Source organism: Acomys minous, assembly GCF_964271855.1.
Source record: "Acomys minous genome assembly, chromosome: 12".
Taxonomy (NCBI): Eukaryota; Metazoa; Chordata; class Mammalia; order Rodentia; family Muridae; genus Acomys; species Acomys minous.
Genome location: NC_140493.1, coordinates 100,449,563 through 101,016,019, shown reverse-complemented (window position 1 = coordinate 101,016,019; position 566,457 = coordinate 100,449,563). Strand labels below are relative to the sequence as shown.

General features: G+C 42.7%; 2 protein-coding genes and 1 long non-coding RNA gene across 7 annotated transcripts; 1 reads left to right on the top strand and 2 right to left on the bottom strand.

Annotated features, from left to right (window-relative positions):
- Window positions 1–82,789: 82,789 nt before the first annotated feature.
- AXIN2 (axin 2) lies at window positions 82,790–109,472 on the bottom strand (the record flags this gene model as incomplete). The annotated part of the gene is made up of 10 exons (XM_084751381.1): window positions 82,790–84,330; window positions 87,023–87,190; window positions 87,775–87,870; window positions 88,388–88,618; window positions 88,898–89,092; window positions 89,358–89,875; window positions 90,030–90,170; window positions 92,664–92,766; window positions 101,277–101,417; window positions 108,658–109,472. The coding sequence occupies 10 exons, from the start codon at window positions 109,470–109,472 to the stop codon at window positions 84,204–84,206; spliced, it is 2,535 nt and encodes an 844-aa protein (XP_084607507.1). The 3' UTR covers window positions 82,790–84,203.
- Window positions 109,473–174,262: 64,790 nt separating this feature from the next.
- On the bottom strand, window positions 174,263–566,123 carry CEP112 (centrosomal protein 112). Of its 5 annotated transcripts, none has more exons than XM_084751376.1 (27): window positions 565,984–566,123; window positions 557,253–557,366; window positions 553,148–553,338; window positions 550,416–550,588; window positions 522,649–522,742; window positions 520,851–520,928; window positions 508,041–508,088; window positions 507,718–507,795; window positions 501,421–501,507; window positions 497,341–497,440; window positions 494,587–494,705; window positions 491,406–491,549; window positions 472,839–472,993; window positions 472,435–472,564; window positions 471,714–471,806; window positions 470,219–470,278; window positions 463,656–463,735; window positions 429,897–430,032; window positions 408,510–408,617; window positions 387,264–387,446; window positions 338,116–338,346; window positions 267,591–267,653; window positions 261,303–261,452; window positions 213,717–213,806; window positions 178,837–178,938; window positions 175,465–175,529; window positions 174,263–174,680 (listed from the first exon to the last, which is right to left on the bottom strand). In XM_084751376.1, exons 2-27 carry the CDS (start codon window positions 557,356–557,358, stop codon window positions 174,677–174,679), a joined length of 2,868 nt encoding a protein of 955 aa, XP_084607502.1. In that variant the 5' UTR covers window positions 557,359–557,366; window positions 565,984–566,123; the 3' UTR covers window positions 174,263–174,676. The 5 variants fall into 5 exon arrangements, with proteins under 5 accessions (XP_084607502.1, XP_084607503.1, XP_084607504.1 ...); XM_084751377.1 differs by having other exon boundaries at window positions 522,649–522,739; XM_084751378.1 differs by lacking the exons at window positions 520,851–520,928; window positions 522,649–522,742; window positions 550,416–550,588; ... (1 more) ...; window positions 557,253–557,366; window positions 565,984–566,123 and adding an exon at window positions 509,436–509,481.
- On the top strand, window positions 416,186–444,499 carry LOC311580134. The gene is made up of 3 exons (XR_014773379.1): window positions 416,186–416,405; window positions 431,325–431,474; window positions 443,376–444,499. It is a non-coding gene; the product is annotated as an uncharacterized lncRNA (long non-coding RNA).
- Window positions 566,124–566,457: the final 334 nt, after the last annotated feature.

Sequence of the window (566,457 nt, the reverse complement as noted above, 5' to 3'; positions counted from 1 at the left end):
CCTCTTATCATAGTTGTATAAAACCCACACATATCTTCCTGTGTATTTTCAGTAGCCTTTGTATTATGTATAATACCTAATCCAATATAAATTATATATAGTTATTATATTGTCTGACTTATTGTAACGATGAGCAAAAAAAAATAAATAAATATATTTCCAATACAGACGCAATATCTTTTTTCTCATTTCAAAAATTGAGTTTTTCTTATCTTTTGTTAGTTCCTTGAGAATTTTATATGATACGTTTTGATTATATTCACCCCTTACTTCGCTCCACCTTGTCCACTTCCTCCTTTCCTTACCCACTCATCTCTGTGTACCCTTTTTTTCGTAAACTCACCTAATCGGTTTGTGATGCCCACATACTCTTGGATGGGTGGTCGTTAGCGGAGACTGGTCTATCCACCAAGAACCTCTCCCTCCTCCTCCTTCCTTTCCCTCCCTCCCTCCCCACCACTCCAGCCATCAGCTGCCAATAGCCCCTTGGCTAGGTAAGAGTAGCCCTTCATGTCTGCCTCTCCTCTCAATGCTGTAATTTCATCTGTACGGGCCTTGTCCGTGCTGTTTCAATCGCTATATAATAGGAGTAGCAAACAACTTTCTGATCAACGCTAAGGCTTGCTAAATTTATACCTAGCATCATCATTGGGCCAAGAACCTGTGACTAGATAAATCATAGGCCCTAGAGGAGACCCTACTATTACTCTGCTAAGTGGTCATTGTGTTAAGTCAATTCTTAATGTCTTATTGCTCTACTTGTAGATTAGTGACCCCACGAGAGACGCTTCTTCTTGCAGTAGATGAAGATTAAAACAGAGATCCGCATGGGTAAGGCCTAGAGAATAAGCAGCCGTGGAATGCCCAGCCCCAGATGGGATGTCCAGAAAAGATGCAGTTCCATTTTGAAATTATTTCTCAGGCATGGTCAGGTGGATCCCCAGATGTGGAAATCCACTGCTGTATATTGTAGTGACGCTTTCTATGAACTGGTGTGTTTCAATTCCATATGACCCTTATGGAAATCTTTTTCCTTAAAAATCAATACTTTGGGCTGGAGAGATGGCTCAGTGATGAAGAGCACCACCCGCTCTTCCAGAGGTTCTGAGTTTCAATTCCCAGCAACCACATGGTAGCTCACAATCATCTATAATGTGATCTGATACCCTCGTCTGCAGCTAAAGCCCTCATATGCAATAAATTAAAAAAAAAATCAATACCTTTGCTGTATTCCAAAGAAAATGGGATTGAGGGAGGTTGGGTGAGTGTCTGCATGTAAACAGCTGATACAGAACAGAGCTTTGGGAACAGGAGAGATTGCTGAATGGGTAAACACTTGCTGCATGTCTTTTTTTAGGGTTTCTATTGCTGTGGTAAAACACCATGATCAAAAAATCATGAGGAAGAACGGGTTTATTTTAAGTTATAGACCCACATCACAGTTCATCACTGAGGGAAGTCAGGGCAGAACTCAATAGGTCAGAAACCCGGAGGCAGGGACTGAAACAGACCATGGAACAGTGGTTCTCAACCTTCCCAATGCTGTGACCGTTTTATATGGTCCCTCATGTTGTGACCCTAACCATAATGAAATAGCAACAAAAATAATGTTATGGTTAGGGATCACTATAACATGAGGATCCATTTTATTTTGTATCATAAATAATTATATTTGTTTCTATTTATAACTGTAAGCTTGCTACCATTAGGAATCATAATAGAAATATCTTTTAAAAAAAGATTTATTTATTATTATTATTTATACAGTGCTATGCCTGCATGTTCACCTGCAGGCCAGAAGAGGGCATCAGATCACATTATAGATGGTTGTGAGCCACCATGTGGATGCTGGGACTTGAACTCAGGACCTTTAGGAAGAGCAGGAGGTGCTCTTAACCACTAAGTCATCTCTCCAGCCCAAGAAATCATAGTAGAAATATCTTATATGTAGGATATCTGATACATGACCCCTGTGAAAGGATCAATCCATTAAGGACATGTACCACAGGTTTGCCCACAAGCCAACCTAGCTGAAACTTTTTTCCAATTGAGGTTCCCTCTTACAGAATGATTCTAACTTGTATCAAGTTGACATGAAACTAGTCAGCACACTGCACAGGCATGAGGACTTGAGTTTGGGTCCCCAGAACCCATAAAAAAAAAAAAAACTGGGCACTGGGGGCAGAGGCTAGCAAATTGGAGCAGCAGCAAATTGCTGCTCAGCCAGTCTAAGTGACATGGTAAGGTCTAGATTCAGGGAGTCTGACTCAAAACGTAAGGTAGAGTGATGGTTCAACAATTAAGAGCTCAGTGATCCAGAGGGCCCAAGTTCAGTCCCTAGCTTGCATGTGGGCAGCTCACAGCCACCTGGAACTCCTTCACACTCACATGCCCATCACAGTGCTCACACACGTGCACACACACACACACACACACACACACACACACACACACACACAGAGAGAGAGAGAGAGAGAGAGAGAGAGAGACAGAGAGACAGAGAGACAGAGAGAGAGACAGAGAGACAGAGAGAGAGACAGAGAGACAGAGACAGAGAGACAGAGAGACAGAGAGACAGAGAGGGAATAGATAGATAAAATATTTTAAATTAAAGTTAACAGAGATAGGAAATACCAGACATTGACCTCTAACCCCCACATGGTCAAGTGAACACATCTACACTCGAACACACACACACATACACACACACACACACACACACACACACCACTACCACCACCACCACCACCACCACCACCACCACCACCAATTAATTAAATAAGAAGATCAGAGCTGTCATTTAAGCTGCCTCTAGAGGACCCAACTCGTGTCCAGGTACCTTGAAAGAGATTCTGAGAGTCCGTTGTCAAAGGTTAAGGCACGTGAAGGCCACCAGTAGCAGCAAATGAGCATGCTAAAACAGCAAGCCGGCTTCTCTAAGAGCTCCTCGAGTTGTATCCTGACCACCTTGGAAAGTTCCTTGGAAAATCCCAAGGCTAAGGGTTGGAGGAGAATCCGCTTCGTGGAACAAGATATAAAATAATCAAGCCTGGTCCTGATGCATCAAGAGGACCTAATGTTAACACAGGACCACAGATCCCAGATGTTGTTATGGTTGGATTACAAGGACTTGGAAAGTTCAGGCATGAAACGCCTGGATGATAACAATAGAAAACAGATCAAAAGCCCAAAGAAAGAAATCAAGAGAAATGAAAAACAGAAGGAATTGCTGGGGGAGATGAAAGAAGAGGGTTACAATTTGACACCAAAGCGGAGCCAGCGGTGAAGGTTTGGCTGGCGGTTGACCCACATCCAGATGAGATTTTTTTTTTTTTTTCAGCATCACTGAAGGTATGGTGTTACAGTCCTTGAGTGTGCTTGTACATTTCTGGGACCTCAGGGTTAAAAGAATTTCCCAAGGGTCTCCCAGGCCTGTCTCTCCCCTTTAAATAACCTTGGAGGTAGTAGGTGAACCCATGGTGGCCCTTTGACTCAGTTTCTCCATAAATACCAGGTAAGTGAGCAGGGAGATTGTCCTGGCTACAGCCCTGCACGCAGAGCCCTCTGCATCCCTTGGTTAAGATCATACAGAGCTTAATTCAAAGCTGGCAAGATGGCTTGGCTTGTAAGGTGCTGGTCAGCCACCTGGGGGCCTCGGTTTGATCCCCAGAACATGGGGGCGGAGAAGGCTGACTCCTGAAAGTTGTCTTCCCACATGTACTCACTCACCATGGCACACAAGCTCTCTCTCTCTCTCTCTCTCTCTCTCTCTCTCTCTCTCTCTCTCTCTCTCTCTCACACACACACACACACACACACACACACACACACGCACAGAGTCATTTTATAAACTGAAAAGAAAAGAACTTAATTTACAATGACAAGCCAAGGAGGGACCATTTTGACTTAAACAGCCGAAAAGCTAAGACACATGCAACTTCAGGTATGGTGCGCTCCAAGAGCTATGAAGATGTCACCAGGACTCCGCCGCTCTGTCCTACATTTATATCTCCAGCTGCATGTGGTGACTCTGTGGCAAATGTATGGCATTATTTTCCTATGTTTGAATCCAGAATGTCTATCCGCATGAGGTTTCAGTACTAGCCTTGTCAAGGTTCATTGGCCCACATGGATCTGAAGAGATGACTAAAAGTGCTTGATTCTCTTGCAGAGGACTTGAGTTCAGTCCCCAATGCCCATGTCAAATGGCTTACATCTGCCAGCTCCAGAGGGATCTGATACCCTCTTCTGGCCTCTGCAGGCACCTGAACACACACACACACACACACACACACACACACACACACACACACACACACACGGGCGGGGGGGGGGGGCGAACGGTGGGACAGAGAGACAGAGAGACAGAGAGAGAGTCTTAAATATCCATTGGTCATTGGCCCTCCCAGGGTCATCTGCCCATCCAGAGGGCTGAATAACAAGATGCTCTCATTGGCAGGTTGAGTCACATAACTGTGTCAGAAGGAAGTATAAGAACAGTTCCATCTCCAGGTAGGGAACTTAGAGAGTAGAAGACAGGTGTCTCTCCATAGAAAACGCAGGAGCACATCTTTAAGAAAGTAGACATGGATGCTGGGAATCCAAGCACCTGGCCTACCTCTGTCACCCTGGTCTGGGTCTCCTTTACTCTTCCCTTCCTCCCAGCTCAGTCTCATGTACCAGACTCTCCTTTGCCTCATTCGCCCTCCTGAGAAAGCAGCAAATGCCACCACAGACACTATATGCCAAAAGGATAGGCAATTTTTACCTGTCAGGGGTAAAGCAAAGCCCGTGGGCTGGGGAAGCAGTGCAGCCTGATGACCCGAGTCTGACCCCTCCAGAATTGGTGTGGCAAAAGGAGAGAACCATCCTCCACAAATTGTCCTTTGACCTCTATATACACCCACCGTGGCATCCGCACGCCGTCCCTTCCAAAAATACACAAACAAATTACAATAAAATGTAAAAATAGCTGGGCATGATGGTGCGCGTCTTTAATCCTAGTGCTCATAAAGCAGAGGTAGGTGCATCTCTGGGAGATTGAAGCCACAAGGATCTACACAGCAAGTTCAGGTTAGCCAGGGCTATAGAGTGAGAACTTGTCTCCCCTAAAATAAAATAAAATAAAATAAAATAAAATAAAGCCTAAGTCAGCTTATATTTATTTCCTAAAATGTAATTAAATTCAATTTTTTTCTAATTCTTCATTTACAAAAGGTACTCTAAAATTAAGTGGCCCGTGCCAGCCAGATAAGGGCCACCCACTGACATTTCCTTTGACCACTTGGTATCTCAGAAAAGAAGGGACATAAGGGTTTACAAAATCTCATTGCCATCACTGAGAAATGCACACTTCACTAAGATTTAGTAGAGACATCCCCTTAAGGGAAAAAGATTGACTCAAAATACCTTATGAGATGTTTTAGCTCTTAATTCTCTCAGAAAGAAACCTGCCATGTACCATTTCCTGAATTTTAACGAAAGGCTTTACAGGTTTGTGTTTACCTTTGCACTTGAGGCTCTGGAAGGCTGCTTCTGGTTTTAATTGGCATTTTATGCATGCAGAAACAACGGTCAGAGAGGTTGAGTGACTTGCACGGTATTACATCTAGTTGCTGTGGTACCCAAACTTGAAATCTGGCTCCCTGTCCTCACTCCAAGCCATGCGAACCTACCAGAGGGAACATGAGTAAGAGGGTGACAAAAGAAGAGCTAGGAGTCAGGGAGGACAGGGCAAGACGTGTATTCTGGACATGATGAGGCTGCTGCCCTCTTGAATTCATAGCAGCCATGGTCTCCTATAAATAACCTGCATCAGATCAAGCCAGTCAATTTTCCAGCATGAATGGGTTGGGGCTCATAATTCACAAGTGCTATTAGCAACTGGTGGCTCCTGAGGAACAAAGAGTCTTCTTTCTTTGAGTGTGTTGCTTCTCCTAGGTTGTTCATACACCAGTAAGTGGTCCTGAACCAACATATATTTATATATTTGAGCAGGGTTAATTGGACTTAGTTATAATGAAAGAGAAAGAATATGAAATGGAAAGGGGAAGTTCTAGGAGTCTGGGAGACATTGCAAGGAGGATTGGGGAGTGAATATAATCAAAATAAATTGTATATGTCACCATTCTGCTTTACCTAGTTCTCCTAGGCAATCTCCAGCCCATTGTGATCTCCTGCTAACCCACGGAACTTCAGATCTAGGACTAGACAGAGTCTGAAACCTAAAACCCAGCGTAAAACCAAGACTAAAGGCAAAGCATCACTCTTCCAGTTTATAATTTGTCAGATTGTAGCAATAGTAACCAAAATAACTAGACATCCACCCAATGAAGGTGAAACCAAATATCTACACCAAGCAACACTCAAATGCCATAACTCCAGATGCCTAAATCTCAACACAAAAACGCAAGACAGTGTATGTGTCCTCCCGAAGCCAGCAACCCCATTGTAATAAAACCCAAGAAAAGCAATTCTGCTGAAGCACAAGACAAGAGCTCTTAAATACCAATGATGAATGCTCAAAGACTTTAAAGAAGATGGGAATCAATGCCTCAACAAAGACTATGAAAATATAAACAAAATTGAACGAAATAATGAAAACAATTCAAGGTATGAAAGCAGAACTTAACAAAGAAATAGAATCACTAAAGAAAAGCCAAAATGAAATAATACCTCAAAAGGTCAAGCAACAACAAAACCTCAGAGGTAAGCCTTAACAATAGATTAAAAAGCATGTGTCTTAGTTACTTCTCTATTGCTATGACAAAAAAAAAGGGCCAAATCAATTTCTAAAAGAAAACATTTAATTTGGAGCTCACCACTCCAGAGAGTTAGAATCCACGGCCATCATGGAAAGCGGAATGTGGCATCAAGCGGGCACGGTACGCTGAACCAGTAGCTGAGAACTCACATCCCAGTCCCAAACAGGAATCAGAGAGTGCTAAGTGGGGGAGAGGGACTTCTGAAACCTCACAGCTCCCAGCACAAGCCTCCCAGAACAAGGTCATATCCACCACCACTACCACCCCAATCCTTCCCAAGTTGTCCCACTAACAGGGAACCAAATATTCAAATATGTGAACTTATGAAAGCCATTCTCACTCAAACTACCATGACATGGAAGAGAGAATTTCAGGTCTTGAAGACAAGGTAAAACAAATCTAAAACTGGATAACTCATTAAAGTAAAATGTTAAATCTTAAAAAAAAAAAAAAAAAAAAAAAAGTATCCAGGCACAAAACATCCAGGAAATCTGGAACACTATGAAAAGACCAAACCTATGAATACTAGGTATAGAGGAATGAGAATAAACTCAGGTCAAAAGCACAAAAAAATTTTTTTTAACTAAATAATGAAAGAATATTTCCTTAAGCTAAAGAAAGAGATGCCTACCAAGATACATAAGCTACACAGAACATCAAATAGAAAGAGCCAGAAAAGAAACCTCACAACATAATAATCAGAACACTAAATGTATAAAACAAAGAAAGTATATTAAAAGCTACAAGGGAAAAATACCAAGCCACATATAAAAGTGGACCCATTAGAGCAGCACCAGACTTTCCGTGTAGACTCTGAAGACTACAAGGGCCTGGATGGATGCTCTACAAGCCCTGAAAGATCACAGATGCCAGCCCAGATAACTATACCCAGAAAAACTACCAATCACAGTTGACAGAGAAAGAAAAGCATTTCATGATAAAAAAAAAAAAAACCAAATCTAAACAATTTCTGACTACCAATCCAACTCTACAGAAGACACTAGAAGGAAAACTTCAGTATAAAGTGAAAGTATAAAGAGGAACTATTCCCAAGAGGATACAAGGAATAAGTAATTCCAGAACAGTTCTGTTGATATCAACAACAAAACCTCAGAGGTAAGCCTTAACAATAGATTAAAAAGCATGTATCTTAGTTACTTTTCTATGGCTATGGCAAAAACAAACAAACAAACAAACCCATGGCCAAATCACATCCTAAAGAAAACATTTGATTTGGAGCTCACAGCTCCAGAGAGTTAGAATCCATGACCGTCTTGGAAAGTGGAATGTGGCAACAAGCAGGCATGGTACGCTGCTTTTTGTTTAGAAAAGAGGGGAAACACCACCAAAACACAAGAACAGGAATTAATAGTACTGATCAAGAGTACTCTCAACATTAATGGTCTCAATTTCCCCCCAATAAAAAGACAGACTGAATCATAAAGCAGGATCCATCTTTTTGACGCATCCAAGAAACACATCTCACCATCACTACCTTATGGTAAAAGGATAGAAGAGGTTATTCCAAGCAAATAGAAACAAGAATTGAGCAGGCACAGCTATTCTGATATCTGATAAGAATCAACTTCAAATCAAAACTAGTTAGAAGAGTTAGTAAAGGACCCTATATACCCATTAAAGGAAAAAAATTGCCAACATGATGTTATAATTCTAAAAACATATGCACAAACACAAGAGCACTTCAATTTATTTTCTAAAAAAACACTGAAATCTATGCAACTAAAGTCACACATTAATCCTAATGCAGTGACAGTGAATGACTTTAGTATACCATGCACATCAACAGACAAGCCATCCGGACAAAAACTAAACATAGAAATGCTGGAATTCAATAACATCACAAATAAAACAAACCTAACAGGCATCTACATAACATTTCACCCAAACACTAAAGAGTACATTTTCTTCCCAGTGGCCAATGGAACTTTCTCCAAAATTGAACACATATTAAGACACAAAGCAAGTCTTAACAGATAACATAAAACTGAGTTAATACCTACATTCCCTCTAAGCACATGTATTAAAGCTGGATACCAATAACAATAGATATGGCAGAAAGTATACAAACTCATAGAACCTGAACAACTCACTATTGAGTGTAAATTGGGTCAAGTCATAAATTAAAAAGGAAATCAGGGCTAGAGAGATGGCTCAATGTTTAGGAACACTGATCTTGATAGAAAATCTGGGTTCAATTCTGAGCACCACATTGTGGTCGCCCTGCACACACACACACACACACACACACACACACACACACGCACACGCACACACACACACCATTAACTCCAGTAATATGGGATCTGACACATTCTTCTGGCTTTTATGGGCATGACACTCACATGCACAAAAACCACACAAACACACACATACACATATCTACAAAATAATAAAAACAAATCTTAAAAAGGGAAACAAATTAAAAAAAAAATTAGAGCTCAATGAAAATAAAAACACAGCATACCCAACCTTATAGGACACGATGAAGGCAATTCTCCAAGGCAAGATCATGAAGCTGAGAATATATATAAAAAAACAACTAGAACGCCAACTGTGATGGTGCACACCTTTAATATCAGCACTAAGGAGGCAGAGACAAGTGGAACTCCTTGAGTTTAAGGCCATTCTGGTCTACACAGTGAGTTCCAGAACAGCCAAGACAATACAGTGAGACACTGTCTCAAAAATCCAGACAAATAAACAAGCAACAATAAAACTGGAGCCATCTCATACTAATAACTTAAGAGTTTACTTGAAATGTCTAGAAAAACAAAAGAATAGATGGAAATAATCAAACCTAGGGCTGAAATCAATGAAATAGAAACAATACAAAACAACAACAACAACCAAAACAAAAACCAACTAAGAATGAAAGGAAGGGTTGGTTCTTTGAGAAAACAACAACATGATTGACAAACCTTACCCGACAAAATCAAAAGAGAGGATCCAAATGAATGAAATTGGAGATGGAAAGAGAAATGTCACCATGGTTTCTGGAAATTAGAGAATCATAATGGCATACTTTAAAAACCTGTGTTCTACCAAACTGAAAAACCTAAAAGAGACAAATGGATTTCCTGATATATACAACCTACCAAAGTGGAATCAAGACAAAAATAAACAATTTGAACAGATCTATAACCCCTACTAAAATAGAAACAGTAATTTAAAATTGCCCAACCAAAAATAATCCCAGGGCCAGGTGGATTCAGCACAGAATTCTAACAGATTCTCAAAGAATGAGAATAACTAATGCCAATACTCTTCAAACTATTCCATAAAATCAAAATTATGACCCCACTAGCACCTTAATACCGAAATTACACAAAGACTGTACAAAAAAGGGAAAATTATAGACTAATCTTCTTTATGAACCTACATGTAAAAATTCCAAATGGAATACTTGCAAATGGAATTTGCACAGAAAATATTATCCACCACGATCTAATGGGCATCATCCCAAAGGTGTAAAGATGGACCAACATATATCAATCAATAAATGCAATCCACATATAAACATATTAAAAGACAAAAACCACATGATCGTCTCACTAGATGCAGAAAAGGCCTTTGACAAACTCCAACATCCCTTCATGATTAAAGTCCTGGAGAGACTAGACATACAGAAGACACACCTTAATATGATAAAGACAATTTATGGCAAGACCAGAGTCAACATAGTTCTAAACAAAGAGAAACTCAAAGCATTTCCATAAAACAGAACTAGGAAATGGATGTCTACTCTCTCCATATCTACTTAATATAGTACTTGAAGTTTTAGCTAGAGCAATAACACAGCTGAAGGAGATCAAGGGGAAACAAATAGAAAAGGAAAAATGAAAAGTATCTTTATTTGCAGAGGCTATGATTTATTACATAAAATACCCTATAGACTCCTGAAAAGAAATTTTAATCTAGCAATATGGTTGCTCTGATCACATCCAAAGACCTTCTAGGTCTGTGTTATCGAGGTGGAATGAAGACACACCTTAGAACACACCTTTAATCCCTGACAATGAAAGTAAGGTTAATTTGTAGAAGAAAGCACCCAAGTTTGAAAGCGATGTCTAATTGAGGGGGAGACAAAGCGACAAATCAGAGAAAGATTTAACAGATGAGTCAGAGATAGTATAATCTCAGCTCTCACAAGAACTGAGAGGAAAGAGAGACTTAAGAAAGCAGTGGAGAGAAGAAGAGGAGGCAGTTTTCCTGGGAGAGTTTCACAGAGTCAGGTTAAAGACAGACAAGCTAGACAGAGGTGAAGACAGAGTGAGCCACAGAATGAGAAGGAACCAGAAGATTAGAACAGATTGCTAGTGTTATTTTGAGTCAAGCAGAGCAATTCAGTCAGAATCTGAAAGAAGCCAGATTGAATCAGTCAGCTTGGAAAGGAGTTTGAGCCAGAACAGCTGAGTTGAGCCAGCCAGAAAGACTTCAGGAAGAACTAGAAAAGGTGAGCTTATTTGGCAGTAAGTCTCAGAGGCTGAAAACATTCTAGGCCTAGCTTAGATCTTACAGAGGGTAGAAGCTTCCAGGACTAGACCTAGATTAGCAGACAGAGGCAGTAAGCGTCCCAGACGACAATACATAAGGCAAATAAAAATTGTATTTACAGACTTCAGGAGAAAACTCTTACAGCTGATAAACATTTATAGCAAAGTAGCAAGATGCAAAATTGATACACAAAAATCAGTAGCTTTCTATACAAATGACAAACAGGTTGAGGAAGAAACTGAGGAAATAGTATCTTTCATAATAGCCTCCAAAAAATATCTTGGGATATGTAATGTGCATTGGTGTTTTTCCTGAACAGATTACATTCAGGTAAAACACCAATGCACATTAAATAAAAGATTTAAAAAATAAGTTAAAGCTTTAAGACACTAGAGAAAGAAATTGAAGAAGATATCAGAGGATGGAAAGATCTCACATGCTCACGAATCAGCAGGATTAATATAGTGAATACGGCCATCCTAGCAAAAACATTCTACAGGTTCAGTGCAATCCTCACCAAAATAGCAACACAGTTCTTCACATAAACTGGCATTAAAAATAATCTTAAGCTTCATATGGAAATGTGAAAAAAAACTCAGAATAACTAAAATAGCAGAAACTGGGGAAAGGAGGAATCTTCAGCTTCACATGGAAACACACACACACACAAACACACACACACACACACACACACACACACACACACACACACACTAGCTAAAATAATCTTGAATAAGAGAACTGCTGGAGGCATCACCATCCATAATTTCAAGTTCTACTACTATAGTAATAAAAACAGTATGGTATTGGCATAAAACAAACAGGCTGGTCAATGGAATAGAATTGGAGACCTGAACATAATTCTACACCTACAGATATATGACATACATACATATATATGTGTGTGTGTGTGTGTGTATCTGTATATATTTGTGTGCGTGTATGTGTATGTATGTATATACATATATATATGAATTTTAATTCAGAACATGGCTGCTCTGGTAAGATATCACAACCAAAGACCTTCTAAGTCTGTGTGATCTGGCTGCAATACAAACACACCTTTAATCCAGGAGACAGAGGCAAGCAGATCTGAGTTCAAGGCCAGCCTGATACAGAGTAAATTCCAAGTAGAGAAAAGCTTAGGTCCTAGAGTGGGGGTACACACCTGTAATCCCAAACAATGAAAGTAAAGTTAGTTTGTAGAAAGAAGCATCCATGTTTGAGAGTGAAGTCTATTGAGTGGCAGAAAATGTGACAAATCAGAGAAAAATTCGACAGAATAGGATACACCCAACTCTCACGAGAAGAGAGAGGAAAAAAGAAGCTACTTACTTAAGGGGCAGTGCAGGGAGAGCATGGAGGCAGTTTGACTGGGACAATAATAGAGAGACAGAATTCAGAGAGAGATTAAGCTAGATTCAGGTGAAGGCAGAGTGAGCCAGGAAATGAAAAGGAGCCAGAAGATTAGACCAGAATTGCTGCAGTTAGTTTGAGACCAAGCAGAACAATTCATAGACCGAGAGAGAAGCCAGATTGCATACCTCAGCCGGGAGAGGAGTTTGAGCCAGAACAGCTGAGTTGAACCAGCCAGCCCAGAGCTCAGAAAGAACAAGTAAGGGTGAGCTCATTAAGCAGTAAGTCTCAGAGGCTGAAAGCATTCTAGGCCTAGGTTAGATTGCACTGAGGCTAGAAGCTTTCAGGACTAGACCTTGGTTAGCAGACAGGCAGTACTCCTCTGAGACAGCAACTGAAACAGGTGGATGGAAATTCCTTTTACATATGACTTTTGACAAAAAGCAAAAAACAAAACAAAAAAAACAACAACAACAACAAACCACTGGAGAAAAGGCATTATCTTCAACAAATGGTGAATAGGCCATGTAGAAGAATGAAAACAGACCCACATCTATTACCCTGCAGAAAATTCAACTCAAATGGATCAAAAACCTCAACATAAAACTAGATGCCCTGAATCTGATAGAAAAACTGGACCAAATGAAGCCACGAAGCATCTTCGCAGCCAAGGACACCGTCATCTGAGCAAAGCTGTCGCCTCTAGAACGGGAAAACAATCTTTATTAGTTACGTCTCTGACAGAGGACTGGTATCTAAAATATGTAAATAATTGAGAAAATAATATTTAGCAAAAGGAATAACCCAACTTTAAAATGAGATACAGAACTAAACAGTTCTCAAAAGAGGAAACGCCACAGCTGAGAAACACTTTAAAATGTTCAACAGCCTTAGGCATTGAGGAAATGCAAATTAAAGCTACTTTGAGATTTCCTCTCACTCCAGTAACAATGGCCAAGATTAATTAAGCAAATGCAGGTGAGGATGCAAAATAGGGGAGGGCACTTATTCACGTATACAACGGAATATTATTCAGCTGTTAAGAAAAATGACATTTGAAAATAAGCGGATGGAGCTAGAAGCAAATACTCTGAACAAAGTAACCCTGATCCTGAAAGATACAAAGACTCTTGTATGTGGATGTTAGCTTTTAAATTAGCTTTGGATACATGTGTTTCATTTGGAATAACCATAGAAGTTAGGTAGCTAGTAAAGGGCCAGAATGAAGAAGGGGACCAGACAAATGAAAGGAAAGCAGAACAGTATGCCGTAAAGAGATAAAGGCGAAACTAGAGTGAGAAGATTAAAAGGGAAGGAAGACGGGACCCTGAGATCCCCATGCAAAACAAATTGGTCCAATAGTGGCACAAACATTATGGGGGTAACCAAACACTTTTCTTTCTTTTTTCTCTCTTATGGACTACTCGATGGGTTGGAACTCATACCCAACATGGCTAAATGGACAAGGACCTGAGACGGGATAGGTCATGGGCCCTAGGGGAAAACCAACTGTTATTCTGCCAAAGAAGCCTAGCAATAAAATAAGTCATGGTCATATTTTATAATATCTGTAGACCAGGGCCTCACTCAGCTTTTATCAGAGAAGCTTCTTCTTGCAGTTGATGGGAACTAACACAACTGGAAAACATGCAAAAACGAGAGACTGTGGAGCACGCAGCCCTGAGTGGGATGTCCCCATCAAACCCCTCCCCCTCAAGGCTCAGGGATCTATAGGCATCTATGTGGAAGAGGAGGTGGAAGAGGAGGTAGAAAGATTGTAGGAGTCGGAGATAGAGGGTGACTCCAAGGAAACAGCATCTTCCAGACACATGAGTGATGCGCGTATGAACTCACAGGGACTTTGATAACATGCGCACGATCCACACAAGCTCAAGCCAGACAAAATCCAGCATGAGGAAGAGGAAGTAGGCACAAAGTCCCACCCCTAACCAAGAAACTATTTTCAATGTACAATTAATACATGCTTGGAGATGGGGGGAAATTGGTTTTCTCCAACAGTGACCAGGTATATCAACCACACTCTGGGCCAGGCCCCCATGCTCAGGAATAGCTGGGCAACACACAAAGTGGACTCCATTTTTTTGTGTGTGCCTTCTTTGTTTTGTTTTTGTCCTTTTTGTCTTTTTGTTTTCTCGTTTGTTTTGTTTTTTTTGAGAGAGAGAGAGAGAGAGAGAGAGAGAGAGAGAGAGACCATGAAGTTGGATGAGTAGAGAGGTGGTAAATCTGAGAGAAGTTGTAGAAGCAGAAAGAACAAGATCAAAATATAATGTATGAAAAGAATTTTAAAACCAGTGAATATAAAACAAACAAACAAACACCACATACGTGTATGGAATTCTCAAAGAATAGATATATAAAATTAAATTTTAAAAAAATCTTTGTGACTAGGGCCTGGAGAGATGGCCTCAGAAGTGAAGAGCATTTGATGCTCTTGCAGAGGACCCAGGTGTGGTTTCCAGCCCCTGCAGAGTGGTCCACGACCATCCATAACTCCAGTTCTAAGCGATCTGATGCAATATTCTGACTTCCTCAGGCACTGGGAATGCATGCAGTGCACATACATACATGCAGGCTAAACACACACACATACAATAAAATAAAATCTCATGTTGAGTACAGAAGAGGCCACACACACACACAGAGTGTCCCAAGATGAAATAGCCTGAAGCCACTGGAGACTGGGCTTATCTCACATTCTGTGTGACTCGAGCCAATTGCAAACCTTCCTGCCATTGAATTTATTCAATCAAGACTGTGTGTTTGTTTGCTGGCCCGTTGCCCAAACACCAGGGCCTCCCCAGAGCACTTGCCAATCCCAGAACCTGACATAGAAGAGGCAGGTCCTGTCTCCAGAGCTACACACTCAGGAGAGGCTCATGTGAGCAGATCCTGGTGCGACAAGGGTGGATTTTAGGAAGGGAATGAACCTACCTGGGGATGGAAAGAGTTTTCGTGAACTTGGGGTGAAGAGCAAAGAAAAAGGCTCTATCAGGGAAGTCTTGTGAGTCCAGAAAGGCTTACATGGGAACAGAGACGGTCGGTACATCTCACTTGCAGTGCGATGGGACTCTCTAAAGTGGATGTGGACTTCGATCTTATGTCCCCAGGTTGCACTACAGTGAAGGCCTGCAGGTGAGCCAGTCTGTTTCAGTCATCTGTGAAACTATGGTGACCAGAGAAACATGAGAAGAAATACTCAGGTTTGAGGAAGATTTGGACAGACATCAAGAAAGTGGGCCTGGGAGGGCCACAGCTGGAGATACAAAGAGCCAGAGGTGGCTTCCATGTGCAACTGCATCCGGGGCCGGTGGCTCTGCCCAGGGGAAGGGCACGGGGAAGGGAAGAAGAGGATGTTGAGATGCTCTGAGCTTGGTTGAGATTCGGAGGACACAGGAATACAGCAGGCGAAGTCAGCGGCCTGAAACTTCAGAGTCAATCTTTAGGAGCAGCCCAGATCGGAAGTGAGCTAGGAGTCACCCACGAAAGCTAACATGGGTGGGATTGAAGGCATCCCTTGGCAGGCCACCTGCACAGTCCCAGAACCAGTGGGGACGGCTGGTGGTGGTGAAGAAAGCAGGAAAGAGGATGCCTGAGGAGCCAGAGTAGGAAAGCTTGTTAGAGGATGCTAATTATCAGCGCCTGGAGAGCCTTCAGAAACCTGGAGAGACAAGGGCTGAGCGACACTGATTGGATTTCATGACCGAGATGCCCTTGGCCTGCTTGGCAAGCATGTCAGTGAGCTGCCGGTGAGGCCAGCAGCCAGCATACGATTACTGGACAGACGAAGAAGAGGTGAAGACATGGCCTCTGTGGCTAGAGACAACTCTTAGGAAGTTTGGTAAGGAAGGGATAGAGAGAATTATAGACCTTAGGATGGAGGGGCGCACTGGGGCTTAGCTCCGACTGTTGTTTGGCCTTGTTTGTGTGATGCTTGAGGCTCCCGAGCAGGTGGCTAGGACTGGCCTAGGGTTCTGAGGGCTGTAGGGGACTCTGGGGCACGAGAGGGAAGGAGAGAGGGGTCAAAGGTTAGATAAGTGTGTCCGTGTGAAGCAAGATGTCAAAAGAGGTTGGACAACCTGGATTTCCTCAAAGAATTAGGAGGCCAGAGCGAGTGGCACCTGCCTGAAGTGAGGGGATAGGTCTGGGTCTACAAAACAATGCCTGAGAGCCTCTCAATCAAGTTGGTTGTTTTTTGGTTTTTTTTTTTTTTTTTAAGATATCATAATTGTTTTTTTAGTTTGTGATTTTGTTTTGGGCTACATTCATAGCTATCCTTGGCCATTTATGACCTACAAAACTGAGGGCTGGACACGCCTGGGAGGCTCTGAGTAACAGTGGCAGGGAACTCTCAAGGTTTGCAGAGCATGCTGGGAACACTGAGCTGTGAGTCTCTTGGAGGCTCTGAGGGACGCAGAGCAGCCAAGCTGTGTGGGCTTCAAATCCGGTCTAGAATTCATGGTGAAGTCAAGAGGGACTAAGCTGAAATACCTTGTTCAGGAAGAAAGAACGACCTAAGGCAACGAAGATAATAAAATAAGAGCAAAGAGCAATATTTAATCTACTCCAGGGAACAAACCTTCAAACATTTTTACAGGTCCTGTCTACAGCCCCCGTGATGACATTATATAAAACGACACTGATCCGCTTGCAGTGGATCTGCAGAATTTCTCCTTGACAACACTTGATAGCCTGGATTGAGTCACAAAAAGCCCTTGGAAGTTAAAAAAAAAAAAAAAAAACCTTCCCAAATTCAAATTGATCCAAATTCAATAATTCTAACTAAGCAAAGAGAGTAGGACTTACTTTCAGAGTTGATGGAATTTTTCATTGAGAAAATTAATGCTCAGGCTGGAGAGATTGTTCAGAGGATAAGAAGAAGGCTTCTTGCTTTCCATTCCTAGCATCCAACTGAGGCGGCTCACAGCGGCTTGTGACTCCAGTTTCAGGAAATCCACCGCCTTTTGGCCTCCATGGACACCCACACGTGTATGCATACACACATACGGACACACACCATAAATTAAAAAAAAATAAATCTTTTGCTAAAAGGAAACTAATATAAAGAACTTAAATAGCAGCAGGAAAAGGCAGGCAATGTGCAGTGTGTTCACAGCATGGTCCACTGGGTCCGAACCTTCAGCTTGGGGCCACAGTCAGGGCTGTTGTCCATGACCCTCTGCACCCGATACAGACTCATACTGTGGCAAAGGCCAAGCATCTCAGCCCATAGGAGACCATCGTAGGAGATCAGTCAGGTAAGGAGATTGCTTTCCTAGATGGAGAAACTGGTGAGTACCGTTTCCCTTGGGCAGACACTCGGCTACCGATATGAACTGGACCTGGCATGGCTTGAGGGTTTTCGCCACCGAGGTTGCATAAAAGGCTCTGCTTGGGTGATCCAGACAACTGCCCAGGGTCTACTGACCATTCCTGTCCCCCTCATGCTGGAGATGAGGAAGCAGAGACAGTGAAGGGGAGCTACCTGCCTAGGGCTACACGGCCAGCAGAGGGCAAAGCCAGGACGGGAACCCACGGTGCTTTACTGATTCTCAGTTTCCATGCTGGCCATCAGCCTCCAGCAAGAGCCGAGTTCTCAACACCACAAGAACTTAACGGTGAAGGGGAAGAGACACGGAAGCAGAGGCATTGAGTGAGCGTGGTGGCTGCCTTGGCCTGTGTATCATCTACCACAGCAGAGGGCTGCCGAGACTGAGGAATGATTCACCCAGAACCCTCGGGCACCCGTGGGCTGTGGAAGAGAGATGGTGAGGATGCTTAGCTGCTAAGTTTGATGTCGCTAGCGTCTTCCTCCCACCACAAGTAGCAGGCCCTAACGAACCTTCAATTCTTTTCTACTCTATGGGATGCCTGGGATGGAGTGAGGGAAGGCTGGATTCTCAGTCTGCAAGAGAGTCTTGGGGGGAGGGGGTGGCAAACTACGGTGCAAAGACATCTTGGCGGCAGATGCTCTGGTGCCAGTCAAAAGGAAGAACTATCAACTTGGCTGCAGCGAGGCATCAGATATCAGGTGCTGAGGGGTCCTGTGGTCCCTGCTCTTGCTCTTTCCCGCATATGGGCAGGATCGAGAACTTGCTTTCGGTCAGTAGAGTAGTGCTTCGTGTCATTAGGGTCTATTTAACAAAGTGTTGTGTAAAAAGCAGTCTTGCTGTGAGTCTGTTCTCTTCACCCTGAGTCATGATGAAATCCTTTAGTATTCAAGGACAGTCTAAGCCCACAAAGCATCGCCATAAATCACATCACATCAGTCTTTCAAAAATATTCATGGATCCTGCATGGTTTGGGAGACCGTACTTGCCGAATTTGAATACTAATTCATCCTGGTTTGTGGGTTTTACTTCTGTTTGTGTCCTTTTTCATTTTGTTTATGTTTTGAGGCAGGGTCTCTCTGTGTACTCCTGACTGGCCTGAAAGTCACTGGATTGACCAGGCTGCCCTTTGAACCCAGGAGTGATCTTCCCACTTCTACCTCTTGGGTGCTGGAGTTAGAGCCATGTGTCACCATGTTCGGTTGACTTCCCAGTTAAAATGAGAGGTCTCATACCTAAAGATTGTCCTGACTCCCAAAAAACTGGGGCAACTGGTCTCCAGGGGAAATCTAACCATTCCAGCTGGAATCTCCTGGATCTGCTACGTACTGACCTGTGGTGTCCTTGAGAAGATGACATGTTTCCTGTAAGTCCCGCTTAGCTCTACTGCAGACATGTAATCAATCCTTTTCTATACCTATCAAGGGTAGATAGTAGGCTCTGAGACCAAGATCCCTTAGCTGAAATAGTGAACATCAAAGGCTATTGACATTTTATTCCCCCCCCCAAATAAAATGACATAAATAGGTAGACTTTGTATGACATTACAGCAGAATAGACACCTAGAAGGTTACTGAGCAATTGTGGAGCAACTCTGCCTAGACCAGGATCAAGATGATAATGGAAAAACAACTCTTTGATAGTTACGTTGACAGGCTGGGGGTGTAGAGCAGATGGTGGAGTTACTTGCCTAGCAGACATGAAGCCCTGAGTTCAATTCCCAGCACGACATAACACTGGGCATGGCAACGCACACCTGTAGTCTCAGCACCTGGGAGATGGAGATTAGAGGGATCAGTAGTTTGAGGTCATATGGAGTTCAAGGCCAGTCTGAACTACAAGAATACCCCCTAGAACTCTGTGTGTGTGTGTGTGTGTGTGTGTGTGTGTGTGTGTGTGTGTGCGTGTTCGTTCATGCCTGCATTTATGTTGTATTGAGATATTAGTAGTAAACCCTGGACATATGGTCCCAGGCCACAAAATGATGAGAAAAGCAAGAGTGACTTCATGAGTGTATGCGTACAGTGTCTGTACATTTGTACAGGGTCACACACATGTGCACACTGTCAGAGATCAGAGGGTGTGGAGCATCCTTCTCCATCACTCTCCACCTTATTCCCCTGGGACAGGTCTTTCACCAAATCTGGAGCAATGCTGGTGGCCAGCAAGTCCCAGCAATCCTCCTGTCTCTAGAGTTCCAGGTACATGCATGGTTCTGTCAGCTTTTCCGCATGGGTGCTGGAGATTTGAACTCGGGTCTTCATGCTTAATGAGTTAGTGCATGCTTTTACCCACTGAGCCATCTCCCCAGCATTGGCCCTAACTTTGCAAAATGTCTTGATCATTTATGAGTCACTATTCCGAGAATGGCATTTACAAATACTATTTCATTCATTCTGTTCTCACTTCTAAAGTGGCATGCATCCCCTTGGCTCCGACTCAAGGCCGGTGTAATTGCACCTCACAGTCATTTCTTCTGGTGGTGATAAGCATTCATGTTACATTATGTCAGCTTTTAGTCCACTTCTAAGACAACTGGGCAGTTGATAACACACAGAAAGTTTGGGGCATTACAGACAACTTAGGCAAAATAAAAGAGAAAGGAAACTTAGTCTTTAAATTACAGAAAAATAAGTACCTTCTTTTTCAATGTCTGGTCACTTACTTGTGACTCTTACAGACTTATTTTACTGGATTCAGACTTAGAAGTAGAGTTCTTATGGAGGACAGCCTATGTCTCTTGGCGGCCTGTTCCTGGTGTTTTTCTTTAGCTTCCTTCATTCTCTGGGCCAAAAGTTTAGCAGAGGCTGCAGCCTCTTCTTCCTTGTTTTCTTTAGTTTGTAGTTTCCCAGAGGAATACATCAGCAATGTTGCAAGACACGTGGAGTAACAACTCACTGAATCTTGAGAGCTTTGGTCCTAGGCTTCTCACCTTCTTTGTTTAAGGGCTTTCTAAGTGTTTATGGGCAGACATCATCTTCTTAAGAGAGGTTGAAAGAAAGGTTTTCAGATTCTGTTAGCTTTTTGAGGATCTAAAAGCCAAGGTGCAGTAGTGTCTGTCAGTCCCGGATCTCTCCCTTCTCTCTCTAACAAGAGTGGCCTTTACTCAGCGCCAGTCCTGCAGATCCAAAGCTGCAAGATCTCCGTGACACAGCGCCAACAACAGGATAGCCGGGAGGAGTTCCAGTGAGAAGCCAGAGGCCTTGAACCAGACCAAGGACTCATGGCAATGAACATTTTCAAGTGAAGACGTGTGGACAGAGGGATATACTAGGGGATACACTGTGACACACTACAGCTTCCATGATGAGATGTTTTCCGTGTGTGTGTGTGTGTGTGTGTGTGTGTGTGTGTGTACTATTTGGGGGGTTGCAAGAGAGAAGGGCATGTATGAGGAGATGGGCAAATGAGCAGGACTAGGGTGCATGATGTAAAGCTCACAAAGAATCAGTAAAAAGTTTTTTAAAAAGAAAAGTTTTAAAAAGCCGGCTGGTGGTACATGACTTTAATCCCAGCATTCCCAGGGAAGCCAGAGGCAGGTTGGATCAATGTGGGTTCAAGGCCAGCCTGGTCTACAAAGCTGAGTCCAGGACACCCAAGGCTACACAGAAAAACCCTGTCTTGAAAAAAAAAAAAACGAAGAAGAAGAGGAGGATGAGGAGGAGCAGGTTGTAGAGAAGGAGGAAGAAGGAGGAAGAGGAGGAGGAGGAATGGCCTTTACTTAACATCTAGAACACTCTGCTGTGGGCGAAGATAGTTTGCTTCATGGGAAAGCCTTGTTTGTGGTTCCCACCAATTGAGACCACACAACCCTTCCACTCTTCACCCAGAGCGTCAGCAGCTACTTCTGGGGCCACACGCTTCTCAGAAAACATGTGAAGCTTGCGTTCCTTGTGCAATTCCAGTGATCTTCTGACAGCAGCTTTGCCAGGACACCATGAAAAACACTTCTTTGTTTGGTTGGGGTTTTGCAGTTGTTGATTTGGGCTTTTTTTTTTTTGTTGTTCTTTGTTGGTTTTTGTTTTTGTTTTTGTTTTTGAGACAGGATTTCCCTGTGTGTAGCCAGGGATGTCCTGGAACTCCATCTGTAGACCAGGCTGGCCTTGACCTCACAAAGATCTGCCTGCCTCTGCCTCCCGAGCATGCTAGGATTAAAGGCGTGCGCCACCATCACCTGGCTTTTTGCTTTTTATTTTCTTTAATTGGTACATAAAGTAACAGGTTTCGCTGTGACACTTTCATACTTTTTTTTTTTGTTTCTGTTGATTCTTCACCCTCTTCCATCCCTCTGCTCATCTTATGTCAGTTGTCTTTTTCCCATGACTACACACACACACACACACACACACACACACACACACACACACACTCCTGTTCTCATGTCACATTTATTCTATCATCCTTATTTTTTTCCTTCTTCTTCCCTTACTTAAGACCTTTCTCTTCCCTCTCATGATTCCCTTTCTAGTTTCATGATCTTTAGCTATCCCCAACACACACACATAAAAATTTAGACCTAGGATCTGCTTGCGAGGGAAGATATGCACAGTATTTGTCTACCTGCGTCCAGGTTATTTCTGGGAATATGTTATCTAACACAACAATTGCTCACTGCTTCCCTTTTCCTTCAAATGTCATGATTTTGTTTTTCTTCACAACTGAATAAAAATTTTTCATTATGTATGCATACTTTTTAAAAAAAAAAATCCATCTGTTGATGGATATCTAGACCATTTCCACTTCCTGGGACACACACAGATGTGTGCACATGTCTGTAATGTACCAACTAACACACAGAGAATTTTGTGCATCTCTGTAATGTACTGACTAACACACACAGACGTGTGTGCATCTCTGTAATGTACAAGCAACTAACACACACAGATGCGTGAGCACCTCTGTAATGCACCGACTAACACACACAAATGTGTGCGCATGTCTGTAATGTACCAACTAACACACACAGACATGTGCGCACCTCTGTAATGTGCCGGCCAGCACACACAGACAAGTATGCCTCTCTGTAATGTACCGACTAACACACACAGATGTGTGAGCACCTCTGCAATGCACCGGCTAACACACACGGGTGTGTGTACATGTCTATAATGTACCAACTAACACACACAGACCTGTATGCATCTCTGCAATGTGCTGACTAACATACACAGATGTGCATGCATCTCTGTAATGTACCACCTTAGCCCTTCAGGGTTATTCAATGGTCATTTTACTCCTAGTAGTTATGGAGGAGCCTGTATACTGGGTTCCTTAGTGGTCCTACTAGTTAACACTCCCAGCAGCAGTGAATACAGGTGCTTCATCTCCACAACCTCTCCAGCATTTGCTGTCGCGCCACTGATTTCCTCAATGGCAGGCACTGTGACTTGGGTGAGGTGGGACTGAAAACAAGTTTTTTTATTTTCATTTCCCTAATCGTCTGGACATTAATAACTTTTGACCATGGAGCCCCATAGTACCATTACTATCATTTCATGTGTATGGATGTTTTGTTTGCATGTATATCCGAGCTCCACACGGTACCTAATACCTACCGCCTGCATGCCGGGTGCCCAAGGCGGCCAGAAGAGGGCATCAGATGCCCGAGAACTGGAGCTACGGGTGGCTGTGAGCAGCCATGTGGGTGCTGGAAATCAAACCCAGGTCCAGGGCAAGAGCAACCAGTGCTCTTAAACCACAATGCCATCTCCCCAGTCCTTTCTTATTATCATTTTGCCCCCAGGTTCTTTGGGTGTTGTAGCTCGTCCTGCTTAAAGAGAATCCTGTCATGTGTGGCAGGAGATGGTTTGACCTCCAACCCTCCCTCCGGCTTTAAACTTCTAACACCTGGGTTTTTAGTCTCGGCTGCTTCAAATCCCCTGGGGTTGGAAACAGAAGCCTGTAACGAGGCAAAAGAATGGATCTGGGGGCCCCCCCGCAGCAGGTGCTGGCCTTCTTCCAGAACCAGCTAACACAAGCTAGGGGCTGTTCCCAGGAACCACATCATGCCTGTTTGACTCGTTGAATCTTTCAAAGTACGTGCAGTGCAGCCTACCTGAGGCCTGGCCTGCTCAGCAGCTGGATGCCTGCACCCCAGAGGGTAACGTGTATTAGTCATCCAGTGGAGGGGAGCTTACGGAGCTGGCAAACCCCAGCATGCTAATGCCTACAAATGCCATTTATGGGGCTTTCAAGGGCAATAACTGTAAAAATCCCGTTCCTTGCCTTAACAAACCAGAACAAAGTGGGGCGGTGTTGCCAGAGGCATGCAGCTGCCTGCAACAGTGTATAGGAAGGAGATCCAAATCTCTGGACGAACCTTCGAGAGCAAAGCATACCCATGCAGGAAAGTGGGACCAGCCTGATTTTGGAGGAGGATGGTGCTGTTGAGACCAGCATTTTCAGGCTGGTCATCCCAGGGTATGGAGGCAGGGGGGGGCGGGGGGGTCAACATTCTCCTGAACCCTGTCACCAACGACTTGGTGATCAGGAAACCCTGTGTAAGAGAGGAGACTACATTGTATAGGTAAGATTTGGCAGCATTCCAGATCTCTACCATCCCAAGCCTTTCTTCTATAGGGCAGAAAACTTGGATCCATGAGGGCATCACCTCCTGGGGTCGCGGATCCAGCCTTGACTTTGGCAGTTGCAAAATCATCACTCATTTTGTTAATAGTCCCTCTCCCTCCCAGGGCGTGGTGGTGGGGGAACATGCAAAATCACCTCCAGTTGAGAAATCCTCATTTGTAGAGTCCCTGTGGAAGGGCAAAGGTAAAGCCTGTGTGGTGACATTTACCTATAACCTTAGAACTCAGAAGGTGGAGGCAGGAGAATCAGGAGTTCAAGGTCATCTTCACCTACTTAAGGAGTTCAAGGGCAGCTTGGGTTACATGAGAGCCTGCCTCAGGGGAAAGAGAAGGGTGATGCTGAGGATTAAAGAAGCTTAGAACTGGTGGGGATTTGAAACCGTACCCCACAAGGTCGGAACTCTGAGGGTGGTTTAAATGGATGATAACGTACCTTGCTCCCCACCCTAACCTAGGAATAGTGTAGCACATATATCCCTTGCATCAGCAGGGGTTTCCTACCCCACACACAGCACTTAATAACCCCATTTTCAGCTCTGTGTACCTCAGGCAATCTTTGCTAACCTCTGCTTATACCTCTGCCACTTGCTGCTGGGCCATGTCTTAATGTCTGTGAGATCGAAGGTGGAAAAATGGGTTCATTACTGTACCTATCTCCTGGAAGGACTTTGAAAAATAAGTGTGTGTGTGTGTGTGTGTGTGTGTGTGTGTGTGTGTGCGTGCGCGCACCTACAACAATGGTGAGCCAGCTGGCATTGTTATTAACACCCACCAGTGGCTGAGGGCATTAAAGAAGCTCATTGGTTGGGCCTGGGTGGCGGGATGTGCTTAAGAGTAAAATTTGGGGTGATGGCTCAGAGGATAAAGTTCTTGCTACACGAGTGCGTGGAACAGTTTGGAGAGTAGCAATTTACACCGTCAGCCGTCAGCCATACAGGACCAGAAAGAAAACCCAGGCCTAACCACTTGAAGCACTTGGGAATTTGTTTTATCTTCCTCTGGCCCACAAGAACTGTGAGGAAGGGCTCTGTAGACTACTCGGCTACTCTCAGATATATCACATAAAACTCTCTTCTAGAAACAAAAAGAACTTGACCCCACAGAGGAATCATCTACTGGTGCTTAGGACCCAGTGGGAGGCATAGCACAGAGGCCAGGTACAGGGACCCCCAAGAAGGAAATCCACTTCTGGAGAGAGGAAGACAAGAGCTGTCCTCAGAAGACCGCACCAAGCCTAGAAGTGTTAACTCCTTCTATTGATGCCACGCCAAGCCCCCAAGGAAAGGAGCAAGAAGCCTACCACATGCCCAGACTTGCTAGGGTTTTAGTGGTAACGTGTTCTGGAAAGGAAATCCAGGAGGGGAAGAAAGCAGGTGACTGCTGGGAAGAGGTCACCTTACCTCAGGCTGCCGACTAACTCGGTGCATAGGAAGCCAGGCGTCCCTCCAGACGGTTGAGACTGGAACTCTCCTCAGGTGCAGACCCTTCTCTGCCCATGCCCTAGCCCCAACAGAGGCACAGCCAGGTGCACACATTCTTGATCAGGAGCCAGGCTCCGCAGGGGCCTCCTGGAAGCTAACTTAAGACCCGTCCCTGTTTTTCAGGCATTTTTGTGGAATAGCTCTAGGCTTTACAAACAAAACAAACAATCAAAAATCTAAACGAAGCTGCTGAATATTCATGTAAATTCTCCAAAAAAAAAAAAAAAGCCTTAGGTCAAGACCTGCAAGATGGCTCAGTGGACAGAGTACTTCCTGCCAAGAATGACATCCAGGGTTCCATCAAGGGAACTGACTTGGGGAACTTGCCCTCTGACCTCCACATGCACACTGTGGGACATGTATGTACACACACATGTGTGCTCATGCACAAATACACACATGTACACACATACGCATGTGTGCACACATACATACTATATATGCATGTATATATACACACACAAAGTAAACAATTTTTAGACTATCTTAAAAAGGTAACTAAAATTTGACACACACACACAAAAAGGAAGAAAGACAGAAAGCATGTGCATGTGTGCACACACATACATACTATATGCATGTATGTATATACACACACAAAATAAACAATTTTTAAAATATCTTAGAACAGTACCTAAATTTTGAAACACACACACACACAAAGGAAGAAAGAAAAGAAATGTTTTTAAGTGTTAATGCCTTCGCTCAGTTCTTAAAACTTGAAACCCATTTCCCTCCCACTGAAGACACTGTCTAGCCCTGATCACTACGGATCTTTCTTGCTCTCCTGTAATTGAAAAGCACCTTTTGCAGGAGCCCTATTCAAAAATTGCAATGACCAAACACTTCAAGTGTGATTCAAGGCCTGCTTCAAATTGCCTCTTCTGGAGCATCCTCCCGCCCCACCCCCACCCCGCACCCTCAGGTATAGACCTTCTGATGAAAGATCTTTGTAAGTCTCGCCTTCTAGAACTTCCCTTCCCCGCCCCCCAAGAGCAGAAGTAGCATCCTCTGGTTCCCCAAGGGCCTCCTCTGGGCTCTTCTGGAGCAGGGAGAGCTAAACAGAGGACACTGGCTTTGCATAGCACTTTTCCAGTCAAGAATTGCTTGGCTGGACTAGAAACAACCCCCTCCCCCTCCCACCCTGAGGAGCAAACATTTCAGGCCCCACCTGCTGCCCAGTGAGTTGTGGGTTTCACCCTCCTCGAGATCCCCATGTAGTGTGTGTGGACCTGGAGGCCAGTTCTAGCCCCAGGCAGAAAACTCCGAGTTGTTTCTCTAGGTGATGGGGGAGGTCGAACTGAGTCTTTCCATCCCAGAATCTGTTACCAATTTGTGTCAGTTAAAAATATGCAGGACTTGGGAGAAAGCTCAGTCAGTAAAGCACTTGTAGGGGAACCTGGGCTTGACCCACAGAAGCCACTTTTAAAATGCCAGGCATGGGTGGTAACAGTAGAAAGAGTCTGGGGTCCCTAACTGAAAATGAGGGCCGGAAGGTCACAGAGAGAATGCACTGCTAGAAGGATTTAAAATAAGAATAACGAACAAAATGTGTTAAATTGGGATGAGGGAGAGGAAGGCGGGGTAGAAGATGGAATATAGGAAAAGACAAACAACACTAAAGACTTTTGGAAAAAGTTACATGGCAACTTACTACTGTAGAAGTCGTCTCTCTCTCTCTCTCTCTCTCTCTCTCTCTCTCTCTCTCTCTCTGTGTGTGTATGTGTGTGTGTGTGTGTGTGTGTGTGTGTGTGTGTGTGTGTGTGTATACACACATATATACAAGAGTTAAAATGTTGCCCTATAAGAGGATGTATGTGACACCACCCCCGACACACACTGACATCACAAGCTAAAAAATGAAAAGCCCGGTACCAGGAATAGGTTACTTCTCTTGGGGGTTTTGGCTATTAGGGTACCATAGACTTCCAAACATTATGGACTAGTGTCAATGTTCTTGGTTACCCTCTAGAGAGACCTTAGTGTTGAAGAAATCACAGTTTTGATGGGGAACATGGTGAGATCAGGCTGGTGCGGACCTGGAAGCTTCATTCCTACTGGCCAGCTTTTAAAGTGTTAGAAGGTGCTGTGCACGCTGTAGGAGGAGAGAAAGAGCCATCAGTCTAACCTGCTGCGACTCCTGTGACTGGGAGGTACAGTAACCACCGGTCAGGTGAAATACATTGTGCAACAGTGGCCTAACCAGCGTGGGAGTCACCAACCACTCTCTGATTGGATTGATGTTCCACTCCATGAGATGAAATCCAGCCCCTGGCATCATTATCAAACCAAGAACTTGTGGATAGACGGGTCGTTGACGTAGGGGAGAACCCACTACCGTTATTATTAAATGAACATAGTATTAAATGGACTCCTAATGGCTTATTGGTACACCCACAGATAAATGCAGCTCTCAAACCCCATCAGAGAAGTCTCTATTTGCAGTGAATGGTGATTAACACATAGACTCTCACAATTGGCCGTGGTGTAGAGAACAAGAGTCCGTGGAACAGTCCGCCCTCCATGGAACATCTACGTAGCACTCTCTGTCTCTCAAAGCTCAGGGGTCGTTGTTGAAGAGGAGGTGGGAAGTTTGTAAGAGCCATGAGGCAGTGGATGACCACAAGAAAACAGTAACATCTGGACCCATCAAGCCAGATGTTGTTATAAAACAATAAAATCCCAAAGGTTCAATTTTACCAATAAAGATTCAGAAGCCAGATGCTGGGGTGAAAATTTGCTAGCTCAGAGAGGCAGAGAAAGCACCCAGCTGGCCTTCCTACTCAGCTCATATCCTAGAAGGAAAAAAAAAAAGCCCTTCCCGCTTAGCTTACACCCCAGAAGGAAAAAGCCAAAAGCTCCTTCTCCTCCTCCTCCTCCTCCTCCTCCTCCTTCTCCCCACTGTCTTAAATACCCTTCTTTCAGTGTCCCTTCTTTCTGTTTAATCCCTGTCAGTCAGCTACTTGCTCTGCCTCCTGACCTAGGGTTCACTTTATTTAACTCTTGGGTTAAAGGTGTGTGCTAGAGCCGAGCCACTCCACAAGTAGAAGCAGGTTTTTACGCTCCACAATCTCGAGGTTCACAACGGGATCAAATATCCAGCAACAGGCAGATACTCATATGAACTTCCAGTGGCTGTGACAACATGCACAAGATCTGTCAGTCCCAAACCAGAACAGATCCCAGCACACAGAGGGGAGCTGGCTACATAAGCCCATACCTAACCAAGGAGCTATTTACTGAGAGAAGAAGAGTTGGTTTTCTCTGAGAATGATAAGTCAACCACCCTACAGTGGAAGGCCACGCACCCAAGAGCATTTAGGCAGCACAAATTGGACTTGCTAGGTTTTCTTCTTCTTCTTCTTCTTCTTCTTCTTCTTCTTCTTCTTCTTCTTCTTCTTCTTCTTCTTCTTCTTCTTAAAACTTGAGAAAAGGATAGGTAGGTGAAGAAGGGAGAAATTGGGGAAAGGGTATGAAAATGATCAAAGCACATTGTATGAATTCTCAAAGAACAAATAAAAATATAATTTTATAAAATTTTAATGTATATATAGGCTGGAGAGATGGCTCAGAGGTTAAGAGCACTGTTTGTTCTTCCAAAGGTCCTGAGTTCAATTCCCAGCCACATGGTGGCTCACAACCATCTATAATGAGATCTGGTGCCCTGTTCTGGTATGCAGGCAAACATGCTGGCAGGATACTCTAAAAATAATAAATCTTTTTAAAAATCAAAAATTTAAAAAGCCAGGTGTGGTGTTGCACATTTGTCAGCACTGACAAGTGGAGATGGGGGAATCCCTAGGACAGCCAGCCTGGCTAATCAATTAATCCAAGCCGAGTGAGAGAACTTGTCTCAAAAAAAAAAAAAAAAAAAAAGGATGTCATCTGAGGAATGACACCCGAGGATGACCATAGCCTTCACATGCATGATGCATATATATACATGTGCACATAAACACACACACACACACACACACACACACACACACACACACACATAAACACACACACACATTTGCTTTATGGATTTCTGCCCATGTGCTTTGGGACATTTTGGTCCTCCTGCCAAAATGTAAGCTTGGACAGGATGCTGTTTGTACCAAAAAAGAAGCTCATCTCAAGATTCATGATGGGAAGCTAAAGTTGGGGAGATGCCTCTGCCACTAAAGTGTTAAGCAGGGAGACACGGGTTCAATCCCCAGCAGCCATGTAAACAGCTGTGTGCAGTAGCTGGAAAACCCAGCACGGAAAGGTGGAGACTGGGGAGTCCCCCAGGGACGCACTGACCACCCTGCTGAGCCTCCTTGAGGAGCTCCAGGCTGGGAAACAAAACAAAACAAAAAGCAAACCAGGCTGGGTGGCATCTGAGGAGTGAACATTGTTATGACTGGCCTCTGGCTTCCACCAGCACCTTCACACATGCGAACACAGACATACACACAAACATATTTTAAATGCACAAATGTGGATGGGAGGTTAAAGGACAGCCTCGTGTCTTTTCCGTGGCATCCTAAGTTAACTAAGACTCATCGTGTGGTGGGGCTTTTGTACATGCATTTGCTGAGACGAGGCGTTCCATGCAAAGGGGCTCCCGAGGTACCATCAGAAGATGTTCCTGGAAGGAGAAGAGGAAGGAAGGAGGGAAGAAGGGAGAGGAGTCAAGTATGGCTGGCTTCTGCCCACCTTATGGAATGCTCTGGAACCTGAGTGGACCCTCAGTATTGTCCCAAATTAAGGCAAGAGACCATGACTGACCTCACCTGCTCAAGACCATCCAGGGGTGAAAGACGAAGGGACACGTGGTTGGCAGCAATTTCCTTCGATCTCAGGCAATTATCAGCGAGGGACATCAAGATCAGCACCTGGTGTTCCTGTCAGTGGTGGCAAGGACAGAGATGTGGCCCCATGCTGTCACACTGGCAGCCAAAGGAGTTCCTTTAATCTTTGAGGACCTTGACTCAGGTGAAATTGACCTGCTTCCTTTTCTGTACCCTCCCTTTTACAGTAAGGACCTCCAACATTCCCCCCAGTTAGCCTTGTACAGATGCTATCTATATCTCTAAGTGAGTGCTGGCGTGAAGACTCCACATGGGCCAGCTGTTTCATCTTAGCACATGTTATATCAATGGTACACATGTGTAAAAGCTGGCCTGTGAAGTCCCGGATGTACGCCACACTCATGCAGTAACATGCTTGAGTGGATGCATCTGAAAACACATCTCTTAGCTTAGGCAGGGCTCAGAAATCACACAAACTGAAGTGGTATTCCCTTAGAAGAGGGAAGACAACCTGCTCTCCCAACAGGCATCTACCTACACTGTAGGTGAAAAGGACCATAAAGCCAGGGTGGCAAGACAGAGCCCTGAAAACTGAAACAAAAACACTTCTAGCCAGGCACAGACTTGCTGGTAATCTGCCACCAGAGTCGGGAGTTTGTGGCCAAGATGCCCCAGCCTGCCCCACCCCCCCCCCACCCCACCCCCAAGTGCACTAGGGACTTGGCTTTGTGGCTGCAGCGTGCTGTGACCCAGTAAGATAAGCAGCCACAGATGGAGCAACTCAAATACCAAGACAACTTGGCTGGGCACCCACTGGGAGAAGACTTGCTCTTTGCACATTGGCCTCGGCGCTGCACTCCCGCCTGGCAAAGGAACTGAGAATTTAGGGCTCCTCTTCTCACTCTTCCCAGAGCCAAGGCACCGAGGTAGCCAGTGACCAGAAATACCTCAGCTTAAAGGAGAGGAGCCCAGCACAAGATGCAGACCCCCCCCCTCCACCCTCTCCCCCACACTCTGGTGTCTTCTCAGTCCTGTCTGGTTTCTTTGGGTCATGTATCTGGCGAGGCGCCTGGAACACTGGAAGGGGGTAGGGTGGGGTGAGGGGGGTGTGATAAAAGTTGCATTGAACTTGACGACCTTGAACAAAACCTGGGAACAGCCACCATGGGGGCATTAGTTCATCTTCCTAAGAATATCTTCCTGAAAGAAGTTTGTGTCACAAAAAAAAACATTAAACAAACAAGCAAACAAAACATTGCCTCTGCATTAGCTTGTTAAGGCTACTGTAACAAAAATACCACAAGCTGAGGGACTTAAATAGCACAAATGGATTGTTTCAATTCTAGTGGGGGAGGGGGAGGGTAGATAGCCAACTTCAAGGTGTCTGTTTGGTTGCTTCCTACAGAGGCCTCAGAGAGATTGGGGGGCGGGGAGTAGGGAGCAGCCATACTGCTTGCCTAACTGCTGGGGCTTGCACACATTCCTTGATTTTGTCAGATTAGCCCAGTCTCTGACTTCACAGTAATGTGGCATGCCAGTCATGTCGGATTCCAACTCCATGTAGGACATCCTACTCCAATAGGATCTCCACTTAAGTAATTACATGTGCAATTACTCTACTTCCAAATAAAGACACATCTCCAACTCCTCACAGCCTCCCTTGCTGCTAAGTGTGGTCATGATCAAGGTTGGCCCTTGGCACCTGTGCATGAGCGCCATGTAGGAACGGCACTGGTGCGCCACCTCCGCCTTCCTTGCATATCTCCTCTGCCTTCGTGAAGACAACGGACAGGATGTTTGGAGCTACAGACGCCACCTTAGACCGAAGGGTAACACTGAAAATAGACGGCATGCGTAATAAACCAAAAAGGCCTTGGTCCTCAGGGCTCTCTAGCTCCCAACCCTCATGCTGAGGCTAGGCCACCCGCCTCTGGGATTCATGGGAAGGAGACTTAAGTGGCGTCTATTTTTAGATGCTGTCACTGTGGACCTCTGTGAGCTGCAGCTGAACGGAATCCAGGCTAATTCAAATGGGTCCTTCCCTAGCTAGTCACTACAGATTTGCTGAATGAGATTTGGTGTTCCCCGGAGACTACGAGACCCATCGTCACTGGCAGCCATTTCTAGACATTTCCCTGTCTTTGGGGCTGCGCATCTTGCTGAAGAACAGCAGAGGGGCTGGCACTCTTCCTTAGACCCATGTCCCTTATGTGAGTAACAAGCAGCTGTGATTCAGGGAAAAAAAAAAAGTCTGATAGGCCCCTCTGATCCTGACAGTATATTCCTGAAGGCCCATGATTGATGAAGGTGTGTGAGAGGTGTGGAGGGAAGGAGAAAAAAGGTAGAACCATTCCCGGTGCCACACCGATTCCCCTCCCTGCCTCCCCAGAGGAACACGGCTACCATGACATGCACACAGCAGGCACGGGGCCAGTCATTTGCTGGCCAGGGGACAGCCCTCCCACCTCCCACCGGTGCTCCTCAGCCATGGGGAGAGGCTTGGAGCAGATGTTGGCTGGGTTTCGCAGCCCAAGCTCACCCTAAACTTGCATTCAAATCCTCCAAACCCTATGTCCATCTTGCTATTGCAGAAAACTATGAACCTCCGGGGTCTCACACACACACACACACACACACACACACACACACACACACACACACAAGCTATTCTGAGTTGTGTGCCCAAGAGACCCCCACTAAGGTGGGGAAAGAATATTGCTTCATGACATCAAGGAGACTGGGGTACCAGTGCCTGTTCCCCACTCAACAGCCACGTGACGGTAGGTGTATTCCTGGCCGCCAGACAGATTGCTTCATATAACAGAAAGAATGCCCATTTCATGAGTTTCCCATGGGAACAAAACTGAAGCCAATCTGAGAAGTTACGTAACACAGTCAGTGAAGGAACTGACTGGATATAAATAGCAGCGCTCTTCGCCTTGTCTTAGATAGAAAGTCTGCCTAGTAAGGAATGTAGGGACAGAAATGGGACAAATCAAAATTATCCTTGTATACTCCCCCTAAGCCCTTTCTGCCACAGACGTAGAGGTCAGATGGAAATGGAGGCAAGTTAAGAAATGAAAAGACCTGGGAGCCAGTCCTGTCTGGCCGCTCACCAGCTGGGTGACCTTGAGCCAGAAACATAACCTCTCTGGAGGCCTAATGAGATCCCACACATGAAAGGATTTTATAAAGTATAAAGGACCTTGCAAACAAAGATGGCAGCCCGTGCTCACATGCAGCCTGGGGATAGAAGCCATCACTCCACACGTTTTTCTTTTTAGAGGACAGCGGGACAAAGGGCTAGCCTCCACAAAGGAGTGGGGAAAGCAGTTTGGTTAATGGTCCTTCACCCAGAGGCCAAAAGGTGAAAGGTCACGGTGAGGCCTTGTCTTCCAGAGCAATTCCTACTGGGAGGCCGGGGAACTAGCTGCCCTTGCTGAGGCCTGGAGCAACTGGATGCCTAGCCAAAGAAAAGGATACTTTGTTTTCAAGATTGGGGGGGGGGGGAAGAAGAGGTGGGTGGGAGAGAGTGAGGTTGCCTGAGTCCCGTCCCCAGCCCACCCCACCCTGCCTCAAGCTTCCTAACACTCTGGACACTGTGTGGAAAGCAATGATATAATTTTTGATACCAGTTAGCTTTGAATACTGTGCTAAGTAAACACTATCGCATTGGATAGTTGCCGGGATGGCCTGGCAACTGAGGTTGGACACATTACCCCAGCTGACTGGAGAGCATAGGCCTGATAACTGCATCCCGTAGGCAAGTCTTGCCATCTCAGAGCAGGGTAGGGGAAGCTGAGTGGGGACAGAGCCAGTGAGATCCCCAGCTCATGGACCAGGAAGCAACAAGGGCTAAGCAGAAAGAGCAACATGTAGAGGGCATGCACCTACCCCTTATGCCAGGAGCAAGCCTACTTTATTCTTTAGTTCCAGGGGGCTATCATCCACCACTCAAGGTCTCCCTCCTCTGTTGTCCCCTTCCCTACATCCCTCTGCTTGTCCAGGTTAGCCACTGTGCCCCTAGGTCAAGTTTCGCAGACCGTAGGTGATGGGTAGTGAGTTATCATTGGAGCCTTATCTCTAAATGATCTGAAGAAGTCAGGATGGTCCTTGTCACAAGAGATGGAACAAGACAGTGAAAAGGGCCTGCCACTTCACACAAATGAGGGGCCGAGTGAGCCGACTTTCTTCATTTGATTGGCTGCTTCATGGGTTCTTATTTGTCTTCTCAATAGATTGGATGTGGCTCGTGTGGTTACTGCAGAGACAAGGAATTTGTGTCGATCACCTTTGTCATGGTGACAAAATGCCTGGCTAATGATTCAAGAGGTTTGGGTCCTTGATCACTTGGCTTTGTTGCTTCAGAACGGAGTGGGATAAGATAGAGCATCCTGGTGTTGTGGAAGGAAGGGGTTCACCTTGTGGCAGATGGGAGACAGAGGCAGGAGGGGGACAGGACAAGGTATATCTTTGCAGGGCATGCCTTCAGTGGTACCCTATTCCTTTCAATGGGCCCCCACCTCCCTGTACTGCTGCCATATTATGAATCCATCAAAGGATGCATTAAGTGACTAAACCAAGCCCTCAGGATCCGAGCATGTCCACCAAAGCCTACCGGCTGGTACCCAAGCCTTTAGCACATGAACCTTCGGGGGATGTTTCAGGTCCAAATCATCAAAGTCAGAAAATCAAGACAGAGAGATGCTTGTTGGGGGGGGGGGGTCACAGAGTGGGGAAGGAGGCAAGCTAGATGCTTCTATCATAGCTCATTTCTCCTTCTAGATGCACCTAGCATGCATAGGGGAGTGAGGAACGCTGGTATTGGGGGAGCCAGACTTCCAGAACGACTTTTCAGAGTAGGAGCCTCTCAGATTTGGGTTAAACTGAGTTTGGCAGGGAAGTCGGGCCGATGGGATGACATCATTCCTCCACGCTCACTCACTATCTCAGGGCCTCAGCTTCCTCTTGTAAAGCAGATGCAATCATGATGTCTTCTTCTTGGGGTTGTTATGAATAATATCAATCTAGTAACTTTCCATCTTGGGAGAATAATTCCCATGGAGAGCACTCCTGGAACATGATAACAATTTATGGAGTGTCTCTTCTATGGCAGGAAGCTCAGGTGGAGATTGTGTTTACATCTTCACCTCTCCCAACTACAATACTGCAGAGAAAATGGAAACTCAAGATAGGATGAAGCAGCCAGATTCCAAGATGGCCCCAGGTATTCCTCAGCTCCCTATCATTGGTGCTCTTCATGTAATCCCTGCCCACATCAAATATGGCTGACTTTTATAACCAGTGAAATAGTGTGGAACTGAGCATGAACTCGGAGACAGGTCATAAAAGACATGGTAGCGTCTACCTTGCTTTCACTGGTGGCCAGCTTTGGGAAAGTCACTCGCTGTGTGTTGAGGAAGGGTGATGTGCTGGGGAGCCAGAGGCCACTTGTCAGTGACTAGCACTGAGTTACCAACAATGAATGGACCACAGTGAACAGATCCTTCACCTTCTTATAACAGACTTGAGCCAGCCCCACCCAAAGGGACCACCCCGAATTCCTAACCCACAGAAACTGCAAGACAACGAGTCTTCCTTAAGATTCCTAAGTGTTTTATGTCACACAGCAGACATGGACAAATGCAGCTATGAGGAACTCTTCCCAAAATAACAAGAAGCAAACCCGAGTGTGCCTGGCTCTAAAACCCATGCCCATAAGGACCACATCCTGGCTGAGGGATGGCTTCTAGGCACATGGTGTGTGTGGAGGTGGGGGGAGTGATACTTTCTGAGTAGTATATCACTTCCTCCCACAAGCCCTACTCACTGTGTCCAGCTGGTTGGGACATCATAGCCTATACCATCTTCCTTATCCATTCAGTTCCCCTGGGGGTGGGGATAGGGTGGGGATGGGGGTGGGGGTGGGGTGGGGGTAGGGGTAGGGTGGGGGGGGTGGGGATGGGAGTAGGTGGGGTGGGGTGGGGATAGGGTAGGGGTGGGGGTGGCAAGGAGACAGTGCTCAGAGACCAGCAAAAGCCTCCGCTTTCCCTTCACCAGCTTAAGTGACCACAGTGAGTGTCTCTGTCCCATGGATCGTTTGATCCATAAGGACCGTCCCTGAGTAATTTCCTAAAAGAGAAGGCCCAGAAGTTACGTTGACAGCACTCTGTGTACCCCACAGCTCCCCCCAAAGATATCCCTGAGGCTTTCAGACCTATTAATTCATATGAGCATCATACTGTCAATTAGAGGGAACCTGGGCAGGGGAGGGCTTCATAACCAAAAGATGTGGGCTTGAATTTGGACCCTGCTGCTTTGTAAGTTGTCAAGGCAGTTCCAGGGGTGTTCCCGGTGTTCCTGTAAGTCATATGTGCAGTGCAGAGCTGTGAGTCCAGTTCTTGAGGAGCGGAGGAAGGAAGATTGGGCGTTCAAGAATATCCTCAGCGGGGCTGGAGAGATGGCTCAGCGGTTAAGAGCACTGATTGCTCTTCCAGAGGACCTGAGTTCAATTCCCAGCAACCACATGGTGGCTCACAACCATCTTCTTCTGGCCTGCAGGTGTGCTAGAACCTGTCTCAAAAAAAAAAGAAAGGATGGAAGGAAAAGATAAAGGGACAGAGAGAAGAATGGAGGGAGGCAGGGAGAGAGGGAAAGTAATGTATATAGAATAGCTAATGTATGGCCCAGCACGTAATAGAAGCCCTCCCCCCCATGAAAAAAAAGTAATGTCTAGAGTAGGGCAAACTAAGTATGCTACCACTCTCACAGATGAAGAAACGCAGCCCAGAGAGGATGAGTAATAGTCCCAAGGTCACAGGGTATATTGGGTGCAGAGCCCAGGCTAGGATTTGGGATTCCAGATTCCCATATATCTTATGGTTAAATATTTCCAACCTCACATTAATATATATATAGACGAGACATGGCCTCGTCTATAGGTAGCACATAAAAAACGGGTGTAGGGAAGAGTTTATGGGAGAGGTGAGTATGGCAGTAGTGAGAGCAATGTTGGTAGTAGGCAAGTCACCAGAACTCAGGGTTCAAGTCACCATTTTCCACCTGTAGATTCTGTGACTGCTTGTAAACTGCCAGGAGCCTCTATGCTCCTGTTTTGACCTGCTAATAAAGGTGTGGTACACAGGATGATGATGAAGGGCAGTGTCTAATAAATGAGTACAGTAACCTGACATCTGACTGTCTGGGGCAACCATGTCCAAGTCTTAGGCCAAGCACACGTGGACAGGTCTCCCAGAAGTAGAAAAGGCTGGCCCATCCTTTCCTGGCCTGCAAGGGGCCTCGGGAGGTTGAGAGCAGTTACTTGCAGACACTGACCAGACAGAAGGCAGCCAGCCCTGCATTTCCCCACGGCCTGCAGTCAGGCATCACATGACATAGTCACTTGGTCCAAACTCTTAGGTAACTCAGTCTTGAGCGAGTCTCTAAGGGAGCATGGAGTCTCCCTAGGAGAGCACTCCAGCCTTGTCCGTACGGCCTCTGGGTTTGATCTCTATTTTAAAGACAGTCATTAATCAGCCTCCACTCTATTTTTAGATATCTCATGCCTAACCATCTGCCAGGCTCTGGCCTGTCCCCAAGACTGGACTCTGTTCTCTGATTTTTTTTTTTCTTTTTAAATCATTCTCCCCCACCCTCTCTCTTTCGATGATGATGATGATGATGACGACGATGATGATGATGACGACGACAATGATGATGAAACCAGGTTGCTGGACAATGACTCAGCAGTCAAGAATATGTACTGCTTTTCGAGAGGACGCAAGTTCAGTTCCCAGCACACAAGTCTTGCGGTTCACACTTGCCTGTAATTCCAGCTCCAGAGGATCTGCTACCCTCTCCTGGCCCCTGAAAGCATCCGCACTACAGATGCAAACACACACACGCGCACACACACACACACAAGTTGCTTCAGATCTAGGCATGGGAGCTGAGAGCCAATCAAAGCACATTCTAGAAGGGTGAGACAGCAGGATTTGGGCATCTAAGTCTGTGCCATCTGGTGTAACAGTCAGGCACTAAGTAGCTGTGTAAATGTGAATTTTAAATTAATTAACACTAGACAAAATTTAAAATTTCCTTCAGTAACACTAGCCACAGTTCAGTGTTCGGTAGTCACCTATGGCTAGTGGCTCTGCCCTAGACAGCTCCAGGAGGGAACTGCCACCTTACCATGTTCTGCTGAGCCCCTGCCCCAGATGTGGCTATTCTTGACTGGCCACAACAGACTTCCTTTTCGCTTTGCTGTTGTTTGCTTGAGTCCATTCAAGTTTCCGTCACACAGAAACTAAAGAATCTTAACAAACACAAGACTAGTTCAACTTCAGCAAGCGCTCACAGAGGCTGAAGGCCATTCAAGTGAGATCATCAGACACCTACAGTCACTTTATTTCTAGTCAAGCATGTTGGCGCATTTTCAAAATCTACTTTTATTTCGGGTTCCTTATATCTCTTTCTCCCTTCTCCACCCTAATCCCTTCCAACACCCCAACTTCAGGTAAAAGAAAAAAAAATTAGTGGGGAGAAGGGTTGGAGTTTTTTCCTTAGCTGTTTCCTGTTGTTTAGGGCTGCTGGGTTCCTTGAGGGCAAGTCCAATCATCATTTCGGGACATCTCCAACTTCTTCTCATCAAACTGCATCAACAGCCACCAGGAGCAGCAGGGGAGAGCAACCCTACCCTTTCTCTGATCTTTCATATTTATTTCAACTGGCAAGGACCATGCCCCCACATGAGGCAGTCCCCAGCTGACAAAGATCACTCGCCCTCTTACAAGTCTATTATCAGCTGTGGACAAACTGGAGGAGGCCCCATATCCCACACCTGGGACTTTGAAAAAAAAAAAACACATTTACATAGCATAACTGGGAAACCAAAACTTCCATAACACAAGCACCTATCAACACATGGACCACTGAGTACCACATCTAAGAGGATCAGCTAGTCCATCTTCCACCTTCCGTTAAGCAAATATATTTCCTTCCACATATTGGTAGCTTTTTAACTATAGATAGACAGACAGACAGACAGACAGGCAGGCAGGCAGACAGACAGACAGACACAGTCAGAGCTCTCTTACCAGCAATGCTAAATTTAAGCACGTCCTTCCTGAGCCATCTTTATCTCTACCCAAAAGTCAATTCTTCCTTATTTGCCTGCATCCTAACTGCTGATCGCCTTTGGTAACACTGGGAAGGATACAGATTTGCTTGAGCGACCTTAAATGAGAAGGATTTACTCAAAGAAAGTTGAATGAGTGAGAAGGAGGACTCCAACGAGAACTCTAGAAGAGATTAAATGTAATTCAGTGACTAAAGGAAAGACCAGGCTCTGGACCATGTAAGCAGCCAAGTTGCCTTTGCATTTGGTTCTGATGTAATTTGCCACAGCACTTGGTTACGATGTGATTCTATCCTCCCACTAACTGCCACATATACCATTTCCATGCTGCCAGCTCAGCCTCCAAAAGATGAGGCCAAGGGATCATCTATAGCTGCTATAGCCATAGATGGTCATTTCATGGTTATGAGGGTTAAATGGACAAGAAAGGGAACCAGATGCAGGCCATCTGAGTCCTGTTCATTGCTGTGGCCTTGGTGAACTCTTGAAATACCCTTCTGTAGAATACAGATAATAATACACCTGCCTTGGTAGGTAGAGAGAGCAGAGTGTGTTTGCAGCAAACATATACCCAGTTAGTTGTTTTTCCTTTTCCTTTCTAAATTTCTAGGAAAAAGGATGGGCTTAGAATTTACAATACTGACTGAGGTCACATAATCTCAGGAAGAAAAGAAATGCATGCTCTCTCTATACATGGAATCTTTTAGCCGAATACATACATACATACATACATATATATATGTATATATACATATATATGTATATATACATGTGTGTACAGTACAATATGAAGAAAGGGGAAAATAAAGAGTAAATATATGTGGGTGAAGAAGGACTAGATGCAAGGATTGGACATGAGCTATGGAAGAGGCCATAAAGTTAACTGCTTTTCTAACTCTAACACTGTCATACACTTTGAGGGGGGTTAATAAGGGCATAAAATATATTCAATACTGAAAGTGTAAAATTTAACATGAAGCTCTACAACTTCCATTCTAAATGCGTATACTAACTGTTTAAAAAGTTCACCGAGTTTATAGACTTTGGGTCTGATTAATGTAGTTATGTGATTTTTTTTTTTTTTTACTTATTTGAACCTTTTTTTTAAATTTGAAAGTCTTTTATTATAAGATTTTTATAATAAAGTTTATAAAAAAATTTAAAGAGTTAGAATCCTCCCCAAGTCTTGCACACACGAGGTAAGTTGATGATCTACCAGTGACCTTTGCCCTTAGCTTACCCATACTTCTGTTTTGTACTGAGAGAGACTCCTTCATTACATTTTTAGTGCTGGGAAAGAAGGCATATGGGGACCAGAGAATAATTTGTAGGAGTTGTTCTCCTTCCACCACAGGGGGATTGAACTCACGTTGTCAGGCTTGGCAGCAAGTGCCTTTACTCACTGAGCCATTCTCTCCAGCCTCAGTGCAAGGCTCTTGACGATTCCAAGAGAGGGAGCTAGGGCTCAGTTGGTAAAGCGCCTGTCACACAGCACGAGGTCCTGACTCTTAATCCTCTAACCATACATGGGCTAGTGGGTCCTGTCATGCATAGCGCAGATCCAGTAGGGAACCACTCTCATAGAGAGTTGAATTGAGTCTATCACCATGGTACCCTGGACATGCTGGACTCCTCTTTCTTGGAGGCTAAGCACTGCCCAACATAGTTAGTACTTGGAAAGAGAAAGTTCTCTTGAGTCCTCACCCAGAAATGGCCATGCCTGAGCCGGACTTGCACTTCCTTTTCTTTTTTTTTTTTTTCCTTTAAATTTCGTAAGTTTGTTTGAGTTGAGTTTTTGTCACATAACCCCTCAACAGTTCTTGATGATACTGTCATCCTGTTCAAAGTACTAACAAACTTGGCCATAGAGAAGTGAAAAAAAAAATCATACCAAGAAGCAAGAGAGTTTGTTTCTTGTCTGGTCTCAGCCAGTTGCTAATTACAGCTCAATCTTCTCATCTGAGGATATAACTATTTTACTGACTGAAGACAGAAGGGGTAGACCAGATGGTCTCACCCAGATCCATCAAAGTCTAGTCAAAGATTCTTCTATTTTAATTAAGGCCATTTTTTCCTGTTTGATCTCATAAGGGCAACGAACAACATATGCTCTCCCCATAACACACACACACACACACACACACACACACACACACACACACACACACACACATGCACACTCATTCCTGCTCAACCCATATCAAAGCACTCCTTTACCAGCCATCCTGGGGGTGGGGAGGGTCAACAGCACTAAGAATCTGTGATGTGTCCTTCTCATAGGTCCCTGTTACATCACCCACCAAAATGCCTGCCCATTTCACAGAAATGGCTCCTGACAGGCCTGCCTTTTGCTTCAGGACAATGACCCTGATTCTAACGACTGGTCTAGGAATGAACTCCTGATCAGATCTGAGCCAATCCAACAAACACGTTTTTCTCTCCCTGCCCCTTTCATACTGCCGTGTCAGGTGTATACACATGTTTGAACACCTGTGTGTGTATGCACTCATGTGCTCATGTGGAGGCCAGAGGTTGAGAGCACATACATGTCTTCTTTGACCCATTTTTCACCTTATTTTTTGAAACAAGGTCTCTCACTGAGCCTGGAGCTCGCCAATTTGCAAGGCTAGCTGGCTAGTGGGCTCCAGGGACCCATCAGTCTTCACCACTCTAGCAATAGGATTACAGATATATCCAGGTTTTTACAAGAGTGTCGGGATCGAACTTGGATCCTCATGCTCGCAAGACGGGCACTTTACCAACCAAGCCATTGCCCCACACTAGCCTCCTCGCTTTGGGAATTGTGATTAAGAGAGTCCCTCTCAGCAGAAACCAGAACTGTAACATAAACACTGATCAAAATCAACCATGGGAACCGAAGAGCAGGAAAGGCTAGTCTACAAACAAAGAAAAGAAAGAAAACAAAACCGAAGGAATTCAGAAGGAAGTGACCAGAGAGCCTGAGCCTGGCTAGCAACACTCTCAGTTCCAAGCCATGCCCGACATGGCACTTGGGATCTCTTAGGGCAGTTTCAATTTCTCATCCCACATGCTCTTACAGAGCCTTGAGACAGAGATTGCCCCACTCCTTGAATGTATGCAAGCCCCATGTCTACTTATATGATTAGAATGTAGCAGTTTGATTTCTAAGACTTGGTCATAGAGGCAGTGCTGCTTTCACACAGTCCTGCCCCAAGATTCGACCAGCACGCTCTGAGGAGACATGGGGTTCATGGAGGAGCCTGTAAGGGTAGCAAGGGGCAGAGGTATCCATTACCCACCTGACAGCCATCTTGAAATCAGTCCCTCCAGGAGACACCCCATGGAGCAGAGATCCGACTTCCCCACTGAGCCTCATGCAGATCGCAAGTCCAGAAGCAATACACAATTGGTGTCATTTAAAACCATTAGGTTTGATTTGCTCTGCAGAGAGAGATTGCGAGAACAAAGCTGACCCTGTCTTCATTTCCAAAGACAGCCCTCCTCCAGGCATAAGCCAGTGCACGTGTGTTTATTTGACCTGTAACTAAAGAGTGAAAACTATTAAAGGCCTCTTTTCTCACATTAAACAGAAGCGGGTAGGGAATTAAGGCTGCTTGTTCAGGTCTGCACCACTTTCTGTGCAGTCATACAAGAGTCCTGGGTCTTCTCCACATACATGTGTGTATTTGTAGAGGACTTTTCAGTTTTCCATCACCTTATGGGCCAGTGGTGAGGCTTTTTAAATTTTATTTCACACACACACACACACACACACACACACACACACACACACACACATATACACATACATATATATGGAGAGAGAGAGAGGAAATGTGCTCACCAAACTTAGTGGCAGGAGCTTTTCCCCACTGAGCCATCTCGCCAGCCTCCAGTGAGAAGACCTTACATCCAGCATATATCAAAGTCCAATGCTAAGCGTTAACCACCCAGTTCGAAGAAGACCAACAGACTTTTCAATTCAGAGGACGAATCCTTGATACGGCCACTCTCCGGAAACCCACACTTAGGCCATCAGCCTATGCAGAGGAGTAACAACCATCCAAATATTTGGGTGATAACAGCCAGCTGTGCCCTCCAAGGCTAGAGCCTGAACCACCTCAGGGACCACTGGAAAGCCTGATATGCTAAGGATCTGGGTCTTCAGCCACAGTACCCTGGGCACCATATCGGAAGAAGTAAAGCTGCATTGGAGTGGTCATAGCCCATTAAGAAATTTCGGTTACCTATGGTTATCACAAACCTCCTCTTACAAGAATCAGTGTCACAGGGCGGGGGGGGGGGGGGGGGGGGGGGGGGGCAGGATACCCAGGCCCTGGAGACAGCACACTAAATCAATCCCACAGGACCTGTGAAGTGAAACAGGATCTTGGAATGTGTGGCAATGAGACCCGACGCTGTGTGGCTTCCAGAGTGTAGAACGAATGGCCTGACATCGCATCCTGTCCCTGCTGTGGAGAAAGAGCTGAAAAGCGAGGCTCAAGTGATAGCCAGCAAGACCTGGAGGGTGCTGAGGAGACTAGCTGCTGGCCTCCAGCCCAGGATCTGATGTGCTGAGGGGACCAGGTGCAGTCCATGCTTAGCACGGAGCAGTGAGTTTTAGTTCTGTTTCTGCAATTATCCAAACAAGCTGATCACATTTTCCCATGGGAACCAGGCCTCCTCACCCTCTTACTACTACAAAGTCTGCCGCCCACACGCCTGTTTGCTCATTCTCTGCCGCCTGAATACAAGCCTTGTGTGACCCCACATAGCTGACAGTATCCCCTCCCCACAAGCGATAAGTCTATGTGACCAATAAACTGCTATTTGTCACATCTGCTCTACACGGCCCAGGTGCAGCTGCGTTCTTTAGAGAGTCCCCTTCCCTTCTCAGGGGCGCTCTCAGTGGCCCAGTGATCCGGTGAGGAAATGAAGCCTTGAGCCCTATTTGACAGGTAAAGGCCCTAGGCACAGACAATTCAAAGATTTCCAGGGTTGGGGACACGGCTCAGTCAGTGAAGTGCTTGCCATACGAACCTGAAGACCTTCCTCACTGCCCAAGCCAGGTATAGCAGTGTGCCCAGCTAAGAGACAGCAGAAACTGTCAGCTTGCTGGACAAGCACTGTAGCTGAATGGGTGAACTCAAGGTGCCATGAGAGACCCTTGAAAAATAAGGTGGAAAGGCCATATGCCTCTATACACACACACACACCACACACACACACATGCACCACACACACCACACACACCAATACACACACACACACACCACACACACACACCACACACCACACACACACCACACCACACACACCACACACACATACACCACACACACCACGCACACCAATACACACATACACACACACACACACACCACACACACACCACACACACACACACATACACCACACACACCACACACACCAATACACACACACACACACACCACACACACCACACACCACACACACACACACACCACACCACACACACCACACACACACCACACACACATACACCACACACACCACACACACCAATACACACACACACACACACACACACACACACACACACACACACACACACGAATATTTAGATAAGTAGCCTGGACCTAGACACCTACTCTCGCATCTTACAGGCTAGTTTTCTTGGCCATTTGGAGTCTCTGGTCATTGTGTTTATTTTTAAGTAGCATGACTGGAAGTTATCTTTCTTGTCTTTGAAAGCTTCCCAGGATTCTAGAGTGGAAAACAGACCCAAGATCAGAATACATTCAGGGTAAAATACATAAGGCACCATGGACCTCACTGTAGCTATACGTCAGAGGACATCACCACTGTGGTCTTGGGACACGTTTCTAGGGCTGGCTTAGAGGACCAATCACTCCCCACTGGATAGGAGTTGGATATCCAAGTGTCCCAAGTAAACGTTGCCGACTGTTACCCACACAGATGAAGGTCAAGGTCTCAGCCACTGTGCATGTGGGATGGATGGTCCCAGGGGGCACATTATGATTGTCTGCACAGTTCCTAGTGCCAGGCCAACTGAGTGACTGCTGAAGGGACCCACCATAGGGAGGAGAGGAGCCCAGACACTGAACACCACCTCAGCCGTGACCAAGGGCATAAGTGTTTGCTATTCACTCACAAGGCAAGGGACAAATTCTCCCCCTATGTCAGATAGTTCTTTCCTCGGGATGGATGTTAACAAAATCTACCCCCCTCTTCCTAAGTTCAACAACAAGCCAAACTTCAGTTCCTGCCAGGGTTGTCCTGGGAAACCAGTGCATTTCCTAAGCTTGCTTACAGAGCATAGATGAGTGACCCTACTGTGGGCACACTAGAAGGACTCACCCAGCATGGCCCTCTTAGCTTCATGGGTGGGTCCCCACCCTGACTTCCCCAATATTGCCAAGCCATATGTTATACACTCTAACTGTGGGTGTCTGACTGAGAATGGGCCCCCATAGGCTCATAGAAACCCACTTGGTTCCCACTTGGTAGAGTGTTCAGGAAGGATTAGGAGGTATAGCCTTGATGGAGGAGGTGTGTCGTTAGGGGGAAGGAAGGGGCTTTGAGGTTTCAAAAGCCCCTGCCAGGACCAGCCAGAGCTCTCTTGTGCTCTCTCTCTCTCTCTCTCTCTCTCTCTCTCTCTCTCTCTCTCTCTCTCTCTCTCTCCCTCCCTCCCTCCTTCTCTCCCTCTCCCTCCATCACCTCTCTCTCTTCCCCAAGTGCTTGTGCATCCCATGTGAGCTTTCACTGCTCCAGCACCATGCCTGTCTGCCTGCCTGCTGCCTGCCTGCCTGCTGCCTGCTGCCTGCATGCCTGCATGCCTGCATGCCTGCCTGCTGCCTGCTGCCTGCCTGCCTGCCTGCTGCCTGCCTGCTGCCTGCTGTCTGCCTGCTGCCTGCATGCCTGCCTGCCTGCCTGCCTGCATGCATGCATGCCTGCCTGCCTGCCTGCTGCCTGCCTGCTGCCTGCATGCCCGCCTGCCTGCCAGCCATACCTGCTATGCCTGCCTGCTGCTGTGCTCCCCACCATAATGATCACGAACTCTCTCTCTCTGAAACTGTAAGAAAATTCCCGACTAAATGCTTTCTTTTATGGGTTGCCTTCATCCTGGTGTTTTTTTTTTCACAGCAGTGGAACAGTAGTACCTGAGCCCTTCCCAAGACCCCAAGGCCATGTGCAGTTAGGGCAGAATTACATACAGGTGAGAGTCTGACGAACCTCCACACTCTGAGAGGGTGTCAACAGTCTACGGACGCACTCCATCATGATGAACTCTGACAAGCCGGCACACTGCTCTGGTACAGATAGTGGCTGTTTCACTTGGAAGATGGAGCTACACAATACACAAAGTTCTGGCAGTGTTCAAATCACAACAGCTCCAGCACTATGAGCAATTACAGTCCAACTGGCCTCTGGTATTTTGTTATAGCCACTCAAGTGGACTGACACTGTGCATTGGTCACTTTTCCCATTGCTGTGACTATATACCTAGCAGGAAACACACCTTTAATCCCAGCACTTGGGGGAAGCAGAGGCAGACAGATCTCTACATCTCTCACAACCAAAGTGAGGCAGACCACATCTGGAATAGTAGAGAATGTGGGCAACCATGAACTTCCCTGGCAAGCACCAGATGCGGGGTTGGCATTATCAGTTCCATTGTACAGGTTACAGCCGGTGAAATGAATTAACCATGGCTGTATCATGGTAAGGCGATGAAGCAAGATTTGAAGCAACATCTGTCACCTGCCATTTTGGTTTTTGTTTGTTGGGTTTTCGCTTTTTGTTTTTATTTTATTTTTGTTTGTTTGTTTTTAATTTATTATATTTTATTCAGATTACATCCTGATTGTTATCCTCTCACTTGTCCCTTCCCGTTCCTGCCCTCCCTCCCTCCCTCCCTCCCTCTCTGCCCTATTCCCCTACCCTAGACCTGTGGCAGAAGGGACCTCCACCCCCACCATATGAGCACAGCCTATCAGGTCTCATCTGCATAGACTTCTTCCCTTCCCACTGTGTGCCACTGGGCCTCCCCGCCAAGGGGGAAGTGATGGGTTTCTCTGTGTATCCCTGGCTGTCCTGGACTCGCTTTGTAGAACAGGCTGGCCTTGAACTCACAGAGATTTGCCTGCCTCTGCCTTCTGGGGTGCTGTGATTAAAGGTGTGAGCCACCACGCCCAACTGTCACTCACTGTTTTTTTTTTAAGGCGGGACCAGATAGCTCAGGCTAGCCTTGAACTCTCTATGTAGCTCAGGATGGTTTTGAACTTCTTGTCTCCTGCCTCTGCCTCCCCAGTACTAGGATAGCAGATCTGTACCACCATGCCAGCTTTATGCAGTGCTGAAGATCCAGCCCAGTGGGTAGAGGGCTAGGAAAACATGCTACCTGTGGAGCCTGGCCCCACCCCCGCCTCTGACATTCTTGCTGTTGACACTCAAATGCCCATAAACCTCTCCCTCTCTGTCACTCTCTACACTGTCCCCTTCTTGGCTGTCCACACCTGGCCATGTCCATCTTAATTATTTCTTTATGTTTTCATCTCTCTTGCATCTCAGTTCTTAAGCCCATGCCTGGAACACAGTAGGTTTTCAACAAGTGCTGGACTGATAGAATTTCTCTTCTGCCCCACAGAGCTGGGCCCCCATTTCTCAAGCCACTCTGAAATTGAGGTTTCTTTCCTTCCCTCCTTGTTTATATTGTTTCCTTTCCAGCATGACCATAAGTGAAAGGGTTATTTGTTTGTTTGTTTGTTTATTTATTTATTAATGTGTGGGGAAGCCCAACTAGGTCTGGTCATAAAGTGACAGTCCACTGCACTGGCACCGCAATGTTTCTGTGGGAAGGTGGTTACCAACTCCCGGCATCCTGGCAACAAGGATCATAGTGGCGGCAACTTGCACGGATGGTGTGAGTTACACTCAGACATAAGTCTCTTGATGGTTTCCGCAGCCCCGGTGTAAGCATCTGGCACCGAGATGGGCTTAGGACATTTGCTGAGCGGATCACGGGGGAGAGGGCACAGACATGTTCTTTTTTAATTAACACATAAATATACCATGCAGTCCTTTGATAGATGCATGCCCCCATACAATGGTTGAACCTGATGTCATGTCACCTTCGACATTTATGCTTCTTCACAAGGAGAACATACCAGGTCCTCTTTTCTAGCTATTTTGAAGGTTAGGACCAGTGGTGGTTTATTTTTAAGTCAATAGGCGATCCCTCCAAGGAAGCCGCACAAGCCGGGAGTGGAAGCTCTAACCAGAGCAGGAGGGACTCTGGTCCAGCAAGTGGCCCTGAGCCTAGTGTCCCTAGGAGGGGCCCAAGCTCTAGGAGAGGTGGGTGGGAGGCCATCTGGCCACGGCCCTCGCCTGAGTGCCAAGCGTGTTTGTGTCTCCAGGCTGAGAACTGGGCCCCTGCTTCCTGCCAACCATTCACAAGGGGAGAGAGATGATTAAAAAGCCGGAGAGACTGACTCATGAGGAAATATGAAAACAAGCATAACAGTCCCCAAGTATGTTTAGCTTGGCACCGACATAAAAGGGGGACATGATAAGGGCTCCAAGTCGGAGGATGGCCACATGTGGCGTGTGGGCTGCCTGGGAGGGACGCAGGGAACTGACACAGATGGGATGCAGGAGGCGTGGCATGTGGGATCTGAGCTGCAGGGGGAAGAATAGCGCCTGAGTCCAGGACCTATTCCCCGTGGGGGTCGGGGTTAGAGACCACATCCAGAGATTTGCAGCACAACCCCCTCCTCGCTGGCTACTTTTGACTCCAGCACCAGGAGGTTAAAGGTCCGTTTCTGCAACAAACGCTTCAAGGACCTTCCTCCGCCCTGTGCCAAGCATGGCGCTAGGCTTGGAAGAACCAAATTCCGCTCTCTCAGGTAATCTGCAGTCTGTTTGGAAGAAGTCCCTGGGGCTTTCACCTTGGCTGTTCCATCTACCTAGAATGTCCTTCTGTCATCCATCCATCTGGCCACTTCCCTCGTCTTGTTTACTTATTCGCTATTTCTATGTAAGTGTTCATGTTTGGGGAGGAGTGTGTATGTGTGTGTGTGTGTGTGTGTGTGTGTGTGTGTGTGTATGTGTGTGTGTGTATGTGTGTGTGTGCATGCACATGTGACCAGAGGTCTACTCTGGTGTCTTCCTCAGTTGTTCTCCACCTCATATTTAAGACAGGGTCTCTCTGAACTGAGAGCCCACCGACTCGGCTAGACCGGCTAGCCACCCAGGTATCAGGGGATCCTCCTGTCTCTGCCTCCCCAGTGCTGGGATTACAGGCACACAGGCACAAGCCGCTATACGCGGCTTTTTACATGTGTGCTAGCAATCCAATACCAGCTCCTCATTCTTTCATTGCGAGTACCTCACCCACTGAGCCATCCTCCCTACCCCTCGAGCTGTAGTTAAAAGACAGATACACCACGAAGCCCACCTTATTCATTCTGGGGACTGGCTTGGTCTATTTTTGTCTACTATAATTAGGATGGACGGTTTAGAAACAAGAATCTCTGGGAGCCAGAGATTTCATGGTCCAGGTGCCAACATGTTCAGAGTCTGATAAGACTTGTCTTTCCAAAGTTGGCTGCCTGTTACTTTAGTCCGTGACTAGACCTCCTCCAGGCCTCAGCTACAAAGGTAAAAGTCTGGTCAGGGCTCTCTACAGAAAAGAACTTACACACACCTATATGGGATTTATTAGAATCTATTATGGGCTGTTGTTCAACTAGTCCCACAACGACTGGCTACCAATGGAAAGTCCAAGAATCCAATAGTTGCGCAATCCGCAAGGCTGGATGTCTCAGCTGGTCTTCAGTGTGTGCTGGAATCCTGAAGTAGGGGCCTCCATTGGGGTGAAGGAATGGACTTTCCAGGAGAGTGAGAGCAGGCAGAGAGCAAGAGCTTCCTTCCTCCATGTGCTCTATAGAGGCTGCAGCAGATGGTGTGACCTAGATTAAAGGCGGCTCTTCCCACCTCAGAAGGTCTAAATTAAAAATGGGTCTTCCAGCTGGGCGTGGTAGCTCACGCCTTTAATCCCAGCACTCGGGAGGCAGAGGCAGGCGGATCGCTGTGAGTTCGAGGCCAGCCTGGTCTACAAAGTGAGTCCAGGATAGCCAAGGCTACACAGAGAAACCCTGTCTGGAAAAACAAAACAAACAAGCAAACAAACAAACAAAAAAGTGGGTCTTCCCATGTCAAGTGATTTAAATGAGAAAAAAAACTCACAGGTGTACCCAGCCTCATGGGTTCTAGTTCATTCCAGATGGAGTCAAGTTGACAAGAACAGCCATCACAGGAGCCATTCAATTCATGGCATGCTATACCCCTAATGCTTACATCACAGGGAGTCAAGGGTCATGGTTAGATTCCCCAAACCCACACACAGGGGCTCACGACCACTTATAACTCCGGTTCCACAGTATCTGATGCCTTCTTCTGACCTCCATGAGCACTAGGTACATGGTGCACATGCAGGACAAACATACATACATACACATAAAATAAGTACATCTTAAAGAAAATAAGATAAATGACTATTCTCGTTTGTTTCTGTCACTGTGATAAAAATTCACTGACAGAATTAAGTTCAAGAAGAAATTTTATTCATCTTGTAATTCCAGGTTACCACTCATTACTGTCAAGGGAAAGTCAAGGGAAAGTCAAGGGTCTAGTCACATCCGCAGTCAAGAGTAGAGAGGAAATTAATTCATGTGTGCTTACTACTGCTCAGCAACCCCCCAACACACACACACACACACACACACACACACACACACACACACACACACACCCCTATAATGCTCAAGACTTTCTGTCTAGGGCATAGTGCTGCCCACAGTGGGCTGTGTCTTTCAACATTAATAACCAAGACACTCAGCATCTGATTCGATCAGCTGCTCTCAGAGAATGGTTAAGTTAGGCTCCTGTCTGTAAACATAGCAGAGTATCATAAATGGTGTCAGGGGTTGTCTCTCTCCCATGGGGTGGATCTCTCAGGTTGGGCCAGGCATAGGTTGGTCATTCTCACAGTCTCTACTCTATCTCTGTGCATCTTGTAGGTAGGGAAAGTTTTGGTTTGAAGGCTTTGTAGATAGATTGGTGTTCCCCTCCCACCATTATAGGTCCCACCTGGCCTCCTCAGTCTCATGTCCCTCACTGCTAGGAGGCTCAGCTAGAGACAACCCCCTATCTTGCCTGTAGCATACCCTGTTGTAGGTCTCCAGATTGTTTCAGTGATGCCTCCCACCTTACCATCAATTTCCCTTTTCTCTCCAGATCCCCAAACCTCCCCTCCTCACACACCCTCTCTTATCCAGTTTCCTCTCTACTTCACAGCCAAGCATTAGGTAGATCTCAGAGAGTCCTGTGCAAGAGTGGGAGGGAACAACCAGGAGGGGACAAGAATGCTGCAAGAAGACCAACAGAGTCAACTAACCTACACCCGTGGGGGCTTACAGAGACAGAAGCATCAACCAAAGAGCATGCATGGACTGGACCTAGGCCCCCTACATATATGTAACCAATGGGCAGTTTGATCTTCATATGGGTCCCCTAGGAAATTGAGAGGGTGCTGTCTATGATGTGGACTCTGTTGCCTGCTTTCAGTCACTTCCCTCTAATGGGGATGTTCTGCCTGGCCTCAGTGGATGAGGAGGAGCTCAGCCATGATCTGACTTGATATTGCTGGGGTGAGTTAGTGGTGGGGCTTGTCTTATCTGAGGACAAGGGGGAGGCGGGACGGGGGAAAGAGGATGGGAGGGAGGGACCAAGAGGAGAGGCGGGAAGGGTCTATGATTGGGATGTAAAGTGAATATATAAATTAAAAATAAAAATTTAAAAATAATCTAGACACTCCTACAGGCCAATCTGATCTAGACAATCTATCATTGAGACTCTCCTCTCGGAATATTCTAGATTATGTCAAGTTGACAATTGGAACTAGCCATCGCTCGCGCACGCGCGCGCGCACACACACGCACACACACACACACACACACACACACACACACACACACATGAGCAAGTGCATATGTGTGAATATCCACGCATAAATGAGCTGCACAGCTTCCACTCACCCAACTCATTAAATGCGGGGTCACCCTGGGAGCAGGTGGAAACAGGATTGAGTAACGTTTACTGAGCATACCCTACATATGAAGCGGCCTCCATCCCTTCCCGTTAACCAAAGCGCTGAGATGGAGAATCGTGTAGAATTTGTTCAAGCAAACACAGCCTGAACTCGGGTCATTCCAACCATAATGTGAATGGGCTTTTCATAGGTCCCCAGCTTTCCTGAGAGGCCCAGGTCCAACCCCCCTCTTCCCATTTACAGGTCCCTCCCGCTGCTCACTGTTGTGGCCTGAATATGCAATGGCCCTGTGTGGGACACTTGGCCCTTAGCTGGGTGACACTGAGAAGGCTGTGGAACTTTTAGTGTTAGGGTCCAGAACCCACTGAAGTGAAGACCCCAGACTTGGGTTGTATGCAATAGCGAGGAGCATTTGGTTCTGCAGAACTCCAACACACCGAGATCACCATGCAAGCAGAAATGGCAACCAAGAGAGGAGCTCACAGGCTCCTTTTATAGCCAGGGTCGGGGAATTCCTGGGATGGTTTCTTTTGATTGGCACAAACCAGGAGTGGGGGGTGGGGGTGGGGGGTAGACGGGATTGGCTGAATCAGGGGTTAGGCACTTTCCAGACTGGTTAGCAAGCAACAGTTAAGCAACTATATCTGCCTCAGGCCAGGTGCCTCTGATTGGCTGCCCTGGATCTGCAGTTTCATGTTCTTAAAAAAAAAAAAAAAAAAAAAAAAAAAAAAGAGAAACTTAGGCCTATGCAGTTTAAGACCAAACCTGAAGCCTATTTAAAAAAATTGTTCTCCTCACAGAGAAACCCTATTTTTAAAAACAAAACAAAACAACAACAACAACAACAAAAAACCAATGCTTTCCTCATTAGAAAGTGGAGCCTTACTGGAGGAAGAAGTCCCTGGGAATGGATCTTGAGGTTTCATGACCCAGCCCCACTTCCTGTTCACTCTCTGGTTCCTGACTGCTAATGTGACGTGCCCTGTCAACCTCCTGTTCCTGACACCATGCCTTCCCCAACTCCCCACCCTTATACCATGAGCCCCACAAAACTATTGTTTCTTCTCTACTATTTGGTTACTTCAATAAAAGGAATAACTACTATACGCTCCAAATGCCTGACCCGGCAGGAACCAAGCCATCTTCACCTTCACTGCACTTGACTGCCTAATCTCCAAGGAGGCCACCAGCTTAAATGGAGTCTGTGGATCATCAGGCCCAATGGGCCTGTAGACTCACCCAACAGACCCAATACTTCTTAACGGCTGGCAGCCGATCAGAAATAAGGGCATGCTTGCTCGGAACCTTTGCCCCATGTTGCTCCCTCAGTCCTGCCTGTGTCACTTGCCAGCTGTGTGAACCTTAGGTGACTGACCTTCCACTTCTGAGCTTCAGAAACCTGTGTGGAAAATGAGACCTAATATCGTAAGAAGGAATAAACTCTCACGTGGTTCCCCGACAATGCGTCCGGCCATAAGAGATTCTTTGTGAGCGGCAGGCTTTGGCCGCTAGGACACTTTGGGAAACCAAGCCTGGCTTGTGGATGATTGTAGGTTGATGTGAAAACCAGCCTTGAAGGTCTGCGCATAGATAAGCACAGAGTTTTTGGGTTGATCCTGCATTCATAGGACTCACAGCTCACTCGGCCATTATGGAATGGCCCCAGAGAAAGGAACATGCTAGGTCTGTGTGAAAGTGAGTCCTGGTCACACTTACTGAGGGCGGCAATTGCCCGAGGAGCCAGCCTGTGTCTCCCTGGACGGTATGTCTTTGGTTGCTGTGACAACATACCTGACAGAATGACTTGAAAGGATGAAAAGTGCATTTTGGCTCACAGTTTAAAGGTCCACAGTCTTCAGCTCTATTCATCTGAGACCTGAAATAAGACCTCCTGGAGTACGTGGCAGAGAGTACTTACCAGGTAATGGACAAGAAACACATGCTGGGATTTGGGAGGGGAAGGACAAAACATAGTTCCAAGGGTCACTGCCCCAGTGACCTGCTTTCTCGAATTGGGCCTCACCTTCGAAAGCTTCCAGAACCTTCCAATATCTGAGGACCAAGTGGGTCAGCATGGCCGCCTGAGTGAGACAGTCCCTATTCACATCCCTTAGAGGGTAGTGATCAATACGCTTCCCCGGATGCTGTGCTGATTACAGGCAGCTTACTGTGAACACATTCCATGTTCTGTGGGTTAAAGGGTGGAGGAGAACGCATCCTTTGGTATTCTTAAACCTCTTTTCTGGGGAGCTAAGCTATAACTCTATCCAGGCAGCTCGGCTCGGGTATAACACTTATCTATTTGTCATGTGGTATGAGCAAGTTGCTTACCGTTTCCCCATATAATAGAGTCAGTGGGTGGTTTTGGACCCCTGACTTTCTGTGACTTAGTCATAGCTGAAAGATTTAACCATGTCTACAACCTCTGCTAATCTATCTGGTCAGCCAATAAAGCCCAGCCATCAGCGGGTGCCTCTTCTTGCTTCTCCTTCGACTCCTTGTTTTACAGATGAGGATCAAAGTCCTGGGGCACATATTCACAAGCCATTGTTAATAAAGAACTGTGCGAGATGGGACCTAGGTCCCAAAATCTATGTATCTTTCACTTTAGCTAAGCAAATCCAGAGACTTTCCTGATTTGCCACACGAGCCTGCCATGTCATTCTGTATAGACACTCGATATAGTCTGAAAAGGAAAAAAAAAAATCTTGAAAGCGTCAAGACCAAGGTCACTGAAGTGGATGACCAGGTGATCTCCCCCTCCCAAACGATCTGTGTATAAACTGACCCAGAGTCCAGCCCTTTTAAGATACAGGAGGAGGAGGGATCTCAGGGAGGGCAGAATGCCCAGCAGCACTTGCCAGGCCTGTGAAAGATGGAAAGGGTTGAAGAAGAAAGAGCAGGAAAAAGGTTTCTTTTCCCCGTCAAGTTAGAGAGCCAGCAGAGAGAGCAGGAGCTGAGATCAAAAAACCACTAAAGGTCCCTCAAGTCAACTTCTCCCTGTTTTAATTAAGCAGAGAGTCCGCTTGGCCCACCCCCACCCCCACCCCCTCAAAAGCTTCGCAACTCAGCAAGAGCTACCCGCAGCAGGTCGCAGTTAAGCCTTCAAACGACAGGCAGCCTCCGGGAAATGCCAGCAGCCCACAGGTGCAAGCTCCGGCCCCTCCCATACTCCTTACCCAGGCAGACCATCACAAGATACCCAGGGAGGTCCCCAGAGCATGCCCGGGGGGTTGGGGGGGCCTCCTCCATGCAGGGATCCTTGGCAGAGCCACCCTCACATAAGAAAGGCATCCTTTATAGGGGCCCAGCCTAGCCCTGAAAACATCAGTACCAGAGAATTATGATGAAATCGCACAAAACCGTTCTTCCTACCATTCATATACAATGCGTCCCTACTTCCCACAGTGTCTATGGCAAGGTACATGTAGACATGTATCCACATGCATGAGGAAGGCAGGGGGCAACCTCCAAGTGCTATCCAGTAGGTGCCGTCTCTCACTGGCCTGGAGCTCCCTAAGTAAGGATAAACTACCTGGCCACTGAGTCCTCTAGTCTTCACCTCCCCAGTGCTGGGATTACAAACTCCTACCACTGTGTCCTGCTTCTCTTTATGTCCAGCCTAAGGATTGAACTCGGGTCCTTGTACTTGCACACAAACATTTTGCCCACAGAACCATCACCCCAGCCCTTTTTCTACTCTACTTAAATGTGAGTCACAGGTTTGGATCTTAGTTTCAAGACTCACTTAAGGGGGCTCCCGCCTCATTTTGAAACCCCAGTCTGCACGATGGAGGCACCAAGTCCTCAAGTCATGTGAGGTCTTGGCTCAGACCCCCTCACTCCCATCAGCTCCGCTCTCTGCAAACATCCTGAGCTCCAGGACATCTGGGTTGCTCCACATCCCTAGCCTTCACCAAACTCTCCCTCAGCCCCGCTGCCTTTCCCTCGCCTCCCAGCATCTTCCCACAACTGTGACTACCTCTGATATTGTCCCTGGATTTCTGGTTTGCAGCTGACACCATTGGCAAACACCTGCATTCACTAACCAGCTTAGCTGCGGCCAACAGTGAGGATTAGGCTGTGAGCCTTTCTGCATGGCCAGTGTCCCCAACACCAAGGTTTCCCCGCCCTCATTTTCAACTGGATGGGTTGTCCTCCTGTTTCCTGTCATGTGAAATACTGAGAAACATATCTAAAGATGCCAATGGGCCTCGTGGGAAGAAGAAAGTAAGGTCTGTGGTACTTTATCCAAGGAGGGCAGGAATGAGAGGGAAAGAGGCCTCCTCAACAGGCACAGGCAGGAGCCCCAGAAGATGAACTCTATCTGGAAGAGTCGTATCTGACCTTGAACTTACAGGGTTCCCCCTCCCCACCCCACACACCTATCGTCCTTAATAAGCACTGTTGTTTAGGGAATGAAAAGAGAGGGCAGAGCCTGGGGTAAAAGGGGGTGTGGGGAGCTAACAGTAGTGATGTTAGCCGCTGGCCAGAGGGAGAAGACTCCAGAAGTGTATGCAGCTGCAGTTTTGTGAAGCCCGTCCAAGCCGTGGAGAACACCAGGGCAAGTAGTCTCCCTGGTCAGGCTCAACTCCAGGATGCTGGGCTGGTCTCCCGGTGCCTCCATGTTCTTACTTCCTGGTTGGCACGCAGCGGGTAGTAATAGTCCCGGTCTCCTAGGGGCTGTTAGGACCCAGTAGCTCCATTCAGACAAAGCTCTTAGACAGCAGCTCAGAATAGGACAGAATAATGACTCTTCAGAAAGAATATTGGCCCTACATTCCAGATGAGGAGATGGAGGCTCAGCGTCAGCTCCGGCAATAGATACAGCCTGACGCGAATGAAATAAACACCCTTCTTGAGCTCCCATGCCAGGAGGAGAGGAGAGTCCACAGCCTGCCACCATGGAAAGAGGCCGCCATGGAAAAGTACAGGTACCAGCCAGCCGACCTCAAACCTGATGCCACATTGGAACCCCTCAGAAGTCCCACCTGCCCTAGTCTGAGTCTCTGTGCGGCAGGCCCAGGTGTCATAGATTTCAAGGCTCCCCAAGGCTACTGTGCTGGCCAACACCAAAAGCAGGCCTGCCTCGGCATCTGCACTTCCAAAAACAACAGCAGCAGCAGAATGGAAGTGGCCAGAGCCTCTCTCCAGCGGAGGAACAGAGCGCAGAAAGGAACTGACTTCTCTTTGTGATCTCCATCCAAACCTCGCTTTCTTTCACTGAGGGAATCTCCCAGCAGCCTCTGAGCGACCAGCCAAAGGTTGGGTCCTCAGCTGCGGAACAAAGAAGGCTTTGAGGCTTCACAAGAGGCTGTGTGGCTCTCTGGCCCTGGACTGCTAAGATCTCCATGGAAGGCCTGGCCACCCCACCCAACACAAAAAGGAGTCTTGGATGCGATGGGGTGTCAGCTGGTCCATCCGAAAGGCAGCACCTCCTGCCACCCTCGACCCGGCCCTAGAAGCTCAGCAAAGTGAGATAGCAGCAGAGGACCAGAGCTGGGGGGCTCGTCCACATGGCCCAGGTCAAGTAGTGGACCGTGGCCCCAGCTGCTGGAAGATAGCCAGCTTAAGTCTGACAGGTGGGTGGGACCCTCCCCCCCAGGGAACCCCAGGTCTCCTGCCCCCCAATATCTGGTTGCTTGGGGAGGAGACAGAACCTCTGTGTGAATGAAGTGCTCTCAGTCTCCTTCTGGGGTTGGGGGGGGGGCGGTAGAGATGGTGAAGGTAAAAGGGAGGAAGACCTTGCTCTTTCCTGCCTCGAAGGGAGATGATGGGATGGCAGTCAAAAAAACATTCCAGACCTGCTTGTCCAGCCTGTAACCCTGTTGCTTGGGAAGCTGAATCTGGAGAATTACAAGTCAGAGCTTGCTGGGCTTACAGAGTATGCTCAATCCCAGCCTAGTTAGCTCAGCGGAATCTAGTTTCAGACTAACCAACAATGGGCCAGGTGGTAGTGGTGGTGGCGGTGGCATACTCAGGAGGCAGAGGCAGGTGGATCTCAGAACAGCCAGGGCTGTTACACTGTCTTGAAGAACAATAAACAAACAAACAAACAAAAAAATAAGTGTAGCATGTTTAAAAACTTTAAACAGGACTAGGCATGGTAGGTAGGTCTCCCCTTTATCCCAGCAGTTAGGAGACAGAGGCAGGCAGATCTCTGAGTTCGAGGCCAGCCAGGTCTACAGAGCAAGTTCCAGGACATCCAGGGCCACACAGAGAACCTGTCTTGAACAAATAAACAAAAAATTTTAAAGGTAGTGGGACAGGGGCTGTAGCTCAGTGGCAGAACACTTGCCTCACTCTGGGTTCAGTCTCCAGGAGGAGAGAGGAGACAAGAGAGGAACAGTGTGTGTGTGTGTCCTTTCTGTTGCTGTGATGAAACGCTGACGATTGTAAGCACTTAGCGGAGGAAAGGTTTGTTTGACTTACACATACAGGTCAGAGTCCGTTACTGAGGGAAGTCAGAGCAGGAACTCAAGGCAGGGACACTGCTTGCTCCCTCCAGCTTAGCTAGCTTACTTATACTGTCCAGGGAATGGCACTGCCCACCATGGGCTGGGCCCCTCCACATGAATTAAGATGGTCACCATAATCCTTAAGTGAAGGTGCCCATTGGCCAACCCAATAACGGTTACTCCTCCACTGTGATCCCCCCCCCCAACCAGGTGATTATAGGCAGTGTCAAGTTGACAATGCTAACTAGAACAGGATGGAGGGAAGTGGGAAAGGGGAGGGGAGAGAAGTGGAGGGGAGGAAGGGAGGGAGGGAGGGAGGGAGGGAGCTCACGCCTATAATCTCAGAGTTCTGGAGACCGAGTTCAAGATCAGCCTGAGCCACACAATGCGTTCCAGGCTGCGGTGTCAGACCCTGTCTTTAAAAAGAACAAAACAAAGGCCAGGTGGCAGTGGTAGCACTCACCTTTAATCCCAGAGAAGGACAGAGGCGGGCAGATCTCTGTGAGTTCGAGGCCAGCCTGGACTACTAAGTGAGTCCAGGACAGCCAGGGCTACATAGAGAGATCCTGCAGTTATGAGTTCCCAGTTGGATGCATTTGAATGTGCATACACGCATACTTATTACAAAAAGTACAATAAATAATTCAAATAGATGTTTTAAAAATACAATGTCTCTGTGTTCAAAAAAATTGAAGAGCTAGAGATGGGTCAGTGTTTAAGAGTTCCTGTTGCTCTTGCAGAGGACCCAAGCTGGATTTCCAGCACTTATGTGGTAGTTCCTAACTGTCTGTAACTCCAGTTCCAGGGGGTCCCGTACCCCCCTCTGACCTCCATGGGCACTAGGCTCACATGTGGTACACAGATATGCATACAGACACGCAAAACACTCATCCACATAAAAGAAAGAAACCCAGAAAAGAAAAAGAAAAAAATCCTGATAGATTAAAAAAAAAAAAAAAAAAAAAGGAAAATGTGGGCTGGAGAGGTAGCTCAGAGGTTAAGAGCACTGGCTGCTCTTCCAAAGTTTCTGAGTTCAATTCCCAGCAACTACATGGTGGCTCACAACAATCTATAACGAGAGCTGGTGTCCTCTTCTGGTGTGCAGGTATACATGCAGGCAGAACACTGTATACATAATCAATAAATATATCTTTAAAAAAGGGAAAATGTACATAATTATACAGGCCCAACACTGAAATATTTTAAACATATAGCAAAAATTAGACATCTTTAGTGTATAAAGAACTGTTAAAAATCAACTAGAAAAAGAATTGAAATTCCAATTTTAAGAAAAACTGCTAACTATGAATATGTAATTTACAAATGCGACATGTAAGTAGGTATTTTAGTATTTCTTGAGTAGTAAATACAAACTAGAGTAATAGTAAAATTCCTTTTTTAAAATTCAGCTTAGTGTCAACTATTAGAAAGAAAGGCCAGTGAGATGGCTCTGTGTTTGCTGTGCAAGCCAGGCAACCTGAGCTCCAGCCCAGAACTCACAGTAAAAAAAAATTGTCTGCAATCCCAGTGCCCCTATGTGAGAAGGGAGGCTGAGAATCACTTGGAAGCCAGCTAGTCCAGAGTATGAAACACAGCCGTAGAGAGCAGAGTGTGGTGGGGGGTGGGGGTGGGGGGGAGGGAGGGGAGGGAGGGGGGGAGGTAGAGAGGGAAAGAGAGAAAGGGAGAGAGGGAGAAAGGTTCTTGACAAAGGGGAGGGCAAGAACCAATACCAGAGAGTGTCCCTCTGATCTCCACTTGATGTTGTGCCACTATGAACCTGTGCAAGCACACACACACACACACACACACACACACACACACACACACACACACACATACACACACACACCACTATAATATATATATATATAACTGTAATTAAGATGCTTGTAGTGGATATAAACATATTTTTGTTTTGATCCCAAGCATGAGATGTCAAACTGCCTTGTGAAAGGGAGCATGGTGTTCGTCAGCTGGAAACAGACTCAGAGGGTAATGTGATCTTTGTCAGCTGGGAACTACCTCGTGCAGGGGTGTGGTCTTGGCCAGTTAGAAAACTTCCTGTGTGAGGGCTCTGAGAGTGTATAAGTAAAAGCTCAGAATGGGCTGGAGAGATGGCTCGGAGGTTAAGAGCACTGTCTACTCTTCCAGAGGTCCTGAGTTAAATTCCCAGCAATCACATAGTGGTTCACAACCATCTACACAGGGATCTGACGCCCTTTCTGACCTGGTGTGCAGGCGTTACATGCAAATAGAGCACTCACATACATTAAAAAAGCTCAGACACAGATAGAGATTGCTTTACATCACTTTCTGTTGCTTGGCTTTGCTTTGCTGATTTGTTCTGCTGTTGCTGTTTCAGTTTGTCGTTTGCCATTTGCTACAGCTGTTTGGTGTTTGACTGAACTGCCGTAATCCTGATGATGGAGAAGAGAATCTCCCCCAAGGAACTGAGTCTAAAAAGGTCTACACTCCCTGTCCCTAGTAACCGTCTTTCTCTACTACCTAGGGTCAGTAGTTGTAAAGGAGGTAGAGCCATTAAGGAACCCCAAATCAAAAAAATCTAAGTCTATGAAAGTTTAATTTAAAAAATATTTTTTGAGATTTAAAAAAAAATTTTGTGTGTATAGGTGTTTTATTTGCAGGCATGTCTGTGTACCAAGGGTGTACAGTAGCTGCAGAGTCAGAAAAGGGCACAGAGTCCCCTAAAAAGGGCATAGGGTCCCCTAAAACTGGAGTTATAGATGGCTGGGAACTGTCATGTGGGTCCTGGGACTCTAACCTGGGTCTTCTGCAAGAGCAGCCAGTGCTCTTAACCCCTCTCTTCAGCCCCTTAAATGTTTTTTAATTTAAATAATTAAAAATGCTAATGTTGTAAAGATTTGGAAAAATCAGAACCCTGATTTGAATCTTGTGAAAACATTAAGTGAGGGGCTGGGGAGACGGCTCAGTGGGTATGAAGAACCTGTTTAAGGAGTGCCAGTTAGGAAAATAGTTGACGGGAGGCAGAGGTTACTCAGAGCGTTAGAGCACTGTCTGCTCTTGCATATGGGTTCGATTCCCAGCCCCCACATGGCAGCTTACAATTGACTGTAATTCCAGTTCTAGGCTTCTGACACCCTCACACAGACACACAGGCAAAACATCAATGCACATGAAAGGTAATAATAAAATGTTGAAAAAGAAAATAATTGGAGCTATATACTGATACTTAGATATAAAGATATCAACCACAAAGGTTTTTATAATAGTTTTTTTTTTTAAATTAAGAACAACTCAAATATTTCAAAATAGGAAAGCCACCTAATATAGTTTGGCTTGAGTATATTGGATTGGAATACTCTATAGCCAATAAAAATGATCATCTCAAAGAATATATAATAACATGATGAAATTTTTCACCCTGTAAGTTAAGAGAGAGAATAAAACACAACTCTCTGATGCACTGGAATTCACTTTTTTTTTTTAACCATATAAGCAGAGGGAAAGTAGCTTGGCAAGCTATGTCGGTTCTGGAGCCAAGAACATAGGGGGCGCCACAGTGCTTGAGCTCACTGCCTTGACCTTGACCCGCACGCTGCTGGGAGAGGGAAGGCTTTTGACATACAGCTCACCAGTGTCACCTGGAGTGAGGTGGGAAGAGGGTCAGAAAAAGGTCTACACATCAACCACCTGTACCACTGACGGGGGCTGTTAGCTGATGTAGGTAGGGCGGGACATGGTGGAGGTAGTGTTGGGGTAGAGATCGTAACAGGAAGCTGTGTACAGAAATTTACGGCACGGCGGCACATGCCTGTAATCCCAGCACTGGGGAGGCAGAGCCAGGTAGATCTCTGTGAGTTTGAGGCCAACCTGGTCTACAAAGAGAGTCCAGGACAGTCAGGGCTACACAGAGAAACCCTGTCTCGAAAAACTGGAAAAAAAAAAAAACTTATATGACCTACATCAGGGCATGCGGGTGCTCAAGGGTTTCTTTCTAGGGATGCATTTTTGTCCTCAAAGTTTTCCCATGTGGTTAGTTTTTCTTCACTTCCACAGAGTAAGGGAGTTGAGGAGTGGAGCTGGAAAGATGGCTCAGGAGTTAAGAGCTGGGTGCTCTTCCAGAGGGCCTGGGTTTGATTTTCAGCATCTACATAGAAGTTACAACTGCCTCTAACTCCAGTCCCAGGGTGGGTCCAACACCTTCTTCTAGATTCTCCATGCAGGCACTGACAGACAGACAGACAGACAGACATAGAGGCGAAACACACATACCCATAAAAATAAAATTTAAATTTAAAATAATCTAAGGAGAGGAGTTAGCTTTTGTTTAAAAGCCCCGTATGTCAAGATACATGCGCTGCAGCTACCAACCATCACCAGTGAGTCCCCTCCTGACTCTCCTGAACAGATTTTTTTCAAAAGCCTGGTTTGTTTTGTTTTGTTTTGTGAGGGGTATGGGTGTGTAAATAAATACATGTAATAGAAAAAAAAAAAACGTAACTTGAAAGCTAAAGCCTCACCTACATTTCACGCAAGACCAGGCGGTGACTGCGTCAGCAAGTTTTGTGTATCATGTAAGGGAATAGAATGCCAATCTTCTATGATTTTGTTTAAAAAAAAAAAAAACACTTCTCTACTTATTTCACAGGACAAAATGGGTTAAAAAAAATCATCAAATCTTAGCATTAAACCTTATAGTAATTTAAATAGATAATAAATCATGACAGGAAGAACTACTAAGGCAATTAACACGTCATCAACCAGAGGCCAGGCACCATGGTGCACACCTGCAATAATAGCACTCAGGGGCGGGGTGGGGGGCGGGGCAGGGCAGAGGGCGGGACAGGGGCGGGGCAGGGGCGGGGGCAAGCAGATCTCTGAGTTCAAGGCCAGCCTGATCTAAGAAGATAGCTTCAGGCCAGCCAGGGATTTAAAAAAGAAAGAAATAAAAAGAAACAAAAATTAAATAAATAAATAAATAAATAAATACAAGAAAATAATTGTAAAAGAACTGATCAATGAGGCTGGGTGGTGGTGGTGCATGCCTTTAATCCCAGCACTTGGGAGGCAGAGGCAGGTAGATCTCTGTGAGTTCGAGGCCAGCCTGGTCTACAAAGTGAGTCTAGGACAGCCAAGGCTACACAGGGAAACCCTGTCTCCCAAAACCAAAACCAAAACCAAAACCAAACCAAATAAAAAAAAAACTGATCAATGTATACCATCGTATTACAAATAAGAAGAAATTATTTAAAAAAAAATGTGTTCAACTTGATAGCTATAGAAAAAAGACTTGACAAAGTACAGTTTTCATTCACAGTAAAACTCCTTAGGAAGCCAGAAATTGGCAGGCGCATCTTTAAACAGATGAAGAGTATCTATGTCTCCTTATGAGAAGCAACAAACTTATGGTGAAGGAAGGAAGCTTTTTTTTTTTTTTTTTTTTTTTTTTTTTTTTACCAACGCTGGAGATGAGCAATGAGACGCAAACTTAGAGCTAGTGTCTAGCATCTTATAGCGTGTCCCAGTCAGTGAAAAGGCAAATAATGGTTTTATTCAAAGGAGATTTTCATGAGGGCCAGTGAGATGGCTCTGTGGATCAAAACCCTTGCCAAACTGAGTCTAAAGGCCTGAATTCAAACTCCATGAAACGTCCTTCAAACTTCCTTCTATAGTGGAAGGAAGCAACCCCCAAATGTTGTTCTCTTACCTCCACACACAGACTGCTTTACACACACACACACACACACACACACACACACACACCCCTACATGTTAGTGAAGAATAACTGGAAAATAAGATCCATAGTAACATTTTTTAAAAAACACATTATACTTAGGGACAAATTAAAACATACCCAAAATATGTGCATTAAAAAATGAAAAAAAATGAGGCTGGAGAGATGATGGCTCAGAGGTTTGAAAAGCACTGGCTTCTCTTGCAGAGGACCCAGGTTTGGTTCCCAGCACCCACACGGCAGCTCACAACTGTGTGATGCCCTCTTCTGGCTTCCTTGGGCCCTGCATGCATGTGGTCTGCATGCATAGACATAGACAACACGCCCATGCACATTAAATAAATAAATAAAAATGTTTAAAGAAAAAAATTGTTATTGAAGGAAATTAAAAATATAAGTAAAACTTAAAGTAAGCAGTGTTCAGAGCTGGAAGATTTAATGATAGATTTGGGGCCAGGGGTGTGGCTCAGTGGCTGAATGTTTATTTAGTATGCATAAGAACTTAAGTTTGGATCCCAGCACCCCCCAAAATGAGAGTGGTTTTGCCCAAACTGATCTACACATTCAACTGAGTCCCAGTCAACTTCCCACAGTTAACTGGGAAAAGTTGAGGTAGAAATTAACAGCATGATGGTAGAATTTGTATAGAAATATAAAAGACCTAAACTTCACACACACACACACACACACACACACACACACACACACACACACACACAGGAAAATGATTTTTAATGGATGAAGTTGGGGGCAACAGTGAGATGGTTCAGTGGGTGAAGTTGCTCTGTGCTGGACAGTACAATGACATGCTCGCCGCAGACACCCCAGTGTTTGAAATGACAATTACTCACAGGGAGTGGCAGAGAGGCTCATTTCCACACCTAGCAGTGTAAATGGCTTATTAAAAGTTCATGTAACGTTAGAGGCAAACTCACATACTAACCCATGACTTCACTCTTAAGCGAAAGCATGTGGCCATCCAGGCTTCTAACTCCAGTCTGGGTAAAAATAACAGGCCTGTTTATAACGCCATCAACAAAGCTATCCATCAAGAAAGGAGCTAATAAACCATGGCATATCCATACAGCAGACCACTAAGCAGTTATCGAAAGGGAAAATACGTAGATTCGGGGACCCAGATGAGACCCACAAAGCATGCTGAACAAAACAGGCTGGCCACAAAAGATTATTACTATGTGATTCATTTATAGGAAACTCTACAGTTCTCATCAGTGGATGGTTTTTGTCCCTCCTCAGGGAACAAGTGGGGAAACAAGTAGGAGTAGGCTCCTGGCGTTGGATGAGTTGAGGCCAGGAAGGATGCTAACCGCCACCAATACCCGAGGCAGAGTCCACAGCAAGGAGTCAGCAACAAAACTGGAAACCCTGTGATAAATGACTCAAGTGACAGAAAGCTGCCTGATGATTGCTTCTGGCTTCGGATGAGAGAGTGAGGGTTGATTGCAACAGAGCGTGAGTGAAAGGCAAGTTTTATGTCTGGACTGTGGTTAAAGGAAACACCATTTTAAGATGTGTTTAATGTTTTGAGTGTGTGTGTGTGCGCGCGAGCGTGCGCGCACGCGCTCACAGGTGCCTATGTGCCACAGCTACAGTGAGTGTGGAGGTCGGAGGATAACTTTCAGGACTTGGTTGGTCTTTGCGTTGTTGAGGCAGGGTCTCTCTTGATTCTGTGGCTGCTGCCCTTTGAGCTTCCAAACAATGTCGCTGTTGCCATCCCCCTGCCCCAGAACACTCCACCAGAGCAGAACCTGGGTTGCCAGGTTTGCATAGGACTAACTCTTTCACCCACTGAGCCATTTCCACAGCCCTAAAAGGAAGCATCAAATCTCATATAAATGATATCTCAATAAAACAAATGTTTAGAAAAATAACTCTGTATGCCACTTTAAAATATATTCTTTACAGCTGAGAGTGGTGGTGCACACCTATAATCCCAGCACTCGGGGAGGCAGAGGCAGGTGGATCTCTGTGAGTTGGAGGCCAGCCTGGCCTCAAAGAGAGTTCCAGGACAGCCAAGGCTACACAGAGAAACTCTGTCTCGGAAACAAAACAAAACAAAATATATTCTTTGCTACTCCCATCCAGCTTATAATGGAAAGGTCATGATTATAAATTACCTTAAGGCAGAGTTTATTTTTAAACAGGGTCTCAGGGATCCCAGGTTGTATAGTCTAGGTTAACTTTGAACTTCTGACTCTCCTGCCTTCACCTCTCAAACGCCTGGACGGCGAGCATGCGAGGATGGCAACCACGGCTGGTTTACGCAATGGTGGGGAATGAACCCAGGGCTTTGTGCGTGCAAGGCAAACCTGAGCCTCTTTATATGGAGTTCTAAGCAGTAAAGCTGTGTCCTTCACTGGGTGGAAACTCAGTTACAACGGCGAAAGCCTGCACGTCACATAAAATTGAATCCACGTTTCCTAATTAGAATCAGAGGAGGATGGAACCAGAAGGAAGAAGCAAGCATTCCCGGTCAAGCACTAGCGCTTTGGTATCCTGCTACCATTGCACACGCACGCACTCACGCATGGGTGTGTGAACACGTGGCGATTTGATGCCACATAAACGGAGCCAAGAAAACACCAGTGTAAATAACCATTGACCAGTCCAACATTGCCCCCTGCCTTTGTGTTTATGCTCACTGGTCGTTCAGCAGACCCCAAAGACTCTTTGCCAGTCTAAGAACACAGCAAAGTTTGGGGACAGAGGCATTGAAGAGAAGGCAATGTGAGTTTTATATTCTGTTTCTGGCGCGTTGCTAGGACAAGCCACCCCCTTGGGAAGGTCCTGGTGAACATCTCACCCGAGCCGCCTGAGGTCGGTAGCCTGAAACTGATGACGGTGGGAATGTTTATACCACGGAAATCAGTAGATGCTCCAAGACAGGAGAGTTCCTCTGGAGACCAGCTTGGTCAAGGTTGCCAACACACAGCATCTCTGACTCACAGGGAAATGAAACTCATATCCCAGAAAGAACAGCCATGGGTGTGAACAGAGACAGTGTGGTCTGGGATTTATGAGTTTTCCTCTTAGGTCATAAGACAGTTGCAACTACCCTGAAGATACATCTTCCTATTGGGGGAAAAAAAAAAAAGATGGGGTTGAGGGAGGCGAGGGAGGATGGTAGCCTGGCTGGACTCCGGGGGTGGGGGTGGGGGAAGATGGTTTATAAGAAAATAGTAATTGGTAGTATTGGCCTTCAGTTTAAATATAGCAAGTGTTTACTCTTGGAGCAAGGGGGATATGGTTAAAGAAGAGAGCCCTAAAAGCTGGATGTTCTGAGTGTGATGCCCCTAAAAGTCATGTAATGTTATCTCAGCATTTCTAATGTGAGACGGGTGGGGTAGGCGGATGGGGGTGGGTGGGAGGGTGTTGGGGTGGAGGGGAGTGGCGCAAGTTTCTGGAGGTGAGCAACCCAGGAGTACACAGTGTACAGCTTCGAGAGAGCCCCTGCCTCAGCAAGGCAGAAGGCCAGAATCGGCTGGCAAAAGCCGCCCTCTGACCACAGGAGAGAGGTGGCACCTGTGCACTGCTACTCCACGTAATCAACTGATTAATTTAAAAATCTGCTCTTTGATTGGCTCCATTAATACCAGCAAATCCAGGGCTTTAGAGATGGGAGCCATAGTGCGTCCTAGAGCTTAAGACGCTTCTAGAACACTTTCGCTCATCTTTAAAATGTGATCTTTTTCTTATTCTTTCTTTCTCATCAAGGCAGTGTTGAACTGAGCGTGGTGGTGTATACGTACAATCCCAGTGCCTGGGAACCAGGACTTGTTCCTAGCACAAAAGGATTCCAGTCTTGGCTACACACTGAGTTCAAAGCTAGCCTGGGAAACAGGGAGAACTTGCCAGAAAGAAGAAAGAATGAACAAATGAAAGAAAGAAGAAGAAGAAAAAAGAGAGAACAAAGTGTTGGATCACCACAAAAGACTGTCCCATGTCCTTGAACTTAGAAAGTATACTTGGGTGAGTGTACCATTTTGAGGCAGCGAAGAATGACATGCCTTCTCCACAAACCCTAGGAAGCAAGGGAGAGCAGGGGCCCACAGCCAGCAGCCCTGCTGGGCCAGCCCGAGCAGGGCCTGGGATCCAGACTCCAGCTTAAGGCCCCTAGAACTCCTATGGGGCCTGGGGGGAGGGAGGGTGGCCATTAGCATAGCCTAAGAAACCCAGAAAAGAGAGCCAGTGAACCAGGGAACCTCCCTGTCCCAGCCTCCTCACTCACTCTCCCTCCCTCCCTCTCTCTCCCTCCCTCCCTCTCCCTCCCTCCCTCTCTCTTACTCTTCCCCTCCCCCTCTCCTTCTCCCTCTCCCCCCCCCCCCTTCATCTTCCGCTGCTGGCTCCCTCTGCTAGTGAGATTTCTAAAAACTTGATCCAAAAAGAAAAAGAAAAAGAAAGAAAGAAGACACAAAAGAACAGGAGGGGCAAACCCCAGGTAGAAATCAATGCTGCCTTTAAACCTTCCCCGCCAAAAGGCTCTGCTTTGCTCCGCTGTCTCTGGGAAGCCGCTGAATGGCTGGGAAACTGTTTTTAATAAACAAGAGTTCAAACGCTGAGTCTCCGTAGCCAACAGTCACGCCTTAAACTCTAAACTTTACATGAAAACTCTCTCAGTCCCTTTGAACTCTCCATCCCTCTCCGGCACAGCATTCCTGTGTTTATGCATTTTTCGCGATTGCTGGCAGGGTCGTAGGCTTTGAATACTTCCCGGCTTTTTAGCAGCCTCCTGCCTTCAGAACCCATTAATGCCCCACTCAGCAACATCAAGGTATTGCTTTGAAGTCCCTTCTGGCTACAGGCCTCTCACACTCTCTGGTTACTGTGCAATCAAATAATTAAATGGATTCTCAGGGAAAAAAAAAATCATTCTTTTCCTTGGTAATTAATCACTCCAGGTTGGACGGGAGTGCTGCGTTGCCAGGGGAGAGAATCAAGGGGCTCCAAGCCCAGAAGTCTTTGCTTGTGGCCCCCAAGGGAGAAAAATAATAACAGGAAAGTCAGTTGGACCTGCACTTTGGATATGAAGCTCCCTTTCCTTCAGGGTCCTCGCCTTGGGCTGCAGTGGAGGTCTCTCCACCATGAGGGTCCTTCTGTGCCTGTCTGTGAGGTAAATGGGGCTGTCTTGGGCTAGGCACCTCTTGGCCAAAATAAACTAGAGGGCAGAGGCTAGCATTATGCCCTAGAAGACAAGGACAGAAAGAAAAGTGGGGGAAGAGTGAGGGAGGAATAGCAAGGTGGAGGAAGGAAAGGGGAGGAAAGGGGGGAAGGCGGGGGGGTGGGGGGGAGAATGAGTGAAGAAGAGGTAGAGGAGGAAGGAGAGAAGAATGGAAGACTGTTGAGAGGCCGCTGCTTTCTCATCTCTCCCTCTGCCAAGCCTTGTAGGGCTCTAGGAGTGAACATATGGTGTGGGGGGGGGGGCTTCCATTGTAGGGATCCTACCTTGGAAGAGCCTAGGAATTACAGCCTTGGCATTCACCTGCCTTTTCCCTCTCTCTTGGCTTTGTCCAGGCTGTCTTTCCCAGAATGCTTCAAAGCCCCTTCCCCTGGGGGTTGAGGGGGGGGGGCAGGCAGAGGCACGGGCCTTGGAGTCCCCAAGAGGTTCCATTTAGGTAGCTTTTCCCACTCAATCAGCATCTCTCACTGGGGTTTCCACCCGTCAGGGACCGTGTCTTTCACATCTGTGTCCCCATTCGACCATCCAGGCACACGGTAGCTCTCAGAAAGTGAAGCTGACGCTGGCATGAGTGTGGTACCTGTGGCTCCCAGGAATCTTTAAAGATATGACCCATCCTAGGCTTTGGTTGTCCATCTCTGAGTGAGCGTAGCACCCTCTGTGCCTCAAATTTGAGGTGTCTAACCCTTTATCATTCCCATCTGGTTTTTTCAAAGCTGCCAGTTTCCCCCCTTAAGCCTCCTCTCCACTTCCGGACCACCCAATGAACACACCTGAACCTCCAGGGATGAGGACTCTGTGACAACCAAAGCGACCTTGAGAGCAGATGCCACCTTCAGGCCTGGAACCATGTTGTTAAGATTCTTTTGGTTGGGCATGATTAAAAACAACGTGGTGAAGCCGGGCATGGTGGCACACGCCTTTAATCCCAGCACTGGGGAGGCAGAGGCAGGCGGATCGCTGTGAGTTCGAGGCCAGCCTGGTCTACAAAGCGAGTCCAGGACAGTCAAGGCTACACAGAGAAACCCTGTCTCAAAAAAACAAAAACAAACAAACAAAACAATGTGGTGGTGGTTTGAACAGGAACGGCCCCCACAGGCTCATATATTTGATTGCTTAGTCATCAAAGAGTGGCATTACTTGAGAAGGATCAGGAGGTGTGGCCTTGTTGCAATAGGTGTGGCCTTGTTGGAAGGAAGTGTGTCATGGGAGGTGGGCTTTGAGGTCTCTCTCTTCCTGCCATCTGCTGATCTGTATGTAGAACCCTCAGCTACTCCTGTAGCACCATGTCTGCCGTGTGCTGTCATGCTTCCCACCATGATGATAATGGATTAAATCTATGAAACTATAAGCCAGCCCCAATTAAAGGCTTTCTCTTATAAGCGTTCCCATGGCCAAGGTGTCTGTCCACAGCAATAGAACAGTGCCCAAGGCAAACAACAACAAAAAAGCCCGCACCAAGTTGACTTATAAGATAACAAGCTTCATTGGTTCGCATGACAGGGCTCTCAGAACAGCTGAAGCCAAGGATTCAAAAGTATTAGAAATGGCTGTTCTTTTCCTCTGCCTCATCTACCTTTTTTGGGGGGCCTCTGTTAGAGTCAGCCTCAATGGGCTGCTGCTCCAACCACACCCCAGGACCTCACAGTCTTTATTCCACACTTTAGGGACCCCAGGAGAAAAAGTCACTTCAGGAGCCAGGTGCTGTGGTACACTCTTGTAAAGCAGCATTTGGGAGGCTGAGGCAGCAGGATTGCCATGACTTTGAGGCACCTAGGTTACATAATGAATTTGAACCCAGCCTGGGCTACAGAGTGAGAATCTGTCTCAGACAAGAAAAGGGGAATCCGGCTCATAGGGTAAAGGCATTTGCTGCCAAACCTGATGACTCAAAGTTGATCCCTGAGACTCCCGGAGTAGAATGAGAAAACAGTCCTATAGGTTGTCCTCTGGTCTGTACAGGGCACACTCACCCACAGGCATGCACCCACCCACCCACCCACAGGCATGCACTTACCCACCCACCCACAGGCATGCACCCACCCACCCACCCACTCAACACCTCCACATGCACAAATACATAAATATTTATACAAAAGTTTACGACTTTGTTCTTGGAATCCCTACAAAAGTCCCAGGACTGACTTTCATTGGACCAGCTTAAGTCACATGTCCGTCTACGAGCCAATCACAGTAGATAAAAAGATGGACTGCATTTACTGGTCCCCAAATGAAAATAGAGGCTCTATTATCCCGAAATAAGAACATGTATGTCGGAGTTCTGAAACACTGGTGACAGCGGTGTTGTGGCTCTCAGGAGACTGCATGCCGCTGGTGATGGGTTGGGGATAAAGAGGCTTATTTATTTATTTATTTATTTATTTATTTATTTATTTATTGTTTTCCAAGACAGGGTTTCTCTGTGCAGCCTTGGCTGTCCTGGACTCCCTTATGTAGACCAGGCTGGCCTTGAACTGACTATGATCCGTGTGCCTCTGCATCCCGAGTGCTGGGATTAAAGGCATGTGCCACCACCGCCCGGTGATAAAGGGAAATCTTATACCCAGGTGCCAGGTATGGCTCAGCAGACCCCACATACTAGTTAGTGTTAAGTGTCACTTGGCACAGCCTAGAGTCACCTGAGAAGGGACTCCAGGTAAAGGGATTCCCCACATCAGATTGGCCAGCGGGCACATCTGTGGGGGACTGTCTCGATTGTTGACTGATATAGGAGTCCCCAACCCATGCTGTGGAGGGAAGGGCACCATTCTCTGGGCAGGTGGTCCCGGGCTGTTCAAGAAAGCTAGCTGAGCATAAGCCTGGGACTGAGCCAGCAAACAATTCCCCCGGGGAATTCTACCTCGCATTCCTGCCTGAGCTCCTGTCCGGACTTCCCTCAGTCAAGTATGGACCCTTTCCTTCCCAAGTTGCTTCTGGCTATGTGGTGTTCGTCACAGCAACGGGAAGGAAACTAGAGTGTACCAGAAAAGCAGCGGACAAGCCAAAAGGTGATGGAGAGTGAGGCATCCTAGCCAGAGGGGCCTGCGCAAGGCAGGCAGGACTCCCAGCTGGTTTCTTCCCCTCCGAGGGGTTTGGTAGACAGCCACAACAGAGCCTGGAGTGGCAGTGTGGCCTAGGCCTGCCTTCTGCCTCTGAGTAGGAGGGGCTTTGTTCTGCCTCTTACTTGAAAGGGAAGGAAGAATCCAGGCAGGGTCTGAAACAATGATGAAGACAGTGCCCAGAAATGGCCACCAAGAGGGTTGGGGACTTAGCTAGTGGGCACACGGCTCCGTGCTTAGTCTCAGCTCTGGAATGGTGATGGGAGTGGGGGCGGGGATCACAAAAGACCACCAACAAAAGGGCGCTGCAATACTACAATGCCTACTTATACTAAGCGGAATCTTCTCGAATGGGACAGAGTCGTCCTGGAAATGTTTGAGCATCTTAGATGACTTTCCTGAGCAATCGAGTAAGCCACACACTTGTGTGTGTGTGTGGGGGGGGGGAAGGAATGTGAACAGTGTAGACTTCAGCGTTTAAAGAGGTTAATTCTGTGTGCTTTTCAAATTCTCTATTTATTTGGGGGCGTCAAGGAAAAATAAAAACTACAGGATCAAAATCCCCCAAATGTCCCGTGTAAAGCACACTAGAAACAAACTTCCTTTCACTGTCTTACCAGGCTCTCGGGCATGGGTGGGAATAGGGGCTGGAGGGGGGTTAGGGGCTGGAGGGAGGGCAGGGGTGGGGCCACGTGACCGGCTGTCCCTCAGCCCAGACAATTGGCCTCTGGCTGGAAGCAGGTGCCTGATGTAGGCCTGCTGCTACAGAAAGGCTGGGTGAGGCAGAGGCTGGGTCTGGAAGTTCCAGCTTTGCATCCCACTGGGCCTGGCCAGGGCTCAGAAGCTGGCTCAGATGCAGGGCAGCTGTGGCCCTCACCCAGCCCAGCCCCCCTCCCCTTCCCTCACCTCCCGGGCATTTTCAGGCTGGATGAATGAACAACAAAGGCCTGTGGCCATCTCAGCCATGCCAAGAAATGGGTGTCATCTGGAGGCTGTGCCAGCACCTCCCCCCTCCCCAACCTTTCATGTTGACAAACGAAGTTGACTGGAAGACTAAACTGCTTCTCACTGTCTACACCCAGCCAAGTGCTCAGGAAGGATTCGTAATGACATTTCCACGATGGACTCTCACAAAAGGTTTGACACGGGTAGAAACAATGCCATGCACCTGACTGGAGGGAGCTGAGACTTGAGACTCTGTCGGCAGACAAAGGTTCTGGTAGAAATCTCCCATCTCCTGACACAAGGGCGCCCCGTGCCCCTTCCCTCAGTAAGACAGCATAGACTCACAATCCCAGGCCGGTGCCGCGTTCCGAACCCCTTAAGAAAGAGGCAGCTCAGCACAAGATGTAGCTCTGGGCCAGCAAAGTTCTAGATGGCAAAGGAAGACCCTCTGCTTCGAACGCTCGCCCTACCAGTGCTCAGAGACAGAAATCCGAGACCCCATGCTTCCTCAGGGGATTTTCCAGAATTTTCTATCCTGGCCACTGAGATGGTTTGTGGAGGGACGATGATGTCCCCTTCTATCCATCCTGTTGGGCCTTGATGGACGCCAAATGGAAGGGTCCAACTCTACTTCCATCTATTATTTTCTGATTTGACCTTGGCTGGGTGGAAATGAAACTTGGAGCCCTGTGTACTGCTCAGGACACAGATGCCCAAGGAAGTCGTCTTCCTGGGCTCTGATGGGTGTTGGGAAGTGGGGGGGGGGGATGGGCGGACAGAAAGGATGGGTGGAAGGGGAATCTTTCTCCTAGGAGTGGTGCTGTAGACATCCCAACATTGATTATGTATCCATACCAATGCTGAGCTCGCAGCAATCCTTCTGCCTCCGCCTTGTGAATGCTATTACTGGATGACAGGCATGTGGGACCATACTGGACTTTTTGTAGTGTTCCCCCCTCCCCCCACCCCCACCCCCGAGGACAAAACAGCAAGAGGACAGACGACATGCGGCTACTTGTCACTGTGGAACTGTCTACCGAAAAGCTACAGTGAGGTCTTAACTTCCTTCCCCTGAGAAAGTGACCTCGTTTGTAAGTAGAGTTTTTATAAGACTCGGGTCAAGATGGGTCACCAGGATGAGCTGTAGTTCAATGACTTGTGTAGTTCAGTGACACCAGAGAGGCTGTTGGGATGGAGAGATGGCTCCATGCCTAAGAGCACTGGCTGCTCTTACAGAAGACCTGGGTTTAGTTTGCAGTGCTTACATGGGGGCTCATGAACCTCTGGAAGTCTGATTCTAGGAGCGTCTGAGGACTTCTTAGAGCTCCTGCATACGCACACACACACACACACACACACACACACACACACACACACACACACTCACTGTGCACGGAGAACACTCAAGTGTGCACACTTACACATAAAGCAAACACTTTAAAAGAGACACAGAGAGAGAGAGAAGCTGGACAGAGACAGATGGGCCAGAGGGAAGATGATGGGATGTGAAGAAACACAGGAGGCCAGGCTAGGCTAAACTGTGTGGCCACAGCCAGGGTGCTATGAGAGCCCGGAAGCAAAGACAGCCCTTCCTCTGCACCTTTCTGAGAACACGATCCTGTTTACACCGGACCTTGGCTGCACTTAGTTTTCTTCCCTTCTCTCTCTCTCTCCATGCCCCCTCATCTTTCTCTTTCTCTTTCTGACCAGGTCTCGCTATATACCCCGGCTGGCCTTGAGTTTGTTGAGCTTCCTGCCTCAGTTTCCCCATCATACGATTTTTTTTCTTTTGTGATTCACTTTACAAGGGGTGTGGATGTGGTCCAGAAAAACTACATATTTCTGACTTGGGTTTTTCTGGGATGGTGAGATAGACTTACAATTCTCAACTGGAAGCTGTTCCCAGTCAGCCGTGCAAGCACAGAGGGAGCACCAGGTCCCTGCAGAGCACCAGGCCAGTAGATAAGGTGCTCCAGGCCAGCTGTGCAAGCACAGAGGGAGCACCAGGTCCCTGCAGAGCACCTACAGATGAGCTGCCTTAAAAGCATTCTCAACTGGCAACATCTTAAGGGTATGGAAGGGTCAGTCCTTGGATAAAAAACCAACATCAGCCTTGGCTCAGACTGCAGAGCCTTGAATACCAGGCCGGACACTTCAATCGATGGCAGAGACTGGGTCAAGTGTCAACCATGTGTAAGACTGGAGATTCAGAATACATCGCCACTTCAGACAGCCTGGAAGAATGTGGCCAAAGTCCTCAAAAGACCTTCTTCAGCTCGACAATCCTGTATGGAGAAGCCTCCTGCCATCAGTTAGAGAACTTCACAGCGAGTGTGGTGGGGTCAGGGTGGAACTTAGGAAGATCTAGCCGTGGTAATTTAGTTATGTTCAGAGTCACAAAAACCAGAAACTACATGAATGCCCCGTCAGAAATGATTAAATAAATACATCTAATTTTTCCTGTGAGGGATCCAGAAAAGTTCCTGTTGCTATGGAGACGTGCCCAATGACTTTACTGAATGAAAACACCATGTTACAAAATAATTCAGACATATGGTATGTGTTTAATCTAAAGGACGATGCCAAAGTGCTATGACCATAAACAATTTGTTTTCCTTCTATTTCATCAGTATTAACTGAATGAGTACCTATGCGGTAGCAAGAGCCATGCAAGGTGTTATATGTACAATAGTGAAATTTATTTCCTTCTGTGTGATGCATTAATAACCAATTAAATAATTACAGTGTAGTTACACATTAAAATATACAGGACAGAATTAAGAAAGCTCTGTTTCCTTCCTCTTCTTGCTTATTTCAGAGCACCCATTTCCTGTCACCCCACTCCTCACAGCCCCTTTTCTCTGTCCTTCACGGTCCTTTTCTGTTTTCCTGGCTTTTACGGTTACTACAGGTCACAAGTAATGGTTCAGAACTAGGATTCACAAACAAGAGAGGAAATGCGGCGTTTAGGTCAGCTCAGTCAGTCCACTACTTTCTAGTTGCATCCATTTATCTGCAAATTTCTCTGTGTTCCATGTCTGTATTCTGTAGTGTAGGTAGCACGTTTGCACTATTCATTCGTGGGCTGAAGGACAGTTAGGTTGTTTCCATTTCCTAGTTATTGTGACTGGAGCAGCAATGGACGTGGCTGAGCGTCTGTGGGGCAGGATGGCTGGTCCTTTGGGCATATGCCAAGGGGTGGTACGGCTGGGTCATATGGTAGGTAGGTCTGCTTTCGCTTTTTGAGCATTCGCCACACTGCTTTCCAAAGTGGTTGCACAGGTTTGCAATCCCACCAACAGGGAATGAGGCTCCCCCCAAACCCCACCCCCACCCCTTCATCCCCTGTAGCTCTTGTCTGTTTTGTTGATCTTGGCCATTCTGACTGGGGTAAGATAAAAACTCAGTTGTTTTGATTTGCATTTCCCTACTTGCTAAGGATTTGGGCGCTTTTTTTTTTTTTTTTTTTTTTTTTTTTTTTTTTTTTTTTTTTTTTTTGGTTTTTGAAGAAAGGGTTTCTCTGTGTTAGCCCTGGCTGTCCTAGACTCACTTCATAGACCAGGCTGGCCTTAAACTCACAGCGATCTGCCTGCCTCTGCCTCCCGAGTGCTGGGATTAAAGGCGTGCGCCACCACCGCCTGGCTAACACATTCATATTTGAGGCTTCCATTTTCTCCCATTGGTCTATCTGTTTCTGTGCTGGTGCCATGCTGGTTTTGTTATTATAGCTCAGTAATATTGCTTGAGGTCTGGTGTGATAATCTCTCCAGGATTGTTCTTTTGGCTCAGGATTGCTTCTGATGTCCGGGGTCTTTTGCGCTTCCATATGAACTTTAGGATGGCTTTTTCTATTTCCGTGGAGGATGCCATAAGCTTTTTTGATTGGCATTGCATTAAGTCTGTAAACTCCTCTAAGTAGAACACCCATTTTCACAATATTAATTTTACCAATTAATGGAAGGTCTTTCCATTTACTAGTGAGTCTCAGTCTTCTAAGATTTCATTGTAGACCTCTTTTGCCTCCTTGGTTACACACACACACACACACACACACACACACACACACACACACACACACACACACACCCCTATTGTGAATGGGAGTGTTTTCATGACCTCTTCCTTGGTTTTGGTACTCAGAAAGACTTCTTTGGTTTTTGTTGTTTTGTTTTTAAGTTTTGTCCCTTGCAATTTAGCTGAAACTGTGATCATTTCTAGTTTTCTGGTGGAATTTTGGGGGGGAGATAACACTATGAATGTTTGAGAAAGCATTCTTTTATAAGGTTGTTCTTAAAAATGCATGTACACACACACACACACACACACACACACACACACTGAATAGTTACACCATTCAAGGGGACCCCCTCACCCCTTACCCCTCACCTCACACCCCAAGCAATCCAGGCTACTGCCACTGCCCTTGGCTGCCTCCCATAACTCAAAGGTAACTCCATGTTGCTGAAGACACCACACATGTTGAGCACAGGACTTGGAGGAACCAAGCTAGAACTGGCCCGGAAGCCCCCTCCCTGAAGCTCCCATAGAACATGGTGGCGCAACAGTCTGTAACTCTAATTCCAGAGGACCCAGTGCCCTCTTCCACCAGCAAAGGCACACGCATGGTGCACACACATCTGTGCCAGCAGAACACCCATACACATAAAAAAAATAATAGAGAAGTTTAAAAATAAATAAAATTGTACTAAAGACTTAAAGAGAGTTCTCCAAAGGCATAGAAATAATCAACAGGCCTACGACAGACTGACACCTTCAGGGAAATGCCAGTGAGGCTGTCCTCTCCTACCTGTTAGGACGGCTACCAGGAAACAAACAGAAAGGGCCAGTGAGATGCTCAGTGGGTGTGCATGATGGCCTGAGTTCAGTCCCCAGGACTTGAATTAAAAAGCCGGGTGTGCCAAATGCAGTTACACACACCCTTAATCTCAGCACTGAGGAGACAGATGCAAGAAGAGCTCTGTGAGTTCGAGGCCCATCTGGTCTACATAATGAATTCCAGGACAGCCGGGGCTACACAGAGAAACTCTGTCTCGACAAACACACAAAGCTGGATGCGGTGCACTGTCCCTGTAAATGGGGCCTCTCCTAAGGAGAAAGGGGAGATGGTAACAAAAGAATTGTCTGGAAGCTTGGAGGCCAGACAGCCAGGAGTGTGACAAATGGAATCAACAAGAGAGACCCTGCCTCATAACAATTGGAAAAGAAGAGCTGACTACCAAAAACAGTCCTCCTACTCAACACACACACACACACACACACACACACACACACACAAATAAAAATAAATTAACTAATAAATAAAACAAAAGGTAAGTGTTGGTGAACACACGAGGAATCTTAAAGTCCTGTATACTTTTCACAGAAAAGGAAATGGTGGAACCACTTTGAAAAACAGTATGGGAATTAAAAAAAAAAAAAAAAAGAAAGAAATATTCACTTCTGGAGGTTTATCAAAAAGTAACAAAATCAAGATCTCAGTAAGTTAGCTACACTCCTGTGTGTTGCAGGGTATTTGATCCCATTGTGATCCCTGAGATTGCAAACTATAAAAACCTTGTCTTTCCTTTGGTCTGGTTGAGGCCTAACACACGCCTTTAATGGAAGAGCTTTCTGTACACAGGATTTAATAAAGTTAACCCTAGGTCAAGAGGCAGAGCAAGAAACCAGCTGACAGAGACTAAAGAGTAGGGGGGACTTTGAGTTGGAGAGTATTTAAGACAGTGTGGAGAAGTAGAAGCTTTTAGCCCTTTGGCTATTGAGCGTCTCAGCTCCTTGATCTTTGGCTTTTGGGGCTTTTTGGGCTTTGGGCTAGCAAGCCTTTGGCCTTGGGTTTTTTGGCCCTTTCCTCCTGGGCTGTCAGCTGATCCAGTGCGCCTTATGGGCATTCTCCATCGGGACATGAGCTGAGTAGGAAGGTCAGCTGGGCGCTTTCTCTGCTTCTCTAAGCTAGCAGGTTTTCGCCCAAGCATTTGGCTCCTGAGTCTTTATTGGTAAAAGAGAATAATTGGGATTTTCTTTTAAAACAACACCCATGTTTAGTGCTGCACTGTTTACAAGAGCCAGGATGTAGGACTAAGCTAACGCCCACTGTTGGATGACAGTCTAAAGAAAACATGGGACGAATGAATACACAATGGAATACTGCTCAGCCTTGAAAAATGAAATGTCAGTGAAACATGGTAAATCCCAGGGACCACATGCTAAGTGGTCTTAGTCACGGGATAAATATGCTCTGCACGACCCCTCTTAGAAGTGTTTAAAATAGTCACAGTGAGACTGCAGAGGTAATGGCTCAGTGGTTAAGGGCATCTGTTGCCTTACAAAGGGCCCAGGATTGGTACCCTGCATTTACTACATAGTGGTCCACGACCATCCATAACCCCAGGCCCAGATTTGATGCTCTCATCTGACCTCCGGACACCAGGCGTACATGTGGTGCACAGGCATACATGCAGACAAAACACTCACACACATAAAATAATGTAAAAACCAGTCGTACAGAGTAACATGGTAAGTGCTGTGCTCAGAGAGGAGGGCAAAATGCCCTGGCATCCAGGAAGCACAAAGCCTTAACCACACAGGTGAGGAATTCCAGGATGGAGGGTTACCCACCCGGAAGCTCTGTGGGTAAAAGCTCTTGCCATGCAGCATGCAGACTTGAGTTCAGATCTCAGCTTTCAGGTTTAAAAAAAGAAAAAAAAAAGTGCTGTGAGCGGTGGAGACAGGAGGATCGCTGGGACTTGCTGGCTACTAGCAGAGCTAGCTCTAAGTTCACTAAGAGACTATCTCAAGAGATACCTGACTCTGACCTCCATGGGCAGGTATGTCTCTGGACACACAGTTACAGATACAACACACACACACACAGAAGTTCCAATTGTATGATATTGTCGCTAATATACTTAATAACCATGTGCACTTGAGAATGTGAGGCTCTATCACGTTAATGTTCTTATCATGATAAAACGTAAGAAAGAGCCAGGCACGGTGGTGCACACTTTTAAACCAGCACTCAGGGAGGCAGAGGTAAGTGGATCGCTGTGAGTTCGAGGCCAGCCTGGTCTTCAAAGTGAGTCCAGCGCAGCCAAGGCTACCCAGAGAGACCCTGTCTAGAAGAAAACAAAAAACAAAACAAAAACTTAAGAAAGAAGAGGCAGAAACATGAGAGGTCAGCTAACTAACTACTCCAGCTATATTTGTTATTTACGACGGGAGACAGGCCAGGTACTCACCCAGAGGGCAGTGGTGCTGGGATTCGAACCTGGGTCTTAAGTCCTCCTTGCCTCCTTCTTCTCTTCAATGGCTGAGTCAAAGGCTTGGAGATAAAGAGAAATGACCACCCATAGACCTCCATGCCTACCAAGCATAGCAGGTTTCCCTGGCTCCAGACTAGAGCCTCCCTCACCTTCTTAGAAAGATCCAGAAGGATCTCCACCTCTCCAGCCTCCACATTAAACCTGACCACCCTACACTCGCACAGCCCCACATAGCAAGGTCCCATCTTTATCCTTTCAGCCCAACACGAGCTGTCAACAAGGACCAAAGTCAAGTGTGACCCACTACTAAGGCTGTCATGGAAAAGCAACAGGAAGCCAAGGCAGACCAAATGCCACGAGATTCATCCCTATCTGGTGCTGAGGATCGACTCCAGGACCTATTCATGCCTCACAGAGCTCTACCACCGGGTACACCCCCAGCCCGCCGTTAGACTTCTAGAAAGCTCACCTCATAGGACTTCAAGTGGGCTCTCTGCCCATGCCTCAGCCTAGCTTCCTGAGCTGTGCATGTGGGGAACACATGACTGAGCAACAGCTAGCTGATGTCCAAGGTCATGCTTAACACACATCTGTCCTCTAAAGGGCAAGTTGGCCTCCTACGGAGAACCTAGAATTTGTTCCCAAGCTTGACCTTCCCAGAGCCTGGCTGATGGCTGTTGATGAGCTGAGGCCATCAGGTCCCAGGACAGAAAGGGTGGATGGCATTAGCTTCAAACCCCACTGGACTTGACTGACTATCCCGTGGCTACAAACCCATGTTCGGAGGCTTTTCTCCCAAGACTGAGACAATCACTCAGCCAGGTGGGAGGCATGTACCCAGGGAGCCTGAACGCAGGCTGTGGGACAAAGTCTCCAATGCAGCTGCCCCATGAGAGAACCAGCTCCGCAGGACCTGGGCAACTTACAGGCCACGTAACCATGGTTCACTGCGGGCTGCAGGCCCCTTAGAGCCAGGTTAAGCAAGGGGAAGCCGTGCCCAGACATTCCTGCATAAAATGGATTCCCTGGTCCCATTCCCACCCTGGGGGAATCCAAAGATGAGGCTGACATCTTGAAAAATATAAAATTTTAATAAAGGCTACATCTCTTAATTACAATAATTATTGTACCAAGTAATTTTCTTTAAATGAACTCTTTATAATGCATAATTTACAGTCTAAGTAGAACAAAATGCCATGACAAAAGTCATTGAGTAACAAGACTTGTAATAAAAAGGCATAAAATATATTTATACATAAACCCCTTTCAAAAACCAAGGGAGAGCTTGAGCCCTGAATATAGGGCGGTGCACGGAGCGGGTCCCCGTGCCTGTACAGGCACTGCACTGATTCCCGTGGGAAGCACTAGCCAGTGGTTAACGCTCTGCCCTACACTATACACAGGCCTATAGTACAGGGAAGGGTGGCAGACAGGACGCACAGATTAACTTAACACAAACCCGAGCGAGCGCCAAGGGGAAGGTAACGGAGGAGAGGTGCTGCTGGGTGCCCCGTGTCCTCGCAGGGTCGGGTGGACAAGGTAGGCTCCTGATGTTCCCCCACACAGAACAAGGAGCCCTCGCTTCCTAACAAAGCACAAGCTTTGGACCGCAAGACGGTGATGGTCGGCAGGCTCAGTCTCCTGGCCCCAGGACTCAGCAAAGGGTAGATGGTACAGGCACTGGCCCTGGGGGCGGGGGGGGGGGGGGGGGGGGCAGGGGGCGGAAGCTCCTCACTCCTCCACTCTGGATGGTCCCACCCGACAGGATATTTCCCAAAGCGGTGAAGATGTTGTCACAACCAACCCTCAAACCATCTGTGGCAAGCAGAGAAGCGTGGCGGGGGGGGGGGGGGTTGGGGGGGGGTTGGGGGGGGTAGGGGGCACCGGTTTCTGCATGTGTTGATAGATGGGCACCATTTTTTTTTTTTTTTAAAAGAAGCCTGTCTTCATTTGAAGAAATGCCACACAGAGCAGATTCCTCTGTTAACGAAATGATTAATGCACTCCCAGCTCGGCTCCTAAGCGCAGACAGCAATCCGAACTTCTCTCTCCCACTTCTGTGTTTAAAGCAGCATTAAACTGGGGGGGGGGGGGTTGGGGGGGGTAGGGGAATCGAATGTTCAATAAATATCAGTAAGGACTCCTGTTCGGGCAAGCTATACACAGTTTTCTCTTAGTCTATGAATTTCAGATCCCTAGGAAGTCATATATTATGTATGGCAGTCTCTCAAACACACTCAGCATCTTCAATAGCCCAGAGTGGTCATGTTTTGAATAAATAGTTCAGGCTTTTCTGATCTCTGTACCCAGCTCATGGATACTGAAAACCAACCACCCCCACCCTCCTAAAGGCCCAGGGGCCACTTCCTCCCCAGACTTTGTCTTCTTAATTGGTTTCATTTTCCTTCAAACTATGTTGTGGCTGTTGTGTAGGCCCGAGACAGGTCTCTGGGCTTTGGCTCCATGGTGCACAGTGAGGCCGAGGCTCAATCGATCCTCTCTACTTTGCCCAGGATCCTGCCTTCGTACATGGGGAGCACCGTCTCATCGTCCCAGATCTCCTCAAAAACTGCTCCGCAGGCAAACTCATCACTCGCTTTTTTGAAGTAATACCTTAAAAGAAGAGGAGAAAGCTTGCTGAGACGGCATCTCACTTGCCAACAGAGAAGCAGGCTAGGCATCTGTGGCAGCAGGTGTGCCTCAAAGCATGGTCCACAGCAGATTAATGAGGTCAGCCCACCTGGCCAGTTGGACCAGGCGGATGCGCTGTGGGAGCAGGAAGGCCAGGCTCTTCCCGGGAAGCAGTCTGTGCCTGGATGTGGCCTCTAGTCAGAACTGTTGCCCACCCACCTGCCCAACAGACACTCTCACCACCCCCCTTTCTGAGGGAGGGGAATGGGAAAAGCCAAGTGTCTGTGTTGGCAGGGCAGAGCGGAGAGACCCTGCAGACCTGAGACTCCACTCAGCCTGTAGAAGTAGAGAGCCCTCTGAGTGAAAAGCTGTGGCGTTACCTTCTTAGAGCAGGTGGGCTGAATGAAGAGGGTAGTTAAGTGCAAGGAAGTGGGTCTAGCCTGGGCCTTTGTGGCTGAGCTGGCTGTCTAGGGAACATGGCTATTTAAGGGGTACAGCATTGCACATGAAGGATTCACATGCTTAGGGAAGCCTGAGGGGAGGGGGGGGAGGGGATCCAGGACAGCAAGGTATGGGGGTGGGGGGTGGGTGGGCCTTTTTCCAAATAAAAGGCCCAGACACCAATATCACCCAGGCCCCCAGCTCTGACCCTCTGGCACTCACCACACTGGACTTTCATGGTACCTCTGGGCAAACACACATTGACCTTTTTCCATACTTGCAACCTCTTCCAGCAGGAGAGAGGCAACATTCCCAAGCCTCCCTGAGCCCGCACCTCCCCCACCGGCCGCCCCCTCCAGGACTTCAAACACACTGCCTCGCCTTCATTTTCTCCAAGAACCGGGTTTTCCACAGCACCAGGCTTCCTGTGGCAAACTCTGCCTTCTTCTGCCATCTGGCACCAATGGTGTCTGGCATGTCTGGAGAGACTGTTTGCTTTCTGAACTCCTGCCATGGTGAGCTTACTCAACCAGCCCAGGTCCCGGCTCCACAGCCCTGGCCTCACTGGGTGGAGACTAGGGGTACAAACTGTTATGTTGGGGGGTCAAGGCCATGGTTTGGTGCGGGGGAGGCATAGTACACCAAGCCCAACTGCTGAGATAAGGAGGGGTCGGAGGGGCCTTCCCACAGCCTGATCCAATCAGGAAAGAATTTGAGAGGGGACCATTTGTGCAAGTCTTTGTGCATTAAAGGGGAGGCCAGAGCTTCAAAGTCAGGCTTATTAAATGTGCCTTAGGAAAAAAAAAAAATCAGAGCCAGATGTGGCCAGAGTGTTTGAGCGAGGCCCTTCCCTGTAGGCCCCTACACAGTGTGCTGTGACACTTCGCCCCCTGAAGGTCACTTGCGCTTCTCCTCAAAAGTCCAGCAGAGTCAAAGCCAAGATCAAAATGAATCCCTGGAGGGGCACACGTGGGTAATTAGTTTCACCTGTGTCTCTGTCGAGATTAAAGGCGGCAGCCGAGCCTGCTCCCCAGACCCTTTTGACAGCTTTCAGAACAGCTTCCTAGGCCCAGCTGAACACCTGCCACCCAGTGAGCTGTCACCTGCAGGGTGTCTTGGTCCTTCTCCCTACAAAAGGGCTCTGTTGGTGCCACCAAAAGGACTCCATGACAGAAGAACAGCCACAAAGGGCCCAGCAGGAAAGACAGGGCAAGCAGCTTCCTCACTGAGGAGCCAGAGCCCACCCTGGAGGCTGCTCCCTCTTCAAGCTCTCCCTGCACACCTTGGCTCTGGGGGTGCATGTGGGCTGTGCCTCTACACAGAGTCCGAGCACACTCAATTGGGGAGGGGACACTCCTTAGGTGCTAAACTGAAGAATAGGCACTTCCTTGGGGTGCCTTAAGTGTCTTGTCTGCTTTGTCCAGGCCTGGCACTCTGCATGTGGGACATAAATGGGCAGAAGGCACACCGCACTCCCTCCAGAGGCAGGCTAGGCGGGCCAAGTCCAAAGTGAACTGACAAAGCCATCACCTGCCTCGGTGAGAAATGCTTCTGAACTGGTCTCCATCCTTAGCTCTTGGGGCCCCTCAAGGACCTGACAACGTCAGTGTGGGTCTCCCTCCAACCCTGCCAAGGAGGCAGGGAGGCCAGTGAGACCCAGGACCGGGGGAGACTGCCCAGCTCTATTCACCCTCCTGACTGCCCACAATCCTGGCCCCTTCTTAGTTACAGACAAACACTGTGATACAGGCAGTGCGCTCACCAGGCAGAGCAAGGGAGATAGTCACCCCCTGGCCCTGGTCTCTTGCTTTCCTGAGCTCCCAATGTGGTGGACTCTAACTGGGCTCTCCTTCAAATCAGCCCCAACCCCAAAAAGATAAAAGGGCCTCCAATTTCAGACAGCACCTCCACCACACAGCCCGGCCCTGCTCTCCTGGTTAAACAAAATGGCTGTCTTCTGGTCCCCAGTCTCGTTCACCTGGAAGAGAAGGCATGGCCAGATCTCCAGAGAACCGTTCCATCTCAGCAGCCTTCAGTGTTGGCTGTTCTTCTTAGAGATGAGGGGGGAGAGGCAAAAAAAAAAGACCCTAGATGCCCGGTAGTCTACTTAGGCAGCCTCCCCATAGCACATCCCAGATCCATCCCAGGCCCTGCAAAGACCAAGGCGCTCTGGGGCTGGGCCCTCTGGAGTTCTGAGCAAATGACAGTGCGGAAAAGGAGACAGGACCCCTACCTATAATTTCCCTTTTTGCTGAGCTGCTCCTTGAAGTGGCCCAGGGTCAAGCTCTGCGCCTTCAGCAGCCTTCTGTACGGGATCTCTTCTCCACAGAAAAAGTAAGTGACAACCAACTCGCTGGCCTGGAGGGCGTGGACACTTGCCAGCTTCTTTGGCTCTTTGTGACTGAAAAAGAAAAAAACAAGATGCCACAAAGTTAGCATCTCGAAGCAGATGCACACTTACTCCCATATAGCACGGGGTCTCCACAGAGGCCTGCCGCAGGGCCCTAGCATTCTGGGGGTGCTGCAGGGCCCTAGCGTTCCAGGGGTGCTGCAGGGCCCTAGTGTTCCAGGGGTGCTGCAGGGCCCTAGCATTCTAGGGGTGCTGCAGGGCCCTAGCATTCCGGGGGTGATGCAAACTCACCCAGCTTGTCTAGGTTTCAAGTCCTACAGAGTAACTTGCGCACCCAGCCCTCTGGCCTTCGGATAAGGGCTTCACACCTCAGCTTTTGATTAAGGTGAGCCCTAGAAACCCTGTGCTGTGACACAGACTTCTCTGTGGGCAGATTTCCCGTGATCCTCACTGACAGCAACATTTGCCTTCAGTGTTGCTCACTGCTAAGTGTGTAAACAGAGGTCATTTCAAATATGGAGTCCCATCTACACATCACTCCAGATAGTGACACTCCCTGAAATGTAAACCCCTCTAAGTACCCCAGTGATGACAGGTAGGAGACCCCCAGTGATGCCAGAGAGGGGGGCACTCACTCTTCTGGGGCCAGGCTTGGGTTGGAGAAGGGTGTGGCTCCTGCCTGACCGGTGGCCAAGTGGTTCCTGTCCCTCTGCTGACTGGCCACACAGCACCTGAGGACAAGGCAGGGTGAAGAGTTCAGAGGTAAGCTCTCATCCTGATGGCAACTGGGAAGCAGGGAAAACCAATCTGGCCTCCTAAAGAGATATAGGCCCAACCCAGCCTCCGTCCCTGAAGAGACCCAACCAAGACCCTGTGTTCACAGGCTTTCTGGAGCAGCCCACAACAGGGCCATCTGAGTGTGGGCAAAGGGCTCAAGACTCTTGACTATTTCCCTGGTTATAGCTACGCATGCACTCCTCTGACCTGCCTCACATCAAGTGTGGACACGTAAGGGATGGGCTTTATATGCAATCATGGAACCATCCTCCTTGGAGGAATACCTCGCCTCCAAGACCCTGCTTGAACTCTTAACAAGTGGACAGAACCAAAGAGAACAAACTTCCAGAGGCTGAAAAAGAGATTTACTCAGCCGGAAGCGATTCCTCCCTCGGAGAGTCTGAGAACAAGAGCCTTCCTTCCCCGCTTGAGACCCACCACACTCGGAGCTCCTCCCACCGTTCCACTCACCGCTGCTTCTGGGGCTTTGACACCTCTGCCAGCCTGCGGCAGGCTTCCTCCAGCTGCGCCAAAGTGTTGGGTGGGGTTAGGGGAGGCACTGCAGGGTCTTGGGTAAACGGGTGAGCCCGGGCCACAGAGCGGGGGTGTCCGCTGGCCCCCAACAGATGGTGCCGGCTGACTCGTTCACTTGGGGATGCACGGGCAGACTCCAATGGGTAGCTCTTTCTTATGCTTTGGGCACTGAACAGACATGGAGAGTAGAAGGGGAGAAACTGGGTTAGAAAAACTGGAAAATGTGACTTCAATAGGAACTTGTCTATTCTACTCTGAGAGCGAGAGAAGAAAATAACTCTACCATAACACGAACTGGGGTCACTGCCAAAGCATGACATTTTTGTGGTCTCCTCAGCCCAGCGTCTAATACTGAGATGGCAGGGGCAGTCACACTGGCTTTCCAGACTGCAGGAATGGCCACCCCCACACCCTCTTGTGTCAGAGCCCTGGGGGGTTGGTATTTACCTATGGGGCTTGGACTTGCTCTGCCGCTCGCTCTCCAGCATCCACTGCCACACATCCTGGGACCGGTCTCCTTCTTCCCCAGGAAGCTGAGGGGCCCCTGCTCCACAGGACTGCCCTCCTTCCCTGGCGGGCGGTGGCAGACCAGCTTCTGTGCCTTTCGCGTTTCGTTTGGGCAAGGTTCCGCCTCTGCTGCCACTGCATGGAACAAGAACACCCAATGCGGGCATCTCATTAAAACGCCAAGGCTCCTGGAACTGGGCAACCTCACAAGGGTGCAGTGAGGGCAGATCCACTGCACCTGCCACTCCCCGTGCTGCAACCCCTGCCCATACTGCCCCCCCTTTCTCCCCCCCCCCCCCCCCCCCGCAGGAAGCCAAACAGACCTTGAACCCGTTTCACATCTGTTCAAGACTCAGGCTGGGAGAAAATGCCCCACCCTGGGGCTGCGCTAGTCACTTACCAAAACTGCTCCCCGGGCAGGGGTTCTGGAGCCTTGGGGTGGCCCTTGCATTTAGAGTAGCAGTAGTAATCCGTGGCCCCAGGGCAGAGGCAGCGTACTCTCTGTGTGGCTTCTGCCTCGATCTCCTCCTTGGTCTTGGGGACAGCATGGTGGTGGATGTAATGGTGGTGAACATGCTTCGTCGTCGTCGTTGTCATCGTCTGCTTGGTCGGGAAGCTCTTGCCTCCAAGGAGTGGGCAAGCGGCCACAGCGGGGAGCTTGCCCCCGGTTGGAAGCAGGGGGTGGTACTGCTGATGGTGGTGGTGGTGGTGGTGGTCGGGAGAGCGGGATCGCGGGCTGTAGCGGCCCACACCAGGTGACTGGCAGCCAGGCGTCTTGAGGACCCTGGACAGGTGGTCATCCAGAATGGTCTGTGGGTCTTCTTCATAGCTGCCAGAGGGTAGGAGGGCCAAGGGGTGCTGAACCGGTGCTCCGTCCCGTGAGCTCAGTGCCTGCTCAGACCCCTCCTTTTCTTCATCCTGGAAACAGAGGGGGGGGGCCCCCCCAGAGGGGATGTGAACAAAACGGCAACACCTCCATGCTCTGGGTTCATGCACACGTGGGCTGGCACACGCATGCAGGCATGCACACAGACTCGCGGCAGGGTGGGGAGGATGTCAGAGCTGGCCCTACCTCTCGGATCTGCTGTAGCCGCTCCTCCAGGCTGTGGCGACTTTCCAACTCCAGTTTCAGCTTCTCCAGTCTGGAGATGAGCTCAGCGGCAAAGGCAGCGGGTTCCACGGGCGCCATCTCCTTGGGCAGGCGGTGGGTTCTCTGAAGGTGTGGGAAGGGTGGAACCAGGCACCATTAGCAGGCCAGGCAGGCGCTGGCCGTATCAGCTTAGATGGAGCTGGCGGGGCCCACGGATGTGCGCTGAGTCCCCGTGTTTGGGTGGAAAGTGGATGGCGAGATGGCCTGTGCTGCTCAGGACTTTTATGCACGGGCTCGGTGGCCTCATGGAGAGCCATGGTCCCCACCAGCATTTGCCTTGGGCAGGAGCAGTTGGTCGCACTCCGAGAGGTCCTGCTTGCTCTCTCTGTAGTACAACCAGCCCATCAGTAGCTACTCTGAAGTAGAAAATCTTCAAAGACTGTTGTCAAACATCAAAAAAAAAGGCAGCCCTCTGAGATGGGGAGGGGAAGGGAAACCAACTCAAGGAATAAAAAGTAAGAGTCTAAACAGAAAGGGAGTTGAAAATTAAAAAAAAAAAAAGATTGGAAAAGAGGCAGGGGGGAGGGAAAAGGGGTGGGGGGAAGTCACCAGCCCCAGATCAGAGAAGAAGTGGTAATTTATTTCCTGGCCGCACACTGCGCACCTTTGAGGTAGTGTTGTCTCAACACTGTCCTCCATCTCCCTCGTTTTTCTCCTCCCCTCCTCCTCCTTCTCTCTTTGTACAGAAAATGAAGGAAGCTGCTGCGGGCTAGTAGCAGAACACTGCTGAGCTCGGCTGCCTGAAGCTGATCTATCAAGGGAAAACGGAGCATCTCCACACCAAGTACAGAATATAAAAAGGCATCGAGAAAGCCTGCCAAGAGCGGCAAGCAGCGAGAACCCCCACCGCCTGGCTTTCTGTCCTTTCTCTGTCATCTCGCTCCCCCCCCCCTCCACTCTGCCCTCCCCACCTCTCCACTTGTTCCAGCCCCTTCCTCCTCCTCCTCCTCCTCTCCCTCCTCCTCTTCCCCACCCCCCCTCTCTCTTGCTATGCCTTTTTTCATTTGGGGTTGGGAAGAGCAGAAAGCTGACCTGCTCTCTCCCCTGCTGAAGTCCCAGCCTCATGATAGCCACCATTTTACCTGCAGGCACGTGAGAGGGGAAGGAAAGGCCCCCGTGTGGACGGCTGTCCTTATGAAGGCTGGCTCTGTGACCAGCCCCCACCCAAGTCGATTTGCACACCCCAGGACAAAACTGAGCCCATTTATAGGCTTGGGGAATAGGATTTTGATTAACACATACCCATTCCCACCCTCTTCCAAATCCTTTGTTATCTGTATTATATGGGGGGGGGGGGGGAGAACCGTACAGGTCACCCCTGAAAGCAACCTGAATGCGCTAGACAAGGTGAAGTCGGCCATTGCCTGTGCCAGGAGTTCCCCAGGAGAATTACAATCTGTAGCCCTACTCAGGTGACTGGGACCCACAGTCTGGTGTGTCAGCTTCTGAACACAGCACAACCAAACGAACCAGCTGGATTCTCTGAGGCTGCCAGGAAAGTCGACTATACAGAGACACCTGCTCTGAGTAAATGAGGCTGCTTCCTCCCTGCACCCCGGAGAGCAGGCTACTGTAGAAGGGAGCTTGGCCTGGAAAGGGGATTGTGGGCTCTTGAACCCAGTGAACCAACTGTGTGCTGACTGCCTTCGGGGATATGTTCAAGGGAAAAGGTCCCAGAGAAACCTGCTACCCTCCCTCGGCCATGGGAGAAGTTTCTCCAGGAAGCCCCGCTTCTAGACACCCACACACACCAGCCTTCATCAGGCACCGACTGACTCAAGAGAGCCCAGCTCTGAAATAAGAGGAAGGTAAGGCTGTACAGCGGCCCTCTGTGGGGAGAGGGGCATCTGGGTTAGTAAAATGGTCAGGTAAACAGATAAGTAGACAGTGACTGAGTCCTCAGGGTGGGGGTTGAGGGGGTAGTTTTTGGACAGAGATTATCCTAACCTCATTCACTTAAGCACCTAAGACGGGAATTGTACCAGGACCAGACACAGACACTAACAGACAAAACCCCTGGGGGCTGCAGAGAGGGGTCAGAGGTTAAGAGCACTGGTTGCCCTCTCAGAGGACCCATGAAGCACCCACATGACAGTTCACAACCATCAATAACCCCAGTTCCAGGGGATCTGACGCCCTCTTCTGGCCTCTATGAGTAATGCATTCGCATGGTACAGATACATGCAGGCAAAGACCCACGCGCACACACACACCATACAGACATAAGTGAGTGAATGAATGCATGCATGAATGAATGATTCTTGAGGCTCTCTGCCTTCCAGGGGCTTCCAGTCTAGCTGGCAGCGAGCCTATCATGTCATCATCTAGTGACACTTGGTTTCTTTTTCATAGAACTTCCTATTCCTCAATTCAGGAACTATAAAGTGTCACTCTGTTAATACTGCACCTCAAGAAAGCACATCATTTCTTCAGGCCAACGATTCCTTCCCCTCCCTTTACTCCAGCAGACCCCAGGCACTGCTCCCCACCTTCTGGCTCTTCGCATGACTCACGACCTCAGGAAACAACGTTACCCATGTCGTCGTCTATACTCACCGGAAAGTGAGGTAGAGACACTTGGCCATTGGCCTTCACACTGCGATGCATCTCTCTCTGGAGTTGTTTCTTACTCCCCATGCGATAAGGAGGGATTCCATCTCTGTGGGCAAAGACAAAATCCACAGGCTCACCAAAGGCAATCTCAGCATGTGACATCATCACATGTTCCTCCCTGAGATACCCGCCACTGGGAAAAGGCCACACACTTCCCTGGGAATGAGCCACACATCTCTGGGTGCAACCATGTCCCTGTAGGGAAGGAGCTGCCGTTCAAGACCAAACTTCAAATCCTGCCCAGTGTCATCTGTGGCAATCTGGCTCTCTCCCAGACATAGGAACATCAGCTTGGAAGGATCCTGTGTGTCCCCAAGTACAAGAGTCTTGAACTCCTTTGGTCCTGGCAGTCTGCTATTGGTCTAAATTGGGAGAACAGTGCCAGGGCAAAAGGATGCCCACACCCATGGGCTCAACCACCTCTTCATGAAGGTGCAGTGTCCTCTCTTTTTCATCTTCTTAGGGTGACCTTCCCCAGTCAACAGAGATTCAAAAACAGAACCGATATGCACATATGAGCAAAGTCCCTTCTGCGAGGCCCTATAAATCAGCAAGACATCTGAGTACAATGTGCCAGACCTTCCCTAGGTACCTACCCGAGTCTATGCAAGAGGCCTGTGGGCAGAAGGAACAAAAAGCTCCACCCTTCTTAGGAAGTTGATACCCTAATAAGATGTCTCAGGGAAGTATGCAAAAACAGCACAAAACAAATGTTCAAAAGTTATAAGCACTATGTCAAAGCCCAATTATGGAAATGGGGTGGGGGTGGGGAGAGGTCCACTGGGTTTGGAGGGTGGAGGATGCAATTTAAAATTGAGAGGTGGCCAATGAAGTCTGGGCGAGCTTGTGAGGCCCATACATTTCGATCTATGTTAAAAGTAAAACATGGGCCAGGTACGGAGACCTAAGCCTTTAATCCCAGGCAGATCTTTGAGTTCTAGACCAACTCTTCAGTGAGAAAGGTAAGAAATCAAGACTTAGCAAGTGGAAGGAAACTTTAGTCTCAGGAGCACAATGGCCAAGGTATGACTTCCCCACTGATGTCCTTCCAGAGATCTCAGGAGTCACATGCTCCAACGATGAGTCACAGTCTGAGGCTGTGACAGCAACATTAGGTGTCTGACTGTTTCCCTTTCCCTGGTGGTTTGCTCATTACCAGAAGAAAACCTTCGTCTCATTGGCAGAAGGTGTCTATCAGTGTCTAAAGAGCAGCCAAGGGCAACTGCTGACCTATGGCTCCTTAGCTGCATGTTCCGGAAGTTTAACTGTTTCCTGGAAGGCAGCTGACCAGGGTCCCCAGGGGACGATGGAGAGCCCTGCTACGGCAACAGTGTAACTAACTCCAACCTTGACTAAAGAGCACAGGATGGGTAACTACACTGAGGGATGCTAGGTAACTGCACCGAGGGATGCTGGGAGTAGGGAGAAGAAAGATCAGAATCAACGGTGCGAAGTCAAATGCCACAGAGGAAGAAGAAGAAACTGGTATCTGCCTCACCAAGGGCTTTGCTTGATTGACAAGGCTGGTGGAGGGGAAGAGAGGTATTGCAGGTTTTAAGTCCAGCAACTTAGTGTAGCACCTAACACTGATTTTATGAAGACTCCAAGCTCTCGCCTTGGAACAGCTGTTTAGACTCCAGCAGTAACTTAGGGTTCTTCACCAGCAAACAAATCATACCCAAGGCCACTGACCACACCCAGAGCTCCTAGCTCCCACAGAGCAAGTTCAGGTACTACTGTAAACACCTGACACACCGTCAGATTATGTTCTCTTGGGAACCTTAAGGAACTATATTTTATAGGTGACAAACAAACAAACAAACAAAAGGAACCTCAGGCTCCCAACCCAAACCATTGCTGACCCCCAGAACAGATCTCCTTAACTGGGCAACTGGCCTTCAGGGTCCCAAGTACCCTGATGGTCTGAATATGGGGGTGCCATCTTCTAAGCTCCAAGAAGCCACGTGACACAATGAAAGAACAAATGGGAAATGTGGCACCTTCTTCTACCATTAGCACTCGTTGGCTATGGGAACGCCAGGTGGGGGGATGGGGCCTCACCCAGAATGGGGCTCTCGTGTTGAGCAACCACACTTCTCTCTTCTCTCACGACCAGCTCTTCCTCAGGGGTGTTAATGGTGGGAGGTAGCTACCTATATACACCCCTACCTTGGAACAAGTCACACGAGGCTTCATGAGTCCTAGGAGAGCCAGTGAGGAGGCTCAGGAGGTAAAAGTGTTGGAGACTTGAGTTCGATCCCTAGAACTTATACAAAGGTAGGAGAGAAGGTGGACCTGAAACACGCATGCGCGCGTGCGCACACACACTGCTTAAGAGTCCCAGGAGAGACTCCCTAGCCACCTCCTTCAGGATGCTGCCCTTCAGCTTGCACCAGCAATCCTTCCTTCCTCATCCTCCTTTCCTCAGTGGTGAGGCTTCTGTATCCTGTACGCTGTCTCCATATAAGGTAGGGGGCAAAAAAGAGAGTAGGGAGTGGGGGGGTGGAGGGAGGCAGGTGACAGCCAGAACAGGGGGTGGAGGGACAAATGATGCCCTAAGTCCCTCTAACAACATCCAAGGCAGGTGAAGGATCCAGCCACAGGAAAGGCAACGTGTGCCCAGAGCCCAAAGGGGGAATTTCAGCTTGGAGAAGCCAGAGGCTTAGAGGCGCCGTCCTGGAAATATGGCTTTAATTCCCCCTAGCTAGGAATCTTCTCCCAAAACAGCCCCTCATTCCAAAAGGGGGCCTCTCCTTTCTTCTATCTGGGCTCCAGAAGTTTATGACCAGCGTCCTGGCTGCTCATAACCATGGGCTGGAGAGTGCCAGAGTTTTGGTCCCTCTACAGTCTCCTCTAATTATAAACATTAGCTAACGAGCCTGCTGCCGGGCCCAGCTGTTTCTGGGGCGCACAGATTTTGAAGTGTAGGCTCCACTTAGCTGCCATTTAAGCCGAGCCAATTAGCTTAGCCCTTTGACTCCACTGTGCCTGACCTAACCTGAATGTCACTTTTTCCGGTGGCTTTGAAATAGCAGGCATAAGCGCACGCGCGCACCCACATTTGGCAGGCACTCTAAAGCAGCCTCCGATCACAGCCAACATCAAAAGCCTGGTTTGTAAGATAAGGTAATATTTGAAGTTCACTCAGATGTCTCCCCAGTGTCCAGACCAAACCCCCATATGTAAAATACGAGGAAATAAAAATAAGTAAAAATATTAACCGCCACCCACTCTGCAGAGTGGAGAAAACTCATCTTGCGTTGACTTGTGTGGGGACACACAGGCCAGAAGCAAGCTACAGTCAAATGCAGCCAATCCTGATGACAGGGCAGCTCCCCATGAAAAGGCAAGCCGGAGAAAGAAGCCTGATACCCTCATCTGAGGGTCCTTGAACTTGGCAGCAAAGAAGGTGCTCCCTGCTCCCCTAAATCTAGTGAGTGCTCTGTGGGGCCCTTTCCCCCCCCCCCCCCCCCCGGCCTAGCTCTAACCCTCCTGGAATGCAGGTTTAGGATTTTGCTGGAAGTCTGGCAGTAAACTTTCAAAGGGGGAAAAAACTTGGGAGCCATTTCTTCTGAGAATGCAGGTTTCAGAGTAACAAGCTCATAAAACAGCCTTGGGGGGGGGCGCTAACATGGAGACTTTCGTCCCCATCCCCCACCCCTGGCCATCTCTAAGAGGGATTTTTATTTTAGTGGCAAAAGAAGTCAGCACGTGACTTGTCTGCTCCACACACCCAGGCTACAGCATGCAGGTCTCAGGTCCCCCGGAAGAACGGAGACCCGGCCAGCCCTGCCCACCTTCTACGCAGGCCTCTTGCAAAGGCCCAGGGGGACTTAATTGGTTCTGTCACAAATGAGATGATTGCGTCCCTGGGCTTGTGTCTAATGAACTACAACCTTCTGGAGTCTATTGAAAGCTGCTTCTGACACCACCCCCCATCCACTCCCCCCTCATCCCTGTACCCTCCCAACTCCCAGCAGGGGCAGCCAGCCCTGCTCCCCAGCCCCTCAAGCCCTGGGCCCATTGTGAGGAGCAGAGGCAGCCAGGGTTCTTTTCAGGCTTTCCGGGGCTCCTATTCATTTGTTCAAGCACATTTCAAAGGGGCCCTGCTACCTCTTATCCCCCCTAGGCTTCTCCACAGGAACAATGGGCTGAGAGTGATTCAGCTCCGCTTTTCACCCCCCCCCCCAACACACACACACACACACTTTATTTTGCACTTGGTGCTCTCATCTGCACGAGGCCCACAGTTGGCAGAGCTCTGAAGAGGGGGGGTCTAATCCCAGCCCTGGGAATCCAGGGTGACCGCTCAACACAGGTTAGATCATACACACCCAGGGATGGCTGGCCAGAAAAGTGCTTCGCTGTCGCCCTGAGCTTTTAGTTCCAGCCAAGTTTGTTTGTTCGGCAGGAGTTTGGGGATCACCCGGGCCCCTGGGTGGGTTGGGGGAACCCTGTGCCTGGCAGCTGATGGTAACCAGACACCCACAAGAGCCTCTAAGCAGGACCAAGTCCCATAAGTGGGCCCTTGCTCTTAGAGACCCTTCCAAAGGTGGCTCTAGAAAATTCCCACCAAAGGTGGCTCTAGAAAATTCCCAGGAGCCCTTGGAGGGACCCTTGATGCCAGCTGCGCTCTTAGACTAACCATGCTCAAGTGGATACATCAGTGAGGAGGAAGCAAACGGGGTGCCCATGTGGCTAGGAGGCTCTAATACCCTGGACCCCCAAACTCTAAGTCTTGAAAATTACCTTTGCTTGGCTTTCTGGTTTGCTCAACATCTCCCCCTGACATGATACCTGTCACAAGGCCAGGTGGACAGGCCACCAGGAGCCTGAAGATAAAAGTGACAAGTGACAAGTAGTTGGCCCCTTCCTGAAAGTGTCCTTTATCAGGCCCCATCCCACCTAGGGTCTCTGCCTGGCCACTCTTCCTGGCTCTCAAAGCAGTTCTTCATATTTAAGTCCACACATGCTTTACATGAAATGGGAAGGGAGGGTCACGTGCAAAGGAGACTGAGGGCTGCATACGGGGACTACTGCCTGGCACGCAGGAAGTCACTGGGTGCGGGCTCCAGTACCTCAGGTACGGTGGCACCTAACTACAGTGCCAGCACTGAGGAGAGAGAGGCAGGGGGACCGGGGACTCATGCGCATCTCTGGTCACACAACGAATTCAAGACCAGCATGGGCTACCTGAGACCTTTTCCTTCTGGGAAAGGATTTTAAAAGGGAAGTAAATGAGGATGTGTCGGGAGAAACTCCTCCTCCAATCGAGAACGTGCTATGATCGGTAATAAACGAAAAGAGCAACCCAAAGAGGCTCAAAAGGCTTCCAGGACAACCGGTCCCACTAACGTCTCCTGGTGAACATGGAAGGCGTGGTGGGTGGGGCAGGCGCCATATCCAGCCTGGGTCTGAGCTCTGCCTCTGCCATGAGGGGCTCAGGGCGCTGCTCCCTTCCTGTGGCAGTCAGTGGTCACTGCCTACCTTGCTGATTGGGTCCTGTGAGGACAAATAGAAACGAGCATGGGACCACACCCAAGTTATCTGTCATGAACCCAGAATAACACCTCAGTGATGGGGACTGAATCCCGGCCAAGGGGCAGGAAGCAAGCCAAAAACAGTCTCTAAGAAATCCAAACAGAAGCCTCACAGTCGTATGTAAAGGGCACCAGGCTTCGGAGACTCACCCCATGGCTTCATTCGCATCCAGCTTGCTCTTATCTTACACGAGGCAGTGAGGCTCCCACACAGTCTATAACTACGCTTCCTGCAGGAGCAAACACTTTCCTAGGTGCCCAGACACGAGAGCAAAACCGGACAGCTGGTCAATCAGAGAGGGACGGATGGGGGCAGTGGACACGGGACACAGGTGCTACTCAATCTCACAGCCAGAGACCTCCAATCCATCATAAAAACTCACCATGATACTAAGGTTTTTTGGACTATCAAGAAGCAAACTAGGGCCAGATATGGCGGCATGTGTGTGCCTCTAATCTCAGCACTTGGGAGGCAGAGCGCTGTGAGTTCAAGGCCAGTCTGGTCTCTATAGTGAGTTCCAGGCCAGTCAGGGATACATAGTGAGATTCAGTCAAAACAAAACAAGCACTAGGCCTATTAAAAACAATGTGAGTCTTGGCGGTTCTTTGAGGGTGGTGAGGTAGGGGACACGGGAGATATGGATCAGTGCTTAAGAGCTCCTGTTGCTCTTGCAGAGGGCCTGGGTTAGGTTCTCAGCACACACCCCGTGGTTCACAATCATCCCCAACTCCAGTTCCAGGGGATCTGGTGCCCTCTCCTGACCCCCGTGAACACTGGGCACACATGTAGTATTACAAACACTCATATACACAAAATAAATTAGAATAATTTCCCTCTGCCCTGTATTGGCTCAGCCAGTCATGAAAATGGAAGCAGTTCTGTGAAACCTTTCATTCCTGGTGGATAAATGATGTGCACGCTACTCTCACTAATGCCAAAACAATGTTCTTTCTTTAAACTTCAACTGGGGGTGGAGATGGCTCAGTGGTTAAGGGCACTCACTGGCTGCTCTTCCAGAGGACCCAGGTTCAATTCCCAGCACCTGCATGGCAACTCACAATGTTTATCTAACTCCAGTCCCAGGGGGCTCTGGTGCCCTCACACAGGCACACCTGCAGGCAAAATGCCAATGTGCATGAAATAAAAATAAACCACTTTAGATAGACAGACAAACAGATGGATAAAGTTTACTTTGTCCCCTAAAGAATATCTGTCACTTTACTGACATGGGAAACTGAGGTACCACCATAAAAGCTGCCAGGGGCAAAAAAAAAAAAAAAAAAAAAAATTAGTAGCAGAGTCTTAAATTAACAGTCATTTTCCAATTGGTCCTTTGTGGCTGGCCAGTCTAGGGGACAGCAGCCAACAGAAGCCACATAGTTTCAAACATGTGAGGAATAGACTCTCCAGTTTTAAGAAGCTAAAATGAGCCGGGCATGATGGCATACACCTTTACTCCAAGCACTTGGGAGGCAGAGGTAGGCGGATCACTGTGAGTTCAAGGCCAGCCCGGCCTACAAAGTGAGTTCAGGACAGCCAGAGCTGTCTTGAAACCCTGTCTCGAAAAACCAAAAAAGAAGAAGAAGAAGAAGAAGAGGAGGAGGAGGAGGAGGAGGAGGAGGAGGAGGAGGAAGAAGAAGAAGAAGAAGCAGCAGCAGCAGCAGCAGCAGCAGCAGCAGCAGCAGCTGCTGCTGCTAAAATGAAGTCTAAAAAATGTGCCAGAACTTTTCATACCAACTCAATGGATTGTCTTCCAAGATCATGCTCTCAGCAGGAGTTCGAGGCCAGCCTGGTCTATAAATCGAGTCCAGGATGGCCAAGATAACATAGAGAAACCCTGTCTCGAAAAACCAACAAAACAAAACAAAAAAACCAAAAACCAAAACCAAATAAATGCTTGCTGGAAGAAAGCCTCTGAAGGCCTTTCTGAAACATCGATTCTCCACTGGGTGCCGGGTGAAAAGAGCCTTTGGGGAGTTTCTCCCATGCCAACTTCTACCTTGACTTCCCTTAAACAAACTCTGAGACGGCAGGAAGCATGGAATCCAGACTACTACTTCACCCCGAACCCCACTATGAGACTCATGGAGACTTGATGCCATCCATCCAAGATCTCCTGACTTTATTTCAAATGACCCAAACCTCAAAGCATGACCTTGCCTGACAGTCTCTGACCTCATCGGACCACTTCAATGGCTTCAGTTGCTTTTAAAAATATGTATCAAAAGCCATCTGTCAGCCAAAGATCTGAGATCAGACAGCACCATGAAGGGCCTCTTCCTAGGATGCCCAGCATCTGGCGAAGACCTGGGACTCCACCAGGAGTTATAGACCTGAGTGACGGCCACTGAAACGCGCACGCGGGCGGATTGTACGTGCTGGCCCTTTGGAGAGGTCCAGCTCTCTGCTCCCTACCTTTTCCCAAAGAACAAAACCTTTTTTCTAATAGGCTCCTGCGTTCTACCTGCCGGTTCTGCTGCAGGTGCACTTGATTTCAGGACCAGTCAAGTGGTTCTCCCGTCAGTGCAGGCAGAAGATGGTTTTTAAACTTAAGAAATCCAGACACGAGCCGGGTGTGGTGGCGCACGCCTTTAATCCCAGCACTTGGGAGGCAAAGGCAGGTGGATCGCTATGAGTTCGAGGCCAGCCTGGTCTACAAAGAGTCCAGGACAGCCAAGGCTACACAGAGAGATCCTGTCTAGAAACTACCCCCCCCACCCCCCAAGAGAAAGAAATCCAGACACTCTTCACTTCATCCTACCCTTCCACTATATACTCACTTCCTTCTGTGAAGACACTACCCCGGCTTTGCCTTCAGGGCTCTCACAGAATTTTATCTAGACCACCACGCCACCACGCCACCATCCTTCACCAGCATCATGCCCACCATCACGTCACGCCCACCACATTCCCTTCCCAGAAAACCAATGTCCACTCACAGAGACGGGCTCTGCAAAGCACTGCCCCACCCCCAGGTACATCGCACACCTTTGTGGAAGGGACACAGATACTTACACGCTACTGTCTGTCAGGGACATGGAGTCATCAGTCAGTGCATCGCTGGATATCTCACTGTCATTGGCACTGGTGGCTGGTGCAAAGACACAGCCAGAACCTACGTGATAAGGGTTGACTGGGTCGCTTCTCTTGAAGGACCTACGGGGAAAGTACAAGAGGAACACGGTCACTGATCCCCACCAGGAACCAGGTCATCAGGTGACCCCCCCCCCCCAGAATGATGCAGTGCACAACCCCATATCTGGTCTATGCCAACTTGCTGTCCAGGTCCAGCTGCCAGCCTGGGCAGATGGCCACAAAAAGAAGATTGGTAGCCACCGACTCCCCTTGGAGGGGAGGCAGACTGGGCTCCCCAATGCTCAAAAGATGAGGGGTCCACCAGAGCAGTGTTGCAGAGTGGTGGGAACTGACTGTCCTAGGGATGGAGACTGGGGGTGAGAGCTTCCAGAAACCTGTCACAGGTGCCTCCTGGTGCACCCAAGCCAATTTCCCAACCCAAAAACACATCTGAGGCATCCTATCTCCCATATCTGAGGCCTGCCAGCCTAGTCCAGAAATGCTAAGGTCTAGAGGCCTGGGGTGGCCTTCTCACTTTGACCTAGGCCTACAGTAAGCAGACAGACAGGACAGTTAAGGTTGAGGAGTCCAGTGGCAGCCATGCACTGTGTTTGCGGTGCCCTTCCCCCACCATGGCCTTCGTTCCCTCAGGGCTGGCTAAGGCCCCAGGACTGAAATGAGCAGCTGTGTCAAGGGCAGGCCCAGGCCCCTCCTCCAGGGGTCTCCAGCCCCTTTGTCTTAGTGGCCTGTGGGTCCCCATTTCCCTCCCTTGATCTCCTCCCAGAACAACCAGTGTGCCTGTCTCCTGTTGGGCTGCGTTCCACTTGTGTCACCAGCCAAGGACTTGTATTGGAGGGGGGGTGGGGGGGAGACAGGTCACAGGCTGCAGGAAGAGCCCCTTCCAGGGGTCGATTGGTCTGTAGCTGCCGGGGGGGGGGCTTCGTTTGCCCAGTCCCTGGCATAGTCCTCCTCCGGGGGCTCAGCTGGTAACAGACAAGAACTGGACAGGGGGAAGCTCCAAAAAAGACACACACTCCATCAGCCCACAGCAGCTGCTCTGTAAAGATAGCTGTGGGGCTGGCAGAGGAGAGAGGCCTACCAAAGGTCATGGCCAGCCATCTGCTCTTGCTCACCAAATTCCCATCCTTGCAGTATGCTGGGCTCTGGTCTCCAGGCACCCAGGTTCTGGTTGGGACACGTTGCCATAATGCAAGGGGTTGTCGTGAGGGAGGTATTTGGGTGCTGCTGAAAGTCTACCGGATTGCAGGCATTCCCTCAGGCAGAAAGCATAGGGTGCAGTGCCCATTTTTCCAGATACGGCCCTTGGTGGTCACACAGTAGCCACTGTACAGAGCTGGAACTGGTGGGTGCGGCATGAACGCACCTTGCTCTCCCTCAGTTTCCTTCTGCCTATCACAAGATACTTTAGACTGTTCTAGAATAGAGAGGCTTCTAGCAAGGCTAGCTGGGAATGGCCCCTGTGACAGAGAGACCGGTGCGCCATGAGCAGGAATTTGAGATGACTCAAGACACTTAGAATACAGTGGGCAGGGAAGGCTACAAAAGGTCCTCTCCAGACTAAGTGAGACTGGTACAAAGGCCAAGCGACCAGAGTCTAGCCTGACAGTAAGAGAGAGGGGCCAGGAGTCTGGGGGGGGGGGGGCAGCATCATGGGCAGCAGTTACTAGCAGAACACAGGCCCCAAGAGGCTCAGTAGGTCAGACAGAAGCTCAGCAGAGAACTCTTGTCCATTCTGGTGAGGATCTCAATGTCAACAGTGGAGCCAGGAAAGAACGTGGGCGCCAAGCCCATTGTAAGAGTTTCTGCTCTAGCCGGAGCCCTGAGTGTCTCGCCCAGGGTCCTCTAGGCTGAGATGCTGAGAAGGAACAAGTGACCCCGGAGAAGGGGGCTCCCTGCTCCCCTGGCACCCAGAACCGGGCTGGAGCGCCATAGTCATGTGACAGCTGCTGCCCATCACCTTGAGTCTCCACAACCATCCTATGAGGGGTGCTAGAGAGCCAAGCATCAAGACCAGCCAAATGGAGACTGAGCAGGACCAGCTGGACAGTAGCTGGGACCATGGTTCTGTCCTGATGCACCAGCCTGGACGTGTCCCTCAGAAATGGAAACACCTTAGAAGTGCAAACCAGGGGTGCTGCGTGTGAACTGGCTGTACACCTTTGACAAGTGGCTTTAAACTGTCCCTAGGCCACTGGCCCTGCCTTATCGCTGAGGGCAGGGAGACCTGTCACCTCCTAATACTTTATAATGAGAATTTAAGACTGCTAGGGCTATCCTTGCCTGCCCTTCACCCATACATTCTCAACCTGGGGTTCCCAGGCACCCAAAATGGCAGGGACTGAGAGTTTAGGGAGGCAGAGAAGGCTGAAGGGGTGGGTGACCAATGGTCCTAGCCTCCTGGCCAGTGAGGGACCCACAAGATGGCTCTCTGCTCACTATCGCCTCTAAGGCTGAACTGAAGGCAAGAGGTGGCACAAATCTGAATTAACACAAGGCCAACAAAGGCCATGGGGTGGGAGCGGACAGAGAGAGGCCAAGTCTTTAAAACAGCCTGGAGTCCCCTGCTGCCTTAGAGAGGGCTGCCACAGTAACTACTCCAGGGTCCCCTCCTGTCCTTGGGGAAATCCAATGGTACGCACAGTCTGTAAGTTATGGCGGGGTGCAGAAGTCAGAGGCCGACAGCTGCTATTGGTTTAGCTGATGGACACAGCTCCCCTAGGGGTAGGGCTCCCTCTGAAAACCGGGCAATTCAAACATGGCCACACCTGTCTCACAGGTTCTAAAGGCCTGGACAAGGGCACTGGAACAAGGAAGCAAGTACCCCAAATTCCCAGTACCCATCTGCCAGAAAAAAAAAATGGAGAGATGCTGTGTTCCCAAAACCTTTTCTACTTTCTCCTGTAGCATTTAGCAAGGCATCACAGCTGAAAGTGTGTCCTGAGTCCAAGACTGTGTGCTCTGTGGGGGTACAACCTGTCTTTACACGTGTATCCCCGACACCAAAAGCAGGGGGTGGCCCCGTGGCAGGAGCTTCAAACTTGGCTGAGCCTCCTTCAAAGACCTACATCCATCAAATGGGTTGCTGGGAAGATCTTGAAGACGCATGGCACAAGATCAAAACAGCCAAAGCGGCCTTAAATAGCATCCACACACCTAGCCTCCCCTCAGTCTCGAGATCTTGGTGGTATTAACACATCAGCAGCGTCTCAGATCTAAGACTTATACTTCGGCCTCCTTGGGGAGAAAATGACTTCCTCACCACTGCAACAATAACAAAAAAGATACACAAGTCAACCCCCGAGCGTGTACGTGTGCGTAGGCATGCACGCACGTGCCATCCTTTTGCACATGGCTCCCAAAATAAACTTGTCTCCCTCAACTTCCAAAATAGAGAGCTACTGTGTGATTGGTAATTAAAAATGGAATACACCACTCTTAACTCAGTTGAGTGCAATAAAGTGCCCAGATTTTCCTACAATCATAACAAGGTGGGGGTGGGGGGTGGGGGGGCACAGAAACTCAATGTTTAAACGCTTAGAATGTTCTCCAAAGTGCCACGTAATTTTAAGAAAATGGATTAGAGCTGTCTTCTAGTGATTGCTTAAGAAAGGGGGCAGGGGGGAGCTGGAGCGTGCTACCTTAATTGTCCCCAGATGCTCTGATGCTTTCTTCAGGAGGGCTGTACTCCCAACTGTGCAGGGACTTAGCTTGTGGTCCATGCAGTGTGGGTGTGCACACTGGCCACTCTGCCATGAACAGGCAGGGGGTTTCAGCTGACAAATAACAGAGCCTCGTGGCTCCTTGAGGGGGGAAGAAGTGCTTGTGGCCATCTAACCCATATCCCTAATGTTGAGGAAATGTAGGGGCCACCTCTGCTCCTCCCCAGCTATGAAGAAGCCAAGAGAACCCACCAAAGGGTCTTTTTCTGGGGACCTTCTCCCAACAATACAACAAAAGGAGCCACTCCTGAGGCTGATCTTAGGGTTTGCCATGAGCCTCTGGCACTTTACTGGAAGGGCAATACCCTCTTCAACTGTCACGTTGGAAGGCAGGATCAACGGATGGGTGGGCAGGGAGGGGTCGGTGTCTTCTGTAACTGGGCAAAGTTTGACAAGTGTATCTTAGCTGCGTCCGCTGGCATTTTGCCATCTAATGACTGACCACTGCTCTCGGCATATCTTTCCTATGGCATCATTTTCCTTGATAACTGAAGCCAAGCTTGATTCCAATGGCTTCTCAAAAAAAAAAAAAAGAGCCTCATCAAGGAGTTCTTTCAGAGAACAGGAAACACTTGCAGCCAGCCTAGGACCATCTGCTGGGCCCCTGGGATTTTAAGCCAGGCCAGAGCAGAAGGCCCAAGGGGAGGCAGAGGAACCCTGCCCAGGGCCAGGGCAGAAAGGGATGCACACAGGGAGCTCTGTGCATGCTCAACACTGCTTCCTCCTCTTAAAATAAGTGTGGGCCTAGCGCTTGAGCTCCCAGCCCCAGGTCCACATGTATCTAACACAGCACGCTGGGGTGGGGCGTTGTTTGTGTGAGGGTTAGGACACGCGCTCCCACCACCAGGTCACTTATGCCCTTGGTTATTTATAGAGGCCATCAAGAGCCCCGGCATCCCACTCAACCAGGCACAAACCAGAGCCCTTCCCTCCAAGGGTAATTTCTGCTCTTCCGTCCCAACTATTTATATTAAACCCGACACCAAATCGGTAAGGGTACAAACAAGTCGTTAAAAACTAGGCTCCTTTTGAGTGCCCACATAAACACAGGGCTTGGAAGGCTAGCCAGTGCCTTGGGCACCTGGTGGCCAAGATGACTCTTGAGCAGCTGTGGGAGACCGGCCCTCTGCAGGTTCGAGCAGTTTCATTCACTTTACTGGGTAACTGACTTACTCAGCCCATCCCCTAGGCCAGGCTCTCTGCAGGATGAGTGGGCAGACAGGAAGGGGAGGGAAGACTCCACTCTTGAGAGAAAAAGTTGCAAGAATGTGGGGAAAGGCAGCCTTGCAAAGTTTAGAGAGTAGAGAAAGTTGAGGCAAGGGGTTGGGTTGGGGGTGGGGGTGGGGTGCTCCTCTAAGATATTAGAATGAAGAATGGGCTGAACCCCCAGAGTTGCCATTTAAAAGGGCTATGTGCTAACCTTGCTGCCCTTTTCAGAGACCCAATTATTATAGTTAATTATACTAATTATAACACTTAACATCTTTTCAAAGTGTTTCCCTTTACAAAAGGCTTTCATGTTGATTATTTTGATCCTAAGAACAACCTTAGGACACAGACAAGAGAGACAGTGCCCACCCATCTTACAGATGCGATGAACACGAAGTTTAGAACGTTGCAAACCAAGTCGTGCTACAGAGACACCGTACATGGATTAGGAGACCTTGCATGCTAAAAAGAAGGGGCCCTGGGCGTGTCTTAAGCCCTGGGCTTCACAGAAACAGGGAGAAACTACACTTGAGCAGGTGGGGTCCCTCCACACATCAATGGCATCCACAGTACTCAGCGAAGAGCTCTGGGATCCCAAGTGCTTTGCAGGCTTAGTGCTGGTTGGATCCTGGTGACGCCTCTGGGAAGAGGCAAGCCACCCACAAGGAGTCTTCAGAGCAGAGCCTTGCCTGCAGAACGCTTCCTCACTGCAGGCCTCCAAAACCGCACTGTGCTATTTACAAAGGTGACGCTCTAGGGCTGACACCGAAGACACAGAAGACCCACTGTGAGAAGGCCACAGACCTTAAGGAGTCTCATCACTGGCTGCCAAGCTGGAGGGTGAGGAGGCCCACAGCCAAGTTTCCCTGCACATCCTTGCAGTGGAGCAGGACAACAGATACAGGCGCCTCTGTGCACCCAGCTACAGCGGCCCCAAGAGCTTCGTGCAGGCAGCCTAGCTCCATAAGCTACGAGCCACTAACAACTGCAAAAGCCAAGCCAGTTCCATTTAGGTGTTGACCAGATGTCTGAAAAGTGGTTAAGTTCACTCCCAAAGCTGCAAGGGCGCCCTCTGGTGACTAGAGAGCAAGCCCTTCCCTCCCCAGCTTGCTAGCAGTAGAAAAAAAAAACAAAAACAAAAACAAAACAACAACCCACCAGAGACCATGCCTACACCATTCAGGACTTAACTATGGAGAGGGGCTCCAGAACAGCAACCAGGGGTGTACCCCAGGGGCGTCCCGACGCTGCGGGACACTGGAGACCACGCCCCACAAAGCCAGTGAGATTTCACCTGCAGATCACATCCTGGGTCCCTGACAAAACTATGCAAGGGGACAGCAGGATAAAAAGCCACGCAGACAGCAATAATCCAGTGTCACCCCATCTCCCGCCCCGCGAGTCATAAGCAACAGCCTAGAGTTAAGAGGTACACTCTCCTCGGGGATCTTGGGAGAGGTGCCTGGGACAGAAAAACTCATTTTAACAGGAGGTCTGAAGTTGCCTGCAAGGGCCAAGGATCCTGAGATTTGGCCAATCTATAATAGACTGTTTGTCTTTGAAGCTTTAAAAAGAGAAAGTGCTCCGGAGGGCCCGGTCCTCCCACACTGCTCTATCAGTACTAAGCAACAAACCATCAACTGAGGTCTGACCCTGGGGCTCCAAAGCATTTTCAAACTGGATTAATAGCCCAGCCCACTCTAAAGCCAAGGCTCCTTCGTGAGGAAGTCGCAGGGCCTTCCCCTAAGGTAGTTAGATGTCTTCCTCGCTGGGGAAATGCCTAATTCTACAAAGGGAACCACAAACGCAGCTGCTGAGCCAATCGCTGGCTCTTATCTTAACATAAAAGTTCAAAAGATCCCACTTGCCCACACCTTATTTCCCGTGCCTCCACCACAACACAACCCAGCTTCCCCTCCCCCAAGGCACAGGATTCTACTTTGATGAGTAGAGTTAAATGACCCTTCCCCAAAGGGGCGCTTCGTGGGTCCAGTGACTCAAGAGGCAGCCAAAGCAGCTGTAGTCACAATCTGTCTCTTCCTCTCTCTCCTTTCCAGTGGCCCAGGATAGTAAGTAACCACCTCGATAAATACTGCTTGCCACTGTTTGAAGTTAGCATTGGAAGGTATTCAGCTGTGCATACACTGGCTCCCCCCCAACACACACCCCAACAACAAAACACAAGATCAAAGGGTTCCTAGCCAGAAGCCCTAGCTCTCAACCAACCTTTATCAGCTTGTCCAGCCTAGCCATCCACCCACCTACCCTAACTGAAAACATCTGCGAAGCTAACCCTGACACCCACCCCTACCCCCAGCCCAGCCAAAGCCTCATGACACCCCCCCCCCAGCCCAGCCCAGCCAAAGCCTTACCTGAACCCATTTTCAACCGTTTCCGCGGATCTCACACTCGCGGTGGCCCGCAGAGTTCTGCTGGACAAGCCAACCACGGTGGGTGAGAGTTTGCACTTCAAGTCCGCACACGTCCACTCCTCTTCTTCATTCAAGGTGGGGAGGTAGCCACACAAAACCTTTAGGCTCCCCAGACCCCCACTGTTCATGTAAGCTGGGTTTTCTCCCCCACTCCTCACGTACTCGAGGTATATGTCAGAAGTCAAAAACACCTGGTAGGCGTTCTCTTCCATCACCGCCTGGATCTCAGTCTGTGCCTGGTCAAACATGACGGAGTCGATCTGCTGCTTCTTGATGCCGTCTCGGATGTAGGTCTTGGTGGTGGGTTTCAGCTGCTTGGAGACAATGCTGTTGTTCTCGATGTATCTCTTATAGATCGCTTTGGCTACCCGCAAAGTTTTGGTATCCTTCAAGTTCATCTGCCTGAACCCATTACAGGCAAACCAGAAGTCCAGGGTATCCACCCATCTCTCCCTCTCCAGGAAAGTCCGGAAGAGGTACGCACCATCCTGGTCGCCCAGCAAGGAGTGCAAAGACTTGGCCCACCTGGTCAGAGGGGAATCGGGAGAGGCTCGCCCCTCGGGCTCCCCCAGCCCACCTTCATTCCGCCTAGCATTGGAGGAGACGGGCATAGGTTTGGTGGACTGGCCCTTGCCCACACTGGGCTGGCACGGTGGGGTCTCCCCTTCTTCTCCCGGAACCGGGGGCCGTGGAGCATCCTCTCGGAAGCTGCTGCTGGGATCTGGAAGGAGAGTCACTAACACAGCGCTACTCATGGTGTGGTTGGGGGTGGGGGGGGGCGCGGGAGCGTCTCGCTGAGTTTAGGTTTTGTTTTGCTTTTTTTTTTTCCTCCTCCTTTTTCTTACTTCCAGTTCCTCTCAGCAATCGGCTTGGTCTCTCTCAAGTCAGCAGGGGCTCATGTGAGCCTCCTCTCTGGAAAGAAAAGGAAGGGGGGGAGGTGGGAGAGAGAAAAGGGTATTGATCTAATCAAAACCAGATCTACCCAACATCAAAGCAAGAAAGTAAACAGGCTTTTCAACTCCTCAAATTCAAATCAAGCAGCACAGCTATCCGCGAGGTGCTCATCTCAAGTATCCGACGCAGCTTTTTCAAAGGCGAAATCTGAGCTCCACACACACTTTTTTTTTCGGGGGGGGGGTGAAGAATGGGAGGGGGAAGGTGAGGCAGAAGGAGAGGGACGCAAAAGGTGTAAGACATAACCTTCCCCACATCTGCGGGGCCCAGGGACACTCATTCAGGGTAGCCCAGCCGGACCCCCTCCCACGACAAGCAGAACGCGCAAGCCAGCCGCCCGGCTAGGTGCAGGTGAAACCAATTTCAGTAAACTTCCCCAGTCTGCTCTGCACAGATAACTCGAGCTCTCAAAGTGCCCTTCCCCGGCATCTGGTTCCCATTGCCCCCTCCCACTCCTCCCTCTGCGCTCCCTCGTCCCACTTCTTACAGACGATCCTTGCCTGAAAAAAGCCCGCCCAGCATCGGCGGGAAGGGGCTGGAGGGGGGGGGGCTCCCAGATTCGGCAGACACCCCCCCAGATCCCAGGTGGAAATGTTGCCTATGCTCAAGACTCTCTACCAAGAACGTGGTTCAGTCTACACCTCATGTCTTCTTCGCTTCCTCAAAGCAGAAACCAGTTCACTAAGTAAGAAGCTTTGATCTTCAAACTTTGAAAGAGAGAAGAGAAACCTCGAGACCCGCCGCCCCCGGCTCCCCCAATGCACCCCCTGGAGCCGCAAACCCAACAAAACCGGATCAGAAGGCGTCTCACGCTACTACTGCCTATGCCAAGAATCCCAAACTACACTGATCTCAAACCATTCTTTCTCCAAAAGAAGTCTTATCTAACCAATAAACAAGCTGCTCTTCCTAGCCAGAGAAGGATCAAACTAAGGAGAGCGGGGGGAGAGTCGGGGAACAGGGAGGAACGCCCGGCCAGATGCCTGATACCCTGGTCTGAGTGGATGCACCCCACCCCAGTCCCGAACCTCCTTGGCCGACAGGCTGGACACAAACCCGAAGTGGTAGTGTAGCGCTCCCCGGCGCAGGGGAGGTGGCGCCGCGCCGTTACCTGGAAGATGAAGGCCGCCAAAGCCAAGCTCTCATCTCCTCTGAGCCCCTCGGGTCCCGTCCCTCCCCGGCCCAACTGCAAACGAACGCCTTCAGAGTCCCGGCGCTTCCTCCACTAGGAACGAGGCCGGAGACCCCAGAGCATGGATGGGGTAACCACCCGGCGTCAAGCCTCGCAGAGGCTCCCGCAGAAAAAGGCACAGAAAGCAACCGCCTAGTCCAGAAATGGCGACGCGAGGAGTCTCGGCCTCTCCGCAAAAGGGGCGGCGTGGAGGAACGCGGGGGACGCGAGCGCCCAGGGCTCGGGCCGGTCCTGAGCGGAGACTGAGCCTCCGCCAGCGCTCCGGGCACCTAAGCGCGGACCCGCAGTTGGGAGGGGGAGAGAAAAGGGAGGGGGCGGGGGAGGAGCGGGGAGGGCAAGCGGGGGGCGCCGCCACCCTTTCATCCCACCTTCCAAAAGCACTCGCGTGCATACGCACACCCCGACTCATCCACACCCACGGCGACTGGACCCCCGAGGGCGAGCAGCCCGTCTCCGCCTCCGCCCCCGACGCCACTTGGAGAAGTCTCCCCGACTGGCCCCCCGCCACCCCGGACCCCGCGCTGGGGAGGGGACTCCGGCTCACCGCGCGCTGGACGCCGGGCCAAACCCCCCGGAGCTCTGGGCGCCGAGCCCGCCGCTTCCCCTCCGCGCCGGCCCGGAGCGCGCCCCGAAATAGCCGGCCTGCCAACTTCAAAGCGCCGCCCCGCACATCAAAGCGCGCCGGCCGCCCGACCGCCGCGGCCTCCGCACTCACCATTGATCCGCTGGCGCACTCCGTGCCGAGACCTCGCAGGCGCCGCGGGCAGGGCCCCGACCTGGGTCCCCCGCTGGTCTCGCAGAGGCAGCCCCGGGGCCCCCCCGGGCCCGCCCGGGCATGGGGAACATGAGGAGTCTCGAGGAGGCGGAGGAGGGGGTGTGCGGAAAACAACGATCCCTAGGCGAGAGCGAGCTCCGCGCCGGGGAGGGGAGAGTGCGCCCCGCTGCCCCTTTTATGCAAAAGATCCGAGTGGGCCTCCGCCCCCACCGCGGCCGCCCCCGGCCCCTCCGGCCCCCGCCCGACCGGCTTTCAACCCAGGTCCTGTTTCCAGCAGTCACTAGGCGCACCAAATGTCCTCCGGGCGCTTCCAACAAAAACTGCGCTGTGGATTTAACTGTGCACTTCAAAGGCGCGAGCCGAGCGCACGGTCCTGGAAGGGAGGTACGAGAGCCGCACCCGGGCCAGCCCAGAGCGCTCTTATGCCCCTTTGGGGGGCCCTGCAGCCCACACCCCTCTACCACTCCTGGCCTGCGCCCGGCCACCCCCTCCTGTGGCCTCGCGCCCAGCTGCCAGCCGCCCCCGGCCCCGCGGAGCTTTCTTAGAAGTGGCTGCGCCAGGACAGAGCCTCCGACCCCACCTTTTACAGCAGAGCTCTCCGCTGGGGAGGCGGGCGCCTCGGCCTCCAGGTGGCCCCGGAATCCATCGCGATCGGGGGCTTATTTTTATTTCCCGGTTCTCGGGCCGTTACTGAGTTGCCAGGACCTTATCAAAGCGCAGCCGGCTCCAGCCGACTCCCCCGGGCCGGGCTCCCGGAGCCAGTGATCCCGCCGCGCCAATCACAGCGGCGCTCGGCCGGCCCGCGCGGCCCGCCTTAAAGGGACAGCGCGCGCCCGCTCTGCCCCGCCCCGGCCCGGCCCCTGTCGCACACTCCGCTCCTGCGTTAACCCTTCCTTGGCCCTAGTCCGCCTCCCGCCGGCTGCTGGCGGCCTCGGGGCATTCTCGGGTAGAGTTCTGATTTCATCTTTCAAGTTCTCTGGCCTCTTTGCTCACGCCTCCTCCCCCTGCTGCCCTTGCACTCTCAGGCTCTGGAATGCCAGTCCTTGTAGCTCTCTGGCCATCACAAGAACTGCAAGCCAGCAGAGCGCCCCCCACCCCTAATACTTTCCTACCTTTATTCAAGTTTCCCTGAGAATTTGGACTTGGAGGGCCTTTCTGGAAGATGATGTAGCCCTGAGATCCGCTGGCCAATTCTTAGGGCTTGCTCTGGCTGGGACCTTGAAGGCATGGCACGTGTGTGTGTGTGTGTGTGTGTGTGTGTGTGTGTGTGTGTGTGTATGGGCGCGCTCCCAGATCTGTTTGCATTAATATAGAAATAGTTTGTGGAGGATTTGCAGTTGTGTTTGTGTGAAGGTGAGGGTGTGAATTTGTCTCCACAGACCTGCTTGTAATCAGGGGGCACCCTCAGTTCCCCAACAAATTCCGTGCCTACCACACTGCGTCAAAAGCCTGCCATATCCTATATGTTACGTATTAAACAGCCGTGGAATGCCTCCCCCACACATGCAATGTTAAAGTATAAAAGTTCACCTTTTATACTTTTGTATTGGGGGTGGGGGGGCACTCTGCTGGCTTGCAGTTCTTGCTGTGGCCAGAGAGCTACAAGGAACTGTCACCTCTGAATTCCTTCCCTCCAAAATGTTTACAAGGCATAGCTCTTTAAAAAAAAAAATGCTGCAAGCCCAGAATATTTATTTATTCGTCTTTTGCTGTAGACTGTTTGCTCATGGATTAGCTAGTACAGGTTTCATCCTCGTGGGCGTACGTGGAAGTGAGGTTATAGCCTGCTTAAGTTCTTACCTGGAAAATCCTGGGTTCTGCCCCCTACCACTGCACCACATAGACCAGCCTTGGGGACACATGGGCTTTGTCACCCCAGAGGTAGAACCAATAAAATGAGAATTCCAAGATCAACACAGTGAATTTAAAGCCAGCCTGGCCTAGTAAGACTCAAAAGCAAAGCAAAACCAAAATAACAACAAAACCCACAGAAAAGTGATGGGAAAAGAGGAGAGAAGTGAGCAGAACCCCCACCCCCACACCCTCATACCCCCATACCACACCCCCACACCCCACTTGATCATGCTGTGCAGGGGTTCGGCTCTCAATGCACTCATTTTGTTTTTACTTTCTTGTTTAACCTACAAATGGATGAAGAAGGGCCATCAATCGGAGTTTGGGACTTTGGAACAGGTGAGAAACACGGCTGTCCAAAGGGAAGGAACTGGGCCTGCGGGAAAGGACAAAAGACCTTTCACGGCTCAAGCCTCAAACTCAACAGCCTAGACTGTTGTGTCCATGCTCAATGCACCTAGCTTGCCCTGCAACCAGGAAGACAACCTATATAAAGCCAGAATTCCTGGCTGTAAAATGTGGTTCTTCCCAGGAAGACCACAGAGACTGTAGTCCCATGATGCATCTGGATCTTGAGACAAGAGTACTAGGTGTAAGGAAAACTGGGTGGCTCTAAGTTCTCCCTGCCTTCCAGCTCTGAGATGGTACACGGAACCCTGGGCCAAAGCCACACCCACCCACCCACCTCCTTAATCAACCCCAGCCAGTCAGAACTGTGCATCCTGGAGGTCCTTGGGCCACAGAGGTGTTGTTACTGTAACAAGTATAGAGAGAGGCTTGAACTGCCTTAGAAGCAGCTACAGTGCAAACAGCCAGGGGTGTACACATGCGTTCCATCCCCCATCCCTACTCCTGACACCACCACCCTCACCCCTACCCCCCCCCCACACACACACACTGGGGAGGGGGGGACATAGAATCATCAAGCCATCCCAAGTCAAAATAAACAAGGTTCAGAAAAGAGGCTTTCAGAAAGGAAGTGGGATCCTGGGGCTTCATGGGAGGTTTTCCTCCCTCCATGTCCCCACTGACCCCTCACTGCCCCTCAGCCACCCACAGTCAGCACAGGCTGCATTTAAACCAGAGAGTTCTCCTGCTCCTTCATTATCTCAGCGCTGGGGGCAGTGGAAGTGCAGCCTGGGGAGTCCCTTGGGGTTTGCATGTCTCAGTAACCACTCCTCTGGGAGCTGGGCTTCAGAGCAGGTGTTAGGGTCACCTGAGGCCAACAACAGCCTCCACCATCTCTAGCATCTCACCCCTGCCCTGTCCCGTTCTTCACCCAACCCCATGTATATAGGAACACTTTCCATCCAGCCGGAGGATGAGCAAGTGCTGAGAAGCAGGAAGGCTCTGCTCTGCTCTGTGGCTAACGTGACTAGTGGAACACCCAAAGGCCGCCTTCGTTTATTCCCAGCCCCTTTCTCAAGACAGCAGTTTGCCATTTTCCTCTTCTCCCTGGCCGGTGGCATTATCATGTGACTCGTTGTAATCCTGCATGGTTGCCTGGAAACTGGAAAGCAAGGTGATGTATTTCTGCACATGCTCACTGGCCTGCCCCCCCTTTAAAGTAAAACCTTACAGAGGATAGACAGTCCACTTGGCTTATGTTTAATAGAGCAGGGCCGGGTCTTTTTTCTGGAATTCTGTCCTGGGCTGAAATCCTAGAACACCAGAAAACAAGGCTAAAGGCTTAGTGGGAGGCATCCGGCCAGATCTCTGACCCTTGTCAGCTTTCAGAAAAACCATTGTGGAGTGGAAGTCACGCCAGCTGGGACTGGAGCTGCTGAGATTCACAGACACTGGCTTCTCCTTCTCCTTTCTCGGGGAAAAGTGCCACCTTGCACAGTGTTCTTTTGTTGAGAAGGGGAAGAGGGAGGTGAGGCTCACTATTGCCTAGGTAACCTACCTAGACTGTAGGCTGCTCACCACTCTGGATGCCATTTATTTGTTCAGCTCAAGAGAGACAGATGTTCCACAGGAGGCTTGCAATAAGCACTTACTACGTACACAAGGTTGCCACATAGTATGCATTCAAAACTCTCTTTCAATTCTCAAGAATTTTATTTTAATTTTATTCTTAAACCTCGTTTGCCTGTATGCATTTCTGGTGCCAACAAAGGCCAGAAGAAGGCATCAGATTCTATTATAGATGGTTGTTAGCTACCAGGTAGGTGCTGGAAATTGAACTCAGATCCTCTAGAAGAGCGGCCAGTGGTTTTTGTTTTGTTTTTCAAGACAGGGTCTCTCTGTGTTAGCCTTGGCTGTCCTGGACTCCATTTGTAGACCAGGCTTGCCTCGAACTCAGAGTGATCCGCCTGCCTCTGCCTCCTAGGTGCTGGGATTAAAGGCGTGTGCCGCCACACCCAGTTTATGCCCCACTCTTAAAGGTTCCACAGCCTCCCCAAAATGGGGAACCAGCTGGGGAGCTAGGACATTTCCAATTTAAACCCTGACACTGTCCAACCTCTGAACAAAAGTACTCTCCATATAGGAGTCAATAGTGCCCTACAACACTGACCACAGGGGACCCAGTCGAAAAACCAAAGGAGACAGCAGTGGTTAATCCTCATAGTCAACTTAACTGAGTTTGAAGCCACCTAGGAAACACACCTTTGGGAGAAGAATGACATCTTCCTATGAACAGGAATCAAAGAGAGTGAATAAAGTAAAAGGAGCAGCTGCCCCGCCCCCACCCAGAGTACTAGCTGGTGCTTCCATTGCCCTGCCCTCCCTGCTAGAACATTCCACGGAGAAAATGGGCAAGTAACTTATGTACAAGCTTTTACCTTTCTGCCATCTTTCAGGACTATTCTGTCCAGTACTAAGAAACAATATCAACAACTAATCAGGGCTGAGGAGATGGTTTAACTGGTAACACAGCTGTCACACAAGCATGAGGACCCAGTACCATCCATAAAAAGCCTGGTATGAGTGGGTGACCGAGCTCAGTAGGTAAAAGTGCCTGTCCCCAAGCCTGACAACCTGAGTTCTATGTATAGGACCCACTTGCGATCCTGTACAAGTTGTCCTACACACACACACACACACACACACACACACACACACACACACACACACTACATGTAATTTACAAGAAAAAAAGGGCTGGGCATGGCAGTGCACCTGTAAAACTAGCAAACTTCTGACCAGCACACGCTAGCCTAATTGGTGATCTCCAGCTTCCCTGCCTCAAAAAAGGTGCCGAGCAACTGAGGAGTATGCCTGATGTCAAGCTCTGATCTCCATCAGGTCTGCCCATGCATACAAGTATACCCACTACACCATAAAATAAAAGACTTTTCCAGCTCCAGCGGCTCTTCAGTCATCATCTAATCCAACCCTTCACTTAAAAAAAAGGCGGGGGGGGGGGGACAAATTATTTAAAGGAGAAGAGATTTGCCCAGGATTGTCACGTCCACATCAAAGCTATTTAGTTTCTTGAAGGTCTTGATGCCCAGCCCCGTTCCTCCCATCCTGTGCCTGGGAGACATAGGGGAGGATTCGCTGTGAATGCTGTGGCATGCTGGTGGACTGTCTTCCCTGAGATGCTGAAGGATTTGTCATACAGGGCAGCCAGCTATACAGAATTCCAGCTTACTCTAGAACCTTCTAGATGTTGTTCCATGTTGCAGAAACATCTTTACATCAGCTCACCAAGTGTTCTGCCTTATTATATAACCTGGCAATGCTGAAGGTGCGCCCCCACCCCTCACCTGACTGGTTTTAATGCACTCAGGTAGAAGAAAGCTTTGACAAGCTCCTTTCAAGGAAGGAGTCCACACTGGCCGTCTACACTGTCTTCCCTCTCTCAGTCTGATCAGCCCATTAGAATCTCTCTCGTAAGCAAACTATTTCAAAGCTGGTTTAAAAAAAAAATCTGGCTAAGTATGGTGGCACAGGCCTCAGGAGGCAGAGGCAGGGGCGGACTTTTCTGTGAGTTCAAGGCCAGCCTGGTCTACACAGCAGTCCCAGATAGTGAGAGTGTCTTTTGTTTATTTGTTGAGACAGAGTTGGCTGTCCTGGAACTCCATCTGTAGGCCAGGCTGGCCTGGAACTCACAGAGATCCACCTGCCTCTGCCTTCCAAGTGCTAAGATTAAAGGTGTGTACCACCCAGCAATGAGAGAGAGAGAGAGAGAGAGAGAGAGAGAGAGAGAGAGAGCATGGAGCCTACAGGACAATTATCTTCCTTTTGCTGGGGCCTCTGTCCCTGAGCATCTTCTCCAGGGAATATTTTGAGGTGTCTGTGGACCAGGGTCTCCAAAAGTTGTAACGCTGGCCTCTTTCATGGTCTTAGCTCCTCATCTTGCTAAACTTGCCATAGATCTCTCTCCAGTTTAACATACTTAATTAACCCAGAACTGGGTTCAGGGTGTAGTTCAGTTAGTACAGCACTTGCCCAGCATGCAGGAGGCCTGGGGTTTAATACTTAATACTGGAGCCAGGAGTGGTGGTGAGCGTGCCTTTAATCACAGAACTCAGGGAGGCAGAGGCAGGCAAGGCTACAGAAACCCTGTCTTGAAAACAAACAAACAAACAAACAAACAAACACTTAATAGTTCATAAACCAGGTGTGGTAGGAACATAACAAACCCAATGCCACTGCGCCACTGCCGTCCCTCATTGGAGACAGACATCTTTCTGGAAGGCAGTGGCCTTGCAGTCCCCAGCGGTCTACATTACACACCTGGCCCGGGTCTTTCTCCTTCAGACACTGCCCTCGTTCTCCTAGTGCTGTTGATTCCACATGCTAAAAAAAAAACCCCTCCCATCACTCCTTCCCAAACTCACAGCCACTCCCATGGCTCTCAACAGCTCTAGCCTGGACAGCAACAGCTTCTAAGTGTTCTCCGTACCCGCTCCATATTGCTATCAGAGCACGCATCCTATAACCCAGAGCTGGCCTTGTCAGTCCTTGGCTTCAAATCCTATCCCGACTGCCCATGCACAGCTGAATGCACAGCTGTTATATAAGGCCCCAGCACCTGAATGCGGCCCGTGACACGGCCTTTGGAGCAATCTCCAGTTTCCCCACCCTCACCACATACAGCTCCACATGGTGGCTCATATCTTCTCCCTCTGTCCTCTTTTTCAAGATCCTCTGAGTGGCCAGCCACTCTTCAGCTTCTTCATTCATGTCCGGGACTGGTGTCCCTGGGCGTGGAGTGGCACGTGCCCTCTAAACTCTTTTCTTTTTCTTTTTCTTTTTTATTATTTATTTTCAAGACAGGGTTTCTCTGTGTAGCTCTGGCTGTCCTGGAACTTGCTCTGTAGTCCAGGTTGGCCTCAAACTCATGGAGATCCACCTGCCTCCGCCTCCCAAGTGCTGGGATTAAAGGTGTGTGCCACCAACGCCCGGCCCCTCTAAACTCTTACAGTACTTGGGCCCTGTACTTTTCTGTCCTATCTACTCAGCTGGGGCCACTCTCAGGCCACAGACCATGCGTTATGAACTTGGATTTATTTATTTATTTATTTATTTATTTATTTACCTATTTATTTATTTATTTATTTTTAAGACAGGGTGTCTCTGTGTAGCAGATTTGCTTTGTAGATCAGGCTGGCCTCAAATTCACAACGATCCGCCTGCCTCTGCCTCCCGAGGGCTGGGATTAAAGGTGTGCGCCACCATGCCCAGCTCTGAATTTGGATTCTTAACTAAGTGCCAGGCATAGGGTTCAAGCAATGATAGAAGTAGATTGTGGACAAGAGCATTATGGGAACTATTTGCCAGCTTGGTGAACGCTATGCAACAGCCAGTGAGAACTGATGCTGGCCTCTGGCTGGGATAGTATTAAACAGTGGGGGTGGGGGGCTGGGGGCTGCCGAAGCTGAGCCTTTGGTGGCTGCTCCTTAGGCTCCATCCTAGGTTTTTTCTAGGATCCCTGCTTCTTAGCATGCAAGTCCTATGAAGTTTCCTTCCTGTGGTCACAGGTGGGAATTATTGGCTGTTTCCTAGTAAATAGAAATGATGGGATTAGGTTGATAAGATTGTGAAAAAGCTTTTTTTTTTTTTTTTAACACTCGCACTGTATAGCCCTGGCTGGCCTTGAACTCTCTGTAGACCAAACTGGCCTCGAACTCAGAGATTCATCAGGACTCTGATTCTTGAGTGCTGGGATTAACAGCATGCCTCACTGTGTCTTGCTCAAAACGGTAAATTCTACCTGCAGTATAGTCACTGGGATTATGAGGCTGCACTCACACCAGGTGAAGGCTCTGAAGCCAGTCCCCAGCCAGGCCTGAGATGTTCCCCGCAGGCCCAGCCTCACAGGAAACCCTGAGCATGCATGCCAAACCCAGATTCTGAAGCCACAGATTAAGACCCAACCCTAGGGGAGGGGAGCGGCAAACTCAGATCTCTCTGATAAGGCTTGTGCCCTGTCAGCTCATCTTGCAAAAGCTAAGAACCAGGTTGCAAGGCACGCTGGGGGCGTGAACCCTTCCTGTACTTTATTAGATAAGAAAGAGGGGGGGGGTGCAGTGTGACCTGGCAACAATTAGAGCGTGTTTGAAGCTCTTCAAAGGCTTCTGGGCCTCTATAAAATATATCAAAACTCTCTAAAGAGATTATGAAAAGAAAACCGAGTCATTATGAGATTGCTCTGATTACAGGAGCGGGTGGGATCACTTTCAAACCCCACCTCTGCCTAAGTTGCTCTCCCAGCCACTCTAAATGGACAGTAGAACTTACTGTCTCCGAAGGCTGGCACTGTTAGTCAGCTACTCCTGGCAGATGTCAAGGAGGGAAACTGACCTTCCCACTGGAGGGATGCTGGACCTCAACAAAAGAGGCTAGGAGCATATCTCTGCCTTAAAGGGAGAGTAGGGCAGTGGGGGAATGGGGGCGGAGCTAATGCTTGCGGTGATACAGGAAAGCAACTTCCCCGGTGCCAGGTAAAACCGATGAGTGGAGCAGAGTGGCTCAGGGGACTTTGAGGAACTTTGTCATGTGACGATTTTTTTTAGAAGAGAACGTTCCTTTAGACTGTGTACTCTGAACAGGAGAAGAAGTCGTCCCAAGATAATGGTTTTTCTCAGCAAAGACGTTAGCTTCACAAACAAAATAAAATATATGCTCTGAGCCCAGCGTCCTGTGCTTCCTGGAGGGGGGGAAGGGGGCGGGAAATACTTTCACAGATAACTTTAGGGCAAAAAAATTTTTTTAAACTTATTGGAACTACAAAGCCCTGTTCAGCGAGTCATCACAGCATTAAAAGGATGTTGGGGGGAAATTAAGTGACATGAGCAAGTGTGCCCAGCTTTTCGGGGAAAGGAATTCTGGAGCCCAACCGCCTAGGAAGGTGAGGGAGCAAGGCAAGCTTAGCTAGGGTACTGGCTCCCTTTCACCTGGGCGGACTCTTTCTGCGGATTTCGAAATTGACGTGTTCAGTACGCCAACGCTGCCCTCCTGATGAAACCAGGAACCTCTCTTTAGTTCACACCTCAGACGATTTAAAGTTATTTAAAATTAATATTTTGCCAGGAACTCATGGCCCTCGGGCCACAGTCTTAAAGAACTTTTCACAGGGGCACTGGGGGTGTGGCGAGAAAGCTTCCTCCCTGGGGGGCGTGTTTATTCCAGGGTGGCCTCCGAGTCTGCAGGACTTTCCTGAGGTTCCGAGGTGAGAGGCCCAGGTGTCAGACGGCTGCCTGGCCCTGTGACCAGGTGCTGTATACTCAGAGGGCACCCTGGGAACATCCCCAGCTGTTGGATCACTTCCAGAGGGCAAGGCTGAGGAAGATGCTTGATAGTAAAGCCCCACCACCCGGGGAGAGAGTGTGACCCTGGTTGCGATGTTGGACGTCTTTTGTCCATTTCCGCTTTCTCTGGCGGCCACCCACTTCGTGTAGGTCATGCACCTGCCTCACCCAAACCCGGCTCATCTTTCACTGACCTGACCTTCCCTAACCCGAGAGTCTTGCCGTTTTTCTATCCTAACAAAAGCAGGCTTCCTGACTCCCCCAGGCTCCCCCTACAATCCCTAGGGGGGGGGTCCCCTCCTCTGAGCGCCTAGGTGAAAAAAAAAAAACGTGTCCACCTTAAACCCCGGATGGAGACCTGCACATTCTTGCGCTGGTGGTTCCGCCAAAGATAGGCGTGGCCATTTCCCAGGGAGTCTATGGGGCTGGGAGGAAAGTGGCTGTTTGATGCTGTGGGTGCCAGGCCTGCATCTATCTGGTACAGATGGGTAAATGCAGCCACTTGGGTGAGGGCAGAAAGGAGGACATCAATAACCCAGTGGCCAATGTTGGTGTGTGTGTGTGTGTGTGTGTGTGTGTGTGTGTGTGTGTGTGTGTGTGTGTGGTGGGGGGTGGGTCTAAGGGGGGGTGGGGGAGGCGTCCGCCACAGCGCTAGGAACTGTATTAGAGGGTTGCAGCATTAGGAAGGTTGAGAACCACTGGTTTCAAGAATGTGTGCCCAGGAGGTGGTCTCCCCCATCTCTCCCTCCTCCCTTCCCTTCCTTTCCTTCTTTCCATTGTTGAGATGAAGAACTCAAGATCCTCCTGCCTCAGCCACCACTTGGCACCACCACACCTGGCAAAAACGAAAATTTAATTACGCATCCAGGAAAGAGGCTCAGGGGTTATGCATGGAGACGCTGAAAGGAAAAATAAACTGGCCCCCTGTGCGGAGCCGTCATTCCTCAAAGCCTTAGTTTCTCTGGATGCAAAATGCTCGGAGCACAGCTGTTGGTGTTAAATGAGGTGCCACAGTGAGGTGCTTGGGGCCCAGCTGGTGCTCTGGGAACATTAAGGGTAGGGTTAGCCATCTTCGAGAAAAAAAACAGCAAAAACTAAGGGAGTCATCTGGGAGAGTCCTGTTTTCCACTAGGAGTCTTCCTTCCATGTCTTTTGGTTGTTTGTTTGGTTGGTTGGTCGGGTTTTGGTTTTGGTGGGCAGGGGTAGGAGGGTACTGCTTAAAACCTCCTTCCCAGCCTCAGGAGGCAGAGGCAGGCAGATTGCTGTGAGTTCGAGGCCAGCCTGGTCTAAAAAGGGAAGCCAGGACAGCCTTGGCTACACAGAGAAACCCCATTTCAAAAAAACACCAAACCAACCAACCAACCAACAAAAAACTCCCTCCCTTCATTTTAAAGTGGGGATAAAATAAGGGTTGCTTGAACAGGATGATGGGGACGTCCAAATGGACTTCAATGCTCCAAGGGACTCTCTCCCTCTGTTCTCTCTCTCTCTCTCTCTCTCTCTCTCTCTCTCTCTCTCTCTCTCCTTTCTCTCTTTTTTTGTTCTTCCTTTTAAGACAAGGTTTTGCTGTATAGCCCTGGCTGTTCTGGAACTTGCTCTGTAGATAAGGCTAGTCTCGAACCCAGAGATCTGCCTGAGTGCTGGGACCAAAGGCCTGCACTTACACACCCACCTGGGAATTACATTTTTGAAAGCAGTAAATTCCCAGCTCCCTGCTGACAAATGGCTTCCTAAGACAGGGAAAGCTCTTGGCTTCTGTTTTATCTTTCTGCCTGTCTTCTAAGGAAAGGGCGGGCGCTGCAGCCCCCTGAAGCACCACTCTCACCCCCAAGGCTTGCAGCAGTGACCGTGGAGGAGGCCTTTGAGTTCTCAGCATGCTTAGGTTCTGTATTCGGGATGGACCTGGTTTCAGGTGACAAATATTCCAGGCTAGAACCAAGTTGTGTCTGTGCTGAATTTGAAGATTTTTTTTTCCCTTTGTCATCTCTCTTCCCTGAAAACAACACAGAATTATAAGCATGTGCATGCCTTTGTGTTGCATTAAGTGGTATCTCCATTTGTATTGTTGCTGTTGCTGTTGCTGTTATGTTTTTGAGACAGGTCTCATGTATCCTAGAATGGTCTTGAGTTATGATTTAGCTGAGGATGACCTTGAACTTCTGATTTTCCTGCCTCACCTCCTGGGTGTTGGGATTGCAAATGTATTCCTATCGCAAGGTTTATCCTGTGCTAGGTAAGTTTGGAGCCCCGGGGTGGGGTGGGGGTGGGGGGGTGGGGGGGTGGGGGGCTTTGTTGATGCTAAGCAAGCAACACCCCAACTGAGTTCAACCCAAGCCTAGTTGTATGGCCTCTTAAGCATTCATTTCTCAGCCCATAAAATAGCAATGAGGACCAATAATTGTTTTGTGAAAAGGGTTACCTATATACGATGACCTTTAACCTTCTCACGGTTCCTGCAGGGGCAGACCAGGGTATGGGAATAATACAGTAGCAATAGTTGCTGGCTCTGGAAACGGTGACTAGAGACATGGATAGCATTAGGCTCGATCTAGGAAGCTACCTGGAGCCCTGGGCATGGCGATCAAATGCAGCTGTGTAAGGGTGGTCCCAGGCAGAGCCCAGTATAACCACAGAGCTTTGTGGGCTGAGCTTTCCTGCAGTGAGTCTGAGGCTTATAAGCCACACCCACCAGCACAGCCCCTCTGTCCTCGATGCCCTTGGCGCCATCTTCCCTCACAAACTGCAGCCTGTGTGAACCTGCAGGGCCAAGGGAGCAGTAAAAAGGTCATAAAGGAACGGGAAGAGCTGCCATAAAGCAGAGACAGAGTCATTAGCAGTTCCCTTCTGATAAGGGCTTCAAGGACTTCCAGCAGACAGGCTGGTCCCTCCCCTCCCCCCACCTCAAGATAGTTGAATACTTGCTTCACGGCTCACAGGGGAAGAGGATCAAGGAAGAGATGATGGGGGGCGGGGGGTGGAAAGGCAGCCCCACGGGCAGGACAGAGTCGCAAGCACAGGAGACAGGCTGCAGAAGGTTCCAGGTTAATAGCCCACTAGGGACAGTTACAGTGAGGAGGCGCTTCCTGTGGGCTGGCCTAACAGATCACCTCATCCACTTCGCCACTCAGCCACTCCCTGAGGTAGATGCTATTACTGTCAAGTAACATTTCAGAGCTGTAGCCTAGGACATACCGCAGGATCTGCTCGGCACAGTCCAAGATGTAGCGCGGCTCGTACAGCGTGGACTGCCTTGCTCAACATTAGGAATGTCACAATGGTGGCTGCAGGGCACTAAACTTTTTGTAGGACCCTCTCGAGCACCAAAGGGGGCCTGAAGTGATGGCATACACCCTGTGTTATTTGGAGGCCCTGACTGGAGGAGTTGGGGGTATTGGAAGAGAAGAGTCACAGGGTTGTAAATAGTGGTGGGCCAGATGGGCTGGAAAGTGAGGAACCCTGTGTTGGTCTCTCGGTTCCTCTCGGCCCTTGTACAAGATGGACAACAGCTACTGGGCAAAGGGGAAGGATCGGAGAGGGTATGTGAGCAGTTCAAGGTCCCCCCAACTGTCTCCCATAAGAGAGAGACTTAAGACAAACTAGGAGCTACTGTGTAAATGCCCTTCTGGGATTGGATGGATGGGCTTCGCCACCAGGAACTCATCTGCCTTGCAGTTTAGGGCTCAGCTAAACTGGTCCCTCTTTCATAGACAAGAGAGTCATTAGTTCCCAACTGCAGCCTTATATTCTTCTCCAAGTGACAGGACACAGACACAAGCCTATGAAGCTAGCAGCGTGTCCCAGGTTGGCCTCAAATTCACTAACTAGCCAAGGTTGACCTTGAACTCCTGATCGTCCAGCACCTATGGTTTATATCACTCTAGGGCTGGACCCCAGGGCTTTGTGCATGCTGGGCAAGCACTCCGCCAAGTAAGTTACAAACCCCAGGCCCCTGTGCTGGTATGTTTAAGGACCAAAGCCAAGAAAGTAAGGAGGTGTTTTATTAGTTTTTCCAGTTGGCTACATGTTCCTACCCATCTGAATGTATAATCAAGAGAGCCATGGTGACTACCCAGGTTGAGCTCAGAGGCCTGTATTCCGGCTCTGGCTCCAGCTTTCTCTGTGACTCAGGCCACTTAGGGCCGCCCAGGTCCTCATCGGCACAAGGAAGAGCTTGGATATCAGCGGCTCTCCTGTCACTCATGTCATCAGCTCGTCTTTCCTCTTGCTCCTCCTTTGTAGATCTCAGCTTTGAGGCAGTCCAACTAACTGAATGGAAGACAGGCTACCACCTGCCCTTGTCTGCATGGTTCTTGTAGCTTGAGCTGTCCTTGGTGTCTCCTGAGACTGGCCCAGGAAGGGAGAGGTGCTAGTCTATGTGGCCTTGGGACTAGCTTTCCATCCTGGGATTTAAGAGCATAAGTATGGAGGTTTGTGCCTATAGTGCAAGCACTTGGAAGACTGAAGTAGGATTGCCATGAGTTCTAGGCCAACCTCGGCTACAAAGTAAGACCTTGTCTCCAAAAACCCAACCAACCAGCCAACCAACCAGCCAACCAACCAACCAACCAGCCAGCTAACCAACCAACCAACCAACCAACCAACCAACCAGCCAGCTAACCAACCAACCAACCAACCAACCAACCAACCAACCAACCAGCCAGCCAGCCAGCCAGCTAACCAACCAACCAACCAACCAACCAACCAACCAACCAACCAAGCAGCCAGCCAGCCAGCCAGCCAGCCAGCTAACCAACCAACCAGCCAGCCAGCCAGCCAGCCAGCTAACCAACCAACCAATCGACCGACCAGCCAGCCAGCCAGCCAGCCAGCCAGCCAGCTAACCAACCAACCAACCAACCAGAGCAACAACAAACAAGGACAAATTTAGTCAGATCCTAAGCAGCAGAGACTGACCACCCTCTGTCCCTATGAATTCTTCCAAGGAGCCATTCATTACATGTCTGCCTATGAAAAGGACCAACTTCCAGAGCTCAGAGTTAACAGCAAGTCCAGGGTGTCATCTTGTTTAGGTTCAGGTTATGTAGAAGTGCAGGTGTTGTCTGTGAGGGATTGCCTAAGTAAATATTTCCCAGGGAGCGAAGAGGGATGCTACACAGCGAGATTAGAAAGGCAACAGGGTTGTAATGCAGGAAATACCCTGAGATTTACTCCAAACTGCAGGATGCAGATTATAACTGCTGTATACTGAACCAAGCAAAATATATAGAAATGAAGCTCTGATGAGGACATTTGACGTGATAATAACTCAATTTGTTTGTTTGTTTGTTTGTTTTGGTTTTGGTTTTTTCAAGACAGGACCAGGCTGACTTCAGACTCACAGCGATCCTCCTGCCTCTGCCTCCCAAGTGCTGGTTTTTTTCCCCCTCACTTTTTATATTTGTGTTGGCACACTTCCGGAGAGATACATTTTCCACTGTGGTCCACCCCTGCTCAGACTCAACTGATCAGACGTCATTTGGCCATGCCGCTCACAAGCAGTCTATCCTAAGGTGGCCAGCACCTCAGCTCTGAGCAGATGAGCCCGGGAGATGATCATCTGTTTCTCTGGGGCTCAGAAATTTAAATATTTGAAACCAAAGAAAGAAATTCTGCTCCAAGGGGCTGAGCTGCTGAAGGGGCCAAAGTGAGTGTGGGGAGCATGGTTGGATTGGATGAAGAGCTTGAAGGGGTTAAGAGGGAACAGGAGCTCAGTTGAGAGCGACAAGGGGGGTGGGGGGAGGGGGTGTGGGCAACGCCCTGTGGATAGGGAAACCAGGGCTGACTACCTCACTCAGCCTTTCTGGGTTTCCAAGTTCCCATCCAGGGGCTTTCCTCTCACAGTGCACTTGGTTCTCCTTCGCTGTACATTCAGTGAGTCAGTGAGTCCTATACATTCTTATAGGTGAAAACTATTACCTTACACTTTCCAAAAATGTCTACGTCATTACATTATTTTTCATAAGAGAACATCAAAGAGGGAACTCCACAGCACTTTCAAGTGGGCCCTACAATTTGGGGATGTTCTTTTGAATTAAAAGTTAAAAAAAATTTTTTTTCTATTTCTATGTGTATGTGTGTGGAAGTGTTGTATTGTGTGTGGAGGTGTTGCATATGCGTGTATGTGTATGTGTGTGTGTTGCATATGCGTGTATGTGTGTGGCAGTGTTGTATATGTGAGTGGAGGTGCCCATGGAGGCCAGTGGCTGATCTCCCTGGAGCTGGAGTTAATAGGCAGCTCTGAAGCACCTAATGTGGATGTGGGCAACTGAACTTGGGTCCTCTAGGAGAGGAGTGTGCACTCTTCCCCACTGAGCCATCTCTTCCATCTCTGGGATGTTTTCTTATACTCTAATGCAACTGCTCCTTAACTTTCCATGGCATTCTAGCACAGCAAGCTTGTCCTCAGCTGAAAAATCCCAAATCAAAAATGAATCAAATACATATGACCTGCTGCAATCATTACTCAGCCCGGGCAGTGGCTGAACTTGTGATCCTCTTGCCTCACCATCCCCCCCATGTAAATTCTAGGCATGTGTCAACATGTCATGGGGATATCTAGCCTACTGAATACCATAGTTTTGCCTATCTTCCTTAAGTGTGCTCACAACTTCTATTGGCCTAGAGTTGGTCAGAATTATGGAATATACACGCCTCTGTAGCGGGGGACTGGATACCCCCCCCCTCCCAACCCACTGCATGCTGTGCTCAAAGAGAAAGGCCCTGGCTGCATGGGTTTATTTTCACACAGTGGTAAAGCTGAAAAACCACTCCTGTGAGTCTGGCATAGTCTGTGTTTAAAATCAGCTCGGCCTCGTTTTATTTGTTTATTTATTTTTAGCCAGGGCTTCTGAGGAACTACAGTTCAGGGGCCATGAAGAGACTGTGCAGTCCATGTTGGCTTCAGAGACTCCCGGTCAATGCTGATGGCTAAACTGACACCAGGACCCTGTCCCTCTTGGAATTGTTGTTTTTGTTTTTGTTTTGTTTTTTAGGTTTTTCCAGACAGGGTTTCTCTGTATAACAGTCCTGGCTGTCCTGGAACTTGCTTTGTAGACCACACTGGCCTTGAACTCACAAAGACCCACCTTCTTCTGCCTCCTGAGTGTGGGAGTAAAGGTGTGCCCCACCATGCTGGGTTTGGAATTGTCTTGGAAGGGCAGTGTGGTATCCCGGTCTCATGCTGACTGCTTTCTTAGACTGTGGTTGGTAGATCTGAGACAAATGAGTTTCATACATGCTCTAGTACAACACACACACACACACACACACACACACACACACATGAACCTGCCCACACATGTTTGAAACCAGGACAGATGCAGAGCCTGGACAGATACATGTGAAAACTGTCCTGTATCTCAAACTCGCCACCCCCTGGGCTGCTTCCCTGCTTGCAGTCTGTGTTCTCCACACTTCCTGCTATCTCAGATTCGTGGCCAGACTGAGGGATTTGAAAGAGGTGGCCTTGAACGTTCTTCCTCCCGACAGAGCCCCTGGAGCCAGGCTGCCTGTTAGCTATTTTTAAAAATTCATTCATTCATTTTGGGTGTGTGCATTCCCCTCGGATGTGTATGGGCAATGCCTTTGCCATTGCGTCTGCGTGGGGAACGTGCGTGGAGGTCAGAGGACCACAAGCCAGAGCCATCTTTCTCTTACCACACGTGAAAGACATTTAGAGATGGGAGTCGAAGGGTGGCAGATGCTGTCAGCTGCTGGACCCTCTTGCCAGTCCTTGCCCATCACCTTCTGAGAGCTTTCTTCCTAACCGCCCACACTCTGAGTGGAAGAGGCTGAGAGCTGACACAGTAAAGGAAGGAACTACAGAGGGGAAAGGAGTGTGTCCTAGGTGCAGGTCAGTCAGACACAGTGTACCTTGTCCTTTCTCCCAGGCCTCCACCCTAGCTTCCGGGAAGAGGGCTGGCTTTCCTCTGCAACTGGAGAAGACTGGCATTGGAGACCCAGTGTCATCATCAAGACGTTTGATGAGGGGCTGGAGAGATGGCTCAGAGGTTAAGAGCACTGACGGCTCTTCCAGAGGTCCTGAGTTCAATTCCCAGCAACCACATGGTGGCTCACAGCCATCTACAATGAGATCTGGTGCTCTCTTCTAGTGGGTAGGCACACATGCGAGCATAATATGTATAAATAATAAATAAATAAATATATTTTTAAAAGTCTGATGAGCATTGCCAACCTTTCTCAACCTTCCTAAGCCTCAGTTTTCCCAACTATTAAATGGGAATAAACTTCTGTTGAAAAATGAAGTTAGAATTGGGTGTCCAGGAGGTGTGGTGGCTTCTCTTCATCTAGGGGAACTAGGCTGTGGCATTTCTGCTCTCTGCTTGGGCCTCTTTAAGGGGAAATGGCCCCATGGTCCTGCGGGGCAGGCAGCCATCTTCCAGGCTCCTCCACCACCGGCCCTACTGTGTGTTTTGCAGACTATGTCAACAGGTCATGCTGTCCTGGCCCAGGCAAAATGGTGATGGCCACAGCTCCATAATCAACGGGCTTTCCATCCACGGTCTGGCCAGGCAACTTGGCCCACATCCTCTCTATAGTAGCCAGGTTGGTTTGCTGCCCACGGCCCTTGACTCAGACTGAACAGCTCATCTCTCTATTGCAGAGGACCATTCAGAAGGCCCAGGCCCGAGTGAAGAAGCCTGGCACTGCTGGGGATGAGGAAAAGGAAAGGTGTGGGTCCAGTGGAGCCGCAACATCCAGGAGAACCCACTCTGGCCATCTAGTGTTAGACCAGGCATCCTTTCCCTGCCAGATGGGGGAGGGAGCTGAACAGAGGGGAGCACTGGGAGGCACTCCCCAGCCTTCATTACTTGGTGTGAAGCATCCGCCTTCTCCAGGGAGGGGACTTGTGCCACAGGGGCAAACAGGCCTGTGGCAGGCAGTTAGGTTGCAAATGGTGGCTGAAAAAAAAACAAAAACAAAAAACAAAAAAACCCAACAATATGCATCGCCATCCACCAGCCTCGCTAGAGGATAGCATACCAGCAGAGGCACAGAAGGAAACCCAAATGTTTTGAGTTTAGCTATTAAGCATAGTTTCCAGCGAGTGTTCTCATGTCTTGAAATGAAACAGATGAAAGCAACATGTGTCAGTGGTTGTAGGAAGGCAATAATGTCATCAACAGGAAATGCAGCAATTGAATACTGCAGCCTCAGCCCAGAGCTTAACTCTTCTCCTGGTCGGTTTCCCCCGGTGCTTCTGCATGGACGACTGAGGAAGCTTTCTGCATGAGGATGTCTCTGCCTCGCTAGCCCTTCCTCATGGCCCGGGGGTGGGGGGGTGGGAGGGAGGCATGGGGTAGGGGGTGTGGGGGGCTCCTTTCGGGGTCTCTTAGGGAACAATGGTCTTGAGAAGAAGAAGAGCCCCTGGGCCTCTCTGCAGAGGAAGCTGCAGAGCCCGCCTCCCTTCTCTGTGAAGAGGCTAGAAAGCCTTGGCTGGGGGACCACAGTTAAGAGTTCCTGGCAAAGACAGTGCCAGCTGCTGGCAGGGGCAGCAAAAGCAAGGCCAATGTGCTGGTGCTTGGGTGGGGGGGGGGCTGGTGGCGCCACCAGGGAGTCTGTGGGCCCCAGGAGATGCAGATGAAACAGGGGCCAAGACATCCCTCTTTTCCTGATCTCTTTACCCAGGACAGAAAAGGCGCGGCACGCGCGCGCGTGTGTGTGTGCGCGTGCTTGTTTGTGTGTGTGTGTGTTGTCTATGGCTGACCCCAACTAAGAAAACAGGGAGGATGGTGACTCTGGCATGGAAAAGTAAGGCTAGCGCCCCCAGCCTGAAAAGTCTTACTGCGTCCATCTCTGCTGAGCATACTATACTGTTTGGGGAGGCCTGCCTCCCTGCCAGCCTTACATACCACATGCAAACCATGCATAAAATCTAGACACCAAGCAGCCATAGTGTGGGATGGCAGAGTGAGAGTGTCTGGCAGTCCAGTTTCAGGGGTGCCAGGCGTAGGTGTGGGCAGCACTTACTACCTGTCCTAGAGGCCTTCGGGCGCTCTCAATGAGTCCATGGTCTCCAGTGCTGATCTTGACCCTCAGTAGGTCAGTTCTAGAGGTTACAACTTAGCCCAGTGGCCTTTCGACTAGCCTGGACTGAGGTATCTTAAAGCAGTTGGATGGTGGGATTGTTATTACTTAGAGATCAAACTAAGAGAAAGAAATATCTCAGTTCCTTCTCTCATAACACACAAAACAACTGAAATACCTTGGGCACATCCTGATGAAGTATTTTAGCAGAGATGTGTTGGTAGCTACTCAGAAGCAGACACTGATGTGTTGTGTGTGCCCGTGTGTATCAATCAGCCTGTGGTGTCATAACAAAATGTCATAGTCTGGCTGGGTTAAATAGTTGGAATTTATTTCTCATAGTCTGGAAGCTACAATGATGACGTTAGCCAGTGCGTCTCTCTGTGGACATGGTGGACAGAGAGAGGCACTTCTCACCTTGTTCCTCATACAGGAACTGACCCCATCACAGTGGCTGCATCCTCCTGGTCTTATCTAAAGATAATCGCCCCCTCCAAAGGCCTCAGCTCCAAACATGGAGGACTGGGGTTCTACCATATGAATTGAGGGGGATACACTTCACTACATAACACAGTGTTTCACCTGACTCCCATCTATAGGTGCCTGCCTTGTGCGGTGCACTGGTCTTGGCGCAACGGTGGCGGCAGCCGTGCTCAGATGTGGGCTTTGACCCACAGGAGTCCTCTTTGTTCGAGAGATGAGCCCAGAAAAACAGATGACTTCATAGCAGTGGCGTAAGGGCTATGTAGAGTTGGGTTCATGGGTGTGAAAGGTGCGAGTGAGTGAGTGAGCGTCTACCCTGGATGAGGTGACAAAGGGGCAAGGCCAGCATTTGGCCAGCCTGAGGGTTCCTCTGGAAAGTGAAACAGCCTGAGCAAAGCAGGGGGAGGGGCAGCTCCCAGTCAGCTACACTCCAGACACAAGAGGCAAGGAGTGGAGGTTGGAGAGACCAGAGCCCGGCTAAGATTACACATGACCTTAGCTTTACAGATTAAACTACCTTACACTGGGCAGTGGGGTGCTATGTGATCAGAGGTGTGCCTTAGGAAGTTCTCTACTGCGGGAATGTTAGGGTTGATTTGAATGAGATAGGACTCAGGTAGCAAGGAACCACAGGGATCCTTTACAATTATCTAAGATGCTATTCAGATATTTACATGTGATTGCGACAACTTAGGTTCCTCAGAAACTGACCTTGGAGGTCTGATACGGTGTGAATTCTGAATTTGTAGAAAATAGTCTTGGGGTGGGCTGGTGTGTGTGTGTCGGGGGGGGGGGGAGGTGTGTGTGGGGGGGAAGGTCCTGCAGAATAATGAGGGAGAAGAAGGAAACACAGGAGGCCTATAGGACATGACGTCTCACAAGGGCACTTCTGGTCCATCTACCAGTAGATCTAAGACAGCCCAGCTGTGCTCATCCTCCTCCTCCCGCAGGGTATGAGGGAGCCAGAGGCTTCATACACCAGCATCCATCAGCCACTGGGTACCACTCTGGGGAGATGATGGGAGCAGGTATCCAGTGCCCTCTCAGTGCAGGGCAAGTGGATTCTAGTAGCTTCCACAGGAGATGCAGGAGAGGAAGCAGGCATGAATCATGGTGAGATAAGAGAGCACGGTCTTCAAGCAGAGCCCTGCAGGTGTCTGCCACCCTTACGAGACTGTTCAAGGGGCCTCCCAGGCCATTTCATGAACATCACCTCAGGCGTGCTTACCCAGCCGTGGGTGCTTGAGGGAGAACTTGAGTGACTTCATATCTGAAATGTCAAGGAAGTTCCCAAACAGGCTTTGTACACCAGCTCCATTTCCAGGACTAGGATCACCTTGAGCTCTAGAATCTTCCTCAGTGGGAATGGGATAAGGAACATCGAAAAGAAGGGAATGCCGGCCCCACACTGACCTCCCCAGGGAACTGGGAACCACATTAGTAGCCACAGTAGGGCTTTGCATTGAGTCAGGGCCCACGCACAGGCCACCGGTGGCTGGGTAAGTGAGCAGGGGGCAAGGTCCAACTCCAGTCCGCGGTGACTCAGTGCACCTCCTCTCCGCAGGCAGGATGGCTCTGCCCATCCCACTCACCCCTCTGACTATTACAAGGATAAAAGTAGGAGTCCAGTCTGGGCAAGTTCCCCAAGAATGTGCAAGGCACGTTGTAAACCCGGATCAGACCCCACATCCTACGTGAGTAATGTCAGGCAAGGGCAAGCCAGGAGGAAAAGTGATGCTCGTTTCCCATTTTCTGCAGGTCAAAGATGCCAGGACAGGCTTTTTGTGAAAGGTGAGAAATGGCAGCAACTGGACTTTGAGCATGAAGGCTTGATGCTGACAGAGACCTTGGCTCTTCTCTAGCGCCACAGATATCAGAAAGGCAAGGGGTCTCCACCCAACACGCAATTAATCACAAGCATGTGAGCTACGCTTCAGACTGGAGGATAAAGAGAGATCAAAGGCAACCGTTCAAAGAGTCAGCTCCCTGTCCACCCAGCTCAGCATGTCACACACAGCATGCTCACCATGAGTCCCGTCCCACCCTCCAGGGCCAAGCCAGCCAGAGCCATTTGGCTTCTAAGTATCTTTCCTGTTACCATGGAGCTAGGAGGCTCCCATCTTGCTCCTATGAGATAGGCACTTTGGATGTAGTGATTTAGGGAACCTGACAGCCATCAGGCCTCACCCTGGTGGACTCTCAGATATGTACCCTTCCAAACACCCAAGTCTATGTCCTTGTCACATCTTGCTTCTCTTGGACCCTCAAGGTGGCAAGACAAAAATCACAGCTCTGACTGTAACCCGTGAATCGCTCAGTGGCCTTCCCTCATCTGTCAGCTCTGCTGTCAGGGCCCAAGTCCCACCTCCCTTTGGGAAACTGAGTAAGGAGTTTGTGGGGGCTTGTGGCTTGCTCCAGATTGGCTGGGCTTTCCCCAGTGCCCATGTAAAGGTTCTCCTCTAGTTAGATGACAAAGCTGCCTTTGCCAATAGGGTTAGTCCCCCAACCCTTCCGAGGGCAATGTCCAACCACCTCTCTTTCCCAGAATGCCATGCCAATGGGTAAGTACCAGCAGGTGTCTCGGTGTCAGATTAGTAATGGCACATCTCTTAAGCAAGCTGGGGTATAAAGGTTCTGAAATGTGGCCAAGCTAAGCTAGTTTGTAAGAATGTCAAAGTCTGACCCACTGTGTCTATAACCTCAGCACCCAAGCCGCTAAGGCGAGAGAATCATGAATTTTAGACCAGCCAAGATCTTATCTCCAAAGGGAAAAACAGGAGCTGCACAAATGAGACCCAAGTTCAATTCCCCAGTTCTCACAGCAGCATGTTATCCCCCACAACGGTGAGGCAGAGAGGAGAGAGTCCCTGCAGTTTGCTGGCCAGTGGGCCTAGCCAAATGGGTGAGCTATAGAGTCAGTGAGAACTGCTGCCTAAAAAAAAAAAAAAAAAAAAAAAAAAAAAAAAAAAAAAGAGGCTGAGAGTGCATGAGGAAGACACCTGACACTGAGCCATGGCTTCTGCATGCCCGTATACACATGTGAGCAGGCATTCACATATGTACGCATGGGCACACACACACACACACACACACACGAAAGAGAGAGAGAGAGAGAGAGAGAGAGAGAGAGAGAGAGAGAGAGAGAGAGAGAGACACGGACGGACAGACAGACAGAGACAAAGAGACAGACAGAGACAGAGAGTGACAGAGAGTCAATCTAGATTTGAATGCAAGTGTAGCTTACTTCAAGGCCTAGGCCCCTTCTAATATATCTCACAGTTCTAAACTAAGCTCTTATATGAACATCATATAAATAAAAGGCTGGTAATGCTCACATTCCCAGTCTCCAGTTTCCTACAATCTGTCCCAAAGCCAAGAATCCTGGCCTCAGCATCATTCCTCATAAGGAGTTCTAGTAAGAGCTTGCAGAAGTCTTCCGTGCACACAGTGTCTGAGACAGGATAGGCTAGGCTTAGCTGAATGCATTTCTGGTGACTTCATGCTGTCCTTTCTCTGAGTGTGTGGGCTGACATGCATGTATAGATTATCAGATGGGTTTTTCAAAACTCACATTTGATTCTGGAACAAATCACATCACATTTCCTTCCTCGGCTACACTGACCATCCACCATGATTCTTCAGAATCAAACCAAATGTCGAGCAAATATCACTGGCATAATTTGGAAGGTGCAATGACCAGGGAGACAGCTGGTTGGTGAAGTGCTTGCTTTGCAAGCATGTTTTAAAAAGTTAGGCATGGTGGTGTGCTTGTACTCTTACTGCTGGAGAGGCAGACACAAGCAGATATCTTGGGCAGATGGTACCTGAGGTTGTCTTCTGACCTCCACATATACATGTGTATACACACACACACACACACACACACACACACACACACACACACACACACACGGAAGCCAGGAGGTGGTGGCAGGGCACATCTTTGATCTAGCACTCAGGAGGCAGAGGCAGGTGGATCTCTGAGTTCAAGGTCAGCCTGGTCTACAGAGTGAGTTCTAGGACAGGCAGGGATATACAGAAAAACCCTGTCTCAACCTCCCCCAAAAACCTGGAAGATGGATGACATATGACTAACCAAGGAGACGTGTGTTTTGTATTGTATACACACAGTTCAAGTGGCTTCTGGTAGTTTTTATTTCTTTCTCTTTTTAGATTTTAATTTTTTTAGTGAAGTATACTAAATTCCTTTATTGTTCTTTTTTATTAAATATTTTTAAATTTTTTTTACATATATATTTTTTACATATACATATTATTATACATATATACAGTAAACTACCTACCGCAAGAAGAACCATGACACAATCAAGAATTATATAAATTTTACATTCATAGTGTTTTGGCTGTTTGTATTTAGCAGACTTGAAAAAACATCTTTCCTATCATGGTGCACCTAAAATTCTGAATGTAAATCCATATCTATCATATCTCACCATTATCAACTTAAAACATCTATTTAGACCTAAAAACATCTTAACCCCTAAACAACTAAATTTAATTGTAAAAGTAAACTATCTGGTCTTCAACCCCATCAGACTTGAGAAGGAATAAAATTACTACTTTTCTCTCTAATATGAGGTATTGTACCCATACAACTCAATTATAACACAAAGTTTACTTCCAATACTTTGAAAGTGCTATTGCAGGCTGTTTAGGATAAGTAAGTTATACAAGTTAATTGTTAGTTGATCAAATCATGGTCATATCAATTACTAGTCTATTTTTATCACAAGAATATATATATCTTAGGTGTAACAGATAGATATGATTCTATGGAAAGATAAGGTAAAGTAGTTAAATAAGATCTTCAGCCAGGTGTGGTGGTGCATACCTTTAGTCCCAGCACTTAGGAGGCAGAGGCAGGTGGATCACTGTGAGTTCGAGGCCACCTGGTCTCCAGACAAGGATATACAGAGAGACTCTGTCTCGAAAAAACAAACAAACAACAAAGAAACAGAAACAACAACCAAAAAGAAAAAAACAAAAAACAAGATCTTCAAAAACCTCAGAGACGTACAGAATATGACATTTAAAGATATTTTTTATTATTTTAAAAATTCATTTACAATGAGACAGGTTAACTCCTGGCAACACCCAGCCTACCTCAAAGAAGATGATGAGCATCAAAAAAAACCTCATGGGGATGGCTTCAAATGTGGCAAACCAGCCACTGGGCAAAATGGTCTTAATTCCACCATAGAGTATGTGTGCGCATGAGACTGTGTGCAGGGGTGCAGTGGTGTGCGCATGAGACTGTGTGCAGGGGTGCAGTGGTGTGCGCATGAGACTGTGTGCAGGGGTGCAGCGGTGTGCGCATGAGACTGTGTGCAGGGGTGCAGCGGTGTGCATATGAGACTGTGTGCAGGGGTGCAGTGGTGTGCGCATGAGACTGTGTGCAGGGGTGCAGTGGTGTGCGCATGAGACTGTGTGCAGGAGTGCGGTGCCCAAGGAGGCCGAGGGGCATTTATCCAGGAACTAGAGTGATAGGTGTTCCAGCACCTGTCCCGGGTGCAGAGAGCCAACCTTGGGTCCTCTGAAAGAACAGGATGTGCTCTTGCCAATGGAGCCAATTCTCCAAACAGCTATGGAGCACCACTCCCTTTTCAAGGGGTACTGTGATCTCTGATAATCCAGGAACAGCTGGCCAAAGTATCCTTTTCTGAACAATAACAAAATGCTCAGCCTGGTGTTCCCAGCTGTTGGGAAGGCTGAGACAGGTACCCCTGACAACTTCAAGAAGACTGGGTGGAGTTTAGAGTTGCCTAAGGATAATTGTCTAGAATACGCAAGGTTATGGATTCAGACCCCAGCTCAGACATCAGGAGAAAGGGAGGAAGAAGAGGAGGAGGAAGACTAGAGAAAGCTTGCTCAACTCCAGGTGGTGAAAAGTACTACAGTCAGAGGGTCACACTGGCTTCCCAAGACAGTTAGTTACTTAGCAAAGGACTGGCTGCATAGACCAGTAGGCCTCTGCAGGAGGAGGAGCCTGTAGATGTCTCTGGAGGGCTCATGGCCCTCACTCTGGCCTCCCCTTGGGCCCAAGTAAGGCTTTGTACTCCAGGAGTTTCTACTGTGGCTTAAAAATGCTGTAAAAATCCTTTGCCACGGCAGCTCTCATACCTTCTTAATGATGGAAGGTTTGGGGCTAGGAACTGGAGGAAGGACTGCAGGACCAGGCCAGGAAATTCTCACAGACCAGCAAGGGTTCATGCCTCTGAGAACTGGGCGCAGACCCCTGCCTTCTGCCTACACTTACAAAGCCTCGCCACATGTCCTGCACTGTGCCAGCTCTGATGGATCCCCGTGGACGCAGGAAGCGCTCTGTACCAGCCCAGGAGGAAGGGTGGAAGGGTGGAAGGGCAGAGGTATGCTGGCAGGGGTGAAGACCTCTAGGAACAGCCCCTCCCCCAGTAGAAAAGCCAGGAAGGAGGTCAGAGAGTCCTGCCCTGCAGCCTGCACAGGGATGAGGCTGTAACTGCCCAGGGCAGCTGTTCAAGTGTGGAGTCCATTTCAAAGGCCTTTTGTTAAACTTCTAACAGCCAAAAGGACTGCCCGGAGCCATTCACTGTGAAGGCCTGGCAATTCCAGTGACCTGGAAGACTATGAAGGCCCATCTCCCTCCAGCCTAGCGGAATGGGGAGCTCAGAGCTCCGCAGCCAATGCAATAAATCAAGGGCTGGGTCCAAAAGAGCCATAATGACCAAGGGAGGATCCCTCCACCCTTTATTGAAGAGCCACGTACAGGTATGTCAAGCAGGATACTACCATTGTTTCACTGGGGTTGGGTTTCCCTGGGGGCAATTTTCTAGTTCAACCGGGCTCTCTTCACCCCAGGCCTGTGGAAGTAGGAACTGTTTTTGCAACCAATTTACTGATTATTTTGGAGCTCCGGGCAAGTCCTTTCACCTGTTGGAAGCGCTATCTTCTTACTCGTAAGATAAAGCGTTTGGCCTGCTGGCTATCTTCTCATCCCTAAGATAAGGATGTCATCCGGGTCACCAGGTCTGCAGCTCTCAGATGTGCATGAGGGTGGAGAAGGGAAGTCTCTGGGCAGTAAAGTCCTCTTTCTCACTTCTGTCCCAGATGGGCACAGGGTGGACTTGGGTGAAGGTTTTGGTGAAGACGGAGGCCCTCTGGCACCCACGGAGAAAGGAGGCTGTGCTTACACGCTTACACACACACACACACACACACATACACACACACACACGACTTTATGCTTTTGTGTGCGTCTTCATTGATCTGAATTCTAGGCTGCCATCACCAAGGGGATGCTCAGCGGAACCTTGGGGCTCCTCCCCTCCTGCAAAGGCCTGGAGTCTGTGGTTCTACATACAAGTTTGGGAAGCACTCCAGTCGCTGCCATGTGCAATGGGTCGCTTGGACCCAGATTGCTGGCAGGTTTGGGGCCAGGCGGAGTGTTTGTTACCTGAAGCTCGGAAACTCCTGACTCCAGACTGGCTTCTCAAGTCAGTGGCTACAAATGTTAATAAAATTAAAGCCACCTGAGAGTTCAGCCTGGCGATCCTTTGAAAGCAAGTCTGTGATGGGCTATTACCCTCAATTACCTAGTTGTCCACTCTCTTAGCTTGGGGTTAAACTCTTAACTCTTCCCTTTGAAGTCATTATCCTTTTATCTATGACTGGACCAAGGAACTTCAGGACAATAATCAATGGAAACTTCATAAGAATAGAAGAGCCAGGAGGGAGGGCGAAAGGTGTGAATATCGCTTTAACTGGGGGCTGACTCAGGGCAGATGGGGGGGTGGGGAGGGGCAGAAGAGCCTGAACTTTAAAAAGGCAAAAAAGGAAGGAGTGTGTGTGTGTGTGTGTGTGTGTGTGTGTGTGTGTGTGTGACAACAATCCAGCAAGTAATTTCAGATCTTTTGGAAAATGAACAGAAAGCGATAATTTGGGGCCCCTGATCAGAGAGGTGCAGCCCTCATCAAAGGCGGAGAGAAAGTTAATGAAGCAAAAGACACAATTAAAGAATGGATTTAATTAGGGCTTTGATGTCTGACATGGTGCATGACACTTCAAGGGGGCAAGGGACTACAGCTCGCGCGCACTAGGAAATGGCTTGTTAAAACGATCTGTCCCCCAAGAGGCTGTAAGAGAAAGAGGAACTTTCATCCTGGCCTCTCCCACCAGAAGGAAAAATCAGGCTCACATGGAGCCTAGCTAGCAGGAAACCCCCCACCACCACCTCCCCTTCCCCAAAAGTCTGGGTTTCTGGAGGCAGCGGCCATTCAGGGCCATTATGCTGCCCACTTCTCTGTTGGGGGGAGGGAGGGAAAGATTGGGGGCTGTGAGAGAAAAACGATGCGCGCGCGCTAACTAACGTTGGAAATGTTTCATTTCTTCTTTTCATTTAATCCCATTTGGAACGCTTGTCTACACAGGGAAGATGAAAACGCCAAAGGAAGAGCTTTTCTCTGCAGTTTTCCAGTGGCGTTGGAAGGTACAAGGAGCCACCTCGATAACGAGGTGCAGCCCAGCTCGGCTCCTGGTGCAGGAACCACTCCCACCCTGCACCCCGCACCCTGCACCCCGCACCCCCATGCCGCACACACAGAGTACAAGCCAGGCTGGCGGAGGCTGCCAAGCTCACGTTTTTGCCCTGTTACGACTCCCCCGCTCCTCATTAAAAGAAAAAAAAAAATAAAAGAAAGAATAAAATAAAAACTCCCTTTATTGTGCACAACATCTGGAAAGCTCCCTTCTCCATCTGCTCTGGGCCTGACAATGTTTTTGACCACAAAGCTAACGGTTCCTCCTGCAGTGTGTCACTAAGCTGGGGCCGCTGATGTCCAGTTCAGGAGACTTGGGGGGCGGGGGGGGGGTCAGACAAACAGGACTAGCCAGGTCTGCTGGAAGAACCCAGAGTCCCCGCCTGGGTTCTGTGCAAGAGGAATGCCACTCCTAGGACTTAACTGAAGCAGTCCCCCCACCCCTCGCTCCCTACTCCCACCCCACTCCCCAGTCCACGCTGGGAAGGACAGACTGCTTTGAGACCCCAAGGCTGAGGCTTAGGATATCCGATTGGAAAAGAGCCTGTTGGGTTTTGGCTTCCAAATGGCCCCAGTCTTGGGTCTTTATTTCTTATCCACACACTCAGCTAGCTAGCACTCTGGCAAGGGGGGTGGGGTGGAAGGCAGCAGGCTTGGAAAAGTAGAGAGGTTTATGTGAAAAGATCAAAATGTTTCTCATACTTTCTCCAAAGGCCTAGGGCTCTTTTCTCCCAGGGACTGAACTTTTTCTCTGAGAGAGTAATCCTTGAAAGCCTCAGCCCTCATTTCTTTTAGGTCACTCTTCCATTTCTTGGATTTAAAGGAGGCTGAGGGGTCACAGATGTGGCCATGCCACTCAAAGTGAACCATGGGGGTGCGCCAGTTCCTTAGGAGGATTGGAACAGAGACAGAGGGGCTTGCCAGCTGAGGGGACCACGTGCTCAAGTCCAGCCAATGAAAAGCCTCAGTAATGTAAGCCCGCTGCTACAACTTGTTAGGGGTAGGGGATGGCGGTGTCCTGGCCTGAAGATTTTCCCACTCGACCCAGGGATGCTCACGAATAATCTGTGAGTCCAAGGTGCTCAGGAGTCTGGGGTGCGTCTGCTCCCAATTAACGTGAGGGCTAACGTTAGCGTAACAGAAAACAAACATCTTCGAATTAAGCCTAATTATTGCAGATCTATAAAAGCTGCTTTATAATATGATTTGTGTAGGCCCTGGAGGGACTTAGAGGTGGACCGGAGGCTTTCACTTGCCTTCCTGCCAAGAGTCCAAAGTGCTCAACATTCTGCAAAGAAACGAAAAGATTTAAAAAGCACCCGTAAGCCCGAATCGGCCCACATTCGGCATAATCATAATCTCTCTCCACCGCATGCTTTTCCACTGGAGAGTGCTTTTCTAATCTCTGCACGTCGGTCGGAAAGAAAGATGCTCGGGGATGTTTGCAGAAGGAGGGGGGGGGGACTATTATGGAGGGACTGATTTTTAAAAAGAGTCTGAAAATGCCCTGGGTTATTCTAAAATGCTTCTGAAGATGCTGATGTTCTCTCCTTCCAACAGGAAGATATGACACACACACAATATTTTAAATGATCGGTTCAGGAAAAGCTAAGCCTAGCTTCTGATTGGCTATGATATTGGACCTGCCTAGGATGTAAGCTGTGTGGGGGAACAGTGCACTGGGCTGGCAGAGGCTGGCAGTCCAGCAGGAGACCTTGAACACTTTGGGGCTTAGGGACTTGGGGGTTTGAATGTCACTGACCCATTTATATGATGTATTTTTGTAGTTGGGAAAAGCGGATATTAATTACTAGTTGGAGTTAAACCTGAATTTACCAAGAGGATTTTTTTTCCCCCTTAAAGAGCTGCAGGCCAAAATGCAATCTTATCTTAGGAACCAAGAAAAAGGTTTATCTTTCATGTAGCTTTCAGACGCAAGCTTTGTGTGACATGAGAGGACAGGGACAAGCTCCTACTCGGGGTGGTTTTGCTGCCTGCTGCCGGGCTGTGACAGTCCAAGGCCAGGTTGGGCCTTGAGCAGAAACGGGGTGGGGGGTGGGTGGGGGGATGGGGGCGTGGGGGGCGCGGACAGCACTCCGAGCATGGCAGTCTTGCCAGGCGGGGCTGGCAGTTTTATCTATTAAGTGTAATCTGAGCCTGGGCTTGACTCCGACCCACACTGTCTGAAGGTAACCCGTACACAAGACACATAGTTTGTTCATGCTTCAGTCTAATAGGCTGCGAGGGTAGAGGGGAAGGCTCATACCTTGGAAATGCTGTGGCTATTAGGAGTGGTGTACATCTCTGGCACTCTGTGGCAGGCAATGGATATGCACATGATTATTTTCCTACTAATTCTCCTCTGAGGGCACAGTGGGTCAGAATGGGTTTCTGGAGCCTGTGGCCTCTCTCAGTGTTCACTTTGCTGCTTTAGGAACACTTAGTTGTGCCTACGGACTATTAAAAAAAATGCTGTTGGCCACAGAAGGTAGGGGAACTAAAACTACAGTGTCCTTTACTTTACCAAAGCGTTGTCTCATAGGATTGTTAAAAATAGGATTGTTAGCCGGGCATGGTGGCACACACCTTTAATCCCAGCACTTGGGAAGCAGAGTCAGGGGGATCAATGTGAGTTCGAGACCAGCCTGGTCTACAAAGTGAGTCCAGGAGAGCCAAGGCTACACAGGGAAGCCCTGTCTTGAAAAACAAACAAAACAAAACAAAACAAAAGATTGTTAAACAAGAGTACTGAGTTTTATTGAACAGAGAGGCACTAAACTTAAGGGACCTGTATTAAATACCAACACCTCCTGGTTGAGGGCAGAAATGCATCCCAATTCTATTAGGCATTGTGGACAGGCCCAAAGAACAGGAAAACCTAGTTCAGAAGGGTGGATCCCTGGCCTTACAATCAACAGAGCAGGAAATGAAAGTGAAGGAGACAGTTTTACTTGGGACAAGTCAAATGTCTCAACTTCTGACAGAACACGCCAGAGTCTACCTGCCGCAGGGGATGTGCCGGGCAGGCAGGCAGTCCCATGGATGTGCTCCCATCAGTCCTGACTAGCCTTTCAGAACCCTGTGACATTACACAAACGCATGAAACGACAGACAGGTGGGGCTTCTTATCTCATAGGGAGGACATGGGAACGAGGGCGGGTCCTGGGTGCTTTTGATGTATCCTCCAGGTTGAGTGAACTAGTCTGAGAGGTTCCTGCCACCAGAGAGTGGCCCCGCCCTGCCGTTTAAGTCATCACCCGGGAGACAGGATTCACTTTCCATTGCTCCGGATGGACCCTGCACACGTCATGCTCCTGCCTTGGGACAGCTCTACAGACAGTTGTCTGCCGTCTACTTGCTTCTGCGACTGCGCATGGACCACCTCACTGTGTATGGACTAAGCATCGAAGCGCTGTCAAAGTGAAGGGGGCACTTCAGGGGACACGTCTGCTGGAGAGTGCAATCACTGTGTCAGGGCCACCTGGGCAGTTCACAGTGTGCTTGCTTTGTTATCACTGGGTAGCTCCAAGGTCTTGGCCAGGCCAGTGAAATTCTTTTGTTGTTTTGTTTATTTGTTTTTTGAGACAGGCTTTCTCTATGTAGCCTTGGCTGTTCTGGAGCTCACTCTGTATACCACACTGGCCTTGAACTCACGGAGATCCACCTGACTTTGCCTCTCTGAGTGCTGGGATTAAAGGCCTGTGCTACCGAGAGCCATTTAAATTCTTTGTCAACCAGTTTCTTCTATAGGGCGAGGGAGGTGGACTGTGTCATCTCCAAAGCCCCTTGCAGTTGACTCTCTTCTAGGCATCCTGATCCATGAGGGAAGGAGGAGGCAGTCCTTGTTGTTGGCTGTAAGCAACTGCCAAAGAGCAGACATAGATTCTTTTTTTTTTTTTGGAGACAGGGTTTCTCTGTGTAGCCTTGGCTGTCCTAGACTCTCTTTGTAGACCAGGCTGGCCTCAAACTCACAGCGATCCGCCTGCTTCTGCCTCCCAAATGCTGGGATTAAAGGTGTGCGCCACCACGTCTTTCAGAAATGAATTCTCACTGTCTGTCAAAACTCTGCTCTGCCATGTCCATCCTCTCTCTTCTCTATGAAAAACATGCTCCCACTTCCCAGTGCCTGACCACGGCTAGTGCCACCCTCATCTGGCAGGCAAGTCACTAGAGCTGCCAGCACACCAAGTCCTCGATGCCACACCTGATCCCTGACAAGTCAGGCCCATGACAGCACATTCTCTGGTTTCTGGGTGCGTTGTGAGGGAAGATGGAAGTCTGGACATATGAGGTGGGACCTGTGCTTTCACTAAAGCGGCCACACTGACCGGAAGGACGATGGTATCTCTAGTCAGAAGCCCCTTGTCTCTGTGGGGGCTCCTGTTGAGTCGTCTGATGTCACACTGCAGAGTTTTCTGGAAGCTATGTCTGTTCCCACAGCCTTGGAGGAGATGATTGGGGGTGAGCCTCAGTGTCTTGGCATTTTTGTAATTATTATCTCGCTTTTCCATTGAAATGGAAATGTCTTCCCACCTACCCTGTTTTACTGGAACATCCTGTAGGGTAGGTCTTCTGTTGTTCTCAAAAACAGGCAGCATTTGGAGCAGTCGGAAATGGCTTTAAAGAACAGTTAAGCCATCCATTCAGCTACATCGGAGCCAGCTCCCCTAGAAAAAAAACTCCCCAAACTTCTTTAGAGTATGACATTTTCAAAGCAGAATTCTTTTCTTTCTTTTTTTCCAAAATACCACAAGCAATGCATTGAGTTCGGGGAATACTGCCTGCCAAGCTACAATTTTTATATTTAACCTTTCTTCTTTTTTTAACGTCTTTGCAAAAAAAAAAAAAAAAAAACATGCTCGAAACTCTTCAAACACCTTTCAGGTTGAAAGTTTGGAGGAAAGTCTTAGTGGATGAAACCCTTCGTCCTCAGCTTCCCCGTAGCTTCCGTTCCCCTCCTGTGTTAAGGAGAGAGATTGTTATCCTTGCCGGCTTCACCAAAGAAGCCAGCGTGGAAAGGGGCCAGGCATGTGGTGCGGGCTGCTGACTTGAGCATACAGACTTTCTGGAGGATGAATTATCAGGATTTATAGGTTAGCTCCCAACCTAAGCACAGGTTGGCCTAGAACTCGTACTCATCCTGCTATAGGCTCCCAAAGAGAGCTGGGATGACAGGCACGCAGGACTCCAGCCAGCTGCCAGGGTTTGCTTCCCTAAGGCACAGGTTTCCAACCTTACAGTTCCTTACAGTGCGGTGACCTCCAGCCATAAAATTATTCTCAGTTACTGCCCCATTATTGTAATTTTGCTATTGTTATGAAACGTAGTGTAAATATCTGTGTTTGCAATGGTTTCTGGGGGAGTCTCGGATCCACAGGTTGAGGGCCACTGCTCTAATGGATGCTCTTCTAGGTCTGAGGGTGTTAGCAGCGAGACACCCTAAAACCATGGTTATGACAGAAATACAACATTGGATATAGCGCACTGGATATAGATAGGTGTTGTACAGTCAAACCCTGCCTGTGAGGCTGAAACAGATGCTTTAAGTAGAACTGGGAGCTAGGCTAAGAACTGAACCTTTAAAGAGGTGGTGGCAGAATACTTGTTAGGCTAGGACACTGGATTAGTGGTGGTGTTCTGAGCATGATGTCCTTCAGGTCCAAACAACAACAACAACAACAACAACGACAAAAACCCCCATCTTGTTCTATATTTTCCTAGGGCCTAGCAAAGCACTCTCGTCCTAAACATCAGCCCCCTAATCTTATTTTCTTTTTCTCTGGCATGTATTTTATTAACTCATTTTCTCATTTACCCAGTCTGAATAGCTCAGTGGGTAGCATCCTTCTTAGAAAGTAAAAGCCTCCTTGGAGATGCGGCACTGGAGCAGAAATGCATACAAACCCCTCGCCCCAGTGCAGGGAAGAAAAGCCCTTCCTGTAATCCTGTCTGGCGAATCCGCACATTGTGTTCCAGCCTTCCAGGAGAGCACAGGCCTGATTAAAACACGGGCCGTCCAGGAATGCAGTTCATAATAGGCTGGCAGCTTGCAAAGTGATTAATATTGAGGTGGGGATGAAAAGCGGTCCTTCCAAGCCATGGCCCAAGGCAAATCCTCCCACAAATCTGCCACTCGGCCACAAGCTACTGCTCTCGGACCCGGTGAGTCCACAGCCGATAGGCTGGAGTTTGCACCATAGGCTTGTCACGTGATTGGAGTCAGTCATGTGGCCTGGTTAGCTATGCTACCATATTACTTTGATGGCTATGGGCAGCCATTTCCCTTCTGTGAGCCAATGTATGAGGTCAGTCCTGAGCAGGCGGTCAGTCATACTGCACAGTTTCCCTGTGCAGGACAGTTGGACAATGTTCCCTGGATCAAAGCTGTAGATGCCTCTATTTCAAAGGCAGATCTTTATGGCAGGGGGCAGTTCCATTTCCTTAAGAAATTAATCACTCATTCATTCATTGACTTAGTTATTCGTTTCGTTGTAGTTTTTTTGGACGGTCCCATTCTGCCCAGTTTCCAGTTCTGACTCCTGGTCTAGCTCATGTTGGGGCAAAACTAAACTTTAAGGACTCCCTCCAGCCCAACAGACAGTGAGCGAGTCCCTGCCGCACACTGAATCTTCACCAGGTGCTGGAGCATGCAGCCAATACCATGCCTCACTGAGGGAATGGAAATTCATGGCACAATGATCTAACCCTGGGCATCCACCAGAAGGGCTTGAATTAAAAAAGAAATGACAATATAGCATGTGTTGGCAAGGATTTGAGGCAGGGGGAACTCACAGCACAACATTCGTTGATGAGAATGTAAATTGGTTCAACCACTTTGGAAACTTGTTTAATAATATATACTAAAACTAAATATACAAACGTACTAGGGTTCCAGTAATTACAGTTCTTTTTTTTATGTTTTTAGGAGAAATGACTGTCCACGGTCACCAAAAGACATGTACAATAATCTTCCTAAAAGTTCCAAACTGAAAACAAGCCAACTATCCATCAGGGGATGAACTTATACATAAATGAGTATATATAAATAAAAATAACACAAGTTGTGAATATGCATACCAGGGACTAGCACACAGCAATAAATGGAATGAGCTACTGATACAGAAAATACAGATACAACTCATAGCTGTTACGTTGAACAAAGGGATGACTGCATTGCGTCATTCCATTCATATGGGGTGTGAGAACGGCTAACAGTAGCCCTGATGGTCTGAGCACCAGCTACCCAGCTTTCTAGGAAAGGGAAGCTCAGGAAGCTTCGCAGCTGCCTCTGCTGTTGCATAGCAATTGGCACCTGTAATTCGATTAAGCTCTGTGCATAGAATTTGTGATCTTTACTAAAGGATTAAAATTATACCTTAGAAAAGGTTCTTAACAGCACTTTGTTTTCTTATTTACGTTCTTGGTTTTCTTAATTAGCTAGTAAATTCGTTATGAAACCATGTATTGGTGTTGGAGAGATGGCCCAGCAGTTAAGAGTTCTTCGAGAGGCCCCAGGTTTGATTCCCAGCACCCACAAAGTGACTCATACGTGTTTGTCACTACAGTCTCAGGGGATCTTGACACCCTCTTCTGACCTCTGTGGACACCAGACATGCATGCAGTACACAGACATACATGCAGGCAAAACACCCATGCATATACAAATAAAAATAAATCTAAAACAAAACAATGCCTTACACTGAGAAATAGCTGCTACAAAAAAACAGAACACCTGTAACCCCAGCATCTGGGAGGTCGGATGAGGAAGATTGCTTTGAGTTCCATGACAGCACAGGGTCCCTTGTGAGGCCTTGCCTCAAGAAGCAAGTAAACAAAACAAAAGAAAACCCTGAGGAAGACGGACACACCTGTGAAAACTTTCATAGAAGCAAATATACAGACACACAGGCACACAGACACACACACACACACATGCACAGATACACATGTACAGACACACAGACACACACACAGACACAGACACACAGACACACACACAGATACACAGACAAAGACACACAGAGATACACGCGCACAGACACACACAGACACACACACACAGACACACACACACAGACACACACACACACAGACACACACACACACAGACACACACACACACACACACACACACACACACACACACACACACACAGACACAAGCCAAGCTGAAGAAGCAGGCAGGCACCTAGGAAAGGGATAGCTTTTTCTGAGACGCTCTGAAAGGCTGTTCTTTCCTGTGCCTCTCGGTGACACACTGCCTTCTGACCACCAGTGTTTCTGGTCAGAAATTTGCATTCCTTTGTAGCCTTGTTTCCTTGCTCACGTCTTCTCAGCTTGGTGGTTTTCACCAGTCTCTGATGCCTCTCGGTGTGGTTTGCTTTGTAGTATTTACTATTTTGTTTGAGTCTTACTGAACTTCTTTGATGTGTAAGTTGATGGTTTTCACCAAACTTAGTAAGCGTCCAGCTGCCATTTCTTCAAACATCTTCCTGTCCCCATTCTCTGTCCGGATTCTATTACACATATGTCATAATCACATATAGGTGACTGTTCCAGAAGCTATGGAAATGCTGTTCATTTCTTGCAAGATATTTTCTCTGTCTTCGAAAGGAATGTTTTCTCAAGTTTACTGACATTTCTTCATCACCGCCAACTTGCTGTCAAGCCACGTAGTAAAACCTTCCTTTCAGATATGCTTTCAGTTCTAGACTGTGATTTTTCATCCTTAATTTTTATTTTTCTTCTCTGACTCATCATGTTAAAGTTCATGACAACTATATTTTCCTTTAAGTCTTTGAACACAATTATAAAAATGGCTTTAAAGTCTCCCCCTCACCTCCGCCCGCTTCCTTCTCTCCCTTTTCTTCCTCTTTATTGAAAGAAAATCTTGTTGCGGAGTCCAGGCTGGCCTCAAACTCACATTCTCCCCCTCAGCCTGAGTACCTGGATGACCACAGTGAACCACTATAGCTGGCCAATAAGGTTTAAACATTGTTATGTTTTTTGTTTTGTTGGTGCTGCTAGGGCTCAAACCGTCCCCTCATTCATGCTAAGCACATGCTCTACCCTTGAGCCAAGCTACACCTACAGCCTACAGGGTGCTTTAAAAAGTATATATATATATATATGTGTGTGTGTGTGTGTGTGTGTATGCACACACACTTTATATATATATTTATTTGTATTTTATGTACATTAATGTTTTGCCTGCCTAAACATCTGTATGAGGGTGTTAAATCCCCTGGAACAGGAGTTACAGTTGTGAACTGCCACGTGGGTGCTGGGAATTGAATCTGGGTCCTCTGGAAGAGCAGCCACTGTTCTTAACCACCGAGCCATCTCTCCAGCCTCCAGTGTGTGCATTTTAAATGCTATAGAGACAGACTGGATTTTAGATTCCTTTGAAGGCTACAGTACTGTCCTCCCAAGAAGGAAGCTCACTTGGTATACTCAAACTGCAAACTATTTGTGTGTGTGTGTGTTATATGGTGTATAGTATGTGTGTATATGTAGTGTATAGTGTGTGTGTATGTGTAGTGTATAGTGTGTGTGTATGTGTAGTGTATAGTGTGTGTGTATGTGTAGTGTATAGTGTGTGTGTATGTGTAGTGTGTAGTGTGTGTGTGGTATGTGGTGTATAGTGTGTGTGTGTGGTATGTGGTGTATAGTGTGTGTGGTGTGTGCATGGTATATAGTGTGTGTGGTGTGTGTGTAGTGTATAGTATGTGTGGTGTGTGTGTGTGTGGTGTGGTGTACAGTGTGTATGGTGTGTGTAGTGTGTGTGTGGTGTACAGTGTGTGTTGTGTGTAGTGTATAGTGTATGTGGTGTGTGTATAGTGTGTGTGTGGTGTATAGTGTGTGTGTTGTGTGTGTAGTATATTGTGTGTGTGGTGTATAGTGTGTGTATTGTGTGTGGTATATAGTGTGTGTGTTGTGTGGTGTATAGTGTGTGTGTTGTGTGTGTAGGGTATAGTGTGTGTGGTGTGTGTGTGATGTACAGTGTGTATGTTGTATGTATAGTGTATAGTGTGTGTGGTATGTGTGTAGTGTATGGTGTGTGTGTGGTATATGGCATATGGTGTATTTGTGTGTGTGTGGCATATGGTGTATAGCGTGTGTGGTGTGTGTGTAGTGTATAGTGTGTGTGTGTGTGTGTGTGTGGTGTGTGGTGTATAGTGTATGTAGTGTATGTGTAGTGTATAGAGTGTGTGTAGCGCAGTTGAAGATGCCCACTTCACATTTTCTGCAGCTCCAGTTCCTGGGGTCTCTCATACAATGGTAGCTCAGAGGTCAACATTTCTGGGCCATCCAAGAAGATAAAGAAGCTCACATGCAGATCTGGGAGCTTGCCATTTTGGTGTCTTGAGTTCTTACTCTCCTCATGTCCTTCCTGTAGGGTAGAGACTGTCCTCAAAGTAAAGATTCTATAAATGTGGCTCTGGGTGAACTGCCCGTCTCTCAAAGGTTGGGTGCCCTCCAGTTTAGCCTCTCTCCTGTGGGTTTCTAAAATGATTTTGTTTTGTCAAGTTCATTAGTTATGTCAGATAAGTTATTCAATACCCACTACTTTGCCATCACTTGAAGCAGAACTTGATGCCATCTTCATGGCCTTTACCTTTACTCTTGTGTAACGAGCATCTTCTTTTTTCCAGAAAGAATCACACACGCTGTGACCTGATGGTGACTCTCACACCTTCTCATCTGGCCTGGATGTCTGACTCTGTGTACATGTGTGAAGGAGGTGGCTGCAAGGAAAATGGCACCCAAGGAGAAGTCTGGGGATACTTTTTGGGGTGTGTGTATATGCCCGTTTGCATACATAGGTGTGAAGTCAACCTCAGGTGTTATTCCTTGCCTCAGAACACCTTGTTTTAGAGACAGGGTCTGTCACTTGGACTGGAGCTCATTGGTTAGACGAGGCTTGCCGGCTTGCTGCCACTCTAGAACTGCGATTACACAGCATATTTCACTATGCTTGGCTTTTTTTTTTTCTAATATGGGTTTTCAAGACAACTCATGTCCTCAAGCTTGCATGGTAAGCCTTTGACCAAATGAACCATAACCTCCCCCCCCCCCCGCACCAACCGCCCCCCCCCCCCCCCCCCCCCGCCGCCTCTATTTGAAAACTTCGTAAGCATCTATGGGGAATGCCATTGGGCTAAACACAAGGGACCCTTCATGGCAGAGACGACATCATCTATACTTGGCTATTAGGGCCAAGAAAACAAGTTGCACAAAGTGAAAGGTCAACAAGTGTTGACTTGACCCGAATGCCAGTTCATGTCCCTGCTCCCAAAGAACTCGCAAGACAACATGCTCATAAACACAGCAACAGCAATGGCATTTCATCCAGAAACACAACCACCTAGGACAAATGATTCAGCCTTGATTGAAAACAGCTGTGCGATGGACTGGCCTGCACATTAAAAAAAACAGCACTTAGGACTGGAGATAGCTCATGGGTGAAAGCTCATGGCTCACATCTGTAAGGCCCTGTTCATAATCCTTAGCACTGCACAAGCAAAACAAGAAGTGTGTCTAATCTAGCGATGTGGTATTAGGGTATAAGCCTCATAATTTGGCCTCTGTTTCTCCAACTTCAAATGGCTGAGAAGGTCCTGTATGTGTCATCAAGATCCCGTGTGGTTCCAAACTCCATTACTGTTAAGGACTCAAACTTGTTTGTGGTTTAGAGAGCAAAAGAGTCCCCATGACTCCTCTTGCAGGGTCCTGAATTGAAGCTTGAAGCTGGGAAGTGACCATGGTGTGAGTTTAAGCCCTGTATAGACCCTAGTCCTGGCCACACAAAAGGTACTGGCATAAGCAACAATCAATTGGTCAGCTGCAGCTCAGCTAGGGCTGAGGTCCCCCAGGGACAATCACTAGGATAAGAAGGTTTAATCCCTATGGAATCAAGGTGGCAGAGGGGTGGCAGTGACAATGGGAGGATAATAAGCCATCACTTACTATGTGCCCCCTGTGCTGTGCTGTGCACATCACAAACGTGATGGAGATAAGAAACACTGAGTGGTGAAGCTGGATGTGGTGGTGCACGCCTTTAATCCCAGCACTTGGGAGGCAGAGGTGGGTAGATCTCCGTGAGTTCAAGGCCAGCCTGGTCTACAAAGCAAGTCTAGGACAGCGAAAGATACACAGAGAAACCCTCTCCTGGGAAAAAAAACAAAAACAAAACAAAACAAAACAAACAAAACAAAACAAAACAAAACCAACCCAGCTGGGCAGCAGTGGTGCACACCTTTAATCCCGCACTTGGGAGGTAGAGGCAGGTGGATCTCTGTGAGTTCGAGGCCAGCCTGGTCAACAAAGCGAATCCAGGACAGCCAAGGCTGTCTCAAACAAAACAAAACAAAACAAAACAAAACAAAACAAAACAAAAGTGAGTGGTGAGCTAAGTGCCGTGCTCCATCAAGCTCCAGATTGCTCCGTTACCTGCTCCACTCAAAGTGTCCGTATCACAATGAACAGCAACTCCTTCCAGTTGCTTCTGCCAATTCCTCTGGAGCTGCTCCTACATTCTGTGCAACACCCACACCGTGAAGAGCTCACAGCCCAGCTGATTTACACCTGGGGTCTGGCGCCTGCACTGCCCTTCCAGGCACCCACGCCACAATTCGATGGCAGCTGTACAGTCACTGCTTTCAGGAGAGGGGATTTTAGTTGTCCACTAATTCAGTGGATCAATCCAGAGGCCACAGCTCCAGGTCAATCAGGGCTCAGGTCTGCAAATTGTGAACTTGGGAAACCGTTCCTTTCATGAAGTCATAGGTGTTGCCTTCCCCCTAGCCATCTCGTCTAGCTCAGGCCTGAGCTGTGTGGAGAGGCTGCCAGCTCTGCTTTGTTTCTATCTATAAATACGATGCCCCTTCCCCCTGCCACAGAAACACTTGGGGACGCTTGGGATTCTGTGGTCCCTTTGGAGAGAATTCCTCAAGCCTGGTTTCCATAGCCTTTGGGGGAAGCATCTCTCCATGACCCAAGGGGTCACCCAGTGGGGATTAACTAAGAGAGGGGTTGAAGGGTGGGGGGCTCCTCTGTTCACGCTGGACAGTTCCATAGGAACAAAGGACGCGTGCAGTTAGAGACGATCCGAATTCTTGGGTCGTCCATGGTGATGTTTCCACCAAGGGGAGGCATTGCAATCAGCTACACACGGGGTTGGTGCAATGCAGTTTTTGCTGCTCTTCAAAACAAGAAGCTTAAAAAAAAACTCCCATCGATTTTTAATTAGAAAAACCTCATTTTAGCCGGGAGGTGGTGGTGCATGCCTTTAATCCCAGGACACGGGAGGCAGAGGCAGGCAGATCACTGTGAGTTCGAGGCCAGCCTGGTCTGCAAAGTAAGTAAGTCCAGGACAGCGAAGACTACACAGAGAAGCTCTGTCTCAAAACAAAACAAAACAAAACAAAACAAAAACAAAACAAGAAGAAAAAAAACCCCTCATTTTAACTTCTTATCCTCCTTTGGTCATTCCAAAGACATAAAAACTCTGGAATGGTACAATGGGATGTCATTGCTCCAGACAGGGTTTCGATATGCAGCCCTGTCAGGTTGCCGCTAACATACGGCCATGCGCCTGCTTCTGCATTCTGAGTGCTAGGATCACAGGCGCGCAGTGCCACACCCAGCTGCTGCACTGTGATTTTTATTTTAATGAGTTCAGCTCATTTCTGGGGCCAGGGAGTGAAAGGGGGTGCTCTAGAGTGGAAGTGAAGACTGACTGCGGCTGCAGTGGGAGCTTTGAAGTGGACTCTCAAGGGGACACAGTTTGGGGGATTTTGATGCAAAGACCTAGTCTTTCCTCATCCTGAAATGCTGGTGTAATTTTCTTTTTCTTTTCTTTGTTCAGAGCTGAGGATTGAACCCAGGGCCTTGTGGCTGCTAGGTAAGTGCTCTACCACTGAGCTAAATCGCCAACCCCCTGGGGTGATTTTCTAAATTGAGGTAGTGTCCATAGAAGGGGGACAAGGCAGGGCTAGGCTCAGTACTATTCCATGTGAGATAGACAGAGGTTCTGTCTCCATATCAGGAGGGGACTAACTTCAGTCTATGCCACCTTGTGAGGCTGCAGAGCTGGTGGAAGCTGTGCCCAGTTCCGTAGGCTGCCTGGTTCCAATCATGTAGTCAGGTAAGAAGAGTGGGTCGCTCAGGTCACTCAAGAGGGTAGCGAGGTAAAAAGGTTTTGTGGGAGGTGTTGGGAGGGGCAGAGTTAGGGACATGTGTGATCTCTTCCCAAAGCAAGGGACAACCAGAGCAGGGGCGACATCAACTTGGTAGTGTCACACTCATGCTGGGAGGCACCCAGGCTTTGGAGAAGGTCAGTGTCACACTCATGCTTGGTGGCACTGAGGCTTTGGAGCAGGTCAGTGTCACACTTATGCTCGGTGGCATCCAGGCTTTGGAGCAGGTCAGTGTCATGCTCATGCTCGGTGGCATCCAGGCTTTGGAGCAGGTCAGTGTCACACTCATGCTCGGTGGCATCCAGGCTTTGGAGCAGGTCAGTGTCACACTCATGCTCGGTGGCATCCAGGCTTTGGAGCAGGTCAGTGTCACACACATGCTTGGTGGCATCCAGGCTTTGGAGCAGGTGAGTGTCACACACATGCTCGGTGGCATCCAGGCTTTGGAGCAGGTCAGGCACCTGCTGCTCATTCCTCATGCTAAGGCAGCCATGTACACAGAGGGCACCCATCCCTTTCCCCTCTTAAAGGGGTATGTGCACACATGTGCACTTGCCATGGCACATGTGTGGAGGTCAGAGAGCCACCTTGGGTGTTAGTCCTCATCTTCCAACTTGCTTCTGAGACAAGGCCTCTGTTGTTTGCCACTGTATGTTACCAGGCTGGTTGGCATGCATGCCTCTGGGGATTCTCCTGTCTCTGCCACCTTTCTCACCATGCCTAGCTTTATGTAGCTTCTGGGCCTTTAGACTCAGATTCTTATGCTTGTGTGTCACGAGAGCCATTTCTGTAGCCCCGGAAGACATCTCTTAAATTTACAGATTGATTTTCCCAGTAGGAGCAGTTGGGAAAGACATGTCCTAATCCACAGTTCATAGGAAACCTCATCCTACTGTGCAAAGGAAGTGTTTGTTTATCCACCAGCCTTCAGGGTGCCTAGCAAGCTTTGTCTAGGGCCAGGTTTGGCACAGGCAGGGATTTCACCCTCCCAGGGTGGCTGCTCCAGTCTCTACAGACAAGTCATAGAAAGCTCTAGTAAGTCTGGGATTAGAAGGTTTTCTGGGTGCTTCTCATCTTAGAATCACCCATCAACATTTGTTTGTTTGCAGCATTATTATTATTATTATTATTATTATTATTATTATTATTATTACTATTACTATTATTAATTTATTTTGAGACAGGGCTCTGTAGTTCTGGCTGTCCTTGAATTCTTAGAGATATGCCTGCCTCTGCCTCCCAAGTGCTGGAAAGAACCTTTAGATAGCCCTGAGTGAGCTTGTAATATCATGAGCCTAATATGAATCTAAGAGCTCCCCAGAGGTTCTAAGGTGGTCTCTTGTTGAGTCAGGGGGAACCTCCATCAGTTCTCTGATATGACCCAGACTGTCTCAGGAATTCATCTCTTCACCTACAAAGAGGAGGCAGCGAGCTCTGTCTTCCACAATGGCCACACTGGGGATTCAGGGAGCCATGCCTGTCACAGGGACTTGCCCACTGAAAATGCTGTTTAACAGGAGGACAATTTGTGGTTCAAACTTTGCATGTTTCGTCTTATTCAAGAGGAAACTCAGCCAGTGACTAAGGTTAGGCTACTTCAACCCCATTTTTTTACCTATGAAAGGGGCAGAGGGGGACCCCAGGCTTATTCTGGAGTCACCCCTAGCTCCTGTGGACCTGTAACTGATCTGGAGGCCACTGGTTCAGCCATGCTGCTATCTTGGAACATTTTATTTTTCAAGTGAAAAAGAGGAAACTAATAGTTAAATCTGTGTTCTGTGCTGGGGACAGCCCTACCAGGAGAGCAGGTATCTTATCTCTGCCTCCCTCTGAAGCCCCAGCCCATCCACATCCCTCCTCAGTTGTCTTCCCATCAATCATCTCCAAATGGAGAGGCAGAGGCATTGGCAGCGTGTGGGCCTGATGCTCCATGTCCACAGCATTGCTAAGGCATCCTGTCTTAGTGATGTCCCTGTGCGAGACACTGAGTACCACTGGCTGGACAGCAAGGACCACTGACTGCCTCACATTTTACTCTCTCATCGCCGGAGATTAGCTACTTATTGCTTTCCTAAGATTTTTGTCACAGGCTCTTAGAGCTACAAAGTCCTGAGATACAGATAAAGGGCTTGCACAATACAGCCTCCCTGTGTCACCCCTGACGACGACGACACCACCTGGAGCCCTTGGAGGAAGGAAGGAAGGATCGCCACCTTCAAGAGAAAGGAAGGCCTTCCTAGATGGCTATTCTCACCTTGTAAAGTAATAGCAGATGACGTTCCAAAGACAAAGAATTTCCTACTCGGCTGGCCACGGCTGACGGTGGAATGTGCCAGCTGCTTCCTGGACCCTTTCCCCACCGTACAGAAGACCCTCCCTTCAGAGAACAGAGGAAAACCAGAGTCTGGCCACGAAAGGGGGACTGCTTGTGACCCAAGACATAAACCATTTGGAAGGAGGGCCAGGTCTACCCCCCCTTGCAATTCCCACCCCATTTTTCAAACTCTTGCCCAACACCAGACTCTTGCATGTACAACTGTTTGGGATTCTGGCCAACTGTTGTTCCCCTATAAATGTCTTATCAGATGGTTTATGAAATTAGGCTTTGTTGCCATATAGCATATTTCCAAACAAACACTGTTTCCAGGGCTGCTAAAGGAGAAGCCTTTGAGTCTTACTATATCACAAGGTACATCAAATACTGAAGAAATTAACTTATAAGTGGCCAGTGAGGCAAGAGTGATGATAATATGAAATAATAATAATAATAATAATAATAATAATAATAATAATAATAATAATTTGGGGGAGGCATGGTCCTTGTAAGGTTAGTACATTTATAGTATACTGTGGGATAAACAGCAGGGTGAAGGACCCAAAATTTGGGGCCTAGACTGAATTTGACAGGCAGATAGCCTGGCCTTTGATTTCAGAAAAATCGAGTTACGTTAAGAAAGTCTCAGCTTCCTCATCAGCTTTAAAAAAAAAAAAAAAAAGAAGATAGCTAGTTGGTAGTGGCCACACCTTAAACCCAGCACATGGGAGGCAGAGGCAGGTGGATCTCTGTGAGTTTGAGGCCAGCCTGGACTACAGAGTGAGTTTCAGCACAGCCAGGGCTACACAGAGAAACTCTGTTTCAAACAAACAAACAAACAAACAAACAGGAGCCACATGTGTCCCTTAAGAGAATAAAAGAAAAAGGAGGTAAAAGCAGGGAGAGGCTTTCCCTGGATGGCCACAGGGCAGCATGTCCTGCCAATGGATTAAAGGCTTGTAAAGGCAGAATTTCCCACTACGACGGGGAAAATTGGGAAGGTGCAGTCTGCATACAGCAACCTGTCCCTTGGTAGCTCCGTGTGCCAATCCTACCCAGGGGATCTGCACGTGTGAGGCTGGGCCACAGGCCACTGGCTCGGTGGTGAGGAGGAGGCTGGGTGGGTTGGCTGTGGTAGGAGGACGCAATATATGTGAGGGTAGGTACCTTCAGGAGGAGGAGACTGTGAGTGTGGCAGGTGCTTTGACATCCAAGTAGATGCAGCAACTAGGAAAACCACCCCAGGCTACAGAACTATGTCTAGAAAGACCCCTCCCATTCCTCCAGAAGTGTTTATCAAAGTATACTGTTTGTCAACTCAACTTTCATGCCTTTGCTTTCAAGGAGCACTAAAGTCCATGAGATACAAATCAACCAACACTTACCTCATAGCGCATTAAGAGTCATAGCAGAAAGGACATAAGGAGTCAAAGCAGAGACACTTTGTCCTGATGGGGAAAGCTGACACAAGCTGAGTCATGAGGAACAGGTAGTTGCCCAGAAAAGAGAGCTCTAACAGAAGAAACAGCACACCACTGTGCCAGGAGCATGAGACCACATGGTCCAGCCAGGAGGCTTCAGAATGGAGCAAGGCAAAGGATGCCTGTTGGGCTGGCGTGTTTCCTTCCCTGGGAAATCGTGGAGTTAGCACCTGTTGGGGTTTGGACTGTTAATACAAAGGTGGAACCAGTCTATTAGGGGAAGCCACCAAGAGAAGGGCCATACGTTAGGAGCAGGATGTGTCTACTCCTCATGGCTGCATATAGGCAGAATCTGTCTATTGCATAGACTGAGGGTTGGGGTATAGGCAGGAGAAGAGACGGTCAGAGGAGCTGGGTGTGGTGGAAAAACAGATGCAGAGCAGCAAGAATGGTTAAGAAACTACTGTCATAGAAATGACAGGGGCTTGAGCCATACATGGCAGTGGCAATTAACCAGGAAGCAGGTGAGAAATCAGATTGCTACAGGGACAGTAGAACTTGCAGAAGTTGTGACTAATTAGATGTAAGGATGGTGGAGGAAACATGACTCAGGGTATACTAGGCTTCTGTTGAGGTAAAAATGACAAGGTTGGTCCTGGACATTCTGAGTCTCACTTGTCCACTGGACATGAAGGTGGAGACATTTGGCAGTTGATTATATGGGTCTATGTTTAGGAGAGAAAATAAATGTCAGAGTTGCCGAGGTGGCAGAAAACGTTCTGGATATGGGATTAACCACAGGGGACTAAGGGCTACAGAACCAACCTTTAGGGGAATGGAGAAGAACTCACACGGAGCATCACAACAGCTGAGGTGTAGAATGGAAACCAGCCAAGGAAGAAGAGTCCAAGAAAGTAAAAAGGAGCTGGGCAGTGGTGGTACACACCTTTAGCCAGCACTTGGGAGGTCAAGGCCAGCTTGGTTTACTAAGCAAGTCTAGAACAGCCAAGGTTACACAGGGACACCGTCTTGAAAAGCCAAAAGTGTGAGGACCTAAGTTTGGAGGCCCAGAACTCTACACAAAAAGCCAGGCACAGCGGCGAGTCATCCCTGTAATCCCACAGATGGAGTGGGAAAGATGGGAGGCAGAGATGGGTTACAGCCCATGAGGTTCTGGCCGGATTTTTTTTTTTAAATGTGGGTTCCTGTCAAACTGAGGCCCTCATAGTCACACAGCAAGCTGTCTTATTTACTAAGGCATTTCCCCAGCCATTAAAAATTGACTTTCCACTAGCAGCATTTAGATAATTCAAGCTCAGAAAATGGTGATAGAGGGAGATTGTGCTGCTGGAGCAGGATGCCCCCATCATGTTAACCACCCAGGGTTCCAACCCACAAAGGATGGGAGCCACAAGTGTCCTTAGAGGCTCAGGGTAACTGAGAGATTCCATGAACAGATAGAACATGCCTTTTGGGGGCTGGAGAGCTGGCTCAGCAGTTAAAAGCAGTCTGCTCTTCCAGAGGCCCTGAGTTCAATTCCCAGAATCCACATGATGGTTTACAACCATCTATATTTGGATCTGATGCCTTCTTCTGTCATGCAGGTGTACATGCAAACAGAGCACTCATATACATAAAAAAAAATCTTTAAAAAAAGAACATGCCTTTTAAACTAAAGGTATGTAAAGAGGGCAACAGACCCTCTCCTAGCTGTTGACTGTGGGGCAAAGCCTGTTGAACACCTTGCTTTATGAACAAAGTTTTATTGGAATGAAGGCAATACCAGCTCCATGACTGCTTTTATACTACGGCCACAGATCTGAGGGTTGTAACAGAGTCTATGTCCTGAAGCAAACATTACTTAAACCTGGCTCTTTACAGGGAAAATCTGCTCCCCTCCCCTCCACAGTCCTGCGAGAGAATGGTTGACCCTGTCTTTGGCAAAAGAACTCCCCATCTATGTATCTAGATAAAATGCTCAGAGCTTATCTTAGATCTAGTATACATTTTCTTTAGCAACCAGATTTGCAGAGTAAACAGAGGCTCCAGGCTGAAGTCATGGGACACATCCAATTACAGGTGCTCAGGCTGTAGCTCACAGGTGACAGTGGTAGGCATAGGCTGACACTCTCAGAGCAGAGCAGTGGAGATAGCTGAGGAGACCTGATAGCCCCTTTCAGATGAACTTTCTGATCATCCTTGCTCTAAAAAGAAGGAAGAGGAGAAGGAAGAAAAGGGAAGAAGAAAGAAAAAAAGGAAGAAAAGAAGGGAAAAAGGAGGAAGAAGAAAAGAAGGAAAAAAGGTGGAAGAGGAGGAGGAGGAAGAAGAAGAGGAAGAAGAAGAAGAGGAAGAAGAAGAAGAAGAAGTAGCAACAGCAGTTTCCAATAGACTGATGAGATGCAGGTCTATCGAAGCTAAGAGGACTTCTTTGTCTCAGCTATTGCACAGCTACTAGTAAAGGGGACACAACTTTTTGTCTGTCTGTCCTTGGCAACAACTGAAGAGTCACTCTGCTCTGGCAACACCTCTTCTCTGCTTTCCCTCCCAGCGACTTCTCAGATTGGCTGCTCTGATAGTCCTTGCCTTCCTTCCCTCCCACCGTATTCCACTGAGGACCTGATGTTTGAGAGGATGGAGCTGCCCTGAAATGATTCCAGAAGGCTTGCCCTCAAGTGGGACTGGGAAGTGGGCGCTGCTGCCCTTCCATGTCAGGGTGTCGTCAGTGGAACACACTGTCCCAAGACAGTGTCCTCTGTCCTGAAACCTGGAGCACTGCTACTTCCCTCCTGGAGACTCTCAGCTGAGAACATTTTCTCCTGGTTTTTATTTAAGACCTTTATATGAAAAAAAAAAACAACCAAGATGGTATAGATTAATATACTACTTTATTTTTCTCTACTAGATGGTGACCATCTCAGGCATGGACTCAGGACTAACCTACAGAGGTTTATGTCTTAGATACACATGGTATGAATTACTGACTTTTAAAAAATATTCACTTATTTAAGTATACAGTGTTTCACCTTCATATATGCCTGCAGGCCAGAAGAGGGTAGCAGATCTCACTATAGATGGTTGTGGGCCACCATGTGGTTGCTGGGAATTGAACTCAGGACCTCTGGAAGAGCAGCTAGTGCTCTTAACCTCTGAGCCATTTCTCCAGCCCCAAACTACTGACTCTTAAAATCAGCTATGTCGTGGCTTCTTGGTTAGGCTATCTATCCCAAAGGAAAGACCAGTCACCAATCACTCCACAGTGGAGTGAGAAGAAATCTTTCCCATTACATAATTATGATCATGCCCAAATGCATGACTGGCCAATTTGGCAACCGTAGGCATAGGCTTCACATTCCACCTGGCTGCAGGATGAATCTTGGATGAAACCACACACGGTATATGTTATTATAAAGCCAAGAAAGGGAATGAGGTGTGAACATAAACAGGCCATGCAGGTAAAGAAGCAAGGGAACTAACAAGGGCCTGAGCCCCTGGAGTAAGGCAGGCCAAGTAACGTGGGAGGCTCTGCTTCTACAATGGATGAGGACGGTGACTGTGCCCTCTGTCTGGGTGGGCAGCCTAGGTTGTCACTCAACTTCTAGTCAGTGTGTCCTAGGAATGGTGTGGGGTGGGGCATCAACTGTGGGTACCTGGCTTTCTTTAGTCTTGGAGGAAAGACCTAATTTGTGCTATTGTTAGTGAAGTGGCTAACAATACCCTGAGACTGTAGACAGGCCATGGTCCTTATCAAACCAGTCTCCTCAAACCAATCATGGAAAGCCCTGAGAAAGGCTCATGAGTCGTTTGATAACCTAATTTTAGGAAATCGATCTTCTGGAGATGTTCTTGAAAAGTCCTTGATTCAGAAAAGCCATTTGCTTGGGCTACCCAGTGACTCTGCTCCTTTCTGGTACATTTCCACTTTGGATTATTGGTAAAAAAAGATATGCATGGGAGCTGGGTGTGGGTGTGGGGGGGGGCATGCCTGCAGTCCCAGCACTTGGGAGGCAGTGGCAGGAGGATCTCTGTGAGTTTGAGGCCAGCCTGATCTACAAAGTGAGTCCAGGATAGCTAAGGCTACACAGAGAAACCCTGTCTTGAAAAACAAAACAAAACAAAACATCTGCATGTTGAATCTTAAGCTGAAAGAAGTATATATAATAATTTCTGGTCTCAAATTTACTAGAAAGCCAAGTGATTCTTGAGATAAACTAAGTGGTTACCAAGTCTCCCTATAGTCCCCTCATTTTGTGGGCCTGTGAGTTGAACCCAAGGTGTTACATATACTAAGAAGTCCTCTACCAGAGAGCAACACCCTCTGTATGTGAATTTAACTTGCAACATTAAAAGAAAAAAAAAAGGTGGCCTCAAAAGCACAGTAAGTGGGTAGAAGCAACAACTGAATTAAAACCCAGGTCATTTGTCTTTTTGAAGACTGTCCTTTACGAACAGAGCTGACCAGGTTTTCCAAAAATATGAGTCCAGTGATGTGGGACAGAAAACAGCATCTTTGTGCCATTCTTTTTCATGGCTCCTAGGGCCTTGAAACTGTGCTCCAAATTAGCCATCGCTAGAAGGCAGTTTCTGAGGACGCAAGGTCTACAGGTACTGTGAGACCCACCCAGTGGCACCTGCCACCGAGGAAGGCTTCATTTGCTTCATCGGACTCTTTGAACTCCTCAACAGGTCCGCCAGCCTTCCTTGATCCTTTGACATCAGAACAACAGGTTCATCTCTGGAGGAGATGAAACAGTGCTTCGCTGCCGCCGAGCCGCCTTCACGTTCTCATGCTTAGCACAGAACTGGCTCTTCAGCTCCAACTGCTGCTGGGCTCAAGGCATATGGGGATTACACCCAGGTACCAATGTTTCCCCACCTCACACGTAAGCCCATCCCATTCTCCATCCCCAAGAACTGGCCCTCTCCCGGCTTCAAATCACTTTTTACTATCCTTCAAGACTGTGTTCATAAATCAAATGAGAAATCTTTCTTTTGACTAAATGATTTATTAAAGAATGAAGTATTTAAAAAACAATGTACACCTTCCCCTCAAAAGTCAGAAGACTTAACACCATCACTTTGAGCTTAAGTAACAGAGGCCTATTACAGGCCACAGTAAGTACACACTCTGGTGGTGGTTAGGGCTTTACCGAAGATAAATCCTAAAATGGGGAGCAAAACAGCTCCGAGTGTGGAGCAGCAAGGGCTGTTTATACCATATCAGCTGCAGATGACACTTCCCTTTCAGGGCAGCCTGAGTGGTGATGCTTCTGCACAGGGAAGCACATTGCTAATTTGACAGTACCATAGCTATTATTTCTTGCCTACCCATCCGGATGGTAAGCCTAGGGCGTGGTTTAAGTGGCTACTGTGGAAGCTAACTTAACCAGTTAGCAATTGAATCTGGCTATCATCACACATTCTTGCTCAAATCAAGTCACAGAAGCTATACACTTACAACAAAAGACTTGATAATGTGCACCACGACAGTAGAATTATCCTTCCTCTTCTCAGTGGTCAGAAGGCATGAAGTAAAATTCCACTGCCCTTAGAGGCATAATCACTTTATTACTATAAACCATTATGCGCACGTCAAAATTATAGCATAGCCTGAGTACGTAAAGCGGAATTATTTAAATTGTATTTCAGTCAGACAAACGTGAAACCAGACTGTATTTCTTTTGCCCAAACGTTCTTCGGGATGAGAAATACTCTGGGCTTTACACACATTTCCAGGAGCAACACAGCACCTCTCAATGCGGTACCTTTTCTGGGTTGGAACCCCCTCCATTTGTTCAGCTCAGTGCTGAGTGGCAAGAATGCAGCCAAGTTCATGCTCACCCATGGCATCTCTCGGTTTGCTTTCAGCAGGTGCCATCTGTCAGAGGGGTCGATGCCAGCAGCAGAACCTCCCGTCCATGCCCACCCTCTCTCTCCTGTTGGTCTCTGTAAGGGGACCTCTGACCTGAATGCCCACGTAAGATGTGCTTTAAGGTTGTCGTCAGATTTCCCCATGCCTTCTCCTGGTGGGGAAGGTCTATGTCTTATTACTGAAAAAGAACTGCCCACATTACTGTGTGGTGGTGACATGTCTCCGCAGTCTCTGCCAGCTACTGGCCACCATCATTGGTATGGGCAGTCCCAGTGGGAGCCTTGCCTTAACAGGCTTCAGAAGCTGCACTCTGGGGCTGTCTGGGTTGACCACATCTTCTTAACCGCTAAAGGCATGAGGAAAAGCAGGATTCCCTCTGTGGGGAGGAACGCGTGGCAAATAAAAAACAATTGCTGACTTAAAAAAAAAAACTTTTTCCCCAACCCAACTCAAATGATCAGTTTTTCTAGGCAGAAAAAAGCCACTGTCTCTTCCTCTTCTAGAAAGAGCCCATAATCAAAGCTACGTGATAGTATGCCACACCTTCCATGATTTTCTTGCTAAATCACTATTAGTAACTGTAAGTGTTAGCACCCAAGAAATGTCAATGCCAACCTTTTACAAAACAAGGAGAGGAAGACTCACTAGCCAGATTCTACGAGCATTTACTGAAACTACCGAAGAAATTTAGGGAATCAAATGCTATTATGTAGTCAGACAGTCTAACCTGTATTTCCAAAATTTAGTAAGTTTAAGCCTCCCTCCTGCCTACTCTTCCCCACTGCCTTCTTGCTGGAGAGCTAACTTAGAGCCTCACACATTTTCATCAAGTGCCTTACCACTGAGCTGTATACCAGCCAATTTTCCATTTCAAAATGTTGTTTAATCTCCTGGTGTTCAATAGTAAAACCCTATACTTACTTGCCTTTGCATTCTTTATTTTCATGCATGTTTTAATTAAATTAATTAATTAACTAATTAATTTATGTGTGGCGTATGTATGGTGGCCAGAGAAGAACTCTGTTCTTCCTCCACGTGGGTCCTGGGGAGCCCTCTCAGGCTGTCAGGCTTGACAGTAAACATCTTTACTGGCTAAGCCATCTCATGGGTCTAAATTGCTCTTTTTAATGCCATCTTTTCTACCACAAATATGTGCTCACTGTCATTTGCCTGCGTTTGTAGAGAAGGGTGCTAAGCATGAACGAGTATAATTTTGTGATTAACTGTACTAAGTCAAGGTTGAGTTCTACCTAATATTAAGTTAAAGTTGACATTTTGTTGTTGTTGTTGTTGTTGGTAAGACTACAAACATCTGTAAGAGAGTGAAAATTCCAGAATTTCCTATCAGTAAGGATCAGAAACAAAAATATTTGACTAAGTTATGTAGAGGAACTTCCTTCACGGAGGGTTAATTTTACTTATCGCAATTTATCCGGAGTGCTGGTTTGCAGTGGCTACTTTTGTTTAGTTACTTTACAACGATGAGGACTTGGTGCAGACCATATGGTGAAGGAGGAGCTGAGCTTTTAGAGCATTTCCTTCAACTTCCACGAATAATTAGGGATGCCTGCACAAAGCTCCAGGGTGGAGTGGAGGCATTGCCATCTATAGTCCAGGGAAGGGACCATCCCCCAACCCCAAGGAGCCCAGCAGTCTACCCCACTTCCCACTAATCTCAGGACTGCACACGTGGAGACACTATGCCTCAGATGATCTGGCACCCACCCTCAGCTGCCTTCTTCCTCAAGGCAAATTCAAAGGGCTTCATCCTCTTTGAAGCACCGTCCGACCCTGCCCACCACCTCCACCTTTACCACTAGTGCTTTTCCTTTACAAACCCGTTACTGACATTGCCTAAAAGGCATGGCTTCTTCTTCTTCCCTCTTTCTCCCTTTTCCCACCCCTTCATCCTCATGTAGCCCAGGCTATCCTTAAACTTACACTGTAACCAAGGATGACCTTTAACTAAGCTCCTCCTCTTAGCACCTCTCCAGTGCTTACAGCTGGGGGTCCATGACAGTTTAGGTAGTACTGAGGATTGAAGCCAGCACTTGATACAGACTAGGTGAGCACTCCGTCTACTGAGCTACACCCCAGGTCTCTCTCTCTCTGTTTCTCGGAATGATCCATCACCCTTCTAGGTAAACCATGGCTTTCTAATTCAGTCTAACTCAGATGGTTGTAGTTGGCACATTCCTGGGCCCAGCTCAGGACTCCTGCCACTCGAGGAAGCTTACTCCAAAGTCATTTTTTCCCCTTTCTCAAATCTACGTCTTTCAGGTGAAAACCTTGGCTCACATGTATTTCTTTGTCCTTCACAACCATCTCATTCATTCACGTGCCACAGTAGCCATGGAATCTGTGACCCATTTCCCATTCACAGAGAAACCTTTCTCTCCCTGGAGACCTGTGGCAAATTTATGGAAACACTACAGGCATTTCCCAAGTTTGCCTCTGCCTCCAGCCTCTTGTCTCCGCGCTCCTCCTGTACGCCTCATGCTGCTGCCAGACCGGGCTCATACCAGCTTCTCATGGAGTCATTTCTCATTTAAGGTTCCTTAATTGTTCCTGTCGCTTATGAAACCACGAACTTTCCCTCAACCACATGGGCAATGCACTACAGTGGGAAAAGCAGGAATGAGAGACTGAGGACACAGGCGTTCTACTTGCTGCTTTTACCACATATTAGGTAAGTAGCCTTGGGCAAATTTCCAGACTTCTCTTTGCTCCAGCTTCCTTGTATATAAATAATAACTATGAAATTGGAGATTATCATAAAATATAAATAGCCTTCATTTACTGAAAGTTTATTACATACTAGACTTCTAAAAATGGGTCATCTCATTTAACCTTTTTTGTGAATGTGTGTTTTCAAGTTCATGTGTATGTATAGGTGCGTGTGTGAATGCATGTGGAGCCCACAGGAAAGCCTCAAGTGTCATTGCACTTGGTTTGTTTGCTTGTATTTTTGGAGGCAGAGTCTTTGATTGGCTTGTAACGCACAACGTAGCTAGCCTGAGGGGGCCAGGGATCTGTCTACTACTGCCTTACCACACTGGGAATACAAGTGCATGCCACCACATCTGGCATTTCCTCCATGAGTCCTGTGGGTTGAACCAGGCCCTCCAATCACTTTACCAAGTAAGCTAAGTCCCAAGACCCTCCTCTGCCCTCTCTTTTGAGACAGGGTCTTACCATGAAGTCCAAGGTGGCCTTGACTTTCAGTCCTCTTGCCTCAGGGATGACAGATGTGTGCTACCACAACTAGCTCATTTCATCTGCATGCTCTACCAATTCATCTACTAAATTATTTTCACATTTGTCTTTTATTTATTTATTTATTTAGAGAGTATGTGTACCATGGTGAGCTCATGCTACAATGCCTGTCTGAAGATCAAAAGACAAGTTGTAGGGACCGGTTCTCTCCTACCATGTGAGTCCCAGGGACTGAACTAGGGTTGCCAGGCTTGGTGGCCTGCACTCTCCCCACTGAGTTCTCTCCCCACACTCTCCTCCAGTTTTTAATTTAAGGAAATCTAGACTCAAGAGAAGCTAAGCAACCTACCTAGTTCTTGGTCCCTAAAGAACCTGTGTGACAGTCATGAGCTGGACAGAGAGCTGTCAGTTAATCTATTTTCTTTGTCTTCTGTCATGTGACTCTACCATCTACATTAGAGTGCTTCCCACCCCACCCCCATCCCAGCAACTGTAATGCAGATAACCCGGGACATCTAGCCCCCAACGTGCACTGGCTGTGGTTGCATCTGGAAGGTCACTCCGCACACAGAAACTGCTGAAACCTACTGCAGCCTTGGTGTCAGCTCCTCAGATGTGCTTCCTGAGAGTCCCCAGGACATCAGGCCAGGTCCACTCTTGTGTGATGGGCTTTCTTTTTGTTTTGTGTATTTGCTTTATCTTCCCCACTGGATCACAAATTCTTTATGAGTAAAAGGCTGATTGGCAAGTGGTATTCATCCTTGCATAGCTGCTGTACCTATGCTCCGACTCTGGACAGATGAGGCCCTCAGCAAAAGGCTGCAGAATGTTTAAACATTTGAGCAAATTATTCAAGTTTTGAAGAGTTGAGCTCAACCTTCAGTTAGAGGTGCCATCGCAGGCAAAGCTGTGATTACACTGCGAGAGGGAGATGAGGCCAATTAATCTTTTTCTTCTATCAATAAAAAGGCAGAGAGTGAACATGATATGGTTTTAGGCGGAGTACCTAACAGCAGGGGCTAACAGTGGGAGGGCTACTTAGGTTTGTTATCTTAAGTGGCCTATTTAAAAAAAGATTTGGGGCATTAGAAAGAAAATTTGCCTTTGAAGGTGTACAGATTTAAAATTTTGTGTATACGCGCATGCTCACACACACACACACACACACAGACACAGAGAGAGAGAGAGAGAGAGAGAGAGAGAGAGAGAGAGAGAGAGAGAGAGAATATCCAACTAAGATCACAGAAAGCTATTAAAAAAAAACCCCTAGTACACCCAGTTTACATCCTAGCAGCTAGCTTCCAAATTCACATGCTCAAATGCATAAACAAAAATGCTGAAGACAGTAAGATAGCGTAAGTGGGAACTCTGTCAGAGAAAGGTTCCCTGACACTGCAGGAAATGTCACTCTAGGCAGCCAACTGCTACCAGAGATCCTTAACTCAGAAGGGGCAGGTGGAGACATGACAGGGCAACACTGCCAGGCTTCACACAGGCACCACGGTGGCCTTCTTGGATAAATATTTTCGTTGCAGACACAATGGTAACTGATGGGCTGAAGGAGCAGTTCTGAGAAGGGTTTCCCACACAGCTGTGACACTGCAGTCCTTGGGAAACACCGAGGTGTGCAAGGGAAACTAGGCTAGGACCAGTTTACATGCAACTTGAGAAGTGACATCAGGGTTGATGGCAGGCAAATGACAGCCTCAGTCACCAGGCATGAAGCAAAACTGGGAGATGCGAAAACCAGACAAATATCTTGGTGGATCTCAACACACTTATTTCAAACGAGTCTCAGAATTCGTTATCCTGCCAGGAAAATACTCTCTCTTCCAAAGAAAATGGCGATTTTTTTTCCTTCTCTATTTTTCCTTTCACCCGCAAATTCTCTAACTTGACTTGTTCACTTCAGTCAAATCAACCCTTTGATGTTCTCTCACAGTTTTGGTTGTGAGCCTTGCCTTTAAGGCGGAGCCATCTCTCCATCCAGCCTATCCTTTGATGTTCTCTAAGCATCACTGGGTTGGCTCTTCACCCAGGAACCACCCAATGGTCTGCAGCACGTGGGAAGATGGGGACTTAGACAGCAGAGGCAGCCTGCCCCCTTGCCTTGGCTCTGTTTACACGTTTATACTCATTCCCCACGCAGGCTCAGCCGAGATGAGACATACAGGAGATGGGCCCAGCAGTCCAAGCAGAGAGAACAGACTGCCACTGCAGTGGGGAGAAAGCTAACGGGGCCATTAGGAGGCTGATTCATTTGTTTATCTAGAGGATTATGCTCAACTTAGTGGAGTGGTTTTTAAGTTCTGTGGTTCAGGAAATTTCCCTCTCACTTTCAGCAAATCCACATCCTTCCCTAGGCCTAAGAATTCCCCCAGAAGAAGGGGAAGTCCTGGTAAGCACAGCGAGTGGGTTCTGGCAGATCCTTAAAATAACACACTTGCTAAAATGATTACAATAAACAGCGCAAAACAAGCCCCAAACAGAGAAGAGTGGAGGGGAAACAACAGCAACAATTACTGTGGTTGCTTCCATTTTGGAGAAGACACACATAAGACATGCCCTTACTGAATATTGCAAACTCAGGGCTTCCCAGAATGCACTTCTAAATCCTCAGTTTAACTTGTGACTGTAGACATATGACACAGATCAACAGGATTTAAACAGGAAGGAAATGTTTTTTTTTAACTAATCAATTTGAGATCAATATCTCATAGAACTCTACAATAAAATACAAGGTCCCAGAAGAAGCACAAGCAAAAATCAAAACAAAAAGGAACCGTTATATGGGTCAAATCATTTTAGGGAATTCTAGGTTAAAGAGAGTTAAACTGATTTTTGTGTGTTGTTGTTTTAAACAAAAGTTATGACAGGTCAAAGTGACACAGGGGCTTTAATTTCACTCGAATTAGTTAAACAGTTACCAAAGGTTATGTTACTTACAAATGTTATGGCGGAGTCACAGGGGCCTCTAACTTCGCTGGAGTTCTGTCCTTTACCCTTGACAGGCTGTCATTAATGAAGGATAGTTAGAAATGTTGCTGGTGTTGGGGCCCGGGGCTTATGTGGCTTCTGCTGCCTATGTCTGCTCTCCGGCTTGAGTAGACGGGCTCTAACCAGCTGCCTCCCCCATTGAGGAACAGGAGCCTCCTGAATGTGAGGGAGCACTGTGGGTTCACATTCATTTCCTGTGTCTGCTCCCCAAGCCCCATCCCATGGCACTACTGGGGCTCTAAGTGGGAGCAGCTCACCTGAATGTGCCAGCCATCAGTGCTCTCATGAGATAGTTTACACACCAGTGGTTTATAATAGACGCCACTAGGCCTGGGTTACTTTGTTGGCTGGAACGAGTAATGCATGCAAAGCTTCACGTGAAGAATATAGCATGTCACAGCTGTCAGAACATTGTAAGTCACATCAAACAGATCTTGTTGGACACTGGTTTGAGAAACTGTTTTGTGTTTTGTTGTTTCCATTGTTGTTTGAGACAGAGTGTCTCTGGGTAGCTGTGGCTGCCCTGGAACTCACTCTGTAGGCCAGGCTGGGCCTCGATCTCACAGAGATGTACTTGCCTCTGTCGCCCAAGTGCTGGGACTACAGGTGTGTGTTATCATGTGTTGCTAGGTTGAGGAACACTAAATGAAAGGGCTGAAGTGATTACCACTGGAAACATTGTCAAATATAATGGTTTGTGTTCTAGATTAGAGAAGTGAGGCCCAAGTAGGTGAAGAGCATCACTAAGGATACAGAACAGCAGAGGCCACCTGGGTGCTAAATCCTTTCCTAGATAAAGGGACAGAAAATAGGCAAGGTGGCTCTACTCCTGTCACAGGTGAGGCCAGCTTCTCACTAGGTAGCCCTGCCCTGTTCCACGATGGAGCCTTTGTGTGCCCCTCGCCGTTCTCTAGGGGAGCTCACTTCAAGTGACCGACTCCCAGCGAGGGAGACTATCAGACTGTCAGCCTCAGGGCTGGACTAAGCCTCCTCTTCTGATGGCAACACCTACAGCAATATTTAGGTCTCCAAAGTAAAAAATGTCTTCCTAGTGGAAGCCTTGGCTTGGAACTGAGTGGCCGGGGGAAGAGGAGCACAGCTACCACGGATCCTGCAGAGGGAAACAGGTTTAGTCTTTCTTTGGTCTCATGACATCGATTTCAATTCTTTCCCTCTGTATGAGGCAGACATTAAAACCTGAAGTTCGATTTTGTTTTTAAAACAATACACTTCACTCTGTCAAAGTCGGAAGCATTCTACTTCACTCCTCAAACACCATTTAGGGCCAGAGCTTCCTAATGACGCCTCTAAAGCCAGGACCACTCCGAGGGTTGAGAAAGTTTTGTCTAATTATCTCCTTTCGCTACTTTGAATTGGCCAACCACGTATCTTCTCCTGGTTTTATCAAAGCGGCTGCCAGCACAAAAGCACATCCAAATTTAAGCAGGCTTTAGTTAGCAGACTTAAAATTGATCATGCATTTTAGTTTCAGTAACTCGCAATTTCTATACCCTTTGATAATGCACTTTAAAGAGCAAACCATCTTTAATGACAAGGCTTAAAAGAGGCGACCTTTCTGAACAAAATATGAAAGCTCAGAAGACAGAGTTCTTTTAAGGAAACTGTGAATTCAAATGACCTTGTGTTCTGAAACTTTTCTCCCAGCATTTTTGATGTTTTACCTTTTCCTTTCACCCTTAGACAGAAAGCACAGCCGCTGCTGCCTTCCCTGGCTGGTGATGCACTTCAATGAGGATGCTGTTAATTGTTAATTCAAACTCCCAGTTCCTTCCTTCTGCACTTTTCTCTACAGACTCCTTTAATGAGGTTGCTTGGCATTATAAGCATAAGCCAGTTTCTGAAGAATCGCTGCTAATGTGTGGCATTTACAGAGTGATCTCACCATACGAGCCGTTCCCTTCCCGCCACCTTGCCACCAGTGCTTTGTGCAGTCTATGAAGCAAGTCTGTCTTTGGTTCCCTCTACCTTAGACTTCCTCCTTCTCCACTGTCTCCCTTGATGGCTGCCTTCTGTGGAGTTCTGTGGTGAGCGGGCAGGTTGCAGCATTAGAGGTCAGACTCCCAAAACGTCTCACTGCTGGGGAAACGGAAGTGGACTGACAGAACTATGATCTGGGCGGGCGACTGAACTGCCAACTTCCCCGTAGCTCTCCTCCTCCCTGACTCCTACAGAACAGCTAGCACTCACGCCCAGCCACGGCACCTCCAGTTAGAGCTTTCCTTCTCTGTGTCTTCCAAATGCCTCACCAGCCACCACCTGTTGACAGTTCCATGTTGTGAGGCTCAAGCATGGTAGGCAACCGTGCTACCTGGAGGTGTAGCTAAATTAGGCACTCATGATGAACAGGTGATCCTCAGATGAAAGAAAGGATGCACTCTTAGATGATTTTATAATAAAGGGCAGTGTTTATAATTCATTTCCTTAGCATTCGGTTTTGTCCCAGTAGTCACTTATATACCCAGTGCTCAGCTCTGTGAGGAATTTCAAACATGCCAAAAGTGATTTTTCTTTCTCTTCCTTTATCGGAGAACATTCACAAAAACACGAGCGTCAGCAAACCCATTCCTATTATATCCAATCAAAATTGACCCGAAGTTTCACTCCCTTTACTCCCAGACATGCTCAGCACACTGCAGAAGGGAAATGAGATCTGGGTAATGTCAAAGGTTCACCAGCGTTTGTAATTTCATAACCCTTGAAATAAGGAAAAGAAAGAATAGCAGGCAAGTTTCCAAAACACCTACTGATATTTACTCACGGAAAACAAATATTCCTAAGTGGGAGTTCCAATTCTAGCAAACAAAACAACCCAGAAAGTATTTTCATTTCAGGCCACTAAGAACCTTGACATCCTCTGACCTCAGCCTTCTTTGCATGGTCCCCACAGAAGCACTTAAAATTAACCATACAGCCTTCTTTGTTCCAAGTGCAAAGTCACTACTCGAGTATCAACTGTCCTCACTGCTTAGGCAGCTTTAGTAGCAGTTGTGATGGTTTTTGCCTTGTGTGAATATTCTCAAAGCCTGTATGATCATTCACAGGACACAGATTTATGTTCCTCAAGGAGGTGTTGGGGGGAGGAGGACATCTGAGAGCCACCAGGAAAGTAGCATCTCTAAAAAGATGCCTTAGCACAAGATGCCAGCCTCCTACTAATGGCCACCGCACAGCCTGCCCTGCCCTGGCATTGGAGGAGGCTATAAAACCTGGTTACCTTATCTTCCTCACGTCTCAGACAAGGTACAAGAAATCACAACTAGTCCTTGGACAGTGAGCAATGGGCAAATTTGGGCTTGGGAAAGAGAAAGTAATTTTGAATAAGTAAAAAATAAATTCTCTTCCCTGTTTAAAAAAAAAATATATATATATATATATCTCAAACAAGATGATTACAGCCCCACCCCTCCCACTCACTACATTTTTAGAGTGGCTCAAAAGGCCCATGGCACACCCCAGGCTCACGCAAATCAAACAGGAGCATCTTTTTAACTGCAACTTAGAATTTCCTTGGCAAACCAGGGCAGAGCAATCAACCCAGGACTGGCTTAAACATCATTCATAAGAGCAACACATTGCAGACAAACAAGACCAATGGACAGGTGTGGCTGCTTGCCCATAGGCTGTGTCCTCAAAACATGGCCAACTTCCGTTAGGCTTTCTTAAGGGTCATGGACAGATGTGACAATCAAAGTAGCAACCATAAAGGAGACATCAAGAAAGTCCCAGGAAAACCAGAGCTGCTGCATGCCGTTCCTGTCCTACAGTCCTGCAGCCCCAAGGGCCCGACTGGAGACCCTAACAACAAGCATGACCCAGAGATTTGACCCTAGACACCAGTTCCGTGACGAGATTATGAATTGCTCCTCCAAAGCAGAAATTGAGATGTTCAGTGTTTGTTGGGGAAAACTACCATGCACATGCCGTACTTAGCAGATGAGGGGAGACAAAATGTAAAAAGAAAACAGAATAGTACAAAATGGCATTTTAATATATGAACAATAAACATGAAACAACATGAACAGTTAAGCATTTTGATATGATCCTACAATCGTGATTCTTGCCATTCACAACTTGTAAAGCCCTTGCAAAGCATCACCGAGGCATGCCACCAGGGACATCCCCCAACACAAGCAGTCTCTAGCACGTACTCCGATACAAATATGGGGTCAAAAAGAGGAGATGGTAAAACATAACTTAGGCAGACACAAATAAAGCCAACCCAGTGTATGAATGATGCATGTTTTTATGATCTTAATTACACTTAAGCATTAAAAAAAAAAGCCATTGATCTCACAGTTTACAATATCCAAATCTTCAAACTTGCTGGATGAAGCGCACAGAGCAGCCCAGACGATCTCATCTGTCACACTGTCCCATGCAGCTACCTGGAAATCAAAAGCCCACGTTAGGGTTTTTAGTCAATTGTAAAATGTGTTACAATTCTGAAGGAGTTGGAGGTTCAAAAGGGTATTTGCTATCAAAATTTCATCACGTATGCCTATAAGCAACTGATCTTATCATCATCGGGCACACAGAATCTTTTGAAAAGTAAATGATTCACAAGCTCACTCCTTTTATTTCGATGCCAAGTAAGCAGCCTCGTCTGTGACTGCACTTAAAAGCAAAGCTGCCTGACTGAACTGGACCATCAGTAAACATCACCTTGCTAAGGTGATGTCACTGGGAACCTTTAAGAAGGTCTCCGGCATCCCACAGCTCTGCACACTGCGACACTCCATCACTGTGAATATTTAACATCACAGAGCCATTGACTTATTCTGGTCTGGAGAACAGTGCCAAACCCCCAGGGATAAGGGGCTTTGAAGCTGTGTGCCATCACAGAGAGTAGCTTCATGCCACAGTCTTAAAGGAAGATGGTGTCTCCTTCAGTCCACAGCTGGGCTTTAAGACCACACCTTGCCTGACTGCCCAGGTGAGGTCCCTACCTACTTGCCACACCCGAGATCCCCAAATCTTGTTCTGATTAATCTAAGCCCTGTGATTAAAGAGGTGGTGACTTCTCAAAGACAAGCTGTTCATTAAAAGTGTCTTCCTTTGGAGACTTATCTTGTGTCTAGACATTTCTGTGAAGCCTTGCATGTCAAGCTAAGAGTCTCCAGGGGTACATAGTACAAATTAATTGGAAGGCATTTCATTCACTGCTCATACCTTCTGCCTTGGTAGGTGGTCAGTTCTTCTTGAAGGATGGATGCCCTCTTTTGTAGAAAGTTGACCTAGAAAGACATCTTTGTATGAGAAAATGTAAGCACACATGTCAATACTGCACACATAGCATATTAGGATTTTATTTAAACTCAGACAATTCCCTGGTTAAAACTCAGAGGAAGTGAGTATTAATACTGCATTTTCCTACATTTGGTCATATCTTGTCCCTACTGAATCCATTAAAGGCCACAGAATCAACTACACACTGTATCACAGAAGACGTCTTAATTTGGTGCCATCCTATGTTTGTGTCTCCCTCTCTCCTCATGACCTTCCCGCCACTGCCACCTTATGCCATGTCATTCACACTCTGTTATCCTTTGGCTAGAGCCATTTCTCACTTTGGAACTTTTGATGAAAACTCTATTTGCCCTCCATGGCTGGCTCAAACGTCAGCCCTTCCATTACTTGCCAACTGCTCACAGCCACTCAGTCCTGTCCCAAGCCAGCGGTCCCTCCTTTGCATCCTGTGCCTATGTTTTCATGTCTGTCCCCAAATCTAAGAGCCTCCCCCCGAGGCCCCAGCTTCTTTTACAGGGCTGGGCACGTAGCTGGCATGTGCTAGCTGTTTAATGAGTGAATGAGAAGAAAATTACTGCTCTCTGCGAGCCTCCAGTCCATCCTGGGGATCCCCTGAGGTTAGAGATGGGGTTGTGGAACAGAAAGAGTCTGAGCTTTTCCTGGAGTTAGGCCAACTCGAGTTCCATCCCTGGCTTGGCCTCTAAGGCTCTAGGAAGGTTACTCAGCTCTTGCTGTGTCATCTGCGAAACGGGGTTCATGACAGCTGCTTCTCAGGGTTATGAGTGTGGTGAGCTGGGCCTCACAGCAAATGCCCAGTACAGACTCCACAGTAGGTACCATAATGGCGGGGAGGCGTGGAGGGGAGGAGAAGCTGTTGTCCAGCATGATTTCGTCAGTGAGATCTTCACTGTACCTATGACTACTCTGAAGCATAAACGTCTATTGGAGTGATGACACCTATATATCAGGCGTCGATTCAAAATACCTCATCCGATCACATAAAAACAGTTTTGGGACAGTATATACTATCATCTAACATAATCAAGAGTCAGTGGCATTTGATCTGCTCAGAAATGTTTACTTTTGCTTCTTTGGGCTGAGCTGAAACCATGGCAACGGCTGGTTCTGAGGCATAGTTATGCAAGAGTACAGCTGGCAGAACCAAAAAAAACGTGCTTGAAAGAGAGGCAAGCACAGCCTGCCCAAATGGATGTGTCCCTGGGCTTGCTTATTTGTAATAGCGACCAGCTCTTCATTTTATTCGATTGCTCAAATGACCCACAGGACAATTGATCATTTTGACAGATGCAAGGATCACACTGCTTTAACTTTCTTCCCTGGCCTGCATTGCAATCGATTGGAATTCCAACAATTTTCAAAAACACAGGCACCTGTGCTTTCAAACTAAATCTGCTCACTCTAAGGCCTGGGACTCCTCCGCACAGCTGCCAACTCTGAGCCCCCCTCCCCCTCCCTGTGCAGCTGGCAGCACTCCCCCCCCCCCACCCCCTCTCTCTCTGGGTCAACATCCAGTTCCAGGAGGTTGCAGTGGCTTCTATTACAGTGAAGCGATATGAACAATAACAGAAGCCATGCAGGTGGGCATTGGGCTCCTCCCCCTCCCCCACCCGCCAATCTAAGAATCTCCTCTGAGGGCGTCAGGCCCTCACAGCTGGCCCCATGGACATTCTGCTAGGCTGATGGGTAAACCACACCTCTAGTGCTCGCCTTCCTGTTGTGCTCTCCTCCACCGCCATTTGTTTTCGTGGGCAGAGGCGAGCACAGCAGAGCCTATGAGTGGCCTCCAAAGGCAACAGTTACAGCAGTGGGAGTACTGATGGGGAGAACCAGTCCCTGCAGCCTCCTCAGGAGGGAAGGGGGCAGGACTGTTGGGAGTCTCAGGCCGGCCTGCGGTGCCTAGTAAGTTTTAGGTCAGTCTGACCCAAACAAATCTCACAGTCTTCCCTCACCCTCCCCTACTTCCCCTTATATGTAGCCCTGGCCCCGGAACTTGCTACATAGACCAAGCTAGCCTTGAGCTCACAGAGATCACCTGCCTCTGTCTTCCCACTGCTGGGACAACAGGTGTGCACTGCCATGTTTGTCTTCATATCCTCATCCTGCATCTGATAAACGCCCCATGTGAGTATACCACACTGCACTGGTTACTTTAGTTTCAGTGAGCAGCTGCCATGTGCCTGGTACAGTTCTTAGCATTCAGAGGGCAGAAACCCTTCCCTTGTGGAGCCATTACAGGGCTTTGTATATCTCAAGTTCCCCATGTGTTAGAAATGGGACTATGCAGGTTCCTTATGGGGGAACTGTAAACTTAAAGGTAGGTGGGTGTGGTGCTGTACACTTAATCCCAGTGCTCGGGAGGCAGAGCAGGCAGATCTCTGTGAGTTTGAGGCCAGTCTGGTCTACATAGTGGGTTTCAGGATAACTAGAGCTATGTAGAGACATTTTCTAAAGAAACAAAACAAAACAAACAAACAAACAAACCTTCTGCCCCCAAAACAATAAACAAATACCCCCAAAATACACATACACAAAAGCTCTCATAGGCTATCAATGCATAAACGCAACACCTTTAATCCCAGTACTGAGGCAGCAGAAGCAGTTCAAGCCCAGACTGGCCCACACAATGAGTTCCAGGCCAGCTGGCACTACAGGGTAAAACCCTGTCTCAAACTCTCCCCACCACCAAAACCAAAAGCAAAAATCCTTAAGACAATGCTCAATACAGAAGTACGTTGGGTATTTCGTTTGTTTTGAGAAAGTTTTTTTTGCTATGTAGTCCAGACTGGCTCTGAATTTGTGATGCTCTTGCCTCAGCTTCCCAAGTGTTCATTTCTCACCTTACATTTTAGGAACCACACACTTCAACAAGAAACATTAAACTTAATTGTTTGATCATCTTAATGTAAATCTGCCTTGGACTTAAACTATATACCTTTGAAAGCATACCTATAAAACATACTAGAAAAATGCTTCTAAATTAACGATACTTTTGTCCCTCTATATCAGCACAGCAAAGGACTAGCAACGTGCTACAGAATGGCATTTTAGACCCTCAACAAAAAAGAAAAGGTGAAATTGCACTGGACTGAGAATGAATCAAAGGTGCCATGGCTGACCCAGTTTCAGGGGACTAACCCAGTTCATGCTGGTGATGGGGGAAACGTGGTTCACAGTGATTCCTGGTAGCAGGGCAGAATCAGGCGATTTGCACCTTTCTTTTCAGAATGTGTGCCCCACCTACATTGTAGAACATTGCTCAGCTTTAGGAGTTACCTGTGACTTTAGAGAGGAAATGGTGTCCTCAAGTTCTTGTCTTAGAGATGCTGGCATTAGCCCTTTGAATTTTGTTTCATATTCTTGTCGTATGTACATGATCTAAAATGGAAAAAAATGTATCTTTATACCTCAGAAATGTCTGTTTTGGATTTAAGAAATCTTAGAAAAGTATCTGTTCAATCCCAGTTTTCTATATTTGTTGTCAAAAGCATACAGTAACACGACAAAAACAAAGAATTACATATACAGGTAAGCTGACCGGCTTGAGCATGTGACTCTGGCACACCGTCCCTGGACTAATACTCTCTTTTAAACTCCCTGTTCACTGGGGCTGGAGAGATGGCTCAGCTTGCTGCTCTTCCTCTGGACCAAGGTTCAGTTCCCAGCACTGATGTAACAACTCATAGCTGCCTATTGCTCCGGTCACAGCAGAGCTGACACCCTCCTCTGGGCTCCACAGGTACCAGGCACACACATGGTGCACATGCATAGCACGGAGGCAAAATGCTCACACATAAAATAAAATAAAGGGTAAGAGAGGGTAGTGGAAGTGATACCTTTGGAAGACTTGCATGGGTGTCACATGCATGTGGACATACAGAAGTGGCTTCCTACAGCTACCTTCCTTGTAATGTAAGATGTAATAGAATTACTTTAAAGACTGACTATATATATTATGTGTGAGTTAACAAATGCTAAAGCTGAGTTGCAGTATATTATATACATAATAGCTCATCAAACAACTGGAAACAGAGAAATAATACTAGGGAAATGTATACAACTGAATTCAGGTGGGCAGGGCAGGCTTACAGATTTGCTAGGATTAAGTTAAAATCATTGTCCTGTAAATGTTCATTCTTCTTCCACTAAACTGAACTAAGGAAGAAATATGTTACAGTAATTATTTTCATTAACTACTTAAATTCCATGGCAACTGTGCTAGAGCAAATAGTTTTTACTTGTGGCCTGTGATTACAGATGAGAGCGTGGAAAAAACAAACAAACAAACAAACAAAACAAAAGCTGGCACAGTAAAAAAAAAATTAAATGTAAGGTGTTTTTGGCAGCACTTGCCCATGTTGCATTTTGTGACTTAGATGCAGTCTGGGTTCTGAACACAGAACATATGCACACTGCATATCACACAAGCACCGCTAATGAACATTGTCTGAGACACAGTGGTCCAGAGTCAAGGCTGTCATGTGCAGTGCCTTTACTGCAATACAGTTTTTTGTTCTCATAGAAGTGTAACGGTTTGATTATAGGAAACAAAGACTTTCAGTATTTTCCTATTGTCATTCCTCAGCAAGTGCCAGATTAGTATCTTTAAAAAAACTGTTTATTAAAAATATATTTTAAACATTAATTTGAATAATTTTTATTTATGTGCAAGTGTGTGTCTGTGTGAGTGTATGCCGCCACTTGTGTGTGGGTGTCCATCAAGGCCAGAAGGGGACACTGGACACTTGGAACTGGGGTTGCAGGTGGTTTTGAACTGCTTAACATGGGGTCAGCAAACTGAACTTAGGTCATCTGGATGAAGCAAGCGCTTTTAACCCCACAGATTTTTTTTCTCCAAAAGTTCTTTGTGTGAGTGTGAATGTTTAAGTGGGTGCAAGCATGCCATGTTCATGTGTGGAGGGTAGAGGACAACTTGGTGGTGTTGAGTCTCTCCTTTCACCTTTGTGTGGATTCCAGAGATGGAACTGAGGTGGCCAACTACCATGGTAAGCACCTTTCCCTGCTAAGCCATGTTGATGCCTAGATTAATATGTTTTAGATTGTACTGTGCTAAGACTGTTTGATCTTAAAGACTGTCAAGTTGTTGACTTTCATACAAAATGATTAATGAATTTTGGCTTAGGATTAAACAGAATTTCCTGCAATTTCTGATATGGTCCTAAATACACATCAACCATGTTTTTTTACTATGTATTTATTTTCATTATTGACTATTACAAAGTCAAAATATTGATAGACTTTGAAAAACATTAAGGATTTTCTATATCATGCTCATCAAATATTTAGCAAGAATTTAACTTTTTATGTAAAACTAGACAATTACATCTATTTCATTAGTATATAAAACTACTTTTGTCTTAAGAAAGTGAAAAAATTACATGTATACCAAAGACGTCTTTTAAGGTCTTGATTTAATATTAGTAAACGTTTTACTTGTATATCTATTTTATATAGTTATATATCTAGTATCATATAAAATCTCTCAGATGAAAGGGGTTGTAAGAGAAAAAACTTAATAAAAGTTTAAAATATAAGTTTTTAAAAGAATTATGTTATTTCTATGTATGTATGTGTGTGTGCGTGTGTGTGTATGCACATGCAAGAGCATACATGTATATGAACATGTGTGTCCAGGTTAAAAATACACACTTTATAAACCATGTCTTTAGGACAGCATTTGCAGCATAGGCTACAAGCTGAGTAATAGTTTTTTATAACACCTGAAATTTTGTGTTTCTGCTTTTAAATGGGACGCAATGCTTTATTTTGTGCATCTTTGTTAAGATCTGCCTCCTTGGTAGGATATTTGAAGAGTAACTTTGCTAGGTATAAACGGGCTTCACTTCTGCTGCCAGAACTCTAGATTCTTCTATTATAATTTTTTTATTTTTTATTTTTTAATTCTTGTCTGTGACCTTTTGGTGATTCTGTCTCTGTCTCCCATCTCAAAGTAGGGGTGCTGGGATTACAGATGTGGACCTCTGCATTTGGCTTTTGTTTGTTAAACATGAGTACAGGGGACTGAAGTCAGGTCATCGGGCTTGGGTTGCTAGTATGTTTACCTGCTGTGCCATCTCAGGAGCTCTATGTTCTTGCTTACTTGGTAGGGTTTTGCCACTGCATCCATCTACACTTCTGGATCTTGAGGCTTCCTCTTCTGGGCTAATAACAGGGAAGCTAGTCCTAGGGGCTCAAGTCTGAGACTTGAGGCCACATAGGCCAGGGCCTGGTGAGGGTCTCCCTGGTGATGTCTGTGCACGTCTTTGCTGTATGCACATGGTAAGCTCTAGCCTCTTCCTCTTCTTATAACATAGTCTCATTCTGACCTAATTAGCTCCCAAAGGTTCCATCTGCAAAATCCCTGGGGACTGAGGGCTCACCACATGAATTGGGGTGTGTGTGTACGCAGGCATGCAGTCCATATGGGCAGACTGCTCCAGATCTCTGCCTACAACTTGGGTCTATAAATGGGAAATTGTTATTTGATGCCAAGTGACTGAATTTAGGGGAAGGATGCCAGGTCAAAGCTTGATCTCTGGATTTCTACCAATGAGAAGAGTAGGGGAGGTTCAGGCAGATTACCTCATGCTCCTAGTCACTCAGAACCTGTCCTCCTAATCTTTGGTTTATTGGAAGGCCATCAAGCAAATGGAATATGGTTAGTGTGTGATCCTAGTGAGGAGAAAGAAGAGAAGACGAGGAGAGTTGGGTTCACGGTATATGCTGTGCTTCTGAAGAAGGGGAAAGGGTGAGCAGTGTAGTAGGCGGGGACACAGGTGAGCAGTGTGGTGGGTGGAGACACAGGTGAGCAGTGTGGTGGGCGGAGACACAGGTGAGCAGTGTGGTGGGCAGAGACACAGGTGAGCAGTGTGGTGGGTGGAGACACAGGTGAGCAGTGTGGTGGGCGGAGACACAGGTGAGCAGTGTGGTGGGCGGAGACACAGGTGAGCAGTGTGGTGGGCAGAGACACAGGTGAGCAGTGTGGTGGGCAGAGACACAGGTGAGCAGTGTGGTGGGCGGAGACACAGGTGAGCAGTGTGGTGGGCGGAGACACAGGGGAGCAGTGTGGTGGGCAGGGATACAGGTGAGCAGTGTGGTGGGCAGGGATACAGGGGAGCAGTGTGGTGGCAGAGACACAGGTGAGCAGTGTGGTAGGCGGGGATACAGGGGAGCAGTGTGGTAGGCGGGGATACAGGTGAGCAGTGTGGTAGGCAGGGATACAGGGGAGCAGTGTGGTGGCGGAGACACAGGTGAGCAGTGTGGTAGGCGGGGACACAGGTGAGCAGTGTGGTGGGCGGAGACACAGATGAGCAGTGTGGTGGGCAGACTTCTCAGGGGTTTGAAGAGCAGGTTAGATGCCATAGGCAGGAGCAGGATACAGGAACGGAGGTTAGCTAGCTGCTTTTGGGGGCAATATAAACAGAAAGGGCATTTGCCTTTGTACAGCAAAAAGTTTCTGCACTGGCACTTTAGAGGAGTGAGGATTTAGAACTTACATGTCTGACTTTCTGGTTTGAAGAATAAAAATGAAAGAAACAGTGGTAAAAGATGATGCAGGAAAAAAAAATCTGCAGTGCAGCTAAGAAAATGCAATGCCTTCTAAGAAATGTCATCATTATCAGGGTTAAGGTGTTCTGTGTTGCCACAGCAACTGCCAAGGAAGATCCATTTTAGGAAGGGTGCTCTCTTCAGCACAGCTTATATGGTTTGAATCTAAAAGATAAAGTGAAAATATAAAGTAACCATAATTTCCTAACCACTTTTAATGTTCATTCCTGCTCTTTCTTCAGTACAGTCCTCGCTTGGCTCTTTGTTCTAAGCATGTCTCCCAGTGCATCTTGCTGGAAGTCCTCCTTTGCTTGTGAAGATGGACCAGTTTCTGACAGGAGGGAGGGAAGTGGTTCCTGGGTGGGCCAGATACTGCCCCTCCCGGAGGCAAGTGGGTGGCTGGGGAGCTAAGCAGCTGCTAACCTCAATGTTTAAAGGGCAGCATGGGTGACTTTGGGGGAAATGGCGATCTTTGCAGTGTTCTGGGCCTGTGGAGAGAATGGTGGCTTCAAAGTGACAGAACCACTTGGACCTAGTGCTTTCATTACCATTAGATGCTCTAAGTCTAGCTTTGGGGGATCAAATGATTCTCTAGCATTAAAAAGAAAGTAGAGGTCTGCTGAAGCTACTTAGAATGGCAACATACTTAGGAAGCATGAGAAAGCGGCCAGATACTCAAAGAGAAAATGACTAGTAAGTGCCCAAGTCTGATCATGAACCGAAGATTCAAATGCATAATAAACACAGAGGTTGTAATGAGAAATAAAGCACAGGAAGACTAGCATTTGGAGCATTTGCATACACACTGCACACCTTGTTTTGCGATGGAGACAGAGAGGCTCAGTGGCATTACTGATTGCTTGCACACAGGTGCTTTCAGCATCTCATCTGAGGAATGATATGGACACATTATGTTGCTACACATTTATCAGGCCTCTAGTAACTTTCTCCTCTCTGCTCCATCCAAGGTTGGAGTGAAGAGTGTGACAGGACCTAAGTCAGTCAGGATGTCACAAATGACTGATTAGGGCCTAGGCACAGGATCCATACCCAAACCATGAACATCACAAAGTGTCAGCTCTCTGATTTCATCCACTTGACTTTTCCTCAGGGGATGTCGGTAATGCTGCTGCTATCTTGCTATAGCAGAGTGAGAAACAGACCAACGGTAAAGCCAGGGACAGAAGAACTGAGAACTAGAGCGAGAAACTGGCCCCTTTAACACACCTCCCTAAGTTAGCATTTTTCTGACATATTCTAGCTTTTGTCAGTTGTGACCTTAATAGCATAGATCAAAACAATGCAGACTAATCAAAATATTAACTTGCATTATATGTGTTGCATCCATTAGATCAAAGGTCCGTGAGCCTCAGGCTGCAAGTTCACCAATGCAGGTACATGCCTGTAATTCCAGCCTAGAGAGGCTGAGACAGGAGCATCAAGGGTTCCAGGTCAGATGTCCCCTGGATGGGGAGGCCTGGTGGCACTCAGAGGAAGGATAGCAGGCTACCAAGAAGAGACTTGATACCCTATGAGCATATACAGGGGGAGGAGGACCCCCTCAGTCACAGTCACAGGGCAGGGGAGTAGGGGGAAAGCGGGAGGGAGGGAGGAATGGGAGGATACAAGGGATGGGATAACTATTGAGATGTAAAATGAATGAATTAATAAAAAAAATAAAGAGTTCCAGGTCAGTCTGGGCTATATATAGACACCCTGACTTAACAAATACATAAAAATAAAAAACTCAAACCCATCCAAACTGAAACCAAAACAGAATTTCAGTCTGTAGACCAAGTTGGCCACCTGCCAGTTTTGTAAATAAGGTTTTACTGGAACACAAGCTATTTCTGAGTGCCCATGCCAGAGTTTAATGGTCACGGCAGGGCCCCTATGGCTCCTAAGCCCTGTTTGTAACTTGGCTCTTTACACAAAGTTGGCTGCTCCCTGAACTATATGAACTGTCAGTGTCACAGGGTAGAGGCCGTGTTAATTTTGCTGATGGCTGAAGCCCCAAGGCTTAGCACGGTGCCTGTCATATGGTGGCAACTCAATAAATATTTGCTGCTGAATGAATCCAAACCTCAGTTCCCACAACTGCTGGTGTTAAGTCGGTCTTTATCTTAAAATGACAGGATTCTCAGAAAGTCTAGAGTAAATTAATCACAAAAGCTTTCCCTAAATACAAAGAGCAGATTCTTTCATCACAGAATTGCAGTTCTTAATCAGCACGGTGACTATTAATAAGTAGGCCAGCTTCAAAGCTGAGAAAGTTGGAGGCAAACACCCAAGCCTACAGAGCTGCTGAGATCAAAAGGGATCTGGGAGATTCCCGGGAAGGCGGGAGTTGGTTCCATCTAGACTGCATCCGTCCATGCCTCGCCTGCACTACTATCAGACGTTCTACAGAAGTGTGATAGGAAATGGCCCAGGCCGCCTTCATCTGCACCAAAATGCCAGATTTTTTTCTGCCTAGAATTTTCCCTTTCTGTTTTCATTTCTCATGTTTCTCTTCCATAATATCAGTCTCAGTGTTTCTGCTTTGTTAGGTGGACAGGTACTGTAAGAACTTCTCTCCCTCCATGAAAGGCTGGCTTGGGTCTTAAAGGGCCAGGCTGCACACAGGAGTGCTGTCTGCAGAGGATGAATGCACAGAGTATGGGAGGCAGACACGGAAGGAAGAGATGTGTACCCTGAGCGTCGAGTCTCCATGAGCTAGAGGGCAGTGATCTCTCTGTTTATAAGGCACAGCTCAGAAAGGGCCTGGTGACAATAAACTTTGGAGGAAGGACAGGGTAACTGTTTACAGGGTCTAAATTTCTTAGAGAGTGCGAGTACTACTTGGTGGAGACTAGGCTTTTTTTGTTTTTGTTTTTTGGTTTTGTTTTGTTTTTTTAAATCACCCAAACCCAAAAGCAAATGGAGGGGTAGATGGAGGAAGACCCTCAAGTTCATAACTGATTCTTAGTAAGGGACTTCAGAAGACTTGCAGGCTGAGGCTGGTGTTCAGTGTGGCCAAGCGGAGCTTGGAATCCTGCTGATTCTTGGAGACTGAAACAAGGTCAGAGCACTTGACAAACAGTAAATGTGCAAGGGAGGGGGCGGAGAAATGGCTGAACAAAATTATGGTTGAAGAAGTAGGTGAGACTTTGAAGTTGTGATGGGCAGTATAGGTCATGTCAACAGGGTTGGACTTAATAAATCAGGAAAAAGTTCAGAAAATGAAGGAAAACTCAGTGTCACAAATACTAGCTACATTCCAGATACTATACTAAGCACAGATTGTTAAAAAAAATACCTTTAAATCTTTGCATAAAACCTGAAAAATAAGATGTTATTACAGCGAACTAGGAAATAGTTCACAGTGGTAGCTAACTGCTAGAACAGGAAGGAAACTGGAAATGGTCCTCCCTACAACTGGGAAGGGTAAGAGAGGAGAGATGAATTAGAAATACATTGAGCATGTTTCCACAAGTCGGCTAGCCTGGGATTCCAGGGGTAGCTGCTACAGTGACCTAAGAAGGTGAGGGTCACCCCTGGATGTCACCTCTGAGGTCATGGCTTTGAGAACTAGAGCAGGGAGTGAAAGGAGAGTTGACCTCAGCAGTGCCTAGGCCACGACTGTAGGGGCAGAGCCATGAATAGAGGAAGCTGGCCTGGAAGCAGGTGGAAGACATGATAGATTCGGGATTGCCTTGCCTTCATGTGATAAAGCCAGAGAGATGTTCATGAGCAAGTACGTGATCAGAGGTCATGGGGAAAGCCAGAAATAGAGACTCAACAACTACAAGCTGGAAGAGGGAGTTGAAGCGTGGAGAATGGAAGAGCTCTCTGAATGGGGAAGGATAACACAGGACTCCAGTGAGACATCCATATTTAGGATGGAGAAGAGTGGGAGCGAAAGAGACCAGGAATTAGTGTTAGTTGGAGCTGCCTAAGTAAGCCCGAGGTACATCAATGCATCAATGGGGGATGGGTCTCTGTGTCTAAAGGGTGAGGTACATAGCTTGGGGTCTCATAAAAGAGGAGCAGGCAGGTGGCAGATGCAACTGAGAGATAAAAGAAGCAAAAACCGAACCAAAACAAAAAACCCCAACGAACCAACAAACAAATGAACAAACAAATAATCAATCAAACAACAACAACAAAACAAAATCTGGGTGATTGTCTATCATGTGTCTTGAATGTCATCACTACAGAAAAAAGAACAACCCAGGGGGCATACTGCTCTCAGGAGATCTTGGTGAGCAGCAGTGCTAGAAATAAAGGGGCTTTTGAGATGAGATCAGTTTTGATAAATAGAGTGTTTCCTGTTTTGAAGCAAAACTTACAATAAAAGGTCCACATCTAAATGTTAGTCCATTCTTATTCAGAATATCTGATTTTGTCAGAGGTTTTTGACCTGGTTTGAAGACATTTCTCCACAGAGCCAAGCTATGACTGCTCTTTCTTTTCTGCATATTTAAACTCTTGACAGTTATAAATAAGTTAAACCTCTCCCTCAAAGTACCAATTATCTCCTTATGTTTGAAAAGGCACGTCTTGCCAGATATGGTATCCTATACACAACACAAAACAGGAATACAAAGGCAGCCATTGACTCACTGATGCACCAGGGCTTACTTAGGCAGCTCCAATTAACACTAATGAGGATTTTGTGCACGAATCCCTTTACCTCCCGACTAAATGGAACAGAGACCCCACAACCTCACAGCAGAAAAAAACCTCAAAATACCATTGTAAACAGTCACTGGCTGAATATATTGGCTAGTCAACTCTGCACAACAGAGGGGAGGGGATTTTCCTTCAGTTAAAAGCTTGAGAGCCATTTTTAAAAGGCTCCATCTAGGCTTCTTGAAACAGGAATAATCACAAATTCCTAAGAGGAATAATGAAAACCCCCAAGAGGTGATATTTGCTTTCAGCACAAAGAATAAGCAGACCTTCCAGATGGATAAGGGCACAGGAGAAACTGCCAGCGGAGCAAAGAGCACGGCGTGCGGAGGGAACAGCGCATGGCCATGGTGTGCTCTGGAACCCAATTTGCCTGGAGGCAGATGAGGGTCAGGAGTGGGCAGGTGGGCATGATGCAGTTAGGACTTCGAGGCCTTTGGCCTTGTACTGAGAAGATGGAGGAGCTCATAATTTCTGACTGGGATTGACATAACCTGATCTCCAATACAGGGAAAGAAACCGTATCTTGCTTTTTCTCCTTCAACTCATCTATCCGATGTAGATCTGATCCCTCTATCCTTCACACTCAAGTACAAACACTACCATGGTTTCTTCTCTCTCCAGATTAAAAACCACTTCCTTTTTACACATCATCTAGAATCTTGTCATCAGGACCGGAGCCTACCTTCCCATCTTGTCATCAGGACCGGAGCCTACCTTCCCAGCTTCATGCTCAAGCAATGCTGTTTCCCACCAAAGTCTTAACTACTTCTCAAGCCTTTCCACAAACTGTTGCGTCCTCTATGCCTGCCTCACAAGTAGCAGGAAAACTTTCCATGCTCACATACTGTATCCTCTACGATGGTGCTATGATGTCTGGAGCATCTCTCAATTATTACTGTTACAATGAAGATGATTAATATTTATCGTTAAAGTCCTAGGCACCATACTGCATTCTCATGGAGAAATTAAAGTTTACCACATCTTACTGGAAGCTCCCAAGGATATACTGACAGCTTTTTACTAAGCAAGGACTAGGCTTAAGGAAGTTACTGTTGCATGCAAAGTCACACGGAATGAGTACCTTAGCCGGGAACTGGAACTAGGTCTTCTCTACCCTAAAGCCTCTGCTTTTACCTCATTGTCACATAATATTGTAATGATTGATTTGCATACTCCTTTGTTCTACTAGAAATGCAAGTTCCCTAAGGGGAAGTTCTGTGTTTAAGTGGAGATCAATGGTATTTAAGAAGTAAATAAGATTAAATCATTATTTCTTTGAAGTTTGAAAAAATTATATGGATTGTTTTTGCCAGCATAGAGGCATTTTTACCTTCTATAGGCGCACAAAGGAGGACATCCCCCAGTATTTGGCCCCTGCTCCAAGTGATGGGGAGGCTCTTTTAAGAGAGAATGATGTTTATATTTTTGCAAATTAGATCAACTTATAATGAATATTAACTTGGCTTGGTTGACTTAGACTTATTTGGAACCGTGACTTACAGTGCAACAGGCACTAGGAACTTACTTTAAAAAAAAAAAATCTAAGTGTGAGCTGGGAGTGGTGGCTCACACCTCTAATCCCAGCATTGGAAGGCTGGGTCAGGGTGTTCATGAGTTGAGGTCATCCTGGGCTACATAGTGAGTTGTAAGCTAGCCTGGGCTATAGAGTGGAAACTGCCTCAAGAAGCCAAGAATGAAAACAAACTACAATAACACACATGTTGCTTTTGGCAGAAAAACTCAGGGTGGCCTTATGAGATGCACAGGATGAGAGGCATTCTCAGCATCAGACTGAGCAGTCTGGATGCTTCTTTGGCTGATTGCTTTTTCATCATCACGTCTACTAGTGCACTCTTTCAGGACTGTCTCTGTGAATTTTATATAAAACTGTTGCCAAGATCCTTTGAAAACATACCAAACTAACAAAGGTCAAAGAAAGAGCAGCATATTTTGTTCTTTCAGTTGAAGGCATTTCTTTAGTATTAAAAAAAAAAAGTAGTGAAATCTAGAAGCATATTTTAATGGTGTCTGAATTCGGGCTACACAGTCAACAAAGCAAGAGGCTCTGGTGGATCAGTGGCAGGTGAGGCCAGGGGAGCCTCACTGGGCAGCTCTTCCTTGACTTCAATGGCACAGAAGATTCCCCATTTAAAACTAGAGAGGAAAATTTTCTAAACATCGGGCCTCTCTATACCTACCAGCTTGTGTGGCCAGGGTGGTAACTTTGCATTCTACAGTGACTTAGTTCTCTCTTGACAACAGAAACTCTTACGATGTGGGGGGACAGGATAGCATTTTATCTTGCATTATAGTGTACTAACTTTCCCCCACTTCAGTTTTGAGAAAAAATTTTTTTCCCTTCCATTTTTCTTTTGATGAGCCAAACATCAATTTTGTTTCCTCCTAGCTTCAGGAAGAATTTAAAACTAGGATAGGTGAGCCCAAGTCCCTGTACCTAAAGTGGCTGATGCGATGTGTGTCATGTCCAGTGATCTTGGAAAGGAGAACTGTTGTACTGTGAACTTAGTTTACTCAGTACTTTAAATGTCCCTTAAAGCAAAATAAATGTTTGCAGGAACTGTAACTTTTCAGGCTTTCTGAGGTTTCCTGCTTGGTCTATACATGGTATAGCTTGAGATAGTTTGTGGATCACATATGGTAGCTGTAAGAAGTGTGGGAGGGAAATGAGGCCAGGGTGGCTGGATCAGGATGAGGTGGGAAATGTGGCAGGGTGGGGTGGGCTGGCTGGCCTCAGCCGATGCTGCTCTTCTTCATCTGTATTATAATAGTCCAGTGTGATAGAAGACACTGGTGGACCAGTCTGGCTAGGATGGTGGAGTTGTACAGAGGAGGCCCCACCCACAAAGCCCTGAAATTGGATACTGCATTTGATGACAGGATGCTCCTCTTCATCTCCCCGATCAACTGAGTGAAGTAGATCAGGCTGGACTATGCAAGGAATCCACAAGCATTGCACATCTGGCTCTGGGGAAACGATGTAAATAGAATAGAAATTTGGGTTTTAAAAAATGGTCTTTGGATTGAAAGGGGCTTGGAAAGTTTCCAGGAGGAGGTGACTCTCAAGGTGTGTTCCCAAAAGTGAGTAGCACTAGGAGGGCAAAAGAGAATTCTGGGTGAAGGAACAGGGATGAACTAAGCACAGCCAGTGTGACTGGAACAGGTGCCCAGGGCTCTCAGCTGAGGGTCTGCCCTGTGATGCCAAGGGTCCTCAGAAACAGCCCAGAATGAAAGAACCCTGAAGATCCGGTACGGCTCAGAGGAGTAAGTTAGAGCTGTCTGTTAGGATCACTAGAGTGACAGAGTGACAGCTCTGATTTAGAAAGGTCTCTCAGATACTAGAGACAGCTGGGAAGATGGCATTTCATCCAACACAGAGGGATTAGGGATCACAGCTGGCAGTGGGGAGGGGAGAGATGAGCAGAACTCAAGGGATGTTTCATAGAGAACAGAACTAGATGCTAAACTAGATGATACAATTTCCAGGTAACAAGGAAGTCAGGGCAGGAGTAGAGGCAGGAACCATGGATGCACGCTACACTTGCTGGCTTGCTCAGCATCCTTCCTTTTATAACCCAGGACCACCTGCCCAGGGCTGACACTATCTACTGTGGGCCAGGCCCTCCCACATCAACCATTCATGAGGAGAACCTCCCGGAGACTTGCCGACAGACCATCTGATGGAGGCATTTTCTAAGTAGAGGTTCCTCTTCCCAGACAACTGCAGCCTGTGTCAAATTGACAAAGGGCTAGGCAGCACACCCTCCATCTTTATTTTCTTGTCTGCTGTGGTAAAATGCCACAAAGGAGGCAGATTAAGCCATAAAGCTGCTGTTTACAGTTCTAGAGACTGCAAGTCCCTGGTCAGGACACCTCACAAGTCAGAGACAACAAGATACCTCTCATGCCTCTTCTTAGAAAGGCTGGAATCTCATTACAAAGCCCTAACTTTTCCCAAAGGTCCCATTCCCAAATACTATATTGGAGATTCAGGATTCAACATATAAAAGAAGCCTTTTTGTTGTTGTTTTATAGGGTGGGGACACAATAATTGTCAGTCCACACCATACCTTAATCTTAATGATGTTCCTTACCTCCGTTACAGGCTATAGATAATTTCAGCTCACTCACTGTCTTTTTCAAGTCCAGCTGTGCCAAGCTACTGAGATGATGCAGGCAAGGACGGGGTCGTTAGCAGCCTCCCCCCTGCTGCTGGGGCGCCTGGCCTCCTCTCATGATTGTAGCCTGGGTGTGCACTGGCCTCAGGACTCTCACGCTACCTTGCTACAGTAGCTCAGCTCCTGTGGTTGGACTTTGTCTCCTGCCTTACTACCCACTCAGGTCCTGCTAGGGGCACAGCACAGGGCTGGGGAACTTGAGCCTTGCACAGCTGTAGGAGCTTTTACGGAGGGAAACTTTCTCTGTTCTGCTGCTATGAACCTGGGAAAATAGGCCCAAGAACCGAGAGCAGTGATCCTGCATCCTTGAGAGGGACAGCTTGTAAAGAAGGGAGCAGAGAGAAAGGAAAATAAGAGGAAAAAGTAATAAAGCTAAGAGACGAAGAGAACCTGGCCTGGAGTCAGAGCCTTAGGCTTCCTGTGAAGCCAGCAGGACTTCTCAGTTACACGAGTCAAAGATTTCTCCTTATTGTCTAAACCGGTGTGAACTTTCAGCAACTATTTCTAATAAACTATCTGACTGGGGCTGAGGTTCCCTGCCAAGAGCCCAGATTTTGCACCCTATGGGCTGACTTGATCAAACCTGCAGTGAGGTACTGAGGACATCTGAGTTTAATGCGGCTATACCCTAATGGCGGGCTCTCCAAACCAACGTCCACATCTTCAACATCCTTGGCTCATCTCGGCCACTCAAAGCCTCGCAGGGTCTGGAACTAATGAACTAGGTTTGCTCCTATGGACTGCTGCTCCCTTTATCTGGGCTCATTAACTTCACTCTTCTGTTGTTCCATCTTTTGGTCTAGGCTTAGCTCTGGGTATTTCCCTATCATCTGCTTGCTACAGACAGTAGACAGAAAAACAGGAGCACACACTGTTTTGATAGTTTCAACAGAAGTACCAGGCTACGTGAGCTCAATGCATCCTCTCTACTGTGGGAGCATTCTACTGCCTCTGGGGTAAGTGTGTGCATGTGTATCCTGCAGGACACCTGTGTCTCTGGCAAGCCAATGCTGCTGCTGGTACCATTTAAGACCTGATAACTTTTACATTTGGTGAAAGCTTTTGGAAGCACCCAAGGAACACCCCAGAAAATAAGTTGATGGAAAGACAAGGGGTTTAGTTATTTGCTATGAGTCTTAACCGATGCAAGCCGTCAAAGCATTAATTGTATGAATTAAGGTATAAATCAATAAAATTAGCAAACTGATTAGAGGGCAGAACCATTTTAAAGCAAGAACTGCTCAATCTACTGAAAACAAAACCAACTGCTTTGTGAAAGAAATTCTAATAGTTTGCTTTTGTTTTTCCTAAAAAGTACTAATAACTGATGGGAATGTCAATTTATAATTAAAGAGAGACACACTGCACTTTGAGCTTTTGTACTGAGGCAACATTCTTTTTAAATCATAATAGTCTGGCAAAGCACACACAAGGTACTCTGGCTTCTTTGTACTTTTCTTCCCTTTATTTCAGATTTTATATGAATGAAACATGGTGACTAATTCTTCTCTTTGGATCCTTCAGGATATTATTTAAACACTGGCATCTGGTCTAAGGGAAATTTAATGCTAAGTCAGAGGAGGATTTGAAAAATAGCTTACATCTGGTTTTCTACTACCCATCCCTAGAAGGCTGTAGTTAGGATAGGGAAATGAGCATGCTGCTGGCCCTGGGCTCATGCTGGTGGGGCTGCTTCCTCTGGTGTAATGCACACCATGGCGCTCCCTTTTATAAGGGGAAGGATTAATGCCACCTTCTTTGTAGCAATGCCGTGACCTCTATAATGCTCCTTAAATTGAGGACAATGATGGACCCACCAAGCCTTAACCCGTGATTTAAATCTGATCTGACAGTACTTAAACCCAGAAGCCCAGAAGGCTAATGGCTGAACAAGCTTGGGAAAATGTCCAGGGAAGCAAAGCGAAGCCTTGTGAAGTAGAGCGCGCGATGGCAACGGGCAGTGGGTGGGGCGAGGGAGGAAAATGGCCCTTTTTGAGTTGGTGTCTGACACAGGGATGGTCACTGCTATGTATTCTTTATAGAGTCCAAGGAGGGAAAAAATCGTATATTTCTTTTACATGTATATCTATAGTTTACTGTATCAAGGACGAGCTTTAAACACATTCCTCTCTTAAATGCATGCACACGTATGCTTATTGAGAGGAATCTCACAGAGGCTAAATTATAGCAGTGACATTTTAGGGTGGTCAACAATTTTAAGTACAAGTATATTTTAAATTTCTCCTATTTAGTTAGATAAAAATGGAGACAAGTTAAGATCAGAGTATAAGGTTTGAATACAAAGTATAAACGTAAACATCTAGAACCCAGAAGAACAAAACATACAGAGATGTGGCATTACACAAGAGCCTAGCAGTTCAGCTGGTGGTGCAGCAGCAAGCTGCCTTGCCCTGCACAGTGAGGCTGGCCTGTGGCCCCACCCATGTGCATTCTGAAGGATGACCCACTTAAAGAAACCAGTATCAGTGAAAGGGCCACTTTTTATTTTTTTATTTTGTGTTTAGTTTGTCAACAGCCATACCTTGGAAACACCTATGCCTTGTTCTTTGACTAAGTCCCAGGGTACTTTTAAGTATGCCCAGCTGTTGGGTACGTATGATAAGCCAGCCTTCTGAGCTAAGTCAGGGTCCTTCCATGCATCCAGGAGACCTTATTACCCCAGTGACTTGGACTTCACTGCTCTTCTTTTCACAGCTTTGATATCTTCTACCTGGGAAATCCTCAGTAGCACGTAACGTTTATATAATTCATAACCACTAGCACAGAGTAAGGCAGAAAAACAAAAATGAAAACAAAAAACCCTTAAAGCTACCTGGCTTCAAGTAGCTTTTTAGAATCAACATTCCTGAGATTACCTACACCAAAAGAGTCAGAGACTCCTATGACAACAGCGGCCATTTCCCATCTGGCCTGGGTGGAACTGGAGGACCACCTGTTCACCTTTGTGTCTGCTGCAAGCTATAGCATCTTTATTCATCTCAGCTCATCAGTTCCTGTAAGTCTGTCCCAGCCTTTGGCTAAAGACAGGTTTGGACAGGTTCTTTCTGACTGCTAAGCCAGCAGTGTGCCATACTGTCAGGTAATGCTCTTCTCAGGCCCTGATGGCGTAGCCTTGCAGGGTCTTTCCCTCTTTTCTAACCTGTTCTGATACACAAGATTCTTATATCTTTCAACCTACTTTCTCCCAGCAAACTCTTCGGGTTTGTTCCTGATGTTTAACCACTTCAAGGTGTACATTGTAATAGAAAGTCCAAATGAAAAATAAAAGTTCTGGTCTCGGATGTTAATAATACGTCCAATGATTCCAGTTTTCAGCAGGGGTCGGGGCAAACATTTTTGGAGAAAGGCAGATGATGAGAGTAACACCAACACGATTACTGTTGCCTTTCCTTTAAAAAGAGGTGCCATGACACTGAGTCTCCACGCATAGGCCTACTTGCAAACCTAGATTTTGTGGCAAGGAGTAAAACGTAAATCTGAAGTACCAGACCGAGTATTAGTATCATGGGTGTCAGTGGAAGCCTTGGGAGGGGGAAAAAGGTCTGGCTTGGGAATAGGGATGTGCTAATCCTCACGGTGACTGAGAGTGGAGGCTAAGGAGGCAGTATGATTTAAACCATGTTAAATCCCCCAAGGAGGATAGATGACATCACCAAGGCAGAGAGAATGAGCAGCTGGAAGAGGTGGGGCATAGAGACCAGAGGAGCAAAGACCACAGCCATAAAGAGATGGGGAGGAGGGGCCTGTAAAGTGAAGACAACCAAGCTCACCTGAGAGCCTCTTCCACGTCGCCGCCCTTCAGAGGAGACTCTTCACTCACCTTCTACAACAGGTTAATGATGTCTGGCACATAGTGGGGGTCAGTGACTGTTTGTAAGGGGTTTCTCTGGCTCAAAAGAACTCGTTTCTCCCTCTAGTGAGGTGCATGTCCTCTGAGGGTTACTGATGCTTAGAAGAGAATTCAAACCCGTCTGCATTCTGTCTGCTTCAAAATGTACTTTGACTAGGCTCTCACAGGCAGCATGGCTGTCACAGGAGCGCTTTCACAGCCAGGACTGCAACTCACCACTGTCTTGCTACTATTTGTTTTGTAGTGGTTGTAAGTTTTAAAATTCCTCATAACTGAAATTCCCAGGAGGTTTCTATTTGTGGCAGTATCTTATACTTAACTCTAAACTGTTTTATCCTGACGTGTCACCTGTTTAAAAGCTGAATTCCAAAAAGCTTCAACTTGACCTCCCCTTCTCCTTAATACAGAGTTTCCTGAATGTCCTGCTGTGGGTTGTACCTCAGTGTTAAGAGTAGTTGAAGTGTCCTAAAGTACACTGGTTTGCTCTCTAGTACCAAAAAGAAAGACAACAAGGGACAAAAACGTTTAACTAACACAATCCTCACACCCATCACAGTCAATTTCCAGTAAATTTCATTCAAAGTTTAGATATTAAAAAAATTAAGCAACTTTATAGCCGGGTGTGGTGGCACACACCTTTAATCTCAGCACTCGGGAGGTAGAGGCAGGCAGATTGATGTGAGTTCAAGGCCAGCCTGGTCTATAAAGTGAGTTCAGGACAGCCAAGGCTACACAGAGAAACCCTGTCTTGAAAAACAAACAACAAACAACAACAACAACAACAACAAAAGCTACTTTAAATACTAATGAAAATTCAGTAGACCCCATTTTAGAATTATAAATCTGATTGTCAGCTAAGTCTGGTCACTCAGGGAATGAGGATCTGTCTGTTCAGCTATGGAGCAGGGGAGTGCCTGCTTCATTGGAAGCTGTGTGCTGCTAGGGAGGCTATGGGGGACAGGGACAGAGGTTACGCTCAATATAATAACCTGGGAGATTAACGCCCAGTGACACCCTCAAAAGAAATAAAGTTCTGTTATAAAGAAGTAAATAAAGAGAGACAGAATATATAAAGACATCCTGCCAAGTCTAAAGGGGAATGCTTTCTCAGCCTCTGCTGGGTTGTCTGGCCGCGGAGGGAGCAAGTGAAACCAGCAGTGTGCAGCTGGCTCAAAGGGGAACACTTTACCTAAGTGGCAATGGGACCAGGAGTCATACGCTGGGAATGTGAAGGTCATCTCACAGAGCCACTGTGGTGGCTGGTTTTAGGTCAACTTGACACACTCTAGAGTTATTTTGGAAGACGAATCTCAATTGAGAAAATGCCCCCAACTGGACTGGCTTGTGGGTAAGGCTTACTCCTGGACTCGTGGTCCAGGTATAAGAAAGCAAGCTGGGCGAGCCGGGTGTGATGATGCATGCCTTTAATCCCAGCACTCGGGAGGCAGAGGCAGGAGGATTGATGTGAGTTTGAGGCCAGCCTGGTCTACAAAGTGAGTCTAGGACAGCCAAGGCTACACAGAGAAACCCCATCTCGAAAAAAACAAAACAAAACAAAACAAAACAAAAACAAAAAGAAAGCAAGCAAGCTGGGCAAGTCACAGCAGCAAGCCAGTAAGGAACATTCTGCCATGGCCTCTGCATCAGTTCCTGCCTCCACTTCTTGACTTGAATTCCTGCCCTGATTTCCCTCAGTGGTGAACAACTACAAGCTATTAGATGAAACAAACCGTTTTCTCCCCAAGTTGGCTTTGGCCATCTTTAGCATAGCAACAGAAACCCCAACTGAGACAGACAAGAAACCCTTGATGTCCAAGAGTTCCAGAAGGGAAGATGGGCAGCAACATGATTATGCAATGAGGGAGAATCTTACACTTTGGAGATAGACTTTTGCTCAGTGTCTATGAGACTCCATGATGGGCACAAGAAGAGGTGACCAAAAAGTCACTATGTGTAAGAGTAACTGAAGGGAATGATGTTTCTGTTTTACATTTGCCATCGCTTTCTGTGTCCTTATTTAGTTGGCAGGAGCTCCCTGGACCAGTGGGAGACAATCTGTTCATTTCTTACATGGCTAAAGTTGACTGTGAGGCAGATATATTTATGATATACATATAGATCTAATACACACATATTACATATACATAACACATACATACAAATAAATATATATGTGCACATGTGTGTGTTCAGTCTTAGTATAATATATTATCTGCCCCCAAAGAAGTCTTACTTTAATAGAAATGAGAAAATATGCTTGTAAGCATTTATAACAAAGATGATGTTTTAAATCCCCAAGTGGTAGCTATTAGAAACCCTTAAGAAGGGGGCTCAGTGGATAAGAGCACTAGCTGTTCTTTCTGAGGACCTGAGTTAGTTTCTTAGCATCCATATGGTGGCTTACAACTGGCTACCACTACAATTCGGGAGTTCTAATGCCCTTGAAGAGCGCTGCACACATGTAGTGCATAGACACGCAGGCAAAAGTACTAATATACACACTCAAAGAAAAAAGATAAAATCTTAATTTTTATTATTTTACTTTTACTTGTATGGGTGCTTTGCCTAAGTCTGTGCACCATGTGTATGCAGTGCTAATGGAGGCAATAAGAAAATGTTAGATTCTGTGGAATTGCAGTTACAGATGGTTGTGAGCCATCATGTGGGTGCTGGGAATTGAGCCTAGGTCCTCAGGAAGAGGAGCAAGTACTCTTTTAACCACCAAACCACCTCTCCAGCTCTAATATATATATATGTATGTATATATATATACACACACACACATACATATATATTATATAAAACATATAAATATTACATATAAAACATATATATATGTAAACTCTTACTTAGGAAGGAAGCTATACCAATGAAATACTTGATGCCATACTGCAGGCCTAGGCTATGCAACAATATAAATTGGGATGAACAATGGAAAGCAAGACAAAAACCTTATTTTTTATTCAGGAATAATATAACTGTTTACTTAGAAAACTCATGAAATATAGTGAAAAATCATTAGACCTAACATCAGTCTGGTTCTGCTTGTGTAGCATAGGTCTGTCTGTCTGTCTGCTCCATTTCTCTCTGTCTCTCTCCTCTCTCTCTCTCTCTCTCTCTCTCATTTTTTTTTTGTAATATATACATGGTAAAAACTCTGAACACTTCCCTTAAACTTAAGCAGTGATCATGCAGGAGATATAAGGGAGCTTCACAGAAGGAAAAAAAGAAACCCATATAATGTAGGTGGAGCCAGTTTAATATAAAATATAGCACACATCACACGGAGAGACAGGGCAGCTGGCTGAAGCACACTGAGGGACAGCTCGTGAGATGCAGACATGTGGAGTGCGTGACAGGAAGACTCAATACTGCAGAGATACCAGTTATCCTAAAATCATTCATTTACTCAGTGCAATACCAGCCAGCCAATTGGTCGGGGCCTAAAAAAGAAACTCTCTAGGCTTAGGATGATGAAACAGGAATGCCTGAAAATAATCAAGCCTACGATGGAGATGGAAGGGACCTTCCCCCACAGATGACACCTGCTGCACGTCAGTGCTCTTCTCGCCCCGATACTGTAATAACTGGTTTGGGCTACATATCAGCTTCATGAGGTAGGTATTAACCCTTTCAGGATAGGGACGTGAAAGAGTCTGGTAAGCCAGCCCCCTGGAGTAGGAGTGGCTGAGCTGGGATTGGAACCCAGACAGTGTTCTTCAGTACCTGGAATATACAACTGGCAACTATGCGAGATACACAAGGATGATAGAGGGGAAACGTTCTAAATAGATTCACATCTATACAGAAAAAATTTGATTTTGATAAAGATGGCTCTTTTCTTAAACGTGTGAAATATGTCTCAGTCAAAATTATAATAGCCAGCTATTTGAAATAAAACTAATAAAGTAACATCCCTTTATTAGTTAAAAAAAATCATTCTTACTACAAATGACCTGATATTCATCTGATTAAAATACCACCTTGTTAGCTTATAGTTCCGTAGGTCACAAGTCTGAGGGGGATCTGCTGGTTCTTCTGCTATGGGCATCATAAGGGCAAAAATCAACGTGTTGTCTGGCTCAAGGTCCTATTAGGAGTCCATGAAAAAGAACGCTTTTCCATGGCCATGCAGGTTTTTGGGAAAATTCTGTTCCTTACAGCTACATTTCCTTGCTGGCTGTCAGCTCATGGTGCCTTCCGGTCCCTGTAGAGCTGCACGCATTGCTCATCATGTTGTCCCCTCCATCTTTAAAGTAACTGTTGTGTTTGTTTCTTTCTGATCCCCCTGACACTTCCTATTGTCTTTAGCCATGACCCTGCCTATTGCCTCCTGCCAGAGGAAGTTCTTTGCCCCCAGTAGTCTTGTGTTTGGATTGGGCATAGCTCAATCTAGGATTTTTCTTTTCTTTTTTCTTTTTTTTTAGGTTTTTCAAGACAGGGTCTCTCTGTATAGCCTTGGCTGTCCTAGACACACTTTGTAGACCAGGCTGGCCTTGAACTCAAAGAGATTCACCTGCCTCAACTGGGATTAAAGGTGTGTGCCACCACACCTTGCTTGGGATCAGGCTGGCTTTCCTAAGTTAGAGAAAGACAGTTAAGTGAGCTGGGCCTTGTGTCAAAGCCCCAGCTATTCAGGGGACTCAGGAGCCTAGGTCACAGGGTGACTTTTAGAGTAGCCTGGGCAATTCAGCAAGACTTTTCTCAGACAAAAGGAGAGAGGTTGGGAGCACAGCTCAGAGGTAGTGTCTGTTGAGCATGTGTAATGACTAGATTCCATCTCAGCGCGCGCGCGCACACACACACACACACACACACACACACACACACACACACACACACCAAACAAAACTCCAGACATAACAATCTCAAAATACTAAGATAGTGACAAAAAAAAAAAAAAAAAGAAAAAAGAAAAGAATAGCAACTAGCAGCATTTGCAATTTACTTAACTAACAAATCCTTAGTATACAGAATACATCTTAAAATCTCCTATAGGTCAAACTAGAAACATAAAGGTGACAATAGGAAAGGACAGCAGATGCTGGAGTGACTTTCAGCTGTGGAACCCTACATGGCCCTTTCCTAGTTTGTTTCTGAGCCTTAGAGAACTGACTGGGCAGACAAGAGTCGGGGCTAAGGTCATGGAGGAACCAGGACTGGCTCACGTAGTGGGCTTTGCCAACGTCTAGAACTGTTATGAGACACGGAACAGATGGTTAATGGTCTCTCACACGCACAACACTGCAGTCTGGGCCTTTCTCAGGGGGTGTCTGATAAAACCCCATGCTTTGGGCATATGCCAAAAGGCTATGTTCTTCCAGCAGGAGTGACTGACTTGGAAAGAGACCAGCTCTTTCCAGCGATGAAGTTTGGTTTTAGATCATCTCAGTCCCTGAAAATGAACTGGAGTTTTTCCAGGCTGAAAGTGCTGCTACCTGACTACAAATGTAAATTCTCTCTGGAAAAAATTAACATCATCCTAGGTCTTAAATCATTTCTATAAAATCTTCGATGAATCGTCTACACTCAAAACAGCCAATTCAAAAGGAAGAAAGGTAATCAAAATCCCAAACAAATTTGTTTTAAATTATGGCTATCATACATACATTTTAAAAAGAAATCAAGATATACGTGCAACAGAATTAGGAAAATTATTGTGAACTTTGGTATAAAATGAAAAGATTAAGAAGAACCAAGTAGAAATTCTAACTAAAAAAATATAATCAATATTTAAGACCAGCCTAATAGAAGATTAGATACAGCTTAGGAGAAAATTAGTTAACTAAAAGCCAGATAATGAGAAAATAGTAAGAATAAATACAGATATAGAGAACAGGGTTAGAAGGCCCCCCAAACACAAGGATGAACACAGATAAATACATAGACACACACGTTGCGCACACACATACATTAACACTACAATTATTAAAGAGTATTGTTAAATATCTTATATTTAACAACTTGTTAATATTTCAACATAGAAGATTACAGACCTAGAAGGCGTCATCTGAATTCTACTTTTTGGGTTTGTTGTTGTTGTTTGGTTTTTAAGCTGGGGGATGCACCCAGGGCCTTGTACATCCTAGGCAGAAATTTTATTTCTAAACTACTTTCTTAGCTCTCTACCAAACACATCTAAGAGTTATTTGCTTTTGTTACTTTCTGTGTACGAGTGTTTTGCGTTGCATGTACGTGTAGCACGTGTGTGTGACCTTGGAGAGGGGAAGAGGGGACTGGACACTCTGTACAAGAGTCACAGATAGTGGTAAGCCTCTGTGTGCTGCAAGGGGTTGAACCAGCTCTCAGCCTCCCAAGGCTGGAATTAAAGATATACAGTACTTGGCTTTTTATGTGGGGGCTGGGGATCTGAACTCAAGCTTGTACAGCGAAGACTTAACTGAGCCATCTTTCCAACCCTCAAGTCTAAGGTTTATACAGAAATGCAAAAAAACCAAACCAAAACAAAAATGAAAAACTAAGAAGAACCTACCATGAAGGTGTAAACACCACAAAGACTTGGCAGCACACGTGCCAGTCACATGCTTGGTAAAGTTTGCTGCACTTACAGAGAGTCCATCCTCAGTTGTCCTTTAGTTAGCATGGGTTCCTGTGATTTGTCTTATCAAATCACACAGAACTTCAAAATCTTCTGTACTGCCTAGAACATTAGGGATCATGCAGACAGTTTTCTGACGTTTCACCAGTTTTGTCTTTCCTTTCTTTGCAGCTGCATTCACTCACAGGATATCTGAAGGTGAGGGCAGAGCAGTGAGCTGAGGTTGTGCAGGGTGTAGGCCTCAGGCTCAGCCCTCGCTTCTGTGAGGACAGGGTCCGAAAGCCTGTGCCTTTTCCACTTTCTGCACTACAAAGAGCCCTATGATAGCTTTGCCAGGTAAGAACCAAAAAGATTTCCTCTTTCTCTTAATTATCAGCACCCACAAAATATCCTCTGCCTTTCAGCGTCTCCTCTCCTCCTCAACACAAGCCTGCACTGATCCTAAGTGCTTGTTTTCCTTTATCATGATCATAGGACCCCCTGACACGATAATGCCAAGTCTATACAAAGTACTAGACTATCTCATTCAAAACAGGCCCACTATTAACATTTTAATCAGGCCTACAATGCTATATTCTTTATTTGCTCTGTTTTTTCTCCCCCATTTAAGTCAGTGATACCGTTTGTGTTTGAATATTTATACTATTTTTTTTCCACTTGGAATTATTCTAATTTTTCTTTTTAAAAAATTGTTTTATTTTAAAGTGGTGTGTGTGTGTGTGTGTGTGTGTGTGTGTGTGTGTGTGTGTGTGTGTGTGTGTAGGGGTATGTGCTTGTGAGTACTGGTGCCCATGGAAGCCAGAAGCATTAGGCCTCTTAGAACTGTAATTATAGTGGCTGTAAGCCATCAGACATGGGTAACCAGCCTCTGTTGGAGTAGTAGAGTACTATATGCTCTCACCCACTGAGCCTTCTCTTCTCCAGTTTCCCTTTCTAGTCTGTCCTTCCTTCCTCCCCTTCACGAATATTATTATTTTATTTTTTAAAGTTAAGTTTATTTATTCACTTTATATCCTGACAGCAGCCCCCTCCTGGTCCCATCCTCCTGCCCTCTTGCCCCTTTCCCCCTCCCCTTCTCAGAAAAGGGAGCCCCCCCTCCATATCAACCCACCCCAGCACTTTAAGTCTCATCAAGACTGAGCGCATCCTCTTCCTCTGAGACCCCACAAGGCAGCCTGCTAGGAAGTGATCCAATAGTAGGCAACAGAGCCCATGTCAGAAACAGCCTCCTAGAGGGGACAAGGGCTCCATAAGAGGACCAACAGAGTCAACTAACTTAGGCCCATGGGGGCTCACAGAGCCTGAAGCCCCAACCGAAGAGCCTGCAGGGTCTGGACCTCGGTCTTCTACACATATGTAACTGATAGGCAAGCTTGGCGTCCACGGGGGTCCCCTTCTGGATTATTTTGAGACAGGGTTTTACTATGTATCAGTATCTGGCCTGGAGTTGCTATGTAGACAAGGCCAGCCTTGAACTCACAGAGATCTGCCTGCCTGCCTCCCAGTGCCTCCTGTAACGCTAGGATCAAAGGTGTGTGCCACCATGCCCGATTTTCTGATTTAGAAATCCAGCCCAGCATCTACCTGGGAGCTGTTGCAATGACACAGATCACTGTTTCCTTACTTCCACTTTAACAGCCTCTACCTCCTCATGGCTCTTTTTTTTTTCAACAGGAAAAGGAGGTATTTTTGGCTGGACTAAAGTGAAAAAGGAACGAGAGTTAGTGGCAATTTTGAATGCTGGGTGCCCCCTCCTGAACGTGACAGGCAGGGTAAGTAGTCATCAAACATGTCCCCCCTGTCACCATGCTGCTCCGCCCCACCCTCCTTTACCATCTCTGTGTTTATCTCTCCCTTCACTTCCTCTCTCCAGCGGTTCATTCAATTCCAGGAATTCAGTGCTCAGCGGCTGCCAGAAAAGTAAGCCTTGCTAGGATGCTGCTCAGGGACACGGGCTCCTTTTCATCTGCCTGAGAGACCCCGTTCCATCACCCAAGGTCAGGGCTTCACAGTTCTCACCATTGATTTTAAAAGGCGGTAAAGTAGCAGCTTGCTTCTTGTTTCTGCTCTATAGTGCTTAACGCCTCCATGATTTATTGGTTTGGAAATGATTTGAGGCTTAAAACATATCTTAAAAAGTTCTAAAATTAGACCCAGACTATCTTTAAACATTAACCAAAAGAAGTGAGAAAATATTGTTGGATTACTTCATCAGAGGGGCGTAAAATGAGCTCCAGCCTGGGCAGGCACAGCCTGGCTCTGAGTGCTCCAGCGCTGTGTTAGGGCTGTGCAAGCCTGGGCTCTCATCTACTGCAAGGACACAGAGCCACTTCAGCAATGCAGAAAATGCCTTCTGGACAAACAGCTGCACTGGGGTGCTGGGTGCTCAGCTGATACTTGCATCTGATATGTCAGCAAAGCACGGGATTAAAACACGCAGCAGCACATCGGGGACTCCGCCTCCTCTCTGGTCCCCAGCACAATAAGTCTACTGAGGTTCAAAACAAAGAGACTCTGAGGAGAGCAAGGACAAAACACAGAGCACATTCACACCAGAAGAGAGCTTTTGCTTTGCCTGGAAACAGCGCTGTGATGGTTGTGAACGTTTACTGAGGGGTTTAGGGTCCAGCGCTTGACGAGCCTCACTCCAGGACAAACTGCTTTATGAGGAACAGTCTGAGATGTGCATTGTCATAAAAATATATTGTCCCTGACACCAAGTTCAAGTGTTTGTTTCAGAAAACAGACACATGTAGTCAAGCTAATTGAGAAGAAGATGTGGCCAAAGTTACATGCGTTTCTGTCCTTCATAAGAACTTCAGCCTGAGGATGCTGCAGCATGCCAGCTGCCTGGGAACAAATGCATTTTGTTGGCACAAGAACAAAAGAATTAGTTAGTCTGAATTTTGTAAATAAACTGTGGTTATTAAAATTGCTTGAAACAAGCCAGAATAATAACCATTAAACATGAAAAGTCAATAAAAGTCTTTGAATTATCTTTCTGTTGCAATTACTATTCCTGTTTTTATAATGTGCTCTGGGAGAAAGCATGGTTTCGAGTAGTTAGTACTCTCAAATAGAGTTCACTGCAGATGAGCTAGCCCACAGCAGCCACGACTTGGAAGTTTTAAAATCCATTATGGAAAATGGGGAAATTAAAGGCTTGGAAATCTGCAGAAGACCAATTCTTCCTTTCAACAATTGTCACGATTATTGCTTAATCGACTTTCTGTCTTTACAGAACCATCTTCTTTAAGGCTGTCTGGGACAAGATGGATTTGTTGCCTAACCCTTGATGACGACTCAGGTGGTTTAACGATAAGCAATGCTATAAAGTGAAAGCTTTGAACACATTGATTTTGGTTCTGCTCTACCCATGTTATTCCCTGGCAGATCACTGAGCATTGTGGGAGGCAGGAAGACTCACTGGAAAAAGCAGAAGCTAGCAGCTGTAGGGGTGCAAAAGGCAGAGGGGTGTGAGGCACTGTGGAGGATGCCATGCTGTTCTGTCCTAAAGCCACTTAACACTGAAAGCCCTAAACTTCCTTCAGCTCCAGGACCTAGGAAGGAAGAGATAGCAAACTCACTTTGTCTGTGGAGACAACAAAGGACTATTTGAATATCCTTTCCTATTATTATTGTGTGTATGATGTGTGCATGGGTGTGGGTCTGCATGGGTGTGTGTGTGTGTATCAGAGGACAACTTTTTGAGCTCAGTTCTGTCCTTTCAATGTTAGCTTGAGGGATTAAATTCAGGTCACCAGGCTTGACCACCAGGGCTTTTATCTGCCGAGCCATCTCATTGGTCCCTGGGAAGATCTTTTAAGAGAACCTCAGCAGGAAAACCTGCTGCTTTAGAGGTGAGCAGGAAGGAGAGCCATGGAGTGGGTATTAGCATCTCTAGTTTAGTTTTTTCTGGTTCCCAACCCTTTGGGTACTATAATGTTTGGGTGATACGTGAGGGCCACAGAGGCCATGAGGAGCCACGGATAATCTCCCAAATGAAATGACCACATCTGATGAATAGCTGGACTATTATTTTCATAAAAGGTTAGGCAAATATATGCCTGGAAAGTCACTTAAAATATGTTAATGATGTTAATATCAATGACCTGTACCCATGAGGCAAGTCCAGTGGCTTCTGAACAAGTCTTCAGCCTTGGACTCCCTGGAGCGTGTGATGATGTTTGTCTTGCTTCTGCTTTCTCTTTCTAATCCTCTCCCTTGGCTCTGTCACTCCTTCCTTCCTTCCTTCCTTCCTTCCTTCCTTTCTTCCACTGTACTCACTGAGTGGGTAGCAGTGACACATACCTTTAATCTCAGCATGCGGAAGGCAGAGGCAGGTGGATTTCTGAGTTTGAGATCAACCTGGTTTACAGATCGAGTTCCAGGACAGCCAGAGCTACACAAAGAAACCCTATTTCGAAAAATCAAAAATCAAACACACACACACACACACACACACACACACACACACACACACACACACACACGAATGTGTATATATATTCACTGACCATGGGGCAAGCACAGGGCTAAGTGCCGACACAGAGGCCTAACAGGGTCCCACACTCCCACCCTCAGAGCAGTCAGTAACTAAGGAAGTTGGACGGGAAAGCCTTCAATGGAGACCACAGGAAGTGCCACAAAGCATGGAGACAGAGGGAAGGCGAAGTTTCAGTGTGGGTTGAGACAGCAAAGGTCACAGAGTGAATCAAATGGCTCTAGCTGTCGTGGAGGTGAGGGTCTTTATCCTACGGAGCACGGTCTGATGGAGGAACACTCTCCTGTTTCTACAGCATCACGTTCTCCTGGCTCTGCCCCTCTCTATACCCATTTGATTCCTTTGCATCAGCCTCTACATTCTGGGTGCCTTGAGTTGGTCCTGACCGTGCCTGCTCAGGGCCACTTGGTACCCATGCCCATGCTGTAGGCTTCTGCTGCAGTCCCAGAGTGGACAAGGACTCTTTCTGGAGTTGGTAATTCCAATCTTCAACTCCATGTTTCCACTTGAGCGTCACTCCTAACATCAGATGCTACGTCTAGTACTGTAGTAATGTCTACTGTGCACCGTCGTGTCATTGGAAAACTCTGCTAGTTCTGATATATTACTTATGCTTCCATATCTGTGTCTTGTGAAATTTTCCGACCTACCCTTTCCACTCTCTTTGACAACATCTAGTTCAAGTCTTTATGCTTCTCTTGTAACTTGCAATGTGAATTTCAACACTGTCATGTCTGAATGGATCCCTTACCTACTGTCGCTGATGACTCTTGGCAAAGGATAAGCCAGACCGTGTAGTGCCTTCCATTTAAAAGACGTCTCTAGTTGCCGACATTGCTCTGGCAGTGACTGAAAACCCTTAGCAATGCATCTAAAAGTGGCCACCAACTACCCTGACACACACCACTGTGCCTAGTGAGCAATATTCAATAATAAAGCAGTTCTTTCTTTTTCAATGGAATAAATGAATGAAAGCAATTTTCTGGTCTTGTTTTCCTCTTTACCGATATTGCCCTCTGGCAAAGACATTACTTAATATCAGGCCCTGACCACTTCTGGGTCATGACTCCTTGCATTCTGTCCCCAAGCTGGAATGTCTTTCCTCTGTCCATTTAATGCCCAGCTCAGCCCCCAGCCCCCACTATGAATAGCTAATCACACACACACAGCAGCTGTCTGCTTTATAGTGTTTAAAGTATGTTTACATCCACTATCTTGTTCTGATATTCCCAAGAGCCCTGTAGGAAGGCATTACTAACAGTTTAAGGATGAAGGAGGAACTTGACTAGTAGTGACAAGGGTGGATTTAGACCACAATGCTTTTCCTACTGCATTGCTTTCCTCTCCTTGGGTCTTGCTGGGGTCTTTGGGAGAACCTCAGATCTAAGCACAGGGTGACCACCAAGACTGGCTTTGGTCACCAATTCTCACTTAAATTAACCAATGTATTCAGGACTTAATCAAGAAATTGGGGTTAGAAAGCTGTGACTAAAATGTGAGGGCTATTCACTTTTAAAAACTATATATTTAAAATCAACTTATGGGCTGACTGTGCTTGTACAGTCTAGACTTGGGCGCATCACACACTATTAGGATCTAAAGCAATGGGCGGCAAAAAGGCTGGCCATAAAACTAGAGTGGCCCCCAGGGGCAGCCTGAGGCAGTAGGGAACCAGGAGCTTTCTATGGATGGCTTCTAGAAGTGCAAGTGCTAGCTCTTTCCTGACTAGCCACAGAGGGAGCTGCTTTGTTCCCCAGGCACTTGAAATGACTCTGTTAACAGGGCCACCCCTAGGTAGGGCACTGGGAACTCAACCTTCTCCTGGCTGATTTCTCCCCAGGGAGCAGGAATGAAGGCTGTTGTTCTTTCTAGGACTTAGCCTAGTGGAAGCAAACGCCCCTCCTCTAGTTCCCTGCCTGGAGTCTACACCGATACCTGGCTTCTTAGCACTGGGACAGCAGAATCTACAAGTCGCTTGTTTTGTTGTCTTCTCACAGCTGACACTGTCTTGCAGGGGGCCTGTGAGGACTGAAATGAGCCTTAGATATATAGCTAAGTGGCTCTGGGCTCCATCCTCAGCACCAGGTGGGGAGAAAAAAAAACCCATTGAGTATAAAAGAAAAGAGCGTCTCTTCATGAAACGGTCAGCACTGTAGATTATTTACTAGGTTCTAAAGTGTTGGCTTAAAAAATTAACTTATTTAAAATAATGTTTTTGAAAAACAAAGTAATCAAGTATGAAAAAAGAGAAAGTCAACAGTGTATCAAGAGACCATAAGACTTAATGAAATCTTTCCTTAGCTCCTGGCAAAATCAATTAAATCACTATGAAAGCTAGCCATGCTTTCAACTTTTAGAACACCAGTCTGAAAGAGGGGACTTGTTACATGTGCTTAGTACCCACTGTATAAAGCTAGAGTCTGACACTGCTTAATGACATTGTAATAAAAATATGCTTTGCACAGTGTTAAAAATAACAAGGAAAAATTTAGGTTATTTCTTTTCTTCCTTCTTTTCTCTAAAATTTGTTAGATTAATAATCTATTCTTGTAAATTATAAGACGTTTAGTCCCAGAGGTGGATTTTCATTTCAGCCATGATATTCTGATCTGCACCTGAACTCGGGTGATAGATAGCACCTGTCCATTTTATGCTGCGTTACCATGATGGAAAATAACACCCAGGGAGGGGGCAGGGCATGCCCAGTCTTCCCTGGGTCAGCTATTTCTGTGCCACACATCAGAGACAGCACAGCCTTTTTGGAGGGCTGTTTCTTTGCTCAAGTAGGAAGTTTGATCAGAGCTCTTATCCCTCATCTTTTCTCGCAGTTATGGGTTTATTGCCCAGATCTTATCTGGAATTAGAAATAATACTAACTCCTGGTGTGGCTAAGTACAGGGGTGATCATACTGTCCTATTTGGGGATTACAGGAAGGATCACATTTTTGTAAGGTTAACTTAGGAAATAGTTATCTTTCATTCTAGTTGTGCGCGTAAGGGCCAGGGCTTCCTCTGGACCCAGTGAAGGTGTCTTCTCTGTGGCCCTGCCTGGCTTGCTGATCAGCCAATGGAGGACACAGAGAAGAGCTGATGGCACTGAGGTAAATGGTGAACTGAAAGGATCCCACCCATTAAGACCTGATGAGAAGCAGCCTTTTGTTTTTAATTGAAAACATAACTTTGAAAATGCCTCATTCATTTTTTGTTTTTGTAAAATCAAAACACAGGAATTTTTCTTAAATGAAAACCAGAGACAGTTTAAACTTTTTTTTTTTTAAAGCAAGTAAGTTATAAAAAGTAAGCCTAGGAAATTGTCTTTTGTAATTCTGCCAGTTTCAATTTGATTTTTTTTTTAAAATGCAACTAGTATCAGGATAATGATATTTAGTCGACAAGAAAGAGAAGGAAGTTCTAAGTAGCCGTTTTACATGCACTTCAGGTGTTTGATTGGGTGCTGTTAGGCTAGCTACTGTTACTGAAGTCCCTTTGATGGTTGATAAGGAGGACAGGTGTATTATAATGCTGTCAACATATTAGCTATCCAGAAGCCAGCCAACCCTTCTTGTCTAGTCCTCTTAGGGTCATCAATTTAAAGGGGGAGCAGGAGCCACATTTAGATAAAAGGTTAAGCTAAGTTACAGACGAATATTATTTATTTATTAGGTACAGATTTCTTGCTACTCATTTTTGTTGAAACAACTGGCCTTTCTTTTCCAGCCCACATCCTAGGAACCTGTGGAAAGAACCTAACACCTCGCGGTGGCAGTGACTAAGGAACAGGCAGCTTTATCCACAGGTATTTCCTGATGTTTCCTTGGTAAACTGTGGCCAAACAGAAGATATCAGGAGTTAGTGTAAGAAATATTCTAAAGCGCTATTGTCACTGCCAACATGAAAGCAACTTTGATGATCAAAAAGAAGTCAACAACAAGAAAAGGGCTGAGAGTAGTTCCTGGATCCTTCCCTATTGTTCTTTTGGGATTTCTCCATTTCCCAACTCTCAACATTATTATGGAATTTTCTGTGTGAAGTTCTGCCATGAATTTAAGTGGTGTCAACAAAGTTTTACCTTAAGTCACATTTTACCACAAAATGGAGAAGCCACAGCCCTCCAGGGAGCCCAGAAAGTTTTCTACTTTTCAAAAGCTTTTTTTTTTTTTAAAGAAATTCTTTTAGTTACACATGTTCTGGACAGAGAATGGTGCTCAGGTGACCTTCAGTGACAATTACACCATGTTGCTTGGACCTGCCTGCCACCACACTCCCACGGAAGGATGCATTTTCATCTGTGGCCAAATCCGCCCTATGTACATTTCCTTTGCCTGCGCATTTCTCTGCCTGCAGAAGGTCAATGGCACTGGCTACTGTCTTGGGCATTTAGAACTCAAGGTTTGATTTCTTGCCCTCCTTAGCAAGCCTGTGATTTGAAACCACTGCCAGTTTGTTTGTTTCTTCCTTTCTTATATTAACTGGAAATGAACCTCAAAGTTGTCACGGTCGGAACAAAGGTCTAGAATGCAGGTGACCTTGTGTCTGATCCACCTTTGCTACGTGTGCTCTTATGTGGTCATCTGTACAATGGAGCCGGCAAGCTGAATGTCTGTGGACACAGAGAGGAGTAAGTGCCTCTTGCACAGTGCCTGTCCCCTTGTAGGCATTTGGAAAGAATAGGTGTTTTTAAATTAGAGTACTTCCACCCTGTTTTCAACTGCGTAACAAAGATACTATATAACACACACTATATGAGTCCATGCATATGTACTTATGAAAACATAACTACATATGTGACAGATTATACAGGGAATGCACTATGGCATGGCAAGAACGTATAGAAGGTCAAGTCACAATGTAAGTTTTAATGTTTTTTGTATACATTTTTTTTCTCTTTTTGGTTTTTCGAGACAGGGTTTCTCTGTGTAGCCCTGGCTGCCCTGGACTCACTCTGTAGACCTGGCTGGCCTCAAACTCACAGAGATCCTCCTGTCTCTGCCTCCCCAAGTGCTGGGATTACAGATGTGCCACCACACCTGGTTAGTTTTAATTTTTTTAATTATTTATTTTAATTTTATTTGCATTAGTGTTTTGCCTGAATGTATGTCTGGGTGAAGGTGTCGAGTCCCCTGGAACTGGACTTACAGACAGTTGTGAGCTGCCATGTAGGTGCTGGGAATAGAACTCAGGTCCTATGGAAGAACAGTCAGTGCTCTTAACCTCTGAGCCATCTTTCCAGCCCTTGTTTTAATTTTTTAAGTCCCAAATCATAATATAAGAATTAACTCAGAATGAATCACATACTTGCATGTAAATCAAAACGCTATAAAACTTCAGGTAAAAAAGGAGAAAACCTGGAACTTAGTGTTAGGAGAAAAGCTCTCTGGATTGACACTAAGAACATGATCCTTAAGAGGAAAAGCTGATAAGCTGAGCTTAATTAAACACGTTTTGGTTGAGGAGTCTGATTAATGGATGCAGAGACAAGCTAGAGGACCCAGGGAAGCGCTGGCAGCGGCACAATTCAGCAAGGGTTAGAACTCAGCACCACTTTGTCCTCCTCCCTGCCCTGAGCCCCTCTCTGTCCACATCTACAGAGATGAACAGTGCCTTCATTACCACACCTGGACGCTGGTCCTCAAAAGTCAAAATACTCATTCTGAGAGCCTGTACTGAGCTGTCCTGACTCAGCTCACGTACTGAGATCTGGCAACACTCCTGGTGAGTTGTGTGTAGTGTGTGGAGTTGTGTCACTGAGGACATGGTGGTAAGACCATACCCAGTGGCTGAGAACAAGGCAGTCAGTCACCCAGGATTTTTTTGATTGTTTGTTTTGTTTTTTGAGACAGGGTTTCTCTGTGCAGCCTTGGCTGTCCTGGACTCACTTTGTGGACCAGGCTGGCCTCCAACTCACAGGGATCCATCTGTCTTTGCCTCCTGAGTGCTGGGATTAAAGGTGTGCGCCACCACACCCAGCTTTGGATTCTTATTAGCACTCATGCTCTTTGTTGGTCCACTGTTAAAGCCTTTAAAGTGTCAACATTGCCACTTACAATAATTCATTAAAACTAAGAGTTGAGTAAAAAATAAGCCTGTCATTTGAAAATAAACTAGGTCATTAGCTATTGTCATAGTCAGCTTATTTTATTAACAGAATAGAAAGAAAGAGAACATTAAAATTCAAAAGAAGACATTATTTATGCCTGTTAACTAAATAATGCCCATTTATTTCATGAGGCTTTATACAATCTGAAGAGAAATCAGAATATATGTCCACTTATTTTTAAACAATGGCATAGAAAACACTGTCAGCTGCCTACCCAGCTGATTTTTTGCTTTTCTTCCCTTCCTTGCCTAACTCCATCACCAGCTGGTGAGTTCCAATTGGCTAGTTTGGATACTGGCCTTGATTAGACGTGCTGGGCTGAGCATGTGACCTGCTGTGGCCAAAGCAGCATGAAAGAAGGGCAGAGGAGTGAATCTAAAGGAGTTCCTTATTCCTCAGAAGAAAATTCTAGAAACTGAGTACCTTCTGCCTCCAGATAGTGCAGAAATTGGTGGAATACATGGCCCTGCTGTAGCCATCTTGGAATGAGTTGAGAAATAAGACACCAAAAGGAGGTAGAAACACCAGAATGTCAAGAAATGCAGTTCTAGTACCTTCACTCTCTCTAGACCTCTTGTTCTGTGTGCTTGTGCATGCCCTGGTTTCTGGCCATCCAGAGCATCCTGCTTGACACACTGGAGCAGCTAGAGAAGGAAGGGACAAGCGAGCCAGCGAGGACCTACCTGCTCCTGCGCCTCCAGTTCTTTGTTCTGTAACTTTTTCTCCGCACTCCGCACCTGATTGGAGCGGGTCTCTAGTTCATCTTGTAAAGCCTAAAACAGTGTAAAATAAATACAGCAAGATCAAAAATTAGTAACTTGAAAAAAATAGCTTTACCACATGAATTGGTTATTACCAAGGCCTCAGATCTTGGCTCATTACTGTTGTCTCAAAGAGCTTCAGCAAAGAAGCCCACATCATTTGTGCTTTAGGAGTATCCAGCATAAAAAATTGCAAATGTGTCTGAGTGTGGTACCACATGACCCAATCTCAGCACTCAAAAGGTTGAGGCAGGAGGATTACTGAGAGTTTGAGACAAGTCTAGGCTATACAGTAAGAGCCCGCTTCAAAATGCCAAAAAAGCCAAGGAAAAGAAAAGTCATATTGTATAAACTACACAAATTAGCAAGTGTCAGTTATTATCAAAATGTCTCATATTTCCAGCATAGGGCTACAACCGCACAATAAAGTAGGAAGTTACTGCTAATTAAAGCAGCTCTACCAATATAACAATGAAAAGTGTTGAAATCTGGAGGTCTTGTGACATCTAGTCAACATGACATTTAAAAATTATAATTATTAATTTATAACAAACTTAAAGGAATATCCACAGCAGCTCAGAAAGGATGGTGTGGACTTTGGAGAACCTGTAAGTTGTAGACAGATGACTTTTCAGTTGCCAAGGAGCTGCTAGATGCAGATTCCAGGTTACTATGGGGAAGCTAGAAGCCACCAAGATCTACAGTTATCATCTTGTCAATCTTCATTTTAAGTGAAAAGTAAACTAGAAAAGATGCAGAACACACTAGAGCAATCCTGTATCATTATAGAAACAATACACGAAAAGTTACAGCAAACAGAAAGTGTGGGGTGGTAGTAACAACGTGGTCAATAGTCTCAAAATGAACCTCATCCATTACGCTGAGGCTGTGACAGGGACCTACGTGTCATGAGAAGAGAAACAAAATCCCTTCCTGATTCCCCAGACTTCTTATACTGGTGGGGGAGTGAGCAAATAGTGAGTGTAATACACATCCTTGTCAGTGCATGAGAAAAATACAGCAGAGGAGGGGGCTATTCTGGGCAAATGGTTACAATTTTAAAACAGACGGCCCATGAAGGGTTATCTGAGCAAATGTTTACAGCAGGGGAGAGCACAGGCCACAGCGATCTGCAGGGGAGCCTTCCTTCCAGGCAGAGGACACAGATGTGTGAAGGCTTTGGGGAAGCCACAGAGGTCACTGTGGGTTGGTGCAGAGGCGAACAGTGAGGTCTTAGGCTCTATGAGGTCACTGGTCAGTGGAGTTCTTTAGGTTCCACTGAGATGGGCAGGTGCTGTGGGGCTCTAAGCAGGCACTACTTTGGTCACAGACTGGAGAAGGGCAAGGCAGATGAAGGGAGGCTGGTCTGGGCAGGACCAATTGGTTTACTGGGAAAGAATGACGGAGAATTAAATCAGGGTGGAAGCAGTTGGCGAATGAAATGCTGGATTCCAGGTAGGTTCTGACGTTAGAGGGCATGCCCTGAGCGGGTAGATGCAGAACTCAAGGAAGAAGAGGACCTCCAAGGATCTGAGCAGTTAGTTCTAAGAGATGATGCAGGTGTTCACGGGGAAACCCTGAAGTTCAGCCTGGGACAGAAGTCTAAAACGCCTGCTGCATATCCAAGCGCTACAGATTCAAGGCATAATGTCTAAGTTGGGGTTCATTAAAGAGTTAATGTACAAGGCATGGTGGCAACTGCCTGTAATTGTAGCACCCAGGAAACTGGGGTAAGAGGGTCATAAGTTCAAAGTTGGCCTGGGATACACTTATGAGACCCTGTCTTAAAAACAACAGCAACAACAGACAACAACAAACTAAACACAGACAAAACTTTCACTACAAAGACAGTCTTTTCTACACACACACACACACACACACACACACTCAGGGGCAGTAGGTTTTAATTTTAGGAGTTGGACCGTAGACCTCTTTGAGCATCTAATGAAAGCTATATGGTCACTTTCTAAAAGGGAAAAGGCATGTTTATAGGTTTATTTCTGATTTTAGGGACTGTTTGAAGCACATTCACAGTTAGACTTCAGGCTAAGAACTTTTAATAGGTGAGATGATTTTAAATGAGCGTATAGGTTTTAGGGTCTTTAGGTTTGATATTAAACATTATGGAATCTACAATTTTTGACTAGGTCTGGGAATGAGCTTAGAAATCTCAAGTTCTTATCTCTACTTATACTATTGTGGAATGTTTCAAAAAAAGACAGATGCAACCATTCCTCTTACGTAGCATTCCTTTACTTGTGAGAGTGCTCAGTAAACAGGGTGTTATCCCTTTTAAGAACAGCATGATGGTACAGAGTAAGGACCACTGCTGGGCAGCAGAGCCACGCATACTCTTCTGAAGCCCAAATCCAAGGCAGTTGTCTCCCTGCTGAGACCTGGAGCCCCTCTCCAGCACCTCTGAGCTGCAGCTTGGTCTTCAGGAATGCACCACCGAGGGCCTGAGACTGGTGGCATGGTGGCAGCCTCTGTGCTCGCATGTCGTGCTGAGAGCCATCACTGGCCATCAGTAGCCAGCTCAGACAGGGCGGGGTTGTGTTTCTAGCTCCTGATTCTTTGCAGCCAGTCAGTCATATTCTGTGTCTGTTAGGAGATAGTGGGGGCTCTGTGTGCTCAGATTCCTGGGCTGGTGCTAATGTTTCTCTAACTTCGGGTTCAGTGTCTGCGCTGTGCACTGCTGTGCCTTCCTCATCTCTGCCTGGTTTCTCTTCTTTGTCCCCACCTACCCTGTTCTGATACTCAGGGCAGAGCTTCCTGGACTCCTCTGGTCCCTTACCAACCTAGTGTTGAGAAGAACTAATGCACAAGTCTGTGTAAGGCTGTACACAATTGCACTTCCACAAGCTCACTGCCTGGCCAGATCAATGCCTGGTACAGGTGACTCCCAAAGCGCAACTGTGAAGGGACCTGACTCATGAAGGGTGATGCTCTACCCCCTGAGGGTGTCTACCTCAACCATCAGAGCCTCTGATGGTACCCAGGATGGTACATTTAACCAGCGATAGTCTTGGAAATACAGAATCTTCCTATGTCTATATTATATCTTGTAATATGCACAGCCTTCCCTGTATACATATACATAGTGGTTATTACAATAATATGCTGTCTGGTTTCTGCCATAATAAAGTGTTTTTCTTTTTAGATTTAGTTTTAGTCACAGGAAAATATAAAACTGTGCATTTCTCTTGTCTTAGACAAGCCCTGTTTCCTTCCTCCTGGTTGTTCCCACCTCCCCATCACTAGCAGGCCCCACATTCTGCACACTGTCTCCTCCTGGCATTTCCTCCCAGCCTCCTGTCCTTACCATTCTCCTGCGTGTCACTTCACTAGTCACTTGCTACCCCCACATGCCAAACCCTGAAGCTGATTTGCTTCTTTACTTGGTGGCTGTATTTTACACCTACTTATGGGGTTCTCTTGAATCCTGAGTTATTAATTGTCTCACTGACAGCAAAAAAGTTAAAAAAAAAAAAAAAAAAAGAAGGGTGCTTCAGGATGGAGAGCCTTGAGTTGGAACAGCAGCTGTGGAGAAGTGGACACAGGTAGCAGAATCCTGACTGAGGGCTTGGGAGCAAAGAGGGGTTCGGCTATCTCAAGGCCTTGACAATGAGAGCTGAGCATATTGGGAACAGCAAGTCAGAAGTGTTGAGCCAGTGTGGTGTTAGTGTGCTGATTTTAAAGAGCTAATGGGACTTTAAGGAGGACCTATTGCTGTGATATTGATATTTATATCCAACAAGTTTATATATTGAAATCCTAACACCCAAGGCAATGGTACTAGTTTGAGCTCCTCAGATGGGGAGCTCACACAAGGGGCCTTGGACAACTGCCATGGCTATATATATGCTTGTATGCCATACTGACTGTAATCAGCACCCTAAGAAAAGAGGGTGGTCAAAGACAGCCACCTCGGTGAGAAGAATCACATTCTCACCAGACGCCCAGTCTGTGGATGCCTTGACTCTGAAAGTGCCAGCCTGTGGAATGGAGAGGCACCAACGATGTTTATAGCACCGTAGCTTAGCACGTGTGGCTGCAGCCCCCCTGAGCTGAAGGGTAACTTGCAGAGCTAGGTCTGAGCAGGAAAGAGAGCTCCATGCGCAGGGGGACACCTGTGTAAGGAAATGAGCAAACTGACGGAGGTTCTGAAGCCTGGCCTTTGTGATGGCCATGAGGCAGACGACACAGAGGTGGGAAGAGGAGCCCAGAGAGCTGCTGAGGAGCGGGAAGGGCAGAGATGGAGACAGTGTGAGGAGAGAAGTCTAATGAGAGAACATTTCCAAGGAGCAGGGGAGCAAAATCAGAGCTCATTGTGTCTTCATGCCCCACACAGGGAGACTATTCAGACTACCATATTTTATCATTATTATCAAGATAGAATCCAAATTACATTTGCTTTTCAAAAACAGTAGCACTTAAAAAACTTGCTCATCGTTAAAAAACATGAAGCACAATCTTTTTAGAGGTTAATCAGAGAAAGCTATGTCTAGAAAAGAGAGGTTAATCAGAGAAAGCTATGTCTAGAAATGACTTTTATTATCTATTAAAAATCAATGTAAAAATTGAAAAGTAACCAAAATACACTACTTTCTCAATTAAAGTATAGTGCATGAAAGGGAAAGGATAGTTTCTGTTGGCAACTGTTCCTGGACTGATAGTCTACAATAATTATTCTGTTTGAACCTCAGATTTTGACATAAAGATAGTGGGGAAGGACCACCACTCCCCAGAATGCACAACCAGTGGAATTTCTTTTAAGTTGTTTCTTTTTTGAAAAAAAAAAAACCTTCAAATGTGACATTACACACACACACACACACACACACACACACACACTTAATTTATTCCTGAGAAAAGCCCTAGACACTGAAGGCCATAGAACATCATGTCCCTTTAGGTCAAAAATAGGAAACCAATCATCAATTTGAACACTTAAGTCGTTATTCTGCATCTGTCTTGGTTCTGCTGTGTCAACTTGCATCATTACTGAACAGACAATTCTTTTCTCTGATTATATCTGTCTTAAGTCCTACACAGGTCAGTCTGGCAATGATGGGCTGTTCTTGACTTCCTGGTATTCTGTGGTAGAGACCAACAGAGGACATGTTCTAGAAGAAAGATGTAAACGACACAATATGCTCTGTACACACAATGAGGGTGTACCACAGCCTAAAAGTGAAAGGCTTAGAGGATTAATTGCTTTGTTTGTGTAAAATGTGAAACCCATTAGAGCAAACTCATATGTGAAGGGTTTTATCCACCAGTGGGGCTCTTTGGGGCAAGGAAAAGGACTGTCCTTGACTGTTACTTCTGACAATTCTAGGTCTTTCTATTGGGTTGGTGGGTCCAGAGGCAGGGGGTGGGGTTATAGCAGTCAATGCTATTTTTGTGACGGTAGTGTCCATAACTTAGAGTGAGGCACCCCCTAACTTATAAGCCACGTAGTAAGAACATATGTAGTGCTTTATTTAAAAAACCAAAGTTCCTCCTCTAGCTCTGAATTAATTAAACAAGGAGGAAGTGAGGGCAGAGCCATGCCTTCTAATAATAAATAAATGAAATAGTTTATTTCAATTACAGAACAGTTAAAAATCATTTAATAGAGGAAGAGAGAAATACCATACAACAGTGATCATGAAGATAAAATGTCCCCAGGAACATGGCATTTGATAAGGCTTTCTGACTTGGCATTTTACTGTGGCCAGAGTCTTTCTAGAGACTCCTGCCCTTGCCTGTGGCCCCCTGAGAGCTGTGACTCTACTACCCCTTCCTGGCTGTCTCAGAATGCAGATTTTGCGGAGGGTTTTGGTCTAGAATAGCTATATCCCAAGCTGTCATCAGAACAATGCTACGATACTATTTTAATCTCCCTTCTCTCATCCTTATGTAAAAAACTCAGTGATGTGAAACTGGGAAATGAGTTAACTGCGAATGCAAGGAGATCATCAGCAGTCTGGGCCAGTCTCGCCCAAAGTCTGATGTTCTAGCAGCACTGCGGGGGCTGCCGCACCTTAGGCACAGCCTTTGTGTACTTAGACCACATTACTCCCCTTGATGAGAAGGCAACTACAGAGCAGAGGTCAGTTGCATTCTTATTAAGGTAAACTTGTATTCAGTAAAGCTTAGGGTTTAGTTTTTTGTTTTTGTTTTTTTTAATTTTACATATATGAGTGTTCTATCTGCACGTACATCTGCAGGCCAGAAGAGGGCATCAGGTCATATTATATGTGGTTGTGAGTCACCCTGTGTGCTAAGGAATTAACTCAGGACCACTGGAAGAGCAGCAGTCAGTGCTCTTAACCTCTGAGCCACCTCTCCAGTCCTTAGGGCTTAGTTTTTAATGGTAATGGTCTACTTTGCATTTGAAACATGTGAGATGATTTTTAAAGTTTGTCACAAGCCTGCAAACCATTATAATATCCTCCTGTAGTTCTGATCCATTAGACAAAAATGACACAATCTTTGAAAACTCTGTTTACAGAGGTGGAATAAAAATGACTCTCCCTTCAAATTAATTGCCCATTTAATGATGCCCGTGTCTGTTTACACAGCACCACTCCAAGTCAGCTGCAAATGGTGCTGATATGATTTCCCATAAGCAGGCTTTCTTTGACACACAACTTGGCACAGAAACAAATATTTTTCTTTCTAGTACTGATAACTTCAGGCTAAGATCAAATATAAATAAAGATCATAAGATTGCACTGATTTCTTTATTTTTACATTTTATTAAATAACACCTTAACCAACTGGGACAAACAAAGCAAGGCGGCCAAGCCCTGTCACTCATGCAGGGAGACACACATCTAGGGCTACTGAAGATGAAATGATGGCAGAGTGTGACATTTTTATGGGGTGGTTTCACTGGCTTCTGATGGAGGCCACTACATCACCTGCTTTATTATTATTTCTAAACAGGCCAAGTCTAGGGACAAAGGGAACATGTCTTTGCCGGCTGAAATGTTACTCAAGACTTCTGCAGTGTCACTTCATTCCTAGCTATCTGGCATGAAGAAAGGAACAGACAATGCTCACCTAACTGCAGACTCAGAGTCAGCTGGGACTCCTGGGGGGACTGCTGAAGCACCCCCAGCTCTTGCTATCTTCTTCCTATCATGGTGACAGTCAGGTTCCAAGAAACCATCTTCTGAAAACCTTTCATAATCAGGATGCCTTGTGATACTGGTGTGAAGAAAAGGGGGATCTTTGGGGACTTTTCCCCATCACATGTTACTCTGCATGTAAATCAAATTTCCTTTCCTTTCAAAAACCTTAGTGTTGTTGCAATAAGCCACATATGTGAGAAACAGCATTTGAGTGTGAGCCTGCTAGGCCTCTGACTCAACACTGAAACAAAACCACTATGGACAACATGAAAAACAAGGAGGGTGTTTTCTTGAAAGAACAAGACACATTTCATTTTTCCTTTCTTTCTCACATCTATTTTCAGTCCTTTAAAATTCCTGAAGGATTTCCTCTAAAAATGCACTTAAAAAAAAAAAGCTAAGTGCTTCCTGGTCTGCACAGAGGTTCCAGGAAAAGAAACCATGGTATTTCAAGGCTTTGATGATCTAAGGAAGCTGGAATCCCCCAACGCACCTCATTAACGCTCCCTGTCACACAGCAGACCATCGGCAGACAGTCCTCACGTCTCTTGAAGTAGCCAGTCCATTTCTACCAAGGAAATTCACAGCACCACCGCCCCTCTCCCCAGGCAGCCTTGCTTGTGAACACATTCTTATCGTGGGTGGTAAAATCCAGGATCAAGTTTAAGAAGCGCAGCTCAGAAAGTTTAGGAGTGTCTGGCTCCTCTGGCTAGTGCATTAACTACTTGCACTTGAGTTCACTCTTTGCAGAACAGAGTGCAAATCATTAAAAATGTTAGGTCCTTGGAGACCACCACTCTTCTGTACAGGCCCAGGAATGGAGGAGCCATTCATTTAAACTGTAGTTTTCTCTCACTGTTACCCATTCACACATTTGATCTCAAACCCCACCCCCCATTCAAGAGTTTTCCCACTACACATTTCAAATCTAGATTCAAGAAGGCTCGGGCTTCTCATTACGCCCGTGCATCCCCACAACGTACTTGTGCTCGCTCTCTCTTGTGACTTCATCTGCTTTCCTCATTTTCGACTTCTTCATGAGGGTAACAACTTCCTCGCCATCCTTAAGGTGATGTCCGAGATGCTTGCTAAGTTGTCATTTACACTACAGTAGTAGGTTTGTGCTGGGGATACCAACCAGTCACATGAAGACCAACGGGCTTTTCATTGAAAACACTTGGGTAGGGCTGGGGAACTGGTTCAGTGGGCCGAGGGCTTTCTTGTGCAAGGGTGAGGATCTGACTGTGAACAGCTCAAACCCACAGGAAGCCAGGCGTGGTGGCATTCTTTTAATTCTAATGCTCCTGTCGGAAGAAGGGAGCTTCAGACAGGAGAATCCCAGGAAGCTCACGGGCCGGCTAGCCTATGAATGTGGCGGTGAACAGGTGATCCTGGCTCAAGCAAGGCGGAAGGCAAGAACTGACAGTGCCATGGCATGTGCACACTCACATGCAGGAGCACCCACAGGCGGTGACAATCGTTCTATTGCCAATCCAGTGTCCTCATCACATCTTATTATACTGGCCTTTTCTTTCACATCACAAAATTGGGGTGGTCTTCCTCAAGCATCTGTTGCTCCCCCCCACCTTTTCTCTCGCCTGTGGACATTTCTCTAACAGGGCCTTTTCTCTGTACACCATCTCCTCTGGGTTTTAGAAGTTTCAGCTGGCGCCTGCATCACTGCAGCTGGGTGTCCCTGTGTAATGGGTGATGCTAACCAGGCTTCCACTGCTGACCTCTAATACGCATCTCCACACACACTGCCTCACATGCCCTCTGATTAGACAGCTGCAACTGTCTCCCTTATTGCCAGTCACCTCAGCATCATCTCAAACTTACCAAGTTCAAGACCAAGCTCATGAATTGCTCTTTATCCAGCCTCACTCCTAACTCTCCTGATGGTCTGGTTGAATGATTGCCTTCTCTGAAAAGATATCTATTGCAGAATGTGTAATGGTGGCTTAATGTGAACATGGGTCCTTACAGACATAATTAGCTGAGGTTATACTACAATAGGGTATACCCTTTTAAAAGAAAAACAAAACAAAACAAAACAAAAAAAGCAAACAGCCTTGCTAGGTAATTCAGACTAGACTCAAATTGATAATTTTTCTGTCTCAAGTCTCCTGCATTCCGGGATCAGTTATGTGCCACCATGTTTCGGTTTAGCTTGGGTCTAAACCAATTCAACCAAGATATGGTAGAAAAGAGGCTGACCAGAGCCTGGAGTGGCATCTGTGAGCCAAGAACACTGAGAACCTCTGGGCAACAGTGGAAGTTAAAGGAGTGTGGGAGCATTCTTTTTGACAGCGTTCAGAGGGAGCTGGCTCTGCCCCTTATCACAGTCTCCTGGCCTCCTGAGCTGGGAGACAACAGCTCTCCCTAGTTCCAGGCTGTCTGAGCTTTCAGTTGCCATGTTAGCTGTAGGAGGAAAAACCTTCCATTGTTGTACGTTTTTTCTATCAAAACACTAAACACACACATGTACTCTCTGAACCCCCGAAGAAAAATCTAAAAGCTCCACTGGCCCTTAGAGGGTCCTCTGCTCATCCCAGAAGAACAGGATGTTCTGACTGGCTGGGTGAGTCACGTGCTTCTTCCAGACTGAATCATAAAGTTAGGTCCATCTCTAGGTTAGGAAAAGAGAAGGAAGGCAGGTGTGCCACCACAGAAAAGGTGGAAGTGCATCTTTAGGAGAACGGAAACAAGGATGCTGGCAATCAAAAGACCTGCCTCAGCTCTGCCACTCTCATCTGGGTCATATGAAAGAAGTGTGTGTGTGTGTGTGTGTGTGTGTGTGTGTGTGTGTGTGTTTAGTATTTTGAGAGGGGACATACACGACAATGGAAGGTTTTTTTCCTTCCCATGTGTATTCATTTCCTTTGGCTAACATGACAACCAAAGCTTTCATCCGACCCAGTTCTACCAGAGGTCATCTTATCCTTGTGAGAGCCAGCAGGGTGCTCACTGTGGCAGGGTCTGGAGAACAGCACTAGGGAATGGCATTATTTCTGTGCTAGTTTGGTGTTTCTATGGTTTTGCATACATGGCCATTTCAGGCTACAAAGAACACAGTTTCAGCATTGCAATGGCTCATTCTTAGATGAAGAGAAATGCTCAGGATGGGAAGGCAGAGCCTTAGGTGAGCTTGCTTCCCATCCCCCACATTTACCCAGGGGATGCGAATCATCTGGGCCAGGAAAGGGTTGTTCTTTTTTTAACCTTAGGATTCTGGATATCTGGAGCCCATACTTATGAGGGAAGAAGTTTAAAACTTTCCATTTAAACCACTTAGAAAGAGAGGATTTACAAAGATCCTGTTTAATGTTCAGCTGACACATTGTCAAAAACATTTATCATGCAACCTTTTGAAGTTTCTTCCACTCCTTTCTAGTTATTAAAGCTCAGATTGCAGTTAGTTATCAACAACAAAGCAAACACGTGACAGTGTTTTTATAGTCAGCCATTTGGTTTCTGAACTACTAAGCAGAATTCAGTTCTTCTGATCAGAAAAATGATTAGCGACCTAGTTTTCATACTGAAAGCACCACCCAGCTGATTTATAAAATCACTTCTGTATGGACCCAGAAAGGATGCCAGGGACTAGGAAATTTCTTTTTAAGTGTTTTATGATGCTCCGAGTTTTAAGAATGTCGAGCTATGAGAATGTACCACTTTAAGTCAGGGAAGAATTCTTTCAGTGTAAACCAAGCAGCACTGACCTACATTATAGAGGCGAGTTCTCTGGCAACTTAATCCCTAATGTACATTTCTTCAGATTAAGAATAAATAAAATATATTCTAAGAATACACTAAGAATACATTAAGTTCATATTCTGGATCCAAGAGGATAATACATTTAAAACATCTTTTGAGTATCTATACAATGTGCTCGACATCATATGGGAAACACAAAGTGGGGTGAGCCTTGGGCCCATCTTTTAGGCAGCTGACATTATCATACAAGGCATGTGATAAAGACAAAAAGCAGGAGGGCACAGCTAAGTGTCTTAAGCAGCCAATTGAGAACAAAAGGAACAGGAAAGAACAGAGAAAGAAGTTCAAAGACACCACAAAGAAGGAAGCAGATAAATCCAGAATGTGGAACATTCACAGGACAACTGACCTGCTTTCTGTAAGGAGTCAATGTCATGGTGCGAGAGCAAAGAAAGGCATGCTTTAGATTACCAAAGACATAAAAGACAAGATCAATGCAATGTTTGCATCTTGCTTGCATTTTGACTCAGACAAGTCACCCATAGAGTGGCATTTTGAAGTCAACGGGGATGCCTAACCATGAAGCAGGTAGTAAGGAAGACTAAAGGACAGCGTCATTTGCCAGATGTGACAACGAGACCAAGGACTGTGAGGACCATGTTCTCTCAGAGGCATTCTGGGATACATAGGCCAAAATGATATGTCTGAAGCATCCTTCAACATAAGCATAAAAGGAGAGGAAAAATAAAGCCAATGTGGGCTTTGAGCCTGGGTCTTACTCTGTAGGCCAAACTGTCCTAGAGCTCTCTGAGCAGCGAGCCTAGGCTGGCCTTGAACTCATAGCAATCTTATTGCCTCAGCTTCACTGTGGTCAGATCTTGACAGCTGTGGAAGATATGTGCTAAAACCCTATACAGAGTAAAAATGCATGGGGTTTTGGTATGACATCATGAAAGTATTCAGGAAGAGCTTTGAGGAATGGCAATAATTCTGACAGGCAATAGGTGGGAAGAGGAGGAGGAAGAGGAGGAGGAAGAGGAGGGAGAGGAGGAATTGTTTCCAAGGAAAACAACACTGCAGAGATCAATAAGGTGGAAACGGGGGACTGCTGAGCAGGGAGAGCTGGAGAGGTCCTGCAAAGGGAGGCTGAGCAGAGGCCCAGGAGGCCCTTCGTTCAGTAAGAACAGCTTGCACACTCTGTTTTATCTGTAGCACAAGTTAGCCAGTTTACACTTATAATCTCCCTCCTGACACATCTTTTTCATCTAACTTTCAATGTATCCCCCACAGAGAAAACTTTCCCATCAGGCCTGTTCTGGCCTTCCACTGCCCACCTGACCCGGGTATGTTCTTGTTTTATTGCTGCTGCTGTGATAGATACCCTGACAAAGAGCAACATAGGGGAGGAAAGGGTTTGCTCTACTTATGACTTCAGGTTACAGGCCGCTGCTGAGGGAAAAGTCGAGAAGAACTCAAGCAGTTAAGTCATATCATATCCATAGTTAAGAGCAGAGAGAAATAAATGCATGGGGTATCCTTGCTTGCTTGTTCAGCTAGCTCCTAGGTCCTGCCAAGTGGCCATTTCAATGTCACAGCACACCATCTATTGCTCCTCCCACTGTATTTTGCATGAGAGTAGTGACATTGATTGGCTTTCAAGTTAAGTTTTTCAAAAGCTACTCTGGAAAATGAAACATACAGAGTGAGAGTAGAGCCAATGTACATCTTTAAGAGTTCTAATCTAAATCTACAATAATGACCATGAAGGCTTGTCATCCTAACCACATACTAAGAACTGCATTCATGACGAAATTATGACCCATCTAATGTGATTTGTATTGCTCACTTAAAATGAAAGTTTCAGATGTTTCTAACTAGATTTTTAAAAAATTACTGGGTTAATAAACTAGTGTTGGACATGCAAGATTTTTTCCCTTTTAGCACTGATATTGCAAAATAAAATGTCTTTCACAAGGAAATAGTAAATGTTTTGAAGTAATTTTAATCATTGTTGATGATGTGCAAAGTAAATTAAGATTTCCTGAACAGCACAAGAGCTAGCGTAGGAACACTGTATAGGAAGGTACATGGGTTTTTTAAAATGTCTACCTTTCCTTTTCTTAAGATGAGGCTTTGATGGGGTTAAAGACCAGATAGTTTAGTTTTACAATTAAGCTTAGTTGTGTAGGAGTTAAAATGTGTTTAGGTCTAGATAGACGTTTTTAGGTTGATAGAGATGAGATATGATATTGATTTACATTCAGAGTTGTAGACTCACCAAGATAGGAAAGATGTTTTCTCCAAGGTTGCCAAACACAAATAGGCAAAACATTATGAATGTAACATTTATATAATTCCTGATGGTTTTGTGGTCCTTCTTACTGTATGTAGTTTATTGTATATAAATAATAATATAAGTGTATATGTAAAAGTAAAAAAAAAATTAAAAAAAAGATGAGGCTTTGTTTAGGTTGATCTCAAATTCATGATCCTCCGGCCTCAGGTGGGATTCTAGTGGTCCTCTACACTTAGCTCAAAACATATTTTTAAGCAGAAATACAACTGGCTGTTAATAGTGTTGACCAAATTTTAAGGATGTAGCTTAAAATTGGTTAAACCTTAAGTTTTGAAAGGCTTTCCTATACTACTAAACTATCTCTGTTACAAAAGTTATAAAGCTAGTGTTTGTTTGTTTGTTTAGGAAATAAATAGCCTCAAACCAAACATCTAAGATTCAAAATATAGTGTTGTTTCTCTCTTACAAACTGGCAAAATTCCTTTTGGTACCTTGAAGTAGACCTGATATAAGAAATCTGATTTTAACTTATAATTTTGAAATTACATTTATTTACTGTGTGTACATGCCATGGTACATGTATAAGGTCCAGAGGAAAACTGATAAGAATTGGTTCTCCATCTACCATGTGGATTCTGAGGATTAAAGTTAGATCATCAAGTTTTGTGGCAAGCATCCCTACTGAGCCACCTTGCTGGCTCCTAGGTACTTTTTTTTTTTTACAATTGTGCTTCCCCATCAATATAGTATTAACACAGCTTGCCAGTCCAACTTCTGAATAGTTAAGGCCATTTGGTACATCACTGGTGGATAAAACCTGTTCCTGGACTAAGATCAATAAAAAACAACTATGTTTTACTTCAGATTATTTTGGTTGTGAGCCTAGCCTTTTAACGGCTGAGCCATCTCTCCAGCCCTTACTTCAGATTATAAGATACCATATACAAGACACACCTGACCATGAGACGCACCCAGTTTTTAAAGGAGTAAAACAAGAAAAACAGTAAAAACAGCAATCAGACCATAAGGGGCCCCCAACCCCCCCCAACACATACACTTAGGGGGAAAAGTGCATCTTATGGTCGGAAAAATATGGTAATACATATGAATCGGAGAAAAGCAAATAAAAACCACCAAGAGGAGGATGAAAGTTCCCTAACCCCTATATTCATATATACCGCTATCAATACACTGATTTCTCTATGTCTTTCCCCCTATGTATAACGAACCCAGAGGATGCAGAGTGTAACCATGAAAGCATCCCTGTGGCTCCTTTAATCCTGCTCAGTGGGGGAAGCTCTTCTCTTGCCCCTTGGTGAAAACTCAGAAAGGTGCCTTGATTTTTCAGGTCACTGTAGTCCTACGGCCACTTTAAACTGTACACAGTCTGAATCCATTTAGGTCATTCTCAACAGAAATGTGAATGGTTCCTAGAAGCAATTTACTCTCTAAGGCATAATGTATCTAAAGTATTCCAGACTGCCATTCTATGACTTATTATTGAGTTACTTTGGGTCCCATTAGTCTTTGACCAGGGACCTGAACCCTGCTGCGAGGCCCTTGTACTGGGTCTCATGCGAGTCTCTAATGTCTAAAATTAGACTGATGTTTGGTATCTATTGACCTCATCCTCCTAGTTGTTTTTTTAATAAAAATTTTTAAATCTTCAAGAATTTTATGCAATATAGTTTGCTTATATTCACCCTCTATTCTTCTTAATTCTTCCTAGATGCACCTCACCTCCAAACTCTTAAAACAGAATAACCCATGGAGATTGAGCTCAAGTTTTTGCTGCCCATAAAACTTGTGTAGTGTCATCCACTGGAATATGGCAGGTCCACTCCCTTAAAGAAAGTTTCCTTTCCCTTCCCAGCATCCACCAATTACTAGCTCCTCGGCTAGTGGAGGGTGGATCAGGACCCCTCCCTGCTCACTGTTGAAGTGCTGACTGACTTGGTCTCACACATGTCTTGTGCTGGCAACCACAGCTGCTGTGAGCTCCTGAGTGCAGCGGTCCTGTTGTGTCAGAAGACTGTTTTTCTCTGCTCTTTCTTGACCTCTGGCTTTTTACAAGCTTTCCACCCTCTCTTCTATGATGATCCCTTAGCCTTAGGGGGTGGGGGCAGTGACATGTATTTTATTCTTCTCTGGGACTATTCCTTGATTTTCTCTTCACCCTGCCTTCCCAGACCTTGGCAAACTGGGCAGCTCTCTTTGTCAACTCTCTTTGCCTGCTGGATGACCAGGTCTCTTCATTCTTCTCAGCTTCTGCAGATGAAGGTCAGATAGTAGCACTGTCCCTGTTAGTGGGAGATGGGCTAATGAACTCCATTGTGAACTACCACATCTTCTGCAGTAAAGTGTCGAACGTGATTACTGAACAAAGTGTTCAAAAACAATTGATCTGTACGACAGATGCCGAGGCAATACTTAAATATTCAAAATTGTGTCAGAGCCAAATCCTCACCCAGCTCCAGGCACAAGTCTGTGATGGGGTGCATCTCACTATGCTCCAGGGAGAGGGCTGTTAGTGATAGCCTGGTGGAAGCACTGCTCCCACTGCACACCGAGTCCCAGGACAGAACTGAGGTCCTCCTAGTCCTCGGCAACATCTATTCCACTGAGCCTCACTGCACAGCCTTGAGTGGCTCGATGCTGATTTTCATGTAAGAGTGTTGCAGGGACACTCTGCTTCATCTTAACATTTTCTCCCACTCGTCTTTCTTTGCTTTCTAGCTCTCTTATACTCGGTCATGAAGGGTTTTTCCTCACCTGGCTTCTCTGAGATGGCTACAGTTCTCTACCTGCAGAAGGTTCCAGGCTCCCAAGCATAGAGGATGTGTGTTTTAAGAACCACTGTATTGTAGTGGACAGTCCTAGGTGGCCCACTGGCACTCTCAAGTGTAGGAAACATCCAGTGCACGCTACAGGCAAGCAAAACCCCTCTCAGCTCTCAGTGCAGAAGTGAGGCCTGGGTGCTGGCCTTGGACAGAAGTACCCAGATATGCAGAATGACGCAGAACACAGTGGGAGGTATAGAGTTCTTTGAAATGTAAGCTATGCTGGCTCCATCTTCCTCTGTATCCCTATATTTTTCTAAACCAGCAATGTTGTCTGGCTGCTCCTCCTCATCATGAACTGGGTCTCAAAGAAGCACTAAAGAGTGAAAATAAAAGGCTTCTGTTTGAAAATTAATTCAAGTTAAGCCATAAGACAAGGCAAAAATTTTTCTCAAATGGATTCCTATGATGTGATGGCAGTGAGCTGTTGTAAAGACACCACTGGATGAGACGCATGGGCTGCTGGGAAGAGTGGGCTAGGCACCTGGAGCTCTGCTTTCTCACCAGCATGAGCATGACCACTGGTCATGTGCCACATGACAACTGTGTTTCCCAGATTATAAAGGCCTTTTAAGTCAGTGGGGGAGGCAAGTGACCGTGAACTGTGGTGATTATGAGTGCATGAGTTTTCATCACTGCTTCACCTCTGTTACTTTTATGGCTTTGAAGAGTTTACTTAAACTTCCATGGGTATCAGTTTCTCGGCTTATAAGTAATAGAATAACAACAGTAGTGATGTCACAAGCTGTTGAAGGGATTATCACAGAAAACCACGGTGTTAACACATAGGAGCTCAATGGGTGTGGCTATTTGATCACCACGGGGCAATAAGAAGTGGTTGGCCATATCTGTAATTATGCACTGCCTTTTTCTTTCAGTGTTTGTTACCCTGTTTCTCATGAGCACTGGATGTTAGGTCAGTCTAAGTGTATAGTAGTGGGCGAATACTCTCAAGCCTTTTGGAAACGCATCACAGTTTTTATCAAACACTGGAATTAGAACATTTATATAGTCAGACCATTTTTCAACATAAATTTCCATTCTTTACTTTCTGCCTCTGCTACAGTCATGAAATTGCACAAATGGCAATAAAATGCAAGAGGACTGGCAGCCATGCACAGCCTCTCCATCAAGAACAGGCTCCCTTCGTTTCGTGTACCACTGCCACTACCTGTGCCTTGCTCTGCCCCATGACCTGAAGGATGTGATCACTGAGCACAGCACAGAGAAGTAGGAGGCGGGAGAAAAAGGAGGAAAGCCCACTGCTGCTTTCCCCACAGCGCAGAGACACCACTGCTCAATCTAACTTGCAGCAGCGTCTGTTTGACGCTGTGTGCTCAGGGCCCTTCCACATTCCCTCTTTCAGCAGCGACAACGCTATCCTCTTACCAACATCTGCGAGTCGGGACATTGAAAGGGGCCTCTGCCACTCTGCGCTCACTTAACAGCTACCAGATGCCCACAGAGCTCAACAGACACACACTGGAGGTGCTGAAATAAGGGAAACAGGGAAAGAAATGAACGGTTCTTGCTTCCGTAGGGTAATTATGACAATTCTTTCTTTCATAATTCATGGACATACACACAGAAGCTTGAGGGGTAAGGTAAAAATAAGCACCCCCTCGCCTATTTCTTTTAGGTCTTGGAGGAGACCGAAGCACTCTGTATTTATGGGTCAGGTGGGAAGCATCCTGGAGAAATGCTTATATCTCAGGCAGGAATAGTCCCAATTACTTTTGAAATATGGCATATTAAAAATGTTAGCAGGAATAACATCAAACAGGACCAGGACCTCTGCACCACCATTGCTGTGACCGCCTTCTTCCATCTGACTGGCAAAGCCCAGACAAACATGTAATTTCTGCTGTGCTGTGGGCTTCAAAAGGGTTTTGAGCAACAAAAAAAGCCTTCTGCCTTCTCACCAGCAAATGTAAATAGCGACCAGAATAGTACTAGAAAGAAAGCTGGGCTGGAACTGTCTGGGTCCTGCTCTAATTTTTGCTTTTGATGAGAAGACGTGAGCAGGTCTGTCCTCTATGTAGGGGGGTGCTGTGGGAGACATGTGAGAGCAAGGGCTGGACGAGGCACATGGCTGTGCTAGTGAGGTCCTCCCCATAAGGAAACTTGAGTGAATGCCTCAAGTCACCTGTGTCAAGCAGAACTGGCTAAGGTGGGGTCAGGCAGGAGAAGCCATGACCATTAAAAAAGCCTTTCTCATTTTTAATGAGCAGACACGAGGCACAAAATAAATGGGAAACACAAAGTCCTGACCATACAAGCCACACTGTAATCTTTGCACACCAATTATTTTCGCTTTTCTTGGATTTCTGTGTTTCTTCTTTCTGACTCCAGCAGCTGAGTGTTCAGGTAGCTTTACAGAAATGCACGATCTGGGAGACTCCAGCAGCATGCCTTCCCAGCAGACAGTGGCGGCTGAGATGTACCAGGTATACAGAGAACTAGAGCATGCTGGTAGAACTAGACTTATTACACAGCCTCTGAAATTATTGTTTTCATTTTAGGCAACCTCAAGTCCAGTTCTGCAAACGATGCAAATTATATTAACTTTAGAAACAAAACCAGGAAAATCTAAATATAGCTATTTTAGGAAAGCCTATACTGTCTAAAGAACAATTCAGAAGTTATTCTAGAAGCTATAGCAAATTGCATTGCAGACTGGCTCCTACAAGATGTCCTGAGGTGTCAGCATATTAAGATATTTCATAAACACACTTCCTTTTTATCTCATTTTCCCCTTCAGATTCTTCTTCTTCTTCTTCTTCTTCTTCTTCTTCTTCTTCTTCTTCTTCTTCTTCTTCTTCTTCTTCTTCTTCTTCTTCTTCTTCTTCTTGTTTGTTTTTGTTTTTCGAGACAAGGTTTCTCTGTGTAGTTCTGGCTGTCCTGGATTAACTTTGTTGACCAGGCTGGCTTCGAACTCACAGAAATCCACCTGCCTCCCCCTCCCAAGTGCTGGGATTAAAGGTGTGCACCACCACACCCGGCTAGAGTCTGCTTGTGTTGTACCACTAGGCCAGCCACAATTTGGAAGGGGCAAAAGCCCTGATACAATGCCCTCATCAAAGCCAATTAAAACATGAGGCTCAGAAACAGTTTAGAGTGACAGAATGCCTGAACAAGTTAAGGAAGCGCTGCGCTCACATAGCACATCTCATTCGATGCTCCTGACAAAGTCCCCCTTGTCCTGATAGCTGGTGTCCTCTCCAGGCACCTGTACCCAGGTGAGAAGGTACGAAGACGGGGTACTCTGCTTCCTGGGCTTTATGAGTAGAACGAACACACAACTCCCTTCCTTCCTTCCTGTTTACCACATTAACTAGGGAGAAGACAAGATGGGGCTGGCATATGCTGTGAGCGGGGTAGCAGTTCTTGTTTCAGCCTTGGGCTCCAAGCAACTTTCTTCCTGGATCTGCAGTGAGAGGGGCCTCAGGTTTGGGGGAAAGTCTACCTTAGTGGTGGAAACATCTTCGCAAGTGGATCCAGTAACTCAAACTGGATCCAAACTGGATCTGCCACAAATGTCTGCCCAGGGATGTCCCACTGAAGGCCTTGTGGGGGTTGCACACGCTGTGCATCTTGAAAACTTGCAATGCGATCAGAATGTGAATTAGCAGACTGGAGAGGGTGCAGAACATGGCTTCAGAGGCAATGCTGGAACACAACTGTGTTGGCTGGTATTAACTGTGCCTTTGGTCATCTAGTGTCATGCCTGTTTTTTTGGGGACTTGGGCTGGAATTGCTACCACATCTCAACCCTTCAAGGAGTCTGGCAACTTAGCAACTTCTTGAGTCTGAGGTAGCCTTTAACATTTGGTTTGGTTTCCATGTGACTCAGATCCTTGGCCACCTCATTTGTGAACAATATGGTTAAGGGTCGCAAAGCTCAAAAGAACCACTTTTGAAGAGGAACAAATGGGCTGCCTGGTTCCTAAGGGAGCCTCAAGCATGACTACTTTAACTACATTCCAAGAGGAACACAAGTGTCAGTGAGAGCGGAGAGATGGTTGGGTCAGGTGAAGTGCCAGCCACTAGGTACAGGAGCTGTGACTGCAAACATCACTCCAGTGGCCCAGCCTTCGTGTTGTTTCAAAGTTATTGTTTTCTTCCATGTTGACTAATTTAATTTCTTGCTTCTATATGTCCATCTTCAAGGAACTTAAGAACAACTAAGTGACCTCTTTATATCTGTGCAAAACAGTTTCTTCGTCACCTTCCCAAAGAAACCTCTGATTATTCCCTTTTACTAAATTCTGACAATGCCCTTCATATTATCTTCAAAGCACCCATCACACCCCTGGTCCCAGGGACTCAAAAGTTAGACTTTCTTCTCCAAGTTCAGCTGTCTACACTCACCAAGCAGATCTAAGATTTTTGACCCTTGAGCTCCAACATAATTTCTCTCACAGATACATATATATATATGTATGAATAAATAATCAGGCATCCTTCATCTTGATATAGGTATATGCATATATATGTACACATGAATATAAATACTGTCATCCTGGAAACCTATTCTGCATCATATCCTATGGTTACTTAAAATTGATGCATTTCTAAAATAATAAGTCAAGTACTTCAGTAATGATACAAAATTATCATCCCATGGAAAATTTATATATAAGAAATAGTATAGGGGGGATGTGACTCAACTGGTAGAGTGATTGCTTAGTATGCATGAAACCATGGTTTCTACTACAAACACTGCATAAAACTGGGCACAAAATGCATATCCATAACCCTAGTACTCTGGAGGTAAAGACAGGAGGCTCAAAGAATTGACAGGGCCATCCTCAGAAATATAGGGTCCAAGGCTACCTGAGCTATATGAAACATTGTAAATAAAGACAGCTTAGGAAAGAGGAAAGGAAGAGCTCATATTGCCAACAACTATCATCTACTTTGTCCGATGTGTATGGTCCATGTAGAGTCCAGGGAAGATGTCGGGCAGGTGGGCCAGTGGGACCATTTGCACAGTGGAAACGTCAGCTTTGGTCTGTACAGACATGTGGCTTATTTATTTGTGTAGGGAGGAGTTGAAGGAGTAGAATCATAGTAAGAGACTCAACAAGAGTCCAGGGGAAAAGCCATATGCAGGAAGTGGGCTGAGGCATCACATGGAAAGGATTATTTCCTTAGGGCACAGGAGCAGTGAGGGAGTGCAGCTGGGACTTTAAGCCAGGAGCAAGGCGAGCAGGGAAAAGTGTGTGTCCTAGATACCAAGACATCAACCATGCAGAGGTGTCTGTTCACTTTGCTGCCTGAAAGGATATAAGGTCGGAGTTCCAAGTTGTGCTGCTTCTGCAGTTGTTAGCACGTGGGTAGTGGGGACGAATGAATCTGCTAAGAGAAAAAGAGGGGACGATACTATAGAGCTCAAGGCCCTGAAGAGAAAAGGGGAGCCAGTGAGTGTAAGCACAGGAGAAAATTTAAGGTAGTGGATGGGGGAAAGAAGGGGGAGGAGCTCTGGGTAGCAGGAGGACTGAATGCAGCTCAGGGGAGTGGCGGGGACTCATGCTGATGTCATCCCCACCATCACCATCACCACCACCATCACCAACCATCACCATCACCACCACCATCACCAACCATCACCATCACTATCACCATCACCAACCATCCCCATCCCCAACCATCACCACCACCACCACCATCACCAACCATCCCCATCCCCATCCCCATCATCCCCATCACCACCACCACCAACCATCCCCATCCCCATCACTAACCATCACCACCACCGCCACCATCACCAACCATCCCCATCATCCCCATCACCACCACCACCATTCAACAACAATGGCTACTACTAGTTATACTGCTGTTGCTAACACTTAAAATATGTAGAGGAAGTTGCTCACTTCTAAGAATGTGGTTTCATGGTTGGCAGATGAAATGCCAAATCCATTTCTTCACTCAACAAAAATTTACTGAGTGTGTAGTGTTTGCCAAATATCAAACTGGGAAAGGGGGGAAAAAAGCAAAGAACAAGAAACAAATACTTGGTCAGAAAGCACCGGGAGCAGGCGTGGGCCTGGCCTTTTAAGAGGCTGAGATGAGAAAGCAGCCAAAGGGGGCTCCTCACAGTCAATTAACATTTACTTTTTGGGGAAGAAATGAACATGGAAAAGAGTATTTAACCTTTGTATGCCTCAAATAGTGTATTACAGTAATTGTATAATGTGATCATCTAGCATTTCTAACACTATTTCTCTTGGAAATGTGTTGAGAGTTTGGGATACAGAGCACACATCTCTCCCTGCAGCAGTCTAGGGAGGGGCCAATTCAAAGTATGAGGACAATGACAAACATGAGAAAGACCTGAGTGTGGCGGTTTGTATCAGAATGGCCCCAACAGTTCATATATTGAATACCAGGGAAGGGAACTGTTTGAAAGGATTACAAGGTTTAGGAGGTGTGGTCTTGCTGGAGTAGCCTTGATCATGGTGTCTTTTCACAGGAACAGAACAGTGACTAAGGCAAGTGTGAAGGAAAGGACCAATGAGGAGGCATGGTTCTGGGGACTGTGGCTCTGTTAGGAATGCATTATGAGACCCATCACAGCTGATGTCTAGAAATTACCTATTATATGCTACAACCTTTAAATAAAGCTTTGTATATTCAACCTTAAAAAGTCAGGAGGCTCCAAATAATAGTGCAAACATTACAAGCCTAGAGATGTTCTCAGCTGCCATAAATTTATATTTATATGTCCTCCCTCTTTTTTAATTCCTAGAAAAATACTGACCTTTAATGACTGGCCTTTTATTGGGGAATATAATTTACTCAGCTAAAAAAGAAGTGTGTATATTTTAGGATTTGTAAACATATCACACTTAAGTCTTTGCTATGAATTTAAAAACTGGCCTTGCCCCCTGAAGCAGCTTTTCAGTGGATGTCTTGTGCCTCAAGCAGGCAGCTGGATGGCTGCACAACATGCATGTACTCCCTTTAATCTCACGATCTCACAGAAACAAGCCCAGTGGGTCTCAGGAGAGACAGTTCCAGAAGGCTGTGGAAACAGAACAGACCAGGTTTTGAAACTTATTTACTTCCAGAAATGCCATATTATAACCACTGTCCTTACTTCTCTTTCCCTTTGACGAAGAGTTTCTCCCGCTGAGCTTTGGATTCTAGGTCTTTCTCTTGACTGCAAGCTTTAACTTAAAGACAGACATTTGAAAGTATATATTTTTATTCAATGTCCCCCACCATACTAGGCATATAATAAATACAAGGTACTGATATTCATCTTTCTTTTACTTGAATTCTTATTTGTAGGTTCTCCCAGTTTGGGAGTTTTACTTTTCTTGCATACTAGTTCCTGGAAAGGCAGCAGCCAGCAGATTTGTGCTGCAGTGAAGCTGTAGGTAGTTCTAGGTAAAATGCTGACCTCTTGGTCAAGAAGAAATAAAAGCAGGAGAGAGGACTGAATAGTCCTGTCTACTGACAACCACTTAAAGTGACAGGCTCAGACTCTAAAATTCAAATTAAACAAAACTCTTCTTTTTATTTATATTTTTCTCATGTTTCCCTATACTAATCTAAAATTTAATTCTCTTCAACAAACCATACACAACTAAACAGAGCTGCTGAGTATAAACCCAGCCTTTTATCATCTTCCAGCTTTTTGGCTAAGCTCAAGTGAACTGTAGTATTTTGTTATTACATTTAACTGGGAGTTGCATTTACTATTCTGTATTCAATAAAATATTTACTACATCTCTATAGACTATAATCAATGGTGAGTTTTGACAAAGAACTCTTTCAACTCATCCTATTGACACACTGTACCCTTAATGAGTAGACAAGTACACATTAAACTCCATTGACTTATTTAGGGGGAAGATTTAGTCTAACTTTCTCTGCAGGGATAGAGGTCAGCTAAAAGTCTGTACATTTAGGACTTTAGGGAGTTTATTGATAAAACAAAAGGAATTTTTATATCATGAAATAGTATAGTTTCAATATACTTTGTAAAATCTTGGATAAATATCACAAGAAAGGGAAGGGCATTCCAATCCCACAGAGCTTCTAGAAGGTTTAGTGACCTAGGATAGAAAAGGGGTAACTAAAGAGTTCTTATCTTGAGGTAAAGCCTCAACGGTTGGCCACTCCCTTAATCCCAATCCCCTGAGATGTTTCCATATGAAGAACTCAGTGACACAGAGAGAGAGGAAAGGGAGAAGAATGAGAGTGGCGTGAGGATGGTGGCCTGGGAGGGGCAGGGAGTAGGGTTGGTTAAGACGGGCATTTTGTGCATATGTTAGTTTTCTGTATTAGGCACTTTTGTATCACCAGGATGAAACAGATCTGGGTGGAACCAGGGGCTAGGCTGTCCTCTTTAAAGACTTGTCTCCTAGTGATCTAGTTCTGACCTATCCCCTAAAGGTCCATCAACAACGCAAAATAGTGTCATTGTCCAGAAAACTCAAGTCATGAGGATGACATGCCAAGCCACACCATTTAAAATGTACCTTTTAAGAGGAATCCTGCTTTCCACTGCTCTTTACATTTCACACAAAAGTGGACTCCAGAGCTGGGTGAACTTGGCAGTGAGCTGCATGTGATGTACTTAGCACCTGTAACCCTGTTTCCAGGAGCTTAGGAGCCAGTCAGAGTCAGAAAGAAGCAACCATGGCAGTCTGTGCCATGGTGAGATCAGAAGATGCAAGGGCAGAACACAGTGGATCCTTGAGCCAGTGTTAGGAGAATGGATGAGTTAAGGTAGTCTTTCTGGAGATAGAGATGTCTAAAAAAAAAAAAAAAAGAAACTGCTGGTGATGTAGGAGTTGGACAGGAGAGAACACAAGATGGGAATGAGAGAAAGCTTATGGATTCAAGGAGCACCCCTAAAAGACCAGCTGTGGTGAGAATTTTGGTTTCTTAAAAACACAGAAATGCTACGTATGTTTTTGGTTGAACCCCAGGTGTGGGATATGGGGCTGCTTCAGATTGTCCACAGCAGCTGACTATGATCTGCATTGTGCTCTAGCAGGGCTGTGATTTTGCCAGCTGAAGACAGTTTATGTTTGGAATTCTGGGGACTCTTCAGAAGGTGTGTAATGCCAGAGCCCCAAGAGAGGTACGAACTACTGCTCCCCCTGCTGCTGTTGCTGATTGCCCCCTGTTGCTGTTTGCTGTTTGCCAGATTGCTGGTTGGTGGTTGGAGGTACCCTTACTACAAAGATCAAACGCGCCCCAAGGAACACAACACCCCTAATCACCAGGAAGTAGTCTAACAATATTGACACCCCTTTCTCTTCTAACCTTATTTCTCTCCTACTTAGTGCTGGGGGATGGAAGGGATAGGGGTGGTGTAGAGAGTCAGGTGTGTTGACAGGAAAGCCTTGAGGATGCAGATAGGCCACATTTGCATCCTCAAGGCCATTGGGGACCCAGTGGAATAATTTTGCATGTATGTAAAGGGAGCTCGTAGGGGCAGCATGGGGTGGAAGTCTGCCTAGAAGTGGGTGTACTGAAACTTTCCTGAAGAAGCTTGTGCAGAGAAGATGAACACAAGTAAGCAGTAGGGGTTGAATGGCTGTCACCCTGTAGGGATGAGAGGAGAGAAGAAGCTGAAGCTGAAGGTCTTGGTTGGTTAGATGAACGGCTCCGGCCATGAAATACATTTGGATAATAATCTATGGGATAGCGAAGGGCTTATAAGAGTCTGATGGAGTTTTGGACCTACAGAGGTTTATGTTTCCATAGGGTACTGTCAGATCTATGTAGGTATCTAGAAAGTTTCCAGAAAGGTCCAGAACACAGTGCAGGTCTCACAAAACAGGTGGTAGTGGCAAGATAGGGCAAGTGGGATGTAGGGAATAATGAGAAGGGAATGCAGACACACCTGAGGAGCAACCGCACTTAAGAGCAAGAGAGACAAACAGGCCCTGAAGGAAACAGCAAGATTCCAGAGAAGGAGAGGGTCCACTGTGTCAGATAATGCAGGGAAGTCAAGCTGGCAAAAGCAGATGGTTCTGCAGACTTAGTGACAAAGATATCATTGAAAATCCTAAAACGGTGTCTATGGCACTATGGGGACAGAGATGGGTTATAAAATAGTAAGAAATAAGTAGGGATTAACAATACACAGTGGGTAGAAAGGAAGTAGGATCAAGAAAGATTTATCTAATATTTGTTAAATTTGAACATAACCTAACTTTTACCACATAGGGCTGTTTTCTTGCGGGGGGGGGGGAGGGGCTATAGGACCTACTAAATAGTTGACACCATTATAATATCTTTCACACATTAGCTCACTCAAGTCTCCCAATTCCCACCAGACAAGTTAGTTACTAGTCTCATTTTGGAGATAGCAACTGTGAGAGATTGAGTAAGCAGCCTGAAGTCACATGGATTTTTAGCAGAGGAGCAAAGACTTGAACCTGGGCAATCTGATTCCAGATTCCATGATATTAAGGCCCGAGGCTTCTCTCTAAGGCAACACATACAAGCTAATCTTGGGACGCCCTCTAAACCTTAAGGAGGAGGAAGAGGGCATGGTTTTCCTCCTGGCTACAAGCTCCTTGAATAATGACTCGAGACTCAAAATATGTTTACAAATAGCTAGGCCATGAGGCTAGGCTCTTCTCTGATTAGCTCACAACTTAACATAATCCATTTATACTAATCTATATTCTGTCATGTGGCTGGTTACCTCTGCTCAGGTACCATGTAATGTGTCCTCCTCATGTCATCCTGGGAGAATCTCCTGTCCCTGGCTCTATCCCAGAATCCTTTCTGCCTAGCAGATGTCCTAACTCCTACTTCCTGCCTCGGCTATAGGCCATTAGCTTTTTATTGACAGGTGATGCTCCCATACAGACACAAGTTATTCTCTCTACAAAGTAGTAACTCTGAGGAGACTGGGTTTCACAGACACGTTAGATCTGCACAGGTTGATGAACTGCTCATATAGGTACTTTTCAGCCCACTGTGCTGTGTCCTTCTGAAAACAGAGAACGCTGCCATATTGATCATTCCATTTATACATTGATCCCCTGACATCATAGAAATTGTCATTCGAACTAATTGGATTCTCAGAATAATTGGTTTCCTCTTAGAAAACAAATTCCTCAGGCTTTTTGCAAATCAATCTTGGCATTAAATCTTTGTGGGCTGTCCACACTGGGGAGCCAGCAAGAGATGGTTATTGATTAGCATTTCCTTCCTTGGGAATGGCCTTTAAATCTGGTGAACTAATTTAAAGCTGCCTTTCAAATTATGACCTCTTTACTAAACTGGTCTTCAACATTGTGTTTGTGAGGAAGAAAATGGAGGAGGAGAAGGGGGAAGGTGTTGAGGAGGAAGGGTCACAGGGAGCCAATTACTGAAGGAGACACATCTTCATATATACAGAAGAAGTGGCTTGGCTGAGCCCCACTTTAAGCCAAGGAGAAGTTCTGCCCAAGTCATGGGTACCCCCATTTAATATGTATTTGAATGAGTGAATGAACAAAGTACAGGTTCAAGATGTGGTACTGCCAATAGCTACAGTGAAAGGAGGAGACATTTTTCAGGTAGGCACAAGGCTTAAGATCTGCCCTCGTAAAATAGGAGACCAGAGAGGGGCAAGAGGGAGGTCAGAAGGTCAGCTGCCTAAGATTCTTTTTAGCCTTGAGAGAATGAGGCAATGTGGAACTGGGAAACAGATGCGCAGAAATCTACGATACTCAATGCTCTGCCCACTAAACCTATACAAGAATTAAACAAGAGTTGGGAGGAGTGAGGTTCAAGGGTGGAGGGATGGCGGTTTGACTAGATAGCTACCATCGGGAAGGAAGGAAGACAATCAGGATAAAAACCCAGACAGCTGACATGTGACATAGGATCTGATGGGTAAGCACGTGATCTGAAGAGATCAGAGCTGGGGACCAGTTCTAATAATAATAAAGAAGAAAAGCACCAGGCCAGGAAGTGACTTTGCAGACTGGCTGGCAGTAGGGCTGAGTGAAACATATGGAGGAATGCCCACTGTCAAACCCCAGAGGGAACATATGTCTTTGGTCAAATAAGTGTAGCCACAGAGTACTTGATGTAGTAATGTACTGTGTTAAAAGAGGAAGCGACATGCGTGCCCTTGGATGGAAGAGATAAACTATCTTCAGATGTTAATATCACACTTGTACTATATCCCAAGCAGAGTACAAAACTGCTTCTGTGCTCCCCGATGTGGTAGATTTACAAGGAGCTGTCATTTAATATTTTTTATTTATTTATGTTTTATTTTTTGAGGCAGGGTTTCACTGTGTGGCTCTGGCTGTCCTAGAACTTGCTCTGTAGACTTCAAATTCACAGAGATCTGCTTACCTCTGCCTTCTGAGCACTGAGACTAAAGGTATGTGCCACCACTGCATGGCTAGAGGTGCCCCTTATTAACAATACCGAAGAAAAGATGAGGCCCCCACTCAATGAGTTTGTAAACAAAAGCTTGCTGATACAATTTAAAAATGAATCATGTGAGGTGGCTCAGCTGGGAAAGGAGCTTGGTACCAAGCCTGAGGACCTGAGTGTGATTCTTAAGACACACGAGGTGGGATGAGGGAACTGACGATTGCAAAGTGCCCCCAGCTGCCAATGTGTGAGGTGTGCGTACGGAATAAAACAAGCACAATGAAAGCTTAAAAATGAAATTACATAAGCCAGCCTGGAAACGAAAAGGTAAACATTTCATGTGGGAACATTAGTGTCCATTAAAGTCTGAAGTAATCAGTTTCTAAGCAATGGTGGATTACCAGGGACGGGAATGACTCACGGCAGAAAGGCGCTCCAGCTGAGCTCTGGTGAGCCTTGTATAGGAAGCCAATTTTATCAGGAGGAATCCGCAAAGAGACCAGTGTTCTGGATGAGGAAATGCAGGCTAACATCACTTTTGAACTTGGAATGAATCTGCCACTAGGAATGGCAAGAGAATAAAAGATGGAAAAAGAGCAATTGCAAAGAGAAGGAAAAATAATGCTTGTTTCTAAGAATGCGGCTGCCTTGTTTGATGAACTAGCCTATTTGTTTTGGCTCCAGCTAAACTCAAGAATGTTTCTGCATATTTTACAGTGTAGTTTATAGACATCAAAGGAAAACTCTCCCCTTTCATCGTTATTTACACATAAAAATAATGCAATTTGTGGTGCATGTACAATGTAACTTCTTAAAAAGCTCTCGAGTCTAATTTATTAATTGCTTGAGATTTAAAGTTAAACAAGGGTGAGATGCAAATCATCTGTTACTCTGAAATATTTTACCAGCAAATCTTGTTTTATTAATGAGATGTTGAACAGCCATATGAATATTTATGTAGGTGGTTAGAGGGCTTTACGGAGAGTCCTGGAGCAAGTGACAGAGACATAAAAGCAAAAGGGTTCTCTGTTGAAAAAAAAAATTGGTTTTTTTCCTTTGTTTTTAGACTACTCTTTCCTCAGTGATTCCAACAGTAAGGCATCCCTGTACCCCACCCAGCGCCCCAGCCCCACAGTTTCTGCTATGGTGCCTATGATGCCAACAGCCCCTGCTGATATCTCTGGGAATGACATTTCACTCTTTCTGGGTGGCAAAACTCTCTGTATTCATTTTTCCAAAGATATGGTTTTAGGAAAAGTGATCCATGTAAAATATTACACATAGTTTGCTTATTTTATTGATTCTGACTTAGTTCCTTAGATTAGAAGTTTCATATAAAACTGAATCCTTTTTTAAAAAAAAATTTGTTAATTTATTCATATTACATCTCAATTTTTATCCCAGCCCTTGTATCCTCCCATTCCTCCCTCCCTCCCATTTTCCCCTTACTCCCTTCCCCTATGACTGTGACTGAGGGGGACCTCCTCCCCCTGTATGTGCTCATAGGGCATCAAGTCTCTTCTTGGTAGCCTGCTATCCTTTCTCTGAGTGCCACCAGGCCTCCCCATCCAGGGGACGTGGTCAAATATGGGGCACCAGAGTTCATGTGAAAGTCAGTCCCCACTGTTCATAGCAGCCTTATTCATAATAGCCAGAACATGGAAACAGCCTAAGTATCCCTCAAAAGAAGAATGGATAAAGAAACTGTGGTACATTTACACTATAGAATACTACTCAGCTATTCAAAACAAAGAATTCCCGAAATTTGTCGACAAATGGATTGAACTAAAACTGAATCCTTTCATGTTCTATTATGTGTAAAAGCATGAGTTACAACTGAGCCGTTTCTCTTAGAAAGCACATTTATGCAGATCTTTTTGTAATAGAACTGTTTATTAACACCCTCGTTTTTCCTCACTACTATTTTGTAACATTCCAAATACACCTCTATATACTCATTTACATTTTTGATGGGAAAGCACACCCATATAGCCTACACATATACACATATTGCATTTTCTTTTTAAAAAGCACACGTGCATCTCATCCTATCCCTGTTGAAGTCAGGTGTATAAGCTCTGTAGCAACAAAGATAATCTGAAACCGAGTCCACCAATAGGCAGTGGGCTCCAGCCTGGTTTCCTCTGCATGCCAGCCTAGCCACTGCTGTCTTCTGCAGAAGTGACCCTGCCGTCCTCAGACCCAACACCTGGAGCCACTGCCACGCTATGCTCCTCAGGCTATGACATTTCCTCTAGCATGTTCTTTCCATCTCCCTCCAAATTCTACTCCTAGGCCTTCAAGTGAGATGCCATCATCAGATTGTGAGGAAAAACCGATGTCTGGCTAGTTTTACATTTATAGCACGTGAGTTACTTCAAGGAGTTAAAAATGTTAATACACCAAGGATGTCTGCATTTTGGTTTGCTAACCTAAAGGCTCTATGTTGATTATAAATTTGTGGGGTGAAAGGTGTAGGGAGAAGAAGATAATGCCATCTTCTCTTTAAAATCAGTCATTACACTGTTTTTATATGTGTGTGCACACGTATGAATGAGAGAACACTTGCCAGGGCGCATACATATTAGTATGTGTGCGTGACATAGTGCATGTCCGGCTTGGACAACAACTTGTGAATCAGTTCTCTCCTTCTATCACCTGGGTCCTGGGGGAACTAAACTCAGTCACCAGGCTTAGTGGCAAGTGCCCTTATGCACAGGCCATCTTACCAGCCCTGCCACTTCCATGAACATGATGGTTAGGACTGATCTACTTACAGCTACCCTTATAAAAGTCAATCACAGGTATTGAAGGGACTCTGGCCAGCCCGAGCACGTCTCTGGGAGGCCCTGCCTTCCTTCCCCTTTCCCTCTGCCTTGCTAAAAACCACTAGATTACATCCCCAAAGCTAGACACTAAGGTCTACTCCCTTATTTGGCCACTTCCTCCTCCTGAGGCTGACTACTAAGGTCCAGCTATCAAAGCATTAAAGTCCAGCAATCAAAAGCCTCCTTTGGCTCACCGAATTAACATGCTTAGTTAAAATTAAACACCTCATCCTAACACAGGGTTTCCTCTTTTACCTTGATACACCACCATTTGCCTATGGTGCACATCTGTCTCCTCTTTCCTTTGCCCCCTGCTTGGGGACAAATATCCCTTGCCCCTCCTCCTCGTTTCCCTCCCCTTCTCCACTGTCCTCTGTTTCTTGTCTTTGTCTCCTGTTCCCTGCCCTTTGGCCCTCTGGGGCAGATAAATTGCCGAGAACTTGGTTTTGGGGTGTCCTGGGCTGATACTCTTCCCTTACAGGTGTACAGGCTTAATAACCAAGGATCGCAGTCTATAAGTCGGCTAATTCTTGTTTTCCGAGCACCCATTACTGTGCAGAAGCTAGAAGCACGAGACCTGAACTAAGGAGGATCATTAAGCAAAGCAGGGTTGAATCCTGCGCAATCTCCAAGCACTGGGAAGTAAGAAATGCTTCATGGGAGCAGGCGATGGGACTCTGAAGTGGCTTTGCTCACATGGCATTCTCTGACAGGGGAGAAGGCTGTGGCAGGGATGAACATAATGCAGGGAGGAAGCAAATGGCAGAAGCAGAGCAGGCGTTTGTGTGCAGTCAGATAGCCTGACCAGGACAACATGGGCACTGAGACCCAAGGAGTCTGCACAGCTTGACAGCCAAGGGAAAGAGTATGATCTTGAGATTTTAATAATCTGGTAAGATGCCATTGTTCAGAGGTTAAAATATTGTCACAAGAGAAAATAAAAAAGCAAAGCCACTTATCATTACTCATTTGAGACCCAGTCAGGACCTTTTAAATGTATTTGAATATATAAGCATGACTCTTCTGTATATTATTATTATTATTATTATTATTATTATTATTATTATTATTATTATTATTATTATTATTTTCTCATTACAAATTGGCACTCTTGCTTTGGTGTCACACTGTCATCCTGTCACCATCTTTGTAAGTATTTCATTGTATAAACACATTATCATCTGTTTGCCCAGTTTTCTGTTCTAGAAACACTGCAAAGACATTGAATATACTTGTGAGTATGTCTATAAGATGAATTCTTGTCTGTGGACCTGCTGGGCCAAAGGATCTAGGCTACACTGAGTTCCCACTCATTAATGGTACATGAGACCATGGAACTCCCCAAACATTCACAGTTTTTTTTCTTATGGTAGTTGGACCCTTGAAATATACTTTGATTTCCATTTCTTTACTCATGAATGGATATGAACACATTTTTCATGTTTGCTAAAAACCGATGTTCTGTCTGTGAATTCCATCTTCACATCCTTCGGTCTTTGGGGGCTTGGTTGTTAGTATTTTCCTACTGGGTCAGGTCAGATAGTAAGGAATAAGTTTAAGAGCTCTGGTGATAGACAAGATAAATTGGGATGAAAGAACAAAAGAAGACAAAGGGGGACTCCAGGTGTCTAAGAGGAAACAGAGACTGAGGAAAGCTGTATACACGGAGGGGAAGCGCCAGCTGGGAGGATGATAACTCAGTGCTGTGGTTTCTGACTGAAATTGTGCTACATCCTCCCCAAGAAGGTGACTTACAGGTTGTGCACAGGACCCAATCAGGAAGCAGGCTGGGGCTTCTGGGAATTGTCTCCATAGAAGTGATCCTATTGAGACTTTAGGCGAGAGTAGCATGGAAGAACGGGGAAACAGTAGGACCCACAGGGTCCTGGAAACCTACAAGAAGAACTTTATGACAGGCAGATCTGGGTCCTGGGGTCCTCCTCAAACTAAGGCACCAGCCAAGGAGAAATAGGCAGTAAACTCCGAACCCCTACCAACACCTAGCCAATGAACACGATATTCTCCACCGTTGAGTAGAGAGTGAGATCTGACTCTCACACGAACTCTGGTGCCCCTTTTCTGACCACGTCCCCTGGATGGGGAGGCCTGGCGGCACTCAGAGGAGGGATAGCAAGTTACCAAGAAGAGACTCGATATTCTAAGAGCATATATAGGGGGAGGAGGTCTCCCTCAGTCACAGACATAGGGGAGGGGAAAAGGGGGGAAGTGGGAGGGAGGGAAGAATGGGAGGAAACAGGAGAAGGGCTAACAATCAAGATGTAATATGAACAAATTAATAAAAAAAAATGGTTAAAAAAAAGTGATAGCTGAGCTCACAGTGAAGTGGAGAGGAGAGGTAAAGCCCAGGATGTTGGTGTGAACACACACTGGGAGGAAGAGCAGAGGTACATAAAACAAGAGTGGAGGAGCTTGGACATCAGGGACTTGCAAGCTGCAGCCAGCACACCAAGGCCAGCACTAAGCCTGTCCAATTGGAACACAGCCACAGCCAGTTATTGACAGACAATGGAGAGGGCCCAGCAGGTTGAAGAATGCACAGCTGGCAAAGGCTAAACTTTTTTTTTTTAAACCATCTATTTCTTTACAGAAAGTTTGATAACCTCTGATCTAGGAGGAAAGTAGTTTGGTATAGTCAAATGGCACATGAAACTAAAAAGATGGTTATACACAGAAAAACACTTTGAGAAGATGTAACATGTTGCTTTGCAAAGTTTCTGTATTACGATGATTAGAAAGGAGATTTTAGAACAGAACAGAATAGACTAAAACGATCCCTATATCAGAGAAGAGCAAGAGGCTGGTCGGTAGCGCTCAGGCACTCAAGGGGCTGGTAGAGCGGCTTTGTCTGCATGCCCAGGCATTCGCCTTCTGTGACGCCATCATCAGGAGACTGAAACTGGGAGTAAATTCCATCAAGAAAATGGGGGACCTCAGAGAACTGCTGCAATGTACCTGGGTTTAACAACTAGGTCTCAGAAAATAATGGCAGGACGGCATGTACTAACTCATGGCGTACTAACGCAGGGTTCCTGACAGCAGCAGAGCCATCGGCCTGCTCAAGCCATGCAGACTGCCGCTGGCATATACCTAACTAGAAGGAGTATCCCCGGATGCCTCTGTTACTGGTGAGCTATGGGAAAGCAAGATCAAAGTGCTCTTCTAGGGATACATCCTGGGATGCAAGAGAGAGAGAACGATGGTTACTATGAGAGGTAGTGTCCTGGCTAGATCCCCAGTTGTGTCAACTGGACACAAGCCAGAGTCACCTGGGAAGAGGAACTTTAACTGAGAAAATGCTCCCATCAGACTGCCTGAGGACCAATCTGTGGGGTAGGTTTCTCTATTTGTGAGCGACATGGGAAGGGCCAGCTCACAGTAGGTGGTGCCGCCCCTGGGCAGATGGTCCATGCTTACATCCATGAGCTCTGTCTAATATACCCTTCCCCTTTAAGACCTAAGTGGTGCCTCTTCTGTGATGCCTTAGATGAGCAGACCATGTGAACTGTTTTCCTCTCCCGGGGACATTTGAGAGCACTGTAGTACTGAGACAGCCCCTCACTGCAGATTCTAGGGAGGCTACAGAATGCCTTTCCCCAATGGGTGACTGGGACAAAGACACAAAAGTGAAGAGTAAATTGCGTGACTATCCCTAATAAATGGTGTAAGTAGAGATTATAAAAGCCCTCAGCATCAGGCACATCTGTTGCTAAATGTGCTAACCCTAACCTTTGGAAAATGATTTGTGGCTGTCTAGACTTTGGGAATGTGCAACAGGACATGTGGACCCATAATCCGATTCATCCTTTGGGGTGTGTGTGTGTGTGTGTGTGTGTGTGTGTGTGTGTGTGATAACCTAGACTCTAAGCTTCTCAAGAGCAAGCCTTTACTACGTATGTTTTTAGTGGAAGTGTTAAAAGTATTCAGGATAAATGAGTGCTGCTTCTCTGTCAGTCAGCGCTCTAATAACTAGTGATATCACTGGATTTCCAGGTTTAATTTATGGCAGTGAGCTGGTAAATGTTTGTGATAACAGATATGATAAAAGAACTTTGATCTTTTTCAAATTCTCTAACAAGGTAATAGTGTCATTGTGGCATTTTAAACCTAATTTTTCTTTATAGGTTCCCCTCCCCATGAGCCTTTCCATGCCCCAGAGTCCCTTTTCCACTTAGACGTCACGTAGGAGGCACCTTATAACACACATCTTGCCTCATTAGGCAGAGTTAATAGAGTACTCTGTACCATGCACGTCCTGGAGAGCAGAACTCACACGCTCCTGGGAAGTGCTGTGGGCCAGAGCCAAGATCCCGAGTGTTAGCAAGCACTGTCCACTGGGCTCCCAGAAGCTCATCTGAGGAAACGGTGCGGACTGTCCTGTAGGATATGGTGGGACAGTCCTACGGCCCCTCTGTACCACCAGAGCTAAGGCCTTCCTTTGAAGTCTGAGTATTGAAAGTTCCTCACTGTGAGGCCAGATGTCCAAGCAGAGACTTCATATCAAGGAGAAATGTTGTAAAAGTATTGCTTGCAGGCACAGAAAAGAGCTTTTAAAGCACTGATGCTCCCCACCCCCCCTCGGCCACTGACGGGTTCACGAGAAAAGGTCGGCTGCCAGTAGGACACCGAGAAATCTGCTCTGTGTTACCAGAAGGCTTGAGGGGGAAAAGGAATATTTCATAAGCCTGGGCAGTTCTCACTGTGCTAAGAGCTTATACGAATCAATTTCCAAAGAATAAAATTACAAGCCTCTTTGAGGGGTTTTAGCAGCATTGAGACACAGAAAGAAATCTCAGGCTAGCCTCAGATGGCTTTCTTTGGACCTGCTCGTTACTTAATTCTTGCCTTCCCTGTGTGCATGTCCTAAGGACACTGAAGAAAGTGGCATTTTCTTTGTGCTTTCCTGAATTAGAATCAATGATACTAAGAATAGAAAGGACTTTTCCATCCCACCCAAGAAGCCTTGCCTGCTAATTCAAAAAGGAGGACATTCACAGCGACAGAAGCCTAGGAACCATTTTCCTAGAAGACAGTGTGGCAGTGAGTTAGGGCCTTGCTTCAGAGTGAGGCTAAGGAGTGACACAGGTGAGCGAAGGGGACATGAGCAGCTCTCAAGCGCCCACTCCTCTTTCCTCCAGCTCTAGCCTCTGGCAAATCTTTACTTCATTTCAAAACTTGTTGAAAAAAGATTCTTTATTCAGTGGACAAAAATCTTTCAAGTTGTGTGGAAAATACTTTTGAGCCCTTAAAAAACTGCTTTGTATATCCTAAGCCAGAGAATAAATGACACTTTGATGACCGAAGAGGCGACTCTTCTGCATCGGTGGCTTGGGTCCACTGCACCCTTACAAGCCTGGAGTGATACTGTGGCTAATTTTATTAGTGCATCATTCAAAAAACATGGCTTGTGGTTAATCAATAACTAGAAAACACACAGAAAATTCAGCTTTTTAATATTTAAGAATGTAATAGGCAGAGACAGGTAATGTTTATGAGCTTGAGGCCAACCTGGTCTACAGAGAGAGTGCAGGACAGCCAGGGCTACACAGAGAAACCCTGTTTTGAAAAACCAAAACCAAACCAAAACCAAAACCAAAAACCAAAACCAAAACAAAACAAAAAACAGGTGGCTGAAAAATTTAAACTTTAATAATTCTAAACTATATCCTAGATAGTTCAAAGACAATATAATAAACATAGTAATTGCCAAAATATATAAATTTAAGCCTCACAACCAAAATAATTGAATAGTTACTATGCATGTTCTTCTTAAATAAATTAAAAATGTAACTAGACTATAAAAAGAACCTCAAAGAAGTTTGGTCCATGTGGACTGTATCTGTTGATACATTAGCAGTGAAGACTAATAAATATTAAAACATTAAATTGGTTTGAAAATAGAACAAATAAATTCACTGTGAGTGAACATACAAATAGTATTTTTAATAAAAATGGCTCTGTGTGTGTGTGTGTGTGTGTGTGTGTGTGTGTGTGTGTGTGTACATGTCCATGTATGTACGAGCAGAAGTTAATGATGGTGTTTTCCTTGATTGCCCTCCACTGTACTTTATTTTTATACCTTAGGTTTAAATATTTTAAAAATGTATTTAATGTATATGGATATTCTATCTTCCTATATGTCTGTGCAGCTTGTGTATACAGTTCTCAAGAAGGCCAGAAAAGGCATCAAGTCTCTGGGACATGTATTGAAGACAGTTGTGAGCCATCATAGGGGTACTGAGACCCAAACCTGGATCCTCTTCCAGAGCAGCCAGTATTCTTTTTTGTAAAAAAAATATTTTATTTAATTTTTTAAATGTATGTACATTGGTGTGAGGGTGTCAGATCTTAGAGTTACAGACAGTTGTGAGCTGCCATGTGGGTGCTGGGAATTGAACCCAGGTCCTTTGGAAAAACAGGCAGTGCTCTTAACCATCGCTCCAGCCCCAACAGCCAGTATTCTTAACCTCTGAGCCATCCCTCCATTCCCTACACCTTGGGCTTTGAGACAGGGTCTCTTGCTGAACCTGGAGCTCACTGCTTCAGCTAGACTGGCTGGCCAATGAGCTTTAGAAGCCTGAGCACTTGCTCCCCATCCACCCCAGGGTTACAGCTGCCCCTGCTACGCCTGCCATTGTTGGGTGAGTACTTCAGAGATCTGAACTCACGTCCTCATTCTTTCACAGCACGTAACTTACTAAGCCATCTCCTCAGATCCTAAATTGATCATTTTTGAGGTTAAAAAATCAGTGAGATATGTAGCTGCTTTATATTTCTACAAATCTGTTGTAATATAGAAGAGAGCTGGACTCAGTCCTATTTCTGTATTTAAAGTCTTGCAAAAACATTGCTTTCACCGAAGCACTGAAACAAACACTGAAAAAAAAAAAAACCAGCCACACAGAAGAGTGGTCAGGAAAGGGCAGAGGGTATTTCAGCAGCCTGGCAGTTGATCAAGGCGCTCTGTCACTATACCAAAACCCAGCTAGTCAGAGTTTCTGAGGCTAGCTGCAACGTGCATCTGCAACTCTCATGCATGAACTTTGCATGGAGTTACATTAAAATTCCTTGGTCTCTTTTGTGCACTGAATGGATCTTTTAGTCATAAAGGGCTGTATAACATCAGGCATTGATCATTTGAAAAACATGGAATAATGAGTCACGAGTCATATAAATCTTTCAACTAGAGATGCTTCATTCTCTTCCCGCCCCTTTGTTACATTTGCAAAGTCACCCATCTTGTCAGAAAAATTTAAGCATTGCCAAGCTGTCAAGCTCACAACAGTGATACCAGTTTTCCAAAAATTCTAACTTATTGCTTGAAAGGGCAAATTTTATTATTAGCAACAATGTAGTCAGTTGTTATCCTTAGCATGTCAGGTTCACTTCATTTATTTTCGAGAAAAAGTCTGTCAGATACTAGAGTGTTAATAGACACAGGTTGTCAATGCTTTCAGAACAATAGAGTGTGGCCCACACTTGGTGCAGAGCTGCCTTTCCCTGAGCTGACTGGCCTGCTTCAGTAGGTGGCAGAAGGACTTGATGTGCACTCCTGTTATTATGAAGAGTGCGGTGTCTCAAGATATGGGATAATAAAATAGGCATTTGGTTGTTTCCTTTTTGTTCCAACCATATGTGTGTGGAAGGAAGAAATGGCTATCAGGATGGTTGACGGGATGGCAGTTTCATCTACTGATGCTGCTGTGCAAACAGTGAAATGCATGCACAGTGATGCACCTGTGCTATTATGAAAACAGCTGGACCATGAGGAATGAAAGTACAGGGGTGACCTCAGAGCTGCAGTTTCAGATGTGTGTGTCTCCTCTGCTGGGAGGCCAAGTTCTGTAGGAAATGGAAATGACAGATTTTAAGTTACAAACAACATGCTATTTGTGTTCTAGAACTGTCATTTTATCATCGGTGTGAGGGACAGAGCTATGGGCAGGAATCCTGGCAGAAGTTGTACGAGGCAGCATCAGAGAGCATGCAGGTCTGAGTAAGGGTATGAGCTAGTGACATTTAGGAGTTGTCCTAAGGACTGACTTATGAGAGATAGGGTAGAGAAGAATTCCTTCAAGGCAGTCTCCAGGACTCTAACCCGAGTAACTAGGTGGGCGATATTGATTTGATTCAGATATCCAGCACAAGAGGATGAGTAGCTTGGGATTGGGAAGAGGGAGAGAAGAAAAAAATCAGTCTCATAAGATGTCTACTTTCAGCCAGGCATGGTGGTGCATGCCTGCAGTCCCAGCATTCAAGAAAACAGAGGCAGGCCGATTGCTGTGAGTTTGAGGCCAGCCTGGTCTACAAAGTGAGTCCAGGACAGTCAGGGCTACACAGAGAAACCCTGTCTTGAACCTCCTTATCCCCCAAAGGTGTCTACTTTGAGTTGCCTGTACACCATCTGAGTGCAGATGTTCAACGGTGATTAGAAATGTGGCTAAAATAGGGTGTGGCAGCACATTACTCTATCCCTGTATTTAGAAGGCTAAGGCAGAGGCTACTTAAGACAATCCTGGTCAAACTAACTAAAACAATAATAATAATAATAAACAAACAGGTAAACAAAGGTTATAGGCTCAGAGCAGAAAGACTTAAAATTGACAATTCCTTTGTGTGGCAGTTCACATGAGGAATGCGGTTGCCAGGGACAGCACAGACGAGAGGCCTCCATATGGCGCACACAGAACTATTACTAAGCGCTAAAGAAGGAAGAGGAGAGGGAGACTAGAGATGGAAATGAGGCTTAGGAAGTTGGATGACCTTGGAAGGTGTTGCTATGGAAATACAGAAGCACATAGAGACCAGGTTCTATACATTAAAACCACAATTCACAGAGAATGGGAATATAATTCCTCTGCCGCAGTGCTGCAGACACAAATGAACAGTGGGTGCAGAGATATTTCCACTCATCCTCTTATATTTCTAGGATCTACATCCCAGGCAGCTACAAATTCAAGAAGACTGTACAGACACGGAGAATGGGCTGTATCCAGTTGAAAGCCTGAGTCAAACTCCAGCCATGCAGAAACCCCCACTAGTGACCCAGGGTCATGCTACACAAAAGCAAAATTTGTTATTAAAAAGCCCTGAATTTGGGAGACTAATATGCAGCTTCATTGTGGCAGCAGCTGACCAGCATAGGCTATTTGTTAACTGTTACAAAGAAATCAATAAGGATTTAAAAATCAGATTACTGGCTAGTTTTTTTCCTAAGATGCTGGGGGTTTATCTCAAAGGGATAGAAGGAAGGCAGAATGGGTGAGGCCATGAGTTTAATCCCCAACACAAAACAAAACTCACACAAACCCAAGTAGAAACTAGCAAAGAGTTATTAACAGGAAGATATAAGGTAATAATATTGATAAAAAACAAAACACAATCAAAAGTCTATGCTCAGGTAAAAGAAGATTCTGGAACACACTGGAGACACAGTTGTTCAATGTCAAGGGTACCACTGTTTCTAGGGTCTTTCTGTTATGAGTCTAACCTCCTCACTAACATAACCAAATCTGGGGAGGCTGGACTGTGTGGAAGCCTCATCTTTTTCCTCTTGGGATGGGAGGAGGAAAGATGGATGAGGAAGCAGAGCAGGTGAGGATCAGTGCTTGCTCTATCAGGGGGAAACAACCTTTTCTCTGCTTCATGGACGTCAGAAATGAGAGTAAATAAGAACTCAAGAAGGCGTACGAAGCCCTATGCAGCCTGGGAACGTGAACTCTAAGAGATTTATTTAATTAAATCTCAAAGGCAGAGCAGCCAGCTCAACAGCACCGCAAGCTTCCCTTTGCTCCCCTTTTTCTTCCCTTTCCCTCAGGCTACAAAACAGGTGGAAAACACGAGGGGTCAACTTTCTGTAAACAGAAAAAAGGATTACTATGCTTCAAAAGTATCTGGGATCAATTCTGAACACTCAGAGGTATCCTGGCTAATAGCCGTATACACCCTGGTTCATCCACGAGAGTTCCATGAGAAAGACTCCTCTAGGAATCCCACATAAAAAGCTGGTCATTTCTATGGAGAAACACTAGGTCCTCCTAGCTTTCCTTTCAGCAATATCAAAGTTGCATTAAAATGGGCATGGTGGTACATACCTATAATCTCAGCACTTAGGAGGCAGCAATCTTTGGGTCTCTGAGTTCAAGTCCAGCCTGATCCACAGAGTGAGTTCCAGGTCAGCCAGGACTACACAGAGAAACTCTGTCTCAAAAAACAAGAACCAAAACCCAACCCAAACCAACTAACCAAACAAACAACCCAAAACACTACATGAGTGATAGTTACACATTGGAAAAAAAGGTGAACAAAAATACAGTGCCTATGCAACATGGTTCAAATACAATGCTTGAGCAGGAGATACTCTTAATCACCAGCAGCTCAGAGAGGAGCATTAAGAAGCACCTGGCCACTGAGCACCCAATCAAGGCAGAGCTCTAGGCACGGAGATGCTGAGGAAAGGGCACGGCAGACAACTGCATCCATACAACACGAGAATTGAGGTCAAGTTTGTGGCTACACATGACTGAAACTCACACGCCTGAACAGCATGGAAACAGCAACACTACCCAAGGCCGTGATAGGAAGGGTCGGGGTAGAGGACAACTGCAAATGCCCTCCTCATTCCTCAGCCCCGGTCAACCCGCTCTGTTCCACAGTTCAACACCTGATCTGCTTTACCCCTGTCTCTAGATTTCCAATCTGCGGAATGAAAGTTAAATGTTTTCCTAAACGAACAAACAGTATTTAAAAGAGGGTTCGCTCTGAGGCTACTTGCACTTCCCCGTTACTGTGTAACAGGGCATCTGAAATGATGTCCACATTGGTTCTATGCCCACTATTTCTGGCCAGTGACATTTGGGGTGATGTGAAAAACTTTTATCTTTTAAAAGAAATTCTAAAGGATTTGTCATAAGTGTATATTGTTTAATGTAGTTTTTTTTTAAAAATAAAACTACAGAATAAATTTGCTCAAAAATAAAAGATGTGAAGTTAACAAGAGAGACTCTGGGTTGACGAAACAGGAGATTTGTCACTAGTTTTAGACAGAGTGGTAGGTGAAGACTTAGGCCCTTGGTGTGGAATGACTGCGGGGACCCGAATGGCTTTGGGACTGACCTGACTTGGGGTGGGGAATGGGAAAGGAGACAGACCGGGTGGGCTGTGCCCGCTGATGGACACACATTAGCAGCCGGGAAACAGGATATTGTGCTGCTGATCCAGGAGGTGGGTTTGTTATAAAGCCAGAAGAGGAGGGGGTTAGCTAACCTTGGCAGGGCCTCTGTGGGGGATAGTCTCAGCCTGCAGTCGTCTGGGAGTGGGAAGCTGCGGTCAACTTTCTGCACACACTGCTAACATCTGTACTGTGGCCTTGGCATTCCCATGGCTCTGAGGCCCTGGGATCCATGACATGGTGGTGCTCTCCATGGACGACTGAGATGGATTTACCTTGATCATATAATTTCTGCCACTGTCATCAGAAAATAGTCTACTTCTTTCCACTTGGTTCAGTACTGGCCCGGCAACCTGTCTTGGGCAGCAGATTGTGGTGGGAGTGACTCTGCGTCTTCCTAGTGTAGTAGCTTCATGACAAAGGTAGGTTCCGCCTCACATCTCTGAAGGCTCCCTCGGCCACACTAGCTGCCAAGGGAAAGCCTGCCTATTCCTTAAGGGACATGCCACGCGGGGAGGAGGCTCTATAATCATCCCAGCCATCCCAGCCTCAGCCAAGCTTTCTCCTAAATGAAATCCAATGGTGCTTCAGAGCCACTCAGCTGCTCCTGTCCAATTCTAGATCCTAAGAACAACAAGCATATAATGAAGCTGTTTCTTTAAGCCACCAGTTAAAGCATATTCGGGTGTGCATCAGAGGCAATCCTTTCTTTTAAAATATTTATTACATTCATTCATTTAATTTTGGAGGGCAAGAACATCTACTGTGGGCATCAAACATCTATGGTGTGGGCTCTGGGGAACAGAACTCAGGTCACCAGACTTGGTGTGAGTGCCTTCACCCACTGACCCATCTCAAGCTCCAGGGATAATCCTTTCTGCAAGCTGGACTTCAGATATAGAAATAAGATAAAGCAAAAAAAAAAAAAAAAAAAAAAAAAAAAGATAAAGATTTTATTGCTTTTACTGTAATAGTTATGCTATAATTCAAACACATCAAGAAAATCCATAGACTGGAGAGATGGCTCAGTGGTTAAGCGTACTTGTTACTCTTCCAGAGGACCAGGTTTGATTCCCAGCACCCACATGAACGCTGTCCTGTAACTCCAGTCCTAGGGGATCTGCTGCCCTCTGCTGGCCTCTCTGGACACCAGGCAGGCATGTGGTGCATGATACAAGAGCAGGCAAAACACCCATGCACATAAAATAAATAAAAATAAATCCACTTTTCAGAGACATCTAGAAGTCAAACTCTGATGTGTAATTGTACTCTTCCTTCTCTTTTTTAAATGATTTATTTATTGTTACTCTACGTGCACTTGTGTTTAGCCTGCATGTGTGTCTGTGTCAGGGGGTCAGCTCTTGGAGTTATAGACAGTTGTGAGCTGCCATGTGGCGGGTGGGAGTTGAACCTGGGTCCTTTGGAAGAGCAGTCTGTGCTCCTAACTGCTGAACCATCTCTCCAGCCCTTGCACTCTTCTCTTGATAGACATTTTTATTTATATGTACCAATCTTATAGCCTGGGTTTCCATGGCAAAGCACTGTGTGAACATCTTCAATGTGCTTACACAGCTCCTCTGACAGGGTTTCTGTTTACTTCCTATGGTGGGAGGTGTGGAGAGGAGACACAGAATGCTGCTGTCACTCGGCATCACCAGGCACAGAACGGGCCACAGCCAAACACTTCATGACGAAAACAAAGCACGACTCTTTAATCATCATATTGGGGGTGAATTCTAGAATTGGGTGAAAGGCTAAGCAGACCTCCTAAGCAATTTAATAGTGTTGAGCAATGTCAAATTATTACCCAAACTATGCTGTCCTCAGTTGATTCTAGGCCGCTTTCCCCTCACATGTTCTCTGCAGCATGACTTTAGTACCTACAGAAATCCATTGTTAGCTCAGGAGGCACATGCACTGAATTTACTAGTCATCTCTATTCTTGGTCTTCAGTTTGAGAGAGCTCTGCTCATCAAGCTGAAAGTGGGGTGAAGCAGGTTTCACAATTAGCATCCTTGCTTTTTATACACCATTGTTGACTGTTTCTTCAGACAGATGTATTTGGTTCCAGAAAATTGAGCCTTATGGTGACTCCGCCCCTCTGTAATTAGCCACAGATGTCCCTGTATCTCCATCTGGATGTATAGAGCCCTCAGTGTAATTAGAATGTAAAAGTCCTTAGATTTGATCCATCACGCAGGCAGGCAGAAGAGGGGAGTGAGGATCTCCACCTGAGCATTTGGTTGTTTCATTCATTCTCCGGGATCTCCTGTACAGACACCGAGGGAAGCTTGGGCTCTCAGGGAAAACAGACTGTAGCTTGAACCTTGCACACCACTTGTCAGGAAATTTGGTGTTGAACTGGTTATCCAGTCTTAGCTTTGTCTCCCCATGGTAATGACCAAGGAATCCTTTTCTTAGAAAGAGTCCCTTAATGGTTGGGAAAACTGAGCTGTGACCAAGTGTGGAGGCAGAGAAGAAAGCTGAGAAGCTGCAAGGCCCTGGGACTGCTGGAGGACTGGAGGGCATTGATGGGAGAAGCCCACAGGAGCTCGCCCTGGCGTTCAGGTGACAGGCTGCCCCCACACCCAGTAGCTTGGACTCACTAGCTGAAAGAAAGGGCGCCAGCTTGCTCTGAAGTCCATTCAGAAGCAGATGCTTTTGGTGAATAGCAAGATGGTGACACAGAGGAAAAGCCTCCTGCATCCAGGGTGAGGAAGAGAGCCACAATGCACCAGCCTGCTACGTTAGGAAAGGGTGCCTGGTAGCTGTAAGCTCAGTGAGAGGGAGAACTCTCCTAGAAATATCTATGACCAGGAAAGCTAAGTGCTGGGCATAGAACTGGGGTTGAGGTTGGTAGAAAATGAAAGGGACGTTTCCTTTCTAATAGAATGCAGGGCTGTCTTTGGATGTACCTTTCCTTTTTTATTTTTTAAGAATTGAGTAGTAGGGCTGGAGAGATGGCTGAGAAGTTAATAATACTGGATGTCCTTCCAGAGGTCCTGAGTTCAATTCCCAGCAACCACATAATAGCTCATAACCATCTATAGTGAGATCTGGTGCCTTCTTCTGGCATGAAGGTGAATATACAGAGAGAACACTCACATACATTAAATAAATAAACAAATAAATAAGAACTGAATAGTACATTAATAGAGGAATAAGAGATAAGTTGGGTTTTATGTACAACTGTCAAGACATTTGCTAATTTTGTAGCTTCATGTGATTAGTTCTGAAAGTTTGAGATGATAAAGTATGAAACACACAAAAAATTGTAAGGGTTAAGTGCAGTAATGGAACATAAAATAAATGAAAATGTTTGCTAGAGAACCCAGAACACAGTGCCTCTTGAATGAATATCACATGTGTGTGTGTGTGTTTCTAATACAGCCAGGAAAAAAAAGCCAAAGAAATGAGTGCCAATAAGTCAATTATTTTAGCAAGTTTGATAGAGGTAAGTAAAAAGCTGTTGACTTTATACACTAAATAACAGAACCCAAGCTGAATTATATTTCAACTATTGTTGCACTTCCATTTTTCTTTAATTAATAAACATCCCCCCAGACAAGATTTTGCCATAAAGCTCAGGCTGGCCTTGAACTCATGATCCCTCTGCTTTAGTGAAGAACTGAGATTACTGGAATGTGCCACTACACTTGGCTTTTTAACTGTATTATAATTCTAATTTATTGCTATCAAGAAAAATAAGGTACATGTGTTTATGCACATGCTATGTACATATCAACTGCCATCTTTTAAAATCAGTCTATGATTTGGGGTGGGTCTGAAGTTATGATTAAAAGGCTTTTCCCTTTTATGATGCAAATGGATTAAAACTATAAGAATAAATATTTTTAAATGGGTAATTGTGCTATTTACAATTCAAGGTATTTTAATCTTCTAAAAACAATGTGAGGACATTTGCTAGGGATGACCTCACTCTTGTCTTCTCCTGCTTATAAAATGGGATCCACTTGTTCATTTGAAAATTGAAAATTACCAACCACTTGGTTATTTGGACATAAGTAAAAGAGAAATACACTTAAAATGAAACTTTGATGTAACTGAAACAATTTAAACAAACTCTACAGCTCAGTTCATGGAATGGAAATAGTTAAAAGGTCAGTGGCACCAACTGTAAGTGGAAAATGGATAACATCATTAACCAAATCCCAAATCCTCACCTGTAAAGTGAGAAAGTTGGCTGTACTGGTCTCAAAAGTTTTTCCCATCCCTTAAAGCCTTTTATTTTATTCAATACCATCTAGGCATACACATACACACACACACACACACACACACACACACACACACACACACACACACACACACACACACCCTAATTTTCTTTGCTCTGTATGACTGTTCTACATGTTTTAAGTATTGTTACAGCAAAGGCAGTGAAAAAATAACCTTTTGCTGGGCACCCTTTAAAATGATTTGTTCTCCTTTCAGCCTTATTTATAAAGGTTTCCAGATGCTGCTCCTCACAGATGAAGCCCAGCGTGATGCAGACACTTCCAATAGCATCCGCTACTATGAAGCCAAGGAAAAAGCCACTTTGAGATCTCACTGCCTTTCACCTACAGCATCAGGTCTAGGGAGTTTTCTGTTGCTATTAAGGTGTGAATGGTTCTCTGATGCCATTTAGCAACAACCAACGTTTTCAGCAGCAACAATCAACCCTGTGCTGTGTCAAAGCACATCAGATGGCTGGCATTCCATGCCTGGAACAAGGGCTATTGCTCATTATGCGAAAACATAATGAAAGGATGTGGGCAAAGAACAGAATGTGAATTGGAAGCCGACTTCTGAATGTGCTAGGCAGCAGGACTGGGCTGAAACACTCATTCTAATTTCAAGAGACAATTCCAAAGTAGTTCTCAAGAGAAAGGCCGAGGTATTTTTCAAATATTTGTTCAATATGAATGGGTGGGGGCTGCCAAAAATGACTTTTTATGCTGGCATGCGATCTCTTGGAGGGAAGTCGGCCTGAGTCACCGGATACATCAAAGGCAGGGAGTCCAGTGAATGGAAAGACTGCAGGCTGTGTGAGCAAGCCCGATACCTGTGCTCATCTGCCCACTGCTGGGCCTTCAGCCTCCTTTTAATTACATTAAAGCAGCTGGAAGCACTGCTTACTGGAGTCTTCGATTACCTTGATTGCTTGGTCATTATCTCTAATCAGCTGCTGCTTCTCATCTTCAAACTTTTGTATAGCATCCTGGAGCCGCCTTTCTGCAGCAAGCTGCTGCCGGCTGCTCTCCTCTTTCAGAGAGGAAATGGTTGTCTGAAGTTCTGCTATGATCTAAAATGAAAACAGCATGCTGTAACTTCAAATTCTCCGGCGAGAGGCATCTATTTTATATGTATTTATGCTCAACAAAAGAATGAATTTGGCAAAACTCTATTCCACAAACTGAACATTTTCAATTAACATATCACTCAGGATAATGCACAGAATTCCACACAATAAAAGACTACAATAAAACTGTGAATGGTGAACAACTGCTGAACCAAATATACTTGGAAGGCATTTCCACTCTAACATTCCATGATATTTACTCATCAGAAGAAAGAACATCTGTGATCCCAAAAAAATGAAAAGCGGCAGATTGTATTCTACTGAGAAATAAACTTAATAGTGAGAAAGGCTGCTCTGACTTTTTAAAGACTTTGTACGCCCATCACCTACCAGTCTCCCACACCCCATGACCACCATTTACCACCCACCACCACTTACCACCCACCCCCACCCCAACATCTACCACCACCCCTTACCCATCAGCCCCCCCTCCCCCCTCCCCCCCATCACTACTACGACAACCCACCACCACTTCATTCTTCATGGTCACCCAATTCTACATGGGTTTTGGGTATTAACTAATGTTTATGTAGTGTGCTGAGATTTGAAGTTTTTATATTATTTACTACTGTGGGATAAGTATAAGTTATTAACTCTTTTCAAAAATGAGAAAACAGACAAAAAGAGAGGTCAATTATTTTTACATTGTTGACGATTTCCAGCTACGGAGATGCATAAAAGAACCGAAGCCCACAGGCAGCTTCATCCTCCAATGAGCCACTTTCATTTTTGTTTTGAACTGCACACACTCAAGAAAGCTGATTCTGGCTCATGTAGTGAGTGCCCTTTCACAGACACACTCTGGAGCTTTCTCCACACTTTGGAGTTAGTTCCCTTCCGGGTTCCCACCAGCCTCTCAAGTGAACATCTCATGAGGACAGGGACGCAATGGGCGCACTGAGTGATGCCCTTCCTTTGCTTTGGATGTAGCTACTTCCTTTCGATCTCAATAGCAAGGGTTTATTGTTCATTTGTTTGTTTTTGAAAGCAGGAAATGGCTGTTTCTCCTAATAAAAGAAATGGCATTGGTGCTCACACCACTGCTCTGTGAGAGGGAATGTAGTTGCTGAGAAACACTGGGCTTAGTTACCTTTCTTGATCTCAGTTTCCCACAAAACAGGAGCACAGCATCAAAAGACAAAGGACAGAAGCTGTATAGAGGTCCATAAAGGCCAATTGCTGTAGAAATATTAGTTGTCACAATGGACACAAACAGCATTGTTATGATAAATATGGAATGTTCACACTTAGTGTACAAACTTGCTGTAACAAAGTTTAAAATTTAATCAAATGTTAAGATTATTTTTGAAATGTTAACATTCCTAAGAGCAGTGTGAGAATATTAAATGGCCCCTTTGCTGTGGGTGGAGGAATTCCCTTACCAAAAACAGAACAGTGTTGATCTATTTTGAGAATTTTGATTAAATGTTGCTTCCATGCCACAAATGTCACATCTGTTCAGTGACTTTTCATAGCACCTCCCTGAGGTAGTAAAGGTTAGAGAGCAAATGTCAGAACTGAAGCACAGAAGAACCAGCTCCTGGAAGTTACAGGGCCAGAGGAGGGAGGGATAAGAAAGCCAGATTTCTTCAACCTACCATGAAATTGAAGATTGGTATTTTATGGGAACCTGGAGCCAAACAATGAACACAAGTTAGTACGTGAGTATCTCAAGCTGAGTAAGGCATAACTTCACAGAAGTGGGTGCTTAGCTGTGGTGTGATTTAGTTCTCTGCAAGTTTATCACATGCACCGATCTGGGTATCTGTCATAGTCATGTAATCTACTTTTAAAGTACAAGATAGTTATTTTCTTTTTAAAAAATACTAGCATTGAGCAAATCAACAGTGAGAGTTGAGGCAGGAGGATCAGGAGTTCAAGGCCAGTTTCAGCTACATGGTGAGTTGGATGCTAACTGGGTTATATGAGACCTTGCCTCAGAAAAAAAAAAGTGAGATTACCATAGCTAAGGTTGAAGATAAAAATATTTTGGGGGTATTTTAAATGATTTTAAGGGCTCAAGACCAAGATATTCCTCATTTTTAAAAGATTCTGGACAATGCATAAAAAAGAAATGAGTGTAGGTTTTGAAAGGAACTGTAAGGGATGCTCTAAGGAAGGCACATTCTTTAGGGGAAGGATAATAAGACTTCTGTAGGGAAAATGGAATTAATTTGCAAAACTATTTTTAAAACTTATAAAGGTGACATAAGGGAATGTCAAACATTTGAGGTGAAACACTATAGCTAGACAAGTGGGTTGATTACTAGGAGGAGACAATGTCACCTAACAAAAGGGTCACTTAAGAAAAAGATTTAATATTCCAGATTAAGAAGTAGTCAGAATACAAGGTTAACATGCAAGGTTTAGCTGAGGAACACAACATTTATGTCTATACACTTATCACCTGGAAAGCTGAACTCACATATTCTATCCTTTCCATAAATAATGGTGAAAAGTTTCCAGGGAAAAAAAGGAATTATAAGCAATCATAATTGGGAGTCTCGTTTGAATAGAATCATAATTAAAGAACATCAAAGGTCACAGCTGGGCATGGTGGCACATGCCTATTATCCCAGCACTCAGGGGCAGAGGCAGGCAGATCTCTGTGAGTTCAAAGCCAGCCTGGTCTACAAAGTGGGTTCAGGACAGCCAGGGCTGCACAGAGACACCTTGTCACTAAATGCTCACCCTGTGTCTACTCCTCACTGCTTCACAGTAAGGAGTGCCTCAGGACATCTTACGTAGATCTGAGCAATCAACACTCTGGCAAACAACAGGGGCTATTTTGGGAGGGTGCTATAAGCAGCCTCACCCATGAAAGCAAGAATGGTTGTTAATATTTGTTAAACAGTGAGACTTTATATAGATAAAAGGATATTATTTAAAGTCTTTACAGAATTTAAAATAGAGGTTAAGTTTCACCTTTAAATCATTCTATTTTTTTTCCAGATTTTGGTACAAATTGAAAATTTTCTAAAACTCTTCCTCCAAGTTCAATAGCCAACACAAACCATACCTAGAAAGGACAGGAGGGCACTGGGGCTCCTCACAAAATACAGGAAGGCAGAGTCCCTTGCTCCCCTCTACTTTCTGGCATGGCCCCTGGACACAGTTCAGGCCTGTGGCATACTTCAGAGGCATTATCTCCACCATGAAGGGGAAGCAAGGCAGGGTAGTGGCGTGGCTTGATTGGCACTGGGTGGGTTCAACTGGCAGCCGGTCCTCTTCAGCTATGAATATCTGTGCAAAATGGGACTACCTTATTTTGGAAAAGGAAGAGTAGGGAACTGAACTGAGTATAGGATCTCTGCTAAGACTAAGAAGGCAAGGTTCCTATCTAATATTCAGACAAAAAGAACAAAATGTGACTGAGAGAAACAGCATGGCAGAGACCATGCCTCCCTGGTTGTTATGGTGGAGGCTGCATGACTCACTCAGGGACTGTGCCTGGGGTTAAGCGCACATGGTCTACTAGGTCCAAAGCTCGATAAAAATCTCAAAGATCAAGTAACTTCCTTTCCAGAAGGAAGAGATTTCAAATATTTTCCAAATTTAAGCTGCTGCTCTCTTGAGTGCCAATGGATCCATCACTAATGTATTCACATTAGCACTGCTCTTGAGAGGAGGATTTTTAAATCCTGATAAACACGCTGAAGCAACTTTGCTTCTGGCACTTTCACCAGCTTGATGAGATATGTGTTGAGAATCCACCAAACTAGCATCTGAAAGCAGCAACAGCCTATGTTTTTGTTTTTGTTGTTTTGTTGTTTGCTTTTTGTTTTTTAATGTTCATTTAAAAATCTGTTTCTCAGTAGTGATTGGCAGTGTAGACTAATGTTTTCAAATGCCAGCTCATGGCTATAAATACTCACTGTATCAGAGATGGGTACAGATGGGCACTGTTATCAGTATCTTCCATTTGACAGCCTGTTAGTACTCATTTTTCTGGCATCACATTGCTCTTTAGTTTATGAAATGATTACAGGGCAAGATAGTTACTGGTTGTTTCTCATGCCCTCCTTAATGTCTTGAAGAAAAATAGCACACATGTACATTTCCAAATTTTATGGAGAAATTTCATCAGTTCTTAAACACCCCAAAGCATGGTGTCTGATGAAAAAATTTCCTCTTTTCTCTAGACCTTTCCTTGGCCCCTTTCTCCTTTTTCTATTGAAATGTTCACACACCTAAGGTTGCTAACAGCTATTAAATGCTTCATTACATACAAGGCACTGTGTGCTTTGGATGCTGGTTCTACTTACTAGTTAAAACTGTCTTAAGAGATAAGTAATGATCTCCCCTTGATTAATGAGGAAACTAAATGCCAGAGGTGGCAGTAAACCCACTCAGGGTCCCACAGGCGCCATGACTGGCTGGTGTTCCGTCCATCCCTGTGGATTCCAGGCTTAGGCTTTCCTCTATGCTAACATTCAGTTTGCTTTAATGTCACTAATGGGGCTTCTGCACTCATTCTGTAGCCAAACCTAAGCTCCTATTTACAATCTTGTTAGGTAAGCATTTTTACTAGTTAGCTTCCTTCTTAGTGTCTGTATCCTCCATTTCAAATAAAGCAAAAATAAATACCATGCCAAGCTGCAATTTTTCATGTTTCTGTTTAAACATCAATTTGGGAGTGTTAAGGTTTCTTTCAGCTGGTTATAAGCATCGTTTTCAGCAGATTAACAAGGACATTTCTTCCTGAAGGGGCTGGAACAATGGCAACCAAGCCATAATCATCTCTCATATAAACACACATGACTGTTCAATTAAACAAAAACTTCTGGCTTTCTTAATGGCATGAGAATTATATAACATGCTCATTTTAGAAATAATTACAGAATTGACATTTCCTGATAACTACATTCAAAGTTTTGCTGTATTAGGAAGGTGAAGCATCAGGCCAGACTGGTGTGTCAAAGGTCAAGACTGCCACTTTGAAGTCAGAGCCAGGCTGTGTCCTGGCTTAGTCACTTGCTAACTCCTATGATCTCATCTCTCTGATCTCAGTTTTCTGCCCTCTACTGCTGAGTTTCATCCCCAGCCCTTAACTCTCAGTTTTCTCAACTGGAAACATGGAGCCAGTAAGGAAGACTAAAGGAAGTTACTAGGTTTATGCCCAGAAATGTTGAATATTACCATTTGTTCTGCTGCTCCTATTATGAGGCAATTCATAAAATGTTACATGAATTGAAGTTTACATGCCATTGTATAAGGCAATGATACTAAAGCCAACTTAAAATCATTAGACATGAAAACTGTAAAATGAAATGGCTTAGTTACCCATCTACAAAGTGAAGGTAAGCAGTGTTCACTTCTACAAGAGCTCACAGAACTCTAGAGGGTTGGGGCTCCCTAACTGAAGCTTTTGGAAAATGGACCAACTCATGCAGCAAAAGTTCTGGAAGCACCACTCCTCAAGCAGAGATGGTGTTCAACTGTTGTCTTCCTTACAGTAAAACTGCCAGAGTTAACAACAAACAAGCCATGGGTGCAGCAATTCTTTTCCACCCTCCAGAAGGAGCCAGCAGTTGAGGCTGTGATTTAACCTAGATTTGTCTGTCATTTTGCATTAGTCAAGTAGCTCATGGGTGCAACGAGTTAGAATATTGAAAAAAAAAAGTACAGATGTTATCAACCTGCTTACATCACAAATGTAGGCGTGTATCTCCTGCCCTTGTGAAATGTGTTTCGGCCTGGGCTTGTTCAAGTGTGCTAGCTGGTTTTACAACATCTTTCTCTCTCCCCTTTCCTCTCCCTTCTCTCCCTCCCTCTCCTCCCTTTCCTCTCTCCTCCTCCTTCTCTCTCTTCTCTCTCTCTCTCTCTTTCTTTCTCTCTCTCTCTCTCCATGAATATGATGCATGTGTGTGTTTGGTGTGTTGGCTCAAAATGCACAATTGTTCCTAATTTTAATAAGATTGAAATATTAAAAACATATTTTATTTATCTACCCATAAAATATGATACTAATCCATGAAAAACTGACAAGGATTGAAGTACAAAGGCTTTGCTGCGCTGGACTTATTTCTGCTTTTTGCTTAGGGTTTACTGTTTTGTTTTGTGTCTTTGACCCGTCCTTACCTGGGAAGACTTGGCAAGCTTCTGAGTGTATTCCTTCTCGATCTGCTTCAGCCTGCTGTTGGCCTGCAAAACACACGTACACGAACACACACACACAGTGACCTGTGAGCTTGGTATCTCTTCCACATGCCTATCACCAGGCAGCTGGGATGCTTGCCAGCTGCACCGCCCTTCTGGGCAGCCAGAAAACCACAGGGCTTGTCTTTGATCTGACGCCAAGTATTCATCACTGAAGAAGCAAGCAAGGGAAAAAAAAAAAAAAAAAAAGAAATCTCTCCTGCCAATTACTAGACAAACATCAGACTTCTGTGGATAGAAGAAAAGGGGAGAAGGAGAGACAGAAATAGACATAGCAAGTGTGACGGCTCAAAGGTAAAGGAAGGGGGAGAATGAAGAAACAGGAAGGGAGAGGAAGACAAATGGGACAAGGAACTGGAGGACGAGGAAGGGAAGGAAGGTGGTAAATTGAATGCTCTTTTACCTTAGTTTAAAAAGAAAAATAGGTGTTCTCAGACAAAGGCAGATGTGAAAAGTTCAGACCACTAAGCAGAGTTGAGCCCCTACTTGGCTGAACACACAAGCGCAATCTTTTGAAGTGACAAATATATCTAAATCAAACAGTTTTATATGCTGGAACTAGGGTAGCCTTCCCAGAATAAGTCCACATTGCTCAGAGCACGATCATCCTTCTGTTGCCCATGTCTTAGCCCTGGGATGTGAGCCTCTGGCTGCTCGCTGAGAGGGCTTGGGATCTCGACTCTCTCTTCAGTCCCAGAAAGGCTCTCTGTCAACCACACAGACTCCCCATTTCTCAGACACAGTTTTAGCCATTACTCTTGTCTGCTTGTCCATCTGCCTGCCTCTCTATTTTGTCAACTTTTTTTCACTGTTTCTATCTTTGTCTTGATTTCTCTTAGAGTTTCTTCAACTTTACTTTAAGATATTCTATGAGAGGCGGGGTGTGGTGATGCACACCTTTAATCCCAGCACTCGCGAGGCAGAGGCAGGCGGGTCGTTGTGAGTTTGAGGCCAGCCTGGTCTACAAAACCAAAAACCAAAAAAAAAAAAAAAAAAAAAAAAAATTCTATGAGATTAGAAACAACTGCCAGTATAGTTGGAATTTCCAGAGGTTCTTTTATTTTTCTAGGAAACAGCATCATTATGAACTTCCATTTTACAAGTGAGGAAACTGAGGCATAAAGAGTTTTGGTTACCCTCCCAGCACCATATAGCTTAGAAAATGATGAAGTTGAGACTTAACATTTGCTCTGAACACACACACACACACACACACACACACACACACACACCCCAGTGGAACAGAGGGTTCTCTCCTTTGTGAGAATGCACAGCATGCACACCCACATAGGACATTGCTGAATCCTCCTGAGGTAACAATCTAAAGTCTGCAGATCTATCCATAACACCCATCTGAGTCTCTAGTGAATATTTGGGTCCCTTTCTTTCTCTTTAGAAACTTCCCTTATGTCTGTTGATCTTTAATGTCCTTTTTCTGGAGCCCTCTGTAGCTTGCTGAAAGCAGTTTGGATGCATACAGGTCTCTGATTGGATGGATGTCCCCATAAGGTATGACACAGGGGCCTAGTTACCACCGCCCCCCCCCCCCCCAGCTCAGCTCTCCCTGGACTTCCTTCCTAGACAACACATGCACAGAGCACACCCTCTAGTACACTACTTGCATCCGAGATATGGATGCCATGTTCTGATAAGGACACCTGGGTGTTGAGGACAGACACTATACACAAACTGTCATTGCACTCAAGTTACTTTTCTCATTCTATGTCTTTAGAGAGGCCCAGGGATGGGGGGTTAATGGGGGGTGCGACCGGCCATGTGATTAGCCAGGCCACCAGCTCTGAGTCACGTGACTTTACCCAAACTCTGAACCCATTTTCCAGTTGTCACCCTTCCCTTGCAATTCCCAAAGTCTTCCCAAACTTGGACAGCAAGAAAGATCCTCCTGCTTCTAAGGCATTCCCCAAGCCTCTTTCTCCTGAAGACTGTTTGTACTTTTGGTATGCCAGACCAATTCCGTTCCAGCCCTTTCTCAAATTCTAACATTTTGCTGATTATAATGTGTCAAGTTGTTTCCTTTCCTATCTTTTTGCAAGATTTTTTTTTGTACAAAAATGCTGACGTCTGGGTTGTATTTCAAAGTTCTGATTTCATTCTGGTTATCACAACAACTACACACTACACACACACACACACACACACACACACACACACAGCCCAAACTAGCTATTCTAATGTTTTGCCCACAGGGATTCTAAATGGGACAGCTATGTCCTGTGGCCTCTCCAAGGTCTAGGGATTATTTAGGAGGAGGATGCAGAGAGATTGTGAAAGCCAGAAGAGGTGGATGACTAGATAAAACTGTTTTCTGGACACAACTTGGCAGTCAAACATATGAACTCACAACGTCTTGCCAGCATGCCTAAGACCTGCACAAGATCAAGCCACACGACATCCTAGCGGGGAGTGGGGGAAGTATCAAGAAGTCCCACCCCTAGCTGAGAAACTGTTGGCAACTGACTGCTAAGCAAGGAAGAATCCATGTTCTTTGGGGCTGAGGTTCTTGAATGCGCATCCCTGCTCCGGTAACTACCCTCACCCCACACATACTGGCAGCGCTAAGAGAATACGTGGAATTGGGAGGGAATAGTGGTAGGAGAAACAGAGGAAGCAGTACAGGGTAGGAAAGGAGGAGTAGTCTTGATCATGACACATTATATGCATCATATAGTTTTAAATTAAATATGATGGAAATAGTTTTAAATTAAAAACAAACAAAGAAACAAACCCACAAAAGAACCTCAGGGCTTCATGCATATTATATCACTGAGCTATATTGCTAATCTTTTAACACTTTGATAGAACTTCCTCAGGAAGCAGAGATAAACAGGTACGTTTTTGTCTATAGTGCTTAAGGTCAGGCAAGTGGTTTCTTTATTTGAGTATCATATGGAATGAGGGAGCAGCCCATGCCAGGCTCTTCTCAATCACAGCACTAAGTGATAGCCACTGTGAGTCCCTAGAAGGTTAGTCCCATCCCTAAAGAAGTACTTGCTGAGAAGTGTTGGTTTAACCAAAGACAGATACATAGTACCCAGCCCTTTGCTGTGCAGTCTCCTGAGCCCTTACTTTTGAAGCAATCCCTTCAAAACTGCCTGTATCTTGGATTCGATTCCAAAACAATTCTTTATGGCTTATTCCACAGATCTCTGCATCTGCGGTCCCACTGAGCAGGCTCTAAGTTTGTTAAAGTGTAGCAAGGGCATGTGACTACTGCTGTTTGTCTGGAAAGCTGTCAGACTCCATCCCAGCTCTGTGACTAATACAGCAACTCTCCATTACAGAGTTAGGGCCACTTTGAACCTCTTGAGGTTTATTGGTTTTGGTTCACATTCTGCTAATGTTACTTATCACAAAATGCTTGATGAAGTATTTGTTGCTTTTAAAATAAGCACTTGCAGAACTCTTACCATGTGCCAGGCACTGTTCTAAGTGCTTTGAAAATATTTACCCACTAGAGAACCTAAAAATTAATTGCCGTGTCCTAAAGACTAATTTCCTTTTCAGAGATGCTGGTCAGCTCAGGAAAGGCTGTGTTTCAGCTGCAGGTCCTCCACAGGACCTGTGTGGCAAGCTGGCCCTGACAAACCAGACAAGCTCCTCTGCTGCAAAATATCAAATGCACCCCTCCAGTCTAGGGCTCTGGCACACACAAAACACACAAGGATCTCTCTTTACCTCTGTGGATCTTCTGTCTGAGCATGAAAAATGTAATTTTAAAAAGTGATGTTTTAGATAGTACCATTGTCTCTGAGAAAGATAAAGTAAGGAAAAGACAGGGGGAGACGGAGGAAGGCAGAGGGAGGTCTGTAATAAAAAACAAACAAACAAACAAAAAACAACACAAGTTCTTGAACACCTCCTCAATAGGATCTCTGAATAAACACCTGTAGGAGATCAGGAAGCCATGGGCAACTCCACGTACAAGGGCTTTGAATCAGAGGGAGCACAGAATAAAAAAGCCCAGCGCAGGGGACTAGTGAGCAATGGCTGAGCTGAATTCTGAGGGAGAAAAGAAGCAGAGTCTATAAGGCACTGCACGTGGTTGCAAGGAATTTGGTTTTTAATATGAGTAACATGGGAAGTTGCGGAAGTGTTTTCTGTGTAAGAGAAAATGTAATTTGTTTTAAGTAGTAATAAGATCACTCAAGATTTTTGGGGGGGCAAGAATCAAACAAAGAGGCCACGTACGCTGCTGCAGCAAATAATACAGCTTGGCAAGGGGGCTGATGAGACACAGGCAGGCTTTGGGAAAGACTTAAAACAAGAACCAATTGGACGTATTGCCTGATGAGGCAAGAATGACGTGAGGCGCTGAAGAAATGGCTCAGTGGGGGAAGACACAGGATGTACAGGCGTGAGTACCTGATTTCAGCTTCCCAGACCCCATATAAAGCTGGAGTGGGAGCTAAAATTTGGGCACCCCTACAGCAAGATAGGAAGTGAAGCCTGTCCCTGGGAGCTCAGGCCAACTAGCTTCTTGTATTCCGTGGCCAACAAGAAGAGACTCTCAATTAAGGTGGAAGGAAGTTGAGGACTGATACCCAAGGTTGTCCTCCGACCTCCACATGCATACCAGGGTGTAAGCTCACCATGTGCATCAACACGCATTCATGCACACAAAGATTAAAAAAAAAAAAGAACTTCAAGATTTTTGTCTGAAGTAACTAGAAAATGACATTATCCTTACTGGATATGAAAAAGTCATTTTGGGAGGAAAAGCAAGGGAAAAGTTTTGGAAACAGTAAGCTCAGAGGTGTGTGTTAGACAATATGACTGTCCCTTTGATAGCTCAGTTGGTAGAGCAGAGGACTGTAGACATCCATGGCTGAGAGGAATATTTGAGTTTTTAGCTTCAAGTCGGTGGGAGATGTGCAGCTTAAAAGGATAAAGCAAGAACTTCTGAATATGCACCCAGTGTATGAAATCATGTTGCTATATGAGCTTGCAAGACACTGAGTAGATACAAAAAAAGAAGAGGCCTCAGTATGTTCAACTCTGGGACTGAACATGTACAGAGGCCAGACAATGATAGAAAAGCAAAGAGGAGAAATGGCAGGGAGAGATAAGTAACTAGGAGAACACGGGACCATGAAACCAAGTGAGGAAGTAGGTCAAGGTCTAGGTCTGGCTGGCAAATGCTGCAGGAGGTCATGCGCAGGGAGGCCTGAGAAATGTTCACCTAAAACTAGCACCACAGTGGTCATTGCTGACTTGGAAGAAGACAAATGTATAACGCAAGGGGTTCAAGAGAAAGTGGAAGCAGGCACTGGAGCGGAATATAGTTTGGTTCAGGATTTTATTTTAAAAAGGAACGACACGGGGAATGGTACCTCAGAGGAAGTGGGTGAGGAGTGCTGATTTATTTTCGATAAGATGAGGGAAGTCGTATGTCTAGAGAGGGATGGAAGGACCACTAGCGTTAGAGAAGGAAACGGCACAGATAATGTTGCCGGCTTTCTGCAGACATATCTTTGAACAAAGGGGATGCGTTAGAGAACATCCAGCAAAGTATTTATAGGTTGAAGCTCCAACTCTCCAAAGTGATTGCATTTGGAGAGAGACTTTAAAAAGGTATTAGTGTGAAATGAGGGCAGGGTCATTGCAAGGGGGGACCAGATAGCGCATCTACCCTTTCTTCTTTCCCCTCTCCCTCCTCCCCATCGCCCCAGAATAAAGGGCAGGTAAGGATGCAGCGAGCAGAAGGCTGTACAAGTCAGAGTTGTTTCATCAGAAAGAAGCCCTGGATCCACCTTGGTCTTGGACTTTTAAACTCCAGGGCTCTGAGGGAATTATGGCCACAGCTTGTGGGTTTGTGATGACACCACTGCCGACTAACTCAGACCCTGGCAGGAGATGGCTTTGCTAGGAGTGTTGGGGCAAGTAATCCCCCAACAGTGGAGAGAGGTTCTGGTAGCTTCAGTTTTCTCCATGAAATAGGAGGAAAGATGCTTTAGCTGGATAAGAGAACAGCAGAAGAGACCACTGGGAGATGTGAGGCGTGAGAAAAGGTATGAACTGGCCATCTAGAGAAGAAAGGGAACAGAGAGAGCAAGTCTCAGGATTTTAGGAAACATCTAAAATTACCAGTGTTGAAGCTAAGGCAGTACTGGTTTATACTACACAAACACCTCTAGAACTTGCCAATAGCTTAAAGGAGAAGAATCAATACTCTGAAGACAGAGTATCTGAAAAGACAAAATTAATTTATTGCCCTTCGAGGGTTTTTCTATTTATCTGAATCTTAGTCACAGCTGCCTACACTTTGAGCTCCCTTGAAATAAAAGTCTAAAATGCTTTTGGTAAGTATGGCTGAAAATTAAAAGCTAATTTACCATGCAAACTGGCCTTAAAACATTTCTTGAATATTTTTATTCTCAGGATAGTACTAACTGTAAATTTCATTTCCATATATAAAATTAAGTAAGATTTAAGTATCTCAAACCAAGCCTTAAAAATTAGGCATGGCAGAGTACACCTGTAATCTCAGTTTGCAGGGAACTGAGCCATGAGAATTCCAAATTTGAGACAAGCCTAGTTTACATAGCAAGATCCTCTCCTCTGCTCCCCCAAAAGCCAAAAACAAACAAACAAACAAACCAAAACAATGCCCCCATCCTCCTTATTTTTATAGGCACATCTTTCTACATAAAACCATTATTCCCACAGTCCCTGCCTCACCCACCCCTCAGCATAGCCTGAATAGAAAAACAAAACAAAACACACCAGAAGAGGAGCATCACGATTTTGAAGACAGCCTTTCTGTAGAGCTGCTACAGCTGTGTCCATCACTGGCCCCTTCTCAGTGCTCACATTAGTGACTGGCCATGCGCTTCCTGTTTGGTTTCAGACATCCCTTGGTCCCTCCGTGCTGTAGGGCATGGCTGACATACTCTGCCTCCTACCCTGAACTTCCCTTCCCCCTTCACTATATAGTCCAGACATCTTGACTCTGCACTCTGTCTCTTCGCTTGCTCTCTTCCTTCTGTCTGTGTTACTGCTCTTCCACCCACCATGCATGGCAGTCAAGAGCTGCTTCCAATAAACCTGCATTTATATGCTGTAACTTCGTCTTGCCATTAGCTCATTCTGACGTTTCAATCACTTCCCTTCGTGCCTAGTTCTCTGCCTTTGTAAGGCTGCTTCCCTATGCCACTTCTAGTCAGGAGCCCCTTGCCTTATGCAATTCCTAAGAGAATCTTTGCATTGGCTCCTGCCTCCAAGTTTGTGTCCTGTTTTAATTCCTGTCCTGACTTTCTTCAAAAAACAAAAAATGCAAACCAAACGCATACCCCTCTCCACAAAGACATCTCATAGGGCTGCCAATGGCCCACAATCACCTTTATGAGCTACCAGTTTTTTGCATGGTTATCTTCAAGTGGTGCTCACCTTCCATCGTGTTTGGGACAGGGTCTCATGCTGCTCAGCACTATCTCCACCAAGCAAGCTGTCCTGTAAGCTCCCTGTCAGCTGTCTCTACATCTCATGCCATCATAGGAGCGCCGGGATGACAAGACATACGACTGCATCTGCATAATGTGGATTCCGGCAGGCGACTTAACTCCCTGGGCTGCTTCCTCAGCCCTCCATTTGCAATCTCTTAAACCACCATGAAGACACGGTGCGGCCACCCTGGTAAGACTGCACCGTTCTACACCAAAATGTTGAGAGAATCATAACAAATATTTAACGTAAATTATATGTAGACCAGTTAAGCTTCAAAAACCACTACAATTTACTTCCAAATAAAAGTGCCCATTTGGCCGGGCATGGCGACTCATGCCATTAATCTCAGCACGTGGGAAGCAGAGGCAGGTGGATCTTTGAGTGTGAAGCCATCCTGGTCTACAGAGTGAATTCCATACACACCCAGAGCTGTGTAGAGAGATCATGTCTCAAAAAAAAAAAAAACAAAACCAAAACCCAAAAAACAAAAAACCAAAAACCAAAACCAAAACCAAAAAGCCCATAGACACACAGTTGTGAAGCACAGATAAGATCCACTTTTCTATTCTGACCAAGATGGGGTACCCAGGACCAATTATAATTTATTTTCCACAAGAAAGTAAGACAACTTGACAGGATTTTGGAGAACCAGGTTTAGGATACCAGACATCAATAAACACAGAGAAAGGAAACAAATGAGGTCAGCTCTCTCTACTCCTTTGACTGATTTGGTTCTGGTTTCCCCAATAAAAATCTGCTACATATTTTCTTATATTTATATGTATTTACTGGTGGAGACTAGCTCTGCAAATGCTGTTATGTTGTAAATTTAAAATTCCATTTCCTAATCGCCACATCCAGTAAAGCAGCTGACTTTCATAGATAAATCTTGCATCCCAAGTCCCAGGACTTTGCTGGCTCTTTTGGATTCTCTACAAAGACCATCATATCATCTTTAAACCAAAAGTGCTATCTCTTCCTTCCTCATGTGCGCAACTTTATCTTTTTCCTGTCTCATCGCATCATCTAAAATAACCACCAGCATGATGTTGAAACAGAGTCTCAAGGAGACAACTTAGTCATGTTCCTGTCATAGAGGGAGAGTTCAGGTCATAAGTGAACTGTTACCCAAAGGACCTCGGTAGACACTCTTCCTAATGTTGACGTTTCCCTCCATTCCTACTGTAAAGCTTAGGGTTCTCCACAGGAAGAGAGCTGATGGGTATTATACATTACACAAATGGGAGTCTAGCACCCATGTAACCACATTGCAGTCCTGCCCAAGATGGCTCCCCAGGAACCATGACAAGTGCTCTCCTACCCTACAAAAGGCAGCAGCAATCTTCTCTATGCCTAAACATCACCTAGCTATGGCTCTGGGAAGCTCTTTTATACTGAAAATAAAAAACAAACAGAATGTGGGCTGGAAGGGAGGAGATTTATCACTTTTTTGGGATATTGTTGGTTGGTTTGCGTATATATTTTTCCATTATTTATATGTATATATACATATATATGTTTCAATTCTTATGTCTTGTGACATGCTTTTCTAACATTTTAGTAGTTTAATTACTTTTTAATTGACTAGTTTTTATATAACTTTGTACAATGTTAATCCCCGCATTTTAACTTCTATCTCACCTTCATGACTGTCCCCCACTATTATACATAAAAATCTACATTTGCATATCTAAAATAGTCCCACCGTTACCCCTCATACCTCTAATCCATATTCCACCCATCTCATACTCTATCCCTTTCTTTCTCCTTTCAGCATTACCACTTCCTTCCACTACTTAAATATTGATACCATCTACTCTTAAAAACGAGTCTAGATAGCACACTGCTATCCAGTACCTCAATGCTGCTGCCTCTGAGACATAACAGGAGTACATGTATAGTACAGTTAAGGTTTCTTAGAGCGAGGCAAACCCAGTCCTGCCAATAACTAAGTGGAGCAGCACTGTACCTCCCCGAAAACAGCTTCAGGAAATGCAATGTCAAGCAAAGAGCCCCTTAAGAGGACCCACAGAAAATGAGACAAACAACCATACAATAGTGGATAAAGGGACAATTGAAAATTGGAAGACATATCCAGTCCAGCAGATACACAACACAACCAAGAACACAAAGAGTGTGAGGTCATTATGTCCTATCCTAGAAGGAAACCACAACCACCCAGAGAGGTGAAAGCACCTGAGGAAGAATTTACAACCCTACCTACATCTTTTAAATTTACAACTTTATTTATTTTGTACATATGTGCATTTACATCTGCGTGTGGTCTCTGTGGGTTATGTAAGCCATGGTGGGCACATGAAGGTCAGAAGGTAACTCTGGGGAGTCGTTCTCTCCTACCATGGGAATAGAGCTCAGGGCCACAGGCTGGGCAGCAAGCACCTTTGCTCACTGAACCATATTAGGGACCCTGGAATCTTGCTTTTGAAAAGATTAATGACCACAAAGAATATTCATAAAAGCAAATGTTTGAATTAAGGGATTCTATTTGATATTTCGAGAAGGTAGTTCTCAAAGAAAAGAAACAGGAAATTGGAGAAGAAAGTACAAAGTACAGAGGATGGAAACACTGAAACTACCAAATAGAAAATTTGGGAGGTAAAGAAACAATCAGCTGTTTTTATCAAAGCACATTTACTAGAATAGCTTATAACCAACAGTCCTAGGTAGTCCACTGTGGCCATCTGTACTCTGCAGATGCTCAGTGCCCAGGAGATACTAATCTTTAGTTCACACTTGAAGGACAGAGAAGCAAATTCTAATGTGAGTGGGGGATGGCACACACCAGGATAGATGTGCTCACCAGTAAGGGACAAATGCCAGCAGGCAGATAAGCAATGCTCATCTTTCTAGCACCTCTTCCTATGGGGCATCCCACATGAAGAGGCTGCCCAGCTTGGGGGAGGGGCTTCTCTCCTTGGTTAACCATCTTTCCTGAAACCCAGAGGCATGCCTCTTGGCTCCTGATCCCTCCAGTTAATAACTGGGATGAACCATCACACACAAGTTTGTGGGATTTTTTTCCAGGAATAGATGTTGACTTACTTCATCTCTCAATATGATTTATACTTTTCATTTAGTTTGGATTGTATTAATCAATTTTAAAGTATTGACTTAGCTATGCACAAAGCAGAATAAATCCCATTTGGTCATGGTGTTTGTTTTTGCCCATTTTTGGATTTGACTTGTTACTTTTTTTTTTTTTAATTTAGGAATTCTGCTTCTGAGAGATAATGCCCTATTATTTTGTTGCAAAGTCTAGGTCCAGTTTTGTTATCAGGGTCATGTTGACCTAGCAGGATGCATCAGGAAATCATTTTTCTAACTTTACAAAATGGCTATATAACTTCTTCCTCATGTGCTGGTAGAATTTATGATTAAGCCATGTCAGCCTAATGCTTTCTGTTTGGGAGAGGAAGGTCATTACCTGCTGAGTCATTTTAGAAGCTATAGGGCTCCTCTCAACAGGAGGGAAGCCATCCTTGGTGCTGGAGACTTAGCCAGCTGCCTGGGGCAAGTGAAGCCTTGGGTCCTGGACAAGAACCTACAAGCACCACTTTACTGAACCAACACAATTCCTCCTACATTCTAAATATTTATCCTTATACCCACAGATAAGTGTAGTTCTCACCCCTCAAGAAAACTTCTCTCTGCAAAAGACGGAAATACAGTGATCGAAACAAAGAGTGGTAGAGCCCAGTCCAACCCTATGCGCCTGTAAGACAATTGTAGGAGCCAGAGGAGCAGACGGTTTCTGTGAGACGGTGTCTCCCAGAATGTTAGAGAAGCAACGTTAATGAAGTCTCACCAACATGGCTGTCTAAATGCTGAACAAGAAGACAACACTTGACACACTACTGTGGATTGAGGGAAGTCCAGGAGGCCTCAAGCCCACACAAAGAACTGCTGGCAACTAAGAAATGCTGAGAGCAGGAGACATGGTCCTCCTGAGGGTACAGCGCACCGATTGGTTACCCAACACAAAATGATCAACGTGAAAACATACATACAAATAAAATTGTACAAATGGAAAGGCTATCTTTTTATTTTTATATACACACAAATAATACATATATACACATATCAAAAATTAAAGAACAAAGCGCCATGAATTTGAAAGAGAACAAAGGAGTGGTGCATGGGAGAGTTTGAAGAAAGGAAAAGGAAGGGGGAAATTTTGTAATTATAATCTCAAACATTTATCAAAAAAAGCTATAGCGCTACAGAGACATCTATTTCATCTTATACAAGGGATTTTTCCTCCTTTTTTTCTGCAGCAGTGGAGAAAGAAAATAGAGCCTCTTCTACATGTTAAGTAAACATTCTACTACTGAGCCTTACAAAACTAAATAATAATTGCTCAAAGAGTGTGTGTGTGTGTATGTGTGTGTGTGTGTGTGCACGTGCGCCTGTGCACGGGCGCTTGTATTTTGTCCACAGGATTTAAGGTAGCCAAGGTTGGCCTTGGTTTCCCTATGTATCCAAAGATGATCTTGCGCTTCTGCCTCCACCTCCTGAGTACTAGGATTACAGGCATGCACCACTATACTTGGTTTTCAAATAGTAATTAAAAAAACCAAACACTTTAAAACAATCCAATTCAAAGCTGCAGGGATTTGACACATGATGAGGAACAACAATGGGAAAACACTGTCTTCATTCTCCACAATTAAGCCATTATGTTTGTACAGGAGCAGAAGACTTTGCCTGTGCAGTAAAGCCACTAACCTTCACAATGTACAGTAATCTTGAGGCGGGGCTGAGGTGTCAGGCAGACTTCACTGGTGTTCTGTAGCACAATACCATACAAAGTGCATGTGTTCAATAGTCAGAACCAAGGATGAGTGAAGTTGTTCTACACAACAAATGTAAGCACATTCAAACACATGAAATACAGAAACACATGTAAACACATGTAACATAGCACCAGATGCAAACACATGTAAACACATGTAACACAGCAACAAGCAAATGCTGCCAGAAAAACATTGGTCCATTATGTGCTTTATTTTGAATTAATAATCTTTTTGGTGTGTTTAGAAACCTTTTACTGTTGCCAATGTTTTTTTTGACCCTCTCATTTAGTCATATGACCCCATATAGAATCACAACTCACAGTTTAAGAAGCTATGGTTTAGAGTATGCTACAGAAGTGGTTCAGAAATGTTCATTATAGCCAGTTGATTGATGGTTTTGTAAAGCTCAATTATAACCTGATTTTCCTGTCTGCTGGATATTTTTGTTACTTACAGCTGGTGTTGAAGTCTCCAAATATAATATGGATTCATCTATTCTTCCTCAGAGTTCTATCACTTTTTCACATATTTTAATGAGCTACTTTAGGTGCATACACATTAAGGATTATTCTGTGTTCTTGTGTACTTTTTAAAAGTTAGATAATGCCTCCATCTCTGATAACTGTCTATAACTGGTCTACTCAAAACTTAATGGATCTTCTGATTAAGTAAGGATGGCATACCTTCCTTTATTGGTTTACTTTTAGTTTATATGTGAATTATATTCAAAGTATGCATATAGTTGGATTTTATTTTTGGCTCACATGGACAATTTCTTCTTTTTATTGGTATATTTAGGCCATTAACATTCTAATAACATAAGTGATTATGATATAATTGAACATATTTGTCATCTCTTGTATTTGATTATTTTTTATATTCTTTTCCTGTCTTTTGTAGTTTTTACTGAGTTCTACTTTTTTAGCATATCAATTATATTATAATTTTTAGTGGTTGCCCTAGAGCTCACAATGTTTTCTTTCCAGTATTACTTCATAGGTAGTGAGTGCTGTACAAAATAATTCAACTTTTTCTGCCTGTCCCTGTTATAATTAACTGTCATTTATTTTACATGCAAATAGGGTTGCATAAGTGCATAACTGAGTACCTGCAGCTAATTACTACTTTGGATCTGTTAAGAACATCTGTTAAGAGATGAGCATAGTAGCATGGGCTTGTAATTCCAACACTTGAAGGATGAGGTAAGAAGGCTGCATGAGTCCAAGGCCAGCCTGGGTGGGCTATAGAGTGAAACTCTGTCCCAAAGCAAAAACAAAATAAAACAAATCTTCTAAGAGTTATTTCATGTATTCTTTCTCTACTACACGATCCAAGCTTATGACCCACAAGGCTTTGCTTCTTTTGTTATTGTTGTTGGGTTTTGTTTTTGTTTTTGTTTTTGAGGCAGGGTTTCTCTGTGTAGCCTTGGCTGTCCTGGACTCACTTTTGTAGGCCAGGCTGGCCTCGAACTCACGCGATCCGCCTTCCTGTGCCTCCTGAGTAGAGACCGTGGCTTAGCATCTTTTACAGGAAAGTCTCCATTGTAACAAGCAGCAGGCTTCACTAATTCTGACTAAGAAAAACATTTCTGGAGGATTTTTCTCTCAATACTTTGTACTCTAAATAGTTCACCCTAGTTTCTTCATGCTTGGATGGTTTCTGAGAAAGTGGATGCAATTAATATTTCTGATCTTTATAGGCACGGTGCTTCTCATTCCCTGCCTCCCACCCCGACATCTTTAAAACACTTTGAGAACTTCTTAGGGTGTTCTAGCAGGGGAACTCAGCAGCATGTATACAATTGACCAAAGGGTGGTCCTCTTCTATCAGGAAGTCACTCTCTTTGACCAAACCCTTCAGGAGGGATGCAAATGGACCAATGAGAGAGGCCGGGGATCCTTTCATAGGCAGCCAGATCAGCCAAACAACCCTCCATCTTCCATCCAGATCTCTCTCAGATCCTAAAACTTATTTTTGATTTCTTGTATTTTTAATGTGTCTACTACAGTTAATGTTTACATTAATCCCAAGCAATATCCTAGGAGCTCCCTGAATTGTGGCATTGATTCCAATGCTAATTTTACAAAATTCAGAATCATTATTTCTTCTAATACCTCTCCTTTTCTCCCTGCTTTTTTGTAGTCATACTATGCAAGTTTTAGGCATTGTGTGGTATCCCAAAGTTGTTGGGTACTGCTTATTTTCCCTTCTTTCTTTTTTAACAAAATTTTAATTTATTATAATTTATTCAGATTACATCCAGATTGTTATGCCCTCGCTTGTATTTTCTCAGCAAGCTCTATATAAACGTGCACTCTAGTTTTTGTGTGTGTGTCTGGTTCCCTGTTGCAGTTCAGTCTTCAGCTGGCTCTGCTTGGGTGCTGGTTCCAAGATACTCCTACTCTCTTCTGAGAAAGACTGGAGACATCAGAGTCAGGTTTGATGGGCAGCTAGCTGACTAGGGAAGAGCAGGAAGAAGCCTGCAGAGGCCCTCAGGTCCTGCAGCAGGCAGAGAGTACCCAGCCATTTATCCAAACCTGATGCTTTAGCTGCGAGCAGGGTAACTTGCCCTAGCCCTCAACCCTGCTACCCAGCTACCTGCTCATCAGTGACCTGTTTCCTGTAGAGCTGTTCTGCCAGAGAGTGCTCTCAGTCAGCACCTGAAGCCTGTGAGGACTTGGAGCTGCAGCTGGGCAGTATCCTGTTTCTACTTTCCCATTCAAGTTCCCAAGCTCCCATCTAGATGGCTCTTGCGTGCCAATCAAAGCTCTCACGCATTTTCCTTCCATGGAATTACCGCTTCAGTTTTGAGAGGCCAAGGCAAGGAGCTGGACAGAGACTGGAGAATGTACTGTTGCACGGCGGTCAGGCCTGTCTTTCAGTGAGCCCCACTGCTGTCTCAGCCCTTCCCTCTTAGGCCAGACAGGATGGCTGGAGGGAGCTGGGGTTCTACGCTTCCCTTTCCCCACGCAGGTCTGAATTGGTTAATGTTGATCACTTCCCTTTTTCTAGGTTCCTTAGGCGCTGAAGATCTCCAGTAGGTTGAGCTCTGGTGAAACAGCCCTTCAGAAGGCAAGCGGGGTTAAGGGTACCAGAGTGCCCTGTGGTATCAGAAGACTCACTTTCCTGCTGCTCTGTAAGGACCATGGATGGATGCTTCCCTCTCATGTTCACTCTGAGAACCTGAGGAAGCTTCTAAGGTAAATCACTAGAAGTTTACTTCTCAGACTCCTACAGACCAAGCCCCTACCATCTACCAACCCCAGCTCAAGCTTTCCTGCCAACACTGGCTCCTGCAGAGGGTTCTCCAAGTAGAATTTGTTCTCATAAGTTGTGATTGCCCATGTCTGCCCTCTAAATTCTAGACCAGGGACTTTCCCTATAGGCTCACTTCTGACACGGAAATAAATGAATGTTGCTGACTTTTAAGGTTGGCTAGGTCTGAACTGATAGGGTTGAGTGGTACCTTCAATCACCTTCTATGCCTAAGAGACAACTGAAAACTGACCAAGAAATAGCATTTAGAGTATCTACATTATTTCCAGAGAGACAAAAACATAAGTTTAACGAATAGTCTTAATCTCTGAGACAGTATCACATCTTTGTAGTTATTATAGTAAAGATGGAGAAAAATGTTAAGAAAAATTTGAAGATATTATGGGTAGAAAATTTCCAAACTGAAAAAGAAACCCCCAAACCACAAGCCAGAAGATCATGGAACAAAATACAAAATAAACATAGAAAACCACATCAAGACATAGCACAGTAACATTGTAAAAAAACAAGAAATAAAGCCATTACTTTAAAAGCCGCCAGAGAAAACAGATACTTTAAAAAGATAATAATGAATTCTCATTTATGCCACATAAGTCAGAGAGCAACAAGAGCTGAGAGGACTCACTCATCTAAAATGGCACCCACAATGGAAAGAACCTTTCAAGCTGAAACGGAGAGCAGATTCTCAGAACCATCTAGAACTCCTCATTAGTGGGCTATGCTATGCAAAAGGCTGAAGGGCTGGAGAGGTGGTGCCATGGGTGAAAACACACATTCTGCAAACTTGAGGACTTGAGTTTGAATCCCCAGCACCCATGTAAAAACAAACAAACAAACAAACAAACAAACAAGGCATGGTGTTTGAAGACAGGTGGATCTCCAAAGCTTATTGGCCAGGCAGCCTATCCAAAATGGTGAGATTGGTGAGACACTCTTTCTCAGCAATAATAAGGCAGAGCATGCTAGAGGAAAGACATGCATGCACATGGGTTCATACATCTGCACACTAATGTGCACCCCTCCATACACATAAAGGCTGAAAAAAAAAACCATCAATCTTAGAACAAAGGCATCAAACAGAATCCTGCATGAACCAATTTCGCTGGCCATAGAAAGTACATGTGTGAACACAAAATACTTTTGTTTTAAAATCCTCTCAAACACAGACTGGACATTAGCTGCAATAATGAAAACAGCACATTGCAAGGTTTATAATATTCATAGAAACAGGAGAAAGAATGGAAATGGGGAAGCATGCAGTTACTAAGGAGCACCTACCTCATATAGTTGGCCTAAAAGTAGGTAAACACTAGCTGTGACTAACATGCATACTGCAGAGCCTAGGCGACAACTGGAAAACCATTAATGATATGGAATTAAAGATTTTAATCCATTCAGTGATGTAGCAATCCTAAATAATCAAATGCCTACATCCAAGAGCTTCAGGATACATGAAGCAAAGACCGGCAGAAACAAGAGGGAGAATAGGCAAAATAAGTTGTAACCAGAGAAAATTTAGTATTTATTTCTTAGTAATTCGTAAAACTAGATGGAGTACTAATGAAGAGACATAGATGATCTGAAAGTTACTAGCAACCAGCTGGATGACAGTCAAGACCAACTGCAGTCAGTCTAAAAGGTGATTGATTTCATATGGAGCACACTCTCCGATACAAAGCAATGAAGCATATAGTCACAGAAACGAATCTGATACTTCCAAGTATTTGAAGAGTGAAAATGTACAGGTGAGTGATCTACAAGTCAAAGAATTTGAAAAGGAAATTGGACAATGCTTTGAAATAGTGAGGATGGAAGGGTATACTTGGGGACTTTGGCTAAGTTAGTATTTAGAAAAAAATTATTCTGAATTCATTTATTAGTAAAGAAGGAGGATCTAAGGCAGGAGACATATGCCTTCCCTGAAGAAGCTTGAATAAAAAATAGGAAATTAGATAGGAAGCCAGCAAAACCAATAAAACAGAAGGGCAGAAGTTAATGAAACAAAACAGAAAAACAAGATTAAAAAAGTGTGTGATTTAAGAACACAATTGATAAATCCATTGATATGTGGATCAGAAAAAAAGATAAAAATTACCAATATCATACCGGAGAAAAGACAGCATTATCAGATTCTATAGATATTACTGGGTAGTAAGAACATATTATAAGCACATTTATAAAATTTTCATAATTTAGACAAACTAATATATTCTTTTAAATAACACAAATTACAAATAATCAAACATGACTTAAGTAAAATAATAAAGCCCCAAAGAGCCCTGTATTTGTTACGTACATGCATATGAAAGAACAGATGTACACAAAATAACTACACCCAAGTCCAAATGGTTTTATGTAGAAGGAATCGCTTATCATCTGTTAATAAAAAGCTAATGAAAAAAAAAAAAGCTAATGGCCTATAGCTGGGGCAGGAAATAGAAGCTGGGATATCTGCAGGCAGAAAGGATTCTGGGATAGAGCTAAGCATGAGAGCTATTCACCCAGGCAAGATGTGAGGGGGACAGACACATGGTACCTGAGCAGAGGTAACCAGCCACATGGCGGAATGTAGATTAGTATAAATGGGTTAAAGTTATGAGCTAGTCAGAGTAGAGCCTATCTATGTGGCCTAGGTATCTGTAAAATACTGAATCTCATGCGTCATTATTCTGGGAGCACAGGGCCAGGAGGAAAAACCTCTGCAACAATTTTACTGATGACACATCAAACATTTAAGGAAGAAATGATATTACATTGAGAATCTTGCAGGGGGAAAAGTGAGCAGAAACTACGTGTGTGTGTGTGTGTGTGTGTGTGTGTGTGTGTGTGTGTGTGAGATGGTTGGTGGTCTACTTGCCTCTCTTCAGAGTGTTAGGGTTAAAACCGTTTTTAACTACCATGCCTGGTGTCTCTTCCTTTCATACTGAGAACATTTTCTTCTACACCAACACACTGGTTTTCCTCCTACAAACATACTAGCTACAATTTGCATCCATACACACAAATACGATCTTTCTGAAATCTAGATATATGCCTGTGAAGTTGACTAGCTTCATTTGGTTTCACAAACATTTCTTTCAGTTCCTCCTCTGGGAACAGAAGTAAAAGACTTAATGCATTTGGGGAGCATACAGATGGGCGAGTAACGCGGGAAAGAAGGAGCCACCCTGTGGAGAAGGCTGTGCTAGGAAGTGAGCATTAAAGGACAATGGTGGTGACTATTGTCCTCAGTGGGACCAAAGTGGTGACGCTTCCCTCATTGACAGATGGAAGGGAAACCCCTTAAAAAGCTCTGTCATAGGTATTCTTTCTTACTTCACTGAAACCCAGAGGTGATTTAGAAAATGTAGTCAAGGTATATACAGTGAGGTATGAAAACAAAAAGCACACAAAACAAGCATTTAAAAAAACTTAAACAAATATTGAGTATATAAATTATAATGTAAGCTATTTTTGAAAATTGTGAATACATGCTTATTGTAGGAAACTGAAAAAAAAAAGCCCACACAGGGTGAAGAAGCCTCCCACTATTCATTATTCAGTGTAGCAATAGTGATTGTCCTGTGCTGTCTATTTCTGTATGTTCCAGGGCATTCTGAAGACTTAACTCTCCTAGCTTCGAAGGCCTTCACAAACTCACAGAGGAGACTATTATAGTAAGCTACAATGTAATCAAAGGAGTCAAGTTGAAGCTTTTAACCATGACCTTGGCACACTGGCTCCTGACAAAAGTCTACTACACATGTTGACTTTGCCCATCCTGCTTCTTCCCCAAACCTCAGAGCAGAAAAAAGTCTCCAGGCTAGGAAAATGGGTACAGCCTGAGATGCTTCTCTGTGGGTCTATTCTTAAGAGAAGGTCACATGTTTACCCTGGAGAGAAGCCTGAGAGAGGAGGAAAGACCCACAATCCCATGTAGGGAAGGGCTCCTCTGAGGACAGAAGAGGCCTGTGTTCTCATGCCATAGGCAGCCAGAGGCTGCTGGTCTCAACCCTTAGTGACGCTGGCATGGGTGTTAACTTCATGGGCAAGACAGGCTTGGCAGTAGTATTTCAACAGGCCTGTAAGGCTGATGGACATAGCTCTCCATGAACTCACTTCTCTTCCTAAGCAGGAAAAGAGTTCAGATCCTGAGTGTCTGAAAGTACCAAGGTTGTGGCAAAGAGAATTCTGGCTCTCTAGGCTTTCAGAGGCGTGCTATCAGGGATGTAATCTGGCAGTCCAGTCAGCTGGGACATCCAACTTTACAGTGGCTGCCAGGTCATCCACTACATTGAGAGTCACTGGGACTTGCCTGCTACCCTGGGGAAGCATGGTGACTGAGGTCTGAGCGAGCTGAGGGAAAGTATTAAGTTTCTACTGCCTCACAATTAAATAGTGACTCAAACAGAAATCTAAGCTGCAGAAAAGTTTCAACACTTGAGCAGATGCTCCAAGATATGTGATGGGCTATCACTACTAAGGGTTATGGTACTGCTGCCTGGCTCAGATCCCGACCTGTCATCACGTCTCTTCTTCTTGAAGGAGACATGAATGAAAGCAGCAGCAGCAATGGAGAGACAAAAGCCACTTTATTACAGGCTGTGAGGGTGCCCAGTGCCCTTGATGTGGTAAGTGGGTGGCAACAAGAGGCCATGCCTGTGAGGTTGAGACTCCTTCCTCCCAAGCTTGAATTAAACATCTGGCCATCCTTTGGTCAACTATAGGGGTTGAGGAACATGAAGCAACATCAAGTTGGCTTAGGCTTAAAAAGAGATGGGAGACAGATAGGCCCTGCCCAGGCATCTTATCCTTATGCATTATGGAAAGGAACATAGAAGACAGCACTCTAGAGTGACATGCAGGCAAGAATGACCGGGTGGTACCTTTATAGGGACTAGTTGTTGTCACTGTATATGGATGAAGGGGCAGGAGAAAGGTACTTCATCAGACAAAACTTTTTGATTTGTTTCCCCATTAGTATATTATACAAATTATTTTGTATTATGTTATAACTCTGTGCACAAAGACATTGCTAAAAAATCTACTTTAGAGGCTTACTTACTAACTTATCATATAGATTTGGAATGAAAATAAATGTCCCCACAGATTTAGGATGAACCAATCTCACTGCAGCCACTTTATTGAGAGCTATCAGAATGGGTGCAAACACAACAGCTCATGTTGCAAAAACATGTTTCCTCCATAAACCCAAAGTTGCCAGAATCTTACTTCTATACACCAGCTAATCTAAGGGCCAGTCCATCGTACTTGATGTCACATGGCTCCACTGATGTCACAGCTTTGAAGGTCTCCCCACCCATTCCCATTTGGCCCCATTTTTGTTTTGATTGTCTGCCTGCCTACTAGACACTTCAATCTAAATCATCCCCTGGTAACCTCAAAAATAAGGATCTCGACAGTTCTGTGAGGTTTGAAAGCTGGTATTGTGCTCCAGGCACTCACTGAGCATCCTCCAACCCTGTTCCCCACCAGGCCAGGGCTAGGTGCCCATGAAAGTACATCTTCAGAGATGAAGTTTGCCTCATTTCATGAGCATTCTTAATCTGGGGCCATGGATAGGCTGTAGGAGTCCATGGAATTCCTTAATGTTTTATACAACATTTTTGATATATTTTTTAGAAGAGGCTTCAAATATTTCAACATATTTTCAAAAACGAAAATAACATGTAGTTTGAATGTCACTGCTCTTATTTATGTATTTACAGTGGAACATCCATCTGATCCTCTCCTGGGATTAAGACCAATCCTTTTTCTCCATAACTCATCTCTACCATTCCCACCATTTGATTCAATACTGTTCTTTCTCAACCTCATCTCAAATTTATATTGAGCCAGTCTCTATCCCACCCTGGACCACTGTGACAACCACTGCTAATCAATTCTGATACACGATGTCTTTGATGACATGGGGCCCACATCATTTTTCTGTTAACATCCCTGAATACCACTTTTGTTGTACTAGAACATAAACTCTTCAAGGACAGGAATCATTGACTAGTCTGATCACTGATATAGCCCAAGACCAAACCACAGCCAATGATTACTGAATAAATGAAGAACCATTTTGTAATATGCATTAATAGTTTTTTTTCTGTCTTTCTGTCATGTCTTTTTTCCTCTAATCCTACCAATCCATGAAGACCAGTTCAAACACCAACATTATTTTTGTTTGCTTCTCTAGAAGGTGATTTTTTCCCCCTCTAATATTCAGAGTCCTGGCAATATGAGTGGTTCCTCTATAGGCCTTAGGGACATCCTCCTTATCTTCAAAGGTTCCAGCCAGTTATCCTGGCCTCACTACTTTGCTGTTAGTGGTTTTTGTCTGAAAAATATTTGATGAATTAATTAATGGGTAATGGAAGTGTGACCAGGCTAAATTGATGAGACTTTAAAACTTTGGAAAAGAGCTGTTCTTTTACTTCTACCTAGTATGTTTGAGCCTTGTAAATAAGGAGATGAGACATAATCTGGGGTAAATGGAAACTGGGCAAAAAAAAATATAGAAAAAAGGCATGTCCATTATCATTCATCTTGGTGAATATTATTGGTTTCATATGAAATAAATATAACACATTTAAGGATAACTCACATATTTAAAGATAATTGTTGTGCAGCATTTTCCTCCAGATTTAAACATCTGATCCTAGGAAAAGTTCCTTAAGATACAGGAAGTGAGCAAAACTACTCAGGGTTCAGGAAACCAACAGTTCACAGGTCTTAGAAAATTTAACTTAAAAGACACAAAAGGCTCATGATTATATAAGCAGAAGCAGCTGGCAGGCAGAAGAACCTTTAGCCCATTGTACATGGAGCTTAGGGACATAGCTTTCACTAGTTGTCACTCCGGCTGGGATGGGCTTGTCAGTGACAGCTGCCCTTGAGTCATCTATGCTTCTGTAAATAACCCTTCATCTACAGTCCTGAAGTCACCCAACCAAGTAAGCCAACCGGTTCACTAAGCTGGACTTGGATGTGCTGTTTCTTTGATCTGTTATCTGAGCTTTATCTGGGGTGAATAGATGTTCATGTCATGCCAGGAAAAGTCCCATAACATCAGTTGATTATTAAAAAATAAATAAAATTTGACTAACTTAGGAACACCAATCAAGTCACAAACCACACGGCCTGTGCTCAACCCATCCTGGGCTGGGGCAATGGTGGCTCAGAGCTCATGGGAGTGGCCAACCAATCGCTGGTCTAACTTGAGGTCTGAGCTCCACATGGCCTGGATGTCCAGGATTTGGAATCTGGAAGGTTCAGAAATCTAGGGTAGAACCAGACATGACTAACAACAACAAGAACAACAACAACAACAACAACAACAACAACAACAAGCCAATGAAATGATTCCTGATGACATTATACTATACTCCTAGCTTGGTGCCTGGCCCAATAATCACCAGAGAGGCTTCCTCCATGGAGCCTGCATGGGCCTGCACTAGGCCCTCTGCATATAGTTGTTTAGCTTGGGGTTTTTGTGGGACTTCTGTTAGTGGGACTGGAGCTGTCTCTGACACTTTGGCCTGCTTCTGGGACTCTTTTTTCATCTACTGGGTTACTTTGTCCAGCCTTGAAAGGAGGGTGTGTGCCTAGTCTTACTGCAGCTTGTTATGCCAGGTCTGACTGATATGACCAGGAAGCCTACTCTTTTGAAAGGAAAGGGAGGAGCAGTGGATCTGGGGGAGAGGAGAGAACTAAGAGAAGCAGGGGTTGAGGGGGAGGAGAGAATATGGTCAGGATATATTATATGAGAGAAAAATAAAGAAAAAATTAATGAAATAAAATTGTATTTGTTGTTATTTCATAAGATAATCAATACTTTGCAGAATCAAACACCATTTTTGAAATAATATTGAAAATAGGCTTAACCTATCAATCAATGACTTGATCATACTAACTTACCTGACTAGCAGGTAGACTGTTATTTACAAGATTTACTGGGGTCAATTTCTCATTTTAAGGACCCTTCTTGAAATGGGTAATTGTGGGCAGTGATAGTTGAGACAATGAAAAATTTGTTGACTATGTCAGACACAAATAAAAGTAAGAGCAAATTCCCATGGATAAGCCTTTTTTTTTTAATTTTGTAAAAGTTTCATGTGACAGAATATCAACTAAAATGAAAACTTATGGTACATGACATATTTCACTGAGCATAAAGATATTGACAGCTTTTGATCTCAGGAAACATGAAACAGAACATATCAATAGAAACCAGAAACCCTTCCTACTCGGAGGTACTATGCCATTTTATTTTATTCTATGTTGTTGCTCTGCATCTTCATGGGTCTCCAACCAACTCATGAAGGACCCATGGATAAATCTTAAAACTTAAATATTACTTTGAGTCAAGGATAAGTTCTCAGATACAACAATTACAAGTAAAGGAACCTGAATCACAGATGTTGTCTTTTTCTTCGTTAGATTTAAATCCCAATTTGAGAAATGGTAAGCTAGTCTAAGCACCACTTTCCATCCTCAGTGACTCCTCTATTGTCACTCATTTCCAGCTGAGTTTTCTTTGTTGCTTTGCTTATAATTGGAAAGGCTCTAGAAGTCACTGCTTCTCGCTTTGCAGGAATTAGTGCAGAATTCATATCCTTTGTCAAAGGAGGAAGAAACTAGGGTTTTTGGAAAGGGTTATGGTATTATAAATACTTCAACTGAGTGTTTACTCAGGAAATACTAACAATCCATTCTTCGAAGTACCACTTCTGAATTTGGCCCTACTTCTGAATATACCAATTAGTAGTTGATGTATCTTTTGACTACACAGAGTTAGTGACTGTAGCCAATACTGTGGGCTAAAATAGTGTGTATTTTATGGTAGACAACCTAAAGAAAAACACAGGAAACTTTTAAGTGAAGACTAACTGTCTCACCACTACAGCACATATTTAGCTAGTTAATACACCCATACACAATCACTTAAGATTTACACGTATTTCCTCTCCTCACTGATTGAAAATTAAGGTAAACTGTGAAAAAAGCTTATGGGAACAGTTAAAGAATTAAGATTTAATCATATTTCAAAGCTCACCCTCAGAGAAGCTCACTTAAGCAAAGGCCACAGAGACTGAGAGTCATTACTAGGTGGGCATGAAGAGGGGACAGAGAGGAAACTTTGGTCTGCTCTAGGGAAGAAGTCACTATTCTCTGACGTGCAAAAAGAATTTATCATCAAAGACCTAATGGAAATGGAGCCAATTGATTTTAGGGATTTCCATCTGCCGTAAAGTCTTTACATATCTTTGACACTGTTAGACTTTACACCAAAATCCAATAATGATTTGACAATTGTTAATAGAAAATGACTACTATAGTTAGCTCATTTTAATAGGCATATGACTGGGGAGATGGCTTAGCTCATAAAGTGGACCTGAGTTTGGATCTCTAACACCCAGCTATGGTGGCTTGTGCAGAGAAGGTGGAGACAAGAGAATTCCAGAATTAGGTCAGCCACCCAGTCCACTCAAGTGGTACTTTGAGATACTTAAACAAATCAGTGGGTGGAGAAGTGTAAAGACACCTGATGTCAATCTATGGTGTCCAAATGCATATGTGCCTAAATATACACAAACAAATATGCACATGCACAAATTACAAGCATAAAGTACACTTACATTTAATATAATTTACAAATGAGTTATGCTATACGATATAGTTTTCAGTAGTAAAATATTTTTCTCATGTTTTGAGTTCAAAATTTAAGTGGCTCAATGATCAAATGGCAGCAATTCAATTACTGATCAGATAATAACTGATGTCAAGCTAATACAAGGGTCTTACTATCCCAAGCTGACATATTCAGTAATTCCCTGACTACTTCCCTTGTTGTGAAAAACCTTCCACTTTTGGTTATTTGTACAAAAAGGGGGTGTAATGAATAGCAGACCATTTGTGAGACAATATCCTTATAAGTCACTGTTAGACTTGTATTCATTTAAAGATAATATAATTTGAATACTTAAGCTGATTCATTTAGAGAGATGCTTGACAACAATGGATATGATGACCATTCAAAATATGCCTTATTCCTTACTTACTTTGCAAGTAAAGGGTGTGTCCAGCTGATGTCACTTTCTAGTTAATTTCCTATCACCCCACCCAGACCTTAAAGCTACTCCAACCATCTATTCCAGACATGGGAGTTGCTTTGATTGACTCTACCAACAACCTCTGCCAAGTGGTAAGCAGAGCGTGGTGGTTAATGATCCTGGCTTTGAAGATTAACCGACCTGGGGAGTGTGGCCACAGGCAAATCATATAACTTTCCTGGACATTATTCTAGAATGTACAGAGAAAGTGGACAATACTTACTGAACACGGCTGAGGGTTAGTGACGCAGGAATGGTAGAAGTTCTAGGTGGCAAGAGATCTGAGGGTGCAGAGTCGGCGCTGGGATGAGGACACAGTCCAGGTTCTTTACGCGTGAGAAAATGGAAAAAAAATAAAAGGCCAGGCAAGGGTGATCAAAAGGAGAATTTGACAGACTGAGATTTAGAGGTAAATGGCTGAGTAATGTTAGCTCCAAGGCATAGCTACATTTGCATGGAGAAAGTCAAAGCAAGATAGAATCTACTCTACTGTAGGTAAGCATACAAGACTGTGGGCCAGCCTGTTAGGCGGGCTGTCTACTAAAATTGGTCTTAGGGTTGAGTCCAGTTACTGTTCCCAGTTCATCCTTCCACTCTGAGTCCATAGAAAAGATTCTGTCTCAGTTTCTCTCCTGGGGAAATAATTTTCTTCCTGACCTGTCTCTGGGGCTAGGGCACTCTGCTGCTTTCAACAATGCTAACCAGTTATTTTAAGCCTGTAAATAAAATTATAGTTACTATATACAAAGGGTATGAGATTACCTAAGGTTATAAGATATGGTAAAGAATCATCCTAGAATCATCATTTGTCACTCTGTTGACAAATGTTTGCCAAGCATATGAAGACCCAAGTAGTTAATTCTGGAGACTACTAATAAACCCCAAGAACCTATGCAAAAATCTATGATGACTGCCTGTATTCCCAGCAGCGGTCAGATGAGCTGAATTGGTGAAATTCGCACATTCACAGAGTATGCACAAGCACCCATACATATGTGAAAATGCATATACATACACAGGCACACAACCCCACCATAAACCCTCGGAAAACAGTAAGACAACTTAATTATCTAGTATTAAAATGAGTTCTTATGTATGCTTCCTCCTCACCATCTCCATCCTGAGAGATAATTACTACTCCAAGCTTTATTATTGCTTAAAAGTGAACATATGTGTAAGTAACTCTAACATGTTTTGTTTTACTGTTTTCAGCTTGGTTTCAACATACTACTCTATGTAGTTGCCTATAACAGTTCTCTTCACACACTGTTTTTAAGATTCACTCATGTCACCACTGAAGCTGCATTTTATTTGTTTTCACTGCTTGAGAACACTTCAATTATGTGAACAGATCAAAATAAGTTATCTTCATGTACATTTGGGCTCTTTGGATTTTCCCTTTGTGAGCCATCGTCCAAGGCATGTCATCTGATACATATTTTTGAATTTAGAGAGCGTGTGCTATGTGGTAGAGTTGGTGGCTCATACATTAAATGGTTGACCTTACAGAGTAATGCCTAACCATTTCCCAAAGCAGCACTGCATACGTGCCCTACGCCTTCCATCACAGCGAGCAGTCAGATTTCCTATTTAACAGCAGCACTATGATGTACACTTCTACACTGTACAACTCAGATGTTTTTGGGATAGTCACAGAGCTATGTCCATCACAACCATTATATTCTTCAGATCCCTGTTTCTTAAGAAGACTGGATAGACAGAGGCAATCACTTCCCAATCACTCTCACTGGCCATAATGAGTCTACTTTCTTCTCAATGGATTCTCCCCGTTGTAATTATAAATGCAAGCACTTTGATGTTATTCTTTCACTTAGCACATGTCCAGGGACTAGCTACATTAGAAAATTGATAACTATAACCTTTCATTGCCAAATCCACTGTATAGGTATAGTACACCTTATCCATTTTACAGCAAATTAAGGTAATGGTTCATTTGGATTGTCATCTTGATTGGATTCCTAAGTACTTAGGAGCTACTGAAGAGGTGACTGAGGGAGAAAGACCTACCCTGAATGTGGGCAGTACCTTCTAAGGGCAGGTGGTTCAGACAGAACACAACAGGAACAGGAGGCAGCTCTCTTTGCTTCTTGGCTATCACGTGGTGTGCAGCTGCACTCCACCACGCCCTTCCACCATGCTCTGTCTCACCACAGGCCCTCGAATAATGAAGGTAGGCTCCCTGGCCTGAGACCTTAGAAATAGAGACAGGTGAAACCTTTCCTTCTTTAAGCTACTTTTCTAACTGTATTTTGTCAAGGTAATCAGAAACTAGCATAGAACACTGCAGTTATTTCTACTTTTGACAATAACAAATAACGATATTATAAAATTCTTATAGACATATCTTCAAGATTTTTTTATGGGTATTGTCTTAGTTTCTTTTCCATTGGTACAATAAAATATTGACAAAAGCAACTTAAAGGAGAAAGGGTTTATTTTCACTCACAGATTCAGATTACAGTTTACCAAAGTAGAGAAAGCCATTATGAGCTCAAAGCAACATACTACATCTATAGTCAGAAGACAGTAGTGAATGCACGCATGCTAGTTATCAGCTTGTTTCCCTTTTATGCAATCCAGGATTCCCTTCCTAGGGAATGGTGTCACTCACAGTGGGTGGGTCTTCCCACCTCGATTAACACAATCAAGATAATCACTCAGCTATGCACAAAGGATTAACCTGACAGTGTCATTGAAGTTCCCTACTCAGGATCACATTTCTAGATTTGGTTACATTGGCAACTAATACTAACCACCACAGTTTAGATCAAAACAATTTAATACACCATTCAAAACACTATATTCAATATTCAATTCAATACACTATTGAATCTTAAGTTTGAAGCCTGCTTGGTCTACACACTGAAACTCTTGTGTTATACATTTTTCATTAAAAAGGCCTTTTTAAAAAAAGATTTATTCATTTGTCTTTTGGGAGGACAGGGTGTATGTAGCAGTGGCTGTCGTGGAAGGATCTATTTATTTTTATTTATATGTTTTAGTGTTTTGCTGCCAGTACGTCTGTACACTATGTGCATGCCTTGTGCCTGTGGTGGTCCACAGTCAGCATCAGAGCCCCTGGAACTGGACATACAGCTGTGAGCCTCCACGTGGGTGTTAGGAATCAAACCCAGGTTCTCTACAAAAACAGCCAGTTCTCCTAACAAATGAGCCATCTCTCTAGTCCAAGTCTTTTATTTTTATTGAAGTCTTAAGTTATCTACATTTGCTTCGGTTGTTTGTTTTTGGTAGTCTACTTAAGAATTTTTCACCTAATCCCATGTCATGAAATTTCACTCATGTTTTCTTTTCCTTCTCACTTTTTGTCCCTTTTTTCCGCCATAATTTTAAAATTCATGTATATTATGATACAAAATAATGGGTTTTTCTATTACACTCCCCCTCCCCCCTCATGTATATGACGCTCTTTGCTTACGCCATGTCCTTCTTTTGTCCTCTCTCTCTCATTCACTGGTTCCTTTCCCCTTTTCACACAGTCCTCTTTACATTTCATATCTTATTTTTCCTTATATTTAGATTAAAAATGATAGAATAATGCAGGGTTTCTGAGTCTGTCATATTTGTTGAACATGATTTCAAGTTCCATTGATTTTGTTGTAAATTTCTGGTCTATGCCATCTCTCTCCTTTCTCCTCCCTCGTCCCTTTCTCTTTTCAGTTCCTCTGCTTTACTTCCTCACACCTGTTCTAGTAACAGAACTGCTCACATCCACAGCTTGGCAACAAAATTTAGCATATTAAATTTAAATTTTAAACTAAATGCTTTCTTACTATCTGCAGAGGCATTCAGGGTTTCAGTTTCCTACTTATTCAATTGCAGTTCTAAACATTTGTCCATTTTAACCAGATCTTCAGTTTTTATTGTCAGGTTATTTGCTATCTTATCTTCCAATCTCCCCTAGATCATTAATTATCTTCCCCATTTTCTTGCCTTTGATGTCTTTGCCCTATTTGTCTAAGCAGTCTCATAGAAAGCTAGTATTTTACTCCTCTTTTCAAGAGGCTGCACTTTGCTTTTGCTAAGTTCCTAACTTTCCCCTACACTGACTTCCATGACTCCCACACCACCGCTTCTTGATTCTCTAGGTGCCTTTGTTACAACTGCGTATTGATACCAACTGATTTTTAAGAATTGCATTGTTCCATTTGCTTTATGCCACTAACCCTTTCCTACTACAATCACCCTCCATTTAAAAATTCTTTGTTTCCCCATTCTCCTATATTTCCCTCACCTAGAGTCCCAATAGGAAGTGCCCACGTCTATCCCCATCTCCTGGTAAGTGAAGACTTTCATGTGACATCCCTTTTGGGCTAGTGTCCAATTATAAGGAATATATACCATGTGAGTCTCTCTGGGTCTGGGTTAACTCACTCAAGGATCCAGAGGGTCCTAGAAACCCACAAGAAGAACATCATGATGGTTGGATCTGGACCCAGGATGGAGGGTCTGCTCAACCTACATGCAGTAAACATTGAACCCCTATTCAGATCTCGCCAATGGACAGCACATTCTCCACAGCTGAGTGGAGAGCGAGGACTGACTCTAACATGAAGTCTGGTGCCCCATATTTGACCACTTCCCCTTGGTGGGGAGGCCTGCTGGCACTCAGAGAAAGGATAAGCAGGCTACCAGGATGAGACTTGATAGGCTGTGACCATATTGTGGGGGAGAAGATCCTGTCCTGTCACAGACCTAGAGGAGGGAACAGGGTGAAAGAGTTAGGGAGGGAGGAATGGGAAGATACAAGTGAGGGGATAACAACTAAAATGTAATCTAAATAAATTAATAAAAAAATAAAATTCTTTCTACAGTTTTAACTCATCAGTTTGTATTTGGGGCTTTAGTTTCTCTGTCCCTAGAGCCCAGGTCCAAGGTCAGTGTTAGCAAACAAGGTACTGAACTTAACTGCTGTGCCATTTTTCCCACAATCTTCTTATCCAGTTTCTGATATTTTCATTTAGACACATGCCAGAATCTTCAAAGAAAGTCTCAGAGGTCTTTCCCATACTCTTGAGTCTCCTTACCTCTTTTTTTTTTTTTTTCACTTATTCACTTTACATTCCAACTGTAGCCCTCTCAGTTTCCTCCTGGCCTCCCCCTCCCTCCCTTATCCCCCTTCCTCCTTTCCCTACTCCTCAGAGAGGGGGCGCTCTCCTCCCCTAACATCTGACCCCAGACTATCAAGTGTCATCTGGACTGACTGCATAGTCTTCTTCTGTGCCCTGGCAAGGCTGCCCTGCCAGGGGGAAGTATCAACGAGTGGGCACCAGAGTCCATGTCAGAAGTGGTCCCTACTCCCCATATTATGGGGCTGTGGATCTCAGCATCTACTTCAATCCCTTGCTGGGTGGAGTCTTTCAGAGGACCTGTATGGCAGGCTCCCTTCCTGTTCCTTCTCTTCAGCTGCTTCTGGTGTCTATTCTATTTGCCCTTCAGAATGAGAATTAAGCATCCTCCCTAGGGTCCTCCTTGCTATTTGGCTTCTTTAAGTCTCTGTACTGTAGTATGGTTATCCTGTATTATATGGCTAATATCTGCTTATAAATGAACATATTTCTTGTGTGTCTTTCTGGGTCTGGGTTACGTCACTCAGGACGATCGTTTCTAGATCCATCCATTTGCCTGTAACTCCTTAACTCTTGGTTCTTACCCCTTTCTCCCACGTTTCACAGTAGCCTTCTTACTGGTTGTCCTGTTTCCTCCAGACTCCTCAGTCTAGTGAGCTCACCACTTTCTCAAGCCTGATGCTCTATGTAGTTTTATTCCACATGAACACACTGCTTTGTAATTAAAAAACCCTTCATTGAGTCTAAGAAAATATTAAACTTTAGTTCCTCAGCTTGACATAAAATGTCATTCAGGGTCAGGCCTTTATTTCTTTTGCTTCTTGTTTCTCTTTCTACACTGCCTGTCGGACTTCTGCTAATACCAGACTGTACTTCTCTGGATATGCCATTTCATGCCGATTTTTCTTATTTTTTAAAAATGAATATCCATCCATTCCCTGGTGAGAACCTACTTATCTCTTACAGATCATTTAAACGCCATCTCCTCCAGGAAGTCTTTCACAGAGCCAAAGGAAATATCAGTTTAGGTTTAGCAGAATTTCTCTATCAGCCAGCACACAAACATTTTATCCCTCAGTGCACTATAGTGAACCCATGTCCACATAGACTGAAAAGTCCCTAGGGGCAGGGGAAAAGTTATTGCACATCAAAAACTCCCAGAGTTTAATGTATAGCACAATTCAAATTCAAATTTTTGTTTGCTGAAGGGTGGGCTGCGTCACACGTCCCCCTCATCCCAAGGCATGACTGCCACAGGAGGCACAGAGGGGAAAGCTGCAGAAGCTGAACTGACAACACAGGTTAAGGAAAACAAAAAAGAAGTCTCCCTTTTCCCTGTCTGTAGGAGGAGCTGTCAACTTGAATCCCAGAGATTAGAAAGTTAGCTCCCTAAAGAGCTTCCATGCGAGGACAACTCTTGACACACGTGTCCTTGAGGAGGAAGCCATTTTCAGTTTTGGAAGAACTAGAAACAGGAATTAGGAATGATCAGGGTTTCAAATAAACTAGGCGGAGGACTAGGGCCCATTGCAAAGTCTATCAAATTGGGGTCACTGGCGAGTGTAGATGGGAGGACCAAGGAAGTTGTGGCCATGACTACAAGGGTTCCTCAGAGGCTAGTTTGGCCTAGGCTCTGTCAGTGCTAAATGTGCAGGCTACATCTCCACACTTTCAGGGAAGCTGCCCTCAGAACTAAGCAGCCTGGGCCTGCCCAGCTTCAGCGACGGCCTACTCTGGGCAGTTCAGAATGCCCGGAAGTAACCTGTCTTCAGCTCCTTTCATTCCTTGGTCAGAGGTTGTCCAAATTAAGACACGTAATTTCCAACCATATGGGTTCAGGTCACTCTCTCCAAGAGCTATCAGTTCTTTGCTTTTGTAGTGCTGTTCTCAGCTGGATTTGGGAGGTATGACAGTTTATGTAAGGACCCCCAAAATCACAGTAGAGAATGTGGTGTGTGTGAATCCAACCCATGCTCTTGTGTTGAGCTCTCCCCGCTGACTAGTTCCTTCCCTTAGGCCTGGCAGCAACACCGCTGAGCCTTCTGTCTTAGGACTCCCATGGGGTGTTCCTGACTCACAGACACACAGTGGCCCTTTATTGCCTCTCAGAGCAAAGCAGCACCACTGGCTGTCAGATCTGCATCCCAGTTATACTTTGTCATGATCCCATTTGGGATGGGGGTGTGGTCGCAATCTTCAGATGGTTTTCTGGTGGGGATTTGTTTAAGTCAAATGTCGTGTTGATTGATTATAGCATTAGTGTAAATCTAGATTTCAGAAGAGAAAAAAGATCAATGAAAGGATGACAGCAGAAGCCTACAAATAAAAGAACAAACCACAATCTTGAGAAATAATTTTGTAAAGTTTACTTATTTGTTCTGAGATACTTTCACAGGGGTAGAATGAAGAAGGAAGAAAGGATGCTGGAGGGAAAAAAGTGAAATACTATTGAGTTTTGGAACCTACTGAACTGGAACCATGAAGCGTCTTGGTTCAGAAAACTATATAAAATGTTCCTCAACTGTGCCTGATGGTCCAAGCAGGGAACCATGCATGTAATGAGACCGCTTTTCTAAATAAGAGTATGTATTTTTTCTCCAATATTTATTCACTTTACATCCTTGTTGCAGCCACCCATCCTCCCAGTTCTCCCCTCCCCCCATTTTTCCTCCTCCTCATGATCAGAGGAAAGGTCTCCCATGGGTACCAACCAGCACTGGCACATTTGAGTCGCTGCAGGACTAGGTGCATCCTCTCCCACTGAGGCAGAGTATAAGAACACTAGTTTGCAGGAAGCCTGTGACTTCTGCCTGTCTGTTTAGCTACATCATCTCACTGATACAATGATTCTTCTCTGAAAAGTGCCTAACACTTGAGATTGGTTCTTCTAAACAAGAGACTATCATCAGTTCTGATAACCCCGCAAGAGTTTCTGGGGTGACACATACACATGAGCCATCAAGATCTATTCACTGCTGCTCTGAGCTGAAACTGATAAACTTCAAATAGTTTTCTATGCAGTAAGCAGCAAGCAGGTCGGTTCTAGGAACCTAACTACAGCAGCATTTAACTAATGCCCTGGTCCTCCTCAACCAGACACAAGGGAAGTGGGACAGTGTTTAATCATGACAGCAAAAAAAATCTGAGTGAAGTTTCACCAATCCAGCACCTCAGCACGCCATTGCTTATCTAATTCACGCCATGCAGTTCTGTTACGAACTGACTTCTTCAGACGAACGATTCAAATGGGAAGGCGTTTTGGGGTTTGATTCAACCGAATATCCAAACTCATTTCCAACTCACACAAAAACCTGCAACAACTTCACCTAAATCAGTTTTCTACAAGTTAAGTGTCCCTCCTACACTCAGATGTGATTGTGGAACTGCTTTGATCTTTATTCCCAAATTTATTGCTCTGTGTAATCCATGACAAAATGTAATGTGATTTACTGTATCTCTGTATGACAGCCCAGCAGCTGACAGAACTTAATAATTTAGCATCAGAAAAAAAAACACCCCTCCTGGCACCAAAGTATACAGATCATAATGGGGGCTCTTTAGCGTCAGTTTACAATGGCCTATACAAGCCAATCCTAAGAACTTAAAAAACAATTCTTTTTTTTTTTTTTTAATGTTCTTAATGAAGGAGAGTTTTATTCCTTAAACATGCTTTGTGGCTGCAGGCAAGTCATTCTGGAACAGTTTGCTTCTGTTCTCATTAGCACAATGTGGGACCAGCCAGAGACCGATGCTCCTTTCTCAAAGAAAAACACTAATTTTCTCCATTTAATTTCAACTAAACAAAGGATCATGAAACATGGAAATCCAGAAAATTCTTTACAAAGTACATTTACATTCATGTTCTGCTATGTAAGAAGAAAATGAGATGATTCAACACTGTACACATAGTTATAAGATGGAATGGGGTGAAGAGGCATCTGAGGAGCCATTAGCTGCAGTCTCACTGACATCGCTCTCTGTGAGGAATCTGTAGTCAGGATGAGAAACATCAGGCCAGATGGCCCGTAGATCTTGTCCAACTTGAAATTTCTCTGATTTTTAAGATTTTAGCAGTCTTCTTATTTTTTAAGTCAGTTTTCTTTAATAGTTTTGAGTTATGTTTATTTTATGTATAAGATGTTTGCTTGCATACATACATATATACACATATACATATATAAAATGTGTACCACATGTGTGCCTGGTTCTGTGGGAGTAGCAGAGGGCACTTCCCCTGGAACTGAAGTTACAGATGGCTGTGAGCCAGCCTGTGGGTGCTGGGAACTAAACTCTGGTCCTCTGCAAGAGTGGCAAGTGCTCTTAACCACTGAGCCAGCTCTCCAGCCTCATTTTCTATCTGCAGGTCTGGGGAAACCCACTTGATTTTCTTTTTGATTCTGACGCCCAGGCAGGGTTTGGAAACTGTTCTAAGACAGAACTGACCTGTGGTTATAGTCTGTATAGCACTAAGAACACTGGAGAAGTCTGGGGCTGCTGCTGACAAACCATATCTATATCTCACCAACTTGACTTTTAAGAAAAACATGATTTTTACCTTTATCAAAGGAATTTCCCACTCTAGGCACCTTTTAAAAAACTTGTTACCAATTCCTGTAAGAACTTGTACTTTTATCTCACAAGTTTTCTCTCTGTGTCACTCTTTTTTCTTTTTGCCCTTAAGGCAACAGGTGGAAAGTTCAGCTGACTCTGACTTGCAAGCAGTCTGGAACACAGACACATTTTTTTTCTCTGTTTTCCATAATTTACCTGACTTGCAAACAACCTGGAATACAGACACAGTTGTTCTCTATTTTTATAATTGACTTGCAAAAGAGGCAAGAACTAACTGGTTAAATGCACTTGACTGGCCAAAGTTATAATATAAATGCTTTATCCTAAACAGGCCCAAATGATGGTCTCTTCAACTAGTGCATGCTGTCACTATTAACTTCATGAAAAATTAAGAGAAAATGGTTTCTAAGCACACTCCCAGAGGCACTGGCAGCCAACAATGGATATTTGTCAATACATATATTGGTGTTTTTTATTTTATTGTTTTTTAAAATATTTATTTATTATGTATATAGTGTTGTGTCTACACGTAAAACTGCACACTTGAGGGTACCAGATCTCAATTCAGATGGTTGTGAGCCACCATGTGATTGCTGGGAATTGAACTCAGGACCTCTGGAAGAGCAGCCAGTGCTAAACTCTGAGCCATCTCTCCAGCCCAAATTCTAGTGCAGGGAACTGGGTACGTGAGTTGGCAGTAGTCTCCTGATGTTACCCCAGACTCACCTCATTACTGTTCTGTATAGTCTCTTGCCTATCTCCCACTCACTTGTGGCAGAAAGGCCAAAAATTCAAGGTTTATGCCAAATCAAGGAGTTTCAGGCCAAGGAATGTGGATTTTTATCATGGACATAGCAGGGTATGTTAGAGGCCTGTGAGCAGTGAGTAAAACAAATATTAGGTGTGAAAATGACTCCTAGGTACTATGGACGATGGACAAGAAAAGAATGCAGCTAACCGGGGTAGGGGTGAAAAAGAACTGCTGCCAGTGGCCAGGCCTCTGTGTAAAGTCCTAACACAACCACAGTCTTGAGGATAAAAGGACAGTAAAGTAGGGCTACACTAACATCTCTTTCTGAGAGAGAAATATACAGGATGACAAACAATTGGAAATAACTGCATTTTGAACCCTTTCTGCTCTGTCTCTCCCACATACCCTGGCAAGCAGACTCACCAGTGTACTCCCTGTAGGGTTCTTGTGGACAGAGCTTTAGCTCTGGGCTCCCTGTCAGAGTTACCAGGTAAAAGCAGAGGTGCTGACAGATCGGAGAACCACAGGAGCCACCTGTGTACCTCAGAAAGCGAGGGTAGAGGTTGCCTTTGTCTGGATTCGAGACCAGTCTCACGAGTTCTCTTGCTTTTTATTCTAGAACCTTCTGTAGGGCTGGATTTGTGGTTAGGTGGTGTTTAAACCTGGTTTTGTCATGGAATATCTTGTTTTCTCCATCTATGGTGATTGAATGCTTCTCTGGGTATAGTAGTCTGGGTTGTCATCTGTGATTTCTTAGTGTCTGCATGGCGTCTGTCCACACTCTTCTGGCTTTCATAGTCTCTGTTGAGAAGTCACATGTAATTCTGATAGGTTTGCCTTTTTATGTGACTTGGCCTTTTTTTCTTGCAGCTTTTATTATTCTTTGTTCTGTACATTCAGTGTTTTTATTATTATGCAGCAGGAGAATTTTCTTTTCTGGTCCCATCTATTAGGAGTTCCATACTTCTTATATGTTTATGGGCATTTCTTTCTTTAGGTTGGGGAGTTTTCTTCGATGATTTCATTCAAAATGTTTTCTGGGCCGTGGGGCTTGGAATCTTTTCCTTCTATTCCTATTATTCTTAGGTTTGGTCTTTTTTATAGTATCCCAGAATTCTTGGATGTTTTATGTAACATTTTTTTACTGGTATATTGATAACTTCAACTTTATCTTCTACACTTGAGATTCTCTCTTCCATCTCTTGTATTCTGTTGATGTTGTTTGTGTCTGCAGTTCCTGTTCTTTCCCTAGGTTTTCCAATTTGAGGACTGTCTCAGATTGTGTTTTCTTTGATGCTTCTAATTCCCTTTTTAGATCTTGAATAGTCTTATTAATTTCTTTCATTTCTTTCTCCCATTTGATTGAATTTTCCTGTAATTATAGGACTTATTAAATTCCTTCAATTGTTTGAATGTATTTTCCTGTATTTATTTGAGAGATTTATTTTCCTCCTTCAAGGCTTCAATGCGAGGCAGAGGCAGGCGGATCGCTGTGAGTTCAAGGCCAGCCTGGTCTACAAAGCGAGTCCAGGATGGCCAAGGCTACACAGAGAAACCCTGTCTCCAAAAACAAAAAAACAAAAAAACAAACAAAAAACAAACAAACAAAAAAAAATCAACTGCAAAGTTTCCTCGGGACAACAAAGCTCTGTAGCCCTGAGCATTCACAGAGCTGAGCAGGTATCATCATTACACAGATCTCTTACTCAGAGCCCCAAGGAAACCATCTACCACTGCGCATCACAGGACACGCAGCTGACGGAAGCTCCCACTCCACTTCCTGCTGCGGTGAGTTTGTCTGGTCACAGGATTTCATATAAAGGGCGAGTATGACATGTGACTTTTTCTCAAGTTTATTTAATCTCCATAAAATTTCAAGGTTTAGCGACACTGTAGCACACATCAGTAGTTTGTTCCTTTTTATATCAAAATACTATTTCATTGCATGAATATACCACATTTTATGTACTCACCACAACAGGGATATTTGGGTTGCCCTACTCTTTACTGTTATTGATCATGCTGCTGTGAACATTGTGTCTTCAATTACCTTGAAACACACTGATGGAGCAAAGTGCTGAGTCCTATGCTAAATCTTTAACTGTCTCAGGCACTGCTGAGCTATTTCCAAAGAGGCTACACCACTTGATACTCTGGCTGTCAATGTATTGGGGTAACTTCTCTACATCTCTTTTTCTACACTACTTGACCTGACCATAGACCATCTGTATCCCAGTGGGTATTACGAGCACTTATGTCCTCTCTGGATCTGCATTTCATGGTGGCTGTGAGGACATTAAACATCTCTGGATGTGCTTCAGTTTGATTTTCCTGGAGAGAAGTCTACTCACAGTCTTTGCTCATTTCTAAGTGAGACTATCCACTCTGTTATTGCTTTCTTAAGTCACAAAAGTTCAGTACAGATCAGACTTTTATCAGACAAAGTTTTTGAGTGTTGCTTCTATCCTATGAGCAGTTTCAGTTTCTTTATTGCACTGGGGTCTCTGAAGCACGGAGGTTTTAAATTTTGATGAAGTCTAATTTACTTTTTCTTTCATTGTTTTTGTTATCATTGAAATATAAAAATAATGATTACCTTCTCCAAGGAAATGAAGATTTTATAGAATGTTGATTTTGAAAAATTTTATAATATTTGTTTGTAGACAAGTCTGGCAAGATACTGACAAATTCAGTTTTTAAGCTGGAAATTGCAAATTTTTCTATGTATCTCATTTTATTTATTTATTTATTTATTTATTTATTTATTTATTTATTTGGTTTTTCGAGACAGGGTCTCTCTGTGTAGCCTTGGCTGTCCTGGACTCGCTTTGTAGACCAGGCTGGCCTTGAACTCACAGCGATCCACCTGCCTCTGCCTCCGGAGTGCTGAGATTAAAGGCGTGCGTCACCACGCCCGGCTATGTATCTCATTTTAAAGGATGGAGTTTTTTAATGCAGGATCTGGTTAATTTCTAATGAGAAATCAATTTTTTTGTTTTAGTTTTTGGATGCACTAGAGAGTGGATATAGGACCCTTTTGTATGCTAGGCAAAGACACTGTCACCATGCAGTGCTCCCACACTTTTCTTTTCTTTTTTTTTTTTTTTTTACTGTGAGAGCATCTAATTAAGTTGCTCAGGTTGGTACTAGGCCTCAACCTGTGATCCTCCTGCCTCAGCTTCCTGAGTGGCTGGGGCTAGAGTTGTTTAATCCTCCAGCCTTGGCCTCCTGAGTAGCTAGGGTTACAGTACTGTACCAGCAGGCCAACTGTCCTTCATTTCTTCAAAAATTTATTTTATTTCCTTGAACACAGAGTGGGCTCTCTTCAGGGACAAGGCTAATGGTTTCAATGCTTCTCTCCATGAATCATACTTGATGCTTCACGTGCCTCATGGTACTTGACTGAAACTGGTTGTTTTGAGTGTTATAATGTAGTCATTCTGGAAATGTGGTTTCCTTTTCCTCTCTACTAGAATCACTTGTTGCTGGAGGGGCTTATGTTGTTATTGTTTATTTAGAGACATCTCTGAACTAATATTGTGAAATCTGTTTTCTATGTCACATGTAGCAACTGAAGCCTATGCTGGGCTGGATGGTCAGGTAGACGTACTCAGGTGTGCTGTGCAATTGTTACGATGCCTAACTTTTTATAGTAATTCTTGTTTTGTCTGTATAGCAGACTGTGCTTTTGAAAGATGACCATATACTTTTCCTTCTACATGGCATCAATATGCCAGAGGAAGGTCTCATTGTTTGAGTCTGTGTAGAACAAAACCATATTTAAAAGAGTGTTAGACATAATACAGCTTTATTTCAAAGGTAGTTCAAAAAGGTGATATAGATTCTATTTGGTTTTATGTTCCAGGACATGAAGCCTGTGAAGAGCGAGGCAGCATGGGAGATACTCAGCTATCCTGAGAACTAGCAGGAGGGACCATATCAAGACGGAGGTGTCAGGAGACCAGCTATTCATAGCTACTTGCCCAAGGTCCAAAAGTGCCAGTGAAGATGCTGAGATAACCTTAGGAACAGCTTGTTTCTGTGTGCAACCATGACACATACACATCTTAAGCAAGATTCACCCCAAACCAATTTCAAATCCACTCCCAAACACTAAGTCCACAGCAGTCGTTAAGCATGATTGTTATGATTTGAAGTCATGATGTATTATTTTGTGATGATTTTGTTATGCATTTGACAAGGGAAATAGCAGATGAAGGACTGAAGATTTTAGCAGAGGTATATCTTGGTATGTGTATAATATCACCATTTTTCTTCCCAATATGCATGTTTTGATCTTTCTATGTGGCCCTGGATATCCTCAAACTTACAGCAATCTTTCCGAGTGTTGAGATCACAGGCACATACCATCATATCCTGCTCATCATCATTTTAAAGGAGAAAAAGTGTTAAGTGGTTAGAAAAATATCTCATATTTATGCTTTAAGATGAAGCTAAAATAGATGTAAAATGAAATTGCATCTAACAAGATGCATTGAGGGACTATTACTGCACTATTTAACCAAGCACCATATGGTATCATAAAAAATAAAAATCCTGCTTATGCTATCTCTAAAAGAATCATCTCTTAAGGATAATTTCTAGGTCATTCATGTGACCAGTTCCTAGCTACACTCATTGACTATTCTTAGGCAATGTTCACTGAATTCAATGTCTTAGTGTTTTGCTGAGTTTCCTAATGGAAAGAATACTTTTATGGAACAATAAAATTTTTTGTTAAGTTTTAATTTTCACACAATGAAATTTAATTAAGTTAAGTAGTAGTATGGATTAATATATCCTAAATGCAAGCTAATCCACAAGCTTTGATTTCAGTGTTCAACTGTGAGCTGATAGCTATAATACTTCGTTGTTTACTCAACCCAGACGAAAGGGGCACTAACCCAAGGCTCCCACAGACCAGTCTGTACCTTTACAAGCCTCTCAGTGTGGCTTAGGAGAGAGCTGGATTAATTATCGAAAATTTCTGACAATATGTTTTCTCTGGTCTATCTAAGCCAAACTATATACTAAGTTAAGTAAACATAAGAGGTCTTTGAATTCTGTTTCAAAATTTTAAAAAATGCCTCTATGTTCATGACACTTTGTATTCTGAGTCTCTGAAGCTTCTTTTGTTTGAGGCTGGGAATCCAACCCTGGGCCTCACACATGTTAACCACATGTTCTACTATGTACGGAGCCACCCCAGCCCCAAAGCTTAAAGCAAACAGTGTTCAGATAGTCTTCCTGGTTAATATAGGTAAATAAATCTAGTCACTTAGCACATATGTGTAGATCACTGTTGAGAGAGAGAGAGACAGAGGAGAGAGAGAGAGAGAGAGAGAGAGAGAGAGAGAGAGAGAGAGAGAGAGAGAGAAGAAATACTTCACTCATATTTGCTTTGCTTAACATACTGAATTTAACTTTTTTTCTAGTAAGTATATACCTGATGGCATCATTTAAAAATTCCTTATCTGAGTTTAAATTACAAGGAGCTATATTTGGAGATAAGTGAAAAATATTACTGGTGTTTTAAAAAATGCTTATATATAAAAGTAAATATATAGTTTATAATCAAAGTTGGGTAACCCTTGAGAATGCAGGCAATAGTAAGCATGAGAGTAAAAAGGGCAAGATCTCAATTAGGAAGTAGACTGCTTAACATGCAGAGGGCCTGGGCTCATTCCCAGAAGAGCAGCAAACTAGGCATGGTGGTGCATATTTGCAATGCTAGCACTCAAAAGGTAGAATAAAGAAGATAAAAAGTTCAACATTGTCTTAGGATATATACTGAGTTTAAGACCTGTCTGGGCTACCTGAAATCTCTTCTCAGAAAAGACATAAAGGGGAGAGGAGCTGGAGAAATGGTCACATCAGTAGAGGGCTTGTCTCAGAAGCGTGAGTGTCTGAGTTTGATGCCCAGAACCTATGTTGAAAAATGTACTCATAATCCCAGAACATGAAGTTTGAGACAGGCAGATTCCAGCGGCTCCTTGGCCAGCCAGCATAGCCTATTTGATGAGCTACAGGACAGTGTGAGACTTTGTAAAAATGGCAGATGATGCCTAAAGAAGAACATGTGGTTATTTTCTAGCCTGTGTATATAAGCATGCATGCATGCGTGTACACACACACACACACACACACACACATCGAAAAATAGTTATTGAAACTAGTACCTACAGTCATCCTAAATAGGAGCCACATGTTCTTCACAGTCTATTAATAAGAGTTATAGTAAACACTATCATGCAATGTGAGGCACCAGTTCATCTAAGCAAAACACACGTCCTGTAAAGCCATCCTTAGAGATGAGGAGTCATAAAATTCTCATGAACATCATCACTTTAATATGTTTTAAATTATTTCACTATTTCTACCACTAGTGCAAAAATCTCCCACCAGTGGTGTAGAGTTCTAGGGACTCCGGTGATATCCTTCCCATTATAAAAATCAACCAAGTAGAAAGTAGCTGTCAGCAGCATCAAGTAGGGGAAAGAGAAGGGTTAGGAGAATCACGAGAGGAGCAAGAACTGGAGTGACCACAGAAGTCACATTTGTTACAGGGAACCTCATACGTTGTACTAAAATATTGACTGTGCGTGATGACGTCGGCATTTTTGTTTAAAAGAACAAGGCTAGCATGTAGAGCATGTCAGAAAAATCCCATTTAGAATGTAAACTCTGATATGCATATAGAGATAACATAGAGAGTGACACATGGGAAAACAGCTGATAAGTATTTCTGCACTTCCTTTTACGTGGCTTAAAGTGATCTCTTTAAAAGTCATCCAAACAATATTGTGTTGAAAAAATAATTGGAATTAATCAATATGTGATGGCAGAGGATCTGATTTTGATTTACCTGAAATCAGAACAGAACTCCTCACATTGATGCAGCTTCTTTCTCTGCATCATATCAGACCCTTACTCAAAAAAAGTTTTTAGCAGCTATGCATTATTTTCAGAATTTTAGGCTGCATATTTTATATAAAAGAATAAAAATATTTTGCTGTTTTATTCTATATAGTATTACTTTCCAGTGAAATCAATGCTCAAGATTCATTCTTTTTGAAATGTTTTCAGTCTCAAATTAGAGAGATCACTGAAGATCTAGCCAGCTACCTAGTCAATACCTTTTATCATTCAAAACACAGGGAAATCTACAATGAATAATAAGTAAAAATAACTACAACAGTAAAACAAGAGTTGAGAAATATAGGCAAACATGAGCCTGGGGAGGGGGGCAGATCTTTAATACCAGCACTCAGGAGTCAGCAGCAGGCCAATCTGGTCTACACAGAAAGATCCCATTTGCAAATAAAGAATTCAAATAATTGAGAAATATTTGGAATAAAATGGCAGATACTCATAGCAGAATGTGACAGGGTCCAGGACAGCAATACAGTAGAGGAGATGTGGTTTCAAGGGCTTAGGTGGAACTCCAGACAGAAGTGAAGAAAGCAGAGGCCTTAGGCAGGAGCCAGCGCGGCCCAGTCACAGATGGCAGCAGAAGCACTTGTTAGGACTTTGTAACTGACGGGAAGAAGGAAGGAGGTGAGCTGGAGAGTTGGGGACTTTGACGATAAAGGGTAAAGAGGAGCTCCCCGTTTTATTCTTAAAATGAAGAGAAGCCACAGGAAGGGCCAGCACGGGGAAATAACACAATCCTAGCTATTTGCAAAAGGATCCCAGCACTGGGGAGGCAGAGGAAAGCACATTTCTGTGAGTTCAGGAGAATCAAAAGTTTTCTTTCAGAGAGATTAAGTGGGGGAGGCCTAGTATACTTTCAAAGCAGAATTTTTGGAAGGATGTTGGATACACATGTTTGGAGTTCAGGGAAGACAGGATTAGACACACAGGCTGGACGTCAGGACAACACCCGCCTGTAGATGACCCTTAAGGCTCTGATTTGGGCATGATACCTTGACAAGTGAGGAAAGGGACCTCAAGGGTATGTGACGATAAGGCAGCTGGTAAAGGTGGTGAGCCTGGTCAATGAGAGGCTCACAAGGAGGAAGATGTTGCTCTAAACGGGTGGCGTGATTACGGTTCATCACAGACGGTGGTGACCAGCTGGGTCCAGGAGACGGAGAGATCAATTGAGATGAAGACTGAAGACTGAGCATCACGTTTAGTTTAGACATCATCTGTTGGTCAGACCAATGTTTCTTTTCTTAAAAAATTTTTTATTAATTTATTCTTGTTACATCTCAATGGTTATCCCATCCCTTGTATCCTCCCATTCTTCCCTCCCTCCCATTTTCCCCTTATTCCCCTCCCCTATGACTGTTCCTGAGGGGGACCTCCTCCCCCTGTATATGCTCATAGGGTATCAAGTCTCTTCTTGGTAACCCGCTATCCTTCTTCTGAGGAAATTGGGACAGAGGGGAGGACATCCTATTGGGACTCTAGATGAGAGAAGCATGGGAGAATAGCAAAGTAGAAGGATCCAGAGGGTCCTAGAAGCCTACAAGTAGAACATTATGATAGGCAGATTTGGGCCCAGGGGTCCCACTCAAACTAAGGCACCAGCCAAGGACAATACATGTGGTAAACTTTAAACCCCTACCCAGATCTAGCCAATGGACAGAACATTCTTAACAGTTGAGTGGAGAGTAGGGTCTGAATTTCACACATACTCTGGTGCCTCATATTTGACCACGTCCCCTGGAGAGGGGCACCTGGCAGACCAATGTTTCTGTGTACTGAGAGGACTAAGAACCTCAGTGCTGTGGACGAAGGAAGGGAGCACAGGTGGGAGAGGAAGTGAGAAGGCAGTCTGTCCGACGACTGCTGTAAAGAGAAACAGAAAGCGGGTGCAGCAATGAGAGGGCAGGGTGGGATGGCAGCAGAGCGTGTATTAAAATTAAACAGGGACTATCTGGTTCTTCAGCTGCTTCCCATGTATGCTTCCTAGCTTCTTGCAAGCACACAGCATCTCTGTCTAGTCCTTCTAATCCAGGGCTTTGAGCGGAATGTGTCTCTTCTGGGTCAATGCATCCTCTACTAGGGATGGTTTCTTCACACTGTCTCTTATCCAGCCACTCAGTGACCCAGGAATAAAGATAATGGAGTTTCTCTGCCCATCAACACTCTATTAATAATAAAATTAGATGATCACTATCCGGTCAGTTTAATCAACAAAAATAGTATCTTATGTATGGTTTTACTTAACAATAAAACTTTGCTCAGTTATGCTACTGAGGTTTTGGGCAATTTTATCATTACAATATAATTTAGCAAAATTTGGTATTTTATTTTTAACTTTATTATTATTATTATTATTAGTGGTGGTAGCAATATGTGCATGTATGATGTGCGCAAGCTATGGTATACATACAGAGGGAGGTCACTTTGGGGAGTTCTAGAAATCAAATCAAATTGTCAGGCTTGCAAAGAAATTACTTTTGCGCTCTGAGCCATCTTGCCAGCCCTAACTTAGCATGGAACGATTCTTTAATACATAAGACCATATTTAATGATTTTGGAAATAAGAAATATTGATGAGAAAGGATGGATAATCACAAGGAAAACATCACCGGAGAGGGTTGAGAAGCACAGCATACTAATGCAGGTGTCAGGCAGAGCACACTTCCTAGGCTAAGTACCCTTCCCTCTAAAAGAAGGAAAGTGGGTGAAGTGGAGATAGATATATTAGGTAGGCGATGTGTGTTGGGCTGATAACATGGTCTCTAGTGTTTGCTTCCACCTTTTCAATGACACTGAGGCAACAGGCTTGAGAAGGAAAACTGGGCATGGAAGTGTTTCAGATAGTAGCAAAGTGAACCAACTCCTCTGGTGTTGACAGTCCATTTCAGCCTTTGGCCTTGAGCTTGACTGAGCACAGTTAACCTGTCTCTCCTCTTGGATCATGCTCAGCTGCGCAGGTACAGTGGTAGAGAACATGAGTACTTGCTTTAACCAAGAATATGGTCTTGCTAGCCATAAAGAGTAGAGTGGCAAGGGAGTTGGGTACACAAGAGTGTGATTGTAGTGATGGATCATGGGATCTAAGCTATGAGGCAGAGAAAGGCAAGGGATGGAGAATGAAAACTGGTGAGTTAATGTACTGCGTGCCCCACAGGGAAGACACCTGCTGGGAGGGGGAGGCATGCGTTATAAAGATGAAGCAGGATGGCTAGTCTGTGGAATGCCTGCAACCAAGACTTGAAGGTGGCCCAGTTACAGGACCTTTCAAGGACTCTAGAGCACAGCTACACACAGGGACCTGGTGTTGAGGAATGACGCTGGTGATGGTCTTTTTACAGCAACCCATGCAAGTTAGAGACACAAAAGCCTCACAGATAAGTGTGTGAAATAACACCAGGATTTCACTAGTGTCATTTACTTGAGTGAAAAGAAAGTAATTGCTTATATTTCCCAATCTCCTATTTTAAAATGAAAACCAAATTAAGAGATGTGCATTCTTCTATAATAACAGAACGCTTCCTTTTTGGTCTACATGTCTGAACTGAAGTACTTTAATACCAAAATACATGTAAAGTCATTTTTATTTTCTTTTCATTGTGAATGCATAACTTTCTGTCATTTCTGTTTAAATCATAGCCATATGTATCAAAAGCAATTTTACTTGCTGAAACTATCTTAATCTCTCTTGATTTTTGTTTTCTCTACTCTCCAGAACATTTAAATGCTTTACAATGGCTTTTTTTCCCTAATAGACGACTCAACGTTAGGAAAAGAATAGAAATGATTTATACCGATTGCATCAAAACAGACCCCAATAGCCCAGAGAAAAGCTTTCCACAGCTATCAAAGGCAGAGTCTAATGAGGCTGACAAGGACAGCTAAAGCAATCAAACAGTCACTCCATTTCTAAGGGAAAGATTAATTGAACTATTTTTGGTTCTTGATATATATTATCTCCACCAAAATCCAACTAGATGAAAATGAAATATTACAATGGAACAACAAAACTGGGTTTATTTAGGAAAAAGAAAAGCAACTTTCCAAGCAAATACCCCTAATCTGTCAAAGACCATGATAAGACGCTCCAGCAGCTTTCAAAAGTCAGCGGCTTGCGAACACTGCTATTTAAGCCGACAAGGGTTTCTACAGATGTTAAAGCGATATTTAAAAAGAGAGCATGCAGTAAAAACCAAGTGTATTTCTTTAGAATTCATTAGAAATAAAAACTTGTTTCAAAATTGCTAGGATTCAAAACCAAATACTGCTTTCTAAAGCTATATAAAAGGGAAGTTGTTCACAGAAAAGGCAAATTCATAGTGTAAACTAAAACATAAAGCAAAACTCTAAAATAAAATACTATTTTAAATAAAGATGAAACTAGTCCATGGGTGAGCATTTGCTCCTGAACCCAGATAGCCTATAGCACAAATGCCCATGAAAGGCCAACTGTTTGTCCATTGATATGAACTTGTAAGTGCTAGAAAAGAGGATCTCATAAGTCAAGAGGATCTTAGATCAAGTCCAGGGCCATCAAAAAAGAGCTGAAAGATGAACCGAGGTGGAAACAAGGAACAGGGTGGAGTGGGCTGGTGCACACAGACTGTTGGAGCAGGACCCACATCACAGTCTGGTGGGGAACGAAGAATGTAGGGACAAGCACACCCTTGTTCTTAAAATACTCACCTTGCCAAGAAGGAGCTGCCAGCCTTTGCTAATGCAGCCTATTAGAACCAACAGATAGCTGCATTAAATGGATAATGGCATGGGACACCACACTTGCTCACATAGATTTACAGAGGAAAGATGCAGAATTAGTTTCTTCTAGCTGCCTGTAGCTCAGCAAGCTCCCTGATGCCCCAGTACCCTCACCATCTCCAGCCCTTTTCAGGGAGTAATGACTTCAAAGAATTGTGACAATGAAAAGAGTTAACACACAAAGGTGCCTGACACATGTAGGCATGCACACACGTGCGCGCGGGCGCACACACACACACACACACACACACACACACACACACACACACACACACACACACAAAACTTCCATGAGAACAGAAGATTCAGACTATGGTTTGTTAGCTGTTTCAATTTAAATTAATAATTTTCTGAAAATTTCTATGAATAAAGTACAAAACTGAGCACCTGGGTTATCTGAGCTTAAAAATGCAGTTATTCATTTGTTGACAGTGTCACCTTCTGGTAAGAAAACTTCTACAAAACATCATTTACTTATTAACTAAATTGTTGGGGTGGAAATGACAAGGCAAAGGGGGCAATAAAAGAAAGTATTTGCAAACTTATACTCAGATCATAAATCCCTTTATCCACCAAATAAGCCTTCTCTCAGAATAGGATAGGATGAGAAAGCATGAAAAATTGAGGTTTGAGAAGACAGTAGTCACAGAAGAGACAGGCCGGATCTTGTTAGGGAAGCTGCCTGTCTAGGGCAGTTGGCTGGTAACAGACAGGCTCTGATGGAGCCCACACCTCTCCCTGCACTTGGGTTTAATATTAACAAGCATCATAAGCATTATTTCCTCAGGGAAGTCTTTGAGGCTTCAAAATCTATCCATCTGCTCTCGTCTGTTCTCACAGAGCCTTCTACTTCCCTTCTCAGTATGGCCATCATGCATATTGCTGCCATGTGTTTAACAGATGAGTTAGAGGCACAGGTTCTGGTGGCAAACTGAGACTGAACCTCAGCTCTCCAAACGCTGAGGACATCTAAGCCCTTGCAAATGGGATAAGAACCCTGGCCTTCGGCATTCTGATAGGTGTAAAATAGAATCTCAGAGTCATTTTGATTTGCATTTCCTGATGACTAAGGATATTGAGCAAGCTTGGATGCAGGCAGAGTCGACGGCCAAACTCTGGCAAGACAGGGTAAGCAAGTCCTCAATAGTTCCTGCCTCACAAATATGTCTGTCACATATATTGGGCCAGAAGGTTGAAGAAGATGCTCCAATTTTATAGAGCATTTCTTTAAGTGCTTCACAGCCATTAGAGATTCCTCTTTCGAGAATTCCCTGTTTAGGTCTGTATCCCATTTTTTAATTGAGTTATTTGTTTGGTGGTGTTTAATTTTTGAGTTCTTTATATATATTTTGGATATTAGCCCTCTGTCAAATGTAGGGTTGGTGAAGATCTTTTCTCATTCTGTAGGTTGCTGTTTATCCTACTGACAGTGTCTTTTGCCTTGCAGAAGCTTTTCACTTTCATGAGATACCATTTATTAATTGTTGAACTGCCCGAGCTGTCAGTGTTCTATTCAGAAGGTTGTCTCTTGTACCAATGAGTTCAAGGCTCTTCCCTACTTTCTCTTCTATTAGATTTAGTGTATCTGGCTTTATGTTGAGGTCTTTGATCTACTTGAACTTGAGTTTTGTGCAGGATGACGAATATGGATCTATTTGCATTATTCTACCTGCAGACATCCAGTTAGACCAGCACTATTTGTTGAAGATGCTTTCTTTTTCCCATTGTATGGCTTTGGCTTCTTTGTCAAAAATAAAGTGCGGCAGCACATGCTGGGGAGGCTATGGATCAAGGGGAACACTCCTCCATTGCTGATGGGAGTGCAAACTTGTACAACCACTTTGGAAATCAATTTGGTAGTTTCTCAGAAAAAAAGGGAATAGATCTACCTCAAGACCCAGCTATACCACTCCTGGGCATATACCTGAAAGATGCTCCATCATACCACAAGGACACTTGCTCAATTATGTTCATAGCAGCCTTATTCATAATAGCCAGAAACTAGAAACCTAGATGTCCCTCAACTGAAGAATAAAGAAATTATAGTACATTTACACAATGGAATATTACTCAGCTATTAAAAATAAAGATATCATGCAATGTGCAGGTAAATGGATGGAACTAGAAAAGATCATCCTGAGCAAGACATAGAAAGACATGCATGGTATGTACTTGTAAGTAGATTATTAGCCATAAAGTACAGGGTAACCATGCTACAATCTAGAGACCCAAAGAAGCCAAAGAGGGCCCAAGGGAGGATGTTTGACTCTCACTCAGAAAAGGAAATAAAATAGACATCTGAAGCAGATGGATGGAGAAAACTGGATGGGAGAGAGTGTGGGGAATCAGGTGTAGGGAGAGTCGGGGGGGTGGACTGGGATAGAGAATAGAAATCAGTATGTGGGGGGCATCTCTGAACAGGGGAAGCTTCTGGTCGTCTGAGGGGCATGATAGCCCTAGGTGAGACTTCTAGCAGTGGGGGCTAAGGAACCTGAAGTCACCACCTTGTGTAGACAGGTGGGACTTCCAGTGGAGGGAGGGGGACACCAACCTACCCATAAAACCTTTGACCCAAAAATTGTCTTTTCTACAAGAAATGTAAGGATAAAAATGGAGCAGAGATCAAAGGAATGACAAACCAATAACTGGCCCAACTTGAGCTCCACCCCATGGGAGAGAGTCAAACCCTGTCACTATTAATGATACTTTGGCTATGCTTGCAGACAGGAACCTAGCATAACTGTCTTCTGAGAGGCTTCATCCAGAAGTTGATGAAAACAAATACAGAGACCCTCAGCCAAAGAATAGGCTGAGCTGTGGAAGAGTGGGAGGGAGGATGGAGGGAGCAGGAGGGGACAAGGACACCACAAGAAGACACAGAGTAAACTAACATGGGCCCATGGGGGCTCACAGTGACTGAACCACCAACCACAGAGCATCCGTGGGCTGGACCTCGACCCCCTTACACATATGTAGCAGATACGCAGTGCGGTTAACATATGAGTCCCCCAACAATGGAAGTGGGGGCTGCCTCTGACTGTTGCCTGCCTTTGGATCCCCTTCTCCTAGCCCAGCTGCTTTGTCAGACCTCAGTGGGAGAGGATGCCTTTAGTCCTGCTTTGACCCGAAGTGCCAGATTTTCCATGTTGTCAATTCTGAAATGATCTGATGGCAGGGTCATTTCTACATGTCTCTTCCCCAATCGTCACAAGGACTGAAAGGCTGAGTCTGCAGCAATACCCACAGACCCTCTTGCAACTCTCATGGGAGCTGTCTTCCCAGCAGAAACTACCCGGAGGAACCCTAAGCATCCAAGGCTGAAGTTCCCCTGTAACCAGATGGAAATGCCTATCGTGGAGAGCATCATTATCCCTCTTGATGTGAAAAATCAAGATGGAAGAGGAAGGCTATTATAAAAGACACTTGTAAGAATCAAGGATTCAGTTCTGTATATATGTATAAAGCTAATAACAGAAAGAAAGATACAAACAAACAAACAAACACATAAACAAACACTGACCATATGGGGTTGGTGTGGGAGACAAAGAAATGCCTTTACAGAACTGTCAGACACTTGACTCAATATACGTGGCCCATAAACATGTGCCATTTTCACTAGGAGTCAGTGAGGACAATTGCAGCAGATAGTTTAGTATCAAATAAAGTGAAAACCACAGAATGGTGTTCCCTAGAAGCACGTGGGCTGTGTTCCTTCTTGGGCACTAAGCTGAACTGCATACCCATCCAGTTACTTTGAAAGTGATTGTGATTCCATTTCTTAGATGCAGGTCTTGTTTTGCAGAGGCCAGCCTGCACTAGTTTCAAACCACTGAGGCCAGCAATGTGTGAAAGCATCAGATTCAGGGAAAGGAGGCCCTGAGAGCCAACTGTGGGAAGCTGTAAGAGAGAAGCCTAAGTTGCAGTGGAGATGTTAGGATGTTAGAGAGGCCAGTAAAACGCACCATCTGACAAGGGGATGGAGCTGGATCAAGAGAGCATATGTGCTGTGAGAGGCATGTGGAGGGGTGGGGATACCCATGGCCACTGGAGGCCCAAGTGAACTATCATGAGCCACGGATTTCAGACATGGAACTGGAGGGTTTGGTTCGCCCTGAGAGCTTTCTGTTTTGCCTCAATCAGGTTTGTTTTGTTTTGTTATTCTCCATTATTATTTTTTGGCATGGGAACATTTACTCTGTGCAATAAATATTGAAAGTATATGACGTGAATTTTTATTTTATAGGGGTCTATATCAAGAGATTAACTTGAACATTAAGCTTTCAAGTTTAGGCTTTAATTCTTTTTTAAAAATATGTACATTATTTTTAATTATGTGTATATGTATACGGGTATGTGCATGTGATCTGCAAAGGTCAGGTTTCCCTGGAATTGGAGTTACAAACAGCTGTAAGCCACACTGATGTGGGTGCTAGGAACCAAACTTGAGTCCTCTGCAAAAGCAGCACGTGCTCTTATGCACGAAACCATCTCTCCAGACCCACAGTATCAGCCTTTGAACACTGTTAGAACTGTTACGATGTTGGGGATTCTTTTTTTCTTTTGAGATTTTTTAAATTAACTTATTCATATTACATCTCAATGGTTATCCTATCACTTGTATCCTCATGTTCCTCCCTCCCTCCTGCTTTCACCCTATTCCCCTGCCCTAGGTCTATGACCGAGGGGGACCTCCTCCCCCTCTATATAATCATAGGCTATCTATCAAGTCTCTTCTTGGTAGCCTGCTTATCCTTACTCTGAGTGCCACCAGGCCTCCCCACCATTGGGACGTAGTCAAATATGTGACACCAGAGTTATGTCAGAGGCTGTCCGATGCTGGGGATTCTTATAAATGAGCAGAATGCCTTTTGTATTACTATGAGCTAGCCACTGTCCTTTAGAACAGTGGATGGAAGGCTAGGGTTAAAAAGTGATGTGTTGGGAGTCACCCTGAGAAGGACTAGATTGTGCCACCATAGCCGTCTGCCACGAATGGACTATAAACTGAGCCAAAATAAATTATCCTTGCATTGGTTGCTTCTGTCAAGTATTTTGTCACATAACTTCATAAAAGAGAAAATTAATAACCTTACACAGTACAGTGTCAATGTCCAGGTTTGAGTCATTATATTAGGCACAAATAGGCTGTTATGATAAGAAAATCTTGATGAAAGGTACTTGTACTGCTTTCAGAACCTTACAATAAGTAAAAGCAAACTGTGTTTTAAAAAGTTAAGTCACCTTAAATATTCCTTAAAATAAGTAAGGCTTTCATAAACAATTACTTACTATTTGACAGTCTTCCAGGTAGTTCTAGGCTCATAGATTTCCTGTTTCGTCCTGTGACTGTCTTAATGAACACCTGCAATCTAGTGGTATTTAAATGTTGCACGCTAAAACCCACTTCTGCCTTAAAACAGCTTTATCACTATAGGCTTCCTCTGACTCCTATCTCTTACTCTAATGTAGAATTTTTCTTCCACATTATATAGTTGTTTAGTTCTTTAATGTTTTATTTTCACAAGAATAAGAAAAGCTTCCAGCCAGGAGTGTGACACATGCCTGTAATCCTAGCACATGGAGAGAGGCAGGCGGATCTCTGTGAGTTTGAAGTCACTCTGGTCTACAAACTGAGTTCAGGACAATCATGGCTACACAGAGAAACCTTGTCTTGAAAAATAAACTAAGGCACCAGCCAAGGACAATACATGCAGTAAACTTTGAAGCCCTACTCAGATCTAGCCAATGGATAGGACGCTCTTCACAGTTGAATGGAGAGTGGGGTCTGACTTTCACGCAAAATCTGGTGCCCCATATTTGACCACATCCCCTGGATGGGGAGACCTGGTGGCACTCAGAGGAAGGATAGCAGGCTACCAAGAAGAGACTTGATACCCTATGAGCATATACAGGGGGAGGAAGTCCCCCTCAGTCATAGGGGAGGGGAGTAAGGGGAAAATGGGAGGGAGGGAGGAATGGGAGGATACAAGGGATGGAATAACAATTGAAATGTAATATGAATAAATTAATAAAATATATTAAAACAAAACAAAATAAAACCCAAACCTAAACCGAAAACCAAAGAAACATTTTATGATTTTTCTCAGTGCTGAACTAAGTACACAGCAAATACTGCTAAGATATCTTGACTCATTTGCTCATATACTTTTATAAAAATAGGTATGTGAGAGTTCCCATCATCCATTATGACCTCTCTCTGTTGTTAAGCATCAAATACAATGCTGAAAGGACCATTAGTTACCAGGAAATTCTGATCACTTCTAGTTTCCAGAAAGTCTCTAATATGCGTATTTCCTTCACTTCAATAAAGTAGCTGGGGTTGAAAAACACCTTAAACCATAATATATAGGATTATAGTTTTGAGAAATATAGGACTAAGCTACAAATCTTTAAAATATCACTTAAAATATGCTAAAATTCTTCATTCAAAAGTATGAAAAACAGTATTATATCCAGGTGTCACAAATCTGATTCAAAGATACTGATATTTTATGAGATATTTTCTATGACCCTGGGTTGTTTTCTGGGAGTGTTCTAAGGATGTCTATTGATCTGTTTAAAATCATGCAGTGGAAACAAATGTATTTTCTTTGCCAAGGAAATACCACAGATGAATATTAAATATAGTTCTGCTAGCCAAAATTCACATCTGCATACACTTAAACCACAGCTCTTCTTTTTTCAATAATAATTTGTAATACCTTTTAAAACACACACAAAAATGTTATATCTTATACTTGGGTGAGCTGCTAATTTTAAGTATGGTGCTACAGGCTACGTAATCACTGGACGGAGTGTAGTCTGAACTGTGAGGTGTGCATGTCATGTGTGTGAGTACTAGTAAGTCAGTTTTGTCAGTGTGTGTGTGTGTGTGAGCGTGCATGTGAGTGTGTGAGTGTGTGTGTCTGGGAAGAAAATATTGCAACACTACAAAGACTTTTTTAAAAACACAGTAGAGCTATAAGCAACCAATTAAGAGAAAAATACTTTAAGAGAGTGTAACTTAAAAGACAGACAGGAACTTCTTACAATTTTCGGACTCAAATATGTTGAAGAATTTTCATCAAACAAACCAATATTTTAAAAAGTTTAAAAGAATTAATTAATTGAGAATGCCTAATATCACAAGTATGCTTTAAAAACTCGTGCTAAGTTCATAAGTGTGGGAAATTACTACATTTGGATGAATGGCAGAGAAGAAAATATGTGGAGCTTGATTTCTAAAGGATGATTTACAAAACTTACAAGTAATCAAGATCAATATAATATGAAGGGATATTTAAAACATAGAGAAAATTATTTTATTTTTATAACTTTTTCATTAAAATGTTCATTTTTCAAATAAACACTGAGTTTTCAATACTTAAAGAATAATCTATATCTTAAATATAAGGATTTAAAATTATCACCTTCCCTACTATCTTTTCATGTATAATGTAATTTTTAATAATCACATATGTATTAGACACTTGACACACTGCAGGAACAAAACACCTGACAGAAACAGCATAAGGAATGAGGGTTCAGTCATGGTTAAGTCTTGGGGGCTGGGCTATGAGGTGGAAGATGAGTGTGATGAATACTGTGCACATCACACTTTTTTTTTAATTCAGTTCCGGATCCCGACCTGTGAAATGGTACTGCCCACACTTAGAAGTCTTCCCACCCCAGTTAACTTACCCTAGGAATCTTTCAGACATGCTCAGAGATTTGTTTTCAAGGGATACCAAATCTCATCAATTTGATATCGCCAAAGTGATATACAGTGACTTAGAAAACATATTTCAATAAATTGAAAAATAAAGAAGAAAGATCAATTTCTGGATTCCTATGGCTTACCAAAATTAAGCCAAGAGGAGATGGAGATCTGCAGCAAGTGAAGCAGTAGTAGAAGTTTTCCAACTAAAACCAGGCCAGGCAGGCTGGGCTCACTGCTGAACTCCACAAGACCTTAGAGAAGCTCACACAGAAAATCATTAAAGGTTCCATTAAAAAGAAAGGCAGCAGTGCTAGTGAATTTGTCTTATGAAAGCTGTGCTACTCTGATACATACACAAGATAAAAAAGAAAATATTAGGACAGTCTCCTAGATGAACACAAATACCAAAATTCTGAATAAAATACTTGCAAAATAGGCTAGAGGGAGGGCTCAGTGGTTAAGAGCACACGTTGCTCTTGCAGAGGACCTAGGAGGCTGGGTTCCAATCATCGATGCCTGGTGGCTCACAACCACTTGTACCTCCAGCTTTTGTGATCCAGCGCTTGTAACATCTGTGAGTACCAGCCCTCATGTGTGATATCCATATCTTCCCCCCCACACACACATTTTTAAAGTCTTTTAAAAATAGAAAAATACTTGCAAACCTAATTCAACTACGCATCAAAAAGATCAGTCACCATATTCAAATAGTGTTCATTCCAGGGATGTAAAGATGTTCCAATATATGCAAATCGATATGAATATTATATAATACATCATTAAAGTCAAGGACTGAGATCACATGATCATCTAAATAGATTCAGAAAATGCCTTTACATACACAGAAGAAATCAGGAATCAGAAAAAAAAACCCTCAACATAGCAAAGGTTATAAATGACACAGCAATAGCCAACATTATACTAAATGTACAAATGTTCTAATCAACCAAGACTCAAATGTTTATTTTCTCCACTCCTATACAATATAGTCTTTGAAGTCTTAGATATAGAAATACAGGAGAAAAGTTAAAAAAAAATCACAAATAGAAAATAAAGTCATTAATTTCCAGATGAGATGATTCTATAAATAAGTGACCCTAAAGACTCCACCAAAATACCTGGAACTAATAAACATTTTCAGCAAAATAGGACTAAAAATATCAGTATTAACATACAAAAAGTAGTTAAGTTTTCTATAAGCCGATAATGAACATGTTAAGAAAGGAATAAGGAAAACAATATATTAACAACACCTTAAAAATACCTAAGAATAAAGATAACAAAGAAAAAAGATATCTATAATGGAAAATTTAAAGCACTGAGAAACGTGATTGAAAAAGATACTAGAAGACCAAAAGGCCTCTCATAGGGTGACACTGTCCCAGCTAGATATCTCCAGTGCCAGGGGTGGGTTATCTTATTGAGTTACTGGTTACTGGGCTTCAGCCACCCCTACACACACACACACACACACACACACACACACACACACACACACACACACAGAGTCACAGGCTACTGGTATTCCTCCATGACCTGACAGTAAGGCCCTATTGCCAAAACCACCACTTCCTTATGTCAATGAACATGCAGAAATTGAGCTGGTGCCCACTTAGAAGTGTCACCCCTACTGACTAGGAATCATGGTTTGCATGCTGCCCAAAGAAAACAGTAATCATCAGAATCACCCAGTTACAAACCTGATGACCTATGACCGAGACTGGCCTCCAAGATATACTAGTGCAACGGTGGCACAGTGTTATGGGAGTAACATGCCAGTTAGTTTGGGCTGGATTTAAGGTCCACTCCATGAGATGGAACACATATCTGAAAGTGCTAAAGTGGCAAAGGACCGGAGACCAGACCGGCATTGGGCCTAGGGGAAAACCTATTATTCTGCTAAGGGAGCAGAGTGATAAAGTGACTCCTAATGACATACTTCTATACCTGAAGATCCAAGTGTCACTCAACCCTCGTCAAAGAAGCTTCTTATAGTAGATGGTAATTAACTAGAGACCCACAACTGCACAATGCACAGGAGTAAGAGACTGTGCCGCACCCGCCCCTGAGTGGGATGTCTTTATCAAGCCCTCCCGTCAGGCCCAGGGATCTATATGGAAAAGAAGCAGACATACTGTGAGCACCAGAAGTGGTGGATAATTAAAAAAAACCACTCCCCCCAAAAACAGTGTTTTCCAGATACAACAGAACTCATACACATATGAATTTGCAGAGACTGTTATAGCATGAACAAGACTTACACAAGTTCAAACCAGAAAAAAATCCCAAAGGAGAAGTAGACAAGTCCCATTCCTACAAAGAAGTTCTTTGCAATCTACACCTGTTGGTAAAAGGAAAATCAGTTTTCTCCAATGAAGTGTCACTAGGTACCACAGCCCAGGGCAGTCCTCATGGCCAAAACAAAAGAGTCCTCAAGATTTTTTTTCTGAGAGAGAGGGAGAGAGAGAGAAAGAGAGAGAGAGAGAGAGAGAGAGAGAGAGAGAGAGAGAGAGAGAGAGAGAGAGAGAGAGAGAACTTGATGTTGGATGGTTAGGGATGTAGGAAAGATCTGGGAGGAGTTCGGAAAAGAAAAAGAATATGGTCAAACATATTGCATGAAAAAAACTTTAAAGTTCAGCTATACTCATGGATAGAAATATAGCAAAAATGACCATATCATCACAATAAATACACTTGTACTTTTATATCTTTTATTATATTTTAGCCTGTTCTATCATATAGATCTTCTGGTTATATATTAAACAAATTAAAACATAAAACTACAGTACATTTTTATAGAACCATGCTCACTAATTGCTAAACTGTAGAAGCAAACCAAGTGTTCATCAATAGATATAAAGAGAAACTAAATGTGGTATATCCACACAATAATTTTTTTAATCTTACAAAACTTAAATTCTGATAGGCTACGGCACCCTAATATTAAGTGAAATTTTAAAAAATGACAAAAAGGTATCATTGCCTTGTCCCAGACACCTAGAGTAGTCAAATATACAGAAACAGAATTAGAGTGGTGGTTAGCAAGGGGGAAATCTAACGGGAAATTACTGTTCGACAGATACTATTTTAGTTTTGTGAGATTAAAAGTTCTGGAGATGAAAAATGGGAATAGTTGCACAACTTAACTGTAGTTAATGCTATTGTATTATATAGTAAAAAATCTTTAAAATGTTAAGTTATATGTCAATACATTTAAATTTAATTTAATTTTAATGAATTTAATTAAAATAAATACAGAAAAAGAAGAATGGTAGAAAGAAGAAATAGTATTATGCAAATGTTTTACCAAACAGCCATGAAACTGTAGCAACTTTAATTTGTTTTGGGAAATGGTATTTTGTAAAATTTTGGGTAATGAGTAACTATAATTAGCTCACAATCTATTATTTCTATAAAATTCTGCTCAATTCCTTCTGTTCACTTGACTTTGAGACACCATTCTAGATGTTTCCAAGGCAATTCAGCCCAACAAAGTTAGATGATGACCTTAATCTCCTTAATGGGAATGGCTGTGTACACATCTCCAGTGTCTAAATTTAGGCTATATGAGAATTAGGGTTTTGTTTTTGTTTTTTTTTAATCTCCACCTGAGACATAGAGGTATTTCTCAGTCTCATTCTTACCTTTTTCTCTTTGGGGATAGATGGTCCTGTGTCCCTCAGGGGTCTCATACTGTCAGCCTGCTCAGCTGTGAGACAATTACACTTCTTTTCTTTTGTCCCTATCCGTTCCAGGGTCTGTCTTTCCTTGAGAGATGAGAGGTCTAAGGTCAGAGAGGCCCACATCTCCTGCAGACACCACTAGGATCCTCGAGGTGACGAGGGCCCCATATGCAGCCTATGGGCAGCAAAGCCACTGTGCTTATCCTCGATGCCTTTCTACCCTGACTAGTGACTTGGGCCCATGGGTCACACTACTGAGAAACCTCTCATCTCCTAGGGAGAGGTGAGGAAGGACAGTGACATCACAATCACATGGCTTGGTTTCATATAATAGCTGGCAAATGTTTGAGCTTAGGGGCTAGCACGGACTTTTCTTCTTGATTTTGATCTTCTGGGAGTGGAACAATCAGAAAGTATCCCTGGGCTAGAGATGTGGAAAAATATGAACAGAGAGTTACTCCTAAATATTCCTGTTCACTTTACAAAGTAGTTATGATACAGAACATTTAGAAATAAAAAAATATTATTTTAAAAATCACATAGTGTCATCCAATCATAAGATAAGCTCCAAGCGTTTCTGCACATTGTCATGTGTGTGAGCCTCTCTGAGGGCCACTGCTCCACCTCGTGCTCTGCATTACGTACCGCGATGACTCTAACTTTAAGATCCACCCAGAATCTGCCACCTTCTGCTACACTCACCTCAGCCACCGTTACGTCTCACCTGGATGACCCAAGTAGCTTCTTAGCTGGCTCCCTACTTTGTTCTCAGATGGCTAGGCGTTCTCCTCAAGGACAAATGTTCTCATGCCTTCCTTTGTCAGGGTTAAAGGCAAGCCCTTGCATCACCTGAAGACAGGATGTGATTGGTGCTCTGGGACTCTGTGGCATCTCATGTCAATTGCTCCTCTCTACTCCTTGGGGTCTTTGTAGTGGATGCGCTATTAGTGACCCCTTCACCCAGACACTGACATGGCCCATAACAACTTCACCTCAACGAAGTGAAATGTGGCTATGCTGTTTAAATGGTCCCAATCCTGATCCTGTAGAGTTTTTAATCTTCTGTGTCATTTCATAGACAACTGAAAATTATGTATGTCACCTATATAAATGTAAAATCACAGCATACAGCCAACCCTTTCCTGTTGGGCTCAACTCAGACATGATGTCTGCCTGTTTTGTTCACTGCTTTGCACTAACTGGCCAGGACTGTATCCAACACAGGCATCAAATGTGCAGAGTGAGCCATCACTACAGAGCTATCTTGTCCCTCATCTCTTGCCTCCTTCCTGCCCCTCTTACATCCTCTTCTCTCTTCCAAATGATAGCTTCCTTCTGCCTTTTAGCATTATGAAAGCCAACAGGCCCACGTTTTCTTAGTTGTGGTCCTAAAACCAAGTCTTCTTTAGGGGCATAGGAGAACTATATAAGAAGCTCCCATAGCACATTCTTAAAGGGAAGTGACTTGTTTTCTCATTCTGACTCCTTATCCTCATTAGTTGGAAATAGTGCCAACTGAGGCAGAAATCTTTGGTGCAGGGATGGAATCCCTACATTGGCATGAGCCAGATATACCAAGAAACTAAGTTCTTAAGAGACCGCCCCTTGCCCCTGCCTGGCTCCTCTAAGCCAGTCATCCTACTAACTCCAGGAGAGAAAATAAAATCCACTTTCTAGTTTGTCATTGTATCTTGGGGAACTTTAAACCAAAGCTTCGGCTCACTGTAATAGAGAGGGAACACTACAAAAATATTCTCTTTCACCTTATTGATACAATGAATTATACTAACTGTTTCTGATATCAAGGCACATTTGCATTCCTGAAATGAAAGCCATGTGATTGTGGGATACAATGTTCTAAAAATGTAAATGAAATTTGTCCATTGAACTTAAAACATTTGTAAGTGAGCCACTCTCTAGGGGTATATACTTTTTTTTTTAAGTTTTGATTTCCTACGCTATATTAACCAAGGAGTAGGTCACTAGTCAGAGAAGAGTAGTCTGAAGGCCCACAGAATCAAAGTAAAAGAGACATACGATCACAGTGCTAATCTCACAGTCACAAGCACCTCGTGTGCAGGGCACACAAATGCTTACTTCTGTTAGTTGATAACAGCTTTCAATTCAAATACTAATGTGAAGACAACAGATGAACTCAAGTAAGTTCTCAAGTCAAAACAAAAGGTTTTATGCACTTTCCTAAGAGATTTCCACTTATTCTAGGTATTAAGTTTTTCACACATGAGCATCCAAACAGAGAAAATGACTTCTAATGAATGGAAGAATTCTCATCTTTAAATGGTTTTATTAGAATATAGGAAAGCTAGGCTGGAGGATTTCAAATGCTTAATTTAAAATTAAGCAAGCATTCATTTATATTTCTAGACTTTCTTTTTTCCCCTAGATTATTTTCAATCAACTTTTTGGTTTTTTTTTTGTTTGTTTGTTTTGTTTTGTTTTTGAGATAAGGCTTCATGTATCATAGGCTGGCTTGAACTTATTACACAGTCAAGCATGAACTTGGATTCCTGGCCCTCTGATCTCTACCTTCCAAATGCAGGGACTACTGCGTTGGTCCCCTGGGTTTCTAGAAAAGAAGAGCACCCTTGAACTTCCTGCAGAGGCAGGGGGAGGGAGGGAGGGCAGAAGACAGGGAACACGTGAGCCCTGTAAGGGAGCAGCCTGCTCTAGCCCCCTCAGAGAAGTCCATTAGCACTGAGCTTGGCAGCCCCCAGGTAAGAAGGACCCTTTGCAGCACAAATATATAAGCAACTTGAACTGTTGGTATAGCCTAACCTTCTGCCAGACATTTAATTAACTGGTAAAGATCTTCTCCCACTCGTAGGCTGTGTCTTTGCTTGAATGATGGCGTCCTTAGCTACAAAACACTTCTGGTGTCGTGAGGTTGAATTATTAATTGCTGGTCTTAGTGTCTGCACTAGATATACCCTATTTAGAAAGCCTCTTCCTGTGCCAGGAGTTTTCAAGCCTGCTCCTACTTTTCATTCTATCAGATTTTAAATATCTTGCCTTATATTAAGGTCCTGGATCCATCTGGGGTTGAACTTTGTGCGGGGTGATAGATATGCACCTATCTTCATTCTTTCACACAGAGCTATCCAGTTGGACGAATGTCACATTGTTGAAGACGCTGCCTTTCCTCCAGTGGATAGATTCAGGTGTCTGTCCAGGTCCTCAACTCTATTTCATTAGTCAGCATGACTGTTTTTATGCAAATGCCTTGCTGTTTTTATGCCTATAACTCTGTAGGGCAACTTGAAATTTGGGATAGTGATACCTGCAGCAGTTATTTTACTAATTGGCATTGTTTTAGCTAGCTAGCTATCCTGTTTTTCTTTTCTTTGTGTGTGCATGCATGCGTGCGTGCGTGTGTGCGTGCGCGCGTGTGTTTGTACATGCTTCCATGTCAAGTTTACATTTAAAATTTTTTGTATGTGTAATTGTGTTGAGATTTTGATACGGACTGCTCTGATTCTGTAGACTGCTTTTGATAGGATGGCCATTTTCACAGTATTAACCTACCAATCCATGAATATAGGAAAGCCTTCCATTTTCTGATGTCTTCTTCAGTGCTGTATAGTTTTTATTGTATAGTCATCCACTTCCTTGGGTGAAGTTATTCCTACATATGTTTTTTGAAGCAACTGTGAAGGGTATTGTTTGCCTCATTTCTCCTCAGGGTGTTCATCATGTGTACATAAGCATTATTAGAGAAACCCTCTGTTTAGTAAATAACAACCACCCAGGCAGGAATCCAGTGTTGACTTAGGGGCTTTCCTATGGGATACATGCTTCACAGGAACACATAAAGCAGGAGAAGGGGAGAACTAGTGCTTTAAAAAGAAAGGAAAAAGGAAATAAACAAGAAAATACATTGCCTCTTGTTATAAGAAACAATAAGCTAATTTGGTTGAGTTATTTTATTTGGTATCCTGTTAAAAAGATAAAAATCTTAGCTTTTAGTAAGATAAGACAACCCTTTCATCATCCTGACTTGGCTTAGCTGGAAATCATCCACACACATTAAAGTTCTAAACCTCAGGGACTGAAGGGATGGCTCAGTGGGTAAAGAACCTGCTATACAGCATGAAGACCTGAGTCTGGATCCCCAGAGCCCAGCAGAAGCTAGGTAGGAATGTGCTTGCCTGTAGTGCAAGCAGGCAAGAGATGGAGATGGGGATGTCCAGAGCAGGCTAACTAGCTAACTGGTCAAACAGAGAGCTCTGGGCGTGGTGAAAGATGCTGCCTCAAAATATAAGCCATCTAGGAAAATACCAGACCTCAATCTCTGGCTTCTAAACACACGTACAGACGCGTAAATATGCACTTCCACTCACACATGTAGCCCTACACTTGTGAGTACACACACACACACACACACACACACACACACACACACACACACACACACCTTCTCTCTCTTCAAACCTCATAACAAGAGAATATTGATTCACTGTATCCTAGTTCTGTATCATTTCTAGATTTTACAAGTTGGTATTGTGTTATTTTTTTCTTTTACAAAATCTTGTCATGCTTAGAGGTGCCATAGTAACCCATTACAGCTGTCTACAGTTCATAGACCCACAGCAAGATGACTATTCTAAGTTAATTATTTGGAGGATACAGTATGGATGTTATTTGTCAATCAATTTATATAAATTTAAATATTTAATTTAAAATTTAAGGATATAAAGCTCCATATTTTTTATTCAAAGGAAAAAGTCAGGAAAAAGATCAAAGAAAAAGAGAATTGAAATTAGAAAACCCTTTAAGCTAAAATGACAGTGTCTTCATAAGTTGATATTAATCCTTTAATTATAAGTTTCAAAGGCCTGAGTAGTTTCTATGACCTTCGCTTTGGGTAATTATGCCATATATGCTATTTCTTAAATTTGAAAAAGATGTTGAATTGTTGCTTAGAATCTTTTAATGACTTTAGGCTGGCAGATTTCCAGAATAATCCTTCAGATATCATTGAACGTTATGAACTGGTAACCTAAGCTGGTAAATGTATGTAAAATTCATAAGAGCTGTTCACTTTGTATACTGCAGAAAGTGATTTGTCAAAATATTTTATAATATCAAAAATGTTAAGTTTAAAACTATTACTCATAGGTGAGAACTTTCAAAGTGAAAAACAGGCACCCTAGACTAAATACAAATAAAAGCATGGTGTACTATACAACTAAAAGACACATATCAAGAATATCTGCCTCAATGGTAAGATTTTTATTATTAAAAGTAGAAATTTATATACATTCATGAAGAATGTATATAAAGAAAAGACAATGAAACCTGTACATTACAGATCTACTATAAATATCCAATCTCTTGATAATAACCACTTTTCAGAAAAGTACCCCAAATTAAAGAAAAATATGAATAATGCTAAGAGCATATTAAGCAAAAGGGGAGATAAAAGGTAATCTAAGCTTTCTGAGATGCAACTAGACTTCATAATTTTATGGGGATGTTAACTGAAGAGAAAGAAAAATTGGAAGTATTGATAAAATTCATAAATAGATAGGCTAATATCCATGTTAAAAAATTAAAAGCCTAAATATCTCAAAGTTAAACAACACAATAAATTATGCCCTATTCACAAATAAAATACCACAAAATAATGAAACTGTAGTTTTAATGAATTCCAAATGACACTGAAATGTCTTTAGCATAACTTGTAGAACAGGAAGAGACAAAACCATTAAGCATGATCTCAGGCAGCTAATGTGGACTTGGGAATTCATGTAGATACTAAGCTGTCCTGGTTGGTAATAACTGAGGATGGTAGTTGCAGGAGCTTTCCACAGTTCCTTATTTTTCCTATTTTTTAAACATCCTTTATTTAAAGAGTGGTTACTTTTGGGGGGGGTTGAGACAGGGTCTCTCAGTGTAGCCTTGGCTGTCCTGGACTCACTTTGTAGACTAGGCTGGCCTCGAACTCACAGTGATCTGCCTGCCTCTGCCTCCCGAGTGCTGGGATTAAAGGTCTGTACCACCGTAAGTGGTTTCTTTTAAGTAGCTCAATTTCTTTTTTCTTTTCTTTCTTTTTTTTTAAAAAAAAAAACTTTTTAAAAGTTCATGCATATCATGGGCTTTATTGTAATTCTGTATGAAAAGAGCTTTAAAAGTATAAAAGCATCTTTTCCTTGTAAATGTCAGTTATGTATTCTCTTAGATTCTTCAAGGACTTAACCTTGTGGAATTACCTCCATAACGCAAAGCCACTGCAGAGATCATTTTGGTCTGAATCACTGCTGGCAGTCAGGTAGCATCCAGACTCAGAGCTTTTCTAACCCTCGCACTGTGCTACTGAAGGGACCCAGGCGCATATGGAAGGTTCTACTTAGATGCTTGTTATTCTAGTTTTAACATCTTTTCCTTGAACCTAAATTTACACTAAATGATAAGACCTTGATTTTAACTGGATTTTGAGCTGCTAGCAAGTATTTTAACTTTCAAGCATATCTACATATATATGTTGTGTGTGGTGTATACTTATGTGTCGGGATGCCCATGTGCAAGTGCTTAGGTAAGAAGACAACACTGGCTGTCCTGTTTTATAACCCTGTCTTACTCCTTTCAGACAGTGCCTCTCACTGAAGCTATGGTTTGGCAGTCCAGCCAATGATCCCCCGCTCATCCATTTGTCTCTGCTCTGCAATATTGGAGTGACAGGTATGCATGCCTCTACCAGTATTTTAAGGAGAGGTTGAGGACTTGAACTTAGGTCCTAAATTTGTATATGTTCTCTGATCACTGAACCATCTTTAAACATTATATTAAGCTTTATAATCAGGTGAGAAGAATTTCACAACTGTCCAGAATGATTAACAACTAAACTTTCAGCTTATTGTTATTGATATTGACTTAAAGTTTCATAGAAGAAATTCGAATGTTTATTAATTTGTAGAGAAAATAAAATTATTTCTAAAAATAGCCTTTATGTTAAAATTACTTAAGTAATATGGAAGAAATTATATGAGACACAAATGAATATTTGAATACAAAGATAAATTTTTTGCTATTCAAAGTATCTATAATGGATTAAAATCAAATTTGGATGAGTTATAATTTATTTATACATTCTGTTATACACTAGGGCAATAGTGAATTCTTTGATTTACTCACATAGCATTTAATGAATATCTTTTGTGAAAAGCACTATAGTTGATCCTAGAAATTTAAAAAATATTTCACAAGGCATGCTTTTGACTCAGTCCAGGAATTTTCTGGAGTTAAAATTGCTAAACTTTTGTTTTTACTAATTATGTAAAATATTTATCAATATGACACACAAATAATTCAGTATCAAGAACCTGGTACTTGGCTTTTACCACGGACTTTGAAACAGTATGATGCACATCACTATATGCACCTCTTTCCTCCCTTTCTCCTCTCTTCTTTGCCCACAATTCCCAGCTTGCTAGATAACTTCCTCAGTGAACTTCTTCCATGTTGCCTAAATTGGCTGTGCTCACTTCTGTTTCCTGTACAACTTGCATTCACAGTCCATTTCAGGACCCCATTCGTTCACACTAACAGCGCCCCACTCCCTCCTGGGGATGGAAGCATAGTCCCCCACCCCCTCGGTATTTCCATGGATCCTACTTGCACACTTCTTGAAACTCCTGACTCAAGTAGATCATGTGATTCTGCATTGTATCAGGTGACACACCTTTACCTGTAAGTTCCTTTCAAGTTCTGTCATGAAATCCTTTATCTTTACCAAACCTCCTTCTGCCTCTGCCCTGGATGACAGGCATGTTTCCTGTCCCTCACACGACATACACCAGCGGTGAGCATCTCCCACGTGCCAGGCAGGCATCTCTAGCATCAGTGGTACAGGACTGAACTACAGACAAGGGTCTCTGCTTGTGGAAGTCACGCTCCAGTGGGTGGAGGGAATACAGAATAAAGAAGCAAGCACAAATGCAAGAAGCACGGTTTCACACTCAGATGAACTTGGGCGAGATTATGAAGGAGGTGGGAAAGTCAGTCAGCCTGTAGATGAAGACGGCAGGGGAGAATCCTCCAAGGAAGGCAGGAGGAGGAAGAGAAGGCTGGCTATTAGAAACCTATAGAATATTAGGAGCAGTAGGTGACAGGTAAAAGGTCCCAGAGGCTGGAGAGAGTGGCACAACAGACTGATATCTCATGTTTCTCACCCTTGTAGCCAAGGCCTGAGGTGGGGATGCCCTCAGCTGTGCACCCTTGTGCTGCTGGAGGACATGCCGCCAATCACCTTCCAACCGCCCAGTCTCTCCTACTCCAAAATGCCAGGATGTGTGTGCTCAGTGTAAAAAACACTCTGCTTTGACTCCTGCTCTATTTGAAAATCTAACTTCTTCATTTTAATACCAGTTTCCCAGTCAACGGAGGGCTCCCTCATCTGCAATGGCCTCACTCAACTTTGTGGTTTGTGACTACACTATCATTTTCAGTATGCTGTCCAAGACCATCAGGTCATCAGGAACATCTCCGTTTCAACTCCAGTGACCTCTCCTCAACTCTCATACTTCTTGACTTTCTGTCACATTCTTGACAGTCTTGCCTTCCAAAGATTCTTTTTCTGTACTTCATGAAAATAAATTCTATACAGTTCTTCTGCCTTGATGACCCTTCTTTGACACTTACCTCTGGAATGTTTGTGCCCCACCTCACTGTCCGTCTGTCTGTCTGCCTCTCCTCCTCCTTTCTTCCTCACCTCCTTCTTACTAGCAGTCTCACTCCCAAAGCTGTAACCAGGCATTCTCTGTGGGCAACTCCTACCCGTTTTCTCCAGGCCTGCCGTCTCCTCAGGTATCCAGAAACATCCACAGCTCAGGCTCCTCACTCTCAGCCCAGCACATTGCTTCCCTCCTCCCCAGCCTGGAAACTTCTTCCATGTTTGTAAATGAGAGTTAGGTGTGCCTTAACTAGACTCGTCAGCGCCCCCTCTGCGGTGACTCTCAAGCTTGCCCTTCCTGCTTCGCTGCCATGAGACACTTCTCTACCTCACATGCACCTCTAACAAGCCCTCAAGAGTCTGGTTCCTGGACTAGACCAGTTCCCATCAGCCCTTCTACTGCTATGCCATCCAAAGACACTGACAGAACGATTCTTCTGACGCGCTCCAGATCTTGCACTCAGTTCCTCAGCATCTTCAGGTGCTTCTTGCCACGTACTCCAGCCAGGGTACACCCCGAGCTCCCTGAGCCACAGCCTAGCCCATCACCTGCCCCTCTTGGGATCAGTCTGTGTGTCGTGTATACGGCTTTGTTTTCTCTTGAATTTGTTTTTCCTGTGACTTGGAATGCCACGCTCCATATCTACTTGTCAAAAATTCCTCAGTTCACTTATGTCTGGCTTAAATGGCACAGAATCTGGTTAATTTTTCTTGGTCTCAAGAGAAAATAATTTCCTCTAGTTTTGTATTTCCCCTTACATTTATCTATACGTGTTAAATTCATATATATATGAATATATATATATATATATATACATACATACACACATGTGTTTTGCCTTGTGGTCTATTATTTCATTATCTTTTAAAATGACTGTTTTGAGGATAATGTTTTTTCCTTGCTTTGCTCTAGTCACTCTCTAGTAACGGCTTGGCAGTCTTCTGCCTTAATGCTCTGCTACCTGTGTAAGGGTGCCTCCTATTCCCCAAGGCCCTGCTCATGCCACCATTAGAGCTCTACTATTTTGTACCATTTTGATGTTAAGCTCACCCACATCCCACTTACATGTTTATAAGGTAGCTTAGCCTGAAGGTAGCCTGCAAGGCCTAGTGTCTTGCTCTCATGATCTTTTCTGCAAAGAGAATCTCCATCTGTCTGCTGGCATCATGACTGCCCTAGGCTTGCTGCCTTTTGCTTTCTACCCTCCACATATAAACTAACAGTAAATCCTGTCAGCTCTACCTTTCAGACACACCCTGGGCCTGCCGCTGCTGCCGCTGCTGCTATTCTTCCCAGGCCCAATCCTTGCACAGTCTGTCTTAGTTACTGCAGGCCTCCATGGCTGCCCGCCCCCTTCCTCCTCTGCCCTCCAGCTAGTCCATTTTCTTCATGGAGAGATCCCTGAGGACTCCTCTCTGGATCCTTCGCCTTGGTCATCATTTGCAGCCACACTAGAGCCCTCACTGGTTTTCTAGGAAGCCAGGCACACTTCCAGCTCTTTAGCGCACCCCTACTACTTAAGAGTGAGTTCTGAGCTTCCTGCTAAAGGCTAAGTATGTTCAAATATGACTTGCATGTGAATTAGGGCACTAAGGCAACACCCTAGGCTTACATGCTGTAAAATCTGCGCAGGGATTGTGTGCAGTCTTTCGGGGCTCAACATTACTTGAAAAGGAAAAGGAAGAGAGAAGTAAAAGTTGGACAGAATTAGATGATTCTTAAATTACTCCTTTTCAAGTTTTATTCTAAAGACACAGCCTGGCGGGCTGGAGAGATGGCTCAGAGGTTAAGAGCACTGCCTGCTTTTACAAAGGTCCTGAGTTCAATTCCCAGCAGCCACATGGTGGCTCACAACCATCTGTGGTGAGATCTGGCGCCCTCTTCTGGTGTGCAGACATACATGCAAGCAAAACACTGTATACATAATAAATACTTAAATCTAAAAAAAAAAAAAATACAGCCTGGCATTAATTAAAGAGCTCAAGGAACAATTTACAGCTGGTACGATGAACAACAATTCTTTTAGTACCTGATTGAATATTTAAACTTTAAAAAGAGAGTACTCAAGATTGTAACTGGAATATAATCCAAGCCAGAGGTATAAATACTATATTGATATTTGTTACATTAATATAATGTTCTAAATGAACGTATTTCTACTAAAATATCAACCTAAGAAAATAAATCATCTCTTATGTTAATGTTATTAAAGAGAAACTATAAAATCTGAAAAGGACCATTAGACAACAATTTGGGGAAAATGTAACTTAAACCTAAGACAATTCAGAACTACAGCCCAAGTAGTCCTCTACTACATGGTATGTGACAGTGTGACAACACTATTCTATCACTGTATTTACTACAGAATCCCTTCCATAAAAGTCATGGGGAGGGTTAGGTAGCCCCTCACAGCACTCTAGCAGTGCTTAGACACAAAGCAAGGCAGTCACACTGCTCATCTAAGGCTAAAGAGTAGATGCATGCCTTCTGCTTTTCAGACACGAAACACCACAGCAGGGGCAGCGGGCTTTGAACCTGCACTGCTGCGGTCTCACCAAAGTCCTACCAAACAGCCCCTCACCTTCTCCAGCGTCATCTCAGTCTCCGCAGCGTGTGTCTTCTTCAGCTCCATTTTCACCCTCTCAGATTCGGCCTTCAGCTTGTTGACGGCCATCTCGTGGTCCCGCGCAGCCCTCTGCTTTTCTTCTTCTCTGAGAAGACCAAGTTCCACCAGCTGCTGCTTCCGCTGAGAGTTCACGCTAATCAGCTCTTCCCTCAATTTATGAACCTGGGCCTCCATGTCAGCAATAATCTAGTAGGAAGAAACAGGCAGAAAATATAAATAAGGAAATCACAAAGAAACACTTCCACACAGCCAATAAACACATGTTGAAAGGTAGTTCACTTGTCCTTCATGTCCCGAGCCAGGACCTTTGTTACTCTATGTCCCTCAATCCAGTTCCTGATTACCTAGAGGTAAAGGCCATGTGGGGAAAGAACATTTTTCTATACGTTGTTTCTTTTTTAAAAATATATTTTATTGATTTATTCATATTATATCTCAATAGTTATCCCATCCCTTGTATCCTCCCATTCTTCCCTCCCTCCCATTTCCCCCTTATTCCCCTCCCCTATGACTGACTGAGGGGGACTTCCTCCCCTTGTATATGCTCATAGGGTATCAAGTCTCTTCTTGGTAGCCTGATATCCTTCCTCTGAGTGCCACCAGGTCTCCCCATCCAGGGGACGTAGTCAAATATGGGGCACCAGAGTTTGTGTGAAAGTCAGTCCTCACTCTCCACTCAACGGTGGAGAATGTCCTGTCCATTGGGTAGATCTGGGTAGGGGTTTGAAGTTACGGCCTGTATTGTCCTTGGCTGGTGTCATAGTTTGAGCAGGACCCCTGGGCCCAGATCCACCTGTCATAATGTTCTTCTTGTAGGTTTCTAGGACCCTCTGGATCCTTCTATTTCCCCATTCTCCCATGCTTCTCTCACCTAGAGTCCCAATAGGATGTCCTCCCCTCTGTCCCACTTTCCTGGTAAGTGAAGACTTTCATGGGACATGCCCCTTGGGCTAGTGTCCAGATATAAGTGAGTATATACCATTTGACTCTTTCTGTTTCTGGGTTAACTCACTCATTATGATCATTTCTAGTTCAATCCATTTGTATACATTGTTTCTTTAAACACCATCACATTGCCTAATTTTGCTTGGTCATAATACCTATGTTGGTGTAATATTATGTGTATTCTTCTGAAACTTGCCTTTTCAAAATTCAACATCAAGTTCTTGGAATTCATCATGTTCTCTGCTGTGCTCGTTTTTCAATCATTGATGTTGACTTTGATATTGTTATGTTCTTACTTCTATTTCCTTGGTTTCTTTTGTATTCTTTCTTCCAATTTCTTTATATATATAATTTTTATCCCTTTCTGATTTATAAATTTGAAATTCTGTTCTATTTGTTTATTTAGATATATTTTTATTATCACTTGGTCCAATACACATTTAACTTCCTCTATTGTTTCCTTTGCCTTGTGAGACATTCAGATATATGTGTCTTCGCTCTAAAATTCATGAGATATAAATTTTCTAAGGTTGCTGTAACAAAATCCCACAAACTGCATGGTTGAAAAGAACACTAGTGTTGGGCTGGAGAGGCTCGGAAATTTAGAGCACTTGCTTCTCATGCAGAGCACCCCAGTCTGGTCTCCAGCACCCATAGGGCAGCTTACAGCCATCCAAGACTCTAGTGAGAAGGGGATGCAGTGTCCTTCTCTGGCCTCTGTGGGCAGCAGGCTTGTGCACAACGTGCACACATCAATGCAGGCAAAATGCTTATACAAAAAGATAAACAAATCTTTAAAATATAAGAGAAATATATTCTACCACAGTTCTGCAGGCTAGAAACCTCAAAACCACGTGCTGTGTGAGCTGGCTGCTGCTGGGCCGCTGAGCAGATCATTGCACTCGTTTCTCTGAGATGCTGCTGTCTGCTGTCCACACTTGGTGCTCCTCGGTGTGCACACACAGCATTCTAGCCTCTTCCTCCACTTTGCCAGGGCATCTCCCTCTGGATGGTTCTCTATTCACACTGGGGTCAGGGACATGAATGTACTGTTTTCCACTATTAAAAATTGAGACTGTTCAGCGGCAAGTGATGCTGTCACTTTTTGAAATTTTCACGAAAGATGGCCAAGAAATTGATCTAAACTTCCTACATATTTTGAGTGCTGCATTCTATAAATGCCCATTAGATCAAATATGTAGCTGAAATCTAAAGCCTTCATCCAATAATGCACATTGAAATCTCTCACTGTACTGATTCTTGGTTAAGTTTCCATTTAAATATTTTGAGGTTATAAGGGCCATATCTCGTACACTGGCCTTTGCTATCGGACAGTGATTCTCATATGCTCTTATTAAATGACTGCCCTCCTCACCTCCAGCATTTCTGCCACAAAGCCACTTTCGCCAGGGGTAATGACATGGCCAGCAGCTATTTAGACAAGTGAGCATTTGTTTGGTATATTTTATTTGTTGTTACTTTAAAGCTCTCTGAAGATTCAGTTTTTAGATATATATTATAAACAGCATGCTGATTTTCTTTTTTTCCTTTTTATTATTTTTTAAATAATAACACATTTTTATTGAAAATTAAAAATAATTCCTATTACATCTCATTTTCTATCCCATCCCATGCATCCTCCCATTCCTCCCTCCCTCCCACTTTCACCCCAATCCCCCTTCCCTATGACTGTGGCTGTGGGGGACCTCCTCCCCCTGAATATGGTGCTAGGGTATCAAGTCTTTTCTTGGTAGTCCGCTATCCTTCCTCCGAGTGCCATTGGGCCTCCCCAACAAAGAGACATGGCCAAATATGGGGCACCAGAGATCCTGTGAAAGTCAGTCCCCAGTCTCCACTTAGCTGTGGAGAATGTTCTGTCCCTTGGCTAGATCTGGGTAGGGGTTTGATGATGACTGCCCGTTTTGTCCATGGTTGGTGCCTTAGATCAAGCAGAACCCCTGGGCTCAGATCTAGCCATCATAATGTTCTTCTTGTAGGTTTCTAGGACCCTCTGGGGCCCCCTACTTGCCTATCCCCTATATTTTCCTCATCTAGAGTCTCAATAGGATGTCCTCACCTCTATCCCCGTTTCCTGGTAGGTGCAGACTTTCATGGGACCTGTCCCTTGGGCTAGTGCCCAGTAATAAACGAGTATATACCATTTGAGTCTTTCTGCTTCTGGGTTAGCTCACTCATTATGATCATTTCTAGTTCAATCCATTTGTCCACAAATTTTGGAAAATCCTTGTTTTTAATAGCTGAGTAGTATTCCATAGTGTATATGTACCACAGTTTCTTTATCCATTCTTCTACTGAGGGGCACTTAGGCTGTTTCCATGTTCTGGCGATTATGAATAAGGCTGCTATGAACATGGTTGAGCAAATTTTCTTGTTGTGTGCTGGAGCATCTTCTGGGTATACACCTAGGAGTGGAATAGCTGGGTCTTGAGGAAGCCCTATTTCCATTTTTCTGAGATAGCACCAGATAGATTTCCAAAGTGGCTGTACTATTTTGCATTCCCACCATCAATGAAGGAGTGTTCCTCTCTCTCCACATCCTCGCCAGCATGTGTTGTCACTTGAATGTTTGATTTTAGCCATTCTGATGGGTGTAAGATGGAATCTCAGAGTTGTTTTGATTTGCATTTCTCTGATGACTAGTGATGTTGAGCATTTCTCTAAGTGTGTCTCAGCCATTTGATATTCCTCTGTTGAGAATTCTCTGTTTAATTCTGAGCCCCATTTCTCAATTGGGTTATTTGGTTTGGTGGCATTTAATTTCTTGAGTTCTTTATAAAGTTTGGATATTAGACCTTTGTCAGATGCAGGGTTGGTGAAGATCTTTTCCCAGTTTGTAGGCTGTCGCTTTGTTCTTTTGACAGTGTCTCCTGCCTTATAGAAGCTTCTCAGCCTCATGAGGTCCCATTTATTAATTGTTGACCTTAAGGCCTGGGCTGTTGGTGTTCTGTTCAGGAAGTTGTCTCCTGTGCCGATATGTTCCAGGCTCTTCCCCACTTTTTCTTCTAACTGATTTAGTGTCTCTGGTTTTATATTGAGGTCTTTAATCCATTTGGACTTGAGTTTTCTGCATGGTGACAAGGATGGGTCCAATTGCACTTTTCTACATGTAGAAATCCAGTTAGACCAGCACCATTTGTTGAAGATAGCATGCTGATTTTCAATTTTCTTTTAAAATCTTAGCAACATTTATCTTTTAAATGGAGCATTTAGTCTAAATAATTTCCATATTTTTATATATTTGCTTTAATTTTAAAAATCTTTTTTGTGCCACTTGCACTATTTTTTTTTGTACATTTCACATTTTCTTCATTTTGTTTTTAGTCTAAATAAATCTACTCTTTCCTCCATCACCTTTCCTGTCCTCTCACACTGAAGCCCTGCGCTGTGTTTCCTATCCTGGCAGCAGGAAGAGGCCTGGTCTCTCACTCCTCTGCCCTCACAGCAGCCAGCACTTTGCTGCCGGCCACTGCATGTTTTCAGTTCTTTCAAAGAGGTTTGGTACCCAACCCTTGCAGCAGTTACTGCTCTGAGAGCTCTCTCTGGGTGAGGCTGACGATGGGGCTGACGAGGCAGCTGTTGGCCCTTTGAAGGGACTTTGATTCCTCTCTGCTGCTTTCCAGGTCTGCTCTTCATCTCTAGTGTTCATGGGCTCTTTATCTGCCTTAAGTGTCCACCTGCCTTGTTCTTGTGATCAGCCTTCTCACCTTCTAAGTCTCCGTGGATCTTTGACAAGTACTGCAAATCTCTCAGTGTACTTGGCTCTCTGTTTCTATGCATCAGGCCTTGATCAGCATAATCCATGAAATAAAAATGCCAATACAAAGGATAAAGTTTCAAAATACTAAATGGCATGACAAGAAAATCCAGACTGGGAGAAAAGTGCAACGCAGAGGACACAGCAGGAACACCCACCCTGCAGATGTACTTAAATGTAGTCATGAAATTAAAGTATTTAATTAATTAACGACATTACAGAAATTGGTGGCATCAGAGAGCTATCCTCTACAGCACTGCAACAATGAATTAGCTCCCAACAAGTGACCAAAAAACACAAGAAAAAGGAAGAAAGCTTCCCCCACACTTTAGAATTAGAAGCACTCACTTGACCCAGGGTTCAAGTAGCTGGAACTGACCTGTGGAAGGACACTGGTCCTTCTGCTTTGGCACTACTTTAGATAGGAATGAAAAGGGTGAGTGACAGCAGGCCAGGGTGGGTGACAGCAGGCCAGGGTGGGTGACAGCAGGCCAGGGTGGGTGACAGCAGGCCAGGGTGGGTGACAGCAGGCCAGGGTGGGTGACAGCAGGCCAGGGTGGGTGACAGCAGGCCAGGGTGAGTGGACAGCAGGCCAAGGTGAGCAGACAGTATTTTACTACATCTATTTTTGCAGCTTACAGTTCTGACTGATGTTACTCATTTCCTAACCCAAATAAATCCATAACATTAAGATGTTTATAAATGACTCATAATTATAAAGTTCCCTATTAAATCTTGGAGGATGAAACTCAAACCAGGAAAATGAGTCTTGATGTGTTATTTATTTGAAATGCTAGTTATTAATGATATAGGAAAACAGATTAATAAATTGGTTAAGGAGACAAGTTCTGGTAATATTAATCAAGGAAATGAAAGGAAGGCATAGACAAGCAATGTTAGAGATGAAAATAAAGCCACGACAAAGTTACCTACAAAGCACATACTAACAACTAAAATTATAATCAAAGAGTTGAAAGGTTATAAAATACTATCCCAATAACTGGAGAATTGAGATTAAATGAACACACTTCTTGGAACATACCTAATGTCAAAATTAGAAACTGAAAGCTAAGCAAATTTAATTTAATAAAATATGCAACAATACCAAAAATCTTTCCACAAAGATAGCACTGAGCTCATATATTTCATAGGTGAGTTGTAAAATTTTTTATTGAATATTTATATATATATTTATATTATTACACATATATACAATAAACTACCTACTGCAAAAATAACCATGACACAATCAGGAATTATATATATATATGTTGCATTCATAGAGTTTTAAATTTTTTTGAAGGACCATATCAATTTATCTGTTATAAACTCATAAAAATTAGAAAGACAAAATTATTTACAAATTAATTTCAATGTCAGTACAACGTTAATAAAAGATGATAGGGAGAGTAAGAGAAATAAAATTACTAAGCAAAGTCACTTATGACTTTGACAGGTAAATTCAGCTTACCACTGTATAAAAATAAAATACATAATCATTTAGTTTAGAGAATGCCAAGTCAGTTTGACACTTATAGAAATTTGGAACCGTCAGCTGGGCAGTTGTATAGCATGTCTTTAATCCCGGCACTCAGGAGGCAGAGAGGCAGGTGGATCTCTGAGTTCAAGGCCAGCCTGGTCTACAGAGTGCGTTCCAGGACAGTTAGGGCTACACAGAGAAGCCCTGTTTTGAAAAACAAAAACAAACAAAAAATTCAGAACTGCCAATAACATAAAATTTAAATGAAAAAACAAACCCCCCAAACAAACAACAAACAATAAAAAAGTGTGCTATAAAAACTTACCAAAACTGACCCACACCTCCAGAAGATGTGAATCACCCTATGATCACTTAAAAAAAAAAAAAGAAAAGAAATATGGTTTCTGGGAATTGAATTCAGGACTTTTGAAAGAGCAGCCAGTACTCTTAACCTCTGAGCCTTTTCTCCAGCCCAGCCCACCGAGGAAGAGGAGACAGGCAGTCCTGGTGAGACTTGATAGGCTGGGGTCGGACAGTAGGTGAGGAGGGTTCCCCCTTTCTGAGGACTAGGTGAAGGAGTGGGGGAGGAAAAGAGAGGGGGCTACAATTGGGATATAAAATGAATAAATTAAAAATAAACAAACTTAATTAAGAAATAAAATTTAGGATAAGAAAAAATGGTAATAAAAAATCTTTCCAGAAGTTAAATCTGAAGCCTAGATGGCTCTGCTGGAACAATCCACTAAATACTTTAAAAAAAAAAAAAAGTAACTGAGTCCTTCACACTGTAATCTTCCAGAGATTCATCATTCAGGAATTCAATTTATAAAGGTAGCTAACCTCAGTTTAAAAGCATGCTAATTAGAGCACCTACTACCCACCAATGCACAGGTCATTATCTCTCAATGACTATTAGCAAACTAAATTCAACAGTATAACATTATTAAAACTGCATGGAGGACTGAATAGATGGCTCAGTTGGCACAGTGCTTACTGGGCGAGCATGACACCTGAGCTCTGATGTAGGTGCACAGAGAGCACAGTGGCATGCTCCTGTGACTGAGGACTGGGGAAGCCGGGATCCCTGGAGGCTGCTGGTCAGTCTGCCTGGCTGAACTGGTGAGCTCTGAGTCAGTGCGAGACCCTGTCTTAAAAAACAAGGTGATATCAACCTAACATCTACACATCTACATGTATAGGCACACATGTGCACCTGTATTTACAAAACACACACACACACACACACACACACACACACACACACACACACACACACACGACATAGGGTTGAAATGTCAAAAGTAACCTGGGGTATACTTTACTCCACTACTGCATAAAAGAAAACAGCAGGAAATGTATCTCAATATTCAGAAGAATATCTGATTTCCAGGGTTATGTTATTTCAAGGGGAAAAAAAGTTCAATGACAGAAATTCTCAGGCATTTGAAAGAATGTTTTCAACTAGCTAATAGGAACTTATTCAAACTTTAGCAAATTTCGTTCATTGTTTGTTTGGTGGTGTGTGTGTGTGTGTGTGTGTGTGTGTGTGTGTGTGTATGTGTGTGTGTATGTGTGTGTGTGTGTGTGTGTGTGTGTTTGAAGCTTTGAAATAGTTTTTTTTTTAATCAAGAAGAAGCACTCTACAGAGAGGGCTCAGTGGTAAAGAGCACTAAGTAGGGTACGGGGAGAAATACACTCAGAGAATTACAGTTCGTTGAAATGGCCTTATGTAATCCAGTATAATAAAAAAACTGATTTCAATAAAAATCCTTAGACGAAAAGATTGCTACAACTCTAAAAGGGCAAGCCCCTATGAAGCCATTGAGGAAGAGCTAAACACCAGGGCTAACAGCACAGGGAGGCAACGCCCACCAGCTCATTCCTGTTAGGTGCAGCACTAGCACAAGTCTGATTAAAATATAAAAGCCTCTGATATGGGTGGCAAGACACGCAGGAGCAGGAAGTGGGACAATCATGAATTTGAGGCCAGCCTAAGCTATATAAGACAACACTGTCTCAAAGGGCAGGGACCCTGGGTGTGGTGGCATGTGCCTAAAACCCCAACACTCAGGCAACTGAAGTAGGAGGGAAGTCTGATCAGACTGAGTTAGGTAACAAGACCCTGCTTTCAAATCCAGAGCAAATACCCACATTTGAAAGTTTTGAAGTTCCTTCTCCAGGACCCACTGCCCCAAAACAAGAAAAACAAGATACAACTAAGGGTTCTAATACCACTTACTAGACCTCCAGACTTAATAATGTTATAGCAATTAAGAGCATAGGACTATAGTAGTGGAAAAGATGACTGATGGAGCAGAGCTGGGAGTCTACAATTCCACTGACACTGGGCAGAACCAACACAGCAGTAGAGAGGGACAAAGACAATTATCTCAAATCTTTACTAACCATGCATAAGACAGAGGATTAATACCAAAACTGCAGAAAGAACTCAAGAAACTAACAAGAAATTGTACAACCCAAATCAATAAATGGGCTAATGAAGTGGGCACAGTTCTCAAAAGCTGAAGCACAATTAGGCAAGACGCAGATGAAAACTGCCCAGCCTCACCAGTCATCAGGGAAATAAATGCAAATCCAAACCAGACTGAGAGTCCATCTCACAAGTATGCGCTGGTAAGTATACAGAGAGAGGGCATTCTTACACGCCTGCTGGCAGGAATGGAGATTGTTGCAACACTATGTCAGTCAGTAGGAAGTTCTCAGACCACTAAAGTACATCTACCTAACGAACTCAGCTATACCCGCTGGGTTTTATCCAAAGGAGGACAAGCCAACACATTTCAGAGATATTTGCACATCAACATTTATTGCAGAATTATTCATAAGAGCAAAGTTGCAGAGTCTGCCTAGGCATTTGTCAAGAGGGATGAATAAATACAATGTAGTACATCTACACGGTGATATTTTACTCAGACATAATGAAGTCATACTAGTGTCAAGAATGTATGCAACTGAAGACCATCATGTTAAATGAATTAGGTCAGTCTCAGACAAGCATTCCATGTTTTCTCTCACTTATGGCTCCTAGCTTTTACATAAATGCAAAAAAATTATATGTGTTTATATATGACATGAAAACAGAATTAGAAAGGTATAGGAATGATGGGGAAAGACTGATGACGGATAAGTGAAAGGGTGGTTAGGAGGACTTGGAGGGAATATTCTCAAAATATATACTTTTATGAAAATGTCCATATGAAACTAAGTATAGCCAATAAAAATTCTATCCATTCCCAAGTCTATATTAAAATGAAATAAAATAGGACTATACAATATTTGTACATGAATGCTCACTGAATTATCCTCAGAGATCAAAATTAAATATAACTAAAATGCCTGTTAACTGGTGAGTAGACAAATACAGCAGATCCACAGAATGGAGTATTACGCAGCAGTGAAAAGGAATGGAAAACTAAGCTTGTTGTCACATAATGAACTTTGAAAACATAATAGGTGAAAAAAAAGGCCATCATCAAATACATTAAGATTCTACTTTTATAAAACACATGACATTCTTCTATCAGGTCCTTATATATAGACAGACATTAGCCTAGGGCTAGCAGCTAGAAACTAGGGGTAATTGCTAATGTATATGGCTGTTTTTGTGGGGGAGATGATAAACTTGTAAAACTGACTGATGAGAACTGAATAACTCTGTGAGAACAAAAGTCTATCAGCTTCAGTTTTGCTTTCCAGTTTCATGGAAAACCATGGTCTTTCATGGAAACCCATGGTCTAAAAATATGAACTAAAAAATTCCAAAAATACTTAAGTTTAAATAACTTTTAAATTATAGTATATCATAGTTGTTGTACCTACCTAGTAACAAATTACTGTTGCTAATCTCTTATTGTGTCCCCTTTACACATTACATTTCTCCTAGATACATATGTATAGAAAGAGATGGTATACATAAGGTTTGAGCCCTCAGGTTCTCCTCATCATCTACACATAAGTCCTTTCTCTCATCGATGCATAAGGGTCAATAGCTGCACACTGACTACTATATATCGTATCCTGGAAACCACTGAGTTGTATGTTTAAGTAGATAAGTTTTAAATTGTGGCAATTACATCTCAAGCTATTATTTTTGAAAGTAATGAGATTAGAGATCAAATGTGAAAATGAGGGTGGGTCAATGACTTTAAGGTATAGAAGGATTTTTTTCACTTTTTAAAAATAATTCATTCATATTACATCTCAATTGTTATCCCATCCCTTGTATCCTCCCATTCCTCCCTCCCTCCCACTTTCCCCCTACTCCCTTCCCCTATGACTGTGACTGAGGGGGACCTCTCCCCTTGTATATGCTCATAGGGTATCAAGTCTCTTCTTGGTACTCTGCTATCCTTCCTCTGAGTGCCACCAGGCCTCCCCATCCAGGGGACGTGGTCAAATACGGGGCACCAGAGTTCGTGTGAAAGTCAGTTCCCACTCTTCACTCAACTGTGGAGAATGTCCTGTCCATTGGCTAGATCTGGGTAGGGCTTCAATGTTTACTGCATGTATAGTCCTTGGCTGGTGCCATAGTTTGAGCAGGACCCCTGGGTCCAGATCTGCCCATCATAATGTTCTTCTTGTAGGTTTCTAGGACCCTCTGGATCCTTCTATTTCTACATTCTCCCATGCTTCTCTCACCTAAAATCCCAATAGGATGTCCACCCCTCTGTTCTACTTTCCTGGTAAGTGAAGACTTTCATGGGACATGCCCCTTGGGCTAGTGTCCAGATATAAGTGAATATATACCATCTGAGTCTATAGAAGGATTTCTTAAACATTGCTCAAAAGACACTGACTTGACAAGTCTTACAAACTATGCTACAACATAATAAAGAACATTTTTCAAAAGACTCAAAAAGATAGTGAAAAGCATTTCAAATGGGAAGAGGAAATTGGGAACATATACATGAATAAAAAAACAGCTTACAGATTTCCCAACGTTAGAAAAATAAGTCACATACACAAGTGCTCACTGGAGGAAAAAGCAAAATTCTAAGGGCCAACTTATGAAGAGTACCCAACTCCATTATCCACCAGAAGTGGAAAAAAATACCAGTTTGCCATTATTTTACAATCATTATATTTCCAAAAGATAAAAAATCTAACAGTAGTTAGACCTGAAAATGACAGTTTTACTATAACAATCCTTGTACTAAAAATGCCTTTGGAGATTGTGTTTTGATGTCTTCATCTTTCATTTGTTTGGCCCTTTCATTTTACCTCATACAGAGAAGACAGAGCAGTGGTTCCATATGGGTTATGTATGAATGAGACCGTTAACTTGTGTCAGTATAACACTGCAGGCAGCAAATATACTGTACCAAGGAGGACAAGTCGCTATGTATGCGCCTAATGCAATTTTATGTTTAGTTTGAACACTCTGAAAATACTCCAGGATCATAAAATAACTCAAGGTAATTATTACAAATGCAGCCATCACTGTAAAAGAATATAAGTATAGATGTAGGGGGTGTGGGCTAATGTAGTGAAAACTTGGCTTCTCTAAAAACTCTGTTATGTTATGCAACAGATTTTTGTTTTAATCTCAAGCAAGGGATATGGAGTGGCCTTTAGTTTGTCCATAGATGAGAATTACTTTGTGTGGAGCATCGTCTATGCCAGATACGTTGGTGGAATTCTGAGGACTCTGGGAGAGTGAAAATACGAGAGCCCAGAGAGAGAGAGAGAGAGGGGCGGGGGGCTTAGAGGAGATGAATGGAGAAGGAGGAAGGCTGCATGTTTGTCCTGCTGCATTTGCTGTTGCGGGACTGTTAGACATCTGACACCTGAGATTGGTATTTTCCCAAAGAACCCGACGACCCTAACCAGCCAGAACTAAGTCTAAAGAGGTCTGTGTCTCCTCTCCCGTCTTTCTCTTCTACCTGGGTTGCGGAGGGGGAAGGGTTGGAAGGGAGGAAGAGGCATAAGGGAACCCCACTGAAGACAGAGTAAAATAAAGATGCCTATAGGTTAATTTTTAGCGAACAGACACATAACCTGTAAGTCCTTTAGAGAAAAAAACTGCTTGCTGTTTGTTATTTTTATATTTGCACGGATATTTATCAAATCCCTCTACTTCTCTTTATTTTACTTTAGAGCCTAAATAATAAGGAACTCATTATACAGCAGCATACCATTACTGCTACATCTCTCTCATTTTAATGTGTTTTAATTTGTATAGTTTACAAGTTCACTGAAATTTTTGTCAGGTGAAAACATTGGGAAATGACCATTACTTTTGCATCAGGCAGGTGAGGAGAAAGGACCGAGGTGACTTGGAGCTGCTGCTTAAACAACCTCACGAAGGCAAAACCCTATAACCAGGATTAGGAACACAGATATCCATTACGTCTATGCACCACACTTGTTATTTTATGCTATTTATCATTATTACTAGCACAATTCTAAAGTAAAAATATAGATGATAGATACTATTTCCATAAATATTATATTTGCTTGATGATCACCCCTTATATCAAAAGTATTAGTGAACTAAGAAGTTCATACTCTAGCTAGAACATTCTCTCCATTAAATACAAAATATGAATTTTGTAATTCTATTAAACACACAGTACTGATGTTTTCAAAGTGGAGATTCAGACCTCAAAGGGCAACTATATATACTAAAAATCAGCAGTCATATCACATGTTTGGAAAACATAACAAAGAATACTTTGATATACTTATCATGTCAATTTATTTCATAAGGAATAACCTTATGTCATATATAATTATGCATTCCATGTCTATTATTTTAAAACTGAAATTTAAGTATTCAGTAGAAATAAAGATCTTGCTATACAGTTATAACCTACCACACAAAATCTAATTTTTCAAAGTGTTTTTTAATTATTTGAAAGTTTAATATTAATTCCCTCTTCAGTTTCTTCTAGATCATCCCTTAATAGCCACCAAACTTCATATTCTTCCTTCCTTCCTTTCTCTTTCTCTTCTCTTCTCCTCCTTCCCTCCTCCCGTCCTCCCCCCCCCTCTAACCCTACAGAGTATAGTTTAAGTTGACTAACTACTCCTGGATGTGAGGCCTGCCATGAAGTGTGTCAATACCAAGTGTCACACCCTTAAAGAAAGCTGACTCTGCGTTTTCCAATAACTATCAAATAACAATTGGCTCCTCAGCTTGTGGTAGGATTTTACAACTATATTCTCCACTTATGGGATTTTGTCTGGTTTCAGCGTGTGCATGTCATGTGCATGCTATCACAATCATTATGAGGTCTTATGCTCAGCTGCCCTGTTGTATCTTTAAAACACTGTTTCCTTGAAGTCATCGGCCACTTCTGGCTCTTCCAATCTTTCTGCACCCTCTCCCAAGCAGATCCCTTAACTTTGCGGGGAGAGGTGAAACACTGAGCGCCCATTGAGGACTGAGTACTCTGAAGTCACTTATTCTCTGCACCGTGGTGACTCGTGGGCATCTTTGTTAACTGCTATCTACTCTAAGCAGTTCCCGTGGTGAGGGTTGAGTGATGCACTTATCTATGGATAGAGCAGTGAGTCCGTCTGTGGCTATGTCCATTTAGTAGAATAGCAAGGGGTTCCCTCTGGAGCCCATGATCTATCTAGTCCCAGGCTCTGGGCCCCACTGGAAATGTCAGATGTATATATTTGGGAAGCTTCTACAGCGGTAGACTGTCTATATGGCTTAAAAAGAGCTTCAGCATTGGTAATCCCTCCCACACAGTCCTCCCTTTATCCACTTACCCATTCGCTACCCCATTTAATCCTTCCTATTCTTTTTTGCCCTTTGAAAGTACTATTTTCTATTTCTCTTTCTTGAAAGATTCCCTACTCCCCCACAACTCTTTACTATTTAGCTAACCTCTGTGGATAGTCCAAATAAAACATATCTAAACTTGAAAGATAATATCCATATATGAGAGAAAATGGGAAATGTTTGCTCTCTGGGTCTGGGTTATTTCACACAGAATGATTGTTGCAGTTCTGTCCACTTCCCCGAAAAGTTCATAATTTCATTTTTCTTAACAGGAAAATAATATTCTATTGTATACATGGGGAAACATTTTCATTATCCATTCATCAAAATTTAGACGTCTAGGCCATTTTCACTTCATGGCTATTGTGACTACAGTAGCAGTGAATATGGTTGACCAAGTATCTCTGAAATAATATACAGACTCCTTTGGCTATATGCACAAGACTGTTCTAGCTGGATCTTATGACAGACCTCTTTTCAGCTTTTTGATGAACCCCCACACAGAGTTCCACAGCAGGGGCTGGAATAGTCTGCACTCCTGCCAGCAGTGAAGTGTCCCCTTTCCTTCCATCCTCTGTGATTTGGATTTGGTGTGGTGTTTTTTTATTTTTTTATCTTGGCTGTTCTGACTGGGGTAAGATGAAATCTCAAAGTAGTTTTGATCTCCATTTCCCTGATGGGATAGGATAATGGACATTCTGATAAGTGTCTCTTAGCCACTTGTATTTCACATTTTGAGAATCCTCTCTTTAGTTCCATCATTGATTTTTAACCAGGTTATCTGTTGTTTTGTTTAGTCTTTTTAGTTCTTCATATGTTCTAGATAACAACCCTCTGGCAGCTGTGTCATTTAATTGTAAGGGTTTTTTCTTTCTATTCCATAGGCTGCCTCTTTACTTGAATGATGGCAGGCTTTCTGCTATGCAGAAGACGTCAGGTTTCCTATTATCAGCACTATCTAGATCCGGGTCAGAAGTTATTCCCTGTGCCGGAAAGGTCAAGCACATTAGCTCCTATTTATTCTAGTCTATTTGGTTCTAGGTACAAAGTCTTATGTTGAGATCCTTGGTCAGTCTGGACTTGAGTTCTGTGCAGGGTATGGATCCAGTTTCACTCTTCTACAGACAGCTATCCAGTAAACCAGGAGCAGGTGTTGAAGATATTTTCTTTTCTCCGATTACATTGATTACCATATCTGTTTTAATGCCTGTGCCATGGTGTTTTTATTACTATAGCTCTGAAGAATATCATAAAATCAGGTATGGTGATACCTTCAGAAGTTCCTTTATTGTTCAGGAATGTCTTAGATATTCGTGTGTGTGTGTGTGTGTGTGTGTGTGTGTGTGTGTGTGTGTGTGTGTGTGTTTCCATATGAAATTTAAGATGATTTTTCAATTCTTGTGTGGAATTGAGTTGGAATTTTGATGGGGATTGCACTGTATCTGTAGAGTGCTTTTGGTAGATGGTCATTTTTGCAATATTAATCTACTGATCTAAGACATCTTCAGATCTCTGCTTCAATTTATTTCTTCACTGTCATAAAGTATTTATTATACAAGTATTCACTTGCTTGGTTAGAGTTAACTTAAAATATTTTTTGAAGCTATTGTGACTTGGTATTGTTTCCCTTATTTCTCTCTCTCTCTCTCTCTCTCTCTCTCTCTCTCTCTCTCTCTCTCTCTCTCTCTCTCGTGTGTGTGTGTGTGTATTACTTTTGTATCCTGCTACTTTACTGAATGTATTTATCAGCTATAGAAATTTCCTGGTGTAGTATGTGTAAACTCTTTATGTATAAAATCCTATCATAAGAAAATAAAGAAACTTCGATCTCTTCCTTTTCTATTTGCTCTTATTCTCTTGTCTTACTGTTAGAGCGAAGACTGGGAGCACTACATTGACTAGGACATAGTGGGCATGCTTGTCTTGTTCCTGATTTTCATGAAAATCTTTTGTGTATTTCTCTCCATTGAGAATGATGCTGGCCACGGGCTTGCTGTAAACTGCCTATATTATGTTGAGATGTGTCCCTTGTATCCCTAGTCTCGCCAGAACATTTAGCAGGAAGTGTCATGAGGTCTCCACAGGTGTCAAACAGGCAGAAAAGTGAACTGTGAAGAAGTGGGAATGAAAATTCGGTTCAGACTGACTTCATTAACCAGAATCAAGGCTTTGAAGAATCTGATCCCAGGCAGATTATTCCCAATGAATTTAAACACAGTATAATTTGGGAAAAAAAGTTTCCTAGTGTAATAAAAAACCCAGTACACAAGTGTACTTACATTGCAACAACTCAGGGTACATGCCATTTCTTCCGAGAAGATGGGTTATGAAGGGCCTAAGCAAGGGTATGGCCTGGCCTCCATCATAGACATAGCACAGAAGTCATTTGGGCTATTAGCCACCACTGGTACTGGTTGTGGGAGCTTGGGTGAGCCCTGGCTATATAGATGATGTAAGAGTCATTTAGACTATTAGGTATCTCTGGTCCTGGTTGCAGGAGTTTGGGGAGCTCCTGGCTATCAGGGTTATTTTGATTATTAGCCACCTCCAGTCCTGGGTGGAGGAGTTTGATATGGCCTGGCCCAACCAATAATACAGATCACTGTGTTATTAATCACTCACAATTCCCAACCTTCTGAATAGAATAACAGGTTTTATGCTGTGCCATTGGAAAGAAAGTCCTGCATGCTTAACATTCCTAGTCTTCCTGGAGATCTGTGGGTACAAGGCTATGCTCTAAACAGAGCTGAATTTTGTGAAAGGCACATTCTGCATTTAATAAGATGATCATGTGGCTTTAGCCTTTTTTGAAATTAACTATTTAAAACTAAGTCCTGAAAAACTATTTTATAGCTGAGGTAGTTTCTGATTTGACTTTCTGAATAAAAGTTTTGTTTCTATATTATTGTTCTTCGGGCATTAAAGCATTGTAAGTTTGTCCCAGGTGCTACAGGAAATAGAGGCAGTGAATAATGATAGAAAAGAAAAACATTAAAGAATGCAAAAAAGGTGTGGGCAAGATACCAGGTGTTCAGATTCCTAGGGCAGCATATTTTCTATTTTTAACTGCTGCAAATAAAATTTTCTGTACTGATAATGCCTGTGGTTCTATCAAGTGGAAAATATTTTTAAGCTTGTAAAGGACTAAGAGGTGTTTAGAAATAGACCCAACAGCTTTACTGTTAACATAATTTTAAAATAGCTGAAATTCAGTATGCATGCTAGAGGTATTTAAAGTACCTTAGAGTTTTTTAGCCTCTCATTTTACTGTTTCTAGTCTTAGCAATTAAAAGTAAAACTGTTATCCCATCTTGTGTCCCATTTAAATATCAATATACTCTGCAACTTGTAAAGATGGGGAAGAAGCTTAAGTTTCCCCTAAATCGACTTTAAAAAGTATAGTTCTGAAAAGCACTTTATGCATGAGATTATCATGTTGTACTGTTGTTCATGATGATGCTATTAAATTACATGACGAATGAAAGGACAGAGCTTACCACAGAGAAAAGGTTAAAATTTTAATAGGCTGCACTTTTAGAACAATGAATCTCTAGTTTTGGAGCATATTGCCCAATGCTAATGCCAAGAAAGCTATTTTTACTTGCAAAGGAAAAAGTATTCTACACAGAGGCTTTTTTTTAATGAAATGAAAAAGGAAACTGGGTGAAAATACAAAAAAGACTCCTCATTAATCTATGTGCCTATCTAGATGAAGGTAAATTGTCATTAAGAACAGAATATATGAGTCACCTGATCAGCAAACATGGCTGAGTTTGTTGCCTGCAATGATAATACTAAAGATTCAAAACTGTCGATCGGACTTCTTGTCTCGTTTAAAAGGACTTTCAAATTATCTAACTGAAAATAGATTGTGAGGAAAATGAATTTAAAAATCCATACAAATGGGCTTTCCCCCTTTACTTTGTATATGTGTTTGTTTGTACTCAGGTTCACATGTACATGAGCACATGTGTGCACACTCATGTGGAAGTCCAATGTTGATGTCTAGAATGTTCCCCGATTGTTGTTTCACCTTACTCTTTTGAGATAAGGTCATGATCAACTCAGAGCTTCACATTTTCTGGGCTGATAATACCTGCAGTTTTATGCAGCTAGCTGTGGCTGCCAGCTGGCTCCAGGAATCCTTTGTCTCCACCCTTTGAGGCCAAAGCTGAAGGCGAGGCAGCACCCCAAGCCTGCATATAGACACCACAGAGGTCCTATGGGCAGAACCCTGGACCTTCTGTTTGCATAGCTTTAAACTCCGAACCGTCTCCCTGGCCCTAAGAATGTTCTCTCAGATAAAGTCAAAATTAAAGAAATGTAAGAGTCATCTGCTTGGTTTGGACTTTTGTTTACCTAAATTGATTGTACAGGAGCATTTAAATCACAAATAAATGATGCAAATAATAGAAGCTAAAATGTAAATGCACACTGTATATATTTAGACTAAAAAGGGTTATATAAGTGGAAATGTTACACTTGAAAATGATGACTCTAAAATGAATCTACCTTCTGCAGTGGATGTACACATGTTTTTGTTTTGATCTCAAGTGTGGGATGGGGAACAGACTTGTGAGAAATCAGTTGATGTTTATCCACTAGAAGACAAACCACCTCATGCCGGGGCTTGGTTTTTGCCAGCTGAAACACATCTTAGTACAGACTCTGGGAGGAGATATAAATATATAAATATAAATATATATATGAGCCAAAAATAGGAGGTGCGGCTTTTGCATCTTAGTATTATTTGGTTGTTCATCGATCTACTTTGCGACGCTCCTAGAGAGAACCACTCCAGAGAACGCTTCGGGGCTCTGGCTCCAGCTGCTGGTCCAGGTTCCAGCAGCAACTCTGGGTGAATTGCTGGTCTGCTGAAATCCTGCTGACTATGCCAGGAGAGTCACTCCCAGGAACTGAGTGTAAAAAGGCCTACTTCTTCTGTTCCCATTAACCCCTTTTCTCTCCTGTCTAGGGTAGGTGAGTTGAAAGTGAGTTATAAGCATTAAAGAACCACAAATAAAGTAGGTTTGGAAAAGGTCAAAGGCTACCTTCAAAGAACACTTTTAATAATTTCATCTTTAAAGTAAAAAATATATAAATTAAAAATCCCACACAGACATACTATCCATAACTGGTGTTAACATCATAATGAACAGAAGGTGTTTATGCTCAGAAGATAAGAGTTTACAGCATCTGAAAACATTTAACATAACTTTCCTGACAATGTTCCCAGGAGTATCACACAACCTAGCTAGCCTTTGAAGAGCAAAGTTCAGGTAGAACTTTTCTTTGCTATAAACTTTTTTTCTACAGAGAGTAGTAATTGGAAATCAGGTCTTCAGGCCTCTCTCACTTCCTATACCACCCTTCCTAGGACAGCCACGTTCTACTCAACTGTGGGGTCTGCTACTTCAGTGTCAGCCCCTCTTTCTCAAGACTGTCTGTGGGAGGTCCCAGCAGGCTGCATGGTACACTCATGTCACTTGGGAAATACCAGTTACCTACTGCCACAGGCAGAATTATGACTACAAATGGGCAAGCTTAGATGCAGGCAGAGTCAACAGCTGAGCTCTGCCAAGACAGGGGAAGCAAGTCCTCAACAGTTCCTGCCTTGCAAATAAGTCTGTCAGAGATATTGGGCTAGAAGGCTGAAGATGATGCTCCAATGTTATAGAGAGTGTTGGGTGACTGTTCAGGCAGCAAACTGTCTCAGTCATTTTCTCATTTTGAAAGCTGCTAAAACTGCTCTTCTGGTTCACTCAGGCATTTAAGTTTTATTCCTTAAGTCTCTGATGGAGTTAAAGACCAAATAGTTTAGTCTTACCATTAAGCTTAATTGGTTAGAGGTTAAGATATTTTTAGATCAAGATAAGTTTTAAGTTAATAGAGATGAGATATGATATTGATTTTCATTCAGAAATTTAGACCAGAGAAAATAGGAAAGAGGTTTACTTCAAGTTTGAGAAATACAAATAGCCAAATCACTATGAATGTAACATTTATATAACTCCTGATTGTCTCATGGTTCTTCCTGCTGTGTGTAGTTTATTTTATTTATATGTAATAATATAAATTTATATGTTAAAATTTATGAAAAACAAACAAAGAAAAATATGAAACTAAGAATATTAATTCTGTACTTTGTCTTTTTAGGCACAAGATTATGTACAGAGACATAATTTATATTTCTGTGTTTTTTCACCAGTATAAAATAATTTATTTCTTGGAAGATCTGTTTCTAGGAAATTCAAAAAATGCTTAAGATAATAATAAGACTGAAGGAAATCCATTTCAGTGCCATATAGCAGAGTCTACTCCAGTCACCTGATCTCAGCAAGCACTTCCACCTGCAGGAGCACCTCACCAAGTGTGTTCCTGTCTGCACCTTGTACACTGGACAGTGTCCTGGCTACTCCTGCATCAACAACTATGAGGCAGCAACTAAAGTTAACACAGTAGCTTGAACATTGTCATGTCATCTTACTATTTGATACATTTCTTTCTCTACTCCTAAAATACATTTACCCAATACAAAAAGAAATTAAATGAACAAACTCAATGTAAATAACTATTAAAAAAAGGCAATAACTAAATTCAACATAACATTTGCCATTGGACAGATGGGCGGAGCTATATGAATGAAGTATACATGTTTTAATTACTTAGGCTTTTTAATCTTAAGACTACTTTCAGTTCAATTAAATGAACATTAAAGGGATTTTCTTAAATATTTCCAAGCATATATTCAGGAGATGAACACTCCTACAATAAAACTGGCACATATGTATCACAACTGCGATATACATGACATGATCACACTTTAGAATAATGATATAGTATAAATTAAGGTCTTACCTGAATTCTGAGAAGGCTTTCAACTGCCATTTTAAGAATACCTCTAATGAAGTAATACTGGAGTCTTTACAACATTATATTCTTCTGATAAAATGAGTTTTGTACATTTGTGCATCTCATATATTTAAATACCTAAATGCAAAACACATTGATTCCAACTGTACCAGCATTTGATATTAAGGAATGAAGGCTGCCTGGGTAAGTATGATGGCCACCAACAGATTTTCAGAACAGATAGGTGTGTTCAGAGATATGGTCATAAATCTAACAGATTTTCAAAATCCACAGAAACACTAAATTTAGGGATGGACAACAACTGAAATTCTAATAGTACGCTGTGACTTTTAAAAATTGATACATTCGTTAAACATTAACAAACATAAGCTCTACTTTACGATGGGCGTGTTCCACAGCATTCAGTGTGGGCTCTTCTCATGCCATTCTGCAATTAGGAAGCTGTGACTACCTTCACTTTCTAGCAAGTTTTTAGTTCCTGTTAGAACTACTATTTATATAGCACAAGCTGTACTCACCCAGTGTGCAGGACAAAGTCATATGACAAAAAAAAATCTATGACATCATTTTGTGTCTTCTTAAACCAAATGACTCAAAGATTCCTTTCATCCTTTCTCTCTCATTTAATCTCAAGAACAAGTCTGGTTCTCTTCCATCCTCCCATGCTGAAAAAGGCCTTGCCTTCAAACAGGCTCATGGCTCCCAGCTGTGGTCCTGCTCCTGCTGGCTCAGCTGCCTGACTCCGGTACCCTCCACATTTGGTACATAGTTACTTAGTGATCTGGGATCTAGATTTGTGGCACTAGGAATGTTCTTAATTAAGACTACTGCTCCCAATCAATTTTAAGATTGGATTCTTGACTATCTACAAATACATTCTTTTTGGGTTGTTTGTTTTAGCTATTGGACTCTTGAAGTTTGCCTCTGATTTCCTGATCTGAAATAATTTTCCCTAATTCATCCAGTTTCATTTCTGACCCATCAACTGACTCTCTGACGTCTAACGATCCTAGGCACTAAAGCTGTGGTCCTACTCTCTACCACCCAGAAAGCACTGACATTACTGGATTTATTTTCAGGCCATTTATTGAACCATTTTACCCCCCAGCAAAACTAACTGACAAATGAAAATAACTACCTGCAAAATGTTGAAACAGAAATGCACGTTGCCATGGAAACAGAGCTGTATTTGTGACCTAACTTCTATGCAGTTCCAAAGCCAAGTGGTAGGCAAAGAGTTCTTTCTAGTCTGATTTTTATTGTTTTTTTTTTTAGGTAAGAAATGCCATGAATTTAGGTAGATACTAATTTCATATGGTATAAGGAAATAATTTTCCTAGTCCTGCATGTTCACAATTGAATGTATGTAACAAAGTAGATGCTGTTAACTAAAATTATACTCACAATACAAACCACATCATCTAAATAAATATCTTTCTTTTTAGTTCTATTTTAGAAAACCATTATATATTAGCATATGCTTATATATATTCTATATGCTTCAAAATTTTATAAGAAACTTAAAATATTGAAGTCCTTCTAACAAATATGTAGGTTATTTCAGTTAAAAAACATAAAAGAGGTTTTAAAAGATGGATTTCCAGGTGTGGTGGTGCACATTTTAATCCCAGAACTCAGGAGGCAGATGCAGGCAGATCTCTGAGTTTGAAGCCAGCCTGGTCTACAGAGTGAGTTCCAGGACAGCCAGGGCTACACAGACAGGCTCTGCCTCAACAAAACAAAACAAGTCATAAAGATGGGGTTAAGGAGTGTGTTTCAGTTCAGAAATTTGATTGACCTCACATCCCTGCTCTGTCTGAAAGCACTGCATTCATGCTAGCTGCAGCATCTTACACTGTGTCTTAGAGAGGTCCAGAACAAAGGGACAGACTCAAGTGATCAAGAAACCGAAAAATCTTTTGTTGAAACTTAGTGGTCACTATTGTTTTTTGCTTTTTTTTAAAAAATAAACTCTTGCCAACAAAATCAATAAAATTGATTAAACTATCATGTTAACACTGAAGAAATGCTAAGGAAATACAAAATAATGACATTGGACAAAGCATATGCTGGATTCTTCCCAATGGGATAGCTTCCCATGCACTGGCAAATGCTCTCTGAAACAATGTTCTTTTGTTGGAATGTGATTCTGCTTCCTTGCTCATATTTTATTGCATCACAAAATTGCATTTTAGCAGGATGTTGAAGATTTATTACCAAAGTTTGGCTAAATCCATCCTCTGTTGATTTACGCAGACAGTTCAGTTTTCCACGTGCTTCTTATTCCCCACAACATTCTTATTAATCTTTCCTCAGCTCACTACTGACGAAGACAACTGTATCATGGAAAACATCAAATGTCCTCTCTATCTTGGTGCCCTTCTCTGTTTATAGGCTCCTCATCACTTGGTATCATAAAAATCATCAGTCAAGTCAGGTGCAGTGGCTCATGCCTTTAACCCCAGAACTGAGGGAGGCAAAGGCAGGTAGACATCTTTGAGTTCAAGGCCAGCCTGGTCAACAAAGCGAGTCCAGGACAGCCAACCCTGTCTTGAAAAGCAAGCAAGCAAGCAAGCAAACAAACAAACAAACACAAACCCACAACTAACCAACCAACTAACCAAACAAAGCATCCAGTCATTGATAAAGCACCTGTGCTCGACACTGTGGAGACAATAAGGTTTGTCTTTGGCCCTTAGCTGTTCATCCGTGTTATTTCTCAAAAATGTTTTTATCTTCCTTATTCTAAACCATGCATTTTTATTACATCAACATTACAAAGAATTTATTGGATGTTCTTATAAAACAATATAAATGATGGTCCCCAAAGATGTTTCACAAGACACAGGATGCATTTCAAAATATGAGATACAAGCCAGGAGAGTTATGACTCTCCAAGTGTCCCTTTAAGCTTTCATGATGTGTTAACTAGCTGGTAATGCCTAAACCGGTTTAATCCTGAGGACTACCTGAAGCAGTCGATAGGGAGAAAAAAGAATCCAGCCATTGAATACCCAAAGGTTTTCTTTATGAATTTTTTCACTCAAATATTTTTAACTTTAAAAATAAAGAAAAGAAAAATGAAAGTATAGAAGTAAAGTGCTTCTGATGATGCCATCTCCAATCCACTTTCTGGAAGTTGCTTGCTTTTAATTCTGTTGATAACTATCAATATACTTTACAGTCTTTGTGAATTAGTAATTTACTCATTGCTTATTTCCTTCATAAAATACATTTAATTTGTAAAGACCCGCTCTCTTTGCATCATCTTCAAAACACAAGTGTATCGCCATTTCAATTCCTTTATTGGTTACCACTATAACTTTAATAAAATAAGTATTAAATTATCACCTCTATCACTTAATCCCTCACTTTGTACATGAGTATATTAGTATGTTATAACTTTAACCTCGTTTGTGCAGTTAACACTTTTTAAATTAACTTTATTTGATTGTGTGTGTGTATGTGTATACACGTACGCACGTGTGAAGGGGGTGGAGGTCAGAAGACAACCTATGGGGATAATTTTTCTCCTTCCACAATGTGGGTCCTGGGACTTGAACTCAGGATGTCAGGATTGGCAGCAGTTGCCATTGCTTACTGAGTCATCTTTCATCTTGCTCTATATAATTTCATGATTTATATAATTACTTTTATCATTCATACTTATATTAAGGTTGGCAACATATAGTGTCTATCATCATGGATATATTTTTATGACTCCAAAGGCAAACTGAAACATACAGACATAATTATTGTTTGAAATAAGACTAGATTATAAAGACCCAAAGGCATAAACAACAAAAGCAGAAATGGACAAGTAGGATTGCTCAAACTGAATAAAGTTTCTGAAAGCAAAGAAAACAATTGCCAGAGGTAACAGCTACAAAATGGGATAAAATGTACAAATTTTATACTTGATAAGGGGATGATAGACAATATAGGGAACTAGTTGATACAACTCAAAAGGAAACCTTCTCAAATAACTTGATTAAGTACTGTACAATAACCTGAATCAACATTTATAAAAAGAATACATAAAAATGGCCAGTAGATGCCAACTAATTATCACATAAATCTAAATTAAAACCACCAGGATGGGTGGGGGAATGGATAAAGACACATATGCCACAAAGCTGAGAACCTGCGGCTAGTCTCCAGCTGCCCTGGTGGAAGGAGAGAGTCGGCTCATGAACACTGTGTTCCAGCCTTCACGGGCACACACTAACACTGTGGCATGCACACCCACACATCAGTTAAAAACGTAAAATCAGAATGAAATACCCAGGAAACAGAGTTACCTATGATCCAGAAATCCCACATTTGGGGTTATTCCCAAAGGATATGGGATCTGGGTCTCGGAGATGTCTGAATATTCATGCTTCTTACCTGTTATTCACAGCAGCAAGACATTAAAACAATGTACAATGAACAAATAACATGTATCTCTATATCTGTGTCTATATGACTTTCATGACACCCTTACATTTATACTAGCACTGATGAACCTGGAGGACACTCTAATCATGTTAAACGAAAGAAGCCAGATACATAAAGGCAAAGTAATATATTATTTGTGTGAAATAAAATAATCTAATGAAAGCAGATATTAAAATGGTAGTTGTCTGAGGCTGGGGTTTGGGGAGGGACACAGGGGAATGTTATTTATAGGGTAGAGGTTTCAGTTACAAAAGATGAACAAGTTCTGACAACCTAACATACTTCATGTGTCTCTAACCCCATTGTATGTGTGCTTGAAAGTTACCAATCCAGCAGATCTCTCACATGCTCTCTCCATAATGAGAACGAGGGAAAATATAATCCTGGAAGAGATGTGGGAAGTACTACATAGCTGATGGATTAACAGAGATCATTTAGCAGTGAGAAAAAAAAGAAAAGCAAAAATATCATAGCAAGTCCAGGACAGCCAAGGCTACAGAGATACCCTGTCACAAAAAAGCTAACACCAGCCCCCGCCCCCTACCCCACCTCCAACCCCCCCCCCCCGCCCACGTGTGCGCACACACACACACACACACACACACACACACACACACACACACACACACACACACACAAAGATCAACAAAAGCAATATCCCTTGATGGTCTAAGGAGGGCACATGAGCCTGTACCTCTAGCTGAGGAGATGCTACAAATGTGGCTGCTGGTGGGTTGCCTAAGCTTTGGTGGGTGGTGGCTACTTGCATGTACATGTAAACAACTTTAATTTGATTTGGGCGGCAGGGAGGGTGGGCAGAGAAGAGAGGAATGTGTTGAGAGTCTCTAGGGAGAGTTAGGGTGGACATGACAAGAAGCACTGCATACATGAATGCAGTTATCAAATAGTAAACAATACTTTAAACATTTCTGAGTAGCAAAACAAAGAAAATTTATAAAAACACTGAGTGAAAAAAATCTGAATAAAAGAGAATCATAAAATCTAACTAGGAGGTTTACATGCAGTTACCAAGAGGCCAACAAATGCCAGCCACTGCCACAGCAGTAAACCTACATGGTGAAGCTGTTCACCAACGAATTCAAATGAACTTTTCAGAGCTGGAACTGGACCATGCCAAGGTACCTTGGTGATGAAATATTGAAGGCAATTTACTTGCTTGGATTTATTTTGGGGAAGTGTGTGCTTTTATGCTGTTGTTGAGAAGTGTTTTTTCCTATGTTATCTATTCTGAGTAATGTATAAAATGTTGATTTTTGAGTACCGAATTCATTTTATAGTCACTTGTCCTGATGAATTATCAATAGATTTAGGACTGCCAAACTATTATTTATGATACTTATAAATAATGACTGCTTGTTTTTTCCTTTTCAACCCTTGTATCATTCATTTGTTCTCTTTTATCTTATCCTGTAGCAGAGATCAAGATTTCTTTAAAATATTAGTTAGAAGCAATAGTAGTGAGTATCACCATGATTTTAAAGTGTTGCTTCTAGAATTTCCTTATTAATAACACTCATGGAGTATAGAAACCAGAATTAAAATATGGATGAGAGAGTTAGTACACAGATCTTTATCAAGAACTTCTGGGACTATAAGATAGTTAAGCTTGATGACCCAAGTTTGACCCCAAAACCCAAATGGTGGAGAGAACCAACTTCCACACCTAAGCCACTGTCCTCCACAAGCACACTGTACATACAGTGGGAACCAGAAAACAGAAGCCTGAACAAGGTGCTGGCCCACAGCCTTTAAAGGCCCATGCCCAGTATGCCAGTCGTGTAAACTTACAAACGACTATTACAACGACAGTTGAACTATTTCTGTCTTTACTGAGTTTAACTCACACTGAAGAACAAGGGTCTCAAATAGAGCCATATGCTGAGTCTCTGCTCAGAACCAACCCACTTTGGACACACATGTTATCTACATAGGGTACTGCTGAGTACACAGCTCCAGGGTGGCTCCGTAGATTTCATTTCTTTCTCTTGAAGCTTGCATCACTGCTACAGGGCTGCTAAGCAAAGGCGCTTTTCTTTTGGCCTGTTTTCAAGTGCTTTCTTTGGTTTCTGAATTTAGATCTTTGTGAGGTATGTGGATGGGGTTTAGTATTTATTTACCATCTATTTAGGATTTGTTGCTTCTCTCAGGCCTGTGTCATGGTATTTGTTATCAGTTCCTTTAAGTTCTCAGACACCCGTCACAGCAATACCACACTGCTTTGTTTTCTTTCTGGAACCGAGATTAGAGTAAATGCTCAGCCTCGTGTGTTTCTCGGCTCCTGCTTTTTCACGCTCGCCACTGATTTCACGTTACACTGCCGCTCACTTCCCAAGCTTCACTCTCTCGTTCACACTTCTACTTTAGTACAGAAGTTTTGCTTTAACTTCTCCAATGAAATTATTTCAATTATACTTTTAATTCTGAAGTATTTTGCTTTTTAAACTTGAATTGAAAAATTTGGATAACTTGTAGCTGCTCTCCCACTTTTCCTGGTTCACTTTTTATCTCTTTAGCTGTTTCACACATTGGGTTGCTGACTCTTTCTCATTGGTTTATGAGCTTGCATTTATACTTCCTTCCTTCCTTCCTTCCTCTTTCTTTTCCTTCCTTCTTTCCTTCCCTCCTTCCTTTCCTTCCTTCCTTCCTTCTTGTTCAGTCTGTAGGACGTCTATGGGCCCGTGTTGGCCTGAATGGGAATGGCCTCCACAGACACTAGCATTGGAATACTTGAGCGCCAGCTGGTGACACTGTCTGGGCTTAGGAGGCTTCGGAGTTATTGTCGCTGGAGGGAAGCTGAAGTTTAGTGCCACTTCAAGTTTGCACACTTTGCTTCCTGCCCGAAGCTCAAGATGAAAGCTCTTAGCTTCCAGTTCCAGCCACCACCACGCATCCACTCTGCCACCAGACTTTTATCCTTCTTGAACCAGGCCCAAATAAACTCTTTCTCCTGTAAATTGCCTCGGTTATTGGGGTTTGATCACAGCAACAGAGAAGTAACTACTACAGGGCCCCGGCTGGGAAAGTTTCCTCCAAAGAAAGTTAACATCCCTCTCCTAGGGAGCTAGAGAGTGACATCAACTTGGATCAGACTTCCTTCTCACAGGGTCTCAATTTCAATATGACAATCTCAAATTCAGTGTCTCCATACTGTGAGAGATCTACTCTTCTGATTATTGTGCTAATGTCGACACTTGTTTTGAGGATAGCCCTACCTTCTCTGTGCTTCCTTAGTTTTGCTTCACCTTTTTGAGGCTGGGGGCAGGAGGAAGCAGTCGTCGAGGTTGTCCCCTTCTTCTCACAAGTCCACAATTCTATGAATTCTATGCTTTATTTGGGATCTACCTCAGAGTCCCTTTCCATTTATCCAACTTACATGATAAAGATAGAGTTTATTTTTAAGTGATATATGCTTTTTATATGCTACACTTCTTTCTAGTTTTCTTTTCAAAATGAGATAACTGAGTTTTCCACTTATATTTGCTAACATAACAATGCTAAATAATACTACCATAAATCTGTATCTTGTTCTATAGACTTTAAGCCTTGGCCTTTTTTATTACTTAGGTTGAGAGCCTGATAGTTGTCATTCCTATATAGTTACTTTTTTTTTAAACAAATTATACAGTATGAGAGTGAATATCAATTTCCCCTAAAGACTCCAAAAGTTTATTTCCCATCACTCCTTGGGAAATTAAGCTGTAATATAGCAAATTATGGTGCAAATAAAAGATATCTGATAAGAGCCAGGAGGGCAATGAAAGTGAGCCTTAGGCTGACATCCATGCCTGTCTCAGAAAACCAGCTGTCCATCTGAAGTACAATGGTGTGCTGGTTGATTTTTTTCAGCTTGCCAGAAACTAAAGTCACCAAAGGCTGATGATGAACTCTAAATTGTAAGATGAAATAAGCCCTTTCATCTACAAGTTGCTTTTGGTCATGGTGTTTAGTCACAGCAACAGGAAAGCAAACTAGGACAGACAGCAGCAGTGACTTCTAATCAAAGAAAAAGGAAGATACCACTAATGAAAAGTATGATTGCAAGAACAAAATCTATGAAACTATGAAACAGGCCTGTTAGGAATGTCAAGATGGGCCATCAGGAGCCAATACAAATCAAAACAGGCACAAGAACATCATCATATCTCCTGTCTTTGGTACAAAATGTTCTTCCTGAGATTGGCCCAATAGTCCTACAGTGGGAAATGATGGCTCAATCTTTACAAAATTGTTACATGCTAATAATGTAACAATTACTTATTGTTTTCTGGTTTTATCAGTGCTAGAGACCTAGCATGGGGTCTCATGAATGTGTAACAAGTGTTCTGTTACCAGAGCCTGAATTCATCTTTTTTTTATTTTAAAGAAAGGTCTCATTTTATAGCTCTGGCTGGCCTGGAACTTGCTATGCAAAGCAGGCTGCCCTTGAACTGACAGATTTGCCTGCCTCTGCCTCTTGAGAATGTGCATCTGCTTTCACTTTTTACAAGCAATCATGCTTTCACTGTGGGTGCCACACAGAGTGCGAATGCTATTAACTCCAACACTGAAAGTGACTATACAGATAGCAGAAGCAGCTCAAGAAACAAAGAACAGCCAGAACAGAACAAGGCCCTCTAGGAATGGTTTACAATTACCAGACAAGTAATTATGTAGCATAACAGTGTTAAAAATAGAATTGGAAAATCTAATTATTCAATATCAGCAAAGAAGGCTGGACAGTGGGTAGCATGTGGCACATAACTCACTACTTCCATTGGAAGATGCCAATAAATGTCCAAAAGAGATCAAATAAAGATTTAGAGATATCAGTATTTTTTTTTACCCCAGAAACAAATATAGGCAAAACAAAACAAAAAATAGCTAAAGGAAGTCTCCTTTGTATATTAGACTGGGATAGAAAGGTTCTGATCACAAACTCTAATTGGCATTGTACAATCTCAGAGGATAGTAATACTTGGTTGGTATAACGGAATTTTAGTCCAGCAACATGGGTCACATTCAAAGACCTTGTAGGTCTATGTGATCCAGGTGGAATACAGACACTCTGGATTAATAATTCTGAATAACTTGATAATTCCACACTTGTTCCTTTCCAGGGCTTCACTACTTACACTCTAATCATATTATTAGACACTTGCACACTGCTAGATAAGTAAGGTGACCTCCAGCCTTATAATCATGAAAGTGAAAACTCTTATTTCTGCCTTTTATTGTTTCCATGTAAGTTGCTTTAGTGTGTTTGAACTTCAGGTATGTTCTAGAATCTTTTAATTGTATTAAGAAAAAATAAACACTTAAGAAAGAATGTAACTACACACCTTTAATCTCAAACAATGAATGTAAGATTATTTTATGTAAGGAAGCAGCCATGTTTGAAAGTGATGTCTACTTGCAGGGCAAAATGATGAATCAGAGAAAGATTTGTCAGAATGAGTCAGAGATAGGATACGCCCAACTGTCCCAGGACAGGACAGGAAAGAGAGGCTACTTAAGAACAGCAAGGGGGAGAAAAGAGAGACTGCCCCCCTGCCCCCAGTCAGACAAGGTTTCTCTGCTTCATAGCCCTGGCTGTCCTAGACTCACTATGTAGACCAGGCTGGCCTTGAATTCACAGAGACCCACCTGCCTTGAATTCACAGAGACCCACCTGCCTTGAATTCACAGAGATCCACCTGCCTCTGCCTCCTGCGTGCTGGGATTAAAGGCGTGTGCCACCACGCTTGGCAGAGAAGAAAAACATTTTTATTGAGTTTTCATTGTTGTTGTTGCTTTGTTTTTGTTTTTAACCAGGACAGTATTACAGAGACAGACGGAAGAAATAACTAGGCATAGGTGAAGACATAATGACCCATAGAATGAGAAGGAACCAGAAGATTAAAACATATTGCTACATTTAGTTTGGGATCAGGCAGAACAATTCAGTGAGAGGCCTAGAGAAGCCCGTTTGAATCAGTCAGCTTGGAAGGGAGTTTGGGCCAGAACAGCAGGGTTGAACCATCCAGGAAGAGTTCAGAAAGAGCTAGAAAGGCTTGGGAATGGCTCTCATTTTCTCTCCTCTTTTCAGGAAATAAAAACAACAGTTACAGGTTGAAGACTGAAGAGATGTTTATCAGTTAAGAGCACGTGTTGCTCATGCAAGGGACCTGGGTTCTGTTCCCAGCACCCACACGGTGCCTCACAACTATCCGTAACTCCAATTCAAGGGATCCAATGCCCTCTTCTGACTTCCATGGGCATCAGATATCCATGTGATGAACAGACATAAATTCAGGCAAAAGACCCATACATTTAAGATATATAAAATTGTAAAAGAAAAATAAGTCAATAATTTTTTAAAACAGAAAAAAATAAATTGAATAAAAGGAAACTAACCTCCTACAGGCAGATGAAGTGCTGAAAGCAGCTTGTAATGCTCAACCCCATGTGCACACCTTGTCCTTCCTGGGCAGCAGTAACAAGCTACTGTTGAAGCCCTTGCTCAGGGGCTTGAGGGCTCTATGACAGAGGCTGAACTGTCTGCCTTCAGCCTCTGCTTCAGAGTCACACACTGCAGATGGTCAGTTAGCAACCTTTCCCAAACTGCTCTGAGGGCAGGGCACTCTCATACCTCTGCTCATGATGTAGGGACAGTATACATCAAGTGCTTCCAGCTGGTTAATTACCTTAACTTTTCTTACTCAAATAATACAATCTTCTGATTACTCACACCACAATCAACAGCTAATAAAAGAACAGGATTTAGCAACTGCAAAATGAACACATTCTCAAACAAGAACATTAATGATTTCAGTAAAAACAACAAAAAAACAGGAATAGGATATCAAAAGCCCCTGCAACCCAAAGCAATGGGACTTTCTTACAGCTGATGTATTTTTCTCCTTTGTGTCATTTTTATAAGAATAGACATAGCCAAGTTCACACACTAACTTCAGAGGCAAAACAGAAAAAAGGCTGTGTGGGGGAGTGCCCACATGCATGCATGCAAGCATGTGTGTATGTTTTCCCTTTGGCCATCAGACATAGCTTCAAACAACCGTCTTATTATTTCACCCCATGAAAGTTAATTTATTGCCTGGAAAAGAGTTAAAGGAGTTCTTGAAGATGATCTCAGACTATGTTCCCTTTGCCAAATAACTATCCCTAATTATAACATCATACCCATTGGACATGGATAAAAAGAACAAGTGGTACAGCCGTTTACCATGACACAGTTGCCACATTTGTCCTCTCGTGGTAACACTTCAATGTATACAAGTATTATTTCTACACACGGAGTTTAGTTTATGTGCCAGCAATGTACCAAAGGCCTCTAAGATAAAACCACATCAACGTCCATGATCACAAGGACACCACAAAATTAAAAACACTTTTTATATCAGACCCTATTTTAAAGATGTGAATATAAACTATTGAGAAAAATTTTAAGCCATATTAGGTGCCATTTCCACATCGAGGAATCAGATCAGAATTTGCTTCTTGAATAAGCTTTATGACTTTCAGCATGGGGAACTTTTGTCCCTATTTCTTACTGGCATGGCAACCTCTGCTGGGAGAAATTATATGAATGTACAATAATTTTGTACTTGTTGAAAATGTTAAAGGAGGAAAAGTATACTATTTGATTGGAAGAACACATCCCAAGACCCTCCTCCTTGGATGCATTACCATCCATGCCCATTATCCCCCTCTTAAAATGACTTTAGCTTCTTTTTATTTCCATGGTGCAGAGAACACCATTGTTTTAAAACTATACCCCACACATAATTTTATATTCATGATCTTTTGTCTTTTATGCTTTATGATTAGATGTATCTTAATCATTTTTTTTTCATTTTATCCATTAATGATTGAACCTAACTGAGGATGGGTATTCTTTCATTTTATCTTACTACCAAAATGGAAGCCAGTACTCTAAACTCATTGTTATCTGGTGACTTAATAAATATGTTCTGCATATTTTAGAAATCTGAAGGCTTATGAATTATCATATAGAAAGAAGCAAAGCTCAAACCTAAACTCAGTCCTTCCGAATGCTTGAGTTTATGGCATTAGGGTCATTTGTTCACTGACTAGGAATCAATACTTAGGCCAGGTCCTCCACAGGTGCTCACGGTACAAAACAGATAAGCTACAGTCCCTCCTCTGCAAGACATGGAGTTAGTCACAGTCAGCAGTTATGGGTTTACTTGTCTTTGCCATTTACCGTAGAGATTTTGTGAAAGCTTGGAGAGACAGGAATAGTGAGCACACCAACACTACAACACATAATAATAATAATAATAATAATAATAATAATAATAATAATAATAATAATAATACAGCCAAAGCCCAAGCGACTTGGAGCTTCTCTAGAAGCATGGCAGGCTGTCGCTGCTTACTCTACACCTAGCTGAACTGCTAGGCCTGCCCCTGTGAGCAGAGTCACCTGGCTTGGCTGCCATCTTTACAAACTGTGAATCTGCCTTTATTAAGAGAATCATTTGCAAGTGTTTGCTGTAGCCACAGTCCATACAAGGGATCTCTTAGGGAAAGGGAAAGAGTCAACAGAAGTAAGGGAAATTGCTAAGGTCTCTTTTAAGTTTATTTGTAGAACAGGTAAAAATCTTAACACACACACACACACACACAATTGCAAACATCAAAGTGCTACAACACTCACATCTACTATGGTCGAGCAAAGTACATGATGCTGGGGAGGATATCGACAGAGCCTGGTTATGAAGCATAGTATGGGTCGTGCTAAGAGATTTGAAGTTTATTCTAAATACAAGCAACAGGGGGAATTTACTCAAAAGAGTTTTCTAATCTAATTTATATTTCACAAAAGGTCATTGTGCTGCTGTTAAAAGAACAAGGAAGTAAGAAAATCAGGAGACAAATGTGAAGGTTTAGGCTAGGGCATTGTGCAGAAGTAAACAGACAGGCAATCTATGTGGGGTTCTGAATCTACACTACTTATCAGTAGAGTAAAAGAAAGGGAAACATTAAGGAAGACTCCTAGGTTAACTTCAGTTTGAGCTTACAGTCACACTTCCACTACAGACACGGTGACGGTGAGGAGTGAAGGCTTCAACTCTGGACCAGAGGTGCCGACTGGACGACTGGCAGTTGTCTATGAGTAAGTTAGAGAGGATGCAAAGGAGGCTAAGAAGGTGCTGAGGGAGCTAAGCAGGGTCGATAGGTACTTGACATGAGAGACAGGCAATTGGAGGTTTTAGCATATGGTTGTTACGTAAGATCAATGAAAGGCCGGTGGGCACTTCCTAGACATATGAGGAGAGCCAGAGTGAAGGGCTTGGATTCCAGCACTGAATGATGTACTGGAGTTGAAAAACAAACAAGGTGAAAAAGAGGAAGCAGCAGGAAAACTAAGGTTTAAGCAGAAGGTTCAACACCACCAGGTAGGATCCAGTGACTGTTGGGAGGTGACGAAAACCCAGGCACGGGAAGAGTGCAACTCAAGGTGGTCCACTTGCAGCCAGAGTAGTGAGACTCTGCGCTAAGGAAGGCCTACGGCAAAGCATAAGGCCCGCACCATGACAACTCCAACTTGTGAGCAACCCAGTGAACACTGTGCATCTGCAAACGTGAGCTAGATAAAATGCACTTACTGGTAAATCTTCTTGGGAGTATCTTACTCCATGATTTATTCAAAGGAGAAAAGGGAGAAAAGCAAAGAAAGACAGTCTAGAACCTGTGACCTCCCACTGACATTCATCTGTTTAAGTTTTCCCAAAGGGTTTATGTTTTGCTAATTTAACATCATACACATCAAGAATTTGTTCCAACTGTGGTTTATAGTTTAATTTACAGTTAAAAATGGAAGTTTTATCTTAAAAGCATGAAGAATATTACAGAGTTACTAACTATGTTTCATCAACCAGTACCAAATCTACTAAGCAAATGGAAAAAACACTTTTTAAAAAAAATTCTGAGAAATAGATTGCAAATTACTAATACAACACAGGCACACATTATCTTGGGAAACATTTTGTTGAGAAAATTTGTTAACGGGTTATCTACGCTAAGTGACCATCTGAACGTTAAAACAGAATCACTTTTGACTTTACAGTGCACTCAAATCTACACTCTACATTTATAATTATACTAAATTACCCAGTTCCTTAGCTGTTTGGCTCAAGGTACTATTTATTATTCAGTAGTATAGATAGCAAAAACAATGTAAGAATCTGCTTTCACAAGTGGCTTCTTTTCCAGATCAATAATCAGATAAGGAGAACTATTTAATGCAAAGTAAGTGTTTTAAATTTGTTTTTCCTTTAAAAATAGTTTGAGTTCATCGATTTTACTTCATTAGCCTGAAATACATTTGCACACATTAACACTGCAAAAAGACTATGCAATAACACAGAGGCTTGGTTTCAAATCCTTCTTGTCAAATCGTAAGAGATTCCAATCAGCCAAACACCTCGCTAAGAGTCATGGGACTGCTGTTTTAATTAGCTGGTGATATTTCTGACTAAGAATTTCAGATGATGAAACTGTTTTTCCTTGTATTGAACCAGCTTGGCCCAGACTAGCCTGTCCCGCAGTGACATGTATATTGAATACAAATCAGACAGCACAGCTTTAAATCTGTGTTGCAGCTCTCATTTCCAATTCGAGAACTGTACCATAATCATAAGCTTCTGGTGGATGAAAGGGAATCAGCTCTCTGAATATTAGCTAATGCCACATTTGCAAGTCCTGAAGAGATCTGTGCTGTTAAAAAAAATAGATCATTTCGCGGGAACCTATATATATGAATTGCTTTGTAGTGTTCAGCTGATAGAAGCGATGCCTGTGCTGGGATTAAACCCTTTTCATCATAAAACCTCATCTGGTTCGGAGTCCAAGTCCATCAAACCTTTTTCCTTTAAAGTCCCGCCTTTGATTCTACATCAATTTATTCAAACCGCAGCTGGGTGGCTGAAAACGAAAGGACAGCATCATTTAAACCAACCATGTTCCCAACTTGAAAGAAGGGCTATAATTAAAAAAATGGGCATAAAAGAATGGAAATGGGATAATATTTTTTAATGGTAGTTCAAAGGCCGACAGATGTCAAAGCCTTTGAAGATGTCAGTACACTGAGCAAGAAGTTGCCATAAAAGAGCTCGCCTACGAGGTGAAGCGGCTTTTTAATGGCTGCAGAAACCCTTGCAGACACATCCTTGTGTTTTTAATTTGTCAGAGCTTCTGCAGTATTTTCAGATTAATGACACATGATGATAACTGCATAGCAGACATATTTCTATACTTGGCAAAATGAATAGTTTATTTCACATTCTTTTAGAACTAGATAAGACTAAGGACACTTTGCTAGGAAGTCCCACACTCTTCTGATTGCTTCACATATTTATGCTAATTTTGTGGGACTGGCTCAATTCAGCGCGGCTATTGCTGCCAGCTTTTGTTCTTTAATAGTTGGATTGCTTGTAACATTACAGTTCACATGTGGTGGCGAGGATGTGCTCCACTACAGCTTCACTCTTTTCATGAGCTCAGAACAATATGTGCCTGAATAATTAATTTGTGCACCAAGTCATGTCAAGGCAAATTAATGTTTAAAAGCATTCCAGAGCTCAATCTAAACAACCACAGGCTGCCATAGGGGTCTGAGGGGACAGAGGTGCACAGGAGAAAACACTGCTGCCACAACTACCATTTGACATTAATGCTTACTTTAAAAGAAAGCATTGAAAGGCTGAGAGGAAAATGCTGGTGAGCACTCTGCTAGCATCCCGGAGAGGAGGGCTCAGAGCATCCACTCATCTAAAGAGTTCTGCCATGTCAATTTGATTTGATCTGTAAAGCTGCCCTCACAGTATTTACGAAGGTTAACCACAAATCTCTAGTGAGCAGTAGATAAGCATCTCCCACCAAAGGCTACGCCTCTGGCCACAATGTGGTACAGGTGAGAAAGAGTTCATGGGTGCTGCAGTCAGGTGGGTTTGGGTTCAAATCCCATGTTTTCATATAAGAACAACTACTTGGCTTTGCTTTCCCATCTGTGAGGACTGAGATCACAGTAACTCCTCCTAGAACAGGTGGACAGGCTTTGAACATACATACGCTCAATTCCCACTCAAGCTAAAGAATGGATGGAAAAAATGCTATTTGTAATTGAAAATGGTTATATTTCTATATACAACAAAATCGTATTTTAATGAAAATATTCATCTTTATAAAACAGATGTTGAAATTTCCCACTACCCACAAGCAGCAGTTTGTGAAAACTACCTGCTAGCTAGTCAAGCCCTACAGTATACAACTTCTTGCTTTGATGGCCCAGCCCTGCAACGACACCCATTGCAGCTGCTGTGCAGACAGAGTGCTAGGGTAGGGGCTGGAGCACAGCAAAGGGAACAGCATTCTCAAGCAGAATAAAGCGGCAGACTTGAGAAACAGAGAGCTGGAGCAAACCGTGTGCTCCAGCCCGAGGAGAGCAGAAAGAAGCCCACTACTCAGCTTAAGCCATTGGTTAAGCAGCCTCCCACCTGGCCCTGAGTTTCCAGTGACAGAGAAATTGTGAGGGTATCTTCCTAAGGAAGAGCCCGTTTTCCTTTTCAGGTCCCTAAGTGCCTGTAGTTTTGGTGTGACTGGCCTTGGTGACAATTTCAAACAGGCTGAAGCCTCCTTAAACCATTTCTTTGCTTGTCTACATTCCCTACTGCTGGCCTCCTTGTCACCATCTCTGGATGCCAAGCCTCAGGACAAACCTCCAGCTGGCATGCTACTGGAAATTAATCTTCCAGCAAACCCCTCTGCCTTCTCCTGTTCCCTTTTCACAAACCAACATTTCCATTTTCTCGTATAATGGGTTTCAGCTTATTGAGAAGAATTTAATTTTTAAAAAAATGTTACAACATGGCCTCTACAATAGCTCTTTCCCAATTCAATATTCAGATTTTCACTTCAATAAGGACTTCCCCAGTTCTGTAAGGCATGGGCTGTCATCTGACTAGAGATGCAGACAGAAGCACAGGTAATAGCAATGACTTCATTTGTAATGCTCCCTCCACCCATGGCTGTCCTCAGCACCTGTGAGAGAATGCTGGATAGTCTCCCTCTGGTCTTGGCTCCTCAAACTCTGGCTTGTAGGGACATCCAGGAAAAGCCTGCTTTGTTTTCCTGCTAGAATGGAACTTGTACTTTCCTGGGTAATGCTGGCAGTCAATTGCTTTCATCCAGGGGAGATTAAAGTTTTTTTTTGTTACCAAATTGGGCAATATTTCATGTGGACCTGAAATTTTACTGCTCGTAGAAGCAAGAGTGTGAATGAGGGGCTAGGTGGTGTGTTTGTGATGCTACCTACACCACTAACGTGCCTGCCTGCAATACATGCCTTACCCAGTCACTAATGGCCCAGTTGGCTTCACTCACTCATCTGCACCTTGTCTCCTTACGGGACTCCATAATCTCTAAATCCATGTCCACTTGCAGAATGGGAGGTAGCATCAGTCTGCACAAGGTTAGCTGCTCACTTGGTACAGAAGTCTGTTTCTATTGTATGTCCACAGTTTACAGTTTAGAAATAAGTAGTCTAGCATGGTTAGGGCTGTTTTAAAGTGTGTGTCCACTTCAAATTCCATAGCAATCTAGGTGTCACATATGACTTCCTGGTTTATTATTTGCTCTAGGCTCTCTCCCCTCCCCGCAACTTGACCATTTTCCCTATTTCTCTTTCTCTCACCTTCCTGTTAAGCCCTACATCTCTTCCAATTCTCTTCTGCCTCTATCACATGGTATCCCTTACATCTATGCTTGTGACCCAATCTACTTCTGCTGCTGGTGAAGAGCTTTCTTTTGAACATTAGTCCCATATGCCCACATAGCTCAGTGGCATCAACACCCAGATACCTAGTGACACATCAACCATAGCTCCGGAATTCTCCTCTCTCCTTCACACCGCATGTACTGTCTTCGTGATACTGCCTTCGATAAGAATCTTACCATCTCTCATTACTTTGGCTTCACTTAGTCATCCTCCTCCCTCCAATCTCACTATCACACCAGCTCTAACTGACAGAGCAGGCAATTAAAAAATCTTAATGGGTGATTAATCAAGTTGAAAGTTGATACCATAGGAAAATTCTGTATTCATAATTTTGGCTGATGTTTATATTTTTAAAAAACTTAAATGAAATAACTTTGAGGTACCTATCCTCTGAGGAATGGCAATTCCATAGTTTTTATTGGGACTTTACTTTTTCAATATCAATCCACACTAATGTGGTTTCTAAGAGCAATTAAAATGATTACAATTTTCAGGAGATGTACTCTTCATATTTCTGAACTGAACAATTTAATCTTCATAGTGCTTCGCAGGCTTCTAGGGGAGACAATAAATCAATGGGCTTACCCAGCACTGGGCCCTTCAAGCTGTAATACCTACATGCCAGGCTGCAGTACACTAGTCTACTGCATACTAGTGACACAACTGCTATGGGATAATTAAACACTATCTGATCAGCTCTGAGGCCAGCTACACAGAGGGCATTTCATGCCTGGTACTGTAATATTGGTCAAAAGACTAGGGCTGGGCTTTGCTAAATGGTCATATTATCAAGTTGCTGACATTCTTAGGTTTATAATCACAGACTCTGGGATTCTCTCAACCTCAGTCAGAGCAACTTCTTTGTGCAAAGACAGTAGTCAATGGAATGATGAATAAACAGAATAAGATCCTGAGTGCTCAGCCTCTAACAGGACACCTATATTAACCTCATCACCAAGGCTCAGGAAACATCATGGAAAAGGATGCACAGAGACAGTAAGAACTGAAGGCTGAAGGTAAGTGCCATGTAAGGTTGTCTTTTGGATGTGGCTAATGCAGTTCTGAACTCATAACAACTTGGTTGCCTGCACAAGACCTATACAAGATCAAGACAGCCAAAATTCCAGGGTGGATAGGGTAGAGGATCTCTAATCTCCACCCCTTAATGAGGAGATATGGGCAGTGTATTGTTTCTGGGAGTGGGGAAATCATTCTTTGGGTGTAGCTACTTGTAGGTTTTCATGTTTCAGTGGATGGTCCTACACCCATACACATATAGCCAGTACTAATTGGACTTAGTACGTGTATGTTTATGTATATACACCATATATACTACACACACACACATACACACACACACACACACACACACACACACACACACACACACACACATATGAAGTTGGGAAGGGATGTGTTAGGGGTACATGCTGGAAATTGGTGGGGAGGAATGAAGGGTAGATATTATATTTCAATATATACATGAAGAAAAAAAAAGCATCCACAGTATCGGTGATGACTTTTTTCTTATATGCCACTAAAATGATGTCCCATGTTTTACCCCAAACTTGAAACATCTGCACACTTGGACTGACTGCAATATGAAGCTTAGAACACTTTACATTTTAAATCTGTGGCTTTTATCAAGTGCCAGCTTCAGTAGTAATTTTTCAGGAATTGAGAATCAAGCTCTCTCAGGCTTGCCCTCTGTTCTTCCTGCCCGCCCTAGCATGGCTGCATTTGAAGCTATCAAGTCATTTGCCCAATAAGTGCATATGGTATTCACATTTCAAACATTTTTTCAGACAATGTTAAAACACATACATTTGGCATATTAAATTACAGCTTTGGAAATACTAGAATAAGTAAAATCATTAATAGTTGCTAATATAAGATATTAAGATAAACAAATTATCTAACTCATTTTAAACTTTTCAAAGATTTGTAATATTTACATTTTTCCACTGGCAAACTGCCTTGTTCTGGGACTGGACCCGGACACACGGTTGGCCCCTGCTCACTGAACTCTCCTCTTTGTGCAGCGCTCACTGTAGTACTGGGAAGGACACACAGGTCTAGAGACTGGTGCTGCACTACAACTGGCCCACAAGCAAGGAAAAAACCCCAAGATACAGTCTCATAGTGCCTCAAACTCCATTTTCCAAAATACCACTACTTTACATTCAAATAGTAGATATACTTTTAGGACTTGATATAAAATCTAAGAGAAAAAATATAAGTGAACTAGAAAAAGAACACATGTTCAAATTCTGGAAGTTTAATCATTAATATTTTATAATTTATTGTAGTCTTTTCCAATGATTTAGTCAAAAATATTGAAAATTATTAGAAAGGCTGGCAAACAGAGTAATTATTAAAACAAGTGAACTTTTAAAAACTGGGCTTTGCAGCCAGGTGTGGTGGCGCATGCCTTTAATCCCAGCACTCGGGAGGCAGAGGCAGGTGGATAGCTGTGAGTTCGAGGCCAGCCTGGTCTACAAAGCGAGTCCAGGACAGCCAAGGCAGAAGAAACCCTGTCTCAAGAAAACCACACATGCACATACAAAAAGGGGCTTTACTATTTGTTTCAAATGAGAAGCAATACCTTCGAATCTGAGCTCATTAATACTGATTTCAATATTTTAGGTTCAATAAGACCAATTTTTATTATTTAAAAAATTTATACTTAAGATGATATTTTTCAAATGCTTTCTGCATATAACGCTAAATCAGTATTAAACAAAGTCCATACTTTTTCTGCAGTGCCTTGTTTTCCTCTTCAAGTTCTCCTTTACATCAACTTCTGTCATTTTTGTCATAAAAATGGCTCAGTTGTTAAGTATCATTCAGATCATACAAGCAGGCATGATTCCAATTAGTGCGGAGGAGAACCCACTGACAGCTTAACAAGCGTCAATTTGCCCGCTCTTTGAACATTTGATGATATCATCATTTTGCCAATCATTTTTTTGCACTCTGGCTTCAACCTCTCTGTCATAAAAATTACCTCAACTATACAAATGAAGACCTCAGGGATGTCCCTTACAGAAATGATGGAGTCAGAAATCCAAATATGGCCTTTCTAAGACATCAAGAGAGACGATAATCACCCAACATCTCCTCAAATATAACTTCTGCTAACACCCTCAGTGACTTCACTGAGATGGAGGAGAGGAAAGGAGAGGAGAGAGAATACTGCACTGAAAATAACTAATGGCATTCCCCTCTCCCTGGGCTGGGAAGATATAAAGGCCCAATGCGGCTCACTACAAGCGGAAGACAACAGCCTTATTCCATTATGACTTTACAGCAACACTAAGGATGGCAGTCACCAAAAGAAATGCAAACTCCAAGTGCTCGGAGAATCTCAGCATAGGAAACAGAGGCCCCGCAGCCTCTCCCACTCTGGGCAACGCTTCATGTACAAAGTTTGCCCATTTTGCCATGACCAAATCTTTCCAGAAAGCTAAAAACCTTCTTGGATGAGGTTCTGACGTAAACCAAAATAAAACAAAAGGAAAACAAAATGAAATGAAACGTAAAACATGGAATTAAGAGTAAGAAGCCCTGATTTGCTAGTTCTATGACCTTAGGCAAAATGATATCCTTGAATCCCACATTCTTATCTATAAACTGAAATGACTGAAATTCAGTCACCTCTAGCTATCCTAACCTGACTACACTATTACTAGACACTTAAGACATCAGCTATGGGCTGGAGAGATGGCTCAGAGGTTAAGAGCGCTGGCTGTTCTTCCAGAGGTCCTGAGTTCAATTCCCAGCAACCACACGGTAGCTCACAACCATCTATAATATGATCTGGTGCCCTATTCTGGTGTGCAGGTGTACATGCAGGAAGAACATTGTATACATAATAATAAATGAATAAATCTTTTTTTAAAAAAGACATCAGCTATGACTAATGCGTTCATGTGTGGTAGAACAACCTATATTCAATGGCCTCTGGTTCTTTGCTGAGCTGTCTTGCCACTACACAGGGATCATGTTTGAATCTCTATTTAAACTCTCTCCAGCATTTAATTAACTTCTTTTCAAGAGCAATTTAAATATTTCAAAAGAAACCCATTAAGTATAATGAGAAAAAGAATAGATTTTTAAAGAAGTCATTACTAGTTGATACAAGGTTATTAATTCAAAAGGAATTCTTTATTATTATTTAGAAGGTTTCTCTTTAAATGAATATTCTTTATCTAAAAGTGGACCACATACATGTGGTTTCCATGGTAACTAACCCATTTTTAAAATATGCATAGGACTACCAATACACTGTTTAATTCTTCTAGGAATGGATCATTCTTAGAAAGATGAATTATCTTGTTTCAGCTAAATTTTTTTGTTTTTTAAAACTTTTTTTTGATGAAGATTAAGATGACTTACTTATAATGGTTTAGTTACCAGTACACTTGTACTTTGTAAGGGAAACAATTTTAAAATTATAATAGAAAAGGAAATGTAAACATCATAAAATTATAATCATTACCTTAACTTGAAATGATATCCACTTATGTTTCTGCCACATTAAAGTTATAATGATATAGTTATATATTTTGATTTATATAACATACAAATAACACAAGCACATTACTAATATCACTGTAAAAGAAACAAATTTTGGATACAAATAAAATGAGATCTTTCCATCAGTTTATCTGTGTCAAAATAGAAAGGGAATCTTCCATCACTGTTTGGAAAATTCTAGATGATCTAGAATGGTATTAGAAAAATACAGGTTTTACCCATTGGCTTTTTAAGAATGGGTTAGTTAGAAAACCTCTACTTACATGTTAAATGTATAGAGGAATATAGCAGTTAGATAGTTACAAAATGTAACTAAAGAAAGTAGATCATTGTAATGTGTGCCTTTATCAGATTTAATAGTTAATATACCCTAAAAGTCCTGGGGTTTTTGTTTGATTATTGTTTGGTTGGTTGGTTGTTTGTTTTTTGGTTTTTGTTTTTTCTGTTTTGCAAATAAAACTGAAATGTGGAAAGTTTTTCCAACCAACCTTATAACGCCTGGAAAAAACTTTGGACACTTAAGCAAAACCCTCTTAATACTTAAAACACACTTAATTCCCCTCTACTCTCCTATAATACAAATAGCTGGGTATGTCAGAGACAACTATTACAGCATGGTGTGTACACAGCTGGAGCACCAGGCCACCCCTGGGATGTGACTGTCACTAGAAGAGGAGGTGAAGAACCAGCAGGGTGACAGCTCAGCAGCTGCCTCATTAACTTAGGGAGATAAAGAGTTCACATAGTTTGGGTTTTCCAGGCAATTAGTTTAGTGTGACCCAAAGAACTAAAAATCTTTACTCCTTTAGAACATAGGAAATGACATTAATAGATACTAATAATGAAATACTACTTTACTCACTTTAGTATAGAAATAAATATATTTTACTCCTAGAATAGATTACCATTTGATTTTACTATCTGATAGTTTTCACAGTCAATTCAGAGAACAGAATGTAATGTAAGGTAGAAAAGCATTTGGAAATTAGCTAAATTCTAATCTGCTTATTATAGACTCAGCCAGGTTTAAATTGCTCCTTCAAGATATTTTATTAGAATTCAGGCCCAGCAATAAAATGACAGCACTAGAATTTGGTAGATCTGTTACTCAAAATGTCCTTTCATATGATTTGTAATGACTAAAAAGTTAGATCTCTCAAATTAGATTTGTTTTCTGATTTGAGAAAAATGATAATCTGAAATTAAAATGAAGTTTGGGCTCACTAATACAGAATTATAGTACCTGTATTTTTTGAAAATGCTTCTTATGTTTCAAAGATTCTAATGTGTCCACACCTAATATTTGAAAATGTTTAATTTACAGACACACCATCAGTTTTATGTCAATGTACTTCATGCTCAGGCCCATATCATACATTTATACCAAAATGAAAGTTAGGGAGAAAAGTGATGGCTTCTCTCATTGTAAATACAATCACATAATTTACCATCTTTCCCTTTTTGCTATGGCTTCTAGCAAGCTCACAGGTGAGCCTCACATTTAACTACAGAATTTCTACAAGTGTAGATTTTTTTCATGTGACTATCATCACCTATGGTTTAACTCTTATTTTTTATTGTAAAGTATGAATTTATTATAAAATATTGCTGTTCAGTAATTTTTGAAAGTAGTATGGATACAAAGAAAAAGCCAAACTTTTAAATAGAAAAATGCTATCTAGGTCCATAAGTAGGTGTACCAATAATGATCAGATTACACATATTGTTCAATTGGCCCTTGGAAAATCTTCAAAGAGTTAGAATAATGCTTAATTCATTGCAGTGTAAATATCCAAATTACAGATGAGAACTTATAACATGTGCTCACATATGCAAAGTAATAGAAAATGTAATGTTGCTAAAATACAATTTCTAAAAGTACAGCTATCTTTTCATGAAAGCTTTTGAAGTAGAGGTCTGTAAATTCTACATTTTATCATGTGCACGAGGCACAACTTCTTAATGTGAATCAATAACGCAAAATGAAGACCATTTATCTCCTTACTATGAATAGCTCTTTAGTCATGATTGGAATCATGAGTGTCCATTTAAGAAATTTAAAACATTCAATATGTCAATGTTATGCAAAAAATCCATAGTGACCATATGAGTGATAGGTTTAATATATTTTTTGACATTGCTAATAACTTTATCTGAGGATGTTGCTCTGAGTGGGGCTCACAGTGTCTGCCGATTTACCTGACTTCTTGATATGTCTATCCTGTAACAGGTCACACAGACATTCTAAGGTCACCCGCCGCTGCGTGGGTCCATACCAATGTCTTTTGGTATTCATATACACCTCGAATTTAGGCCAACCAGACACAAGAATAAGAAACCTCTAAAAGGTTTATCATGTGAAATGGACAACTGACAAGCACAAATCAAGGAAATGTATGTTTTATTTTTATTCTAGTTCAACATAATTCATTATGTGACAAAACTAAAGCAAAATAAGAATTACGTATAAAACCGCCACACTAGGTAAAGTTTTGTAAGATGATATTTATAAATTTTCTTTACATTAAATGTGATTGAATCAATTAAATTGTATTCTAATTTCATTAAGAAAGTATTGGTGAATGAAAAATATTTGACAAAATCATGCTGTTGATTTCTACCAATCTGGATGGGTTTTTCTAAAACATGATCGCAGACAGACCCAAACTGAACACGTTAAACAAGGGTGACAAAATTTGATGTTCATGTTAGCAAATATGATTATCACATGATAATACATCCTGTTGCTAAAAAGTATTTAAAAAATGAAACATACATACAGCATAATTAGCTAATAAAATGAGGGCAGTGACTAACTGTCCTCAGATGTATTATGGGTGCTATCATTATCATAGAAAAGGGAATTGCTAGGATAAAATCTAATTTGTTATAATTATAATCATAGTCACCAAAAGGAAGTTCCTAATTGGCAAGACTCACATTGAGAAGGGTAACTACATAGTAATGGTTGTCTTTCAGCATAAAATATTCTGCATATTTGAAAGAAGCTAAAATGATTTGTTTTTAATCAGATCCTCATTTCTAGGATCTGATGGAAGAAGAGCAGCAGACAAAGCCATGGTATCCCAAACAGACACCGCAGTGGTATTCTATTGGCTAAGTATCGCAGCAAATAGTCCTTTTTACAAAATGGCCTCCAATGCTAAACTGGATAAACCTAATGTTAACTGAAAATCAAATCTCACTAGAAATAAAAAAATATACAATCTAATATTTAAAATATATGTTTTTCTATATCAAATAGCCGAGTGATTTTTTAAATCTTCTATTTTGAAAGACATTAAACCATTTTTGTGTGCTTTAATTTGTGAATGGAATTCAGTAATCCAAACGTATCATACATTAAATTTTTAGGCCACAATCATACAAAGACATAATATAAAAATTTAGGAGCTACCTGAAGGAAACCGAGTTAATATCCTCAGGGAATCACCATAGACACACATTAGCATTTTGGTAGGCATGATAAGATTTTTTAAATGTAGTTATTAAAAAAGTGTAGTTATTAATAAAAGTTTTTTTAAATTTGTATTCTTTGAACACAACTATGTAACATGTATCAAATTATTTCATTTTGCTTAGGAATGAATTGAGTCCGAGTTTGCATCACTTACTGGCAATCCCATGACAGCAATTCCAATTAATAAAACGTTTAAGAAAACACAAAATTGAGAAATGTCCTAAACCAAAGCATCTAAAGAGGTCAGAGAGTCTTCACAGTTAATACTCTGATGAGCATAAACCCAGTTAACAGCCATATTGTACCGTTCCTGTGGTTGAATTACACATAATAGTTCTAAAATTTCCCTTTTGTTATGATCAGAAGAACCGCGCCCTACATAGCAGATACAACATATGCAAAATCACAAAGATTTCCTATAAATTTGGCCTCCAGTGTGTCCGCTTTTCACCACAGCACCAAAATAGTCACAGTGAAGCAAACTAATGGTTTTATTGTATCCATTATGTGTCTTTTCTATGCCAACATCCTATACTGTTCCAGACCTCATGTCCCTTATCATGGGAGGACAATGGCAAGGCTAACATTATGTCCGAAGGGAAACATATGTTTGAAAATATTTTTTTAAAAAATCATATGACTGAAAATCAAAAGAATAGCATATATTTTCTAACGGTTCTAATGAAGTTGAAGCAAAAATGTAATGGATGTTGTTAGAAACCACATGATTATCCTGGGACCACGCGAACTACAATAATCACCTTCTAGTAAGCATATAACCATAAAACAACCAAAACGTATGTTCCTATAAACATATATTATTGACAATTTGTATCATGTATATTTCTATTGCTCCAGTTATTCTCCGAAATAAAAGGCAAACCAAGGTCAAATGAAAAATAACCAATCCCCATTCTTTGCCTTACCGCCACTCGCTCTCCACTCAAAAAATTAACATCTTGTTTAATTAGAAATGTTTTGATGTTTAGGTAATTACAGAATTGCTTAAACACATACTATACTAGAAGATTTCTTTTGCTCTATGGAAATTTTAATATTTTAGAAGGAAAGATAACCAGGGCTTAACTGTGGTGTGGTTAGCATGCTTGGATTTCAATGGCAAAAGAGGTCTTTAGACCTAGTAGATGATATGGTTTTATTAGGAAAGAAAATTACCTTTTTATTGTTTTCAATTGCTCTTAAATTTTTCTTTAATAAAATTTCACAGCAATCTGCTCAAGAGGATATAGTAAAGGCCCTTTATTATATATACCCTAAAGAATGTATTGTACCACAAAGATACATACCCAATAAGATTTTTTTTAATCTGAAATTTATAAAGATAATTTTCCATGCTGACAGTGCACATTTCATCCATAAGTTTGAAGAGTCAAATGCTACCACAGCTGGGGGTTATTCTGCCAAATGGCTTCCAACAGGGACTACAGAGATGGAGGCTAGGAGGCATGTGCGTGTGCACGCAGGAAAAAGCCACAGACCTGATGGGAAATAGCCCTTCTCTGGAGTCATTTTTATCAATTACCATCCAAGTAAGCTAATCAAACATAGAGTCTCATGGAAAAAAGCAACAATAGGCAGGAAAAGCAAATACTAAAGCAGCTCCCTGATTGCCTTCAGAGATTAAAACAAAAAGCCAGGGGTGAGGCTAATATATTTCTTAGGGATTTTCTAAGGCTGAGGGGAGGGGGAAGGGGCATACCTTAAAAAAAAATCATGAAAGGAACTGAGACAAGATTATAAAAAAAGGGGGCCAAGTTATAGCGCGCCATGGGATTTTTAATCTGGCTACCTGTGGTTTCTGTAGTTAAAGCCTTATTCATCTTCCAAACAGGGGGTGGGATGGGGGGGAGAAAACAAAAAAAAAATCACATTTATATGTCAGTTTTGCAAATGATCAAACAGCGTGCATCAAGAAGAAGAGTAAGAAAACATGAAACGCTGATGACTTTTTAAAGATAGACGCCCATTTTAGCAAATATTATTGATAATTACCTGTGCATCTCGTTTCTTGGATTCTTGAATTTGGTTTTCGTGCTCCATATTGGCAGCGCGAAGCTGCTTCTCCAGGTTTTCAATCTCCCGTTCATGGTCTCGCACTAGGCTATCCTTCTCTGCGCTGTGCTGCTGTAATAGGTGCGTCTTCTCCTGCTCATGCTCCAGCTTCAGCTGTACTATCTGATTGGACAATGAGGAGGACAGTTCATCAACAGAACATCCTTGTCGTCATGACAACTCATGTACAGCTTAATTTTTCCCTAATTTGTCCAAGTTGAAAATTTTATTTTTGCGTCATTGTTACCTCACCCTTAAAATGCCTTCATTTATTTAATGGGGAGCCTTTTATCCAAAACTCCCAATATTCAAGATTCTTGGCAAATTCAGGAAATCCTTTGCATTCTGTTGACACTAATGTCTGAACACTGAAAAATCGTATGTTGAATGCTAGGTATTTCCTCCCCAAGAATTGGGTATTACTGATCAGCAATGGTTGTAAATGGTTAATAGTCAGTACGCTTTGCTTTCTGCTTGAATATATACATGTAAAGAGCAGCAATTAAATCGATCAGTTCCCTTTATGATTTTCCAATAAAATATCTGAGCTAAATACGCATCTGGATTGTTGTATATACAGTTGTCTTTTAAAAATAAAATGATAAATTTCAAAGCTCTATTATCTCGTTGTCAGCTACGGTACACCAACATAAACAGATGTTATGTCTTCCAGAAGGGCACCTGCTGTGCCGCAAGCCTGCGCCATGATTTCATAAAAAGCATTCTATTCTCAGGATCCGTTCCCAGTCCACTCCACACTGGAGACTGTGACCTTGGCCAGTCTTAGCCTCTCTCCCTGCTAGACTGAATGGCAGCCTGAGACCAAGGGCCTGGTTGCCGCAGCTTTGATACTAATCCTCCCAGACTGTGCACAATGGCACCCTACCTGGCCTGCAAACTATAGCCAGCCAGGCTGTCTTTGAAGCAGGTGATGAATAGGAGACTGCAGGAAGCCAGCTTCCCCAGTGAACTCCAGGCCACACAGCTGCTAAGAACAGTCACTTGGATTTTTCTTCAGTTTTGGTGGATTTCGGGGGGGGGGGGTGTGTGCTGTTATTTTGAATATGTTGTGTTATTTTCGGCGTGAGAATCCATCTTCAAAAAAGCTAACAGTAGGAGCCTGCTCCAAATCGATCTTGTTTCCTGCAATGAATCACCAGACTACCTTATCTTAAAGCTATAGCAGTCATTTCTCCAGGAAAGCACACAGCATTAAACCCCGGAAGTCACTTTCCTATGAAATTTAAAGTTTTCTTTACCTTACTGAAAATCAAGAATCAAAATGTAAACTAAGTTGGCATTAGATTACAATAATCTTTCAAATATTTCCTTATCATGACTTTAGAGTTGGAAAAAGAATAATAAATGTATAATTATTCATAAATATGTTATACTATTTAAAAGAAATGTAAGCTATCTCTTTAACATACTCACTCGTGAGTATGTTATAACAATACCTAAACAATATAGAAAACGTATGTTTTGCATCTGAAACCACAGATGTATTCTAATGAATTTACTTAAAATTTGGGTGTTTGCCCCTATACTATTCCAATGATAGCAGTAAAGAGAGAAAAATAGTATGTTTTTTAAAATAAAATATACTAAGTACACCAAGTAGTACAGAAAAATGTTTTTATTATTTAAAATAACTGTATATGTTTTATTCTGTGATTTACACACTATAATATGAGTCTCAATGGAAGAGAGAAATGAAAAACTGACCATTATTAGAGCAGATTTTCAGCAGCTAACTGCATGAATTATTGAACTGGAATATCTTTAGTTTTTCAACACATTATTATTTCTACTCAGTGTTATAGCATCAAGTATCATTATAGTAAAATTTAAAATGTTAATCAAAATTATTTAAGCTCATTTTACAATGAAGAGAAGTAGAAAGAGGCATAGAACATTTTACTGGGGTCTTTGAAAACTTTTAAAATATTGGAAGAATCAGTATGACTTAAAAATTGATAGAAAGCAAAATACTTTTAAGTAACCAAATGACCTGAGACTAGAATGGAAGAATTATAGAATATTTCCTTCCAAAGGACATTTGACAAGAAACAGGGGTAAGGCCACTAATGACAGATGTCCAACGGTTTGTCCTCCCTTTATATTACAACAGTTTCATACATATATACAATGTACTAAGATTCTATTCACCCCATTCCTCTTTGGTATGCCCCCTCCCTTTCCTTCTGAACATCATCTTCTTCCCACCTAGTCCCCCAGTGGCTACATAAGAGAAAATGACATCACTTCCTTCAGCAACCATTCATGGTCATTAGCTCCTCAGGAAGTACAGGGCCCCCTGGCACCTCCTCTATTCATGATGGAAGTTGTTGGATGGCCAGTCTTGTACATGCAGGTGGCTGTGTATGTGGTCGCAATGACTGAACGTGAAGCCTGGTCCATGGGCAGGAATATACAACTGGTTTGTAAACCAGGCCAAAAGCCTCTGGCTGATAAGGGCATGAGGCCAAGAAGGAACATACCGCTATTGTCTCTCTAAACAAACACGCAGTCAGACAATAATCTAAATGTTTATACCCATAGACTGATGCAGCTTTTAGCCTGAAAGAGAGAAGAACATTTTTGCAGAGGCTGGTGGTGAAGGCAGAGACTTAAATGCCATCAAAGCTCTGAGAACAGTAACTGGAAAGCACTCAGTCCTGAATAAGACAACCGTAATGGAAGTTCTGGTTTCTTTGTAAACTCAGTTGTGTTATGTAAATATATTTTTGTTTTAACCCCAAGTGTGGGATTTTAGTTTGAGCTTTAGTTTGTCCATGGCTGTTAACTGTCTCATGCAGGGCATGCCCGTTGCCAGCTGGTATGGCTTTCCTTGTGTGGCATGGAGAGGAGGGTGGTCTAGGGCTCTGAGGATGCAAATGAGAGCTCAGGTGAGGTGTGCCCTGCTGGCCTGTGGCGTGTAGCAGTTTGAAGAGACCAGAGACAGATGGTGTAGCAGTTTGGAGCAGACAGACGGAAGGAAACGTTTCAGGGCGTAGCAGCTTGAAGGAAACTGTTGGCTGCATCTGCTGCGAGGGAGACTGGTATAGACCCAAAGACCCTTTGACCCTAAATACCCAGGAGAAGAAAAGGGGTCCTCTCCCCCAGTAACCTATTCTCTATGTAGGGTTGGGAGGTTGGAAGAGAGGTTGAGGCCTAAATACCCCAAACAAAGTAGATTTTTTAAAAAGTGCTGTGGATAACTATGTCAAGCCCATAGTCCTATCTTCAAGGCCTGGAGCACTCTACAGAAGAAAGGCTGGAAAGAAGTCAGGAAGTGGAGGACGGAGATTGTCATGAAACATTACCACCCTACTATGACATCACTGAACTCTCCTACAATCTGGTGATATTTTGCTCCCACATAATCTCAGCATCTTTCTAAATTCAGAAATCTGAAGTGTTCTGATTGTCTGGTCAAATATGTTTCTTTGCTTAAAAAAATTAAAAACAGAAAAACCAGAAAAACAGAAAAAAGAAATAGTTAATAGAACTTCAAAATAGATGTTCATGAATTGTTAATTTAATATTTTCCCCAGCAAGTCTTCCTAAGGACTAAATCTCTAGGCTAGTGACCCCTGGTATATGCAAGAGCTGAGGACTGTCCGCTCATCCACACACGGTGTAATGTTGGGTTTCAGACCTGGGACAAGCAGCTGAGGTGCCTTTTTAACCAAAGCAGATCTGGCCTCCAGGTTCTCCCAGCATCCCTCAGTACCTACCTCTTACAGGGCATGGACGGCACGCCCTGTCCTCTACCCTGAACTTTCTAGCCCAGGGGCGGGGCTTCCCTATATAATCCAGACATTTGGTTCTGTCTCTGTCTCTGTCCCCTCTATCCTTCCCTCCCTCCACTACCCCTCCCTCTCTCCCTCCCCCTCTCTGCCTTCCCTCTCTCCTCTTTCTGTGCACATCACTCTCTCTTTCTCCCCTTGTTTTCTGTCGTCCCCCCCTCCCCCCCCCCCCCCCCCCGCCCATGGTGACTTCCCTGGCCTTGTTCCTTGGGTCTGGTGAACCCACCAAGAACCGCCCTCAATAAACCTGTATTTATTTACTCTAGTTTGGCTTTGATTGGCTCGTTTCACAGGTGGAAGAATGCTTATCATGTTGCTGTGACTTGGAGGCGGGGGTTGAGTCCCCAGCCCCACATAGGAATGGGGCGGTTGCTTCTTTCCCCAACTTTCTCTCTGCCTGATGCAATTGACTTTGAACTCCATAATCCCTTCCCAGTTGCTGCCAAGAGATACCAGGAAGTCTTTAGATTCAAAGATGTTTGACCTTAAGCCCCTCTCACCCACATTGTATGACCCGAGACTTATGTACAGGACTCTGTACATTTAAGGCTTCATCTCTGGCAATGGTTGGGAAAATGGATACCATCCAAACTCCCTCTCATCCACGTAGTGGCAGTGGTGGCAGGGATGGTGGTGACTCTTTTAAATTGCCCACCACTGCCACTTACAACATACAGCAGGTCACCATCTTTGTCAAAGGAAAAGTCATAGCTTCACCACCATCTTAACTACTGGATACCAAATGCATCCAGTACCTTGCTAACAGCCAAATTTAACTTCTCTGTATTTTAAGCTTTAGCTGTTTGGATAAACTAAGCTATACAGAAAACTGCAATGGTCTCTAATAATGCAATACAGTAGGATCAGCAAAGTGGCCAGTCTCTCTACGAACTGCATCTATGAGTAAAAGTTTTGTTTTGATAACAGTATGACCAAATCCTTTAATGTGTTCAGATATGCAAAGTCATGCTAAGTACTCCTGTCTTATGTTTACAAAGTACAATTTAGAGCAGATAACTAAAAACAAAGATTGTTTGACTCAGAAATGCTTGATAGGTGTTGGAGGTCAAACCTATCAGAGACATGTTGCATATGACATTTAAGATGTTTAAACCTACCATGACAGACAGAAATGCCCAAATCCTGGTAGTGACCCATCTAAGGTCTCTAAGAAGATAGATGGGGGACTGACAGCTCCACATGTATTGATTGTGGTACACTAACCACTGGGTGAGACTGCCCCCAACGCATTGGCTAGTGCCAGGACCCTGCCTAAACTGCGGATAGGCAGAGCACTGGAAAACTGGCTGCCTTAATTTGCCTAAGACAAGGATAGGACAGTCTTTCCAAGATCCTGCTTCACAGAAAAGTCTGTCAGAGCTTGGCAGCCAAAGACTGCTGCTGCCCTGGTACCTGTGTCTCCAATGGAGCCAACAACATCACAGGAGCCTAATGTGATGACATCTAGTTAATGAGTAAACCTCTGTCATTTTAATTGATATATAGGCCATTTGGATTATACTTCCTGCTATAATTTATCCTTCTTGGGTCTCTAATGGCTTGAAGGCTAGACTAGTGAAAGAAGTAACTTTTTACTATTCTTTTATGTAAAAGGAACTCACACTACTGTTCCCAGTAATCAATCACCTGTGTTTCGTGGTGAAAAATTAGATAGGAAAAAAACTTAAAGTTTATGTAAAGTCTGAAGTTATGGAAGCTTAAGCTATGAGGATTTAAGAAAGTGTTTGAGGGCCTAACAAACTGTTCTAAGGTTGGTAAATGCAAGTTATGAAAGTTGGAGGATATAAAAACTTCAATGGTAATAGAGTAAGTTAAGATATATAAGAGGAATAAAAAATGCTTCAGATTTCTTCCCCTCACTATGCTACTGTTGTATTAAGACTGTTCAGAGCTTTGACAGTAACCAATAGAAGCCTGACAAATTACCAGTCTAACTCTGGTAAAGCCTTCCACTATATCATCCACTTCATCAGCACAAGCTCAATATTTTAATACTAGCATATCTAAAATTTGTCTCTTTTTATAAACTTAAAAAGATTCTTGTTAACTTCAGGGAATTCTGCCTTAAAGCGGCAGTGTAGGCTGGTACTGGCTGTCTGCCAGCATTTAATACAGCACCTGGCTGTCTGTGCTCTGCCTTCGAATCGACACCTGCCTGAGTCTGCTGCACAGAGTGTGTATTAGAAGAGGGGTAGTCTTATATGACGAGTATATTCAAAACTGTGTTTTAACTGGAAAAGTTGGGGGGGCTCGTCTTATATGCCAGAAAATATGGTGTGTTTGGACATCTATAAAACGTTGTATTAAGAAACAAAATGACAGCTGGATCAATGGCTCAATTGTTAAGAGCTTTTCTTGCTCCTCCAGAAGATCCGGGTCCCATTCGCAGCATCCATATAGGTGGCTCATGAGCATTTACATCTCCAGCTCCAGAGGAGCCCATACTCTTACCTACCTTCCACACATGACATATATTAATAAACACATATACAAAAATGATAAAATATGTATTTTTAAATGAAAGAAGTAATTTTTTTTAGCAAAAATCAAACAAACAAAACAAAATGAAGAGAAAAGAAAGGCCTTCATGCTGAAGAAGAAAGTATACCTTATAAATCAAGAACAGTTATGGGAAAATCCAACAAGAACATAAGTACAGTGAAAGAAGAACTTAAAACTCAGAAGATGAAAAAGAGAAATTAAGTACAAGTCAAAAATAAATCCAATTAATCTAAATAAAACTAATCTAAATTAGAAGCAATCATTAGCAATAGAAGCATGGCTGAAAATCAAATCAGTGAGACAGACAAAGGCTGTTAGAAAATTACAGCATGTGCAGGGACAAAAATAAAGCAGAGATTGAGGGAATGGCTAACTAATGCCTGGCCCAACCTGAGACCCACTCCATGGGGGACAGCCAACCCTCAACATTATTAACTATACTCTGCTATGCTTGCAGACAGAAGCCTAGCATGGCTGTCCTCTGAGTGGCTCCACCCAGTAGATGATCCAAACATCTGCAAGGACCCACATCCAAACATTGGGTGAAGTGCAGAGTCTTGTGGAAGAGTGGGGGGAAATAGAAAGGCTCAGAAGGGACAGGAGTACCACAAAAAGTTCAACAGAGCCAGCTAACCAGGGCCCAGGGGGACTTGTGGAGACTGAAACTCCAACCAAGGACCATGCATGGGCTGGATCTAGGCCTCTTATACAGATGTTACCAATGAGCTCGATTATCATATGAGTCCCCTAGTAAGGGAGTCGGGCTGACTTTGACATGGACTCTGGTGGCTGCTCTTTGATCACTTTGCCCTGGCAGAGCTGCCTTGCCAGGCCACAGGGGAAGAGGCTGCACTCACTCCTGACGGAACTTGATATGCTGGGGTGGGTGAGTGGGTGGGGTTCTCCTTCTCTGAGGAGGAGGGTGGGACCAGGAGGAGAGGAGGGAGGGGACTATGACCTGGGTGTAAATTGAATTATTAATAAAATGAAATAAAGAAAATAAAGCAAAGGTGAAGGGAAGAATAAGTGCCGAGAAAATAGAAAGAAAATATGAAAAAGCAATCTATGTAGTGCACAGACATAAAAATTGAAAACTTCCCTAAAACAAACCAAGACAAAAATGTAGACATCAGAAGTGCACCCTGTGCACCAAAGAAAATTAATTACAATTAAGGAAAAGTTCAGCATGGGCAACCTCAGACCCAAACCAGTCTTAAGAACAGTAAGAGTTGCAGGTAAACTCTGGTGCCCCATATTTGACCACTTCCCCACGGTGGGGAGGCCCGGTGGCACTCAGAGAAAGAATATGCAGGCTACCAAAACGAGACTTGATAACCTATGACCATATAGGGGGGAAGGAGGTCCCTCTCGGACACAGACATAGGGCAGGGAAATAGGGTAAAAGTGGGAGGGAGAGAGGTACAGGAGGATACAAGGGATGGGATAACAATTTAGATGTAATCTGAATAAATTAATTTTAAAAAAAAGAAAAGATAAAAAAGAATTAATAAATATGTTGGGTTGGAAGATGGAAGAAAAGAGTTGCAGGTAAAATCTGAGAAACTATGAGATGAATAGAAAAGCTAAAGATAACATTTAGTGTCAAAAAACAATAGGAAACTATACACAAAACTTTGGGGAAAGAAAGGATAGCCAGAGAGTGTGGTGCCCAGTCAAGGCAACCTTTACATACACTCTGTGATTACTGGGCTGCCACACAGTGACCATGCTGTGAACTCTTGCAAAGCTGTTCAAAGAAGAGATCTTATTACACCCAGAAACTCAATGAACTGATTTAAATAAATGCAAATTTATATAAATGTAGGAAGAATTGTAGGACAGAATATATGTTACAGACATCAATAATGCACAATTAATGCCATAAACGACAGACTGAGATGAGAACAAAGAAATCTAGACAAGTTAACAAATTTTTGGGGTAGGGAATAACTAATGTCCTCAAAAAAATTTAAAGCATCATAATATTAATTTGTTATAATCAGTATTTCTTAACATCCTAAGAACCCATCCCTTAAATGAAGAAATAGCTTTCTAAACATCAGAAATGTTTCAATTTCTTTTATTCTCCATCCAAATTCACAAAAATTAAAATTTACATGTTAACAAAACTGGCACATATGGCACGGTCTTGTTCTAAAAAGGTTTTCATCTCAACTTCCTTATCCTTAAGTTTATCAAGCTCTTATGAAATTTACATAGTGATGCCATTAACAACAGTCATTTCTGGAGATTCTGAATGAAGCTACTTCCTATGTCCTGCTGCAACAGCTCCCTTTGGAGGAGCATTTCCATATGGTGGTGTTGCTAGTTTTTAACAAGGGATGCGCTCTCCCTCCAAAGTAATGGTTTCTAATAAGCTCACTTAGATATGATACCTAGATGAAGGACCAGGTTTTTCCACTTAAGTAGAAAACTAAAGTATGCTTACTAGTTCTGGACTTTGCCCTCATTACTCTTCTCATTGGCTCTGCGTCTACCTCACCCTGGAATACCATGCTCAGTTTATTACCAACTGAGATTCCTGTGGAGAAAGATACCTTATTTGCAGGCTTCTCTGGTAACCATGACAGCAATAATTTTTGCCTTGCATCAGACATTGATTGCCTCATGTGTTGAATATCATTTTTAATCTCTACCATGCTGCTGAAAATAAGCAGCCATTAAAAAAAAATCCTCCTGCGTTTGGCCCCTGGGAATACAGAGGAACCCAAAACAGAGCTAGCTGTTTAATAGCCCCAGTGTCCCCTCTGTTCACATTAAGTTATTGTGTACTTCAAAGGCTGATTTCTGTACCCCTCCCCATATTTGGTTATAAGCCTTGTTCTGAGAATCTCCTATCTTAATGTAATTGCTGCTCCCCAATTGTTCCCTGATATGGCAATAAAGCAGCTTACAGCCAATCACTGAGCAGGGGGAAAGAATAGGGCTGGACTTCCTGACAGCCAGGGAGGAAGAATTAGAAGAGGAAGTAGGGGATTTAGCCATGGGAAAGGTCCAAGAGACACCAGGAAGGAACTGAACAGGGAAAGTGTAAATATCTCTGTGATGTACACTGGGAGAAAACCAGGTTAGTTTATAGAGTTAGAATAGAGTAATAACTGCTCAGTTATTGTGTTGTGAAGCTTATTATTAAACTAATATAAAAGAGTCCCAATTATTTATATGATAGCCGGGTTAAGAAAGAAATTGAAAAACAAGCACAATTTTATAAAAATAACTTGAATACCCCACCAATAGTGAGGTCCTCTTGTAGTGGTTCAAAACAAAAACATATTTACATCCACCACACCCTCTAGAGAAGGTAATATCATCTAGGCACACTCCTGGAGTAGGTTTTCTAGGCTAAGTGGGAAAAAAACCCAACAATGAAAAACCTAGTATTTTTATTTCCTCATAGTTTTGACTCTTCCCCAATGTTTTTCCAAGCAGTTCATGTACCTCAACAATGTATCATTGCTACTGGAAGAGCAGTGAAGCTCACTACTAAAATATATTAGAAACTACTGTAAATGTTTCTACTAAAAATTAGGTTATATTTAGTGAGTGTGTGTGTGTATGCGTGTGTGTGTGTGTGTGTGTGTGTGTGTGTGTGTGTGTGTGAGAGAGAGAGAGAGAGAGAGAGAGAGAGAGAGAGAGAGAGAGAGAGAGAGAGAGAGATTAACTTAAAGGGGTCTGCTGTCTCCTTCTACCACATGGGTCCTAGGGATTGAACTCAGGGAGCCAGTGTTGGTGGCAAGAGTTTTTATTGATCTCATCAACTCTGTCTACATTTTTTAAAATGACAAATTAAAAGCAGTACAATCATTGTGTGCTCTATCATGATTGATCATCATACTAACAATTCAAGGGATAGTTTGCTTTAAAACATTAGTCATTAAAAGGCAGAAATTTTTCTAAACGGCTTATCTGGCAACATTTCAATAGCATGGCACATTCTACTTGAAGAGTCTCTGTGGAAAACTTTGATTTCTTGGTATTTAAATTTAGTATTACTTTTATACTGTTGGCAAGGCATGGTATAAAGATTCACACTAAGAAGCAGGTGGAACCCTTCTACTTTCCATTCCTGAGACATAGACCTAACAGCATCAACTGCTTGTAGCTCTGAGCAATTTGTATATGCAAAATACCAGAACTGCAATGGTAAAATCAGATCCCAGCCATCCAGCTCGACTAGGATAAAATTTACTGTAAGATTATTATGATTTCACTAGAGTGCTTTTATATCCTTATAAAAGGTGTTGGAGTCTTTAAAAATCATGTGATGAAAATATGCTACTCTATTGCCTAAGATCATGACTTCCTTAAACGGACCATTCCTTTAAGACATATACAACTATCTCAGTGTTTTTTGAGTCTAAATAAAAATGCACTTAGTATCAAACAAAAACAAAAACAACAACAACAACAACAACAAATCCCTGACAGTTTTATATAACTTTGTGAGCAACTGTTGTAAAAATTCCTCCTAGGAAGCATAAGTAATGTCTACCCATTCTACGGCCTCAATGACAAACTGGGGACAATTCCATCAAAGTTCACTCTGAAGAACAAATGAGTTTACTGGACTTCCTAATAAAGTAGAGGCAAGGGGCTACTTACAGGGGTGTGGGTACTTCTCCCTAACAGGCTTTACACACAAGGATGAGGTTCTCCATAGCAGTATATATGAATCTCTCCTCTCCTAGTCCTTTCTGACCTATAAACTTATTCCCTCCCAGAAGCCACGCAACAGGTAGTAGGGAGTAGCCTGGTAGCTGGACGAGGGTCTTGTGGCTCTCTCCATACTTAGTGTGGGTACAAACAGTCAATAGGCACAGCTGGAAGCCCTTTTTATGGAGAGCCAGGCTGAACTTTCCAAGATGCCAGTTGCTTGGTTCTGAGGCTATTCACACACAACACCTGAATATTAATAAAAATAGGCACAAAAGCATTTGTTTTCTAATAAAAAAAACTGGGTATATAGTTCATCTGGCAAAGTGCTTGGCTTGCAAACATGAGGACCTAGGTTCAACATCCAATACCCACACACAAAAAAAGCTGGGCATGGAGACACACGTATAGCCCCAGCTTTGGGGAGGGAGAGACAGGAGATCTCTGGGGCTCACTGGCCAGCCAGTCTAGCCAAATAATCACATTCCAGGCCAATGAGAGACTTTGAGGGCTTGTACGAGCCTAATCTTTTCCACATACACTAGTGTGTATGTTAATCTCCACCTACATGAACATCCACTACCCTAGGCCTAATCTTTTCCACATACACTAGTGTGTATGTTAATCTCCACCTACATGAACATCCACTACCCTAGCTACCCCCTACATGCAAAAGAGCAAAACAAAGTCAGTGTATCAAGAATAGAAACACAACTCTCATCTGTAGATGGCCATGGGGCTCCAGGAGTCAATGTATCCTACAAGAAAAAGAACGAGCCACGAAATCTGTCAAACTACAGTTCACGTTAGCTACAAAAGTTCTATTTAAAATGTTGTATTTTATGATATCTGTTGCTGGAGATAGTATAGAGTTTGCAGCATGTACAGATTCTGCATTCTTTTTCCCTCCTAGTCAATTATCAATACCAAGGACAAATATCTCCTGAAGGTTTTGCTGTTCAAGATGCACTGAGAGCCAGAGGTTGGAAGCAAGACTGATTACCAAGCAGAGCAGGGAAAGGTTTCTTCCTCACACACACTGAACACTTCACCATTTCCCCCAAGGCTGAGGAATGAAGCCAGGGCATCACACATGCTCTCTAAGCAGTAAGTGCTCTACAACTGAGCTCCATCCTAGCTCCTCACTGAGCACTACAAAATAATTGCAGGCCCGGGGTGACGATCAGCAAAATTACCTTGCACTATTAAAGCTTGCTGAAAAATGGCTTTTATTTCTCTATGCCAGATCTCAGTGGAAATTCAGGAAGTTTTTCCTGTTTCAATAATGCTCAACTCAAGCCAGCCAGAATAATCAGCAAAAGCAGTTAAGAATTTACCTTTATAGGTGGAGTTCAATTGTCTTAACTTTTCCTGTTAATTTTACATCTGTCTCTCTGAAGTGCGTTCTGTTCTAGAGGAAGTGTGGACTGTCTTAATCAAACACATCACTGTTGAGGAAGGAATATTAACTAGGATGGCCATCTAAGTTTTCAGCAAGTATGAATGGGGAAAAATAGGCTGGTCAAAGTTTAGAAACTCGTCCTTCGCCTACAGTGCTTCATGAATACTCATCATTTTAAATGGAACAACATAGGATCCCGGAACAAAGAATAAAATCAGGGCTGGAGAGACAGTTCAGTTGATAAACTGTTTGCTTATGCAAGCATGAGGACCTTAGTCTGATTCCTAGAACAAGTAAACAAAAAGCCAGGTGCAGTGTCATGTGACGGGAATCCTCATGCTGGGGGAGAACAGAGACAGGTGGACCCACAGTGCTCACTGGCCACCTGGCAGAGCAAATGGATGAGCTTCAGACCGTGCGAGACGCCGCGTTAAAGGAAGAACACCCGAGATTGACTTCTGACCTTCACATGCATGTGTACACACATGCACACATACACATCTGCACACATGGACAAACAGAAGTAGACAGAAGAAGGCTACTTCACTTTTCTCAGCACCAAACTGACCTGACTACCTGTGGGGTCTAGCGCATTTATAGTCTGAATGGCTATAGGCAGTTTTGCTGCTGCCAGAGACGGGTCCTCACCACACTAGTTCCACCCACTCTCTTGCAAAATAAAATAGTTACTCTCACAAGTGAGCCATCACTCTCTGCACATCAGTTTTTCATTCTTTTGGGTTATTCTCACCTGTAAATATGTTTGGAATCTATTTCATTTTTAAAATGTTTCCCTTGATCCTAGAAGACCAGTAATTATCACCTCATTTCTCTGTTCTTTCATTGCACAAATGAACTGCTCATACCCCATTGTTTCTCCACCTGTATCATTGAGGCTTTGTTCCCACATTTATTAGAACTGGACCAGTTGGCTAAAGATCTGCTTGGCAAGTTCAGTATGTCTCAGTTTCCACTTAATGTCCCCTCTTGGAAAGGTGTGAAACTCAATTCCGCTTCCTTGAGGAAACCCTTGTGGGAACCTCATGCAACCACAGTCTATTTCTCCTTTTATCTCACTGGCTGCTCCTTCTAAGACTCTTCTGTGGCTGTGTCTACCTCTATCCCTCCTCTTAACTGTTGTCATGGTCTTGAACTATCTTGGGACTTACTGTTGTGTACTCTTGTTTCAGTGTCTGGCATAACTATTCCTTTAGCTGCTTAGTGGGAAAAATCTAGTCACATCTAAGTTACACTCCATAAGCACTGACTCCTGTCATTATGATTACTTGTCATATGACAAGTACGACATATGTCATATGCATATCCGTATGTCATCTGCTATGTGCCAATATGATTATTTGTCATGACTCCACCACTTCCACATGATCCCAGCCATGGTGGTTTTGTTGGCTAGTTTCTATGTTAACTTGATTCATGCTAGGGTAGTATAGGAAGAAAACATCAATTGAGACCATGTTTCTACAAGACTGGCCTGCAGGGCATTTTCTTGGTTAGTGATTGATGTGGACAGACCCTGCCCATTATGAGTGGTGCTGCCTGAGTTCTACAGGAGTAGGAGGTCCTGAGTTCTATAAGAAAGCAGGCCAAGCAAACCATGAAAAGCAAGCCAATAAGCAGTACCCCTCCATGGCCCCTGCATCAGCTCCTGTTCCAGCTTCCTGTCCTGTTTGAGTTCTTACCTTGACTTCCCTTAGTAATGGACTATGGGGTAGAACTGTAAGCTGAAACAAACCCTTTCTTCCCCAGTGCCTTTGGTCATGGCCTTTTATCACAGCAATAAAAACCCTAACTAAGAGAGTGGTCTCTTGCCAGACTTCTGCTACCATCTCCAAATATACTTCTCTGCTTCCTTTCCTGCTTCCACTACAGTAGCCACAAAAATATTTGGAAAATACAGAAGGGAGATCTTGCTCAAATGCTCCCATAGTTTCTCATCACACTCCCAATGAAATCCAAACTCATCATCCAGTCTGTAATAGAGTAGGTGGGTTTACTCTCTTTGAATTCACTCTTTCCAACTCTTCCCCAGCTCAGTGTACTCCAGACACAGACCAACCCATGTCAGCCTTAGAAAGGCTCTTATAACTGCCTGGAATACAATTCCCTCACCTCAGGCTATGGAATGGGTTCTCCCATCACTTCCTTCAGCTAAGAGTTCCTTATGGTCCTCTGATGCCAATGTATCTAAAAACACCCTTTACTAACAATCCTAACAGCCAGCTTTATGGATCTTGAAAACAATGGTCACTGCCTCATCTTAACTCACCTTGAATTTTCAAAGAAAGAAATTATTCATTGCCATATCCTGAGCCTTTGGAACAATAATTAATGAAAGTATTTGCTCTATAAACATGAATTAATAAATGAGAAAGCATGGACTCCAGTTCATGTTTTAATCCACAAGGCAATGCAAAGAGTGAGTTAGCCATGTTACTATCAGAAAGGAATGTTAAATGAATTACCTGTAAGATGAAACATTATTGCGTACTCTGCCCACTGCCTTTACTCTTGCCCTCTTAATTCCCATTCTTTTAATCTACATGGAAAAGCCTCAGCACCTCCCCATCCCTTACTAACATACACAGGAAAAGGAAGGCAGCATGCTTTGTTTTTCACGAAGCCAGTGTCTCCAGACCCAAGCATCTGGCTTGTCCACATGTCTAAGGCCTGTAGCCTCACTCCTTCGATCTCTGATTTTGACAACTTAATGTCTAGGAATAGAGTTCTTATCCTTTGGCCTGTATGAACAATACATACCAGAAGGAAAAGTATTTATTATAGATCAGAGATCTTGGGATACAGCTCAGTGGTGAAGAACTTGTCTAGCCCTACATAAAGACCTGGGTTCCACCCCAAACTGGAAATAAAAAACAAAGCAAAACAAAAATCAAATGTAAAAGTAAAGCTAAGAATAACACTTTGTTTTGTCCCTCTGCCCCCAAAAGCACAAAGTGAACAGAATACAAAGAGAAAACGAACAGCATGCTGTACAGGATGTACAGTAAATTATGCACATCTAGAAATTTAAAAGTCACTTGAAATTGCATTTTGAAAAGAATTTAGAGAGACTCATGAATTCTTCATCACTAACCACATCTAGGATCTCAACAATAAAGAAACATTTTCCCTAATTTTAAGTCATTCTGGAAACCACCAAAGTAACTGGAGTAATCCCACTTAAATCAGCTCCTCTGTCCCTGGAATCCTCTAGCCTCAATAAACAAGCATGCCCTGTCTCATGAAAACACAGCTCTAGTGACAAGAACCTCCTAAGTGTGCTAATCTACTAACATCCATGCCACCTCTCCCCTCCCTACTTACAGCAGGGCCCCTGTGCCTTTGCTCCAGCAAGCAACATAATCTTTGATGAGGCCCCACTCACATGTCCACATGTCTATGATTCTCAGTCTCCCTCCCTCTCTCTCTCTCTCCTTCCCTCCCTCCCTCCCTTCCTCCCTCCCTCCTTCCAGTCTTCTGTCTCTTACTCAGTGTAGAATAAACAGCTTCTTAACTAAAAACTTCCCATTTGCATATCTTGCAGAATGGCCAGTCTGTCTCTGCCAAGACACTTCGTTTCAAATCACTCAAATCATGGTCTAGCCAGAGGATGGCCCCCATGTTTGTTTTTCACAATCCCTGACAATAAACACTTATTCTTTTTGAAAACTGTGGCCACTTGTTTATCTGCTGAACATTTCTCTCTAAAGGCTTTGTACTGTCAAGGGAAGACATAAAATAGAAGATTAGAGACTGATAAGACAGAATTGCCAAAACCACATTTCCATGGTTCAGGAAACCCTAGCATGCCTAGCTGGCTGTTTGTTTGCAGCATGAATGAAGTCTGTGAACAGACAATTAGAATTGTCTTTTTGTTCCAATGGCTTATACAGGAAAGGAACAGGAAATCCTGATGAAAGCTTGGGCTTTACAGGATATGTGTGAGTATTTATCCCTTGTGTTTGATGTTTCTCTTTCCACTTCTGTATACTTTGTGCCTACATTTGGCCCAAGATATTTGTTCTTTGCTTTTCTAACATGGTTATAGCTCCCAGAAAGAGGCGCCCAAAAACCAAGCCCAGAGGACAGTGAGGCCCACTTCCTCTGAATATCAGTTCCTCCATTAAGAAGCCTAAGGGCTGACTGGGGGAAGTGCTTCTGAAACTTTGCCACCAAAGAGCCTCTAAGCAGCAGAAAAGACGAGCAGTGCCACCATGGAGGCCTGAGGCCACAGCCCAAAGCATACTACAAACCGAACATTTCTTTGAAAGGTCTAATTTCATGTTAAAGGGTAGTGAGAATTTTGCATTTTACAAAGCAGGAAAGTCTATGTTTGGTTTAGTATGAGTATTATCTCAATAGTAAAGCCACATGCTTTCTGTTAAATAATCATGTGAAGCCAACGCTCCAGGAAGCAACGTAAGGAGCTTCACATGCCATATTAGCTCACCATCCCAGGGGTTACTCTGCCCCAGTGAGAGAAGCAAGAGGTGGGGGGTGGGGGATGCTACAGTCATAGTGTCTAAATGTTTACCTTTGGAAAAAAATAAGACGGAAACAGTGTCACACCTTTATTTGAATGGTAACTGGGAAAGTAAGTGCCGTGTGACAAAATCTGGTGAGTCAGATACATAAAGAAAGATTCCATCATGGCATAAGACAAGAGGCTGAGGCCAGATGAGCAGAAAAATCACACAATTCTCAATTTGGAAGGGACACACTGGGATGGCCCCCAAATGCACATCATACCTTCACAATCCTCCTAACAGATACTTGAACATGCCCACCCCGGGGAAACACACTTTCTCACAGACTTGGTGTACACTTGAATAGTTCTCCAGTAGAAAACCACATTGAAACAATTGCAACTGCTCATGGGGCCATCTGCATTTGGGTTCTGTTTCTGCTCCTGAAACTTCACAGCAGGTTTACAGTGGAGGTCATGTGAACGGCTCAGGTTCCAGTTCTGACCTGACACCTCCTCACGATGTGGAACTGCTATCACAGGACATGACTTACACTCTATTCCTAGAAGATGAAAAATGAATAGAGATGCCTGCCTGCCCCGTGCACTATAGATGAGCGTGTAGATGAAGGTGAAGACAGAACATGTAGAGAGTAGGGCTTGGCCCAAACGGACTCCTGAGAGCCATGGGCCTGCAGTAAAAATGGATCCTCAACTCTCTTTAGTATTGTCTTTTCTTGGCCAGATCATCTATTTTTTAACTATATTTTATTAATTTATTCATATTACATCTCAATTGTTATCCCATCCCTTGTATCCTCCCATCCCTCCCTTACTCCCCTCCCCTATGACTGTGACTGAGGGGGACCACTGCCTGTGAGAGACCCAAACTACAGGGCTGGCCTTCAGATTATCTATTTTTAAGTGCTTTCTCTGACACAATTCCAGACCTTGCTATATGCTAGAAATGTCTTATTGAACATGTTTAATTTGTCAATGGCCTATATAAACAGGACCTGATCGTTTACTCTTTATGCGACATAAGCTGTAGATAGACTAGGGCCGTAGCTACTTACATGGTCCTGTCTACTATCTTTGTGGTCCTGATCACTGTGTTCCCCTGGTCTCTGATTCTTTCTGTCACCTTTACTCTTGCCCTCAAATTTTTGCAGCTAATATTCTAAACCAAAGCACAGAATTTTATGTTAAATCCCAGTAAGTAATCTACTTAATTTCAGCCTATTTGAAGCATCATAAATTGAGGGGTTTTATCCTATACAGCAACTCCCTGTCTGAATTTCTGCTTCAGGAAGCTTGATTATAAATCACCATTAGCTACTAGAAGGCACTTAGCTGTCTCAGTTCAGGCTGACACAAGGCATGGAAAGTGGCTCTGTGAGGTGTCACTTAACTGAGCAGTTTCTCATAGTGCCTTCATGATGGCCCTTGTCAGGGAGCTCAGGAAAAGAGGACAGGTTACCTCCATTCCACTTTTCCTGGGCATCTACTGGGCTACTCTTGTCAAAGAGGAAAAAAAAAAGCTTGTTAGTTGAGTTGGTTTTGGGCAGGCTCATGGCAGACATGTGCAGTCTAATGCACTAACATGTCTCATGATAAACTTTCATAGTAAAAATATGGAACTTATGAACTGGCTTCTATGGAATATTGTGCTAGCTAATAACAATTTTCACTAAGAAAATACTTCAAAGTTTTAAATATTATCACACTGACAAATATTCTCCTAAAATGTATGCTGCATATACCCCCACATCTTTCCATGACTCTCTAAGGCCAAGTTCATATCTTCCTATAATATTCTATGTTCCATTCTCAGTACTACTTTCCTAAGCAGCCTCTCTAACAGCATTAGGATTGTGGAAAATACCCCTTATTCACCATGCCAAGTAGCTTCTAGTAGAAAGACACCTTAGAAGAACTCTTAGATGCTATGACATATTAATCAGAAATTGGCTGTTATTCTTCTATTATGCAATTTTTATTTTTAAAAATCTGAATAAAATATTTTTCTCTTTAGCTTTTATACTCTCTCTCTCTCTCTGTGTTATTGTGTGTGTGGTATGGTTTGAGTTTATTTTCCATTTTATTAATACATATTTATCATTTATAATGTAATATAACATTCTATATTTTCTATGTAGAGAATATAGAAACCTTCCATATGTTCTGTACTTTGTATAGTTCCCTGGCATCAAAGTTTCAATGTTTTAAATACCATGCAGTGCACTTGCTGATTTGCTAACTGTAAGTACCATCAGTTCCCTAGGGCACAATGTGAAAGCCTGCACTCATTAAACTCCTAACCTACAAGCCTGTGATCACACCAGAGGGATGTTTTATATTTCAAAACAATTTTGCTGAATTTATATATCTACATGATATGGATTCATATCATTTAATTTTATACAAATGCAATAATGTACAAGGTGTTCTAAAATGTACTTTATCTTATCAATAAATCTATATATTTGACATATTATTGCATCAAATAGATTTAGTGAGACTTATTTTATTTGCAACTTTCTATTTCTCCAAATTATCTATACACACACACACACACGTACATATATGTACACACTTTTGTATACATGTGTAAATTCTTTGTAAAGGAAGTTCCCCTTCTCCTCTCTCACTGACCCTTATTTCACTGTTCTTGCTACTTTAATATATAGTTTAGCTTGGGACTATGAGCATGTCATTCCCTAACTAGGGTTAATAATATAGAGTTACAAGAGACAATTTTTCAATAAAGAACAGATTTAAGGTGTAAAATGATCTGCTAGGTTCTATAGTTCTAGAGAAACAACAACAACAAATGATGCAGGCTAAACAGATGTAAAGTCTGACAAAAGCCATGAACACAGGTTAGATCTTACAGAGTGGGCATAAGTTGCCTGTTCATAACAAAGCAAAATTGTCAGATTCTGAACAAGGAAGACCAATTCATATGCACTTTCCTTTTAACTATATGCAATTACACCATCCCTATGGAAGTAACTCAGGCAATTATTTTTACTAATATATTAAGATTAAAACAACAATCCTCAGGACACATACCAGATCAGGCTTGCTTTTTCCTGAATTCCAGGAAACCACTAATTGCTATCAATTAGTAGGGGGAATGAAATCCAATGATCATAAGGGATTAATTAGTTTTGATATAGTACCTGCTTAATGGAGCTTAAAGTATAACTTTAAATTATTCTTATTTTAAAATTTCAAAGATTCAAATATCTTTAGGAATAAATTTATTAACCTGAGTTACAAATCCAATTAATGTCTTTCCAGATGTTAAGGGCAAGCAAATTAGATAAATAAAAATTTAACAGTAGTTAACTCTTGTAGGAGAGTGTTTGCTTGGTCGGTTGGTTGGTTGGTTGGTTTTTTTCAAGACAGGGTTTCTCTGTGTAGCCTTGGTTGTCCTAGACTCATTTTGTAGACCTGGCCTTGAACTCCCATCCATCCCCCTGCCTCTGCCTCCCAAGTGCTGGGATTAAAGACGTGCGCCACCACACCTGGCTCTAGGAGAGTTTTAAAGAGAGTAACTTTTGATTCTTAAAATCTAAATTCCTTGCACCACAGTTTGGGTCTATTTCCTCGGCTCTCACAGCTAGGATTCTTCTTCCCACATCTTGCCTGACCTGGTTTTATTGTTACTTTTCTCCCTCCCAGCTTACTCTCTTCTTCGCTTCCTGTAACTCGTTGTTCTCTCTGCCTAGAATCATAACTCAGAGACTTCTTGGCAGCTCCAGAGGACCCTCAGCGGAGATGCAGGGACCCGAGACCCATTTACCCATGTTGATGATCAGACTACGTGCCTAATGGGCAAAGTCTATGGCATATTCTTTTTCCTCTTGACTCAATTTACAAAATCACTTCAACTTTTATTCACGTGTTGGCTGTCTATGAAAATCTAGAGTGTATCAGCAAAGGAATCTTGCCTTCTTGTCATTGCTTGGTGCTGTGAGCAGGGCCTGGCACACAGCAAGTATACAGTACTATCCTGTAAATGACTGGGCCAGTCATCCTAGTCGAAGTCAAGGATAACAATGAAGTTTTCAATTAAATATTCAGAAGAACAAACTATCAGAATAGGCTTCAGTAAATATTAAAACTTTTGTGTCTGGGTTTCACTACAATATATTATTTTAAATATATCAAATATATTAATGGTGATAGTTTTATTTTACAGAGATTTCTGTGATAGAGATGTTTACAAGAGGTATTACATTCTTATTAAAAATTAACTGGCATCATGAAAACGGAAGGCTGACCTGCTGCTCAAATCTCTGCTTGACATCTTCCAGCTGCCACACGAACTCCTTGGACTGCTTCTCACGAAGCGACTTGGACCTAATTAGGTCTGCTTCCACCCTTTCCATCTAGGAAGTAAAAAATCAAATTTAAAAACACCTTATATTTCATAGTTAAAATTTTGCCCATCTCTTAAAATCCTAGATCTTAAACACCTCAACAATCAGTGATGAAAGTAAGGTTGAGAAAAGAATGAAACATATGACAATTTATTTTAGTAAATTTTAATTATTTCAAGAAGGGAATTAAAATTAGTATACATCTGAATATGTTCTACTGTTACAACAATAAAATATACTACATTAATGAAATAAGGAAAAGACTCTAATGGTCAGGACATTCTCCCCAGTTATGTGGAGAGCAGGGACTGACTCTGCCATGAACTCTGGTGCCCCATATTTGACAACCTCCTCTGGGTGGGGAGGCCTCAAAGAAAGAAAGAAAGATGAGACTTGATAGCCTATGACTATATAGAGGGGGAGGAGGTCCTCCTCGGTCATAGACCTAGGGGAGGGGAATAGAGTGAAAGTGGGAGGGAGGGAGGAACGGGAGGATACAAGGGATGGGATAACAATTGAGTTGTAGTCTGAATAAATTAATTAAAGAAAAAGAGTCTAGGTAATCACCACAAGAACTTAAAGAAAAGCTTTCGACAAAATTCAATGACTTTATTTTTCTTTTAAGATGTGGTGTTTCCACACTTAGCGTAGAGGTCCTCCAGCTTCAGCCTCCCATTACCGGCATAGTAGGAGGCCTTTATCACCAGAAACTGAAAGTCAACATCTTTATCATTAGCAACTCTTGACAAGTTAAATATAAACTATACCTTGACACAATAATGGTGTTAAGCCCTAAACTAGCATCACATTTAACTATGAAAAGCTGAAGGTTCTTCCTCTGAGAGAAGGCACTAGACAATGATGTCCACTTCCACACTATGATCCACAGTTCTGGACGTCCTGGATACAGCAAGGGTGCACCAAGAGAAATAAAGAGTTCACTAGGAACAGAAATAAAATTATCTAAAGGTGTCACTAAAAACTTCTAGGAGTAACAAATAAATTCAATAAAGTTGCCAAATACAGTGTAGCAGTCTAATACCAGGAGTGTTGATCTATTCCACCAAGAAAAAAATTAAGTAATAAATGCTACTTACATGCTAACAAAACCTAATGATTAGAAGTAACTTTAAACAGCTAAAGAATGTACTTATCCAAACTACAAAATGCTGATAACAGAAGCCAATGCAGAGGGAGAGTACTCAAATCAAGGAAATCAGAAATGAAAAGGGAGACATAATGACAGACGCCAAGGAAATCCAAGAATCATTAGGGGTTACTTCAAAAGCCTATATGCCACAAAATTGGATAATCTAAATGAAATGGACAATTTTATGGACAGATTCCACTTATCAAAGTAGAATCAAGACCAGGTAAACAAATTAAATAATCCTATACCTCCTGCAGAAAGAGAAGCAGTCATCAAAAGTCTCCAAATCAAAAAAATCTCAGGGCTAGATGGTTTCAGGGAAGAATTCTATCACACCTTCAAAGATGGAACATTTCCAAACTCATTCTACGAGGCCACAGTCAACCTTGCTACCTAAACCACACAAAGATCCAACAAAGAAAGACAATTTCAGACCAATTTCTCTAATGAACACTGATGTAAAAATACTCAATAAAATGATAACAAACTGAATCCAAGAACACATCAAAGATATCATTCACCATGGCCAAGCAGGTTTCATCCCAAGCATGCAGGGGTTGTTCAATATATGGAAACCCATCAATATAATCCACCATATAAATAAACTGAAAGAAAAACACATGATCATCTTAGTTGCAGAAAAGCATTTGACAAAATCCAACACCCATTCATGCTAAAAGTCTTGGAGAGATAGGAGATAAAAGGCATGTACCTAACCACAGTGAAGGAAATACAGAGCAAGCCCACAGCCAACATCAAACTAAATGGAAGGAAACTTAAATTTATTCCACTGAAATCAGGGACACAACAAGGCTATCCACTCTCTCCTTATCTCTTCAATATAGTACCTTTATGTCCTAGCTAGAGCAATAAGACAACTAAAGTAGATCAAAGAGATACAAATTGGAAAGGAAGAAGTCAAATTATCACTATTTGCAGATGATTATGATAGCATACATAAGTGACACCAAAAATTCTACCATGGAACCCCTACAGCTGATAAGACCTACAGCAGAGTGGCTGGATGTAAAATTAACATTTAAAAAATCGGTGCCCTAGAAATGAGGAAAACAACATCCTTCACAATAGCCACAAAAACCAAAGAAGTATCTTGGTGTAATTCTAACCAAGCAAGTAAATGACTTGTATTTAAAAAAAAAACTCCAAGTCTCTGTAAAAAATAAATTGAAGAAGATATCATAAAATGGAAAGCTCTCCCATGCTCATGGATCAGTAGGATTAACATAGTAAAAATGGCCATCTAACCAAAAGCAATCTACAGATTCAGTGCAATTTCCATCAAAATGCCAGTACAATTCTTTACAGACCTTGGAGGAAAACTTCTCAACTTTATATGGGAAAATAAACCCTGAATACCTAAGACAATCCTATGCAATAAAAGATCTTCCAGAGGTATCTCCATCCCTGATCTCAAGCTGTACTGTAGAGCAACAGTAATGAAACCTCCATAGTGCTGGCGTAGAAACAGACAGGTGGATCAATGGAATCAAACTGAAGAGTCAGAAATAAACCCACATACTTGTTGATGCTTGATGTTTTCATAATTTTATCTTTTTTAGTTTTTATTAATTAACAATTTTTAATTTTAACATATACATTTATATTATTATACATATATACAATAAACTACATATAGCAAGAAGAACCATGACACAATCAAGAATTATATAAATGTTACATTCTTAGTGTTTTAGCTATTTGTATTTGACAGCCTTGAAGAAAACATCTTTCCTATCTTGGTGTGTCTAAAATTCTGAATGTAGATCAATCTCCATCACATCTTGTCATTATCAACTTAAACATCTATCTAGACCTAAAAACATCTTAACCCCTAAGCAATTAAGCTTCATTGTACAACTAAGCTACCTGGTCTTCAACTCCATCAGAGATCTGAGAAGAAATAAACTTGATTACCTGAGTATGCCTGAAGTGCAGGTTAGTAGCTTTCTAAATGAGAAGATGACAGAGACAGTTTGCTACCTGAATAGTCATACAAAACTCTATAATGTTGGAGCATCATCTTCAGCATTCTGGCCCAATATATCTGACAGACATATTTGTGAGGCAGGAGCTATTGAGGACTTGCTTAACCTGTCTTGGCAGAGTTTGGCAGTTGACTCTGCCTGCATCCAAGCTTGACCTTCTTTAGGCAGAATTCTGTCTGTGGTAGAAATAAGGACATTTTTTCCCAATGGATTGTTTGCCACATTTGAAGCCATCTGCATAAGAAGGTTCTTTGATGTTCAACATCCTGACACTTGATTTTGACAAAGAAGCCAAAACCATACAATGGAAAAAAGATAGCATCTTCAACACATGATGCTGGTATAACTGGGTATCTAGGTGTAGAAAAATGGAAATAGATCCTTATTCATCACCCTGCACAAAGTCCAAGTGGATTAAAAATCTCAGCATAAAACCAGACACACTAAATCTGTCAGAAGAAAAAATAGAGAAGAGCCTTGAGCTCATTGGCACAGGAGACAACTTCCTGAACAGAACTCCAACAGCCCAGGCTCTAATATCAACAACTAATAAATGGGACCTCATGAAGCGGAAAAGCTTCTGTAATGGAAAGGACATTGTCAACAGAACAAAACAACAGCCTACAGAATGGGAAACCCTACATCTGACATATATTCATATGACATATATTTATAACCAGATATTAGCCACATAATACAGGATAACCACACTATAATACACAGACCTAAAGAAGCCAAATAACAACGAGGACCCTAGGGACAATGCTTAATTCTTGTTCAGAAGGGCAAATACAATAGACACCAGAAGCAGTTGAAGAGAAGGAACAGGATGGGAGCCTGCCATAGATGTCCTCTGAAAGATTCCACCAGCAAGGGGTCAAAGCTGCTTAGACTCACAGCCAAACTTTGGGCAGAGGGCAGGGAGTCTTATGGAAGGGTTGGGGGATAGAAGGACCTGGAGGGGACAGGAGTTCCACAAGGAGACTAATTGAGCCAACAAATCCAGGTGGGGGAAGGGGGTGCTTCAGAGACTGACGCACCAACCAAGAACCATGCATGGTGAGGACCTAGACTGTGGAGAGCCACAGATAGCAGCACCCCCTGCTGCTTCCCCGGCACAATGCGCCCCCTTTTTGCGCATGCGCAGGGTGCCCCCCTTTTGCGCATGCGCAGTGCACCCTTTTTTGCGCATGCACAGTGTGCCCCCTTTTGCGCATGCGCAGTTAGTAAACCTTATGTGCATGCGCAGTGAGCAAGCCCCTTATGTGCATGCCTGAAGGCATGACGTGAGGCAGCGTGATTCGAACAAGGCATAGCGTGAGATGGCGTGATCCGAATGCACCAACCAGGAGTGACGACGTGGCAGTTTCTGATAGGACCAGGCACACTATAAAGGTTCTGTGGGAGCTTTTCCCGGGGTTACTCCAGGATCCTGAATAAAACTGCTGCAAGAAGAGTTCCCGGTGTTGGTGTCTTTCCTGCTGGACGAGAGCGGCATCGACACTAGACCCTCTTGCTCAGATGTAGTAGATAGGCAGCATAGTCTCTTTGTGGGTCTCATAATGTGGAGAGTAGGGGCTACTTCTGACATGGACTCTGGTGCCCACTCATAGATGACTTCCCCCTGGGGCAGCCTTGCCAGGCTACAGAGGAAGAGGATACAGACAGTCCAGATGAGACTTGATAGGCTGAGGTCAGATGTTAAGGGAGGAGGGCTTCCCCTTTCTGAGGACTAGGGGAGGAGGAGGATAATTAAGGAGGGAAGGTGGGACCAGGGCGATGAAGGAGGGGACTAATATCGGGATGTAAAGTGAACAAATTAAATAAATGAAATAATAAAAAATGTTTAATTAATTAAAAAAATAAAACAAAATCAAAATAAATCATACAAAAAAGAAAGAAAAAAGCCAATAAGAAGAATTCAATACAAAGACATCTTGTGGTCTTTGGTTAGAATAATTAATACTTTTGTTGAATATCCATATCAACCAAAGGAAGCTCCTACCCCCTACTGGCTCAGTGAGTCTCTATCAAATTACCACATTTGAAACTGTTTCCATAAGGAGGTTCTTTGATGCTCTGTGCAGCCCTGGCTGTCCTGGAGCTTGCTCTGTAGACCAAGCTGGCCTTGAACTCAGAGATCTGCTTGCCTCTTCCTCCCTGAGTGTGCGCATTAAAGGCATGAGCTAGCACCACCCAGCCATAGCTAACAGTTTATTTTAAAATTTATCTGTTTATTTATTCACTTTACATCCAGTTGTAGCCCCCTTTCCTCTCCTCCTAGTGCCACTGCCCCTCCCCTATTTCTCAGAAAAGGGAAGCCCCCCTACCAACCTACCCCAGTTAATCAAATCCCATCAGGACTGGGCTCATCTTCTTTCCCTACAGCCTGGCAAGGCAGTCCTGCCAGGGGAAAATGATTAAAAAGCAGCAATGGAGGCCATGTCAGAGACAGCCCCTCCTCCCCTTACTAGATGACCTACATGAAGCCTGAGCTGCCCGTCAGCTACATCTATGTAGAGGACCTAGGTCCAGTCCATGTATGGTCCTTGGTTGGTGCTTCATCTCCCGAAGACCCTCTGGGCCCTGGCTAGTTGGCTCTGTTTGTCCTCTTGTGGAGCTCTCACCACCTCTAGGTCCTTTTATCCCTCCTCAGGCTTTTCCACTAAACTCCTTATGCTCTGCTCAGTGTTTGTCAGAGCAGCAGCCCGCCATTAACAGCTGTGAGTCTCAGCATCTGTCTGAAACTGCTGCTGGGTAGACCTCTCAGCACAACTCTGCTAGGCCCCTGTCTGCAAGCACAGCAGAGAATTGTTAATAGTGTTAGGGGTTCGCTCTCTTCTATGGGGTGGGTCTTGAGTTGGGCCAGGCATTACTTGAACATTCCCTCAATTTCTGCTCTATCTGTTCTATGTTTAATTTTGGAGTGAGCTTTGGAGAGACGTTTCTGTGGGTGGGTTGCTGCTCTCCTCCCCCCACTAGAAGCCTTGTCTAGTTAAAGGGTGTCCTCTTCAATCTCCGTAACCTCTGTTACTAGGGGTCTCAGGTAGGAGAGGAAGTGCAGAAATAAGGATGGAGATCAGACCTAGGGAGAGCAGGGTCAGCAGGGCGTGAGGGAAAGGAGAAAGAGTTTGCAGCAAAAAGAGACCCTGTGGGCAGGGGGCATCTCTGTGACAAGCTGGAAACCAGGGTCAGGATGGGCTTCTGGGAGGATATAAGGGGGACTCTAGCACAGTTAACATTTTATACCTGTTAGAATGATCATTAATTAAAAGCCAATGCTGAGGAGAAAGCAGAGGGGATAAAAAGGAATTTCTGACACTGTTGGTTGGGATGTAAATTAGCACAGTAACTGTAGAAAGCACTATGGAGTTTCCTAAACAAATAAAAGCAGAGCTATCGTTTGATCTTGTAATCCAACATATACTGTGTATATATCCATAGCAACTGAAATTGATATGGTGAAAAATATTTGCACTCCCATGTTCATTATAGTGTTATTCACAGTAGCCAAAATATGAGGTCTCTCCAAATATTCACAGGTATACATACAGAGTGGTGTGTTTGCAAAACAGAATCCTGTTCAGACTCTGAAAAGAAGGGCACCTGCCATTTGCAACAACACGGAAGGGGCACCATGTTAGATGAAACAAGTAAGCTCAGGGAGATAAAACTGCAGGATCTCACCTAGACATAGAATCTGACAGAGTCAGGCTCATGGAACAGAAAGGACAGTGGCAGCTACCGGAGACCATGGAGAGAGCAAAGAATTAGGACATGTTGCTCAGGACAAAGTTTCAATGACATAAGAGGAGTGAGGTCTAGTGATCTGCTCCATTAGGAGGAACTGCAGTCAGTAATGCAGCCTCACAATCATTAAGCATCTTACCACAGTGAAGGGAAGTAATAAAGATTCTAATGCTCCTGCTGGAGCAATCCACGTGGCAGAAAGACAGTATACGATGCACCATAAACTGATATGATTGTGACTTGTGAATTTAAGGAATACTGAAATCATAGTATCTTGAGACTGAAAGTTTTCTTATGAGTGAGTGAAAGGATAAACCAAGGCAAAAGGACAAGGAAAAAGAAAGGACAACCGGGGATTTCAGACCACTCAGTAGTTTAGTAGAAAACAATTAAAGCATTAAAAAAAGACTTTTAAGATATGTTAAGAAAGGCCAAAGTAAATCACAATAACTAATAAGTAAAAATGAAATATATTTCATTTTAGATTAACACTGACCGAGAATGCCAAACCCCACTCCATTCTTCCTCCACAATTTGTGTAGTATAGAAAACAAGCTTTACAAAGCTTATCTAAAAGTAGGGTTCTCAGTTGCCATAACGACAAAGAATTCTGCTTCACCACACATCATCATTCTAAATTCCATTCTACTTCAAACAAAACCAAAGGGAAGCAAGAGCTCCTTTATTGTGTATCTCTGGCTTCAAGAAAACCCGAGAATACAGTCTGGCACTCCAGTCAGAAGCAGGAGCAAGGCTGCATGCATTTCTGTGCTGCTTGTTGCATACAGAAGTGAAAGCTAGAGGTGGTGAAGGGCACTGGGATCTCCCTGACAGGAGCCTCAGGCTCATTCCTTGCCCAAGGAAGGAAGAAACACTTCAGAGAAAACCCAGGTACCCAGGGATTCAAGAGAGTACTGTGGGACTTAATTGTTTCCCAATGTAAGAAGGTTCAAGAGCAAGCATCTAGGAGAGGACAAAGCTGCCAGGGTCACAGCTGCTGCCTTTCAACCTTGCCCTAGCAATTGCAAAGTGATCGCTCTTGTCCTAGACATCTGGGAAGGGGAGGGCAGAGGGCAAGGAAAGAAGAAAAGGGGAAAAAAGGGTATGAATTAGCTTAGAGTCCTCTTTTAAGCCAGGATATGATGACCTATCTTTACTGTCAACATCATGGGCTTGGAATCACCTAAAAGACACACTTCTGGGCTTGTCTGTGAGGACATTATAAAAGAATTGACTGAGAAACCCACCCTCAATATGGGTAAATCATCTCACAGGCTGGGTCCCAGATAAATAAACAGGAAAAAGGGGGAATGCAAGCTGAGCAGCAGCATTCATCTCTCTCTGCCTTCTGAGGACACATGTGACCTCCTGCCACCATGCCTTCCCACCATGATGGACTGCACCCTCAAACTGTAAGCCAAAATAAACCCTTTCCTCCTTGAGAATCTGCAAGCCTAACTCCTGTCAATAGCACCTAAATTATCCAATTTGCATCTCATTCCTGTGAACTGCATAAAATGTTCAGCACTTTCTATAACAAAAGAGTCTTTAACTAGATGACTCTTGATTTCCTAAATAAGATCAAGGTTCTAGGAAAAAGAAAGAATGTACAATGTGTGAACATGTAGCATTTTCCATGAGTTACAATCATAAAAAATAAATGGTTTTTCTCTAGTAAAGTGCTCTGTGTCATAACATCATAAGTAATATGACATACAATCTAAGTTGTACAATTACAAAGTTATATATATAATGTAGAATTGAAGTATACTTTATTATATTTAATTAATATTTAAAGAAATGCTAAAAAATGGTCTTTCAACTGTTTTCAGATACATAGACATAGATAGATATATAAAAACATAGAAATATACAGACATGTCAACAGATACAAATGCCACAAAGTAGGTCTTGAGAGAAGGCTCAGTGGTTGAAGTATTTTCCCTACAAGTATGAAGACCAGAGTTTTTATCCTCAGTCAAAAGCAAGGTAAATGTTGAGTGTATATGGTGCCCACCTGTGATTACAACTTTAGAATACAGAGACAAGGGATCCCGTAGGAATGTGGTCAACAAGACTGCCGCATTGGCAAGCTTCAGTCTGAGTGACAGAGCCTGCCTCAATTAATAAAGTGATAGAGACATTGAGGTTGGCTTCTGACATCAAACACACACACACACACACACACACACACACACACACACACACACGTACATGTATTCACGCCTGGGTAAATAGAGAATAAAAATAAAAGTTCTGAATGAAAATAATGAATTAACATTAATTGATTTCATCTGTATTTATCTATGAGTGATAATCATGTCCGTTTCTTTACTTGGGCTGGGGAACTTTGGGAATGCTGAACACATGCTCTACCACTGAGCTCCATCAGCCCCAATAATCACTATCTGATATGAGAAAGGCAGTATGTCTTTTTCATATATTAGTATGGGGAATGGCCAGTTTAAGAAGAAAGAAAGATAAAAAGTAGAAACATCTCAAGAAACAATTAACTATAAATTACTATCATGATTAGAGAATTTCTTAGTTTCTTTTTCTGCTGTGAGATAAAAGACACTAACAAAAGCAACTTAAGGGAGAAGGGCTTGTGATGATTTGAATGAGAACGGCCCCCATGGGCTCATGCTTACTCACCAGAAAGTGGAACTATCTGAAATGATTAGGAGGTGTGGCATTGTTAGAGAGGGTGTGTCTGAGGTGGGCTTTGAGGCTTCAAAAGCCAATGCCAAGTCAGCATTTCTTTCTGCCTTCCAAATAGGATGTAAAGCTCTTAGCACTATGCCTGTCTGCATCCACAGGCATAATGATCATAGACTAATCTTCTGAAACTGTAAGCAAGTCCACAATTAAATGCTTTCTTTCATAGGCCTTTCCTTAGTCATGGTTTCTTTTCACAGCAACAGAACTGTATTTATCAAGACCAGTTTACCAAGGCACAGTCTACCATGATGTGAAAGGCAAAGCAGTGGACGCCTGAAGCAGCTGGTTGCATTGTTTAACAAGCAGGAAACAAAGCAGGATGTGTGCATGCTAGTGTTGAGCTCATCCCTCCAGCTTTTACAGCTCAGCATCCCTTAAGGAATAGTGCCATCCATAGTAGACAGCTCTTCCCAGCTCAGTTAATGTAACCAAGATGATCCTTCACAGGCTTGCTCATAGGCCTATATTCAAGGTGATCCTTGGTTCCATCAAGCTGACAACACTGATCATAACAAAGAGTTTGCATAAATTAAACAAATGGAGAGCACAATATAATATTAATGGATTAAGTATTCAACCCACTAGTCAACAGAACTGGTTTTCTGTAAAATTTTAATCATAGCTCTAAAATTAACAGCATGTATCTATCGAATTATTGTTAGAAATAAATAAATAAATAAATAAATAAATAAATAAAAAGGACTAGACTATAAAGCAAGATATTTATCAGAGAACAAAAGACTAGAAAAGTGGGGAAGGCAAAAGACCCTGGGGCCACAAGTTGCCTGAAATCCATAAGGCAGTTTTGCAGGATTAAGACTTTCATGAATGGCATACATAGAGCTATCTCTTTCACTTATTAGTTTTATTAAAGATAAACATAACTCATTACTGTTTTTATTCAAGTAACTATTCTATTTCCATAATTAAGGTATATAATTCTATAATTCCCAATAACTGATACTGATAAACAAGAAGAAAAGTTCCTCAAAGTGAAAGAAACAGTAGAAAGTAAATCTTTTACAGTTTGTTTTTACTTTCATTCATGGGCCTCGTTTTGAAAACAGAGAGCCTTTTCCTAAGCCAAAAACTTTCATTTTGTAGATTGTAATGCCATTTCTGCTATCTCTATCAGCCTCTAAGTAGAAAGAGATGCCCTGCACTCTTCTGGCTTATACTAAACGGTTTTGCAGAAAACTTAAAGCTCATAAAAGAAAAACAGAAAAGGGAAGGAGGCAAAGAAGAGCAGCAAACCCAGCTCTCCACACAATAAGTATGCTGCTTGATTCCCTTGTAGAATTTAATCTACACCAGCCACACACTTTTTAAATAACTGATAATCTTGAATAGGAGACTTCTTATCTATCACGCCTTGCCATATATATTTTAACATTTTCTTTAACATTTATGCAAGTCTCCCCTATAAGAATCACTTGATTGATGTGTGAAAAACCCTAGTCATAAGAATTCCATCACACATGGAATCCCTTAGTTCTTATATAAATGGGGTTTTCTTATCTTAGAAATCTGATTGTACTTGGCAAACTGTGTGTAATAGAAACCATTCCTTCAACAAGAGACAACCAAAACAACATCCTGCTTGTGTCATCGCTATTAGTATTCAAAAGTGTGAATTAGCCCCACCCAGCAACCGAGGCTTGGCAAGAGCTGCTCATGAAAACAGATCATGGAGACAGGGAATGTGAAAAGTAAAGAGATTCCAGAAGCATGTGCTATTTAGGGCCTGTGTAAGCTCACTTAGCTCAGAGACATGGTAAGCAGAAGGTAAGAGCACATGGACTCTAAAGGTAAAGATGAGGCAGCCAGGTGCTCTGGCAGCGTTGGTGGAGGTGAATCTGGACCCTGGCATAGCACAGACCAGAGACTGCCTGAGGAGTGATCCAAAAGAAAGGGTATTTCCAAAATCAAATCTCCAAACGCTATATCTCAGCTCTAACTACTCACATTTGATGGCCACCTCATTTTATGTGAGGGTAAGGTTCTTAAAGTAATGGTTCCACAGTTTTACCCCTCTGTGAATTCTCTGACTGAGCTGAGGCTTGACAAGATATGTCAATGGATTCAATAGTGGCCTGGTCATTATGGGGGTAAGCCAAGTGCAGTCTGGTCCAGTCCACAAAAGGCAACTCATACTGTTACTATTAATCTGGCCAAGAACCCCACTGCTGGAAAGTTCAGAGGCCCTAAAGGTGAAGCCGATTACTATTATATTCTAACTATGTATGTCTACAGCCACAGATTGGTGCAGCTCTCATCCTCATCAGAGAAGCATCTTTGTTTAGTGGGCTGCGGTTAATAAAGAGACTCACAACTGGTCAAAATTCAAAGAAGTGTTGGTGGATGGCTCACCAATACATGGAACATCTCTATCACACACCCTGTCCAAAAAGCTCAGGCAACACTGCAGAATGAGAATGGGAAGCCTGCACACGCCATAAGCCAGGGAGGACTGCGCAAAACGGTCTTCTGACATGACAGGGCTGCTGTGTAAACGAACGCTCAGCAGCTGTGGCTGCCAACACAAGATAAACCAGTCAACATTCAGCGCGGAAGTAGACATGAGTCCCAATCTCTAGCCCCAACCTAGTGACAATTGGTGCTGCCAGGGAAGGAAGAATCAGTTTTCTTTATGAGTGTGGTCTCTGATAGCTGAGAAGGAGGATAGAGGAGGAGGAGGAGGAGGAGGAGATGAGGGAAAAATAATAATGAAGTTGGGAGGGTGACATAAAGGGGAGGATCCAGAAAGGCAGGAGGGTAGGAATGGGGGGGGGGGGGGAGATGAATACAATAAAATACAGTGTATAAAATTTATAGTTGTATTTACTCTCAAAATATAAAAACGTTATAACAAAATAATAACATGCACACACATACAAGTAACATGTAGATGGAACAGGTTGTTTTTGTATACTATTATAGATATATATTTCTAAATATGTGTGCATGCACACGCGCGCGCGCGCACACACACACACACACACACCCCTCACACACACACACACACATACACACACGTAACAACAACTAATGATAGAAAGAGGCCATGAGTCTCAAAGAAGGTAAGTAGGGTTTTATGAAAGGATTTGGAGGGAGGAAATGGAAGGAAAAAACAAAGCTTTCAGTTCTGCTGTTTTACTAAGGTGGTATTACCTTGTTACCCAAACTAGATAAGGACACATGCGCACACACACACATATGCACAGACACACATTCCAAAAAAATTATACATAACACTGCAAAATTTTTCAATACGATACTTGCAAACAAAATTCAATTATCATGTTAAAAAGATCATCCACAGGAATCAAGTTCAATTTAATCATAAAGATGGTTCAACATATATAAATTAGTCACATAAGAGGACTCAAAAAAATCACATGATCAGCTCAATGGTTTCCAAAAACTTTCACACATCTTTTCATAATGAAAGTTCTGAAGAAATTAATAATATGTATCTCATGATAATAAGGGGCATATAAAACAAACCAATAGGTAATATTATAACAAACAGGTAAAAAGCAAAGCATTTCTGATGAAATCAGGAATGAAACAGTGGTGTCCACTTTCTCCACTGTTATTCAACACAATGCTAAAAGTCTTGAGCAATAAGACAGCAAGGAAGAAGTTCCTCTATCCCTTCACACAATATGCTCCTACACAGAGACCATAAAGATGCACCAGAAAAGTTTCACACTGATAAACACTTTCAGCAAAGCAGTGGGATCCAACATGAACAAATAAAAAGCAGTAACATTCCATCTCCCCCTAATGAGCTTGCCAAGATAGAAGCTAGGAAAACAATCTCGTATCATCTTAAAAAATAAATAAAATACTGAGGAGCAGTAAATCTAACCAAAGAAGCGAAAGACATCTACAATGAAAAATTTAAAACAGTGAGGAAAGGAATCGAAGAAGACATGAGAAAGACCTCACATTCTCATGAATGTACAGAATATCATGAAAATACCTATATTTCCACACATTCTACAGATTCAATACAATCTGCATCAAAATTCCAAAGAGACTGTTATTTCTGTTGTTGTTGAATTGCAGCCTAAGGCCATGGTGATCTGATAAGATACAAGGTATTATTTCAATCCTCTTATATCTGTTGAGGCCTGCTTTGTGAGTGGGGTGTCCGCTGGATGGGGAGACCTGGTGGCACTCAGGGGAAGGATAGCAGGCTACCAAGAAGAGACTTGATACCCTATGAGCATAAACAGATGGAGGATATCCCCCTCAGGAACAGACATAGGGGAGGGGAGTAAGGGGAAAATGGGAGGGAGGGAAGAATGGGAGGATACAAGGGATAGGATAACCATTGAGATGTAACAAGAATAAATTAATAAAAAATTTTTAAAAATTCCAAAGAGATTATTCAATGAGAAAAACAAGCCCTAAAATCTTTATGGAAGCACAGAGATGGCAAGAGCAATGCTTGCATGCTCCACCATGTCTAATCCCAAGTAATGACACTGAGCAACAGAAACACACAGGATAGAGGACCCTAAAACAAACACCTCCAGCAAGCTAATTTTTGACAAGTATACAAAAAACTATACCTTACAAAGAAGACAACCTTGTCAAGAAATAATACTGGGAAAACTGGATGTCCACAAGCAGAAGAAATATAAAATTAGATTTCCTAGTTTTTTTTTTTAAAGATGTTGTAAGATTGTTTTTCTGGCTTCCTTCTTGGCAAACTTCACTAGCTCTCATCCCATACAAAAATCAATTAAATGGATCGAACCTTAATGTAAGACCTGCAACTCCGGAACTGTTAAGAGGGAAACATAGCAAGAAACACAAGATATAGGCACTGGGCAAGGACATGATGAAGAAGATGCCAACAGAGCAGGAAGTAAACCTCAAAGCTGAAGCCAAGGGAAGAAATAGCCAAGAGAACGGAGGGCATCTTTGCTAGTTTGTATCTGACAGAGAGTATTATGTAGATTATTTAAAGAGTTACTATATGGCCCAGTCTGGACATATACCCAAAGGACTCTGAGGCATATACCAAAGAACTACCTGCACATCCATGGTTAGTGCAACAATGTCTACAATAGCCAAGTCACAGAACAAGCCTCAGTGCATGTCAACAGAAAGATGAAGAAAGAGCTGTGGTATACAAAATGGAGCTGTGACCAACCATAAAGAAAGGTTTCCTGGAGAATGGGTACAGTTGGACATTGTCATATAAGTGAAAGAGGTCAGAACAGCAACACAAATATATTTGTTTCATTTCTAGATCTTTGACTTTAGATACAGACATAAACTCGTGTGTGTGTGTGTGTGTGTGTGTGTGTGTGTGTGTGTGCGCACGCGCACTGTGCACACACTTGTAGTGTACTGACATCAAAATTTAAAGAAATTTATCCAGGGGAATAAAGGAGACCAGCAGAGGATGAAGTGGGGAGAAAGGGAGAATACGTGAGTGAACAGAGCCGAAGTATACCATGAAAGTACATGGTCACTGTGACACACTCAATGTGTGTCCATAAAAACATTTAATAAGTAAAAAGTAGTAAAAGAGACACGTGATACCTGCAGGAAAATGATAAATGGGGACTTCTGCCTTAATCTTAAGGCATAACGAAATGATTTTTTCTTTTACTTTCTACCCACATGTCACATTACACTCGTCCACAGTGGTGGTCTCTCTTCTTTCATCCCCAACTTTACCTATTCGTGTCTCTCCTCTTTTATTTCTCCTTAGTCACCTTCAGTCAATTTGATAATATTTCTAAGCACTCCCTGGGATGGACCGATTTTCCTGTTTCTCTGCATCTAATAATTCACTGTGTGCGCTCCTCTCTATTTTTCCTTCTGCTTCCATGGACACATGCTTGCTTTGCTTTTAGAATGTTCTTAGAATGAAGTTGAGGGTGAAGTTAAGCATTTCCTCTTTGGACATAGATGTTTCAAGATACAAATTTTTCTTTATTCACTGCTTTATCTGAATTAAATGAATTTTGATATGTCATATTTTTTGCTTTAAATTAGCTCAAAACATTTTCCTGTTTTCTTTGTTTCATTGTCCTTGACCATGAATTATTTTTAAAGTCTGTTCTTTAATTTTCAAATACTTGAGTGTTTCCCAGATTTGTCATTTATCTGTAATATATTATAATGTTACTCAAAAATATACTTAGCATAATTTTAATCCTCTTAAAATTATTGGGACTGGTCTTGTGGCCAAGCAAATCATCTGTCCTGGAGAATGTTCCATGAGTGCCTGCAGTCACCACCCAAGTCTCTACTTCACCCGAGTGGCACAATCAAAACCAGTGCAGCACAATAGAAAACTTTCCAGATTATATGAAAATGAAATTTTCCCAAAGAAGATGAGACAGAACCTCTGCTCTGAAATAAAATTCAGCTGATCTATAAGATGAAAAGAAGCCTCCACATCATCCAAGGTATCCCAACAGAACTCGGTGATTAGCGAGCACTCTGTATAGACATTTCTGTTTTTATATTCTTTCATCCACAGGCTTTGAGGCATCCATTTGTTAAGAACTATCAATAACCCAATCCTTTTGATTGTTCAGCAAACTTCCATATTGTTTATTTGCTCTTGTCAATCCTTTCATTTGTTTAGTAGCATTTGAATGACTGAAGTTTGGGACATTTATGAAGAAAGTTGCTGTCAATATTATGCATAAGTTCTTGACCACACCTGTTTTTATTTCTCTTCGTTAAATACATAGAATAAATGCATACAATATGTTTAGATATTTAATTAACTGACAATCTTCTAAAATGGAAACACCATTTTACATGTCTTCTAACACCTTATAAGAGCTCCAACCATACCACATCTTCCTGAACTTTTGATATTGGCTGCTCATCTTTATCATTTTAGCCACTCTACCTAAATGGTGACATCCTGTTTTTGCTTTGGTTTGCATCTCATTAGTGAGATGTTCAGCATCTTTTCATGTGCTTACTGGTCTATCGTACTTCTTCTTTGTACTCAATGCTTCTACTCAATGCTTTGCCTATTTTCGGTTGGGCTATTTGTCTTTTTATTGTGTTTTATTGATGCCCATATTTTAGACAGATTCTTTGAAATATATAAATTGAAATATTTTCTCATTCTCCAGCTTTTCTTTTTGTTGATATTTATTGGAGTCTTTCATAGAGCAAAACCCTTTAATTTTGGTAAAGTCAATGTGGGAGTTTAAATTCAAATTAAATTTCTAGTTTTATTGCATTGTGGTAAACAATGTGTCTTTTTTGATAGGTCAAGTTTTAGAAATAAAATGAAATTTTGTGCATGGTCTACTGAATTTCATAACTGATTTACAAGAGTAAAATTTTAATGTGTTGTCTCTACATGATAAAAGTAGAAAATTATTCTGGTTCATGCTCCCCAGTCTAATAGACAGAGAAAAATGTGAAAGTACCTGATGACCGTGGTCTCTCTGCATCCCTAACATCTTTCCAGACATGTGATCCAAGCAGTCCTGCCTTTGACACACAAACATATGCCCTTCAGTCTAGTTTACAGACCTGTATTAATGCTAAGTTGTATGATTCTTTATTACAGTCATCCTTTATTTCCCCTGAAAATTAGTGACATTTTCATAATCCTTTTAACAAAATTTTGGTTAATTGTATTTTAGTCATGTCTTTTAAATTAGAATATTTGTGGATTTAAGTCTATTAACTACTACTCATTAAACAGAAAAAGTTAGCCTACTGCTGTTTACAACTACAAGAGTGTACTTGTCTATAGAAGGGACATTGCATTGTGCTCTGCTCCCACTCTTTGGCATTATTCCCTCTCAGGTTTTGCAATTATCTTCTCAAGATATTCCTGAAAATGTGCATCTTGATAATTAATGGTTTAGTGCCTATTTTGTTGAAATAATAAATAGCCTTAAGCCAGTATCCATACTTCAACAAAGCATGGTGCACAGGAACTTCCACACACAGTCTGTTGGTTGTGCCAGCAGGCTACATGCTACCCCACGACTATAGGCCATGGGTAAACAGCGGAGCCACAGTGAGTCATAGCAGCTCCCCCTCAGCCAATCCCAGGCTGAAGGTGCCATGTTAAGGCAAGTCACAAAGTGGCAAAGCGTACCTAGCAGGAAACAGCCATTTGTCACTCCTGTCTCTTTGGACATAAAAGCAACTAACCACATTATGAGACTGGGTGCTGTGGATTCTGAACCATTTTTATTCCACCATGGTTCCTGGTTCTATAGACTTTAAAAAACAAAACAAGATCAAGTAAACTTTCAAAGCTTAACTAGTCTCAATTGGCTTTTGTTTGTTTGTCTGTTTTATCCCCATCTACTTAAAAATTTAAAACATTAACAGCCAATAAAAACATTATGAATGTCAACAATAAGAAATTATGAAGTCGTCACGGATGCATACTGGCAGAGTCCTTGATTCTTGCTAGCTCTGCACAAGAGCAGAGAGAAACAGCAGGCGTTCGCTCTCCAGTCTTGATCTTCAGACGCACGTTACAGGCAGGCCATCAAGCTAGCTTTGAGCCGTGCTAGCAGAGGCCTTAGGCAAAAAGAAGCTTCAGTGGTCAACACTCTGACAAAGGTTATCGTCAATAGAAGGTGCTGAAGCTAACGTGTCTTAAATGCTTACGTTTTGATGTATCTCTTTATGTTTACTCCTCCACTGACAGAAGAATATACTGTAGAAGGGAGCAACAGAGAGTAGCCTGTTTTTCCCTTTCCGTTTTGCCTGCTGTTTGTTTTTGCTTTGTTTTTTTATGTTTTGAGTTTTAAATTTTTTTATTTTTACATATGCATGTATAAATGATAAGGTTATTTATTGTTTTATTTTAGCATTATGAAATTCAACAATTAGTATCCTGATCTTATATTTTTCACAGGTCTTACTGTTATTTTCTGTTGTAAAATTAGGAAAAAGTGTGTTCAGGTGTGGATAAATGTATACGTCTGTGTTTCCTATCAATAGGCATTATGGTGTTCTTACTGATACAACAGCCAATGTTTATAACTGGAAATATTTATCTCTAACTAGTATCTACTGAACAAATGTATCTCTAAGTCACCACTCTTACTTAATGAGTATTTGCACAAAATGTTAATCAAGTTACTCATCTCCTAACGTATTTTCATTAGGTGCTGGATAGGTAGATTTCTCTTTCTTCATTAAAAGTTACTTGGTAAAGCAAAAAAAAAATATTATGAAAGAAAGAGAACATAGTTTTAACAGGTTTTAATTTAACATAACATTGGATGTGTGCACGATGGGCGGGTGTGCATGGAGGTCAGAAGATGACTGCGCTGTGCTTCTCTCCTTCCACCTTTCCATGGGTTCTAGGAATGAAACTCATGTCTTCAGGCTTGAATGGAGTGACAATTATGGAATTTTGGTTTCTTTAAAAAACACAGAAATATTAAAAAATATGTTTTCAATTTAATCCCAGGTGTGGCAATTTGGGGCTACTTTAGACTGTGTGCAGCATCTGACTGCAATTTGCCTCTTGCTCTAGCAGCGGCATGGCTTTGGCTGCTGCAAATACGTTTCTGTGATTGTGTGATGTTTGGAATTCTGGGGGCTTTTCAGAGAGTATGTAAATGTGTCTAGAAATCACAGAGATTCAATTGCACCTGCCTCCAGAGTTCTATGTTTAAAGCTATGTGCCCCTATATACTGCTTCTGATTTCAACATTACTTTAAGCTATGTCCCCTGGCTGTTGGAATTTTGTGAGTCTCACATATTAGTGACAACAGGTCTTACGTATTTTGCTCTTATCACTCTCCATCAGTCTCTTCCTCTCTCCACTGCTATGCTGATGCCCAAACTCACCATCTCCATCAGGCTAGCCAGTGTTGGACCAGTAAGCTATTTCTCCCAGCCCTATGAACCTATCTATTAATCTTCATAATAGAGATCTCATTTTAATTTGTTAATGGGAGGATAGTATGTGCTCATGTCTGTTTGTATTGTGTGCACATGTGGGGAAGTGTGCATATGGGTGCACATGCAAGTAGAGATGAGACGATGATATCAGGTATCTTTCTCAGTCACTTCTCACCTAAAATGTTTTATCTTATTATTGTATGTATGTTGATGCCTTACCTGCATTTATGTCTACACCCCTCATCTACAGTGTCCTCAGAGGCCAGTAAAGGCTGTTGGATTTTTCTGGAATTGGAATTACAGCTGATTGTGAGCTGCTTTGTGGGATCTGGAAACTGAACCCATGTCCTCTGAAGAGCAGTCACTGCTCTTAGTGGCTGAGCCATCTCTCAAGCCCCACCTCCACTTCAGTTTCTTAAAGAGTCTCTCACTGAGTCTAGAGCTCACCAATTCAACTAGCTTGGCCGGCCAGAAACCTCCAGAGATTTGCTGTTTCTGCCTCCTCCCCATGCCTAGTCCCTGTGCTAGAACTACAGAAGTGTATGAGCCTGCATGGCTTCTGCTTGGTTGACAGGCGTCCAGACGCAGGGCCTCATGATTGTGTGGCAAGTACTTCACAGACTGAGTCATTTCCAAGCTGATATTTTATAACATATAAAATACAAATTATTTTTATAATAAAAATGTTCACAATAAAAATGAAACTTCTTTTTTATAATAAGATTTTTAACATCATTTTATTCATTTCTACTGTGATGCTCTCTGCCTCCTCTTGTGTGTGATGGAATGCCTATGTGTGGGAAGCTTGGAATTCATCTCTAGATAAATGTCTTCATGTACTGTTTCTTAAAAAAAAAAAAAAGAAGTGTGTGTGTGTGTGTGTGTGCGCGCGTGCGCACACACGAATGCATGTGAATACACTTCTGTTATCTTGTGAGTGAAAAACTCCTTGGTTATTGATTAAATTAAATTGTATTTTTCTGTTCTCCAACTGTGAAACATTACTCTATTATCTTTCTAACTCATTTACTAGTATCATAATGCCTAGACAGTTATAGAATATTTATTTTATTGTTGAGGTTCAATTATTTCCCATGATATATGCAGGTTTCATTACAATTTTTTATATGTAGCCTCTATAAAGGTACTATTTTATCCTTGAGGTTCAATTCCTTTCCATAAAATATCCAAGTTTTATTACAATACTTTTTTATATGTGGCCCCTATAAAGGTGTTATTTTTCTTGAACTTTCTCAGATTTCTACCATAGGTCATTGTCACAGTTGCATTTTTGCATTGTGAGTGCTGAATGAAGAAGCCGTTCACTGGTTCTATAGTGTTCGCTGAGATTCCATTATTTGATGGGCTTTGTCTTCTTAATCCCACATGAAATCTGTGACCTTGTTAGCAATACATTATCAGCTCTAACTAAGTGCACTTGTTGACCATAACAGCTTTTCTCAAAAAGTTGTACAATCGGCCTAGACAATGTCAAACACCTAATATTTAGCCTAAAACTCTTGGCAATGTGTAAATATACTCTGGCCTGGAGTTTTCTTTTTTTGATTTTTCTCTATTACTTTCATTTTACCCCTCAGAGAGCTTTCTGTCAGCTCCATGAAATATCTTAAACAGATATACATCCTAGAGCCCAATGGAACAGGAACTGAAATCCACATCTAAAAACAGGGAGGGAAGCCTCTGCTGCACAGCACAGCATCCCCAAATAAACCCAGCTTCTGTGAAAGGCGTCTGAAGATGAGTGTGGGTCTTACCTGCTCTTTCATCTCAGCATACACCTTCTCAGAGTTCGCTTCCACCTGCCGCTTGAACTCCTCCAGAGCAGCATCTGCCTGCTGGGCCTGCAACCGCTGAACTTCAGTCACTCGGCTGAGCTGCTCCTCCTTCTCCCTACAGAGTTCATAAAGCTTCAGAGTTATGTAAGAAAAGAATGACGAAGGGGTTGAAGGGAGGAGAGGGAAAGGGCAAAATGGTGTAATAATATTTAATTTCAACATTTTTAAAAATTATTTTTATAAATTAAAAAAGAACTAGGTTTTAGTAAAAAGATACTAATTAGCTTTCTTGAACAAAATTCAGATTGTATTTTCTGATATCCTATGAAACTTCTCTTTCAAAAACTGACAATTGAGCTATCTATCTAGAAGGAAAGAGCAAAAATACATACTATGAACTTCTATAAGGACATAACTATATTCATAGATTCCCCTAATAACAAACTGTATAACATATAACACTATGTGTCTCCATCTATTGATGATTAGTTAAAACGTGGCATAGCTATACAATGAAGTATTATTCAGACTTAAAAATTAGCAACATTTGTATATATACTATAACATGGATATATATGTATATATACACATATATTTTCAATATTAAGGCAAGGAAAAGAAGTCAGTCTTGAAAAAATTCACATGTGATCCCATTTATGTAAAAAGTTGAGAACTGAAAAAGCTCTATATTCAGAAAATTTCTTGTTGCAGGAAACTAAGAGAATGTGGAACAAGGTATTGGATATGTGGGTTCCTTTTGAGTAATGAGTATTATATGGAATCAAATTGCAGTAAACCCTCTTTTAAAATCTATCAAATTATGCTCTTGAAAAAAGTGAGTATAGCCAGGTGCAGTGGCCCATTCCTGTAATCCTACAACTCAGGGAGGCAGAGGCAGGTGGATCGCTGTGAGTTCAAGACCAGCCTGGTCTACAAAGTGAGTCCAGAACAGCTAAGGCTACACAAAGAAACCCTTTCTTGAAAAACCAAGTATCGAAAACAAAACAAAACCAAGTGATTATAATAGTGTGTGGATTCTACTGCAGTTTTAAAATGAATGACATCAGACTGAAAGGCACATGCATATCATCAGTTGCCCTGCATATGGTCAAGGCAGCACAACCATTCAGTGGCCTACAGCTGCTTTACTAGTTCATTTGCTTAGAACTCACAGCCATCCCGTCTGCTCACACATCATACTGAAACCATGCAATCAGAAAGGTGTCACAAAACAATAGAACTCTTCACATGTTGACAAGAAGAAACAAAAGAAGCCACTATTTTAAAAATGTGTTCAAGTTCTCAAGTTCTGACTAGGTTCTATGTATTGAGCAAAATGTGTATCTAATTTTTCATTTATCTTCACAGTGAGCCTGGGTGAGAGTTATTATATCCTTTCTTTTATAGAACAGAAAACGGATGCTTTGACTCATTCCCGAGGAGATCCTCCTGTGGGACCAAGGCAGGTCTCCATAGCTGGAAGTGGGTTTCAGAGATGCCGCTGGTGGCTGTCTCACTGAGCTGCTTTCCTGATCATTAGGCTCATCTTCCCACTGGGTAAGTTTTCATACACACACACACACACACACACACACACCACTGCCTATTACTAACTGTAACAATGACTAATGCTAAGAGAAAGAGCAATTTAATTCATGCGAATCGGTAGGTGAATTATCATAATGGGAGGAAAGACCTTCCAAAACCATTACGTTAAACAGACCTATAACCCCTAAGGAAATAGAAGCAGTCATTAAAAGTCTTTCAACCAAAAAAAGCCCAGGGCCAGATGGTTTAGCACAGAATTCTACTACACTTTTAAGGAAGACTTAATACAAATACACTTCAAATTATTCCACAAAATATGAACAGAACAAACATTGACAAAATTTATCTTATGAGGCAACAGTCACTCTGACACCTAAACCACACAAGGACTTGACAAAGAAAGAAAATTTCACACCAATTTTCCTCATGAACATTGATGTAAAAATAACAAAATACTCACAAACTGAATCCAAGAGCACATCAAAAAGATCATCCACCATGATCTGGTGGACTTCATCCCAGAGGTGCAGGGATGGTTCAATATACAAAAATCTATTAATGTAGTACATCATATAAAAAGGATGAAATTTTAAAAAATAATCATCTCTTAGATGCTGAAAAATCCTTTGATAAAATCCAACACCCCTTCATAATAAAAGTCTTGGAGAGCTCAGAAGTACAAGTACATACCTAGACATAAAAAGGTAATATACAGCAAGCCAATAGCCAACATCATATTTGATGGAGAGAAACATAAAGCAATTCCACTAAAATCAGGGACAAGGATGCCCGTTCTTTCTATATCTCTTCAATATAGTTCTTCAAGTCCTACCTAGAGCAATAAGACAATTAAAGGAGACCAAGGGGGATACAAATTGGAAAGAAAAAAGTCAAACTATTGTTATTTGTAGATAATGTGATAGTATACTCAGTGACCCCAAAAATTCTACCAGGGAACTCCTACAACTGATAAACACCTTCAGGGAAGTGCCTCGTTACAAAATTAACTCCAACACAATCAGTAGCCCTCCTATATACACAAAATTTGTGGGCTGAGAAAAAAATTAGTGAAACAGTATACTTGACAATAGCCACAAATAATTGGTGTAACACTAACCAAGCAAGTGAAACTCAAGTCTCTGAAGAAACAAACAGGAAACATTAGAAGATGCAAAGATTTCCTATGCTCATGGATCGATAGGATTAATATAGTAAAAATGGCCATCTTACCAAGAGCAATCTACATATTCAAAGCAATTCCCATCAAAATTCCAACACAATTCTTCACAGACCTTGAGCAATCCTCAAAATAATATGGGAAAACCTCAGGATATCTCTAACAATCCTGGACAACAGAGAAACTTCTTGAGGTATCACCATCCCTAATTTAAAGCTGTACTACAGAGCAATAGTAATAAAAACTGCATGGTACTAGCATAAAAACAGACAGGTTGATCAATGGAATCAAATTGAAGACCCACACACCTCAAATTCAAGTGGATCAAAGACCTCAACATAAAACAAGACACACTGAACCTGATTGAAGAACAAAGAAACAGACTTGAACTCATTGGCACAGAAGACAACTTCCTGAACTGAACAGCAACAGCTCAGGCACTAAGATCAACAATCAACAGATGGGACCTCATAAAACTGAAAAGCTTCTGTAAGGCAAAGTATACCACCAAAAGGACAAAACATCAGCCTATAGAAAGGAAAAGGTTCTTTACCAACCCTACATCTAACAGAGGGCTGATATGGAAAATATATTTTTAAAAACCCCTTAAGAAAAATCAAATAATTAAAAAATTAAATAATAGGGCTGGAGAGATGGCTCAGAGGTTAAGAGCACTGACTGCTTTTCTAGAGGTCCTGAGTTCAATTCCCAGCAACCACATTGTAGCTTACAATCATCTTTAACACGATCTGGTGCCCCCTTCTGGCGTGAGGATATACATGTAGGCAGAGCACTGTATATATAATAAATAAATCCTTTTTTAAAAAAATCAAATAACCCAATTTAAAAATGGGGTACAGATCTAAAGAGAGAATTCTCGATAAAGGACTCTCTAATGGCCAAGAAAAACTTAAAGAAATGTTCAACATGCTCAGCAATCAGGGAAATATAAATCAAAATGACTCTGAGACTCCATCTTATACAATCACAATAGCTAAGACCCAAGACTGCAGCAACAGCTCATGTTGGTGAGGGTGTAGAACAAGGAGACCAGTCCTCCATTGCTGGTGGGGCTGCAAACTTGTACAACCACTTTGGAAATCAATCTGGCACTTTCTCAGAAAATTGGGAATAGATCTAATATAAGACCCAGCTATACCACTCCTGGGCATATACTCAAAGGATGCTCCAGCTTACCACAAGGACATTTGCTCAACTGTGTTCATAGCATCTTTATTCGTAACGGCCAGAAACTAGAAACAACCTAGATATCCCTCAACCAAAGGATGGATAAAGAAACTGTGGTACATTTATACAATGGAGTATTATTCAGTTATTGAACACAATGATATCATGAAATTTGCAGGCAACATGGGTGGAACTAGAAAAAAAAATCATCCTGAGTGAGGGAACTCAGACCCAGAAAGACAAACGTAATATGTAATCAATTTTAAGTGGCTATTAGCTGTAAAGTAAAGGATAACCATGCTATAATCCACAGACCCACAGAAGCTAAGTAACAAGGAGGCGAATGAGGAGGGGAAGTAGAACAGACACTGTGGATGGGGCTGGGGGACACTATGGGGGAAGGGATAGGAATAGGAAAAGGGGGGATCAGGTTAGTGACAGTGGAGGGAAAGAGTACTAGGAGAGGCAGCTGGCATGTGGGGTAGAGGGACATCTCTGGGATGAGCTAGAAACCTGGGGCAATGGAAACCCCCAGCAATCTATGAGGGTGACCTTAGCTAAGACTCCTAGTAATGGGGGAGACAGAACCTGCACTGGCCATCTCCTGTAACCAGGCAAGACTTCCAACAGAGGGACTGGGATGCCAATCCAGCCACATAACCTTCTACCTACAATTTGTCCTACCTATAGGCTGTGCAATGTTAAAGATGATCAGAAATTGAGGGAATGGCCAACCAATGACTGGTCCAGCTTGAGACCCAAACCATGAGAGGGCACCCACCCTGACACTGTTAATGATATTTAGCTGTATTTATATAAGGAGCCTAGCATCCCTGTCATCAGAACAGCTTCAGCCAGCAACTGATGGAAACATGCAGAGACCCACAGCCAAACATTAGGCAGAGCATGGGGAATCCTACAGAAGAGGGGGACGAAGGACACCTCAAAAGAAACATACAAATTCAACCTAAGCCCATAGGGGTTCATAGAACTGCCAACCAGAGAGCATACATGGGACTGATCTAGGCCCTCTGCACACATGTGGCAGTTGTACATCTTGGTCTTCATGTGGAACTCCTAAACAGTAGGAGCAGGAGCTGTTTCTGACTCTGTTGCCTGCCTTTGGGACCCTTTCCCCTACTGGGCTCCCTCCTCTATCTACCCTCAATAGGAGAAGATACACCTAGTCCTACTGCAACTTGATATGCCAAGGATATTTGATACCCATGGGATGCCTCCCTTTTCTGAAGAGAAGGAAGGAGGAGTGGATGGGAAGAGGGGAAGTATGGGGGAAGGACTAGAAAAAGAAGGGGGAATGGAAATTGTAGTTAGGATGTAAATTTAATTAATAATTAATTAACTAATTACTTAATACAACCTAAAGTTGAAATAAGCATTTGGAAAATTATTTTCATTTGTTTGTAATAATTCACATGAGGTATTTAAACTCTTTAAATTTAATAAGACATCTTTTTTTCACAGTTTGTCTTCTTCCTACCAAGGTCAGTTCCCTTTGCTACTAGGTTCAGCATATAAAATCATAAACTTCATCCATCACTTAAAGTGTTCAAATAAACTTTCTGCACTAAAGCATTTTCTGAATTCACCATTTCTATTTTGATTGACAACTAGCATTTTAAAAATACACAATAGCCAGCATAAGGGACTAGAGCGGAGGCTCAGTTGTTGAGCGTGCACAGTACTCTTGCGAGAGAGCTGGGTTCAACTCTCTGAACATTGTCACATGGCTCATAACTGCCTGATCTCCAGCTCCACAAGGATCCAACCCACCTGGCCTCCGTGGGCACCTGTATTCATGTCTACATACCAACACACAGACACACACAAGTAAAAATTTAAAGTAAGTTTTAAAAAACAGCAAGCATGGGAGATGTTACAATCCTGGCTAGTTTCCAGGCCCTTCACACAGGCTACTCTAATCACATAATATAAAGCTAATTGTCAAAGAACACCTTAGCCAACGCAACTCAGTGTTTTTGCACAGGATGGCACATACACTCATCTCCACGCATTTACAAGTTTTATATTTTAGTGTAAATTGCCTTTATCTTAATTTAAATAAAATGGATCATTTTAATGAGCCTGTTAAACTTATACAAGGTACTGAAACAAAAGGAAAACTTTAAGCCCTTAAAGTCAAAGGTGTGTTCCTTGAGGTCATAGAATGCTGTCTCTTTGAACCGTGACCCCAAATAGTACAACATACAAGAGGCAAAACAGAGAAAAAAATGACTTTCAAGATTACTTTTGCAGCAGACTTGTGAAGCTGAGGATTAAGACATCACTCAAATGCCTTAGAGCTGGACTTCCATGAAGATAAAAAGGTGGAAAGAAAATTTGCTTTTTAGCTCTGATTTATTTATGAAATTTTCCTCATCCAAGTACATAAAGGATAAAGAAAAAAGAAGCTGCATTCTTACCCAGCCGCAACTCAGCTCAGATTAAAGGATGCTCTGAAGTGCATGATTATTTCAAAAAGGGCAATAAAATGCAGGAGACTAATGGACTACAATTTGGGATTTCTTGAGCTTTACAAGCTAACGTTTATATGTACAGGCCAACCCTAATTTGAAAATCTTCTCTTGGCACATTTCTGTAGCAGCACTTTTGATAACGATGGCCTCGGTCCAACACATGTTTATAAGGCTTCACATTACAGTATACTTCACTTGCTGCCAGCTTGGCATCCCGACTGGAAACTCCAAGAAAAACAAAACAAAACAAAAAACTTCAAACAAGCCTGGAAAACAGCTCAAAGTCTCCATTTCTTTCCATCTGGGCTTGGAGCATAAGCTTTTCAAGAGGCAATCTCACCTATCTTCTTGACTACCAATCAGAACCTAAATTAATTAGACCAAGTAAGACAAAAAATGTCATACCATTCACTTAGCATGATAAAAACAGACTGCTTTATCCTCTTTTTTTCATGAGACTTCAATATATACTGGCCTCTGCTAATTTCTCAAAAACATGGTGAATGCTCCAGAGTCTGACACACTTGACACTATTCAGGTGTCAAAAGGAATGCCCAATAAAACAAACATTAGTATTGGTTTTAATATTGACAAGATACCAATACTATCCTGATTGACCTCTACAATTAACACAATTGATGTGATCAAGGTCAGAGGCCAAGTAACACAAACCTCTAGAAAATGTTCAAGGCAAGGAATGGGCTTGCTTCTGAAGCTCTCTCAAAGATCAAGGCTCGACAACATCTTGGCTTTAGCTCCTGAAGTCTCTTAGTGAGCTGCTGACTTCCGGAACAGCAGAGAACGGCTTGAAGCTCCTTTTAGACACTATGTTTGTAGGGACAGTGTAACATTTGCGATTATCAGACACAATGTGGTCAAGAGTATCAAAGATATTTCATATAAAATTCTTAAAACTTTTTACAAAATAATATGGGGAAGAAAAAATGAGTTTGGTATAGGGAAATTTTTAAAGTTAGATCATACAAAGAAAACAGGAATAAATTCACTTGTATTTGTACAAATATTTAATTTGTGGATTATCAGTGACTTGACATCTAAATAATATTGCCAGGTTAAAAAACAACTTAAAAAGAATTCTTTCTCCAGATGGCACTACATAAATAAGACATGAGCAAGTCTGAGTTATAAACCCAGGACTTCTGAGGACTATTAGTAAAGCTGAATACTATGATGCATCTGCTCAAACCATCTCAGTCCAGATAGTGAAGTCACTTCAGTTATGAATCAAGACTCCCAGAGATCAAAAATGCTCAAAACGCAACCACCAACATACAGGAACTCTATAGACTATTTTTCTGACCTGAATTTAACAGTCCCAGAGACCCTGCTCCCAAGGTTGAACTGTAATATTAAAGAACATGATTGTTCAAAGCATGCTACTTATAAATAGGCTACATATTTCAACTAGGATGTTCATAAACTCTTTCAAGACAATTGGGTTTTAATGTCAGTTCAAAACAAGTTGGGTCTGTCATGAATCTCCTGGTCTTCAGCTGTGGTCTAGGAGCTGAGGCAGGAGTCTTGGTAACAAATTCTGAGATCTACTCATTAAATATTACAAAAAACAACCCCATAAAATAAGTAGAAACTTTGTTCTCAACTTGGAGAAACATCAGCCAGACTAAGGAGAAGGTAAAAGAACAAAGAAGAAAATCAAAGAGTACTGCAATATTTTATATGCTAAAATTTGTACAGAACCATGCTTGCTACAGGAGTATAAATACTACAAAGAAGCAGTGAGAGACTCCATGGAAACTAATCCCAGGAGGCTAGGAGCTGGCTCCATCAATACAGGGCTTGCCCACAAGCATGAGGTCCTGAGTTTGGAGCTCTAGCACCTGCATACAAAGCTAGGTACAGTGGTGTGTATCTTTAAGCCCAGAGCTAGTACTGGGAGGCACAGAAATAGGACAGCTCACGGAGCTCATTAGCCATTCCAACCAATCAGCGAGCTTCATGCTCAGGAGAAAACAAATTGACATCCAGCCTCCAACATACATAAGTATATGTACCCACATGTACACATGTCCATGTATACACACACACACACACACACACACACACACACACACACACACACACACACACCAAACCTATCCCCAAAAAAGCCAAATTTCAGAATACCAGACTTGTGTTTGTAGTAGAAAATAAAACTACAAAAACAAAGGCTTATACCACTTATATTTTTATATAATATTTTTATGCAAAAATAAGCAGCAAAAATGCTGATAATGTGGGCATAAATAAACACACAAATAAAGCAACAGAACTTCCACCCTGAAGATAAAATATCAGTATTCTCATGGTACAATTTAAAAATCTTGAGAAATTATCTTTAAGAGTAAAATAACCCTTATATACCAGGAACAGTTCTTTAAATTTTTAAGCTTTAAACTTCAAAACAAACTACAAATCTAACACTATTCCTTTTCTGTTTCCTATACGTAAGAAGCTGCTGATTAAAACTTCCATGAAAATTATGCATCATCTCTGTACAGCTTACCTGCATATCCACTGATATAATTAATTTTAGAGAGTATTATGTCAGTAAATTATATGTGTGTGTGTGTGTGTGTGTGTGTGTGTGTGTGTGTGTGTGTGTGTGTTGTGTGTGTGTGTGTGTTTGCTGTAAAATGGTCAAGGCTACATCTTTTGGACTAGGCACAGAGCCATTTCTTGTTACCAGGGAAAGAAGAAAGACAGTGTGAAGTCATTCAAGCGGAATGACAAGCAAACCAAAGCCAGATCAAAGGAATGAAGAAAAAAGGCTGAAATGTGAAGCTGAAATATTTATTCCCTTCAAAAACATCATCTATGCCTTGTCCCTGGGCACTTGAATATTTCAAAGTAGCTAAAAAATATTCTCACTTATGTTCATCACTATGCACAAATAGATCAAATTTTTAAGTAGGCATATTTTCTCCTTATTTATCAAATACAAATGCAATATTTATCATGAGGGAAGTTTTCAGCTTATTAAGTATGATTTTTAAGTGATGTTAAATGATTTCAGAGTGACAACAGATATTTTATAGTACTTTGAATGGATGGTATTCCCACAACCTGTAACAGTGACAATGTAACCAAATGGCGAGCACTTAGAGACAGCCTACTACGCTCATTACATTTTAGGGCAGTCTATATATGATTTCATTTAATTTTAATAACTGTAAGGAGTAATTATTTTAACACATAATTGAAACTTACAAATGTATCTTCCAAATTTGACATAGTATAATGCACAATGATGAGCCCGGTAGTTAATCTGAAACCCTTTGTTTATTAATTAATTTCTCATTAATGTATTGAGTACTCATCAAATACTGGGTATAATACTAAACATTGAGAAAGCACTTCTAAACCAGTCACATGAGGTTACTAGCTTTCAGTGGGGAAATGCATTGAATTAATAAAATAAGCTATTATGGGCTTAATAAATGCATATTAACTATAATTGTTTAGGTTGATTTAAATTAATAAATACAAATATAGAGACAAAACTTCAAAGAGTTAGCCCACAAGAAATTGGTAATAAAGTTAACTTAAGGAGAAGAAGGACTGAGGAATAAAGAAATGTCAGCATTCTACCATACAGGACAGTAAGGTGAACAATGGAGGAAGGAAAGACAGGTTAGCTCAAGGAGGAAACATCAGCCAGACTGGGTGAGGCATGCAGAACAGACAGCAAGTCTGCACTCTTTAAGAATTACCTTGCTATACTGAAATTCTAGAGATGAGGTTGAACATGCAGCAAAAAGCACAATACATAGGATTAAAAACATGTTACACACCACTAATGAAAATGCCAGTGGTGATGCATGGAGGCACAGCGAAGGAAAGACTCAAACTCCATGACAATCATCAGCAACCTAATATCTCTATATTTAGAATACATGAAAGAAAAAAAGAGATAAGAATATACATATTTGAAAAAATAATAGCAAAACACTTTTTTAACTTAGCAAAATTTACAAACCTATAGATTCAAGAACTATAAACACAGGCAACATACAGGAAAATACAAAAAGTTACATGATAATCAAATTTCCCAAAAGCAATAATAAATAAAAATGTTAAACAATAGCCAGAGAAAGGTGATACCAGACTTTCCATGGCAAAGAATGAAAGAAGACACATAAGCAATAAATTTTCAAATGCTGTCTTAAAAGTACAGCCTGTCAACTTAGAATTCCATAACTGACAAAAGCATCTTTTAAAATCACAGGCAAAGTAAAGATTTTCAAAATACACAGAAGACTAAAGACTATCATTAAGAGACCCGCACTCCTGGAAACAAAAAAACAAAACAAACAAACAAACAAAAAACAAATAAAAAAGGAAGTCTTCCAGGTTGAAAGAATACAGATAGTAGAAATATAAGAATATTATTAAGATTTGTAATTATATGGGCCAGATTTGAGATTCATTTATATAATTAAGTATCTTTAAAAATAATTCACTTAAAATGATACTAAGGCAGAGTGATGGCTTTATAATGTATAAAGGTAAAATGTATAACAAGAATAACACATAATAGAGAAAAATAAATGTGCAATAACCCATCCTATATTTATACATGAACTAGTGTAACATCACTTGAGGATATATTGTAACAACTTTGAAATATGTAAGCTAAGTCATAAAGTAACTTCTAAAGCAGCAAATAACTGATAGAGAAGATTAAAAACACTATTTAATCAATCCCAAAGTAAATTATATTTTTCCTTTTTTCTTTAGTAAATTAACTGTGGCCTATATTTGATAATTGCCATGTGCAGTACTTCTTTTTAAAAGACTTTTTTAATGGCATGATGAAAGTTTATTTTAATATCCCTCTCTGTCAAAGTTATCATAAATTCTTACTTCCAAAGTTCGAATTAGTGAATATAGGCTACAGTTAATCTATTAAAGAAAAAGAAAAAAAGCTAGAACCAGGCAGATAGAATAAATATAAATATCCATATTTAAAATTATTAGTGACACTAAATATAAATGGTCTAAATATACTAAATAAAAGGCATTGGCTGTCTAAAATGATTGAAAAGGCATTAATCAACTTTTTACGATGAATAGACAAAAAGATTCCAGTAGGCTAAAAGTGAAACTATGTATTTTTTTTAAAAAATCAACATTAAGAAACCAGGTAAAACAAGTGATGGGATACCAATTTAGTTGTAATCTGAATAAATCAATAAAATTAAAATTAAAAAAGAAAACAGGTAGAACGATTATATTAATAGCACAAAAAGTACATTTCAGAACAAAATATTGTCAAAATCGAAGTCATTTCATAATACTTAAGGAATTGAGTTTGTCAATAAGAAACAAAAGTTTAAAACACAAGAAACACAAAACTTACAGAACTATAAACACATACATAATTAGAACAGTCAATTTAAATATCCTTTAATTACTAATAATTCACTGAAAAAATAAGACAGAGAGAAACAGATTGAAAGGAAACCCAACATTCATAACATTCATAAACAGTTCTGCCATAACACAACAGAATGAATGATCATTTCAAGAGTATACACACTATTAATTAAGATGAACTGTACTCTGGGAAATAAAACAAGTCTCAATAAATTTAAAAGGATTCAAGTCAAGATTAATCTAGGTAATATTCACACACGAGGCAGATTTATAAAATGTGAAGAAGTAAGATGTTTATTTCTGGAGAAAAAGAAAAGATATAGCCTAATGATATTCTTTTTATCAAAATATATGAATAATTATAAAACATTAACAGTTAAATATGAACATGTGTGCTGAAGAGTTGCATTTTCCCACATTCCATAAATCGCCTCAATAAGCACTTTGATTGCTTCAACAAGAAAAGTTCCCTCTCTTTCTTTTTAAACACTCTGGAAGAAATAAGAGGAACTGTGTGCTCAGCTCCTTTCCTGTCTGTTCAGGACTGGATGTCATCAGAACACCCCTCTTTTTACTTTGCATAGTCTTCTGGGAGAAAGCTCTGAATGTGGCCCAGTGAGTACACTTAATCTCATGTGAAGAGGTTTCCTGACTTCCTGTTTTCCCAAATTAGTTCTAATTTTAACTAGCGAAAAAAAGGATGTTACATATTATCCTCTAATCTTTTCCAAGTCAAAAAAATTATAAAAGTTTCAGATTTCACATAAGTTTGAAGAGTTTATTACTGCTGGAGAAACAAAATACCAACATGTTCCTAATAAGGTGGCAATACATTAATTTTAATTACAAATGATCTAATTTAAAATTCCTACAGAATTAAGCCATTTCTTTACAAATTCAGACTTTGTCAGTAATAACTTGTGGTAATTTTGATAAGGACGAATATTAAAGTTCACTCTCATTCCAAGAAAAAAGTCTCCCTTTAAAAAGTAATACATGTGGCAATTACAGTCTTTAGACCATAGTTAATCTATTTTAAATTTCACTTTTAACTAATGAATTCCCAAACTCATAATAACTGAATAAAATGCCTGTATATTAGTTAAGAAGATGCAAGGTCCCAAAGAAGGCTCTTTCTTGACATGGGACAGGAATGCACTGGGCTTCCTACTTACAGCTACATTTCTTATAGAATCTCTACTTCCCTCTGCATTTTCCCAGGTCAATATCACTACTAAAACCTTCAGTTTGAATATAGTCCATATTGGCTGTTGACTAATGAATTTTCAGCATTGTAACTGGGAAAGTAAGTTTTCACTACAGTGTGACAAGACTTATAATCTCCTAGGAGAAACTGCTGACAACACTCGTAAGGACCTTCTTGAAGAGGCTCAAATAGGGAGGGAGGACTCAACTTTAATCTGGCTGGGCAAATAAAAATGGAAAAGGAGGAAGCAGAACACTGGAGTTCCCTTTCTCTGCTACTTGTTCTACCCAGACGTTAGCAGGTAGCCTCGTGTTTGTGCCCACTGCTATGACCTGTAGCCTCAAACCATGAGCCCAGATAACTCCAGTCTCCCCAAAGTTCTCTATTTTGCCACAAAGAATAATATCTAACAGGTTTTCAGCTTCTAAATTTGTTTGCTTTATCAGTTTTTTAGATCCCAAATTTCCATGGTAAAGAGGAGGAGTAATAGCATGGTGGTTAACAACAGAGACGTCTGAGTCAAACCCATGCACAGCTGGAAGTCCTAGCACCTTCATCAGCTGTAGAACATAAGCTCTTGGACCTCAGAGAAGAATGACCTGGACCCCTTTGGATTAGAAAACCAACCTAGGCCCAATAAGCATAAGATGAAAAGAAGTGTCCTGTAGCAGAACGCAGTGGGCAAGGTTTCTGGGGTACAACAGACTTGAGGTTAACGGACATACTTATGAATAATTTGGTACATTTAGAAAGTACCAAAGGAGGGCTGCTTTGCCAAGCCAAGAGTGGTAACTCAGCTAGAATAAAGCCCAGTACTCCTAAGGCCAGGGCAGGAAGATAATTTGCAAGATAAGTCAACTGGGCAACATAACAAGTTCCAAAGAAGTCAAGGATACAAGGGGAAACCCTGTCTACTCCAACAACAACAACAACAGGCAAACAAGAAACCCCACTTTGGTGACAGAAAAGGTAAACTCCATACTATTTTCTGGATAAGAGCATGGGTTTAGACTCAGCAGCCCAGTTGACTCGGCGCAGTAACAGGTTAGTCACGGGCTGCTGGTCAAGCTGCGTCGTCTCTGAACCTCCATATCTCACAGCACACAATGCCACATATCCTCAAACACGTCTTTTGAAGACAAGCTAAGAGACCCAGCACCAAGCCATTGTTTACAGTAAATGAAAAAGGCTTCACACTGTTAGCTGATTTTACTCCCTCAATCAAGTTTCTTTCACCACATTTCACTGTAAAGTGAAACTGTAATTGTAATAAAATTCAGGAAGCTAAAGATACACAGTGCTTTAAAATGAGTTTTCTCAATTCCAAAGAAAGCACCCAATAAGCCTAAGAGAAATCTGGTGTTACACATTAAACTTATAGTGTGGATTAGTGTCACAAATGTCTCTGTCATAAGAAGTTCCCTGACCATCAGACTCCATGACACACATTCAAAGCAATGTGCTCTCGTGAGAAGAGATGCTGCGCTCTATGACGACACTCCCACAGAGAACCACTTAACAGAAAAGAAATTCTTTCTCTGCTTGAAGCAAGGTGGCCACATATTGCTCGCGTCTGCAAGCTTCACATAGTGCTTTGGGGAGGGAGGGTTAAGTCAGCATGCTCACTGGAGCTAAGGAATGGCTACAATAAACTGAAAGCTTTGACTGCTCTGGGTCTAAACTGGTTTCAGATGCTCCAGCAGAGTGGAGAAGAGAGAACAGCTGCGTTCCACCTTACCCCCACACTGATATTCAAGAAAGCTATTTGGAAGAAGAAAATTATGCTTGGACTTTGGGAATTTACTAAGTTATATGGATAAGTTTTCTCAAGATAATACAAATGATTATATCAATAGAAACAAAATATAGTTGAGTAACTATAACTCATCTATTACGTACATTCTCATTAATGCCTTCTAGTAATTTAGGTTTAGTATCAAACTTAAAATACACTTAATTCTCGTTACATAAAAGCAAACCATAATAATCAAACAAATTACTTAAAAATTATTAAAAATAAAACCTGTTTGATAATACTACATACACACAAGAGAGATAGCCACAACATGCAAAATAAATGAGTACACATTACAGACAAGATAAAACTTCCATAAAGAACTGCAGCATTCTTGCTAAACATGGGAGATCTCCTTAGTAATCATTTCAAACTCTACTACCATTTAAGTACATGATTAGTCATAATGGCGTGAGCTAGAGAACAATTAGCTTTCCAAGTAAAGAACTTGAAATGTTTCTAATTATAATCACATAGCACCCCTTTAAAAAGAAAAGGCAAAATCAAAGAAGCAGACATCAAAAGGCCATTAGGTCTCAGTATAGACCATTTCCAGACTTACTTTACTCCACATAAAACCTCCTTTGGGGTGTTTTCATTTTTCACTAAGAACAGAGATATATGGTTCAAATTACTTGGAGTTTCTTCAAAGTTCCTTGACATTTGTGTATTCTACAATTAAAATAAATAAATTTTATATCAAGTAATAAAAATTAGAGGATTAAAATTTAACAGTTACCAATTGTAAAGAGACCTCATTAACTTTCATGACACGAAACTTCAAGAACTATGATTTAGGAAACAATAAAGGAAATTCAATGAAGAAATAAAAGCATGTTTTCCAATGCTAGACGCACTTAATATGTTTTAATCTATTGTTTATAATGATCTGACAAAAGCTTTCCTCCAGGTGGTCATGTGTGTTTGCTATACTACTGACCTCTTGCCTGGACATTAACATGTCGTCAAACTTGTGTTCTCGAAATATTAATTCCTTTTGATGGGACAGCTCTCTCCTCCACTAGCTTATTTCCAGCCCTTCTTTCAAACCTTAGCTTATTGCCAAAGCTACTAAGGAAAGTCAGTCTTTCTGCAGTGTCAGGTCATTCACCTGCCAGTCTGCCAGCTTTCCTCAGCCACTGCCCTGCTGTGGAGTCAGGGCCACCGGTTCTATGTGCTTTTCCTCTGGCTAGGCTCATCTTCTAGTTCTACACACACCATGTACTCTCCATGTCTGGACAGGAGTGTGCTTACAACTTCTGTGTAAATTACACTATGTATAAAATAACCTGTGACAGGCATGTGGCTCAGTGGTAAAGTGCTTGGCCAGTACACATGAAGCCCTAGGTTCAATCTTCAAAACTGGGGAAAAATTATATTTAGAAACTATTTGGCATATGAGCTAGTGTGTTCTGAATGTAACCATTTACATAGCTGTAATTTTCTAGTTATAATGCTGTGAGCTTGAAACTACACTTCAATCTATGGTTGTGTTGTTAAACATAAAGAAAACTAGAAAAAGTATCATTGTCAAATGACTGGAAAGCCCATACATAACTGTCAGTGACATTTTTCTTTTGAGGGCTATTGCAGTAGCTCTATCTACAGTAAAAAGAGATGGCTGTGCCAACTGCCCAAGTATGGTTTTCAAGACAGTAACAGAAGCCAGGTTCCAGAAGAACCAGCTTTCCCAGTAATTCCTCACTTCAGCATATACTCCAAGAATTGAAAAGAGTAACTGTCTTTGATAACTTATAGTAGTATTATTCACAGTGGTTAAAAGGTAGAACTAATCCAAATGCCCATCAACAGTAAAGGCTAAAGGAATTATGGCATATGTACATAATGGAATAGTATCCACCCATCAAATCAAGTTAAGATGTCTTCATTCTACAATGCACATGAAACTTGTAAACATGCTAAGTTAATGAAAGCAGGCACAAAAGATCATAGATTGTACTGTGCCATACATCAACACACACACACACACACACACACACACACACACACACACACACACACAAGCACATAGGTGTTTGGTTAGGAGAATACTGGAAGGGTGGATGATGTACAGTAATTGTATAATGAACCCAGAGCTTTATTTGTGGCTCTGAAAATTAATTGGGACTATATAAAGCAGTAGATATACAATCCTGTGACTACTAAAGTGTTCAGTTTAAAATCATTTATAATACACAAATTTCACATTAATTAGTAAAGAGTAAACAACAAAAACAACCACACTGTAGCTGAGTGGTTGGAGAGATGGTTAAGAGCAGTGAATGCTCTTCCAGAGGACCTTAGTTTAACTCCCAAACCCACATGGTAGCTCATGACTAGTGCCAGGGGATCCAATATGTTCTTCTGGCCTAGGAGAGCACCAGGTACACATGTGGTGCACAGACCAGGCAAAACACCCATACACATAAAATAAATAATTTTTTAAAACTGTAGTTAAAGAAAGTATAGCAGGGTTCCAAATTCAAATATCTACAGGCCCAAACAATGAAAACGAGAAGAATAAAGCAAAGCCTTCATGTGCCTTGCATGTAACTCTGACACTGGGCTGTTTTGATTCCTCTACTATATAAGTATTGCCTCTTGGTCATTTCTTGACTACTCTCATGGAGTCTTGACTCATTCATTCTTTCTTTTCTCAAATTATTTTTGGTGATTCTTTACGCTGTTTCCAATTTCACTGGCTGCTGAAAGGGGGGAGGGGCCTCGCCTTTGCATTTATGTGCATGTGGAGGCCAGAAGTTGTGTTAATTTCTAAGTCAGGGACTCTCATCACTGCACATGAAGCTTACAGTTTTGGCTGGATGGCTGACCAGTGAGCACTGAGATCCCCATGTTACCATCCTCTGACCACTGCTGCTGTCCTTTAGTTTAGTTTTATTTAGTTAGTTAATTATTTTTTACATATATGTTTATATTATTAAACACACACACATAATAAACTACATACAGCAAGAAGAACCACAAAACAATCGGGGATTATATAAATGTTACATTCATAGTGTTTTGGTTATTTTTATTTGGCAACCTTGACGAAAACATCTTTCCTATCTTGGTGAGTCTAAAATTCTGAATGTGAATCAGTATCTATCATATCTCATCTCTGTCAACTTAAAATATCTATCTAGAACTAAAAACATCTTACTCCCTAAACAACTAAGCTTAATTGTAAAACTAAACTATCTGGTTTTCAACCCCATCAGAGATTTGAGAAGGAATAAAATTAATTACCTGAGTAAACAGGAAGTGCAGATTAGAAGCTTCCAAAGTGAAAAAAAAATGACAGAGACAATTTGTTGCCTGAACAGTCACCCCAAAGTCTCTATAATGTTGGAGCATCATCTTCACCCTTCTGGCCCAGTATATATCTGACAGACATATTTGTGAGGCAGGAACTATTGAGGACTTGCTTACCCCATCTTGGCAGAGTTTGGCCATTGACTCTGCCTGCATACGAACTTGCCCATTTTTAGGCAGGATTCTGTCAATGGCCGAAATGAGGACATTTTGTCCAGTGGCTTGTTTGCCACATTTGAAGCCATCTCCATAAGGAGGGTCTTTGACGCTCATGATCTTCTTTGAGGTAGACAAGGTCTTGCTAGAAGGTCTTGGCTCTTACTTGGGTGCTACAAATCTGATCTCAGGTCCCAGTGATTGCACAGCATACCTGGTGCTCACTGAGTCATTTCCTCAGCCTGATCTACACCCTTCACATTACTTTGTAATTTTTCATGTTTGGCTTCATATTTTAACTAGAAACAAAAGTTTATCTAATATCTGTCTAGAAAGAAATTTAGAGATAGTCAATCATACTAGATGAATAACAATTTTATAATTTCTCATTTTTAAATGTTTGATTATTATACTTGTTTCCCCTTTTAACTTAACTTGTTTTAAAGTCAATTCTTAAGTTCTCAAACATGAGGATTAAAAATGAAACTATTAGCTGATTGTTACTTTTGTGTAGTTGTTTTTTGAACAACAAAAAATGTGACCTTTATGACAGTGATTCTTTGAAAGCAACTTTGACTTCCTTTATGACCCTGCCGCTGAACTATGCAGCTAGCTCTACATGTGGCCCCATGAGGTGACAGCTCAACACTCACAAAACTTGTCTCAAAAGGTCCAGAAATTATTTTTGTACTCCCCCAATATTACAATGTTGTCAGCTAGTTCAGCATGGTACAAACTAAATCTACGTTCAGAATAAAGTAAGCTCAGGTGCAGAAATTTGCAGCATCTGCTGAAAAGCTTGAATGGATGAGAAACTTCTAAAACAGACAAGAAAATAGAACTCCAGAAGCAGCAACATAAGATCAGCGCACAGACAGAAACAACACAGGAAAGGCGTGATCCTACAAAGCAAATTTCAAAACAGAATTTTACAAACAGAAAACATAAATCAAAATATTCTGCTAATAAGTGCCATAAACTAAATGAGTCCAATGGTACAAGCTGACACGCACCCTTGGGAGTTACTGACGGCATCAAAGGATGGATAGTCAGCCGGTGCTTACTGGGATGTATTAGAAAATAATCTAGAGAGAGATGAGAAGATGACCAACATGCAGATAATACTGAGTGGAAAGAAGAAAATGGATCATAAAACCCAAGAAGAGCAAGGCCATAACAAAAAGGCAAAAAAAAAAAAAATCCATGCTGAAGCCTCTGGAAACTCTGGAGGACAGATTTTGTGACATGAAGAAAGAAGGCAGACTAGATGGGACCGAGGAGTGAAAGATGAGGTGGAGGAAAATGAGCAAAATAATACTTTAAAGAAAACTGACTTTAAAAGCAAAAAGAGGAGAGCTAGGGTGGAGAAGGTGAAGAGATGTTGAGAAAGGGCGCTCAGAGGGAGAGCTCTGCACATAAAGATGCTAAGAAGATGAAAGACTCACGGAGCATCTTACACTACAATTCAAAATAGAGAAAAATGCAATAATTGAATTAAGTAAATAATAAGTGGAAAGACTGGTACATAAAAAAACTTCAATTAAGAAGACACAGAAGCCAAAGGTTTAAGAGAAGAACCTTAATGAAATCAGAAACAATATTTTGGCATGGATCCAAGAGAACGGAACAGGAACCAGTTTCATGTGTAATTAGAGACAGAGGATCAGAGAGGCAGAGGAGGACCAACTACCGTTCTAACAGCAATGACAACGGCTTCACTGTACACCATACACCCTGTGAACAAATAATGCCAAGAACAATTTTTTAAAGAGATAAAAGCTCAGAAGGAGTTGCTGTGGTCTATTATATTAATAAAGCATATATCCAATGGTGTGAAAAATCAAAGAACCTTCGTAGCAACAGAGAATATGATGATTTTCCTGGAGTAAAAGAAAGTCATTTGGGAAATGGTGAGTCAGCCTTTGATTCACTTATTAATTTTGCAGAAAGCTAACCGTGCAGCGCTGCTCAGGAGGTCACCCAGCGCCACACGCTTCCTCATATCCTCTTGAAAAAGAAGCAAAAGACCACAAAGCAAGCTGAGATCAAGGACTTCTTTATTTTAAGAAATCAAGTTTCAAAGTCATGAAGAGGTCAGCATGCAACTAGATTTTAGTGCCACAAACTAATCTATAATTGAATCTACATCGAACCACAAAAATTGATTCCAAAAGTGATGGTGCTGACTTAACATGAACTTCACTGTGCAATTAGAAAGAACATGGGAGTAGACGAATCACATTTCAAAAATCTAGCCAAAAATTCTGGGCAAAGATGAGTTCTAGCTGCATATAAAAAAGATGACATCTGCTTAGCATCTCACAAATTGTCTCCCCAAGTGATCACTGCAATACCTAGAAGGAGAAATACAGGGAAACACCCTGATAACAGCAAACTGAATCATGCTGGCAAGCTGATGAAAAGTTTCAGTAAAGAAGCCTCCAGTAGATGCAGGGGCAAGAAGCAGACTGAGAAAACTGCCCATGTGTGTTTCTAGACCTGAAAGCAGATGAAATTTGCTTTAGGAATTAGAATTGGAGCTAGAAAGATATCTCCTATCACTCTCAAATAAAAGATCCTGAATCTAAAATATTAAACTATGTGGTAGCTGGGATTCTACTAGGATGATGTCCCGGGAAACATCTGGATTAGAGTAAAGGATGAGCAATGCTGGTGACTGTATACAGAGTGCTGCAAACTTTACAACTAAGCGAATAAAGATGGACACAAAACCAGACAAGAACGTGAGCTGAAGGAACACTGAGAACTATGGATTCACATTCATTCAGAAAAGTCGAAACTCAGGCTACAAGTTACTAAAAGGCACATTATGAGTAAAACAGGGTCTGCAGGCGATTTTCCTAGAACAGACTTCCTGGCAACTCAACAGTGTTTCTATCCAGTTGTTGATTTTTACAAGAGCCCAGACATTAAATAAGTCTACATGAAGCCCAGGCAAGACAATGTTCCCCAAAATGTATAGCACAGAACCCAGGAAGATGCACAAACTATAGGAGCCAAGCGTGTGCTAAATAAATAGAGCGTTAAAACCAGATGAGGGTTGCTTTATTGAGGATGAAGCAATGAAAGGTAAAATAAAAACTGAAGCCCGAGAGCCACTGCAGAGTCCAGGGAGGAGAACAACCCTGGACATGCACTCAAGAAAGTCCACCATCAAAATCACTTAATGAAACATTTAAAAAAAGGTGTGAGGCACATGAGTGAAAGAAGACAGTCAGTATGAAATAGGCAAGGTCTGAAAATTAACTGAGATAAAAATAATAACAGAAAAAGTCTTTTCAAAGAGCTGTGTCAGCACTGTGAAAGGAAATTTAAAAAGCAAAAAACAGAGAACAAAATAAAAATTCATAATGGACAAAATAAAAATTACTAGTGGACAAAATAAACAGTCATAATGGAAGCAGTAAAGAGCTAACATATGAGTCAATGATGTTATAAACTCACTTCAGATTTGCTTAGAGAAAAGATACAAAGAAGGGCATGGAGAAAAAAAACATAAATATAAAAGCTTAATATTAAGGGGTACAAAACGAACACAAAAATAATGCAAAGAAAGGTAGAAAATCAATGTTAAAAATAAATTTACTCATGAATCATCTTATAGGTAAATTACATTTTGGCCTTAACTATATCACAGAATAAAGAAAATAAAGTAGCAGCTACCATGGATACCATAATGATAAAAAAATTATCACTCCCAAAGAGAAAGGCAAAGGACTTCAGTTTCTCACAAGAAACAAATTAGCCCCAAATGAACACAAAATAGCACCTTGCACCATGTAAAAGTTAAGTCAGCATAGCAATTAGATCTAAGTATGAGACCCAAGCTGTATGATTTCCAGAAGAAAACATAGGGGAACACTTTTGTGATCAGAGTTGATATCTTGCTATGACAACAGACCTATACTCCCTAAAGAAAAAAAAATCAAATAACTGAATTGCATCAAGTTCAAGAGTCCAGGCTCTTGAAAGGCACAGTGTAAGCTCAGTGGGTGAAGGTGTCTGATAACCTGAGCTCCATCTTCTGAAGCCACAATGCGTAGTAGGAGGGCAACTCCAGCAGGTGGCCTTATGATCGCCATATGCATGCCATGCCACACACACACTTCCCCTACCCAAATAAATGAATGTAAATAAACTTTCATGGATGCAAGTTACGAAAAATGAAATGAACAGTCCCAAATTAGAAGAAGATATTTTCAAATATTTAATAAAAGAATTATATTTAGAATATATTTTGGAAAACCCTCAAAACATGAATACAAAATTAACTCAGATTCTAGAGTGCAACAGAGGGATCTGCGCCAACTAAAAAAGTGAACTGTATCATGATATAGTACTTGGCCTGGGAACTTAATGAGGTCACCAATGGCAACAATATATGTAAATGGGCAATAAGCTCATCGAAGACTAAATCTGGAACTCTAAAATACAGTATTCTCATGAAAAGGGCTGTGCACTAGAGACTGGAGCACAGTGATGACATGAATCAGGAGACACTTTCTGTTCCACAGAGCAGAAAAGAAGGAGCTTCTGTGAGAAAAAGAGGAGCTCCACACAGGCCAACCTATTACAGTCACAAGAATCCTGGGTAAACTTTAGCAGACCAGATCCAGGCCAATTTCTTAAAATTGTTCAATGTGACCAACTAGGAGTTATCCAAGAAATGTAAATCTAACATTTGAAAGCCTATCTATGTACTTTATATGGCTTATTTTATAAATTACATTATTTTATATTATGTTCACAATGTTCTGTAATTATTTCAATGAGTAGAATGTTTCTGAGGAGCTGTAACATTTTCCCATTAATGAATTTTAAAAATATAAAAATTCTTATCAGGACAGGGGTAAAATGTTTATCAAGTACACATGAGGCCATGGATGTCATTTTCAGTATGACACAACAAAAGCAACCTCTTAGCAAACTAAGAATGAACATACCTTTTATCTGACACAATGTGCCAAGCAAAAACCTTTAGCCAAACAGAGTCTCTTGACACAAGTGTTGCCTATGGGCAAGGATGCCCATACCTGTGATGACAGAAAATGGTTTACTGGATAGTATAACAAAGCAGAATGCTAAGACACATACAGAGAGAGACAGAGACATGCAGAGAGAGAGAGACAGAGAGAGGAGAGAGGAAAGAGAGAGAATAAAAACTGAAAGAAAAAATTATAATCGTTTGCTGACTGTGTAGTTAGTATTGTGCACAAAACAAACTCAGCGTAACTTGATTTACAATGTTAAAAATTTGAAAATAAAATTAAACACAATTTCTAGATACAGCAGTTCAATATTTAACTGACGTTCTATTCAGATGGATACATAAATTTAAAAAAATGTTTTTTTAAAGGTAAAGTATAATAATAAAACCTATAATACACTTAAGCATAACTCAATGAAACAAATATAAAATATAGGAAAAGTTATAAATGCTTAATAAAATATTAAGATAGATAAACTAATAAGAAAGATACTCACTTTAAAAGATAATGAAATTTTTTGTTTATATATTCAAATTAAAGTAAAAGTACTACAAACCAAATAAAAAACCTACAGGAATTTTGCAAAGCTTGATTCTAAATTCAAACTAGAGAGGTTGTTGCAAATATCTAGGACAAAATCAAAGAGGAAGAGTAGTGCATGAGGTACAGGTTCTCACTCTGCAGATGCTCCAGGGGAACTATAGGGACACAACAGGATCTACGCTACTTGATGCAGTCGTAAGTTTCAATTTTACTAATAGTAAATGCACTGACAGCTTCTCAGTGGACACTGTAAGCATCCACGTTCCCTCAAGCACCTGGCACAGTCTACTTGATCATAACCTCCTGTTAGAATGGCAGTGATAATAAACTCTTACAGTAATTCAACAATAAAATAAGAGTCAATGCGAAACTTTAAGTGGCATCCCACATGACTGTTCAGAGTTGTCATATACTTTCTTCTTACTTCCAATTCATCTATATTAAGAAGTAACATTATAGTTAGATCTGAAAAATGACATATTTTGATTGAACAATACTTTACAGATCATATCTGTTACTAATGTTAGTAATAACAGTACTAGAAATAGCTGGGACATAGCTCAGTGGGTAAAGCACTTGCCACACGAGTGTGAGACTTAAGTGTGGATCTACAGCACCCACATAACTGCCAGACAGAAGTGGCACCACCTGCAATTCCAGCCTCGGAAGGCAGAGACAATGGATGCCCAGAACAAGCTGTCTAGCTAGAGCAGCCATAAGGGCATGTTCCATCCAGGTCCTGCCTCAGTGAACATGACAGTGATCAAGGAAAACTCTTGACAGGAGCTTCCACGGGTGCACATGCACCAGCATGTACACACACCCCACACACCCCATAATAGAACATGCAGACACACCAACATGCACACCGTACACACAGAACTATCTAAGAAGCATAAAAGAAAAACATTGCTTTTGTTACATACTCCCAATTAGTCATTAAATCTGTTTCAATCAGTCGAATCAGCATGGCATCTTTATCAATTATAAATTATAGACCACTTTCACACTGTAGTGGGATAGTATTTATTCTATTTCTCCAAGAGAACTTTTAGGAAATACAAGTTTGTTTTCAAATCAGAATAAAATTTCTTATGAGGGTGTGAATATTGGTGGTAAGTGCCAGCCTGATAAAGTTTGGGGTCACCTAGTAGATAAGAACCCCCTCACCACCATGTGTAGAGGCCTAACTGGGTTAATGGGGTTGGAAAGGCCCAATCCGTGGGTGGCACCATCTCCACAGGCTGGCCCCGGGACTACACGAAAAGTCGAGAGGAACATGAGCATCAAGAATGCCTTAATTCACAGTGCTCTTGACTGTCCCTATGATAGTAATTGATTACATTTATTGCAAACGTAATATAACGTGAATGTAACTAGCTACCTCCAGTCCCTGCAGTCCTAACTCCCCTGCAGTGATGGGCTGTAGCCTGGAATTGTAAGCCAAATAAGCCCTTACGTTTCTCTATTAAGTTGCTTTGCCAGGGTATTTTTCACAGCAACTGGAAAAGAAACTAAGACACAAGGTGACATACACCTAAGGCCCAGTGGCTGATACTTTCCTTGCCACTATTCATCAACCTCACAGACAAAATGATCAACCCATGGTTCGTCATGCTGGCAACAGTTAAAACTAAAATTAAAATTATACTATTATTTCACTATACTTCAAAATCCTAATGCCACACTGATTTAACGGCTCTCTTTCTATCAAAATTAAAGCTTCAAGCTCCTAGGTGAACTGAAAGGCTGTCTGCTTTTAATGCAGCTGCATCCGATTTTTTCCAGTAGGCAATGCTCCACTTAAAAAGAAGGATGAGTGGGATGGGAACAGGAAGGATCAGGATGGGGCTGGAGGGAGAGGGCACTGGGATAGACAACTGGAATTTACGGGCAAAGTAGAAATCTAACGCAATGGAGATGCCCTGGCATCTACAAGGATGACCTTAGTGAAGGATGCTAGTAACGGAGGATATGGAGTCTGAGCAAGCCATCTTCTGTAACCAGGCGAGGCTTCCAGTGCAGAGATGGGGGCTCCAATCCAGTCACACAAACTGTTGACCTACAATTTGTACTGCCTGCAAGATGTGCTGGGGTAAAGGTGACACAGAACTTGAGGGAGTGACCAACCAGTGATAGGTCAACTTGAGAGCCAGTGCACAAGAGGGAGCCCATGCCTGACACTGGCCAGGCTGGATAGACCAGTGTGTCCAAAAAAGAAGTCGATGAAATGATTTCTAGTGATATTCTGGTATACTTGTAGACCAGAGTTCATCCAGCAACTAATAGGAGCAGATGCAGAGACCCACAGCCAAACACTAGGAGGAATGGGGGAGAAAGGGCTGTGGGAGCCAGAGGGGTCAAGTACAACAAAAGAGCACGGCCCACAGAGTCAACTAACCAGGGCTCACAGAGAATGAAGCAACAATCAGGGGCCTATGTGGGTCTGACGAAGGTCTTTTGCATATATGCTATCACTGTGTAGCCTGGTCTTCTTGTGGGACGCCTATCAGTTGAGCAGTGGCTGCCTTGGGACCCTTTACCTCCTACTGGGCTGCACTGTCCAGCCTTGCTATGAGTTATACACCTAGCCCTATTGTGACTTGTTATGCCATGTTTGGTTGATATACCTGACAGGCCTGTTATGAAGGGAAAGGAGGAAGAGTGTATCTGGGAGGAGAGGAAGGAGGGGAAACTGCTCAGAATAAGAATAGGTGAGAGAAGAAATAATATATCAAAGAAAAAAACCTGATTTTTAAAAAGCCTATTGAAATAAAGCTCCCTTTTGAATAGCCACATGATTACTTAGTATTCTGTTAACATTTGTTCCTCATAAATACAAGGACAGAAACACTGTCATCATAACTTTACAGTTTTAATATTTAAGCCATTCCTATTTGAAGATTAATCCCTGTTGCCTACTAATATTATAAATGTTGACTCAAAACAGCAAACAAGCAACCAGAGATAAAGGAGATTTAAACCAGCTTTACGGAAAAGCTTTTCCAATCATGTTTAAAAATATAACTTATTTTGAAAATAACTCTAGGGGTAAATACTCTGGTTTTCCTCTTACTAGGAGATTATAAAACTGTACATGTTAAGTGAGAAGGCGTGGAAATTTTTAAATCTATATGTCAGTTTGCTGGAAAAGTAACATACAAAACCTATCTCAATTCCTAGCTTTAAACAAAACTAGAAAGAGGAGACAAAGAAGATTGTCAGCTAATTTGTTCATACACATACAACTTCATAGAATGGCTTTCAGTGAGATGTAAACATTAGTTGAATACATTAGCATTGACAATAGGCTTCACATGGTTCAGTTAGAAATATAACTTGAGAACACTCTGCATTGAATTGCTTTATAGCCCCATTTAGACATTGTCATACCAACTCTAGTGTAACTGAAATTTTACTTAAAAGGGCAGTTAACATGATAATTATTTATATTTTCAAGAACGCTACAAATACAGAAACCTTGATTTGAGAGAATACTTTTGTACATGTGTATGTGTTTGTGTGTGTTTGTATATAAATTTAGTTAACTAAGCCACTAAGAATGTCACGTTGTCTCTTTAAATGGAACACTTGTTCAATTATAATCAATCCTTTGTTAATATGCAGATGCATGACTTAGAACACTTGTGTCACAGATTCTCCTTAATCAATGAGGTTGATCATGCAAAGTGTGCTCTCAGTGGCCAGGTCAAGAGTGGAGGTGGGTGAGCAAAAGAGAAGAAAGGCCTTCCTTAACTCTCCCCTAGGGCTCCCATTCACTTCTGTTGACCCTCTGCAAACACCACCATTGAATAGTCAAGTTCTGCCAGATCCAGGGTCTACCTGGAGGGCTATTCTTCTATGTGTCTTTCCTGACTCTACATTAAAAGCTTGATGGAGGACTATGTCCAACAAAAACGCATGTTTGTACACAATTTTATGTTGTCCCCATTATGGTTCTTCTTTCCCTCAGACCATGATTTTTATCCTTTTAAGGTTATGTTTAAATAGGACCATAGAGAATGAGCTCTTTTGTACCATGCATCTTTGCTCCACACTTAGGTAAATAATTTACTACTTTAAATTACTAGTACTATCAGAAAATCATAGAACTTGTCTATGCAGTGTTAGTATAAAATATATTTCATGTGTACTTTTCAAAAATGCAAAGAAATTAAAATAGCATAAATTTGTGTTATATCACCTTTTGAACTTTACTGCAAGGGAGACATTTGAAAAAATAATTAATAGAAAAGAAGATATTAAACACCTCACTGAATACTTCAATTTCTACACTACTTCAAACCATACCTACTACTTCTATAGTACCCACAATTTAGCTTTGAATTTGATAAAGACAGCAATATTGAAAAGGAAAATATAGTAAACATAGCATCTATGTCTGTAAAGAGATTTTCATTTACCTATGTATTTATCTAGTTGTTTTTGGTTTAGGAATCAAGCCTAAGTTCCTTTCTATGCTGACAAAATTTAACTGCTCCAAAAAGGAACAATAGTACTGCAGTGTTCATCCTTGGAACAGTAACACTAAATTGTTCTGTTATATGCAGTCATTTTCTAGTTGTTAGTCTACTGAGTTTCCCATATTCTTTATTTATCATTGAAAAATAAAAGCCACATACAGTTGATGACAGTTACAGTTATAGTCTCAGATAGCTTTTAGTTATGTTAAGGTATTGAATTTACTTCCTACAATAAAAACAAGACAGGAAAGAAAACTGATCAAATCATATAAAGAACAAAAAAGCAGACATGGTAGTAGTCAGCAATACTAGAGTAGTTCTAGGTCCTAAAACCAGGTAAGTGAGCGCTCTAGAGAAAACATTCCAAGTGAAATACTAACTGGTATCTGATGGTAAATCTGCATTATCAGTATCACTGAATGGAGAGTCACCTAGAAAACTATGAAGAGTACTGTGCATCTATCTGTAAGGGCATCTTCAGAGACCATAGAATAGGGAAGAGATACTCTGAATGGGAACAGCAACAACCCATTACTGGAGGAGCTGCAGACTTCAAGTGGGAAAGGTGGGAAGGCAGAAGAACACAGGCATCCTCATCTTTACTTCCTCACCTGCCATCAAGTGACAGGCTCTGCTCTTCCAAACCTCCCTGATGCAATGGAATGAACCTCTAAAGCCAGGAACCAATAGGTCTTTCCTTTCTTGGGTTGTTTCTGTCAGATATTTGTCACAGAGACAAGAAAAGTAAGTAATATGTGATGACAAATATGTGAACTTTTAAAAGAATAACTTCGAAATATCAAGTTAAAATTGAAAACAAAGACTTAATTGGTTATTTCAACTGCTTAAAGAGAGGCTCAGCATCATCTTCTCATATACTGCCCAGACTTCAAGTCTCTGGCACAAATACTGTCACAATAAAGTCACACAATTTCCCCATTACATCTTAATCATTGTACAGTGTTCTAGTTAACAAGAATACATTTATGTGGTTACAAAATTCTGGGCTGGAATTCTGTGAGCAATTCAAAAGACTGAGATGTGAGGGTTAAGACACAAAAGGAACAGCATATCTGAAAAGATAAGGCAGAGATGGGAGACAAGCATTCTGAGTAAGAGCTCCCAGACGGAAAGGAAATGAGACCAGCCGCGGCAGGCAGGATCTCCAGACAGGACAAGACCAAAACCCAGGAGAGCTTCCCATTCCCCCATGCTCCCTGAAAGCAAGTAAAGAGCTCCCCCTCTCTGACAGGCCTGCTATTAGCAATTTATCTTTCTGACCACCTTGTATTTTCAAAATCTTTGACTTATTCTATACTTGTTAGATACTAACATATGAACTTACAGACACAGCCTTCTTCCTTCTCTGGCTCCTCTACTATCTACTGCGCACAAGAAAAAGCCCTTATTAAATGAAAGGAAGAAAGAATGACTTTAGAGGGCAGAACATGGTCTAAATACAAGATTATTTTATCTTTATTGATATTTATTAAAGAAAAAAAGCTTGAGCGAAGTCAAGGCAAGTTTTTACATCAGAGGGATGCAAAATAAAAATCATACTTAGGCCAACAAAACAGCACAATTCTTTTTTATGAAATATTTTTTATTTTTTACATATACATTTACATTATTATACATATATACAATAAACTACCTACAGCAAGAACCATGAAACAATCATGAATTACATAAATGTTACATTATTAGTGTTTTGGCTATTTGTATTTTTCAGCCTTGAAGAAAATATCTTTCTTATCTTGGTGCATCTAAAATTCTGAATGTAAATCAGTATCTATCATATTTCATCATTATCAACTTAAAACATCTATCAGACCTAAGAACATCTTAACCTCTAAACAACTAAGCTTAATTGTAAAACTAAACTATCTGGTCTTCAACCCCATCAGAGACTTGAGAAGGAACAGAATTGATTACCTGAGTATAGAGGGAGTGCAGGCTAGCAGCTTCCCAAATGAGAAGATAAGAGAGATAGTTTGCTACATGACCAGTCACCCAAAACTCTCTATAACATTAGAGCATCATCTTCAGCCTTCCTGCCCAATGTATCTGACAGACATATTTGTGAGGCAGGAACTATTGAGGACTTGCTTACCCTGTCTTGGCAGAGTTTGGCCGTTGACTCTGCCTGCTTCCAAGCTTGCCCTTTTTTAGGAAGAATTCTGTCTGTGGTAGAAATGAGGACATTTTGCCAATGGCTTGTGTGCCACATTTGAAGCCATCTCCATAAGGAGGTTCTTTGATGCTCACTATCCTCTTTGAGGTAAGCTGGGTGTTGCCAGGAGTTAACCTGTCTCATTGTCAATGAATCTTTAAAATAATAAAAACATTTTTAAATGCCATATTCTATATGTCTCTGAGGTTTTTGAAGATCTTGCCTATTTTTACCTTATCTTTCTAAAGAAACATATCTATCTGTTGCATTTAAGATGTATATTCTTGTGATAAAAATAGACTAGTAATTAATAAGACCATGATTTTATCAACTAACAATTTTCTGAGGAGTATGGAAGGCAGGGAGAGGGGATGAGAGTGGGAGGGGGGACTGGAAGGGGATGAGGGAGGGGCATATAATCGGGATGTGAGAACTATAAACTGCAGAACAAGCAGGTAATTTATATTGCTAATCCCACTACATCGGAATAGCTCTGAGGCTGGCTGAGGCATGAATGTCTATGCATAGACAATGTTTCTCATTGGCTACAGAGTCCCTATGAATTACTATGCCCTATGAATTACATATTCTTCATATGGCATGAATAATGATTTACACATGTCTTTTTTTCTGCTCAGACAAAGAGCAGAGAACCAGACTTAATTGTTCTGTGCATCATGCACACCTTATATATACACATTTATAATTTTAGGACTGTATAATGCTTGTGAGAAATCCTGTTTTCAGAACAAAAGAACCAGGCACTGATATTAGATCAGACCTGATAGGATTCCTTCTTCTCAGCATGATGGACACTGACCTCCTTCATCCTTCATGTTCCAGCACCAAGTGCTTCAGTTGCTGTTTCTTATCAGAACAACACAGCCCCCAGGACACCTTCAAAGAAAGTTTTCAATCCAGCATTTCAGACTATCCCACATAGGACTCTAAGCCTGGAATTTCTCAACATTTAGAAACTGGACCACAAATGCTATTCCTAGCTTGTTAAAGCCATTTCTCCAATTTTATTTGGGCCCCTACAAAGGTATTATTTGTCCATATCAGCTGGAAGAAACCTTAAGAGAAAGATGCCCCATTTCCTTTAAGGGGGGTCAGGTAGGTTTTTGGTTGCTTTCTTGGGCTATCGAGGGTTATTTTCAATGGAAGTTGGTTATAAGTTATTATTGGTCTTATTTAGAGAGAAAATAAGGTTGGACCCAGGGATGTGCCTCTTTTCCACTATCTTCCAATCTTAGGTTTGGAGATAGGGGTTGAAAAGGAAGAAGGGGGAATATAGAAATATATAGGGAAGATAGAACAAAAAGTAGATTAGTGACTCTACTCCTCAACTTAATGCCTTGTTACTCACAAGGTTATTTTTAATTCATTGGTGTAGAATTATACCAATGCAAAATAGATGCAAAATAAGTTTAATTTTAGATACAGTGTATAGAATTCAAATTTAAGATTATTCTTCACACATTATACATATTTCTACTCTAATATGCGGTATGGTTCCCATATAACTCAATAATAATACAGGGTTTACTTCCAATACTTTGAAAGTGCTATTACAGGCTGTTTATGATAAATAAGTTATACAGCACAATTCTTAGATCAAAAGCAGTTAACAGTCACTCCTTGGAATATTTTCTATTTGGAAAATAGCCAGCTTCTGCTATTTACTCTCACGTTCCAACTTCACGATGACTTCCTCTGTGATTTTCCATCTTGATTATTGCGGCCAACAGTTCAAAATGAAGACACTGACTATCTAGGCGATGGGAGGAATAAATCTACCATGGAATTTTACTTAAAAGTTGAAAATTGTGTCTTTTAACTCCAAATAAAATGTGTTATTTTGGTTCAGTGCTTTCAAGCCTTGATGAGTGTTAGTATTGTCATGAATCAAGATGACAGTTTACTGTTTAATGAGTATAAGTGCTTGCCTTTTGATCCCCCTTTATGACATCTGGTTCATAGTTGATGTGAACAAATAAGCAACAAGTTCTCGTGTAGATAAAAAACAAAAAAGCATTACTTATTGTGATGTCACACTACATAAATTATTCTAAGATGTTTGCTTAGCAAGTAAGCCGATGTACTTTACTAAAAGGCAAAGCAAGGGGGAAGAACCAGGCTGCCTGGCTGCACTCTCCCAGAGAGAATCTGATAGGAATGTTTGTTGGGAGGTACCTTTGGGGGGCAGTTCTGTAATGATGCTGGTTTAGAGGTTCAGGAAAGAAAACAAATTAGCTAGCGCACTGACCTTAGAGAAAGCCTTTCCTGAATCCCTTGGATCAGGTGTCATGCTGACCTTCCTCCAGGTGAATCCCATCTGCTCTGTACTGCAACTGCCAAATTTGCTAAATAATCTACCAAATGGCCATATGGTCTTCTGGGAGTGTATTTTCTTGCATTGCCTGACGCACAGTAAAAACTGAGTACTTACTGAGTAAATCAGTATGTTCCAGCTAAAACTTTCACAGTAAAAACCAGAAACGTCAAACACTCCACTCTAAGTAAATGGATGAGAAAAGACAAGATGTAATGCCAGGGACCTTCACACAGCAGGTCAGGAGATAGAACACTTCTAAACAACACGTAGATAGTAATGTATTTATTAACATTAAAACTAAAACACTTTACAAAAAATCTGCATAACAATTTGTAGAGTTCCAAGGACCTAAATGTCATTTTGTAAAAATGTGTTTCCACTTAAGACGGGGAGGGCATCTGAGACACTGAGTCCTATTTTCTCTCATTCCTATCACTTAAAAACAGCTGAACTGGATTTTTGTTTTTGTTTTTGTTTAAACCAACTAATAGAGTAACTCTGAAAATATACCCATGAGGGGAAAGCACCTGAAGCAATACCTACAAAGCTATTGTCAGGCACGGCACTCAGTCTAGTTAACTTGGCTCTCGGTGGGATATGAGCAACTTGTCTGCATTTTAATTTCGTTTTTATTTTTATTTTTCGGTTGTGTGTACAGGCACTTTCTCTGCCTGTATGTCAGTACACCCGTGCATCCAGTGCCTACAGAGGCCAGAAGGGGGCTCCTGGGATCCTTCAGCACTGAAGTTATAGAAAGTTGTTAGGCCCTAAGTGGGTGCTGAGACTAAGAACCCAGGTCCTTGGAAAGAGAGGCTGGTACTCTTATCCACTGACTGAGCCACCTCTCCAGCCCCAAATAAGCAAATTTTAAAACATTAACATTAAATATTTTGTGATTGTTATTTTTACTCACTTCAAAGCTTCCTCAAATTTATGGAGCTTCCTCTGAGTGTCTCCTTTCTCTTCATCAAGTTCACTCTGCAACTCTTGAACCTGCCAGGAGAGAATGGGGAAGCTTACTGGAAGATAAGGGTACTCGGAAATACAAAAAACAAGTCTCAAATCCTGTGTGATTTGACTTCAGTCTTAGGTAGTTCATGAAAAAAAACATGTTTATCCATAGAATAATTTCAATAATTATACCAATATAACTTTTCAATTAATGAATTCACATGCATCAACTTCAAAAGAGCAGCAATCACTTTGATTTTTAAAAAAAATTATAGTTTTGACAAAGGAAAAGAAATTTCGTATGACTGAAAAGACTAGAGTAAATAATGTGCCTGCATTAAGCAGATAACAGAATGGCTATTAAGAAACTCCCATTGCTAAGCATCATCTGTGCATCCACTGACCAGTCTTGACCCAAACTGCCCCACAGGATTACCCCCTTCCTGGATGCAGCGGTCTTTGAGCAAGTGGGATGATAGCAACAACCACAACGGCTAAAGGAAAATTTTCTTCACACTTTCAAACACGCACCCACACACTCTAAAGCCACGTCACACACTGCATCAGAACTAATCAAAAGTAATTTTTAAATATCAGTTTAGTTGAGAGACGTATTTAACTCAAATCCCACATTTTGGGGGGGCTTTCTTTTTTATAATTATCTCAAATTTTCCCTTTGTGTAAGGAAAATAAATTAGTAAAGTCAACTATATACCTATAAACTAAAAGCAGCAAGACTAGAGAGGTAGTTTTCCATAATAATATCAAAAGGCCTCTACTTGTTTTTATGATGGCAACCACTAAATCAAGATGGAAACGAAGGCAGAGCAGACACTGCATGCTGAAGCAATGAGTGACCAGGAGAGTTAGCAGACCCATGTGCCACTTCTTGGTACTGTAATGATCAATTTAAATATCTCATAAATACTGTTTTTCTTATGACAAGAAGGATCACCTCACCTTGAGAATCTTTACCACTAAACTTATTTTATTTTAAATATGAAAAAGAAAAGTCTGCACATACTTTACCAGGCTCAGACTTCAACTCTTGTCTTATAGATCCTGGATATATATTATTATGATTGGCACAAAGTAAGCATCTTACACTGGAATAAAAACAAACTCTTCACATTAAGTAGTTTGTGGACTGGGGAACTCTAGGCAGAATTACAGAATAAGTATAAATGGTCACATCTCTACTTCTCAAGTTAATTTAGCACACTGTCTCAGTCCCCTCTACAAATGGGGTCAACAATAACCATATCAAAATATTCTGGTAAAAGTAAATTGCTTCAGGTAAGGCTTCTGTGAATACTAGAACATCAGAAATTCCCAATGTTCCAGCTACAGTGTCAGACTAAACACTATAAAGGATTCCTTGATTACTTCAGGTCACTACGAACAGCGGTCACAACATGCCCAGTGCACAGGCTGGCTGATTGCCCTTTCATAAAGCAGCCCCTGGATTACCAAGCATTCTGAGTTCTTGTAAGTGCTCTGTATTATTTATTTATTTATTTATTTATTTATTTATTTATTTAATTTACTCTCTTTATAGCCTGATCCCAGCCCATCCCTCCTCTCCTCCCAGCCCCTCTCTCATGCCCCATTCCTCCATTTCCCCCTCCTTTTTATCAAAGAAGGAGAGGCCCTCAAGGGCTACCAACCCACCCTGGTACCTCATGTTGCAGCAGGACTAAGTGCTTCCTCTCAGCCGGGGTCTGACAAGGGATGCAGTGGCAGGCAGCTGAGCTGAAGGCAGCCCCTGATCCCATTGTTCTCACTACACAATCTTAACCGATTTCAAATTCTGGCTTCCACTTCTTAATGATGGTTAGTGTATGACACACACACCTTGATAAAATTAACTATTTCTAAGACTATCAGCTCCATTGCTGCAGGGAGAATAAACTATCAGGGTGAGGAAGAAGGGCTCTCCTCTGGTCAAAAATGCATGTAGTGATGCACATGTTTTTAAGCTGTTTCTCACTTAGGTTACTACCTTGTTGCCCAGCATCCCTCACCCACACTAGAGCAGTCATTAAGGGATTTTCTGGGTTTGTTTCCTCTTGACAGAATATTTTAGCATTGTATGCGTGAGATTTTTTTAAAATATGGCTCTATTTTGATCTATATTTCAGGTAATATATAATTAAATACCATGAAAGTAATCAATGCATACTGATTTTGATGGAAAATTACAACTTAATATTTGTGTTGGAATATTACATAAATCATTTTTACATAAAAGAAAATTAAGAAACAACATAAAGATGATGCTACTGTCCAATATTTGCTTGTATTATTTATTTATATCTTTTTACACTAGGTCTTGCTATGTTGCCCAAAGGTAATGTAGAGTAAGATTTAATATGATTTACCTCTAATCTTTCTTCATTATATAGTTAATACTAAACCAAAATATTTAAGGTAGGTAAGACATCTAGTTTACTCTCAAATATGTGAATTTACTATAAGTAGTTGATTTCAGTAGTCATAAGCACATTTATTGAAGTATGATGAATACAGTTTATATCCTCTTCCATCTCCCAAATTTAAGGAACCACAAAGGAGCATATAAATAAGAAAAAGCTGTGGATCATGGCAGTGCAAAAAGCAGAGAGCAGAGGCTGGCCCCACAACCAACTAGCAGAACAACACTGCCTCTTAACTACTCTAATTGCTGTAGGCTAGAGTTAAAAATATGGGTGATCTCATTGCACAACTTTACTAAATACTACAACAGCACAATTTATTTTTCTCTTTTTACTTTGGGAAAGGCACCTATCCTTTTAAAGAAACTTACGTTAGTAGGAGTTAAAAATACAATCTAATATATTACAGATAAAGCTGCTGTGAACATGTTTAAATTATTTGAACATAATTATACAGAGCACACATGAATGTTAAGTACTGGAAAACTGCTTTAGCGTGTCTCAGAACTTCTGTTTGTTACAGTTATGACAATGATTTTAGGAGGCTAAGTCAAGTCTAGCACATTTTAACCTCTGCATGTGAGCATCTGCCTCCTGCTTCTTTGAGTAAACAGCACCATTCTTTACTCCCAGTGCCTGTTTGGAAAACAAGCCCTAGGTTATTTGTAGGAGGCAGGTGTTTCCTTACTAGTAAAATCATTTACTCCAGCAGTTTCCTGATTTAGCAGATTACGACACTTCATCAAACAATGACGGTTAGCTTTATGGCCTATTATTTGTTTGATGTTCAAAGATCTGAAGAGCAGGCAACAGCCACCAGAGATCAATAAAGACCATGAGATAATATGTGTGTGCTTAAATTAGGGACAGCATCTGATGCTGTTTCTTCCACCTCAAAGACTAGTGGGATGGTATGCTCCCATCCTGCTGCTTTCACACTGGCATGAGGAAATAATGTCATTCAGATGGCATTTCCTCCTTCTGAACAGATATTCAGAAGCACATTTTATACGGAAAGTTACTGAATGTGCACACCTGTAACATTCCCAAAACAAAAGCCCTATCCATCCAGTTAGCTATCCAGTGACACCGCCCAGGACTGGGTGAGATTTATGTCAGCTCTTTGAGCTGTCAGACAGACATCCCCTCAGGGGGGTACAAGGCATCAAATCTTCAAGGCTTGAGATCACAGCAGGTTTAATAAAGAAAGAAGAGCAGATGCCAATTTAAAATGGGAGATTATGGAATTAATTGTGAAACAAAAAAGGACACACTGAGGAACCTTTTCTTTAATATAAACAGTATCAGTAACATATGCAATATGAACAAACACATATTCTTCTTCTAAAGATTGTTGTTTTAAACAAGTCATGATTACATTGAAAACAAAGTATAGTCTGGTCGTTTTATTTAAAAGTGAAGTCAGCTGATAGCTCCTGGCAATGGAACGGCCCCAGTTACAGTGCCTAACAGAGAGGTTTTAGGTCTCCCTCCAGAGGTGAACTACAAAAGGAATGGCCAGAACTTTATTGATAAAAATGAAATTACAACAAGCATGTAGACAGTGCCTTTTCTGAAAAAAAAAAAAAAAGCACTGATTCCGGACTTGAACTCACAAGGTAACTGAGGAAGGCAAGATGAAAGCCTGACCGCTCCATCTCCACTTTGCATCTGTCTCCTCCTCTTCAGGGGCCACTCAATTACCTCTGCAGTAGTCAGGGTTCCTCACTCGAGGAAAATCTATGTGGGAGCCAGGGCTACCCAACTTCCCTCACTCCCTTTCAAGCTGAAAGCACAAAGCCAAGAAGCACTGGGAGTTCTACTATCGGCTTCGCGCTGTCCTTGTTCTGCACCCCATAAAAGAGCTAACCAGCCTCCAGGCAGTGTTCTGGACGCTGGACTCCAAGAACAGCAGAGCCTGGCAGGACTGAGTTACCCATGGCGGTGAAATGGTACCCTGGGGCAGAAGTCGCCAAGGAACCAGCTTGTCCCCTCAAGCCATAAAGACTTCTTCAGAGTCCTTTGCAAAACTAGACTGAGGTAGTGATCAAGCCAACCACAGCTCGACCAAGACTGCTTCCCTATGCAGACCCCTTGCCGTACCCTAGTGCTTCCTCCATGAGGGCCTGAAGCTCTCATCCATTCAGGAGATGGCACTTGTGGTCAGGGGGCCCCTTTTCCAGCTGCACTGATTAATATCTCTCTCTCTCTCTCTCTCTCTCTCTCTCTCTCTCTCTCTCTCTTTCCCTCCCTCCCTCCCTCCCTCCCTCTTTCCCTCCCTCTCTCCCTCTCCCCCCCCCTCCTCTCCCTCTCTCTCTGCTGTGCACTACTTGTTGGCTCTACAGTGTGTTGGGAGGTGACAAAGCCTGCCTTCTGCAGCTGCTGCAGTGTGGGCTTTGGCCCTAAGCTCCAGTTACAAAATGAATCCTCATGTGTCCTTCCTTCTGTCTGATAATAGAACCTTAGATTACTTGGTGGCTAAAAACTCAAGAAAACGGTAGAAGCAAAGGCTATCTGGGTCTTTCTCTCCATGGAACAATTCTCAGGTGTGCCTTGTTCCTAGACACCAGCCCATCCTTTTCCACCGGCTAGCAGATCAGAGGAAGGCTGACAGAGAGCAACACAGCAGTAGGCCAGAAAGGTGCTCCATAATAGAAGAGAAGCCAGAGGGCTACCCAGGGAACAGTGGATGAACAGTACACCCAGACTAACTAGCCCAGTGCCCTGCACAATGGAGAAGACTTCCAGTAATGTGCAATGTGCGCTCTCTCTCTCTCTCTCTCTCTCTCTCTCTCTCTCTCTCTCTCTCTCTCTCTCCTCCCTCCCTCCCTCCCTCCCTCCCTCTCTCTCTCTCTCTCATCTGTCTGTCTCTCTGGCTCTCCTATCTCTGTCTGTCTCTGTCCCTCTCCCTCCCTTCTTCCCTCCCTCCCTCCTTCTCTCTCTCTCTCTCTCTCTCTCTCTCTCTCTCTCTCTCACACACACACACACACACACACACACACACACAAGCAAAAATATTTAAGAAACTGCATTTCTCAGCAATAAAAACTGAAAATCTTCATTTGAACAAAAGCATTATTTCCTCTTCTTGTTCAGATATCATTTTGTAGATATAAAATATACTAAACACCTTGCAATGAATTGTAATAAAACTGCAGAAGAAAACAATTACAATTATAAAAAGCACACAAACATAGACCAATATGCACCAGAAGAAATCTTTGTAGGTGACGGACATCTCTTGGTGGGCTAAGCTTTTGGAGGGCAGAATGCCTAACTGCTCCCAGCCTCATCCTAGTACTTAACACAATGCCTATTGCAATGGAAGCATTTAAAGAGTATCTACTAAGCAAGTAGGGGAACAAAACAGATGTGTTGCAAAGTCGATTGAGAATGCTACAATACACATCGGGGTTAGCTTTAATTTACATATATTTTAATGGAAGGAATAACCTCATTTTCTACTACATTTTACAAGAGGATTAATTTGACAAATATTAAAAATAAATAATAAACAGTACTAAAACCTGTGTTATTTCAACTCCTTTTACTTCCATGTCTTATAGCAAACCATTTCAGAACTGAGATATCAGTCGCAAATCTGTATCTTGCTGTCTAAAGTATTTTTTTAAAAACCTGTTATTACTGTTAATAGGAATATTTTAAAACATTGATGAAAATATTCTGAATGCTAAGAAACTGTTAAGCTGCATGTAGTCACTGCCTTCACTGTTTCAGGGTTTTTTATTACATATGCAAGTTCTTATTACAGAATAATGCACAGGACTGCAATGTACGTCCCCATAGGGGTGGGTGTTTGTTAGAGGTTCAGTCAATGGTACTCACCCAACAGAGCATAAAAGTAGAGTTTTAATGTTGGCATGATTAATAACTAAACCAAAGAAACTGTTCCTAAACATGAAAACTTCTTACAAACATGAAAATTGATTATATTGCTTAGCAGAGATTAAAACAGAAACAAACAAAAAAAAGCTTTAAGGGAGAGAGTCAATATATTGCTTTAATAAAACAGCTCTCTTTAACTGCTTAAGTTGTTATTTTAAGTGTTTATAATTTCCAACTATATTACCTTTTTCTCATAGATGTCTTTTAAATGCTTTTTCTCCGTGTGAAACTTATTTTCTTGATCCTGTAAATGATAAATGTTTATTTTAGTATGTCTAATATTGCCTCTACAGTCAATAAAATTAGTGACCCGATGAGAGCAATAAATGTACTTGATATCAAATTTTACTTCAGAGTTTTGCATGTCATTTGCTTATCATTAAGAGAGCCCTAGGCACCCAATTTTCTAAGTCACAGAAGGGTGACGAGCAGCTTTACATTACAAGGCATAAAACCTTCACTGCATAGAGGGATTGCTGTCCTCAAGGACAAGGATCACTGTGACGTATAAGATTGTGAGATTAGGAAAGAGTAACTAAGTCAAGATAGCAAGATAACTATGAAGCTACTTCATATCCTCATCCTTGATGCTCTTTGATTGAGAGAAGGAAAGCTATGAGAAAAAGAGGAAGGGGGCAGCAAACCAATAGAGTTTGAGAACTTAAAAGGGAGAAATATTTTAAAGTGATACACTTAAGAGTTTTTTTCCACATCAAACAAAAGTTGACGGCATATAAGACTAACTAAAAAGACTTGTGGAAAGAACAGCAAATAAGACATACATACTTATATACTTTAGTATATCCTGTGTTCACACCAGTGCCCCATGCACATTACTGACAGTATACCATATAATAAACATTAGGACTTTCTTGTTTAAAAATTTAACATATTAAAATATTTAATTTATATATTTTATAAATTTTAATAATTTCATTTCAAATTAGCATATAACAGAATAGATATCATTGTGGCACTTTCCACTTATGTATTTATTTAATCACTTTACAGCCTGATCACACTCTCAATCTCCTCCTGATGATGCCATTTTTGAACAAAGTACACTAGCGGAATTTCCTCCCTCTCCATCCTCCCCACTCCTCTGCTACCCACATCCCCTGTTCTCATCCCTCAGTTTCCTTCCTCTTTCATGGTCCACATGTCCTCTTGCCCAACCCCCACCCTTCCCCTCACCTATCTTTACCACGCCCTGGTCTCCTTTCTTGTTTTTAAGCTTTTACTCATATTCTCCCCCCGCCCCCCCGCCCCGCCCCGCAGCACCACACACACACAGATGCACACACCATGGGCTAGGACCTCCGTACATGTGGCACAGAACATTCAGGGTTTATTTTTCCACATTTGGGTCCCCATGCTTCACATTACAATTTACAAATTCATCTGTTTTCCTAAAAATTTCAACATCGCATTTTTAAAACATTTAAGATTTTATTTCTAAATGAATCTGAAAAAGAGATCTTTGAAAACAACGGCCTTTTATTTTCTATATATTAGCATCTTCGTCTGTTACATAAACGCCAGTCATACCCTCAGAAATGGCTATGTCCACAAGCACGTCTCGTGTTTTTGTGGGCTTTTTTTATGGACTCTCATTTATAAACATAGATCAAGAAAGTAAAGGAACTGGAAGCGCTGACCTCGGTCAGCGCAGGACTCACTTTTTCTTGCTGTTTCCTCTGAAGCTCCGATTCCTGGACCTGCTGTTTTAACTGACAGACGTGCTGCTCTAACTCCTCCATCACACCAGATGTCTAGGAGGATGGAAAAACAGAGAGCAGAGCACTGACTCTTGTACCATCCACACTGCCGGCTAACATGAAGCCCACCGTCTGACCCCTGAAAGTTCAGTCAGGATTTAAGTTATCTATAATCTGAATAAAAAATATTTTAAAGACAATATAAGCTGACATCTATCTTTAAGTATACTGTAAGAATGATATCAAGCTGAACAGTAAGTAGGGGAACATTTAAAGCCAAATATTAATATTTTGAAGTAAAAATGTATCCCAAAATCTGCATAGTAATTAATGCTATGAAAATGTAACAGTGAGTTAAATTTTTATAGAAATTTTTAAATTTTTAAAAATAAGAATAAAATAAACATTTCAAAGCAACACCACTGTGTATGTGCAGTACACTTCAGAAAGCATTCCTAGGAATTTCTTCTTTAAAACTTTAGTGCTTTAGGCAAGAATCTAGAGGAACTGCTCTTAAGAGACATCTAGCACTTTCAGTGTTCTGAACAGCAGCAAATGTTGAGTCTAGTGGCTTAAAGAACAAAATAAAGAAAGGGCTAATTTCCCATGGAAATGACTGGCTGAGACAGTGCTGCCTATGGCTGAGCACCCATGCAGATGTGGCTTCCTACACGTACAATACCTTAGAAGCTGAAAGCGCATGCTCTTGTTTCAGTTGGTTTATGTCAGAATCGTATTTGGTTTTTAATAATTTAACATTTTGCTCATAGTCATTTACAAGATGTTCTTTCTCTTTATGTAGTATGTTATACCTAAAACAATAAGATTAAAAAATTTATATATTTTACAACTAATCACTAAAATCGATATCAACTGAATTCAAATATATGCTCTTTCATTATATGAAATAAGTACCCATATTTTCACAAACTAGCTTCAAACACTATGTTTTTAAGTACTTTTAAAAATATGTAAAGAACCCTGCCTAGGTAGGAACATCATAAACTCTCCTGCACAGGCTGAGGACTCCTGCAGGGCACCCGCCAAGTGAGAGCTCTGGTGCGCAGCCCCTGACTCACTACTTACCTGGTCTTTAGCCCCTGCAACTCACTACATGTCATCTGGTAGCATCTTTCAAGCTCCATTTTTTCTTGGGTCAGTTTTTGCCTCTGTAAATTGCTATTTTCTGCTTCTCCCGTCAGCTGCTGCACGCGGCCCTCTAGTTCTTTGATCATGTGGTTCTAAAAGAACAAGTCGTGGTCAGCAAAGCCTAGCTCTTCAGCCCTATGTGCCAGTAAACACTCTGAAGAGAAATACTGCCTCTAGAATAATAAAAACAAATAAGTCATTTTCAAAATTAGTAAAAAAAAAAGTCTCTAAAGTAACTTTTATATTTGTTTGTTTTTCGAGACAGTGTTTCTTTGTCTCTCTTCTGGAACTGGCTCCGTAGACCAGGCTGGCTTTGAACTCAGAGATCTGCCTGTTTCTGCCTTCCTAGTGTTGGTATTAAAGACATGAGCAACCACCACCCAGCCTAGGCAAATCTTCTAAAAATCGCTTACCTAAAATTAACAGCATGTTTGCATCCGTGCAGCCACTGACTCACTCATGGAATGTGTACTGAGTCTGAAACTCTCCCATGGGCGTAAAGAAGACAAGGCCTGCCCTCAGGCAGACTGCGGTCCCACTGGGCCGCCTCACTATAGGTTAGCCTTGTCTTCTTCACTTAAGGTTTTAATCATGATATTTTAAATGAAATCCATAACTCCCTATTTTAACGCCAGGAATACCACATAACATCAGCATTAGCAAGTATATAGGAATATTTTAATCACATAAATTCTTATTTGTTTCAACCTGTAACAGTTTTTCTATTTCATTTAATGCAGTTCTCTGTTTTTCTAAAGTATTCAAAAACATCATTCAAATAAAGTGACTCTTTTTTATTTGGTCTTTAAGTTATTTTGAATTCTTCACTTTGTCAGGGCTGTATTTAAAGCCTGAATAAAGGTGTTTATGAGCTCCTAAATCCTTTATTCAAAACTGAGCTAAGCCAGCACTAGCTGAGAGACAACTGGTTCTCATTTAACAGCTACATTTCTGATAACTGTAAGGAGGAAAGGTTAGTGTGCCATTGCTTTTCTATTGTCTTGCCGGGACAAAGAGTTTAAACATAACTTGTAAACCCAACCCTCTTTCTCCATATCACCTTTTCTTCATTATAATACTGAGTAGATAGATGAATTAAATTTTAATGCAACAATTTCCAAATATATGAAATTTTAAATGGCACAGTTAAAAAGATGCTGAACTGTCAATCATCAAATTAATGTAAATTAAATTCACAACAATATACTTCTACATAATTACATAATTATTTCTACAATGGATAACATTAAAGATTGTCACCACATCTGACAAGGGCATGAAGCTGTTTCACAGGATACATTTTTTTTAAATGACAGAGCAAATGTGTACTTCATTCTAACCCTGCACCCACTCTGCCTCTGCTAAGCTGCACAGCTCCTTTAAGAAGTTACCCTCACTGTCTGACTGCACTCCAAGCCACCCTCACCTCCTAGATAATGACTGTGTGACACAAAACCAGGAAGGAACCTTTGCTCTCCAATTTTAAATAGTGGAATCAAGGGGATCTGTATTTCTTGTTTGGGGGAGTTGGTGAAAAGGAGACAATATGTTGGAAAAACAGAACTGCAACTCCACCTTAATAACCCTAGGAGAGGAAATTCTGCTTATGGTGGGTGGCTTATAAAACATTGATCTCCCATTAAGAACACCTAAAAGACACAGAAATAGTCTGAAAAAATTAGCAGGAAGTTGTAAGAGGATGTCCAAGGCAGATTGGATATAAGGAAGATGAAGAAGAAAAAAAAAAAACACAAAAAATCAGCCAGTATTTTCTAAGTTGCACACCACCTTCATTTAAAAAAAATTCTAGAGTTATTTTCTAATCTTGGTGATGGGTGAGAACTGGACAAGAAGCTCAAAGCAGAGGGGTGGCCAAGACAGCTGAGGCTTGAAATAGCAAAAGCTCTGAGCAAAACACTGCACAAAGTGAGGATGTGGTTACTATATAGAGATAGGAGGCAATAATTCCAAAGTCAAGACAAAGATTACCCAGGTTAAAAGAACTAAGCAAACGGCCATCATAAACTGTCAGAAAATAACTTAGTTATGAATTAAATAAATCAAGACCTATGAGCTGGGATTGATACAGATAAACCTACAAAGTTTGCTTAAGGAAAAAGGGTCTCTGTCAATAAAAATTGAACACAATAAAGAAGAGGAAGTACTCAGATGAAAGTATAAACTACTTCTTTTATAAGAGAAAGGGACTGGAGAGATGGCTCAGAGGTTAAGAGCATTTGTTCTTCCAAAGGTCCTGAGTTCAATTCCCAGCAACCACATGGTGGCTCACAACCATCTATAATGAGATCTGGTGCCCTCTTCTGGCCTGCAGGCAGAACACTGTACACATAATAAATTTTTTAAAAATCTTAAAAAAAAAAGAGAGAAGGAAAAAAAGATGAGAGAGAAAAATATCACTGTTTCAAGGACAAAAGAGATGGACACTGAAACAGTATTGTGATCTCAAATATTAGGTGTCACTGAAAATTAATAGCAGGGATAAAGTGAACTTGAAATTTTAATTTGGATATTAATCAACTGTTAAAACTTTATGGGACCTAAAACAGATACTTGTGAGTAAGATGTAGTCAACAGCTATGCCTGCTATCAAAGCAGATGCTGAGACTCAGAGAAACTTCGGGGTGGAGCACAGGGAGTCTTATTTCCATAATAAGAGTTGGGGGATGGAAGGACCTGGAGGGGACAGGAGCTCCACAAGACCAATGGAGCCATCAATTCTGGGCAGAAGAGAAGGTGCTGCAGAGACTGATGCACCAATCAAGGGCCATGCATGGTGAGGACGGAGACTCTCTGCTCAGATGTAATAGACAGGCTGCACAGCCTCCTTGAGGGGCCCATAATACGGGGAGTAGAGGCTCCCTCTACATGGACTGTGATGCCTACTCATTAATCACTTCCTCCTGGTGGGGTAGTCTTGCCAGGCCACTGAGGAAGAGGATACAAGCAGTCTAGATGAGACTTGATAGGCTGAGGTCAGATGTTAGGGAAGGAGGGCTCCCCCTTTCTGAGGACTAGGGGAGGAGGAAGGGAGGGAGGGGGACCAAGAGGCAATGAGGGAGGGGGCTACAACTGGGATGTAAAATGAACAAATTAAAAATAATAATACAATTTCAAAAAAGAAAATAACAAATGCTATGAGGATGTGGAGAAACTGAAAATCTTGTATAGTACTGGCAAGAATATTATACTGAGGGAAGTAACTTGAAGCCCCAAAAGAAACTCTGTATCTCCTCATATGCAAATCAATTGCAGGCTGGAATTTTTGGATTAAGTGGCTGTAAGTTGGAGTGTCAGTAGGAGCCACTTAGAAACAAAGGAGCATGAGAGGTTGGGGAGCATCTGTGAGATGAGGGTGAAGACAGTAAAAGCAGAAGGGGGAAGGCTGAAGACACCAAGAGGATGTATGCATGGGTAAGAAGATAGGGGAGTTAACCTGTCTTACTGTCGAAGAATCCTTAAAACAAACAAAAAAAAATCTTTAAATACCATATTCTGTAGGACTCTGAGGTTTTTGAAGACCTTGTCTACCTATTTTACCTTATCTATCTATAGAATCATATCTATCTGTTACGCCTAGGATGTATGTATGACCTGCCCACAACTCCTGGCAACACCCAGCCTACCACATAGAAGATGATGAGCATGTAAAGTGTCAACACGTGCTAGCAAGCAGTAGGCTATTTGACATCCTCCCCAAACTATGAGATAGGAATTACTAACATAACTTTAACTATGAGAAAACTGAAACTTAGCATCATTGTCTTGCCCACACTAGCCTTCTGGCAAAACGGTAAGCTGCAGAATGGAACGTGATTTAAGTATCTTCTGACCCAAACCCACTGTACTGTGTCCATCAGCTCACCACAAAGCAATGGTGCTCTGCTCTGACATCAGAAAGTGAACATGAAGACAGAGTTCGGAGGGAGAGGTCATGTCATGACACAAGCTACAGGAAGAAAAGCAAGATGGCATACTGAAACTACTACCTAAGGGCTCTTTCTCAGCCCAGAAATTCTTTTTGCTGTTAAGGTTTTCTGTTTTTGTTTCTCTTTTTTGTTGTGGTTGTTTATCTGTATGAGTGTTTACCTTCATGTACATATGTTTACCACATGCTTGGCATCTGTGGAGGCCAGATGAGGGCATTAGACCCCCTGGAACTAGCGGGCATTTGTGAACTGCCATGTGGGTGGTAGGAACCAATCCCAGGTCTTTACAAGAGCAGCAAATGTTCTTTACCGCCGAGCCATCTCTTCAGTCCCCTTATTGTTGCTGCTATTAGCTACTGGTTAAGGTAAGATTTGTGTTAAAATGTGATGGCCAGAACATGGTCTTGCATGAGTACCGTATGATAACAAGGTGAGCTGGTGAACCTGCTCATTTCTGAGCTCCTTTACAGCGGCTCACTGCAAGTGAAATAAGACTCAGGAACATTGTAGATAATCTTCAGAGTAGTGACAGTAACAACCCAGGATCACAAAATTCCCCTTAGCTCATGCATTAACCAATCAGGTCTTGAATATACACACACACACACACACACACACACACACACACACACACACACACACACACCCTGGACGGCTTAGCTTAATGTCAAAAGATATCAGTTTTAAAATACAACTAAAGTCGGGCGTGGTGGCGCACACCTTTAATCCCAGCACTTGGGAGGCAGAGGCAGGTAGATCGCTGTGAGTTCCAGGCCAGCCTGGTCTACAAAGTGAGTCCAGGACAGCCAGGGCTACACAGAGAGAGCCTGTCTCAAAAACAAAAACAAAAACAAAACAAACAAAACAAAAAACCAACAACAAAAATAATCTTCAAAAATAAATCAGGTTTTTAATTATTTATTGTAGGTGTCTGTGCCCCCTGCCCTATACATTTGGTAGAGGTGCCTACAGAAAACAAAACAGTGGAGTTATGTAAGATCCACTGGAGAAGTTGTGAGCAAACCAACATCAGTGCTGGGAACCAAATTTGGGTCCTTTGGAAAAGCAGTAAGCCCTCTCACCACGGAGCCAATCTGTCTATCCCCAAGCAATCCACTTAAAAATGTAAAGAGGACGAAGCAGTGACTCGTAGGTAAGAACACCGGCTGATCTTGCAGTTCTCAGACCCCACATGGTGGGTCACAACTACCGACACAGAACTCCAGTTCTGAGGGATCCAGTGTTCTTTTCTGGCCTCCATGAGCTCCCAGCTGTAGTGGAAGTTTTGGGTTTTTTTTTTTTTTCTTTTTTTTAAGTTTTGGTTTCCTTAAAAACTCAGTTATGTTCTTGTTTTAATCCCAAATGCAGGATATGGGACTGCCTTATTTTATCCATAGCTGATAACGGCCTCATGCAGGGTGAGGTGTTTGCCAGTTAGATATAGTTTAATTCTGAGGACTCAGAGAGGGTAAAAACACGAGCGCCCAGAAAGACAAAGCTAGGGCTTCTCTTTTCTGCTGTTGCTAGACTGCTAGATATCCTGAGGACTGAGATTGGTATTTCCCAAAGATCCCAACAACCCTTGTCAGCAGGAAGTAGCTAAGAGACCTATGTCCCCTTAAAAATGGCACCTACACTCAGCATTCACATGATGCACATACACACATGTAGATTCAAGTACATAAAAATAAATAACATTTTTAAAATGTATATACCTAGAATGCTCTAGAAATAAAAATCCCGAAGTCATTACCCATCCCACCTTTTAAGTGGCAATATTAGCAGGTCTTTTAACTCAAATTTCATTCAGTATCTCAACTATAAACAGTATAACAACTAAAATTTAAATCATCTCAACCTAAAATACTCAGTATTATATTTTCTGTTCTGGGTTTATTATGATTTCTGGAGGCTGATTTTTTTTTTTTAAATTCCACCAAATTATGTTTATCTTTATATAACAATCCCTATTCTGGACTCATAAAATTATATAAAATAATAGACTCCAAATTACTTCATAAATAATGGGGATAGAAACAATTAACCCCCTACCAGTCCCTACGTATGGAAGTCAGAATATTCTCCAGGTTCAACATGCAGCTCATATCAGAGATCCACACTAACTGCAACACACCTAAGACCATATTTCATAGGATTATCGAAGATTGTTTCTTCAGAGAACCCCTTAGCAAATAATTCAAACAAGATGTAAGTAAAATATAGATGATTGTTAGGTAGTAAATAGGTAGGTAGACATGCAGATAGAAGATAGATGATTGATGGGCAGATAAATAGATAGATAAAGAGGCAGGCAGGCAGATGACAATTCCAAGAACAACAAATGAACAAAAACAGTCTACGTGGAGGATTGACAGAAATTATGTGGTTCTGAGCCAGAGTCAAATAGAATAATTACTGTGGGGCTGGGGAGCTGTAGAAGTGGGGGAGCCACAGAACTGGGGAAGCCAGCCTAGAGCAAGAGTGAGCATGTCCAAACCCCAGAAATCTCATCCTGAGATCAGAAGGAATAGGAGCCTTCCTTCCGCAGACCTGAGTATCCCAGAGCACATAGCCCTGCGTCCCCGCCTTTGTTGCCCCCCTGGAATAGGTCATATAGCCAGGTTAAATTTCCTCTCTCCTTATAAGGTAATGCCCAGCAACACCTGGAATTCCTCTTCTTGCAAATAAGGCACCCATAACACCCTGCCTCCAGCCAGTGATGTATGCTCACCCTGAAAGTCTCTACCCTCCCCCAAAGGCTTAAGTACACTTTGCTCTCCCCCATTAAACAAGCTGTCTCTCTCCTAAGAAGTCTGTTTCTAGTCATGCTCACCACCACCAGAGGCCTCTTTACTCCCAGCTGTTCTTGCCTCACTTCCCCTCTCCAAATCCACCAGGTAATCCATCGCTAGGGGCAGGGAAGCAGAGTCTGGACGGCAAATTATCAGTAAGGAGACGAAGAATGGAAGTCAGGAAAAGGATTCAGAAATAGAAAAAAGATTAAAGCAACCACTAGGAGAAGGGGGAGGAGAGGTGAGCCAAAAAAAACAGAAACGGACAAAGATAACCATTACAATTCTTGAGAGAGAACACTTGCAGAGACCTAACAATTGGTAAAGGTTGCCATGATTTCTGAGATGCAGACAGGTATTGATATTAAGTCAAAGCTTCCTCTGCATTAAGATCTATATTTAATGGACTAACATTTGAGTGCAAAATGTCATTAACTTCTTAAATTAAGAAGGAAAATGTGTGATGTCAGCTCTTTATCTACCTTAAATTCTGAGCACATACTGTTTTTACACAATTCTACACTCAAGTGAGGATTTTTCTTCTTCTTGGTTTTTCAAGACAGGGTTTCTTTGTGTAGCCTTGGCTGTCCTGGACTCACTTTGTAGACCAGGCTAGACTCAAATTCACAGAGATCCGCCTGCCTCTGCCTTCCTGAGTGCTAGGATTACAGGCATGGGCCATAGTGCCCAGCTAAGTGAATAATTTTTAAGTACATAATGTCAAAAGAAAAAGGGAGGAGTAAATACAGTATGGATGACTGAAAAAGTCAAATCTAAAAAATAAACCATATTGTCCTGATTTTTTTTTTTGTTAACTTGCCACAAGCTAGTTATCTGAAATGAGAAACCTCAATTGAGGAAATGCTTCCATAAGATCCAGCTGTAAGTTATTTTATTTTAATTAGTTATTAATAGGTGAGTGGTGCCATCCCTGGGCTGGCGGTTCTGGGTTCTATAAGAGGATCCATATAATTTGAGAACTCTATAATCTGAGCAAGCCATGATGAGCAAGCTGGTAGGCAGCACTCCTCCATGGCCTCTGCATCGGCTCCTGCCTTCAGGCTCTGGCCTATTGGAGCTCCTGTCCTGACTTCCTTCAATGATGGACCACAATGGGGAAGTGAAAGGCAAAGAAATTCCTCCCTCGCCAACTTGCTTTGGCTATGGTGTTTCATCACAGCAATAAAAACCCAAACTAAGATGTTGAGGGTTGGTCTGGTGCTCTGTGTACTCAGATACTGACTTCTATGCCCTGAGATCTGCTTGGTCTGGACATGGACATTGTCACATACTCTGAGCAATGTTTTATAAACTTTGCTCCCCAATTATCTCTGACTGGTTAATTAAAAAAGCTCGACAGCCTGCAATTGGGCCTAGGAGAGGTTGGTGAAGCTTCTGTTCCCAGACTTGGGGTCTCAAATAGGGTTCACAAAGGGAGGGGAAGATGGAGAGAAAAGGTGTGGCCTTGTGGAGCAGATGGAATCCAGACAGCACCAATATTGGCAAGTAACTTGGGATGTGTGACTTGGAAGTACCCAGACTAGCATAGAAAACTAGTATAAATCATATCTGCCCAGTTACTGAGCTTACAGCTTATTAAATAAGTATAATAAGTCTCCGTGTCTTTTATTTGGGAGCTAGAATGGGTGAATAGAAAAAGCCTCCAAATTAATAAATTTTTACAATACTAAGACACCTATAACATACAAGTCTTTGTATAAATATACATATATAAAGAATTTTTCTCATTTGGGCTGACAATGTTCTTACCAATAGACAAAGACAATCTAACAAAACCCCAATACAAAGCATGAGAATTCCTCTTTTGAGGTTTTGATCAGTTTTGTCCAAGAATCTCCCAAACATTACAGAGAACTGCTGTGGCTCTTGATTGCTCCCACAGAAGTGGAAGGTATGAGTCCTTACAGTTGAAGATACCATAGACTTCAGCACAGGGGCTCCTGGCCTGGAACTGACCTAAATGCCTCCTCCCCAGAGCTAGCCTTCATGGTACCAGAAGGAGCCAAGCAAGCTTCCAAAGGAAGAGAACAACCAATAGCCCCACACAGCTATGACACCTGTGCATCACACGCACAGCAAGACAATACTAAGAGTGCACTAGTGGTGACTAACAGCTCTCTGGCTGGACTTAAGACCCACTCGACATGAGGTAAAACATGCCTGGTACTGGAGACCTAGCCAACTAGCTATGGCGAGTGAAGTCATGGATGGATGGTGGAGGAGAACCTATAGCCATCACGTTACTAAACCAGCATGACCCGTAGCGACATTCTAAGTAACTGTCCTTACACCCACAGGTAAGTGTGGTCCTCGTCTAGGAAACTTCTCGTAACAGATCACTACAGAAAACCTCAACCAATCAAAATGCAAAGTTGTAAAGGCAAGCCCCAAGATGACATGAGTTTGGAAGATGGCAAGGAGTAGTAAATGGGAAGGTTTGGAGAGAAAACAGGAAGAGGAAATGAAGTTATATTATAATATAAAAACTAAAAGAAATTAAGAAGAAAAAACCAACAGGCATGAATGAAGTGCCTTAAGGACAACAACAATTGGCCAGAGCCATCTTGGAAAGACTAAAGTGGGATATATGAAAGTGTTGAATGAATACAAAATAGTTGCGCCCTAAAACTGAGATAAAAAATATGGAAGAGAGGATGCTGATGATGCACATTCCTGTTCTGCAGGCTGAGGAAGACAAGACAGGGAATTCAGTGGTATGCAAAGGAAGTAGGGATAGATTCTGTGACTGTAGGAGGAGAGGTTACCTTAGATACACAAAAATTAGGAGTTCCTGCTTGGCTTGGAACAGTAGGTTACACTTCTTAAATAAATACCATTTATAAGCAGAAATTACTATGGATATTAGAGTAGAAACGCAGCTCTTGATCATGTGAAAATTTGCATTTCACAGATATGGAGCAGGAGAAGACAGAGAGAGCAACTGATAAGTAATTCAGAGAATCCAGAGAGGAGGCAACAGTGGCCTGAACTCCACTGGTAACCGTGGAAACGGAAGGGAAGAGAGGAGATCCAGGGAAAACTTCAGAGAAGTACAAGAATGATTCAGGAGAAAAAGGAAAAAGAACTAAATAAGGCAAGAGGCGGCAAGAAGCACAAATCTTTCTGGTTTGAATCCAATGTGCTGAGAGAATAATGAGAAAAAGTGGAATCAGGAGAAAGTTGTTTAAAAAGTGGCAAAGTTGGGAGAAGCACGTGATCTTGGTATGAAGTGCCAGAGATGTGATTTCATTAAGTCTTAGGAAGTATGGGCATTTACTTTACGACCGCTATGAGGTTAATAATGTAAAGACATGAGGGCTGGAGGGCCAGAGACACAGTTCATGGCAGTACGCTTGCCTTTACTCAGTTCCTAGCACAAGAAAACAGAACAAAACACTTAGGACTAGAGATAACGTTTTAGGATCTGTTTAGAAATAGAAAGTTTTATCTATGCAACTCCTATTAGAAATTTACTACCAATGTCAAAAGATACAAATTGCCTAGACAAAATTAAAATAAATGGTCATAAAACAAAACAAGACTCAACAGAAAAGCAAAACTGCTGACTGCACAATACAATAGGGGACCTAATTCTCCCTGACAGCCCTGTTTCCAGGCGAGGTCTTGAATTTTTCCTGGTTTAGTTATTAGATCAGGAGATGCTTACAAACTTTGTGCAGACTGATGAGCCTGGACCTAGGCCTGACCTTTCCATGATTCTCTGCATTTATTATTATTAACTATGACAAAGCTGAATGTAATTTTTAAATTTAGCTTTCTGGATGCTTCAAAAGTTTCAAAAATGGAATGAATTCTCTGACAGTGACCTCTTAGGTTCAACATAAAATTATGTATAATTTATAATACATAATACATAAAATTAAAAATTCTACCATTAAATAGATTTATACATTTATACTATTTGATTAGTAAAGTATACAAATTTCAGTTTTAAATTTATTTTGTATTTTTTTTAGGATGTGAAAATTTTGGTTCAGATGATAAAATTGTATTTCAGATTTAAAACTTGATTTTGTCAATAACTTTGAGTATCAAGCAGATATTGTACACACATGCCCAAGTTAATATTATTCACAATAACCAAAAGACAGGAGCAACCAAATTATTCAATAAGTGAATAGCAGATGCACAGGAGACATAATTGTTTTTGTATATGCCACAATATAAACTGTAAAGCTATTATGATAAATGAAACAAGTCAAGCACTAAGGGATTAAATACTGTATGATTTAGACTACTAAAATAGTAATAGCCTAAATGTCTAAAATAGTCAAATTCATAAAGACAGAGTGTATGGGGAGTTTTGATAAAGGCGACAAGTGCGCTACTGTCTTGTGGGAACAAAGTCTAACTTGGGAAGGATGGAACTGGATACGAAGGGCTGAGATTTTCTGCATTTATTACTATCTATGACAAAGGCTGAACATATATTTTTAAATTCAACTTTCAGAATGCTTCAAAAGTTTCAAAAACAAAATGAAATTTCTCTGACAGTGACCTCTTAGATCCAAAGTGCACTTTTCTTTCCAAACAGATAAAATTAAAAAATCTGTGAAACAGATTTATCCATTAATATTAAATAATCAACCAAGTATACCAATGGCCTGCAAAGATGCAAGTAATGTGACTTCCAACAATGAGAACTTACTACTACCAAACTTTACATATAAAAGTTTAAAATTCAAAACTTCACAACAAAAGAAAAAGAATGTAAAGAAATTCCCAATACTTGATTTACATACTAAACATACAAAACACGTGAAATCAAGGAAAAAGCATAACTAAATTTAAAAATAGATCAAAGAGGTAAATAAACTGATAGGAAACAGCTACAGAACTACAAATTAAGATGTAATGTTTTTCAAATTAGAAAGAATGTAGTTTGCTAATCCTGAGTGCTCACAGGAGCAGAGGTGACATTAAGCCCCCTATGCAGAAACACAAGTTGTTATCACCACTTGGAAAAGCAAATCACAGAAAAAGGAAGGAGATTCTTCAATACATGTACCCCAAAGCAGGGCTTTCAAGCCACCATCTCAGCCAACATGAAATTAAGTAGCAAATCATAACTGGATATTTTTAACAAGATTAAAATTAAATAAAAACAAGGGATTACATCAGGGTGAACAGGCAATAATAAAAGTGATGCTACTTTACTCTTATAAGTAGGCATCGTTTTTGTATGTGCTTATGAATGTTTTGATACAATTTATAAGTTTAATCCGTGGTAGGAATTCTGATCAAAAACATTCATAAACCAGTGTCTTAGAGTGCAATTCTCAAAGTTAAGCAAACTCCTGAGATTCTCTGTGACTCTTGGTACACCTGCGAGATCAAGTCTACTTTTAAATAACATAAAGACACTGATCTTTGCCTATGTGTTTCTAGAGGTGACAACATCTGAAATCACAACAGTGTGAATGCAAAGCATGCAGAGCCCAGCTACCTTCTGTTAAGCCAGGGTTCAGACTGACAAATATGAAAAACAATGATATGTGTCATTCAATTTATTTTCTTTTATGAAACTTAGTTTATATATAATATAAACTTATATTTAGTACTTGCCATACAAGTTCTTGAAATGTTATTTATGTTCACCTGCAGTGGTTTTATTGTGCCATGCTGCTATGATTAGCTGAGGATGAAAAACACCAACTTCACACCTTGGCAAGCTAGCTTCTGTAACAAATACAACACAGCAGAAGCAGCCCAGCTTCCTCTTTTTCAGCTCCATTTATCTGCTTTTCAGTATTTTCAGTTTTAAAGTGTTAACAATTAAATATAAATTTTTACCTGCTGTTCTGTGCTGCACCTCACAATACCCAAGACCTGGAATTGATGTGACTTTGTTTGTTTGTTTGTGTGTTTGTTCTGGGCAGTGCTGGAATTTGAACCCAAGGCCTTGCACACACTAAGCCTATTCTTTACCATTAAGCTCCATTACCATATGTAAACACACTTGAATGGAAACAGAAAATTTCAGATATAACCAATTTAATCAGAATCACTATGGGTTGTAGAGGGTTCAGAGCCCAAAGACAACTGTCCTCAAAGAAGGCTACGTAAAGACACAGCACAGACAACACGCAACACCAGTGATGACACAACACAGGCTGGAGAGCTACAGCTGGAAGCCAAAAACCGTCAAGGACTACCGTTTCTTACGACATCTTCAAAGACAGCAGCATCTGCTGACACCTTGAGTTTTACCGCTCAGCTGTGTGGGAACTGTTACAGCAAAATCTGTGTCCTTCATGCCAAATCACCGGAATTACAGTCATTTACTATGGCAGTGCTAGGTAACTAACACACCTATCACATCACAAGGTTTATGTTTGTGTGTTTTAATGAAAATACACAGCATTAAATGGGCAGTAGAGCCCTGGGCAGCCACATACAGTTTAACCAACATTTTATTACATAGAGACTTTTCTTCTTGTCCTGTTTCTTCTACAAGTTCAATACTAACTATGTATAGGTGTATTCTTTGGGGTTTTTTTAATTTTCAAATATAATGAGAGACCAATGAAAGTAATCCAGTTTTATTCACTTTTATAGGTTTTATATATTTTATATGTTATATATAATATATTATGTTTTATACATTTTATATATTTTTATGTTTTATATATTTTTGTATGTTTTATATGGGTTTTGTTAAGCAGAATGTATAAATACATAATTATGACAAAATATTAATCAGTGCCTTTTTGATAGAAGCATTAGTAACAGGTGGGATATATAAATAGAATTGTATTAGATATCTAAATTGTAATAGATATATAAATAGAATCTAAATATAACTGTTATATGAATCAAAATAAACCAGAGTCAGAAAGATAAATACCATTTTTTTCATATGCAGCTCCTAGATTTTAGTGTGTGCATATGCTCATGTGTGCATGAACCCATGTGCATGCATCTGTGTGTGGGGGTCTGTTGTTGTTGGTGGCAGGGGAAAATGAGGTCTGAGCATAGTGAGAAAAAAAAGAGAAATGGAACACATGTGAGATAAGGCTAGCAGGGGCTTTGAGAGAAGAAAGGGGACAGCAAGAGGGGGCAAGGAGTGAATGAGGGCAGTGGGAAGGGGACTGATAGGAACAAAATAGCATGAAATGCCATAATGATATCCATTATCCACATGCTAGTTTAAACAATAAGCAAAATAATGACAATAGAGAAGCAGCCTTTCTTTAAAGTGTAAGTCTGTATACCTTTTGAAATAAGAAAAACTTTGATTTAAAAATTATGATTGCCACCATTATTTAACATTCCATACAAATTCTAGTCAGTGTAAAGAATACTAAGAATATTTATATCATATGTATAAAGGGTTAAAAATCTGTGATAAATATTTCTAGCAAAAGTATATATTTTAAAATGTACTTAATTATTTATTTATTTAATGTGTCTGGATGTCTTGCCTGCATGTATGTCTATACACCACATGTATGAAGGGCCCTGGACACTGGAGATGTGGCTGCTGGTAACTGAGCACAGGCCCTCTGTCCGAACAAGTGCTCTTAACGACTGAGCATTCCCTCCGGCCCCACAAAGTATGTGACTTTCTAACAGTAAACATCAATAACTATCATAGATGATGATCTAAAGAAAAGATACTCCCCAAATTCAGCTTCTTTATGAACATGGAGAGCGGATTCTAAATGTAACCATCAAAGGAAAGGGTTCAGGCAGGACAATCTGCTCAATAAGACAAACAGACCTCCTCACTGAACGTCAGGAGTAACTATAAGCTACAGTGATGATGTCAGCTAAGCCAGAGAAACTAGCTGGCCATAAACAATGAAGACCTTCATTGAAGGGAAGTTACATGCACAATAGCCAAGACATCAAGAGAGAGGAAAAAGTGACTCAAAAGTGACACTGGAAAACAACAGTAGTCATCCACACAAAAACAACGAGGCTAGAGTCCAATCTTTCACTAACCACAACAAAGCAACAACCACAGAGATGAAAAACTCGTGTAAAAGCAAAACTTTACAACTTTTAGTAAAGCATATAGGTAAAATGACCTGCACTCTCAGTAGAGAAAGATTTGTTTAACAAGACACAAAGTAGGGCTCACATGGCAATGCACTGGTGAGGCTTGAGTTGAAGGCTAGCCCTAACAACACAGTAAGTACCAGGCTAGCCCAAGGGAGACATGGACCTTTTTTCAAACAAATGAAAAGAAAGAGAAAGGAAATGGGAAAGGAAAAAAACAAAAACAGAAGGGGAAAAGTCCAGGAAAAGGGAAAGTGGAGGGAAGGGAAGTAACAGGAAGGGAAGAGAGAAAAAACTGGAAGGAGATGAAGAAGAGAAAGAGAAAGGAGTGGGGCTGGGGGCAGGGGAAATAGGAGGGAGAGAAAACAGAAAATGCATCAAAGGATGAATAGATCTGATGAGGTTAGGGCTTCCTTCATTGAAAGATTCCCCTCTCCCTCTAAAGCCCATCAGATGAGTGTTATAATCTAGGCACACTATGCTTCTCCCGCGTTATACTCCTTGAGGATTGGCGAGGCCTGCATCTTACCTATGGGAAGCTACAATGGGCCTGTTCAGAAGTCTCTATCCTGAGGACTACCATCTCCTCACTTGAACAAGCTCTATCTTAGTTTGTTTTCCATTGCTGAAATAAAACACCAGGACCAAAAGCAACTTGAGGAGAAAAGGGTTTATTCTGCTTCCATTTGTACATTACAGTCCATCACAGCAGGAAGTCAGAGCAAGAGCTCAAGGCAGAAGTCATGGAGAAATGCTGACTGCCTTGCTCTTTACACCTTCCTCAGCCTGCCTTCTTACATAGCCAAGGACCACCAGACCAGGCAGCACAGCCCACAGGGAGCTGGGCCCTCACATATTTTGAAAAACACACCACAGGCTTGGCTGTAGGCTCATCTGATGGGATCATTTTCTAAACTGACATTCCTTCTTCCCAAATAACTCTAGATTTTGTCAAGCTGACATAAAACGAGACAGCACACGCCTCTAATTGAGCAATAAAGAACCTGATCTCCCTCTTTCCCAAATACACATCAGAATGACAAACCACAGGGACATGAGTTCACAGTTCAAAATAAGTGAGACCTATGAAGAAAGCTATATTGAAGGAATGTCAACACAACTTATTTTTAAAACAATATAATCGTCCAAGATCGCCTTCTGTTACTGTGATAAACACCATAACAAAAGCAACACAGGAGAAAAGGAGCATTTCAGCTTACATTTCCAGGTTATAGTCCATCACTGAGTGAAGTCGAGGCAGGAGCACAAACAAAAAATAAAGCAGAAACTACGGCGGAATGCTCGTCACTGGCTCACTCACTAGTTCACGCCTAACCATTCTTACATATATCAAACCATCTCTCGAGGGTTGGTGCCACCCATAATGGACTGGGCTCTCCCTCATCAATCCTAAATCAAAACAATTACTCATAGGCATAGCCACCAGACAATCTGATCTAGACAACTCTTCAGTTGAAATTTCTTCTCCCCAGGTGACTGTAGGTTGCACGAAGTTGACAGTAAAAGCTTACCAGGACAATATTATGTATCATCTCATTTATAATACATAGAAAATTATAATAATCTAAGTATAGACCAGATATATCTAGCCTTAATAAATATACTCAAGGTGATATTTAAAAATGACACAAGAGGAAATTGGTTAGGAGGATTTTTTTTAGAGTCAAGTGAAAATACTGGGCATGAAAAAAATAGTTGAAATAAAAAGTATAATACATGCAATAAGCAAAAGAAAATCTATTAAAGAATGAGTTGACGAAAACACAAGCAAATAAGAAGCTTTCAACAGATAGAAATAAAGAACAGTGAGAAATTACAAGGAGATAGAAAATGCAAAATAAAAGACTTAAAAAATAATGTCCAGGAATACATTTCTCATAACAAAAGAAGGAAAAAATTTAAAGGGCTCAAAATAATGCCAAATGCTATTTCTAGAAACACCATAGTGACATTTAACATATGTAAAGCCCAGGACTCTGCTAATGTTTAAAATTATTCATTTGGAAAGCACGAGGGGCCAAATTTTTTTCTAGTATGCCCCTTATAGGCACGGTCCCACCATTTTCTATTGAGTAAAAATGTAAAGGCATATTGATACTCTTTTCCTTATAAGCAACTTGGTTTTTCACTGTTTTCTCTGAAAGGTGGGCAGTGGTGCTTTACAGTCTGCTGCTCCAAAAATTCAAAGGCCTTCGAGGAGTCTGGGGAATCTGTCCACCACACTTAGCAAACTGCAGAAAACTTTCTTCTCTCCAGAAAATCACCCAGTGCTATCTAAGGAGTTACAAGTCAGACAACCTAGCTCTATAAAATGGGAGAGACAGTACAGACCTCACATCCTGTTGTTGTTCATTGTCTCATTTAAAAAGTTGCAGCAGAGACATTGCAACCAGATGCAAATGAAGGCTCACTGTTATCAATGACCTCGTGCTCTCACCTTGCTGCTCCTTATACACCTAGCAATGCCAATATTGCAGACCTGCTAAGACGCCTGATGCCTCCTCAGGCTGGGTGGAACAACTCAGTTATGCATCCCAGAGTCCTGTGCTTTCTTGAACATGTCAAATCAGTGTCAACTTCTCCACTGCATTTCCAATGCTGTTATGAGTTGAATCTGAACTGTGTCCCAAAGGGTTGTGTTTTGAAAGTTTGGTCTCCAGGTAGTTGTGCTATTTCAGGAGCCTGTGAAGCTTTTTGGAGGGGGGACCCTGGCTGGCTGCCTTTTTGGATGGGGGACCCTGGCTGGCTGCCTTTTTGGAGGAGGGACCCCTGGCTGGCTGCCTTTGAAGGTTTCTTTCTACATCCTGGTCTGCTCCTTAGCCTACTGTACATAAGGAGCCTCTGTCACATGAACTGCACAGGTCTTCCCTGTGGCCCAGACTGAGACCCTCTGCCAGTCAGCCAAATGACTTTCCTTACATAGTTTTTATACAGTATTCTGTCACAAAGACATAAATGTAACTAACATAAACACCAAAAATCATATTAACCTCTTGTGTTCTTTTCCATCTTCATTTCTGGCTTTTTCATCTCTTTCCTGTTATTTTTACAAGGAATGGAAGCCAAAAATCCCATCCTCAGCAAGTGTTAGTTTCTTAAACAATCTTTTCTTTTCACTTATATAATGCTATTATTCTTATGTTACACTTTCAATGACAATATCAACAACTAAATATTAAAATCTTATTATGTAACTTCATTTATATATCAATTTAATATTTCCAACAACTTATTTTTGTTTTCTTATCACAGAAATGAGAAAACTTAACATTCAAAAAGTTAAGAAGACATCCAAACTGCTAAGGATTTGAGATTTGTGCAGCTGGGCTGTAAATCGTGCGTCAGTCAAGATGCTCTACTAAAAGAATGTGTCAGGGTACACTTCTAACTTATTTCACATCAACTTTAAATATTTTCAGTTTAAACTTTTTAAAATAAAATCATTATTTCTGAACTAAAAGTTAATGAAAAAAGATTTGCAACTACTTGTAAGTGATTAAGAAACAGAAGTAGCATTGAAGAATTGAGTCCAACCTCTTAGTGAACTCCTGGGGCTGCCAGCTGTCATTGTATCCCTTAAGAAAAGAAAGCTCTTCCTCTAAATTTAGTAACAACTTTATGTAAAGTACATATCAGTAAAGCACGAGGACATGGAAAATAAGACTGATGTGTCAAGCGGCGGAAAGAAAAGCACTTACTGTGGACTGTGTCTGCACCATGTACTCTCCCTCCATTTTGTTCAGACGTACATTTGTGTCCTCCAGCAATTCCTGAATAGTCTCAGTATGTTGCTTTTGAAGCTCAAATTTTTCCTTTTCCATTTCGGCTACAGCACTGTGAAGCTGCACAATGAAGTCAAGACTCCTTCACTACCATGGGATATGTCATTTTGAAAATCAAAAAGTGTTTCCCAATACACCTATTTATATCTATAAAGCAATTTGAACAAGCAAAACTATCACACAAAGAGCATACAAACTTTTCTCTGCCTTCCTGAACAGAAATGTCAATAGATGGGCAAATATTGAGGAAACTTTCTTTCTTGTGTAGAAAGTAAGTAAATCTGATTGATAGTATATTTCTCAATTAAACCACATTATGAGTAATCTTCAAAATACAAACAGAAAACCAGAAATATTAGCAACATTATTGTTCTTCATTGTGAACAGTAACTCAAGGTCTGTATCATTTATTTCATGTGTACAATACAAATGTGGAAATGCTTCCTCACTTATGTAAATTCCTGTTGTGGAAGTTTTGGGTTATGATATGTAAGCATGTTTTTGTTTTAATCCCAGGTGTAGGATACAGGGGCTGCTCCAGTTTGTCCACAGCTGATAACTGCCTCACAGGTGGGTGTGTGATCTTTGTCAGCTGGGAACTACTTTGTGTGGGGGCGTGGTCTTTGCCAGTGGGAATAAATGCCAAACCCAGAGAGAGACTGGGGCTCCGGGAAAGAGGAAGGCTGCTGGTGCACCCCCTGCTGCTCCTGGTTGCTGTTGGTGCAGTTTGACAAGAAGTTGAAGATTAGACTTGCCCCAAGGAACCCACTGACCCTAAACGGCAGGAAGTTGCTAAAGAAAACTATGCCCTTCCCCCACTAACCTTTCTCTCCTACCTGGTGCTGGTGTGTTGGAAGAGATTGGTATGGAGAGGGGAAAAGAGATATAAGAAATAAAAATAAAAATAAAAAATAAAAATATGCCCCAAACTCCCATTAAGAAACTTGTTTGGCATTCTATAAGCAATATAAACAACAAACACAAAGATTGTGTTTTTAAGTGGAATACACAGAGTAAGGCTGATAACTAAGAAAGATTGTACATCGCAAGTGCCACATACAATGGTCTTAACTGATCAATAGTCTTATGTTATGTTGCTTAAATGCATGAAGCTTTAACAAAAATCACTGTGAACTAAGGTAAAGGAGCTGATGCCAAAAGTGGAGGCCCAGACAGGTTTCAGTGACGAGCTTTAGCATAGAGGCAGAAAACTGCTCTTAGCCCATGTCACTCCTTTCCTCTTTCTGAGAATCTAAACCTAATTTACATTTCCTGAACCCACGGCTACTCATGAGATGGGGAAGCAGGAGTTCAAGGTGTCTAGCAGATGCTTTTGACTCACTGTGCATGAACAGGAGGAGGAAGGCAAGGGCTCATGAAGGCAGGGAAGATTCCCATCTGGCAAGAAGAACTAGAGAAACAGGAGGCTGAGTCATACTGAGAACCAGAAGCAGAAAGCAGGCGAGACTCAGTCCCAGACTGGTAAGAGTCCCAGCAACCTTCATTCCAGTTTGCAGCTCAGTAAGATGAGCAGGGATGCTCAGAAATAGACATCCAGAAGAGCCTTTGGTATTTATCAGCTTAAAAACCACCTTTCTAGACCTTGACACGTTTTCTTAAGTGCTAAGCAATTTAAGCTTAACTGTGAAACTGTAACTATCTAGTTTTCATCCCTATCACCATAACTGTTCTTACTGTATGTAGTTTATTATAAATAAACAAAGTCCATATGCATATGGGGTTTTTAAAAAGAAGTGCCTTCAGTTTTGCAAATTTCATACAGTCAGTTTTGACTACTATAAGCTGTTGCAGGACATTTGATCCCATTGTGAACCCTGAGATTGTGAACTGTAAAACCCTATTTCTAGTTGTGGAGTGGCTCAGCCCTAGCACAAGCTCTTAATCCAAGAACATTCTGTTTATTGTAAACAAGTAGTTATGGTGTGACTCGGCCCTAGCACACACCTTTAATTCAAGAGCTTTCTGTACACTGGATTTAATGAAGTTAACTCTATGTCAAGAGGTGAAGCAAGAAACCAGCTGAGTAAACAGCTGAGTAAACAGAAAGGAGGGACATTGGGGGTCAGGGTATTTAAGACAGTGTGAAGAAGAAGAAGAAGAAGAAGAAGAAGAAGAAGAAGAAGAAGAAGAAGAAGAAGAAGAAGAAGAAGAAGAAGAAGAAGGAGAAGAAGGAGAAGAAGGAGAAGAAGGAGAAGAAGGAGAAGAAGAAGGAGAAGAAGAAGGAGAAGAAGAAGAAGAAAGGGCTTTTGGTTTTTTCCTCCTATGCTATCAAGTGAGATAGCAGGCCTTTCCACCTGGGCTTTGGGGTTTTGGCTTTTTCCTTCTGGGACATGAGCTGAGTAGGAAGGTTAACTGGTGCTTTCTCAGCCTCGCTCAGCTAGTAGGTTTTCACCACAGCATCTGACTCCAGAGTCTTCATTGGTAAAAAAATCAAACTATTGAGATTTTGCTTATAAACTGACAGCAAGCGTTCCTTCACAGCTGAGTGCTGGATCTGTAATTTGGCTGAAGTCTGTGTTTTCATGCCAGGGCTATACTTAGTACCAAAAGTGACCCAAATGATCACTTAGCCCCAGTACCAACACTCCGGTGCTTCCCCAGTGCCTGCAGGCAGGAACTATCCACTAGGGATTTAACTCACATCAAAACAAGATTGCACTATAAACTTCAGTCTGGGCATTTTAAGAGAGAAATGACCCAATCCCAAATTGAAACCATTATTTCCGTAATCATTTCACTTAAAACTTATTGGATATGACAAAAATGCAAATCATTAATTAATAAAAATAAGCCAAAAATGTCTTTAAAATAAACTTTCTAGACTATAGCCTTTGAGAAGCAAACATACCAGAACACGGGCACTAGCTATTTCTAGTTCCTTTTGGATTTTCAGGCATTTTCCATTCTTGCAGAGTGCGTCCTTCTCAGATGCACACTCCACACTTGCAGAGTGCATCCTTCTCAGATGCACACTCCACACTTGCAGAGTGCGTCCTTCTCCACACTTGCAGAGTGCGTCCTTCTCAGATGCACACTCCACACTCCACACTTCATGTGGCTGACTTTTGGAGCTTACCTTTTTTTCCCAATCATTGTTCAGAGATTCTGTGCTTTGCTCACATATCTTCTTCAGTTCCGTTATCTGGTTTTCTTTAGTTTCTCTGATAACTTGACAGTCACGTATAAGGATCTGAACTGTCAAAAATTATGAAAATATAGTTAAACCAGTTCTAGGAACTACATCAGAATTTGATATCTAAATATAATGATATATTTAACAGATAATTTAATTATTCACTAACTCTTACTTTTCTAACACTCCTCTTATTATATTGCTTTTTGGCCATTTCTATAATCACAGATGAGCTTGGTTAGTCTTCACTCTCTCCTTAGAACATTTAAACAGCAGACTAGCCTCATGCACTTCTCCTCTAATGCAGCCTCTGTCACCTTAAGAGTCTACTCAGCAGTGCAAACTCATAAGGAGTGCGAGGCAGGGAATCATGCTAAAGCTCTACTCCCCTAAAGGATATGGGCCAAAGGCTCGAACAGGGAAAATGCCTCTTTATGACCCAGCTACTCTGTAGCTCCATCTCTTGTCTCTTCCACATCTTAAAACTCTTCTATAAATACACCAGCCTCTCTGCAGGCTACTGTGGTCACATTCTTTCATGTTCTCTTATCCTCTTTATGTAGCCTTCTTCCATTGTTGGGAATTTTCTACTCACGGGGTGTCAGCTCAGTATTGTCTTTTTAAAACATATACCAAATAGATTCCTCCCCTAGATAGAAAGGAGAGAAAGAAACCTCTCTAACATGCACAAAATCAGGTCTCTTTCTCCAGTGAATCCCTTAGGATATCATATCCACTTCCTTGACAATTTCCTCTTTAATAAGACCATTTCATTGAGGAGAGAGATATGTCAAGTTCATTTTTATTCAAAGGCACACATACCAGTGCCACACAGACCAGTTCTCAGGAGTTGTAGACTGGCTGAATAAAGGATGCACACGCACAAGATACTGTTGTTCCTAGGTACTTTCAAATCATTCTTACGCTATTAAAATATACTTTTTAAAACTATACAAGCTATTCCCCTTTTCTAGTTAAAATGTCAAATTAAGTTAAATTTTCTTTAATATACTTGAATTAGCTAAATAATAAAATACACTAACCCATAATTTTACTTCAATATAACATCTTATCTATGTTTTTATTCACTTTAAATAGAATGTTCAGAAATATTTTCCTAGAAGTTTCAACTATGCAACTAGTGGGGGGGGCAAATCCAAGCTAACCTGATACTAGTCTTCAGCATATGCAATATATTTTACATCATTTTCCCAGCGTTAAATAAGGTGTAAGTACCAATTAAAAGTCTTAAACCATGTGTGGTGGTGTTTTGCTGTTCTTGCTCTTGCTGCTGTTGGTTCTTATCATAGGTACCACCACCTAGCTAAGTTGCCTAGAACCTGACATCCTTCTGCCTCAGGTTCTCATGTGAATGTTGGATTACAGACATGCATTATTTCTGGGGCTGGAAAGATGACTCGGTGGATAAAAGCATTGTCTGTTCTTCCAGAGGTTGAGTTCAATTCCCAGCAGCCACATGGTGCCTCACAACCATTTATACTGGAATCTAATGCCCTCTTCTGGCATGCAGATAGAGCACTTGTACATAAAATAAATAAAATCTTTTTTAAAAAAGAAAGAAAACAAGCCGGGTGTGGTGGCGCACGCCTTTAATCCCAGCACTCGGGAGGCAGAGGCAGGCGGATCACTGTGAGTTCGAGGCCAGCCTGGTCTACAAAAGCGAGTCCAGGATGGCCAAGGCTACAGAGAGAAACCTTGTCTCAAAAAATAAAAATAAAAATAAAAAAAAAGAAAACATTATTTCTTAAAGCCTGAATATTTTTCAAGCTTAAGGATGTTTGAGGTGCCTGATGTGAGACTGAATAAGAAATTTTAGAAATAAATATAGAATACTTTATCTATCACTGATAACAATTAGAGAAAAAATAAATATCTAACTATGTTCACCAACACTTAAGGCAGGAAATAAACTAAAAGTAGCCGATTCAGTGATTAATTCTCACATGTTGTCGGCTGCTAAACTGTCAGGAATATTCCTCTCCACTCTGCCAGGCTTGACCCCCATGAAACTCAATAAGCCGCACACTGCTGTTCCCAATGTCTCCCGTGTTCTTCATTCTTACTCACTGTGTCTCCTCCGTCACCAAATTGTAATGCCTAGTTCTATTCTCACTGGTCCCAAGGCTAAATTCAAATATTCTGAGACTTTATCAAACATGTGCTAAATTACACAAGTGGACACAGACAGCCACAGCCACAAGTCTATGGGATAGAGACACACTCAGTGTCAAACATTTGCGCAGTGTGTACACACACAGCTCAACAACTTTACCCTTCCGACCAATATGAGAAACTCCTCTCTTTAACTAATTAAATCACGTCCAACTTTACAACTCAAATATTATTCTCTTCAAAACATGACATTTCTCTTGTGAATACCTAAGAATTTTGATATTTTGGTTCACAGTAGCCAATTCAATACTTAATTATACGCTTTCTTTTTCCTTCTCAGTAAATGTGTAAGTGAGAAATATATTTTAATACTTTTCTGTCAATCCTAGTTGCCACTGCCCTCCTCTCTTTCTTTCGCTCTCTCTCCTCTTACTTTACCTAGTCACATAAAAGTCCATATGAAGTGCATCTACTGATAGAAGCTCACAGTCTCAGAAATGAAATTTTAAAGCATTAAAATGAATTCAAATATGTTACTGGAAGATTCCTATCATACACCATCACCTTTCTTTTCAAGCTTTCTTACTGTCTCCTCAGTTTCAGCTTGTTTCTTTTTGTATAAGATTTTCAAATCTTCTAATTCATTATTCTTTCTTTCTAAAATCTGCAAAAAGAAATGTATACTGTTTTAACATATAGAATTAAGTAGAGAATATCCCCACAAACCTTTCTTAAGCTGTTTTTTCTCAGGTATTTGGTAAAAGTGGTATACAATTATTAATATAAAAAGTTGGTACCAAGCAGCAAGGTCACTGATATGACAAGACGACATTGGTTCTTAGGCCTCTGGAACTGGTTTGCAGGAGGGAAGAGGAGGACTCGAGAGCTGCAGGCTAAAGAAATCCTAGAATATCACACACAGGTAGCCTTGTACAGATCAAGGTTGGAGACTATAATGCTAATAAAAATGGAGACAGTAAAGCTCAATCTGATGTGTCAGAAGGGGTCATGAACTCTATCAGAAACTGGGCTAGATGCCATTTATGTTTTATTCTGGCAAAGAATTTGATTGACTGCATTCTGCTCAAATCCTCAAAATGCATGAAACTTAATTAAAATGTCATAGACAAATTTGTGAAAGAAAATTATGAGACAGCAAAACTAACCCAGAGTGCGGCATAGTTACTAGTTACGGTTTTTTTTTTCAGATTTATAGAGAATGAGAGCAAAAAGAAATACGGTTTTACCAAAAAAATTTTTTTTGAATCCAGTTTAGTTGAGAACAGAGCAGGTGGGGATAGCACAACTGCGCCATTAAAGAGAACACACAGATTTAATACTGGGATAACAGGAAAGAACCATGAAGGTCAAGACTTCACACTTCTAGAGCAGCAGAGTTACCGCAGTGCAAAATCATACTTTCCATCTGAAAAGAGAATGACTGAACAAAGACAGCCAGCAGGAAATCCTGCTCAAGCAGGGTCACCTAGCAACGTGTTTGACTGTTTGTTTGTTTGTTTGTTTGTAACCAGGTTCAACCTCAAAACAACAAGAACTCCAGCTGTGGCCCAAGGTGGACAGGATACATCTCAAGTGTGTATGAAGATACAATGCTGTCCATAGCCATTTTGCAGCTACGGAGAGTGAGAAGGTAACAGAGGCCTTGGCCAGGCTCTAGAAAGTTCCTGAGGCCAGGCACTGGCCCAAGAGAGAGGCCATCTGTGTTATAGGCAGCTGAGCTGGCCAAGCCCAATGCAGCCATATGAGGCTACCACAAGCCCCACATGCCTGACAAGGAGCTGGAAGGGGTGGTATTTTCCATGATAAATTTCATTATTTTGGTCTGGTCTTTCCTTTCTATTTGCCCTTCTTCCCTCTGGAATGGAAATGGTTTATCTCATGTGCTGGAAACATAACTTTTTATTTTAAAAAGAGCTCACATTTAAGGGACTGCCTTGAGTCTCAGAAGAGACATAGCCTTTGCTCTTTTGAACGGTACTAGCACTGTAAGACTAAGGAATCTTTTGAAGCTTAACTGAATGCATTTTGAATTTTGAGAAGGCCACACTCTTACAGGACCCACGGTGGAGTGTTTGGTGTGGATGTGACTGTCCTCCACAGGCTCGGGTGGTTGAGCATCTAGCTCCCAGCTGCTGGGACCATTGTGAGAGTGGAGACTGGGGTGTCGGCACGGAGGTGGACAGCCCGGCCGGACTTCTTGTACTATCTACTGCCCATGCAGCTTGTCAGGCACTAACCGTGATGATGAAAAGGTAGTTAATAAATACACCAAGAAGCCTATTTCAGACTCTAGCACCATGATTCTTCTAAATATCTTTCAAATTCATTTTTTCATATATTAACACATTGTTACTCAAATGATTCTATTTCATTTTGATATTTTATAATTAAAATTTATTATATGTTTATGATAAAAAATTTATTTAAACAAAGATAAAACTTCATTATAGAAAAACATTTGCTTTTATTATTTTAATGGGAAAAAAGAAAGGATAATAAACACATTTTTCTTAAATACATAAGGAGTTGTTTCCTTCTTGCTGCTTAGGAAAAAGATGAAGGATGAAAAGATAGATCAATGGGGAAAGGGCTTGTTACACAGCATGAGGACCTGAGTTCAGATTCCCCTACACAGAAGCCAGGCATGGTGGCATGCATCTAAAGCTCTACTGCTGGGGGAGCAGAGAAGGGCAGATACTAGTGTCAGCAGCCATTTTCTGGTCAGCTAGTCTAGCTAAAAGGTAAGCTCCAGGTACGGTGAGAGACTCTGGCTCAGAAAAAGAGTTGGAAAACGACAGCAGAAGATATGTTAAAGTAGGCCTCTAGCCTCCACAGAAGCATGCCACGGCAATCACACCCTTATACACACGCACACACACATGCACACACACACGCACACACACACACACTGAACCAAATAAAACACTTGACTAAATAATAAAGTATTTACTGTTTCAGAGATGCCTGCATGCATGATACTATGGCCTCTGTTTTCTGCCTCCGCCCCTGCTTTGTTTTCCTTTGTTTAATGTTTGAGACATTATCCCTTGCTCTGGAGCCAAGCAAGTCAGCCACGCACAGTACTCTGGCAGTGCATACTAGCACTCTGGAGACCAAGGCAAGAGAATGATGAAGTCATGGTGTACCTGGACTACAGATGTGTTTAAGACCAGCCTGGAACTCCATTTCTGGGATTATTATGCCTAGCTGATTGTGTCTTTGTTATTCAGTTTAGAAAAGCAGAAACATAGACTTAGTTTCAACAGAACATTTGTGCAAACTTTATGTATTTAAAAAGCACATCATTAAGACTAAAATGTTTAATAATTACAAAAATACAGCATAAATTAAAATTCTATATAGTAAGCCATAGTTGATGTTTGTTGAGACAATAAAAGAGATACAAATTTAATTCAAAATATTGAAAAATTGAAGCCAAGCTTACCAAGGTAGAGTTACAACCCAAATTACTTGGGAGGCTGAGACAGGATGATCGCAGAGTAATCTTAAGGCCAGGCAAGACACTTACCAAAATACTTCCTCAATACAAGAGTGGGAAGGTAGCTTAGTATAGTACTTCCCGAGCACTTAAAAATCCTCGGCTCAATACCCAGCAACACACATAATAAGCAAGTAAGTAAATAAAAAGACAAATACAGAAAAATTGGAAGCACAAATCTGACTTAAGCTATTCAAAAAGAAAGCCTTGATTGTCAGTGTTAGCATTACACTACACGCAGTCAAAACCACGTAGAACGAAGTGTGTGTGTGTGTGTGAGAGAGAGAGAGAGAGAGAGAGAGAGAGAGAGAGAGAGAGAGAGAGAGAGAGAGAGAGAGAAGGGGGGAGGGAAAGAAGGAGGGAGGAAGGGAGAGGAGGGGAGAGAGGAGGACCTCAGGAAGATGAACTTTGAAATAAAAGCTCCATTCTATAAACATCTAGGTCTTCAGTATAAAGAGACCAAAAGTTCTTTTTGAACCTCAGGAAAGCAAGGTGCAGGGTACCCAGTAGGCCTAGGTAAGAGAAACACAAGTCTGAGGCCAGGTCGGGAAACAATGTGATCCTGAATGTAATTAATTAATTAAAAACAGAAACGGAATCAGAAAACTGAAACAATCTGGACACAACAAGCCACAGTACTTACAGTTGTTATTTTTACTTTAGATTTCAAGAATGGTACAAAACCTAATGGTTAAGGCCTGATGTCCCAAGTACTTAGAAGCCAAGGCGAGCGGATGATGAGGCCAAGCCAGGCTGAGTAATTTAGTGAGGTCTTGTGTTAAAATAGCTCACTGGTAGAGTATTTTCTGGTCCTAAATTCTTCAGCTACACAGACACACACACATACACACAAAAATCTTAAGTAGTAATGATCTAGTAAAAAACATATGAAAGTCAACCTCAAAATAATAGTTTAAAAAGTAATAGGTAATATAAAATTAGGACAGAAATAAACACATTTTACAAATACAGATGGCTTTTGATGAGACTTTACTTCAGCAAATTCCATTTACAGCATATATTATTATCAAATACCTACTTGGTAGCTAGGTGGACAGCAAGTAGCCCACCACAAGCCGAGAGCACTGTAAATATACAGACGCCATAAGGGATGTATACTCTACCTTCTGCACCTCAGCATCATGTTTCTGCTGCAGCTTAAGTTTTTCTTCGGAAAACTTGGCTTCCATCATTTTTGTTTTCATGTCCAACTTCAAGGGAAATATTTTAAAGATTACCAGAGAGTCATTTTATAGTGGTACCCTGCTGTTACATTCAAACCCACACGGTATTTCAGTCTTTATTGTTTTCATTTCAGTAAGTCTCTTCTGACTTTTTTCTTTCTTTACATCTAATTGTTCATTTCAAAATACTCTTAATACACTATGTGTTGAAATATGACATATTAAGGAAGCATATTCATATAAATGGCAGGTTACTGTCTGGACAGCTGGCTCAGCTAGTTAAGTGCTTGCCCTGCAAGCATGACTTTGATCCTGAGCCCATGGTATAAACACAACGCAGGTATGGTGGTGCACATCCCAGCGCTGGGGGAACAGAGACAGGAGGATCCCGGTCATTGGCCAATAGCCTAGGCCACTTGGTGGGTTCCAGGCCAATAAAACTGTTTGCTTACTTCAAATACGGATGAAAACAAAGCAATGAGTAACTCTGGAAATTAAAATTTCAGTAAGTCAAATAAAAATCTCAGTAAAAATCCTTACCAATAAAAATGGATCACATGGAAAACAGAACAATTAGACATAAAGATTAAGTCAGAGACTATGGATCATTTGTGAAGCCCAACATACATTTAGATATATATAAAGAGTAGTAAAATATATGAGCTATTTGAGACAGCATAGCATAAAAAGACCAACTTCATGAGTTATGGACACAGAAAAGGGAAAATGCTATGTTAAAGACATAAAAAATGTATTCAGTATAATAATGGAAGATAATTGTCCAATCCTAGGGAAATAAATGAACATCAAAATAAAAGAGGCATACAGAACACCAAATAGGTAGAACCAGAAAAGGAATTCCTCACATTATACTAAAGACAAAACACTAAAATTTCAGAAAAAAAATAAAACATATTAAAAGTGTCAAGAGAGAAGGACCAAGTCACACAGAAAGGCAGGCCTATCAGAGTAAGAGCTGTTTTTCAGTCCAAACTCTAAACATTAGAAGGCCATGAAAGTATATGTTTCAAGTTGTGAAAAAGTCTCTAATACCACACAGGTACTATATCCAACAGAACTGGCACAATGTTAGGAGAAAGAAAAACCTTCCATGATTAAAAGTAAGCTAAAGCAATACATAACTACTAGGCCGCCGCTGCAGTGGACACGGAAGGAATACTTTGAATGGGCAAGAATGATATGCACTTTCAAGAAGGTACATGGAAAAATGTTTCCAAGACAAGTATTAGTCAAATGAGGGCTTAACAACCATCAAACACTACAAAATCAGCAAAATGGCAGGAACTGAATTAATACAACCTTTCAATAACAATTCGGAAAATCAATGGACTAGACCCGCCCATCAATAGATACAGAATAACTGACTAGATTAGAAAGCACAATCCCTCATTTCGTTGTATCCAAGAAACATGCCTCACAATCAAAGACAAACAGCCACGTTAAAGTGAAAGAACAGGCAATGGTATTTCAAGCCAATGGTACCAGGAAACAAGTGGGTGTAGGTATTCTGATACCTGATAAAAACAGACTTCAAACCAACACTACTCAGAAGAGATAATGGACACTTCATACTGATTAAGTAAACAATCCATCAAGAGAACACTACAATTCTAAGCATATTATACTGAACACAGGTGACACAATTCCATAAAGCAAATACCATGACACTTAGTCACAGATTAACACCACACAGTAATAGTAGATGACTTTAATACCCTTTTCTCACCAAAATAAAAGTTATCTAGTAAACAAACAAACATCAGAGATAAATGACATCATAAATAAAATAACCTAATAGGCTTCTGCAGAGAATTCTACCCAAACACTACAAAATACAGTCTTCTAACAGTCCACAAGACGTATTCTAAAACTGACCATTACAGAGACACAAAGCTAGTCCCTACACACACACGCGCGCGCACACACACACACACACACACACACACACACACACACAAAAGAAAGTAGAATTATCTTTCTGTATTCTCTTTGACCACGAAAACTAGAAATCAACAGCAAAAGAAACCATAGAAAATACACAAATTCAAGGAGACTAAATGCTAAACACTACACTACTGAATAATGACTGGGTCATTGAAGAAATCAAAGGAATTTACACTTTTCTAGAACTGAGTGAAAATTGTGGAGGTAGGTTACCACAACATTTCCAAACCCAAGATACAACAAAGGCAGTCTTTGTAATGCTAAGTGTTCATGACACAAGATCACGGGGAATCTCAAACCAACAACAATGATGCATCTCACGGCATGGGAAAAACAAGCCCAAACCAGACCCAAACCTAGCAAACAGAAATAATTAAGATAAAGGCACAAATCAATGAAGTCAAAATAAACAAAAACAAACAAAACAAAACAAAAAAGAATGAAGAGTTGGTGCTTTGAAACACAAGACTGACAAGCCTTTCAACAAATCAACAGAAGCCAGAGAGAAAAGACTCAAAAATGTAAGAATAGAGATAAAAGAGCAGATTACAATAGATAACAATGAAATGCAGAAAATCCTAAGAATATAACCCTAAACCTATACTCCACAAAATTAGAAATATAAGCAGATAAAATTCTAAACATATATGACCTACAAAATGATAAAATGAACCAAAATTAAAAATAAAAATGTAAACATAGCCATAGCAAGCACCATGATTAAAGTCGTAATAGAAATCCTGTATCTGCACTAGAGATGCATCAACCTCTTCCTAAGCAAGCTGCTTCTTCCCTTTGCCGTCCCTTCCTCCTCTTGCCCAGGTCCAGCCTGCAGCCTAGGAACTCTCTCTGTTCCCGGAATTCCTTTATGGAGTAAGTTGCTTCTCTTTACCATTGCTCCCATCTTTGTCCGTTACTTCTCCCCTCCTCGGCCTGTAGCCACCTCTACACCTCTACTCATCACCTCTACACACTAGTTAGAGCATGCCACCCCCGCCATGCCTGATGTTTGAAGATGCCTTCTATTGACTAATACTTATTTAATTGGCCTTATAGAATCTCAATGGAAGGTTTCATTGCAAATTTTGCTGTTTAAGTGTTCGATAATTAACAATTCTTTTAATTAATGAAACATTCTCTGGGTATTCTGGTTTCTTGGGTTTAACTCCACTTCTTTCATAACTTATTTTTCACTCTTTATTAAAATAGTACTTCCAAGGTCACAATGACATCATTTTTATTTTTCATACAAAGGGCCTTTTATTACCAAATCTCAAGGCTGCTGCATCCTTCACTGGTGGTTTGAATAGAAATGGCCCCCATAGGATATCTCTAGCTGAGCCTCCCAGAAGCTTGGGACATGAGACTGAGAGGCCACCTTCTAGCCAGCAGGACCTCGAGTGGTGAAAGGAGAACACCAGTCTACTACAAAACCGTCAAACCAAAACCTACCCTGCCTACAGGATAGTTAGAAACAAAAATAGAGACTAAGGGAACGACCAACCAAAGCCTGGTCCATCCTGAGACCCACCCCATGGGAGAGAGCCAACTCCTGACACCATTAACAATACCCTGCAGACAGGAACCTAACTTAACTGTTCTCTGAGAGCCCAGCACCACCAGCAGCAGCTGATCAAATCACAGCCAAGCGTTAGGGAGTGCTATGGAAGAGTGGGAGGGAAGGTCAGAAGGACCTGGAGTGAACAAGAACACGTCAAAAATACCAACAGAGCCAACTAACATGGACCCATGGGGGCTTACAGGGATAGACGCACCAACCAAAAGGCATGCATGAACTGGACCCAGGCCCCCTACACATATGTAATGATGGGCAGTTTGATTTTCATGTGGGTCCCCTGGTAATTTGAGCGGGTGCTGCTATGACATGGACTCTTTTGCCTGCTTTTGGTCACTTTACCCTTAACAGGCTGCCTTTCCTGACCTCAGTGGATGAGGAAGAGCTCAGTCCTGATGTTGACTTGATGTGCTGGAGTGGGCTAGGAGGTGGGGCTCCTCTTTTCTGAGGACAAGGTGAAGGGGAATAGGCAGAAGACGGTGGGAGGGAGGGACAGGGAGGAAAGGAGGGAGGGTACTACACTTGTGATGTATGTAAGAAATGGCCCCCATAGACTCATGTGTTTAAATGCTTGGCCACAGGGAATGGCACTATTAGGTGTAGCCTGTTGGAGGAAGTGTGTCACTATGGAGGCAGGCTTTGAGGTCATATATGCTTAAGCCACATCCAGTGTCGCACAGCTTCTTCTGCTGCCTGTGGATCAAGTATAGAACGCTCAGCTCCTTCTCCAGCACCATGTCTGCCTGAATGCTGCCATGTTTCCTGCCATGGTGATAATGGCCTAAACCTCTAAAACTGCAAGCCAGCATCAATGAAATGTTTTCCTTTATAAGAGCTGCCGCGGGCATGGTGTCTCTTTAGAGCAATAGAAACCCTACCTAAGAATTCACGGTTGGGCAACACACAGAGAAGCTTGCTATGTTCACCTCTTCTTCCACCAGCTTGGCCTTCTGTGATGGCAGCTGTTCTAGCTGGTGTCCTGGACCTCAGGAAATGTTTTTCTAGTATCTCTGCATTTGTCCCCTTCTTCTACTCCCTAAAGGTGGTCACTGTCCCTGAATGAGTCCTACATTCATCCTCACTACCTATATCATGTGCCTCTGGTGGCCTTAACTGTGTTCAGCTATAGCTTTCCGTGTAAAAAAATCACAGTTCTGTCTTGAGGCCAGAGCTCTTCTGTGTCAGCTGTCACCTCAGCACCTCCAGTGACACGTGCCTATAGAGTATTGAATTCAAGAATCATTATAATCAGTACACACTATGCAAAGTTAAGCTCCGTGCCTTAGACCCCTCTTTTGCTCTCCTTCTCAATGTCTCAGTGACTTACCAAATGTAATCCCAGCAGGACTGGGCCTCATTTGCAACCCTGCTGCTCCTAATCTGACACTTCTTCATCAACACTCACAATAACCGTTACAGTAACTTCTTTACTCTTTTCCAACTTTCACCATACTAATCCATTTGAGAAACCACTGCGATTTAACTGCCTCAAGTGCAGTTGGGAAAATTTCATTATCTACTAAAACCTCCAGAGGGCTTTGTCTTGTTGACAGCAATATATATTTGTGACCAATGCTCTTTTCTTCCCCATGACATAGCAGCCAAGCATGTATAAGCTCTAGTTAAACACAAGCCTTGCTTCACCTTCCCTGTCTTCAGCTGCCTATTAAAATATAGTACAGTTCAACTCCTGGCTCAAACATCACTTCCTCCTTAAAATCCACCACAAACTCTTCTGACAGAAGCAAACATCTCCTCCAGTATATGCTACAATGTTTCCTCCTCTACCTTGCTCTTTAGTTGCTTTGCACATCTTTCCTAGAAATAAAATGTAAAGTTTGATGACCTTCTCGTGTATATTGAAAAAAATACTCTATAGTCATATTTTAATAATATTAATATACTTTGACAATTTGATTAGTCATTTATTTACTTTATATTGTACAAATGAATGTATGCATGCATAAATGTATATTATGTATATTTTAATTTGTTTTATATCTTACAACAACTTTGAAAATCAATCTTATGCTTTCTCAGAAAATTGGGAATAGTGCTATCTCAAGACCCAGCTATACCACTCCTGGGCACATACCTGAAAGATGCTCCACCATACAACAAGGAGATTTGACCAACCATGTTCATAGCAGATTTATTCATAATAGCCAGAATCTGGAAACAACCTAAATGTCCCTCAACCAAAGAATGAATAAAGAAACTGTGGTACATTTAGACAATGGAATTTCAAATATTCTTCTCACAAAAAAAGTATATTACAGTGTAGGCCAATTAGGCAGATAGATGTAACTAGTAAGGCTATAAAAATAATAGACAGTAAGAATGGTGAAATTAAGAAGATAAATTACAAGTAAGCAGATAGAGAGGGTGCAAACACACTCATTCTAAAAACTGCAATTACCTCTATCTCCTGAAAACCAGAATCTGAAAGTCAGGAAAAAGGTCCTGCAACACACCCCTGCCTAATAGTGGAGTGGAGCTGGGGAGCACAAGACAAGAGAGACAACACTTTAAAATCTTTAACTGTGAAGCCAGCCTGGTCTGTACCATGACCTTGTTTGAGCCCAGATAACTAACCTCTTTCTCCTGTGCACCACGTGCATGTAGAGTCTGAAAACTCCCATCCCACAATATCAGCTGTGTTAACTATTAGGTACAGGGAGGCAGCTCAATCTTACCTCTTTCTCATGCATCCGAGAGAGAAAATGATCGTCGTGAAGGCTGCTGGACTTTCTCAGGCTGAGCTTTGGAGTCATCTGTAGAACCAGTAAGAGTTATTTAAACTTCTCAGGACTAGTTTAAGAAGTCTTTAAAGACAAACTAATAAAGTATCTAAAGATCACTTAAAAATAATGTTTGCTTTGCAGAAAAAAAATGATTCACTTACTTCTAGACTATTATGCTCCTTAATGTGAGCCAACATTATTTTATATTTTTAAAACTTCATGTTTTATTTAATGATACCTGTCCCTAGAAAAAGTCCAGTAGAATCATCACCTACCAGAGAAACTGGGAGAGGCTTCTGTCTCAGGTACCGAGGATTTTCGATCTGGAAAATTACAATAAAGACATTAATTCTGGAGTTGTTTGAATAAAGCACATTTTTCTATGTGAAAAAAATCTTCTGTGTATCTTTGATGCTTATTTTCTATAGTAACATATATACATTTCAGTAACCCTCCAGTAAATAAAATATATAAAATATACTCCTTTCTGTGTCTTAATGCACCTTTGTGTCCTCTACCTAAACGCCTGATCTCATCTAAAGATCTTCACCTCAGACTTCATATTTCCAAAACCCTGACTGACTTACAATACCAGAACTTGCGCTTCTCTGCCTGTTTGTTTTATCCCCCCCCCCCAACCTTCTAAGCATACAGGTATTCATTCTTTACATCTCAATTTAGTCGCTATATCCTGGGTATACTAGAGACACAGCACTTAACTGTAACTAGTAGCATAAGTGAGGCCATGAGATCCCTTTGAGATTCTCCCTAAATCTGTCTTTTCAGCTTTGCCCTCCCCACTTACACCACATTCCAGGGCACTGAGCAGCTTATTTCACCTTGTAAATACTACCTACTGCAAGTTGCTATCACTTTCCCACCTCCTTCAGGACTCAGACTCAGAATGAGGTTCCATAGGAAAATTAACTCCTATCAGGCTAGTGCCACTCTGGATGCTCACCTCTTCTTATGACCTAGAATGCAGTTTCTCAAAAAAAAATGTGGATCCTAAGGCAAAGACTGTGGTGCCATGTTCCCCACGCTATTCCGAACACCCACTCCAGTGTCCAGGGATGTTCTTAAGGCAAGAGGAGGGAGAGGACCTACACTTGGTTCCCTCGCTCCAGCTCCCAGAGCACCCTGGGTTCACTGTCGCGGTCCTCACACAACACCTTCAGGGTTCAGCACTGTGTTTCCACATACATCTTTGGGCAGACAGAGGACAAGGACAATAGCTCCTCAGCTTTGTAGCTCTGCTGTCTAACACATATTTAATGCCTTCCCATGAAGTATTTCTTGAATTGCATTATGCTAAATTCTTTATGATTCCTATACCAACTATTTCATTTACAAATAAAATAAAAGTTAAAAATTGTTATCAGAAAAGTCTAATTTCTTCACATCATAAACTCACAATTCACTACACCAATAACTACAAAACAAACAAGAATCTTATAACTCCAAACAAAGAAAGTGATTCTTATCCTAAAGTGCTCAATTAGGAGTAAGTGACGTGCTTTTTCACATGCATCTTATATAAAAGGCAAAGATAAATAATCAATTAAAGAAAACAAAGGGAATAAAGTTAAAAAAAAAACTTAAAATAGCAGTCTATCAGCAAAAAGTACAAAGTCACCATGACTGTATGTTTGGCAACACTGTAGACTGACCGTGTCGAAGTCTGACTTCACTGCTCAAGGTGCAGAGCATAATAAGTGGACGGGGGAGTCAACAGCGCATTCGCTGTTAAGGTGGGAAGAGTGACTGAAACACGGAGCCAGGGAGGAGGTGCTCTACAGAAACGCACAGCTCTTTAAGAACAGGCAGCAACCATCCAGGAAGCAGCAAAATACTCAATTAATACCTGTTGTCTGAAAGTACATGTGTGGAAAGAAGCTGGCATTCTTATTTGGGGACACACAAAGTGAGCCCTACAGACGCACACAAACCAACACATACACCCTATTCGTGAAGCAGATTTAAATACAAGGGAAACAGGAAGACAAAAAATAATTCTCAAAGATGCTCAAGCTCTAATTAAGTTTAGATTTAAAACCCAAAGCCAAGGAAACCATCTGTGATTTATTTTTGCCCAGCTCTACATTTATAAGCAGGGCACAAAATGTTGGTTTAGTTAATTACAATGCAGCATTTCAACTACACAGAAGTAAGTCTCATGCCACCCCCTTCATCTTTAAAAGCATTAAACAAAGAAGTTAAGTACTTCTATTATTATGAATTATTTTTCAAACTGGCAAATAAAGAGAAATGTCTACTCTAATTCATAAAAACAACAAAAAACAGTGAAAACTATAACTATATTCTGTTGTTATTCATTTATAATAAACTGAGTTGAGAAGTATTTAAAGAAAAGCATGTTCTTGAGTCTATTTAGGGAAAATAAGCAATCTATTTTCTGATTTTGTAACAACAGCCAGATGTGCTTTGAAGTCGGCTATTCCCACTTTGTAATGCGCAGGCAGCATGGACTTGGATGCAGCAATCTGTAAACAGTCTTAGGGCTGACTTCTTTCATGCTCTTTCAGAAAGCCTCTTGTTCTCTCAAAATCCATCTAGAACGAATGCCAAAAAGAAAAGAAAAGAGAGTATCTAGCATGGAAGCTACAGCCGACTCATGTGAAACACTGATGTAGATGAAAATACACAGAAGCAAAGCCCCAAGCAAGTGGCTTCCGGCAGCAGGAGGCCATCGGGCATGTGCTCGTGTGTTTCAGAAGCAAACAGAACAGCAATAGTAAAGTATATGATGCTTTAACCGGGCAGTCACAAAGACATCTAAATGCTCTCTGATGAAAACTAGCTTTTGATGTTTTATTTTGTTTAGGATTTTAGCAGGCACACTGGATTACAAATTGTTTTTTGTTGGTTTATGTTTTCAAATTATTCAGGTTTTTGCTAAATTGTCATAAGCATATATTTTCTGACAGACAAGTAGTGAAGAGAAGTTATTTCCAGAAACGTTAAAAAGCATTTTATCAGATATATGAACTTTAGAGGGAAACACATTATCAAACAATATATTACCACTAAAATAGTGGTAATATCTTAGTAATACCACTAAAATAACATTTTTTAATTATAATATCTCCACAGGGATGAAGGGAGCAGCAGGACAGTGAGCTTTCAATATTGCCAACTGTGCTTCAAGATTATATTTTATTGGTATTTTAGAACTCAATATTTGGGGCCACCAAGATGGTTCAGTGGGTAAAGGTTGCTGCTGCCAAATCTGATGGCCTGAGTTCAATCCCTAAGGCCCACATGACAGAAGTTGTCTTGTGACCTTCAGAAACGCGCGCGTGCGCGCACACACACACACACACACACACACACACACACACACACAGCAGAAATGATTCTACATATGAAGACTCGTTCACTAGTTAAGCCAAAATATTTCAACAATCGCCTAACAGGCTTAAGCAACACACAGGAACACCATCCAGTGGCACAAAGAAAAGGGAAAACACATCAAATGATACAACACAAGCGGGAAATGCGCTGTCTGCTGCTTGTGAGACAATAGGAAAAGAAAGCTCTGTGCACTGGTTCCAAAGGGCTAAGTGTTCACTTCTGGTTTTGTATTCACCTGGTTAGGTTTGTTGTCGTTGTTTGATCTTTTTTCCCTTGAGGTTAAATATAGGATCATTAGTGGATCTTTGATTCTCAGTACCACTTTGGACACAGCATAGAACCTTTATCAATGTTCACAATTCCTCTTTAATGTTTACTTTTGGCTCGAATAACCACTTTTACACACAGCTTTTTGATACTGATATTTTTCATATTTTTTTTCAGGTAAAAGCATGAAAAGGAAACCACTCTCTTAATGGTAATTTCTAGTTTTATTTAAATAGTCACACACTGAAAATGTATTTACTTCCTAACAGATTAGCTTTCACTACATGACTATACAAAAATAAATCCCTTGGTCTCTGTTCAATAACTATATTTCTTCTCATTTTTAAAAACTGTCATCTCTTTTTAAAACAAAACATTAGTAATTTCTACTATCTCAAAACTAGTTCTCTTTTTGGTGTTTTATTTATTGACTATAAGTAAAGGGGGTTCTTAAAAATTATTGTGTGTGTGTGTGTGCATGCATGCATATGTGTGTATGTGTGCCTCAAACTCACGGTAATCCTCCTGCCTCAGCTTCACAAATGCTAGGATTACTTGTTGTTTTACAACCCTGGCTATTTCTTTCTAAAGGAAACTCCGAGTGAATTAATGATTTTTAAAAGGAAAAATTCTACATGCATAAACAAAAATTAATCTTTCTGAAAGGCTCCCAGGTTTTTCAGGCATAAAATATGAAAAGTACATGTTTAGCTCAGGAACACAAGTGATTTGTTGTGGTTTTCTTCAAATAATAAAAAGAGAAGAGAGTACTTCATTTCATGGCCAACTACTCAGTATAAGCTTCAGAAAACATTTCCTCAAATTTTGCAAATTAAGACCCTACAGTTCTTTGAGTTTTAGCAAATCCATTCCATAGTACTTACTGTCTGAGCTTGCCTTTTATTTCTGTGATAAACATCATGACCAAAAGCAACTGAAAGAAGAAAGAGTTTATTTACCCTTACAGTTGTAGTCTATCACAAACAGCTCCATTAGATGCATCAGATAAACCAACTATGGCTGGAGTTTCTCTAGTGGAAGATGTTTAATTGCAAGTTCACTGTATTTAATAGCTGTAGAACTGTATAGATTTCCCTTCTTAGTGAGTTTGTATTACTAAAGGGCTCTGTCCCATTTATCTACAGTCAAATTTATGCCCACAGGGTTATCTGCAGTAATTTCTTATTTGACTTTGAGCATCTATAGGGTCTGTAGTCTGTCTCCTCTTTTAGGGATAATATTGGCAAGCTTATTTTTTATTCTTAGTCAACCTAGATAAATGCTTGTTGAGTTTATTTGTCATTTAAAGATGCAGCTGTTAGTTTCAGTTATTCTTTTTCTAATGCTTTTCTGTGTTCAACCTCATGTTTCTATTTTAATTCTCAATATTTCCTTCTTCTGCTTGCTTTGGGTTAATTTGTCCTCTTTGCTCCAATTTCTTTGGACAATTTAATGACCTAGTACTTTGTGCTTTCTTGCTTGCTGCTTTCATACTTCTTTTCTTTCAATATGTTCACTGCAGTGTGTCTATGCATATATACGTGTTTAGCTCTACTTGAAGGACAGTGGGTACGATGAATGGTGTCTCTTTGTGTGTCTTGTGTGGACAGTGGGTACGATGAATGGCGTCTCTTTGTGTGTCTTGTGTGTGTTCTCCAGACCTATATACAGATGCTGATTCCTCTGTCCAGAAGTAACTGCTGTCACTTGTTTAATTAGTTAGTAGATTTCATTTTGTTTGGTTTTGTTTTTCAAGACAGGGTTTCTCTGTGGAGCACTGGCTGTCCTAGACTGCTTTGTAGACCAGGCTGGCCTTGAACTCACAGAGATTCAGCCTGCCTCTGCCTCCTGAGTGCTGGGATTGCAGGTGAGCACCACCACACCTGACCTCAGTAAGTAGTTTAATGAAACTATTTCTATATTGTTTGGTTCCCTCACATTGTAAAGCCTTGGTGTCACTCTTCAGTAGGTACAACCTTGGCCATACACATAATCGTCTCTGGATGACAGTGACTTTAGCAGGGCTATCATTCTTTAGGTGTTTCCATTCCTTGTTTGTGTTAGGCTGTATATCTAGTTTGGTTGACCATCAAAATCTCCACTGTTTTCTTGAGAGTGCTTAGGTCTGACTTTCTCTACACCGTTCCCAGTGCATGGAGTCTTTGGTGAGAACTCATCTTACTGCTCTGGGCTGCCTAGTCCCTGGACCTGACCTGGGCCACTGTATGGGCACTGTGCAGATACGGGCCTCTGACCTTCTCGGCTTGCCACCCTTGATGGGCATCTGCTCGATGAATGGAAGTCTCTGTTCTATAAATGGAGGCTGATTGAAGAAAGACCCATAGCCCATAGCCCATCACTCAGCTGCATTTACCAGAGCTTATCCTTTTAACTCAGACTTCAAAGAGCTATAAAATGCTGACAGCGGGCCATTCCCTAGGACATACAGTATCTCTTGATTGAAAATTGAGAGAAGCGAGAAAACTCCTATCTTCTTGGTCACACCCAGTGAGGACGGCACTTCCTTAAAGCTGAGCTAGAGGGACAGGGGAGAATGAAAGTAAGTCATGGCCCAAGCGCCACAGAATTTTGCTGTTCTTAAAAAGTTATAATTGGTTGAGTGTAGTGGCACACGTCTATAATTCCAGCACTTGGTGAGGCAGAGGCAGGTGGATCGCTGTGAGTTCAAGGCCAGCCTGGTCTACCAAGTGAGTCCAGGACAGCCAAGGCTACACAGAGAAACCCTGTCTCAAAAAACAAAAACAAACAAAACAAAAGGCTAGAATTGGTTTTCTTGAATAAGTCTGTAATCATTTGCTCTCTGTCCTTAGGATTATTTCCAGTTTTTCTTAGTATTTTGTATCAACTGTGTTTGCTTAGTTAGAGAGCAGGTCTGTACATATCCTGATGATGCTAATTCAAGAGCTAAGACTCCTCTACCTTCTGTCCCGTCCTAAGTAGTCTATGCTATACATTTTCCATGAAGATCTACCTTAGCTAGATCCCACAAATTCTGTCGTCACTTTTAATTAAGTTAAAACCTTTTCTAATTACTTCTGGATTATTCAGAAGTATGCCAAATGATTTAATTGTCCAATATTTGTGGAACTCCCAGATATGCTTTTGATTTTAAGACATAGTACAATATAGCACAGGCTGACTTCACACTCTGTCCAGCTGATGTGGCCTAGAATGATAAGATCTCAGATGACCTTGGGCGTTTAACCCTCCGGCCTTCACTGCTGGAGTGCTGGCACTGCAGGCATGCACTCCCATGCCCAGGCTTATGCTTTGCTGATAGCTGCACCCAGCTGTGCCCAAACAGATGGGAGTCCACTCTCTTCCCTCAGTTTACAATCAAACTACGTGGATGCTAGTCAAGAGCTCTAGCCACTGAGAGGCCCTAGCCAACTTCTTTTCTTTTATTGATCTATAAGTTGATTTCTTTATCTGAAGGGTCTTAACTACCAGCATTACAGTCGGGTTGTAAGACTCAAAAATGTTCATGTGGATGGTTTGTTTCTCAGTGGAAAACTGGCAGGTTTTAGAGACACAAGTTCCATCGCCCCTTCTGTGGAAAACAGTTGTGATGTCAGTTCCATTGCTCATGTCACTACCAAGCTGTCATGGAGATAGCATCCAGGACTAGATAAATAGTTTGGATTATAATTCAAGCCTCTAAAATTTCACTATCATATTTCTGACTGTGTTCCTAATAAAAATACCTTGGAATAAGGCCAAAGCTTGTATTATTTTATACAAAGAATTTTCGTCTCCTCTCTTTCCCAGATACCCCACACATTAGCACTGAACATTTCCTTCCCAGTCCCACATGACAGAATGCTGAGCTCCATGAAAATCTGTGTCACCTAGACTATCATAGGGCTCCACTGACTGAGCACTCTCAGGGCCTAGTGATGAGGGCAAACACGAGGGAAATACATGTAACCCACATTGCAGTATTCTTTGTGTACCAGAGACACCTTCCCAGGTTTATACTGACAGACAGGTCCAATCAGCTGCCACCGTGACACAATGCTGTTTTAAGTCAGGTTGCAGGACCAGGAAAAGAAAGGAAGGAAGGAAGCATTGTTACTGGCTCTCCCTGTCTGTTTCCTAGACCTGTAGCCAAAAGATGGGTTCCTCTGTGTTTTGTTTTTGTTTTTGTTTTTTTGTTTTTGCCATCTAAGCCTGCCACAAAATTCCCCAATTTTGCCTCCCAGGAGTCAAAGGAGAAAAATAAATATGCAGACAGGCACCTAGGCCACCTTCCCCGCTGTGTCAGCCAGCCTGTGCTCTCTCCATCAGACTGCTTTGTTTACTTTTCAGCATCCCCAGGTGGCAGCTTGCTCTCTACAGTCTGTCCAGAGTTTTCAGTTGCAGGAGCCAGGCTGCATTGTAGAGTGAAATGAAGTTTATACTTATTTTTGAAATAAATTAATATTAATTTCTCAAATAAAATTCTGAATATAATTTCATTTCCCAAATGCAGGCTTGGGAAAGTACTATAAATATTTTTATGGCTATGTTTGCTTTATGAATAATAAATATTTAATATAAAAATTATAAAACATAAATGTTAAGAAAACAATCATTCACATTTTCCACATAGAAATTATCTTAATATTATGAGCATATATTTCCAGACAGTTTTAAACTTTCAGGGACTTTATCTTACCAAAATGTTAATTTTTTGCATAAATGACCCTAAAACTCTCATTAAGATGACTTCTCGTACTCACAAAATCTGATATATTTATTCATTCAGGGAACGTCACAGGAAAAAGAGAAGTCTAATATATCAACAAGTTCAATTTGGTTTTTCCCTAAAAACCAGGAAACAGGTTTCTAACATAATTGAAAAAAAAAAACTCAGATTGCCCAAATCAGACTGTATTAAGTAGCAGAGGTGATGTGGTCCGTGGTGAGCTCTACCCAAGGGGCTCTATGAACTGACCCAGGCACGTCCTTCTCAGGCCCTTCTGGGAGACTGCTGCAGGGCCCAAAAAGGACAAAGAGGGAAAGCCTGAGAAAATGAGAAAATCAGGGAAAAGACAACAAAACTCTGAATGAATGGTCTCAAATACTTTAAGTTCAATCCCAATGTGAGAGTAACTAATAAATTTTAAGATGAGAATTGCTCTTCTAACAGAAAGCTATTTTTCGTTTAAACTCACAGTAATAACCATGATTTTAGTGCTACAATTCAAAACCCTCATACAGGGGAAGCTTTTAACACTGTCAGCACAGTAATTTCCCCCATGCACCTCTATCCACAGAAAACAGGAAAGGGGGGCAGAGTACCTGCTAATTTGTATTATGACAGTAACTACCATTGGTTGTCATGGTTCCTCCACTGACAAAAGAAAATTCATAAACATATTCTAGACACCCATAAGACGGTACTGGTGCTAGAGAGGTGGCTCAGCAATTAAGAGCACTGGCTGCTCTTCCGGAGGACCTGGGTTCAATCCCAGAACTGACATGGCAGCTCACAACCACCTGTAACGACCTGGCCTGTATTTCTACACCTGGTTTATTTGGATGCTGTTGCTATGTTGTAATGGATGGAATGCCTAAGAATTCAAGCCTAATTTGAAGAATGAGCATCAATCTCAATGAGGATTCAAATAAACAGATGATGAAGTACAAAAATAAGTTAAAGATCTGGGAAGAAATTTAACAGCAAGGACAAGAAATCAAAAAGGAGATCTGAACTCTGAAAGAAAAACTTAAGAGGTGAGAAGCCAATATAAAATCAAACAGAACTCCATGGACAACATCACCAATATACTGACCAAGCAGAAGAAAGAATGTCAAGAGTTTACGATAAGGTAAGGTTATAGAAACATTATATTCATATAACAATAAAGAAAAGACTAAGCAATCACAAGCAAGACTGTACAAAACTAAAGGCTGAAAGGTAAATTTTTTTAAATGAAAGATAAAACTTTCATTACTACTTTTGAAAAAAATCTCTCCTTGAATAGCATACTAGAAAAATATAACATATTCTTGAGAAAAATAATATATTTTGAAAAAAAAGTACTTAACAAATTCTAGAAAATCAATTTATAGAATATCAACTGCATCAAAAGGAAGGTACTGACAATGATGCCAGCAATGTGAAGAACGCAGCCTTACCTCACAGCACAGATCAATACTAGCTCCTAGCTGTTCCTTTATAGGACCAAGAAAGCACAGCTATGCAGACATTCACAGATGAAACTGAAATCAAAACAAACCCCAAGCTTTCCAAACTCAATACTTTATTTCACGCTGATCAAGAGATACAGGTTAGCCTAATTAATGTATACACATTACAAATCTATAAGAATGTACGGACCTTCTATTTTATTTAATATGTAAATTTGTTGAATAACAAAATGGTAAAACAAATTCTCAAGCAGAACTAGTTTTAAAGAATTACATCAAAATACTTTAGATATTTAAATTTTTTCTTATATGAATGATTTAATCCTCTGAATACTTAAAATAATCACAAAAAAGCACTACGAAATGTACATCGAAAGCTCCAAATGGCTCAGGGCAAAGGCAGGTTTAAAAGGAAAGCACCAGGGTTTCACTCTGCTCTTTGATGTTGCTCTCTGGCAGAGCCATCTGCCCTTCCACGGGGGTTTCCTGTGCTCGCCTCCTTCCAACAGCAACATCCCCTGCACCTTCAAACATGAAATGTTTTCCTTTGGGCTTAGTGTCCTTCTGCCCATCAATTCTATCTCTCTTTTCTCTGTAACTAGCCTACCCCTAAAATTAATAGGAGATCTGCATTACTTCATTCTGTATCCAGCGTCTACCTTCCGACTATTCATCCATAAGCCAGCGCCCTCCTCTCTGCACTCCACCAGCCCTCATTGCCCCACAGTCTCTGCACCTAGCGCTGTTCTTACACCTTGCCAACACCTCCACTACAGTGCGTCCAAAACATGCCTGCAGTCCTTGAATCTCATGAGCTCTAAGTTAATTCTGCAACTAACCTTACCATCTCTTCAAACTCTGCCAGTCTAAAATAAAATTAAGTTTTTAAAAATAAGTTCCTTTACCTGAGGGTCAATTAACTGACCAAGCCAGTATTTTCATTTCTCAGAAGCAAGCCTGCAGTTGTCCTCAGCTCCACTGTCCAGTCAGCTGCTGGACATCATGTACTCTCTCAGAGCCTTTCCTCCCTGCCCTCTCCATTTAAGAGCAAGCTTAGTAACACACGCTGTACTATCAACACCTAAACGGATAAGCCATCTGCTCTCTTTGTGTCAACTCACATCCTTCATAATGCCATTAACTAAATTTGCCTAAAGCATTTCATAAAGACTAGGATGTGTGAGAAATGGACAAACTGGTACAAACCTTCTGAATGATGCTTATGTTTTAATGTAACCTAAACAACAAAATGTAAATGCAATTCTGGTCAAGAATTCTTATTAGCAACAAACTGAGAGCAACTCAGATGTCCAGTAAAAGCAGACTATTTCAATTTTGGACTACATCTAAAAAAGGGAAAAGAATGTTTTTAAATGCAAAGTTGTAAGTCGTATAGAATTTATAACATGCTCCAATTTTATTTCAATTTTGAATGTTATAAAGTTATGAAAGAAAGGAAAGATATTGTCAAGTCAAATATTTCTTATGTGGTATATACAGAATCCAGAAGTGTTTCAAATTTTGAATATTTGCAAAATTTTACCCAAAGAATACACCTAATCCAAAAATCAAAAATTCAAAATGCTCTAATTCTGAAACATTTTGAGTGCCAATGATGCTTAAAGATTCCATTGGAAGAGAATTTAGATTTTAGATTTTCAGATAGAGTTCAGAGCCACACCCAAATAACAATGTTAATCTCTGTTTTAACATTTTGAGACAATTTCATATCCTCTGATTTTCAAATTTTTAAATTCTTATTCTCAAAGTGCCCAGGATATAAATTCTTAAGTGGCAAAAGGAATAATGAAATAAAATTGACTCAGGAGGCAGAGGCAGGTAGATCACTGTGAGTTCGAGGCCAGCCTGGTCTACAAAGCAAGTCCAGGACAGCTAAGACTACACAGAGAAATCCTGTCTCAGAAAAACAAAACAAGAAAATAATTTGAAATCCCTTTTAAGGCCCACAAAGCAAATGGACAGCATACATGAAAAATACAATGTGGATGGAGAGATAAGGCTCCAGGTCTCACTACGGCCTGGAATTTGAAAATGAAGCTTCTCAGCTAGTGTGGGAGAGCACATCTTTATCTCAACACGCAATATGCTAGGGCAGAAGGATTACCCAGGACTCTGAGACCAGCCTGATCTACCTAGAAGTTCTAGACCACCCAAAACTACATGAGATTCTTTCAAAAAGCAAGTGAAACTCTCAGGTTAGCAGCAAATACAATCCAGCCCACAAAAACTAACTACTAGTTAGAAACATAACTTTCTATCCCTTATTCCTTGCCCATGGTATCTTCAAGATCTCCAGCTCGCCTTTCCTGTTGCCAAAGAGGGCTCCTTTGACCTCCATGACTCCAATTAATCACCCTCACATTCCCTTCTGGGTCAATTTTTAAACTTTTATCTACTAAACCAAGAACCTGGGAAAGAAACCTATGTTCATAGTGACATTTGTACATGAAAATCTCTGCCTATCATGGCTACTCAGTCATGAACTTTGCTCAAGTTTTTTTAATCTAACTTTATTCATGTTCTCATTTCCTTCTTCCCCCCTACCACGGCACATTCACAAGCCACAAAACAACATCACGAACAATAAAGGACTTATAAAATGATGATTCCATATGATTATGGCACTGAAAAATCACCATGACTGCAGTGATATCATAGGTATCATACGTTTCTCATTCACCTCTTTACAAAAAAGAAAAAGAAAGGAAACAAAGATGTTTATTTAAAAAACAAAACAAAACTAAACTAAAGTGGTCCTACTATCCCAGCAGTGCCCTTGTACATCCTGTTTTACTGCACCTATTGATTAGGTAGTGAGGGTGACACTCAGTGATTAACCTATACTATCCTGGTTTGTGTAAGGACACTTTTGATGGTCACACAATGCGGCATCACCTGATAATATCTCACAAGCATAGGATGTTTCCCTGTTGTTAAGTGACACACGGCCCTACTCTACTTTCCAGATAACTTAGTTTCATAATTTGTGACATATCATCTTCAATTATTATTTAGCTGTTTTATGTGCCTGACTTACATTATCAACCAAAAAAGTTTGTTCTTTAAGGACAGGGACCATTTTACATTTCTTCAGAATGTTTTCTTATTTAAAGTTATTCTTTCTCATATTTAAAACAGTATGGCCAAAACAGTAATAAATGTTTAATAGCTGATATTCACTGAATATAATTAAATTAATTAATGTTTTCTATATACACAATGACTCTGCCATGTTCATATGCATATAAAACAAATACTGGCTTTACCCCAAGATTCCAACTGTTCAGACGAACTTCAATGTCACTGTCATCCAAAGAAACAGGAGAGTTTTTTGAATGAACTTCCTGAAATACAAAATAAAACAAGAAGTAAGGAGAAAATAAATAAAAAAGGAAGCAATTGAAGAAATGGGAGAAAAGGTAGAAGGGAAAAGGGGGGAATAGGAGAAGAAATGGAGTGAACAGGAGGAAAAAGAGAAAACAAGACAAAATGTAACCACTCAAAGGAATGGGAACTTTGTGTCCTTGTTTGGTGATGTGGTCATGCCTTCAGAGGGAGGGACTGTGTTATACTAAGCTAGAGTCTAACTAATGGCTGTTTATGATAGACGCTTAAGGCAATGAGATGCCTTGACAATATAGTCATAAAGTAACTAGATTTCAGAAAACTCAAAAGAATATTTTGAAAATTAATCCAGACTCTTCTCTTTAAGTTCTTCAACAAAAAGTTTTAATTGTGGTATACCACAGTAGCTTGAAAGCAGGGAGGGAACATGAAAGATGAATTATTTTCTCTCCTTAAAATTAGTTAACAGGGAAGTTTTGTGTTGATGTCCAAGAAGCTCTTTGTTGTTAAATTAACTGTCACTCATACATTGTATAAAAAGAAAAATAAACTCAGGACTCACATCATAAAAATGCAATTATGGTGACTCCTTACTTTCCTCCTGTGTAATTCACAGTATTACACATTTATCAAACTAATTAAAACTAATCAATTAAAGACAGCCTAGGAGCTGTGGTCAATGAAATGACCAATGATCTTAAAGTTCTACGTCCAGCTGCATAAACTAACAACTGTTGTACAGACCTAAAACTTTGTTCTGAGATGGACTCTCTTGGTAGTGCATGACTCTGCTTTAGAGCACTCCAATGCTAAACACTGAGTGAATCTGCCTATGATTTTGTACACTGAAACACCAGAGGGAAAAAACCTACTATTCTGCATATTCTACTGATTTTCCCTAGTTTCTTTTTAACAAACTGTAAGGCGTTTCTATTATTTCTATCTTTAACAATCTGTGATGACTTTTACTGGTGGTCCCTTACCTTCTGTATGCCTCTTTCTGAACACATGGTCTTTCATATGACTCGAAGCCACATAACCCAAGGCAGCCAACATTTGGTAATAATGTCTGTACATAAGAATACTTTCTCCCTTTACACAGCTTCTTCAATCAGTCTATGGTAAACACACTGTTGCAAAAAGCATTTATCTTTTTCAAAAAAGAAATATTTCCTCCATCACTATAAATTCATTCAGTTTTTAATTTTATGATCACTGGGGATCTAATCATGTTATTAATGTACTGAGTAAAGGAGAATAAATAATGAAAAACAAGATGTTTCAGAGTTACTCTTTGACATCAGAAAAGATGATGGGCTGGCCAGCATAGTTCAGCATCAGTGAGCAAGCAGAATCACATCGCTCTTTTTGACATCCTATGTGCAATAAAACCTTCACACCTTTTTGTTTGTTTGCTTGCTTTGGTTGGTTGGTTGTTGTTGTTGTTGTTGTTGTTGTTGTTGTTGTTGTTTTGAGACAGGGTATCTCTGCATAGCCCTTGCTGTCCTGGAACTTTCTCTGTAGACCAGACTGGCCTCAAATGCACAGCGATCTGCCTACCTCTGCCTCTCAAGTGCTGGGATTACAGCCGTGTGCCACCACCATCTGGCCTTACATTTCATTTTTCAACTTCAGACTTTTAAATACTAATTGGAACCTTAACAAACTGCGAGATTCTTTTTAAAATATGGAACAAATAGAAGTAAAACCTAATCTTACGCAGATGTTTGAAGTAGCATGTTGTTTGTCTTCTCTATAGGTTGGACTCACAGAATGGGACCTCATTCGGAGCTTTCCAGTGCACTGTTCTCTGCTAAAGAAACCAAAAGAGTAAGTTAGACCATGGCAAAAGCAGAGGACAGAGAATTCTCAAATCTAGGATTGCCCACTTTCTTCCTTTATAAGTGAGATTATAGTTCACACTAATGATGATTCATTCAACAGAAGAAAATATCCATGTAAATAAATAAGCATTTTCACTTTTTACATTAAATTCCTTTACTTTGAATCATAAGTAAAATGTCACATAAAGGCCATATACGTCCTTACAAACAAATGCTATTTTCACATGAGATTCTAATCACATATATTTAAATCATTTCTCTTCCTTTCCCTTTTCCCGAATGTTAAGAGAAAAATGAAGTATACATTCTTAAATAAACATTGTCTATGGTTAGTAAATTTTGTTACATTCAAGCTGAAACCTCAGAATATATAAAACAGCAAAACATCCTAGCTGCTTAAAGTTTCAATTAATTTGAAACTAAGTTAGAAACAACTGAACTCAGAAGCTGCTAATTTTAAAATAAATCCTGTTAATTCAGGTAAAATGCTATAATTCTTGGAGCTGGGAGGTGGCTCAGCAGTTAAGAGCTTTGGCTCCTGTTCCAAGTTCAGTTCCCACAGCCCACATGGCAGCTTACAACCACCTGTAATTCCATTTCCACAGGATCTGCCGCCCTCCTCCAGCCTCCATGGACACCAGGCTACACACTTGGTACACACAGAAATGCACTCAGGCAAAATAACCAAACATATCAATATTTAAAATTTAAATATAAGTCTAGAAAAGGGAAACTCTTTTCAAAGATGTTACCAAAAAGGCCTTCTCTATTATAAACTATCCTATAAAACACTGTTCTTTAATATTCCACATTAGCCCACAGGTCCTCGTGCAGTCTAAGAAATGGCTTCACAGTGGTTAAGAGCACTGCCTGCTCTTCCAAAGGACCCGGGTTCAATTCTCAGCACCCACATGGCAGCTCACAACTGTCTGTAACTCCAAGATCTGACACCCTCACACTAATGCACATAAATTAAAATTAAATTTAAAAAAAAAAGAAATGGCTTCAAGACAGAGGAAAGGGGAGGGGACTACTCTACAGTTACTCTGCTGGTCTTGGTTCAGTAGTCACTATTACCCCATTCAAACACACTCGAAAGATATTAAATAGAAAAGTCCAGAAATAAACAATTCAGTGAGCTTTATCATCAGCCTGGAAGTACAGAAACCTAGTGTATACAAGGATGATTATACCTACAGTTTCTCAGAACTTACTTCCCAAACACTAGTTGGGGGAACCTCTACACACTGAGTTTAAGTCAGCAATGTTCAACCATAAACTATTTCAAAATGCATTTCCTTCACAAACCTCAAGCCATAAGAATACCTGAAAAGGGCAGAAGGGACAGCTCAGCACAAAAGAGGCTTGCTGCCACCCATACAGCACATGCCTGAGTTTGAGCCCCAGAACCCATATAAAGGTGGAAAGAGACCCAGTTCCACAAATTTCTTCTCTTACTTCCACATGAATCCTGTGGCGCACATACCCTCACAGACACACACGCACATGCGCGCACACACACACACACACACACACACACAGTAAGTAAGTAAGTAAATAAATAAATAAATAAATAAATAAATAAATAAGGCAAATTTTAAAATCAATACCTAAGGTGCTGGAGAGATGGCTCACAGGTTAAGAGCACTGTCTGTTCTTCCAAAGGTCCTGAGTTCAATTCCCAGCAACCACATGGTGGCTCACAACCATCTATAATGAGATCTGGTGCCCTCCTCTGGCATGCAGGCACACATAGGAGCAGAGTACTGTCTAAATAATAAATAAATAAAATCTTTTAAAATATATATATACCTAAAAAGGCAAACTAGTAGATCATGACAGTGCTAAAGCAATGTAGGGTTTGGGGTAAAGTAAGACTGATAAAATAGCATACTTTGAGTTGGCTACTAAGCAACGCTGAATGTCTGGACAAGCTGTATTGAAGAGAGCTCCTGATGTTTCATATGCCTATACAGCCTCCCAGCTGTGCAATAAAAACAGGCAGGCAGTATTTTGAGAATAAGTTCATTAGTAAACATGATTGAGCTTCTACAGCATTTAGAATTTGGTTTATAGGAAGATACAAACTGATACTCTAAGCAGTAGCCTAGTCCTTTTTTTTTTTTTTTTTTTTGAGAATTGATTAAACAATCATAAAAAGAGCTATAGTTAAAAATTGAAAATGGTTAAATATTAAAAGGGCTTCTGACAGAAAATATTAATAAAAGGGAGGCCTGAAACATTTATCTATTTACTGCACAGGAGCTGGCATAAAAGGACAGTCTATTAATTTACATGTAACCACTCCTAGGTACCAAGCAACTATTTTTCCCTTCACAGTGAGTTTTCTGAAAAGATCCCTCGCTTTGTCGTTTGTTTTTCAATCAACAACTACAATAACTTTCACTCATTCTACCCTTCAGTAGTCTCTCTCTCCCTCCTCCTCCTCCTCCTGCTCCTCCTTCTTCTTCTTTTCTCCCTCTCTCTCTCTCTCTCTCTCTCTCTCTCTCTCTCTCTCTCTCTCTCTCTCTCCTACCCCATCCTATATATGCTATGACCCTAATGTTCTCAATTATTTTTACTTTCTGGTTAACCCAATATATTATTGGTATTTCAACTAGCAAGGGACAGCTTTGCTTACCAAATCTACAACTTCAGTTCAAATTACTATCTTAGCCTCCAATTCCATTACAAAACCAAACTGAACACCAATGCCTCCAATTCAACATATCCAAAACTAAACTCAGCAAGAAGCTCCTAAAATATGTCCAATAAAGGCCAACAAAGGTGGAGACACAGCAGAAGCCAGGTTCTTATGAAGGTAACTCAGCCAACTAAAGGGGGAGGTTGATATTATCACTAAAATCTGCCTGGCACAAGGAACAGGACACTACGCACAGAAGTTTCACTCCTTGCCATGAAGCTGTCTTCAACTGGAAACATAGCCTCGAATTTACAGGATCGATCTAGCAGTCAAAGTGAACAGTACAACAGTGAGCAGGAGAAAAGCCAACCAAGTGCTGCCTGCCACACGGAACACCTGGTCCTGATGCTTCGCACACTCTGCAATGGTACATAGGCCACAGTCATAGCACACTCTGCAATGGTACATAGGCCACAGTCATAGCACACTCTGCAACGGTACACAGGCCACAGTCATAGCACACTCTGCAACGGTACATAGGCCACAGTCATAGCACACTCTGCAACGGTACATAGGCCACAGGCATAGCACACTCTGCAACGGTACATAGGCCACAGGCATAGCACACTCTGCAACGGTACATAGGCCACAGGCATAGCACACTCTGCAATGGTACATAGGCCACAGGCATAGCACACTCTGCAACGGTACATAGGCCACAGTCATAGCAAGCTCGTGATATGGCCATACATGTGCCCAATTAGGAAAGAGGTGAATTAATTTCAGGGCGTCAAAGGTAACAGAAGGAAAAATGTAGTACCTTAGTAACTTTCCCTGACATGCTTTTAACTACTATTAAGTAGTAAAATTAGAGAAAATACATACTTTCCCTTTTACTTTTTCTCAGTGCTAAAATATTTAACCTCATCAACTATTCCAAATTCCAGAAAAATGTAGGTTTGCCCTGTACCCATAAAAAGGAAGCAGTATTTCATGTAATAGGATTTAAAACCCAAATGAAGATCAATTAAATGTTCTACACAAAGAAACTTTCTTTAAGAAGTGATACCACCAAGATGACAGAATGGGAAACTTCAGAGCTCCCTTCCTCAATTCATGTACCAAGTCCCAGTGAGAGCAACCGAGACAGCAGACAAAAGGCTCCTGCCCAAGGCAGGGGAGCCACCACACACACTAAGCACGATGAGGGAGCATCTGTGCTATCCTCTGACCATACTTCCCCTCCCAAGAGGATGCCATGCAATGGCAGGTGGGCTCCCCAACGCCCAGCTTCATCCTGGCAGTGAGGAGACAGAATCCCTTCTCTAATTCAAACCCACAGTTTCACAAAAAAGGGAAAGAAAAAACAAGACTTTTTCTGATGATCAAACGTTTTCAGGAGCTTCCCAAAGGATTTGTTTAACTTATTTTGATGTTATAATGGGATCAAGTAGAACCTACTTGTACAAGAAAAGACAAAAACAAGCCAGGTGTGGTGGTGCACTCCTGTAATCCCAGCACTTGGGAGGCAGAGGCAGGCGGATCACTGTGAGTTCTAGGGAGGCCAGCCTGGTCTACAAAGTGAGTCCAGGACACCCAAGGGTACACAGAGAAACCTTGTCTCAAAAAATCCACAAAAAAGAAAAAAGAAGAGGGAAGGGGAGGAGGATGAAGAAGAGGAGGAGGAGGAAGAGAAGAAGGAGGAGGAGAAGAAGAAGAAGAAAGAAGAAGAAGGAAAGAAAAGACAAGACAAAAACAGAAAAGCAAACAAAGTTTGCCAGGGTGCTACTGTTCCATAGGATCCAGAGTGCAGGAGCAACACCAATGGGAACAGGAGGCTCCAAGCTCCTGCAAACAAGAAAGAGCAAGCCAAATAATCCTCAGGAGTTTATGCATAAAAGTCAGAAGATGCCGCCATAAAAAAGGTTACAATGGCCCCAGAATTTTTGTCCCAGATAATTCGTAAAGGTCTTCCATTGTTCAAAGAAACAGTCCAAGGACTGGAGAGAAGAATACTTTTCAAATACATAAAAACCAACACAAAGTGTTAAGGATTGTGTGCTATGGCTCAAACAAAGAAAATCTCCTGAAACTAACACTTAAGAAACAGGAGTCTTTTTCTGACCATGTCCCCTGGATGGGGAGGCCTGGTGGCACTCAGAAGAAGGATAGCAAGTTACCAAGAAGAGACTCAATAATCTTAGAGCATACATAGGGGGAAGAAGTCTCCCTCAATCACAGACATAGGGGAGGGGAGAAGGGGGGAAGTGGGAGGGAGGGAGGAATGGGAGGAAACAGGGGAAGGGCTAACAATCAAGATGTAATATGAATAAATTAATTAAAAAAAATAAAAATAAAAATAAAAAATAAAAAAATAAAAAAAAAAAAGAAACAGGAGTCTAAGAATGACCTGCGTCTGGTGTGGTGGCTCATACCTGCAATCCCAGCACCCAGTAGGCTGAGGCAAGAAGACTGTCATGAGTTTGAGGCCAGCCTGCATAGACTAGGAAATGTGTTCTAGGTTAGTCTGGGTTATAGAACAAGGATCAAAAATATCTATCAAAAGTGTATGATAAGCTTGGAGCATTGAGCATGAAAAAATGCAAATTTAAATAACTGAATATTAAATACTTTAAAAGAAAAACAAAAACAGCGACTAAAGAGTATAAAAACTGAACTAAAACATTTAACTAGAGGGAGGTCTGGAGAGACAGATCAGCAGCTAAGACCACGTGCTCTATCATGAGGCCTGGCATTTGGATCCTATCACTCATGTAATGGGCCAAAGGTCCCACACACACCCCTGAGTTCCAGTTCCAAGAGATCCAACACCCTCTTTGGACTTCACACACACAGATACCTACATCTATACATACAAGAACCAACACACACACACACACACACACACACACACACACACACACATATCAGTAATCTTTTTAAAATTAACTAGAGGGTTTCATCAGCACTCATTATAAAGTAAACAAAAAGAATTAGTTTGAGAAGCAAAAGTAAAAAGGATGGAGAAGAGAGCAAAGGAAGTCTAAGGAACTGCAAAGTAGCGTCAAGCCAGCCACCAGGCACCACTGTATTGAAGAAGACAAGGCAGAAATGGGCAGCAAGACTGCTTGTAAGAGTCCACTAACAAATGACATCCAGATTTATGTAGCTTGAAAAACGCCAAACAAACCAAATGAAAAGAGAGCTACACTGCAGCACATTATGAATGTGTCAAGAGACAAAAAGAAGGCTTTCATATTAAAAAGAAAAAAGAAAGAAAAAAAGTAAAGTGACTAACACACAGAGGAGCCTCCACAACACTTCCAGGAGACGCCTCAGCAGAACCTTGACAAGCCAGGAGAGAGAGGGATGATATAGTCAAAGTACTGAAAGAGGGAAAAAATGGAAACCATGAATGTTATGTCCTGCAAAACTTTGTTCTAAAAATGAAAGACAAAGCCTCTCCCAAACATGGTCACAGGCTGAAGGAGTGCATTATTTCTAGACCTGACTCAGAGGAAATGCGGTAGGGGTTTCCCCAAGTCAAAAGGAGAGTAAACTAATTAGCAACATGAATAAGCATTTACATGTAAAGCTCATTAGTAAAGACAATTACACAGGCAAATGAAGTTTACATTAATGTAATTTTAGCACTTAAATCACTTTCAAATTTAGCATAAAGACATAAATTTTAAAAATAACTACAAACTACAGTAATTTGTTAATGATATATAATATATACAGGTGAAAACTGAGGCATTAATAAAAATGTGTAGAGGGGAAGGAATAAAGAGTTCTTGTATTTGATCAGTTGTTATCACAGGCTTAAAATAAGTTCTTTCAAGATCTTCCCAGTGCATGCTTTAAAGTGGACAGTACTAAATTTGTATTACTATACTATTAAGAGACACAGCTACTAAAGTACTCTGGCGTATCAAACACACCAGATTCTGAACAAAGAGTACCCAGGGACAGAACAAATGTCACAAAAGTTCTTTATACTCTCTAGAACACTACACAATGTAAAAAATCTGGATGGTTTTATCTCTGGAATTTTCTACCTTATACTCTCATACGACAGTTCACTGTAACTGAAACTGTAGAGAGTACAACTGTAGTTAAGTGGACTACTGTAGCCTATTAAAACTACAACATGAGTTATGCAAGTTACATGATATAATTTTTAATGATGTAAATATATAAAATATAAATAAAAACAATCAAAGCATACTGAAACAACCAGAAAAACAATCAAATCACAAAGAAAGGCAATGAAGGCAAAAATTAACTATCAGAAAGCACTTCAAAAAATGGCCATGTTAAATGCAAAAATGAGAACCTAAACAACACACCATTTCCAATGGATCAAAGAAAAATAAGCAAATCTTAGAAAACACTGAAGCAACTGAAAAACTGCAACATAATAAAATGTACAATGAAGTGAGAGAGATGCTAAGAAGAAAAGATATAGCTACACAAGTCTAAAAAGATGAAAAAAAAATCAAGTCAGCAACCTAAATTTAAACCTCAGAAATTAGAAAAATAAAATGAACCCAAAGCCTACAGATAGGAGAAGATATTAAGATTAGAACAGAGATTAAAATAATAAGGATTATAGAAAAATCATTAATACCCAGAGTTAATTTTCTGAAAAAATCAACAAACTGACACACTTTCAGCTGCAGGCACTAATTTAAAGGGGAGGATTCAACTAAAATCAGGAGCAACAAAGGAGATGCCACAACCAGTTTATCAGAAATGAAAAAGTTTTCCGACAAATACTACCATTAGTCATATGCCATTCTAATAGATAAACTAAATAAAATGGAATACTTCCTGGAAAAACATAGCCTGCAAAATCTGTACCATGCATGAGGCAGGAGGAGCAGGAGCAACACAAGTTCAAGGCCAGCCTGGGTCATACAACAATCTAAAGAATAATAATGTGGACTATATATGTAGCTGCAAGACCCTGTCTGAAAAAAAAAGAGAGAGAGAATTAAGAGAAAGAAAGAGGAATGGAAATTTGTTTACAACAGTATCGAAAGAGAATAAAGTATCTAGAAATTAATGTAACCAAGTAGATATATGCCAGATCTATATAGCACTAGTGAAAGACACAAATAAATAAAAAGGTATTCCATGCTCATGGCCTTGAAAAATTGATGTTGTTAAAAGATTTATACTACTCAAAACAAACACATAAACTTTGATGGCTTTTTCATAGAAATATAAAATATAAACCTAAAATCTACACAGAACAAAAAAAAGATCTTATCTAATTAAACCAATCTGGAAAAAAGCTAGCAAAGCTTGAGGCATGAAACTTTGGTTTCAAAATATGGGAGAAAGCTACAGCACTTTAAATTTTCAATTCTAATACTGGGATAATATGAATTCCAGAACGATAAAGCAAAATAGAAACGGATGCAATTTTTAAAATAGTAATGAAGTACCATTCCAGCTTAGAGCCCTGAGCATCGTGGGCATACCTGGGTCCCAGAACTCAAGAGCCTAAAGCGGGAAAATCACCATGAATGTAAGGCCAGCCTGGGCTACAAAGTTCCAGATCAATCTCAGCTGGAATGAGTTTGTTCTAGTTTGTTCTCTGTTGTTTGGGAACAACTTGGGAAGAAGTTTGGGAACTTGGGAAGAAATTTTGATTTTATCTTACACTTCCAGGTCACAGTTCAACTCTGAAGAAGTCGAGACAGGCACTCAAGGCAGAAACCTGTAGGCAGGAACCAAAGCAGCAACTATGAAGGGTTGCCACCACTTACTCCCTAGTTTCTAATCCTTGTTTTCTTTTCTTTTTTTTTAATATTTTTATTTAAATTTTAAATTTATGTTCATTGGTGTGAAGGTGTCAGATCTTGGAGTTACAAACAGTTATGAGCTGCCATGTGGGTGCTGGGAATTGAACCCGGGACCTTTGGAAGAGCAGACAGTACTCTTAACCACTGAGCCAACTCTCCAGCCCCAATCCTTGTTTTCTTATACAGTACAAAACACTCTGCCTGGGGATAGTACCAACCAGAAAGCTAGGCCCTCCTACAGCGATTAACAATCAAGAAAGTATCAAATCTGAGCAAGACAAACCCCACTGAGACTCCATCAAATAATGCTTGGCTCTACCAAGTTGATAGATAAAATTAACTAGTAGAGATACACTACATCAAAAAATAAAAGAGAAAAGAAAAAAGAAAGATTTTATGGCAAAGAGGAGCCATAAGTCTGACCTTTGGACACCACTTTTGCCTGGGAGGAAAAGGATGGAAACTGAAGGCCTGTCTAGTTTTGATTCCAGAGATACCCAAAAATAGTAAAGTCTAACTACAGAGAAGAGGAAATCAAAGTCAGTCTCGCCAAGAAACCAAGAACTCTGATGGAGATCCCATTCTTGAAAACAGACTACAGTGGCTGTGGAGCTGCTGGGTTCTGGTGACTGCGCACCTGAGACTTCACAGGTGTGGCTTCTCAGCCATGTACAGAAGAAACTACCTCACAGCAGACACCCAGGCCTCCGACTCTTACAATCTTGCCACTTCCTCTTCCATGATGTTCCCTGAGCATCACAGGTTGTGTTATAGGCATGGCCATTGGAGTTAGGAACTGCACTGTCAGCTGTTGTCTGCGTTTGACAGCTGTGGGTTTCTGGAGTAGTCTCCACACACTGAAAAAAGGGGCCTCTTTACTGAGGGGTTAGAGTTTATACCTAACCCTTCTGCCCATTCCTTTTATCGTTATACCCATATCTGTGGGCATAAGGGTAAGTATTTAAATGAAGTTAGTAATTGTACACACTTAGGAAAGGCGCAGCAATAGCTTCTCCTCTCAGATCCATAACGTCACCAGCCACAGGAGGAGTCTCACAGGCCCCAGTCTTACATGAAGAGCTACAGGCAGCTAATGGCTTCTGAGAGGGGAGAGTCAGTCTTCCCCAGGGAAGAGCCTCTCATAGGTCATCCAATCCCAAGTCATCAGTCCTAAATACACACACACACACACACACACACACACACACACACACACACACACACACAAAGGATGTAACAGCGTGTGCATGTGTGTGCCAAGTGCATAAAACAATCATAATTAAGACATCATAAATTGGAAGGAAACATGGAAGAAGTTGGTGGGGGTAGTAAAATGATTTAATTTCAGTACTCATATGTGACGTTCTAAAAAGGAAGTTATAAAAACATATGTGAGCACTTGGGAGGCAGAGGCAGGTGGATCTCTGTGAGTTTGAGGCCAGCCTGGTCTACAAAGCAAGTCCAGGACAGCCAGGGCTACACAGACCAAACAAAACAAAACAAAAGTATATATGAAATGATTTACAAAAAAAGGTTGTAATAAGTGAAGCTGGAGAGACAGTGCAATGTACAGGAGTACAGAAGTGGGGCCCATCTGTACCTGCAGAGTTAAAGGATGAAGATAAGCAGCTACCCTGAGTTCACTGGCAAGCCCGCCAGTCTAGCTGAATTAGTGAGCTCCAGGGCTTCAAGTTCAATGAGAGACGCTGCAAATACACATACACAGACACACACACAGACACACAAACAAACAAACACATATACACACAGACACACACACAGAGACACAGACACACACACACAAAGACACAGACACACAGGCACACACACACACACAGACACACAAAGACAGAGAGAGACACACACACACATACACACACATGAAGTCATTTGATATCAACCACTTGCCTCTACACACGGGCACATTATGTGCACACAAGTACACACGTGAACAAACAGTATAGCCTCAAAACCATAACTCTAAACCAACTGTATGCTAGCATAGTAACTAGTTAGATCCTTGTTAGCTGTGATGGCCATGTAATGAGATAGGGTAATTCACACTTGATTTTCATGTCCTTAAATAGCCCCTCCACACTGTCTCTGGGCTGGAGCTGTGATTAATTTTATTTAATAACGTACACCAAACTGACACTCCACTAGTGCTAGGACAGAGCCATACAGTGGCCATGAAGCACTCTCTTTCACACAATTGGAAATATTGCCCATCTATGTAAGAAGTCTGAATACCCTCCTTCAGAGAAGAGACTAGCACACAGGAAGGCCATAGGGAAAAGTGACACGGAAAGGGAAAACTCCAACTACATAGCAAAACGAAACCAGCCTTTCGAGCGAAGTACAGCCTGCCACCATGCGACCACCCCACCACCAAGATGCCAGGTGAAGGAGTGAGCTATTTTTCAATACCACAGCTCTGTCTAGTCCCAAGATCAGTGCAAGTCAAACCAAAGAAAGAAGAGTGGCCCCACTAAATCCATTCAACACATAGACAAAGCAATAAAATCATTGTTCTTTTAATTATTAAGATGGGTCATCAATAAGACATAAACTGGTTCCTAGAAGCACTTAAATAACTAAGACCAAAACATTCAATCCAGTGAAAGGACAAGTACCTGGCAGAAGCTGAAAGAATCTATGCTCTACCATGAAGAAGGCGAATGGCATGGAAGAAAATGGTATTTGACACAGAACAAAAGACCAATCCACATAGTTTAGAGACAGAAAGCTTGCCAAATATCACCTTAACGTGGAAAATAAAAAGTATCTTTAATGAGTTTGTATAATACTAGCCTAAAGATAATTCCAGGTAAATATGAAAGTCACAACTAACTTATTTTAGCCTAAGCAGAAAAGGTGGAAAGAAAAGTAAAGTATGAAAACTTTCAATTTCTAACAAGCACATGCTAAGGATATTCCCAACACAGGGCTTGTAGCCTTTAAAAACAAACAATTTTCCATTCTCAATTTCTCATACCAGTAAAGACCCTAAATTAAAACTTGACATTCAAGCAAGATTTGAACACTCCCTAGACAGAAATGCAGACTTTCAAGTGTAAAGATTGGTAAGAGTGAAAAGACAAAAGTAGTAATCAGGTAATACTATGCAGTCATATACGGAATTCTTTAAAAAGATAAAGTATGTGCCTCACAGATCCCCTGGCAGACAACAAGGCCTCTAACTGCTCACTGAGGGTTTTCTCTTAAGACTTCTCAGCCACGGCTCAAAGGTGAAAATGACATAGCTCTTAGACAGATTGGATATGGCTTTTAATAGTGGGAATCCAAAAGGAATGCACAAGATATCTATAAGGTTTTTGAGAAGTTTTATCATCAAATCACTACTGTCTTGGACTGAAAGACAATGCAGATGAAAGAGGCCACTGGACTAAAAAAAAAATGCTTCTGAAAAAGACAGACTAGGAAAACTATTCAAGTGGAAAAAGAAGGCCAACGCTCGAAGTGGGTGAGGAGCACAGCGAGCAGAGCTGCGCGCCGTGGAGCGCTGTTCCTGGGTCTGAGATGGGATTGAGAACATCCAACATTTGCCTGCCTAGATTTCAGAACTCGTAGACTCCAGTGACACCTTTGTGTCACCCACAAGCTCGCTTGTTAGAAATATCTGCTGAGGGTCATACGTTTGTCTCATCAGTATATCCTGAGTGTGTGAAAAAGGCTTGTTTCTAAGAAGACATGTTAAAGACACATATAAAAAGATGCTATCAATAGGCATTTTGGAATACAAATTACAACCACAACAAGATATCACTACACACCCATAAAAATGGACATTATCATTTGCCTAGTACTCCTGGTATAATTCTAAATATAAAAAACACCAATTCTTTACAAATTGTTAGATACATTTAAAGCACTTCTAATCAAAATCTCAACAGAAGTATTTATAGAAAACAGAAAGTGAATTAAATATGAAATTTAGATGAAAATGCAAACAATAATTGCCTGGGAGTGGTGCTTTGAATAAGAATGACCCCTGTAGACCATATATTTAAATGCTTAAGACACCATGGACTGGCACTGTTTCAAAGGATTAGAAGGATTAGGAGCTGTGGCCTTGTTGGAGTAAGTATATCACTGGAGGTGGGCTTTGAGATTTCAAAAGCCCATGGCAGGCCGGAGCCCAGCTGCTCAGCTGTAGCTCTCAGCTACTGCTCCAGCGCCAGGCATGCATGCTCCCCACCATGGAGATAATGGACTGAACTTCCAGAACTGTAAGCAACACCTCACCCCAGTTAAATGTTTTCTTTGATAAGAGTTGCCTTGGTCACAGTGTCTTTTCACACAAAGAAGAAGAAGAAGAAGAAGAAGAAGAAGAAGAAGAAGAAGAAGAAGAAGAAGAAGAAGAAGAAGAAGAAGAAGAAGAAGAAGAAACAGTAACTAAGAATGTAGGGAATCTTGAAGAAAAAGAAGAAAGCTACAATGATAGCAAAATCTCAGAAATTATTTTTAAGGCTACACTACTTGAAGCACTATGGAAATTTTACTTTGTCTCCAAGGTTACTCTGAATCCTATAAAACTGAGGAAGAAAACCAGCATTGACCTCTGGCCTCCACATGCCTGCATATCCACCCCGCCCCCCCCCTCTCTCTCTCTCACACACACACACACACACACACACACACACACACACACACTATCCATAGCAGCAGGTAGAGCTATAGCTCACCAACAGTAGAGCACTTTCTTAGCAAGTAGTAGAGCCTGGGTTCAATCCCAAGCTCTTGCGGCACTATAGCATTAACAAAGATAAACAGATAAAAGTACAGGTGAGAAACAACCTACACAAGTAAGAGTCCCTGGTTTCCAAAACTTAGCATCAAGCACAGAATGAGGAAAGAACGGCTTCTAAGAAACAATAGAGACATGGAGAAGTAGCCATGAGACCCCAACTCACTTCACACACATAGATCAAGTCCAAATGTATCACATATCTAAGTTAAGAAGCAAATATAAAGAAAATTCTAGAAGATATCACAGGTGACCACTCCCATGATCTTGAAAAAAAAATAACATACAAACAAACAACAACCAAAAAACCTAAAATAGAAAACAAAAACAATTAATGTTCAATAGGTAGTTTAAAGTTTTTCCTCTCCAAAATTCATGCTAAAATTTGTGTCTGAATATTAGCAGTTAATGATGCTAAATAACTGGGCTATGAGGACTCCATGTCCTGAGTTGGTGTGTCCTTGGACTAGATTCCCTATAGAAAAGCACGTTCAGGTCCCCTCCTCCTTTCCCTCTGGCTCTTCCCTTGCCCACTCTTACAACCTACCACAGGATGACATAGCAAAACAGCTCTTTCAGGATGCCAGCAGCTTGACATTACACTTCTCAGCCTTCCAGAATTTTAAGCTGATAAATTCTGTTCACCACCTACTATCCAACCAAACATAGTTGGTTACAGCAGCAGCAAATGAAGTAAGAACTCTCCCCCACGATAATAAAAATGCAAATGTCAAGATAAGAAAAGGTGTTTGCAGCTCTTTGTGCGTGTGTGTGGATGTGTGTGGTGTGCGGGTCTGCAGGTGCATACATGTACCAATGCCAGAGCTGGTGTCAGGTGTCTTCCTCTACTGCTTACCACCTTATTTTCTGAGGCAGGGTCTCTCAGGGAACCTTGAGCTTACCACTGACTAGACTGGCTGGCCAGCAGACCCCCCAGGGAGCCACCTGTCTCAACCGCCTTCTCCCTCACCATCTCCCCCAATAGTGTGTACATTACAAGCACATCCCACTGAATCTGACTTTCTTTGAGCAGGTGCTGGGGATCAAAACGCAGCTCTTCATGCCTATGCAGCAAGTGGAACCATCTCCCAGTCCCAGCTATTTCTAATTCTAATATCCAACAAAAATTTTGTATCCAGAATTTGTAACGACAAATAAGCAGTGAGAAGAGACAACTTTTATATACGGAAAACAGTAAAGCCTGAAGCAAGAATTTCACACAAAGAGGAAATTCAAATGGTAAACATGAATAAAAGATGTTGAATATAGTTACTCATGAAGAACAATGTTAATTACAACGACGCATCTACCATTCCAAAACTACTGTGGTGGTTTGAATAGGTGTGGCCCCAGTAGATTCATGTGTTTGAATGCTTGGCCATAGGGAGTGGCACTATTAGGAGATGCAGCCTTGTTGGACGAAGTGCATCATGTGTAGTGGGCTTTGAGGACTCCTATGATCAGGCAACACCCAGGGTGGAATCTAGGTTCCTCCTGGCTGCCTGCAGATCAAGATGTACACCTCTCAGCTCCTTCCCCAGCACCATGTCTGCCCACATGCTGCCACGCTTCCTGCCGTGATGATATGGACTAAGCCTCTGAAACTGTAAGCCAGCCCCAGTGAAATGTTTGACTTTATAAAAGTTGCCATGGTTGTGGTGTCTCTTCACAGCAATGGAAGCCTTAAGAAAACTACTAAAATTAAAATAAAAACTAACAGTTAAGTATGGGCAGGAATGGAAGCTACAGAAACGTTCCTAACTTGCTAGGGGAAATACAAATTATTATGCCACCTGAGAAAGCTCTTTGACAATATCTACTATAATTATACTTATAAGTCAATATGCAACAAAATACGTACAACACAAAGCATATGGACATGTGTGCATTACAAAGACTGTAAAGGAATGGTCACAACAGTGTCATCTGTAGCAAATAAAAGCTAGAAATAATCCAAAAGCTTAACAAATGAGAGTAAATGTGGATAAATGGTGATGTGTTCACATAGTAATAAAAAATCTACTTCTAAGTGCAACAACCCAGAACATTCTCATGACATGATGTTAGTGAAAGGAGCTAGAAATTGAAACAAATACACTATGTGAGTTTAAAAGAACAGTTCAGACTACTCTCTACTGAAACAATGCCAGCAGTGGCTATCCTTGGGGGAACCAGAGATCTAGGACTTCAAGCAAGAGAGGGGGCGGGTCAGGAGAACTGGTTATGTTCTCCATCTTCATCTGTAGGGTGACTGTATAGAGGTTTCCATTTCGCGACACTTCGCCCACTTTATAATGTGATGTGATAAGCTGCATTATGCACTGGATTCTGTGTGCCCTGTTGTATATGTACTACACACTGGTTTTAAAAGTTTACCACAAGACAAAGAATTACCTAGAGCTAAACCTATTAAAATGATTATCTTAAAACAAAAAGAAACAAACCTCAATATACAAAGTATGAGAAGAGGAACTAGGGGAGAGGACGAGGTTAGAGGAGAGGGAGAAAGAAGAAAGGATTTTAAAAAGAAAGGTGGGCTTAGCATGAGCCGCGGCCAGGGCTCTCCTCTCAGGAAGCAGAAAGAAGGGGAAGGGCACCAGATGGTCTAATGTGTCAGAACAAGCTGTTACTGGGCTTAAAGCAGAGAAATGTTTGTTTGTTATTCTTCTCTAAACTTCAATGGCACATGATGTGTGCACACTTGTTACATATGTGTGTGGCACAGCTATAAGTCTATATATAATAACTGAGTTACAAGTGATCAAACAGCTACAATGAACCCTAACTTTAGATGCATGTCTACTTCTAAGTGGACATCTGAGAAGCGGTTCACTACTGTCACGCAGACTAGTCATCCTTGAATACACTGCAAAACACAAAAATACTACAAAATAAATAGCAACAATATTTAATACCAGTAAGGCATCAAGTAACATTTTTAAGTGGTAACCACCAGTGGCCACAACATGTTTATTTTAATTTTCCAAGAAAACCTTATTAAAAATGAAAAGGAAATGCTTCAGTTGAAAAAATAAAATGTTTCACTCTTCACTGAGGACTACAAGCAGTGACAGATCCTGGGGGTGGACTGTCACTGTCTTAATACTCATAAGCAAGCTACTAGTGTTCCAGTAAGTAACAGCCCACTTATGAGCTTGGGAGCAACCAGAATTAAGACACAGTGGGCCAAAAAGAATAAAAAGACATCAAGGTAGGAGGGATTGTTGGGAAGAGACGTTTCAGAAGATGAGGAGGCGATGAAGGAGGGAAATGAAGGCTAAAAATGCCTAGAACTAAGTATTTCCAAATATAAAATTATCCAAAAACATGCTTAAAGTCAGAACATGGCCTGGCTCCATAAATGTTACCTATTTCCTATGCTAACAAAGCTTAAAATATGAGCTACATTTAATTGTCACACCTTTAAATGAGAACTTATTATCATATCCCATGGACTCTCTAAGTTGTGCATATTACAACTCTCAGTTACCACAAAATTAAAGTTTACAATGCATGTGTAAGCTTAGTTGTCTTTTTCAATGTTATAGGAAAAATCAAAGTTATCCAATATTTATAGAAAGACACTTGTTTACAAGAAAAAAAGATGTTATAAAACTTTGCTCATTAAAAGGAAACAAAAGAGAAGATACGACAGAATCTGACTTTGTGGGAAAAACATAAGCTTAAAAACAAGTGCATGACCATAATTTCATAGTTATTTTACCTCAGTTACTAAGTGCTGCCACTGGCCTGTACTGATGCATACCTAAGAATGATATTTAACACATTCACTGGGAACTGATGAGGAGTAAAGTGATTTTATGATTTGGGGACAAAGCTGTCACTGCCTGTTATTATAGCACACTTACATCAAGAGCTAAACAAGAGACCGTTAAAGGTATATTCAGATATCAAAGTATTCAAATTTATTCCATACTGTTTGTTCTGCCCAAACAAATTGATGAGATAGGGAGAGGTCCTCAGAAGCCAGAGACTGACCAGTGAAGAACAACTCAGTGCTGCTCTTGGGTGATCACAAACAAGGGGGAAGTCCAAGAACAGCACCGAAGCAAACAGAAGGTCTCCCCGGGGCTGACCAGCTCTTACCACAGAACCCAATCCTAGAACGCATGCCACCACACTTCCCACCTAGACAAAGAGCATGCCAACGGTTCTCCCTCCACACAGATCAAGTTCTGCAGTGGCTCAGCAAAAGACTCAGATCTAAATCTGTAGTGTCTATCACAGTGACCACTAATCACATGCAGCCATTTAATTCTACTAGCATGTAAAATTAACTGGTTCTCAGCCTTTTAGCCAAGATCAAGAACAGAATGCAAAGTCCAGCTCCTCAGCCTTAGTTCAAACACTCAAGAGCCATAGTGAGAAACACCTACTGTATTGGAAAACAGCTATAGAACGTTAACACACACACCCCTTCTATTGGCCACTGCTACAATCAAAGTATCTTTGGCCAAACAATGAAGATAGTCTTAAATTAAGTGAATATTTCATCATGAGTAATACTTAAGAGCTTCTACTATGTGGATCCTAATCACACTGATGCCAACAGTCATAGACTCTCTAAGAAGAAAAGGTACTGGCTAGCTCCCTGCCAAATCCCAACAACAAGGTATTTATAGTGTGCCATCTGCACAAAGAACATAGTTGGCAAAGCAAAAGATCCCACTGCTATTTGGAGGCACACAGACTAACAAAATCAAATTAAGAATCTCCAAATAAAAAGCAAAGCAAAACAAAAATATTCCAATAGTCAACAGAGCAGGTTTTTATTGTACTCCATCACCCTCTGCTGACCATGCCATTAAACTGCATGTGCAAAGGAAGTTCTAGCTACACTAGGAGACCTTTTTAAAGGGCACAGAGAATATCAGCTTTCTGCCACAATGCATTCCTGAAAACCACATATGAAGAGGGTCACTGTAAAGCAAAGCACATTTTCCATAAAGACAGACTATGACTATATTCCTCATTTCAAACTAAAAGCTGCATCAAATAGGCCATGGAAACCCTCACGAAAGCAAGCACGCAAAAACTATAGCCCCTTGTGATCATTTAAAGCAGGGCAATTATCCTCCAAGGGCTTTCTTACAAGCACAAATACATATACCATTTAGCTGACTCAATAAAAGTTAAAAGATAAGTTCCAACTTGTATAAAATTAGCATAAATTTGATGTTGCAATATATGTATATCATGTTTCAACAAACCTAAATTTTAAAAAATAATCTAGCTTCTTATAAAATGATATAGAAAGAAATCTAAAGAAATGCATTGTCCTACCAATAAATGAAACTCCTCCACAAAAAGCAGAAGTGATGTGCTTTTTCCACTGTGAAGCAGTGTTCAGAGGTCAGAATTCATTTACCCTTAACCCCTTCACTCTCTGTTCTAGTTAGGGTCACAATGGCTGTGATGAAACACCAAGACCAAAGAAACAGGTAGAGGAAAGGGTTTGTTTTTATTTAGGTTACACTGCCAAATCACTGTTCATTACCAAAGGAAGTTAGCACAGGAATTCAAGCAGGGCAGGAACCTGAAAGCAGGCACTGGAGCAGAGGCCACAGAGGGGGCTGCTTACTGGCTTGCTCCTCATGGCTTGCTCAACCTGCTTTCTTATAGAATCCAGGACCCCCAGCCCAGGGACAGCATCACCAATAATGGCATGGGCCCTCCCCCATCAATCACTAATTAAGAAAATGCCCTACATCTGGCTATTACAGAGGCATTTTCCCAACTACATTTCCCTCCTCTGAAATGACTCTATCTTGTGTCAAGTTGACATAAACTATCTGCACACCCTCTAGCTCTTTTTCTTCCAGTGTTTAACTAAAAATTTTTATAAATAGTGCAAAAAATATTTGTATTGAGTGATTTACTTCATACAGGTATAAACCATTTTATTCTAAAAAGTCAAAAATGGTAAGGCTGAGGAGATGGTCCAGTTGGTACATTTCTTGCTGCACAAGCATAGGTATAGGACTCAAGTGTGTAACACAACCACCACATTAAAAAAACTGGAGAGGCAGCTGAAATGCTTGTGTTTTGGAAACAGAAACAGACAGATCTGAGGATCATACTGGCTATCCAGCCTAGCCACGTAATGAGCTCCAGTGTCAGTAAGACACTCTAGTTTAGTGAGAAACCTTGTCTCAAAAACAAAGTAGAAAGGGGTTGAGGAAGACCCAGCATCCACTTCTGGTCCCCACATGCACATACCACATAAGCATGTACTTATGAATATACATATATCACACATACATACAAAGCCAGAAATGGTAACTCCTGACTTTTAATTAAACTATCAAATAAAAATAATACTCTTTTCCACTTTGGTCTATCCCAGAATCCAACTGCAGCTTGGAAACAAACTGTCAGATAATATCTATTTCACTGCAAAATTATACAAATAATAATATTCTTTTTTTAAGCTTCAAAGCCTCTTTCACAGAATTGTAAGAACACAATCTGCAGCTTTACGTTCTGTCTTTAGGAATAGAGTGTGAAAGGAAGACAGAAGTGGCAGGAAGCAGCATCTGCATGTTACCTACGCCGCTGCAAATGTACGCGCAGCACAGCACAGCACAGCATGCTCTGTGTTCCTTGTATCCTGGAAAGTGGGACTTACTAATTCCCTTGAATAAACATGCCTACAAATCACCCTTTAAATGCTTTCTCCAGTTTTGGGGCTGGGGATGCAGAACAGTTGGTGGGGTGTTTGCCTAGCCTACAGAAGGCCCTGGGTTTGGTCCCCAGGACCACATATGCCCATGACCACACACCTGAAACTCCAAAAGGTAGACAGGAAGATCAGAAACTCAAGTTCATTTTCAGCTACTTGGCAAGTTCAAGGCCAGTCTGGGATATGTGAGCTCCTGTCTCAACAACAAATAATAACAACCACCAGAGCCTCTTTTGATAGTGTGCAGATACAAAGAGAGCCTTCCCACCTGATATAACTCACTTTTTTTTTTTTTGAAAAATACAAGACTTCTAGAAGCTAGTAGATATGAGACAATCCTTTGGAAGGATTACATCACTACAAAAAAAAAGGAACAGTCAAAAGTGGCAAGTGAATCCCTGAATGAACGGTGACAATAGCAACCACCATGCCAACAATGGCATAAGCACAGCTGACACTCAGCAAGTCCTGTGCTGAAGGCTCCACGTGTATTCTTTCCCTCTTCCCTGACACCGAGCTCCATATAACCTCCTTTTAATAAATGGTAAAATTTGGGGTTAGAGAAACTAAGTAACAAGCCTGAGGACAGATGGTTGCCAAGTATCAGGACCAGGATCTGAACCACAGCAAACGTCCTCACCACAGCTCAGGCTGGAAACAACAGAGGACAAAGAATACTTGATTGCTGGGGTGGCACAAAGCAAAAATCAGACAAAGGGCTGAAGAGACGGCTCAGCAGTTAAGAGCACAGACTGCTCTTCCAGAAGACAAGGGTTCAAGTCCCAGAACCTACATGGCAGCTCCTAACCACCTATAACTACAGTCCCAGGCCGCCCTCTTCTAGCCTTGACAGGTACTGCATGCACACTGCAGATAGATATGCACGCAAGCAAAACACCCATCCACATAACATGAATACTGAATTGTTAAGAAAAAGATGAGATGTCTATGTTTTCAACCTAAGCTACTTATAGCTAATCAGTAACCTAAAAGCAAAGTCCATGACCCTGCATTCCAATACTAGACTCATGGCTGGGAATGCCCCGTGAGCTCTGGAGGCTGCCTCAAGGTACAAAGGAGCAATGCTGTCAACCTCCCAGACTTACAGAGAGGAGCAAACCAGGTAACTTAGAAAGCAGGTCCAGATTAGTACCTCCAATACATTAGGCACAGATGGCCCCACTTGGCTTTCCCGCTTTAACAAACTAGAAAACAAGTGGAATTTACAGCATGTGGAATGCCTGCTCACCAGGAAATTGTCATTCTCATGTCTAAATCTGTATAGAGATTTGTTACATCTACATATATGTTTGTTAGTATTGACTTTAGCACCAATATTAAAAAATTTTATGCCCAAACATCTTAATAAAAATTGGTATTTTAGAAGGCCATTTGACAGTAGCAATAAGAATATAAATGTGTGGTTACTAAAAATAACAAGCATGTATATAAAAAAGAATGCCTTTATCTCTATACTCCAGGCCAGTCCCACTACTAAAGATGACACCTAGTAATTTTATACACACACATCTCTAAAACAGTTCTACACACAAATACAGTTCACTCTACCTCTATGTACTTTTAAAAACTTTATGTATCTTAAATATCGTCCCAAGATAGCTCATATACACTATTTTAAACCATCATATAAGATATTAAATCAACTAATAATCCCAGCAATAGAGAAATTCACCTTGTAAGAACCTATTACAGTCTAAAACACATATAAGTGTCTAAGTCTGTTCTTGAAACTACAGCTCTTGATCTTTAAGCCCTAGGCCAAACTAACAGCCAGAATTGTTTGCCTCCGTAGTATCTCAAAGAAATCATATTTTAACCCCCCCCAACCACTACCCCAAGATATGTGTTTTACTTTATACCTAATAAGTAGAGACCCCCATCTAACCACTTCCCACCATTAGAGTTTTTAAGGGTGTTTTCACCCATGTGTTCCTCTTTCCTCCTTTTGCCTCCTGAGCAAACCCTGAGCTTCTCCACACGGCCCTGCAGGGTAGGGCACTTCCGGTCAGTATCTGAATGGCAGTCTCGTCTTCAAAAGGTAGTTGTCTCCACCCCATCTTATCATCCTTGGTTAAAGCAAACCCCAGCTGTATTTTAATCCCAGATACACTGCGACCTAGGCATTAGGGTGTGACTCGAAGCATTCTTCATAACAATAAAGAATGGAAAGGACGGTGCTCTCTTCTGCCTCTGCAGGGCACATGTGTGCACAGACACAACTCACACACGTATAATAAGTGTCAGGGGCTGGAGAGATGGCTCAGAGGTTAAGAGCACTGGCTGCTCTTCCAAAGGTCTTGAGTTCAATTTCCAGCAACCACATGGTGACTCATAACCATCTATGAGATCTGGTGCCCTCTTCTGGTGTACATGCAGGCAAAACACTGTGTATATATGATAAATAAATAAATCTTTTTTTTAAAGTGTCAAAGTGAAAGAAAGTTATAGAGTGGTGCACATACATTTCATAACTTCTTGTTCACATGGGCATAGATGTTAGGTATCTATTATAGAATACTATGTACCAAATTGTTGATGGGATTACCTCTTATGAGGAAAGTAGGGAAAAAAGAACAAACAAAGCCTTGGTTTTTCACTCTGCATACTCTACACTTAGAGGCTTCCACAAATATTCAGTTTTCTACATTAAGATAGAGTCTGCATCCACCATGCATGGTTACACAACACTCTCAGTAACTAGGGAATTTTTAATAATATGCACATATTTCCTCACACTTCTATGGAAGTCTAGGCACAGCTGGGCTCTGTCCTCTGCTCATGACATCATAAGGCTACAACTATGATTTGCTGAGAGCTATGCTTTATTTTGGAGACTCAACTAGAGAAAGAGCCACTCTTCTGTTCCCATGATCACCGACATTCGGTTCCCTGTGCTTACATGAATCATGGAAGCTGCTTCTTCAAAGTCAACAAAGGACATGGCAGCAAGACTCAAGAGAAGGATGATGATGACATCACACGGTGACCACAAGAATAGCATCACCATCGCCATACTCTGTTGGTTAGAAACAAGTCAGGCCCTGCCCATATCCACGGGGAGGAATCAGGTTCTGGGGATACCTTAAAGACATCACATGTACAAGGTGATTACAGACCTTGATGCCTGTGCTCACCTTACAAATATTTTGTAAAGGCATAACCAAATAAAGCCAAATATAACTACAATATTTCTTTGTCAAGAAAAAAAAACCAGATACTAAAAACAAAAATGCAATACCAGAATTTTAATAAAAGAGTAGTGCAATTTAGATTAGTGGGTCTTTTAAAAGAAAACATAGGTAATAACAACATGAACATAAACCAAGGAATAAGAAAAACAGCAAGCAAAGGAGAGTCTCAGGAGTGACTGGTGCTGGAGTTTGGGAGTAAAATGCTAAATGTACTAATGCATGATGTATATCTGGGGGACAAAAAGGAAGCATGATAATAAGAGCTCGAATACGGCCTCATAATCCTTCTAGGGAGCATGAAACGAGGCTGCTACCAGCCTACAAAAGAATAAAGGTAAAGGAAAGGTGTCATCTCTCCTGAATAGGGATCCTAACAAAAAGGCTTCAAAAGGACTCTGCATCTTTAATAATATAAAAAGGCTAGGGCACAAACAGCATAATCTAAAATGCCATTAGAAATGCTTCACATACAAAAAGGTCTAAGTAAAGCAGGGTTTTATAAAGTGATCAAAAAAGAAACACTAAGGGGGAAAATCTTTTAAGATTAAAGAGGTTTTTCAAAGGACAAGTTGAAGTGGCTGTAAAATTTATGAGGCAGCATTAAACTTCAGTTCTAAGTAACAATAAATTATTCACTATAAAAACATACATGTGTCAAATATTATAAGCCTCTTAAACTTTTTAAAACAATTTCTTACAGAAGTTATTAGATGTAGTAGGTCAACACTAACAGACACCAACTTCTTCGTTAGCACAGTAGGACCACTGTGAGAGGAGAGTGGAAGCAGGGCCTTCTCGGGCTACTCAGCGCCACACTGAGCTTCGCAGAGTTGGCCTTCAAATCAATCTTTGTGACTTTAGCTAAAATAAATGTTAGTTTTATTTTTTAAATGTCTCCATGAATGTAAAATGACAGCTATCTGTTAAGTAATATATATGTGGATTTATAGCTTAAATAACATTTAAAGCTTAACGTAAGTCAAGTGCAAATAATTAAAGTGCTTTATGACCCTAACTGACCATCAGCCTCATGACTGGCCTGGACAGAGAGACCTTTAGCATGTCCTTTCCAGCTCCTCCGGTGCCATGTCTCACGGTGTGTAAGGCATCTCCATAGCGCATGGCCAAGTTTCCTCCGCTATTTTCTAAAATCTATCTTCCTCTCTATATTCCCTGAAAGTTCAATCTTAAAATTCTTTTTAACTATTACCTCTGCTACAATACACTTACCTTAGACGGTCTTTTTGCATAGTAAATTAAACATGTAGAAGTCACTAATATTCTTCATTCAAGCACACATGTAACTCAACTGAATATAATGACTTGTGAAATTTCTAACATGTTTCCATCTGCTATGAGAAACTGAAAAGAAATCTCAAGTATGAAAAACACCATTGCTACCTCATGAAATTGGAATCTAACACAAAAGATGGGCATTAAGTGTTTGCAAATGCAATGAGTGTGACAGAGAACCATAGGGCCCTACAGGAAGAAGTAACGGTTCCAGAACTAGTTCAGATGCCAGGCTCTTATGAGGCTGTGAGAAGTGGATAGATAGGGCTGCTGAGAGCCATCAGACAGGCAGCTTTTCAGTTGCTTAACATTTATTTAATTATGCCTAGAGTCAAGAACTTTTTCATTATAGATAGTGATGCTGGTTACTTCTCATTGTTAGGTGGATGAGACTTGGAATCTCACAGGAGATACACTTCTGAGCACATTTCCAGAGAGGCGTAACTGAGGAAGGAATGTGGGCAGTGTCATCCCATAGGCTGGGGTGCTGAGCTGAGCAAAAGGGGGAGACAGTAGAAAGCCAGATGGGCACCCGCATTCATCTTCCTCTGCTTTCTGACTGAAGACACAATGTGACCAGACACCCCGTGTTCTGCTAACATGCCTTTCCTGAAATGCTAAGCTCTTTCCCCTCAAACTGAACTAAAATGAGCCCCTCCCTCCTTAGATTGCTTTTATCAAATATTTTGTCTCAGCAATGAAAAAAGGTAGCTAATACAATGGACAAAAAAGACAAATTACTTCTTTTTTGTTTGTTTGTTTGTTTATTGTTTTTCCAGACAGGGTCTCTCTGTGTAGCCTTGGCTGTCCTAGACTCCCTTTGTAGACCAGGTTGGCCTTGAACTCACAGCGATCCACCTGCCTCTGCCTCCCTGAGTGCTGGGATTAAAGGCGTGCACCACCACTGCCTGCAACAAATTACTTCCTTTTTTTTTTTTAAACAAATTACTTCTTAATGTGTACATTTTATTATGTTTTCATTTTCCAGAGAAGTGACTGAGTGCTTTGGGGCCGGGGAGATAGTTGAGCAGTTTAGAGTTCTCCCTGCCCTTTAAGACAACTCTACTTTGGATCCCAGCACCCAAGTTAGACAGCTCACAGCTGCCTGTAACTCCAGCTCCAGGGACTCCTGCTCCCTCTTCTGGCTTCCACGGGCACCGCATACACATCATACACTCAACACAGGCACACACACATACACATAAATAAAAATACGTCTTCTCACTGTATTTTCTCAGACTTTATCTAGTGGTCCAAAGAAGAAAATGTCCATTCACCCAGACTTCTGTTGGTGTCTTTCCTGTTCTGGATCTTTCTTGTACGCGTGCATCAATCTTCAGAAGCATTTGCACAATCGTACATGACTATTGGATCAACACTTCCTATGCACTTCTCCCATGCATCTACAACTAAACCACAACTGTAGGACTTTAACAGGCAACAGATAAGTGATTAGCTGCTGAATTCTGAACTTCTGCAACCACTAACACTCTTTCTCTACTTGAACTATTTGGTCCCTCTTTATACACACTTCTTCTTTGTACTTTTGATATAATCGAAAACAGAAAAACACCTTAAAGTCTACTCAAAGAAAAAGGCTCATGCTCACTAATACATACAAATAATGTAAAATTCACTCACAGTGTACTACACTGACAGAATGCTCAATTATAACTACTCATCTATAACAATGACTCCATGGCTAGCTTACAGAAAGAGTACTGGGTTGTCAGAATTTTAGGACAGATTGCTAATTTTGATAAATCCTTCAAAAAAAGAATGTTAAATACATCACTCTTCCTTGTGTCTCCATTCTAATTTGTTTCTTTTCTCTAAGAAAATTATTTCATGAACTCTTTGATTTGTGTTCAGTTGCCCCCATCATGATATCTCAAGTCTGAATGACACACATGCAGACCACATCTACAATGATGCACTTGCAATTACTAATAACATTTCTACATCTAATAAGAAATAGACCAAAGAAAATACAGCGGACAAGAAAGACTGCTTAGTTAACAGCAACAAACGGCCAGAAGTGAAGTATGAAGTGAGGTACATGTCAAGTGACACCAACCAATGCTCTTTAACATTTCAAGAAACACCAATGTCAACAGGAAAAATCAAAATTTAGTAAAAATCAAAATTTTAATCTCTTCCTAGGTCCAAAATTATACTGCATCAATAATAGGGTTTTTTGTGCATTTTTATAATTAAGACGTTTATTTTTATTTGTACTAAAAATTCTACATAGACTTAACTCTCTACGTAAAAAGGCAGCTGAATGGATCATATTTATGTTCTTATCTCATAATGAGAACAGTGACCACCACTCGGGGAGGTGGGTGGAGAGGTGCTCAGGCAGAAGGGGCCACGTGAATGTGCAGTGTACTACATGTTGTTGATAACACTGTCATAAAGCAAAGTGTATAGTTGTGTTATTAAAGATTCTCTGGGAAGCCAAGCAGTGGTGGCACACACCTTTAATCCCAGAACTCGGGAGGCAGAAGCAGGCAGATGGCTGTGAGTTTGAGGCTAGCCTGGTCTACAAAAGCAAGTACACAGAGAAACCCTGTCTCAGGGAAAAAAAAAGATTCTCTGGGAGAGCAATCAGTGCTCTTAACCACTAAGTCATCACCAACATAGGAAAGATGTTTTCTTCAAGGTTGCCAAATACAAATAGCTAAATCACTATGAATGTAATGTTTATATAATTCCTAATTGTTTCATGGTTCTTCCTGCTGTATGTAGTTTATTTATGTGTAATAATATAAATGTATATGTAAATAATAAATATAATAAAAATTTTAAAGGAAAAATGGGCAATGTTTACCTTTTAAAGATGTATAGCATATTCTGAGATAAAATACATTTCATTCCTTCCAAAAAAAATCTCAGGCACATTTCCTAAACAATGAAACACACACACACACACACACACACACACACACACACACACACACACAGAGTTAACAGATATTCATAAATGACTTAAAATATAACATAATCTTAAATATGTAGTTCATTTTTAAAACCTGTTATTTTTATCTACATAACGTCTATTCACAGCCCTTCATAGCAAAAATATAAGTAAACCAAATCGTTATTATTTAAAAAAGAAAGAAAGAAAGAAATTTCACTATATGAGCCAGTTGCAAAAGCAGAGTAAATTTTTTACAACTTAACATGTAAATGTCATGGTGTACCTGTGGGCACCGCTTGGCGACAGCACCAATGCGTTATCTTCTCCAGAGGAAAACTGCCACGAGTCACTTAACCTTTGTTCACCTGTGTCCAGCTCACCCATTACCCAGTCAGGTAACTTCTCTGGACTTGAATCTTTTGGTAGTGTTGGATTTGGTTCATCAAAATAGATGGACTGGTGTTTTAAAAAAAAATCAGAGAAATCATTCTTACAAAATGTACTATAGAGAAAACACTTAAAATTTCCACCCATTTTTAAGTTTGGGAAAAGATTTTCAAATATTCAATTTAAATTCAATAAGAAGTAAATACATAAAATTTATCATCCACTACATAATAATTTATGGAATACCAAAATAATAAGATAGCTAATATATTTAAATTATGGTTATGTTCTACTATACAGGAAACCTAGTGAACAGCAAAATTACATGGCAGGAAAATCTGGGAATACTTATATAAGGAAGTGATATTAGCTTTATAACAATGGATCTCAACCAACCTAACACTGCAACCCCTTAATGTTGTAGTGACCTCTAACCATAAATTATTTCATTGCTACTTCATAACTATAATTTTGTGACTGTTATGAATCATAATGTAAATATTTTTTGGAAAAAGAGGTCTACCAAATGGGTCACAATCCAAAGGTTGAGAATCACTGCTTTATACTTAAATAGAAAACTTATAAAATTATGTCCTACTTTATTTCTTCCTGTAACACTCAATTACTATGCACATGTGTGCATACATATATAAATATATATACATATACATATATGTATATGTATATGTATATATATATATGTATATATATATATATATATTTAGAGTAGCCACAATTTTGACGAGCCAGAAATTAAAACTAAAATTAGTAATCCCTTGGTGAGGTGGGAACTACAAAGCCAGAGGCATGGGTTTTGTTCCCGCCATACCGCTTCCTCCCTGGGGGAGTCTAGACAAAGCTCCAGGCCTTCTTACTGCCATTTGTAAGATAAAGTCCGTCCACACAACTCTATGAAATTGACTGTGAATGGAAAAATATGACTCAATATACTCTTATCTGACATCTCATGTGCTTCATAAAATATCCATTTTAGACACTGAGGTGACATTTGGCCATTAGTTTGATGAGCCAGGCTGCATAATATGCTTCTGGAGAAAACTTTCCTTGTGTAACAATGACCTCAGTCTACACAGAAATCCTCAAGGGGCTACTCTTCAGGAAAGTGACACATGACCCCCTTATCTTAAATAGAATGGAGGATGATTTCTTTTTAATGAGATACAGTTGTCCTGCTTAGACACTGCTTCTCTTTCCATGGTTTGAGTATCTGCAGTAAACCATGGCCTGATACAGTCAATGGAAAATTCCACACTGAAGTTTTTTAATTGGGTGCTATTATAAGTTGTAATAAATTCTCATAATCTCTGTTGCACTATCCCAGCGAGATCTTTTCGCACATGTCAACTTAATACAAGCTAGAGTTATTGGGGAAGAGGAAGCCTCAATTGAGACTGGCCCAAGGGCAAGCCTGTAGGGCACTTTCTTGATTGGTGATTGATGTGGAAGGTGCCAGCTCACTTTCCGCAGTAAGCAGCCCTGAGCTGCCGGCCCTGGGTACTGTAGGGAAGCCATGAGGAGCAAGCCAGCAAGCAGCACACCTCCATTGCATCTGCTTCAGTTCCCTCCAGGTTCCTGTCCTGGTGTCCTTCAGTGACGGATGGTGATGTGAAAATGTAAGCAAGATAAACACTTTCTTCCCCAATTTGCTTATAGTGATGATGTTTTATCATAGCAATAGAAACCCTGACTAAGACAAGTACCTACTGATAACCAAGGAGCAGGTGTCTTAGATGTTAGCACAGTAGAGTACCAGTAATTCCATCCTATTTGGGAAATCTGTGGAGGGCGGGGGTAGAAGCTTCACAGATAATAGGGAGAGTGATGTACTCATTCTAATGTCCAGTCAACTAACTACTTTGCCCAATACTGCTGCTACTGGCATAAGCAAAATGCATGGCACCTCTTTTACAATGGATAACAGCATTAGAGGTTTTTGTGTTCTACCACCAACAAAAGAAATTAGCCTCTAGTGCGCAATGTGCCATGTCATTAAATTTTGTCTAGTGTAAATTTTGCTAAAAATGTAGACAAATTCTAAGTTTTGTAATAATTCAATATATACATTACAGTTAGCTGTCCAGGCAGATATCACACCGCTAACCCACACAAACTAGGAGGCAGGTTTATTTGCAGGGAGCAAGACAGGGACAGTTCATCAACCAGCATAAAATAAGTGCCTTGCAACAATACTGATAATAATGAAATCAACTATAAAGAACACTTTTAAAGTCCAACATACTATTATTTAAAAACTAGGAAGGAACTTCTAAAAGCTATGAAACTGATATGTTAAACAATATATATGAAAGAATTAATAAACTAGAATTTACTGAAGCACTTAAAATAATAAGAGTCAAATCTGAAAGTCAGTAAATAATTAAGGTCATTTTTAAAATTCATTTTTATAAAAGAGAATATAAGTGAATAAAATATAACAGAAGAAAGTTTCCTATTGAAATTGGGACAAAGGAATGAGAAAAGTTTTAACTTATGTATTATCTAGCACACTCAACTCAGTATTATTTCCATTCCCAGAAGGATGATAAAACCCACACTCACTTTTAAAGAAATGGACTACCACACATGATCCTGATCCCCGGCACCTACCATGTACGATGGTAATGTTTCCAGGGTTCCTGGCCCAGGGCGGTGTGTAAAGGGGCCTTCGAGAACTCCTCGCCTAAGCATGTGCAGTAGCAGCTTTGCATACAGGTTTCGATTCTTTCTGCCCATGAGCCCCGCACCTGCTCCTGAGGGCTCACACAGCTTTCTGATCCAAAGAGCACACCTCTGCCGTTCTGAAAGCACATAAGAACTATGTGACACCTGATGCTTCAAGGACAATACCTTAAAGTATCACGGCTTCCGTCAGCACCCCTTGTAATCTAGAACAGGGACCAGCCAACTCCTGTAAAGGGACCAACTGCAAATGCTTCAGGCTTTCTGGACCACGTGATTTCCAGCATAACTTACTCTAGCCACCCTACCAAGGAAGCATTAATAAACCATATACAAGCAAATGCATGGTTACAGTTCAATAAAATGTTACAACAACAACAACAACAACAACAAAATGGGTGTAGGCCGGAGAACAGACTGTACACTTCCAGTCTAGAATCTAATTTTATTAGTTAGTTGCAGTTGGGCAACAAAAATGTGAATAGATATTTTCATAAAAATAAGATTCCTGGAATCTTTTGAGAGTAAATAAAAATAAAATCTTTGAATACTATCAGATATACCTTTAGGTAAAATGCTGTTGTAACTTTGTATCAATAAAATAACTCTGACATACTGAAAGAGCCATTCTTAACTCTTAACGACACAAACATAGACAGATAAAATGCAGCCTCCGACTACCAAGCAGTACATATTATCTCCAAAATTAAATCCAAACATTTTATCTATTAAAGCCAATAATTTCAAGGGATTTGTAGTTTTATTATCTCTAAAATAATTGAGTACTATTTATGTGTAACTTCATGAAATAATTATCCTTTTAAAAAATCTACCTAAAAATGTAGCACAATTTAATCCACATGTAATGACCCACTGGGTGTATCATCCTTCTGTGACACAGGATTTTTAACTTTCATGAACACTACTCGGATATTTTTATCACTCTAATTCAATTTGTGGATTATATATATATTATACAAATCACTAATCTCTTGGCTTATGAGGGTCATATTCATTTATTGTTTTGCCTACCAAAAAATTACTAAGGATGGATTTACCAATTTGTAATCTCACTACAGGTATGAGAGGTAGGCCTTTTTTTTTTTTAACTGTTTATTTTTGCTTTGAAAATTATATGATCATCAAACAAACTTTATGAATATACGGTGTACTTTATACAAAAAGAAAATACAGAAGTGGAAGTGATAAGCTTGAGCAAATAATTGAAAAATATGTTTTTGTCCTCATGTCTTATAGCAAACTGATATCTAGATTGTGTTCAATGCACAAACAACAGTACAACTTGATTAACGGAGAGCTGGATTCTCTACTTAAATGGTAGAAGAGCCCACTGCTGTAAGACTAGATGAGCCAGTACAGATTTCTAGTTCTTTTTTTTTTTTAAATAGATTTATTTTTTATGGATGAGTGCTCTATCCACACGTACACCTGCAGGCCAGAAGAGAGCATCAGATCCCAATATAGATGGTTGTGAGCAACTATGTGGTTGCTGGGAATTGAACTCAGAACCTCTGGAAGATCAGACAGTGCTCTTATGAGCCATCTCTCCAGCCTCAAATTTTTATTTCTTAAATAGGATATGACTTCCTACATGTTCATTATGAAGTAGTAAAGAAATGGGCATGAATGTTTAAATATAGACAATGTGTTTGAACCTAGGGTTATACTTAAGCAATTCTATAATCCTAAAATCTATTTTTAAAAAAAGACAAAATATGAGAAGGGTTTGATTTGAGATACATTTATAATGGAAAACTCTAATATAAAATTTTCTTAATTGGCAGATCGAAGATAAAAAAAAAAAGTGGGAAAATATACTGACTCTAAAGTTCTAGAATCGGGGCTGGAGAAGTGGCTCAGAGGTTAAGAGCACTGGCTGTTCTTCCAAATGTCCTGATTTCAATTCCCAGCAACCACATGGTGGCTCACAGCCATCTATAATGAGATCTGGTGCCCTCTTCTGGCCTGCTGGCTCACATGCAGACAGAATACTGTATAAATAATCAAATAAATATTTTAAAAAGAAAAAGAAAAAGAAAGTTCTAGAATCAACACAGGTGTCCTTCAGTGGGAAAATGAATAAATAAATGTGAGATACACACACACACACACACACACACACACACACACAGTGTGGTTTTATTCAGACATAAGAACAAAATCATCCATCTACAGGTAAATGAAATGAACTACAGATCATCACATTAAGTAAAACAAACAGATGCAGGAAGACAAACTTGATACACAGAATCTAGACTTTAAAAAGAGAGATGGAAACAAGAAGGGACAAGGAAAAGCAGAGGTGGGAGGAAAAGCAAGAGAAGATGGAACAGGGAATGACCATGACCAAAGCAAACATGTATAAAATGTCATGATGAAACTCAGTATTTTGTGCAATTAATGTGGGGTAGTTTTTGTTTTGTTTTGTTTTTCAAGGCAGGGTTTCTCCATGTAGCCTTGGCTGTCCTGAAGCTCATTTTGTAAACCAGGCTGGCCTTGAACTCACAGAGATCAACCTGTTTCTGCCTCCTGAGTGCTGGGATTGAAGGTGTGCATCACCACCCAGCAATATATGGTAATTTTTAAAAAGCAGTGAATATCAGAAAAGGATGTGATAGGCGTGTAGCATTATATTCTATTTGAAGTCATGAGTCAGCCAAGGGTGTGAAAAAATGGAACCTGAAGCCATGAGATCTGAACAGTGACACAGGAAGAAAAGAAAAGCTAAGAATCAGCAAGGGAAGAAGACACTCAAGGGAAGGCTGGAGAAGGCTGCAGGCTCTGGGACAATGATGGAGCCATGACTGTACCCTCTCTATGTCACGCTGCCTCTCAAGGCAGCTCCCTGTAATAAATCTGCAGAATTAAGTCAGCACCTTTTGGATATAAAATCCACTCAGACATCTCATGGAAAAGAGAACTTGAAAGAAAAGCCACAGCTTCCTGGCCCCACTCCACACCCGGTACTCAGTGCCTAACAAGTCTGAGTTGCCCTCACAGTCGATACGACCCTTGCGGCTTTGAGGATCACCTTGAGACCCCAAGTTTATGCAACTACCTCTGAGGCCCTAAATATCTGTAAATCGCTATTATGATCACAGATTCTCATTCCAAAAAGAGAACAATAGGACAGGAATGAGAAACAAAAGGCATTCACAGCTGGTCTTATCAGTTAATCAGAGTCAGGGGTTAACAGTGGTTCATGAAACGGAAGCCATTTCCAAAGGAGGAAAAAACCAAAGTGAAGAAGCAAAGTACCTAACTTTAAGATGCCGTGCTTTACACTCATGACACACGGCACGGCATCACAAAAGATAATATCAAAGCTTAGAGAACACTGTCACTACACTTTTATTTATCCTAGAACAGCTCAAAGTAAACAATCCTACATCAGTGGTTAAGAAAAAAATAGAATTAAAAAATTTTAAAGGGAATTTCAACTTTATTTCTATTTCAACAGTTCACTTGTGTGACAGTTAATCTTGACTGGAGATATTTAGAGTCACCATGGAAATGCATTTCTGTGTGTGTTTAGGAGGGTGTTTCCAAAAAGACTTAACTGAGGAGGGAAGACCCACCCTGGAGGTGGGCAGCACCACTCCAAGGGCTGGAGGACCCACACTGAATAAAAAAGAGAAAGCAAGCTGAGAAGCAGCCGCCATGGCCCTCTGCTGCCTGAAGCTCCTGCCACCATGTCGCCCTCACCATGACTGACTCTTGACCCAAAACAAGTTCTGACATTGCTTCTGACAGGCATTTTGTCATAACAATGATAAAATAATTAATAATTAATAAAACTGGTTTGACTAAATAATATTATTTTTAATTTTAAGAACCTAATTTCAGCCAAATATGGTGGCACATATCAAAGTCCTGGGAAGGCTGAGGCAATCGGATTCCCATATGTTGGAGGCTATCCTGGGTTACATAGTGAACATGGTCTAGCCAGAGTTATATAGCAAGAGTATCTCAAAACCAAGGAAGAGTCTAATTTCAAACAAAACAATCTTACCTGACCTGTGGGGTAATTTTAGGACAAAGGGCTTCATATCGACCACGAAGTGATCAAATTCTGCATCCAGCTTTTCCCGTCTTTCCTCTTCACTTCCCATTTCCATAATCCTATCTGTGAACAAGTTAAAATTAATCATCAAGTATTTATATGAAGAAAGCTATGATACTGTGATAAAATATATTAAAGAAAACTTGTCAATTAAATACCAATCTTCCTTAAATTGTCTGCTAGGCTCAAGGAAATTCCAATCAAAACTCAGGCATATTTGTTGCAAATATGGACAAGCTGATTGTAAAATTTTTAAAAAGATTTATTTATTTATTATGTATACAGTGCACATTAGATCACATTATAGATGGTTGTGAGCCACCATGTGGTTGCTGGGAATTGAACTCAGGACCTCTGGAAAAATAGCCAGTGCTCTTAACCTCTGAGCCATCTCTCCAGCCATGATTGTAAAATTTTTATGAGAAGGTGAAAGAATCAAGAGTAGCAGTGACAATGTTGAAGAAGCATGAAGTTGAAGAGCTTTCTCTCTCTCTCTCTCTCTCTCTCTCTCTCTCTCTCTCTCTCTCTCTCTCTGTGTGTGTGTGTGTGTGTGTGTGTGTGTGTGTGTGTGTGTGTGTGTAACCTCGACCAGGCTAGCCTGGAACTCACAGACATCTGCCTGCCTCTGCCTCCCTAAATGCTGGGATTACAGGCATGTGCCACCGAACCCAGCTGAGAAATGACAATTTTTATAACAAACAATACTATAACAACAATGCTAAACTATATGTAAATTAACCCAAAAGGAATAGAGGACCTAAGTGCAAACTGTAAAAATTGAAAATAAAGGAAAAGATCCCTATGACTTGATTAAAGCAAAAACACAATTATCCACAAAATAAAAATGGGTACACAATATTGGATTTCTCTCTCTCTCACACACACACACACACACACACACACACACACACACACACACACTCCTGCAAGCAAGCCTCAATCTGTGAAAATTCTATTAAAGGATTAAGAAAGTAAAATAGAGAGTGGGTAAAAATGCTTGCAAATCCTGAAGTCATAAGCAACTTATACCACTAGCACATGAGTGGCTGGGAAAGTATGTAGCTCCATGATTCAGTACTGTGTTCTGTGAGGCCCTTGGCTCAACCTCCAACACCGAGAAATATAGTATTGATAAAGAAAATATGAATAATTCTCATCATTTAGCCATAAGAATAAAAAAATCCAATAAAAATAATGACAAAAACCAATCCCTTTGACAATTACTTGATGTTTTACAAGGAGAATAGAGATGATGAAAACAAATAAATCCTAAGTATCTTAAGTGGTGGTTATGCCGACTACCCTGTTGTAACGTGGTTTTAAATACAGTACGAAACCCTCCAAACATGTCCAACATCTTTAAAATTATATTTTAAAACATCAATCCCTTCAACAAAGAAGAAACACAAATAATGGCATTTATGCACAGAAAAAGAAGCCCAACGTTATTAGCCACTAAGGAAATGGAAACTAAAACCATACTGCAATACCTCAACAACACATGTGGACAGCCAAAATTAAGCCAAGCAGTGCAAAGTGCTGGTAAGGTTGGAGAACACAGAACTCCTGTGTGTTGTTGGCCAGAATGTGAAATGACATGGGAATTCCGGAAATAATTTGGCAGTGTCTTCCAAAGCTAATCATGTACACACCACATGACCAAAGTAATCCTAAATGCTATGCCAAATCTATATCCACAAAAAAGTGCAAATGTACATTTAGAGTAACTTTTTTAAAAATCAACAAACAGTGGAAACAGCCCACAGATTGTAATATAATCACAAATACTAACATTGCACTCAGCAACAAAGAATGAATATCTGTAGCTGAAGTTTTGGTTTTTTAAAAAACTCAGTTATGTTATGTAAACAGGTTTTTGTTTTACTCCCAAGTGTGAGATAAGGAGTTGTTTTTTGCCTCGTGGGGCTCAGAAAGGGGTGCAGTCTTTGCCAGCGGCAGTTAGTTTAATTCAGAGGACTCTGAGAGGGTATAAATATCAGAGCCCAGAGAGAGAAGGGGGCTTGGAGAGAATGCTCTGGGAAAGAGACACTCCAAGAAGGAAAAAGGCTGCTGCTGCTTAGCTGGGCTGCTGGCTATCCTGATGACTGAGATTGGTATTGCCTCAAAGAACCAGATGAACCTAACCAGCAGGAACCTACTCTAAAGAGGTCTAAGTCCGCTGTCCCTTCTAACCTGCTCTCTCGCCTACCTAGGGTTGGAGGCCTGGAAGGAAGGGAGAGGCATTAAGGGAAGCAAATAAAACAGCCTTAAAAATAGGGCCAACAAATGTTGATATACAAAACAACATAAATAAACTTCAGGAAAAGAAACCCTTTTCAGAAGGTTAATGTGCTAAGTCCAATAATATGGGGTTCTAGAAAAGGACAAAAACTTCAGCAGTGAGAACAGTAAATGGTTCATAAAGGTCACCAGTAAACGACAGTCTGGAGTGAGGGGAAAAAGGCACCAGATTTAAAAAAAACTACTAGGGTTATTAAACTGCACAAAAATTGTAGAAAGAGACTGAGAAGTCCATACATATATAAAAATTCACTGAACTGTATATCAAAATCTTAAAATTCTTTAATTCCCCTTACACTTCTTAAAACAGTAATTCGTTGTATATACTGAATATATAATTGAGGTAAAACTGACAAAACCAGAAACAAAATATCTTATGTTAAAATATGTCCAGGAGGTGGCGAGATGGCTCAGTTACTAAAGAGCACTTACTGCTTAAGCATGGGGACCTGAATTGGGATCTCACATAAAAAATCCAGGCATGGCCACATGTGCCTGTAATCCCACTGCAGGGGAGGCAGAGATAGGCAGGTTCCTGGAAGTCACAGGCTGCCCAGTCTACCCAATAGATGAGCACCAAGTTCAGTGAAAGACACTGTCTCAAAAGATAAGAGGCAAAGATATTGAAACCTGCCTCTACACATATGTACACACAGACACTTGCACGTGCACATACTCACACACTCACACACCTTACCTGTTACATAAGCCATTACTCAGAATACTCAGTGCTTGCATGGGTTACAGTGTGACCTTGAGGCAAGCCTAGACAATTTATACAGACTTTGTCTCCAGATAAGAAGTAAAAAAGAGCCAGGTATATAGTGTCTAACATGTCTGAGGCCTAGGTTCAATCTATAGAACCTCAAAAAAAAAAATCAGTTCAAGCCCCAAAACTGAAGAAAAAAGGAAAAAAGGAAATATATATCCATGATCAATAAGTCCATTTAAACTGTGTGCTACCATGCTAAGGTTATGCTTACATAATATACAGTACCCAATTTGTCACATATTTCGTTTGCAAACTATAGAGCTCTTGTTCCACTTGGCAATACTGCAAACCCTTGATTCCCCATTCATTCTGTAACTCCCTCACGAAGGAGCAACTGAAGAAAGACGGCAGTGCCTTGGAGGTAGGCAGCTTTCACCCACAGTTATGGGCACTTTGAAGAGTTTACTTTTTCTCAGTCCACAAAGCAACTTTTAAAACTTAACATACATCTTAAAGCTCCTTAACCAACTGCAAATCTTCTCTCATTTTAAGTAGGAAAATACAAACAAACAAACAAACAGATAGGAAGAGCCCTATGAAGATGCTACTCCTCCCTCCTCTCAACCCATCTCTGATGGACGTGTCCTTACAACCTTACCCTACCTCAATTCCTGCATCCCACGCAGCAGGAACTCTCCTTACCACATGATAGCTCCTCCTCTCATGTACCACCAGTTCCTACCTCCTCCCTATTTCTAATTCTCCATCTCCACTGACTCCATCCCCTGTGTCGCCCCTCGCTCTAGTCTTCCATTCGGTTTGCTCTTACTTTACCTCCCGCTCCTCCCTCCCTGGGAATTACCTCTTCAGCTCCATCATGTACTGAGCTCTTTTAGAGTTCCCCGATAATCCACTAGTTATTAAGTCAAACCGCTGTCTTCTTTCTGCACGGCATCAGACATCCCCACAGCATCTTCTCCTCCTTACAACTCACCGCTGCCAGAAATGCATCTTTCACGTCAACTGCTCACTGCACTGCTGCCTCTCGAGCCATTTCATCTCAGTCTCTCACTTCTCCAGCCAACACTAAGTCCAGCTTCTGCATTGCTCTTTCCTCGGTCTCCTTTTCATCTGACGTTTCACCTTCTCTCTGGGCAATCGCGATCGGCACTGAAACTTCAGGTAGCTTCCTTATGCCATCGACGCAGATCATTTATTGCTAACCCTACTCTCTCTTTGCACTTCCCACTGGTATTTACAACAGCCTCCCGGACCTATTACACACAATGGCCTGTTTGTTATGGTTGTATATGTCCCAAAGGAAATTCTTCACAGTTTTCTCCACATGCTTGGTGGTATCAACAGCTATTTCATCTTCCTCGCTAGACATCTCAAGGTTTACGTTATCTAAGCTCTCTGTAACGCTACTCAGGGACAAACACATGGGAGCCCCAGCTTCGCTGTTCTCACTGTATTCGGTCAGATAGAACCCTAACTCCTGCTACAATGATCCCATGACCTGTCTTCCAATAAGCCTCATCTCTACCTGAGAAAAAAGTGAAGCTTTGTCATAACTATTTCAAAATCTCCCTGTTGCTGCCTCCGCAATACTTTCCAAACCCTATGTTGGCCGTGCAAGGGCCTAGCTCTTGCCACAGCTACTCTCTGCCTAACTACACAAAACCAACACTGGCCATTTTAATTTCCCCATTGTCACGGGGAACTTCTCACCATTCGTCAAACACTCCAAGGCCTTACTTGATTTTGCTGTGGATACAAAGGTCTTTACAGACCTGGGGACAGATATATGCAGCTCAAATGTCATTGCTAAGTGTAGCCAGTCCTACTTAATCTAGGCTAATTGTTGCTCTCTTCTTAGTGTAAAATGCTCACATCTGGGTGACTGCACTTACCAAACATTTGTCTATCACTTACATGGCTTCTCCATCTGGAAGAGGCTCTTGGAAACAGGGTCGTGACTTACGCCTTAGTAAGCACCTCACATATGATAATATTAGAGGCAAAAGAACTGATTGCTGAATAAACAGACGAGTGTTCAACTTTTGCATGAGTAATTGCCTTTTTGACAACTGGGGGTGAAAACAACTTTACGTGGCTGGGTATGCTTTCATGTTGACTGTTGCATGTGTTCCTTGAGCACAGTCCACATTAATGTTGAGACAGGGCCTCTCACTAAACCTGAAGCTCATCAATTCAGCTAGACTACCTGGCCAACGCGAACCAGCACCCCACCTGTCTCTAGGCTGTCACCACCACACTCGGCTTTTATGCGGGTGCTGGAGATCCAAACTCAGGTCCCCACACTTGAACCCGCAGCTACTTTACAGATGGAGCCATCTCTCCAACCCCAAATGATTAATTTCTAATGTTTCCATTCGAAACACCAAACAGGTCATACAGAACAGGAATATCACATGCTCCTGATTGCATTTGCCAAAACCGGCCGTCCTACTTCATGTATATGAGGAGTATGTCTCCAATTTTAAGACACGGTTAAAATGAACTTTATGCAGGGTTAGTGGGTAGTTCCCTGGCAGAGTACTTGCTAGCATATGTGGGGCTCTGGTCTCACTTTTCAGCACTACAAAAATAATGAACTAAATTAATTAATGAATTAATTTTTTAAAACTAAATAAATAAACCAAGTAACTTGATTTAAATTAACTTTATGACTAATTGATTGATTTGGAGAGTTGTGTTTGGCTTGTTTCATTTTAAATTCCTACAGTATATTCAGTTAGGTACTTAGTAAAAGTACTTCCGGGCGTGGTTGCGCACAACTGTAATCCCAGCACTCGGGGAGGCAGAGGCAGAGGCAGTTGGATCTCTGGGAGTTCGAGGCCAGCCTGGACTACAAAGCAAGTCTGGGACAGCCAAGGTTACACAGAGAAACCCTGTCTTGAACCCCACCCCCCAAAATACAAAAGTACAGTACGGTATTATATAAAACATAGTATGATATCATCCTAGGTATTAGATAATAAAGTTGAAAACAGCTATTCAAATAACTAAACCAATAGAAACTGCTAGATCCAAAATTTTTAAGCACAGCTCTGCCCTAGATGTACTTCCAGGCTTACCCATCATGCCTATGTACTCAAAATTTTGCCTAAGCCGGTTGTTTGCTGTGGCCAAGGCAAAAAGATTCCTCATAATCACTAATTCTCAATAAATCCTTTGGTCTTTGTGGAAATGTTAGTGTTTGATATCTGAGAGTAAAATTCAGCAGTTAAGTGACTCACCAAAATCATATAATTAAGCAAAGCCCAGATTAAAATTCTAAAATCCCTCGTTCTTACATCCATTAGATCTGACCACTTGGCCATTTGCACTAAGTCAGCAATAGCTCCAAATAATAAAACAAATTAACTTGAATAGTAGAAAGGCTATCTGAATTGCTACCAGAGCATATAATAATCAAACCAGGTACACATTTCTAAGAAAAGCAATGAAAACACAAGAGCAGGGACTGAGGAGACATCTCAGTCTGGAAAGCGTTTACCAAAGAAGAAACTGACTGGGCTCGGTCACCGGAAGCCACCTAAGAAGGTAGGCACAAGTGGTGACACCTGTAATCCCAGCACCGGAAAGGCAAAGATCTGCCTAGAGCTCACTGCCAGCCAGCTAAGCCTAATCAAGGAGCCCAGGTAACAGAGAGAGAGGCTCTCTAAAGCAAGCTGGACAGCTCCTGAAGACATCTGAGATCAAGTTGAACTCTGGCCTCCAAATCTCTGTGCACGCACATACCTACAAAATACTAGAAAAGCTAGAAATCTGCTTTCCCTTGCTCCTAATTAATTCATTCAACAACAGCAACAAAAACAACAACAACATATATTAACATTTCAACTGCTACACAAATTATATTGTGCACACAAATTACATCTAGCTATTGAAGAAGTTTTTCTACTATCCATTAGACGTTCAAATTTAAGGTATTAAAACTGAAAAATGAAGGCCAAGCTTAGTGGCACGTGTCTTTGACTCTATCACTTGGGGGGCAGAGGCAGCCAGATCTGTAAGTTCAAAGTCAGCCTGGTCTACATCACTTGAGTTCCAGGACAGTCAGAGCTATAGAGAGAGATCATGTCTCGAAAAGCTTTAAAAAAAAACCTGAAAAATAAGCAAAGCTCTATCTTTGGTCTAAGGTTAAATTGTTCATCGTATGCCTTTCACTAATACCAATTACAATGTGACTACTGCATATACAACCTACCTAAAAGGGGAAAAAAAGTTGGGTGGCTCTTCTTGTATTTACATCCTGTGTTTATACTGTGTCTTTTATTAAACTCACTAATCTTGCCTATTAAAAAATGTTTCTTTGTGGACAACTATAAAACGGGCTAAGACCTCAGAGTGCTTAGATGCTACAGAAGTCAGCAAAAACAGAGGCAAGCCCCAAATATTAACAGCCTGAAAAAAGAGACACAACTGCTAAGAGACATATTCCTGAGAGCTGTGTAAAACGCGTATTCTTCCATCAAATTATATTTCAAATATATTGTGGAGAGTAATACTAAAGGCTTGAAATGCTAACTTAATCAACCACGATTTTTGTGGGTTTCCACATCTGGATTTTTTGACAGGAGCCTTCCCAGAACACATCCAGCACTGTTGGTGGGCGTTAGAACTATCCGGTGTGTCCTCCAGGGCACCTAACCTGACAGGCACGATCGCCACTGTCCCTTACAGGTTGGAAGCCAGGGCTTAGAGGCCTGAAGGGCCTGAGCCAAGTCTGGTAGGCCATCAGCTGGACCTGAGCACTGCACAAATTACTCTGCTCTCTACTTTGCTGGGCGTTTGTTTTGTTTTGTTTTGTTTTGTTGGGGGAGGGTGGGGGGTCAGTGTGTAACGGAACTCACTTGCACTTAACTTGCCTTTTCTATCCTACTTTCACTTATCTTTAAATAGTAAAGACAAGTCATAAAAATGCCAGCATACTGCTGAGGAGGAGGCCCATGGCCTGTCATTCCCGCACTCAGGAAGCAGAGGCAGGTGGATCTCTGTGAGTTCAAGGCCAGCCGGGTCTACACAGTGAGACCCTGTCTCAAACACAAAACACAGGCCAGCTGTCGTAATTTTTGTTTTTTGGATCACTACAAACACTGCACTTCTCCCCAAAGGACCTGCACTCCCGGGCTGGGTCCTTGCAAGCCCTCGCAAGCCCTCTGTACATCAGGACTTTCTTGGAACCAGCCTGCAGTCAGGCTCTACTCCTCTGACTTGAGAACGAGCCTCCTCTGACATGAGAACTGCAGCAGCGGTCCGGTTCCCGGCGGTCACTTCCTCCGCGGGTGTGGGCACCGGGAGTGGCGCCTGAGTGGCCCACCCAAGGCCCTGGCCGCTCTCCTACCTACTCCAGGACACAGATCTCTTACCACCACAAGCCTCAGGGCTCTGGGTCCCGACATGCCGCCCCGATAAACTTTACTGAGAACTTTGCTTGGCCATCGCTTGGCTGCTGACCCCGGCAGGGCGCGCGCCGCACAGGCCGCAAGCGCGGGTCCGGGCCTGAGGGCGACGCCCCTCCCCGAGCCAGCCGTGGGCACGCGCGGGGGCTCCATCTCGCGCAAAATTCCACTCGGAACCTGGGAGTAGGGGCGGGAAGGGATTATTGGTGGGAGAAACAAGAGAGAGAGAGAGAACCTGGCGCCCCTACAAGCAAGCCGTCCCCTTGGCCACCGCCGACCCGCCGCCACAGCCAAACGGTTTCAAATCCTTGCGGGCCGACGGGTCGCAGCTGTCCAGCAAGCCGTGGGCGGGGCTACCGGGCTCGCCTGCCCCGCCCCCTCGAGCCCCGGCTGGCACTCAACGCTGTTGCCATGACGACGCTCCCGGTTACGTCTATCACTGTCCCTGGTCCGAGGGGGCGGGAATTTTCGTCCTACCGGCGGTTCTCATGGAAGGGGCGGAAACAACCCCCCTGGCTATTCCCCGCCTCCGAGAAATGGCCCCCAGCAAGCAGCCCGTTGCTATAGTAACGGTCTAGCCCACTGCGCAAGCGCCGAGCTCGAGCTTTAGCTAGTCCCGCCCTTAGCGGTTTCCAGGCTTAATCTTCTGCTATCCCAAAACTAGAATGTGGAAGCTGCTGCTTCCGGGCTTTCTACTCAGTAGCTTGTG

Bases quoted from the DNA above. Each gene is read 5' to 3' on its own strand.
- CEP112 (XM_084751376.1), bottom strand. From the start codon at position 557,358: ATGGAAATGGGAAGTGAAGAGGAAAGACGGGAAAAGCTGGATGCAGAA. The intron at 507,796-508,040 runs GTAGGTGATGAT...CTGGTTCTACAG, and splicing joins AGCCTCTCCCAGTTTCTCTG to ATGACTCCAAAGCTCAGCCT. The intron at 213,807-261,302 runs GTAATCGAAGAC...ACACTGTTTTAG, and splicing joins ATAATGACCAAGCAATCAAG to GCTTTACAAGATGAACTAGA.